This window comes from Delphinus delphis, chromosome 7 (assembly GCF_949987515.2).
Source record: "Delphinus delphis chromosome 7, mDelDel1.2, whole genome shotgun sequence".
NCBI lineage: Eukaryota > Metazoa > Chordata > Mammalia > Artiodactyla > Delphinidae > Delphinus > Delphinus delphis.
The window spans coordinates 18,866,167-19,406,828 of record NC_082689.1 but is presented as its reverse complement, the minus strand read 5'-3'; the positions used below and the strand labels follow the sequence as shown (position 1 = coordinate 19,406,828).

The 540,662-nt window shown below is 46.7% G+C and overlaps 20 protein-coding genes, 1 long non-coding RNA gene and 2 pseudogenes across 37 annotated transcripts in view; 17 read left to right on the top strand and 6 right to left on the bottom strand.

Moving 5' to 3' along the window:
• PNKD (PNKD metallo-beta-lactamase domain containing) overlaps nt 1–7,444 on the top strand; it is a 19,749-nt gene extending 12,305 nt beyond the window's left edge. The window contains exons 2-9 of the mRNA XM_060016123.1: nt 1,066–1,181; nt 1,315–1,427; nt 2,077–2,135; nt 2,844–2,936; nt 3,309–3,472; nt 4,193–4,279; nt 5,197–5,312; nt 5,531–7,444. Of these exons, the coding sequence (XP_059872106.1) occupies nt 1,066–1,181; nt 1,315–1,427; nt 2,077–2,135; nt 2,844–2,936; nt 3,309–3,472; nt 4,193–4,279; nt 5,197–5,312; nt 5,531–5,704 (922 nt within the window). The 3' untranslated portion in view covers nt 5,705–7,444. The remainder of the gene's footprint in view (nt 1–1,065; nt 1,182–1,314; nt 1,428–2,076; nt 2,136–2,843; nt 2,937–3,308; nt 3,473–4,192; nt 4,280–5,196; nt 5,313–5,530) is intronic.
• Nucleotides 7,445–14,020: 6,576 nt separating this feature from the next.
• CATIP (ciliogenesis associated TTC17 interacting protein) lies at nt 14,021–19,942 on the top strand. The gene is made up of 9 exons (XM_060015544.1): nt 14,021–14,056; nt 14,233–14,325; nt 15,236–15,291; nt 15,461–15,547; nt 15,738–15,905; nt 17,813–17,937; nt 18,916–18,992; nt 19,328–19,416; nt 19,628–19,942. The coding sequence occupies exons 1-9, from the start codon at nt 14,032–14,034 to the stop codon at nt 19,865–19,867; spliced, it is 960 nt and encodes a 319-aa protein (XP_059871527.1). The 5' UTR covers nt 14,021–14,031; the 3' UTR covers nt 19,868–19,942.
• Nucleotides 19,943–30,772: 10,830 nt separating this feature from the next.
• Nucleotides 30,773–39,699, top strand: SLC11A1 (solute carrier family 11 member 1). The gene is made up of 15 exons (XM_060015543.1): nt 30,773–30,797; nt 31,310–31,443; nt 32,229–32,351; nt 32,647–32,766; nt 33,685–33,791; nt 34,235–34,305; nt 34,646–34,713; nt 34,894–35,049; nt 35,648–35,806; nt 37,205–37,294; nt 37,422–37,541; nt 37,981–38,130; nt 38,591–38,664; nt 39,078–39,231; nt 39,372–39,699. Exons 1-15 carry the CDS (start codon nt 30,791–30,793, stop codon nt 39,474–39,476), a joined length of 1,638 nt encoding a protein of 545 aa, XP_059871526.1. The 5' UTR covers nt 30,773–30,790; the 3' UTR covers nt 39,477–39,699.
• A 4,459-nt stretch (nt 39,700–44,158) lies between these two features.
• On the top strand, nt 44,159–50,301 carry CTDSP1 (CTD small phosphatase 1). 2 transcript variants are annotated; one of them, XM_060016119.1, is made up of 7 exons: nt 44,159–44,487; nt 45,888–46,036; nt 46,496–46,600; nt 46,717–46,773; nt 47,402–47,494; nt 47,622–47,807; nt 48,344–50,301. In XM_060016119.1, the coding sequence occupies exons 1-7, from the start codon at nt 44,421–44,423 to the stop codon at nt 48,470–48,472; spliced, it is 786 nt and encodes a 261-aa protein (XP_059872102.1). In that variant the 5' UTR covers nt 44,159–44,420; the 3' UTR covers nt 48,473–50,301. The 2 variants fall into 2 exon arrangements, with proteins under 2 accessions (XP_059872102.1, XP_059872103.1); XM_060016120.1 differs by having other exon boundaries at nt 44,160–44,487; nt 46,499–46,600.
• Nucleotides 50,302–56,607: 6,306 nt separating this feature from the next.
• VIL1 (villin 1) lies at nt 56,608–83,201 on the top strand. The gene is made up of 20 exons (XM_060016118.1): nt 56,608–56,699; nt 61,567–61,652; nt 61,985–62,059; nt 62,997–63,193; nt 64,593–64,701; nt 64,875–64,985; nt 66,785–66,987; nt 67,102–67,180; nt 67,403–67,501; nt 68,248–68,401; nt 68,969–69,069; nt 69,161–69,298; nt 69,899–70,057; nt 71,063–71,242; nt 71,828–71,973; nt 72,630–72,774; nt 73,206–73,394; nt 74,952–75,020; nt 76,466–76,606; nt 82,122–83,201. The coding sequence occupies exons 2-20, from the start codon at nt 61,578–61,580 to the stop codon at nt 82,233–82,235; spliced, it is 2,484 nt and encodes an 827-aa protein (XP_059872101.1). The 5' UTR covers nt 56,608–56,699; nt 61,567–61,577; the 3' UTR covers nt 82,236–83,201.
• On the bottom strand, nt 83,157–173,461 carry USP37 (ubiquitin specific peptidase 37). 6 transcript variants are annotated; one of them, XM_060016114.1, is made up of 27 exons: nt 173,307–173,461; nt 169,197–169,292; nt 168,671–168,746; nt 166,610–166,683; nt 164,740–164,963; nt 159,725–159,896; nt 155,045–155,145; nt 152,210–152,388; nt 151,790–151,867; nt 143,306–143,403; nt 141,700–141,784; nt 135,968–136,129; nt 131,233–131,364; nt 130,950–131,073; nt 125,125–125,315; nt 116,321–116,438; nt 114,958–115,037; nt 113,378–113,542; nt 111,668–111,733; nt 108,750–108,891; nt 107,654–107,909; nt 99,692–99,858; nt 97,040–97,100; nt 90,797–90,912; nt 89,102–89,171; nt 88,230–88,368; nt 83,157–87,714 (listed from the first exon to the last, which is right to left on the bottom strand). In XM_060016114.1, exons 5-27 carry the CDS (start codon nt 164,893–164,895, stop codon nt 87,627–87,629), a joined length of 2,946 nt encoding a protein of 981 aa, XP_059872097.1. In that variant the 5' UTR covers nt 164,896–164,963; nt 166,610–166,683; nt 168,671–168,746; nt 169,197–169,292; nt 173,307–173,461; the 3' UTR covers nt 83,157–87,626. The 6 variants fall into 6 exon arrangements, with proteins under 6 accessions (XP_059872097.1, XP_059872098.1, XP_059872100.1 ...); XM_060016115.1 differs by lacking the exons at nt 166,610–166,683; nt 168,671–168,746; XM_060016117.1 differs by lacking the exon at nt 173,307–173,461 and having other exon boundaries at nt 90,797–90,885; nt 168,671–169,408.
• Nucleotides 94,946–96,726, top strand: LOC132428008 (ornithine aminotransferase, mitochondrial pseudogene; annotated as a pseudogene).
• Nucleotides 173,462–173,948: 487 nt separating the features above from the next.
• On the top strand, nt 173,949–201,897 carry CNOT9 (CCR4-NOT transcription complex subunit 9). The gene is made up of 8 exons (XM_060016110.2): nt 173,949–174,092; nt 183,959–184,138; nt 185,966–186,081; nt 187,993–188,102; nt 192,783–192,892; nt 197,747–197,845; nt 198,061–198,152; nt 199,578–201,897. Exons 1-8 carry the CDS (start codon nt 174,069–174,071, stop codon nt 199,744–199,746), a joined length of 900 nt encoding a protein of 299 aa, XP_059872093.1. The 5' UTR covers nt 173,949–174,068; the 3' UTR covers nt 199,747–201,897.
• Nucleotides 201,898–212,433: 10,536 nt separating this feature from the next.
• PLCD4 (phospholipase C delta 4) lies at nt 212,434–227,877 on the top strand. Its single transcript, XM_060016106.1, has 15 exons — nt 212,434–212,455; nt 212,593–212,751; nt 213,960–214,188; nt 215,318–215,453; nt 216,035–216,266; nt 219,803–220,004; nt 220,955–221,099; nt 221,732–221,884; nt 223,588–223,761; nt 225,233–225,389; nt 225,725–225,841; nt 226,072–226,244; nt 226,796–226,931; nt 227,265–227,414; nt 227,495–227,877. Exons 1-15 carry the CDS (start codon nt 212,434–212,436, stop codon nt 227,599–227,601), a joined length of 2,292 nt encoding a protein of 763 aa, XP_059872089.1. The 3' UTR covers nt 227,602–227,877.
• Nucleotides 227,878–227,891: 14 nt separating this feature from the next.
• ZNF142 (zinc finger protein 142) lies at nt 227,892–247,045 on the bottom strand. 6 transcript variants are annotated; one of them, XM_060016100.1, is made up of 11 exons: nt 246,841–247,042; nt 246,419–246,574; nt 246,190–246,307; nt 244,558–244,871; nt 241,186–241,785; nt 239,938–240,102; nt 238,195–239,019; nt 235,857–236,034; nt 232,201–235,114; nt 231,463–231,568; nt 228,688–229,767 (listed from the first exon to the last, which is right to left on the bottom strand). In XM_060016100.1, the coding sequence occupies exons 4-11, from the start codon at nt 244,835–244,837 to the stop codon at nt 229,298–229,300; spliced, it is 5,538 nt and encodes a 1,845-aa protein (XP_059872083.1). In that variant the 5' UTR covers nt 244,838–244,871; nt 246,190–246,307; nt 246,419–246,574; nt 246,841–247,042; the 3' UTR covers nt 228,688–229,297. The 6 variants fall into 6 exon arrangements, with proteins under 6 accessions (XP_059872088.1, XP_059872083.1, XP_059872084.1 ...); XM_060016101.1 differs by having other exon boundaries at nt 246,419–246,605; nt 246,871–247,042; XM_060016103.1 differs by having other exon boundaries at nt 246,871–247,042.
• A 91-nt stretch (nt 247,046–247,136) lies between these two features.
• BCS1L (BCS1 homolog, ubiquinol-cytochrome c reductase complex chaperone) lies at nt 247,137–251,712 on the top strand. 3 transcript variants are annotated; one of them, XM_060016107.1, is made up of 8 exons: nt 247,137–247,213; nt 248,670–249,038; nt 249,140–249,279; nt 249,732–249,926; nt 250,229–250,292; nt 250,531–250,700; nt 250,918–251,035; nt 251,401–251,712. In XM_060016107.1, exons 2-8 carry the CDS (start codon nt 248,719–248,721, stop codon nt 251,651–251,653), a joined length of 1,260 nt encoding a protein of 419 aa, XP_059872090.1. In that variant the 5' UTR covers nt 247,137–247,213; nt 248,670–248,718; the 3' UTR covers nt 251,654–251,712. The 3 variants fall into 3 exon arrangements, with proteins under 3 accessions (XP_059872090.1, XP_059872092.1, XP_059872091.1); XM_060016108.1 differs by lacking the exon at nt 247,137–247,213 and adding an exon at nt 247,431–247,671; XM_060016109.1 differs by lacking the exon at nt 250,229–250,292 and having other exon boundaries at nt 250,536–250,700.
• A 715-nt stretch (nt 251,713–252,427) lies between these two features.
• RNF25 (ring finger protein 25) lies at nt 252,428–259,044 on the bottom strand. 2 transcript variants are annotated; one of them, XM_060015541.1, is made up of 10 exons: nt 258,989–259,044; nt 256,205–256,279; nt 255,861–255,963; nt 255,701–255,768; nt 255,538–255,607; nt 254,288–254,359; nt 254,056–254,199; nt 253,627–253,719; nt 253,219–253,353; nt 252,428–253,015 (listed from the first exon to the last, which is right to left on the bottom strand). In XM_060015541.1, the coding sequence occupies exons 1-10, from the start codon at nt 259,027–259,029 to the stop codon at nt 252,437–252,439; spliced, it is 1,380 nt and encodes a 459-aa protein (XP_059871524.1). In that variant the 5' UTR covers nt 259,030–259,044; the 3' UTR covers nt 252,428–252,436. The 2 variants fall into 2 exon arrangements, with proteins under 2 accessions (XP_059871524.1, XP_059871525.1); XM_060015542.1 differs by having other exon boundaries at nt 253,627–253,716.
• Nucleotides 259,045–259,397: 353 nt separating this feature from the next.
• Nucleotides 259,398–286,603, top strand: STK36 (serine/threonine kinase 36). Its single transcript, XM_060016099.1, has 27 exons — nt 259,398–259,442; nt 259,879–260,049; nt 260,742–260,882; nt 260,990–261,067; nt 266,180–266,310; nt 266,755–267,004; nt 268,433–268,526; nt 268,820–268,989; nt 269,149–269,336; nt 269,862–269,964; nt 271,351–271,497; nt 274,860–275,042; nt 276,218–276,315; nt 276,760–276,865; nt 278,568–278,718; nt 278,905–279,032; nt 279,563–279,667; nt 280,024–280,122; nt 280,209–280,297; nt 280,465–280,528; nt 280,720–280,830; nt 282,167–282,241; nt 282,667–282,841; nt 283,100–283,247; nt 283,479–283,626; nt 284,189–284,935; nt 286,169–286,603. Exons 2-27 carry the CDS (start codon nt 259,888–259,890, stop codon nt 286,310–286,312), a joined length of 4,035 nt encoding a protein of 1,344 aa, XP_059872082.1. The 5' UTR covers nt 259,398–259,442; nt 259,879–259,887; the 3' UTR covers nt 286,313–286,603.
• Nucleotides 286,604–293,268: 6,665 nt separating this feature from the next.
• Nucleotides 293,269–332,776, top strand: TTLL4 (tubulin tyrosine ligase like 4). Of its 3 annotated transcripts, none has more exons than XM_060016097.1 (19): nt 293,269–293,389; nt 314,034–315,612; nt 316,502–316,611; nt 316,965–317,028; nt 321,870–321,991; nt 322,435–322,545; nt 322,907–322,983; nt 323,694–323,885; nt 323,986–324,068; nt 324,301–324,429; nt 325,779–325,901; nt 326,204–326,302; nt 326,637–326,771; nt 327,186–327,323; nt 328,615–328,717; nt 329,343–329,553; nt 329,694–329,764; nt 330,169–330,254; nt 330,687–332,776. In XM_060016097.1, the coding sequence occupies exons 2-19, from the start codon at nt 314,132–314,134 to the stop codon at nt 330,847–330,849; spliced, it is 3,498 nt and encodes a 1,165-aa protein (XP_059872080.1). In that variant the 5' UTR covers nt 293,269–293,389; nt 314,034–314,131; the 3' UTR covers nt 330,850–332,776. The 3 variants fall into 3 exon arrangements, with proteins under 3 accessions (XP_059872080.1, XP_059872078.1, XP_059872079.1); XM_060016095.1 differs by having other exon boundaries at nt 293,271–293,389; nt 330,591–332,776; XM_060016096.1 differs by lacking the exon at nt 293,269–293,389 and adding an exon at nt 305,561–305,724 and having other exon boundaries at nt 330,591–332,776.
• Nucleotides 295,014–295,519, top strand: LOC132428772 (UDP-N-acetylglucosamine transferase subunit ALG14 pseudogene; annotated as a pseudogene).
• An 11,796-nt stretch (nt 332,777–344,572) lies between the features above and the next one.
• Nucleotides 344,573–387,394, top strand: CYP27A1 (cytochrome P450 family 27 subfamily A member 1). Its single transcript, XM_060016094.1, has 9 exons — nt 344,573–345,064; nt 381,114–381,304; nt 384,713–384,912; nt 385,037–385,234; nt 385,387–385,559; nt 386,163–386,329; nt 386,535–386,616; nt 386,697–386,909; nt 387,047–387,394. The coding sequence occupies exons 1-9, from the start codon at nt 344,795–344,797 to the stop codon at nt 387,164–387,166; spliced, it is 1,614 nt and encodes a 537-aa protein (XP_059872077.1). The 5' UTR covers nt 344,573–344,794; the 3' UTR covers nt 387,167–387,394.
• Nucleotides 387,395–394,797: 7,403 nt separating this feature from the next.
• PRKAG3 (protein kinase AMP-activated non-catalytic subunit gamma 3) lies at nt 394,798–402,884 on the bottom strand. Its single transcript, XM_060015540.1, has 14 exons — nt 402,858–402,884; nt 402,530–402,569; nt 401,899–402,054; nt 401,148–401,551; nt 400,073–400,154; nt 399,540–399,598; nt 399,393–399,438; nt 399,151–399,205; nt 398,825–398,951; nt 398,524–398,689; nt 397,050–397,087; nt 396,725–396,871; nt 396,141–396,374; nt 394,798–395,568 (listed from the first exon to the last, which is right to left on the bottom strand). Exons 1-13 carry the CDS (start codon nt 402,867–402,869, stop codon nt 396,258–396,260), a joined length of 1,449 nt encoding a protein of 482 aa, XP_059871523.1. The 5' UTR covers nt 402,870–402,884; the 3' UTR covers nt 394,798–395,568; nt 396,141–396,257.
• A 22,861-nt stretch (nt 402,885–425,745) lies between these two features.
• On the top strand, nt 425,746–437,899 carry WNT6 (Wnt family member 6). Its single transcript, XM_060015539.1, has 4 exons — nt 425,746–425,867; nt 434,818–435,038; nt 435,266–435,600; nt 437,271–437,899. The coding sequence occupies exons 1-4, from the start codon at nt 425,788–425,790 to the stop codon at nt 437,730–437,732; spliced, it is 1,098 nt and encodes a 365-aa protein (XP_059871522.1). The 5' UTR covers nt 425,746–425,787; the 3' UTR covers nt 437,733–437,899.
• An 8,164-nt stretch (nt 437,900–446,063) lies between these two features.
• Nucleotides 446,064–457,753, top strand: WNT10A (Wnt family member 10A). The gene is made up of 4 exons (XM_060015537.1): nt 446,064–446,402; nt 447,476–447,738; nt 453,774–454,153; nt 456,589–457,753. Exons 1-4 carry the CDS (start codon nt 446,290–446,292, stop codon nt 457,084–457,086), a joined length of 1,254 nt encoding a protein of 417 aa, XP_059871520.1. The 5' UTR covers nt 446,064–446,289; the 3' UTR covers nt 457,087–457,753.
• A 12,785-nt stretch (nt 457,754–470,538) lies between these two features.
• On the top strand, nt 470,539–494,238 carry LOC132428003 (uncharacterized). Its single transcript, XR_009520051.1, has 3 exons — nt 470,539–471,286; nt 481,449–481,505; nt 494,130–494,238. It is a non-coding gene; the product is annotated as an uncharacterized lncRNA (long non-coding RNA).
• Nucleotides 494,239–506,261: 12,023 nt separating this feature from the next.
• CDK5R2 (cyclin dependent kinase 5 regulatory subunit 2) lies at nt 506,262–508,701 on the top strand. The gene has a single exon (XM_060015536.1). The coding sequence runs from the start codon at nt 506,398–506,400 to the stop codon at nt 507,505–507,507; it is 1,110 nt and encodes a 369-aa protein (XP_059871519.1). The 5' UTR covers nt 506,262–506,397; the 3' UTR covers nt 507,508–508,701.
• A 16,834-nt stretch (nt 508,702–525,535) lies between these two features.
• Nucleotides 525,536–528,977, bottom strand: FEV (FEV transcription factor, ETS family member). Its single transcript, XM_060017074.2, has 3 exons — nt 528,926–528,977; nt 528,109–528,183; nt 525,536–526,125 (listed from the first exon to the last, which is right to left on the bottom strand). The coding sequence occupies exons 1-3, from the start codon at nt 528,975–528,977 to the stop codon at nt 525,536–525,538; spliced, it is 717 nt and encodes a 238-aa protein (XP_059873057.2).
• Nucleotides 528,978–533,719: 4,742 nt separating this feature from the next.
• CRYBA2 (crystallin beta A2) lies at nt 533,720–536,713 on the bottom strand. Its single transcript, XM_060015535.1, has 4 exons — nt 536,553–536,713; nt 535,651–535,792; nt 534,370–534,512; nt 533,720–533,874 (listed from the first exon to the last, which is right to left on the bottom strand). Exons 1-4 carry the CDS (start codon nt 536,711–536,713, stop codon nt 533,727–533,729), a joined length of 594 nt encoding a protein of 197 aa, XP_059871518.1. The 3' UTR covers nt 533,720–533,726.
• Between the last annotated feature and the right edge of the window lie 3,949 nt (nt 536,714–540,662).

Sequence of the window (540,662 nt, the reverse complement as noted above, 5' to 3'; positions counted from 1 at the left end):
TCTTTACTCAGTCACAGATGTACACTCACCTGTATTCACTTTGGGCCTTGAATTTCCACACATAGGGGGTCCACCAGAATTCTGTGCTCATGGCCATCGCAAACACGGTGTGTGAGGGGCAGCAGGGACGGAGCAGACACATGTCGTGATGTTGTGTGTATCACCTCTGCTCGCATGCATGTTCCATTGTCCCATCAGACTTCACTTACAAGACACAAGTTCAAAGAGAAGATCGTTAAGAATTTCAAGATGGCAACAGCAGAGCATCATACCAAGTGCGGGGCCTTATGTGACTGCCGGGTCCCACACCTGTGAAGCCAGCCCTGCGTGCTGGCATCCTGTATTTGGGGGACTCTGTCACTCGCAAGTCCCCTCTGTTCCTCATGCCCCCTTTTCACTGTGTAGCCTGGGATGGCCTGGAATGGAGGCAGGTGGAGGGAGGGAGTGTGGTCAGCTCATCCAGCCTCACCACTGCCTGCTTCCTCCACCGAACAGCCAAACAGAACCTTCTACACTTTCCCTAAGTAAACCCTGCTGTCTGCTGCCTCTGGGCCTTGGCCTGTTGTTTCCTCTACCCCAGTTGTTCTCAGAGTTGTGGTCCCTGGGTCAGCAGCATCAGCACCAGCTGGAGCTTGTTAGAAATGCAGATTCCCGGGCGCCACCACAGACTGGCTGAGTCTCAAATACTGGGATGGGGCTGAAGAATCTGGTCTTCAGCAAGCCCTGGGCATGACTGCGACACACCGCTGCTCTTCCTGAAATACTGTTCCCACCTCATTGCAGCTTCCTAACTCCTATACCCCTTTCACTGAATAAACCCCTCACCCTCGGTTCTCTTCCATGAATTCCTCAGCTCACGTCTCGCCTGGTGAGCTTGGGGGTGTTTCTGTCTCATTCTCCATCTTGTCCTGAGTACTGAGCAGGGCAAACAGTCAGCACACGATAAGCGATGGTGGAGTTGCATTGACTCAGGGGGTGACTGAGGGAGTGGAGACGTGGGACCTGGGCTTCACGGAGGGTCTGGGCTCGAGGGGCAGGGCTGAGCACAGACGTCCCGTCCTGCAGGTACAGCCTGTACACCCGCACCTGGCTCGGGTACCTCTTCTACCGCCAGCAGCTGCGCAGGGCTCGGAATCGCTACCCCAAAGGCCACTCCAGAACCCAGCCCCGCCTCTTCAATGGTGAGCTCTGGCCACGCCGGGCCAGCATCGCCCCAAGCCGTGGCCACCCTCCCAGCCTACTCCCCATCTCATACCCCCGACTGCTGGGCTGCCCGCCCCATCACCCTGCCCACAGCCCATCTTTGTTCCCCAGGAGTGAAGGTGCTTCCTATCCCCGTCCTCTCAGACAACTACAGCTACCTCATCATCGACACCCAGGCCCGGCTGGCTGTGGCTGTGGACCCTTCAGACCCTCAGGCCGTACAGGTGAGGGGAGGATGGGGTCGGGGGTACCTGGGGTCACCTTGAGGACTGGCAGCTTCTCCTTGCTAGAGAGAGGCTGACCCTGCCCTCTGCCAATGCGATGTGCCCCCCTCCATGTGCACTCACACACAGACCCTGACACACATGTGCACAAAGAGACCACCACAAACACACCATGGGGAGGGGCTCAGTGTCAGGGCATGGCGGGGGGAAAGGGGAGGGGCAGCAGTGGGGGAATCAGAGCCAGAGGGCAAGTGGTGCTGACCCAGGACTGCGGGTCTAGGGAGTTTTCTTCCGCCTCTCACTCTGTGGCCCCCTTTCTGACCCTCGCTCTTCTCTCCTCGCCTCTGTCTGTCGTGTCTGGGCGTCTTTATCATTCCCTCTTGTTACTTATTTATCTGTGTGTGCGTGTGTCTGTGTGTCTACCCGCTCCACGAATCTCCCTCTCGCTTGTGCCCAGGCTGGGGCTCAGCTGCCCCCCTTTACCCGGCCCTCTCTTCCCCACCCGCTTCTCGTTCTCTGGCTTCATCGCCTCCTTCTCCCTCATCTCTCCCTGCTCGCCTCTCCTCTCCGCTCCTCTCCACCCAGCACCCATGCCCCTGTTTCCCTCTGCATCCTGTTCCTCAGTCTCACTGCCCCCTCTCTCCTCTAGGCTTCCATTGAAAAGGAGGGCGTTAACTTGGTTGCCATTCTCTGCACCCACAAGCACTGGTAAGGGGCTGAGGTGGGAGGTCTGGGTGCAGATCCTCTTCCCTGGCTGGCCCCTGCCCTGGCTGGGCTTGCCAGGACTGGGTCCCACGAGAACAGGCTGGGCTGAGAGTCAAGAAGTCAGTATGGGTGGACACCATCCTCATGAAGTCACTGGGGCACCAGCAGAGAGGGAGGGGGAGGGGCGGGTCTCCCACTCCTCTACTTACCAGGCTTCTGAAGCGCCAGAGGAGGATGGGGCAGGCATTTACCTTCCATTCCGTGTGGGCGTGTGTGCCGGGCATGGGCAAACCTTGTGATCTCTAACATCAAGGAGCTTATAGTCCAATAGGGGAGACAGCCCTGTATGGAAGTGTACAGCGATGACAAACAGTAACAACTGTGACAGTTGGCACAGGGTACGGGGGCGGGGGCACCAGGAAGGGTGTGATCAGATCCACTTGGAGGAATTAGAGGCTGATGACCCTGGAGCTGAGAGGCCAGAAGATCAGTTGGCATTAGTTGGTGATGAGGGGAGGGGTGGCAAGTTGTTGGGACAACATTCTGGGCAGGGGGACAGCTTGAACTAAGGCCAGAAGAGGTGTGGACAGCTTGGTTCAGTCCAGAAGCCAGGAGTCCCATGGCTCAGAGACCTGGAGACGCTTGGGGAAGAAGGAGGCAGGAGGCCCAGTACAGTTGCCCCTTAAAGACCCTGCCTGTGCCATCCTACAGGGATCACAGTGGAGGGAACCGTGACCTCAGCCGGCGGCACCAGGACTGTCGGGTGTATGGGAGCCCTCAGGACGGCATCCCCTACCTCACCCAGTAAGTCCTTGACCCAGGGATGGGATGGCCCTTGTGGGCCCTTCCCCTCACCCCCCATCCTTTAGTCACATGTTTCAGGGGTGTCAGCAGGTGGGTCTTTGCTGATGCCCTTCCTGGCCCTTAGAGAGTAGATCACAGCCCATCTGAAGACTGCCACTGCCCATCCCCCAAGTGATCCAGCCATAGTCCCCAAAAGAGAAAGCAGGAGGGCTTGGGTCTGAAGTCCTGGGCACTGGGGGTGCCTCTCTCTCTGGTGGGGAAGCCCCCCTCCTGTACATCACCCATTCCCTTGGGCCTGGGCAGGGCGGGGGAGGGAGGATCAGCATGGCACAAGCTCTAGAGCCTTCTCTCCACTATTGCCTCGCTTCTCAGTCCCCTGTGTGATCAAGATGTGGTTAGTGTGGGACGGCTTCAGATCCAGGCTCTGGCCACCCCTGGCCACACACAAGGCCATCTGGTCTACCTGCTGGATGGGGAGCCCTATAAGGGTCCCTCCTGCCTCTTCTCAGGGGACCTGCTCTTCCTCTCTGGCTGTGGTGAGTCCCCCAAAAGGGAAGAGGGAGGAGGGGGGACAAGAAGGAGAGAGAGAGGCCAGAGCAGGGGCCCAAGGACAGCCACAGCTCCACGCAATGCATGAAAACATTGGTTTCAGTACACATGTTGCCTCGGCAGTTACTCCCACCTTTGTTACCTCGATTTTTCTTTTATATCCTCACGACTTCCCGCGGGGGATGGACAGAATGAGACGATGCCTGTAACTGAGTAGAGACCTCGAAGGGCGTTTGTTTCCACTGGGTGGAGCCTGGTTCTCTGATACAGTGACTGGCAAGACTAGTTACAAAAACTTGAGAACCCCTGAGTGAGAGGGTGATCCTGTCGGTGGGAGGATCACAGGTCCCAAGGTGCATGGAGTCCCAAAGACAGCACAGGCAAAGAAAGAAGTGCTCTACGGAAAAGAGCAACCCTATATCAAGAGGGCTCGGAGCCACAGAACTCAGCCTGAAGGTCCTGCAGCCCCTCTATCCACACGTCAATATGTGCAATGGAGGCCTTCAAATGGGCTTGGTTGCGGTTGAATATTTGGGCCCAGCTCCCAGAGGGAGGGAAGGAGTAGATGCCAGGGAAGTGGGCACGGCAGGGGCACGGCTGAGGGCTGGTGGCCAGCCCCAGCTGTACAAGCTGGTCCCCACCCTTTTCATGTACCTTACCGTGCTGTGTGGTTCTTGGACCTTACACGTACCTTCTGACCCTACCAGGACGGACCTTTGAGGGCACCGCAGAGACCATGCTGAGCTCACTGGACACCGTGTTGGGGCTGGGGGACGACACTCTGCTGTGGCCTGGTGAGGTGCCCCTCCCTCTCCCCCTAGCCCCTCACACCCCCAGAGTCCCAGCCGACTCAGCTCCTGGCCCAGAGGGGATACAGCGCCACCTCTGGTGGCTCCTGGGAGTCAACTCTAGCAGTGGGGGCAGAGCTCCCTTCTGTTTGCAGACCTGGCTCTGTAAGGCCTCTGCTTCCCTGGCAACCAGCCCACAGCCTCTTGGGAGCCCTGTAGGTCCCAGAGCATCCCTGGGAGATGGCTGATTTTTCATAGCCAAAGCCTAGAACAGAAAATTGCCTTTGCTTAACGAGCAAAGAGGGGCCTTGAATCCATTCTGCATGGACCATTGCCTGCATCCATCATCCACACACTGCACGTCCATCATGCATATGCACGTCCATGGAATATCCATCCATCCACACGTATGTGCATGTGTACATTGCGTATCCATAGTTTCTAAAACACATCTACTCATATCTCAGTTAATCCTCAGAACATACATGCATCCATTCATTCATTCGACAAATACTTTATTGAGCACCTAACGTGTACCAGGCCCTGTTCCAGGCACCAGGAACACATAGTTTTAGAGTGGCGTTATTATTTTCCCCACTTGCCAAAGGAGAACATTGTGGCTCAGAGAAGCGCCGTGATTTGACTGATGTCGCATAGCTGGGCAGAGCCAGACGGGCTAGAATGCAGGTCTTCTGGCTCCAGGTCTGGTGGTTTTCCCCCCTGAACTGCTTCTGCCTCTTCACTCGTGGCTGACTTGTGCCCACATTTAGGGAAACAGCTCCATGTGGTCGGGGCTTCTCTGGAAGCATTGCCCCTCCTCCCCAGCCGTCAGGTACCCATAGGCCTGCGGGTGGGGAGGACTTTTTCTGACCGTACCACCCATCTCACTCTGCCCTGTGTCTTGGCCCCCATGCCATCCCTAGGCCACGAGTACGCGGAGGAGAACCTGGGCTTTGCAGGCGTGGTGGAGCCCGAGAACCTGGCCCGGGAGAGGAAGATGCAGTGGGTGCAGAGGCAGCGGATGGAACGCAGGAGCACGGTGCGGGGCTTGGGGTCCAGGAGGGGCCGAGGGCACTCCTGAGAGAGGGCTCATCCCTGCGGGCCCTGCAGGGCCCCCTCCAGAGCTGACATATTTGGCACAAGGGCCTTCCAGTGAGAACTTCTGGACCCTGGGATGGGGCGGTGCGGGCGTTCTTCCCTTGTTGGGTCTATTTTCCAGATTCTCCCCACCAAACCCGGGTGCCTCTCCCCCCACAGTGCCCGTCCACCCTGGGAGAGGAGCGCTCCTATAACCCATTTCTGAGGACGCACTGCCTGGTGCTGCAGGAGGCTCTGGGGCCAGACCCAGGCCCCACGGGAGACAATGGCTACTCCCGGGCCCAGCTCCTGGAGAAGCTCCGCCAGCTGAAGGACCTACACAAGAGCAAGTGACCCCACCGCAGCCCAGCCCAGCCCCCCCCGTCCCCCCCACCATGGTGGGGAAGCCACCCACCACGGCCCACACCACACCTTCCCTCTCACTGCTTCCACCACCACCTCCGTCAGCCCGTCAAGCCGGCACCACGCCCTGACCCGGGTCGGGAGACAGGAGGGACAAGGCAACGAGAGCCTGAGAGCGAGAGGAAGGGGGCTGACGGGAGGCTTGGAGACTCCGTGGGGTGAGGCTGAGCCATGGAGGGCAGAGCGAATCGGGAACCTCCCCTCCTCCCTTCCTCTGTTCCCGTGATGGCAGTGAGGATGAAGAGGCCTCACTCTCACTGTAGCCTCTGAACTCAGGGCAGCAGGAGCCATGAACAGGTTGAGTCCATCTTCCCCCTCCTCCCATCCAGGGTAGGGAAAGAAACTCACTCCCTCAAAGTGGCCTGAGGCGTGGTGCCTTGGAAAAGTGGTCACTCAGAGGGGCACCTGGGCTCTGGTTTACTGAGAGTCTGCCCCTCCTCCCCCAGCCTCCCTGCTCCACCTCCACCCGGCCCCCATGAAGGCATTTTTCAAACAGAGCCATTTCTGAGAAAGAGGAAAGGGCTGGAAGCCTGGCTGTGGACAATCTCTGCCTCGGTGACTCCCGGAGGATCCTGGTTGCCAAGGAAACTTAACCTCAGGCAGAGGAGACACCAGGAGGCTGGGATTGCAGCCCCACAGTCTTGTAGGTCACACATGCTCCCTGCACAGCTGGCCTCTGCCCCTGCCCTGGGCCAACAGGGCCCCTCCTCCCCAGGGGACCAGAGAGCCATCGTCCACCAGGGCAACTCTGGTTTTCTCATTATGGCCCGTATTCTGAGGAACTCCTGCTTTATCCTCAACCCTTTCCTCTTTTAGTTAGTAAAGCCATTCATCTCGCCCTTTACAGTTGGCCAAAGACATTCCCAGGTCATTTCTCATTTGGCCCCTGGCCCCATCATGGTGGGAGCAGGGGATCTGCGCAGCAGAGAGCAGAAATCAGAAGTCCAGGAGCGGAGAGCTCTCAAATGAGTGGCAGCTTCCAGGACCCCAAGCCTGGGCCCTTCCCCTCTGTTCAGCCCTCCCTCAGTTCAGCTCCTCCTCTGGCCTTGGGTCCAGTCCCTTTGGGGCTGCAGTGAGGACTCCGATTGTCCTCAAGCGGGCATAACTTGGGTCAGCCAGGAACCTTCTCTTCCTGGGTGGAAGCCTTCCTTCCCTCAGGCTCTGTTCTCCTCTGGGGTGCCTCTGAGATGTCTCCTGCTCTCAGTTTCTCCTCATCATCCTGCCTCTGCCTTCCTCTCCAGCCACAGCCTCTGGAGCCAACTTCAGCAATACCACCAGAATAGAGCTCCCCGCCCCTCAAAACATGCAGTTCATGCCTCTGTGCCTTCGCTCATGCTGTTTCATCAGAATGGAATGCTATTACCTTGCTCCTCCTGCCTTGTCTGCCTGGCAAACACCTATTCGTCTCTCACAATCCCCCTCAAAGGCCCCCTCCTCCAGGAAGACCACCCCTGTGTCCCTCCCCCTCCAGGCTACCTCTCCTCTTTGTAAATGCTTCTGTTGTGGCACTTATCATACTGTATTTTAGTTGTTTACATGTTTGTCTCCCCTTCTAGACTGTGAACCTTTCAGGGCATGGACTGTATCTTATGCATCTCTGTATTTCTGCGCCTAGCACGGTGCCTGGCACACAGTAGGCGCTCAATAAATGTTGAATGAATGAATGATTTAACCGAGGCTTGATACCTCAGTGGGCTTGTCTTTATTGCTTGTTCCGTTTTCCTGTCTGGGTTACTTGCTTACTTGGAGTGACTGCTCTTCCAGAGCTTTGGGCAGAAACGGCGCTCTAAATATACCCTTCCACGGCTCGTGAGCATTTATCCAGGGTTTACAATTTGCCTACCTCGGTGTTTTCCAAAGCTTGAGATGAACAGGAGTGCCGCTGGCCACAGGAGAGATAGCTTTACCTGGTCGCCGCACAGCAGTGAATGTGCTTCGACGGCAAGGCCTTGGTACTGGCCTCCCTTTAACGCCTTTCTAACTGACAGCCAGACTCCAGGTCGGCCATCTAGAGCAACTATCTTGAGTCAAAGTTTAACAGCATCATTTTGTGTTCATTGTGTTTATCTTTGGGGTCAATATTTTTGACAAGCGACACCAGTTTTCAATTCATGAAAGGATTAAAGGTACAGGCGTACCTCATTTGTGCTTCACTTTATTGTGTTTTGCAGATATTATGTTTTTTACAAATTGAAGGTTTGTGGCAACCCTGCATTGTCAGATGATGATTATCTTTTTTTTAGCAATAAAATACTTTTAATTAAGGTATGTACATTGTCTTCTTTAGACATAATGCTGCTGCACACTTAATAGACTATAGTGTAGCAAAGCTCTTATATGCACTGGGAAAAATTTTTCTTGCGTGACTCCCTTCATTGCAGTATTTGCTTTACTACAATGGTCTGGAACTGAACCTGAACTATCTCCAAAGTGTGCTTGCATTTACTGAAATAGGAAAATACGAAGTAAAGGTGACACTTGGCTATGGCAGAATTCTTTTTTTATGTTTATTTGGCTGCGTTGGGTCTTAGTTGCCGCAGGCAGGCTCTCTGGTTGTGGCACTCAGGCTCCAGAGTGCGTGGGCTCTCTTGTTGAGGTGCCCAAGCTCAACAGTTGTGGTGCGTGGGCTTAGTTGCCCTGTGGCATGTGGGGTCTTAATTCCCTGACCAGGGATCGAACCCACGTACCCTGCATTGGAAGGCAGATTCTTAAACACTGGACCACCAGGGAGGTCCCTATGGCAGAACCCTTAAAGGTGGCCTTGGTGTGGCTGAAGACTGGGAAGCACCGGCTTAGCTCCACATTTCCTGGGCCCCCCCGGCCACAGCTCAGCCTCCCCTCTTGGCACCCCTCACCCCAAGCCAAGGACCTTGGCACTGGTCCTCACTATCCTGGCTCAGGGCTGCATCTGGGGTGGGGGTGAGGGAAGGAGCCGTGGGCCTCACCTTCCTGAAAAAGGGCAGTCTCTGTGCTCTGTAATTGTCTCGTGACTGGGCAAGCCCCAGGGCCAGGTCACTCTGGGTATGCCCAGCTTCAAGGGACAATTGCTAATGGTTCTCTAGGGCTTTTGGTGAAGCATTTTCCCAAGGCCTTGGCGGATCGTCTCACTGGAGCATCTGTCCTGAAAAATGGCACATGTCTCTCCTGGAGCCAGCACTGACCAGCAATAACCGGGACACTTATTCTTTGCTTGCAGAACAGCAGGAGTGACAACTGGCCTTAGAGACCTGGGTTCTAGTCCCAGCTCTGTTACTCAACATCCAAGGACCTTGGGCAAGTAACTTTCCGGACCTCAGTTTCTTCACCTTCCAGTGGAGATGACAACGTTGAATGAGACATAACCCTTTCAAGTGCAAGTGACAAACACGCAGCCGAAAGGGGCTTAAACCAAAAGGGAAATTTATCAGGTCATGAAATTGAGAAGTGTAGGATTATGTCATGGTGATTCAGGCATGACTGGATCCAGGGATCCAGAGGCATCTTCATCATTCAGCTCTGCTTTCTTTTATATTGATATCGTTCTCTGTCAGTCTTTCTCCCTGTAATGGAAAGATAGTCTCTAGAAGTTCCACGTTTATGGGCTATAGTTCATCAAACATAGCAGAACCTCTAATAGCCCCAGGGATTGAGTTTCATTGGTTCAGCTTGGATTATGTGCCCAATGCTGAGCCAATCATAGGAGTTAGGGGAACGGTCTTCTTTGACTGGCCAGGTTAGGTCACGTGACCACACCTGGAAAGGCAGTGTCAGACCCAACTGAAACACAGTGCACCGAGAGTGGGGAAAAGGTCCCCCAGAGGAATAGGGGGCCTGATACCAGAAATGATGCAAGGCAGCAAACTCATAAACTTTCACCAACAAGGCCACTTATTTGGAGGCTATTAGAAGAGTTAGACGAGAAAGGCATATGAAGTCACTTTGGAAAACGCTACATGTGATTTCTGGTGCCCTAATTCATTATAGAGAAGAAATGGAGGTAGACACATGGCCTCAAAGGTGTTTGAATAATACGTAGTTTAAAAAATAACCTGGGGGTTGGGCTTCCCTGGTGGCGCAGTGGTTGAGGGTCCGCCTGCCGATGCAGGGGACACGGGTTCGTGCCCCGGTCCGGGAAGATCTCACATGCCGCAGAGCAACTAAGCCTGTACGTCACAACTACTGAGCCGGCGTGCTGCAACTACTGAAGCCCGTGTGCCTAGATGTAGCCCGTGCTCCGCAACAAGAGAAGGCACCGCAATGAGAAGCCCGTGCACCACAACAAAGAATAGCCCCTGCTCGCCTCAACTAGAGAAATCCCATGTACAGCAAGGAAGACCCAAGGCAGCCAAAAATAAACTAATTAATTAATTTAGAAAAATAATAATAACCTGGGGCTTCCCTGGTGACGCAGTGGTTAAGAATCTGCCTGCCAATGCGGGGGACACGGGTTCGAGCCCTGGTCCGGGAACATCCCACATGCCACGGAGCAACTAAGCCTGTGCGCCACAACTACTGAGCCTGCGCTCTAGAGTCCGCGTGCCACAACTACTGAAGCCTGTGCGCCTAGAGCCCATGCTCCACAACAGGAGAGGCCACCGCGGTGAGAAGCCTGTGCACGGCAACAAAGAGTAGCCCCCGCTCACGGCAACTAGAGAAAGCCCACGTGCAGCAATGAAGACCCCACGCAGCCAAAAATAAATAAATAAAATAAATAAATTTATTTTTTAAAAAAATCCTGTAAGCAGTTCGTTTTTCCCTGAATCACAGGCTGTCTCTCTCTTTCTTCTAAATCACAGAAAAGGAAAAAGGGAGGGGCAGCCTTAGAAGTTCCCAGGAAGGACAGAGAACAGGATAAGTTGTAGAAGAGCCCTGTGTGTCCACATATGTGTGTTGGTGAGGGGTTGTCCTAGTCCTCCCAGGCCCTGGCCACAAATGGAGCCTTTGAAAGCAGGTGGGAAGCTAACCCTAATGGTCAGTAAACCCTAAGCTTGGGCCGAAGGCAGGACAAGGTGGAAGAAAGAGAGAGGACTTGCACTGGTCTGGATTTGAATACAAACTCTGACACTCCGTGGGTAACTCCAGACATGGGACTCATGTCACCGATCCTCCTTCTGGAGTGGCTGGGAGACCCAAATGAGATGCACAACGGTGTTCAGTGAACAGCAGCCTCTTTTTCCTCTCACTGTTATTAATAAACTTAGTGCTAGTCTATCAGGGACAGTAGGGCAAAGTGATTAAGAACATGGACTCAAGCCAGCCCATCTGGGTTGGAGTCCACACCTTCCACTTATTAACTGGGTGACCTCGGACAAGTTACTGAACTTTTCTGTGCCTCCACTTCTCACCTGTCCAATGAGGATGATGCTAACACCACCTTAGAAGCTGACTGTGAGGATTAAGTGACTTACTACCTGCAGACCTTAGCATAGAGGGTACCTTCTCTACGGTAATGGTTGTTGTTCAATAGATGCCAACCCCAGCTGCTGGAGGGAACATGCTGTCCATGTCACAGGCTCAGAAAGGCGTACCTGCCCAACACAGCCACACGGCTAGTACGTCAACCGCTCCAGAGCATCCTTCCCCTGGCGTATCAGGCCCTAAGGGGGGATGGTAACAAGGGTCCTTAACAGATCTCTTCCAGATGGTTAAAAAAATAGACAACCAACTGGATGTTGATCCTTCTGTGATCCACTTTTCCAAAATGCTTTCTCCTCTAAGCAGCTAGCAGGAAACAGCCAGCATCAGGCAGGAAGGAATCTGGGGGGAGTGAAAGAGTTGAGAACATGGGCTCCCAGGAGGTGGGAGCCTGTGTGGATAGGCAGGTGGGGGTCCTATGCAGCTAGAGGAGCCTGACCAAGGGGAGGTGAGGGGGACCAGGGGTGACAGGAAAACTCTAAAGGGTAGAGGGCTCAGGGAGCAAATTTTCCCTCAGGCCAGGAGTCCGGAATAGCTGGGATGGGGGGGGCACAGTAAGGAGGGGGACTATGTGGGCACCCCTTATAGAGCATCTAAAAAAGAGCAGTTTGCTTCTTGGTTTTTTTTGGCCATAAGCCATGTGGAACCTTAGTTCCCAGACCTGTGATCTAAACCGCGCCCCCTGCAGTAGAAGCGCGGAGTCTTTTTTTAAACTTTGTCCAAATCAAAAAGATTTTGTTAAACTTTATGTAATTCACATATGAAAGCAAAATGGTTTGCTTTCTTCTCTTAGATTTTATTTAAAGCATCTATTTTTTATTAACTTTATTGAGATATAATTTACCTACCACAAAATTCACCCTTTTAAAGTATACAATTCAATGGGTTTTAGTATATGCACAGTCTAAGTTTAGAACATTTTCAGCATGCCCAAAAGAAACCCTGTCCCCAGTGGATGCCACTCCCTGCCTCCATGCCTCCACCCTTCCCCCACATCAAGCAACCACTGATCTACTTTCTGTCTCTATAGATTTGCCTGTGCTGGACATTTACACATATAAATGGAATCATACAATATGTGGTCTTTTGTGACTGGCTCCTTTCACTCAACATATTTTCAAGGTTCAACCATATTCTAGCATATGTCAGTACTTCACTCCTTTTTATGCTTGAATAATAATATTCCATTATATATATATACACCACGTTTTGTTTATCCATTCATCAGTTGATGAACAGATGGGTGTTCCACTTTTTGACTATTCTGAATAATGATGCTATGAACATCTGTGTATAAGTTTTTTATGTGGACAGATGCTTTCAATTCTCTTGGGTATATACCCCAGAGTGGAATTGCTAAGTCATATAGTAACTCCACATTTAGCATTTTGAGGAACTAACAGACTACTTCCCAAAGCAGTTGTGAGTTTTCTTCTTTTTTTTTTTTGTGGTACGCGGACCTCTCACTGCTGTGGCCTCTTCCGCCGCAGAGCACAGGCTCCGGACGTGCAGGCTCAGCTGCCATGGCTCATGGGCCCAGCCGCTCCGCGGCACGTGGGATCTTCCCGGACCAGGGCACGAACCCGTGTCCCCTGCATTGGCAGGCAGACTCTCAACCACTGCGCCACCAGAGAAGCCCTAGTTGTGAGTTTTCTTAATGCCACTGGCGGTGGTTCACGTGCAGAATTCATTTTGGCTTTTAAAAATTAGAAGTCAGGGCTTCCTTGGTGGCGCAGTGGTTAAGAATCTGCCTGCCAATGCAGGGGTACACGGTTTAGAGCCCTGGTCCAGGAAGATCCCACATGCCGCGGAGCAACGAAGCCCGTGTGCCACAACTACTGAGCTTGTACTCTAGAGCCCGCAAGCCACAACTACTGAGCCCAAGTGCCACAACCACTGAAGCCTGCGTGCCTAGAGCCTGTGCTCCACAAGAGAAGACACCGCAATGAGAAGCCTGCACACCACACGAAGAGTAACCCCTGCTCGCCAAAACTAGAGAAAGCCTGAACACAGCAACGAAGACCCGACACAGCCAAAAATAAAAATAAATAAAATAAATAAATTTAAAAAAAATTAGAACTCAATTTCTTAAAATGCAAATTTTAAAACATAAGCATTTAAAAAACTTTTAAGTTCAACTTAGTCATATCATTCTAATCATAAATCTATCTAATGTTATTACTAACTTTTAAGGGGGCTTTAATTAATAATTGGTTCTCTTTACAAAATTAAAACTGCCATAAATATGTTTATGCCATATTTATTCATTCTATATATTCTACTTCCTTTTTAAAAGCAATTGATTGGGTTTTTTTGGCCTCGCCATGCAGCATGCGGAATCTTAGTTCCTCGACCAGGGATCAAGCCCTTGCCTCCTGCGGTGGAAGCGCAGAGTCTTAACCACTGGACTGCCCAGTGGCAATTGCAATTGTCAAAAGCGATTGACTGGGGAAAATAAGTAAAAATAATTCTCTAAAAGAATTTTTTAATAAATTGACAAACCAGCTTCCCAAGTACTTTTAATGCAATCTAAGAAACGTAAACATATAAATATAGTAAAATTTAAGGTTTTTAAAAAAATATTTTGGTCCTACTTACAATCCCAGTAAGAATTGAACTTCAAAGTACACTTGTAAGGTCATTCTAATGATCCATGTCATCCCCCCTGCCTCCTAAGAATGTCAAACGCTCCCTCTGCTGGACAATACCTCAGGCTTGGGCTGAGTCGCAGAAGCCACAGTTCCTACCAATTCTTCCAAGGTCTGGGTGTTTAGTGAAATGGGTTGATGGCCCTTTAAGAGGCGGTAGCTAGCTCCCAGTTGCCATGGAGACAGCTGGTTACAAACTGGGTAGCAGGAGGCAGCATGTCTTCCAAAGTTCAATCCAAAGGTGAGAAGAGAGCTGAGGAATTTGGAGTGGGGACCTGGAAAGGGGTGGAGCATCTTCTCCCTCATCATCCACCCTGGGGTGGCCTTGGAGGATCCTGCTCTTGGGACCCCTGCCCCACCCCTGTCCTTCTTCCCAGGGTCCGCCATCTGCCGTCTCAACCTCTCCTCCCTCCCTAGGCTTCAAAGCCAAGGATCACCAGCCCTCAGCCCAAGAGAGTCTGCCACCCCCAGAGGCCAATGCTGAAGCCGTCAACTTCCTCAACTCCCTCCGTGAGCCTGGGCAGTGGCGGGGCGGGGTGGGGGGGGAGGGGCAAAAGTACGGACGGGAGGGAGGAGAGAAAGCCCAGACCTGGCCACCCCCTCTCTCAGCCTTGATTCTCCTGGGACTCACAAAGGGTGTGAGGCGCGTTAGTTGATATTCTTCAAGGGAAGACCCCAGGGACACAGTGTGGGTAGGGACTGGTGGGGATTGGGGTGGGGGAGCCTTCACCTGCTGACTGCTGTAGAGGCCAATGGAGGGGACGCAGGGGCCACCTGGGGGACGTGGGATGAGGAGGCAGTGGGTGGAGACTGTGGGCGCACTGGTGGCCGGGGGGGGGGGGTGGCGGTCCGAAAGTTGAGACCTAGGAGCTGGAGCTGGGGCTTTAACTGTCCCCACGGGACCCTCACGCACCCAGGGCAAGAGGAGCTGCTGACGCTATTCTTCTCGGAGACTCTGGTCATGGTCTCCGACACAGGGGAGCCTCAGGGAGAGCTGACCATTGAGGTGCAGAGAGGGAAATACAAAGACCAGTTTGGTATCACGGAGTACTTCCCATTTGTGCATGCCTTTAGCCGCAGCTCCATGGACAAAATACCCTGCGGAAACTCCATTCTGGGTAGAGTTCCTGCTGCCTGACACCCTCTACCCCCACCCTTCCTCCACTGCCCTCCCCCTCCCACCCCCCAACTCCCAGGACCTTCACTCAGGACCAACGCTTTGACTTCACCTGGGTACTAGAACGAGGCAAAGAGAGTGCGTGGGACACGGGGGTGGGGGGGTGACAGGGAAGTTAATCACAGCCTTAGTTTTTCCCTCGGACCACCCTACATCTGAGTCCTCCAGCCCGGGCCACCGCCTCCCTTCCTGCAAACTCCAGCCTTGTCTCCGGTGACAGCAGTGTTCACCTCCTCCCCACAGGCTATCTCTCGTGGAAACTGGAGGTTGTGGAACAACATAATAAGGAGTTCATCAAGGTACCTCCTGGGGCCCCAGCCTTGACCACATATGGAAAGTTTTCTATCCAAATTTCCCCTCAGTTTTCTCATTTATGAAGGAGAAACGACAAGGCGACCTCTGGGGGATCTCGCTCGTATATACGATCCCGTGAGTCCCTGGTTCTCCCCTCCATGCTCTGGCCCTTAGTTCCACGCCCTCCCCATGGAACGGAAGATGAGTTTGCTGAAGCAGGATGATCAGCTGGCCATGACCAGAATCATCAAGGAGGGTGAGGTAAGGATGAGAGCCAGGTGGGAGCCATACTCTACATCCTCTTTGGAACCAGGAACAGGGGACAGATGGTGTCAGGCCAGGAGCCTGGACTAGGGACCATATGGACTGGACCATATGCTCAACACCTGTCTTGCACAACCTCCCTCCATTTCCTGGCTCAAGGGCCCTGACCCAGATTTGTCCTGAACAGGAAGTGAAGACCGAAGTGACTTTCTTCCCCTGGCACTCCATTGCGGGCTTCGTCTCCCAGGCTGCCAACCTGGTGTTGCTGAGGGTGATGGCCTGGAGGCAGACAGTGCCCAGCAACGCCCGTTTCCTGGCCTTGGACACCGAGGGCAAACTCTGCTATTCCACTTACGTGAGGGGTTTCCCTGGGTGGGGAATTGGTCTGGGGTGAACTAGAAGGGGCAAGGAGAATGCTGAGTTGGGAGAAAAGACACCTCTGTGGAGTGGAAGAGGGGGTGGAGTGGGGATAAACCTAGGGCGTGGGGGTGAGACTTCCAAGAGCAGGAGAAAGCAAGACCGAATTTGTTAGAGGGAGGACCAAGTGTGAGGCAAGTGGCGTGAGTGAGAAGGACCAAAAGCTGGGAGCAGTGGAAGAAAGCAACGCTTTTTGCACAAAAGTCAGTCCAGGAAAAATAAACATCGTAGGGGCCACTTTTTTTTTTTTTTTTTTTTTTTTTTGCGGTACACGGGCCTCTCACTGCTGTGGCCTCTCCCGTTGTGGAGCACAGGCTCCGGACGCGCAGGCTCAGTGGCCATGGCTCACGGGCCTAGCCGCCCCACGGCATGTGGGATCTTCCCGAACCAGGGCACGAACCCACGTCCCCTGCATCGGCAGGCAGACTCTCAACCACTGAGCCGCCAGGGAAGCCCCACAGGGCCCACTTTTAAAGACATATATATATTTTTTCTTTCTTTCTTTTTTTTTTTTTTTTTTGCGGTACGCGGGCCGCTCACTGTTGTGGCCTCTCTCCCCTTGCGGAGCACAGGCTCCAGACGCGCAGGCTCAGTAGCCATGGCTCACGGGCCCAGCTGCTCTGCGGCATGTGGGATCTTCCCGGACCGGGGCACGAACCCGTGTCCCCTGCATTGGCAGGCGGACTCTCAACCAATGCGCCACCAGGGAAGCCCAAGACATATTTTTTTTAAGATCAGGAAATGCAACATCTCCAACTGCACTTAAAAATTATTTTATTATGTCTCAACCCTTAAGGGTGTTTCTTATTTTTCTCTTATTTTGGCTAAACTTTCATCATCAACCTACCTAGGACTTCCTGTAATATGTGATTTTGAAGCATGCCTCTGAACACACACTTTGGGGGCTGATTTGACCAACTTCGTAAATGACACTCTTGTCTTTTCTATCACAAACATGACAAACAGCAACATGTTTGATACAAAGAGGCACATACCATTTCCCCCCAATTTTCTTTGAAATGTTTTTCTTATGTTAGCAGTTTTCTCCCTGTTGCTGTAGCTGTAACAGGGATTTATTTTTTTTCTAATTATTTATTTATTTTGGCTGCACTGGGTCTTCGTTGCTGCACTCAGGCTTGCTCTAGTTGCGGCAAGCTGGGGCTACTCTGCTGTGGTGCGCGGGCTTCTCTTGTTGCGGAGCACAGGCTCTAGGTGTGTGAGCTTCAGTAGTTGTGGCACGCGGGCTCAGTAGTTGTGGCTCGCAGGCTCTAGAGCAGAGGCTCAGTAGTCGTGGCAGATGGGCTTAGTTGCTCCGCGGCATGTGGGATCTTCCGGGACCAGGGCTCGAACCCCTGTCCCCTGCATTGGCAGGCAGATTCTTAACCACTGCACCACCAGGGAAGTCCCCAGGAATTTAAATTTCAATTACAATGGGCAGCTTGCACGGGCCTGAGGCAGCCATAAATCTCAGTCTAGTCCCTCCTCAGCGTCCCACTACCTCCTCCCCACAAATAGCCCAGCCTCCGCCCTAGCCCACACTCACACCTACTTGGTCATCCCTATTACAGAATCTGCCAACTAGAAGCACTTGGTCATGAAGCTGGCATGGGGACGGGTTGGGGCAGGAGCAGGGTGGAGCTGACTCTCTAAGAGAAAACCCCAACTTAACCTGGGGGTGCATCTCAAATCTTGGGGCGCCTAAGGGTCTGGACAGCCAAGGGCTGCTTATCACTGGTGAACAAGCAGTGAAGCTATAACCTGGAGAGAAGGGCCAGGGTGAGATGTGTGGGGAGGCCCCGGTGGGAATCCACCTCACCTCCCTCCCTGCATTTTGGTTGCTGCCAGCAAGGCCTGGGCTCCCAGACGATCCAGGTGGGCCATCAGCAGGTGGAAGCGTTCATTGTGGAGCAGACTGTACACTCGGAAGAGGGCATCCCCGTGTCCTGCCAGTTTTACCTGCTCTCTGATGGGTGAGCTACTGACGGTGGGGCAAAAGGGGCAGTACTGAGGACAAGCATGGGAGCTCAACCTCCTGGGCTGGGTCGGGGCAAAGGGAGAGTCCTGTTTCTGGGGACACCACCAGGAAGACTTGCTGTGGAGGTCTGAGTGCCCCTGCTTTCTCCACTCATTCACCCTTTTGCATATATGCATTCATTCTCCCGGTCTTCACAATGCCTCCCAAACCTCACCGAAGAGCCCTGAATGGCTGAGGAAGTCAAGGTCAACTCCACAGGGCCTAAGGCGTCGCTAAAGCAGCTGCCACGGGTGTGGGTGTAAAATTGAAAAACACCCAAGTCTGAACAGCTCAGCACTTGATAAAATCAGCAGGCTGGGAGAAGCACCCCAGCACACTGCCAAGCTGTCGCCAGAAAAGTGCGGGCACCAAATCCTGAGAAAATTCGGGAGGGGGAGAAGCATTTGTTTCTTGAAATTTCCAAAGAGGTATTGACAGAATCACTATAGTAGAAAAAAAAAAAAGTAATCAGAACGTTGTGGGCTTTCCTTATTTCATAATTTAACTTGTTTCTATTTTGAGTATCACATAGCAGGAGGCTCGTGATTCTTTTTATTTTTTTAAATTTTTTTGGCTACGCCCCATGGCTTGTAGGATTTTAGTTCCCTGACCAGGATTGAAGCCGGGTTCTTGGCAGTGAAAGCTCGGAGTCCTAACCACTGGACTGCCAGGGAATTCCCTTGTGATTCCTTTAGCGCTCACACCTCTAAATTTAGTCTTGCACACGTGCACACATCTCCAGGGTAGGAAGAGTCCCCAGTTTGAAAAGCAGGGGACATTATCTGGGGATCTAGAAATGAACAGGACCCTGGAACTCAAAGACAAGTGGAGGAGGGGAGGAGGGGGACAGCAGTAAAGGGAGGCCCCCAGAACACCCTTCAAAGGAGTGGGCTGGTCTAGGAAGACTCACACCTTCTTCTTTGTTGCACTCCAGGCACCTGGCCAAGAGGATCCAGGTGGGCTCCCCGGGGTGCTGCATGATCACCAAGGTGCCCACCTTGAGGGAGGTGGGTGAGTGAAGCCCCTGGCTGGTGGGAGAGTGAAGGCGAGGTGAGGAAACCTGGAGCCTTCCAGGGTGCATGGGTGGATTGAGTGTGCCATGGCCCCGGATCGGAGCCCGGGATGAGATGGAGAAGTTTTGCTCTCCAGCCCCTGTCTCCAAGGCAATTCAGGGACGATCATTTTGCTGGGAACCCCCTCCAGCAACTTCGCCCATATGGCCAGAACCCTGGGGTTTTACCTGAGCCTGCCCAGAACTGGTGTTCTTGGGCATCCCTCTGTATCTGAGGAAGGTTCTGGGGTCGGAATAGGCACGCAGCCTTCCTCCCACCCGCACCCACCCCCAGATGATATTGAGCCTCACCCAGTGTTTGAGAAGAAACCCCTGGTGTGGGAGGAGGACATGGAGCTCTACTCGAAGTTCGTGGACCGGAAGGTGAGGAGGGGCTGCAGCCAGCCTGAGGTCCCCATCCCCCTGCCCAGGGCGTACGCTCCACCCTTACTGATCACTTTTTCTGCCCGGTTGAAATGCATCATCCCTAGGGGCTAGGGGACTCCAGCGTCCCTAAGCCCTCCACGGGGCGAAGGGGAGGGGAGCTCCTGGGGCGCGGGAGTCCCGGGTCCTGCTCAGGCTCGGACCCCTCCAGGAGGAGCTCCGTCTCAGCCACAACAGCTATCTGCGGCAGCACCCCGAGGCCCAGGCGCTCATCTCCGACTTCCTGCTCTTCCTGCTGCTACACCAGCCGGCCGATGTGGTCACCTTCGCCGCCGAGTACTTCGGCCCCTTTGCGATGCGACGCCCGCCCACTCCGTCCTTGCGCTCCTCCAACCGGCCCTGCCCCTTCCACGAGCTGGAGCCGGAGGGCCTCGAGGGCGAGGAGGGCTAGGCGGGCAGCAAGGCGTTCCCCCGGGGCCCAGCTGGCCGGGGCGAGGCAGGAAGACAAGGCATCCGGACTGGGCTGGGGCGGCACGCGGGCGGGAGGCACCCGGGAGGCGCGCTTTCCTGCCTGCGCTTTTAATGGGAATAAACGGGGCGCTCCCGAGGCTTGGCTGTGAGCCGGATCCTTCTCTGACCAGCGTCTCGTGTCTCGGGCTTAGCATAGGAACCGTGAACAGGGTTTATCGAGCGATTTTCAGCCTTTCTTCCTAGCTGTTATTATGATCAATATCACTATTTTACAGATAAAAAAATAGAGGTACGAAAAGATTGAGTAACAGAGTAAACACGTGGGAAGTAGGATTCAAACCTGGACGTTGGATTCCAAGAACCCCCACTTTTAGTCACGAGGTTAGCCGCGATGGAGGGGCGGGGCTTTTGGCGCACAGAATCATTATAGATTCCACCTAGCATAATTGCCCGCTCCCGCCAAAGAAAGAAAAACAGTCGATGTGTTCACCACTGACCTTGCTCATCACCCCCGAAGCTTTCCAAACCCTCTCTCCCTACCCCAACGCCAGCTCTCACACTCCACCTCCTTCCTCCCGGTTCCCACTATACGCAGGAACCCCCAAACTGCGTGGAGGGTCCCCAGTTAGCAATAGGATGGAAGGCAATCATCACCTCGTTTAGGTTCCTTGCTTAATGACAGTTCTGGCCAGTGGCTTGTTCCTGCCCAATACTGGCCGCAGCTCAGTAACAAAGAGGAGGCACCCTCCCCTGAGGCAAGTGGTAATGGGCCTGCAGGCTCCATCCTTCCATCTATTCATTCCTCCCACCAGCTAAGAGGTGAGGGCCTCCAGAGAAGCTTTGCACTCTAGCGGACAATAGGGGCCAGTATCTACAAGACTGTAATGATGGAAATGTGCTCTATCTGCAATGTCCAATATGGTAGCCACTAGTCACATGTGGCCCCTGAGCTCTAGGAATGTGATTAATGTGACTGAGGAACTGAAGCTCTACTTTAATTTTTTTGGCTGCGCTGCATGGCATGTGGGATCTTAGTTCCCTGACCAGGGATTGAACCCGCACCCCCTGCAGTGGAAGGCAGGGTCTTAACCACTGGACCACTGGGGAAGTCCCTACTTTAATTTTAATTAATTTCAATTTAAATAGCCACATGTGGCTAGTGGCTACCAGACTGGACAGCAACAGCTCTAGAGGATAAGGTCTTTTCATTCAATCAGGCAATCAGCTCAACAAATACTGGGCTCCTTGCATGTGCCAGGATGGTTCTGAGCCCTGGGAGATCAGCAGGGACGAGACCAAGTTCCTAGCCTCATGGCACTTGTAGATAGCATGGAGAGACAGATGATAAACACAAAAGATAATTTCTTATGTGAAATTTCAGACATTTATGAAAACAAGGCCAAGTCATGGATAGAAAGGGACTCAAGGTTGGAGAGTTGAGGGTGGAGACTTCAGGGAGGGCCTCTCTGACATCTCAGTTGAGTTGGGTTGTGAATGATAAGGAGTCAGATCTGTGAAGAGCTGTGGGAAAAGCATTTAAGGCAGAAGGAACAGCTAGTGCAAAGGCTCTGAGCATGGCACGTTGGGGACAGAAGGCCAGTGAGGCTGATGCACAGTGGCACGGGGTGGGGTGGGGGAGTGATGAAGGAGAAGCTGGCGATGAAAGTGCTCAGTCACCTTGAGGTAGGGGGGCGGGGTCTTGAAGGGCCTCCTAGGCCCTGGCAAGTTCTCCTCATCCATGGAGAACTGAAACCAAGTTTGACTCAGCCCAATGCTCCCAGAATGTTCCTGTAGAGATCCTGAGAGTTCCCTCCAGTTCCTGATACTCTGCCGCAGTGGGGAAGAGGGGACGGCAGTTAACATCCAACCCACGGACATCCTTCCTCTGCTGAGTGCTCTTTTTTTTTTTTTTTAATATATTTATTTATTTATTTATTTTTGGCTGCCTTGGGTCTTCGTTGCTGCGCGCGGGCTTTCTCTAGTTGCAGCGAGTGGGGGCTACTCTTCCTTGTGGTGCGCAGGCTTCTCATTGCGGTGGCTTCTCTTGTTGCAGAGCACGAACTCTAGGCACATGGACTTCAGTAGTTGTGGCGCATTGGCTCAGTAGTTGTGGCGCACGGGCTTGGTTGCTCCGCGGCATGTGGGATCTTCCTGGACCAGGGCTCAAACCCATGTCCCCTGCATTAGCAGGCGGATTCTTAACCACTGAGCCACCAGGGAAGCCCCTGCTGAGCGCTCTTGCATCAGGTGACTTGAGAAGGAGTCTGCCACTTCCCTGCCTGCTCTGTGACATCCATTTCAAGACCAGTTTGTTTTTAGATCGTATCATTTGTCCCCAGAACTCCTATGACCCCCCTCTCCTTGCTCCATAGTCCTAAGCTATATATGTCTCTGAACAAAGAAAAAACAAAGATTGAGCACTCGTGACATGCCAGGCACTGGACTAGGGTGTGGGGATGCTGTGGGGGTATCAAGACCAAGCCCCACCTGCATGACACAGAGTCCATTCAGAAGGAAAGAGACATCAGCCAAGGCTCCTGTGGATGAATGTGTGAGTGTAGACCATGCAAAGTGCTACCTGCAATATTAGAGTGTTTAATGCGACTTGATCTAGTGTTGAGAACCCAGGGAGGCAAAGGGAAGGGAATAGTAATAATAAGAGCAAGTCCTATGCAGCACTTACTATTCTAATCCCTCTACACATAAGTCATGTGATTCTCACAATACCCCTATGAGGTGGGTTCTATTATTACACCCATTTTACAGATGAAGGAAAGGCTAAGGTCAAGGCCATGCAACTGGTTAGTGGCAGAACCAGGATTTAGACCCAGGGAGCCTGGCTCAAGGCTATATGTGAATCCACTCTGATAAATAGATCAGAGGTGGCTCTCTGGAGACAGATCCCAGAACAGAGAAGAGGCATCGTCCTGCTTTAGATCCGTCCAGAGTAGTGTTGACTGTACACTGTCTTTCCCCTTCCCCAGGTACCCAGACACTGCCCCATTCCCTACTGCATTGTCACTGACAGCTGCTTCAGTGCTTTGAATTGCCGGGGTAGACAGGGAAGGCATTGTGCTATGGGAGCATACAGTCTAGCCCTGGAGAAATCAAGGAAGGCTTCCTGGAAGAGGTCACACCATAACTGAATCCTGAATGACAAGAGGCTGTTTGCCAGGCAGAGTTGTTTGAGGAGGAAGCAACATATGCCAAGGCATGGAGATGAGAGGGAGGGAGCATGGAATGTCTGAGCTACTGCAAGGGGTTCAGGACAAGATGGTCTTGTCCTGACAAGAACGCAACTAAAGTGTTGCCCTCTGTCTGGGAGCCTAAGAGGCCCTGGAAGTGGGTTAGGCAAATACTTGAATGCCTGCCTGTTTCTGCGCTTTTTCTTCCCACCAGAAGCCATAATACAAGCAAATAAACTATACTATAGCAATGCTATAGATCAATGGAGCCCTAAAAAGAGAGTCTTACATTTTGACATTTGACAACAAAATTAAAAAACAGGGCTGATAATGCCCTTGGAAGGTGCAGATTTGACCTTCTGAATCTCTGTCGTGCTCCTCCCTTCTTTTGGTTAAATCTGCTGTTTCCCCAACACCAGCATTCCCGCTAAAACTCATTCTTGGGGGCTTCCCTGGTGGCGCAGTGGTTAAGAATCCTCCTGCCAATGCAGGGGACACGGATTTGAGCCCTGATCAAGGAAGATACCACATGCCACGGAGCAACTAAGTCTGTGCGCCACAGCTACTGAGTTTGTGTTCTAGAGCCTGTGAGCCACAACTACTGAGCCCGCGTACCACAACTACTGAAGCCCGCACACCTAGAGCCTGTGCTCCACAACAAGAGAAACCACCGCAATGAGAAGTCTGCACGCCACAACCAAGAGTAGCCCCCGCTCGACACAACTGGAGAAAGCCTGTGCACAGCAACGAAGACCTAACGCCGCCATAAATAAATAAAATAAATAATTTTTTTAAAAAAGCCATTCTTGTTTAGTTTGATCATTTCCCCATTTTGTTTTAAGATATATTGCATCAGAATTGTCCTTTGTTATTTTTTTAAATAAATTTATTTATTTTACTTATTTATTTTTGGCTGCATTGAGTCTTCGTTGCTGCATGCGAGCTTTCTCTAGTTGCAGTGAGCCGGGGCTACTCTTCATTGCAGTGGCTTCTCTTGTTGCAAAGCACGGGCTCTAAGCGCATGGGCTTCAGTAGTCGTGGCTCGCGGGCTCTAGAGCACAGGCTCAGTAGTTGTGGTACACAGGCTTTGTTGCTCCATGGCATGTGGGATCTTCCTGGACCAGGGCTTGAACCCGTGTCACCTGCATTGGCAGGCGGATTCTTAACCACTGTGCCACCAGGGAAGCCCTATCCTTTGTTATCTAGTCATCACAAATGCCCCATGTTTGAGCTACACTGCATCCAAAGCCTCTGGTGGATGAGACTGAGAATTAAACCACCATGTGCATCAATGTTTTTAACAGAAAATGTATTTGGAGTTCTGAAGAACTGACAGTGACCAATGACATTTTGGAATCCAATTTACAAAAGCAACTAACTGCGCCGTGCTAGGCGCATTTCTTGGGCCTCACACAAATGTTTCGGGGTATTTTCATCGCCCCTACTTCACAGGTGAGGACACTGAGGGCCTAAGAAACTTGCCCAAGTCATCGAGCTAGTAAGAAAGATTCACACCCAGGCCATTTGATTCCAGAGACTCTGACTCTGGTGGATTTTTTTTTTCTTTTGGCCACGCCACATGGTTTGTGGGATCTTAGTTCCCCGACCAGGGATTGAACCTAGGCCCTCAGCAGTGAAAGCCCTGAGTCCTAACAACTGGACCACCAGGGAATTTCCCTGGTAGATTTTTTTTAAATCAATTTTATTAAAGTATAATATTCATTCAATAAGACTTTTCCTTCACTTTAAAAATTGAGATAATTGCAGATTCACACGTAGTTGTAGGAAATAATTCAGAGAGATCTCATGTACATTTTACCCACTTTGTCCCATTGGTAACATCTTGCAAAATGTTAATATAATATAATATTACAGGGACTTCCCTGGTGGCACAGTGGATAAGAATCTGCCTGCAAATGCAGGGGACATGGGTTCAATCCCTGGTCCAGGAAGATCCCACATGCCACGGAGCAACTAAGCCCGGGCGCCACAACTACTGAGCTTGTGCTCTAGAGCCTACGAGCCACTACTCCTGAGCCCGTGTGCCACATCTACTGAAGCCCATGTGCCTAGAGTCCATGCTCTGCAGCAAGAGAAGCCACTACAATGAAGACCCAATGCAGCCAAAAATAAATAGAATTAAATATTTTTTAAAAATTCAATATTAAAACCAGGATTTTTTCCACTTTTTTCAGTGGTAAAATATGCATAAAATGTACCCTTTTAACCACAATTCTGCAACATTAAGTACATTCACATTATTGTACAACCAACAACCATCACCACCATCTGTTTCTGGAACATTTTTATCATCCCAGACAAAAACTCTGTACCCATTAAATAATAACTCCCCTTTCCCCCCCTCATCCCCTGGTCCCTGGTAATTATCATTCTACTTTCTGTCTCTATAAATTTGCCTCATATAAGTGGAATCACACAAAATTTGTCCTTTTGTGACTGCTTATTTCAGTTAGCATAATGTTTTCAAGGTTCATCCGTATGATAGCAATATATCAGAATTTCATTTCTTTTTAAGGCTGAATAATATTCCATTGTATGGATATACCACATTCATTTATTCATCTGTTGATGGACATTTGAGTGGTTTCCTCCTTTTGGCTATTGTGAAACGTGTTGGTCTGAACACAGGTGTACAAGTATCTGTTTGAGTCTCCACTTTCAACACAACCAGGATAGAACTTCCCTGGTGGCTCAGTGGTTAAGAATCCACCTGCCAATGCAGGGGACACGGATTCGATCCCCAGACCGGGAAGATCCCACATGCCACAGAGCAACTAAGCCCATGCGCCACAACTACTGAGCCTGTGCTCTAGAACCCATGAGCCACAACTACTGAGCCCACATCCTGTGACTACTGAAGCCCGCACGCCTAGAGCCCGTATTCTGCAACAAGAGAAGCCACCGCAATGAGAAGCCTATGCACCACAACGAAGAGTAGCCCCTGCTCGCCGCAACTAGAGAAAGCCCACACGCAGCAACGAAGACCCAATGCAGCCAAAAATTTAAAAAATTAAAAAAATAAAAAAGAATACAACCAACATATTGACCTTAACAAAATGCACTGCTCTTTTTCAGATATCCCCAGTTTTACTTGTACTCATGTGTGTGTATTAAGTTCTGTACAGTTTGTCATATGCGTAGGTTTGTGTATCCTCCACCAAGGTCAAGGTACAGAACAGTTCCAATACCACAAGGATCCTTCAAGTTATCTTTTCAGAATCACACCTACATCCCTCTCCACCCCCGACCTCACCCATCTCTACTGGCTGCGACTTAGTAGCAAAAGGATAAAAGTAGTAAATCTGACCTTCATTTCCAAAATTTTGTCATTGCAAAAATGTTATATAATGTAATAGTAAAACGTAAACTTTTCAGATTGACTTTTTTCACGTAGCATGATTTCCTGGAGATTCATCCAAGTTACTGTGGTATCAGTAGTTCGTTCCTTTCACTGCTAAGTAGTAATCCGTGGTTTGTACCGCAGTTAGTTTTACCATTGTCCTGTTGAATGACATCTAGACTAATTCTAGTTTTTGGCTATTAGACATAAAGCTGCTATAAACATTCATATACAAGTTTTTGTATGAACACAAGTTTTAATTTCAATGGGATAAATGTATACCATAGTATATGGTATGAGTACCATAGTATATTCTATGGTATGGATGTCCCGTAGTTTGGTTAACCATTCACCCGTTGAAGGATGGTATGGGGTTGTTTCCAGTTTGAGCTATTATGAATAAAACTGCTCTAAATATTTGTGTACAGATTTTTGTGTGAACATGAGTCATCATTTCTCTGGGGGAAAAAAAAAGCCCAGGCGTGCAGTTGCTGAATCCTATGGTAGTTGCAGGTTTAATTTTATTTTTTTAAGAATTTTTTGATGTAGACCATTTTTAAAGTCTTTATTGAATTTGTACAATATTGCTTCTGCTTTATGGGGTTTTTTATGTTTGTTTGTTGTTTTGGCCGTGAGGCATGTGAGATCCCAGCTCCCCGACCAGGGATCGAACCCACACCCCCTGCATTGGAAGGCGAAGTCTTAACCACTGGACCGCCAGGGAAGATCCTGCATCTTTAATTTTTAAAGAAATTTCCAAACTATCTCCAGAGTGGCTGTACCATTTTACATTCCCACCAGCAACATATCAGTGATCGACCTAGTTTCTCCACATCCTCACCAACATTTGGTATTGGGACTATTTTTTATCTTAGCTATTCTGCTAGTCGTGTAGTGATATCTCATTATGATTTAATTTGCATTTTCCTAATGGCTAATGACGCTGAACATCTTTTCATATATTTGTTTGCTATCTGTACATCCTGTTTGGTGAAATGTGTGTTCATGACTTTTGCCCATTTCTTTTTTGTTTGGTGTTTTGTTTTGGATTGGTTTTTTTGACCACGCCGCGAGGCTTGTGGGATCTCAGTTCCCCTACCAAGGATTGAACCCAGGCCACAGCAGTGAAAGCACTGAATCCTAACCACTACACCACCAGGGAACTCCCTGCCCATTTCTAATTGGATTGTTTGTGTTTTCACTCTTGAGTTTTAAGAGATTTCCCTATTTCTGGATACTGGCTTAGTTGCTCCATGGCAACTTGAACCCGTGTCACCTGCATTGGCAGGCGGATTCTTAACCACTGTGCCACCAGGGAAGCCCTATCCTTTGTTATCTAATCATCATCGTCAGATATGTGGTTTGCAAATATCTTCTCTGAACCTTTAGCTTGTCTCTTCATTCTCTTAACAGGGTCCTTCACAGAGCAAAAGTTTTTAATTTTGATGAGGACCAATTCATCATTTTTCCCTTTATAAATCATGCTTTTGTAAGTGTCAAGTCTAATGAATCTTTGTCTGGTTCTAGATCCTGAAGATTTTCTCCAATTTTTTTTTTTTTTTTTTTTGGCCTCGCCAAGTGGCTTGCGGACCTTCGTTCCCCAACCAGGAATGGAACCCAAGCCACGGCAGTGAAAGCGCTGAGTCCTAGCCACTGGACCACCAGGGAATTCCCTCTCCTACTTTTTGTCTAAAAGCTTTAGTGTTAAATTTACATTTGAGTCTGTGATCCATTTTGAGCAGATTGGCCTTCATGCAATTTCACTGCACGCATGCAGGGTTTAATATTCAGCAACAATTCCAGATCCGAGGGGACGACTATGCAGATTTCTGGAGCTCTGGCTCATGTAGACACTCTGCCCAGAGACCTCTGCTCTTAACCATTACACACACTGCCTCCTCTGTAAGGTAGAGGTTGTGGAGGGTATCGATCAGTCATTAATCAGTTATACTCACCGAGTTCCTAACTATAGGGAAGGCCCCACAAAAGATGCAAAGAGGAAGACAGGATGCTGTCTTAGTCAGGTTTCTCCAGAGAAACAGAACCAATGAAAATATAGATGATAGATATAGATAGTTAGATAGATGATAGATAGATAGATAATAAGGAATGGGGTCATGTGAGGATAGAGGCCAAGAATCTCTAGATTTGCAAGCTGGAGAGCCAATGGCATATATAATCCCGGTCCGAGTCTGAAGGCCTGAGAAACAGGTGGGCCGGTGGTGTAAGTTCTAGTCCAACCCAAGTCTGAAGACAGGAGAAGACCAGTGTCCCAGTTCAAAAGCAGTCCTCAGGGAGAGAGAATTCTCCCTTACTCAGCCTTTTGTTCTCTTCGGGTCTTCAACTGGTTGGATGATACACCATTAGGGAGGGAAATCAGACTTACTTAGTCTACTAATTAAAATATATATATGTATATTTTTTTTGCGGTACACGGGCCTCTCACTGTTGTGGCCTCTCCCGCTGCGGAGCACAGGCTCCGGACGCGCAGGCCCAGCGGCCATGGCTCACGGGCCCAGCCGCTCCGCGGCATGTGCGATCTTCCCGGACCGGGGCACAAACCCGTGTCCCCTGCATCGGCAGGCGGACTCTCAACCACTGCGCCACCAGGGAAGCCTTGATTAAAATATTAATCTCCTCCAAAAACACCCTCACAGACATACCCAGAATGTTTGACCAAATTACTGGGCACCCCATGGCCCAGTCAAACTGAAACAAAAAATGAAACCATCACAGCATCCTACCCCAGCCCCACCCCACAGCCACCACCACGTGAGTCCAAGATAGCGACTGCAAACCTGTGTAAACCCTAGAGGTCAAGGATGGTGACCATACCTCGAGCAACAGGACTGTACAGCGAGCGACAAACCCCAGTGCAGTTCCCTCCTCTCTGACACGCCATTCACCCCCCTACCCGCACCCACATCTCTCCTGTCCCTCCAGCCTCTTCAATCAACGAGGAGCCAGGAGATTGGCTGCCTCCCCCCATCCTGGTTTCCTAAGCTTTGGCTCAAGTTTTTGACTCAACGTGGGGATACATCATATCCCAGATCAGGTCTGGATGTGAGAACCTGCCCCAATTTTCTCTGAGTCCTGAAGTTGCAGACTTTGGAGTTGGAAACCCCATGACAATTCAAGGTCTGAATCTTCTTGGCAGAAAAGAAAGGCTGCAGGGCATGGCAGGGAGAAGACTCTGAAGGAGGTAAGTGGGGGGATAAAGGAGCTGGCAGCTGGCAAGGAGAAGAGACGGGGAGCTGGAACGGTCTAGAGGTAATGGATTGGTCGCCCTCAGGTGGAATCCAGCCCATAGAAATGTACGTTTAGATTACACAATATTTTCAAAAAATTGTAGCCTAGTATTCAAAAAGCATATGTTGCATACATTTTCCAGCATCCTTGACAAGTCAGAGGACATGATGACAGTGAACCCACATTTCCACATGACAGTTGTCTGGAACTCTGTAAGCACTGCCCTCTTCAGACAGAGTTTATGACCTTTGTTTTGCTACAGTCCACCACTCCCTATTACCGTACCCCCCCCCCCCCCCACAGCGGAGGCTTGGCATCTTTTGTCATTCAGTCCTGAGCTGGCACTATTTTTCTCATTCCCAACCTGTCTCATAGTTCATCTTACCTGCCTGGCCTCCTTGGACACCTAAACTTTTAACCACTTAGCTAGTCTGAGCCCTTCCTTTAACAGAAGAAACAAGATCAGAGACAGGACATGATCTGGTGACAATGTCAAGTGGATCGGTGGCAGAACAAGGACCAGAATTCCAGTGCCCCTTTCTTCTGAGGATCTCTTTGGCCTGAATCTTCAATGCATGTCCCTGTGGCAGTGCCTGGAAGGTCTTTCCCTCTGAGGCACTCAGTGGGAAACTGAGGTCGAGGTAGGCATCAGAACTCCCTTCCTCCCATTAGGCCAACCACTGGCCATGGGACTCAAGAATGAAAAGGAGAAGGGTCTGATTGTGCAGGGTGAGAGAAGGTGGAGGCAGGGGGCAGTCACGTGATCTAGACATGAATGCCCAAGTGGCAGGAAGTGTCTGAAATCAGAGCTAACTTGGGAGGCACAGAACTCGGGGTGCCTGGAAGGGAGCCAGAGGAGTTGTGGGACTCAGGCCAGGAGGGGAGCAAATGGCCGTACCGTGGTCACCCAGACCCTTGCACCAGAGCTGGCCACTTCTGCCCTTGGAAAGTGTTTCACAAGGCTCCGTGCGTGTGAGAACAGCCCAGCTCAGCTGAGGATGGGTAAGAGGGTGTGGACTCACACACTCAGCAGCACCCAGAGAGGAAGCGTAGCCAGAAGGGCTGCCCAGCACATCACTTGTGCAGAGTGCCTGAGTCTGCGGTCCTCATGACAGGTGAGCGGCCCCCTCCGGGGACAGAGTCTGAATGGGGGTGGGGGGGGAGTCAGGGGGGCAAGGACACCGGCCTGAGGCTGGGTTCTTCACATCCCCAAGGGCAGAGTGCCCCCTTGCCTCATCTCTGTGGGTCTGGAACCCCTGGGGCCTCCTTGGCTGCTGGAGGTGGCAGGGATGAGGCCAAGGGGCACACACGGTGGGGCCAGCTTTCCCTCCTCAGAGCCCACGTCCCTCTCCACATCCTCCGTGACGAGAGAGATCTGGGTCTGGGAATCTCTGCACTCACACGGAAGGAGGGTAATCATGAAGGCCCCGCTTCTCACACATCTTCTGTAATGTTTGGTCCGGGGTGGAGGCGGTGGACCCAAGATGGGAGTCAAGGCCTCCTGTTCAGTTGGGCCTTCATTTCTCCACTTTGCCAAGAGGAGGTGTGGGAAGAGGACAGATGGCTTTAATCCTGGGCCACCAGAAAGAGGCGTGTCACTCACCAAGGCTCATGGGGCCCCTTGCAGGTGACACAGGCCCCCCAAAGCTCAGCAGGACCAGATATGGTTCCATCTCTAGCCCACCCAACCCGGGGTTACAGCAAGAACCTCCCGGAGGGACCTACCTGAGCAAGAAGATCCCCATCCCAGATGCAGAACCGGTGAGGATGCTGGAAACTTCCTGGGGTCTTTCGGGATGGACAAGACCACATGGGATCTCACAGGGGGAGAGGGGTCCCTTCCAGCTCTGAGCAGCCTTGATGGACAATGGCAACCGCTGCCTCCCTGCTTCTGTCCCCAGTGCTTAGCTGGGGCACTTAATATTTGTCTAAAAATTATCAAGTGGCTTTCTAGATGAATCTCAGCTTTCCTAGGAAGGGAAAGGGACCTGGGGTGAATTCCGGTTGGAGCCTCAAGGATTTGTTGTAACATTTAAGGAAAGGACACAGACAAGGGCATCGGGAGACGTGGAGCCTGCCGGCTGGCTTCTAAGAGACCATCACCCTGCATTCCCAGAATCTTTAGCAGATGCCCAGGCTGCTAGGCTAACCCCCGGAATGGGGGTGGGGAGACCCTAGGCTCAGTGGACTCCAGAGAGGAGGCCCTGTGGTCCGAGAAGGGACTGGGCAGGGAGGTCTGACCCAGGAAAGCTCCCCTCTGGGCTCTGAGGATCTGCTGACTCAGGGCCTGCCCGAGGCAGGCTAGTCAAGTGTAGACCACAGAACCTGACCGATCCAGAAAGCTGATCTGCCGTGACTCAGCAAATCCTGAGTTCCTCCCACCCCCTGTGCTCCACTACCCCCCACCCCAGGGTGGCAGCTCCATGGCCCAGGGCAGGGCTGGCCAGCCTGGGCCCATGAGCCCAGAGGGGCTCACCTGGGGGCTGGCCATGGCCAGCGGCCCCCAAGCCTGTGTCCAAGACCCCTCACTCCACTTCCCTCCACAGGGCACGTTCAGCCTGCGGAAGTTGTGGGCCTTCACGGGGCCCGGTTTCCTTATGAGCATTGCTTTCCTGGACCCAGGAAACATCGAGTCGGATCTTCAGGCCGGGGCTGTGGCTGGATTCAAAGTGATTGAGTTGGGGCACGGTGGGGAGGGGGTGACCAGGCTAAGTTGGTGGAGACCCCCAGCTTGCCACGTTTCCCCAGAGTGGCCTTCATGGCCAGTGTTCCTGGGAACAGGTGTTAAGTTCAAATGGACCACAAAAGGGTCCCCAAAGCAGCTCTGCGGGAGTGGGGGGGTGTCTTCTAGCTCCATCTCCCCAACTCATTCCCCAGAGGGTGTCCTTGGTTAGAGGGTCCCAGCAGCTCAGGGCTTATCAGACTGGTCCCTCTGGCTGACGGCCTCTCCCTGGCTTCTCACAGCTGCTCTGGGTACTGCTGTGGGCCACCGTGTTGGGCTTGCTCTGCCAGCGACTTGCTGCCCGGCTGGGCGTGGTGACAGGCAAGGACTTGGGCGAAGTCTGTCATCTCTACTACCCTAAGGTGAGCTTGGTGCCCCTGGACAGGAAGCACCTGAAGAGGTGACTTGCCCAAGGTGAAAAACAGGAGGGCATTGGCTGGGGTGGGCACCGGGGACTTGGCCGTCAGTGTCCACGCAGGCCAACAGAAATCACGCCACTAGATATTTCAAAGGTATCTAATGCAGGGATGCAGTCACGAAGGTGTTGAAAGAGCTGGAGGAGCAAGGGAAGGAGGTGTTACCCAGAGATCAGAAAGCTGCTGGACAGGAGCCCAGGGGCCATCATTCGCACCCAAGCTTCTAGAGGCATTGCCGCCACTGCTGACTGGAGCCCATGTTGCCTGGTGCCCTTGCTGGTGCGAGCTCCAGAAGGGGGGGGGGTAAAAATGATGTCTCCCTGCCTTTCCATTTCCTTTAACTATTTCCTACTGTTGACCTAAAACAAATAGATTGCTAGATACTTCTCCAGCAAAGATGGGTTGAGAATCATAACTGGGGAGAGAATCGTAACTGGGGAGTCTGAAGCCATGGGGAGCCACGTGCAAGTCTCCGCACAGCAAAGGAAGGAGAACACTTTTATGGAGGGGAAAGGGAATTTGGGAGGCCGATAGTCAACAAAGAGTCCATGGCTTTTCAGTGGCTGAGTCCTTGCCGGGAATGAAGAGGAGTCTTTCTTCTTCCTGTTGGGCTCTGCTATCTTCGCAGGGCGTGGGAGCTTCCCCTTCTCATCTCCCGACTCTATTTAATTGAGGCTTCTGTTGATTAATTTTACACCATGAAAACCTAACTGGAAGCCCGCTGGCAAGGCAGACTTGCAAATGTAGTTTGCAGGCTTCCAGCCCAGGAGTATAGAGCCGGGTACAGAAAGGTCAGTCAGTGTAGGTCTGAGACAACAGACAAATAATTGGTCCAGCCTTAATGACGGGATTACCTCCCCCTAGGTGCCCCGCACCCTTCTCTGGCTGACCATCGAGCTAGCCATCGTGGGCTCAGACATGCAGGAAGTCATTGGCACAGCTATCGCATTCAATCTGCTCTCAGCTGGACGGTACTCTGGAGGGGCCCCAGCTCTTCAGTCCAGGGCTGGGAACAGCGGCTTCTTCCTCCCCAGGCCTTCTATTTCCCTGTGTCCATTTCATCCTCCAGTCACCTCTGACTCAGAGCTATTGCCCAATTTGCCGGATGGGGAAGTGGAGACCCAGATATGTAAAGTGACTTTTCTCAAATCACACAGATGTCGGTCACCATGCAGCCTTCAGGACTGCAGCCCCAAGCTCCCTACCACGCTGGTCCTCCACACAGCTTGGCCCTTCCTAGCGTGTATGTGGCATTTTCCCGTCTCTAGCACACTCCCACTCCCCTCTCCCTTAGCTGTCTGGGGCCATTTGAGTGCCTGCTCCCAGGAAGCCACATTCTACAGTCTCCAGCCCTGAGGAGGGAGTTCCAGACTCCTGGACCGGGCGGGGCTGACGCAGGCCACTCTGGTTTCAGAATCCCACTCTGGGGTGGTGTCCTCATCACCATCGTGGACACATTCTTCTTCCTCTTCCTCGATAACTACGGTGGGTGTGCCTCTCATCCCATAGGGGACTTGGCGAGGGGGGGGACTGGCAATGAATGTAGGAGCTGATGCTCTGCTGAATTGGGAGAAGTGCTCCTAGCAGCCCCACTCTGACTGTACGGCCTTGAGCAAGTTACTTAGACTTCTGTTTCTTCATCTATAACACGTGGATAGTAGCACAGAGGCCACAGGGCTGTGGTGGGGCTGCACTGAGCGCTATATGTTAAGCACTTGGCACAGTGCCTGGAACAAAGTGCTCAAGATACCAGCCATTAATAATTGTTTATGTTATAATTTTGGTTGTTTGGTTTTTCGGTTCTGCCCCTTTGTTCTCCCCCTAGGGTTGCGGAAGCTGGAAGCCTTTTTTGGATTTCTTATTACCATTATGGCCTTGACCTTCGGCTATGAGGTGGGAAGCCGTACCAGTACCACGTCCCCACACCAAGGCCACCCCACTCCGCCCCATGCAGAGCCTGAGAGGAGCGGGGAGCGGACCTTAGCCACGCTCCCTAGTGGCCAGGGTTGGGGTAGAGGGTGAGAATGGCTGCTCAGGGGTGGGGTGGAGCCTGACCGAGGCTCCTCTCCACAGTATGTGGTGGCACGTCCTGCTCAGGGAGCACTTCTTCGGGACCTGTTCCTGCCCTCGTGCCCTGGCTGCGGCCAGCCCGAGCTGCTGCAGGCCGTGGGCATCATTGGCGCCATCATCATGCCCCACAACATCTACCTGCACTCAGCCCTGGTCAAGGTGAGCAGACTGGAGGGGAGGGAGACATGCTTTCTCCCTAAGGGCCACACCGGCTCCACCCCCAAGGCTGGGGCCCCGCCCTTTTGGCTCCCAACTCTGTGAATTTAGGAGGGAAGTGAATCACTCTTTATTCAATATGTAATAATAGAGGGTCTACTGTGTGCTGGGAGCTGGGGGTCAGTGATGAAGAGACAGATAAGTCCTCTGCCTTCTTAGAGCATGCATTCTAGCAGGAGAGACAGACCATGGGCAAGTAAACAATAAAGGAAAGAAATGGATTGTGAAAGGTGCTCTGAAGGAAACAACACAGAGAAGTATGATGGAGAATGACTGGGGAGGGGGCTCCTTTAGAAAAGGAGTCAGCCAAGGCCTTTGAAACATGAAGGATGGGAAGGAAGACCAGGGGAGAAGAGATTCTAAGCAGAGGGACTGGCAAGTGCAAAGGCCCTGAGGCAGAAACAAAGGCCTATCCCAGACGGCCATGTAGGGGGCTTTAGAAAGAACTGGGGTTTGGGGGGAACATAGGTAGAGGTGTGAGGGTAGAGAATGTTGGGATGACTCAGGGACTTCGGTGCTTCCCTCCCTTTGACTTTCATAGTCTCGAGAGATAGACCGGACCCGCAGGGCAGACATCCGAGAAGCCAACATGTACTTCCTGATTGAAGCCGCCATCGCACTGTCTGTCTCCTTCTTCATCAACCTCTTTGTTGTGGCTGTCTTTGGGCAAGCCTTCTACCAGCAAACCAACCAGGCTGCGGTGAGGCACACCCCATGCCCACATGCCCTTCAGGCTTTGCTGGGGACTCCAAAGAGTGCAGCTAAGCCCTTCGAGTCTCTGTCCTGTACTCCAGGCACTGGTAGGGGAGGGAGTCTGCGACCCTGGCCTCTGGCTGGGAGCCCCTTCCCCACCCCACTGGGGAGACACGTGGTCTCCTACATAGGCTTGCACGTGGTCAGCCCCACGCCAGGGGCTACAAGGCACAGACGTCCAGGGGAGGTGACTGGGGGGAGGAGCTGAGTCTTGGAGGATCCAGCATTCCAGCTGCACCTTGAAGGATGGGCAGGATTTGCCCAGCAAACTGTAGGGAGGGCATTCTGGGAGGGGGCTGCCTGCCTGAGCACGAGCGTGGGGTCAGGAATATGCAGGCAGGCAATTTCTTTCCTTGAGTTTCTAGTGATAATCTTCATTATTAGTAGATAAACTGTCATTCATTCAGCAAAGATTTATTGAGCATTTGTGATGTATCAGCCAGTGTCTTAGGCCCTAGGGATACAGCAGCCAATGATAGAGACCTTGCCCTCTTGCAGATGAAATTCGGAGGCAGTGAGCAAACAGGAAACAAATCAACCGATCAGTTGATCGGTTTCAAAGGAAAATATGAACGATGTTGTGAAGGAAATAAAGGGGGTGATGAAACATAATTGGGGGTGTGGTGAGGGAGGGACTACTACATTAGGCCAGGTGGTCAGGAGAGACCTCTTGGAGGAGGTGACATTTGAGCGGGCTCTGAAGGCGAAGGAACCGGCCAGCTCCTCCCTGGTTCTCTGGGATCTGGGCCTCTGCCTGTCTCAGTTTTTGAGTGAGTCTCTGTCCCAAGGCTCTAACAACTGCTAGCCAGTGTTGGGCGCTTACTGAACGCTGACGGGGTGGGGTGGGGATGGGACAGACTGGCCAAGCCTCCGGGGACATGGGCACTGCCACTGCCTTGCTGTGTGACCTTGTGAGGTCATAGCCCTCCCTGGGTCTCTGCTCCTTAGCATAAGGAGAGAGGTCTAAATAGGATGGCAAACCATAGTCACACATTGCCTTCGAGACCAGCCGAGTCACAGAGCTGCGGGAAGGGGGTCCCAGGTAAGGGAGAAGGGCCTGTGGGGCAGCCTGAGTCCCTGCCGACCAATTGTCTCTCTGTGGTAATGCCAGCTCTTACAATCCAAGAGCAGCTGGAAATCAGGGTCTCATGTTAAATCTTCTCAATTGTAAATGTCAACCAATTCACACTTAAGAAAAAAAAAATTTGTTAGTCACACAAAATATGTCTGGCTGGATTCAGCCCGCGGGCCACTAGTTTTCAATCCTTGGTCAAGGCTTGGAGGTCTGATTTTCCAACATTGAGTGTGCGCTTCACATCTCCTTCCTACTGCCCGGTGCCCGCAGTTCAACGTCTGTGCTAACAGCAGCCTCCACGACTACGCCAAGATCTTCCCCAGGAACAACCTTACAGTGGCGGTGGACATTTACCAAGGAGTAAGCGCGAGGCAGGGCGGGTATGGAAGGGCTCGATCCCGCGGGGCTCCTCGCCACGCCCACCTCAGAGGTAGCGTCTGCGCAAGAAGGGGCGGACCCATGGCTCTGACCACACCCCTCCCTCCAGGGCGTGATCCTAGGCTGCCTCTTTGGCCCCGCAGCCCTCTACATCTGGGCGGTGGGTCTGCTGGCCGCCGGGCAGAGCTCCACGATGACCGGCACCTACGCGGGACAGTTTGTGATGGAGGTGGGGCTGGGGCGGGCCGGGGCGGGCAGGGGACTGAGGGCAAGGCACACTACTCGGGGCTCGGACATCCGCTTCCTTGATCCTTAAGGCAGCCCAACGGGTGCCCTTATAAGCCCCATTTTACAGATGAGAAAACTGAGATTCAGCGAGATGAGGCCCGAAACTGCAAACCCAGAACTAATAGAAGCCTTTTCTCCAACACGGTTTAGTCTTCAGCAATCAGCTGTGGGAGGGGAACACCCCCTAAAGGAGGGGAACCCCCCCTAATTTCCCCCCATCTATCCCCTCACCACCAACTATGGACAGAGCTGCCCCCATTTCAAAGATGGAGAAACAGAGTGTTCCTCCAGGCATGAGATGGGCTGAGGGAGGATAGAGGGTCCCTCCCTTGGAACACAGTCCTGCACCCCGCCACCAAGGTGCCCACCCCACCCCCCAGGGCTTCCTGAAGCTGCGGTGGTCACGCTTCGCCCGAGTCCTGCTCACTCGCTCCTGTGCCATCCTGCCCACCGTGCTCGTGGCAGTCTTCAGGGACCTGCGGGACCTGTCAGGCCTCAACGACCTGCTCAACGTGCTGCAGAGCCTGCTGGTGAGCCTGCGGGCCCTATCACCTCCTTCCCGCTGTGGAACCAAACAGGAACCACAGCAATCCCCCTACAGAGCCTCCCCTGCGTCCCAGGCGCTATTCTAAACACACCTTATCTACAAGCCTCATGTACTCTCCACAGCCACCCCAGGGGGTAGGAACCACCACTATCCCCATTTTGCAGATGGGAAAACTGATGCGTGCAGTTAAGTGACCAGTGGCACAGCTGGGATACAAGCTCAGGCAGCCTGGGGCCAGAGCCCCCAAACACTTTCTCCTGCTTTCGAGCCCCTACAACCTTGGAAGGCAGAGAGGTGGAGAAACTGAGGCTCAGAGTGGTTAGGAGGCTTTCCCAAGGCTGCACAGTGAGGCAGAGGGTGACTGGAGCCCCGGCCTGCTCCTCCCCTCCTTACTGTATTCTAAGGGCAGGGTCCCTCAGCCCCCTCCTCCCGCTTCTCCCCAGCTTCCCTTCGCTGTGCTGCCCATCCTCACGTTCACCAGCATGCCCGCCCTGATGCAGGAGTTTACCAATGGCCTGTGAGTACTCCCCAACCCCAGCACTGGACTTACATTACCACACTTGATCCTCACAACCACCAAGAGGTAGGAAGTCCCATTATTCCCACTAGCCAGATAAGGTCAGAGAGGTTAAGAAACTTGCCGAAGGTCACACAGCTAGCTAGCAAGTGGAGGAGCCAGGACTGGAATCCTGGGCCAGGGGCTGTTTCTAGAGCTTGAGCTCCTCCCCCTCACCTCAGACTCTGCTTTTGCCAAATCCTGCCAGTGTGGTGCCTGGAGGGCCCAGGAGGCAGAAGTTGGCCAGGGGTCTGCTCCAGGGCCCACAGCCCTGGGAAGCTGGCTTTGTGTATCCACCCCCCACCTTAGCTCCAGGCTGGCTGTGGGCACTGGAGGAGATGCAGCCAATCCTGAGCCTCCCTCTCGTCCCCAAGGGTGAGCAAGGCCTTCACTTCTTCCATCATGGTGCTCATCTGTGCCATTAACCTCTACTTTGTGGTCAGCTACTTGCCCAGCCTACCCCACCCTGCCTACTTCAGCCTTGTGGCACTGCTGGCTGCAGTCTACCTGGGCCTCACCATCTACCTGGTACTGTTGGGTCCGCGGGCGCCTTGGGGATGGGGGAGGCAAGGAGAAGAGACAACAGATGGAGGGCTTAGTTGGGGGATGCACTGGGGCTTCCCCAAAGGTCTTGTCCTCTCCCCTACTCATGGTCACCCCTCCTCCAGACCTGGACCTGTCTCATCACCCATGGAGCCACCCTTCTGGCCCACAGTTCCCACCAACACTTTCTGTATGGGCTTCCTGAAGAGGATCAGAAGGCCTCTGGATGAGCTCCCACCCAGGGCATGGCCGAGGGTGTAACGAGTGGGGCAGACTGGCCTGCTGGACCAGTGGGGGTCGGGGGCGGTGTGTGGAGGCAGCAAGATGGAGTTCTGGAAGCAGGCCAACCCTGGTTCCCCTGGTTCCGTAGGGACCTGCTGTCTCCTAGTTTGGACAAGTGATTAACCTCCGGATCTCAGTGTTCTCAACTATAAAATGGGGACACCAACCTCGCAGCGGAGGTAAATAAAGCACTTTAACACAGAGCCTGGCACTTGAGACTTAAAAAAAAAAAATCATTCCTAAAGTATTTATTGAGCACCTATAGGAGTAACCTGACAGACCAACCCAATTGGGGGTGGGACACAGGCTCCAAACTGGTACTTTAAAAATAGAGTCTGAAAACGATAAATAAATGCTAATTCACTTCTTATCCAAAAGAGCAGGGAAATGGAAACAGGAAAGCACAAAATCCCTGAACCATCAAGAATAGTCCCCCTCCCCGAAGGTCTGCCTCGCTCCCACTCTCGCTGGAGTGGCCTCAGCCTTTCTGTTCCACCTGAAACCCCTTTTCCAGGCAGGAAAACAGAAGCGCGGTTCTCCCCTTAGGGCGCCAAGTCCTAAGGAACCCAAGAATCGGTGCCTCTCAGGCCCAATTCCTTTGCCATCTCCCCAGGGGACCAGGCGGCCGGGACTCCCACGCCGCGCAGTTAACGCTCCCTGGGCGTTGACTCCCAGCTCCCCCTAGGGACAGGGACGATCCCGAGCGCCGGTACTCCCCGCCTCCAAAGAGGAGGAGGCTGTCACTCGGGCTTCGCGCCCGGGGGCCTCGGAATCCGCTCAGGCGGGAAGGTGGGGTGAGCTCTGTGGGCGGGGAATCCCCTCGGCCGCAGGAGGCGGCCCGGCGCCCTTTCGCCCCTTGAAGGGGCTGCACTTTACAGACGCTCCCTGGGCTGTTTCTAGGCTCCCCCAAGTCCCTCCTGCCTCTTCCCGTCCCTTGGACCCCAGCCCCTGAGCTGTGGCGAGCGTCGGCGGTGAGGGGCCGCCAGCCCTTTCCCCTAGATTGAGCTTGGAGTGGGCGCTGTGCCTGGAAGCACCCCCGATTTCCCGGGGATGCGGCGGGGCAGGCAGCTGGGCTCCGCGCTCTGGTTGAGGCGCTTGTTTATGAGAAGAATTTCCTCTTTCTTAAAAGGGCAACGAAACAAGTGGGGCCCTCTAAGAGGGACGGGATGGGACAGGTCTGGCTCACCCGAGCAACGGTGGAGAGGTACCTGGGCTAGAACGCCGCCCAACCTCCTTCTCCCGGCTTGTCCCTGGAGAAGATGGGGCCCCTGCGAACTGAAAGAGAGGATGAATGGGGGCCAGGTAGCGGAGAAACGGGAGACCCCTTTTTTGCTTCCCTGAGGTGCCCCCAGCTGTACCCCCTGCCCACCCCTCTGGTCAATTTTGTAGGTATTAGTTGGGCGCCAGCCCTGTGCTAGACCTGGGGAAGGGAGGCACAGTCTCGAATTAAAGATGTCAGCTCTCTAGGAGCTCACACTGGGTTGGGGGGAACCTAAGTAAATGACAACAAAACACTGACGATCCGAAGTGTGCGTCAGGCACACCTGCAACCGATGAGGCAAGGCCCACAGAAGATAAACTCCTGGACAATATTTTGAAAGCTGAATAGACATAGGGAGAGCAATCAAGGGAGAGATGAGCATGCCGGGAGTTGGGGTGGGGGGGTCAGTGTATGCAAAAGCTAGAGATTTGCAACCTTGTTTGGAGTTCCCCAGAAGAACGGGCAGGCTGGTCATACCAATAGGCAAGTCTGAAGCTTAGAACTTGGGGTAAAGGAAGGTGAGGAGGGGAGGGGACCAAAGGGCCAGCTAAGGGTTGCTCTGGGCCTGGGTAAGGCGTTAGCGATGAAGTCAGGCCAAGGTCAGTCATACCCAGACAGGGACGCCTCCAAAAGGGCTGCTCCCTCCCCAGTAGCTCTGGTCCTCCCAGCCCCCAGATTCAGATCTAACTAGATGCTTCATCAGCCCCTCAGGCTGGGAGTGGCCTGACACCTTTACTCTCCCCAGAAGCTTCCACCCACAACTCCATCCCCACAGACACCCCAGACCCAGCACTGCACAGGCGTCCTGACTCACTCCGCATCCACCCCGCTCTGTCGGAACGTGCACCACGGTGTGTCTCGGAGCCTGGGAGGAGGGCATCCGGCCTTTCTGCTCGGCATTCCCCCTACCCACTTGCCTGGGTTGGGCCCTTACCAACCCTATTTGGCAGAGAAGGAAGCTGAGGTGCTGGATGAACAAGACACTTGTCCATAATTGCCAGACCGACCCCGGCTGAGTCCTAGTGTTTCTCGACTCACAGTCCCCATGACTTTATCCGTCCTGGGGCGCAAACCTATGAAACAAATAAAAATAAACTATGCGGGTACGGCGACCCCCCCACCTGCTGTAGTAGAGAGGGTAGAGGGAGAGCAGCTGGGTGTGGACTCCCCTCCTTCCTGAGGAAACCCAAAGAACCCGCCCCACCTTACAGAACGCTTCCACCAGCAACTCTGTCCCCACAGACCCCAGACCCCCGCACTGCACGGGCGTCTGGGCTCACTCCGCATCCACTCCGCCCCGGCGGAAAGTGCACCACTGAGCGTGAGAAGAGGGCAGGTCTCGCTGGGAGGAGACCCCCACCAGCGAAGGCTCGGAGGAGACGATGGAGGGTGGGGGGGGGGGGTAGGAGGTGAAGGGAATAGCGACGGGAGGGGGGCAGCAGTGCTGCCCAGTGCCCTATGCCCAGTGCCCTATCCCCGCGTTAGCTCCCCTGACCCTCAGTGGCACAGTCGGCCAGGTTCCAGCCTTCACAGAGGGAAAGACGAAGGGAGTGGAAAGCGAGCCGCCCTGCTCAGGCCAGGGGCGAGGCCCGGGGTTCACTCAGCCCTCCGCCGCACATTTCCTTTTGGGGTCGGCGCCGGCTGAGCATCCGGAGAGAATGCCGAGGCCCCGCCCCGGGGCCGTACCGAAGGGGAGGGGGCTCGGCGCGGCGACAGGAATCCAACCTCTGCCCCCGCCGGAGGGCGGGTCGAGTCGCTAGCTCGTCGGGACTCAGTTTCTTTATCTGTAAAATGGGTTAAAAAACGGGTTGTTCTGAGAAGTAAATGAGATGAGAGGCGCAGCCAAAGCGGGACCCAGACTAAGCGCTCGCCGCAAGTTGGCGATTATCGTGATTAAATGCAATGATGGCAGCCGGCCGGCGGCGTAGTAAGATGTTCCGGAAAAACCCGAACAAACTTTTTGGCTAACTCAATAGCAGAAAGGGGGGTCGTGGAGTCCACAGGATTCACAGCCTCTGACCACCTCCTCCTCGCCCTGCTGCCCAGCCCCGAAGCTGGCGCGCCTTTGGGCGAGCGCCGCTCCCCTCGCGGGGCCTCTCGCTCCCCGGCTCTCCCCTCCGCCCGGCCTGGAGGACGTGCGCCGCGTAAGCACCCTGCGGCCGGACGGGACTGGACGCGCCAGCCCCGCCCCGCCCCGCCCGGCGGGGGAAGGAAATGCTGAGGCGTGTTTGTCAAGGCTTGGCGTTATGAATATTTTTAAAACGTGAACACAAAATAGTAACGGCAAATGGAAGGAACTTCATAAACAGGAAAAAAAAAAAAACCACCCGCAAACCTCACCGCGCATCACACGGGAGTTTCCCTCGTGAAGAATCTGCGTGGAAACGCGGGCCCCGCGCCCGCCGGTGTGTCTGTACAGACCCAGGTGGAGCGGGTCTTCAAGGTCCTCCAGTTGACGGTGTGGTCCCCACGGTTGGGCATTGAGCCCAAAGGGATGGGGGCCCCACTGTGTGTAGCCGCCGCTTGATTTTCCCCCCTGCCCAACAGTCACATCGTGGCCGGCGTAGGGAGTAGGGGAGGGGCCTAGAAAAGCCTCTTGGAGGGGGTGTCATTTCTTCGAGGTCGGTGGGATTTGGCTGTGAGAAGTCGAAGGAGGCGCCTTCCAGGCCGGGAGAACAGCAGGTACAAAGGCCCTGAGGCGTGGAGGCGCTAGGCTTCTGGCGAGAAAGCCAGGTGGCTGGAGTGGACGTGGCCGGGCGCCAGGTGAGGCGGTTGGGAGAGGTCGGCAGGGGGCATCCCGGGGCAGACAGTTGGAATTTCCACGCCCTACAACTCCGGGTTTAGGGGAAGGGGCCCGGGACTGCGGTAGGTGGTGACAGTCTTGGTCCGGTTAAGAGCCTAATTGTGTGGATCTGCACAGACGTTTGAAGGTAGCAAAGAGTCTTTGCACGCTCACGACTTCCCTGCGAGATGGCCCCTAGACCGCCGGAGAGACCCATTTTACAGACTAGACGGTGTTACCCTATTTCCCAGATGAGGAAACCGAGAAGCTGCCAGCCCCCGACCCTCGGAATGTGCAGAGGTGGAGCCGCGCCGCCCTCGGGGCACTCCCGGGCGTGGGCGCTCCGGGCGGGCCCTGTCCCCTGGCCGCCCAGCGCCGGAGAATGGTGGGCCGGGTGCCGGCCCTGCCACGCAGCCGCAGAGGCTCGGCCCCGCAGGCGGGCGGGCGGGCGGCAGGAAGGGAGGCGACGCCCCCTGGAGTGCGGCAGGAACCCGGCCGGGCCCGCCTCCTACCCGCCAAGCCGCGCCGGCCCCAGAAGTGATGAAAGCCCCGGCCAAGTCCAGGTCACGCCGAAACCGTTGCCCTTTTAAGGGGGAGCCTTGAAACGGCGCCCGGGTTCCATGTTTGCATCCGCCTCGCGGGGAGGAAACTCCATGTTGTAACAAAGTTTCCTCCGCGCCCCCTCCCTCCCCCTCCCCCTTAGAACCTGGCTCCCCTCCCCTCCGAAGCTCGCGGGGATCCCTCCCTCCCACCCCTCCCCTCCCCCCCGCGCCCCGATTCCGGCCCGAGCCGGGGGGGAGGCCGGGCGCCCGGGCCAGAGTCCGGCCGGAGCGGAGCGCGCCCGGCCCCATGGACAGCTCGGCCGTCATTACTCAGATCAGCAAGGAGGAAGCGCGGAGCCCGCTACGGAGCAAAGGTATTGGGGCGCGCGGAGGGACCCGCAATCCGGGCGCTGCGGGGAGGAGGAGGGGGCCGCGACCCTCCCCAGGGCAGCCGCCGCTGCCGCCCCAGGCTCCCGACTCGGCGGGGCCCGAAGCTTCCAACCGGAGGGGGAGCTGGTTGAGAGTTTGAACTCGCAGAGGCTCAGAGACGCGGGGCGGGGCCTGCCCCCTTTTGGGCGCTCCTGTCTGCTCGAGGTGGGGAAACTGAGGCAGGGGTAGAGAAGGGGCGCCCTCCGGGTTTCCCGGACTGGCTGTGCGCGATGCCCGAGAGTCGCCCCCTCCCCCCCATTGGCGCCAGTGGGGCTGGGAGATGGGGGGGTTGAAGAGGGCGCCTTCAGGCCACCAGCTGAGACTCCGCCCCCTCTGGGCCGCGGTCTGGTCGGGTCGAGGGAGGGGGCGCAGAGGTGACAGCGGGCTGGGGAGGGTTGGAAGGATCTCCCGCTACCACACAGCCCCGTTCTTCACAAACTTTCGCGTCACTTGTGGAGGCGCCGAGCCTCTCGGAGACGCAGAGAGGGACAACCACTTTTAAGGATCGCCAGCGCGCCCGCGGGGAGACCCGCGTCGGACCGGGAACTCGGAGCCCCGGCTGCAGGCCGGTGGGCGCCGGGTCTGTGCGCACACGCACCGACTCGAGATGCCGCCGGCCTCGGCCGGGCACCCCGGGGCTTGACGGGTCTGGGCAGGGGGTCTGCCTTTCCTTGTCCCGGTGTTGACTTAAGAGGCTAGGAAGTCGCTCCAGGTCTTCGCACCTGTGGCCTGGGCCTAGCTCTGCCCGGGCCGGGTGGAGGGGATGTTGGAGGGCGGGCCGTCTATCAGCGGGACCTAAGTTGGAGGTCCGGGCGGGGGCGGAGGAGGAGGGGCCAGCAGATGGCGGCAGGACACTGGCCCCAGGCACCCACCCCCTGTCTCTGGGCCCAGCCTCAGGGAGGACTTTGCACCTCTGGAGGCGGAGAGGATGGAAGGAGGGGAAGGAGAGCAGGAGTGGGCCCCAGGGCCCCAGGCCTCAACCCTCTCTGGCAGGGGCCCTACTGAATAGGGGCTGCTCAGGTACAGGGTGTGTCAGGAGGTGCCCCCAGTGGGCTGATCCCCCAGCAGCGATGGAGGCTGTTAGGAAGAGAAAACACCTTCAGTCCCCGCCTCCAGCCAGCCCACTCCCTAATGTGGGTAACTTTGTACCCACACTAGAAGGACTTGTGGGGAGCGGAGGGGTGGCCTGGAGCCAAGACTGTCTGGATGCCACTTTCGTGTGTCTCCCTCAATGAAGGCAGCACGGCCAGAGCCTCTCGACCCAGGGGCTCGTGCCTGGGCACACGTGCCCACCTCTGCAGGCCAGTCAGCGTGCCTTCCCCCACCTTGGGCCTCCCTGCTTCAGGTGACCAGAAGTCTGCGGCTTCTCAGAAGCCCCGGAGTCGGGGCCTCCTCCACTCACTGTTCTGCTGTGTCTGCCGGGATGATGGGGAGGCCCTGCCTGCCCACAGTGGGGCGCCCCTGCTCGTGGAGGAGAACGGTGCTGTCCCCAAGGTGTGTGATGGCCAGGAGGGCGCTGCAGGGGCACCTGGGCTCAGCCCTCAGGGGGTTTAGGGGGAGGGGGCTCTTCATGACCTGCTCATAGGCCCTGGAAGGAGGGTGGAGACCCCCTGTCCCCCCACCAAGCCCTCCACCCTCCCAGGCCTTCCCAGCCCTGAATGCCCCAAGACTGCCTCCCAGGGGAGGGCCCCCCAACCACGGGAATTCTGAATTTCCCCTTCAGAAGTGGAAGCTTTCCTCTGCCTTGGTCTCCCAGGTCAGGAAGTGAAGCCCAGAGAGCCAGGCGGCCTACCCCAGGCTCCAGAGTTGGCAGGGGCAAAGCTGGGAAGGGGTTGGTCTCTCCCACTGTCCTTGTGGCTCGCCAGGTAGAGGGCTGGGGGAGGGAAGACATGTGGAGGAGAAATGACTGGGGCTTGAGAGAGGTGCCGCAGCCAGCCCCGCCCGTCCCCACAGCAGACCCCAGTCCAGTACCTGCTCCCCGAGGCCAAGGCCCAGGACTCGGACAAGATCTGCGTAGTCATCGACCTGGACGAGACCCTGGTGCACAGCTCCTTCAAGGTGGGCCCTGCCCAGCAGCCCTCAGCCCCGGGTCTCTAAGGGAGTCTGCCCTGGCCTGGGAGGCGGTCTCGGCGGGCCTCGCCCCAGCTCCAGCAGCTCTTTTCCCCCCCTCACAGCCAGTGAACAATGCCGACTTCATCATCCCTGTGGAGATTGATGGGGTGGTCCACCAGGTGAGGGGCCGGGTGTGGGGGGAGGTGGTAGGCTTGGCATCTGTCTTCCAGACCCCAGGCTCTTCCCACCAATCCTGAGAGTCCCAGATGGGACTCTGATAGATGTGGAATGTCAGAGGCCAGAGAGGGTGTGAGACTTGCCTAAGGTCACACGGACCCTCAGGGACTTGGCCCGACTCCAAGGCCTGCAGGGAGTCGGGGTCCTCTTCGGTGCCCCCTCGCCCCACCCTGCCCGGGACCCAGTTCAAGTAATTCAGGATAGGTTGTGTGCTGTCCAGCCTGTTCTCCATTACTTGGCTCGGGGGCCGGTGCTCTGCAGCTCTGGGGTGAGGGGGTTGCCCCCAGGCCCCTACATCTGGCTGAGGCCATGGTGGAGGAAGGGGCTAGGAATTAGTGATTCCCTTTGAGGCAGGGCCCGAAACCAGGAGTTGGAGGTTCATTTTGATACTCTTCTGGATGGGTGGGTGTCTTCCCCAGCGGTGGTTGCACCGGCTGGCTGAGTGGAGCCCGCAGGCCATGGGACCAGCCTCCCTCCTGTGCCTCCTCCACCCACTCCCTCCCAGCCCCCGGCCGCCCCGCCCCACCCAGGCCTCTGGGCCAGCAGTCCCCTCACTGGCCCACCCCCCAGGTCTATGTGCTGAAGCGGCCCCACGTCGACGAGTTCCTGCAGCGGATGGGTGAGCTCTTCGAATGTGTGCTGTTCACCGCCAGCCTTGCCAAGGTGAGCCCTCCACGCTCCGAAGGCCTCCTGGGGCATCTCTGCTTCCTATCTGCCTCCAGCGCACGACCTCTGGGCAGTGACCTCTGGGTCGCTCTTGGCCCTGGATGACCCACCTCCTGCCCCCCAGTACGCAGACCCAGTAGCTGACCTGCTGGACAAGTGGGGGGCCTTCCGGGCGCGGCTGTTTCGTGAGTCATGCGTCTTCCACCGGGGGAACTATGTGAAGGACCTGAGCCGGCTGGGCCGAGACCTTCGGCGGGTGCTCATCCTGGACAACTCACCCGCCTCCTATGTCTTCCATCCAGATAACGCCGTAAGTGCCAGGCAGGGTGGGGATGGGGGCCCCTGCTGGGGTCTGGTGCCCTCCCATTCCTCCCTCTTTCCTCAGTGACCCATGCCTGCTGCCCACCCGCCTGGTCCACCCACTGCTGCTCCCTGTTCTGTGTTAGTCACTCAGTCCATTCTGCCTGCAGATACAGGGCACCTGCCATGGGCTCGGGTCCCTGCTGGACACTGGAGCAGTTTCCATTTTTCATACCGCCAGTCGTGAGCTGTTAGTGGAACACGGAAATAATTTAGTGGGTCTTAGTTGGGATTTTTTAAAAAAATGAAATAGAACCGAAAATATCAGAGTGCTTAGCACACGGTAAGGTTAAGTATGGTCCCGTGGAACCTCTGCTCTGACCTGTGTGTAAATGTGACTCACTGGGGCTGCCGTCAGAATGTCTGAGGACTGGGTAAGGGGCTTCCAGGAGGTGGCCCGTCGAGCAGTGGGTGCTCAGGATTGATCTGCACATTCTGTGCTCAGGGCCACCTGCCCCCCTCACCGCCCTACACCCATCTGCTCAGGTACCGGTGGCCTCGTGGTTTGACAACATGAGTGACACAGAGCTCCACGATCTCCTGCCCTTCTTCGAGCAGCTCAGCCGTGTGGATGACGTGTACTCAGTGCTCAGGCAGCCTCGGCCCGGCAGCTAGTGAGGCGCCACGGGGCCAGGACCTGCCCCCGACCGCACCCTCACCCCTCACACGCGGACTCTTCCTAAAGAAAACTCAGCGCCACGGGGAAGTGGGCGTCTCCCCCGCCAGCCCGGCCAGGCTGTGCAGGGGGCGGCAGGCTGCACCGAGGGCGCCGAGTCCCCGGGTCCCTGTGTCAGTGCCTTAGAACCTCCTCCTTCTTGGGGGGACCTGGGGGGCCCTGCGTGCCGCCTCCCTCCTTTCTCTCTCTCTCTCTCTCTCTCTCTCTCTATCTCTCTCTGCATGGCCATGTTTCTCTGCTGCCAAATTGGGTCCCTCGGGCCCTTCCAGTTCTGCCTGGGGGAGGGGCAGAGTTTTGCTGCCCCACGCCTTGGGCCCCCAGCCTGGGAACAGTGGACACCAAGTGCCTTGCATAGAGCCCTCTTCTCGGCCCAATTTTCCCAGGGCCACGATCCGGGTCAGCTCTGCCTGGAACAGCCATCAGGTTGCAGCAATCTAGGCTGGTGGGGGAGGACCCAGTCTCCCCACCTCCTACCTTGGGACTGCTATAGCCTCCACCAATCTCTGCCTAGGAGGGCGGGGAGGGTAGAAGATCTGTTACCACTTGTAAAGGGAGCAGGGGTCTGTCCTTCAAGACCCTAGAATCCAGCTTCTCTGGGCTCATCAGCACCTGAGGGCTGCTTCCCACACGGCCCAAGCTCCAACCTCTCACCTTTGCCTTGACCACCCCGAGGCCCTGGGGTTTGGTGCCCCAGCTCCGAGTGTGGAGGCATAGGCAGGATCCCTTTGCGGTGCCGTATAAATATGTATATGTGTATATAGATTTTTAGGGGAAGGGGAGAGGGAAGGGTTGGGGTGGAGACACCCCTCCCTCACCCCTTTCCTGGACCCATAAACTGGGGGGAGGAGGGAAAGGATTTCTACATTTTTTAAACTGCTATTTTCTGAATGAAACAGGCTGGGCCAAAGGGCCAGGCCCTGTCCTTTGTCCGTCACACCCTTTTCAGCTCCGTTGATTCATACATTCAAAACACATTTGTTGAGCACCTTCTCTGTGCCCAGCGCTATGCTAGGCCCACCACGGCGTGTGCGTGTGTGGGTCTCTACACCGCCTAAGGGGTGCCTCCCCTACCCACCCCATACTTCACCGGTGCCTTTAGGGGATCTGTAGGAGGTGGGACCCTTCTTGCGGAGTTTGGGGGGCTCCAGGAAGCCTGGCCAAGCTGTCCCCCTCCCCTGTGCCAACCCACCCCTGCAGCCCTCTGCCTCGCGCCCTGCTGGCTGGGGGCAGCTCCCAGGACATGCTGCCTTCCAGCTCTGAGTCCTTTGTCTGGAACCCCTCCCCCAAATGCTGGGTCTGGAGGTCAAGGCCTTGGGCTCTCCCCAGGGCCTGTCGGTTAAGGGGACCCACATACCAGTGCCAAGGGGGATGTCAGGTGGAGATGTCATTACCCTTACCCCCCCCCCCCAGAGCTGGGGGTGGGAGGGAGGACAAGGTTGGTCTGAATCAGGTGAGCTTCCCATCTAAGTGCCTTCTCTGTAACGGAGAGCCCCAAAGTGATGAGAACTAAAGAGAAAGCCAGACCCCCCTATCCTGACTCTGTGGTTATTGCGGGGGTGGGGGCGTTGATGTTCGGGGAGTCCCATGAAGCCACACCTCGCCTCAGCAAACCCTTAGGAGCGACGGCAGTAGTAGTGGAGGGAAGGGCTGCCCTAAGCCCCCTGGGGCTTCAATGAAAGTGCGAACTTTGAATGGATCTGCGTGCATCCGGCTGTGCTATTTAATTCTACCTCTTGGCCTCAGTTAGCTAATCTGCAGAATGGAGACACGCCCTCTACAGAATTGATTAAACGCCTGCACAGGGAGGACTCAATATTATTAGCTCTAAAGCAAGCTGAAATGCGTCCCTAGGAGAGGCCCCTGGAAGGTATTCGGAGACGGGAGGGGTGTGGTCTCCGCTCTGGAGCGGAGGGGAGGGGCTCATGAGGCCCCAGAGTGGGGAGGTGGGGTGCGGGACGAGTTAGAGGGAAGCCAAGTTCAGCTCCAAACGGAAGAACTTGGAACGCGGTTGATCCAGGCCGCGTGCGGGCGGCCGAGGCGTCGCGGGCTGAGCCGCGCCGCCAGACGTGCTGGCAGGCTGAGGCGTCTGGGGCTCTGGGGAGGATGGGTGGGATCGCGGGCTCGGTCTCGTTCACCTCCGCACCCACTCCGGCCGCGGCCTCTCACTACCCGCCGACCGCACCCTCGCACGAGCCTCTGGCCCACTTCCTGCCTCCGCTCCTCCGGCCCTGGCAGCACTTCCTTTGCAAAACTGGGCAGCCCCAGGCCCTGGCAGGAAGTGCCTTCCCGGCCCGCCCTCTCCTGCTTCCCACGGTGGCCGCTAGAGGCCTCTCTCCGCGCGGACGCCCGGGGTCCCCAGCCCCGGGCCTCCGCTGCCCGCCCTCTGGGCGCACACACCCAGCCCTCTCCCCCACCCCGCCCGTGGCTGGAAAGATGAGGGCAGGCTTCATTCCCCCCTCTACCGGGAGTGGGTAGCTTCTGGCTCCATCCCGCCCGCCCGAACAAACCCAGTGCGGGGAAGGAAGGTCTGCCCCTCCCAAAGGTGATCCCTGTTCCCGCAGCTCCACCTCCCCTACCCCTCACACCCCCTCACACCCTTACCTTGTGGATCCAGCCTCAAGGCTGCCTGCTGGTGCCCCAGATGCTGATCTGCCCCCCAAGTCTCTGAGGGGATCTGCAGTGTGATACTGCCCCCTCCCCGCTGCTTTTCCCTGGCAGGAAAGTGTCACGAAGCATCCACCTGGGAAGAGAAGCCGCAGTACCCTCGCTCAGTGCCATCAGCTCCAGTTCCAGTCTGAGTGGAAGCCCCGGAGCCTTTGGCAGGGTGAATACAGAGTCCTCCCTGCCTCTGCCCTGACCCTGCTTGGGGTCCTGCACTATTTCCTGCTCTCCATGCAAACACTAGTCCCTCCAGATTTGCATCCCACCAGAGAGTCGCCACAGCTTCCAACTTTGAACGAGACCACAGTCAGCCTTCCCCCGTCCCGCACCCCACACACTTCACCCACAGAGTTCAACACAGCCGCGTGTATCAGAGCTTACTTTGTACCAGGCAGAGTGCCAGGACCGGGGGACATGCCATCACTAGGCTGTGCCGCCGCTCTCAAGGAACTCACACCTTAGTGTGGAGAAAGACACCTGAACGGCCTGTCCAACCCTGAAAGGCTGCAAATGCAGTGCAAGAGATAACACGGAGGGCAGGGGGCACAGGGGATACCTAGCCCCTCTGCGGCGGCCATGGGGGGGGGACTGGAAATCCTTCCCGCGGGAGTGAGGCTCAGAGGATTTGGGAAGGAGACGAGGTTCGGGTGAAGGTGGTCTGTGAGTGGAGGTACACCAGGAAAGGAAGCCAGAGCTTCAGGTGGGCCACAGTAGGGAGAGTGGGAAGTGACAATTTTGGAATTGCACACAGTGGGGGGAAGGATGGGAAATGACGCCACAGAAAGCGGGAGCGAGGTATCGCAGATCTGTAGGCAGACCGAGGGAGTGGCCTTTGCATTGCGGGCCTTGGGTGCCATTGAGGGACACTGGGGGACACTGAACAAGAGAGGGGCCGACTCAAACCTGGCAGCTGCGCGTTGAAAGCTAAATCAGGGGTATGGGGACATAAGACTCTCCCTGAGGGGAGACCACAGCCGTGGTTCTGAAGACAGACGATGAAGACCTGAACTGAAGCTGAGGCAGAATGAAGAGAGAAGGACGAAGCGATGGATGTGACACAGGAGATGAACTTGGCAGGAAGCTGTGGCTGGTTGGCCCTGGGAGCATGGGTGAAGGGGAGGGAGGAAGGCAGCCTGACTTCTGGCTTTGGAAACTTCAGCTGTGAGAATGTCTCTCACTGAGCCTGATGTGGGGCTCAGTTATTCACTATTTGCTTGTTACGCACACAGAGAACAGAAGGAACAGGCAGCATTTTTTGCACTTTTAGGAATTTATGTGGTAGATAAAATGTATATGCATATAAGTTTGTATGCATATGTGTATTAATTTCATCCTTGTTGGTAATAGCAAAGCACTTGAAATAACTTCAGTGTCCAAGAATAAGGGACTAGTTAAATAAATGCCACTGTATCTATACCAGAGAATACTATATAGTGATGAAAAACAATGAGGTGGAACTATCCAAGCAGATACAGAATGATCGCCAAGGTAAACCAGTCAATGAAACAAAGCAAGATTCATAGCAATGGTGATGGTGTTTTCCCACTAAAGAGAAATATAAAAGTAGACACAAATATACGTATATAATTTTGTATACTTCCATAGGGTACACAAGAAATGGGAATTGTGGCTAATTGTGGGGAGCAGAGCTGGGGGACTGGGTGGGAGTCATTTAAGATGGGAGGGACACGTTTTATTATATAGCTTTATATTTTGAATTATTTTACCAGGTACATTTATTAGTTTTTAAAAATAAAAATCGATTTAAATTAAAAACAGCTTTCTAAATATATTATCAAAGATAGAAATCACAAATTCCATTTCTTTCCTTCAAACAGTCATTGCATGCCTGCTCTGTACCAGGCACTAGGGTACAGCAGTGAGCAAAACAGACACTGTGGGGAAAACATACATTAACAAAGTAATTACAAAATAATATTACAAAAGGAGAGGTAGAAAGTGGTAAATAATCTGAAACTTTTGTTCTGCCAGTGCCTGGAGATGACTTCTAATTGCCCCAAGATTACCCTAATATGACCTCTAATTGTAAGGAGGAAATGTGCCTTTAAGGTGGCAATATCTGGCAATCACCACCGTAATCAAGGGATCAGACTTCGCCATCACTCATGCTGAGACAACTTGACATTATATACCTCCTGATGCCAGACAGTGTGAAGTACACAGCAACACTTTTGACCACGCTGCTCAAAGTGTGGTCCACCGAATGGAACATCAGCACCATCTGGGAGCTTGATAGTAATGCAGAGTCTCAGGCCCCACTCCAGACCTATAGAATCAGAATCTGCACTTCAAATAGATTCCCCAGTGATTCTTAAGATATTACAGTTGGAGAAACACTGTCCTTTTTCACATATTCTTGAAAAACTTGTTTAACCAGGACCTACCAAGCCTTTAGAGGTACTTGCAGTTTGTGGGAAATACAGGAGGAAGAGAAACAAATTTAAAAATACACAAAGAGGGGCTTCCCTGATGGCGCAGCGGTTGAGAAGCCGCCTGCCAATGCAGGGGACATGGGTTCGAGCCCTGGTCTGGGAAGATCCCACATGCCACGGAGCAACTAAGCCCGTGTGCCACAACTACTGAGCCCACATGCCACAACTACTGAAGTCTGCACACCTAGAGCCCATGCTCCGCAACAAGAGAAGCCCGCGCACCGCAATGAAGACCCAACACGGCCAAAAATAAATTAATTAATTAAATAAATTTAAAAAAAAATACACAAAGAAAGACAAATTCCAGTGTGAACACTACAAGACACTGCCCTTGACTCAGGTAAGCCCATGTCATAGAAAAAAGTAGCAGGACTCTTCTAGATTAAAAGATACTGAAGAGACATAACAATCAAAGGAAATGCATGATCTTGGTTTGATCAAGAATCAATGAAACCAGGTATTACAGTCCTCCTGTGGACAACTGGAGAAATCTGATTATGTATTTCATGAAAGATGATATTAGAAATAATTGTTAATGTTCTCAGTTGCAAAAATCGTATTACAGTTATGAAGGAGATTGTTCTACTTCTTAAGAGATGTATGACAAATATTTTGAGCTGAAGTATAATAATATCTGCAACTTCCAAATATATATATATAGCAAATGTTAATTCTTGAGTCCATGGGTGTTTATTATTATACTACCATACTATTATTTCTACTTTTCTATATGTTTGACATTTATCAAAATTAAGAAATTGGAAATAATTTTAAAAAACATATGTTCTCCTGACTTCCCTTGTGGTCCAGTGGTTGAGATTCCATGCCTGCACTGCAGGGAGTGGAGTTCAATCCCTGGTTCAATCCTTGGTCGGGGAACTAAGATCCCGCATGCCAAAAAAAAAAAGTTCTACCCCAAAATTCTAAGGCTAAGTTAAAAGGCAAGCAATAAATTAGAGAAAACTATACCATAAATTGCAAGCAGGTTACCAACCTTAATACATTAAATATATAAACAACTCCAACAAATCAGTTAAAAATTCACAGAAGACATAGCCTGTATTTACATATTTAAGCTGTATCACTCGGCCTGCGGGATCTTAGTTCCCTGACCAGGGATTGAACCCGGCCCCAGCAGTGAAATCACCAAGTCCCAACCACTGGACCGCCGGGGAGTTCCCCAATAAATATATTTTTTAATGGTCTATCTCACTGGTAATCAAAGAAATATAAATCGACACAAAGACAATTTTCTTTTGGACATTCAAACTGACAGAAATTTTCTTAAAAGCTGGAGTCCAGTACTGGGCAAACAGGCAAATGCCTGTAGTGCTGGTGCGACTATAAATTAATGCGATTTTTCTGGAAGGCAACTGGCCTATTCACATCTTCGACCCAGCAATCCCACTTTTAGGAGTTTATCCTAAGTAAATAATAATGGATACAATCTATTGGCAAAGATTTAGCAATAAGAATACTTATCACAGCATTCTTAGTAGTATCAAGTAATTGGATATAATTCGAAAGTCCAATAATGAGCTATTGCTTACATAAGCTATGCTATCTATCTAATGGGTTATCATGAGACAATTAAAATGACACTGCCAATTAGCATGTAACATGTCACAGTAAAAAGGATATATATGAAGACCGATAGATGATAGATAGATATTATATACATATAGTACACACACAGCATATGTACTGGGCAATAACTTGAAAGAAATACTCCAAAATAAATTACCCAGATTTATCTCTGTAGTGGAATTATAAATGAGTTTTTCCTTTCTTTTTTGCCTGTCTGTATAATTGAGTGAACATATACTTTTTATTCACACAAAAATGTGTTTTGTTTTGGCTTTTTGCGGTACACGGGCCTCTCACTGTTGTGGCCTCTCCCGTTCCGGAGCACAGCGGTCATGGCTCACGGGCCCAGCCGCTTCGCGGCATGTGGGATCTTCCCGGACCGGGGCACGAACCCGTGTCCCCTGCATCGGCAGGCGGACTCTAAACCACTGCGTCACCAGGGAAGCCCTGTTTTTTTAGAAACAAAATAGCACCTGCGGTGTGTTTATTCCTCTTATGAAACTGTGCGTGAGCTCACACACACACCTGCATGCACACGCGCATGTGTGCACACAAATGTACATTTGGTCTCTAGAACTCTTGGGAAGGTGTGGTCAGAGGAAGCAGCTGCCCTCACCCAGCCCACTTCCGCGCACGCTCCTAAGGACCACAGTTCAGAGGTGACTGAACTTCTGCAGCAGTGGAGGTCGGAGGCAGCCGCCCAGGGTGCTGCGTCTGTGGCAACGCCGACCTCTGAGTGAGACCTGCTTCCTGAGGGGGCTGCGCTCCTTTCCCCTTCTGAGTGAGAAGCCCCCCAGGATCAGGTTCATAAATGGAAGCTGTGGCTCCTGGGAGAGAGCAGCAGAGCAGAGTCCAAAGGCAACGGTTTATGGCAGCTCATAAAAACTCCGGGTGGAGCCAGCGCGTCTGAAGAGGGAGGCAAGAAGAGCGCGGTGCCCCTCTGAGCGCGCGACCTCTAGGGGAGCCAGTGTCCCATATGTCCTGGAAGGGCCCTAAGTCTGAACACCTGGCCCTGAATCCCTGGGTCCAGGGGTCCCCCACCCCAGGGCCGCTCCCCCAGGGAAGGAGGGAGGACGGCAGTGCCGGCTCCTCTGGGTGGAAGGGAGGAAGTGTCCAGGTGCCCCTATCTTTCCTGGCAGATGCTGTCCACCTGCATCCCATCCTGCCTGGGCCCTGGGCAGAAACACATCCCATCCCTGGGCACCTGCTCGGGAGCCAAGGGTGGGGCACCTTGGCTCTGGGCGTCAGGCGGTCGCTGGGCTCCTGGCTCCCAGGGACCTGGCGGGCACCTGCCTCCCCACCCCCTCACCCATCCTCTCTCTCTCTCTCTCTCTCTCTGTCTTCCCTTATATGGCGAAGGCAGTTCCTGGGGTGTGGGGGGGGAAGGGACAAAGGTCGCTCTCCTCCAGCCAGCCTGCCACAGCTCCCTGAGATCTCCCAGGTGGCAGCTGCGTCCTCCAGACAGGTAAGGCCACCCTGTGGGGACACACGGGACCACAGGTGGTGGGAGAGGACAGAACGGGGTCCCCTGCTCCTGGCGGGTAGCCTGGGGCTTCCTGCAGCTCCTTGGCGCGGGTGTGAGGGAGAGGCTTCGTTCTCTGCAGAGTCTGGAAAGGGCAGGGAGCCCAGTGTGGCTTCCTGGGCCTCCAAGGGAAAGATTGTGCAGCTTCACCCCAGACAACTGCTCTTTCCGACCCCCACTTGCCTCCAGTCCCCACCCCACCTCAGGTGTCACCCATCCCTGCCCGACTGCCGTGGACTGAGGAGTATCTGGGGACTTCTAGATGTAAAACCCTCCAGTCCTGGGCAAAGCGGGACTAGCTGGTCACCCTGACCTCACTCTCCCCCTAACCCCCATGCCCACTGTCTCTTTGCTCATTTCTTCCTCATCTGAAATGGTTTCTTTCTCTGTGTCCCCATTCCCTTGACACTCCTGGGACCTCAGGGCTCTCGTCTCCTGGATACTAGGGTGTGAACAGCCCTCAGGGATTGAATGGGCAAAGGCAGAGAGGCGGCAGGGGACTGGGGGCAACAGGCCCCTGGGCCCTGGTCCAGGCTCGGCCACCCTCGCATGCACCTCTGCCCCATCTCTCCTCCACCAGGACCCGTCCCCTCAGCCTCACCAGGCACTGTGGCTCCATTCAGCTAAAATGGGGTGGGGGGAGGTGGGAGCCAAGTCCAGGTGAGGATCTTGGGATGTACTGACCACCCGCTTCCCAGGAAGCCTGTTCAGGCTCAGGGCGAGGCAGAGTGAGCAGGCTGGGGGCTGGGATATGTCCACTTCCTCTGCTCTCACGGGCCTAACAAAGCAGGAGGGTGTCCTTTGTTTGGGAACTGCCACATCCCTGTCCCGCTGAGAACTGCATGACTAAGAATGAAGAGCAGTGACAGCACTCTGGGGCTCTCTGGAGCCCCAACTCTGAGGACAACAAGGCAGCAGTTACTAAAGGAAAGATGGGACCTGGGGGCAGCAGGAGCCCTAACTCCCTCCACGGTCCCAAGATGGGCCATCCCTTCTATTCTGCGGTTCAGTCTTTCAGCTTCAAGAGTATTTATTGAGCACCTACTATGTGCTAGGATCTGGGGGCTACAGACAAATGTGTCTAGGTCCTTGACCTTGGGGACCTCAGACTTATAAACGGATCCTCTCATCATCATGTGGTCAGGGGTCCAAGAGAGGCATCCGGCCAAGATGCCTTGGAGTCCCTGAGGAGGGGTCTAGTCTAGCTTGAGGATTCCGGGAAGGTATCTTGGAAGAAATGAGACCTAAATTGAGTCAAGAAGAGCATGTGAGTGTTGGCCAAGTGAAGACAGGTGGCGAGGGCACTGGAAAAGAAAACTAAAGGAGAAAGGAGGGACATGAGGGGAGGGTGAGAAGCAGCATGGGTGGGTGGGGGGTGGCCAGGGCCAGTGAACAGTGTGGTGTTACTAGAAGCAGAGAGAGGTGGGGGGGGTGTTGGGCGCAGACTGGAGAGGCGTTCAGGTGGACAGAAGGGCCAGAGAGGGAGGGGTCCTGGCTGCTGCACCAATGGATGGCTTTGGGGTCTGGGAGTGTTGGTGCCCTTCCTCGAGGTGGGGACAGAGGAGAGAGGGGACCAGGAGTGAGGGGGGAGCCAGTGAATTCAAGCTTAGAGAGAAGACATCACATATCCAAACGCAGGGCTGTGCTGTCGGCATTGGGGCAGGATGGGACCCATATTCCTCCCAGCAGTTCAGGAGAGACTGGAGGCTGGGGAGGACCAGGGGGGCGGGCCAGAGGCATCTGCCCTGACCAGCGTTGACAGGGCAGGAGCAGTTGGCAGGTGCCCTTGAAGCATGAGTCCCCCTCTCGGGGCTGCCCTCCCCAGAATGCCCTTCCTCACCCCTCCCTACCCCTTCCCTGTTCAAGCTGCTGGAGGTCCCCAGTCCTGATTTTTCTCTAGGGAGGGAGAGCCCCAGCTTTTTCAAGCCCCTGCTTGCCAGAGTCTCCACTGCTTTGATGGACAAGAAGAGCCTCATCTTGTCTACCCTCTATTCCTCTTGCTGTTTCCTCCTAGACTCAGAGCATGTCTCTGTGGGACTTTAAATATTTATTTATTTAGTTAGTTAGTTGCACTGGGTCTTGGTTGCAGCAGGCGGGCTCCTTAGTTGTGGCTCCCGGGCTCCTTAGTTGTGGCACGCGAACTCTTAGTTGCGGCATGCATGTGGAATCTAGCTCCCTGACTAGGGATCTAACCCAGGCCCCCAGCATTGGAAGCACGGAGTCTTATCCATTGCACCACCAGGGAAGTCTCCCTGGTGGGACTTTAGAGATCACCTAGTTGTCGACCGCCCACCTCATAGATGAAGAAACACAGCCATGTCTGTACAGCTAGTGAGGGTCAGTCTGTTTTGGTGAAAATAGGGATGTTGACGAAGGTGGTGATTGAAATAAAACAGAAAACATTTTCCTCCTTTGTACCCAAATTGGTTCAACTGAACCAGGAGTCCTGGGAGCCCTGGGGTCTCTGTGGGTTGAGAAATACCTCATGGAAGAGGCTCTGGCCGACAGGAACATCAGACAGGACCCAGGCACAAGGGGCTCCTACATATGCAGTGCTGGCTGTTGGCAGGTGGCCCTGATCTGCTGGAGGGGGCGCTAATCAAAGGCTGGGCAGGGAGACCTTGCCCCCAGATTCCACAATGCCAGGGAGAGGGGGTCACCCTTCAGGACTCGGAAGAGGGAGTCTACCAGCAGTAAAAGACCAGGTCATTGTTCCAAGGGGTGACTCAGACTCCAGGTGCAAGGAGAGATTAGATAGATTCCAGCTGTCAGTGCACGGAGGTGGGGGCCACATGACCTTTCATTCATATTCACTGATTCAAGAAGCATTCATGGAGGGCAACTCCATGCAGGACTGGGTGGTAGGTTCCGTGGGGAATGGGGTGGCCTCCAGCCTGGGAGGGAGGGGCAGGAAACCAGGGACAAAAATAACCGGGGACAAGTGACTCTCCTCCTTAGCTCATCAGAATCACTGGGGAGTTTTAAAAGCACCTATGCCCCGCCTCCCAAAAGGCAGAAAATAAAGTACCCAAGACTGGGCCCCACCCAGGCCTAATTAAATTAGAATCCCTGGGGATATGGATACATCCTAAGCATGGGAGCATCAGTGTTGTTTAAAATCTCCCTAGGGAGAACGGAGCGAGAAGCGTGCTTCTCAGGGACGAGACTGGCTTACCAGCGCACGGATTCTTCTGAACTAACTAAGATTCGCAATGCAGGGGGCGAACGTCCCGGTGTTTTTTGTTGTTGTTGTTTAGGTTCTAATTCGTCCCCTCTCCGGTCCTGATTACTGTACTCAGTAGATTTAGATGGCATGGACTTGAAATAAAGCACCTTTGTGTTTAAAAAAAAAAAAGCTCCCTAGGTGATTCTGATGAGCAGCTGGAGTGGAGAACACAGCTACAGGTCAAAGGAATAGAGCCACAACAGATACCATCAAAGAAGATTGGGGAGAGATTTCTTGCTGCTCAGTGGGTGGTGGGTGGTTCCCATTGGAAGGATTCACTCATTCATTCATCCATCCATCCACTCAATCACTTTAACCCACACACCCAACCAACCACCCGACTACCCGCCCATTCATCCATCTGCCCACGCACCCACTCGGCAAAGTGTCAGCGGTGCTACATGCTGGTGATACAGTACCGAACAAACAGACACGGTCCCACCCCATTTTGTGTGGGCTACCCGAACAGTAACTGCGGGGTGTCTGGAGCTAGCAAGAAACAGGAAACTGCTGCATACACTTTTCTTTTCTTGTGGTAAAATACACAGAACATAAGATTTACCATTTTAACCACTTTAAAACATACAATTCAGTGACAGTCACGATGCTGCACAACCACTACCACTCTCTAGTTCCGGAATGTTCTCATCATCCCAGATGGAAAGTCCACGCCCACTAGGAGTCGCTCCCCCTTCCTCCCTTCCTCCCAGCCCCTGACAACTACTAATCGCTCGCTGTCTCTATGGACTTCCTGTTCTGGACATTTCATATAAATTCAATCATACGAACCGGGCCTTTGTGTCTGACTTTTTTCACTGGGCCTAAAGTATTCAAGGTTCATCCACGTCGTAGTGTGTATCCTTTTTTTTCAGCTGAATATCATTCCATTGTGTGGCTAGACCACCTTTTGTTGATCTGTTCATATGGACATTTGGATTGTTTCCGCCTTTTGGCTATTGTGAATAGAGCAGCTATGAATTTCATGTACAGGTTTTTGTCTGAACACCTGTTTTGTTCCGTTCTTTTGGGTGCGTACTGTTTGGGGATAGATCGAGAAAGAAGGCCTTGATTGCCAGGCTAAGGAGTAGGGGGAGACTTTTTGCAGCAGGCGATGCGGGCAGGTATTTAAACAAGAATGACAAGATCAGAGCTGGGTGAGAAGGCTGGAGGATGGGCCCCTGGCCAGTCAGGGCCCAGAGTGGGGAACCTCCCCCAGGTCCCTGAGCCCTGGCCTCGGGGCACTGTCAGGCTGGGCTGGAAGAGCGGCACTGAAACCAACGCGCCCAGGCCTTCTTTTTTTTTTTTTTTTTTAAATATTTATTTATTTATTTTTGGCTGCGTTGGATCTTCGTTGCGGTGCGTGGGCTTCTCCTTGCGGTGGCTTCTCTTGTTGCAGAGCATGGGCTCTAAGCACATGGGCTTCAGTAGTTGTGGCTCATGGGCTTAGTTGCTCTGCAGTATGTGGGATCTTCCCAGACCAGAGCTTGAACCCGTGTGCCCAGCATTGGCAGGCGGATTCTTAACCGCTGCGCCACCAGGGAAGCCCCCATGTGCTCTTCTTACTCTGACACCACTTCTCCCCAGGCTCATCCGCCATGACCAAGCTGAGCACCCAGGTCAAAGGCTCCCTCAACGTCACCACGCCCGGGGTACAGATATGGAGGATAGAGGTGAGGACCTGCCTGGGCACAAAGGGCACAAAGGACTGGGATGGACCAAGGGAAGGGAGAGCCCTGGGATTACTGACTGTCCTCCACCCTGCCCTGCTGACATGCGAGCCCCTGGTGCCTGTCCCCAAGTGCCATCCCCACCCCCTCCTCAGGCATCGGGCACATCCTCTTGCTCCTTTTCCTCCCCACCCTCCTCACATCCATTCACCTTGTCAGTTTCCTCATGCCCTCTTCCTCCTGGCCTTCCTTTCCTAACTCTCCATTTGGTTAAGGGAGGCAGGGAAGCTGGGGGTCCTCGGTGGTTGACCCTCTGACCTCCCTTCCCTCCCTAGGCCATGCAGATGGTGCCTGTTCCTTCCAGCACCTTCGGCAGCTTCTTCGAGGGTGACTGCTACATAGTCCTGGCTGTGAGTGGGGGATGGGCAGGGGAGGGGGCTGAGCAGAGAGCAAAGCTCACAGTAGCAACACAGAGGAAATTTGAGGCTGGGGGCAATGGGAACTGCCGCCTAACTTCACCCCAGGACAGCATTCACTAGGTGTTTCCAGCCTAGAGGTAGCTCTGCAGGGTCAGAGATGTAAGAGGCTCTCCCTGCCCTTGGGCTGTGAGCTCCCAGCTGGGGTGACCATCTGTGGATTTACAGTCTTGGGGGATCTTTTGAACTGGTGGGATGTCACCCTACCTTGAGCCCATGTTCCCAAAATCCATAGTCAATTTCATTTCCCCTTCTCGGTTTCTTCCACATCCTGTATTGTTAACGCATTTGTACTTTTCTTTATATTGATTCACTTTTAAAATTTAAATCCATTTATTTAAAAACTTAATATCATTATCATGAATGGAACACAGTGTCCCATGTCACAAACAGAAAGTAGCTATAAAATATTTCCATAATCAGGGACTTCCCTGTCGGTCCAGTGGTTAAGACTCCGTGCTTTCACTGCAGGGGGCCTGGGTTCGATCCCTGATCTGGGAACTAAGATCCTGCATGCCCGGTGGTGTGGCCAAAAAAAAAAATTCCATAATCATTTCATTGTATACCACGCAATCACCTCTCAGACCTCTGATGGTCTGTGCACATCACTTTGGTAAATGCTGTAGTCCAACCAAGTTATTTCCAAGGTGAGATGAGGAAGGCCCGGGTCGGGGAAGCCACTTGCCCCATGTCTCAGAGAGCCTGACAGAACTGGGGCCACGATGCAGGACTGCTGACCACCAGTCCCATGAACTTCCCCCATGCCAAGCTCCGCTGTGGCCCAGGCCCCAAGAGCTTGTGAAGCAGGGAGGCAGGGAGAGGGCTGTGGGAGCCCAGGGCCTCAGGTACACTGGACATGCCCTCTCCCTAGATCCACAAGACAGGCAGCAACCTGTCCTATGACATTCATTACTGGATCGGCCGGGACTCGTCCCAGGATGAGCAAGGGGCAGCTGCCATCTACACCACACAGATGGATGACTTTCTGAAGGGCCGGGCTGTCCAGCACCGCGAGGTCCAGGGCAACGAGAGCGAGACCTTCCGAGGCTACTTCAAGCAGGGCATTGTGTACGGAGGGGCGCGATACAGGCTTGGGAATGGAATCAGGGCTGGGGAGGGACACCAAGGCTGGGGGGCAGACCTGGGGCTGGAAAGGGAGACTGAGGCTGTGGGGAGAGCCCATGAAAGAAATTTTTGTTCACCTTCCTAATCTTCCACCCCCATTTCTGCTGCTTCCCTGTCCTTGGTCTTCATCTCTCTGAGTGTGTCGTTGGCTGCCCCAGTGGCCATTCTGAAATTCTGTAACTCTGCATACCATGAATTTTTGTAAATCAGCCCCTATTTGAATGTCCTGGAGAGCTCAGCACCAAAGGAGGCCCTCCAGGGCATCATATCAAGTCTCCCCACTGGCCAATGAGCATATGACTGCTCCTTCTTTCTCTAAAGAAACCTTTCACACTAAAACCCAGATTTCCAGCTTTTCTTGAAAAATCTGAAGTTCTGACCTCCCGGCTTTTCCCATGGAAACACACGGTCAGGAGCCAAGTTGCTACTGACCTGTAGGATAGGCCAGGATTTCTCCAGTTAGCCAGTCCCCACCCTTCCCTTTTGTCTTGCTCTCCTTCTTTCTATACTCACAGCAGCAGTCCACTCCTTTGAGCACTTGAGGTGGTACCTCTCCTGGCTTAAGTCTGCTTGGGCTGCCATAGCAAGATACAAAAAATACAAAAACCAAAAACTAGACTGGGTGGCTTAAACAAAAGAAATTAGTTTTCTCACAGTTCTAGAAGTTGGAAAGTCCAAGATGAAGGTGTCAGCTGATTTGATTGCTGGTGAGGGCTCTCTCCCTGGTTTGCAGATGGCCACCCTCTCACTGTGTCCTCACATGATGGAGTGTGAGCAAGCTCTCTAGTGTCACTTCTTATAAGGGCACTAATCCGATCATGAAGTTCCCACCCTTATGACCTCACCTAGACCTCATCTGATCTATTACATCCCAAAGGCTCTGTCTCCAAATACCGTCACATCGAGGGCTAGGGCTTCAACATATGAGTTGGGAGGGGACACAATTCAGTCCATAGCATCTCCCCTCTTTCCTTCACTTCAGTCCCCTGTCCTTAGAGTCCTATCTGGTCCTTCCACATTACCACATTACCATGCACCCATCTTCGCAGGGCTCTCAACAGGGCAAAGACTAGGGTGAGGTGAGCGAGGCATCTAAGGTACAAACTCCAAAGAGGCACTCACTGCCAGGGTCATGCAAACTGAGGCAATAGACCGACCTTGCATGACACTGAGAGTGAGTGCCTCCTTGGAGTTTGTGCCCGAGGTGCCTCATGCACCTCCCTAGTCCCAGCCCCAGCCCTCAAATGGCCCCTGTGGCAACCAGGTACCCAAGATCTGGGAGGACGGGGACCTACCACACCTCCCAGCCCACTCCCTTGGGTCAGTTCACCTCTCTTCACAGGATCCGGAAAGGGGGTGTGGCTTCTGGCATGAAACAAGTGGAGACCAACTCCTATGACATCCAGCGGCTGCTACATGTCAAGGGCAAGAGGAATGTGGTGGCCAGAGAGGTGGGCATCAACCAGGGCCCTGGGCGTGGCCTCCTCTCCCCGCTCCCAGCCTGGGTGGAAAGCAGAGACTGAGGAGGGGTGAGGGGCAGAGAAGGGGTGGAGAAGAGATGATGGGTGATGAGGGTGATGGATGGGGTCTGAGTGGGGTCTGCGCCTGCCCCATGGCTCTCCAGGTGGAGATGTCCTGGAAGAGTTTCAACCGTGGGGATGTTTTCCTCCTGGACCTCGGGAAGCTTATCATCCAGTGGAACGGGCCAGAGAGTAACCGCATGGAGAGACTCAGGGTAACCCTGCTGGTGCACCACCCCTCCCCACAAATCCCACCCTGCCCCGACCTGCTCCTGCACCCAGCACCCAGCCTCCCTCCCAGTCAAACTCGCCAGACCGCTGCCACACCCCAAGCAGCCCCCATTTCCCCAGGCGTCTCTCCCCTGACTGTCCAGGTTACTGTGTTTGAAGGTGGATCTGAGTCTTCACGTGTATGGGGAGAGCTATGCATGTTGGAGTTCGCGTGTTTGTCCCCTGGCTGACCCACTCAGGCCTAATGAGTCCCTGCTGTGTGGCAGACCCTGTGCCAAGCATTGGGCATCTGGTGGTGAATGAAATGGGCAGCACCCTGCCCTGGCTCTGGCCTCCAGCTGGCTGTCCAGTGGGGAAGACAGACATGGAGGGCAATATTGGAGAAGTGAGGGGTGGGGAGTGTGGCGCTGGGGGTTCTGAGAGTTCTAAGAAGGCTTCTGGAGGGAGGCAGGAGAGAAGCGGCTGGCAGGGAACCTCCTAGCTCAGCCAGAGCACAAAATGAGGGCTTTGGGGGGCTTGGAGCAGAGGGTGGGTGGGTCTCATAGGACATGTTATGTGGTCAGAAGTCTGTGTCAGAGGGTTGAGTTTTGTTCTGAGTGTCCGGGAGGCCGTTGAAGGTCACCCTGACTTTATTTTTTTGCGGTACGTGGGCCTGTCACTGTTGTGGCCTCTCCCGTTGCGGAGCACAGACTCCGGACGCACAGGCTCAGCGGCCATGGCTCACGGGCCCAGCCGCTCCGCGGCATGTGGGATCTTCCCGGACCGAGGTACGAACCCGTGTCCCCTGCATCGGCAGGCGGACTCTCAACCACTGCGCCACCAGGGCAGCCCCACCCTGACTTTTGAGAAGCGAGAGCGGGTGGAGGGTTTGAGGGCACACAGGGAGCCCCTCTGGCTGTCTGGGTGAGGAGCATGGCTGGGAAGGTGGAATCACGGGACTTGCGTGTCAGATTGGGGGTGACGAGAGAGGGGCGAGGCAGACGTCAAAGGATGTGCTTTCTGTGGGGATGGATGGAGTCCCACTTCCTGAGATGGGAAAATCAAGAAGCAACAGAGCTGGGGAGAAAATCAAGAGTTCTGTTTGGGACATCTTAAAATGGGGTTATCATGGGAGTTGGAGAAATAGGATGAAAACAGAGGGCTGGGCAGGAGACAGATATGGACCTGAGTGCAGAAGCCTTGGGACTGGGAGAGAGGGCCTGGGGGGGAGTGGAGAGAGAAGGGGACCTGGGTGGAAAGGCCAGTAACTGAGTAGTAGATGTTGGGCAGAGGAGGGTAAGCGAGCCCTGTGTGTGAGTGTGTGTTTGGATATGTGTGTGAGCACGTGAGAGGCTGCTGTGTGTGTGTGTGAGTGTGGATGTTTGGGCGTATGTGTGAGCGCATACATGAGCCTCTGTGTGTGTGTGTGTGTGTGTGTGTGTGTGTGTGTGTGTGTGCATGGCTTTGGGGCAAAGAGACTGGGACTGTGATCTTCAGGGCTCGCCTCTCATGCAAAACTGTGAACATCACAAATTTCAAACAATGTCAAAAACGAAGGCCCAGCAAGTCCCCTCCGGACCCTCTCCTGCCCAAGAGGAAACCTGCTCTTCCTGGGGTTTTTGCCTGGTTTCCTCACATGCACCTAAAAAGCCTGGTCCCCCATCAAAAGGGAAGGGCCAGGCAGGTGCCTCCCCCTTGGGGCTGCTGTAGGGGGCTGGGCTCTCCAGGTGTGGTTTGGGGTGGCAGACACTGCCCTGTCCCCTGCCCCCCGCCAGCCTTCACGGGTCCCGGGGCCTCCCTGCAGGGCATGACCCTGGCCAAGGAGATCCGAGACCAGGAGCGGGGTGGACGCACCTACGTGGGCATAGTGGACGGGGAGGACGAGAAGGCCTCGCCGCAGTTGATGGAGATCATGAACCACGTGCTGGGCCAGCGGAAGGAGCTGAAGGCCGCCATGCCTGACACGGTGGTGGAGCCGGCACTCAAGGCCGCCCTCAAGTTGTACCAGTGAGTGCCCGGCTGCCTCTGGGCTCCTCTTGACCCTGGGGGACTTCCTGGGGGAAGATTCCCCAGGCGAGGGCCCGGGACCCCCCTTGTCTATGCTGCACTTTTGTCCTGCAGTGTGTCTGACTCAGGGGGAAACGTGGTGGTCAGAGAAGTCGCCACATGGCCGCTCACACAGGACCTGCTCAGTCACGAGGTGAGAGGGTCTGGAGGCCACCCCCAGACCCAACTCCCATCACCCCCCTGCCTGCCGCCTGCTCACTCTCCCCCAAGTAGGAGCGGCGCCAGGGGCCTGGGGCGGCTGTGAAGGAGAGGGTGGCGTGTGAGGGAAGGTGACCTCGTGTGCCTGCCGCTCCCCCAGCCCAGCACCGAGGGCGCCCTCAGGCTCTCACCCTGCGTCCTTCTCTCCCGCCTCCAGGACTGTTACATCTTGGACCAGGGGGGTCTGAAGGTCTACGTGTGGAAGGGGAAGAATGCCAATGCCCAGCAGAAGAGGGAAGCCATGAGCCAGGCACTGGTGGGCCTGGGCGTCAGGGAGGAGAACTTGGAGGAGAAGGCAGAGAAGCCGACTCCAGCAGGGAGAGGGCAGCGGGGTCAGGGCCAGGCACAGCCCCAGGCAGAGGCCAGGGAAGGCTCCGAGCCTGATTTAGCTCCAGGGGGTGTGAGTATCTGCTCTGCAGCCATCTTGGCGGGTCTCTGTACGCTGCATAGCCGACCACCCGGCAACCTGGGGGTCTCTGCAGAATGCGGGCTCCCACCTCCAGCTTGGCTGGGACAAGGGAGGGAGAAATGGAGGCTGGCCTTCCTACAGATGGGGGTTGGGTCAGCATGGGGCTGAGGCCAAGTCAGAGTTTGGGGTCCCTGTAGGAGTTAGAGTCAGTAATTCTAACTGGCTTGGGGTCAGTGTTGGATTGGGGGTGGGGTTCAAGGTTGGAGATGGAGGCTGGGATCAGGTTTGGGTCAGATTTGACCTTGGGGTTGGGGTCAGAAGTGGGTTTTGAGGTTAGTAGTGGATTCAGGGTTGAGGTCAGAGCTAGGTTGGAGGTGGTGTCGAGTTTGGAGTCTGGTCTGGCCTTGGGGTGGGGGTCAGAGCAGGGTTAGGTTTGGGGTCAGCTTGGGACTGTGGTAAGATTCTGGTTTGGGCTTGGGACCGGGGTAGATTAGTGGTTGGGTCTGGGTGGGGTTAGAGCCAGGCTTTGGCTTTCACTAGGGGGTGGGGACTGGGGGAGGGACACAGGCCCAGCCACCCCCTTCTCTTCCCAGAACTTTATCAAGGCGAAGCAGTACCCACCAAGCACGCAGGTGGTGGTGCAGAATGATGGGGCCGAGTCAGCCGTCTTTCAGCAGCTCTTCCAGAAGTGGACAGTGCCCAACCGGGCCTCAGGCCTGGGCAAAACCCATGCCGTGGGCTCCGTGGGTGAGGGTTGGCCCGAGGCAGGGTGGGACCAGAAGCCGGGAGCGGGACCCAGAGAGCACAGACCTGTCTCCTGCCCTCCTTCCTGAACACGCCTCTTGCATGTGCACTTTCACCCTGGCTCTGGACTCCCCAGGTGGGGTGGGGACACAAAGGGACTTGGAGAAACTCAAGAGTTGTCACAAAAAGGGAGCTGAGAACAGCCTGACTTTCATTTGGAGTGGGGTTGGGTCTCCCTGGAACCCAGAAAACTTTAGTCTCCCGGACAATATTTGCTGAGGGCAAGCTCCATGCCAGGCACCTGGGGGAGGAGAAAAGGGTTGTCCTTTCTCTGGCTGCTCTGGGAGGCCCCAGTGAAGCATGAGCCTTACTGGAGGGAGATATGGTTCTGTGTTATAACTCTGCCACTCTCTAGCTGCATGACCTTGGGTCAGCTACTGAATCTCTCTAACCTCAGTTTCCTCATCTGTAAAATGGGTCTAAGAATTGTAGCTTCCGCTCAGGGCTGTTGTGAGAACCTGGGGGAACTCAGCTGGTGACACTGGGTATCGTGATTCCCCCTCACTCCAGCTAGGGTGGAACAGGTGAAGTTTGATGCCACGTCCATGCACGTCCAGCCTCAGGTGGCTGCCCAGCAGAAGATGGTCGACGATGGGAGTGGGGAGGTGCAGGTATGGTGAGGGAGGAGGGTGGCCCGGGATGGGTGGGGAGGGGTTGGCAGAGCCTGTCCTGGACCTCACACTAGCCTGGTACCCGCCCCAGGTATGGCGCATTGAGGACCTAGAGCTGGTGCCTGTGGATTCCAAGTGGCTCGGCCACTTCTATGGGGGCGACTGCTACCTGCTGCTCTACACCTACCTCATTGGCGAGAAGAAGCACTACCTGCTCTACATCTGGCAGGTCAAGCCCCACCCCACCCTGTCCAGAGCAGAGCCAGCTCAGCTCCCCCTCCACTATACCCAGGCCAAGTGGCCATTGCGCCTGAATTGAATACCTCTGGTGATGGGGATTTTCACCCCTTTTCTATCTTGGAACTGCTTTGGCTGTGAGATCCCACTGACACTGAGTATCCCCATTCACAACCCTTTCCCCTTTTGATTCTCTGAGTCTCTCTTCCAACTCCCATTCCCTTCATCTGCTCTGACTGTGGGTTTCTCTGTCCAGATGTGAGGGAGCAGGGAGATGCTTGGGTGCTGGGGTTGAGTAGTGTGCTAGCCGTGGTGTTTCCCTGAGAAAGGCGCAGTAAGCGGGAGAGGAGGTTTGGGGTCAAGGTGGGTCAAGGGTGGACTGGGGCTGGAAAGAGATTAAGTGTGGGGCTGGGATCAGAACTGAGGTCTGAGTCAGGTGGGGATTTGGGATGTGTCCGGGGTGGGGTTTGGTGGGGAAGACAGTTGGTTTGGGGCTGGGCAGAATTGGGGATGGAGTTGTGGCTAAGGCTGGGGACGGAGTCAGAATCGGAGGCTGTCCTCATCCTACCCTTTCCATCCTGCTCATCCCCAGGGCAGCCAGGCCAGCCAGGATGAAATCACAGCCTCGGCCTATCAAGCGGTCATCCTGGACCAGCAGTACAACAATGAACCAGTCCAGATCCTGGTCCCGATGGGCAAGGAGTCACCTCACCTCATGTCCATCTTCAAAGGACGCATGGTGGTCTACCAGGTGTGGCTGCTGGACCGGGGTGCCTGGCAGTACCGGCAGCTGAGGCGGGGTGGGCCTCCAGGAGATGGGGAAGGGGACGTGGGGTGGGAGCGGGGCTAGGGTGAAGCCCATTCTCCCTAGGAGAGGACTGTTTGAGGCTCCATCATCTATGTCGAATGGTAATAGAAACAGTAATTCAGTATTTTTAAAAATCCGTTTGATAAACACTTAGCACATAACATACAAGTACTGTTTCTCTCTATACCCCTACTCCTTGGGCCCTCTCCATGAAAAAAGAAGTTATTGTGGCTGGATCTGCCTAACGATGGATCCGTCTAAAATGCACTGGCGCCTTCTGACATAATGAAATAGCCGTCTCTTGCATTCCTTTAAGCAATAATTTGGTTATTGAGCACTTACTAAGCATACAGCCCTCTGCAAAGCGCCAAGGGGGAGAAAAATGCCATGCTAATGCTGTTTACCATCTTGCTGGGCAACCAGTGAACCAACAGGCCAAGGCACTGTGTGCTTAAATGCCAGAAATATGTTGCATTCAAAGGGGAGCATGCATACAGTAATCAGGGAATAAGCATAGAGTCCATGATGGAAAGGGCGTTTGGAGGAGGTCTTGACATTGGGCTCAGAGTTGAAGAGCTCAGCAGAGGTAAGACGAGGGCATGCGATGCAGGGGCACAGCCAGGACAAAGGCCCAGAGGGAGGGCGCCGTGGGGAACAGTGAGAAACTGGCTATGCTACATGGAGGGTTTGGAGAGAGCTGAGAGTGACTCTGGAAAGGAAGTCTCCACCTTCAACATCAAGGACCGCGCTGAAAGCTGGGCTCTAGTCTGTAAGCCAGATGAAGGTTTCAGGCAGGCAAGCACCCGTGACCAAAGCAATGTTTTGGAAAGACTATAGTCTGGTGATTGTGTAGAGGACCAGGAGGGGCAGCAGACCCACCCAACCTCTGTCACCCCTCTAATCCTCCATCACCTTTACTAAGTTACTCCTGCCCCTCTCTCCCTGCAGGGAGGCACCTCTCGGGCTAGCAGCGTGGAGCCTGTGCCCTCCACACAGCTGTTCCAGGTCCGGGGGGCCAGCACCAACAACACCAAGGCCTTTGAGGTGCCAGCCCGGGCCGCCTCCCTCAACTCCAATGACGTCTTCATCCTCAAGACCCAGTCTTGCTGCTACCTGTGGTGTGGGAAGGTGTGTGCAGGGTCCAGCGGCCTCCCCCTCCCCGCGTACGTCTTGGCGGTCCCCCAGCCTCAGAGCAGCCTCCCCGTGTGGGTCAGGGCAGGGGCCTCTGGCCGGGTAGGTCCCGCTCTCAGGTCTCCCTGATGCCTCTAGCCCTGCCTCGCTCCTTCGCAGCGCTGGGTCTGGCCATCCTGATTCTCTGCCTCTGTGTCCGAGTAGGTCTCTCTCATTCCGTTTGTCTCTGGACACCCATGTCTGTCCCCATGTTGCTCTGTCTTAATGCCTTGGGCTCTCTCACTCTCCCCGCGCCTGTAGCTGCCTCCGCATTTATCTCTGTCAGGAGGACTCAGTCTCTTGGAGACTTCCTCCTGCCCAGTAGGAGTGCAGACTCTCTTGTCTCCTCTGCCATCCTTTGGAGCATCAAGAACAGAGGAGAGGTTGGGAGAACTGCCCCTGCCTGGGCCGTGTGTGTAGGTCCCTGATCCAGGAGAACCTCCCAGACCTGGGAGCTCTGGGCCAGTGAATGTGGTGGAAGGAGGGGGAGGCATGGCACTGGAGATGGGCTCCCCCAGCACAGCCGACCCCCCCTTTTCCCAGGGCTGTAGTGGGGACGAGCGGGAAATGGCCAAGATGGTTGCTGACACCATCTCCCGGACCGAGAAACAAGTGGTGGTGGAAGGGCAGGAGCCGGCCAACTTCTGGATGGCCCTGGGCGGGAAGGCCCCCTATGCCAGCACCAAGAGGTAACTCCCAGGTCCCTTGACCGCCAGCTCACTTTGCAAGGCTGGAGAGCCTCCCGGCATCTCCACCCGCATGGCCCAGAGCCTGCAGCAGGTATGGATTGAGAACTCTGTGTGCCAGGCTCTCAGGGCTGCCAGGTGAGTAAGGGGCAGCCCAGGCCCTTGGAGCCTCTCAGGCACTGGGGCTGTGTCTGTGCTGCTTACCATGGAATGTCGGGGGCCTGGTGGGGGTATTTCCACAGCCATAGGAGGCAGCTCAAAGAGAGGCGCAGGGCTATAGGTGTGCCCTTTGGGAAGAAGATGCCAGGGTCCCAGCAGCTCCTGTCCTTCCATGCTGCCACAGGACCCAGATGCTGAGGAACACAAGCTGTAAACCCTCTTTTTCTAAAGAAGGTCCATGATCCACTATTCCCAGTTCAAAAGCAAAAGGGCATGTACTACAGTAGCAGCAGGAGGAATAGAGGGAAGATATCAGGAAGAACTTCCTAACAGGACTATAGAAGAGCCACTGAAATGTATGTCCTGGAAGATTGGTGGGAATTTCTCCCTTGGAGAGCTCCTGGACTCTTGGGAGGACACGGGAACTTTTGTGAGATCAGAAGAAAGAGCCTTTTCCTAGGAGACAGGCTTTCCAACGTGATCTCCTCTCCACCTTGCAGGCTGCAGGAGGAAACCCTGGTGATCACTCCTCGGCTCTTTGAATGTTCCAACCAGACCGGGCGCTTCCTGGCCACAGAGATCCCTGACTTCAATCAGGATGACTTGGAAGAGGATGATGTGTTCCTGCTAGATGTCTGGGACCAGGTAGGTTTGAGGTCTGGGGACCTCCCTTCCCACCACCTCAGTCCCCAGAGCCAAGAAATAGTGGCTTTAGGGATGGGTAAGGTTTGACGTTTCCTTGACCCCCAGATACGTTCTTCCTGGGAGTGGTGTTATGAGCCCAAGAAAGAAGAAGGCAAGTAGAGAGGAACATGCCTGGAGGGACTGCAGGGCAGGATGTATTCTTCTCCCAAAGTCCAGTTCATTTCATGAGGCAGAGGAGTGTTTTTGAGGGTCTTAGGCTCTGGAGAGGCTGGGAGTCACACATCTGCAGAATATCTAAGTAGAGGGCATCTGTCCAACCTCCATTTTCGAGGCCTGATGGGGCCTGCCCAAGGCCAGGGGCCACTTCTGGACATCTGAGCCTGGGGGAGCCGAGGGAGGACAGGAAGGACTGACTCTGGGATGCTCCACAGGTCTTTTTCTGGATTGGAAAGAATGCCAATGAGGCCGAGAAGAAAGCCGCAGCCACCACGGTGCAGGAATACCTCAAGACCCACCCCAGCGGCCGGGACCCGGAGACCCCCATCATTGTGGTGAAGCAAGGACACGAGCCCCCCACATTCACGGGCTGGTTCCTGGCTTGGGATCCCTTCAAGTGGAGTGTGAGTGTCCCCAGCCCACCTGCTCCTTCCAGCCCAGTGCATCCTTCATGGCACACCGAGGGCAGGGTGGACTCCTGGCTTTTCTGTTCATTGTGATGGACGACCTGTGATATATCTGTCAAGGGGTTTGAGGAGACTTAGAATAAACAGTAAGGCTGCAGCAAGACCATTAAGGCCCCTGGTGAGGGAGAAGAAAGGAAATCTATCAAAAACCTAGGCTAATGACAGTGTCTTGCTTGTGCACTAGATTTAGCTCAAAGCTCTTGGACATTATTGGTAAGAGCTGTACTGATTATTTAAATGTAAATTAATTAAAATTTGCATTTAAATTGATTAAAGAATTGATTTCTTTAAAATTAAAGAATTGATTTCTCACTAAATTAATGAATTAAAGAAGTAAAATTAAGGAACTGATTTCTCAATAGTCACATGTGGCGGGTGGGTACCATATTGGACAGCACAGAAAAAGAACATTTCCATCATCATTGCAGAAACGTCCAGGGCACAGCATTGGTGGGTCCTCTGAACATGTCAGTTCTAAAGGAAAGTGTCTAAAGACGGATGTCTCCTGGCACTAAATTCTAAGCAAAATGGGTCCTATACGTGGTCCTTACCTGAGGGACAGTGAATCAGATTTCCACAGGATTTTCTAAACTGGTCTCAGATAGAAGCAGAGGGCAGCTCCTCAAAACGGAACCCTAGTGAATGTTCTCTAAAGGACGGAGGAAGGCTAAGGTAGAATGAATGTTGGCCTGGTGGCTTTGGGTACTTGAAATTGACGCAACAGATGAGATTAGGGAAACAAAGCTTAGATTAATTTCCTCAAATGTGTTTAAACAAATTCAGTGTTTGATGAGCTAAGTTTAGTCTTGATGATGGATTCAAACAAATCCCAAGGCGGCACACCTAGATGCCAGAACTTCTCAAATCCAGGTCAGTGTCCCAAGTCAACAACGCTGGCAGGTCTTCCCCCACCTCAAGTCTGTGTGGCGTCTCTCTCAGACTCATTCATTCACTCACTCAGTCATTTATTCATTCACTCATTCATTCAGTCAGCAGAACTGGAGCTCATAATGCAGCACGCTTGCTGCCAGGCCCTGGGGATGTGGAGATGGGGTTCCCCATGGAGCCAAGGTCCTCTCTACTCCCTTCACTCCTCCACGGTAGGGTCCCCTCCAAGCTCTGAGAGGAGCCCCTCCAGGGTTCTCCAGGACCCCTCAGTCCCCCAGAGCCTACAGTGTGGGCAGGGGTCTCAAGACTGTGTGCGGCTCCTTAGACCCTGAGAGTGGGGAAAAATCGTACTTTCCATCTGCATGTTGGGCCAAGCAGGGCAAATAGCCCCCTGCCCCAGCCTGTTACCTGTCAGCCCTTCGTGCTCATCCTTACCATCCAACCTCCTTTTTCAGGGACGTCCTCCAGCCTCCCCCTGAGCTCCCTCATCTCCTTCTTACCCCCAGGCCCTAGGCCAGTCTTCATTCAAAGCCTGAAGGAAAATGTTCTTCCATCTCCTCTGCTGAGACCGAGGTCTAATTTGTTACTTACTTTACATGCATGCAGAACGCCAAATCCTATGAGGCCCTGAAGGCGGAGCTTGGAAACTCTGGGAACTGGGGCCAGATCACTGCTGTGAGTACGGGGCAGTTGGCGGTAGCCATTGACAATGGTCAGACCAGTGAGAGCTGAGAAAACTCCCCGGAAGATGCCAGGGTCCTCTGCTTCCTTTCCATTGTTCCCTCCCACTTCTCCTAGAGGTTCTTCTTGCTGTTTAACTTCAATGCCTCTAGCTGTTTTGTCTCCTCCATTCCCTAGTGAAATGGTTCCCAAATTTTATCATGCTTAAGAGTCTGGGTGATGGGGAACTAGGGGATGGGGGAAGCTTATTAAAATGCAGATTCCAAGGTCCCACTTCCCGAAATTCTGGTTTGTAGAGTTGGGCTGAGACCCAGTAATATGTGTATTTTTCACAAAGGGCCCAGGTAATTCGAGGCAGTTAGTCCGCAGATTACACTTGGGGAAATAGTGATTTCTCTACTATATCACCCTGGGGATCCCTTCTCTGGGTAGAATAACCTTTTCCTTCGATGTTTCAGTTAGTTCATGGAAATGTGTTCCGCCTACAGGCCTAGGATGTGGAAATATGAAATCAAAGAAGTTCACAGGCCTGTAGGGGAAACAAGACCAAGCAGACTCTGCAGAAGTGTGTCCAGAGCATGAGAGCAATTTCCCAAGCACGCTGGGTTATCAGCAGATAACACGTGTGGCCCCTCAGCCTCACCCGCAGGCTGGGAACCCTGTGGCACTCAATAAACCCTTCTTGGTTGACGAATGGTGCAGGCAGGAAAGCATAGATAGATAGGTCAAGGCTAAGTGAATTTACGGATGACGGTTTCACAACAGATAAGAGAAAGAGGGTCATAAATGTCCAAGGTAGACCTCGAACATTAGGGTAGCCATGGAGGAGTTCATAAGTCATAGAACAAAACAGTCATCTTACATCAACTGGCTTTGGCTGAATACAATCCGCCAAGCTTTAGCTCATGGGTCCTGTCCAAAGTGCCATGTTTTTATGAGTGTGTGTGTATGTGCGTGTGGACAGTGGGAGGCACGGGTCATGGAAGCCTTCTTCTTCTTCTTTTTTTTTTTTTTGGCCACACCGCAAGGCTTATGGGATCTTAGTTCCCTGACCAGGGATTGAACCCGGGCTCTTGGCAGTGAAAGCGCCGAGTGCTAACCATTGGACCGCCAGGGAATTCCCATGGAGGGCTTCTTTTTTTTTTTTTTTTTGCAGTACGCGGGCCTCTCGCTGTTGTGGCCTCTCCCGTTGCGGAGCACAGGCTCCGGACACGCAGGCTCAGCGGCCATGGCTCACGGGCCCAGCCGGTCCGCGGCATGTGGGATCTTCCCGGACTGGGGCACGAACCCGCGTCCCCTGCATTGGCCACCAGGGAAGCCCCCATGGAGGGCTTTTTGAAGGAGGTCCCCTAGGGTCAGTGTTGACTTCAGAGAAAAAGGCAGCCTGGGAGGCAGCCACAAACCAGCTGAACTAACAGTGTTCTCCTTTTCTTCCCTAGGAGATCACAAACCCTAAACTAGACGTGTTCAACGCTAACATCAATATCAGTTCTGGGCCTCTACCCATCTTTCCCCTGGAGCAGCTGGCAAACAAGCCTGTGGAGGAGCTTCCCGAGGGCGTGGATCCCAGCAGGAGGGAGGTGGGTCAGACTCTGAGAAGGAGGACGAATCTGATTTAGTGAGAGATTTCCTCCTGAAAGGTGAACAGCAGTTATTCAGGCAGAGTGGCTTACTCTTGGAGAAGGGAACAGTATACACGAAGCCCAGAAGTAGGAAGTAAACACAGCTCGGGCGAAAGGACGAGGCGGCCAGAGCGGTGGGGTGGGTGGAGCTGGGGAGGGGTGGCTGATAGGGGGGCAGGGGACTGGGCAGTGCCTTCTACTCCAGGCTAGGGGTGGGCGGTGTCCATTCTAAAAGTCAAGGGGAACCATTATGGTGAAGCAGGGGAGTGGCAGTCAGGTTTACGCTTTTCGAAGACCACTCTAGTTGCTCAGTGAAGAATGGACTGGAAGGTGGCCAAAGCAGCGGCCACAAGTCAGGCTGAGAGGTAGACGGGGGCCTGGAATAGACGGTGGCAGGTGGAGATGGGGGTGAGTGGAGGGAAGGAGAAGGTTTAGGGAAATATTTCGGCGCTTAAGTCAACGACACTTGGTGACGACCGGATAAAGGTTGTGAGAGGGGAAAGATGTGTCATTTTCTGAGATAAAAATCCTGGGTCGGACGCAGCTTAGAAGGGGACAGTCATGAGTTTAGTGGCAGCCATGTCGTTTGCAGCACCCAGGAGACATCCTGGTTGAAATACATGTTTGGTATTTGGGCTGGCAATTCAGAGGAGCACCGGGGAGGAGACTCATTGGCACAGGGTCCATCAGGTAGCTGCAGCTGCTGTCTGTGTGGACCACTTGTGGGAGAGAGTTTGGCAAGAAGGGCTTGTTTAAAAAACACATTTCTGGACTTCCCTGGTGGTCCAGTGGTTAAGACTTTGTGCTTCCACTGCACGGGGCACAAGTTTGATCCCTGGTGAGGGAAGTTCCGCATGCCATGCGGTGAGGCCAAAAAGAAGAAGAAAACAAAACCCACATTTCTAGTGTTCATTCCCACTTCATGAAGGTCTAAAATAGACTGCAAATCTAGCCTGAGAGGGTACTGAGAGAAGAGAAAATTTACTCTGTGTGTAATAAACCATAAAGAAGTCTTAGAGATAAATTAATGAATCTACAGAAGTAAGATGACTATTTTCTCCAGGAACATCTGTTACGGGTTTGGGCCTGATATATGCATAAGTGTATTGTTTCCAGAACATTGCATCCTGCCCATCACCTTTAGAACCCTTTTATGCATTCTCTCCCACATCCACCCATGTGTCCTCACTGTAAAATTGGGATGATCCCAATATCATATAATATTATTATTCATAATAATGTTACAAATATTATTATTTGCCCAGCCCCTGGTACATAGGAAGTGCTCTATACTTGTAGGCTGTTATTATCATTGTTCTGCACCTGAGAAAACTCAGACCCAGAGCGGGGAAGTGACTTGCCTAATGTGATGTAACTAGTCAGTAGCAAAGTCAGAGCAAGAATCAGGTCTTCTGAGTCCCGCTGTTACTGTCATATCATGTAGCACAGAAAAAGTATTTCTAAAGGGAAGGGCAGCCAACATTATTGAACCAGGTGATTAAAAGGGGGCTAAATATTGACAATATATTTTGTTGGTAAGGCTGTGGAGAAACATATATTATTCTGTTGGTGTGAGGGCAGAATGTTACAACCCCTGTAGAGGGGAATTGTGCAATATCTAACAAAGTTAAATATGCATTTTCCTATTTTAAAACATGGAAGCTAAGTAGATCACTAATTTTGAATATAACAAACAGAATCAAGACAACCCTGCCATGGTAGAAGCAGTCTAAAAAGTCTTAGATTCTGGGCTTCCCTGGTGGCGCAGTAGTTGAGAGTCCGCCTGCCGATGCAGGGGACACGGGTTTGTGCCCTGGTCCGGGAAGATCCCACATGCTGCGGAGCGGCTGGGCCCGTGAGCCATGGCCACTGAGCCTGCGCGTCCGGAGCCTGTGCTCCGCAATGGGAGAGGCCACAACAGTGAGAGGCCCGCGTACCGCAAAAAAAAAAAAAAAAAAAAAAAGTCTTAGAATCTTTTTAAAAAATCAGTTGCTGCTGATTTCTTTTTTAAATTGTGGGAGTAGTGTGGATTCTTGCAGCAGAGCTGTGGGCTCCATGCCAAGTGGGGAGAGTGGACAAGCTCTCTGGCTGCTCCAGACGTAGAGGCAGTAGCCATGGGGTAATCTGTTTGAGTACCAATGAGTAAACCACAGAGAGGCGGATGTGGGCATGGGTGAGGCCAGTAATCAGCTGGTAGGACCGCAGGGTTCAAGAACAGGACCAGTGGAAAGATACGAGTCCACTGGGATGGGCAGTCCCTGCCCTCTAGCCTGGGGGTCAGAGTCCAAAAGTCTCAACCAAGCTGCGGAGCCAGCTTGGGTGGGACAGAGAGAGGGCACCTAAAGCACTTGCAGACCATCAAGGCCACAGCTGTGAGGGACCTTCTTCCAAAACAAGGTGCTCCACTGCCCTGCCTGGGGGAGTGGGGAGGCCTCCCAGGAGCCTTGAGCCAAAAATGCCCAGAGGTGGGATGACAGGTTAGAAAACTGGGGCTTCAGATACACCTGAGCTTGAAATCCATCTACATGTGTTTACCAAGAAGCTGTTCAGTTCAGGGCTCTCTGAGGGAGTCACAAAAGCATTCTCCAGGGCAATCCTACATAGCAGAACAGTCCGGATTGAAAAGAAACCCGTTGCTCTCACCCCGACTCTGTCCCCTTCTGGTGCCTGGGGAGCAGAGATGGAGGTGGGAGATGCTCTTTTCTAACAATTTGAATTTGGGGTTCTTACTTGAGTATGCCTTGAGGATACTGGCCAGCTCCCAGAAGTTTCACTACTGTATCATGTTTGAACTGGGAGCAGAGGTCATTTCAGTCTTATGGCTGAAGAGAACCAAGGTCTAGAAAGGTGACTCCCAGTCATGATTTTCAAACCAAGAGTGAAAAGGTAGAATTTCGCTAATCATCTAGATTATCCACAGGATGAGAGAAGCTGGTACATGTCATTTACCCAAATATTTTGTTTTCCACTCAATAGCTAGGCAAAATTTGACTCTAAATTTGTTTCGTGGCTTTCCTAGCTTCTTTTCTTAGCATCTTTCCCCTCACCTCAGTTGTACCCCTGCTGCTACCTGCCACCATCTCTAAGCAAAACCTGTTCCCACAAAATAATGGCTGATGCATTCACAGTGGAATATAGAAGCCTGGTGAGGTTTAACCAGGAACATGTTGCCTTTTAACTAGGAACAAACCTAGAAGCCAAGAGAGATGAAGATAACTATAATGGTAAAATTCAGTCACCCGTGAGCTCAGTAGTATTACTTTGCCGGTCTGGGAGGGAAAGATGACCTTTACAGGATCCCTGAAATCACTCAGGAAAGGGGGTGAGTGTGGTGCTGTGGAGCATGTATTGGGATCAGATGACCTTAACTTTCTTTTTTCCCCCTTTTTTTAAAATTATGGTGAAATATACATAATATAGAGTTTACCATCTTAGCCATTTTTAAGTGTACAGCTCAGTGGCATTAATAAGCACATTCACGTCACTGTGCAACCATCAACCCTGCCCATCTCCAGAACTTTTTCATCTTCCCAAACTGAAACTCGGCACCCATTAAACAACTCCCCCATCACCACTCCTCCCCCAGCCCCTGGCACCCACCATTCTGCTTTCTGTCTCTGTGGGTTTGGCTCCTCTAGGAGCTGCATGGGAGTGGGCTCATACAGCATGTGTCTTTATGTGACGGGCTTATTTCACTCAGCACAGTATCCTCAAGGTTCATCCATGTTGTAGCAGGTGTCAGAATTTCCTTCTTTTTTAAGGTTGAATAATGTTCTGTTGTATTTACATACCACTTTTTGCTTATCTATTCATCTGTCAATGAACATTTGGGTTACCTCCACATTTTAGCCATTGGGAATAATGCTGCTATGAACATGGGTGTACAAATCTCTCTTCAAGATCCTGCTTTCAATTCCTTTGGGTATATACAGAGAAGCAGATTGCTGGGTCATATGGTAATTCTTGAGGCATACCATACCGTTTTCCATAGTGGTTCCCAGCAATGCTCAAGGGTTCCAGTTTCTCTACATTCCTGCCAACACTACCGTTTTGTTTTTGTTTTTGTTTCGTAATAGCCATCCTAGTGACCATGAAGTAGTACCGCATTGCAGTTTTGGTTTTTGTTTCCCTAATGATTAGTGATGTTGAGTGTCTTTGCATGTGCTTATTGGCCATCTGTATGTTGTCTTTGGAGAAATGTCTAATTAAGTCCTTGCCCATTTAAAAAAAAATTAATTAATTTATTTTTGGCTGCATCATCAGAAAATAGTTGCAAGTCATCAGATATATGACTTGCAACTATTTTCTTCCATCTGTGTGTAGTCTTTTTTTTCCCCCAGGCATGTTTGTTTATTTATTTATTTATTTGCTGCACTGCACGCCATGTGGGATCCTGGTTCCCCAACCAGGGATCGAACCCGTGCCCCATGTGTTGGGAGCGCAGAGTCTTAACCACTGGACCAGCAGGGAAGTCCCTGTGTGTCGTCTTTTGATGCATAAAATTTAATTTTCATGAAGTCCACTTTTTTTTTCTTTTGTTGTCTGTGCCTTTGGAGTCACATCTAAGAAATCACTTCCAAATTCAATGTCATGAAGCTTTTTTTAAAAAAATAAATTTAGTTACTGGGCTTCCCTGGTGGCACAGTGGTTGAGAGTCCGCCTGTCGATGCAGGGGACACGGGTTTGTGCCCCGGTCCGGGAAGATCCCACATGCCGCGGAGCAGCTGGGCCCGTGAGCCATGGCCGCTGAGCCTGCGCATCCGGAGCCTGTGCTCCGCAACGGGAGAGGCCACAACAGTGAGAGGCCCGCGTATCGCAAAAACAAAAAAAATTTAGTTATTTATTTTTGGCTGCGTTGGGTCTTCGTTGCTGCATGCAGGCTTTCTCTAGTTGCGGCCAGCGGGGGCTGTTCTTCGTTGCGGTGCGCGAGCTTCTCATTGTGGTGGCCTCTCCTGTTGTGGAGCACAGGCTCTAGGCGCGCGGGCTTCAGTAGTTGTGGCTCTCGGGCTCAGTAGTTGTGGCACATGGGCTTAGTTGTTCCACGGCATGTGGTATCTTCCTGGACCAGGGCTCGAACCCGTGTCCCCTGCACTGGCAGGCAGATTCTCAACCACCAGAGAAGCCCTCTCCCATTTTTATAGAGAGGAAAACTAAGACCTAGAAAGAGAAGCAACATTTTAACCAAGCTAAGTCAAATGTGGTAATTCTTATTTCAGGGTTAGTGTGAACTTGACCCTGGTCAAAAGAAAAGGAGCTCTATCTGCCTCATGTTGTTACCGTCCTTTTCCATTATGTTCCAAATTCAGGGATCAAATCTCTTGGACCTCAAAATGCCACCTCCCCGCTTCCCATCCCTTTCCTGGCTCTCACATTGACTGTTTTTGCTCATTTGTCTGTACACACCTATATGACTCAACAAGTCAAACTCTGGCAAGAATGTGACCTTTGCCCTCTGGTTCCTCTCCTCTTCTAGGAGCACCTGTCTGTTGAGGATTTCACCAAGGCCTTGGGGATGACTCCTGCTGCCTTCTCTGCTCTGCCTCGATGGAAACAACAAAACCTCAAGAAAGAAAAAGGACTATTTTGAGAAGCAAGGGTAGCTGTGGTTTAAAGCAGTACCCTACCCCGTTTGCAGAGCTTCATTTTATTATTACTGGTATTAGTCCTATATTAATGGAAGTGAAAATTTACAGTTGTACCTGTGAGCAGCAGTCTGTGGCAATGCCACTTCTGTTTAGTAATCTACCTATTCCTCCAGAAAGATGATTCCTCCATAAGGAGCCTGTGGTGCCAATTTCAGCTCTGAAGAAGGTGGTTGCATTTTTTTTTTTATCCTGGGTGTTGCATTACTTTTAAACCATCCTGTTCTAGAGCTTTCCCTTCTTAGAAGAGCAGCCCAACACTTCATGGAAGAGCCTTCCCTAGGCTTTTATCGTGACTCATTTTTAATTATGGCAGGTGGGCTTAAGCATTTTGCAGTTTTGTATCTTTCCGAGAGCAATGGCTTTTCCTTTTCACATATACTTTTCTTACTGCCTTCCTCAGGTGATGTTAAAGGGACCCATTCTTTGAAAGAGCTGAATGGCCCAGGTGATGGCCCTATTTAGGAGGTTTCAAAATACTCACTAACCAGTACCCAGCGAGAGCAACATACCCACTAGGCCTAGGCTTGAGGCCTAACAGCAAGTATGAAATGCAAATGCTATCTCACCCCCCTCTCTGGTACTCTTAATAATAAGGCAAAGGAAGAGCACAGTTAAGGCCCATGCTGGGTTTAGAACTGTTATCCAGAACCTCTGCAAAGCTTCACAGGCTCCTCAGATGAAATCCACCGGACGCTGGTGCTGACTCAGCCATACCTGGTTTCCCATCTCATTCCCTTTAAGGTGTAACAGTGCGCTTGAAAGTCCAAGTCAGAAGGCCAACAGAAGGTGATTTCCACAACTTCAACAACTGGTTAAGTGTCTGCAAGAATATGTCCTTTTCAGAAATAACAGTTGAACCAACACAAGGTTAATAAAGGCTTTAATTTCACACACAAAAAACTCTATGCATAATTTAAAAAGGAAACAAAAACCGTACAGGGTACAGAGGAACAGTTCTGCTAAAACACAGATAAAGTGCCGCTCCATACAAAACAACATAAAGAATCAGAATCAAAAGTCACTCTGAACACAAAGAAAGAAAATCACCTCACAAATAATGTGGCCAAAGCTGCCAGCAAACCTAGTAGTGGCTCAACTAGGCAAAGTGTAGGAAGCTTACTTCTGTTCTCCTCTCCGTAGCATAAATAAACAACACTGACAATAGGCCAGAGAAGATGGGGATGGAAGGAAAAGAGAGGGAGGGAAACCTAAAGACGAGAGGTGTGTACAACCACTGTGTCTCACTCTTCCACCCATTCTGTTCTTGAAACAGCCCACTTCAGATGACTGCTCTTCTGTTTTGGCATTGGACCTAACGAACTCCAGTCCTGATGCAGACCTTCATCCACTCTATTCTGACACCAGTGGACACGTCTCTACTGCAAACCTCTGCACTTTAAGTCCAAATTACTGAAATCAACTGCTTGTATTCATACTGGCACATTTTTTATTAAAAACTTCAAAACCTCAGACACATAGTACACATGGAAAGGAAAACACTAATTGTGTGTAAATATGCTACAACAAAAGAGACTGCCTGAAGTTTAGTAATCAAAGCATGCCATAAAGAAGTCAGTGGTCGTGGTGAGACACCACAAAAGAAACCTGTCACGAAACTCTCAAGGCCTAACAAACTATAGTTTTCCAATAAAATAAATATATATCTTTTTTCAGATGTTAATAAGACATTGATAGAGACAAAATTAGAATTTTGAAGTAATGCACTAGAAAGATGTTAGAGGGCAGAAATCTGTTTAGTTTTTGTACACACTTAAAGAGCATTACTCGGTGTAAAGCAAGATGGGGAGGAGGAAAAAGATGTTTCTGTTTTGGGGGGGGACACTTTTATGTGACTTGCATCTAGTACTGGGTGTTGATTTTTCTAAAAATCTCCAGGTATACACAAGATCCACATGTACTTGGAGATCCAGCTCTGTTTGCCTGATTTAAAACAAAAGGGCAAAAATGGCTGGATGACTAAGAGCATCCACTGTAGTCGATTTAGACAGAGAAGAAAGAGGAAAAAGGGTAATATTTTTATTTGTTTTAATATTATCTGTTCAGTAGATCACAAATGAGTTTACAAACTACCTTTTTCTCCTGTATGTTTTCAACACCCATGCTCTCTCTACACTCAGAATGCTCCACTACATATGAGATACTGCCAAGAATCTCTTTAATTTAGGTGTTTCCGAATAATTTTCATTATACAACTAGCTATACATGTGTAGAGCTATATTTATAGAGTTACATAATGGTAACTGCAATATGGAAGAATAGGTAAATTCATGAATTCACTTGCTGAGGTTTTAATTCTTAAAGTTTCTCTTTTAGAAGGATTTTACACTTGATCAAGGAGAGAAATAAAGAAATGTCTAGTCTAGTATTTGCCTCCCAGAGTTAATAAACTGATCTTTAAGCATCACTGCATGCTTCTTAAGATGTAAACACATGTACATTTGTTATTGAGCCATTAAGTTAGGCCTGAAATTAACAGACCATGGCAAGTAAACAAGTAGCTCTTGGAATCAAAATATAAATAGAAGAATAATTCATGGACTTGCTTCTTATTCTATCTTGCTGAAACAGAACTTCTGAGTCTGTACACATAAATATATTCCCTACAAAACAGAATCTATCTCCTTATAGGCCTAAATTATAGTCAGGGCTTCTAAAGTGATAGCAGCACCTGGCACATGCAACTTTCCAATCCTCTGTAATAATATTAGGTGATAATAATCAACAAGTTTTAGTTTAGCTTTCCCTTCCAAAAAATTCCAATTAAGATCAGTTGTGTGTAGAACTAAGAACTGTCAAGTTCCAATTCAAAGTCATTTAAAGTAACATATTTGGTATTTTCAATAGGAATATTAGTTATTGTGCAAGCTGCCTGGAACTGAAGCTCTCTGTCCCTATCTAACTTGTCCCTTTCAGGCACCAACATGCCAAATGCCCCATTCCCCAATTCTGAGCAAACTGCACAAAAAATATTATCTACTTGTAATTTTTAAATATATACAGTCAGCTGAAAAAAACAACAAACTCCATCAACATGGTCCAGCTGAACTCTCCACGTATAGTCATTAATCCTTCACTGAACCAAAATGAGAAAGTAACTCTGTAGTGAAAGGGGTAATAGTTGAAGGAGTGAAGGGAGAGAGGAAGGCTGACCAGGCCAAAACAATGGACAGACGTCAAGGAAATTTCAAGTCCCAAACTTGCAAGTATATGAGCAGTGACATAATTCATCTACTTTTTTCAACTAATAATTCCTGCCTAAGACATGAAGAGCAAATCAAATTAGGTTCAAGCCAAGTGTACTTCTAAACCATACACACACACAAGCTATGAAAAGCAAGTCAAACGAGGGTACTTCATGGGCAACCTAGGTTTATGGCATTACATCTATTTGTTTAAATGCCCTAAATGCACCCACTCATGTCAAATCATCCCAATCATTTTTAACAGCATCTCTCAAAAGCTCTCAAATACAGACACAGAGAAGTAATAAACAGCTAAAGAATTTGATTATCACTTCACTCACATATGAGAAAACCAGTTATTTCCAAGAAAAAAATAAAATGGCTCCCCAGTGGAAATAAACAAAAATTTTAAAGCTAGTTTTTTAAACAAGTATTTTCCTCTGCTCTATACTACTCCTGCATATCCTACCACCGTACCACTTTGGAAGGTTCACTACCTTAACAGGTAGGTAAATGGTAGGAGACAAAGCTTTTATCAGTAGTTAAGCAAAAGTGCTGGGGCCATTTACAATTCAAAGATTCAATATTTTAGAATAGGTTACTATGTCAGAACACATCCAAGTTTCAAGAGTAGGGCTGGAGCTCTCTTAAGGCAATCTTCCAGAAAAAATGTTACATCTTCTGTGATGCTGGACTTAAAAATGAAAGAAAATGTTGAAGGTTTCATTTTGCTATACTTAACTCTGTGTGATCCTAATGATTCCAGGGCTCACAAAATTATTTTAGGAACAAAATTCTACTCTCAAACTCATTCTTTATATGGTTTCACAAGCTGCTTAACCAAGCTGGTTATGTCAGCTGAGTGACTAACATAGCACTTAATGTTGAGCCCATTTAACCTCAACTCAAAGCACCTAAAAAGTAAGATAATTATGCACCTTTGTTATTTGTTAGTTCTTGGAATTACTTAAACCAATGATATTTTAATTCTCATCCTGTTTTAAGGGCAAAGCCAGACAGCAAATGGTTATATGTTTAAGCTTTATCCTATAGCTCATGTGCTTAATTTCACCCTTGAAGCAGGGCTTTCAGCTTAGTGGTCCAGAGTTTCAGCTTTAACACAAGAATACTCCTCCTGACCTCACTATGTATGGGAGACAGAGATGCTAGCATTCTTCATATTCTCTAGGTAATCTTGTAGGGGAGTCCCAATTGGGACAACATCACTTTCCTACCTCTTAAAGTTTTGGCTGCAGTCTGTTAGGGTAATGCTTGCTCCATGGAAGAATGACACAGAAGAAAAATAAAAGATTCTATCTTCACCATGGTAATAATATAGATGATATACAATGAAAATACTGTGTGAAGGAATCTCTTTAAAGAAAATACAAAGTGTACAATGAATACCAAATGTGGGAACATAACACATTCCAAAGCACCAACAATCCATTTCTTGGGACTGCATGTAAACAGCAAAAGCATTACGAATCCATGAAATAATTTTTTTAAAAAAGCTCCTCAAGTCAGGTGGCAGAAATGTCCCTCCTTTGTCAGGAGGACAAACTGTCATTAGTGTAACATGGAGAGCTGGCTTTCCAGTGAACTTTACTAATAGGAAACACACATGAAAGATTACAAACGTGAGTGAAACTACTCAAGGAACATAAAAGCTAAATGCCAAATGATATGTATATCTTCACACATTTTTCAGGTGAATGGACTCTTTGACAACTTCATTTAGTTTCCAAACTGCTGTGCTATTAATTCTGAGCAGGCATACTCTGGTGGGCTATCCTAACTCTTTAAGGCTCCATTCATTCCACATATATGTGTGTGTGTGTATGTACATATATATATATTTACAACATGTATTCCTAAGACAAAAGGAAGTGCCACTCTTGTAGGAGAAAAAAAGGATAATCAGCTACAGATGTGAGACCAAAGTTTCCATAAAACAATTAATATGGAGCGTTCTGCAGAATTGCAATTTTCGTCTTTTGGTTTGGCCCTGAGCTGTTTGTTGCTCCCGCATCAAGTAGAGTTCTAAATTCTCCTCGGGCAGAGGAAAGAGAAGTGGGTGGCAGTAAGAGAGAATATGCAGTGCACACTGCCAACCCAGGAGTTTGTTCCTCATGAAGCCTGACGAGTGGTCTTTCCCACTTCCATGCTAAGTGCCTGAGAGGTCTTTTCTGTTTCCAGCAGCTCATCAAAGATCTCCCTTAAAATAAAACAAATAAAAAGTTAAATAGGAAATTCAGTGAACAGAGACAGAGGATAGACAGAAAATAAACATTGATAAAGGCTGCATAATCCCATGATGCCTAAATTTTATTAAATAAGCAGCTCATTCATTTTATTACCATCTTAACCCCATGTGCCGATTCTTAAAAATACTTAGGGGGGAATGGCAATAGCTAGCTTTGATAGAAATGCTATGTAGTTCCTATCCATATAACTCAGATCTGCTAGCTGATACAATGAAATATCAAAAAGTTTTATGACAGGACAGCTTCCATCATAAAAAGATCTTAAGTTCTATACCTAGATTCTACTGTGTGAGTTAAGAGAAAAAATATTTTGGAAATACCAAGACATGAACCCTAAGCAAAGACAATAAAAATCATAAATCTCAACCAATTAACTGATGGGAACATTTTATCCTTAAAGAAAAAAAAAAAAAAAGAATTCAAGTGATTTTTAGCCCACGGCTTCAGATCAGGCAAAGTTTCTTACTTGTGCATATAAAAGAAGATGTAACCACTTCGATCTCGATCACTCTGCACAGAAGCCTCTTGGATTTTAGATACCTCTAGGTCATTATAAGTAAACCAAGCCTGCTTCTTAATGTCGTACACATCACTAATGTAATGACCTGAAATAAATAAAATCTTAAAATTAAGGTTATTTATTTTTTTTAAACGTATTGAAGGGGCTTCCCTGGTGGTGCAGTAGTTAAGAATCCTCCTGCCAGTGCAGGGGACACGGGTTCGAGCCCTGGTCCGGGAAGATGCCACATGCTGCAGAGCAACTAAGCCCGTGCACCACAACTACTGAGCCTGTGCTCTACCCGCAAGCCACAACTACTGAGCCCGTGTGCCACAACTACTGAAGCCTGCGCACCTAGAGCCCACACTCCACAACAAGAGAAGCCACTGCAATGAGAAGCCCGCGCACCGCACCGAAGAGTAGCCCCCGCTCGCTGCATTAGAGAAAGCCCGTGCACAGCAACGGAGACCCAACACAACCAAAACTAAATAAATAAAATAATAAATTAAAAAATATATATATTGAATTTTTCGCAGGGACAGGAAGCTTCAGAAAGAGAAACAGCCAACCCCATTTCACCTTACTATACCAGGACAACTTTCTTGATAAATATATTTTGTTTAGGGACATTTGGGTCACAGGTGAATAGAGAAATCAAAACAGTTAAACAGTTGTACCTATTAACACAATTCACACTTAGTGTGATCAAAGAAAAGATTTCAAAGTTTTTCTTGATGCGTTTAACTCACACCTTACAAAGCTAGGCTCAGAGCAACCCAATAAGGAGTAAATGCTGGCTAGTCCATTTATAAAATGCTGAAATCTTAATGTCCATTTACCTGAAGAAGAAGTGCTACCAATGTGACTGACAACACTGATGAGCCGATAGGAATGAGGAAGATTTCCTGTCTGGAAAATAGAAGTGGGTATGACTTTCAACTCTTCAACTGAATACAAGCAAAACACTAATTTTAAATTTATTATCAAAGCTGACATGGCAAAGTTTCAATGTGTGGGGGGTTAGACTCAATTAAAAAACCCAGTGGTCGGTATTGTTCATATCCTTTAACCCAAGAATTCTACTCCCCAAGAATTTATCTTAATAATGCAAAAGAAGGAAACAGTATATATGTATATAATTATTCACTGCAGCATTATCCATAATAATGAAAATTTGGAACTAACAATACGCTCAGTAATAGTTAAATGGTTACTGGTACATCAACTCAGTACAGTATCATTCAGTTATTGAAAGAAAAAATATGTGGGTCAGCAACATGTTAACTTGTTTTTCAAACTTACATGAAAACACATAACTATAGCTCTATAAAATAGATATGTTAATGGCTAAGTACTGAAAAACAGAATGGAAAAAATGAAAAGAGTTGCTGTGTTGCTGTAGGGATTATGGATGAACTTTTACATTTTAAATATTTTTTGAAATGCTATTAAAATATTATTAGCAGAAAAGTAAAACAAAACTGAAAAGTGATATTCATGGACTTCAGGCAGCACTATAAGATATAATTTTGGGAAGAAATATAGCTATAGGTAAGCCAGACCATTAAAATGTACAAAAACTTTGATGCTGTAATTTATTTCTGGGAATTTCCTTAAAGAAGAAAATCCTAATATAGAAAACATTACAATCATACACAGTTCAGGCAGCACTATAAGATATAACTTGGGGAAGAAATATAGTTTATAGGTAAGCCAGAAACCATTAAAATGTTCAAAAACTTTGATGCTGTAATTTATTTCTGGGAATTTCCTTAAAGAAGAAAATCCTAATATAGAAAACACTACAATCATATACAGTTCCTCTATATTTATTATAATGAAAAAAAAACAACTTAAATGCTCAATGTTAACTAAAAATTAAATAAAATAAATAGCATGTTCATTGATGGAATACAGTATAGCCATTAAAAATAAAACGCTTATAGTCTTTAACAAGTAGGATAAAAACTGTACTTATTCTATGACTTTAAAAGCATACTTGGGGTACTTTGGGGTAGGGATGATAAAAGAATATATCAAATGCTAACAGTAGTTGTGTTAGAATAGTGGGATCCTGGGTAATTAAAATTATAAAAAATTTGGAAAATGGGAAAAAAGCAATTATTTAGGGTAAAAATAGATTTCAAGTGCTCTAGTTAATGTCATCAACAGTTTTTATTGAGTAACAATCAACTATTTTTAGTATTTAACCTTAAAGATAAAATAGTTTTGGTAGAACTGAAGGTGATTTAATATACATATGACTTTGAGAACTATTACTAAGTTATTACCTAACACGCACATAAGGTGATCAGAATGTGTGGGTTTTTTTGTTTTTTTCATTTTGTTTTGAATCTTCTGTGTAAGAAATGAGGAGTAAAGGCCAAGAGAAAGTGAAGACCATTTGATGGCTGCCAAAGGGGCAGAAGGGGACCTGCAATGGACACTGATAGTGGGGCTTTTGAAGATAAGGAACAACAGGAGTAGTACTGACAACTTGACCTACAAAGGGAATATAATATAACATCACCCACCTCAGCATTTCTTTTCAGTTCCTCAGCTTCAGCTTCTGTATACTCCATATCTAAAACATCCTCATTTCCAGAGTCCTCATCAGAGCCCACTGAATCCAGAAAAGAGTTGTTAAACTCTGAAGAACACAAAGACAAAGTCTTGTAAAAGTTCTTGGAATAGACACAAAGAGATACGATTGGGAAGGTACAAAACAGCTTGAAGTACACATTTTATCATTCTAAGAAACATAAAACATATTATTATTAGGGTTCCAATTCACCCAGCTTACTCTAGGGAATAAAAATTCAGGCACCAGTTATCTGTAAAAGAAATGTTCCCTTTTGTTTTAAATATATTTATATGAAAGGGGATAATACTCTTTTAAGAAAGGAATAAAAGTGACAAAAAAATTACAGATAATCCAATTTCACTGAATTCTCTATTATATAAACTATATGTTAGATTTGACACACTTGGTGTATATTATAGGTGCCACCAGCAAATATAAATTATCTGACAGAAGAGAGACCATAAGAAGATCAACATCCTTTCATTTTTTCAACATTAAATCATACTCTGAAATTTAACAAAAATAATGGAAATCCAACCTTAAACTCCTAAGTTTTACCTAGAATACTAAACAAACAAATTCAAGGTCCAATTTTTCTTCTTAATAATGTGTTTCCACTGGAAGAATCCATCTTTACTAATGGCTTCAAATAAAGAATCCCAGGAGCATCTGTGCATAAATGACTCTTTGTTTTATAGAGTTGTTTAAAAGACATGAACACTTAAGAATGGGAAGAACAGGAAGAGACTACAGTATCAAAATTCTGAACTCTGGAATATAGAGGGGTGACTGACTTAGCAGACCTAAGAAAGTCAAACCTAAGCCAGTAATGGAAAAGTTGAGAACCAATCCAATTTATATTACAGAGTCCTCAAAAGACATACAACTTGGAAATAGCAGGTACCTCTAAAACTGGAGGCTAAGAAGAGGATAAAAATAAGGATTAGGTGGGGCTTCCCTGGTGGCGCGGTGGTTAAGAATCCACCTGCCAATGCAGGGGATATGGGTTCAATCCCTGGTCTGGGAAGATCCCACATGCTGCGGAGCAACTAAGCCTGTGCGCCACAACTACTGAGCCTGCGCTCTAGAGCCCGCGAGCCACAGCTACTGAGTCCACGTGCTTAGAGTCCGTGCTCCACAAACAAGAGAAGCCACTACTATGAGAAGCCCGTGCACTGCAACGAAGAGTAGCCCCTGCTCTCTGCGGCTAGAGAAAGCCCTCGCAGAGCAATGAAGACCCAACACAGCCAAAAATAAAAATAAATTAATTAATTAATTAAAAAAAATAAGAATTAGGTGAAAGCTGTTTGAGTTAGACTCCTAGATCCACTTCCCCTTACTTCATGCTCCTGGGCAATGACAGAAGTCAGCAGCTTTGCTCTCTGGAGAGTTGGTAAAACAGTCTCTGGATTGGAGGATTCCAGGCACAGGGGAGTACCATACTGAAAACAGGGGAGTAGGTGACAGTGTGCATATTGAAAGATGAATATAACTCCCATCCCCACCCCCAGCCCTATGCCTATACTTGGCTTCTAGAACTCTGGCAGCCACATCTTTTACCTGTAGTCAAGGGCAAGAGACTAGAAAACTTTCTTTAGGAATCTTACCAGCCCAAGGGAAGGCCTAAAATATTAACATCATCCCCCAAACAGTAAATCCCTGTAAAACTCAAAGTTGACAAGTCCTAGCTATTCATATACTCAGAGCTTCCAATCATCTTTTTAGTCCCCTACTCTTCTTTTTTTTTTAACATCTTTATTGGAGTATAATTGCTTTACAACGGTGTGTTAGTTTCTGCTAGTCCCCTACTCTTAATCATGAGCCGACAGCCAAGGATTACTAGATAACTGAAAAAAGACTCTAACAAGGAATATAAAGACCATAATAAACACACAGGACAGAGCAATCTGGAGAAAAGAGAATCTATTCAGGGAGATGGAAATGTCAAATAAACAAAAAAATGAACCATATTTAATATCCTCAGAGAGTTGAGATGGTATTACTTCTCTGAAAACCCCCACCCCAAAATGTTATAAAAAAGTAACAATCACAAAAACCACTTCTTGAAAATTAGAAATATGATAGAAATAAAATACTAAAAAAAAGTTTGGAGTTGGTGATAACGTCAGAGAAACTTCCCAGGCAGTACAGCAAAATAACAAAAAAATGGAAAACAGAAGAGATGAGAAAATTAAGAGGATCAGACTAGGACGTCTGAATAATAGGAGTTTCAAAAAGTGAAAAGAGAGGAAGTAGAATGAAGGAAATCAGTGAAAATTTCTTAGAACTGAAGGACAAAAGTTTCTAGATTAAAATAATCCTCTAGGTGCCCAGCAGAAATGGATGAAACAGACACACATCAAGGCACATCACTGTGAAACTTAATCACAATGGAAACAAAGAGAAGATCCTATAAGCTTTCAGAAAAAAAAGATGTCACATCAGAATAAAGAACAGCTTTAGACTTCTCATACAGCAACCCAGCAAACAAGACTTTTGTCATTGCCCAGCAGCATGAAGGTGGGGGGAAACAATGCTTTTACAATGATTGTAAACCCGGAATTCTATATTCAGACCAACTATCAGTCAAATACTGGGGCAGAATGAAACTTTCAAGTCCTCCAAAAAATCTAAGTCACATCCCCTCTTCTTCAAGAAAACTACTGGGGATGTTCTCCATCAAAGCATAAGTACACAAAGGATGAGAAAAGAGTCATACAGGAAATGGGAGATTCAAACAAAAGAGCGAATCAGAGGGAATCCCCCGGAGAATGGTTAGGGAGATCTCAAGATATCTGCGCATGGATGTAGAGGGCAACCAGTCCAGACTGGAACAATATGACTTGAGACAGCCATTCATCACCACCATTGTACCATCTTTTAAATGTGAGGACAGAATGCCTATGTGAGCCTAGCTTGAATTCTTCTTTGTAACTGTCTCAACCATCTGCCAGTGAAACTCTTGCTCTCTCCACCATGCCCTGCTGTCTAGATCAGCCTAGAACACTCATTTTATACCAGCAAAGTGTTTTGCTTTAATCTATTTCTCACAGCCAGAGAAAGACCAGAGTGATCTTAGAAAATACAGTTAGCTCACTTCCCGTGACTACCTGCTCTGGTAGACTTCCAGCACATGGTCCATAAATTAGTTCTGCCAAATGCCCTGACTATGGTGAACCTTATGCTTTTGAATACTCATTCACGACTTTGCTCACTGGCTTCCCCAGAGTGAGCTCTTGTAAATTCACGGGGAAACTGAAGTCACATTATCTTCTCCTAGCAGTCTTAACAGTGGCAGTATTGCTCTGTCATACAGGTGGATTACAGATAGACTGTCCTTGCTATTTCACTTTTCAAAATTAAAAAAATATATTGTTTAGGGCAGCTGTTCAGTTGATGCCACGTGTCCTGAGCTAGTCTTGGAGGTGCTGCCAGGAGTTACTGGACCCTGTGAAGACCACTCCTGGATCTTGGGTTAAAAATCTGTATTCTAATCTGAACTGTGGGAAGAAGGATGGTTGGTGATATTCCTACTTGAAGGACATCATGTTTTCCAGACTAGCACATGTGCAGACTGTTGCTGTCCTTCACCGTGGAATTCATTCTTCAGTGGCTTCTGCTATTGGGTTGGCCAAAAAGTTTGCAAGATGGTACGGAAAAACTCGAATGAACTTTTTGACCAACCCAATACATCTGCTGCAACTAAAAACACAGTCCAAGGCCCTCCATCCTCTTATTACATTTTTGAATGGGAATCTAAATATGGTGCCCACAACTACCACCCTTTACCTGTAGCCCTGGAGAGAGGAAAAGGTATTTACATATGGGATTTAGAAGGCAGAAAATATTTTGACTTTCTGAGTGCTTACAGTGCTATCAACCAAGGGCACTGTCATCCAAAGACTGAATGCTTCGAAAAGTCAGGTGGATAAAGTGACCTTAGAGCTTTCTACAACAACATGCCTGGTGAATACAAAGAGTATGTTACTAGGGCTTCCCTGGTGGCACAGTGGTTGAGAATCCATCTGCCAATGCAGGGGGACATGGGTTTGAGCCCTGTTCCAGAAAGATCCCACATGCCGTGGAGCAACTAAGCTCATGTGCCACAACTACTGAGCCTGCGCTCTAGAGCCCGCGAGCCACAACTACTGAAGTCTACGTGCCACAACTCTGAGGCCCGTACACCTAGAGCCTGTGCTCCACAACAAGAGAAGCCACCGCAATGAGAAGCCCACACTCCGCAAGAGAGTAGCCCCCGCTCGTTGCAACTAAAGAAAGCCCGAGTCCAGCAACAAAGACCCAACGCAGACAAAAAAAAAAGAGTATGTTACTAAACTTTTGAACTACTACGAAGTTCTTCCTATGATTACAGGAGTGGAGGCTGGAGAGAGTGCTTGCAAACTTACTCGGAGATGGGGATATACTACTGAGAAGGGTATCCCAAAGATTGTTTTTTGCAGCCGGAAACTTTTGGGGTAGAACATTGTCAGCAATCTCCAGTTCCACACACCCAACCAGTTACAATGGTTTTGGACCATTTATGTCAGGTTTTGAAATCACTCCATATAATGATCTGCCTGTTCTTGAGCGTGCACTTCAGGATCCAAATGTTGTGGCGTTCATGGTGGAACCAACTCAGGGTGAAGCAGGCGTTGTTGTTCTGGATCCAGGCTACCTTGTGGGTGTGCAAGAGCTCTAAACCCAGCACCAGGCTCTGTTTATTGCTGATGAAATACAGACAGGATTGGCCAGAACTGGTAGATGGCTGGCTATTGATCACGAAAATGTCAGACCTGATACAGTTCTTCTAGGAAAGGCACTTTCTGGTGGTTTATACCCTGTATCCACAGTGTTGTATAATGATGAAATAATGTTGACCATTAAACCAGGGGAACATGGTTCTATGTACGGTGGCAATCCACTAGGCTGCCGAGTGTCCATCACAGCCCTTGAGGTTTTGGAAGAAGAAAACCTTGCTGAAAAATGCAGACAAATGGGTATCATCTTGAGAAATGAACGCATGAAGCTACCTTCTGATATTGTAACTGCTGTAAGAGGAAAAGGATTATTAAATGCTATTGTTATTAGAGAAACCAAAGACTGTGATGCTTGGAAGGTATGTCTGTGACTTCGAGATAATGGACTTCTGGACAAGCCAACCCATGGTGATATCATCAGGTTTGCACCTCCGCTTGTGATCAAGGAGGAGGAGATTCTGGAGGCCATGGACATCATTAACAAGAACATCTTGCCTTTCTGAGGGTGGTGACAGTTTTCAGTGGCGCCTGGTAGCCAGCTGGAGACAGGCAGTCAGTTGACATCCTGTAAAAAGCTCTGCGTTTCTGTGCTTAATGCAGGTATATTCCACTCCCTTGTGGCAACAAGGGCTTTTAAAAAATATATGTTTTCAGTTCATACATAATAGAATGACACTTATAAATGTGCAGTGTGCTGTGTAACATGACTAAAAGAATGTCCTGGCATCTTATATTCAATTAAGTGGTTTTGTGTGTGTGTGTGCTTTCTAAGGTGAGATGCCTCTCTCTATATAGAAAGCCTTTTAATCAAGCCCCTCAGCATAGTTTATATATGTTTTAATAATTTCCTTGCTGGTATAAATGTTTGTATTTGAAAAAGTTATATGAGGGTATTACACAGAAGACTTGCTTAACCTTATAAAGTTGAATCATAATCACCGAATTTTAGGAAGGATTAATGGTTAAGCTTACATAAAATCTACTAGATTTAAGTAAACTCCATATTGGCCAGCACCAGGATGTACTCTATGAATGTCATTATTTTGAATTAAGAATTAATGTTTAACATTTCCAGATTATGTTTTAAGTGTTTGATATAATTTGTAAAAAGTGTTTATTTTCAGTGTTTCTTTAACTTTAAAATAAAGCTCATATTTAAAATGTCAAAGAAGTATTGTTTAGGAATATGAATATGCATGGTAACATTATTATTATTTTTTAAATGTAAGCTAATGATGAATACAAATTTTAGAACGGTGGTTTCCTTTGGGAGGGAGGGAAGGGAAGGCGTATACAGGTAACTTCTAAGGTTCTATATCTTTACCTGGGAGGTGTTCAAATTTGTTACTGTTATTAAAAATAACAAAAACATTTTATATGCTCTTCTGTGTGTGATACATTTCAGCATATTAAAAGAATGTAATTAATCTCCATACCTTGAAGACTTAACTCCGTAGCTCTTTTGAGGTCATCATCTTCTTTCTGTTCCCAAGCCTCCTAAACGGATAAGAACAAAACTAGGGTATTTAAAGAAGTATTGATTAAACTTATTTAATGAGGATAAAATCCACTGCTCTGAAAGTATTTGCTAATGTTTTCTATAATCTTATGGATGTTTGGAACATGACCTCTTGAGGGATGTGGAGAAGTTCTTTACTTTTTCCAACACTGTCTTCCTAAAACAAAATCCTGGGGGTTAAAAAGGCTTAAATGCTATCTTTTCTAGTTAGTGATGCTTGGCTTGCCAACCAAAAGCCATTCAATGTGACATTATGATGTAATTCCCTTTTCTTCTAACATGTATGAGATACCTGGAACATAGCAGATACTTAGTGAATAGCTCTCTTTTCTTCCCCTGATTTACAGGATTTGCCATGTTCCTTGGTATAAATACTCCTACGATGGCCAATTTTAAGCTACCAATGTGACTATGAATGCAGATTTGGGAAGTATGTATAGTGGGCTCTCCTAAGCTGACAGGGAGCTGGCTCTAGCACAGACCCTATGCCTATGACATCAAGATAAACAATATTGGGCTTCCCTGGTGGCACAGTGGTTGGGAGTCCACCTGCCAATGCAGGGGACACGGATTCGTGCCCCAGTCTGGGAAGATCCCGCAAGCCCCGGAGCAGCTGGGCCCGTGAGCCATGGCCGTTGAGCCTGCGCGTCCAGAGCCTGTGCTCCGCAACGGGAGAGGCCACAACAGTGAGAGGCCCGCGTACCGCAAAAAAAAAAAAAAAAAAAAAAAAAAAAAAAGATAAACAATATTTCCGCAACATATTATTCACAGATTTCTATTTTTATTCTTGTTAAAGAAACCATAAACATGTAAAAGAAGCTTGGTAAATACTAAATGAATGCTGCTGACTGTTGCTTTTCTAATACATACGAGGTTTTCTTAGAAAAAAATTGTACCTCTGAAAATGTCTCAAAGATGACTCATTATAAAAGGAATAGGAAAATGTTTATTACAAAAAAAAAAATTTCCCTCTCATTTTCAGAGAAAAGATAACTTACAAAGGATGTATGAGTAAAAAAAAAAAATTGTTTTATACTTTTCTCAATTCTAGACTTGTTGTTAAAGTTACTTAAATGTATAAGAAGCTTAGAATGAGCTATTCTGCATTATAGTCCTGGGAGCAATAATACTGTGTTCAAGAAAGTTACAGAGGTGATCTCTAAGAGGAAATATGATTACTTAAATTTATCCAAGTATATAAAGTCTATGCTGAAACAAGGTAAAGGACTCTCTTTTAGTAATTAATAGAATGATGCAGGTATACCAAACTAAAGAAACTTCATCTCATGATCCTATCCTCATATCTGAGAAAAATAAGATAGTTTTAAATGGGTCAGCTGACAAGAAAAATATATGTCTTTTGTCTAAGAAAAGGAGGGTTGCTGAATTTTTTCTTTTTCTGCACTATAAGGAACTATTGTTAAGAAACCAAACCATGGCCTTTTACACTAAGTTTTCTATAACAAATGATTACTATATGTTATTTGTAAGATAGTTTGACATATACACATCTTGATGACAAGGCAACCAGGGAGGTACTTCTTATAAATATCAATAAAAGGATACAGAGCAGGTGGCTCTGAAATAGTTTTAAAGCAGGAGTTCTCAACCTTGGCTGCACATTAGAATCACTGGGGGAAGTTTTTCTTTTTCTTTTTTTTCTTTAAAAAAAAACCCTTATTAAAAAAAAAAAAGAAATCTAGATGCCAGACCACACTCCAGATCAATTACATCAGAATTTCTGAGGGGCAGAACAACCCAGGCATCAGTATTTTTTTAGAGCTCCCTAGATAATATTAATGTGCAGTTTAAATTAAGGCCCAATATTCTAGTGACATTAGATCTCTTAATCTGATATTTGCAAACACTAAAATTGTGCATTCATTCTAGGGAGTCTTGGCAAATTTTTATTACTAACATGTATTGTATAGGATTAGATAACCATCAAAACATCACCTTTTAGTCAGATACCTCAGCTGACTGCAACAGTGCAAATTAACCAGCTTTGGCAAATATAAGCATAAAGAACTAAAAATTGAAGAATAGACAACTACATAAAGAAAAGAGCAGATAAATGTTAGTCTATGACTAAAATCTAAAAATTCAGATATTCCTGAGAATTTTATGTTCAAATAATTCATAGGAAAGGATTCATATTGTGAGAAAATGACCAAAACAAACATTTTGCCTTAAAATATTAATGATAAAATCATCATGGTATACCGGCTGTTTCAACTGCTTGCAAAATAAAGTTGGACTAGGGATGATCTCTAACAACTCGTCTTGCTTTAGTGTGCAATAAATTATAGTAATAGGAGGTAACCAACAAGACATTTTTTTGCATTTAGGTTTTTTAAAAAAGAAAAAGGACCAATGTTTCTGTTCCAAACCCAAGGCAAAAGCCCCAAACAAGTTTACTTTGTTTTGGTGGCTCAGTGGTTCACCGTATGTAAATCACCTGGAATAATGCCTGACACATAGTGCTTAACAAATGTTTTTTACTATTATTATTGTTCTATTTCTTGGAAAAGATAGGTATGGAGAAAGTAGCAATATAAATATCTCTTACTTGCTCTTGAAGGCTCTGAGCCAATGCCTGCTGAAGCTCTTGTTCCTCCCTTTCACGCTCCATATCATACTGCTGGAGCCAATCAACCTCTCCTTGAGTTCCTTCTGGAGTTTTGTTTTCTTTATTCTCATCACAGTCTTTAGTTATCTCGGTAAAACTGGCAGGATCTGAGGAAGCAGAACATAACATAACTGGGATATCCTCTTATAAACTGAACTCTGCACTAGAGTGTCATGCACTGTTCAAAGAGTAATGTATCCTAACCTCAGACATACCTGCTTGGGACACACAATCTCACCTTACTACATATCTAGATCAGGGTTTCTCAATCTCAGCACTACTGACATTTTGGGTGGGATAATTTTTTGTTTGGTGTGGGGAGAAGGGCTGCCCTGTACACTGTATAGTGTTTAGCAATATTCCTGACCCCTACCTACTACATGCCAGTAGCAACCCCACACTCCCCAGTTGTGACAACCAAAAGTGACATTGTCAGATGTCTCCTGGGGGACAAAACTGCCCTTGGTTGAGAAACACTGACCTACAGCAATGGTTCTGAAACTTAAGCAATCATCAGAAACACTATGGTTAAGGATGGAGAAGAATAAATAGCCATATTCAAAGGTCATGTCACATGACCAAGTACTAGGAATAAAGTATTGTTTAGGGTAGATGAAGTAAGAATTAGGATAGAATACTTAAGCTAAGTACTGAGATTTTCCCATTTATTACACTGTATGTTATATGAGCGTTTTTACATTAATTATCAAATGAGCCTTGAACATATTCTAAATCAAAAGAGCTACATAAAATATGTAATAAACATCTCATGTAGCATATAAGTATATGACAACATATATATTTAAAACATTCATCCAAGGAGGTAAGAAAAAATATTAACCTTTTACTTCTTTCTGTTCATTCTCAATTTCTAGATTATGGCTAGCTGGAATAATAATATTATTATTATAAATATTATTATTATTATAAATAATATAGGCATAATTTTGTTCTAGTTATCTGAATTTCATTATTTTTAATATAGGTTAAGAGTGGGGAGAAGAGGAAGGAACTTCCTTCCCTCCCTCCCTTCTCAAACACTTTACAAAGCAAAAATTTTCATCTTAGTAAGTTAAGGAAGTTCTCATAAAAAGAATTCAACTGGTTAACAAGAACTACCTTTACAGATTTATTTCACATGGATTGTTTTAAAATTACTAAGTGCTCTTTACCTGCCCCAATACTGCATTGTAACCATTTAGATGGTAGATAATTTTCTATAGCACAGACAACTCTGAAGCTTACAGCATCTTGGTTTTAGACTCTAAGTCAGCAACTAGTCATCATTTTTTAATTGAACTGACTTGCTGACTGAGTATTTATCATTGAAACTAATTCTGAATGTTCATTAAAAGAGGAAAAGAAACTCAGGATATTATTAAGTGCAAAAAGCAGTATGATTCCAATTAAAAAAAAATTATACTCCTCCATTCTTGGAGAATGTAATTTTCCATAGCCTCCAAGGGGCAGCTCTGTGGCGTATAAGATCCCACCTGTCCCTCTGGCCTTAGCTTACTGGACCAGGAATGAATATCTGAAAGAATCAACCAATCAGACCACTTCTGGAAATTTGGAACCATGATATTCAAAGTTAGTTGATGTTGAGCGTTTCAAGTGGAAGAAAGATTGGGGAGTTGAGGCTGGTATTTTAGGGCATAAGATGAGGATTATTACTTTTATTATCAAAACATACTCATAAAAAGAAGGTGACAGAGGCACAATTTTTCTTAACCAATAATTTTCAGCACTCAATGTACCAATGTACCTCACACAATCCTAGTATTACACTAGCAATTAATCCATGTGATAGAAAACAGATGTAAGAAAGTTTACTTTAAGATGCTAAAAATCAATATACATCTGTCTTCAGGACAAGATTATCAGATGGATACAAAAAAACATTTCAGATCTAGGAACAAATATGACCATGAAATAAAAAACACAGAGGGGAACCATGTGTTAAAACTCAAACATTCTTATACTAAATATATCATCTGCCGCTTCTCCCACCCCAAATGAAAGGTGCTCCTTTCCTACATTCTATATTTCAGTCACTGGGATCACTGTCCACCCAGTTTAGTTGTTTTTTTTTTTTTTTTTTGAAGATAGAAACCTGGGAGTCATTTTGACTTCTCATTTATCCCTTCATATTACATAAATCGTTATTTCCTAATTATCTTTCGAATCCATCAACTGTTTTTCTTTCTTTCTTTTTTTAAAAATATTTATTTGGCTGTGCTGGGTCTTAGTTGTGGCACGTGGGATCTTTTTTTTAGTGTGGCATGCGGGCTCCTTTTAATTTATTTTTTAGTTGCGGCATGCAGGATCTAGTTTCCTGACCAGGTATTGAACCTGGGGCCCCTGCACTGGGAATGCAGAGTCTTAACCACTGGACCACCAGGGAAGTCCCAACTGTTTTTCTTTTCAATGCCAAAACCTTGGCTTAGGGCACCATTAACTTTTGGTCTGGACTACTGCAATAACTGCCTAACAGGTCTCACAAGATACTTAGGTTCTTCTCTAATTTATGTGCTACACTGCAGCCAGAAATGATCTTTTTCAAATATAAATCTTTATCAAATACTTTTTCGCTTAAAATTATTCAGTAACTTCCTAATGCTTTTGAAATAAAAGTCCAAACTCCTAAACATGGTTTTAGGCCATGTAAAAACTGGAGACTGCATAACTCTCTAGTCTCAACTTTTTGCTTTTCCCCCTCAACACTATGTTCCAGCCATGCAGATCATTCTGAACTTCTGTAGGTCCACTAACTTACCATGGCCTTTCTCATGTCTGGGCCTTTGCATACACTCTTCCCCTCCCTTTGACTAACAGTAAAACCCTACTTAACCAGTATTCCTTCCCTTCCTCAGCTGATTCATGAGACAACCAATCTGATGAGCCCCAAATATTTATTGAGACTCTACTATATGCCAGGCACTGCTAAAGAAGCTGGGGATATAGTGATAATTAAGGCAAGATGGCCCTTGCCCTGAAGGCGCTTAAGTGCAAAGCTTCTGAGATGAAAATGAGCTTAGCATGAGGGACACAGAGAGAATGCTAGTATGGCTAAAACAGAAGAGTGAAAGAGGGGGAAAGTAGAGATAGACCATGGTGAGAAGCTTGGATTAAGTGTAATGGGAAATCACAAGTTTTAAGCAGAAGGGTGACCGTGATTTAAGCTTCAGAAAGATTATGTTGGCTGCTTTGTTCATGAAGGAAGGTCTGTAGTGGGGCAAGAGTGACGGAAGAGACATTAGGAATCAACTGTAGTGGACCAGATGAGAGATGGAAGGCTAGAGTTACAGCTATGAAGATGCTGATAAATGATTAAATTCAGGATATATTTTGGAGGTACAGCAGACTAGACTTATTGATGGACTGAATGTAAGGTGTGAAGTAAAAAAATCAAGGGAGACATATTTTTTGGCCTGAGTCAAAAAATGGTGGATGGTAGTACCATTTGCTGATATGGGGCAGGGTTATGGGGGGGGCGGGGGGCAGTTAAAAATTAGACAGCCAAATGGACATTTCAAGTAGGAATTTACATGTGTAAGTTTAAAGCTCAGGGGAGAGATCCGGGCTAGGGATATGAATTTGATATTTCATCAGTATGTGAGGTTATGGTAATGTCTGAGATCACTCAGGGAGAGAACTTTAGGAAAAAAGACAGCTAAGGACAGTGTCCTGGGAATACTCCAACAGTTAGAGGTCTGATGAGGGAAGCAAAAAACAAAACCATAAACCCTGGAATGAACAGTTGGTTTAGTAGGAATAAAAAACCATGGCAAGAATAGTTTATAGAAAAAAGTTTATAAAGCTTTAAATGTTAAGGAGGGAGTGATGGATTGTATGAAAATTGCTAATGCAAACTTTATAAAGACCATTTCAGTGGAGTGGTGGGGATGAAAGCCCACTTGGAGAGGGTTGACAAGAGAATGGGAGATGGTAAGAAAGTAGAGGGAATGAGTAAAACAACTCTTTCAAAGGATTTTTCCGGGAAGGGAGCAAAGAAAGGGAGCAGTGGCTAGAGGGAAACACAAGGCCATGAGAGTTTTAAAAAGATGGGTGATGTTAAGGCATACCAGGAATAATTTAGAAGAGGGAAGACCTGATGCAGAAGAGAAAGAGTATCATTTCAGGAGGGAAAGTCTTTAGAAGGCACAAGTAGATGAGATCTTGGATATGAATGGAGGGATTGGCCTTAAATAAGAAGAGGGACATTTCCTCCATAACAAAGGTGAAGGCAGAGTTTTCATCTGACTGCATCTATTTTCTTTGAAAGGTATACAGCTAAGTTATGTGCCTAGAGCATGTGTGGAAGGAGAACTACAGATTTGAGAAAGACATGGAGACCAAGAAAAGAAATTTACTAAGGAACTATAACAGAACTGACTAGTAGCATGTAGTGCCCATGTAAGAGCATGGTCATGATTTTGAGGAAAGTATAGTCAGCACAGTTTGGGGACTTTTCTCCAGCAATCTTCAGCTGCTTGGGTGTAGGCATGGAATAAGAAGCTGGTTGAACTGGGAGATGGGACTTTGTTAGGTGATTGAGAGAAGAAAACAGAGGAAAGAGATAAAAGTACCAAAATATGGCATATAGGCTGGGGAGGGAAGTGGTGACAAGAGGGAGGTGATGAATAGCAAAAAGTAGAAGACAATGGATTGGAAGTCTTAATGAGATCAAGTAATTGTTGAAATAAGAATATATTAGGTGAGCTAGGGGGAGAGAAGGGTTAGAGAAGCATATTTGAAATTAAGATTTCAAAGGTGGTACATTTATTGATGATGACAAAGTCTAGAGAAGTGGTTCTCAAACCTCAGCATGCATCAGAATCAACTGGAATCAAAACACAGAATGCTGAGTCCCACATCCAGAGTTTCTCACTCAGCAGGTGTGCAGTGGGGTCAAGAATGGCATTTCCAGCAAGTTCCTACATGATACTGATGGCCAGGAGACACACTTTGAGAGCTACTGGTTTAGGGTATGAGTTTTGGCAGTTATCAAGATGGGGTAGAAGAAAAGTTCTTTGGAAATAAGATTAGGAATTGAGAAACCAGGCTGTTGAAATGGTCACTTATGAGGATGCTGAAAGCCCTAAGAATGCTGATGGGCATGGAGTGACTGGACGGTAAAAGAGAGCTACAGACAGAGATAATAGGTGGCAAAGTCTGAAGTCACGTACCAAAGGAGCTGGGGTTTTTGTAGGATGAAAGAAGACAAGCAGTTGGAAATGGCAATGAGCAACAAGGAAAAAACCATCTCCAGGCTCTGAAGTTTTAGGGTATGGGGAAAAAAACCCAGCTTATACTTAAAAGAATAGTAGGACAATCCATAATGGGAGTCTTTCAAAGAAAAATTGGCCTGACTAGGGACTAAAGGGACCTAACAACCAAATGCAGGGGGTAAGCTTTGGGTTCTAGATTTTTTAAAAAGTGTAAAAAATATTTTGGAGATAATTGGGTAAATGTGTATGTGGGCTATATATTAGAACTACATATAGAATTACTGTTAATATTCTTAGGTATGACAATTGTTATATAGGAAAACTTCCGTGTACTTAGGAGAGTCAGGCTTAAGTATTTTAGGGTGAAGTATTATGATACCTGCAACTTCAAATGGTTCCATTAAGAAAAGAGTGTGTGTGTGTGTGTGTGTGTGTGTGTGTACGCACGCACGCACACGCAATCTCTAAAGATGGCCTCCAATGAACCATGCCTACAGGTATTCTAACTCTGTGTGGTCCACCTCACAGTGAATCTGGGCAGGTCCTGTGAGTGCTTTAATGAAATGTGGTGGAATTGATTCTGTCCCAATTTTGAGCCTATACATTAAGGAGGCCTGGCAGCAGCCTCTTTTGTGCTTTTGGGAGCCCTGAGCTATCATGTAAGAAGTTTGGCTACCATGCTGAAGAGGCCATACAGGAAGGGAGAGGCCCTGAGATTACATGAAGAGATGAAAAGCTGAGGAGAAGAGGGGAAGGGAGATGGCCAGGGAGAGGGGACCAGAAGAACAGAGAGGATATCTAGCCAGCTCAGCTGACCCTTCTAACCAACACAACCCATGTGCCAAGGTGAGCCATCTTGGATGTTGTAGCGCAGTTAAACCCCAGCCAACATCACACAGAGCAGAAAAAACTAGCAGCTAAGACCAGTCAATCCACAGTAATGAGATATTAAAATTACTGTTGTTGTAAAGCACTAATTTTGGGGTAACTGCTGCACAACTACACATACACACAGGGGCAGTGTGGAAGGGAGAGAAAAAAATGTGACAAAATGTTAATGAATCTATGTGAAGGGTATAAAAGTGTATATTGTTTTATTCTTCAATTTCTCTCTGGATTTGAAACTTTCAAAATAAAACCTTATGGAGGGTTTGATCACATTTGATCGTTCCTTAGAATTATTATTGATTTTTAAAGTATGATAATGATATGGAGGATAGGTTTTTGTAAAAAGAGTTCTTATCTTTTAGTGATACTGAAATTCTTACTGATGAAATGATCTAGTATCTAGGATTCACTTCCAAGGGCAGTGATTGTAAGTTTAGTAAGAGAAGGGGACTTCATAAGGGTACTTGCATCAAGAGGTAAAAAAAGGTGTAAAGAAAAAAGAAAAAAAAGGAAACATCTATATACAAAAATCATCAGCTTTTTGTTTCCAGTTAAATTGAGGAAATACTCTTATTTTACTTGCACATAAAATAATTCAAAACTGAGGAGGCCCTAACAACCCCAAGAATACAGAAAATAATTTTGTGATATACTACTATTCTCTTCATCTCCAAAATCCTAGGCTTGATATACGGAAACACGTTAGCTAGCTACCTAGATACAGATGCTAAAGATATAGATACTAAAGATATCAGGAGAAAATATTAGACTTGGCCCCAGGAAAAGGAAGTGAAAATTTTCTACTTAAAAAATCTTAAAACACCCATAGTGCAAGGCAAGGAGGCTCAGCTCTGTTGTTTGAAGTGATAGCTTGAGAAATAACAAAATATGAGTAAAAATTACCACAAAAATAATTTTTATCTGTATAGCGCTTTACATAATATGTATATACTATCTAACATTCTACCCACAACTATCTGAAGTAGGTCTGGTAGATTCCCCATACAGAGGTAAGAAAACTGAGTATCGAAGAGGTTAAATTACCTATTTGGAAATTTATAACTAGTAGGTGGTATAGCTAAGACTAGACACCCAAGACCCTCTTAGTTCAGTGGTCTTGCCACCATTATGAAGGGATGAACCCAAAGAAGAATGGAGAACTTAAATTATTTATACATTAAAACTTGGTATAAGTTCAGATATACAAAAATGAAGAATTACACAAATTTCTGAGAGCAGTGGTGTGAAAAAAGTGACCAAAAACTGACACAAACATTTTTTTTTTTTTTTGAGGTACGTGGGCCTCTCACTGTTGTGGCCTCTCCCGTTGCGGAGCACAGGCTTCAGACGCGCAGGCTCAGCGGCCATGGCTCACGGGCCCAGCAGCGGCCGTGGCTCACGGGCCCAGCCGCTCCGCAGCATGTGGGATCTTCCTGGACCGGGGCACGAACCCGTGTCCCCTGCATCGGCAGGCGGACTCTCAACCACTGCGCCACCAGGGAAGCCCTGACACAAACATTTTTTAAATGCACAAGAATACTAACTTTTCTTTTGATGTACACCTAAAGGGACATGGCATACTTTACCACTAGCCTCTGGATACTAACTCACAATATTTGCTTCTCATTTTTTTAAACTGTTAGAAAAAAAAAAGCACAAAAATATTATTAGCTCTGTTATTCAGATCCATCTCACCTCCCATTATGTAGAAGTCATTTGTTACTATAAAGCTTTGGAACACAGCTGTGCCTGTTTAACAGATGTTTATTTTCATTAAACCTACCGGGCTCTGTGACTGTTTTTGGCTTCTCAGTTTCCACAGGGTCTGGATTTTCAGACATTTCTTGAATATCATCTTCTGCAAATCCAGTATCAGGGCTGCTGGTTGGTTTATCATCATCTTCATGACTGAGAGGTGGTGAAGCTTCTCTTTTACTTATCTCTAAAACAGCTGCTAGAAGCTCTTCTTCACTCATTCCGTCAAATCCTGAGTTTTCCAATTCAGACTTACCAGGTTCTAGTCTGCAAGATTTTGAATCCTGAAGAATAGAGCTGCTTTTAGAAGAAACCAGAATGCCTACAAATATAGCAATCTTGTAGTTTAAAGTGATAGAGACTCCCCTGGTGGCACAGTGGTTAAGAATCCACCTGCCAACGCAGGGGACACGGGTTCGAGCCCTGGTCTGGGGAGATCCCACATGCTGCAGATCAACTAAGCCTGTGCAACACAAGTACTGAGCCTGCGCTCTAGAGCCCATGCGCCACAACTACTGAAGCCCGCGCGCCTAGAGCCCCGTGCTCCGCAACAAGAGAAGCCACCGCAATGAGAAGCCTGCGCACCGCAACAGAGTAGCCCCTCCTGGCTGAAACTAGAGAAAGCCCACGCACAGCAACAAGGAAGGAACGGATGGAGGGAGGGAGGGAGGGAGGGAAGGAAGAAAGGAAGGAAGAAAGAAATCTTGCCATTTGTGACATCACTGAAGGACCCTGAGGGAAATAAGTTACACAAAGACAAATAATGTATGATCTCACTTACATGTGGAATCTAAAAAACAAACAAACAAAAAAACTAAGCTCACAGATACAGAGAACACATTGGTTGTTACCAGAGGTGGGGGCTAGGGAGTGAGTGAAATGGGTGAAGGGGCAAAAAGGTATAAACTTCCAGTTATAAAATAAATAAGTCACAGGGATGTAATGTACAGTATGGTGACTACAGTTAATAATATCATACTGCATACTGAAAGGTGCTAAGAGTACATCTGAAAAATCCTCATTCACAAGAAATGATCCATCCTGTGTATTTATTAAGTTTGCTGATGCTGGTTATGAAAGGCATTTGTTTGGACAGTCAGATATTTTGGCGAGAAATTACTTACCTTTTCCAGGTCTTCCTGCTGCTGTTCACTGCCTGACATTTCACAAAGTCTCTGGCTAAGGGCCACAGAGCGTTTAAGCTCATCTTCACTGTCTGAATCAAGGCATAAAGCCAAGGAGTTCTTGGATTTGAAGGTGAAATTCCTGTAATTTAAGAAAAACGAACAAACAAAAAAACCCTATGTAAGTCTGACAAATAAACATTTGTCCTTGTTATTTTTTTGAAGTATAAATATCAATTAAAACAAAAAGCTTTTCCATTATGGAGAATGATTTAACAGAGAAAAAAAGATATATGAAAAGAGGTATATTTAAGAATTACCTTTGCCCTACTCCAAAAGAGCCATGCTTTGAAAATCAGACAATTCTTACGCTATTATATATTATCAGTAAACCAATCACTTTGTGCCTTTTTTCTTTTAATGATCAACTCCAAAGAAGTTTGTTACTGGCTTTATAAAGCAAGTACTTTACTGAATGCATGCAGACATAGCAATGAATACATTTTTGACAAGAGAGTGCATGAGGACTAATTTTTGCTCTTTTAAATTATGATCCATGTACTTTGAAATTAACAGTAACATTCCACTTATCCATTTATATGTAGGTCCAACTTCTGGCAACCTCTGCCTTCTAGAACACAGGAACTTAAAAGTAAACAAAACAAAACAAAACAAAACAAAAAAAACTCCTCTGAGGAAGGCAGCAGTTTCAAAGCCCATGAACTTTACTCTTCAGGCAGGGACCCTATTTCCCCAGGAAATAGTGTATAAAATAATGTAGCAAGTTCATCAAGAAATGAGAGCTAAGAAATGAGAGAGAATAACCATAAAAAGGGCAATAAAGAACTATAAAGTAATTTAATGTAAAGGTAAACTGTCTTATAAGAATTAAGAGCCTCTGAGGGCATTATCATATTAAAACACAGTGTGATAACTGATATTTACAATGCCAATTTTAAGTAATTACAATATATTTAAATTATCTGCAGTGTATTTTATTTTATTTAATATAAGGAATTCTGTAAGCTTACAGAGATATAACCATCTAAAATGGTTAAAACATTTTAAAGATTAAAATTAAAAAGGCAATGTTTATAAGGACAAGCTTCAGTTTAATAAAAATTCATTTATTTGGAATATCAAATATTATTCTTCAATGATACCAGATAAGTAAGGTGTTACTGTGTTGTCTTCTAAGTGAGCTGAAAATAAACTAAAGGAAAAAGTGGTAAAGGTCAAAAAGCACAAATTTTCTTTGATGAAGGTTAACATAAATTCATATGCTGTACTAAAAAAAAAAATGTAAAATGGAAATTGGAAAATGCAATAATCTAAATGTGAAAACTGTAAATAAACATGTAGAATGATGGCACCAAGAAATAAGAGGCCACAATGGAAATCAGGAGGATTGCGTAGCAACGTAGATCAAAGAAAAGAGGCAAGTGGTCAGTGATAAACCCAACCATAGTCTTTGGCTGAGAGCAGCCAGGATATCACTGCACTTCAGTCTGAACACTTGAATAGCCTCCCAATATGTGTTCAAAAAGGGTTAATATAACTTAGAAATAGCCAATTAGCCATCTTAATTCTTCATTTCTGATTTCATGCTCACCAAGCAAAACTGAACATATTGATTTATTTATCCATGTAAATACTTTGCTGAAGGAGGGTGACACCTGGCTACTAATATACCAGGGTCAAATGTGACAAAGGACATTATAGAAGAACCAATCATATTCTGGTTCATAGCTCAGCCTCTTTTAAGTTTGATCGGCATGACAGGTCTTCTAGGGCCTAATCATCCTTTATTGACCAACTCTCAAATTCTCATAGCAGTAAGACCCTGGAGAACAGATTGACCATGCCAAGTAAAATGATGCCCAATGAAACCATCTCTTTCTTGAAGCTATAGTGATTTGGTACATAAAGAGTGCATTCCATTAATAGTTACTATATTCACAGAAGGCAGCTTGCCTGTAGTAAGGAAAAATATTCATCCTGTAAATGCATCACTTGCTCACTTTCTAAGCAGCCAAGTGGTATTGCTCATTTGTATCTTGAGAACGGGCAAGAGTATTCATATCGGTACCATTTCAGATTTCTAGTCAGTTAGTCATCTGGTTTTAATTGCACTGAAAAATAATTAACAGGAGGAAAAGAAAATAGCAATTCCCAAATGTCATTTTATGGTTATATAAGCCCCCCAAAAGCCCTTAAACAACAAAAGTGTCTCTTTTCTAAAAGTACTTTGGGACATCAAATTTTTAGAAAAACTAATTTTAAAGACAAATGACAACGAAGTCATTTAGTTCCTGTCTAATCAGGAACTGTGGTTCTAGTCAAATCACAGAGGAGGTATATTAAAAAAAAAAGTATTTGTTTCCTTCTTGGAGAAACTTTTGGTCTTAAGCAAAAAACATTTGTAGAATAGCTACATTCTAATGTGTATTTGTTTTCCTGTCCCCTTTCAGAATAGCTCCAGCTCAGTGTCTAAGACAAGAAGTCCCACACTGGCTAGCAACAGGTGAAAAGATATTTTGGGATCTCCATGTGTATATTTGAAGAATGGTGCTTTTTATACCAGTAGGGGTTATTTTAACCCTTCAATCCTTAAAATCCCTCATCATTAGTCAATTTCTAGAGTTGTAGGATGAAAATATTACATACAACAGATGATTTAAGAAGTTTTAAAACAAAATTTTGAGAGGACCATCTGAACTTGATTCAGTGTTAAAAACTTGATACTCACTAAATTACAGTTTAAAGCATATTCAGGAAAATTCCAAAGTACAGTAATGCAGAGCAATTATCATGCAAAAAGAGAAACAATAAGAAAAGGGGAGGGGATAATCTTGGAAATCAGGGTAAGCCAAATCCTTAAAAATACAAATTTTGGGTACACAAGAAATATAACTCACTTTGAAGGTGTAGAAGGGCTGGTGATGCAGGAATTCACCATTTGAGAGGCTTTCAATGGTCTAGAACTATCAGAAAATTAGAAAATATATATGTATACAATTACTATTACTAAAAATATATTTAACTTATTAAATGATTATTCTGTATTATAGTCCCTTATATATCCTCTTGAAAAACAAACAATTATAATACTTTTAAACTAACAATAGAGGCCAAAAGAGAAAACAAAATACTTTCTCTAGGCTCTTCCTTATCTAATGATCTAAATAAACAACATTGAAAACGAAGTCAAATACAATATAAAGAGAACAACTTGGGAAATTCTCTTTGTCTCAGTTCTTTTAAGCAATAAAATAACAATAGCTCTCATTTATTGAGGACTTACTAGATGTCAGGCACTGTAGTAAGAACTCTTGTGTATTACCTCATTTAATGTTCACAACTACCCTGTTATTTTCCCTACAGACAGGTCAAGGAATTTGTTCAAAATCTTAAAGCTATCATATCACCGAGTCAGAGAGCCTGGTTTCAGGCCTGTGATCATTAAACAGCCTTGGCTAATGGTTTGAAAGTACTGCCAGAAAGAATACTAGCTCCACCAGTAGAGGGCAGTTTCCATCAAGCAAAAACATCTATTCTAATGAAAGGCCATAAGAGAAAAATCCAGAAACACTGATTCTCTGGGAACATGTTGTTATTGACTTATTGAGGCCTTTGGTGTAAACGTACATGATGTAGAATATATTTCAATTATTAATCCAAGGGGAATAATTTTTACAAAACTTCATTAATTCATGTTAGCAAATGTTCATTTGCTTTCTGTAATGTCTATTATTCCATGTCAATGAAGAGACCTGGCTCTTCCAGTTACTAACTGTATGAGCTTAAGAAAATCACTTAATTTCCTTGGATCTCCTCTGTAAAATTAAGAAAGACAAAAATCTCTAAAATCCCTTTCACCTCTAAAGCTCTAGAACTTTATGATTATACCAAACTAGTGTTCAAGTATAAAAAAGAACTACAATATATGGCTCCAAAGTAATGCAAGTACGCAGAAGAAAGAGCAACATTTAGAGAAGTCTTAAGGTTTTCCTGGCATTCATGATGACGCAAAATAGAATGTAAAAGTTACTTCTTTTCTCAAGGAAAAATTTCGAGGAGCCATTGAAGTTCTTTGCTCAAACTGGTAATAATACATTTATGAAGACACAATCTATTTTGGGGGTCCCAGCATAATATTTAATGTACTGTTTCTCAAGTTTGCATACTCCAGAGTCAGCAGAGGCATTTGTTAAAAATATTGATTCCCCAGCCCTATATCAGATTTGCTGAAACAGAACTCCTAAGGAACAAACACAGGAATCAGTATTTTCAGTGTTCAAGTGACTCTTACGATCATGCAAATTTGGTTTATATTCCCCAAATGTATCAAACTATCTTCTAGTGATCTAAAAGAGTAAGGAGCACTCCCGGAAAAGGTAATTTATTATGAAAGGCAATTAATATATGTTGAAAGTTTTTGTTTAAGCATTTTATTCAATTACTTAAATCAGGTAAAACTTAGCACGAAGTCCCAAAATAAAGCAAAATAAAAATCTCCTTCTTGGTCTGATTTTACCTGGAGTCATGTTATGTAGTTCAGTCATTCTTTTGATCAGATACTAAAAGCCTTTCTACTTCAAAAGGGAAAGAAATTCTCAAGGACTTACATTGCCATTTGTGCACTCCAACCAAGGTTGAAGGGTGGTTTTGTATTTTCAGTGCAATGAGATGAGAGGGTCAGGTATCTTGGAATGATGACTTGCTGCCCAATCTTGTTGTTAAGTGAGAGAGCAACATTGAAGCTATATCGTTTCAAATGAAGAATGAGGATCCTGAAAAACAGGAGATGATAACATTATTAGTTTATACATAATAGAGGTAGCTCTCTTACAGGTAAGAAGAGATCACTGTAACTAACCATGTTAGACAGCTTTTGATTTAAAGACTACATTAGGCTGAACTAAAGATCTGTCAAAGAACATTTACTGAATACTTGCCATGTGCTAGGCATTGTGCTAGGTACTAAGAATAAAAATAAAAATAAAACACAGGCATTGGGTAGATATTAATTATTAATTGGGAGGTCTCAGTAAAATAATGTTCCTAGAAAAAAAATCAAAACACATCAGACAAGAAAACTAATTTTAGAATACTGGTATTGATAATGGATCAAATCCCTAAATTATTTATTTCAATGTTATATAGTTTACCAAAAAATGGATGTTATATAACAACAAATGGTAATTTAAAGTGTTAAACAGGACTTCCCTGGTGGCGTAGTGGTTAAGAATCCGCCTGCTAATGCAGGGGACATGGGTTCGAGCCCTGGTCTGGGAATATCCCACATGCCGTGGAGCAACTAAGCCCATGTGCCACAACTAATAAGCCTGTGCTCTAGAGTCCACGAGCCACAACTACTGAAGCCTGCACATCTAGAGCCCGTGCTCCGCAACAAGAGAAGCCACCGCAATGAGAAACCTGCTCACTGCAACTAGAGAAAGCCTGCACACAGCAACGAAGACCCAACACAGTCAAAAATAAATAAATTTATTAAAATAAATGAAGTGTTAAACAGCCCTTATGTTTGATGGTGAAAATTAATTTTTTTAAGATGACTTTTGACAAGAACTATTCTTATTTCAGTAGCACATTCTCTAGAGAAAGGTAAGAGAGAAATAAAAAGTTTTCTCCACTTATAAAAAAGTTCTATATGGGCTTCCCTGGTGGCACAGTGGTTGAGAGTCCGCCTGCCGATACAGGGGACACGGGTTCGTGCCCCGGTCTGGGAGGATCCCACATGCTGCGGAGCAGCTGTGCCCGTGAGCCATGGCCGCTGAGCCTGCGCGTCCGGAGCCTGTGCTCCGCAACGGGAGAGGCCACAACAGTGAGAGGCCCACGTACCCAAAAAAAAAAAGTTCTATAAAATGTACATGCACAACAAATTATAATTGAGTGTTACACATTACTGAATTAAAAATTTTCTAGTAAGTCCCCATCATTATTCCAAAGTCTCATCAGCCTCGTTCTCTTGTTGCCATCTTTTTGGGACTCTCAGGTTCCTTCTCTTCTTCAACTTTCCAAATCTTCTTCCTTTCTTATACAAGAGAATTGTAGCTTTCCATTCTCTACCCTCTTCATATCTCAGCTTTGCTGACCTTCTTTACCAATCCATCTGATAAGCCTCACTTATTCAGTAATATTTGTAAGTACTTTAAAGAAGAAAAATTGAAGAGCCAATTAATTTTACCTGGGTAGCCTGTTAAATTTGTGCCTGACAAGAGCACATTTCCCACCACACTTCTCACAGGAATACTCAAGTTCTTCTGCCTGTAAAAAGACAAGAGGGAAAAATAAAGTATAAAGTTGAATTAGCACTGCCCCATTAAATGCTAATTTCTCTAGTCATACTAGTTCAGTGGAATGACAACTCCGACCAGTTTAAATTTTGTGTCTAGAATCATAAGCCTTACTAAATTAAGACCTAATCCTCAAAATATAGTTATAATATCATGCCCTGTTTCAGAATTCCTAATTTCCTTTTTTTACCAAGGAAACATCTCAATTTATGACAGTAACTAAACTATAGTAGCAGATTCTCAACCTTTTCCCCATGGATACACAAGAACCACTGCCAAGAGTATATCCAGATTTTAACATTTGGCCATAGCAGAGATAAGATCACCTTCAGGTTAGGCGGAGTTCCTGGTCTGTTAGGTGTAACTCTACCCCTTTCTTATAATGGAACTCAATCTTCTGGTGACAGCCCACTAAGAACAACTGCTCTAAAAGGACCAAAGTTTGGGGTGGATATCATTACCTAGAGAAAACTGAAACAAGAAATCCTTAAAAAATGGGGGTAAAGATACACAGGAAAAGCTTCAAATTCTACGATAATAACAGGAATTATAAGGAATGACTAAAACAAAAAGAAAAGCAGAATATTTATCCTTGGGTGGAGCTGAATATTCATCATTTCAAGAACAGAGGTCTTTTTTTTTTTTTTAAATCTTAGGATGACAACCCTGCCCATTTGCTACAACAAAACAAGAACCACTATTATACAGATGGCAAACTGCCATCAATTATAAGGACTGCTACACAACATGTCCAATTATGCCCCAGAAACTTTCTGAGTATCTGTAACAGTATAACACAAATGCAAACATTTATCTATAGCTCTGAATAAACATGACTTGTCCTTTCTGTTTCTAACATGGTACATATAACCTAAGGAGAAGCAAAAAGTATTTTTTTTCATTCCTCAGAGCTTAGTATACTAACTTAGAATAGTGTCTCCAATTTTGACTCACATTACCCAATTTTAGCATATGTCACTTCATATTATTTGTTTACAAACAAATGCTTCTAAGGTTGTCTAAAACACTTGCTGTTGAGTTAGATGTATAATCTACTTGAGCAATTAATTTTCATCTACAATCAGTTAACAACCATATTTACCAAGCTCCTAAAAAATACTATTTATAAATATTTCTCATGTTTCCCCTGCAACTATTTTGTCAAAACTCTGCCTTAAAGAAACCAACTTCAAATACAATTATCTATGATATATAAAATTTAGTTATGTGGAAATACCAAAAGATATTATTTACCCTAAAGAAAAGATCAAGGGAATCTTGAATTGAACGAGGAGGGAGTGGCTTTTTCCTTCGAGGAAGGTCAATGGAGAGGTCATTAAACTGTTCTCTTTTGGGAATAATCTCTCCACATCTGTAAAAATAAAAGAAGACAAATATAAGAATTTAGAAGCCTAACTGTGTAATACAAAATAAATACAAATATACTTCAGAAACACTGCTCCCCCACTGAACTTATCAGGTACTGAGAGACCATGACTAGGCATGAGAAATAAACATTTAAAATTTTTCTCATGCTTACTTTAACCCTTATTAAATCCATACAGGTAAAACATCAATTGAAAGTGTTTAAGTACTTTCTTAAAATGCTAAATTTAAAATTTTTATACTTTCCAAAAAACCCCCAAACTTTAAAACACTAAAGTATAATATATATATAGAAAAGTGAACCAGTCAAAGTTGTATAGCTTGATGGATTATCAGTTAACACACACATGTAATCACCACTCAACTCAAGAAATAGAACACTATGAACTCCCTATAAGCCCCCTCACATGCCTCTTCCCAATCACTATCCCTTTCTTACTTCCAAAAGTTAACTATTATCCTGACTTCCAACACAACAGTTGAGTTTTGGTTTTTTATCCAATCTGCCACTCTATGTATTTTGATTGGAGCATGTAGTCCATTGACATTTAAGGTAATTGTTGATAGATATGTATATATTGCCATTTTAAGCCTTATTTTCCAGTTAATTCTGTTTCTTCTTTGTTCCTTTCTTTTTCTTTTTGTGGCTTGATAATTTCCTTTTATTTTATGCTTGTGTTTTCTTCTTTTTGATTTTTGTGAATCTATTGTGTTTTTGATTTGTGGTCACCCTGTTTTTTGAGTATGTTAACCCCTTCCTATATCTACTTGCTTTATTTATTTAATTTATTTATTTTAAAAAATTTTATTTATTTTGGCTGTGCCCAGTCTTAGTTGCAGCACACAGGATCTTCATTGCGGCATGTCAACTCTTAGTTGCAGCATGCATGTGGGATCTAGTTCCCCAACCAGGGATCGAACCTGGGCCCCCTGCACTGGGAGTGCAGAGTCTTACCCACTGGACGACCAGGGAAGTCCCTCTACTTGCTTTAGACTGATAGTCATACAGGCTCAAACACATTCTAAAAAATGGAATTGTCAGCCATAAAAAAAGAACGAAATAATGCTATTTGCAGCAACACGGATGCAACTAAAGATTATCATACTAAGTGAAGTAAGTCAGAAAGAGAAAGACAAATACCATATGATATCACTTACATGTGGAATCTAAAATATGACACAAATGAACCTATCTATGAAACAGAAACAGAATCACGGACATAGATAACAGACTGGTGGTTGCCAAGGGGGAGGGGGTTGGGGGGAAGGATAGTGTGGGAGGTTGGGGTTAGCAGATGTAAGCTACTATATATAGAATGGATAAACAAGGTCCCACTGTATACAGCACAGGGGACTACAGTCAATATCCTATGATAAACCATAATGAAAAAGAATATAAAAAAATGTATATATGTATAACTGAATCACTTTGCTGTACAGCAGAAATTAACACAACACTGTAAAATAACTATACTTCAGTAAAAAAAATACACAAACAGCTCATACAGCTCAATATCAAAAAAACAAACAAACAATCAAAAAATGGGCAGAAGACCTAAACAGACATTTCTCCAAAGAAGACACAAAGATGGCCAAAAGGCACATGAAAAGATGCTCAACATCGCTAATTATCAGAGAAATGCAAATCAAAACTACAATGAGGTATCAGCTCACACTGGTCAGAATGGCCATCATCAAAAAGTCTATGAATAATAAATGCTGCAGGGGGTGTGGAGAAACAGGAACCCTCCTACACTATTTGTGGGAATGTAAACTGCTGCAGCCAGTATGCAGAACAGTATGCAGGTTCCTTAAAAAACTAAAAATAGGGCTATCATGTGATCTTGTGATCCCACTCCTGGCCATATATCCAGAGAAAACCATAATTCGAAAAGATACATGTACCCCAATGTTCACCGCAGCACTATTTACAATACCCAAGACATGGAAGCAACCTAAGTGTCCCCTGGCAGCTGAATAAATAAAGATGTTAGATACCTATACAATGGAATACTACTCAGCCATTAAAAAAAGAAATAACGCCATTTGCAGCAATGTGGATGGACCTAGGTTTAATCATACCAAGTGAAGTAAGCCAGACAAAAACAAATATCATATGATATCACTTATATGTGGAATCTAGAAGAACAAAAAAGATACAAATGAATTTATTTCCAAAACAGAAAGACTCACAGACACAAAAAACAAACTTATGGTTACCAAAGGGGAAAGGGGTGTGGGGGGAGGGATAAATTAGGAGGCTAGGATTAACATATACACACTACTATGTATAAAATAGATAACCAACAAGGACCTACTATATAGCACAGGGAACTATACCCAATATTATGTAATAATTTATAAGGAAAAAGAATCTGTAAAAGAATATACACATATAACTGAATCACTATGCTATATACCTGAAAGTTACATGATACTGTAAATAACTATACTTCAATAAAAAATTTTTAAAAAAATAGTTGAGTTTTACCTTTTCTGAACCTTACATAAATGGAACCATACAGAATGTTTTCTTTTAACTAGCTTCTTTTGTTCAACATGATTATAAGATTCAACCATGCTTGTTGCAAATGGCTATAGCCCATTTTTCATTGTTGCCTAGTATTAAGCTGTATGAGCATGCCACAATTTTTCCATATTGATGGACATCTGGACTATTTCCAGTTTTTGACTAAATGAACAATGTGTCAAATTGAAAATACTATGTGTTCTCAGTAAACTGTGTAGGCAGCTCTGTTCGGTAGCAGAATTGTTTGGTCATTGGATACATTTTATAGAATTTCAGAAAATGGGCTCAGAGATCAAAACATCATATTCAATTTACCTGGAAGCCAACTTATTTCTTTTACTTAGTTTTAGTTGACTGTTTTTCATTTTGTCTGCATTATCAGCATTTTTAGTAATATTCATTTTCCTGTCCCAGTTCTCTATTGCAACAGTTGAAGACTAGGGACTGTAAGAATACATCTGTTCTTCATTAAATAAACATTTATTGAGTGCCTCTCTCCTAGGCAGAATTCTAAGATGACCCTTGCCCTTCCTTGTATAATTCTATCCCCTTTGAGTGTGGGAGGACTGTGATTATGACGAGCTATCACTCCCATGATGATGTTACTTTACATGGCAAAAGGGATTTTGCAGATATAATTAATGTTATTAATCTTAACTGTAGAGTTCATCAAAAAGGAGATTATCTGAATGGTTGAGGCCTTATTACATGAACTCTTTAAATCTGGGTCTAGAGGTCTCAAACACAGGAAGTCACAGATTAGAAGTCAGAGACATGTACTGCTGGCCTGAAGAAAGCAAATAGCACTGTTGTGAACTTCCTATAGAGGCCACATGGCAAGAAACAATAGGCAACCTTTAGGAAATGAGTTGCCCCAGTCAACAGCTAACAAAAAAATGGGGACCTTAGTACTACAACTGAAAGGAACTAAATTCTGCTCACAACCTTAATGAGCTTAGAAGGGGACTCCAGCCAACACCTTGATTTCAGCTTTCTGATACCTGAGCAAAGAACTCAGCCATACCCTGCCTAGACTTCTGACCTACAGAACTGAGTTAAGTGGATGTTGTTTTAAGCTGCTAAGTTTGGGACAATTTGTTATGCATCACTGAATATGTCTCCTATATGCTGAAACTGTTCTTGGCACTGGGGTTGTAGCAGAGAACAAACCAAGACAAAAATATGTCCCCTCATGAAGCTTTCATTATACTCGAGAAGAGATACAATAAAAATACATACATAAGTAAAATATATAGTATGCTAGGTAAGTGTTAAAGAAGAAAAAGAAAGTATAGAAGAGGGAAGCAAAAGATGAGAGTAGATGGCTGGAATTTTAGATATGGTAGCAAGAAAATGCCTCACTGAGCAAGTGATTTTTACATAAAGATATGGAGAAGGGAGGGCACTAGCTATGTGATAATATGGGGAAAGAGAAACAGTAAGTGAAAAGGCTGTGAGGTACCAGGATCCTGGCATTTTTAAATTTTATTTATTTATTTGTTGTACGCGGGCCTCTCACTGTTGTGGCCTCTCCCATTGCGGAGCACAGGCTCCGGACGTGCAGGCTCAGCAGCCATGGCTCACGGGCCCAGCCGATCCACGGCATGTGGGATCTTCCTGGACCGGGGCACGAACCTGCATCCCCTGCATCGGCAGGCAGACTCTTAACCACTGCGCCACCAGGGAAGCGCTGACATTTTTTTAAAAAGCAAGAAGGACTTCCCTGGTGGCACAGCTGTTAAGAATCTGTCTGCCAGCACTATTTACAATAGCCAGGACATGGAAGGAACCTAAATGTCCATCGACGGAAGCACAGATAAAGAAGATGTGGCACATATATACAATGGAATATTACTCAGCCATAAAAAAGAAAGAAATAATGCCATTTGCAGCAACATGGATGCACCTAGAGACTGTCATATTGAGTGAAATAAGTCAGACAGAAAAAGACAAATATCATATGATATTGCTTATATGTGGAATCTGAAAAATATGGTACAAATGAAGCTATTTACAAAACAGAAATAGAGTCACATATGCAGAAAACAAACTTATGGTAACCAAGGGGGAAAAGTGGGGGGGATAAGTTGGAAGACTGGGATTTACATATACACACTACTATATAAAACAGATAACTAGTAAGAACCTACTATATAGCACAGGGAACTCTACTCAATACTCTGTAATGACCTATATGGGAATAGAATCAAAAGAGAGTGGATGTATGTATATGTATAACTGATACGCTTTGCTGTATGACAGAAACTAACAAAACACTGTATATCAACTATACTCTAATAAAAGTTAATTTAAAAAAGAAAAAAAGGAATCTGTCTGCCAATGCAGAGGACACGGGTTCGACCCCTGGTCTGGGAAGATCCCACATGCCATGAAGCAACTAAGCCCGTGTGCCACAACTACTGAGGCTGCGCTCTAGAGCCCACGAGCCACAACTACTGAAGCCCGTGTGCCTAGAGCCTGTACTCAACAAGAATCCACCACAATGAGAAGCCCCACACACCACAATGAAGAGTAGCCCCCACTCACCGCAACTAGAGAAAGCCCATGCGCAGCCACGAAGACCCAATGCAGCCATAAATAAATAAATAAACAAATAAATAAATAAAAACAAACAAATAAAGCAAGAAAGCTAGTTTGGTTCGAACAGAATGAGCAAGGGGAAAGAGTGATAAGAGATGAAGTAAGAGAGTTAACTGGGAGAGAGGGGTTGCTGAAAGGCAAATCTTATGGAGTTTTGTAGATCATGGCAAGAATTTCAGCTTTTATTTTAAGGGTTATGAGCAGAGGACCGACATGAACTAATGTCCATTTTAAATGGATCACTTTGGCTAATGTGTTTAAAATAGACTACAGAGAGACAAGGGCAGAAACACAGTGATCAGTCAGAAGGTATTGCAACAATCCAGTCAAGAGATGATGGTGGTTTGGACCACAGCGGTGTCAGTGGAGGTAGTAAAAAGAGGTCAGATTCTGGTTGTATTTTTAAGGAAAAGCTCAAAGGATTTGCTGACATATGGGATGTAGGGGTGCAAGAGAAAGAAAAGAAAAGTTAAGAAATACCACACTGCTGTACTGATAAACTCTAAGTACTGAACTGTCATTACTGAGATAGGGAAGACTGCAGAAGGAGGTTTTATGGGGGATTATTAAGTACTTAGTTTTAGATGTTTTAAGTTCTTTAAATGGAGAATTCATACAAATTCTTCATATTCAAGAATATATTACTAATATATTGAAATGGCTTATAATCATCGAAAACCAGTCAATCTAAACTATAACAGTTTAAAAAAATTAAGTACATTTGGCAAACAGGTCAAACTAACTTACAGCCAGATGGGACAGAGGCTAAACATGGAAAATTACAATTCAGGGATAAGGCGTACAGAATCTTCCTTCAGCCAGAAACTATTTTATCTTTAAGGAGTTGTCTTAAAGAAAATGACTAATAAAGCAACTAAGGCAAGGCCTTCGAGGAGGTAGTTGTACTGCTGCTGCAGCCCCGGAGAACCTTGTTACCTCCTGGACTTGCCAACTATTGGGTCACTGTTCAGTCTGGATGCCTGGCATTCAGCTTCATGCTTACACACTGTGAGCCAGGTCACTTCATGCACTGGTACACACACCTCAACTGCACACCCAATATTTGGGTGCTGCATAACTGGAATGGCTGACTGATGCTGTTGGCTCAGTGAAGCAGGCATCACTTTGACATAGTTTTCTTTCTTCCTGTGATGCCTGTGGCCATTTCTACCACAGGCAACAGAAATTTTCCTATCAAAAGAAACTTAGTTGACACCCCACAGTTAAATGAAATATTAACAGTGACAAACTGCTTCTCTCTCTGACTTGAACAAATTTTGTTTGGAAAGTGCATTAGAAGAAACGGAGGGATGGCTATCATACTGTGGGCTCTCTAGCTTTTGCAAGACAATGAACTGTATTTCTAAGACCCAGACCTTTTCTTTAAAAAATAATTTATCGGGCTTCCCTGGTGGCGCAGTGGTTGAGAGTCCACCTGCCGATGCAGGGGATGCGGGTTCGTGCTGCGGTCCGGGAAGATCCCACATGCCATGGAGCGGCTGGGCCTGTGAGCCATGGCCGCTGAGCCTGCACGTCTGGAGCCTGTGCTCCGCAACGGGAGAGACCACAACAGTGAGAGGCCCGCGTACCGCAAAAAAAAAAAAAAAAAATTTATCTACTAGGGGGAAAAAAAACACTGAAGAAACCATGAAGATAAAAAATGTCACAGACTAATGATGCAAAACTACTGTCCTGTAGTGTCCATGTGAATGTTCAAAATTCTAGTAAAAAATACTAGAGTGTTATAGCTGGAAGAGACCTCAGTGAACACTATCATTTTGAGCAGCCTAAGAAAAATAAATAAAGGGGACTTCCCTGGTGGTGCAGTGGTTAAGAATCTGCCTGCCATGCAGGTGACATGGGTTCGATCCCTGGTCCGGGAAGATCCTACATGCCAGGGGCAACTAAGTCCGTGTGCCACAACTACTCAGCCTGTGCTCTAGAGCCCACGAGCCACAACTACTGAGCCCATGTGCCACAACTACTGAAGCCAGCGCACCTAGAGCCCAAGCTCTGCAACAAGAGAAGCCACTGCAATGAGAAGCCCGCACAGTGCAAGAAGAGTAGCTCCTGCTCACTGCAACTAGAGAAAGCCCGCGCACAGCAATGAAGACCCAATGCAGCCAAAAAATAAATAAAAATTAAAGAAAAAAGAAAAATAAATAAATATGAAAGACAGAGAATGAAGAGCCATCATATGGCTGTTGAGTATTCCTAAAGAAAATTCCAGAACAAATGGAAGAGAAGCAGTGTGTAGAGAATAGTTTTTCTGAGCTGAAAAAATCCCAAATCTTCAGATGAAAAAGCCCCATCATGTTAAATGCAAAATGCATGAAAAAGGGTCAATACCTAGATGTAAATTAGTGAAACTCTGAATTTCAAAAATTAAGAATATCACAGATTTTCAGGAAGGAAAAGATTATCAACAAAATCAGACTTCTTCTAAGTGTCAGAGTAACAGGATATGATGGGACAGTATATGTAGTATGTTGAGGGGGAAGGCTGTGTCTCACTTAATAATTCTGTATTAAGTCATGTGTGAAAGCCACAGAATTAATTCTCATTTATATGTGGACTCTGAAGAATTCCACTCTCTGAAAAAAAATGTATTCAGAGATGTACTACTGATAACTGGAAGATTAATCAAAATAGAACCTTTTAATGTCAAGTACCTGGTAGAGAGTTCTGATAATGAGTATGGAAATTAATTAAATGTAGAAGGTATGTCTCAATAGTTAATGTAAACATGGTTAAAAAGCATTGCAAAAATTAAAAATAATTCACATTTTAATGTATCTTGTAAAAAAAAAAAACAACCCATTTTTTATAAAAACAATTTGGTTCAACAAAATAAGCGACTAATAGGAGGGAGTTTTTTCAGGGAAAAAAAGATGAGGGCTTCCCTGGTGGTGGAGTAGTTAAGAATTTGCCTGCCAATGCTGGGGACATGGGTTCGAGCCCTGACCCGGGAAGATCCCACACACTGCAGAGCAACTAAGCCCATGCGCCACAACTACTGAGCCTGAGCTCTAGAGCCTGCGAGCCACAACTACTGAATTCCGCACGCCTAGAGCCCATGCTCCGCAACAAGAGAAGCCACCGCAGTGAGAAACCTGTGCACCACGATGAAGAGCAGTCTCTGCTCGCCGCAACTAGAGAAAGCCTGCGAGCAGCAACAAAGATCCAACTCAACCAAAAATTAATAAATTAATTAATAATAATAAAAAAAAGATGAACAAGTATTCTCGAAGAGCTTGATTTTCCACACAGTGATTAAAAGGAAAAAAACCACACACATAGTAACACACACTCAAAAGGCAGAGCAAAATTAACCATTTAGTCAGCACTAAAGCATTTGACAAACTAAGTTCACTTTAGTTCTCACCCCACCAAGCATTCTTATAGATGATAAAGACACTGAACAAAGATATTTATACTCATGACACAGGAATGAAGATAAGAATTAAAACCTTCTAGAAGAGTTTTAGTCACTTGCTGTAAAGAATTAAAAGGGAAAAGAGTTCTCTGAGAGACTACTTACGCTTTACAGATGATGGAGTGCTGAACTTCAAACTCCAAATTACTAATAACAGGGCAAGTGTATACTCTAGTAGCTGAAATATCTGGTGAATTTTCTTCTCCAGGAACAGGTTCAGTCTTCCAGGTTTTATTTAATTTTTCCATATCCTCTTTCAGCTGGTCTAAGCACTGACTTAAAAATTCATGAGCGTCCTAAGAAGGCATAATATCCTTAATAAATTCAAAACATTTCTTGTCAAAACAATAGCTTATTAACACTGTGATCTATACGAGTAAAGCACTTGCAAGTCAAAAACACGTGTGGAAAAAGGCCAGATTTACTCTAATGATTTTGCGGTACATATTTTGTGGAAACAAAACAAAACGACAAACGACATATTTTATATTCCTAAGTTAGATTAGCATAACTAATAAATGAATCACTCCTTCATTTGTTTTTTAAAAATAGAGTGATTTTTCTAAAATAGCCTTTGTAGCTAAAATAGTCCAAGGTCCTACAGTGGCAAACCACATCTATATTACTAATATATGATAAAATACACAGAAGGGTCATACTGAACCTTACCAGAAGTCCTCAGGTTTTCCAACCTGTGATGAACACACATACACAAATCTCATTTTAAAATAAAACTGGGTAACACGCTAAAATCATTTCAATTTTCCCTATCTCTAAGGTGTTTAAAATCAATTAGACCAGCCTCTTAGATAGCTTCATCCACCAGAGAACAGACAGCAGAAGCAAGAAGAACTACAATCCTGCAGCCTGTGGAACAAAAACCACATTCACAGAAACATAGACAAGATGAAAAGGCAGAGGGCTATGTACCAGATGAAAGAACAAGATAAAACACCAGAAAAACAACTAAATGAAGTGGAGATAGGCAACCTTCCAGAAAAAGAATTCAGAATAATGACAGTGAAGATGATCCAGGACCTCAGAAAAAGAATGGAGGCAAAGATTGAGAAGATGCAAGAAATGTTTAACAAAGATCTAGAAGAATTAAAGAACAAACAAACAGATGAACAATACAATAAGTGAAATGAAAAATACCCTAGAAGGGATCAATAGCAGAATAACTGAGGCAGAAGAATGGATAAGTGACCTGGAAGACAGAATGGTAGAATTCACTGCTGCAGAACAGAATCAAGAAAACAGAATGATAAGAAATGAAGACAGCCTAAGAGACCTCTGGGACAACATTAAACGCAACAACATTCACATTATAGGGGTCCAAGAAGGAGAAGAGATAGAGAAAGGATATGAGAAAATATTTGAAGAGATTATAGTCAAAAACTTCCCTAACATGGGAAAGGAAATAGCCACCCAAGTCCAGGAAGTGTAGACAGTCCCATACAGGATAAACCCAAGGAGAAACACACCGAGACACATAGTACTCAAGTTGGCAAAAATTTAAGACAAAAATTACTGAGAGCAGCAAGGGAAAAATGACAAATAACATACAAGGGAACTCCCATAAGGTTAACAGTTGATTTCTCAGCAGAAACTCTACAAGCCAGAAGGCAGTGGCATGATATACTTAAAGTGTTGAAAGGGAAGAACAACAACCAAGATTACTCTACCCAGCAAGGATCTCATTCAGATTTGATGGAGAAATCAAAAGCTTTACAGACAAGCAAATGCTAAGAGAATTCAGCACCACCAAACGAGCTCTACAACAAATGCTAAAGGAACTTCTCTAAGTGGGAAATACAAGAGAGGAAAAGGACCTACAAAAACAAACCCAAAACAATTAAGAAAATGGTAATAGGAACACACATATCGATAATTACCTTAAACGTGAATGGATTAAATGCTCCAACCAAAAGACACAGGCTTACTGAATGGATACAAAAACAAGACGCACATATATGCTGTCTACACGAGACCCACTTCAGACCTAGGGACACATACAGACTGAAAGTGAGGGGGTGGAAAAAGATATTCCATGCAAATGGAAATCAAAAGAAAGCTGGAGTAGCAATACTCATATCAGATAAAATAGACTTTAAAATAAATGTTACAAGAGACAAGGAAGGACACTACGTAATGATCAAGGGATCAATCCAAGAAGAAGATATAACAATTAAAAATATATATGCACCCAACATAGGAGCACCTCAATACATAAGGCAACTGCTAACAGCTATAAAAGAGGAAATCAACAGTAACACAATAATAGTGGGGGAGTTTTAACACCTCACTTACACCAATGGACAGATCATCCAAACAGAAAATTAATAAGGGCCACAAGCTTTAAATGACACAATAGACCAGATAGATTTAATTCATATTTATAGGACATTCCATCAAAAACAGCAGATTACACTTTCTTCTCAAGTGTGCATGGAACATTCCCCAGGATAGATCACATCTTGGGTCACAAATCAAGCCTCAGTAAATTTAAGAAAACTGAAATCATATCAAGCATCTTTTCTGACCACAACGCTATGAGATTAGAAATCAATTACAGGGAAAAAAACGTAAAAAACACAAACACATGGAGATTAAACAATACATTACTAAATAACCAAGAGATCACTGAAAAAATCAAAGAGGAAATCAAAAAATACCTAGAGACAAATGACAATGAAAACACGACGATCCAAAACCTATGGGATGTGGCAAAAGCAGTTCTAAGAGGGAAGTTTATAGCTATACAAGCCTACCTCAAGAAACAAGAAAAATCTCAAATAAACAATCTAACCTTACACCTAAAGGAACTAGAGAAAGAAGAGCAAACAAAACCCAAAGTTAGCAGAAGGAAAGAAATCATAAAGATCAGAGCAGAAATAAATGAAATAGAAACAAAGAAAACAATAGCAAAGATCAATAAAACTAAAAGCTGGTTCTTTGAGAAGATAAACAAAATTGATAAACCATTAGCCAGACACATCAAGAAAAAGAGGGAGAGGACTCAAATCAATAAAATTAGAAATGAAAAAGGAGAAGTTACAACAGACACCGCAGAAATACAAAGCATCCTAAGAGACTACTACAAGCAACTCTATGCCAATAAAATGGACAACCTGGAAGAAATGGACGAATTCTTAGAAAGGTATAACCTTCCAAGACTGAACCAGGAAGAAATAGAAAATATGAACAGACCAATCACAAGTAATGAAATTGAAACTGTGATTAAAAATCTTCCAACAAATAAAAGTCCAGGACCAGATGGCTTCACAGGTGAATTCTATCAAACATTTAGAGAAGAGCTAACACCCATCCTTCTCAAACTCTTCCAAAATATTGCAGAGGAAGTAACACTCCCAAACTCATTCTATGAGCCCACCATCACCCTGATACCAAAACCAGACAAAGATACTCCAAAAAAGAAAATTGCAGACCAGTATCACTGATGAACATAGATGCAAAAATTCTCAACAAAATACTAGCAAACAGAAGCCAACAGCACATTAAAAGGATTATATACCATGATCAAATGGGATTTATCCCAGGGATGCAAGGATTCTTCAATATACGCAAATCAATCAATGTGATACACCATATTAACAAACTGAAGAAGAAAAACCATATGATCATCTCAATAGATGCAGAAAAGCTTTTGACAAAATTTAACACCCATTTATGATAAAAACTCTCCAGAAAGTGGGCATAGAGGGAAACTACCTCAACATAATAAAGGCCATATATGACAAACCCATACCAAACATCATTCTCAATGGTGAAAAACTGAAAGCGTTTCCTCTAAGATCAGGAACAACAGAAGGATGTCCACTCTCACCACTATTATTCAACATAGTTTTGGAAGTCCTAGCCATGGCAATCAGAGAAGAAAAAGAAATAAAAGGAATACAAATTGGAAAAGGAGAAGTAAAACTGTCACTCTTTGCAGATGACATGATACTAGACATAGGGAATCCTAAAGATGCCACCAGAAAACTACTAGAGCTAATCAGTGAATTTGGGAAAGCTGCAGGATACAAAATTAATGCACAGAAATCTCTTTCATTCCTATACACTAATGATGAAAAATCTGAAAGAGAAATTAAGGAAACACTCTCATTTACCATTGCAACAAAAAGAATAAAATACCTAGGAATAAACCTACCTAGGGAGACAAAAGACCTGTATGTAGAAAACTATAAGACACTGATGAAAGAAATTAAAGTTGATACCAACAGATGGAGAGACATACCATGTTCTTAGGTCAGAAGAATCAATATTGTGAAAATGACTATACTACCCAAAGCCATCTACAGATTCAATGCAATCCCTATCAAATTACCAATGGCATTTTTTACGGAGCTAGAACAAAAAATTTAAAATGTGTATGGAGACAGAAAAGACCCCAAATAGCCAAAGCAGTCTTGAGGGAAAAAAACGGAGCTGGAGGAATCAGACTCCCTGACTTCAGACTATACTACAAAGCTACAGTAATCAAGACAATATAGTACTGGCACAAAAATAGAAATATAGATCAGTGGAACAAGATAGAAAGCCCAGAGATAAACCCACACACCTATGGTCAACTAATCTATGACAAAGGAGGCAAGGATATACAATGGAGAAAAGACAGTCTCTTCAATAAATGGTGCTGGGAAAACTGGACAGCTACATGTAAAAGAATGAAATTAGAACACTCCCTAACACCATACACAAAAGTAAACTCAAAATGGATTAGAGACCTAAATGTTAAGACCAGACACTATAAAACTCTTAGAGGAAAACATAGGAAGAACACTCTTTGCCATAAATCACAGCAACATCTTTTTTGATCCACCTCCTAGAGTAATGGAAATAAAAACAAAAATAAACAAATGGGACCTAATGAAACGTCAAAGCTTTTGCACAGCAAAGGAAACTGTAAACAAGACGAAAAGACAACCCTCAGAATGGGAGAAAATATTTGCCAACGAATCAACGGACAAAGGATTAACCTCCAAAATATATAAACAGCTCATGCAGCTCAATATTAAAAAAACAAACAACCCAATCCAAAAATGGGCAGAAGACCTAAATAGACATTTCTCCAAAGAAGACATAAAGATGGCCAGGAAGCATATGAAAAGCTGCTCAACATCCCTAATTATTAGAGAAATGCAAATCAAAACTACAATGAGGTACCACCTCACACCAGTTAGAATGGGCAGCATCAGAAAATCTACAAACAACAAATGCTGGAGAGGGTGTGGAGAAAAGGTAACCCTCTTGCACTGTTGGTGGGAATGTAAATTGATACAGCCACTATGGAGAACAGTATGGACGTTCCTCAAAAAACTAAAATTAGAATTACCATATGACCCAGCAATCCCACCACTGGGCATATACCCAGAGAAAACCATAATTGAAAAAGACACAAGCACCCCAATGTTCATCACAGCACTATTTACAATAGCCAGGTAATGGAAGCAACCTAAATGCCCTTCGACAGACAAATGGATAAAGAAGATGTGGTACATATATACAATGGAATATTACTCAGCCATAAAAAGGAATGAAATTGGGTCATTTGTAGAGATGTGGATGGACCTACAGACTGTCACACAGAGTGAAGTCAGAAAGAGAAAAACAAATATCGTATGTTAACGCATATATGTGGAACCTAGAAAAATGGTACAAATGAACCAGTTTACAGGGCAGAAATTGAGACACAGATGTAGAGAACAAACGTATGGACACCAAGGAGGGAAAGTGGCAGGGGGTGGTGGTGTGCTGAAATGGGAGATTGGGATTGATATGTATACACTGATGTATACAAAATGGATGACTAATAAGAACCTGCTGTATAAAAAAATAAATAAAATCCAAAAATAAAAAAAAAAAGAAATGGAAAAAATTTAAAAATAAAAACAATTAGTACTCACATTCTGCATATAACCAGAGAATCTCTCTGCTGTAGCTGAAATGGCATTTTTAACCTTCTTGAGTAAATCTTTTTTCGTCTCTGAATTACAGATATCTTTTTTAACAAGCAAGTGTGCAAAGCGCCTGGTAAAAGAGACAAGTTTAGCAGGTTTTACAAAACACTGGATGGTATTATATTTTAAGGACTGCTAACAATGGCACATAAAATTTTAAGTGTCTAATACTCCATTATTCTATAATAAATAAGGTAAAAATGTTACTCAGTAAGTACATAACAGTTACCTGATGAGTGCGTTGAGTGGAATTTTCTTCCATGGGATACCTTGCTTGAGCAAGTCATTTGCAAATGATTGGAGTGAAAACAGAGACTGTAAAATAGCATTCATATAGCAGGTATTTCCCAAATTGGAGAAGCTGAAAATGAAAGAAATAGTACTTTTGAAGACAACAGTAGTTCCTGAAGTATGTTCATCTGAGCAGGGGTTCTCCACTGTAGCATGCATCAGAATCACCTGGAGGGTTTGTTAAAATACATATTGCTGGGCCCCAACTCCAGAGTTTCTGATTCTGTAGGTCTGGACAGGGAAGGTGCAAAAAATGTGCACTTCTAACAGGATCCCAGTTGATACTGATGCAGTATAACATTAATATAACTTAGTTTCATCTCAAGGAAAATTACACATTTTCAAATGAATGCTAAAAAGGACTGGGGACTTACCCAGAATATATATATGCTTAATGGGTACCGCCAAACATTATTCCAAAGTACATATTTAAAAAAAACTTTTGCTTGGAAATATTCTCAAACTTTCAGAAAAGTTGCACAGAATAATATTCTTTACCTAGATTCACCAATTGTTAACCCTTTTGTACTCTGTGCTTTATCATTTAACACCTCTCTCTATATATTTTTTCCTGAACCATCTGAGAACAGGCTGCATAGATCATACCCATTTAGTTCTAAATACTTCAGGGTTTATTTCAAAAGAACGAGAACATTCTCTTATATAACCAGAGTACAGTTACAAGCATTATAAAATTTAGTGCTAACATAATACTCTTATCTAATATACCTTCTTTAATCCAATTTTGTCAATTGACCCCATGTTTCTTCACAGCATTTTTTTCTCCCTAAGCACAAGATTCAGTCCAGGATAACATAATGCATTTAGTTTTCATGTCTCTTTAGTTTTCTTCAATCTGGAATAATTCTTACATTTGGACTCAACTCTGTCATGTTGTTATAATTTTACTTATCTATTTGGTGTGTTTTAGAAATATTTCTTTTGGTTTTAAGAAAGGCTTTTTTAAAAGTGGTTATATCTGTATTTGTACTTTTTTATAGTGCTCAGAACCCTTGTTTTTTAAGTTTTTTTTTTTACTATCTAGTCTGTCCATTTTAAATAGTACTCTTCCCTGTAACCAGTGCTGCAAACAACCAAGATCCAGACCTATATTCAATATTTAGAAACTTAGTATTTGAATTTCTCTTTCTGAGAGTGATTTTTTTCTGTGCTTCATCTAAGTCTTTTACTCCTATATATTCTTTTTTCATGAAATCTCTTAAGCCTCTTGTCCCTGGCTCTCAGCACCCACAGGCTTAAAGCAGTGGGAAACAGGAACACTGCTAGAATCTGCTTTGCTTCTCTACCTAGAAAGTAGTTTAAAGGTGATGGTATTCTTTGTTTCCTAGAATGCTAAAGGTTATATGTGTTTTTCTTTGAACTCCTCATACTTTTTATGTTTTGTGGGGGATTTGTGAGGAATACTGGAATTACGTAGCCTCCATTATCCTCTAGACTTGGCAGTTTTCTACTCGGTATTTTTGTTTATTTATTTGTTTTTTAAGGAGTCCTTAGTCCTGGGTATTTAGCTTACTTGAAATACTGCACTCAAATTCCTGCAAGAAGTCTGAAAAAAGGAAAGTTGGGTACAGGTAGTATACAGAAATTAAAGAAACACTGGAGGTAGAGAGGGAGCCTGGAGCACCAAGGGTAACTCAAGGATATCAAAGGACTCAGAAGGATATGAATGACAGAGACCAAAAGTACGCTATAAAATACATAGGAGGAGGCACTAAGAAGATGGGCCAAGTAAGATCAAAGTAGATAGAAATAAGATATGGATGAAAAATGTTCACAAAATAGGACAGACTAATATAAAAACGTTGTCTGGTAAGGAAGCAGCAAGATAATAATTTGAGGCAGAACAATTAGAATGAAGAAGAAAGGAAATTAAGAATTAAACTGGATGGTAAACATTTTAGAAGACAAAGCAAAAAAGAAGAGGCTCAGAGAAGAACAGTAAGTACAGAAGAAAGTGAAATGTTTTCACTACAAGTTTTATGTTTTTTTCTGCTAAAATATGAGGCAAATAAACTACTATGGATAAACCAAACTGGCAGACACCAGTCACTCAAGTAAAAAGGTAATCCGAAAGCTGGGGAAAAACAGTAATCTGAGTGAGATTAAAAACAAAAAAGCTGGTAGGTTTTGGGAAAGCAATGTGGTAAGAGTAATCAAAAATTTCAAAGTGCCTCTCGTAGTCTTAACAATTCTATTTCCAAGAATTTTTCCTATAGAAAAGTTCTAACAAATATTAAAAACACATGTGTATATAAATGTTTGTTTTAGCCTGGATTATAATTGGAAAAAAGGGGAATCTAAATGCACACTAACATGGTTAAAGGTTATGTACTAGCATAAGAGGATGCCCATAATTAATGTGGGGTAGAAAGAAATCAGGGAACAGAGAAGTAATATAGCATAGTGATTAAGAATGCAAGTGAACATGGTGATCATTTTGAAATGTACAGAAATATTGAATCACTATGTTGTGCATCAGTACTAACATAGTGTTGTAGGTCACTTATACTTCAAAAATAAATAAATAAACAAACAAACTCACAGAAAAGATCAGATCAGTGGTTACTGGATGTGGGGAGTAGGGGAAGGGGGACCTGGATGAATATGGTGAAAAGGTACAAACTTCCAGTTATCAGATAAATAATTACTAGGAATATAATGTACAACATGATTAATATAATTAACATTGCTATATGTTATATAGGAGAGTTGTTAAGAGAGTAAATCCTAAGCGTTCTCAAGGATTCTTGAGAAAGGAAAAAACATTTTTTCTAGGGAACTCTCCTACACTGTTGGTGGGAATGTAAATTGGTGCAGCCACTGTGAAAAACAGTATGGAGGTTCCTCAGAAAAGTAAAAATAGAATTACCATATGATCCAGCAATCCCAATCCTGGGCATATATCCAGACAAAACTATAATTCAAAAAGATACATAAACCCCTATGTTCATAGCAGCACTATTCACAACAGGCAAGACATGGAAACAACCTAAAATGTCCATCGACAGATAAATGGATAAAGAAGATGTGGTATATATACACAATGGAATATTACTCGGCCATAAAAAAGAATGAAATAATGCCATATGCAGCAACATGGATGCAACTAGGTATTACCATACTAACTGAAGTAAGTCAGAAAGAGAAAGACAAATACCATATGATATCACTTATATGAGGAATCTAAAATATGACACAAATGAACCTATCTATGAAACAGAAACAGAACCACAGACATAGATAAGACTGCTGGTTGCCAAGAGAAAGGGGGCTGGGGGGAGGGAAAGAGTGGGAGATTGGGGTTAGCAGATGTAAGCTATTATATATAGAATGGATAAACAACAAGGTCCTACTGTATAGCACAGATAACTATATTCAAGAGCCTATGATAGTATGATAGGGCTTCCCTGGTGGCACAGTGATTAAGAATCCACCTGCCAATGCAGGGGACATGGGTTCGAGCCCTGGTCTGGGAAGATCCCACATGCCATGGAGCAACTAAGCCCGTGCGCCACAACTACTGAGCCTGCGCTCTAGAGCCCGCAAGTCACAACTACTGAACCCGTGTGCCACAACTACTGAAGCCCGCACGCCTAGAGCCCATGCTCCACATCAAGAAAAGCCACTGCAATGAGAAGCCTGCGCACCTCAACGAAGAGTAGCCCCCCACTCACCACAACTAGAGAAAGCCCACGTGCTGCAACGAAGACCCAACACAGCCAAAAATAAATAAATTAAATAAATTTAAAAAAATAGCCTATGATAAACCATCATGGAAAAGATATTAAAAAAAACAATGTGTATATATGTGTATAACTGAATCACTTTGCTGTATAGCAGAAATTAACACAACATTGTAAATCAACTACACTTCAATTAAAAAAATAATTTTTCTTTTGTTTTATATCTATATAAGATGATGGATATTCACTAAACTTATTGTGGTAATCATTTCATGATGTATGTAAGTCAAATCATTATGCTGTACAATTTAAACTTACACAGTGCTGTACATCAATTATATCTCAATAAAATTGTAAGGAAAAAAATACAAGTGCAGTCCAACTGCCTAGATTTACTACTGCTGTACTACAACACCTCAAGTAAGTTAATTAACTTCTCTAAGGCTCAGTTACGTCATCTATAAAAACAGATTTTTTAATATGTCTAGCTCAGAGAGCTACTGCAAAGATTTAAAGAAGAAAATTCATTTAAATGCTTAGCACAGTCTCTGGCACATAACAAACACTTTAGATAAAGCTGCTATTATTATTATAGTTATTATACCATGGTCTCATTTTTGGGTGTTTAATAAGAATATAAGCATGAAGGGGCTGGGAAGGATATAAATAAAATTAATGTTGAAGTATCTCAGGAGATGACGTGTATGGGACTTAAGAATATGCACTTTCTGCTTTATGACAAATATTTATATATATATATATATATATGCATATATATTTTTTCAAAGTTTGAAAATCAGAGGCCAGATAATGGACTGGATTTTATGGATGTGATAAATCTTTAATAAGTGAGCAAATATTTGAGAACTAAATTAATATGACTGCTTTAATCATTTTTTTATACCAAGTAAAACATACTTCAGTTGAATCACTTTATAAAAAGAAAGCAAAATAAAAGAATTTACCTACCCCTGTAGTTGCTGCTGTTGGTGAGAGGAAAGGGGCACTCTTGGTTTGTTCCAGCCGGTGTAATCCTGGTTACACCTCAGTTTTTTAACAGAAAGAGGAGCTGGCTGAGGAAGAAATCCCAAACTTCTTTTGGCAGAGGGAGTTTGGCTTGTAATATTAGTCCTATAAAAAAGAAAAAATGAAGAAGCATAACAATTTTGAATGTTACTTTTTTCCCCTAGTAGATTCAGAGAAGTCAAGGTCTAGGGGAAAAAAATCCTAAATTTGAGGAAATATCAGTAATAATGATCACCTGGGAGAAAATTTCACAAATGTAAATCAGCAAATCTGCTGATAGGGAGCTGAAGGCATAATACTGTACCTACATAACCTATAATCAAAATAATGCAAGTTAATGGCTTGAGAAAAGCCATAAATAGTTTTACTTCTTTATTCACTTTTATCCACTTAATGACTATCATACATTAGTTTACCTAGTCTTGAAAACATTTAGGCAGTGAACTTTTTCCACTGTTAGACAACAAATATTCTTACCCAATCTCCTTGAGAACTTACTCTGATTTATATGCTTAGCAGTGAAAATGGTAGGAGTATTTTCATTTAAAGTTTTCCTAGATAGTGACTGTTTTCCAAAAAGGCTGTACTAATTTATATTTCCATCAGTAGTGAATTTCCCTTTCTTTACATGGTCTCCATTACATTATTATCACTCTAAAGAGTGAAACATGATCTCATTGTTATTTTGTTTTATATTTTCCTGATTACTACCAAAGTTGAACATATCAATCTTTTCTTTATGGTTTCAATTTCTGTGTCTTGTTTTAAGACTCACTCTGTAGGGACGTCCCTGGTGGCGCAGTGGATAAGAATCTGCCTTCCAATGCAGGGGACATGAGTTCGAGCCCTGGTCTGTGAAGATCCCACATGCCGCGGAGCAACTAAGCCCGTGCACCACAACTAGTGAGCCTGCGAGCCACAACTACTGAGCCCACTTGCCACAACTACTGAAGCCCGCATGCCTAAAGCCCATGCTCCGCAACAAGAGAAGCCATCGCAATGAGAAGCCTGCACACCGCAACTAAGAGTAGCCCCCACTCGCCGCAACTAGAGAAAGCCAGCACACAGCAACGAAGACCCATTGCAGCCAAAAATAAATGAATAATTTTTTTTAAAAAAAGAATCATTCTGTAATGTAAGGTCAGAGAAATGTCTTCCTATATTTTCTTTTAAAAGTTTAAAATCTTGTTTTCCCTCCTACTCAGTTCTTCAAGCTGTTTGGACATTTACTTTTTGCATCTTGTAAAGCAGGAATTAGGATTTACTTTTTTATAAGGAAAAACCAATTGTCCCCAAACAACTTATTGTCTGCCTAGGCCATCTGTTAGCCAGCGTCTGTTTTTTTTACTCAAGAAAAAAAAATTGTGAAATAGAATACAGAAAAATATATAAAAATCAAATGTGTAACACTGTGGTACAGGATGTTGATACTGAGGGAAGTTTTGTGTGTGAGGGAGGATGGGGGTATTAGGTACACTTTGCACTTTCTTTTCAATTTTGCTGTGAACCTAAAACTGCTCTAGAAAGAAAAGTTTATTAACTAAAAATCAAATGTGGAGCTTAACAATATTTTTATAAAGCAAACACATATGTAAACAACCATTAATGTCAAAAACCTCCAAGTACCCCTTCCCAGTCACAACCCCGTTCCTCTACCCTAAAAGTTACCATTAGCTTTCTATCAGTTTTATTTCTTACTATGTACTCCTACATATTGTAGTGTGGACAATGAAAGGTATATCTGTTTTCATTCTTTTGCTTTCAACCTTTCTCCATCTTTATACTGTAGTTGTCTTTTAAACAGCACATGGATTATTATTCTTCCTTTAAAATCCAGTCTTTCTCTTTTTAACTGAAATATTTAGTGTATTTATATTTAATGTCATTACTGATTTAAGTTAATAACTCAAAATCTTTGTCTACTAATTCTATCATATGTGTCATTTCTGAGTATTTATTAATTTTTCTCTTCTTATGAGTTATATTTTCCCTGTTTGTAAGCTTAGTAATATTTTCTTGGATGTCAGACATTGTGAATTTTATCTTGTGGGGTGCTGTGTATTTTTTATTTCTATAAACATTCTCAAATTTTGTTCTGGGATGTGCTGAGGTTACCAGGAAACAGTTTGATCTTTTTCGATCTTGCTTTTAAGGTTTGTCATGTGGGAAAAGAGCAGCAATTTGTCTAGGGATAGTTTTTCCTCACTATGAGGCGAGACCTTTCTTAGGCATTCAAATTGCTGCTATTAGGAACAGGAACTATGCCTGGCTTTATGTATACTCCAAGTATTATTCCCTCACATCCTTTTGGGTGGTTCTTTCCCTGGCCTTGACTAGTTTCCTCACCTGCATATGCTGCTCAGCACTCAAAATGAATACTCAAGGGGACCCTCTGCAATTCCTTCTCTGTGCAGCTTTCCCCTCTGGTACTCTGCTCGGTGAATTCTAGCTGCCCTTGGCCTCCCCGGACTCCTAGCTCCAGTTCTTCAACTCAGGAAGAGCACAGGGCTGGCTCTGCATGGTTCCCCCTCCTTGTGTAGCAACCTGGAAACTTTTGACTAGGAAGCAAGCTGAGGCAGTCATAAGCTTAATTTGTTTCCCATCTCTCAGGGATCCCTGTCCTTCACTGACTCATGTCCAATGTCTCAAGATCCATTGTTTCATACAGTTTGCCCAGGTTCTTAGTTGTTTCATGAAGGAGGGTAATCTGGTCCCTGTTATTCCATCTTGGCCAGAAGTGGAAGTCACCTTTAACTTTTTAATATGTCTATGTTAACTGTGGCCTCCTCTCAAACAAAAAATGAACTTAAAATGTTTTAATTTCCCTGTACTTTTCTCCACTCCTTTATTTCTTCTTATTGTATAATATTTTATTAATTTTTCGTTTTTAATTCTATCATTATCATTTTATAAAAACTATCAAAATGTATTTAGATGCATAGAATAAGCCCGGAAGGATATTAGTAACGATAGTTGCCTCTTGAAAGAAAATGAACAAGTAAGAGTTAGGAGAGATTTATTTTTCACTGTATGCACCCTGAAACTTTTGAAGTTTCTACCATATGCTCTTATTACTTATACAAAAGAATAAATTTTAAAGGTACTTAATTTTTAAATATGCTTAACATTTTTTTTGCTCGCTGATTTTTCTTACTTCTACTCCTTTTGTTCAGTTTTCTTCTTGCTAAATAAATCCTGTCTTTGTATATCTAAAACCAGCAATTTTTTAGAAGTTGTTTTCATCTTTTTTTTTTTTTGGCGGTACACGGGCCTCTCACTGTTGTGGCCTTTCCCGTTGCGGAGCACAGGCTCTGGACGCGCAGGCTCAGCGGCCATGGCTTACAGGCCCAGCCGCTCCGCGGCATGTGGGATCCTCCCGGACCAGGGCACGAATCCGTGTCCCCTGCATCGGCAGGTGGACTCTTAACCACTGCGCCACCAGGGAAGCCCTGTTTTCATCTTTTGAACTTAATAAACATGTCGTTCTTTTTTCTTTTTTTTTTGGCTGCACGGTGCAGCATGCGGAACTTCCCCGACCAGTGATCGAAACTGTGCCCCCTGCATTGGAAGCACGGAGTCTTTTTTTTTTTAATTAATTAATTTACTTATTTTATTTTTGGCTGCCTTGAGTCTTCGTTGCTGCGTGCAGGCTTTTTCTAGTTGTGGCGAGCGGGGGCTACTCTTCGTTGTGGTGCACTGGCTTCTCATTGCGGTGGCTTCTCTTGTTGTGGAGCATGGGCTCTAGGCACGTGGGCTTCAGTTGTTGGAAGCAAGGAGTCTTAACCACTGGACCACCAGGGAAGTTCTGTCTGCATTCTTGAATTAAAATTTAGCTGGATATGGAATTCTTTGATATTATTACTCCAGTGTCTTCTGTTCCTATTGTTGCTAATGTCAGTTTTCCTTTTATAGACAATATTTTTCTTTCTCTTAGCTTTTAAAATTTCTTTACCCATCATCTTCTACAATGTGGATTTTTAAAAAATATATTGGCTGTTTGGCATTTGTTGAGGCATTTCAATGTGGACTTCCATCATTTTCACCCATTCTTTCTTTGACAAATTCCTTGCCTTTTTTCTCCACAGTCTTTTTCTTTTTTTTTCCAAAATGCTATTAAGACATGGAGGGTAGACCAAGGAGCCCAACATAATTCTCCTAATTTCATTTACATTTACCATCTCCTCTCTGTGCTACATCCCATGATCATGCATTTTTGATGTGTTTAGTAGCTGTATCAGTCTGGACCTCTAACCTGCATAGGACTTTATATCAGGGGTTCGGAACTCTTGACCCTATGCAGGTAACACTACAGCAGATGCCAATCATTGCAATTCCCATTTTTGGGTTTGCTCTGTTTAGGGAGCATCAGGCAAGCAGCATATTTATGGTTCCAAACTCAGGTAGTTACACAGAAGTGTTGCGCCTTGGTTTACTAGCACAGAGAACAGTTCTAGATACCCAGCTTCACGTAGCTTCATATAAGAAACCAAATTCTAGTCTGGGGTCATGTTCAGTTCCCAATCTCATGCTGGTTTTGAAGACCCAGCCCTAAATACCTGACTCCAGTCTGTGTTTTGTAAGTGCTTTATGGCTTCAGCCTTTACTCAGTATTAGTTTGCTCACCAATCTGGAAATTTTCACCTTATCCTTGAGTGCAGCTTTGCATTAAAAGAAATTTTTATTTCCTCAATCATTCCTAGGTGCAATGAATATTCTCATTCTATTATTTTGAGAAGAAATTTGTATTGTATTTAATAAATCACTTGAAAACCAAATTTAGTTCTTTTTTTTTCAACTTAGATTCCTTTAAGATTCTTCTAATAAGCAGAAATGTCAAGCTTCCTCTGCCTTAAATTCAAAAAACTTAGTTACCACTGCAGTCATAAGGTGCTTGACAGATACCACCCAAGGTTAAATATACCTAAATATACAATATCAAATTCTTTATTTTGCCTTAATCATTTAATACAAATAATCCAGATGTCTTTCCACTTTGAATTAAATTCTAGTAAAAAACAAAATATGACTTAATAGGTCATTACACATCGTATCTATTATACACCATTACCCTCACTTTTTATCATTATCATTGCCCCTCTGTGCAGCATTCCATGATCACACCTCCTTGACAAGTGCTTAGCAGCTGCCTTACACATTCATACCCAATAAACCTCGAAAAATTTAATCTATATCTCTAGAATCAGCAATTAAATTTCTGACTAGCCTTTTCCAGTTAAAGATACCCACTAATGTGAAACTTTTGCTTTTTAAAGAAAATGCCTTAACTTTTGGTAGGTAGCTTAACAAATACACAGGCAACAAAGGCAATTTTAAAATGCCCCAAAGGACAGATCATACGTTCATCACTTGGAACAATGGAAAATACACTGGTCTAGTATCTGATCACACTGCCAGTCATAACCTGTGGCCTCAGTACAAATCTTCCTACACATCAGTTTATTCTTGTGTTGAAAAACATAAAAAATAAGAGTTTTAACTAAAATATTTCTAGAGTAGTTTCTAACTAAAATGTCATGAATCTGTAATTCTCATCAATTTTGTTATTTTAAATTAGGGTATTCATTTACAGCACAATGCACAGCCCATCCCATCATTTAATATTCTGAAGAAGAAAGCTCTTCAAGTTCTTCACAAGGCATATAACCAATGCATACCTGTCTAGGTTAGTGCTGCCAGGAGAGTAGTCCTTGGATGCAGCTCTGCTACCATAAAAAGATGATGACTGCAAAGGTAAAAGCCCTAAAAAATGAACAGACACAGGAAACGTTTAATTCCTAAATCAACCATTCAAGTTCATTTAATAATAAAATTATGCATTGGGCCTGTTTATATTTAAACTCTTTTTTTCCCCTTCTTTTCATCAAAATAATACATATATACACATGTTAAAAGATCAAACACTGTGGAAAACATTATAACAGGTCATAAAAGAATACTCTCCAGCCCTAAAGCTCCACAAATTTTGCTTCCAGTTTCTAACCATTTTTTGAAACTTAGTTTTTCTGATTTCCTCCATAACATTAAATAATGTTTCTATAATTTCTTCATTTATTCATTTTTAAACAATATCAGCTGACTCCCTTTTTGAAAAATTAGAAATAATTTCTTATTTACATCACCCCTACTCTTGTTCTCCTCTCTCCAACCAATTACCAGTTGTGTTATTTATTTATTTTTTGGCCATGCCACGTGGCTTGCAGGATCTTAGTTCCATGACCAGGGATTGAACCTGGGCCCACAGCAGTAAAAGCGCCGAGTCCTAACCACTGGACTGCCAGGGAACTCCCCATCAGTTGTGTTATTTTAGTTCTACTGATTAACTTTGCAACTTTAACACACTTAAACTTTCTACATTTTATTCCATGAACCTTTTTATCACTTGACCGTTTACTTCCTCCTCTCTCTCCTCTTCTACATCAACTTTTGTAAGACGTACCTTGACTTCAACAGTATTAAGGATCATTACATCTTTAAGTATTGTTTTCTAACTATAGGTTGATTGCAAAAACTTAAAACCAATAAGTGGAGTTTACATAATGTATTATTATTTCAGAGGTAAGAATTATATTAGAGATACTTCTTTCTGTAGGAGTCCAATGTTACAACTCTGAACCACTAAAAGGAGACCGTTCCTAGAGTCCTGATCAAATGAATTCTCGTAAACTCCTAAATTATCAAAATCATGCCGTATTTTAGCTTGCTTCAATTTAATTTCAAGTTGAACAGTATTCAAATCAATACCAGATACTTGAGTCTTTAAGGAGTTTAGAGGATCAGAGAGATATGTTAAGTATAGGAAACACTAATAAAAATTCAGGGACAGTCTAACTTTTAGTTTTTGTAAAAACAAGGAACAAGTGAACTTAAACAACTGCTTCAGGCAATAATTTCAAGATCTTCTGGAACTTCTAATAAGTAGCAACACTGATGAACTTTAATTTCAACCACTTTAACTCCCTGGATTCATTCCATGGTTCAGGTACTTTGACAATGAAATAATTTAATTCTAGGTAGTTAAACAGGGGAAAAGGCAAAGCTTAAATTCCTTGCAAGCAAAATTAAAATTCCCTTATAGTTCTAATATTTTAAAAAATATTTTAGCCAAGTACTAGATACAAATTGGTACCTGATAACTAGTACTGAATTACACAGTATTCCTGAATAATGTAGAGAAATATGCCCCAGTTTAGGTTTCTATTTCTAGTCTAATACAATCCATCATACAATTAATGAGTATCTTATAAAAAACCAAATACTTACCTGATGTCCTATTCTCTTCTGACTGTTTCAAACTCAGCTGCTTCTCTCTACTGCTGGTTAAATACTTTCTTGAGGGATCTGTCATAGCCTTGTTGTTCCTACAGTTAATAATTTAATTCAAATATATATATGTATAAGGATACAATTCTTAATTTTAAATAGTTGTCATTAAAAATCTACATTTCAATTGCCAAATTCATTGATTTGCTTGGAAGTTAGGTTATAAGGTGTCAAAGCCTTAAGCAAATGAGGATCATAAAAATAAGCTTTCATTACCTAGTCAAAAGCCAATTTAATCCATAACCCTGGTAATTAGGCAAAAATGAAGGAGTATTTTCTTTATACAAAAGTCAAACCAGAGACAGCAATATTATATAGGTTTTCTTAGCCGAAAGCAAGGCCAGATGAAATGATTCAGCTACTAAGACCAAAAGAATCAAGAACTAAGCTAAAAAAATTAAAATTAAAAAAAATTTTAAATAAATAAAATTTTAAAAAAAGTAAACTATTCAAGCTTGATACTGAATAGGTTTAAAAAGTAAAACAGGACTTCCCTGGTGGCACAGTGGTTAGGAATCCGCCTGCCAACACAAGGGACATGGGTTCGATCCCTGGTCCAGGAAGATCCCACATGCCACAGAGCAACTAAGCCCGTGTGCCACAACTACTGAAGCCCATGTGCCAAGAGCCCGTGCACGCAAGAAAGAGTAGCCCCCACTCAACGCAACTAATAGAAAGCCTGCGCACAGCAACGAAGACCCAACGCAGCCAAAACTAAATAAATAAATACATTTATATATATATATATATGAAAAGTAAAACAAAATCCAAAATGTTCTTATAGTTTATGTAATTTGAAATACTATTTACTAAATGTCAACATTTCAATTCATAGTGATTAAACAATTTTAAGTTCGTGAACACAAAATTAAAATTTCTTAAGCCCCCTTTCCCCCCTCTATTATTCCCCAATACCTGGACCTATATTAAGTAGAGTGGGTCCATTCAGAAACATGCTCATGCTTTGATTAAAAGTGCTAATTTTAGGAGAACCATCATGAATAAAGCCTGTAAGCAGACAATGTAGACGCTCCACCCAGATTCCCTCTGGCCCCATTTTTGTGTCCTCTCGTCCACGCCAATTTAGGTATTTTTTGTTTGTTTTCAATTTTTTTTTATATTGGAGTATAGTTGATTAACAATGGTGCCTTACTTTCAGGTGTACTGCAAAGTGATTCAGTTATACATATACGCATATCTATTCTTTTTCAAGTTCTTCAATTTAGGGTTTTTTTTTTTTAATTTTTTGATAGCCTATACCTAGGGTTCTTCTTCAAAGGATTGCCCTCAAGCTACTACAGAGACTTTGCCTGCACTCTCAGAGAGTCACAAGTAAGGTCAGGTGCTAAAGTATAGAAGCCCAGCTCCCCTGCCTTGGATTAGAACAGTTTTTTTTTTTTTTTTTTTTTTTTTAGAACAGTTTTAAGGTGAAATTTATATAACAGATTTTTCTCTCTGGGATTAGGATGAATCCTAACCTCTGCATTTTTCTGCTCAGAGATCAGATTTCTGTCTGAGATCACACGCATTCTTTGTTTCTTGCACTTCAATATCTTGCTTCCCCCACTCCCTTCCTGGGTATCCCCTGGGAATAATTCCTAAATAAATCACTTGCACACTACCCTCTATTTCAGGGTTTGTTTCTGGGGAACTTGATCTACAACCATTAGTGCTAGAAGTGGGTCTAGGAAGCATACTCTCTAAGGACAGGATTCTGGAATTGGATCGATTGGCAATGGCAACAGAAATTCCATTCCTGGTGGTAAAATTTTTGGTATCCTATAGTGTTACACCACCAAGATTTTTCATATGTAGTGAACAACCTGGATAAAGTAGAAGAGAATATGGCTCATGCAATCTCTCCAGCATTTGAAAAATGTGGTAGAATGCACAATGGATCGTTAGGGTTATAGAAATGTTCTAAAACTGGATTATGCTGATAGTTGCACAACTCAATAAATTTACCAAAAATACAGAATTATACATTTAAGACAGGTGAATTTTATGGTGTGTAAACTGTACCTCAATAAAGCTGTTTAAAAAATGTCCCAAATTATTCCCTTCCTTGTACCCAAGTCCCCTATTAAGAAATGCAATCTATTTCCCCAACCCTTAATGAGGCTGGCCTTGTGATTTCCTTTTCCCAAACGAATGTGACAGACATAACAGCACATAAGTCCTGATGCTAAGGCTAAAGGCACCCTGCAAATTTCCACTCATTCTCTTGGAACCCTACCACTGCTTTGTGAATAATTCCAGGGTAACCTGCCAGGTGACAAAAGAAAACATGGCCAATCTCCCTCATCACCCCAAGCACTAGACAGCCAATGGCCAGTCACACAAGTAATGCCACCTTGGACCAGCCAACCCTTAGCCAACCTACCAACTGACCATGGATGCATGAGAAAATGAGAGAATCCAGCCACAAGTGGCCAAGCCAGACCCAGATAAACAGAACCACTCAAGTGACCACTGACCCGTAAGCGATAATAGTTACTATTTTAAGTATCTTGTTATACAACACTAGATACCTGATACAGTGATATGGGGTAAATAATAATCATAAAGACATGGGTCATCAAGGGACTATGCAACCAGAGCAAGCCATCATGAGCTGGGTGCTATCATACCCACAAAGCTGTAAGATCAGGAAGTTACAGCAGTAATCCATCATAAAATGTGAGTGGTATATCCAAGCAAATAGGAATAGATAATGAGAACAGACCTATGAGCATTCTGGTGACCAGCTGGAAGAAGAGGAAAAAACCTGTGCCTGGTTCATGGATGGATCATCTTGGTACATTGGTACAAGCTGAAAATGAACTGCTGCTGCACTGTAGCCCCACTAAGGGACTGCCCCGGAACACAGGAGTAACACAAAATCCTACACTGTGCAGAGTTTGAGAAATGCACCTCATTAACCACTTTGTGTGGAGAGAAAAGTGGGTCAATGGACCCCTGGATGGTGGCAAATGGTTTGGATGGATAGTCAGGGGCCTGGAAGGAATAAGACTGGAAGATCAGGGAGAAATGATTTATGGAAGAGGTTTATGGATAGTCATATAGAAGTATGTACAGGGCTTCCCTCGTGGCACAGTGGTTGAGAGTCCGCCTGCCGATGCAGGGGACACGGGTTCGTGCCCTGGTCTGGAAAGACCCCACATGCCACGGAGCGGCTGGGCCCGTGAGCCATGGCCGCTGGGCCTGCGCGTCCGGAGCCTCTGCTCCGCAGCGGGAGAGGCCACAGCAATGAGAGGCCCGCGTACCGCAAAAAAAAAAAAAGGAGTATGTACAAAGGGTGAAGATCTGTTTCACATGTCAATGCTCACCAGAGAACTCCACTAAAGACACATTAAGTCTCTTAATGTCTCCACTTAAGAAACAATCATGCAAGGTAACTTGTCCAGTAAATGCCATTCAATCTCTGTACTCAGCCATCCAAGTATTTCCACAAAAGGGCCCATGAATAACAGCCATGGTGGCAGAGATAAAAGCTCTGAATGCACCCTACAATAGGGGCTCCCCTTCAATAAGGCTGGTTTAGCTTCTGATGCTGCTGAATGCCCAACTGGTCAGCAGCAGAGGCTGATCCCCAGCCCGTGATTGAGTACTATCCTTTAAGGAAATCAACCAGTCATCTGGTGATATTACATTAGACACCTTCCATCCCAGAAAGAGTAGCAATTAATTCTGGTTGGGATTGGCATATATTTTAGGTTTGCTTTTGCCTTTCCTGCCCACAGTGCCTTGGCTGCACTGCTATCTGGGGGCTCATAAGAGTATATGATTTATTAACATGAAATCTCACATAACACCATCCTGGAACGAGAAACCCACTTTATACAAAAGAAAAGGAGGTACAATAAGGGTATATGACCAAAGGCTCCATTGGTCCTACCACATACCACATTACCTCAAATCTGATGGCCAACAGCCTTTAAAGGTGCAGCTTACAGATGATCTCATTAGGAACTGGGTGCCCTTCAAGACAATATATAGCACAAACCAACAAGCCATTACATTTATAGAGAATACATGGGTCTGGAAACCAAGAAGTAGAAGTAGGAATGCCCCCACTAAATATCACTCTTGATAACGCTCTTGTGCTTCTTGTCCCCTCAATTTAGATTCTGTGGGTCTAGAGGTCCTGTTTTCCAGAGTGGAGACTTTTTCAACGGGGGGACAGGAAGAGTCCCATTTAATCTAAAGCTATGGCTGCTACCTACTCATTTGGGGCTTCTCATGCTGGCAGATCAACAGGCAAAGAAAGGAGTTACCATACCGTAACTGACTTTGATTATTATAAGGGGCAGGGTTGCTGCTATATAATGAGGGCAGGAAGAATATGTTTGGAATAAAGGATATTCACCAGGGAATCCTTAGTGCTCTCATGCTCAGTTTTAACTCTGAATGGGCAATTATAGCAATCACAGCCTGAGAAGTACACAGTGACCAGGGTCTCAGCCCCCTCAGAGAAGATCTCAGTCATACCACCAGGCAAACCATTAAGACCAGCAGAAGTGTTAGTGGAAAATGCAGTGAATCTAGAATGGATGGTAGAAGTAGATGATAATATCAGTTATAGCCTCAAGGCTATTTGTAGCAATAAGGACAAAAAGAACTGCAGCTCATCCCACTAACCCTCCTTTTTTTAATATTCTCACCCAGAAATTGAAAAGCATCAATGTGAAGAATCTATAATAAGATGGAATGAACTTAATAGTGATGCTCTATCAGAGCCCCCTCAGATCGCTGTTTATACTTCTCACACATCTAGACTATTATGTCTTCGACTGCCAGCACGTGCAGTTCTTCAGAAGACTGCCTTTGGGCTATTTCAAATATTTTACGCATCTAGGCAGAGCCAAAAGCCCCAAGGCAGCTGTTAACCAAAAACAGTGCAGTATGGAAATATGAAAGCCCATCTTCCTTACTTCTAGTTGAAAGAAGCCCAGACCTCCTGCTGGATCAAGATGAGGCCCACTCTCTGTGGGACTTTTATCTAAGGTGACATCCTTAGTTGGCTTCTTCTCCTTCCCAGTCCTGCTTTCCTTACTCTGTTACTGGTCTCGCCTATGAGTACTTCCTTAATAAGGCGCTTGCAGAAGTATGTTCATCTAGAGCCTGCTTCTAGGAAGTCCAAACTTTAAAAAATTTAATTGTGATGGTATAAAAAATATTATTAGCCCAGAACAAGGATTAGAAATTTAGGGTTCATCAGACAACTCAAAGTGGAACTGAGACTTCCCCAAAGTGTGGTGGATATGGTGGACTGGCGTGCAAAGTCCATTACTACCACCTTTCAGTGTACCTCCCTGTTCTACAGAAGCCAGAAAGCTAAAAAACTACATTTCCAAGTTAGTGTTCAAGATTTAAGGTAAATTACATATACTTGTGCAAGATATGGGAAATGGAAATAGGGAGAGGTCATGTGTTCTGCTACTTCTGGTGGTTAACAACAACGTGGGGGTATCTAGTTTTCCTGTAGAGGATTTCCGCATTTGGCAGTGGCAGCACAGTTCTAGAGATAACAGTTTTCATGCCAGCTTCCAATTCAGCTGTTCACTTCATGACAGCCAGGAGCATCTTTGGTGACCTGATCTGGGGCATGGCTCTCAAAATCATTCCTGAAAGCTTAACCTAGAGTCTACATTTTCAGCTTTCCTAATGATTCTGTAAGCCATTTAATGTTCTCTGTATGGAAATACCTTTGTGTGTAAACTAGCTAGAGTGAATTTTGTTCCCTACAACTGGACTCCAAATACACAAATTTTGTTACTAGAAGTGGGATGCTACCATAACAAACCTATAATATGCAGAACTAGCTCAGCAGGAAGGTAGAGAGTAAGAACACAGATATTACAGACTGGAAAGCTGGTGACTATTGTTATATTTCAGCAAAATATTTACAGAACTGTTGTCTGTAATGTCTTGGGAGGCAGACCTCAAAGGAAAAGGTTGAGACAATTAAGAACACTGGTCTTTCTTACTGCTTTCAGTGAGGTTCTATTCAAGACAGATAAATCTGGGCAAGAACTAGCCAGCTTGCAATCAAGGATGAAAAGGAATACATTTCTCTGTGCCAATGGCCTAGAATTAAAATTGTGTGGTAACTTGAGACCATATGGGACTAAAAAAATCCAACTGCTTCTAATTCTCAAATTGAGGCAATGATAAGAGGTAACTGGAGTAGTTGTTTTGTAAAAAACTGATACTAATATTAGGGAAAACTGCGCGAGGGGTATACGGGTACATTTTATACTATCTTTGCAACTTTCCTGTAAATCTAGAATTATTCCAAAATTTAAAAATTTATTAAAAGAACCAAAATAACAACAAAAATATTGGCCCTAATTCTTTCTCAAGCCTATAAAAGCCTGCTTGTTCTACCTTTAAAGAAACCTCTAGACTTCTAAAGCTTACAGATTTCTAACTTCCAGAACTACACCAGCTTGACTTAGGCTACAAAAGCTGAATGGCTCCAAAGAACATAGTCTTCAAAACCCCCTTCAGCTATGGCCTTGAAAGATAACAGACAAAGGAAATCAATCAAAGGGCAAAGCCAGGAGTCGTATGGAGTAAAATGAGCAAGTGTTTCTCCCAGAGGATAGGACAGAGACTGCTACATGGGCTAATGAAGAACTTATTCCACTGCTTTCACTGTCTTCACAATTTCTGCCTAACAAGATTTTATCTCTGCTATAGACCAATGACTCCTCAGTTTCCTATTCTTATCTTTTCTAAATGGTAACTTTTATTGTGGTTATCCTGTGCCTACTCCAGCAATGTATAATGAATGATATGCGTATGGAGATGGAAGTGAGGAATGCAGATTAACCTGCCTCTTAGTTTTTACGTGTCAGACCATGAGGGGCATGGTCCAAGGCACACCTGGACTTATGGAGAGAACTGCACATAACCCAGAGATCCTGGACTCTGAGCTGGATACAATGACTAAATGAGACATGGAGGTTGTCTCCAGCAGGGTGAAGGTAGGAGTACTCTATATACGGGAAGAATGATAAACAGAGGTAATTCTGTGGCTAGAAGAGTAAATATGGCAGACTGTTAGTTGTCCCCAAATAACCATTGTAGTCTTCTGCCATAATAGTAGAATTTGGGCTAGGCATTTCCCAGACCTTCTCATAACTTGATATAACCACATGACTAAGTTCCAGCCAATGTGATATGTACAACAGTGGTGTGTACAATTTTCAGCCTACACGAGAGCAGTATGCCCTCCCTTTGCTCCTTTCCTCCTTCCCAATAGGAATACAGACATGAGAGTGGAGGCTGAAGCTATCCTGGTTCATAAAATGGAAGCTACTTATTAAGAATGGCAGTTCAAGAAGATAGAAGGAACTTGAGTCCATGGTCATTGTAGTTTAAGATACCACACCAGTCTTATCACCTACCTAGATTTTTGTATCTGTTACAGCAACAGAACCAAGAACCCAATTACTATATAAAGTTTCTTTATCTTTTTCCCAACTCCCTTCTGGTGACCCTTTGATCTTGAACACCAGTTAACTGAAAAGCAACTGATTTCTGTTAAGGTATTACCTGGCAACTGTGTAATAAGTTTTCTCTCCCAAAAGACAGACAGATAAACAAACAAACAAAACCCACAACCCACCCATTATGAGGAAGAGAACTGTGAGCTGGTGACTATCCTATTACAGGTATGCCCTTTTGTTCAACACAAAAAATAGCTCCAAAAGATTGATGCTCCTTGCCTAGAACCTATGCAAGGTTTTATTTTTTTATTTTATTGGAGTATAATTGCTTTACAATGATGTGTTAGTTTCTGTTGTACAATGAAGTGAATAAGCTATATGTATACCTATATCCCCTCCCTCTTGGACTTCCCTCCCAGCCCCCCATCCCACCCATCTAGGTCATCACAGAGCACCAAGCTGAGCTCCCTGTGCTGTACAGCAGGTTCCCATCAGCTATCTATTTTACACATGGTAGTGTATTTATGTCAAACCCAATCTCCCAATTCCTTTCACCCTCCCCTTCCCCCACTGTGTCCACATGTCTACCTAAGCTAACTTTTCACATGAATAAGGTAAAAAAATTTTTTTACAGGTAAAGGGAAGAGGGAAGGAAGGGGGTCCATGCTAAAAGAGCAGCCAACAAGAAACACTTATCTAGAGGTCTTCAGCTCTATCCTTCTTCTAAGTGCTGCAAATAAAAAAAGCTAGGATGGGAGAAGTGCACGGAAATGACCAAAGCAGTACTAATGGCCAGATCCTCTCCCTATTGAGCCCACAACCTACTGTCACCAAAATACTCTAAATCCTGTTCTTCTATCTTTGGGATTCCCATAAACTGAACACCATCCCAATCTTCTCTAGTGGTTGCAATTACCAATATAAGAAACACTGATCTAGTGCCATAAAAGTTCCTAAAGCAACTTACGACGATGAATCATTTTCTTTAGGGTAATCTTCATTCAGCTCTGAGCCAGATGATAGCATTCTTTTCCTCTTTTCAGTCCTATAGAGAACAGAGAAAAAACGTTATTTTTAAAAAGTTGTAATTCATACTATTAAAAAGTATAAACCAACATACTCAAGAACAAGAACTGTGACTACTGCTATCTAATTCTCTACACCACATTTAAATTAATATACTGTGTATCTGCAAGCTCTATACGTGTCACTAACATAAATCACAAGACAAATACTAATTATCTCCAAAAAACACACTTCACACTTTCTTCTTCTAACTGGAAAAATCTCCTTCTTTTTCTCAAATTACTGGTCTTTCTAAAAGGCCTGAAAAACATTTATAAACAGGTAGAGCTAATGACTAAGAAAGAAAAAAAGTCTTTCATACCTATTTTCTAATAACCCTGATCTAAGAGGTGTGGATGTAGATGTCAAAGAGGGAACTGTCCGGGTAGCAGTTACTCCACTTCCTGCTGCGGCCTTAATCGATCCTCTACCTGGATTACCAAGAACTTTTCGAAATGGAATATCATCTTTAGTTTCCAAACTTCCTCTTTTTGAAGAGACCTATAAGAATAAAGTTTAACACAGCCAGTTCTTCAAATTAATTGGCATACTTTTAGACCGGTGATCCTCATATAGGGAACTTTTAAAAAATACCCACAACTGGAGACCCAACTACAGAGATTCTAGCCTATCTGGTATGGGGGTGAGGCCCATTCATCAGCACTTTTTTTAAAGCACTCTAGGTGATTCTAATTTACGGTCAGTGTCAGAAATTAAGCTTGACGCATATTTTCCTATAGTATTCTTGTAAACTTACAAATTCCACAGCATTCCTGGAAGCAGAAAGGAATTTGCTTCGAATTACTGATTAAAAAGAAAAGGACTCACATACACAAGACAAGGTTCTAGTGACCAGCATGAAAACACATCTTTAGGGAAAAAAATCCAATTTTGATAATTTAAAGTGACATAAATGTGAGAAAAAGGAGCAATAACGACATTTGGTTGCCACAATTTAAATGCCAAGTCATATGTACAGCATATGACTTTTGAGGGGGTTCTAGTTTGGAGAAATGAAACAAATATATATAACAATGGGGAGACTGAAAGTGAAATAGAGCCTACTGGCAGAAGATGAATCAAAGAATCTACCCCCAAAACACATGAAAAACATTCAGAGTTAATGCACACTTTACACATATTAGTTGGGAAACAGTGCTTTTGACCAGCATTCTGCCAGTTAAGTTTTATAACTCTACATTAAGAGCTATGTGATTATCTCTATGGAAAATATTGCCAATTACTTTCTACAGAATTACAATCTTAGAAGAAGAAAGAAAAAATCTCTGAGGTCATCTGGATGAACGATTTAAAAGTTAAATTTATTTTCAAAGGGGTAAATCATTCTCAAGATTCAAAAAAAATAAAAATACTATTATAAAAGCCATATACTGAGAAGTCTCATTATCACCCCAATGCCATTCACCCAGTTCTTCCACTTCCCATCCTCCTACACCTTATAAGTATTCTATTGTTTTTTTATGCAAATGAAAATCAATTTTATTCTTGTTATACAAACAGTAGCATACTATATGCATACTGTTTTGCATATTTTGCAACCTTTTTTGACCATGACCCCATAGCGAGAAATATTTTACATCACAACATATTACACATACACATAAATAAAACCAGAAGTTTCAGAAACCAATACTTTTCCTTACTATGTATAATACCTTCTCTATTGTTTTCTCCTCTATTCCTTTTTTATTTAATGCTAGTCACAATCCACAAAATTGATTTTATAATCTCACTAATGGGAATCATTATTTGTGAAAGTATATTTGCTTCTGCTAGATATGTTAACACTTATAGTTTAAATATTCTAACATGTTAAATTTCTACCTGTAAATGGATCAATCTCCAAGTAATTATAATGAGTGAAAAACCCAGACAAAAAAAGTTATACACTGATCCCCTTTATATAAAACTCTAGAAAATGCAAAGTAATCTAGAGTGACACAGAGCAATTCACTTGTGGCTTAGGGATAGGGGCCAGACAGGGAGCTGGAGAGAAGGATTACAAAGGGGGATGAAGAAGCTTTTAAGGGTTATAGCTATGTTCACTAGGTTATGGTGATGATTTTGCGGGTATGTACATAAGTCAAAAATGTATCAAATTGCACACTTTAAATATGTGCAATTTACTGCATATCAATCGTATCTCAATTAAAATGTAAAAAAAACCAAAAAAACCCCAACTTGTAAAAGGAAATTAACAAAAACGAAATCTTATTCGTTGATTGCTTAGTCCAGTAAATGGTTTAAGTAATCAATCTATCTGCACAGCCAAACAGAATTCATGCTTTTACTTACAGGGGAGCTTCAAAGTTTCTTTTCACACCTGGTTTACCTTTGTTAAGACAAATTAAAAGAGACACAGGACTGCTAAGCTGCAATAGTGCACAGTAAGTCTCATGGCTGGCTGAATATTTATGAAAGAAAAACTGTTTAAAAACCAAACAGGGGCTTCCCTGGTGGTGCAGTGGTTGAAAGTCCACCTGCCGATGCAGGGGACACAGGTTCGTGCCCCGGTCTGGGAAGATCCCACATGCCGCGGAGCGGCTAGGCCCGTGAGCCATGGCAGCTGAGCCTGCGCGTCCGGAGCCTGTGCTCCGCAACGGGAGAAGCCACAACAGTGAGAGGCCCATGTACCGCAAAAAAAAAAAAAAAAGCAAACAGAAGACCCAACAAAACAGTTTGGTATCATATAGTATAGAGGCAAAGTTCATAATGTAGAACAGACCCAAAAAGCATCAAAGAAATAATAGCAGCAAACATTTATGGGGTTGTTAGTATATGGTATCACGGGCTAAGCACTTTTACAACATGCATTATCTCATAACAACCCTTAAAATATTATTGCTGTCTTAATTTTACAGATGGGTACTAAGGCTCAGGGTACTTAAGGAACTTCTCCAATGACCTACAGCTAGTAAGTGGCAGCACCAAGTCTCAAACCCACATCTAACTTCAAAGCTATGTTCTTAAAAATTACACTGTGGTAAATTTCAGATATGTGGAAAGTACCCTTGAGATAATGCAAGAATTACTAGACATTACAGTCTAAATTCTACTTCCTGCAACTACTTTATAGAATGTCTATCTAAGATTATCTTTTTTTTAAAAAAAGCTAAAACGATTCAAATAAACATACCTGATTGTCTGAGTAAGAGAGCTGCCTGTTGGTTTCCTTCTGTGAGGTCCTGCTGCCCAGAATAGCTCCAAAACTACCAGAACCCTGAGAAGGTTTCATGGCTGGTGGGGGAAAAAAAAAAATCTCAAATCACTTACTTTAATAAAGAGATTTGTCATTATTATTATTTAATCTTGAGGAAACAGAAACAGGAAAAATAAAAAAAATCAAAGTGCTTATCTGACAGAAAGTAATTCTGATATATACAGTAAAATTTAGAACTAGGATCAAGCAAAAAATTAAATAACAATGCAAAAATCTGGAAACATGTATTGATAATAGAAGGGTAAGTTTTTAAATGCAAAAAGTAAATGCTAGAAATTCTCCTATATAAATATTTGGTAATTAACACTATAGAAAAGTTAGTCACTGTGTATCTATGGCATGAACATGGACACTGGATGCTAAGGACATGTGTCAGAACCAGTGACTGATATACTTCCAGTAATGTATACGCCAAAACATTCTCTGTAAGTTCAGCAGACTAAATGGCTTCTATTCTAAAGAAATCAATGCTAGCTTAAAGAACATGCAAAGTAATGTATAAATATGAATTTTTATATACTTTAAAAAGTATGTTGGGCTTCCCTGGTGGCGCAGTGGTTGAGAGTCCGCCTGCTGATGCAGGGGACACGGGTTCGTGCCCTGGTCTGGGAAGATCCCACATGCCGCAGTGCGGCTGGGCCCGTGAGCCATGGCCGCTGAGCCTGCACGTCCGGAGCCTGTGCTCCGCAACGGGAGAGGCCACAACAGTGAGAGGCCCGCGTACCGCAAAAAAAAAAAAAAAAAAAAAAAAGTATTTTAAGGGAATTCCCTGGCAGTCCAGTGGTTAGGACTCTGTGCTTCCACTGCTGGGGGCTGGGGTTCAATCTCTGGTCGGGGAACTAAGATCCCACAAGCTGTGGCGTGGCCCTTCCCCCCCCCAAAAAAGTATTTTATATTTTAATTTCATTAATTTCTCACTGATGATCATTTGAAATGTTTTAATTTAAAAACATTGCAAATAATGCCGAACATCCTTTTACATATCTTCTTGCATATCTTCTTTACATATCTTGCATATCTTCTTTACATATCTTCTTGGAACAACTTTCATAGGATAAAACTCTTTAGAAAAAGAATGTTGGTGTAAAGGATGTACAATTTTAAACTAAATTGATACTATCACTATTCCTCAAAAAAGAAAAATCTCGGGACTTCCCTGGTGGCACTGTGGTTGGGAATCCACCTGCCAATGCGGGGGGAAATGGGCTCGAGCCTGGTCTGGGAAGATCCCACATACTGCAGAGTAGCTGAGCCCATGTGCCACAACTACTGAGTCTGCGCTCTAGAGCCTACGAGCCACAACTGTTGAGCCCGAGTGCCAGAACTGCTGAAGCCTGTGCACCTGGAGCCCATGCTCCGCAAAGGGAGAGGCCACCGCAATGAGAAGCCTGCGCGCAGCAACTGAGAGTGGCCCCTGCTCACCGTTACTAGGGGGAGCCTGCGCACAGCAACAAAGACCCAAGGCAGCCAAAAATAAATAAATAAATGTATTAAAAAAAACAATCTCTAAGCTCCTACCAAGTATATGAGAGTATCTTGCCTCCCCTCACACTACTGCCAATGTGACAGTAAGAATCTGAATTTAATTACTGGTGAAGTTGAGAATTTTTTCGTGTTTATGGGCCACCTGTTTTTCTTCCTGAATTTCCTATATGTCCACTTCTCTACTGAATTGTCTTTTTTCTTACTGATTTGGAAAGTCAGTATTTATATATTAGCAATATTAACTCTGTCACTGTGGCTAAAGTTTTCACTTTTTCTTTTTTCCTTGTCACAGAGATCACTTAAATTTTTTACATAGTCCAAGTTATTAATCTTTTCCTGTATTTATTTATTTTAAAATTTTATTTATTTATTTTTATTTTTGGCTGCGTTGGGTCTTCATTGTTGTGTGCGGGCTTCCCTCTAGTGGCAAGCGGGGGCTACTCTTGGTTGCGGTGCACAGGCTTCTCATTGCAGTGGCTTCTCTTGTTGCGGAGCAAGGGTTCTAGGTGCGCGGGCTTGAGTAGTTGTGGCATGTGGGCTCTAGAGCGCAGGCTCAGTAGTTGTGGCGCACGGGCTTAGTTGCTCCGCGGCATATGGGATCTTCCTGGACCAGGGCTCGAACCCCTGTCCCCTGCATTGGCAGGCGGATTCTCAACCACTGCGCCACCAGGGAAGCCCTCTTTTCCTTTATTGATTCTGGTTTTATGTCATACTCAGGAAGGTTTTTTCCATCCATATATTATGTTAAAATCCATTCTACCCTTCTAATAATACTTGTATCACCTTTTTTTTTACATTCAAATCTTTGATCAATGTAAAATCTATTTAGATGAAGGAGTAAGATAAGGATCCAGTTTTATTATCTTCTTAAATGGTTAGCTGGTTGTCCTATTTATAGACAACAATGTTCATCTAATACTAGTCTTTTTCCCATTCATTTCAAACACCGTATATTATACTTCAAATGTTTCATACTTTTCAAAGTATTTTTATATTCATTAGCTTACTCTAGTCTGTAAAGTACATATTATCACTTTTGGGCACCTAAGGCAACTTAAACCTAAAGATTAAAACAACTTGCCTAAGAGTACAGTCCACAGCTAGCCACTCTAAAAGCAGTAATGACTTACTGAGTGCCTATCATGTGCCAGTCATGCTTTACATTAATGAGCTCTAATTTTTTATTAAGCACTGAAATTAAGGTGATAAAATATTCATTTTAGAGATGAGGAAACTGAAACTCAGTTATTAAGGGAGCTGCCCAAAACCACACAGGAAATAACAAGTAGAGCTAGGATTCAAACCCAAACCTGTTTAGGTCCAAAGCTCATGTTTTTCCATTATGCCATGTTGTTCAGACTCAAACTTGGGCCCCAGTCTACTGTGCTTTCCACTCTAATGCGTTTATTTATTTATTTATTTTTAAAATTAATTAATTTTTAAATTTTTGGCTACATTGGGTCTTCGTTGCTGTGCCCGGGCTTTCTCTAGTTGTGGCGAGCAGGGACTACTCTTCACTGTGGTGTGCGGGCTTCTCATCGCAGTGGCTTCTCTCGTTGTGGAGCATGGGCTCTAGGTGCGTGGGCTTCAGTAGTTGTGGCGCGCGGGCTCTAGAGCTCAGGCTCAGTACTTGTGTCGCAAAGGCTTAGTTGCTCCGCGGCATGTAGGATCTTCCCGGACCAGGGATAGATCCTGTGTACCCTGCACTGGCAGGCGGATTCGTAACCGCTGCGCCACCAGGGAAGTCCCCTCTAATGCATTTAGAGACATGCTTTCCTTACACACATCAATTCTTAAAACAGTGATTCAATTAATATGATGGAATAAAACAAATATAGAAATACAGACATAATCCCTGATATATTCTAAACTTTCAAACGGTACTCAATTCCCTGATTCTAAAATTCAATATTTAGAAGACTGACATAGTTCAGATTTGGTAACATGAACACATAATGAATAGAAACCAAATGGCAAACAACCATAAAAAATTTTTTAAACAAGAAAATAGTGTATGAAATAGAGGTATTAATTAAATCCAAGCAAGGCAGCATTGCTACATCTTCATTTTTAAAATGTTTTTAATGTGTTATATTTAACTTAAAAAACTCAAAAGTTTGTCAACTATAAAATATCAGTAATAACACACTACTGATGATGATAGAGCTGGAGACTAACAATAATAGTGGAAAACTCATTTTAAGCAACAGATTATTCCTCATTTTAAGCAACAGATTATTCCTAAAAATTATTCCAGATTATTCCTAAAAATTATTCCAGATGCCTATAAATATATATTTTTTAAAAATCAAAACATTTTAAATGAAAGGGGTTGGAGGAGGTAGGGGAATCTTATCATACTGTGTGATTTTTCTATAGTACCTTCTGTTTTCATAGCAAGAATAAAACCTCAGAATAAGTTTCATATAAAAAAGTAAGTATATAAGATTTATGTAACAAGGTAAGTTTTCCCAATTGTAATTTAAATCCTACTGCTTTTCTAGACACACGCTTTCGTGGAATCTTTAGGGTGTTCTACATATAAGATCATGTCATCTGAGAACAAAGATAAATTTACTTCTTCCTTTCCAATTTTATTTCTTTTTCTTGCCTAAGTGCCCTGGCTAGGACTTCCAGTACTATGTTGAATAGAATGGGTAAGAGAGGGTATCCTTTCCTGTTCCTGATCTCAGCAGAAAACCTTTCAGTTTTCCATCATCAAGCTATCTGCTGTTCATATAAGGCATTTATTATGTTGAGGTAAGGTAGTTTCCTTTAATTCCTACTTTGTTGTGTGTTTCTATCATGAAAGAATGTTAAATTTTATCAAACACTTTTTCTGCATCAAGATGATCGTGTGGTTTTTGTCCTCCATTCTGCTAATTTGAATAATCACATTGATAGATTTTTTTCATATCTTGAACTATTCTTGTATTTCAGAAATAAATCCCGCTTGGTCATGGTGTATAATTCTTTTAATGTGCTGTTGAATTAGGTCTACTAGTATTCTGTTGAAAATTTTTGCATCAATATTCATGAGGAATACTGGTCTACTACCTAGTAATATTTTTATAACTGCTAATGTCAGACCCTGGGAGGATTAGTGCTCACCTGCATTAAGTCTGTTTTGATGAACTGCATCTAGAAACAACCTCATTTCCTCTGCATCCTTACTTGGTACTTTATCAATAGACAAGAAGCTGTTATCTTGTAGAGTTAACATTAGGCGGCTTTGTTTTGCTCCACTGGGTCGAAGCACCACATTTTTAATGTTATGACTTAGCTGATCAACACAAAAGGAAAAGTATCATTAAAAACGAATTATAATGAAGCAGAAAAAGTTGTATAATGAATACTAAACTTTATACTTTCTAAGTTACACATTTCTTACTTTTTCCCATATTAATTTAGTTGTGTTTTTTTTCCCCCCAACCAAAAAGAGTTTCCATTTTTGACACATTTAAATCAAAGATTTCACTTCTAGGAGAGGCAAACACATACTATTAAAATTTTACACAGTAATCCTAACACTCTTGATTTTTTTGGTAGGAAACTGCATATTTTCAAGTATAGTTATAAAGTTATAAAAACTAATAAGTTAATTTACAGAGCCTTGATGGTTATACCATCACCAGTTTAGTAAGCCATATTGGATTAGAGGCTTTTTCTTTCTTTCTTTTTTTTTTTAAACAAAAGCTTATAAAATATCTAGCAAGTGGTTTAAGCAGCTGCAATATAAAAGGATATACTAATCCAAACTGTAATCCTCAAAAGAATTCCACTTCTCAAAACATCAACATAAACCTTTACCAGCATTAGAACATTCTTTTTTTCTTTTTTAACTGTCTAAGCAAGGTTCATTTAACTTTCAATCACAAAGATCATAAGTACCCTGGAACTCCCTTAGCTTACTTCTACCACTCCCCAGAACTGGTTCAATAACTTGTCTTATACTCTTCCAGACTCTGGATATGTGCTATTAAGTGATAACTTTTGTTTTCTCTTGGTTGAAATTTTTCCAAGACTAAACTAATAAATCTTGCACTTTTTTAATATAAATAATTCCTGCCAACCAGGCATCCTTATTCTCTAACACTCCCCCTCAGCAGGCATATTACAGAGGTTTCTAAAGCTGCCTTTTGCTGAAGAGATAGCCTCTGAACAGCATAAAGAAAGAAGTAATAGCTTTTCACAATTTTTTTTAATTAGGGAGAACTGACCTTTGACAATTTTTAGATAAGAATGAAAAATGAGTATTACCAGCCTTAATTTATTTATTTCAAACTTAAATGACATTTTTTAAGCTTCAAAGTTGGTCTTAAATTCATGTCCTTGAGTAGAAATTCTATCATAAAACACAATAGCTAGTTTCAGATGCTTTAACTCCAAAATATTTAAATCAGCAGTTTACCGTGCAAAAAGGAAAAGAGACTGCATAAAACCATTATTTCAGTCAATATGAGAATAATCTTGAACTTTATCATTTCAACAACTGAAAAATCCTAGCTAGTCATACAATTTTAGTTACTACCCATATGGTGAGGCCTCTCAGCCTTTTCTCTAAGTCCAGATCTCTGCCGGAGCTCCAGTTTTCTTTACCAAATGCCTAGTAGATACCACTATCTGAATGCCTGACACCTCAGAAAACTCATCTCTCCCAATCCTCATGCCCCAATTCTTCCCCTCTGTCCCCTATCAAAGAGAAGATGAAAGGGACTGCCATCCACTCAAACCTAGGAATCTCCCCAGACTCTTTTCTCTCTCACCCCCCAAATCTAATAAATTAAATCTTGAAATCTCTTCAAATCTACCCTTTCCTCCACTTGCTTCTCCCACTGTCTTTTCCTTCGCTCAGGACTTTCATTTCTCATCTAAACTCTCACAATAACCTCTTACACGTCCTTATTCTCCCACTAGCTCTTGAAACAAAGTCATCCGCCTAGCTGTCAAATAAATTTAAACTTAAGATTCTTGGCTCCTTAGTATCTAAGTTCCTGTTAGTATGACAAACAAGATGCTTCAATATCTGGTTCCTATCTAGCTCTTCAGCCTCTACTTCTGCCATTCACTCCCTACTGTGCATTTATTTTAAAATAATTTTCTGGTTCCCTGAGTGTTGATTCACACTAGCATGTTTGTCCATTATAGAAATCACCTCCACCTTACCTCCACTGTGTCTGGCAAATTCCTATCTATCCTCTAAATCCTCAGAGCACAAAACACTTCCTTCTTTGTGTTACCTCAGTATCTCTGAGATAATTTTACAGCTGAGAATGTACCTGGTTACTCTTAAGCTTGAGAAGAAAAGTGTCTCATTCAGCTCTGTATTCTTAGCCCTTAGCACAGTACCCACCACGGTAATCTGTAGGTGGTTGACAAATGAATGCTGAATGCAAATTCATCTGGAACTGAGATGAAGGTGTAATCACAGGTAGATTCCTCATGCTTCTAAAGATCTATGTTTGTTTAAGTATTTAAATATTTACTCAGTGCTAATTTGGGATGAGGACTGAAAGACTGAACCTCTATTTGAAAAAAATCTTTCTTTAATTGAGATGGGCAATTAGTAGATATATACACTATCGTTTCTATTACCCATGTCACCACCTCCAATCTATTTAAGAATATCTTTGATACATAAAATCATAATCAATGTATTTCCATAGTTTAAAAGCAAAGATAAATAGAAATTTTACTTCAGCTCTGGTTCTCAAGCATAAAGTTTTATAAATTGTTCTTCAAAAGAGTACTTTAGAATGAATATTATACTTTTATATAATCTAATTAACAAATATAGCATTTTTAAGTGCAGAAAAATGTAAGTAAGACATTAAATTCAACTCTTATCAACACAAGTAGTTCTTGGCTGCACAAGACAGAAGTGAAAACAACATAACTATCTTTTGCAGTGAAAAAATAATGAGATCCTTCAAAAGTTAACAGTTAGAAGAAAACAGCTGTAAGGATGACCTTGAATAATCATCCTTGAACGGTCTATACCATAACCTTTGGCAGGATTATTTATGAAGCAGTAATTAAGAAGACACTAATGAGTCTTATTAAAAGCTAACACTAAAAAAAAAACGAAACTGAGTTATTTGTAGTGAGGTGGATTGACCTAGAGTCTGTCATACAGAGTGAAAGTAAGTCAGAAAGAGAAAAACAAATACCGTATGCTAACACATATATATGGAATCTTAAAAAAAAAAAATGGTACTGATGAACCTAGCTGCAGGGCAGGAATAAAGACGTAGACATAGTAAATGGACTTGAGGACACAGGGTGGGAGGGCGAAGCTGGGGTGAAGTGAGAGTAAGCATCAACATGTATACACTACCGAATGTAAAATAGTTAGCTGGTGGGAAGCAGCAGCATAGCACAGGGAGATCGGCTCGGTGCTTTGCGATGACCTAGAAGGGTGGGATAGGGAGGATGGGAGGGAGGCTCAAGAGGGAGGGCATATGGGGACATGTGTATGCATATGGCTGATTCGCTTTGTTGTGCAACAGAAACTAACACAGTATTGTGAAGCAATTATACTCCAATAGAGATCTATTTAAAAAAATAAAAATAAACTCAATATTGCAAGGATACAACAGTCAGGGAAATTTTTTATTGACCCAGCTGGTCCAGAACATAATCATCAGTGAGGCTTTTTGCAGTCAAATACTGTGGTTGTAAATGTGGATTTTTTCCTCACATAAGAATATTATCTAATCCTTTATAAGATGTTATCAAGTGTATTGTCTCACTATTATTTTGTGTTAGTCAGTTACCTGGGTTAATTACATACGACACAAAATTCACTTCTTTATAGCTGCCTTCCATTTTACTACTTAATGGTATACACCATCTCATCTTACAGCAGTATTAGGAATTCATTTGCTAGCTCTTTCTCTCTAATCCAACTTCTGCACAGTGGAATGGTGCTTAGGACCCTCACCAGAAGATGTGCAGCAGCAAAGTTGAGTTTTGTTTTTGTTGGTATAGTCAGTTAGCTAGTTTATCAATGTTTATTGAGGGCCCACTATACACCCACCACTGTGCTACGTTCTAGAACTAACCAGAAAGATAAAACCTAGACCTTCAAGGTATTCATCTTCTAGGCCAGACATGGAACAGAAGTCATACTGAGCCAGGGCTCTCTTAGGTGGCCGACACTTAACTGACTAATCTGTGGTCTCCATTCCCTCTGCAAATGTAAAGACAAGGTCCACAACATGCTACGTGATCACAGCCAGTAGTGGCTACTCTAGCAGGCCTGCACCCTGCCACTCTCACCAGTGGAGTTGTCTGCTCACCAAAAGCCAATCTGTTTGTTCCCAAAGCTGTTTATGCTAGTTCTTCCTATCATTGTAATTACACAATTTAATTAAAGTTACTTAAAGTAAAGAAATATGAGTGCAAAAGAGATAAGTTGTTTCTATAAGATCCAAGTTGAAAGTCTGGGAAAGGTACGTTAGAGGTGAGTTACTAAAAATGTACTGTCAACTTAGGTGTGGGAGACCGAACTGTAAAACATCATTAAATCTGGAAAAATCTGATTGCCTCACAAAATGTCTTTAAGATCTCACTCCACTTTAAAGAAACTGAGACAAAATGACCGTGAAACCCTTGGACGTGTGGTGTGGCTTATATGAGAAGTAGGATGCAAAGCACTAATGGAAGGCCCTAAACTCAAAAGACAGGACTTGGCCCTACATCAAAAACTTGAGGGATGTTTTAAGTTAAAGGCTTAAGGAATGATTCAAAAAAAAAAAAAAAAAAGCTAACACTAAATGGTGATGAATTTATCATATACGTTGAGGGGGGAAAAATAACTGAAGTTATCCTAATGTAGTTTTAAACATAGCTTAGATAGATAGTATCCAAACTCAGTTCCTTTCAGCTTCCTCCCACTAGTTTTCTTTTCAATAATGGTGACTACTTCCTACTCTTTATTATACACCATCAACCATTTTGCTGAATAATTTATAATATATACACCTAATAGTATTAGTGTCCTGGAAATAAGAAGCAAGAAATAGTAATCTAGGAGGGCTACCATGATACTTAGTATGGCACAGAACAGCTATTCACTAAAGGATGTGATTGAAGATCTATTCCAAATCAAAATTTGGTAATACCTGAAATATCCTTGGAATTCCTCCAGTATTGTAGTGAACTACTAGGCTGACTTTATTCTCTTTTTCCACAACTTCAAAGGATCCTTCTTTCCATTTTGTAATCCCAGTCTGCATACTTCGAATTCTGATAGGACCATGTATCTTCAGAGGAGACATACTTTCTTTAAAAATAAATTGCTTCTAGCCAAATTAAAAAATATATATATACCTTCACCTGACAGATTCTAAGGAAGAAAAATACAATAAAATAATAAGTTACAATTTACTAGTGATTAAAACAAGAGTTTGAAAGAGAACATTTAATGAACCATCTTATGTCCTTTTCTCCATTTCAATAAACTACCTCTTACTAAGTATCCTCAAAGGCTTTGGTTAGCTGGATGGCACAGGTAAGAAAAACAAATGAAGCAGTCACTGACATTCAGTGACTGAATTTACCCACCTTTTATTTTTTCTGCACATGTTCTCTCCTTTGCTGTGTACCTGTGTCCATTAGTGCCTAAATTTTGCATTTTGTACCATTAACAGCCATACTACTGCCACTAAAGGCAAGACAATCAGGAATACTAAAGATTCCATTCTCAGTGTGAGTGCCCATGGCAATATGAGCAACTTTTACCTTCCTTCATGATGCTAAAGGATCTTGAATTTCAAATATAAGTAAAAAAATATTTTCAGTCAGCTAACTCCATTTGTCAGAATTGAGTTCCTAGCAAAACATCAAATCATATCACCAAATAATTCTTTTTACCAGTTGGTAGTCTATGCATATCCATATGTGAATAAATAATAAATAACTGTGAGAATAATGAGTAATTAATTGTGAGAATAATCAAATTAGTTTAAATGAATAAATAATTGTGAGAATAATCAAATTAGTTCAACCTAAAGAATTATATTACTTCAGAAAATCATTTATTCTCCAGGGAAAACAGCCTAACAAAAAAAAACCCCTGTTCCTAAGATCCACCTACCATTTATGCTTAATATTACCATCCTTGGAAAGAATATTTACCAATTTTATCTTTGACAAATATTCAAATTTCCCAAGTGAACTTCTGATACTTACAGAAATGATAGAATGTCTAAGACTCTTCAAACCAGCTTACCAGATGTCAGCAAGTAAATACAATTACAGTAACAGCAAAAAATGTTATCAAATAGTGCGTGTGTTACACACATACACACATATATGCAATCATCTAAAATTAAAACAAAACTTATACTGTAGCCTTCAAATCTCTAAAAACATTGCCTTTAATACAGATTCTTGCTTATAATTTAATAAATTAAAAGTCATTAAACTTTGCCTCTGCCTAAACATCTCAACTAGAAAAGCTAAAAGTAGTAGTATAACTACAAAGGAAAAGCATACTAGATCTAGATATCAAGAGCCAGCTCTGTCACTTACTAATTTGTAACTTACCTTTCCTAACAACTAGTTTTCTCAACTGTAAAACAGGAATATGAAAATGCTATAGTGTTGCAATATTAAATGAAATAACACACATTAAGCACTCAACAGGCAGCAGCTTCAATATGAATGGAATTACTGTCCACTTTCTGAATTTATTCCTTGTCTGCAACACCTCTTTATCCAAAGATCCCAGACAAATAACTTGTTAACAAGGGTCACCAACTCACTGCCTATAGAGGCCAGGTAGGTGACACAAATGATTTAGGCAGGCAGAATATGAAAACTGCTACTCAAATCTAGCCGGTTTTGCCATGTAGAAAGTGAGCCTAGCATTGCCAGATCATCTAATTCTTCAAGAAAATGACATCCATATTTTCTGTCAACTGCCCATTTTAAATTGTGGGCAATGAATTCAAACTTATTTTTTAAAGCCACAAATCAAACAAAACCCACCTGTAGGTAGAATACAGCCTGGGGAATCCTAGTTCAAGGCCTCTAGGTGCCGTACATCAAACAGCTAAGAATAACTTTAAAGAGAGATATGAAACTACTTTGAATAGTTAAAGGTATTATGCATTGTAAGTCCTCTACTATTACTCACTCATCTCATCAAATTTTTTGAGTGCCTAATTGTGGCCAGATTCAGATAGCATAATTGGCTGGATGTATGAATCCATCAAAGTAATAGAGGCCACTGCTGTTTACAGACCTGTTAATGTGACATTTTGCTCAAACTAGTAACTACAAAATCTGGGCCAGCAATGTGTTTGTAATGCTTTTTTTTACAATTAATAATTTGGTGCTTCATCTTTAGATACAGCCTTGAGATTTTTTCCACTCTGTCTCTCAGCACTGCCAAGAATATGTGGTCCCTCTCCTACTCCAGTTGCCCATGCCAGAAACATGAGTTATCTTTGACTTCTCTCTTGATGATTATTGGTATTGGACTGGAAATGGAAGGTAAGGTTGTCATTTCTACTTCCATATACCTTCCAGACATCTTTATAGTGAACTTCAGGTCAAATCACATCACTCTCTTCAATATCATTCAACAGCTCCCCAATGCCCTCACAATTAAATCTAGATTCATTAACATGGCATAAACACGCTTCATGATCCAGGCCCTGCTTACCTCTCTATCCCCAACAAACCCTCCAAATCCAGCCATCTGAACTACCTACAATTTCCCTAAAAAAGGCATATGTTCTCAAGCCACCGTACCTTTGCACACACTGTGGTCTACCTCTGCAGGATTTTTACCTACTCTCCCCATCCCCCACCACCCCCTTTTTTTTCTTCTCCTGGCTATAAAATCAAAACTCAATTTAGATATTATTTTCTCTAAGAAGGCTTTCCTAGCTATCTTTCACTTTTTCTCTCACCCCATATCCACACTGACAGCACTGAATGCTCTTCTCTTCTGTTGTACCCTGTGCTTACCTCTAGTAGAGCATTTACCATATTGTATTATAAACTGTCTATTTACCTCTTTGTCTCTCTCTAGCTAGACTTTGCTGTTTGAAAACAGGGAGTATGTTCTTTAATCTTTGCATCCCCACTGGGACAGTGTCTGGCACACAATAAACAAACTCATTATTCAAGAATAATGAACAAATCAACACTATCAACTTTATTCGATTTACTGTTAAAATATACAGCAGCAGATACCAGAACCATAAATCCCTTTTATATGGCCGATATAGGATTATGTTTACTAAGCTCTCTGCAAGAGTATCACTCTGCACTGTATACCTCATCTTCTGAATACTACATATAGGCTTTTTCTATGTGCATCTGAATTTCTCCTAAATGCAAAGCTGTCCACATATCTTGTTAAGATTCAATGAGAGAAAAATCATTTATGAAAAACAAGAATATGCAGTTACAGAATGCATTATTAAAACAAAAAACATTAGTAAACTTGCCTAAACTGGAATTCATATAATTTATTGTTCAATGAAGAAACTCCACTTAAAGAAAGAGGTTTATCAAATTACCTCATCTTTCCTTATGTCAGAGTGCCAAATTAAAAGCGAATAACATAAAACCCAATTATCTTAAATTACCTTAAAGACCAAAACACAAGTAAAGGACATTGACCTTGAATTCCTCCAACAAAAACATATTTTTAAAAATTGGATTATTTAACAAGATTTGGAGATGAAGATTTGAAAGTTCAATAAAAAAACTTTATTGGTTACTTCTGTTTCCCTCTATATAATTCTCTCTATATGTAATACATGATTTCTCTAGATATAATTCTCACACATTTTGATGCAGAGTTCTGGTTTGTATAAAATTTTACATCAGATATTGAACATTTTCTTAACCATTTCTACTAGCAATCTCTCTTTCTTCTATGAGAAAAAATCTAAAAGGTACAGAACATAAAATTGGCAGAATCAATAAGATTTTTTCTTAATGCCTCAAGCTAGTCCATTATCTGCTCTTGCACTAAATGAATTAACTATATTTACTTTTGTACACTGATCATATTATCAGGGTTTGCCCTACCTGGTTAAGAGAAAGAACACTAAGTTTCCTTTTTGGTATCTAGCATGATCCAGTAACAGTTAAACTTTCTATGAACCTAGGACAAAGACAAGGTTTCACTGAACTCTGTAATGTTAATTCACTATCAAAGCAATATTAGGAAGACAAAGTACAAGGAAAACCAATTATTCTTTAAGTACATCCAAAGAGATTCCCCATTCCCTAAATTTCTTCACTATTGTTAAAATTACTGTTCAATTTTGAGCAGTCTATGAAAGCTCAATCAACCACACTGGCAAAAATGTTTCTATACCCTCTACAGTTATTTAAATGCTCATATTTTAGGTACTTCTTTGAAAACATTCTTATCCAGAGGGTATTCTGTGGTTTAAGAAAGCGAGCTAAAGCACAAAACTATTACTACAAAATAGAAGAAAACTGTCAATTCTTGCCAGTTTGCATACTCTTGGAAACATATAACCAAAATAAAAACATTACTTACTTTTCAGTGACTTTTACTGAAAAACCCTATGTAATAACAATTCACCTTTATTCTGATCCTTGTGCCAAAGGCAATGCGCTCTTCTTGGGGAACTACTCATATTCTGCAGCTATGCCAGTTCTCCGGGAGCCATCAACTCAGCTAAAGAAAATGTAAGTGTGTCTTTTTTTTAAAAAATTCATTTACAGAATTAAAATTTTTATACAATTTTATACAACAAAATTTTGTTACAAAATTTTATACAACAAAAATTAACCTTTGACTACTTAAAAACCACAAATTACTTTATAGAAAACATTTAATGCTCAAGATACACATATACACACATACACATAATCAACAGAACTCTAGGGATATATCTGCTGTGGAAAATGAGGGACTCCAGGAGCACGCACCTTCATCAATTTGTGTCTTTTTTAATTTACTCCTGCTACATTTTGAAACTAAGAAGGCAATGAAAAAAGAATATATCCTTTGTTGACTTTATAAACATTGTTACATAACTGGATGTCTTAAATCTTAAAATACCACTTCCATGATGTGTTGATACAAATTTCAAAAGGTGGGTAAACTTGGCTTTTACTTTTCTTTCAAAACTATCTTCATGGGCTTGTTTCCCAAATTTAGGCCTCTCAAAGCCTCAACTTTCCCTGAAGCTCTACCCAAACATTTCTCACTGCCTTCTTGAATACTATAACGTCAACTTTAAACTCCTTTGTTCACTTGGTAAAAAATCATTTATTGAGCTACTCCAATCTGTTGGCACTGTGTTAGGGATACACATGTGAACATGACACAGTCCACGCCCTCTTTAAGAGACTCCCCAGACTTCCCTACATTTGTCCTTCCACTGTCATTCAGACAAAAAGATCTTAGCATCAGCTTTAACCTCATTCTCATTTATCTAAAACAGTCTTTCCATCACTACTACCCTAATTCAGAAATGCATCACTTTGCCATTCTTCCCACCTAATATTTATTATGCAACATTTACTAAGCACAGTACTAAGCACCATACATGCAACATCTCATAATCGTCACAACAATCCTAAAGGATGGGGATTATTAATATCTCTATTTTACAAATGAGGAAACTGAGGCTTAGAGAGATCAGGTAATTTATGCATGGTTACAGAGTCAGTAAGAGACAAAACTAACTCTAGCACCAGAAGCCATGTTTTTAACCACTACCTTATCGCATCCCCAATGATTTGTAGCAACCACTTTCCAGTCTCCATTCTCTCAAGATTTTTCTATCCAATAAATCCTTTACCCTATAATACCCTTTCTAAAGGACTATTCTTTTTTATCTCTTACCAACTAAAGTGTGTCTCCTTAACTTTCTCTCTAAAGGGGGCAGGGGGAGGCTGGAGGGGCCCTGTCTTATTTTCTTTTGTACTCCCAACAAAATAACAGGCACTTAGTAAATGCGAAAATATGTGCTACTGATGCTAATACCCCTCCCAAACATTAAAAAAATTTTTTTTTATTTTACTGTGGTAAGAATACTTAACATGAGATCTACCCTCTTAACAAACGTTTAAGTGTACAATACAGTATTGTTAACTATAGGTACAATGTTGTACAGCTTATCTCTAGAATTTATTCATCTTGCTTAACTGAAACTTTCTCCCAAACATTTTTAACAGCTCATCACTATCTACAAAATAAATCCAAATGCTTCTGTGTTTGGCACTCCTACTTTTAATTTTCAATTTCTCAACATAAATCCCGTTCTACACACACAAATTATTAAATTTTAGTATTTTCTTCCATAACTACCACCAACCACTTACTTAAACATGGAATTTTCCTTTATATAAATTTTTGGAAACCTCATCTTCACTGGTCTCATAGTTTAACCTGTTGTTAAAATATGTAAACACTGCTCTGATTTCTAAGGGCTTTCTTTCCTAAAAAGATCCATAAAACAAATGCACAAAGAGATAAAATTAGTGTGGTCGCTGAAAGTAAAGAGAGAAGTTGACCTAGATAAAGTTTATCTCCAATTCAAAGAGGCTAAAATCTGAATGATTCTATGACATAAGAATGGGTAAAATCATCCAAAGCTGGAAAACCCTTTGGTCTTTTGTGTCCTTTAATTTGTCTGCAGAGTGAAAAGATGTTTGTCATCAGATGACAAGAATATCAATAAGCTGGTGTTTCCCAAAGACATGATGCTTCTTATAGCAAGCTCCAATTTATTTATTCATTTAACAAATTCTTGAGAAATAGAAATGAAATAGTTCCTAACCCATATTCTAGTAGAAGACACATTTTAAATAATCACACAAGTAAATATAAAATTAAAAGTTCTGAAAAATGGATAAAGTTCGGGCATGATGAAAGATTATAATAGGGTACCTGATTTAAGGACCGGGGTGGGTTTTTAAGCAGAGAAATGATGTGTTACTGCTGAATGGAAAAGTGATGTGGTTTGTTTGGGTCTGGGGAAGAGAGTGAAAGGAGCAAGAATGAAAGAAATTAGGACAACCAGACAGGAGAGTATTGAAGTGATTCGGCTTATAACGACAATTACAATAACAATGAATGCTCACTGGCTATTTACTCTACATCAGGTGCTTACCATGGTTATTTAATTTAATCCTCATAGCAATCCAATAAGGTGATTATTATTCCCACTTTACAGATGAGACTATAGGAAACATTAAGTCCAGGTGAGAGAGGACTGTGGCTTGAACTAGAAAAGTGCTAATGAAAATGTACAGAAATATATTCAAGACATACAATGAAAGTAAGAATTAACAGAACCTGAAGAGGGTATAGATACATGGGATGACGGCTTTCAAGTTTCTACACTATGTAAATGGATAAATGGATATACCACTTAATGAAACAGGATACCAGAAGAGAAAGCATTTGCGTATGGAGAGAATTAAGACTGGTTTCAGACATGTTATATTTGAAATTCCTAAGAAAAAAAATCAAGTTGAGATGTCAAGCAGACAGTTAGCTATTTAGATCTTGAGCTGAAAACAAAGGGAACACGCTGGAAATAAAACTTCTCATCAATATACAGGTAGAATTTAAAGCACAGGGTGGAAGGGAAGAGTAAAAGGAGAACAACCTAGGACTGAACACAGATAACCATTTTACTCCATCAAACATCTCTCCCTATGATCATCGATTACTTTGATGTCAACAGGCCTTTCAGTCCTCATTCAACTTTACCTTTCAGCAGAATTCAACATTACTGATAACTTCCTTTACCTTTTCTACAAGACTTGTACTCCTCTATCCGATTACTAAACACCAAGAATCCCTCAGGTGCTCCATCCTAGGTCCCCTTCTTTTCTAGCACTGTACTCTCTTTAGGTAATTTCATCCACATCCATAGCTTCAATTACTATCAACATGACAGATGACATCTATATATTATATACGTTTACCTATATATCCAGCTCAGAGCTCTCCTATGAGCTCCAACCCAGTATATCCCAACTGCCTACTTGACATCCTCTGATAGCTTTTCCTGTTAGAGACTTGTCAGACACTGCCACCCCAAAAAAGGTATTTACACAGAGCCTAAATTTTGAAAGGATTACAAAACCACTACAGGTCAACTCTTCAGACAGAATTTTGTCGTCAATTATCATTTCCTTTCACGGATCATGACCTAAAACAGGTAAACCTGACAACCTGATCTGATGGCTAGAGATGGGGACCAACCAAAGGCACTAAAAAATACAAATCATGCCTTTTAGTGAGAAATGGTTAGGAAAGAGAAGGTGAAGAACAGCCAAGAGAGTGAAACAGTATCATATCCCAAGGCCTGATGGACGTGCGGCAACGGAAGTCACCTGAAGAGATAGCAGGCCTAAGGGACGAGTGGCGGACGACAACAGCCCCTAGCAAAGAGGGGTCAGGTTCGGGTCGCGGAGGGAGCGAGTGACGGTAAAGACCAGGTCAAAGGAGAGGAAAAGCCTGGGAAAAGACCTAAGTGGAGTACCTGTGAGGCCAGAGGGGGCGTCGCGAGGATGGGGGCGGGCTGAGCAGCAGCGGGGCGAACTCCAGAAGAGTGAACGCCAAGTGGGCGGACCGCACGGGGTGGGTGGGCCGGGGGAGCTAGGGGAGCCAGGGTTGGGGCGCCAGGATAAAAAGGCTCAGTTGAGACGCTCGCCGGGCCCACCTTACCTGTGCCTGCGAGTCCGGAGCCTCGGACAGGCCTGCCGGAAGCACGGAGTCCTCACGGAGGGGGAGGAGCCGGGGGTTAGGAAGGAAGGGACACCGGGCACGAAAGAGAGGGGCCGCTCGCTCCCCCAGTCAGGGAGAGCGGCTGATGGCGGGAACTGTGACCACACGCAAACACGCACGCACGCACGCACACCCGACGCGACCAGATGAGGCGCGTGCGCGCCAGCCTGAAAACTCCGCCCCTTCTACGCCCTCGCCCCGCCCCAGTGCCGAGCGAAGTCTCGCCCCAGCCCTGACCGTAGTACGCATGCGCACTTCTTACTTCATACACTTTCGCCCTCCCACCGTTTCCCTCCTACTCAGCCCAGTTGGGCATGCGCACTACTTGTCCTCCCGGGACTGCCCGGCTTTTCCCGCCCTTCACTGGCCTCCGGAGAAGGGTCAGAGTTCACGCCCTTCTCTGGAGATACCTGCTCCAAGCCGGGGATGCGGGGACTAGTAGGTGGCGGATGTCCTTCCTGTCCTGAAACTTAACGGACAAAGGACAAACTCTACAACTGTTAGCTCCAAGAGCTGGGAGGCGGGAAGAGGTTGTGTGGGCGGGGTCAAGGGTGAAAGGTCAGAGGGGCTGCGAAGGGGCGGAGCCAGCCGGAGGCGGATGGCGGCTGTGGCGGCTTATCTGCTTCAGCGGCTGAGGCGCTGAAGCTGGGACGCGGGTCGGGCGTGTCCGGCGGTGGGAGGAGAGCGGCGGCCGCTCCCAACATGCACAGTCTGGCAACGGCTGCGGTAAGTGGCTGGGCCGCCCAGCCTGGGCCCAGAACGCCTCCTCAGCCCGGCGTTTCGGCCTTCTTTCCTAGCTCCCTGTGTCGGGCTGCTCCTCCTGCCCTCAACCCGCGAAGCCCCGGCCCCCTTCCTCGCCGCGCTTGGCTGTGGCGGAGCCGGCCCCCACTTTCCTCGCCGGCCAGCTCCCGCGGCCTCTGACGCCGCGTAGCGCGTTCTTTTCTGGCCCCAGGGCCTGGTCCCGCGGCTGGAGCGCCTCCCTCGCGGCCCGGACGGGCCATTCATTGATTCATTTCGCTGACCAACAGTTTCAGGGCGCCAGTTCCGTGCTTGGCGTTGGCGGGGGCGAGGGGACTTCCGCAGTCCGCCTGACACTGCCCGTGCTCTTGGAGCTCCCTGCTTAGGCACATCGCGGCGGGGAGGAAATGGCTTCTAGCTCAAACCACTTGCTTTACAGATGCAAAATCCGAGACCTGGAGAAGCGAATAGTTACTATGTCCGACTGACGGTTCTCTGCGCTTAAAACCTTTTTTCACACATCTCATTTTACCAGCGTGATCTTTTACCAAGAAAAATAGATAGAGTAAATTAACCTATGTGAAGTAATCCTGTGGTCTCCCATTGCATTGAGAGAAAATCCAGACTCTTTGCCTTGGCCTACAAGGCCCTCTGAACGTTATGTTCCTTACCCAGGTTTTCAGTCTCTTCTGTCACTTGCTCCGCAGGCTCCAGCTACACTGGCCGCCGTTACATCTCTTCTACTTAACGCTTTTCCACTCCAGGTTGCATCTCTTACACACACACACACACACACACACCCATGTGGGTGTCCGGCTCCTTTTCCCTCAGGTCTCTGTCTAAATCTCCCTAGAGTTGCCGTCCCTGACCGCCCTATTTAAAGTAGTTCTGTAACCCCCCCAACTTTTCTCTGTTAGAGTACCCTTCAAAGAATTGATCCCAATTTGTAATTCTTGTATTAATTTACTTGTTTGTTATTTGTCCCCCTTTTGAGGTCAGGGACAGGGATCATGTGGGTTCTGTTTATATGGTTACTCCAGTGCCAAGTCAGTTCCTGGCACCAAGTAAGGGCTGAAATATTTTGCTGAATGACGCCGTATAGATGAGGGAGGTGACTACTGAGAGCAAATAGCCGTAATGGGCAGACAGGATCTTGTGATTCGAGCATATTCTTCTGAATGCCCATCCAACTTTTTCAGTTTAACCAAGGTGAAGTGACTTAAGGAGAGAGTAATATACTGAAGTTGCATTACCAGGCAAAATAACATAAATCCTAAATAGAGGACAAAAGTTGCCTCAACTTTAAAGTCAGAAAGTGAGCTGAGTGTGACTAGGCTATAGACAGCATTGTCATTTCCAGGGCAAGTGGCATCTCTGCCTCCTGGCACCAAGTTTCTAAAGTGTTTGTAACTTTTCACAGAGAGAGGTACCTTTTATATATCTCTTAACTAGATGACTGCAGTTTCCCCAGCTCTTTTGTTTCTTCCAGATTTTACATGTAATATGGGAAGAAGCTAGTCAGAAAATGAGGTTGTTGCTGGTAGGAGGGGGGCAGGTTAAACAAAGGATTCTGCTAAGGTTGGCTCATCCATCTCTCAAAATCTGATTGTCTTCTCTAGGCTTTGATACCAAGCTGCTCTTTCCCCTGTGCCTCCCCAGACTCTACCTATTCAGTTCCTTTCCAGTTGCTCCCTAATACATCTTTTGAACAGATATTAGAGCTGTGGTTCATTACTTAAAAACTCAGTACGTGTTTCTTCAAGTAAATTTATAGTGCCTTACCTTTATTTAGAAATTGAGCTTTTGATACTTTTTAACCTGTTATGCTGTTTGGACTACACAAAAGCTCTGACAAGTTCATTTGTACCACTCATTCACTGGAATATTTGGTTAGTGAATCTGAAGCAAAAAAAAGTTGAGCCACCTCTTTCCCAACCCTTAATGCCTTCCATTAGGCTAAACTGCCTGTGTTATTCTGATCTGGGTAAAGGGACACTAATGGTATATATCCCTCACTAGAAATTGAGGAGTTAATAATACATGCAGCAGTGCCTGCAGTAATCTAAACAGCTTGAGAAGATGCTTACTTTTTGTCTAATGATGAAAATTTGTGTTATCTTTATTTCTTTTTTTTAAAATAACAAGTAAATCACTTCAGCTAGGGAGATAGTACTATCAAAGGAGAATGTGATCACATACGAATGCAGGATGTTATTCACTAGATGGAGGAATTGAGATCATTTGGGATGTGTCTTAAATTTTGACTCTTTCCTTTAGTATTTTATTATGCCAGCAATTTGTAGTATAGTGGACTCTTCTCATTCTTTGCAGAATACATCTTAACATCTTCATTATTGCCATTGCAGAATGTAATTTCTTTCTCACATCTACTAAATAGAAACAGAAATACCCCACAGGATTGTTTTAAATAAGAATAAGAGAGTGCTCAGTGGTTGGCTATGTTCATTCATTGGTTAAAAGACTTGCTCCCAGACTTCAGCCTTGGGACTCTAATTCCTGCCTCAGCAAAGTAACAAATCACCTGTTATGGACCTTGAAGACTGCTTCAGCTTAATAGTACCACAGATCTTCACATACAATGGGTCTTTTGTAATGAATGTTATACTAGTGATCTAAAACAGCCAAATGTAAACCTTTAGGAGATGCATTGGGTATGCTTCGTTTTTTGTTTTTTTTCCCCACTAATTTCCAGTGGCAATTCTGACATCCTTAAACCCTTGCTTTTTCCTCACTTTCCATGTAACCAGCAGCTGCATTAGTCATTTTATATCTCTTCGCTGAAGCAGTGCTAGACCCCTCCTCTTTGGCAAGTAGAAAGAACATTAAGCACTCTGAAGGATCTAATTCAGACAGCTGTCTCCTATTGAAGATTTAAGCAAATTAACCAACTTTTCTTTGCTTATTCACTTCCATTTTTAAAAAGTTATTTTGAAGAACATTCTGGCCCATATTTTATAAAGATATGAGGATAGTTAAGCTAATTTAGTGTTTCCCTTTGGCACTATTAAGAAAGGTGTTTTCTTGTTATATCATCATTATGTAGACACCCAAAGCCACGTGTTGAGTCGTCTCCAGACCAGAAATAATCTCTATTTCAATCTAATTCCATTTTTTATTCACTATCATGTATTCATCGATAAGAAAACCAACAGCTGTTTTGGTCCTCGAACATGAAATTTTATTGATAGATTTGGCCATTTTCTGTTTAAGAGAGCCATCAACAACAATTTTTTAGTTTACTCAAGAGGGGGGATCATATTTCTTTCCCATTTATGGGTAAATGTGGATCTTTTCTAAGTTCTAAATATCTTCTTTTCACATTCTGTTAAGATTTTTCAGAAGTGGAAGACCAACTATCAGTACCCTGTGTTAGTGACACTTGGAGTTAACCATTGGTGACTCACTTTGATAAATGTCTTAAGCTTCACTGAAAGAAAAATGTTACTTGAAATACATTTTCCACATACAAACCAATAAACAGGAAGGAGGAGAATGAGTCCCTCCTAGTTGATAGTACAGACATTTTTTAACACATCTGTTGAAAGGAAAGAACCACTGACTCTAAGTAGGTTATAGCTAAAAGTATATAGTTACATGTAATTGGTCTTGTTTTTGATGTTGGAAGTGTTGAGGCTGATAACTAATAGTTCAAATCAGACTTCTCATAAATGACTTTGCCTCTGGGTATGTTAATTGAACCCACTATTTACTCAAATCCAACTGTAACAGAATATCAAACTTAAACTTCTGTATTGGGTTCTTAAATAATTTCTTAAACTTGGAGGAATATTTGTGATTTCAGTCCTATAGACAAAGTAGGACTCACTGATTCTAGAGAGTAGACTAGAGTTTCAATGTAATTCTGCCATATACTTGCTTGTGTAAACTTCAGTATATTAAACCTCCCTGAACCTGTTTCCTCTTAGAATTTTGAGAATAATTTGAGGTAATCCACAGTGACTGGCACATAGTATTTCAGTAAACATTGCCTCCTATTAAAAGTTCTTAGAAAAAATCAAACCTAGTCTATAGTAGAGGGCTGGGTGTGGGGTTTTCTGAAAGGAGTATAGAGAATTTGGGGGGGATAATGGAATGTCCAGTAATGTATCTTGATTGTGGTGGTGGTTACTTGGGTATATAGGTTTCTCAAAATTCATTGAAATGTACACTTAAATGGGTGCACTTAAAAGTTGTGTTGTATGCAAATTGTACCTCAGTAAAATTGATTTTTTTTTTTTTTTTGCGGTACGCGGGCCTCTCACTGTTGTGGCCTCTCCCGTTGCGGAGCACAGGCTCCGGACGCGCAGGCTCAGCGGCCATGGCTCACGGGCCCAGCCGCTCCGCGGCATGTGAGATCTTCCCGGACCGGGGGCACGAACCCGCGTCCCCTGCATCGGCAGGCAGACTCTCAACCACTGCGCCACCAGGGAAGCCCAAACTGATTTTTTTTGTAGCCAGTTAGTTTAGTCTCTCACTTGTAACTAAAGAAAGAAATTTTTGAGATTTTAGAGCTGAGACTTTGATAATTAATTTAGTTCCCTCATATAACCAATGATAAAATGGAGGCTTAGAAAAGTAAATGATTTATTCTAGGTCACACAATGGTAAAAATGGCAAAACTGTTTTGAAGCCACTTCTAGCTCCCAATCCAGTGTGCATTCCAGTTATGTACTTGTGTAGTTACTTGCAAATCAAGGTCTTTTTTTTTTTTTTTTTTTTTTTTTGGTGGTACGCGGGCCTCTCACCGCTGTGGCCTCTCCCCTTGCGGAGCACAGGCTCCGGACGCGCAGGCTCAACTCAACCACTGCACCACCAGGGAAGCCCTTTCTTATTATTTTTAATTCTTTTTTGGCTGCACCACACACGGCCTGCAGGATTTTAGTTCCCCGATCCCTGGATCAAACCCGGGCCCCCTGCAGTGGAAGGTCAGAGTCCTAAACACTGGATCACCAGGGAATTCCCAAGGTCTTTCTTATTCTTAAACTTGACAACATGTTCTTAATTCTAGGTCTGTAAAAGGGGTACAGGCAGGATCTGTGAGTTCCCTGAAATTATGTATAAATTTTAGGTAAAAATAAATTATGTGCAAAACAGTTTGAAATTGTGTATTTTTCTGAGGAAAAGATCCAGAGATTTCAATTCAAGAAATGCTACCCTCTGCTTTTGTGGTAGTATCCTGCCGTTATTGTTAATGTGTTTAAGTTAGGTAGTTTCCAAAAGGGAAATCAGATAAATTTGCTTCTCTACCACTGGACGGTGTGTGCTGGTAGATTGTATCAGCCACAGCCTCAGAAATGTATTAGTAAATTATAAATTTAAAGAATTATAGCAGGGGCTTCCCTGGTGGCGCAGTGGTTGGGGGTCCGCCTGCCGATGCGGGGGACACGGGTTCGTGCCCCGGTCCGGGAGGATCCCACGTGCCGCGGGGCGGCTGGGCCCGTGGGCCATGGCCGCTGGGCCTGTGCGTCCGGAGCCTGTGCTCCACAATGGGAGAGGCCACAACAGTGAGAGGCCCACGTACAGCAAAAAAAAAAAAAAAAAAAAAAAAAAAAAAAGAATTATAGCAATTGAACTAGGAATCTTTAGAGGTAATCTTTAAATAGAGAATTGGAGGAGGAGGAAGTCTGCCCACCGTTTACTCATAGTTCCATCAGTTGTAAAATGAGGATTATAACCACGGTGCTGTGATCATTCAATGAAACCATGCTTTTTAAAAGTACAATACAGGGACTTCCCTGGTGGCACAGTGGTTAAGAATCCGCCTGCCAATGCAGAGAACACAGGTTTGATCCCTGGTCTGGGAAGATCCCACATGCCGCGGAGCAACTAAGCCCCTGTGCCACAAGTACTGACCCTGCGCTCTGGAGCCAAGCCCGCGTGCCACAACTGCTGAAGCCCTCGCACCTAGAGCCCGTGCTCCGCAACAAGAGAAGCCACCACAATGAGAAGCCTGCGCACCACAACAAAGAGTAGCCCCGGCTCGCCGCAACTAGAGAAAGCCTGTGTGCAGCAACAAGCACCAAACACAGCCAATAAATAAATTAATTAATTTTAAAAAATAAATAAATAGGGCTTCCCTGGTGGCGCAGTGGTTGAGAGTCCACCTGCTGATGCAGGGGACACGGGTTTGTGCCCCGGTCAGGGAAGATCCCACATGCAGCGGAGCGGCTGGGCCCGTGAGCCATGGCCGCTGAGCCTGCGCGTCCGGAGCCTGTGCTCCGCAACGGGAGAGGCCACAACAGTGAGAGGCCCGCGTACCGCAAAAAAAAAATAATAATAATAATAAATAAATAAATAAAAGTACAGTACAGTTCCCTCTTTTTCCTCATCTACCCACCCCCTCTTTTACTTCCCACTCCCTTTTAGGAAGGCATCAATTTTCAGATTCTAACATTTTTGTGACAGGTGTGCCTAAACGATCTTTGGGATTCAGAAGGAGAGTCAGATGCATTTGGGGTTTTTATTACCATCAAGATCTAGTAAGATGCTGGAGTTGTGCTTTGGGGCTTTATTCAGGGATGAAGTCCAAAGTATTTTATCAGTCGTCTGGTAATATAAGTTAATATAGAAATCAGTGCGTAATTCAAAATGTAAATATATGGGAATTCCCGGGCGGTCCAGTGGTTAGGACTCGGCGCTTTCACTGCCGGGGCCCGGGTTCCAAGATCCTTCAAGGCAAGCAGCACGGCCAAAAAAAAAAAAAGAGCAAAAATACTTCCTTTTTATTCTCCAAAATAACTAACTTTCCTTGTGTGTTATAAAATTACTTGTTAATGTTGGTAGGGAAGGGGTGTGTGTGTGTGTTTGTGTGTGTTGGTGGTTATCACTAGCTGAATTATGCCCATCTGAGCCATGATTTGACATAGGGAACTATGTCAAACTATTTCACTGACTTTTCCCATTAAAATGATGGTTATTAAGTACCTCATAATCTCAATAAGTAGAGAATTTCTCTTAGTATCAATGATATTGTTCATGGGTGTTGATTGTTTTTCAGATTCTGCTGAACTAACAGCAGTAACATTTTAATTTTTGTCTGAGATTTTTATATATTTCCTATTTCTTTTGTCTAGGTCACAGGAAATAGTTTTTTGGAAAGTTGTGTTTAGATCAGACCTAATCTTTCAGGCAAGTGAGAAGCAGCATTAGCAAGGCAGTTAAGAGTATGGACTCTGCTGCCAGACTACCTGAATTCAAATCCTAGGCTTTGCCACTTAACTTTTAAATAACGTCTCAGTTTTCTCATCTATGAAATGAGGGTGGTAATGACAAGTATTTATTTAAGACAGTGCCTGACAGAGTAAGCACTATGTATGTGAGCTCTCACTTTTAAGAAATAATTGTATTCATCCGATAACAAATAGGTATTCAGTGGGTTTAAACTAACTCCTCCTATTAAATTTGGGGCAAAATTCATCAGGGGTGATGAAAAGGAGGGTCCCTACCTCAGATATTTCCTGGTACCAAACTGCCCTAACTGCCTTCTGGTTGTTAGAGTGGCTGCAGAACTCATCTCTAAGCTTATACCTGAGGGCCACATTACCACCTACCTGACGTCCATAGCTCTCTTAGAACTAAAGTCCAATGGAGGCTGCAGAAGTTGGAGTATTACTGGCAGCAGGTTGTCATGGCCTTAGGGACCCAAGTAGGCACCAGATATTGACCCTCCAGAGTGCCAGCACCACTCCAGGGGCACGATCTCCTCTGCTGTAGTCAAGCCAGCTCTGGAAACGTCATATGTGGAGATAGGACCTGGTGTTCAGAAGCCACAATATGCTGACTGGTGTCTACCAGTGCAGCCTGGCGTTGTTCACCTAGGGTTCCCCAGGACAGGATAGGGTACAGGGTGCTGGGTACAAGTCACAAATTGGCTTTAGAGAGGGTGATGGAGTCTACTGATGGTGGTGTCTGGATGACAGGCCTCTAGGAATGAGTAATGACTAATCAGGATAGACACTATATTGCTGGAGCATTGTCTGTGGGGCCCTCTTTAGGATTGTGGGTCATCCAAGAGACTGTGGGCAGGAAACCCAAAGCTAAAATTTTAGCCCTTGTTTCTACTGAGCTTTTAAGGTGATGTAATACTCTAAATGTAAACATATCCTATCTTCTGGTGGGAATTACATTTCCAAAAATAATTTTTAAAGTCAAGGGCCTATCTGTGGTAACATAGAAAAGTCAAGTGCTTGGACCATACTGTTTTTGCTGTTGGGAGCGGAGGGCAGGAAAACTATTCCTTCTGCATCATTTAGGAGCCTATGTTTTCTTGAGGTGCATCACTGATGGGAATTACAAAGCAACTTCTAGCAGATTACTCTGAGGCACTTAAAGAGGACTTAAATTACATGGTATTTTAGTCTGTTTAGCAGAGCACCTTGTGGTTCATTCTAGCAAGCAAGAGAAATGATAAACGTTAAACTAAAAGCTTCTAATCAAGCTTCCATTTATAGAAGGCAATTGTTCAGCTTGAGTAAATGTGACTACTACTCAAAGTCCATCTTAGACTTCATTCTGTTCTTCAGCAAACACAGTTTTCCTTTTTGTTCCTTATTTTTATATCTGTGCGATGGGTAGGTCATCATTCTATCACACTAAGGTGTAGTGGGAACATGTGCATAGTGTGAGAAGCTGGTGTAATATGGTTCAAGAAAGATTGGAATATGCAACTTTTGTACTTGGGTGAATTGAGCAAGTTAATTCCTCTGAGCATTAGTAGTTTCATCTGCAAGTGTAGATCCCTTTTTTCTGTCTACCTACCCTATAATTCCTCATGGTTTGGGGGGAAATTAAGTGAGAAAATATTGGGCTAGGGATGGAAATCACCATGAATTTGTTAGGACTTTAGAGCCAGAAATAGCAATGGTTATCATTTTTCTAGTTTCCCATCTTATCTTCCAGATAAGAATAGTTAAGGGACTTAACCAAGGTAACAAGCCTGTTTGACAAATGTGAAGAATTATAGAAGTGCTCAAATTTTTTGGAATATTGAGATTCTTTAGCACAATAAAGAAAGCATGTTCTGTTTATATAGTCCCTACACGAGTAAGGAATGAATGAATCTCTGAGGGGTGGAGGTACAATATGTATAAGAATCATTAGAGGGGGGAGTTTTTCCAAATTACATAGATTTTCTGCTTCATGGAGGGGGATGCTGGAATTACTGGGGAAGGAAGAGCAATGTGGGGGAGGGCTTTTTCTTTCAAAAACCATCATAGGCACATGGTTAAAAAAAAGAGTTTAAACTATATGCAGAAGATTTTATTGTATACAATGACAAGTAGGTCTCTCATATAGATTCCAACCTTAGAGGTAACTACTGTTAACAATTTCTTATGTGTACTTCTAGAAATGTTGTATATAAATATATAAGAATATATGTGTGTGTTAATGGAAGCGTATATGCTGTTCTGCACCCTTTTTGGGTTTTTTTTTTTTCTTATTTAGTATCAGCACAGTATAGAGCTAACTCTTTTTTAAGGGGCTATGTAGTATTCCATATAAAAATGTACTCCTGTATATTTAACCAGTTCCTTATTGATAGATGTTGATAGACTTCAAGTTTTCTGCTTTTAAAATAGTGCAGCAGTAAATATTCTGGTATATCTTCAGTACAGCCCAAGTAGACCTGTAGGATAAATTTCTAAACATGGAATTATTAAAGAGTGTGTGCCTTTCAGATTTTGATAGATTTAATTCATTTACATCAAGTATATGTATTTAGAAAAGCTCCCCTAGTATTTACAAAAAATATGTTCCCTCCAAAGGCTACTGCAGAGTAAGACTTGATTTGACTCTAATGAAACTCACGTTTACTTTCTTGTTTTCACTTGAAGCCTGTGCCTACTGCACTGGCTCAGGTGGATAGAGAAAAGATCTATCAGTGGATCAATGAGCTGTCCAGTCCTGAGACAAGGGAAAATGCTTTGCTGGAGTTAAGTAAAAAGAGAGAATCTGTTCCTGACCTTGCACCCATGCTGTGGCATTCATTTGGTACTATTGCAGCACTTTTACAGGTGGGTATATATCCATGAGTTGCATGTCATTCCTGTTTATCACACTTGTATCTCTCTGCCTTTGCCCAAATGATTATGAAAACTTTGGTAGGATGGTTTTTTTCTTTTTATTATTTTTTAAAACTTTATTTTTTTAATATAAATTTATTTATTCATTTATTTTTGGCTGCGTTGGGTCTTCATTGCTGCGCGGGGGCTTTCTCTAGTTGCGGTGAGCGGGAGCTACTCTTCATTGAAGTGCACAGGCTTCTTATTGCGGTGGCTTCTCGTTGCAGAGCACGGGCTCTAGGCGTGCAGGCTTCAGTAGTTGTGGCATGCAGGCTCAGTAGTTGTGGTGCACGGGCTTAGTTGCTCCGTGGCATGTGGGATCTTACTGGACCAGGGATCGAACCCATGTCCGCTGCACTGGGCAGGCGGATTCTTAACCACTGCGCCATCAGGGAAGTCCTAAATTTTATTTTTTTAATTAGTTTATTTATTTATTTTGACCGCACTGGGTCTTCATTGCAGCACGTGGGCTTTTTGTTGTGGCATGCGGGCTTTTCTACTCGCGGTGCATGGGCTCTAGAGCATGCAGGCTCAGTAGCTGCAGTGCGCGGGCTTAGTTGCAGTATGTGGGATCTTAGTTCCCCGACCAGGGATCGTACCCGGGCCCCCTGCATTGGGAGCACGGAGCCTTAACCAGTAGACCACCAGGGAAGTCCCAGAATGTATATATATTTTTTAATGTTAGCATTTGTAAGAATCTGTTTTAGAAAAGTCTAAGGTACTTGTTAAAGTGCAGGTTCTTGGATCCTACCCAAGAGATTTGATATATTTAGTCTAAGATGAAAAATCTATTTTTAACAGGCAGCTCCCCCACACCCAGGTGATTCCAATGTACATGGTGTAAGAGCTACACTTTGAGAAACACAACTTTAAGAGTGCTACAAAATAATATTTACTACATGGTGGGGGGGATGGAAAGGAAGGTATAAGAACTGAAAGGTATATTCTGGGGAAAGAAAATGTTAAGATAAAGGTATAACAGCTGTAGGATTAAAGGTGGGTATTCTTGTACATTGAAGAATAAATAACTGAAATTTGGTTCTGACCAGAACGGTCATTTGTGGGGAATAAATTGATACAGTATAGTCCTAAGAACCAAGATAGAATGATCATCCTTTAAAGTATTGTCCATAATTCCCAATAATTAGATCAATTTTTTAAATCTATTAAGTAAATTCATATTCTGTCTCTACAACACGTACCCAAGAAACTAATCTTTCTTATAGGAACATTTTCTGTGTAAAAGTTTTACAATTAAGATAAATGGAATTGTGTTCAGCAAATCATTGCCTTTCGGCGGAGAATACATATATTCCCTGCTGTTTGTACATATCCCCACACATATACCCATGTTCTTATCTCCCCCTTTTGCGGTTGCTACCTGACCAAGGAGAAACTTTTTTGTGAGTCACTGTGGTTGATTTACTAACACTTTCTGGCTAGCTATCTCATCACTGCAACTAAAAGTAGGGTGTTGACAAAAGGGGGGATTATAAATATGAGTCCCTCAAGTGAAAGCCTCAACAGATGATGCAGGATATAGGAGGAAGTATGGTTGACCACAGTTGCCTCCATAGAGGTCTTCCTAGAGATATATGTAGAAATGTCTCAGATAGTCTCAGTCAGGTACATTTATGATGAAAAGATAGTATTGTTTATTTCTTCCCCCTCTTTTAATGGTTCGCTTCTTATAGGATACGTGGAATTAAAGTTATTTGCTTTCATACCATGGGAATTAAAGTTTTTCCTTGTTCATCTGGTGCTGATTTCCATTTTTAGGAAATTGTAAATATTTATCCATCTATCAACCCACCCACCTTGACAGCACACCAGTCTAACAGAGTTTGCAACGCTCTGGCATTATTGCAATGTGTAGCATCACACCCAGAAACCAGGTAAATACTTTGAATGAGTGTGTGGGTAGAGGTTTGTGTTGAATGTGGTCCTAACTTCTGAATGATGAGAGGAGGGTCATGCAGTAGGGTGCACGTGTGTGGGTGTGGATCCTTGGGACTCTTCTTTTACTTTTTTTTTCCTCAAGAATTTCTGGTCTCTAATTCACCAGATTTTAGTGTAGTAACAATATGGTATTGTTTAACATGTTCTTATATAATTAATTTTTTGCCTTTTCAAATTATGGTAAAATATAAATAATGTAAAATTTATCATTTGAACCATTTTAAAGTATACAGTTCAGTAGTATTAAATACATTCATAATGTGCCATCATCACCACCATCCATTTCCATAATTCTGTTTATCCTATAAAACTTAAACTCTATACGCATTAAACAATAACTCCCCATTCCCCTGCCCCCCAGGCCCTGGCAACTACCATTCTACTTTCCGTCTATGATTTTGACTATTCTGAGTACCTCGTTATAAATGGAATCTTATAGTATTTGTCTTTTTGTGATTGGCTTATTTTACTCACCATAATATCCTCAAGGTTCATCCATATTATAGCATATGTCAGAATTTCCTTCCTTTTTAAGTCTGAATGGTATTCCATTGTCTTATTTACTTTTTACCCATTGGTAGCAAGGAACTTTAAAGGATTGGTGGTCACCTCTCAGGAAAGGTCAGGCATACAGCTACTTCCCCCTCCTGAATCCATGGTAGGCATCACTGTGCCACGCATGAGGCACAGTGCATGGCATTTAGTAGGAGTTCAGTTAGTATTTGGACTCAGCACTTTTTTCTCACGTAGTAAGCCAGATTTGGCTTCAGAATCTTTTTTAACACAGGATTTTAGGCAACCTCTGTAATAAATGAGAATTGACTTTCAAATTGAGACACTTTTGCCTTCCTGCTATATCTGACGAATTAAGAAAGGGGAGATTCTGTTCAGGAATCTGCTTTGTGACTTTTATGGCCTTAAAGCACTTAATAGTCATTTTATTAAAGCCTTTCCTCTCTTTGTCAGGTTTTCCTTATAAAATCTGAGTGCTAGGCTGGCACTGACCTTTCGGAACTTCAGAAACATTGCTAAGAAAATTACTTTTAAGTACTTAAAAATGCAAGAGTACTTTCTTAAAATTTTTGGGTGTTGGCTCTCCTGTAAGTTATAATTATAAATTATATAAAGTAATAGACTGATTCCATATTAGTTGCTGAACATATTAGCTGCAGATTGAAATGTTTTTAGGATACTTAGTGTATCTGAAAGCTCTAACCAAAAAAGAGTATTTAAGCATAACAGATAAACCTTAATAATGGCTGCTTTATTTTTTTGTCTTGGTTTATAAGTTTTTCTCAGCTCCTACCTGTGAATATTACTGTTGACCCATAAACTAGATGAGGGAGGGCATCTAGGAGAATCTCTTGGGCCCTTAAGTGCATTTTATGACCTATTTTTTAAAACTTGCAGTTGGATATTTTATCAGTTTTTAAAGTACTTGGTACTGAATACAGGGAAAATTGTGCGTTCTCTTAACCATTGGTCTAGGCTAGGGTTTGAAGCCTTGACACTATTGACATTTTGGGCTGGATTAAGTTTGCGGTGGGAGGAGGGGGATAAGAGGGGACTGTCCTGTGCATTGTAGGATTAGCAGCATCCTGGCCTCTGCCCAGTGGATGTCAATCCCTTCAGTATGACAACCAAAAATATATCCAGACATTGCCCCTGAGGGGGCAAAATCACCCCAACTGAGAACCACTAGTCTAGACTAATGACCAGTAACAGTCTTTCCTAGAGATTCCTTGGTCAAGCAGTGTTATAGACCTTATAGAATTAACCACCTGGGAATGTTCAGAATCCTTAGAAATTAACTCTGGGCTCTGAATGTGATTATTTTTTTCTTTTAGGTCAGCATTTCTTGCAGCACACATCCCACTTTTTTTGTACCCCTTTTTGCACACTGTCAGCAAAACACGTCCCTTTGAGTATCTTCGGCTAACCAGTCTTGGAGTTATTGGTAAGTTATTAGGATCGTTTCGCAAGCCTGGGATCATCATCATTCATAATAGTGGTCTTAGGTGTTTTGTCTGTTCTTTTGTAGCTTTTGTTCACCAGTTATTCATTTTTGTCTTCGGGGTTGAGTCTAATAAATTAGTTTTTACTAATAAATGAATATCAGAACATTATTGCTCTTACCAAGTACCATTCTGAGTATTGTTAATAAGGCTGTAAGACCCAACATTTGGGATTAAATTCAGTGTGTATGTAGAAATGTTTAATAATTGTAGGGAAAGTAAAGAACAAGAGTGTTAACCAAAAGATTATTATTACAGGAGTAAGAATTTGAGTTTGTTTCTTGGTTTGATTTTTCATCTTTGTCACTTCTGAGCTGTTCTCCCATAATTCCAGGGATTTACTTTCTGTTTTAGCTCGTTGAATTTTTGCATGCTCAAATTAATGTTTCCATGTACATTTATTATGGGAGATGTGTCTAAAACGCTATATCAGCTATTTCAGATCTTAGACTCCTAGGTAGTAAAATCTTTAGATTTGTGAAATGTAAATACATTCAAGAAGATTTCTTTCCTAAATTGCCCTTCCTTTTTTCAGTGTCTTTTTCTCATAGTTTTTGCTCGACATACTAACCAAATAATAAGAACATTAGTTATACAAACTTTGTTTTGTTTGGTTATTATTTTTATGTTCAACCTGTGTTCACATCCTTATGTTTATAAACCATGAATCAGGAAGTATAATTTAAAAGTTTGGTATTTCTCAGGAACATTTTATTCTACTTTTAAGAAGTAACTGTTATCTCATACTCCAAATGAATGTTATTGTTTTTTACATCTTCTCCCAAGTGGTACTGTAATTAGAAACTTTTTTCCCAATATATTCTTTCCAGCTTGTAAGATATAAAAACGTCTCGTGTAGGATTTAAAACATCAACATGATTCCAGCCAAAAGAAAACACTTGTATTCATTATTCTAATTCAAATCATCCTACTTCTGCTGTTTTTTTTACTACTGTGGTTGGATGATGCACTTATGTGTTGTTAGGGTAAATGTTGACTGTGGTGGTGGGTGGAAACAGTACTTGGATGGTATTAAGCCAGTTGTCTACCCTTGCATGTATTTTTAGAAACTCAGTTTCTCCCAAGTCATTGAGAGTACAAGCAGAAGATGAATGTTTGGGCCTAGACTTTTTCCTGCAGTTCAAGGGTTATCAGACAAGTTTGAATATAAATGAAGTGATACGTAACATAGATTAGAAAATACTTGAAGCTGAGTAAAAGTAAAAATACAACGTATCAAAATTTATAGGATGCAGCTTAAAGTAGGGCTTAGAGGGAAATTAGTAGCATTAAATGCTTATACTAGAAAGAAAGAGAGGTCTTCAATCAGTGAGCTAAGCTTTTCTTTAAGAAACTAGAAAAAGGAGCAAATTAAACCAGAGCAAACAGAAGGAAGGAAATAATAAAGACTAGATATCAATGAAAATATGAAAAGAAAATCAATACATAAAATCAGTGAAACCAAAAGCAGTGTTTTTTTGTTTTGTTTTTTGAGATATAATTGACATATAACATTGTATTCGTTTTTGGTATACAACATGATTTGGTATATGTATATATTGCAAAATGATCAGTACAGTAAGTTTAGTTAACATCCATCATCACACCTAGGCAACATTGTTTTTCCTTGTGATGAGAACTTTTTACGATCTCTCTTTTTAGGATTTCTCTTAGAAGCTTTCAAACATACAATACTGTATTGTTACTGTGGTCATCATGCTGTACATTATACCCCTGGGACTTATTTATCTTATAACTGGACGTTTATACCTTTTAACCACCTTCACCCATTTCATCCACCCCAATTTTTTATTGAAAAAATTCAATAAAATTAATAAACCTCTATCCAGACAGACTGATAAAAAAAAAAGAGAAGGCACAAGTTACAAATACCATAAATGAAAGGGGGTGCATTATAAAAGACTCTACAGACAATTAAAAAGATAATAAGATAATACTGCTAATAACTCTTTGTCCATAAATTTGACAACCTAGGTGAAATGCACAAATTCTTTGAAAATACGGTCTGGCAGAGTGCACTCAAAAAAAAAAAAAGAGATAAGCTGAATAGTTTTTGTAGTTAAAAACCTTCCAACATAGAAAACTCTAGGCCCAGATGGTTTCAACTGGTTAATTCTACCAAAAACTTAAAGAAGAAATAACACAAATTCTGTTAAAAACTTTTCCATAACATGGAGAGGAGGCTTCTCAACTCTTGGTGAGGGCAGCATTACTCTGATAATAAAAACAGAAAAAGAAGTAAAAAGACTATAGACCAGTATCCCTCATGAACACAGATGCAGAAATTCTCAACAAAATGGTAACAAATCAAATCCAACAACATGTAACAAGGATCATAATGACCATGTGGGTTTTATCCCAGGAAATCATTCTGGTTCAACTTTCAAAAATCAGCCATTATGATTGACCGTATCCACAGACTAGAGATGAAAAATCATGTGATCTTCTCTGTAGTTTATAAAAACAGCCTTTGACAGAATTCAGTATCCATTCGTGATAAAAACTCCAGCAAAGCAGGAAAAGAGGGGAACTTTCTCAACCTGATAAAGTACAAAAACAAAAACAAAACCCTTCAGTTAAGATCATAGTTAATGTGAAGAACTGAATGTTGTCCCCCTAAGATTGAAAACAAGGCAAGGATGTTCATTCTCACCAGTCTTATTCATTCTCATCCTGGTTATCCTTACCGGTGCAGTAAGGCAAGAGAAAAAAAATAAAGGACATACAAATTAGAAAGGAAAAAATAAAATATTGGCTACATTTTATAGCTATAAATGGAGTATAATCTTTAAAAATTGTGAATCACTATATTGTATACCTGTAACTTGCACAGTATTGTACAGAAACTATACTTCAATAAAAAATTTTTTTAAAAAAAGGAAAAAGAAAACTGTGTTCACATACAACATGATTAACTGCATTGAAAAGTCTTGAAGAATCTACAGAAAAAAGCTACTAGAACTAGTGAGTTTAACAAGGTTGTAAGTTATAGAGTTATTATACAAAAATCAATTACATTTTTGTGTGCTTGCACTAAACAGTTAGAGATTGAAATTTCACCAAAACGTGAAAAACTTGGGTGTAAGTCTTACAAAATATGTGCATAGTCTATAGCTAAAAACTATACAACAAGGACAAAAGAAATCAAAACCTAAATAAATGCAGAGATACACCATATTCATCAATTGGTTTATCGTTAAGATGTCGTTAAGATGTCGTTCTCCCCCAGATGATATATAGATTTAGAGCAATTTTAACAAAATCCCAGTAGGATTTTTTTTATAGAAATTGACAAGGTGATCCTAAAATTTTATCTGGAAAGACAAATGAACTAGAATATGCATTTTTTAAAAAGAAGGATAAAGTTGGAAGACATATACTACCTGATTTCCAGACCTACTGGAAAACTACAGAGTCAAGACAGTGTGGTATTGGAGAAAAGATAGACTTGTAGAGCAGAATGGAGAGTACAGAGATAGACGCACACAATTATGGTCAATTGGATTTTTGACAAAGCTGCAAAGAGAATTTAGTGAAGAAAGGATAGTCTTTTTCAGTAAATCGTGCTGGAACAATTGGATATCCATATGTAAAGCAATGAACCATGATCTATACCTTGTACTCTATACAAAATTAACAAAATGGACTTTAGACCTACATGTAAAAAATCTAAGTGAGATAATAATCTGCCATCTGCAGCAGGCCATGTTAGTAAATTATGGTATGTGCTGTTTAGAGATGTAGCATTTGTAGATTGTCAGTTCTGGTTAAAGTAAATGATATTACTCTCTCCTGAAGTGATTGACTTTAGTTATTACAGGTCCAGTTAACTAAGGCCTTTCATATAAAAGCTAGTGATGCGTTGGGCAGCTCAAGGAACAGTCATTTGTTTAATGGGACTCTGCCTCCCTATATGCAGAATGGAGAGGATATCAGTGAACTGTGTCTGACACCCGGTCAGTGGTGTAAGTTTAGAAACCAACAGAGTAATAGAATTGGGATGAATTTTAGAAGTCATTGGTCCAACTCTTATTTTATAAAGAAACAGAGGCTTGCAAAGGGAAGGTAACTTTGTCAAACTTAGGTAAACTAGTTGTGGAACCAGAATTGGAATCCAGGTGTGTGTGTTTCTTGTTTAGGTATGCCCTACAGTGTTTGTGCTCTTTGGGAAAAGAGGGCAATTGAATAACCAGGAAGTAATGTTTGTTTATGCCTATTGTGACTTAAGTAGGATTCAGATTCAGTAGGATTCATCCCTTCTTTGCTACCTGGGAATGTGCTTTAATACTGATGTAGAATTCTTTTCTCTTACCTAAGGTATATGGAGAAGAGATGGTGATATTATTGTATGAATGCCTACCAAGAGTGATAGAAAAATTATTTAGATAGCTAAACAGATGCTAACTATATGGTAGACCAAACTTGGTACCTGATCTTTTAGTGTTGACTGATAACAGTCAACCTGTGCTTTTCTTCCTCTTTTTTTTTTTTTAATAAACCACAGTTTGTGTTGTATGTTAAGTTCTACAACTAGCTGGATGAACAATTTTAGTTGGAAACCCTGACTCTGAAATAATTTTGTTTGTCCATATTTTCTTTAGGGGCCCTGGTGAAAACAGATGAGCAGGAAGTAATCAACTTTTTACTGACAACAGAAATTATCCCTTTGTGTTTGCGCATTATGGAATCTGGAAGTGAACTTTCTAAAACGGTGTGTGTTTTTATCTTAATTAGATTCTATATTGTTGACTCTTGGGCTACTTCTTCATGATTATCATTTTCTGCCTCTCTTCAGGTTTTTTGAAACTTTCATGAATGTTTTTTCTCTTTTAAATAAAAATTGTTATATAATGATAATTTTAAAACCCAGACCCGTCAGAAGAATATCATGTTAAAACACTAAATTTCTCCCTTTCATCTGAACCCACTTCTCACTACACAGGTGTATTATTCCAGACATTTTTTTTTTTTTTTTTTTTTTTTTTTTTTTTGCGGTACGCGGGCCTCTCACTGTCGTGGCCTCTCCCGTCGCGGAGCACAGGCTCCGGACGCGCAGGCTCAGCGGCCATGGCTCACGCACCCAGCCGCTCCGCGGCATGTGGGATCTTCCCAGACCAGAAATTGAACCTATGTCCCCTGCCTTGGCAGGCGGATTCTTAACCACTGGACCACCAGGGAAGTCCATCATTTGATAATCTTATATCAGATTTTTTTTCTGGAAGAGCCTACTCTTTGTGTCTCTTTTTTGGTTAATTTTATAGTTTTCCCTTTGATTTGTTTTGGCCTCTTGCTTCAGCAACATCAGTTATGCTGTATTGTCTATTTTTCAAATATATATTTTTTCCCTCTCTACTTTCTATCTTTAATTTCATGTCGTGATTTTTCTCAAGGCTACTTTTCCATGTTGCTGACTATTTTTAGCAATATCTTACTTCTGCTTCCAAAGTGTATCTAGTCACATTGACTAGACTAGTCACTCTAATTTTTAATTTGGTAAATACTTATTGCTGAGTTGGACATAAGTAGATGTAATGATTTAAATTTTTTTTGTTTCGAATTCACAATACAAATAAAGTAAAAATTCAAATGCTACTACAAATGGGTATACAAACAAATGGAAGTCTCCTACCATAGCCTCTCAGTTCTTCTCTCCAGTGGTAACCAGTATTACTACTTTCTTGTAGAATCCTTCCAGAAGTATTCCGTGTATACATGTAGCAGTTTAATTTTGTATTAATTTTTTTCCTCTAGTCTCTGCCTCTCACTTCTCATGTCCTTTCAGCTCTTCTTTGAATTTTTTATGTTCTTTGAATTTTTTAAAATGTTCTTTAAAGTCCACATTCTCTTCAATTTCCTTGAAAATGCAGATAAGTATTACTTGTTACCCCTGTGTAGGGTATGTCTCAATAGAAGTTTCCCTGTGGGCGTCTTTTTATCCAAGATTGCCATTTGTTTAAAAATAATGGATGGAAAGAGAGATGTTATGAGCTGAAGTTGGCAGCTTTTAAGTCAAGTATTTTACCTCTGAATACTTTTCCACCCAGCCTGCCATCTAAGGTTTGTGTGTTAGGGAGGATTTAAACCTCTGTCTTCAATTTTCTACTAACACACAAAGAATAAGTGACATGTGATCTATGTTCATGCTTTTCTTTTTTCTTTGTTTTTTAAATAAATAAATTTATTTATTTATTTATTTATCTATTTATTTATTTATGGCTGCATTGAGTCTTCATTGCTGTGCACAGGCTTTCTCTAGTTGCGGTGAGCAGGGGCTACCCTTCGTTGCAGTGCACGGGCTTCACATTGCAGTGGCTTCTCTTGCTGTGGAGCACGGGATCTAGGTGCGCAGGCTTCAGTAGTTGTGGCTTATGGGCTCTAGAGCACAGGCTCAGTAGTTGTGTCTCCCGGACTTAGTTGCTCCGCAGCATGTGGGATCTTCCCGGACCAGGGCTCGAACCCATGTCCCCTGCATTGGCAGGCGGATTCTTAACCACTGCGTCACCAGGGAAGTCCCTATTCATGCTTTTCTTCTCTCATTTGTCCCTTAATTTTATTCCTTTTGTTAATTTCAGTGGCTTTCCGGGACCGGATTGGAATGGTTACAACTGTATTCTGTCATTTTTTATTCATAGTTGCCTATGAATAGGGTTTTTTCAAGTTGGCTTCTTATGGCTGGGACAGAAAAAGATTCATTGCTTCTTTAGTGACATTTCTTCCAGGAACCCCCATCCTAATGATCCCTCCCCTATTTACATTCCTTGCCCATTACTAGAATTAATTCATCCTTGATGTGTAGATGTTCCCATTGACCTTTACTACGCTTCAAGTAGAATACTTTTCCTATCCTACGTTTTATGGTTTATAGTCACTTCCTGGCAAGTCTTTCTTCTTTTGCTCCATGCAAGCAGACACCTCGTTGCGTTCACTTTTTATGTACGATGCTTAGTCAAACGTCTTGCCATAGTAGACACCCAGTAGAGCAGAGGTTCTCAGTCAGAGCTGTGTGGCATGATCACCTGTGAAGTGTTTTTGTTTCTTTGGGGTTTTTTTTGGCTGTGTTGGGTCTTAGTTGCGGCACACAGGCTCTTTTGTTGCAGCGAGCGGGCTTCTCTCTAGTTGTGGCACGTGGGCTCAGTAGTGGCAGCACCTGGGGTTAGTTGCCCCGCGGCATGTGGGATCTTAGTTCCCCGACCAGGGATCGAACCCGTATCCCCTGCATTGGAAGGTTGATTCTTAACCACTGGACCACCAGAGAAGTCCCTGTGAAGTGTTTTTAAAACATCAATGTCCAGGTCCCATATCTGACCTACTGAACCGTTCTGCAGGGTGATAAAGTATGGACATTTGTGTTTTTTTTTAAATCCCCCTGGGTGAGTGTATAGTATAAGTTATTTTGGAAAGCTGTTATTTTGGAAAGCTGTTTGGCAGTATCCACTATAAACATAAACCTACCCTATCACCCAAAAATGTATACCCAAGAAAAATGAGCTCTCGGGAATTCCCTGGCGGGCCAGTGGTTACGACTCCACGCTTTCACTGCCAAGGGCCCAGGTTTGATCTCTGGGCAGAGAACTAAGATCCCACAAGCCACACAGCATGGCAAAAAAAAAAAAAGCTCTCATGGGCATCAAAACATATATAGGAGTATTTATAGCATTTTTACTATGCAGGGTAAATTGTAGTATAGTTACAAAATAAACTACACAATAGTTAAGAAGCATGAACTGCTGATACATGCAATGTGGCTGATATTATGTCAAGTGAAAGAAGCCAGATATATATGAGTTCATACCATATGACTCATATATGTATGTGAAATTCAAGAACAGGCAAGAACAGTCAGTGAGGATAAATCAGAATAGTGATTACCTCTCAGGGAAGGATATTGACTGGGAAAAGGCACAAGGGAATCTTCTGGGGTGCTGGAAATGTTCTGTATTTTATTTTATTTAAAATTTTTATTTTATTTCATTTTTATTGAAATATAGTTGATTTACAATGTTGTGTTAGTTTCGGGTGTACCGCAAAGTGATTCTTATATTTTTTTTTCTTTTTTTACATTCTCTTCCATTATAGGTTATTACAAGATATTGAGTATAGTTCCCTGTGCTATACAGTTGGTCCTTGTTGGTTATCTATTTTATATTTAATATTGTGTATGTGTTAATCCCAACCTCCTAATGTTCTGTATTTTAATCTGGTTGTGGTTCACAGATGTGTAGGATGTAAAAATTAAGATACACTTAAGATTAGTGCACTTTACATATTTTACTGTGTATATGTTTGTATTAGTTTCTTATTGCTGCTATAACAGATTGCCACAAGCTTGGTGGCTTAAAACACCACAAATTTATTCTCTTACAGTTCTGGAAGCCAGCAACCGTATACATCAGTTTAACCAAGCTAAAACTAAAGTCAGGGTGCCAGTAAGGGCAACATTCGCTCTGGAAGCTCTAGGAGACAGTCCCTTTCCTTGACTTTTCCAGCTTTTAGAATTGCATTTCTTGGCTCACTGCCCCCTCTTCCATCTTCAAAGCCAGCAGTGTAGCATGTTCAAATCTCTCTCTGCTTCTGTCACATCACCTTCTCCTCTATTGTCAAATCTCCCTCCACTTTCCTCTTTAAGGACACTTGTGATGATTATATTTAGGGCCCACCTGGATAATCCAAGATGATTAATCTTCCCCTAAGATTCTTAACTTAATCACATCTGTAAAGTCCCTTTTGCCATATAAAGTAGCATCCCCAGGGTTTGGTGATTAGGACCTAGATATCTTTGGGGGCCATTATTTAGCCAACCACAATGTTATACCCCAGTAAAATAGTAAAATAAAACAATTCCCACAGTTGTTTCTGCAGAGCAGCTGAGGAAGAGAATCATTATAATAATCATTTGACTTGAATTAAACTAGTATTTTTTTAATCCCATCTATGTAAGAGTTAATGAGCTTAAAGTGAGTATATTCTTTATTACTGTTGGAACAATTTTCGAAGGGAGGCTTAAAAGTCTTATTTTCTTTAAGATCTTTTAAGAATAAGAAAAGATTTACCTAACTCATTCGGAAGAGATGAGGCATAGCTGAATTGCTAAAATCATCTTGGCCCATGGAAAAGGGAAGAGGCTCTGTGTTTAACTGGGTTTGATCTCAACTCTGAGTTAGTAGCTTTGTCACTTGGGACCTTAACCTGGCAAGTTATTGATCAACAGTTACACCTGGCACATAGTAGGTGTTCAGTAACAGACAGTCTCTCTGTTTTTAAGACTCTGATAATTACCTACCTTTTATGTAAAATGAGAATAACAATGGTACCTACCTCATAGGTTTGTTGTGAAAATAAGATAAGGCATGTTATGGCTTAAGGAGAAATTCCAGCACATAGTAAATGTCCAATATGGTAATATTTATTAATTTTTTTGTACTATGCGTGTCTCGTCAAGTAAGTTATATAGAATGCAAGGGTATTTGCTTAGTTTTCTGCTTATGGTTATTCCTGGGAGAAAAACAGACAGTTGGAAGACAAGTCTGAGCAACGTTTTGGACTCCTTAATTTTGTTTTACTCCAGGTTGCCACATTTATCCTCCAGAAGATCCTCTTAGATGACACTGGTTTGGCTTATATATGTCAGACGTATGAGCGTTTCTCCCATGTTGCCATGATCTTGGTGAGTTCTTTCATTTGCCTTCTTTGAAACTGCTTCTGATCACACAGCTTAGTCGCTTTGCAGTCGATACTGAGCTGCTTCAGTCTCCCAACTAGAAATAACAACTGTGGAATCTTGTATAACTGTTCTTGCAATATCTGCTCTCTGATATCAACTAGGATTATTTTGTGTTTTGTGTGTTTTTTTCCTATCCCACCTTGTTTTGGGGGAAACAGGGTAAGATGGTCCTGCAGCTATCCAAAGAGCCTTCCGCCCGTTTGCTGAAGCATGTAGTAAGATGTTACCTTCGACTCTCAGATAATCCCAGGTAAACATTTATAGGATTTATAGGACTTAAATACTCTGGTGAGTATTTCAGGGGAAATACTCTAGTGAGCAGTTGCCCCATCTCATGGGGTAGCTCCTATGTCTTTAGGACAGGGAAGGGATAAAACTATATTTAGCTTGTCTGAGACAGACCTTGATTAATTCCTTTTAAAATCTGAAGTACTGAATTTAAAAATCCATCAGAGTTTTATCTCCCCACTGGAACTCCGTACCCTACTCTAAAATTCCAGAGAGTTCAGACAGTGAATCTTATGATACATTACTCCTGTGGTTTGAGCTTTCTGTTGCTACTCCAGGTGGTCAGAAAGAAAAGTATACTTTCAAAGGTCTCTTAAGAAAGGAACAGGCCCAGAGGGCTCTTGAATTATATTTCCAGTTCTCTTCCTGTAAAGTCCTTGAGCTAATTGTTTTATCTCCCTATGTTCGTAATCTTTCTGCCAGAAATCATACATTGTAGATACAATGCGTTTTAGAAATATTTGACCTTTTGCTTTGTAAATCCATAATTCATGCTGAAAGCCACTTGCTCAGATTCTGCTAAACCACATAATGGGTTGATTTCTGTGTTCTTAGGAATGAGGATAACTTGATTTAATGTGAACTCAGCCTCCTGCCACTGAGGTTATTTAAGCCCTAACTATTTCTTTGACCATTTTGTCTTGTTCTTTAGTGGTTCCTGTTTTCACCAAAGTTTGAAAATATGTTTATTTAAAACTCTCCTTGTACAAAGAAACTAGGCTGAGTACAAAAGCTATAACTTTTCTTAAAAAACAGCCTTATAAATAGTTAACATTTACCTTTTTGAGTTTTCAGATTCGACTTTTACTGGTCATATTTTAAAGTAAATGAAACATTTAAAAGTTCATCTGATAATAATGTTACCATAGATTTGTTTTTACTGCTCATCTCTTATTAAGGGTTTTAACTATAAAGCTGAAGCTGTTTTTGGAAAGACACAAATTTATATCAGTTTAAAGTTCATTAATTTATCATACTATGAGTGAGGTCATATCCCCTGTTAATGTACTGATTTTGGAATATTTCATTTACTATATAATCCATATATTTCCAACATGAGTATTATGACAATGTTTACTGTAATAAATCAGAAAGCAGTTTGAATTGAAGTAAATTATTGCACCATTTTATTCCATTTGCTTTGTCACAAAATCCTACATTGGGGCATCATTCTGAAAATGTTTGCAGACAACAGATCCTGGAGCAATCTGAGCCTATGCCTAACATAAGCTTTAAAGAATTTTAATGGCTTCTTAAAGTACCTTGACAGAACCATAGATTCCCAGGATTCTATGTATTTATATCTAAGAAAAGGGCTCTTCCCTGTCCCCCAGATATGGGTTTATTTGTTTGGTCTCCCTGGTCGGTTTGTTTATTTCTGATGTAGGGCACGTGAAGCACTGAGGCAGTGCCTCCCTGACCAGCTGAAGGACACGACCTTCGCCCAGGTGCTAAAAGATGACACCACCACTAAACGCTGGCTTGCACAACTCGTGAAGAACCTGCAAGAGGGCCAGGTCACCGATCCCCGGGGTATCCCCCTGCCCCCTCAGTGATCCTCCCCCGTCCCCTCCCACTACTCCCCCAAGTTGGGGAAGGGAGGGGGAACCTGCGAGGAATACAGCTCAGGTTTTATCGCCGACTGGGAATAGACGACCTCAATGCTGAACTGCACTGGAGAAAAGGGGCACGGTACCCCTGCTGAGGTGTATGAGCTGCCATCAGGCTGCCTTGAGGACCTGGGCTCCTTCTGCTACTCCCAGGAAACGGGCTCCTGACACAGTGTTCTGCCACCACAGCCAAGGAGGGTGTCAACACCAGCAAATGCTGTATTTGCAGCATGCCCAAGATGATCGTTCTCCCTCACCTCTACCCAGCCACTGGCAGGGAGGGGAGACAGTGGTGACAGCAGCAGCACTCTAGGCATGGTGAACACCTGGGACCAAGCCATGTGGCGTTTTCTTATTTTGCCTTCCTGGAAGACTCAAGATATGTCTCTTCATCCTCTCTCTCAGTATTTGTTTACTTTGGTTTTTTGTTTTTAATCTCAGAGAGAGGTGTATTTAGTGGACACAAGCTGTAATATTCAGCAAAACTTTGTCAGTTGGTACTGTTTACAAGTCTGTTAGATGCGTAAGCTCAATAAAAAGTTGGTCTGGGCATTACATCCCCTCTAGCAGGCCAGTAGCTGCATGAGCTGTTGGGAGGAATGGGAGGCAGGGGAAGGATATAAAGCCAAAGGACAGCAGGAACCCACCACCTGTTTCCCTTCCCTTTCGCATTCTTTTACCCCTAGTTCTGGATGCCATAAGGACCTTAACCTTGCTTTTGGCTTTAGCTGCTAGCATTTCCAAATCTCCGTGCTTTTCCCTTCTTCACTTCCCTCCTATTAAACTTAAAACAGACGTCTTAATTCATCAGGCTGTCCTGGAAGGGTATTGTATTGGGGGAGGAGAGGAGATGGTGGACGTCACCTTCAGTTCAAGTCCTCAAAGATATTTTCTAGATGACTTTTAAAAGGGAGGTGTCTGTGCTTAAGATGATAGGCTACTTGATCCTATTCTTTGCCCTAGTGTGAATCTACAGTTCCATCTGTCTTCGTGATTGTACTTGAAGCAGTATTAGCTGAATGAGTTAATTTTATTCAGATTTAAGATAGAGGGCTGGACTCTGCTTCCTCACTTATTCCGTCTTTTTTTTTTTTTTTTTTTTTTGACACATTCCCCTTTGGTCTATGGGAATTACAGGGTTGCCACTAAAATATTTTACACATTTTCATATTGTGTCAGAGAATCCCCCTTCCTGCTCTGGAGCTTTAGGTGACTCTATTCACAATCCAGAGGCTTGAATCTGCAGTGTAAACTGCCTTGCTTTCCCCCAGTCCTCCCCCCTGCCATCACCTGCTTTCTCTGTCTCTAATCCCCATCTCCAGTCAAAGATGGGATTATTAACCCAACTAGAGAGAGACCAAGTATTTTTGGCCCACATCTCACATGATTGAAGGTGTCCCTGAATACATTTGGGGAGGGTTTATAAGGGGCAGGCTCAGAGAAACCTTTGCAGAGGCAGTTTGCCAACCCAAGGGCTCTTTCAAGCCGACTTTCACAAAGGGAGCCGGCTTGTTAGTTGGCTTCTGTCTCTTTAGAGCCAAGAAAGTAGTAATTAAGTAGCCTAGATGTAGAAAGGGTCGGATAAGCACTTATTCCCCTGCTTTCCAAAATGAAGAGGAGAACCAGGCCAGCTCTCACTAATCTCAAGCCTGAAGAGAAGAGGTCTTGGAGAAATCAGAGAACAGCATGGACTGGATAAATGTCTTGACTCCCTTCAGCCCATAGTTTTGACCTGGAAAGTCCAGCTAGGGTAATCCTGATTTTTGCCAACCGCCTTCCTTCTGAGCCAAAGTTTTCTCATTCCCCCTCCTCTGGGGAAGCAGCTGAGGGCCAGGCCTTGCTCCCTGAAAAATTCTCTTCTGCATCTTTCGGTGCATTGGCCATTGTACTGTGCCAATAGTATCTTAATTCTTGTACCATCTATTCTCAGCTGGCCTTGGACCCCATGTAGGAGTTGCGGGGAGGGGTGGAAATGGGTATTGTTCCTTGTAGTTGATCCTGATGTCCTGTGTGTATAAAGAGGACCCCTCCCCCGCCCCGCATTTTCTGTGTTCCATCCTCACTCCGTCAACAGGATTGAAATAAAACATGCTTCTGTTTTTGTAACAATAATTTTTCTTTTAAACTGGAGATTTTATTTTGTCAATATCGAGGTATCTAGGCACTGTGCTCAGATGATCCTCATCAACCTTGCCTCTACCTCTGTTGAACAACACACACACACTGCCAAGAGGGCAGTGATGGTTCCTTTCTAGATAGGTTCTTTGGGAGAAGATTACTGATGTATAAAAGCTGTTTGCAAGGCTGAGATGGTGCCCTTTTTCTGACAAAGTATCTCTTGCTGGGACAGAACCTCATTCCTGGCTGTAGTAGCCAGAACAGTACTAGTGTGGGAAAGACTTCTATAAATGAAGAGGTAAAGCTTGAAATATTTTATCAAAGACTTTAATATTCATTTCCTTCCAGGGTTCAAGACTTAGAGCACATCTCCAGAGTTGTTTCCATCCCTGTTCCTGGCTCTTAATGGGCGAGAGCCAACCTCTGCTTCCAGCTTCTTTTTTCCAAGGGTTGAGGGTCTTCATTTCAATGATGGAACAGGGCAAGGAGAGGCATTGGTAGCCTTCAGAGCTTCCTTACTAGGTATATGTATGATTCCCTTGCTCACTATTCCTGCTGCTCAAAGGCTGGGAAAGTATGAGGGGGAGAGGGGGAATACACAAAGTTAATTGCTATCAAAAGTCCAAGGAAAACATTTAAAATAGGAAACCACATTTTCATATTGTGTCAGAGAATAGAATGAAATGAGATTGTTCTTTCCAGAATGTTGTGGAATTTAAATTTTTTTAATAATACATTTATTTTAAAACCAGATATAATAGGTAAGTTGAACAACACAATCCTAGCTTAACTGACATATATAGAACATTGTCACTGAACCAACAGTATACATATTTTTAATAGCACCAAAAGCTTTTTCCAAAATTGATCATAGCTGGACCATCAAGTAAGCCTCAGGAAATTTCCAGAATAATTGAAAATAATACAGTGTTCTCTGAACACAGTGGGATTAAGCTAGGGAAAAACAACAACAACAACAACAACTGGAAAGTCCCTAACTGTTTATAAAACAGGCAGTAGAGTTCTAAATAACCCACTGGTCACAGAAAAAAAAGCACAAAGGAAATAAAAAAAATTAACTGGTAATAAAGATATGCCATATCAAAACCTGTGGTATACAGGTAAAGCACTAAAATATATAACTTTAAACTCACACATTACAAAAGAAAGGCTGAAGTCAGTGATCTAAGTTTTCACGTCAAGAAACTGGGAAAGAATAGCAAATTCAAAAGGTAGAAGGAAGAATGCAGAAAAAAAAAAAGCAATGAAATAGAAAACAGATGTACAATAAGGAAAATCAGTGAAGCCAAAAGTCATTCCCTCAAAAACAGTAAAACTGATAAACCCATAGACTGATCAGGAAAAAAACCTCAACATTAGAAATGAAAAAAGAGGGACTTCCCTGGTGGTCCAGTGGTTAAGAATCTGCCTTCCAATGCAGGGACGCAGGTTCGATCCCTGGTTGGGGAACTAAGATCCCTCATGCTATGGGGCAACTAAGCCCACATGCCACAACTAGAGAGCCCTAGAGTCTTAACCACTGGACCACCAGGGAAGTCCCTCAATTCACTTTTGAAGCAGTATAACCCAGCCACCAAAACTATCAAAGATATCACCAGAAAGGAAAACCAGGTGCTAATCTCTCCCGGGAATGTTAATGTAAAACTGCCAGACAAAATAAGCAAGTCAAATCTAGTGCTATATAAAAATGATAATAGGTCATATCTAATTTGGGTTTACTGCAAAAATACAAGATTGATTCAACACTTGAAAACTAATGGATTCAATTCACACAACATATAAGGAGAAAAATCAATCTAGACAGATGCAGGAAAGAACACTATTCAACAGCTATTCATGATTTTAAAAAACTTTGAAAACGAGAAATAGAAGGGTATATCCTTAATCTCATAAAAATCTTACATATGTATGTAGATAGGTTAAATATAGGTAGGTAGGTTAATTGATTACACAAATATATATGTGTGTGTGTGTGTAATCACTTTGACCCAAAATAAAATTTAATTATAATTTAAAGAAGTTAAAAGTTTCATATTCATGAAAACAAAAAAAATTTTTTAATAAAATAAAAATCTTAATAAAAACCGTACAGTAAACCTCTCAATGATAAAATATTGAAATCATTCTCCATGAGATGAGGAATAAGATAAGGATGTCCACTATCACAACTCCGTATACCATTATACTGGTCCCAGCCAGTGTGATTAGTCAAGAAAACAAAAGAAGGGACTTCCCTGGTGGTCCAGTGGTTAAGACTGTGCTCCCAATGCAGGGGGCCTGGGTTCAACCCCTGGTCAGGGCTCTAGCCCGCATGCTGCAACTAAAGATCCCGCGTGCCATAACTAAAGATCCCTCATGCTGCAACTAAAGATCCCACATTGCTGCAACTAAAGACCCCGCATGCTGCAACTAAAGATCCCGCATGCCGTAACTAAAGATCCCTCATGCTGCAACTAAAGATCCCACATTGCTGCAACTAAAGATCCCGCATGCTGCAACTAAAGATCCCGCATGCTGCAACTAAGACCCAGCAAGCCAAATAAATATTTCTTTTAAATTAAAAAAAAATTTTAATTAATAAAAGATTTTTAAAAAAGAAAAGATTATAAAGGAACAAAAAAGTGGTGACAACATAATTGTGTATGTAAATAATCCAAAAGGATCTACAGACTCTTAGGATTAAGTGAATTTAGCAAGGTCACAGAATACAAAGTCAATATACTGCCCCCCAAAAATCAATTATGTGTTTCTAAATTTAAAATTTTTTTAATTAATAAAGATTTTTAAAAAATAAGATTATAGATACAATAAATAGAAAATGAAATTTCAAAAATATGTTGTTTATAATAGGATAACAAATAGCTAGAAATATCAATAGATTTATCAAAAGATATGCAGAATCTTTACACTGAAAACAATGAAACATTCTTGAAAGAAAGACTGACAGGTGTGTGGTCAAATCATGTATAGTCAATTCACCAAATATTTTTCTTCCTTGTTATAGGTTAGCTTCTGTCTGTTGCAAGCAAAGGGGAAACTTGCCTATGTTCTCAGCTATTTGAAAATCTCACTGTGAAAGTTTCACAATAACTTAGTTTTATTTCTTGAAATTGTATATACGATAACATTAGATTTGAGAAGCATTTTTAACCCTGATGAAATTTCAGGGATGACTTTATGATCTGACAATAACATAAATGAATACATTTTGAAAATTAAAAAAATTGAAATGCCTTAAATGTAAAAAAAAAAAAAAAAAGACAAAGATGAAGACATATATCGTCTCCATGGATTGGAAAATAATATTGTAAGGATGACAGTTCTCTCAAATTGATCTGCTGGTGAAACTCAATTCTAAGTAAAATCCCAACAGGTTTATTTTTGTGAAAATTGACAAGCTGATTCTAAAATTTGCATGGAAATGCAAAGTGCCAAAACAGCCAAGGCAATCTTGAATAAAAATGAAATTGGAGTCCTTCCACACCCAGATATGCTCCTCTAACTTTCAACATTTTAGTACCACCTTTCTGAGATATGGCTTAAAAATAGCATACACTTGTATTTTGTGAATTTTCTGAAAGTTTTACCTCTTACACCCTTTGCATTTTTAGTTCTCACTTCTATCATCTTGTTCTCTGGTTTATTTTATACCTCCTTGTTCCCACTCCCCTTGGTGGTTTTGGTGTTTTTTTGTTTTTGTTTTGGGGTTGTGGTTTTGTTTTTTTTTCTGGAATGGAAGAGTGGCTACATATTCTGTGGTCTTTCGAAGTTATATATCTTGGCTTTTAATTCAGCAGGGGTCTCATATTGATGATTTTTTAGATGGAATTTAATATTTTGAGTTGCCTTTTTGACCAACAAGAAGGGGGCTTTATTTCAGAAGTTTGAGTAGTTTGGTTGGATGGTCTGGGAAAGAGGTCTCTGAAACCCCAACCTGACTCCTGAGAAGCAGAGAAGTTTAGGGCATCTCCCCTGGGTGTCAGGAGGAGAGTTTAGGCTTGCCTACGTAGCAGTAAGAGAGTATACTGTTTAGATCTCCCTCTTTGCCAGCTGCCCCTTCATTTCAATTTAGGGCTTCTAGGCCTTTCCTGGGCATGGTTCCCAGAAAGTCCCTCTGCTGCTGCTACCCTGATCAGGTTTCTGGATCTGTTAATAATAGACAACAGTGGGGGAAGGGCCAGGATCATTATGGAAATAGGAGCAACTAAACCAGATGGACAGTTCTATGCACAGGGCCCTGTCTGTCTGCTCCTGTCCTGTGTCTGAGGAGCATTCTGCAGTGAACATGTCTTCTAAGCCATTCTTTGGAGCCACATTAACCTTGTGAAGGTCTCCAAGTGCCTTTCCCCAAAATCAGAACACATGATCTGGGGTGCTTATGAGAACACTGAAACAGAATGTTTGAGATTCGAACTCTACCAGAAAACCCTGGAGGGGTGATAATACCCCTCACAGAACACCCAGAAGGGAAGGAGGTTGGGCCGCAATTAGGTGAGGCAAATAGTGACTCAGAGAGGCAAACTCTATGTAACCCTGGAATCCTGAAGGGGAGTGGGGAAGGTGAAGGGAAAGTATGGAAAAATAAGGACATGATGATGTTGGAGAAGTGGAAATGGGAGAGTAAGACGAGCATGTGACACAGGACCACTATTAAGTAAAATATGAAATCAACACAGTTTAAATCTTGATGCCTCCTAATCTTCCTGTTCTCCATGAATGGACTTTCGTCTTCTGCCTGTGCTCCCTGCATACTCCTTTTCCTTTACCAAAACCTGCTCGTAGTACAGTAAACTCAACTTAGGTCACGACTCCTCCCTCCTCCCAAAAGTAACCACTATCCTGACATTTATGGTAATCACTCAGGATTTTATTTTAATGGGACTAACGATTTAGCTATAAATAATCACTGATGGTAGACTATTAGGCAGTTGAGGGATGTTTGGAGGAGCCACAAGAGGCAGCTGGATCTCAGCACACTCAAAAATCACACCACTTCGTACAGTTAGTTCCCTCTGTGCCTATGATTAAGACACACCTCACCAGAAGACGATCCCACAGAACTCCAAGTACAGTGCTGTGCCCTATGCCCTCAGCTCCATACTGTCATCCACTGATCCAGAAAGAACCATACCCCACAGTCTTCCCAAGGCAGAGCAAAAGTAGGTCCCAGCTCACAGTACTTGGGTGAGTGTAAGGGACTGACAGTCTCTGCTGCTGACATGTGAGTCTAGGACATTGCCTAAACTTCCCTGGGCCTTAGTTTCTCACTGTGAAGTATGGGGCCATGATAAAGCCCTTTACAATCCCCTATTCCTCACCTAACTTGGTGCCCTTTCCTCAATCTTGGTTTCTGTTTCCGCTGCCTATTTATACACGCTGTAAGAAGCTCATTACCTTCCTTTCCCAGTTGGGTGTCTTTCCAGCCTTGTGCTCCTCTTTTTGCCCTTGATCCTCAGACACCATGATTCTGCTTCATTTCTACATGTACCATTATAAAAACACATATACGTCCTTGCATATTAGAGGTGCTGAACAAGTGGTTGTAGAATGAATGAATATATGAAACAAATTGTTTTCTACATTCACGTATGCATTCCTTCAATATTTATCAAGTACCTAATATATACGTAGATACCAACCTATCCCTCTACACAAATCATTCCTCTCCTCCTTTTCTCATCTTCCCCCTTTCCCATTCTATCTTTTTTCCTTTCCCTGAGCCATAGAGTTAGACTGAGTGCCCGGCAAGGCAGGATGCAGAGACACTTCTGCCAGTGGAAACAGACACCATGGAAAGGAGCCAGATGAAATAAGGGCAAAGACAGCTGTACAACACACAGAGAGAAACCAACCAGAATGAAAAGCAGTGATTCATGGAGCACTGCAACTCGGATACTCCTTGGGTTTCACTCTGAGAGCTACTGCAGGACTGAGGTCAGTGAGGGCTGGCATCAAGATGAAGGACAGACAGGCTCCTCCTCCCTGGAGATGTGATGCCCGTCAATCCCTCCCTTTAATCCTCTTCTGCGCACCCCACCCCCACTACTCCCTCACACTGACCAGTGTCCTGGGCCTTTAAGAGTTGGATGGGCTGGACTGAGGAGAGCGCTCACACCTCTCCGCACCCTACTCTTTCTATCTGACTGTAAGTCTGCCAGTGACAGCAGCAAACTGCAGCAGAAGAGGGGAGGAAGCCAGTGAGTGCAAGAGAAGCAAAGGAGAAAAGGAGCCCTCCTGGGTTTCCTCGGCCCACAGCAGAGAGCGTCGCAGATCTCAGACACAGGACTTCTCTCCTGCCCACGGTAAGGGCCTGGAGGCTCAGACCAGCCTCTGCTCCAAGCTCTGGCCTGTCTGAGTCCCTAACTCTGCCCTCCACATGCTTACCCACCCTGACTAAATCATACCCTGGACTCTTTTGCCTGAACAGGCCTACAGGGCTCTGACCTCCTGGTTTTCTCTAGCTTAACCTCTTTGACTTACAGTTTTCCTGCTGGTTGTATCAGTCACCTCTTTATATGAGGACCTCTTAGCTACCCAGGCTACCACTCAGAGGTGAGCCCCACCCTAGTAAGGGAAGAGAGAGAATTGGAGCAGCCACGCTTTAGCACAAATTCAATTACAGATTGTTGAGGATTACCAAATGAGGGCTGGCCAAGACCCATGGGGAGTACAGAAACCCCTGGTAATAGGGAGAGTTGTGAGACTTCCTTGGAAAGAGCCAGGGTTTGAGTTCTATGCCTGGTTCTTAGCCTGCTCAATGACCCAGGGCAGTTTGTTGGTGTGCCAGAGTGCTGTGCTGGGAAGAGCACTTGCTTCTAGTCCTGACTCTGACGTTAACTAGCTCTGTGACTTTGGACCACAACTTCCTGATCTATGATCAGAGGAAGTGGAGGCTTCCCCAGATTTGCTTGTGTATCAGGAGTGCTTATTAAAGATAAGTATTCCTGGACCCCATCCTTGGAAATCTGGATCTGGTAGATTTGAGGTGGAGCTAAGGAATCTCTATTTTAAGACACTTTCCAGGAGATATTGATATAGCCAGGAACTGCTGGATTGATGTGTTATAAAAGAGGAGTCTTCAAGCTCTAACATTCTGAGGGCTATGACCCATTCTGTCCTCTTTATGTGAACCAGGTCTGTCATAATCCTGCTCCAAAGCAAGAGAGTAGACAGAATGATTCTCTTCCTTCCTACCCTCAGAGAGACCATAGACACCTTGAATTCCACTATTAGCCATTGGCGCCATTGGCAACTCTGCCAAAGTCCATCTCTAGGTGACATGAAGCCACCTGGCAGTTGAGGACCAAATCTTGCTCGGCAGTCCTTGGCTACTTCCCACTTTATTTTGTGTCTCTATTTTCTCATCTGTGTTATAGAGGTAATTATCCATATCCTCGAGGATCTCCACATATGTGCCTAGGCGTAAACAGTTAAGACCCAATCTCTCTTACTCTCAGTCATTATCCTCTGCTCCTTGCCTTTTGCTCTTGCTCCCACTTCCAAATCCTTTTTCCCTCTTCTCCTAACTGCACCTACATCAGTTGTGACCATCCTTCCCATCCTACCTTCAGGCACAAAAGGAAACACCAAGACCTAGAACACCTGGGTTCTAAGTCTCATTCTCTGGGCGGTTTGTTTAGTCAGTCTCCTAGGATACAGGGGAAAATGAGGCCGAGCAGAGGGATGTGATACTCAGTATCCGAACCCAAGTGTCCCCTTTCCAGGCTCTCAAACTCCTCACAGCGGAAGAGAACCAGAGCTATTGAGAATTAGAAGAGAAACAAAAGAGGAAGGAGTAATGAAGAGAAGGTATAAGGAGAAGGATGAGAAGAGGAGAGCAAAGAGAGGCTGACTTAAGTGAGCAAACAGGGAGGCAGAGAGAGGATGAGAAGAGAAGAGTGAGCTGGGGAGAAAGGAAAAGGAAGGGGTCAAGCAGAGAATGGGAAAAGGAAAGAAAGAAAAGAAGGGCTATTAAGTGGAATACGGTGGGAACAGAAAATGATGGGGAGGAGAGACAAAACACTGATGTCCCTCATTCAGTCTTATCTCTGCTTTAATCTGCTTCCTAGAGAAAGCCCTTTCTAAGGGCAGAGTCTCAGTGAGACCTCTGAGGTGGTCATACAGAGACCTCAGTTCTAGTCCCAGCTCTGCCACTTAATTCATTAGGCGACTGGCAGTTCAGCTAGTCCTCTGTCCCCTTCTCTATAAAATGCAGTCCAGCTCTGACATTCTGTGGCTCCCTGAGTTGAAATTGGCCCTCTAATGGCCACATGTCACCTAGATACAGGTTTAAAATAGTGATTCAGGAGTGGGAGCAGGATTGGAAGAGCATGCCGAGCTCTGGGATTGGAAGAGTTTGACAAGAGAGGTTAAAATAATTTTCTAAGGCTGGTTTGAGAGGAGGTAGGGGTGTCCCAGCAAAATAGGGGTGTCCCAGCACTTGGGCTCTGTTCTCAGGCTTCCCATGTTTCAGGACATCATGGTGAGGCTCCCAGACACAGGCATAAGGGAAGGTAATTCTGTCTTCTTCCAGGGCCAAGGCCCACCCATTCCAGAAGTTCAGAGGAGAGATGAGGCAGGATGTTGGCAAGGGGGATTAGGCTTCAGCCCGGGTTACCTCAACCTCCCTTAGAGTCTGAGAACCTAAGACATTTAAGAAAGACCTGTTACTTTTCAGTCTTCATACAGCTTTTGTAAACCTCAGATTCCAAACTGTGCATCCCCACCCAGCAAAGCAGAGATGCTTTTCTGTCTTCTTTTCTTCCTTCTTCAATCAGAGGTTTCTTCTGGTCTCACCCAAGCTTACACATTTGGCATCAGCCAGCAAAACCTTTCCCTGACAGTTGGAACTGTCTCAGGGTTCTTGCTCTCCTGAGAGCTGCCTTGAGATATTTCTTCTGCTTAGGCTCAAACTGATTCCCTGCACATTTCTACTCCTTTGGAAAGCCTTCTCTAGGTCCTGCAGTCAGGAAAGCTGTATTCTCAGTGATCTCCACATTATTCCTGAAGACTTAGTCACCCTGGGTGACTTTATAGTCTCTTCCTACTTAAGGGAGATAGGGCACTAATATGCTGTGTGACCTCAGATAAGTCACATCATATTTCTGGACTTCTGCTTTTTCATTTGTAAAACGTAGGGAGTTGAACTGCATGATGTTTCAATGGAGTACTAACTGAATGATTGGTTTAAGGATTCTTTCAGTTTTTTAGATGTTCACCACTGTCAAAATGTTAAACTTATTAATTAAAAACCACAACATTTTTATTCAAGTGTAGATCCTTTGCTTATACAAGAGCATAGAGCTTTATGTTTCATGGGCTTGGCCAGTTTCAGCATGATTTGGTTAAGAGTCGAGTATATTTCTTCTTGAGGCAGAGCTAGAATCAAAGTGGCCACAAATCAAATCTTCTAGTTCTTTTCAAGGCAAGTTTGTTGTTAGCTATTAGGACAACCTAACCAGTCCTAAATTAGACAGCACATATTTAAAGGTAGGAACTCTTTTTTAGTAGGTAGAGAAAACTTGAAAATGCAGTTCTGAGACTATGTAACTTATCTGGTCCATTAAAACTGTGAGAATTACTTTTATGAAAAGGAGTATAAAATATACTTTATCATGTGAAGGTAGAAGTGGCTTATTTAAGTAGGTGCAGCACCAAGCGTTGTAGAAGAGACAAAAGAAATACTCTGGGGCTTCCCTGGTGGCGCAGTGGTTGAGAGTCCGCCTGCCGATGCAGGGGACATGGGTTCGTGCCCCGGTCTGGGAAGATCCCACATGCCGCGGAGCGGCTGGGCCCATGAGCCATGGCTGCTGAGCCTGCGCGTCCGGAACCTGTGCTCCACAACGCGAGAGGCCACAACAGTGAGAGGCCCGCGTACCGCAAAAAAAAAAAAAGAGAAAAAAAAAAAAAAAAAAAAAAATACTCTGGCTTAGCCCTTCTGGAGCTGGATGACCTACGTGGGAGCATGGGGAGGGCTTCCAGAGGAGGGAGCTGGGACGATTCCACTTGGAGAAGGGAAGGCTAGGATGCAGAGAGAGTCTAGTTTCTGAAAGGGGACAGGCAGCAAGTTGGTGATTCCTAATAATGGGGAACTGAGACGTGTGGTCAGCATTACCTCGTGGATAGCAGGATATTGGGAAGGAAGGGGTATTTGGCAGAAAGCCCTGGTGTGGCCTTGTCGGAGATGGCTGCGGGAAACAGCATAGGCTCTGGAATCAGATATATTTGGGTTTAAATTCCGAGTCCCTGTGTGACTGAGGCAAGTTTCTTAGCCTCTCTAAGCCTCAGAATCACCAAACTCAAATCAGAAGTAAAAAGAGCTACAAACTATGTAGATGAAGCAGCTGACATACAGTGTGCAGTCAAGAAACACTAGCTCCCTTCTCTTCCTCCGCTGATCTGTTATTCTAAGACCCCGAGATTAACCTAAAGCCTCTTGCTGCTGCTCCTTGCTCCTTTAGGTGACTCTGGCATCAGCTGGTGAAGCAGTGGGTGATGGCATCCCTGCTGCAAGGCCGTGAGTACCCCTGCAGGAGAAGAGGGCTTGGGGAGACAGCCCAGGGACAGGGAGGAGGCTGGACCCCTGTTCAAGAGCTCCTCCTGGGCCCTCCACCCTCCCCGCCAGCTACCCAGTCCCTGCTTCTCCTGGCTCAGGGCTGCCTGTTAATCAAGACCTGCTGCTGATGCAGAAAGGCACGCTGATGCGCAAGGTGAGGTCCAAAAGCTGGAAGAAGCTAAGATACTTCAGACTTCAGGACGATGGCATGACAGTCTGGCATGCCCGGCAGGCCGGAGGCAGGGCCAAGCCCAGCTGTGAGTGATGTGGATAGCTAGGGGCGGGCACATGGGTGGATAGAACCCTGAGGACCCAGCAGCCTGAGAGCAGGGGGAGGGACCAGTGTCCTATGACGTGCCCTTGTGCTGTCCCTTTTGTGTCTGTGTCTGAGCCTGTAAAATGGAAATTATAACAGTACTTGCCTCTTAAGTGTGTTATGAGGATCAAATTGGTTATCGCATGCAAAGACCTTCGAAGAGTCCTGGCACATAATAAAGCTCAGTAAATCATAGATTATATATTATTATACTACTATTATTATTATTATTATTAGAGCTTGATCTCAGGCATCAGAATGTTTGGATTAAAGCCCTGGCTCTCCCAATTTCTAGCTGACTGGCTTTGGACAAGTTACTTAACTTAAACTAATATCAGTTTCCTCATCTATAAAATGGGGATTAAACAGTACCTGTCCAGTATGTTACAGAGGCTTAAGAAGTTAATGTATAAATCACCTAGCATGAGGTCTGAAAGCAGGATGCATTTAATAAATGTTAGTCATTATAATGAATACTTCTAAATATCATAAATGTGTCATAATAATGTGCATCCTATTGGCCAAACACTTTATGATCCCTCTAAAAATTTGATCACAGGACACATCTAAGAGTATCTACTTTAGAGACATAACCAAAGCTCATGATCCACACCAGCTCCAGCTGAAGAAGTGGGGGGAAGGATTTCTCTGGCTCCCTCCCAGACATCTGGAAAGAGGAAGCCCTCAAACCTGGAATGGGAGAATTGAATTTGGGCACATCATGCTTTGGTGTAACTGCTTCTACCCTGCAAGTGTGTTTCCACTTGTCAGCCCCGCCAGTCCTCCTGTGATCACCATGTAAACTGGCCATGGAAGGGACCATCCCTTATTTAAGATGAGGGCACTGAGGGGTTATGTCATTTTGGCCCATGTCACGCCGCCAGCTGGTGGCTGGAAGCCAGGTCTTGCCACTCCCAGAACAGGCCCCTTGCCGTGCTGCCTATGAAAACAGCAATGACTCGTGGCATCCTGAATTCCAAGGGTCTGCATCTCCCTGTACTAAGGCTTTGGGGGTTCCAACCTGTGGAGGCTGGGGTCCCTCCTCCTGTGGCTTCAGAGAAAAGAGGGGAGTACTGGTCCTTGACCCTCAGCTGCTGCAATTTGGCGGACCCTCTTCCTCAGTGCCCGCACTTGCCTCTTCTCCGGCAGTCTCAATATCCGACGTGGACACAGTGCGTGAGGGCCACGAGTCTGAGTTGCTGCGAAACCTGGCAGAGGAGTTCCCCCTGGAGCAGGGCTTCACCATCGTCTTCCATGGCCGCCGCTCCAACTTGGACCTGGTGGCCAACAGTGTCGAGGAGGCCCAGATCTGGATGCAGGGGCTCCAGCTGTTGGTGGACTTTGTCACCAGCATGGACCAACAGGAGCGGCTGGACCAGTATCAGTAGGATGGAGTCAGAGTGGGCTCCACGGGTCACTGAAGGAGCCAGATGCTGCAGGGCTAGGGACCGGTGGGAGGGGGCACAGATCTAGGTAAGCCCGAGGGTCCAGATGGGGTGGGCAAGGACTGCTCAGCCGAAGTGAGGCTGAGATACTGAGGGAGGAATGGAGGCTTGCGATGGCACAGGCATAGCCAGGCAGAGTTTGGGCAGGAATCAGGGCCCCCAGGATTGGGGGAAGGGACAGTGAGAGGCAAAGGACCAAACTAGGTGCTGATCCTGAGAGCTGAACAGAAGATCCCAGTGACATTAACTACAATAGGGATGGGAAGCAACTCCTTAGAGGGCTTAGTGGGGTCAACTCACTTCAACTTTCCTAGATTGTATTCACCTTCTATGCCAGTTCATTCATTCATTCACCATCTATTAAGCAGAATGTATGAGGCACTATGCCAGGCTTTAGGAATACAAAGATTAATGAGAATCAGATACTGTTTTTGTCGGTAGAGAAAATAGAATTATATAAATAATTTAAGTACCTTAGCAGTGTTATGGTACTCTAGATGATATGTGGGTGTCCAAAGGAAGGAGAAATATTTATTTCTAGCTGAGATGGTTCTGAGAAAGCTTCAGGGAGGAAGTAGCATTTGAGCTGAGCCTTGAAAATGAGTAGAATTTGAACATGAAGAGAGGAGGAGGGAAAGGTACTCCTGCCTGAGGGAACAGCATGAGTAAAGGCCCAGAGGTGGGAAACTGAAGAGCAAGAGAGAGAGTGGGACATCAGCGAGCAGGGGAGTTGCTGAGTCTGGCTGAGGTACGGGGAGGTCAGTGATGTGTTGAGAAGATGAGGTTGGGGCCAGATCATGGGGGTGAAGGAGATCTTAACTTCTATGTTAAGGAATTTGGGCTTCTTTCTGCAGGCAACAGGGAGGTCCCCGCAGGCACCTGAGCCATGCGGGGACAAGGTAGATCGGTGCTCTGGGGAGATTATTCCAGAAACTAATGTGGAAAATGAATTGGCATTGGGGAGAGACTGGCGACAAAGGCAGGGGCGCAGATGTCAATGGATGAACGTGCACACACATCTGCACACACAAACACACACTCAGTGCTTTTGCCTTGACTCAGACCTGGATGGCTGAGTGATTGGTTCCAGCACGGAGACAAAAACCAGGATGGTCGGATGAGTTTCGGAGAAGTCCAGCGGTTACTGCACCTGATGAATGTGGAAATGGACCAAGACCATGCCTTCCAGCTTTTCCAGGTGAGTCTTCTGGGGAAGGAATAGCAGAAGCTAGCCAAGGCCACATTCTCACTTGGCCGGAAGGCCTCTGACCCTCTCAAGGAACACTCATCTGGTTGAATCTCTCCTATGCACCCTAGCACTATGCCAGGCTCAATGGGAAGTGTGGGCAGGACATGGTTCTTAACCTTCAGTCTTGTTGGAAAGATGACTCATAAACTTATGAAAGGTAAATAACAACATGTTATTACATCAGACCTCAGGGATCTCTCTGCCCTTGGCCAGAATTTCACAAGTGCCTAGTACAGTGGAAAACTCCAACTGGTAGGTGAGTAAATAGGAGGAGGGATCTTCTGATCTTTTAGGGACATGTTGGGGTATTTAACTCTTTCTGGTTGAAAATTATCTCCAGTAGCAAATGGTATGGCTGAAATTTTGCTTTTTACTTACTGAAGTGGCTTCTTCTATGAACACTGAATGTCAGGAATTCTGTGGAAGCACGTTTGGCTCCACCAGTAATATTGCCCTTACAGGGCAAGTCAAAGCCAAAAAATCTGCTGTTAATAGGGTCTGTCCACTCTCCTCTAAACCCTCTTTTGCAGAGAGCAGATGCATCCCAGTCTGGGACTCTGGAGGGAGAAGAATTTGTAGAGTTTTATAAGTCATTGACTCAGCGTCCTGAGGTGCAGGAACTGTTTGAAAAGTTTTCATCTGATGGGCAGAAGCTGACACTGCTGGAATTTGTGGATTTTCTCCAAGAGGAGCAGAAAGAAGGAGAACGGGCTTCTGACCTTGCTCTAGAACTCATCGACTGCTATGAGCCTTCAGATAGCGGTAAGAGGACAAGGGTGGAGAGGCGCCAGACGCGGGGGCCGGATGGGGGACTGTGGTTAGAAAGGTGCAGAGACAAGCAGCCTTCTGCTTAACTAAGGGAAGGCTGAGTCCATCCCTATCCAGGCCCCCTGCCCAATCAGCTTCATCTCATTCAACCACTCTTTCGGAAGGAGAGAGCCATTTCCTGCCCACATAAGACAGGAGTCTCCTCTGTAGTGCTGGATTTCTCAGGAGGAAGAACATTCCATAAGTCCCCTTTCCTCCACCACGCTCATGTTTCTCAACCTTCACTTTCAGGAAGTTCTTCCTGATATCAACATTTGTCCTCAGTGGAAACGGAAAATCCTTGGTCCTCTTGCTATTTTTAAAAAAAATAATTTATTTATTTATTGGCTGCGTTGGGTCTTCGTTGCTGTGCACGGACTTTCTCTAGTTGTGGTGAGTAGGGGCTACTCTTTGTTGTGGTGCGCAGGCTTCTCATTGCGGTGGCTTCTCTTGCTGCGGAGCACAGGCTCTAGGCGCGCGGGCTTCAGTAGTTGTAGCACGCGGGCTCAGTCGTTGTGGCTCGTCGGCTGTAGAGCGCGGGCTCAGTAGTTGTGGCACGCGCACAGGCTTAGTTGCTCCGCGGCATGTGGGATCTCCCTGGACCAGGGCTCGAACCCATGTCCCCTGCATTGGCAGGCGGATTCTTAACCACTGCACCATCAGGGTGGCCCGGTCCTCTTGCTTTTGGCCTCTTCTCTAGTGCATGTGATTCCTTTTCCTCCAGCTCCCTTCACGGTTCCTGTTGGCTGTCTCTTTAAATGCTGGCTCTCTATCCTTTCCTGGGCTTTCTCCAAATTCTCCAAGTGGTTCTTGAGTCCTAAGCCCCTGAGCAGGGAAACTAGTCAGTCCCTGGCTGAGGGGGATGATGAGGTGGCCAATCATTTAGCTCTTTACAAGCACAGCTAAAATATGCCCTGTCTGCCCTCAGACCTTTCTCTTTGCCCCTTTACTAGACACCGTCCTACCCTCCATTCCCTGCAGAAAGTGAAGAATTTACATTACTAATATTAAGTGACTTACAAGGCATTTTACATCTCTTACTTCTTCTAGTCCTCACTATATCCTTGTAAATCAAACCCAATAACCTTTATTGGGCCTTTGCTAAGTATCCCATAATGTGCTAATATCTCTACATGTTTTTCCCTTCAAATCCTTCCAACAACCTGAGGAAGTGGGATCTATTATTGTCAGTTGTACAAAAGAGGAAAACTGAGGTTAAGAAAAGTTAAATGACTTGCTCAGAGTCAACAGCTAATGAAAGGAGGAACTGGGATTCAAACCCAGGTCATCTGACTCTTACCTGGTGCCTCTCTTGAGAACAAGGATTAGAGATGGGAGGAATGTGAGCTGGACAGGTGACCCAGGTTTCCTAGGTCTCAACTCCCACTCCCTTTCATTCATTCATTCACTCACTACTTCAGCAAATGCTCACTGAGTACTTGTAACGTGCCAGGACCTATGGTAGGCACCAGAGATACAGTAGTAGGTCAGACAAGTACAGTGCCCTCATGAAATGCAGAGTCAAACAGAAAGCGTTGGAATCGCTGATTCCAGATTCATGTGGGTGCTCAGAGAAGGAAGGGGCTGTAAAGCAATCATTTCAGGAAACTAAATAGAAGAGGAAGTTGGTGGGCTAAGAAATAGGATCCTCTATTTTCGGTTCAGGATCCGGTGTACATCATTACATTTATTCTACCTCCCACCACTTTTGGTGTTCCTTCCCCTTGCACTTGACTATCAGATACTACACTCTGGCTGCAGAGTGTGGTATCAGTCAGGAGACGGGAGCTCAAGTCCCCACTATGCTTCTTAGTAACTGAGTAACTCTGGGCAAGAGTCACTTAACCTATTGGAGACTCAGTTTTCTCATTTGTAAAATAATTGGTGATCAAATGAAATAATGTACATGGGGACTTCCCTGGTGGTGTAGTGGCTGGGAATCCACCTGCCAATGCGGGGGACGAGGGTTCGACCCCTGGTCTGGGAGGATCCCACATGCCGCAGAGCAGCTAGGCCAGTGCGGCACAACTACTGAGCCTGTGCTCTAGAGCCCGTGCTCTGTAGCAAGAGAGGCTACCGCAATGAGAGGCCTGCACACCGCAGCGAGGAGCAGCCCCAGCTCGCCGCAACTGGAGAAAGCCCATGCGCAGCAACAAAGACCCAACGCAGCCAAAAATAAATAAATTTATAAAAAAAAATAATGTACATGAAAACTACCTAGTAACTATGGACTTACCCTAGCGATTTGAGTTATTACAGCCAAGAATGAAACTTTGTGCCCAACTTCTTGCCGTTTTCCACCATCCTCAGGCCTTGTCAAACCTGGAGTGAGGAAGCTGGGCATGAGAGTCAAGCTGTTCTGTCTCCCCTGCAACAATGTTACCCTCAGTGAGACTGTACAATCCAGTGGTATAGAGCGTGGCTCTGACATCTGGCTGCCTGGGTTCAAATCCCAGCTCCTTCACTTATTAGTTATTAGTTATGTGACCCTGGGATAAGTTACCTAACCTCTCAGGGCAGATCATGTTACATCCACCTGCTCGTGTTGGTGAGAGCATTAAGAGAGATGCTGCATGTAACGTCCTTGGCACAGAGCAAGTGCTCAAGAACTGTTAGCCATCATTGTTGTTATTATATGAAGCCTGTGCTGAGGGGGTGAGGGCTCTGGAAGGAGCAACAGGGCCCTGCCCTCAGAGTGTAGTCCAAGGGGATGTTGGACAAACACTCCTCAAAGCACCGTATGGGAACTGACGATAGGAAGAAACCCTCAGGCCATAGCTGGCAGCAGCTACACAGCCCAGGGAATAAAACACAGGTACCTTGGTCTTGTCACTAACAAGTCTTTGACTTTGATCCTCTCTGAGCCTCAGTTTCCCAATTTATGAAATTAGCCCTTTGGACTGAATACTTCGCTGTCCATTATGGTAACCATGAGCTCCATGTGACTATTTAATTTGCAGTTGGCCCTCTGTATCCACAGATTCCACATTTGTGGATACGGAGGGTCGACTGCACCATGCCATTTTATGTAAGGTGCTTGAGCATCCACGGATTTTGGTATCTGCTGTGGAGAAGGGGGAGGTCTTGCAGCCAATCCCCTGTGCATACTGAGGGATGACTGTAACTAAAATCAAAATTTTAACTCAGTTCCTCAGTCGCACAGCTACATTTCAAATACTCGGTAGCTTTATGTATTTAGAGGCTATCGTATCGGGCCGTGCAGAATAGAACATTTCCGTCATCGTAGAAAGTTCTATTGGACAGCACTGGACTAGAATGATCTTAATGATTCCCCTTGTAGATTTAATGTTCTCTGAGGGTGGGGGTGATTGAAATGACAGACACTGGATGGGGCAAGTTTGGGATCTGGAGGCTGGGAGTGGACACCATTGGAAAGGCCAGGCCCTGGAGAGGGCTGGGGAGGAGAACCGCCTGTAGGTGTGCTGGGTGCTGTCACCAGAACTTCTCACTCTAGCTACTCCACACCCTAGGCAAACTGCGGCATGTGCTGAGCATGGATGGCTTCCTCAGCTACCTCTACTCAAAGGACGGAGACATCTTCAATCCGACCTGCCTCCCCATCTACCAGGATATGACTCAGCCCCTGAACCAGTACTACATCAGCAGTTCCCACAACACCTACCTAGTGGGAGACCAGCTTTGTGGCCAGAGCAGCGTGGAGGGATACATACGGTGCAGTGGGGCCAAGGGGTGAAAGGGTCCAGCTCATGAGAAAGGAACATCTGTGGGAAGTTGGGGGTTGCTGTCAGGCGATAACAGGGATTGAAAAGTTGTGGGGGGCTTTGGGGCTGAGGATCCCTGGATACCTGAGAGACATGGAGGAGCTACTGAAGACTGGCAGGAGAGTGGTATGGAAACCCTGTGGGTAAATGGAGCTTCTCTCTCTCTCACAGGCTATGAAACTCTCTTGGAACTCAGAGGTCCTGACAGATTTATTGTGAACAAATAAATAAACTAAATGTTAAATGGGAGGCAGTAGAGAAGAGGAGTTAAAAACATAGGTTCTGGAGTCAGACGATTTGAGATCAAATACTAGCTCCCTCACTTGGGACTATAGGGCTAAATATTTAACCTCTCTATGCCTCAGTTTCCCTATCTGAGAAACAGAGATGATTACAATGCCTATTCTGTCTGGGTTGTTGTGAAGATGAAATGAGGTAATCCATGTGTCAATAGCTAATAAATGGTATCTGCTTTTAATCGTGGATTAGAGCAAATAGTCAAGATATCCTTGTAGTGCCAGCAACTGAACTAGTAGCTTCAAGGGATACATGATGAGTGGGACTTCCCCAGGAAGTCTAGTAGAGGAAATAACTGTAAATTTACTGAGAGTTTGAATAACTCGGTGTTGTATAACGATTTACAAGCAGAACACCCAAGGCAGGATGTGATGGCTCGCTAAGGGAGGATTGTGAGTTGGTCTGGGTGGGAGTGGGTGGAGATCAGTGTGAGCTGCAGCCCTGTCCCAGTAGACAGAGAAGGGTCCGTGGAGATGTAGCTTGGTGGAGTCTTGATGGGTAAGTGCCAGTAAGCACTGTTTTCTTCAGGGTGGGGAGAGAGGGTCCCTAGGTGGAAGATCAGACCTTGACCCCTCCTGTCCCTGGGGGGTGGGGTTCTTGCAGGGCCCTGAAGCGAGGATGCCGCTGCGTGGAGGTGGATATATGGGATGGACCTAGCGGGGAACCTATTGTTTACCACGGACACACACTGACCTCTCGCATCCCGTTCAAAGATGTTGTGGCCGCCATTGGACAGTATGCCTTCCAGGTAGGAGCCTCAGGATGGAAATACTGATGAGGCAAGAGGATCTGAAGGAAGAGGCTCTGGGTCTGGGGAGGGTGGAGGGATGCAGGGGAGGTTACGTCAAATGGCATATGTGTAAAAGAGATTTTAACTGTGAAGCATCAGGCAAATATTAAGGGATTATTATGAATAAGTGTTAGATGTGTTACTAGTAGTCATAGAGCTAATTGCTAGAGATTAGTAATTATTACCTCTAACAACTTCTGTCACCCATCTGGGAGAGGGTGGATGAGGAAACAGAGAAAGTGGTGGGTAGAGCTGGGAGACAATAGCAATCTGGAGATGAAAGCCTGAGAGTGTAACATGAACAAATAACTGGGGGAATGTCCTGGCTTTCCCACTCTGAGCCTGAAAACGCAAAGGTCCCAGAGGGACCTGGGTCAGACCTGGCACAGATCTGAGATTTGGGGTCCCAAGAGTGACTTTTAGATGTGGGGTGCCCAGACCCAGGAAGATCTCCTTGAGACCTGGCATGGGGTTGGAGGACCTTGGCAATCAGGGTACTCAGTTGAGTTAGTAACTAGGGGGGCCTGGAGAAGCAAGGAGGTTATAGGCCTCAGAACTCTGGCTCCAGTGTGCCCTCCCCTCCCCATCAGACATCAGACTATCCAGTCATCTTGTCCCTGGAGAACCACTGCAGCTGGGAACAGCAGGAGATCATAGCACGCCATCTGACAGAGATCCTGGGAAATCAGCTACTGAGCACCACCTTGGATGGGCAGCTTCCCACTCAGCTGCCCTCCCCTGAGGTAGGACCATGCTCCCCCAGCCCAGGCTCTGCCATGGCTTCCCTATTGCCCCACCTTGGCTCCTTCTTCCATGCCCATCTTGTTCCCTTCTTCTCACCCTCAGATGGACCATCTTACTCTTTAATATCCTTGGAGAGAACTTCAATTTTTTAAAAATCTGGTTCAGGGAATTCCCTGGTGGCCTAGTGGTTAGGATTCCGGGCTTTCACTGCCGTGGCCCGGGTTTAGTCCCTGGATGGGGAACTGAGATCCTACAAGCCGTGTGGCGCAACCAAAAAAAAAAAAAATCTAATTTAACATAGAATTCTAGGTAAAGTTCTCTAAATTTAAAGACATTTATTTACTTTATTTTTTTAATGGAAAATCTTTTTTTCTTGATAGTTCATAATTATAGCCTAGCCCCCCCACCATAATCTCAGCCTCTCCCATAATGGCTGCCAAAAGATTTTCTAAATGCTTATATAGACATGTATGTGTATATATGGTCACATTTAAAAAACGTGAATGGGATCATCCTTTCCTCCCCTTTTATAGCTCACATATAATATCAATATCTATCATGAATGTCTTTTCATATATATGTTTTTTTTTTTTTTTTTTTTTTTTTTTTTTTTTTTTTGCCGTACGCGGGCCTCTCACTGTTGTGGCCTCTCCCGTTGCGGAGCACAGGCTCTGGACGTGCAGGCTCAGCAGCCATGGTTCACGGGCCTAGCCGCTCCGCGGCATGTGGGATCTTCCTGGACCGGGGCACGAACCCGTGTCCCCTGCATCGGCAGGCGGACTCTCAACCACTGTGCCACCAGGGAAGCCCAGGGTTTATAATTTTTATTGATATATAACAAATTTTTAAATGTTAAAGATAATGTTTTGGAAATTTTTTTTTTTTTGCAGTCTATTTTCCTTTTCTTTTTTGGCCGCGCTGCACGGCTTGCAGGATCTTAGTTCCCAGACCAGGGAATGAACCCCGGCCACGGCAGTGAAAGTGCGGAGTCCTAACCAATGGACCGCCAGGGAACTGCCCTTGCAGTCTACTTTTTCTTTTTGTCATTATAACATCTTCAGAGATTTTTAATCTTTATGTAGTCAAATCTGCCAATTATTTTTATGTCTTGTGAGTTTTCATCGCATGTTTTTATTTATTTATTTATTTATTTATTTACGGGGGGTACGCGGGCCTCTCACTGTTGTGGCCTCTCCCGTTGCGGAGCACAGGCTCCGGACACGCAGGCTCAGCAGCCACGGCTCACGGGCCCAGCCACTCCGCGGCATGTGGGATCTTCCCGGACCGGGGCACGAACCCTTGTCCCCTGCATCGGCAGGCGGACTCTCAACCACTGCGCCACCAAGGAAGCCCCATCTCATGTTTTTAAAGGCTTTACCACCTTAAGGTTATTCAGAAAGATTCTGTATTTTCTTCTAATACTCTTATGTTCTTTATATTTACATGTAAATCTTTAATCTGTGAGGAATCTTCATGTGTCAAATGTGAGGTAGGGGTCTGCATGTATTTTTTTCCTTATGGATAGAGATGTTACAGGTTCGCTTAATAGGAAATCCCTGTTGTATGTATCAAGAAGCCTTCCTGTGGGAACTTCTGACCACTCACTCACTTCCTGTGCCTTTGAGAGCAGTGGGACCTGCATGATCCCCAGGAGGGTTCCAGACGAGATAGGTAGACAGGCCCCCTCATTTTTGTCCCCTAGGAGCTTCGGAGGAAGATCCTTGTGAAGGGAAAGAAGTTAAAAACGCTTGAGGAGGATCTTGAGGAAGAGGAGGAGGAGCCAGAGTCTGAACTGGAGGAGGCTGAGCTGCAGCTGGAGGCCCAGATGGAGTCAGAGCCCCAGGAGTTGAGCCCTCGCAGTAAGGACAAAAAGAAGGTAGGCCAGGAGAGTGATCTTTCTGCTCTGGCATTTGATCAGGGGGTACCACTAGCTGAGAGCCCGCATGTGAAGAGACTGGAGCCAGGCAGGGTGGAGGGCCAAGGAGCAAAATGCTCCTTGCCTCCAATGAAAGAGGCATAAGAATGCGTACATAGCATCACTATATAGATTGCCATATATAGGTACATTGCAGTGGCTTTCCAACTTCTTTGGGCCGTGAAATCTTTTTTTTTTAATGAAATCTTATATGGAAGCTCAGTATACAAAATAGATAAATGCAGAGCCCTCCTGGTTGAAGCACCCCTTTGGCTCTCTCCTGGGTCTCCCAGGTGACTTCTGAGACATCTTTGTGCTACTTCCCAGTCTCCTTGAAGGCTAGTTCGAAAACCACTGATGGGTACATGCGTGCATGCGTGCGTGTGTGTGTTATATTGGGTAAGTAGGGCTTACTAGAGTGACTGCTGTGACCTCAACTAAAGTCGGCTTAGTTAGAGAAAGCTTCTTGGAAAAGGTGAGTCTGAAGAGGGATCAGAAATAGCCAGAGGAGGAGCAGGAAGAGGTGGGGAAGGGGCACCACTGGTGGGACCACCGAGATCCTGCTCTGAAGTCCGCATTTCTCTCTTCTGTGCATTTGCTTGGCTCAGATGACTTCTAGCTTATCCTGTTCTCTCTGGAGCTGTGTTGTCTAACCTGCTGCATGCCCAGGGATGGAAATGGGAATTCAGGAGAAAAATCTATAGATATTACTCTGGGACTCTCACATCCTTCCAGGTGTGATTTCCATGACCATTTGCATACCTTGACGTATCTGTCTGGGCTCATGTGCATTTTTTTTTTTTTTTTTTGTGCTACGCGGGCCTCTCACTGTTGTGACCTCTCCCGTTGCGGAGCACAGGCTACGGACGCGCAGGCTCAGCGGCCATGGCTCACGGGCCCAGCCGCTCCGCGGCATGTGGGATCTTCCCAGACTGGGCCACAAACCCGCGTCCCCTGCATCGGCAGGCGGACTCTCAACCACTACGCCACCAGGGAAGCCCTCGTGTGCATTTTGATAAAAAATTATTTATTTGTTTTAAAAGATGAGAGGTAGGGAGTATGACATCTGTTTAATAATAATAATAATAAATTAAAAACCTGTTACTTACAAAGTAATCCTTCAAGCCCAGAGGCTGAAACTGATCCCATCAGTATACATAGACTGCCTTTATTGCCATTCCCATCCTCAGGTTGTGATGTGCCCACTGTTGTGTCCGCCTATGTGTTGTAAGATTATGTCCCAGGCTCCTATTTCCAAGCCTGGGTTGCTTCTCATTCCAAAGCAGGTGAGGCAGGAGGGAGAATACAGTGGGGAGGCAGTGGGCAGAGCCTTATGTTGGGTGGAGAAGTTCAGATCTTGGCCATTGGCTTCTTCCCTCTCAGATTGCTAATGGTTCAATTCCATCTTCCTCTCTACTTTCTCCTTTTCCAGAAACCCAAGCCCATCTTATGTCCATCCCTCTCTGCCCTGGTTGTCTACTTGAAGGCTGTCACATTCTACAGCTTCACTCATTCGAGGGAGCACTACCGCTTCTATGAAACATCATCTTTCTCTGAAGCCAAGGCCAAGAGCCTCATCAAGGAGGCTGGTCAGGACCAAAAGGGAGGGACACGGAAGGAACTGGGATGGGTTAGAGTCAGGTCTGATGGGCAGGCAGATGAGTCCCAAGAGGATGAGGGAGCTAAGGAGGGATGGTGGAGCCAAGGAACTCCTCAGACCAGGTACGGGGATGGGAGTATTAACAGTGGGCTCAAGGCTCTAGGAGTAAGACAGGTGTGGGAGATGGTCTGCATGGAAGAGAGATAGGCATAGCCTTAGGAGATGCTGCAAAGAATGAATTGGGTGGGCAGGGTCCTTGAGACCAGGGAAGTGGGAGGATCCACCCCACCCACTACCATCTCCCTACCCACACCCTCTTTGCAGGCAATGAGTTTGTGCTGCACAATACCTGGCAGTTAAGCCGTGTATATCCCAGTGGCCTGAGGACAGATTCATCCAACTACAACCCCCAGGAGTTCTGGAATGCAGGCTGCCAGATGGGTGAGGGGGCAGTAGGGACAGGGAAGAGCGAGTGGAAGAGCTACGGGTGGGAAGTAAGTCCCTGGGTGGCAACGGGGCCAGGGAGTGCTCCGAGAGGAGGGCTAGGCTGAGAAAGATGCTCTCCATCGTGTTCCCTGCAGCCCTTTTACACCCAATGTCTGTCTAGCTCCATGAAAGATGGGCTGGATGGCCCCCACGGTGAATCTTTCCTTTTCTCCCCGGGCCCTCAGTGGCTCTGAATATGCAGACTGCGGGGCTTGAGATGGACCTGTGTGATGGGCTCTTCCGTCAGAATGCTGGCTCCGGCTACGTGCTGAAGCCAGACTTCCTGCGTGACGCCCAGAGTTCCTTCCACCCTGAGAGGCCCATCAGTCCGTTCAAAGCCCAGACCCTCCTAATCCAGGTATAATGGAAAGAGAAACCATTGGGAAGAAACTGGGATCACTGGGATAGAAGCCAGGGAGGGTGGTGGGTGGAAGGGGTGAGGGGTGGGTGGCTAGGACTGACAGGAGTGTAATGGGGGAAAAGTTCCTCATGAGGCAGCATGGACTTTGGAGCCAGTTGCCTAGGTTCAAACCCATTTACTAGTTGTGTAACGTTAGGCAAACTCCTTAACCTTAGTCTACTCACCTGCAAAATTGGGGTAACAATACTGCCTACCTCTCAGGGCTGTTGTGATTAGTTAATCTGAAGTGCTTACAACAGTGCCTAGGGCATAGTAAGCACTATAGAAGGGCTGCTGTCATAAAATACCTACTTTCAAACCTTGCTAAATTTCTACTGGGATGCATTTTAAATAGCAGGTGAGGTACTAGAATATATTACCCATGAGAATTAGCTTTGCAAACCCCAAAGCTATAGTGCAAGGTCCTGTGTCTCCCCCGCAAGGGTGTGAGAGCTGGACGGGGGCTGGGCTGAGCAGGAACTAGTGAGGTTCCAGAGCTCTGGTTGCAGGTAATCAGTGGGCAGCAACTCCCCAAAGTGGACAAGACCAAAGAGGAGTCCATTGTGGATCCACTGGTAAGAGTGGAGATCTTTGGCGTCCGCCAAGACACAACCCGGCAAGAGACCAGCTACGTGGAGAACAATGGTGAGACTGGGCAGTGCTGGGGGAAAGTGGGCGGAGCATGGCTGTTGTTTTCCTACCATCCAGCCCTCCATTAAGCACAGTCCATCACCCCTCCCGCCACCTTCATGGGAGGCAGTGTGGAACCGGACAAAGAATAAGGACTTGGACATCTTGGGTCTGAAGCCAGGCCTCTCACTTACAAGCTCCAGTGACTAAGCAAACTGCTTACCCACTCAATCTCCTCACTTGTAAAATGCTATGAAAATTAAGCGAGAGAACATGGGGAAAGCAACCCAACATGGTCAACAATGTCTGTTCCTTCATTTCTTCCCTCACTTACCCTCCCCCACTCAGGTTTTAATCCATACTGGGGGCAGACACTGTGCTTCCGGGTCCTGGTACCTGAACTGGCCCTGCTGCGTTTTGTGGTAAAAGACTATGACTGGAAATCCCGAAACGATTTCATTGGTCAGTACACCCTGCCTTGGAACTGCATGCAACAAGGTGAGCCAGTCCTCCCACCCCTGGCCCGCACCCCAGCTCTGGGCTGCCTTCCTAATACCGTCCCCCGCCCCCCTTTCCAGGTTACCGCCATATACACTTGCTCTCCAAGGATGGCATCAGCCTCCACCCAGCCTCCATCTTCGTGCACATCTGCACCCAGGAAGGGCTAGAGGGGGTTGAATCTTAAGGTGGGCACTTCACGGGAAGAGTGGGTACATCGGCTTTAGACGGTAAGAAAAGCCTGGAAGGATGCTCCAGAAAGCAAACAGAGGTGGTGAAAACCAAGCTTTGGACTGTGCATTCCTAGGCACAAAATTACTTCATCCTTCCTGACAAGCAAATCTAGGACCTGATTTTTCACTTTCTTTCTTTTCCCTTTCTTCGTTTTCACCAGCCTTTGGTATCATTCCTGTCCTTACCCTCTGCACACTCTACACTGGAATTCCTTCCTTCCTTCCTCTTGCTATAGGTTCAATACCATACCCAGATCTAGGACTACACTTTCACACCAACTCTGGCTCAAAGGCAGATTGCAACTAGAAATCCAGAGAAGGGCTTGGGGCAGACAAACCCTCAGAGGCACTATCTCCTCCACCTCTAACTTCCTCAAAGTCCAGAGCCAAGGGAAGGACAAATCAAGCCCCAAGGCTCCCCAGGCAAAGGCTGGGGAAGGAGATCTGACCCCAAGACTGTATTACGACTGTCAAGAGAACACTACACAGCCCTCAGAGTCTCCACTGGACTGCTGCTCCCTAGCCCCTCTGGTATAAATAGAGCTTCTCTCTCAATTTGGCTTGAGTACAGTCTCTCATTGTTGGGCAAGAAGGGGAGATATGAGGGTTGGGGGACATTTGGGATAGGGAAAAGGTGGAAAAATAGGGTTTCCAGGGCCCCCCCTGCACTTACTGCAAGTATGGCTTCTAAGGGACACGGCAAAACGAGGAGACAAAGAGTTATGTGATCCCAGCCCTCCTAAAGAGTATGCCTGGAATAGTCCGGGTTTATGTCTGGTGTCTCAGCATAATTATTAATAGTACCCTCTTCAATTTTCCCAGTGTGTCCCAGTTTAGATGATTAATTATACAGTCACTGTGAGGCACTGACAGAATCCTGGGTTAGAGATTTACCTTCCCAGTTGTCTGTCTTTCACCCTATCCTTGTGCTTTAACTCTAGTGCAGCAGCTGAGCCAGTCAGGATGGTGCCGAATTAAAGCTGCTTCCACGAGGAGGCTTAGTGGGTGGCAATCCTCCCTCTACAGGTAGACAAAGGGACTCAGAAATAGGGAGCAGGGCAAGGGCTGATTCAGGCTTGAGAACAGAGAGAAGGCAGGCCTGGGCGTTTCAGAATCAATCACTCAGTGAAGATGGAAGGAGACAAAGGAGAGACAGAGGCCTGAGAGGGGACAGGGCAGACTGAGATGACAGCCTGGCAGTGTTAGGTCAGGGACTTGGACGAGTCTATATAAGCTACTAATCATTTAACCATGCTTTATAGAGCAGTGGGCACAACAGCACATGCAGTTAGATACAACTGTTCTGAGGATGCTGAAAGAAAATAGGACTTGACGTAGTAAGAAGGAAAGAGAAGATGAAATGGGTAAACCACGATCTTATAGCCAGGGACTCTGGTGGAGTGATGGTGAAGAGATTAGGAACTCACGGGTTAAAAACACAATGTGCCTCAACAGAAGTCAATCTGTGGTCCAGGTCTTTCTTTTATATCAACTTCCAAGTACTACAGCCAGAGTCCCAGGAGGGTTCCAGCCTCTCTGACACCCTGAAGCCAAGCCTTTCCTCTGGCCCTGAGCTCCTCAGGCTAGCTCTGGGTCCAGTCTGCACACCTGGGCCCACACCCTCTTCTTGTCGGGAGGTGGGGGAGGCCCTCAGCCCTCAGGGCCAGTGGGGGGAGCAGCAGGAGCAGGGGGGCCGGGATCCTCCAACTGCACGTCATGTAGGTGCACCGTGGGCGTGGTGGGGTCCTTGCCCACGCCTTGGTTTGGGTCAGCCTGGTCAGGGTGGTGCCTGCGCACATGCTTGACCACCTGAAATTTCTGCTTGGCCTTGTAGCTGCAGAGACGGCAGAAGAAAGGGTGGCGGTCAGTGTGGGTGAGGGCGTGATGGCGCAGGCCAGCGGCCCAGCGGAAAGCACGGTGGCACACGTTGCACACGTAGGGCTTGGCCTCGCTGTGCTTGCGGAGGTGGGTGCGCAGCAGGAAGCGTGTCTTGAAGGCCTTGCCGCACTGCTCACACATGAAGGCCCGTGCTTCCCGGTGCCGCGTCTCCTGGTGCACGCGCAGTGCGTCGGCCCTGTTCGTGCAGTACTCACACTCGGGACACTGGTATGGCTTCAGTCCTGTAGGACAGGGCAAGGACAGGGAACACATCACCACTGAAGGAGGTGGAACAAGGATCAGTGGACCAGAGGAGTCACTGTGATCCTGGGACATAAGGAACACAAGCAGCAACCTAAGGACCATGTCTTTGGAATGTTCCAATCCTGTCTGACATTGCTGTGTCCTATTCCCAACATAGCCCCTTGTATACAGTGGGTGCTCGATGGATGCCGGTAACTAACTGGACCCCTAAGTAGCCAACTGACAGCAATAAATACTCAAATATGACAGGGTTTCTACATGGGGAACTCCAACCCCTTTTTGGTCATGGAGTACTCATGGAATTGGGAATCCATTGAAATGGATCCCTTGTTCAACACAAGAAGTAAAAGAAAATGCTTAAGAGGAAAGCGGGAGAGGCAAAAGAAGGGGTAGAGGCAGAGGGCCTTGAAATGCATCTGGTTAATTCCTTTACTTGGGGGGGGGCATATGCAACAATCACAGGCACACCATCATTAACCCTTCTCTGAGAACCTGTGGTTCATGGACTTTACCCAGGAGAAAAAAAAAGGACAAGTTAAAACAGGTGAGGGGGGCTTCCCTGGTGGCGCAGTGGTTGAGAATCTCCCTGCTAATGCAGGGGACAGGGGTTCGAGCCCTGGTCTGGGTGGATCCCACATGCCGCAGAGCAACTAGGCCCGTGAGCCACAACTACTGAGCCTGCACATCTGGAACCTGTGCTCCCCAACAAGAGAGGCCGCGATAGTAAGAGGCCCGCGCACCGCAATGAAGAGTGGCCCCCGCTTGCCACAACTAGAGAAAGCCCTTGCACAGAAATGAAGACCCAACACAGCAAAAATAAATTAATTAATTAATAAACTCCTACCCCCAACATCTTCTTAAAAAAAAAAAAAGCCCACAGTCATCTTGATAATACTGTATGGGGCCTCTGATTCTTTCATTCTTTAAACAAAACAAAACAAAACAAAACAAAACAAAAACAGGTGAGAGACTTCCCTGGTGGCGCAGTGGTTAAAAATCCCCCTGCCAATGCAGGGGACACAGGTTCAAGCCCTGGTCCGGGAAGATCCCACATGCCGTGGAGCAACTAAGCCCATGTGCCACAACTACTGAGCCTGCGCTCTGGAGCCCATAAGCCACAACTTCTGAGCCCACGCCTAGAGCCCATGCTCCGCAAGACGAGAAGCCACCACAATGAGAAGCCCTCGCACCGCAACGAAGAGTAGCCGCTGCTCGCTGCAACTAGAGAAAGCCTGTGAGCAGCAATAAAGACCCAACTCAGCCAAAATAAATAAATAAATAAATAAATAAACAAATAACAGCTGAACCCTCTACTTTCTCCTCCTCACTCATGATAGTTCCATCCTGTCTCTGTAGGGACCAGGCAGACCCGCTCAGTCACTCATGTTTGAGTTGGAGGTCCTCAACCGGAGGTGGGTGACCTTGTGCCATAATACCCTGGGAAGCTTTCGCAAAGTACACATGTCCAGACTCTCAGGTTCACCTCTCTCCTGATTCTGATAGGCTTTCAGTGGGTTGGGAAGCTATTCTGGCTTTTCAGTCTACCTACTACCCTTGATGTGAAAACAGCTGTGCACCCCAAATCTGAGTAAGGACATACACCACCTCAGGGAGGCTGGGTGTGCTAGGGCACAGGGGAACCCCTCAGGCCTGTCAAAACCATGCAGACTCACCTGTGTGCTTGGTCATGTGGTACTTGAGCTGGTTGACCCACTTGCACTTGTAGCCACAGTCAGGGCACAGATACTTCCGCTCCTCCTTGTGAATCCGCATATGGTACTGGAGGAGGGAAGAGCAAAAAGCACACCCAGAAAATGTGTACCCTTTGGTACTCACTGGATGTGGAAATAGAGCAAGCAGGCAGAGAAACTGTTGGCAGATAATCCTGTTCCCTGCACCAATCCTACCCATTCTCCACCACTGCCAATCAGGTCTCCAAGGCCAGTCACTCTGACGCAACCCGAACCCATTCGGCCGACCCCAGGTTTGCCCTATCTCACCTCTGCCACTTATCAGCTGTGTCTTTGGGCAACCTTACCCCTAATTCTCAGTTTATTAATCTGGAAAATGGGAAACAGTAAAAGTATATCTCATATTTCTGAAAGGATTAAAATTAGTGTCCCACACAGTGTAAGTACTCAGTAAATGTCAGCTGTTATCTAGGTTATCTACAACCTATTACACGCCTTTATCACATGCCAAGCATGTATTATGGAATTTTATCTCTGTAGCAACCCTATGAAGTATTATCCCCTCTTCACAGATGAGGAATCTGAGGTTTGGAGAAGTTAAGGGACTTGACCGAAGTCACAGAGCTAATTTTCAGAAGAGTCAGGATTAAAGAACCCAGGTAGTTTAACTCCGCAACCTGCATTCCTTCCATTCCCAGACCCCCTAGCCCCTGACCTTACCTTGAGGCGAGAGGGGTCAGCACAGGCATAGGGACAGAGGTGACAGTGGTAGGGCTTTTCCCCAGTGTGGACGCGGCTGTGCCAGGTGATCTTTTGCCGGTTCTTGGTGCTGTAAGCACAGTCAGTGCACTTGTAGAGCCGGGTGCCCCCGTGCCCTTTCACGTGGTGATCTAGCACCAGCTGATGGCGGCACACAAAGTCACAAAAAGGGCAGCGCAGAGGGGGCTGGCCAGCATCCCCAGCTGAGGATGCCGCTGCTGAAGTCTCCTCGTGCTGTTCCAAGTAGTGCTTCACCAGGCCCACCCGTTCCCGGGCAGCAAAGTCACAGAGCTGGCAGCGGTGGCTGAAATGCTGCTGCCTTCGGTGCTCGTCCAATGCCGGCCGGCTGGGGAAGGCCTCCTGACAGGCCCCACATTCGAGCCGTGGGTGCTGTTTCCGGGTATGCCCTCGCAGGCTGGCAGGGCTGGGGCACAGTAGCCCACAGCGGGAGCAGTGCAGGGGGCCCTCAGTGGCCTCTGTGGGAGAGCCAGGGACAGGGGGCGTAGGCTCGGGATGCCGGCGCAGAGCATGCTGTTTGAGTGCTGTCTCGGAGCTGAACTGGGCCTCACACTGGGGGCAGGCAAAGGCTGGGGTGCCCTGGTGGCAACTGTTAACGTGGCGAGTGATGTCATGGCGAAGGTAGCCACTATAGTCACAGAGTGGACAGAAGTGGGTGGGTGTTTTGTCGTGTACCCTCAACCGGTGCAAGCGCAGTTTTGAGTTGGTACCAAATGTCTGGGGACAGGAGCTGCAGGGGATGCGGCCAACACCTGTGTGTCGGGACTGGTGAGCCTCTAACCGGTACCGTCTGGTGGTGGAAAAGTCACAGAAAGGGCACTGATGTGGCTTCACCCCCTCATGCTTCAGCCGCCGGTGCTGCTGTAGGCACCGGCTCTGTTTACAGGTGAAGCCGCAGTCCCCACATTGAAGAGGGGGCCGGGGGCCATGGGCTGCGGCAGGGTGCCTCCGCTTCTGGTGGAGCCTCAGGGCAGCAGCAGCAGGAGCGGTGAATGGGCAGAGGCCACAGCGCAGCTCTCCAGACTGCTCAAGGGGGCAGCCCCGGGCCTGGTGAGTCCTCAGGGCCCGCTCCTGCTGGCAGCTGAAGGGACACGTGGGGCAGGAGAAGCGAGCCCCCTTCTGCTTTGGAACCAGAGCTGCATTCCCATCACCAGGGCTGCGCTCTGCACTCCCACTGCTCAGGGGAGCAGAGTCCCTGCTGCTCAGCAGGGACACAACAGGCTGGGTCTGGGAGGCGCCTCGCTTTCCTCCCCCGCCACGTCCGCCCCGGCAGCCTTCAGCCACGTGAGAGGTAATGGAGGAAAGCCGAGAGCAAAGGAACATGCATGAGTTGCAGTGAAACTTGCCCTGCTCAAAGTGGAACTTCTCAGGGGCCTCTGTGGGCGAGGAGTCTTCTGCAGGAGGGACTGTGGAGCCGGAGAGTGTGGCAACAGGCTCCTCTATGTTTTCTGGCTCCCCAGGAAGCTTGGAAGGAGCATCTTTTGGGAGCATGATCTCTACTTCTAATGGTGCAGGTGGGGGCTTCCCACCTGCTGCATCCTCTGAGGCCGGTGTGCCCGGGGGCCGAGGATGCAGAGGGATGGGTGGATCTGGTCTGGGCAAGCCCTTGTTCTTTCTGAGGAGGACAGGGCACTTCTTCAGCAGATGGGTGCTGAGGCCACGCTGTTGCTTGAAGCTGGTTCCACACTCAGGGCAGAGGAGGGGCTCTCGGTGGCCCTGGCACCCAGTCCTGGAGTGCAGACTCAGGGCCTTCTCCCGGCGGGTGATGAAAGGGCAGTGTGGGCAGCGGAAAGCCCGCCCCTCTCCCTGTATCACTACCATCTGAACCCGCCCCTCCAGCACCAGCGCCTCTGCCTGTTCTTTGTCCTGCCTCCTTAGGGCCTTGAGTAATGACTCTGATTCAGGGAACTGGGGCAGGGGTGCTGTCTCAGTGGGTGGATTTGCCTTGAAGGTTCCCACCCAGCTGTTAGGGGGCTCCTCTGAGGAAGGGGGATTTATAGGGGGCTCAGAGACCGGCTTTTCCAGAATGGACTCTTCAGCACCCAAGCCGGAAGCTCCAGCACCTTCAAAGGTAGACAGCTCTGTCAAAGTTCCATCTGGCCCTTCCAGTCTCAGAGGCCCTGAGGGATCCAGGGCCCTGAACTCCACAGGAGCTGTTTCGGTGATATCCTCAAGGGGCGGGTTGGCCACAGGCTCCAGCTCCACTCCCAGGGCCTCTAGGTGTAGCGTGCAGCCTCCCTCATCTACCTCCGCCGGACTGGGGCTGCCAACTAGGTCATGCCCCTGGGGAACCTCACCGCCGTCCTGTTTCCCAGCACTGTCCTCCTCACTGGTCTCTGGCGGGGCCTGATCCAAGCCGGGGTCTACCACCGTCCCTGGGTCATGGTCCGGCCCCTCAGGCTGGGCAGACAGCTGACTTGAGGGCTCTGAGTCTGGTGGGGGTGTTGGGCACTGCCCGGCTCCCTCTGGCTCCTGGCTGGCATGGCGAAGCTGCCAGACCTGGTCCCCGGGCACGTAGCCGTGGGCTTTGCGCTTGTGGAAGAAGAGGGCGGTGTTGCTGAAGGTGCGATAGTCGCAGAGGGCACAGTGGAACTCTCGGAGGCGGGTGTGCTTGCAGTTCTCATGGCTCAGCAGGGCCTGCTTGTGGCGGCTCTGGTAGCTGCAATAGCGGCAGGGGTAGAGTGGGGCGGCCGTGCCGGGGTGGTGCTGGGAAGCCATGTGCTTCTGCAGCTCGTACTTCCGCTTGCAAGCGAAGGCGCACACCTCGCACATCAGGGACTTGCCCTGGTGCCGCAGCTTGTGGCTGCTCAGCTGATCAGCCCGGTGGCAGCGATAGGAGCACTGGTTGCACTGGTATCTGGTGAGGAGGGAAAAATCACAATCATAAATTAATCACAGCAACTACCAGAAACTGTATAAATACCTACTATGGGCCAAGCTCTACACTCAGTGTTGTACATGCATCATCTAATTTAATCGTCTTAGTGACGAGACTAAGGTACAGAAGTTAGTAACTTGCCTCGAGTTACAAAGGAAGTGAAGGGCAGACGGTCTAGCTTCAGGGCCTGTGTTCTACCCGCTACTCTACATTGCTTCCTAAAGGGAGGGTATCATGAATCAGTCAACCTCTGTGGACTTCTGAGGAGCTGACATGGCTACAGCCCCACGGGGCAGGTTTCTGTGCCTAGATCCCACTCCCCCACGGAGACGTGAAAGCCACGGAGAAACCCCCTAGCCAGCTGTGCCCACAGGTCAGAGGGGAACTTGCCTGGATTTGGACGTGGCCAGGATTGGAGCCACAGGCGTAGCCCATCTACTTCACCAGGACTGGACTCAGAACTCAAATGACACCTTAGTCTCTGGGCCTCTACTCTGGGTCTACACCCCCTTCCCTGAGCCCAGAGAGCTCACACAGTGCACACTAGGCCACAGGCAGAGGTCAGCTAGAGGCAGCAGAGCCGAGATGACAGGAGCAGAGGGCCGTGCGGAGGAGTCTCTCTGGGGCCAGAAGAGAGATGGGGCCAGAAGCTGACTTTCAGAGGCGGCTAGCTTAGCTCCAGGTCATTGGGTTAGGGAGGGAGGCACGCGTGTGCTCATACCTGAGGTCGCCCGCGTGTTTCCGCATGTGCACGCTGAGGTAGTGCTTCCACTTGGTGACGTAGCCGCATTCGGTGCACATGTAATCCTTGGTGTTAGAGTGGGTCAGCATGTGCTTGGACAGGTAGCTCACGTCTCGACACGTGAAGTCACACAGCTCACACTTGTGCGGCTTCTCGCCTGTGGGGATGGGGGTGAGCGGGGAGAGAACACAAGTCAGACACGGACCGAGGGAGCGACAGACCGTCCTCCCCAGCAGGCTCGCCCTGATGCCCAGCAGGAGTGGAAGCTGAGGTGCTATTCGCAAAAGTCAATGCTGCCTCACAGCCCTCTGGGATGACCACTCTTCCACCCTGACGCCAAGGAAGGTAGGGGGAAAGTGAAGACCTAGCTTTTTAAAAGTAGCTTCAAAGTCCATTCTGGATTTGTTATACAGCTTATTGGCACTAGCGGCCAACTGCTCCACTTAGCCCAATTCGTTCCAGTTTTGTGGAAGAGGAGGAGAAAAAATTAGGCAATACAACACAGTGGTTAACAACTCTGACTCCGGAGTCCAACACAGTAATAAATATATTAATAGCCGACATTTACACTGTGCTCACTACGTGCCAGGCACCTTTCTGAGCACTTTATAAAAATGCCTTCTCTTACTGAATCCTCACAACAGCCCTTTATTATCCCATTTTACAGACGAAGAAGCTGAGGCACAGAGAAACCATAGAGCTATTAGGCAGTGGTTCAAATCCCAGTTTACTACTGTGTGTCCTCGGGCAGGTCACTTAACCCCTCTAAGTCTAAGTTTCCTGGTCTCCAAAAAGGGGGCAACAAAAATACTGACCTCACATGGCTGATATGAAGATTAAAGGGCTCAATGACGACCTGTCCCTGTACGTTGGTCGAGACCTAGCGCTAACAGGTGAGGCTGGGGCCATGTTCTTTCAGGACCATTCCCTGTTACCCCTGCCCACCCACTCAGCCCCTCTCCTTATGGTGAAAGGCAAGCAACGTGGTGTTCTGGCTCTGCTTCTGATACCAGCTGTGTGATCCTGAAACAGGCCATTTAAATGTTCAGCGTTTCTCATCTTTACCTGCCTTTCTTACAAGATCGTTATTATGGATTAAATGAGATAATATATATGAAAAAACTATAAAGCACTACACAAGCATACCTCAGAGAGATGGTGAGTTCAGTTCCAGACCACCACAATAAAGCAAATATCACAAGAAAGCGAGTCCCACAAATTTTTTGGTTTCCCAGTACACGTAAAAGTTATGTTCACACATTGCACGGTAGTCTATTAAGTGTGCAATAACATTCTAACAAAACAGTGTACATAGCTTAATTTAAAAAATACTTTATTGCTAAAAAATGCTATCACCTGACAATGCAGGGTTGCCACAAACCTTCGATTTAGAAAAAAACACAGTATCTGCTAAGAACGATAAAGTGAAATAAAAAAAAGTATGCCTGTATAGATGTGAGATTTTAAGAAGCCTCAGAAAAATGAGATTTTGTGACTAAAGCCTGTATAGAAATGAACTGTTTAATGGAAACAACAATGGCTTTGCCACAAGCTGCCTAAAAACTGTCCTCCCAAACTAAAGAATCTTTGATGAGATTTTTTAATGTCTTGTCAATCCACCAATGCTTACATAGTGATCACAAATGGGAAGATGCTATAGCAGGAAGCCTGGTTTGGTTTTTACTCAAAGCATCAGTAATGCTGGTAACCAATTAAGAGCCTGAGTTGAAAACCCCGCAACTTTCAGGTCACCAGACGAGATCATGTTTCAGTGTCCTGGCTTTCAAGGCTATAATATATATGGATGGCTCAGTTCCCTCACCTACTATCTCTCACAGCACATCACAAAACTTGAACTGCAAAGGAAGGTATCTGTCCTGGTCTGGGTTTCTTTGCTTTAACAGGCTGGGTGTTGACCCACCCATGCCCGATTAGGGGTGGGCAGAACCCGACAGGGCTTTAAAGGTGAGGCACGGGACTTCCCTGGTGGTCCAGTAAAGACTCTGCACTCCCTGCAGGGGGCCTGGATTCGATCCCTGGTCGGGAACTAGATCCCGCATCCAGCAACTAAAAGATCTCATATGCCTCAACTAAAAAGATCCCACCTGCCGCAAATCCTAGCCCGACCACTTTACTTGCTGAGTGACACTCAAGGCTTATTTGTAAACTGCAAATACTAGATTTATCTCTAGGAACACTAGGTCAGATGAGTCCTGTGCAATGTACGCAAAGCCCTCCGGGTGTCTGGCACACAGCAAACGCTCCCGTTTGCCATCGTCACCACTATTACACGGTGGGAAGGGTGGAGCCATCTCACCGGTATGCAGCAGCATGTGGCGGATAAGCACCCTCTTGTGGGCAGTAGCAAAGCTGCACTCAGGGCACTGATGGATCTTCTCGTGAGCATGCATCTTGCCCACGTGGTCCTGGTAGGCCACCGGGTTGAAGGTGGCAAAGGGGCAGAAGGTGCAGCGCAGCTCTTCACTGCCAGGGTGGCCCTGCTTCTTATGTTTACGGAACAGGTGCTTGTTGGAGCAGGCGAAGTCACAGTGGGGGCAGTGGAAGGCATAGTGGCTTTTGTGGTGGGCCTCCATGGCTTCTGCTGTGGCGAAGAGCATGGGACACGAGTGATGGCGGCACTCCACGGCCCGCACACCGTGGGTCTCCTTCAAATGCTTTACGAAGGCCTTGCGGTCGGGTGCCGTGTAGCTACAGCCCTCCTGAAAGCAGCGAAGGGGCAGCGGCTCGGCCGCAGCTGCTGCGGTGTGGCTCTTGAGGTGCTCCTTAAGGGCCTGGCTGAGGCGGAACTCCTCCCGGCAGACAGGACAGGCATAGGTATCTGAGTAGAAGTTGGAAATATCCTCATGCATGCTAGCCATGTGGCGGTTGAGGGCATTCCTCTCCACTGCACTGTAGTGGCACAGTGGGCAGCGGTGGGCCTTTTGGCCCAGCTCCCGCAGCAGGTGGGTCTTGAGCTTGCTCTTACTGGTGAAGAACTTTTGGCAGTTGGGGCACTGGAGACTGGGGTCTGGGAAGTGGAGGTGTAGGTGCTCCACCAGATGGGTCCGCTTCTTGAAGCAGCGCTTGCATTCTGGACACATGTGGGTCTTGAAGAGGGACTCGGTGCCAGAAGCCACAGCTCCTGGGAGAGGGAAAGGCAGGGAGGGTTAAGAGTGAGATTCTTCGATAGGTCAGGGGCTGGCCAGTTAATGGGAGAACCACAATTTGCCCAGACAAATTATGCATGCATGCATGGCCTTGTTCCTTTCTTTCTAAGAAACCAAACAATAGCATCTCAAACTTTGTAGCCTCGAAGAAGAGAGAAGTCATTCAAGTATTTAGAGAAACAAAATCACAAGGACTTCTCTGCCCTTGCTGTGACCTTTAAGAAGTGCTTCACCCCGCCACCCACTATTCTTGAGCTTTTATCTAGAAAGGCTCAAAAGAAGACTCTTGACGGAGCATTCTTGTTCTTCCTGTCCTTGACCCGGAGGGCAGGCGGAAGAACCAGTAGGGTTGGTTGGAAGGAAAAGAACCCCACAGGGAGTGAGCAGAGGGAAGAGAAGGTAAAGTACTCCTACTTCTGAACCCTGGGGGCATAGAGAGCTGATAATAAATATAATCAGATCCTTCCTGGTCACCTGATGGGTAAGTATGCCCCCTGTGGGATGGGTTTCAAATGCTGCTCTCCTCAGACGGTAAACTGGGAAGCAAGGATTCAGAAAAACAACCTTAGGGGGCTCAATGTCAGACAAGACAGGCTGCCAGTCAAAAACCCCTGGCATCTTCATAATATGAGTATCACCCTCCCCCTCCTCACAAAAGAGCTTTCTGCCTGGGGAAAACCAGCCCCGAGAGCAAACTCTATTTACTCTTACCCTGTGTCACCAGGGTCTGTGCCCATTTATCACTTTCCCACTAGACATGTCAAAGTGGAATGTTAGGAACGGAAGGATCTGAACTCAAACTCAGGAAACCAAATCCCAGAGCCTCAATACCACGCTCCCCACTGTCCGTTCCTCCCCACCACCAGGAGGTTCAAGCCCCATCACATCATTACCCTCCAACCGCTGAGCCCCCTGGCCTTTCTCCAGGGCTTTCTGGGAGTTCTGGCTGCCACTGTCCTCTTCTTCCTCTATGTCCTCCTCTTCAGCTGACTCCTGCCCAGGCAAGGGTGCTCCTACTTCCTCGGAAGGCTCTCCCTCTCCTGGGGACACTCTGAGAGCTGAAGATGCAAAGAGCTTGATGACTAGAGGAGCCAATGCAGGGCTGAGTGCCTGTACTTCTCACCTCCCACCATTTAGCATAAGGGAATCCGGGGTTCTAAGTATATTAATTTACTCCCACACAAGACAGGGATAGGAAGACCAGGAGCTAAGCTGTCAGTGATGCTCCAGTCTGAAGTAAATCAAACCTCAGATAACACCAACCTCGGACCCCTTGAAGGCAAGATCTTTGAGGTCACTTCAGTGGGGGGAGGGGGCAGAGAGGTAGAGAATGGGCGGACTAGACTGTACTTCCCTGGCTCAGGTCCCCAGGGTTAACGGCTGGTGGCTCAGTGTGGGCGAACATCCCTGACCTCTAAACTTCTACTGAGAAACCCAACTCAGCAATGCAGGATCACATCCTGTGCTCTCAAATCCATTCCTTCTCTCCCTCAGTTAGAGGCAGCTGCCTCAGTAAGGCAAAGATGTATGACTTTTTCCCAGGAAAGAGGAATCTTCTCTTTGTACCAGAGCACAAATCAGTCTTAGCGAGCCAAATTCTCTCATCAGAACCCTGGCCTCTCCTGGCCTGGCTTCTCTATTTCTTCCTGCTCCTCTGCTCACCCCACACTCTTTTTGAGACCAAGAGGAATAAGAATCATTGAAGCACCACCTCCCTTGAGGGTTTCTTTTTAAAATAACCCCAGCTTCTTCTGCCCAATACCACTTGCTCTAAAAAGGAGTCTACAGGCATTCTACCAATGGCTACAGCCACTGATGGGCAGTTTAGCTTCTGCCCTCAGAAAGTTCTGAAATGGATCAGAAGAGACATTGGTTAAGTAACTTCAAGGCCACAGTGTAGCTTAAGTCAAACTTCATTCATTGTCATGGACAAAGACTTCCTCTTTGTCCCATATTTTCTGCCTGGTCCGGGGTGTCTAGATGCCTTCCCACATCAGCTGATAATCCCGTCCTCCTGAGCCACTACCCCGGATTCTCTTCAATTCAGGCTTACATTCATGGCATTAGTAACAACTGCCTCTGCTACACACCAATTGCAGCTGCAATCCAGGCAGGATACTGCTGGGTCCTTGGCCTCATACCTGGCAGCAGCTCCTGCGATGGAAGACCCTGAACAGCAGACAGTTCTCCCTGTGTCCCGGCCCCGTGACTCCGCTGATGCTGCCGGAAGAGTTTGATGTTGGAGCCCACGAAGCTGCAGTGGTTGCAGTGGAAAGGGTAATGGCCCTGCCGGTGCAGCTCCATGCCCTGCTGGCTCCCGAAGAGCAGGGGGCAGCCCCGGAAAGAACAGGGCACGGGAAGCGCTCTGTGGGTCTGCCTCAGGTGGTGCTGTAGACCCTTGCGATCTTGAGCAGAGAACACACAGCCAGACTCTGGGCAGGAGAAGGCATCTGGAGTGCCCCGGTGAATCTTGAAGTGGCTCTTCAGGGCCTGGGGCTGGGCAAACTCCTGTCTACACACAGGGCATGGCAGGGGGCTATCTGGTGGGCTCTGGCCCTGCAGAGGGCCAGGGAGAGTGAGGTTGCTGGGGGGCAGCTCTACAGAGCAGGGGGGGCTAGCAAGGCCCTGCACAGGCTGTATAACGGTCTCAGTGCACTGGTGCAGGGACAGCAGAGTGGGCTCTGCGAAGCTCTGCTCACAGCGCTCACAGAAGTACACCTCCACCACCTTTACCAGGACACCTGCAGGCAGAGGACCGACAGAGAAAGGCACAGAATCAGACAGAACAAGACTCAGAGGAGTTAGTTACCAGTAGAAAATGTAGGTGAATTTTTTAACATTCATGGAATGGAGATGGACTTAAGTCTGATTCTACACCTTAAGTCTGATTTTCAAAGCCCCCTAAGGTCAAAGATGGTCTATCTTGCACGTGTGTTTGGATTCCCAGTATCTTGCACAATACTTGGCACAAAGTAGGTACTTCATAAATATTTGTGAAGTGAATGTAACATGTATTAACCAAATCCAGAAAGCATTAAGAAAAGGCGATATGTTTTGCCCAAATAAAAAATTAGAAACTTCCAAAAGAAGAAAATGACAATCTGAGGAAAATATCTGCAGTATACATGACAAAGCGTTATTTTATATCCTGTGAAGAGATTTTCAAAGGCACAGTAATTCATAAAATGGAGGACATCCTTTCTGAGATGAGCCAGATCACATTCATAATAATTGCTGCCATTTCTTTTTTTTTTTTTGATAATTTTTATTTTTTAAATCAATTTATTTATTTATTTTTGCCTGCATTGGGTCTTCGTTGCTGCGCTCGGGCTTTCTCTAGTTGCAGCAAGCGGGGTCCACTCTTTGTTGCGGTATGTGGGCTTCTCACTGTGGTGGCTTCTCTTGTTGCGGAACACAGGCTCCAGGCGCGTGGGCCTCAGTAGTTGTGGCTTGCGGGCTCTACAGCACAGGCTCAGGAATTGTGGCGCATGGGTCTAGTTGCTCCACTTGCTGCCATTTCTTAAGCAACTGGCAGGACCTTGACAAAGAAAGGCTTAGGAAACACTTTTGCTTGGTCCTCCAACTGCCCTATGAGAAGAGGGACCTGGGATGCTGCAAGGTTAAGGCCACCATGCCTGTTAATGGTGGAGCCCAGGTTTGTCCTACATTTATTCTGGTGGTTCTTTTTCTCTTTATTATTTTTTTGTTTAAATAAAAATTCAGTGCAACAACAGAACTATATAAAGAATGACCACCTCCCACCCTCACACACATAATTTGGTCTATATCCTTTCAGACCTTTTGGGGTCATTTTTTGGCAATTTGCTTTCTTTTAAAGTTTATTTACTTATTTATTTTTGGCTTTGGGTCTTCGTTGCTGTGCGTGGGCTTTCTCTAGTTGCGGCGAGCAGGCTTCTTATTGCAGTGGCTTCTCTTGTTGCAGAGCATGGGTTCTAGGTGCACTGGCTTCAGTAGTTGTGGCTCTCGGACTCTAGAGCGCAGGCTCAGTAGTTGTGGCACACGGGCTTAGTTGCTCCGCAGCACATGGGATCTTCCCAGACCAGGGCTCGAACCTGTGTCCCCTGCAATGGCAGGCGGATTCTTAACCACTGTGCTACCAGGGAAGCCCCGGATATTTGCATTTTAAAAAATTATTTTCACTTGCTATATATCAAGGATATTTTTATCTATGAGTAGGACATTTAGATCTACCTAATTTTTTTGGTCCAGTTCATGGTACTTCAGAGCACGGGTAAATCAAAATGAAATTTTGCTCTTACTGATAGATATCTGGGTTGTTTCCAACCATTACAAATAAAGCTGCCCTACACATCCTTATTCCTGCATCCTTGTGCATGTGTGTGACTCTTTCTATAGGACAGATCCCTAGAAGTGGAACTACTAGGTCAGAGTACATGTCTTTTAAAATTTGTTTCATGGATAAATTGACTTTCAAAAACTTATGCTAATTTATACTCTATAAACTATAAGATAGTGTCTGTTTCCCCCATAGCCTCACCAACACTACTTTTATAAAAATTGCTTAATTTCTGCCAAAATTGAGAAACAATAATGGCATCTTATAGTTAAACTGGAATTTGTGTGTTAGTGAGATTGAACATACTTATGGTTATTAACTATTTTCATTTCTTCTTTAGTAAATTGCACATAGATTTCTTTTCTCCCTTTCTAAAAAAATACTGTTTCTTTTTCTTATTGTGGAGCTCTTTGAATTTTAAAGATATTAACTCTTTCTTATATATTGCAAATGTTTTATATATTGCAAATGTTTTTCCAGGTTCCTTTTTAATTTATTTATTATTTCTTTCACCACATCAAAGTTTAGAAATATTATACAATCAAACTAGCTAATCTTTCCCAGTATTCTTTGTACACTACCAAGGAAAAATGGTACAACTGTAGCTGGAAGACGACAGTTACAAAACAGGGAAGTTACCTAAAAATAAGAAGTTGAGATGTGGGAAGATTAAAGGGAGGACTCTTTCTTCTAACGTAAATATAAATTATTCAACTCCCACTCTTAACGGCATGCCTTGGGTGATGTAAGTATGTTATCCGCAAGAAACTAGAGCAGGGAAGTACTGCTAGGAAGCCCTGCCAAGCCCTGGGTGGTGGAGAGAGGCTGGGCCTTTTGCCTAATCCCTGGCTGCAGTTCCTGGGTGGGAGGGTCAACATGGAGAAGAGAATCCTTGAGGACTATAGGAGTAAGGACTGGGCAGAGGTGTCAGAAAGGTCTTCCCTTCTGGATTACCGCCTAGCAGACGTGAAGCCCTCGCAGGGATAGACTGCCAAGAGCTTGGTACAAGTTGTGCACCACCTCGCCAGACTTCAATCAACATTCACCAACTGCAAATCAAATTACAACATCTCTAAGTATAAAAATAGGATGCTACCTTGTGTCTTCATCATATTTATATACAACGATCAAACACAGCACAGACAAAAACTCAGGGTTGCTTGTCTCACTGGCCTGCTAGCAACTGTGTTGGTACCTGGGGTCTCTCCAGGAGCACCTGGGGACAGGTTTCCAGCTACTGCTTCCACAATGATCTCCATGTTCTCTGTGTCCTCTTCAGTTGCTGTGGTTTCTACCAGCAGGCAGCCTGGGTCAGCAGGCAAAGGTGGAGGGCTCCCAGAAGGACAGGGGCTCTGGACAGGCTCTAGGAGTCCACGGTTAGAGAGAGGTCGGGGGATCAGCAATAGCTCAGGGCACAGTCCATCCATCTCCCCTGTGCTGTTGGCTGGCTGTGAGTCCAACACAGGGTCTGTCATCACCACCAACTTGTGTGCTATGTCCTCTTACGTGCTGATAATCCAACCAGAAGAAAAACCAAACAACATATAATTAGATCTCTCACTTTCTTCCCACTTGGTGTGGGTGCACAGCCCAGTGCCTGCCCAATTAGGCATTTCCTTGCATGGCAGCATGCCATACGTAGTTAACCTAGAAATTTTCTTTTTATGACAATGTTTAGAACAAAAAGCATAAACATGTTAATAGGGATCAATATAGGAAAGAGACAAGAAGTTGTAGCCAATATATTAAAGACTGTTTCTTGGAGCTAAGTGATGTTGGTCAAATTACTAAGCAATCTGGGTCTCAGTTCTCTTACCTGCAATAAAATTGGGTGGGACCAAGGGATCTCAGAGGTCCCCTCCCCTCTTAACATTTTATGATCTCACTATTCCTTAGCTCAAAGCCCTTCCTTCATGATCTGGCCCCTGCTGACCTCTCCAGATTCATCTTCCACCTCTCTCCGCAAAAGATCTCTGAACTGATGATTCAACTTGTCATTGATTTCCCATTCCCCAGACTCACCACATTCTCTTCTGCTTCCATAACCTTACACATCCCTCTCTCGGCTTGATGGGCCTTCTCCCCTTTGCCATCTCTCTTGTCTGGCTAACCAACTCCTAACTATCCTTTAAAAATCTGCACAAATATCACTTCCACTAGGATGGCTTCCGGACACCTTTCATCTAAGTTTCTCTCTCTGAGGTCCTAATGGCACATTGTACATAGCTCTGTCAGAAACTGTGTCACACTGCACTGTCATTTACCTATCAGTCTCCCTCCCTAGACTTGGAGCTTTCTGAGTGGAGTTTATTGATGTTATCACTTCACTGAACCACAACAGTCTATGCAAGTCAGACAAATAAGGGAATTCTAGTGAAGAACTCCAGACACAGAAATGCATCAAAGCAAATTTAGGCTTCTACTAAGATATCAAATCAGTGATGCCTTACAAGTTAACACACCTGGAGAAATTTCTAACAAATTGACTATGGCCTCACATTGAACACTGGAACACAACTGAGAGATGAATATCAAGTAAATTGCATATCTTGTTATACACGGCTAAAATTAGTCTAAGCTAAATAACTAGGAATTAATAAGAATGACAGTAATCATTTCATGAAATTGAGTCATGGAGGTCGAGTAATGGCCTAGGGTTAGGAAATCAGGTTGCAGCTGAGAATTCGGCAACTCAAAGCCTCAGATCACGGAAATTCGGAAGGTGGCAGGGCAGGGCACTTCCGCCCTCAGAGGATTCTCTGGAAACCGCAGCCTCCACTTATCATCGCTGCTCTCGGGAGTCTTCCAGCTCGGGCAGTATACTTGCCTTAGGGGGGAGCCAAGGAGGACGCGGTGTCGTCTAGATTGAGCCGCTGGAAGGCGGAGTGAGGTGGGACATAAGTGGGCACAAGAGAAGAAATGAACTTATCCTCGGGGCACGGGTACTGAGAAAGAGAAAGGACAAATTAAGGCAGAGAGAAGGCCTGGGAAAAGGATGAGATCCAGCCTGGGGACCAAGGCACCCGGTTTCCACTTTCCTGTGGGCTCTGACTCACCGCGTGGCCTTGGACAGATACAGTCCCCTCGCTTCTCGGGGCCTCAGCTTTTCTATCTGTAAAGTGGAGGCGATGACAGACAGCGTCCACATCGTTGGGCGGGAGCGGGAATCACAAGTGCCAGCAAATGAGAAAGCCGTTTTGTAACCTGCAAGGCTTAGGATGGAGCATCGTCATGCTTATGGTCCTAAGGAGAGGCAGCGGGTAACCGGGCGCGGTCTAGGGCAGTGACGCGACCGAGGCACCGGGGCGGCTGATGTGATGCGCCGGGGCCTCGCTCGTCGCCGTGCTCCCTCCAGCACTTATCCCGAGCGCTCCCACCGCCCAGGCCCACCCCTCACCCTGGTGCTCGAGAAACTTTTGCCTCCGGCCTGCTCCACCCGCACTCCCTACTAATTCCCGCCCCGCTGCCGCTCGCTTACCTCCCGGCCCTGCGCGGGCGGGAGCCTCACCTCTATGGTCGACCAGCGGCTGGAGTCGCCTCCCGTGACTCCTTTTGTGCGACCGCCTCCGGCCCAGCCGCCTCTAGCACCCGGGCATTTGGAGGCCGCTCTCTCTTCCTCTGTGAGGCTGGCGGAGTACTCTATGGTTCTGTCGATCGTTCCTCACCCCCACACCCCCTCCTGGCCTTGAGGCCCAAAGAGTACCATCGAGAGTTGTGGAGCAGAGTGGCATAGCCTTCTTGGTGGGTGTGGCGGGAAGTAGATGAAACAACTCGGGGGCCGGGCGAAGCGGCGCTTCACTGAAGAGCGAAGGGGTGAAACCATCGAGAGGGAGGGCCAGAGAGTCATGGCGGTAAGGGGCGGGGGAGTGACCGATTATTCCAAACCCCGCTGCTGGAGGCGCGCGCTGGGGTGTAGAGGGCGTTCGGGAGGGGGCTTCTGGGCGACCGACAAGGACCGGGAGGGGGAAGGGCTCTGTCTGTAACCTTCCACGCATACGAATTTTGGAATTCTGGATCCTCTTCTGAGCTTCAGCGGAGGTCACTGCTGTCAGTTCACCAAACTGCGTGCGAGGCGTAGAGCAAAGTGGCAGGGGGGCGGGTGAGGTGTGCTAGAAAAGATTTGACCTCCTACCTTTCGGGATCTTACAGTCTAGAATCAGGCCCTGTCACATTTTATTGGGGGTGGAATTCGAGGAAATCTCCTTGGAGAAAGTAGCAGATGGGCGGGACTTCAACTGGAGAGAATGGAGGAAATAAATTAAAATGGGCATTCCGAGTCAAGAGAACTGCTTGAGCAAGGAAGAAGGAGGTTTGTATATTTGTTCAACAGAGAGTATTAGGAGCTAAGCCATTAAAGGTAGGTGGGCCCCGTATTGTGGAGGCAGAGCAGTTTTTACCTAATTCAGGGACCTGTTGAGAGCCAGTCATTGGAGGTGTTGGAGTAGGGAAAGTAGTAGGATTCAAGCAGATCCTTATGAAGAAAGATCTGGACCCCTGTGTAGCAGTTTGGTGAAGCAGGACGTGGAGACCCATTAAGATGCCACTTCAAGAACTAAAATTATTATTATTTTTTCTTTGCGGACCACTATTGTGGCCTCTCTCGCCGCGGAGCACAGGCTCCGGACGCGCAGGCTCAGCGGCCATGGCTCATGGGCCCAGCCGCTCCGCGGCATGGGGGATCCTCCCGGACCGGGGCACGAACCCGTGTCCCCTGCATCGGCAGGCGGGCTCTCAACCGCTGCTCCACCAGGGAAGCCCCTAAAATTAATTTTGAAGAGGCAATTTAGGTGGGAGGTAATAAAAAGCTAAACAGGACATTAGCATGTAAAGGAGAGGAGAGGATATTTGGAGTACATGACTCATAATAGCAAGGCATGAGGTTACTGACAGGTTGACAGAAGACAGTAGCTTCTTCATCCCCTCCTAACTCTGGCCAGTGGGCCCCTTTCTAACTCAGCTGGTCCCAGGGACCACAAAAATTCTGTCCATCCATTATCCTGATGTGAAGCCGGTTATATGGTTCTCTCAGGTTTAAGGAATCTCCAGACATAGTCGTCTGGCAAGAAACAGGTATGAACAGGATAATGAAAGGCAAAATGGAGCAACTGGCCCAGAGTCCCATCCCTTGCATTCCAACACCAACCCTACCCCACAAAGGGAGGATATTGAAGCACACAGTAATGCTGACCTGTCCTTCCTGCTCCCAGCTTCTGCAGGGGGGGAGGGGTGTGTTGAGGAGGAATTTCAGAGTCCATTTTCTAAACTAATCTTGTGCTTTGTCCCATCTCCACTGCTCCCCACCCCCAGGTCTTGAAAACGCCTTGGGGCCTGTAAGATTCAGTGTTTTCCTTTCAAGATGCCCCTCTCAGACTTTGTTCTGGCCCTGAAGGACAATCCCTACTTTGGGGCTGGATTTGGGCTGGTGGGTGTGGGCACAGCCCTGGCCCTGGCCCGGAAGGGTGCCCAACTGGGTCTGGTGGCATTCCGGCGACATTACATGATCACACTGGAAGTCCCTGCTCGAGACAGGAGCTATGCCTGGCTGCTTAGCTGGCTCACTCGCCACAGTACCCGAACTCAGCACCTCAGTGTCGAGACTTCGTACCTTCAGCATGAGAGTGGCCGCATCTCCACTAAATTTGAATTTGTCCCCAGCCCTGGAAACCACTTTATCTGGTAAGGTTGGGAACCAGAGAGGGCTCTGAGAGTGGAAAAGGAGAATGAGGGGAGGTGGGTTTGACCCATTCGTTCACCTCATTTTGACCATTCTTATTCAGGTATCAAGGGAAATGGATCCGGGTGCAACGGAGCCGAGAGATGCAGATGATAGACCTGCAGACGGGGACCCCCTGGGAATCTGTCACCTTCACGGCTCTGGGCACTGACCGAAAGGTCTTCTTCAACATCCTGGAGGAAGGTGTGGGATGGCACAGACAGGCTTTATGGGGGCGGGGGTGGTGGTTGCAGGGATGGGGTCTTCGACATCAAAGGAAGAGAAGTTTGGAGAGGAGGAACAGGAGGCTCTGAGACCATGGGAGCACTGGTGGCTAGGGAAACTGTTTTGGTTTTTTTTTTTTTTTTTTTTTTTTTTTTTTGCGGTACACGGGCCTCTCACTGTTGTGGCCTCTCCCGTTGCGGAGCACAGGCTCTGGATGCGCAGGCCCAGCGGCCATGGCTCACGGGCCCAGCCGCTCCACGGCATGTGGGATCTTCCCGGACCGGGGCACGAACCCGTGTCCCCTGCATCAGCAGGCGGACTCTCAACCACTGCGCCACCAGGGAAGCCCGAGGGAAACTGTTTTGGCACAGCTCTGCCTAGTAGTATGGCAAAGAGAAATTATTGGCTTTGTCTCATCTCTCCTCTCTCAGCTCGAGAGCTAGCCTTGCAGCAGGAGGAAGGGAAGACAGTGATGTACACAGCCGTGGGCTCTGAATGGCGCCCCTTTGGCTATCCACGCCGCCGCCGGCCACTGACTTCTGTGGTTCTAGAACAGGGTCTGGCTGACCGAATTGTCAGAGACATCCGGGAATTCATCGATAACCCCAAGTGGTACACTGACAGAGGTGAGAAGCAGCTGGGGTCTTCGCTAGGTTGTTTTTGATGTGGTATTAGAACAGGAGGGAACAGGCTGGTCTTTGTGGCCAGATATAAAGCTGTGGGCTAGCGCTTTATACTTGTGGGCAAATATAAAGCTCTAGGCTAATTCCCATAGACGAAGCGGGGAGAAAGGTTCTCTACGGCAATGATTTCTTCCAATGCCAGTCATCAGGCCTCCAAGGAGCAGAGTTGGGCATGAATGTGGACATGTGGGGCAGAGTACATGATTCATTTTAGGTCTTGACAATCATCCCGGCTGTATTCTTAGGCATTCCCTACAGACGTGGCTACCTGCTTTATGGGCCCCCTGGTTGTGGAAAGAGCAGTTTTATGTGAGTAGAGTCAAACTTCCCTTAACCCTCAAACTGGAGAGAAACTGGACTGGTGGGGTTGGAAAGGGAAATGAATGTGGGGAACAGGAACCGGGATAAACATGAGACATGTGGAACACTAGCAGGGTATGGTGAAAGGTTTAGGCCTCCGAGACAAAACTAGTACAGTGAGGAACAAGCAGCTGGGCCCAAGGACCAGTTCCCAGGTTGCCCATTACCTGTTATCCCTCCTCCATAGCACAGCCCTGGCTGGGGAACTGCAGCACAGCATCTGCCTGCTGAGTCTCACAGACTCCAGCCTCTCTGATGACCGGCTCAACCACCTGCTGAGCGTGGCACCACAGCAGAGCCTGGTGCTCCTGGAGGATGTGGATGCTGCCTTTCTCAGTCGAGACCTGGCTGCGGAGAGTAAGTGAGGGAAGTTGACGGAAGGGGGAGTGTTTCTAAATGAGGAACAGTGGAAGAAAGGAGAAATCCAGAGAGCTGATGGAGGACACCTGGGTTAGCAATGAGAGGCCACAAGACGCATTGATAAGTAGGGGGACATGGTAAGTAAGGAGTAGAAGGGGATGCTAATTTTAAGTAGGGCTATGATCACTCACGCTTTATCTCTGCCTTCTTCCAGACCCAGTGAAGTACCAAGGTCTAGGTCGTCTCACTTTCAGCGGCCTGCTCAACGCCTTGGATGGCGTGGCTTCCACTGAGGCACGCATCGTGTTCATGACCACCAACCATGTTGACAGGTGAGGAGTGAGGTACTCAAGACTATGAGGCAAGATTCCACCCCCTCACTATCTTAGGAGGATCAGGAGGTTCAGCGGGACCTTTTTTTTTTTTTTTTTTGCGGTACGCGGGCCTCTCACTGCTGTGGCCCCTTCCGCTGCGCAGCACAGGCTCCGGACACGCAGGCTCAGCGGCCATGGCTCAAGGGCTCAGCTGCTCCGCAGCATGTGGGATCTTCCCGGACCGGGGCACGAACCCGCGTCCCCTGCATCAGCAGGCGGACTCCCAACCACTGCGCCACCAGGGAAGCCCTAGCGGGACCATTTTTGGGGGTGCTGGTGGCACTGCTGCTAATGACTCTGCTTTTGCTGCCTTCTTCTCTTAGGCTCGACCCTGCCCTGATACGCCCTGGGCGAGTAGACCTGAAGGAGTACGTGGGCCACTGCTCACGCTGGCAGCTGACCCAGATGTTCCAGAGGTTCTATCCAGGGCAAGCAGCTTCCCTGGCCGAGACCTTTGCAGATCATGTCCTTCAAGCTACAACTCAGATCAGCCCTGCCCAGGTGCAGGGCTACTTCATGCTTTATAAAAGTGACCCTGCAGGGGCAATTCACAATGCGGAGTCTCTGAGGAGGTGACAACTGGGCTGTGCCCAGCCCTCTCCTCCTCTAGGAGATCAATAAACACCTGTCATGCTACTGCGTTCTCTGACCTCCCTCCTACCTTCTGATGTTGGCACTTGAGGAAAAAGCAGGGGCTATAAACACAGATGCCTTCAGGGGCCATCAGGTGTCCACATATGCAAATGCTGGGGGCACAGCCTGCCTTAGACAAAGGGGGCAGAAGAGAGACTGTAGTAAACAGGAAAGTACCATCCTCCACCTCAAGATATTCAAGTATAGACAGATAGATAAGATGTGGTTGTATGCACACTGGGTTGTGGGTCCTGCATATTCTTTTTTTTTTTTGTGGTACGTGGGCCTCTCACTGTTGTGGCCTCTCCCGTTGCGGAGCACAGGTTCCAGACCCGCAGGCCCAGCGGCCATGGCTCACGGGCCCAGCCGCTCTGCGGCATGTGGGATCCTCCCAGCCCGGGGCATGAACCTGTGTCCCCTGCATCGGCAGGGGGACTCTCAGCCACTGTGCCACCAGGGAAGCCCATGCATATTCTTCTTAAATGTTGGCCTCCACTAGTTTTCCTTGGAATCCACTATACTAGCTGAGATGTCAGACTCCTCTTTATCCAGACCCCGATTTCTTGGGAGAACAGACTTCAGAGCAATATTGTGGCTACTCTGCCATGCTCGTCTTGCTGGGAATTCAGAAAGAGATCTATACTTCACAGGCTAGGCACTACTGAGTAAGGAAAGCCAAACAAGGCCAATCTCTTTATTGTCCCCCCCCCACCCCCCACAGTACTGCTAGGAACCATCCTCCGGTTCGAGGCTCACGGGCTCCCTTCGAGGACCAGGCCGGTAGGCTCCCCGACCCCGAGGCAGGTGGCGGTAGGAAGAAGCCGGTGTCCGACCCTTGGAGTGCTCCCAGCGGGCACAGTCGCGAGTCCTGCGGGGCGGGGGACCCTGCCAGTTGCCATGCCCCTTTTCTTGGGGAGGACCTTCAACCCCTTGGTTACGGGACTCTGGCTTTAGGTCCATAGGCTCCTTGAGGGGCCCCTCAGGAGGTGGCAGTTCCTGGGTGTGACTGGTACCTTTGAGGGCATTGCACTCCCCTCCTTTTAGATGCCTCCGTTCGGCTTGTCTCCAGGGACCTCGACTGGCCCGGGGAGGATCTAGCATAGCTTTCTGGGTCTCGCCCAGCTTTTGCTGATTTGGCCCAGCCCCTGGAATCTTCTCACATGTGTACTGGGAGGCCACAGGCAGAGGAGCTGACAGGGTGGTCTGAGCAGTTGATGAGGTGGACTGTTCTGTGGCAAGGGTACTGGGTGGGTGGGATCCTCCAGAGGCATCTACAGCTGACTCGGGTTCCAACGGGGCAGGAGGCTAGAAGGAAGTGAGCAGATGCAGTGAAGGGGATGCAGTTCCTCAAAGCGGGGAACCGCAGGCCCCTCACCTAGAATCTGAGCCAACCGCCATCAGCCTATAACCTCCCAGGGTAGAACAAAGCTCACCCGAGGGCCACGGCAGAGGGGTGTTGGTAGGAAGGTTGGTGTCATCAGGGGAGGAGTGGGAAACCCTTCCCTCACCTGCTGGAGGCTGATGAAGTACCGGTTACGCTCAGCCTCAAGGTCAATGATGCCCCCCCTCTCCTGCTGTCTCTGGTAGAGCCTCTTGCGCTCTTCTTGCTGGCGCAAGCTCTCTGCATCGGGCTGGTACAGCTCCTGGAGGGAAAGGAGCAGAGTGGCACGGAGAGAAGAATCAACAGGAGAAGGCAGACTCGAAACCCCGGCTCTTCTAGGACTGCCTCAGGAGATCTGCTCAAGGTTCTTGGTTTTATCCCTCAGATTGGGCTCCCGAACAGAGTTTTGGACTTCTGCTGGGGTCCATGGCTTTACAGAGAGGGCCCAGGCAGCTTGAGGCCAATTCCAGAGACCCCATTCAAAGCAGACAAGATGCCATTATTCTTGGCTCAGATTAGCAGCGAATTGTCTTACCACGGGCTGCTGGGGTTCAGGGGCTGCTTTCAGCGAGGCGAGATCGTACACGAGTGGCTCTCTGCACACCGGGCACTGCACACCAACGGCCTTCTGAAAAGAGAAGTGAAATCGCACCCCTGCTTCCCAGCCTAGGGTGCTTGCCAGCTGCCCAGCCTCATCTGTAGAGGGCTGGGACGGAGGGCACAGGAATACCTGTTCAGCAGTGAGGGGGAGCAAAGCAGGGGCTGCCTAGCTAGAGGTCTGGGAACCCTCTGAAACTGTGTGCAATATGCTTACGTGTATGTATAAGGATGCCCCTTTTTCCTGGACAAAGGTGAGCTTTCGTTAATCTCAGAGGTACCTATGACCCTGAAAAGGCTAAGGCAGCCCTGGAGCGGAGGGGTAGAAGAGGGCATGAGGTCAAGCGAGCAGGGCCAGCAGGTCAACCTGTTTGGTTGCGGCGTGCTGCCATTCCCGTTCCTGCTCCCGCCCCTGGGCCTGCAGCTCCTGCTCCATGTGCTGGATGTACCGAGCCAGGCAGTGGCAGTGGAAGTAGTGGTAACAGGTGGTTTTGGTAAAGGCCTCCTTCTCCTGGAGGGTAAGGCACTGTGTCAGAGCTCGCCCCGAGCCCTCCACTGTCTGTCACAGCCGACCCCCAGGTCCCAAGAGAGTAACCCACCTGGAAACCATAGAGGCAGATGACGCACTGGCCATGGGGGATGTTGTTATCTGTGAGAATTTCCTTCCCTTTCTGAGAAGAGAGAAGACACTGTTCAAATAGGGAGGCAGGAGCCAGAACTGTGAGTGAAGCTTGTTGACTACTCCCAGGAGTGACCGGCGGGCCGCCTCCCACCGAGCCAGTTTGCCTTCTGTTCATGCATTTCTGTCTTGGTGATGCTCCCTCTGCTTGGAATCAATCCTCCTCCATGCTCACACCCCTCCCCTCCAATCTACCCAGCTTCAAAATCCAATTTAATTGTTTTCCCACTCATTAAGTCACTTTTAACACATCTTGGGGATGAAAATAAAACACCTTCGAGAGAAAAAAATGTTCAATTAAAACTCACATCTTCTGGGAGGCCTTTCCTGGTTATCCCCCTTTGAATATCTCTCCCTCAATGAGCCTGTTCTGGAGTCAGCTTTCAGAAAGAAAGTGAAGGCATGGACACCCCAAACGGACAGAGAATTCAAAAGGCATCAGGTTGAGCTATGAAATACGCATCTGCACTGTTGTTTAATAGCTAATACTCTGGAATTCCACAAAGTTCAAAGCTGCATTGTGGAGGCCTGACTTAGAAATGCTACAGTGGTCTATGCCCACTCTGACTCCAGGCCACCCACCTTCATTCTTTTCTGAACATTTTTCTTAAAAACTCAAAGTAGAGGAAAACAAGACTGTATTTGTGTTTTTGATCTCAAACAACAAAAGTTAGCTGTGTATATTAACTTGTAGCTCTAGGCATAGTTTCATGTGGGTCGTTTCCTTTACTAGGGTAGAAACTCTTTGAGGAAAAGAACCATGACTTTTTCTAGTCAGCTCCAATGACAGACTAGCTTTCAAATGTTCATTTATGGCTAGACCCTCCAGGCAAGATCTCTTGCCATTTTCAGTTGCCAATGCCAAGAGAACTTGGCATTGGCAACTGAAATGCACTGATAATGAAGCACGAAAAATTCAAGTTAAAGAGGAAAAAAATTTTCTGTCACGATGCTGGAATAGGCAACTTGGAGAAGCTATGGAACTGTCTTTGGGGAGATTTTTTGAAACAGAAGAGAGTCTCACCTTTCTGGAGCAGTTTAGGCTTACCTAAACAAGAACTAAATGAATGTCTCCAGACATATTTAAGATTCTAGGCCCATGGCCTCCCTTGAAAGAAACTGCTCTACCTGGAAGGTAAGGACATTTCCCCAGGCTAGCACACCTCTCACCTCGATGAGTTCATAGAGCATGGCAGTACCCAGCCCAGCCTCAGCCATGTGGCTCAGCGCCTGTGAGATCCTGTGGGGAGAGGGCAGAGCAAACATTAGGCCTGCCTCCTTCCCTCACCAGACTGAGCTGTATCCCAAATTTTCCCTGCCCAGCCCGACTTACTTGTGGATCTGTTCATCTGAGAGTCCTCGGGGGTTACGGATAGAGATCTGTGGCACCGCGTGGGGATACTAGAGAGAGAAAATACCACGCTACTGCTAATGCACTCCACCCCAAGGCCTCTCCCCTTCCTCCCTTTGCTGCCATAAAGTAGAGGCCTCACCTGTGCTGGGACCCGAAGCACCAGAGTGAAGCAGACATACTGTGAATCCTGGTCTTCTGCAGTGGCGGGGTGCAGGGTGATGCAGATCTCCCATGATGATGATCTGCAGGTGGATGAAGTGGAGACCTGGGATGTGACTGGGCAGGGACTTGAGAGCTGGGGAGGGTGGGGGTGAGAGAGTAAAGCGGGCAGAGGAAGTGAGCATCAGGCTCTTTCTTTGGGGTGATTAAAGGAATAGACTGTCTACATGACAGAAATATTATCTCAAATCAAGCCCCACAGATACTGCATGGAATCCTCTTACTACCAAGGGGACTCCTGCCCACCTCTAGTTGAATACATACCTGCCATTTCCTTTGACCACCTGTAGTTCATCCAGATAGATAGACTCTAACACTTCAACTTCAGAGGGAAGGACCCTAGAGAGACAGGGGAGATTGACTTACCATTACAACTCTCCCTATTAAAGCCTACTAAGGCCAATGAAGGCTGGCTTTGTAGAAAAATGGCAATCTGCATGAGTGCTGGCAATCTGCATGAGTGCATTCTCTTGCTAACCTCCATAAAAATGGGGGAAACATGTTTCCTTAATTTGTCAAGTGGCCAGGTAGAAAGCACAGGAATCAGTTTTACACATCATTTCTGCCAATAGATGAGGAAACAGATTCCCAAGAAGGTGAAAAGACTAGCCCAAATCTCAAGGCTTGAGGCAGGACTGAGATGCAAGCTAGGTTTCCTGACTCCCTGTTTAAGTTTCATTGTACTGTTGGTTGTTCCTTAGTGGCCATCTCTCTGACCCAGAAATATGACATCTATTGATTAGCACTAAGGTTACCAATACCACTCCTGGCTTTCCCTACACCGTTCATGGATCCCAGTGTCTACACACACTGCTAATACCAGTCACTGTAAACCTCCTCAAAGGAGATACCAACCTGAACAGAACAGATCTACATGCTGTAAAGGCTGTGCTGTAGTGGAAGAGCCATCAGCCTTGGAATGAGTAACAGGTACCAATCACTTACCAGCTATGTGATCTGAGTAGTTACTTGTATCTGTAAGCCTGAATTACCCTGTCCATCACATATAGATATTACCACCCACTCTCCACAGTTATCGTGAGGATGAAAGGTGATTTGTTTATGTCAAGTGCCTAATAGTATCTTGGCCATAGTAGCTAGTCTGTGTTCTTTTTTTTTTCCTATTTGTATTAACCTTCTCCCTTAAAAGGAAAGAGAGGTTGTAGTTAATATTCAATGTATTTATGATCCCTGCTGTCTGACTGATCTAGATCAACTTGTGCAGGTCAGGATCCAGTGGCCCCTCCACCCACCCGCTCCCCAGTCCAGAACTCTCTTAGGAAGAGATGTCAGTGTCTCTGCCATCCCTCAGAGGACACACATGTTTAATCACAGAAAGAGCAGTTGTAATGCCACTGAAGATGAGTTATTGGCTTGAGGCCACACCTTTACCCAGATAATACATGGAAAGATACATGCTTGGTTTGCTTTCTTATATTGCCCCTTCTTCACCAAGAGCAGGGCTGCCCTAGTGTGACATACGTGTGTGTGTGTTTGTGTGTGTATACATGTGTATGTGTATATATAGAGAGTGATTCTCAAAAATTTTTAAAGTCTTTTTAAGTCTTAGGCAGACACGTGAAAATATAAAATAGATAACGTAGGTAACAGTTGAGTACTTCTGATTGACATGAGCATTGGAGTCTTAGAGCACTGCAGGCTGGCTGTACAATCATTACGGCCCTCACCAAGGCACAACGTGTCCCCTCAGAATCTTAAATTCCCCTGAATAGGTTGAAAACAGCAAGTCTGCATGGTCTCAAAACAGGCCAGCACTGGCTGGGCTCCCTGAACCAATGAAGCACTGAGGTGTAGCCTCCATCAAGAAGCCCTTCAATACTTCACCCACCCGACCTGTGACTTGGGCCCTGGGTGTGAAATATGGAATGGGATGGTGGTAAGATGGTGACAATAAAAACGGGAGGGCTTCCCTGATGGCGCAGTGGTTGAGAGTCCGCCTGCCGATGCAGGGGACACGGGTTCGTGCCCTGGTCTGGGAAGATCCCACATGCCGCGGAGCGGCTGGGCCCGTGAGCCGTGGCCACTGAGCCTGCGCGTCCGGAGCCTGTGCTCCACAACGGGAGAGGCCACAACGGTGAGAGAGGCCCGAGAACCGCAAAAAAAAAAAAGGGGGGAGGGGGAACTGTACAATGTCCTAGAACTAAGAACCTGAGGTTTGGAGTCTGACAACCTGGATTCCTAGTCATAACTATGTACCTTTTGGCAGCTCATTTTACCTCTTCAGGCCTCATTTAGTCTCCTCAGGTGCCTACACCTCAGAGTTATTAATGAAAAGAAGGCTTAGGTATGTTACAAATCCATCCTGATCCTCTCAGATCCTTCTCTGAGGTGGATGTCACACCCACTTTTTTTTTTTTTTTTTTTTTTTTTTTACAGCTAAGGACACTGACTCATAGAAGCTAGGGGGCCTGGTCAGCATCACACAGCTAATAAAATATGATGTGAACCCACATTTATCTATTTCCAAATCCCACAGTCCTTCCATGTTCTGGTCCCTTGTGACGAATGCTTGAGAGAAGGACTAGGAGCGCTTTCCGTGAGGTGTAAAGCTTTATTCAGACAACAGCCTCATTAGTGCTGTCGGGAAGGGAGAAGGTTGAGGAAAGCCTCAAAGGAAATAGTCTGATCCGAGGGGAAAGGGGGACGGGAATTGGAGGACATTGGTTCTGGGAAGTAAGAGGGACGGGGAGGGGGGCGGAGATCTGATAAACAGGCATCCCCCGGGACCCTGAGCAAATCCACTTCAGAAGGCGAGAATGGGACGGGGTGAAGCCGGAGGATCGAACCGGATAAGGCACGGCCCGAACTAGCCAGGTCGGCGCTGATGCGGTCTCCTCCGGGTCAGACCAGTGCCCCTCCACCCACCCGCTCCCCAGTCCAGAACTCTTAGGAAGAGATGTAAGCGTCTCTGCCATCCCTCATCCCTCGCCCCGCCCCACGCGCCCGCCGTACGGACCGTCCGCGGCTGCCGCTAGTCCCCCGGACCGGATCCAGGCGGTCCTCCAAAGCCCATGACCCCAAAGTTACCAGTCCTCCTCCCCTGCAGCTGCCGACGCAGACGCCGCCATGTCTTCTGCGGCCCGCAACCGGAACCGGAAACAGCCTCCTGGCAGTCGGAGGCGGAAAGTAAAGCAGGGGCGGGAGAGTAGCTCTCGGCCGTTTCTAGGCAACCTCAGACTCCCGGTCCTTAGATGGTCCTGAGGGCCAAGGGATGGTTGGGAAATGCCCTAGGAAGTGCCTATGGGCGGCCCACCGTCTCTCCCACACCCCTGAACGCCTATTCCTCCGAACCTCTGACCAGTTCTAGCGAGTAAAATTGGTAACAATGTGAGTCTAAGGAGACCGGCAGTGGGGGTGGGACGATAAGTCCCACGATAAGAACGATAAGTCAGGCAAAATACGAAGGCACCTAGAAGGGGCGGGGCTGAAGGCCAGGGCCGGCGTCCCTCGGCCTGAAGAGCTTGAAGCTCGTAGGCTTGGGGTAAGAGAGGCGCTCCTGTCCGCTAAGCCGGCGGGCCGAGGGTGTGGGCGGGGGTGCTGAGGAGGTTGTCAGTGGCAGGAACTTTGGGGTGGCTGGAAGGGGCGGGGTCGGTGGGCGAGGCTGGATGGAGGGGGGCGGGGTCGGGTGGGTGAGGCTGGGTGGAGAGGGTGGGGTGAGGGGGAGAGGCTGGGTGAAGGGGGCAGTGGTCGGGTGGGCAAGGCTGGGTGGAGGGGGAAGGGGGACACGGGGTCAGGTGGGAACAAGGTTGGGTTGGGAGACAGGAAGAGAAAAGGAGGGAGGATTGCGGAAGGCACTCTGCTCCAAGATCTCATCTTTCCATTCTCTACCCTACCTTATTTATGAGGCCTGGATTGTTACGAAAAAAAAGGAAAAGGCAAGGCGGCTAACGTTAACCTTTCTTCCATGCCCGAACCAGGCCTCCCAGATGTGTGGAACTGTCCCTGGAGCTGTAGCCCTTCACCACCATCTCTATCTCCTTCTGAGGGATCCTGAAATCTCTGTCATGGAAAAGTACCACGTGTTGGAGATGATTGGAGAAGGCTCTTTCGGGAGGGTGTACAAGGGTCGAAGAAAATACAGCGCTCAGGTGGTGAACAAAGAGGGATATCTCTTGGGTGGTATCCCACACCCTCAACTCCAGTGGAGAATGGGGCCAGAATACTGACCTGTATTCGTAGGACACTGATTCCTTCATACTTATGAAATATGAGCTCTGAAATTGGATTACTTGGGTTCAAATCGCAGCTCCACCACTTTCTAGCCTTAGAACTATAGACAAGTTACTCAACCTCTCTATGTCTCAGTTTCCTCATCTATAGAATGAAAATAGAACAGCGTCTTATTGGGGTATGAGGATTAAGTGTGATGTCACACTGAATAACTTAGAGCAGTGCTTGGCACCTAGTAAACAGCAATTATAATTATTATTAATATTATTATCTATCATACCATGAAGAAAGGGATAAACCACCTGAACTCTATTCTTCCCTCTTCATTTTTTCTTCCTTCCCTTTCCCCTAAATCCCTTAAATATTGAGTTCTTTATCCAGTTCTTTTCCCAGAATACACCAAAGGGATCTATCTGGCAGAGGCTCTTTCCTCCTAGGGTGAGAGCAGGGGAAACCTGGGTAAGACCAGGGTACCATGGGGAAAGTCGAGTGGGAGACTAGCAAGTATAGTGAGAATTGCTCAAACAATCTGAAGTCTGAGTTCTGGAGCTTTGAGGCTAATGTTTAAATAGTGTGGTTAGGCCTTGACTCTTGACCTTACCACTGACAGGTGGTGGCCCTGAAGTTCATTCCAAAATTGGGACGCTCAGAGAAAGAGCTGAGGAATCTGCAACGAGAGATTGAAATCATGCGGGGTCTGCGGCATCCCAATATTGTGCATATGCTTGACAGCTTTGAGACTGACAAAGAGGTGCGCTTTGGTTTTGGGTCACCTCTCGCCGAGAAGGGTCCCAGGAATTTCCCATCCTCAAAATGCATAAATGTGGAGCCATTAGTAGCATTGCCTTCTCCCTGCAGGTGGTGGTGGTGACAGACTATGCTGAGGGAGAGCTTTTTCAAATCCTAGAAGATGATGGAAAACTTCCCGAAGAGCAGGTATTCCTGGCTCAAACTTTTTCTACCCATGACCTCTTCTCAGTTTAAGGACTGAGAACTGAGGGCACTGAGAGGCTCCAGTTTGAAAACTCCCAAGTAAAATATAAGAGTCTAGGTATATGTAGAGGCAGTGTGGTGTGACAGTAAAGTATGTGAATGCTGGAACCCAAATCTCTGAATACAAAGGTTGGGTCTGCCACTTTGTAGCCTGATCTTCTTGGGCAAGTTACTTTAACTTCTCTTTGTTCGCTTTCCTCATTTTTTTTGGTTTTTGTTTTTATTTCCATTACTCTAGGAGGTGGATCAAAAAAGATCTTGTGGGCTTCCCTGGTGGCGCAGTGGTTGAGAGTCCGCCTGCCGATGCAGGGGACATGGGTTCGTGCCCTGGTCCGGGAAGATCCCACATGCCGTGGAGAGGCTGGGCCCGTGAGCCATGGCCGCTGAGCCTGCGCATCCGGAGCCTGTGCTCCGCAACGGGAGAGGCCACAAGAGTGAGAGGCCCGTGTACCGCAAAAAAAAAAAAAAAAAAAAGAGTGTGCTTCCTATGTTTTCCTCTAAGAGTTTTATAGTGTCCAGTCTTACATTTAGTTCTTTTTTTGTGTGCTACATGGGCCTCTTACTCTTGTGACCTCTCCCGTTGTGGAGCAACGGGGTCTTTTGTGTCTCCATACAAATTTTAAGATTTTTTGTTCTAGTTCTGTAAAAAAATGCCATTGGTAACTTGATAGGGATTGCATTGAATCTGTAGATTGCTTTGGGTAGTATAGTCATTTTCACAATATTGATTCTTCCAATCCAAGAACATGGTATATCTCTCCATCTGTTGGTATCATCTTTAATTTCTTTCAACAGTGTCTTATAGTTTTCTGCATACAGGTCTTTGGTCTCCCTAGGTAGGTTTATTCCTAGGTATTTTATTCTTTTTGTTGCAGTGGTAAATGGGAGTGTTTCCTTAATTTCTCCTTCAGATTTTTCATCATTAGTGTATAGGAATGAAAGAGATTTCTGTGCATTAATTTTGTATCCTGCAACTTTACCAAATTCATTGATTAGCTCTAGTAGTTTTCTGGTGGCATCTTTAGGATTCTCTATGTATAGTATCATGTCATCTGCAAAGAGTGACAGTTTTACTTCTTTTCCAATTTGTATTCCTTTTATTTCTTTTTCTTCTCTGATTGCCATGGCTAGGACTTCCAAAACTATGTTGAATAATAGTGGTGAGAGTGGACATCCTTGTCTTGTTCCTGATCTTAGAGGAAATGCTTTCAGTTTTTCACCATTGAGAATGATGTTTGCTGTGGGTTTGTCATATTTGGCTTTTATTATGTTGAGGTAGATTCCCTCTATGCCCACTTTCTGGAGCGTTTTTATCATAAATGGGTGTTAAATTTTGTCATAAGCTTTTCTGCATCTATTGAGCTGATCATATGGTTTTTCTTTTTCAGTTTGTTGATATGGTGTATCACATTGATTTGCATATATTGAAGAATCCTTGCATCCCTGGGATAAATCCCATTTGATCATGGTATATGATCCTTTTAATGTGCTGTTGGATTCTGTTTGCTAGTATTTTGTTGAGGATTTTTGCATCTGTATTCATCAGTGATATTGGTCTGCAATTTTCTTTTTGGAGTATCTTTGTCTGGTTTTGGTATCAGGGTGATGGTGGGCTCATAGAATGAGTTTGGGAGTGTTCCTTCCTCTGCAATTTTTTGGAAGAGTTTGAGAAGGATGGGTGTTAGCTCTTCTCTAAATGTTTGATCGAATTCACGTGTGAAGCCATCTGGTTCTGGACTTTTATTTGTTGGAAGATTTTTAATCACAGTTTCAATTTCATTACTTGTGATTGGTCTGTTCATATTTTTTTATTTCTTCCTGGTTCAGTCTTGGAAGGTTATACCTTTCTAAGAATGTGTCCATTTCTTCCAGGTTGTCCATTTTATTGGCATAGAGTTGCTTGTTGTAGTCTCTTAGGATGCTTTGTATTTCTGTGGTGTCTGTTGTAACTTCTTTTTCATTTCTAATTTTATTGATTTGAGTCTTCTCCCTCTTTTTCTTGATGAGTCTGGCTAATGGTTTATCAATATTGCTTATCTTCTCAATAACCAGCTTTTAGTTTTCTTGATCTGTGCTGTTGTTTTCTTTGTTTCTATTTCATTTACTTCTGCTCTGATCTTTATGATTTCTTTCCTTCTGCTAACTTTGGGTTTTGTTTGCTCTTCTTTCTCTAGTTCCTTTAGGTGTAAGGTTAGATTGTTTATTTCAGATTTTTCTTGTTTTTGGAGGTAGGCTTGTATTGCTATAAACATCCCGCTTAGAACTGCTTTTGCTGCATCCCATAGGTTTTGGATCGTCCTGTTTTCATTATCATTTGTCTCTAGGTATTTTTTGATTTCCTCTTTGATTTTTTCAGTGATCTCTTGGTTATTTAGTAGCATACTGTTTAGCCTCCATGCGTTTGTGTTTTTTATGGGTTTTTTCCCTGTAATTGATTTCTAATCTCATAGCGTTGTGGTCTTGATATGATTTCAGTTTTCTTAAATTTACTGAGGCTTGATTTGTGACCCAAGATGTGATTTATCCTGGAGAATGTTCCGTGCACACTTGAGAAGAAAGTGTAATCTGCTATTTTTGGATGGAATGTCCTATAAATATCAATTAAATTTATCTGATCTATTGTGTTACTTAAAACTTGTGTTTCCTTATTAATTTTCTGTTTGAATGATCTGTCCATTGGTGTAAGTGAGGTGTTAAAGTCCCCCACTATTATTGTGTTACTGTCGATTTCCTCTTGTATAGCTGTTAGCAGTTGCCTTATGTATTGAGGTGCTCCTATGTTGGGTGCATATATATTTATAATTGTTATATCTTCTTCTTGGATTGATCCCTCGATCATTACATAGTGTCCATCCTTGTCTCTTGTAACATTCTTTATTTTAAAGTCTATTTTATCTGGTATGAGTATTGCTACTCCTGCTTTCTTTTGATTTCCATTTGCATGGAATATCCTTTTCCATCCCCTCACTTTCAGTCTGTATGTGTCCCTAGGTCTGAAGTGGGTCTCACGTAGACAGCATATATATGCGTCTTGTTTTTGTATCCATTCAGCAAGCCTGTGTCTTTTGGTTGGAGCGTTTATTCCTTTCACGTTTAAAGTAATTATCGATATGTATGTTCCTGTGACCATTTTCTTAATTGTTTTGGGTTTGTTTTTGTAGGTCCTTTTCTTCTCTGTGTTTCCCACTTAGAGAAGTTCCTTTAGCATTTGTTGTAGAGCTGGTTTGGTGGTGCTGAATTCTCTTAGTCTTTGCTTGTCTGTAAAGCTTTTGATTTCTCCATCAAATCTGAATGAGATCCTTGCCAGGTAGAGTAATCTTGGTTGTTGTTCTTCCCTTTCAACACTTTAAGTATATCATGCCACTGCCTTCTGGCTTGTAGAGTTTCTGCTGAGAAATCAACTGTTAACCTTATGGGAGTTCCCTTGTATGTTATTTGTCGTTTTTCCCTTGCTGCCTTCAATAATTTTTCTTTGTCTTTAATGTTTGCCTATTTGATTACTATGTGTCTCGGCGTGTTTCTCCTTGGGTTTATCGTGTATGGGACTCTCTGCACTTCCTGGACTTGGGTGGCTATTTCCTTTTCTTTCCCACGTTAGGGAAGTTTTCAACTATTATCTCTTCAAATATTTTCTCGGGTCCTTTCTCTCTCTCTTCTCCTTCTTGGACCCCTATAATGTGAATGTTGTTGCATTTAATGTTGTCCCAGAGGTTTCTTAGGCTGTCTTCATTTCTTTTCATTCTTTTTTCTTGATTCTGTTCCGCAGCAGTGAATTCCAGCATTCTATCTTTCAGGTCACTTATCCGTTCTTCTGCCTCAGTTATTCTGCTATTGATTCCTTCTAGTGTATTTTTCATTTCATTTATTGTGTTGTTCATCTCTTTTGTTTGTTCTTTAATTCTTCTAGATCTTTGTTAAACATTCCTTGCATCTTCTTGATCTTTGCCTCCATTACTTTTCCGAGTTCCTGGATCATCTTCACTATCATTATTCTGAAATCTTTTTCTGAAAAGTTTCCTATCTCCACTTCATTTAGTTGTTCTTCTGGCGTTTTATCTTGTTCCTTCATCTGGTGCATAGCCCTCTGCCTTTTCATCTTGTCTATCTTTCTGTGAATGTGGTTTTTGTTCCACAGGCTACAGGATTGTAGTTCTTCTTGCTTCTGCTGTCTGCCCTCACTTTCCTCATTTTAAAATGGAAATAATAATAATGTCTACCTCATAAGGCTATTGTGAAGATTGATGAGTTAATTCCTGTAAAGTGTTTGAAAGAGTGCCTGACACAAGTGTTCAATATATCTAGCTATTTTTAATGCTGTTGTTATTGTTAGGCACCTCTAGGTAAGAAGGCCCAGTGTGGTGGTACCAGAGAGGCAGGAAGGGATAAGCGTTGTGGTTAAGGCAGGATTCACCACCAAGGCACAGTGGTTAGCCGTAGGATTTGGTTGAAGACATTCTCCAGCCATATTCATTCTAGGGATTTCTCTGTACTCTAGCAAGTAGGCCCCCTTCAGGACTTCCTGTCACAGCATTCTGTTTCCTTCCAAGCATTCATCATTATTTGTAAGCCATCATCTTATTTGTTTTGTCAGCCTTGTTTGTTTGTCTGGCTACTTCTCTTGAGAGAAGGGACTTTGTCTTATTTAATAACAGCTAATATATATTGAATGCTAAGTGCCAGGCACCATTCTGAGCAATACGTTACTTTACATGCTTTAACTCATTTAAATCCTCACAATGATCCTATGAAATAAGTAGTATCATTATTGTCGCCTTATGGGTAGATGATGAATCTGAGAGCCATAAGATAATTTGCATGTGGTCATGCAGTTAGTGAGACTCAATAAATTTTCCTTGAACGAATGAATGAACAAATGAAAGAATGAATGGATAGGGGAGCAAGAACTAAGGAAGGTATCTTGTGAAGCTCTGGAAGAAAGGGAAGGAAGAGAAGATCACATCAGTAGTAGTATTAGGGTGGAGTCTTTGGGCTCATCAGCAGACTCCTTCCGCTGACTTCTCCTTTCTTCCTCTCACCTGACTGTTTGACCCCTAGGTTCAGGCCATTGCTGCCCAGTTGGTGTCAGCCCTGTACTATCTGCATTCCCACCGCATCCTCCACCGAGACATGAAGCCTCAGAACATCCTCCTTGCCAAGGGTGGTGGCATAAAGCTCTGTGACTTTGGGTGAGGTGCCTGACCTTCTGTCTCTGCTTCCAGTTCTGCAGGGAGCCTTAGATCATATGCTTGAGTTCCTTGGGCCTCATTTTAGAACCTGAGCTGGAGACTGGGATTCCTGCTGGGTCTTGGAAGATGGTCTGTTTGTTCAGGTTGGGGATATCTCGCACAGTGATAGGTAGCAGTGACCAGCTCTAGAGTTTATTATTTCTCTATTTCTCTATCTGTCTATCTCACACAGTGACCAGCTCTAGTGTTTATTATTTATTCATTTATCTATCTAATTTTTGGCCCTACCCACTGCATGCTGGATCTGAGTTCCCTGACCAGGGATCGAACCTGCGCCCCCCTGCAGTGTAAGCACAGCATCTTAACCACTGGACCGCCAGGGAAGTCTCTCTTGTTTTTATTGAATATCTTCTTTTTCCATTTTGATTCCATCATCTACTGCAGATTTGCCCGGGCTATGAGCACCAACACGATGGTGCTGACATCCATTAAAGGCACACCACTCTACATGTCTCCAGAGCTGGTGGAGGAACGACCATACGACCACACCGCGGACCTCTGGTCTGTGGGCTGCATACTGTATGAGCTGGCAGTGGGCACTCCTCCCTTCTATACCACGAGCATCTTTCAGCTGGTCAGCCTCATTCTCAAGGACCCTGTGCGCTGGCCCCCCACCATTAGTCCTTGCTTCAAGGTGATGGATACTGAAAGACTGCTTTTGCATCAGAAACCTGTCTCCCTCTGCCCTGTTCCCTTTTCCACAATTTTTTTCCAGAGCTGGGGCTGCACTTTGCAGTTACTTAATTGATGCAGGAGCTGGGGCAAGCTGCCTTGCTTTTGTACTGCAGAGCCTTATTCTGGGAGGGTGATCTAAGGTGTGCCCAATTTGGTAGTAGCAGCCCCTCCTTGGGTCAGGCTGTCCTTTATCAAAATGGAGAGGTAATTTCAAGACACCAGAAACAGATATTGGTCCCTTTACACACTCTCTATTCTACTAATTTCCTATCAGATGCAATGGCCGAATGATTTCCAGATTTGCCAACACAGCTGTCCTCTTCCTGAAAGAATCTTTAGATATCCAAATGGCCATAGCTGATGGGGCTAGCTCACTGATTAGGGGCAGAGGATAGAGATGGTGCCTGTCTTTTGCAGTTAAATCTCAGCAGGCCGGGGTGGGGGTGGGGGGAGGGAGGAAAAGGAATTGACCTTTTTTATTTTTCATCTAGGGCAAGATTTGAGCCTTCAATAAAATTTAAATGCAGCCTTCTCCCAGGGTAAAACCTCATGATAACTTTCCTTTGTTTTATCTAAGATGAAAAGAGACAAGTTTCTCCCCAACCTATTTAGCTGGGGGTGGCCCAAATAATTATCAAAAAGAACCTAAACAAAGGAAGCATAATTGGGTGATATCCATAAGATATACATTCTCCCTTAGGGCAGACATGCAGGTATCTCCAGCAAGAGCCAAGGTGTAATGATCACCTTGTTTTAGAACAAGGGTTGTAATCTACTAGTACCTTCTATTCCTATTTCAGGCCCAATTGAGGATTTCCCCAAGGACACCTTATAACAGATGTACCCTTTTCAGACAGTCTCCCCGCCCCTCCACCATCTGAAGACTTGCTGAAAGATTTGTTTTTGAGTGCTCCCAAACACATCTTTACACAATGACTTATGCGTGTGAGTGTGCTTTTAACTGTAAGTGCATTTGTTCCTACCCAGCACAAACAAACCACAGTCAAAGGGAGGGCAAAGTGAGCAGTTTGGGACCCCCTTGAATGTTTGCTTTCTGAAGATGATTGTGAAGATGACATCCCTCTCTTTCTCTTCGTTTTTTTTCACTTCTTCACAAAGCTGTTGACATTGAGATTTCTGGTTTTACTTTTGGGGTTCTAAAATGTCCATGGACAGGAACTGGGGCTCCCCAGAAGGTGAGGCAGTGAGGTCTGTTCATGATTTCAGCCAGGGAAATGAGGCCTAAGGATAGGATTAGAGAGGGCGTGATTAAGACCAGCCAGTCTGTTGTAAGAATGCACTCAGGAGTCTTGGTTGGCCGATTCTGATGAGTTTGAGAGAGCCTGTGGAGAAGTGAAGGCTGATGGGGTATCCTTTCTCTCCACAGAACTTCCTTCAGGGACTGCTCACCAAGGACCCCCGGCAGCGTCTGTCCTGGCCAGACCTGTTACATCATCCCTTTATTGCTGGTCGTGTCACCAGTGAGTCCTTAGGGTTCCCAGGGCTCTTGCACTTCCCTAATACTCTACCCAATGCAACCCCTGACCCCAACGTCTGGATCCAACATATATTCTTTTCCCCACCAGCTTGAATTTTCTCCCTAGCCCTTTGCATGACCCTTGCCACTTCCCTTGTAACCCCAGTCCCTCTTTGTCACTTTGTCAAAAGGGTCTCCTTCCACAGAAGCCTGGAGATGCTGAAGTTGTCTCTGGCCAAATGGAAACAGTGGCGCAGCTCCAGTGTGATCACCTGTCCCCCTCTTCTCTCCTTGCAGTATTAACCGAGTCAGCAGGCCCAGATTTGGGTACCCCATTCACCAGTCGCTTACCCCCAGAACTTCAGGTCCTAAAGGACCAACAGGCGCATCGTCTGGCCCCCAAGGGCAATCGATCTCGCATCTTGCGGCAAGCCTATAGGCACATGGCTGAGGAGGCCAAGCAGAAGGTGTGTGGGGCAGAAGGGCATGTATGACATAGCCAGGCTAGTGACTGGGGGAGTTGGAGAAGGAGGGTGACTTTCTAGGGTTGGGAAGGGGCCACGAATAGGATTCATAGTGCCTTATGACAACCAAGTAGTTCTGACTCAGTGTCTCATTTCCCGCAGAAACACCAGAACCCAGGACCTGCCCTCGAGCAAGAGGACAGGACCAGCAAGGTGGCTTCTGGCACAGCCTCTCTGACCAGACTAAAGGCCACTCCTCAGGAACCAAGTCTCTTGACTGGGGTCTTAGGCTCAGAAATGAAGAGCAGCTGGGCTGAGTGGAGGGCTGGAGAAGCTCCCCCTGCGCCTTGGTGAGGAGGGTAGAACCAGGGATTTATAGGATGAGGTCGCTTGCAGATCTTTGGCTCCAGTCAAAGCAAATACAGCATGGTCCCTGTCACTCACTACTGCCTAAATGTAGACAGGGCCCTGGGAGTCTTGAGTCCTGGGTGCCTGAACCCTAATTCCAGGTATTGATACTTTCCTGATTCATCAGGAAACGTGGAAACTTTCCTTTCTCTATGTCTCGGTTGTATTGATTCATTAACTGAAAAGGAAAGAATCATCTCCACGCAAAATGGAAGATTATTTGAGTTGAGAGCTACGGGTGAAAACCGCCAAGGTAGCTTTGAGAAGAAGATCCAAAGTGGGAGGGCAGTCAAGGATATGCGTGTAGTGGACCTGTCCTGTCCTGGCCAGATCCTAGAAGGAGGTCTCCTCTAGCCAATCCTATATGGCTTATTTTTCATTCCTATCCTGGATGTAGAGGGAGGGACAAGTTCATGAACTCTAAGCCTCACAGGTCTGGAACTCATCTTACTCCCTGCTTCCTCTAGCAGGGAAAACTGGATCACCCAGGATTGTGAGCAAGCATTCCCAGAGCTGAGGCCAGAGGTGGTGGGCCAGCAGAGCCTTGATGCAGTGGACCTAGAAAATGAGGTGAGACCTAGGGGCTCCTCCTGGCCTTGTCCCTGCCATGGGATGTTGGGTCTTGGTAGATGTTTTCTAGAACAGTGATTCCCAACCCTCCAAGGAATAGCTCCCTTTGTGTTAAAAATTGCTTTCTTATTATTTATAGATTTTAATTGCATAGTATCTGAACATTTAATTATCAAAAATTGGAGTACATAAGTAAAAAGGAAAGTCCCTCTTGAGCCTTATTTCAGTCCCAGAGGTGTCTGTCTCCTTCCTAACTTTTTGTGCTTTTTCATATATTTATATATATGTCCACATAGAATATATAGTTTGGCTGTTTTTACATTACTGAGTTCATACCATATGTATCGTTTTGCCTCATGCATCTCTTACATGATCTGTTCTAGAGATCTTTCTACATCTACTTCAATCTTTTGTTTTTTTAAGGTTTTAACTTTTTATTTTGAAAACATTTCAAACTTAAATAATAATTGTGAAAATAGAACCAAGAATTCTTATATACCCTTTCACCCAGATTCACCAATTGTTAAAATTCTGCCACATTTGCTTTGTGGTTCTCTTTCTCTATATATGGACACATCATCTTTCTGAACCATTTTAGGGTAAGTGCAGACATGCCCCTTTACTGCCAAATGTACTTTAGTGCGTATTTGCTAGGATCAAGGTGATGCACTTGCACCACCTCAGTGCAATTATAGAAGTCAGGAATTTGACACTGATATGATCCTGTTACTTAATCTACAGTCCATATTTAGATTTTGCCAATTGCTCTGGTAATGTTCTTTATAGCAAAAACATGTTTTTCCCCCAGTCCACAATCCAGTCCAGTGTTAAGCATTGCATTTAGTTGTTATGCTTCATTAGTCTCCTTTAATCTGAAACTGTTCCTACTCTTTCTTTGTCTTTCATGCTTGATAGTTTTTAGGTGCACAGGTCAGTTATTTTGTAGAATGTTCCTCAAATTGATACTTTTGCATAATTAGATTCGAGTCATGCATTTTTGGTGGGCACACTACATAAGTGATGCATTGTCAGTACTACAGTCTTTTTAACAACTTCTTAGTATGTCCTAATATGTATGTGCCATGGTTGATTATTCCCTTACTGACTGGCTCTATGATGTTTCCAATTTTTTTTTATTATAAACCACGCAGTGGGTATCTTTCTAGGTGTCTTTTTATGCACACCTGCCAGTGTTCTCCAAGAGACTTTTCAAGACCCCTCATTTACTGCCAACTCTACCTTTTTAAACGGGTGGCTGAAAAAAATACATCTGTGCCAAAGGAGTCACTGGCCTTTTGCAGTTACTTCATGATTCCCCAGGTTGGGAGCTACTACCCTTGAACCTGACACACTCCTCCTGACCTCCTTCACTCCCTGATGCCTCAGGAGCCAGGCAACGATGATGCTGAGTGGCGGCACCTGCTAGAGACCACTGAGCCTGTGCCCGTCCAACTGAAGGCCCCTCTCGCCCTGCTGTGCAATCCCGACTTCTGCCAGCGCATCCAGAGTCAGCTGCATGAGGCTGGAGGGCAGGTAACCAGCAGAAGCATACCATGGATGAAACTGGAGACTGTTTTCACAGATGAGGCATTAAAAAACGTTGATTGACATAAGGAGAAAGGAAGTTTGTCCCTTTCCTATTCTCTTTCACTCCGTCTGTTCAATTCAAGGAGATTTGCCAACCTCCTTTAGTAATACAGAAAGAGCAGACCTTGGGTTTTTCTTTCTGAAGGGAAAAGTATTCCTCTAGAGCAGGGATCAGCAAACTTTCTGGTGGAACTTTTTTAGGCACTGTTGTCCAAGAGGAAAAAATGGAGGATATCATGTAACGACTTCTATAATGAGAGAAGACACATTTCCACAAAATTTTTGACAAAATTAAAAACATGTAACAATTTAAGTGTGTAATATTTTCTAATGCAGGTATACTAATGAGAAGAATGAGATTCTTTTTTAGGGGATAACATCTTGCTTAATTGGTGTTCATAATTAGTATTCTCTCCTACAAAGCCTTTCCTTGTGTCTCTGAAATGGTGATCTTCTTTCCTGGGAACTCACCGAAGTATGTTGTGTGCATCTCTCTCTCTTTTCTTTAAAGTTTTTTTTTTAAATTTTATTTATTTATTTAGGTTGCGTCAGGTCTTAGTTGTGTCATGTGGGATCTTTCGTTGCGGCCAGCGGGCTTCTCTCTAGTTGTGGCGTGTGGGCTCCAGGGCGCGTGAGCTCTGTAGTTTGCAGCACGTGGGCTCTCTCGTTGAGGCGCACAGACTCAGAAGTTGTGGCGCGTGGGCTTAGTTGCCCCGCGGCATGTGGGATCTTTGTTCTCCGACCACGGATCGCACCCGCATCCCCTGCATTGGAAGGCAGATTCTTTACCACTGGAAAGAAGTCCCTTTTCTTTAAAGTTTTAAAAAATAATTTTTAGTAAATTTACCAAGTTGTGAAATCATCACCATAATTCAGTTTTAGAATATTTTCATCACCCCAATAAGATGATTCTTAACTATTTACAGTTAATTATCATTCCCACTCCTAGTAACAGGAGACTACTTTCTGTCTATTATATTTGTGTTTTCTGAACATTTCATATAAATATGATCATACAATGTATAGTCTTTGTGTCTGACTCCTTTCTCTTAGCATAATTTTTTTTTTTTTTTTTTTTTTTTGCGGTACGCGGGCTTCTCACTGTTGTGGCCTCTCCCATTGCGGGACGCGCAGGCTCAGCGGCCATGGCCACGCGCCCAGTCGCTCCACGGCATGTGGGATCTTCCCAGACTGGGGCATGAGCCCGTGTCCCCTGCATCGGCAGGCAGACTCTCAACCACTGCGCCACCAGGGAAACCCTTAGCATAATGTTTTTGAGGTTCATTCATGTTGTAGCGTGTATCAATACTTAATTCCTTTTCATTGCTGATTAATATTCTGCTGTACGGATATATCACATTTTGTTTATCCATTCCACTAATTGATTGAAATTTGGATTGTTTCCAGTTTTTGGCTTTTATGAATAATGCTGCTTTGAACATCCATGAGGAAGCCTTTGTGTGGACATATGTTTTCATTTCTCTTGGGTGTATGCATAGGAGTGGAATTGCTGGGGCATATAGTAAATTTATGTTTAAGATTTTAAGAAACTGCTGGACTATTTATTTTCCAAAGTGGCTGCACCATTTTACATTCTCACCAGCAATGTATGAGGGTCCTCATTTCTCCACCTCCTTGCCAACATGTATTACTGTCTGTCTGTCTGAGTGTAGTCATTTTAGAGAGAGTGAAATAGTATCTCATTGCCATTTTAATTCACATTTTGCTAATGACTAATGTGAGCATCTTCTCATGTGCTTATCAGACATTTGTATTAATATTTCTTCTTTGGTGAAATATCTAATCATTTCTTTGGCTCATTTTTAAGTTGGGTTGTTTTCTACTTGAGTTGTAAGAATTCTCTGTATCTTCTGGATATAAGACCTTTATCAGATGTATGATTTGCAAATATTTTCTCCCAGTCTCTAATATGTCTTTTTATTCTCATAAGAATGTCTTTTGAAGCACAAAGGTTTTAAATTTTGAAGTCCAGTTACCATTTTTTTCCTTTGTGGATTATACTTCTGGTGTTGTATCTGAGAAATCTTTTTTAAACCCAAAGTCTTGAAGATTTTCTCCTATGCTTTTTCTAAAAGCTTTCTAGGGCTTCCCTGGTGGCGCAGTGGTTGAGAGTCTGCCTGCCGATGCAGGGGACACGGGTTTGTGCCCCGGTCTGGGAAGATCCCACATGCCGCGGAGCGGCTGGGCCCGTGAGCCATGGCCGCTGAGCCTGCGCATCCGGAGCCTGTGCTCCGCAACGGGAGAGGCCACAACAGTGAGAGGCCCGCGTAAAAAAAAGCTTTCTAGACTTTTAGCTCTGACATTTAGGTCTCTGACCCATTATGAGTTGATTTTTGTATATATTGTGAGGTAGGGATGTAAGTTCATCTTTTCGCATGTGGTTATGTAATCATCCCAGCACCATTTGTTGAAAAGACTCTCCTTTCGCTCTTGAATTACCTTGGCACCCTGCACCTCTCTTTTGGCCCTTATCTGTCCTCCTTGTGTTGGATAATTTTTCAGTGGGGAAAGAGGTTAACAACTCTGCCTCCAGGGTAAAACTTTCTGAGTTAGAATTCCAGCCAAACTACTGTGTGTGATTATTGACTACTTACTTAACCTATCTAGAAGCTTCAGTCTCCTCGTCTATAAAATGGGTAATTGTATTTACTTTACAATCACTAGGGTTATTGTAAAGATTAAGTGAGTAAATAAGTGAACAGATTCAGAACAGTGAGTAGCATATTGTAAAGCGGTTGATGTAAACGTTAGTCTTCTTTTGAAGAATAACCTTTTAAAAAATAACCATTTAAAAATATAATACTGTCCTGTATAAAAATAAGTGGTAGGTAGGATCTGGCCTGCAGGTCATATTTTGTCAACCCCTGATCTAGAGTTGAATAATATTGTTTTGTCTATCTGGAGTTGAGCAACATTGTTTTGTGCCCATTGTTTTTAATTTTCAGAAATGTGTGTGTGTGGTTTCATTTTGTTTTAAGGTGAAGGGCTGGAGAAGGGAGGGAGCAGATAGGAATGTCACTGGGTCTGTCACTGACTGAGGGGAGGTGTTCCCCCCTCCCCCCGGTTTGGTCACCTCTAAGTCAGGTGACCTGGCCATCTATATTCCCCTTTCCTGGTACACTTTCCCTGTTTCTTTGTTCTCCTTTTCTGGGTTTTAGATTCCCAAAGAAAGGAATGAAAACATTTGGTCTGCTTTGTCAACATCTTGGGGACACTTGGTATCTGTGACTCTCCTTCCTTTACCTCTCATAATATCGATTACTGTCTCTTTCCCTTGTGTCACCCAGATCCTGAAAGGCGTGCTGGAGGGCGCTTCCCATATCCTTCCTGTGCTCCGGGTCCTGAGCAGTCTTCTGTCCAGCTGCGGTGGTGACTCTGTTTCCTTGTACTCCTTCTGCCGAGGGGCAGGGCTCCCCTGGCTGCTGCTCAGCCTCCTCCGACACAGCCAGGAGAGCAGCAGTATCCAGCAGGTAAGCGCTGTGCCAGGAGCCTCTCAAGACTTAGCAGAATTTCTTCTCTTTGGATTTCTTTTCTTTGAATTGCCATCTCTATTTGGCCCAACTGCCTTTTCTTTTCTTCTCCTCCTCTCTAGTTAGTAGATCATGAATTGCAAATTCTCATGCCTTCCGAGGCCAGGCAGATAATGTCATCAGTGAAGTAGACTGTGTGTGACTGTATGAATCAGTGGGAATGTGAGAAACTGAGATCTCGTGCTCAGTCGGAACGGGGCATCCTCTCCTCAGCGCCAGCTCACTGTTGTTAGGGGGGAATATGGGCTCAGTGGTGCCAGATCCTGCAGTTTTCCAAGAAAAGCTAGGAATCCAGATTTTTATGTGCAATTTCCCAATATTTAAAGCACTGTGTTTTTTTTTGTTTGTTTGTTTGTTTGTTTTTGCGGTATGCGGGCCTCTCACTGTTGTGACCTCTCCCGTTGCGGAGCACAGGCTCCGGACACGCAGGCTCAGCGGCCATGGCTCACGGGCCCAGCCGCTCCGTGGCATGTGGGATCTTCCTGGACCGGGGCACGAACCCGCGTCCCCTGCATCGGCAGGCAGACTCTCAACCACTGCGCCACCAGGGAAGCCCAGAGCACTGTGTTTTGAAAGGTAAAATCCTAGGCTTTACAGGCCTGATTTTATAGAGCAGGGTACTGAAATTCAGAGATTAACTAACTCACACACGGGCACTGCCTTCTCAGTGGTCATGGAGATGATAAGTGGGAGAGCTAGGAGTGAGTCTCAGTGTCCACGTCCCTGTGCTGTGTCCCGACGCAGCTGAGCTGAAAGGCCGGAATGCAGAAATGTTTAACGTGGCCAAGGCTTGGCGGCTGGAATCTGCACTCTGCCGATGAGTGTTAGTCTTGAGAGTTTTTAAGGAATTTAGAAAAGAATTTGAGCTATTTTGAAAAATAGAACCTCCTAAACTCCAAAATGCTGTTCAGGCCCAAACAAGACACATTTTCTGGCTGTTTACAGCCCGTCGGCCGCCACTTTGTTACCTCTGGATCTCCTCTCTCTGTCCAAACACTCTCTTCCCTCTGTCCCTTTCTGTTTGCTCAGCCTGACTGGATATCTGACACACTTTTCCCTTAGTCTTTGTTTCCATCCCCTACATTGCCCTAACTCTCTGTCCTCTTCCCTGGCAGCAGCATTGGTATGGGACCTTCTTACGGGACCTGATGGCTGTGATTCAGGCCTACTTTGCCTGCACCTTCAATCTGGAGAGGAGCCAGACAGGTGACAGGTGGGATGAGAGACATTTTGCTCTGTTGGCCAGTTTGGCTTCAGTTTCTACCCCCATTTCTTCCCATCCCCATTAGGAAGAGGCCAAGTAAGGAGAAGCCATGATTTGTGCCAGGTTTAGGGGTCAGCTGAGTGACCTCTTAGAGTCCACCTAGTCCTCTTAAGGACCCCGAGACACCTCCAAGTTTGCGCACGGAACTTCAGGTTCTAAGCGTTAGCAGTCACACTAAATGGAAGGCTCAGGGTGTGAATAAGCTAGAGAAAATGACAAAGAGGCCTGGAGGTATGTATGTGCAACTGTGTGTGTGTGTGAGGGGAGAGGAGAGAGAGCACTCTGATGTGTTCCTTTGCAGAGATTCTCCTACCTGCCCTGAACGGACCCATTCACAACATGTGGGCTTTTAGTAGAGAGATGAGAAGAAACCACGGACTCATTTTTTCCTAGCCTACAGGTATTTCAGGAAGCTGCCAACCTCTTTCTGGAGCTCTTGGGGAAACTACTGGCCCAACCAGATGACTCCGAGCAGACTTTGCGGAGGGACAGCCTTATGGTAATCTGCTCCCCCTTCCAGATTTCTGTCTGTGGTTTTCCCTGTGTTTCTCCCATCCTCTTTCTTATGGCTCTGTAGAGTTAGATCGAGGTAATACAACAAATGTTTGTTGAATGCCAGCTATGTGTCATATGCCATCTGAGTAAGAGAAAGTCCCCATCTTCAAGGGATCAGGGCTAGTCTAATAGGAGAGATGTGATCAAGGACAACAGTGTGAAAAGTACATTAGAACTTCATGTAAAATGTAGAAGCACCGCTGAAGAAGACTAACACTACTTGGAGGGTCATAGAAGAAATCTTTTTTTTTTTTTTGGACCCGCCACGCAGTATGTGGGATCTTAGTTCCCTGACCAGGGATTGAACCCGTGCCCCTTGCAGTGGAAGCACGGAGTCTTAACCACTGGACCGCCAGGGAAATCCCTAAGAGTCATAGAAGAAATCTTGAAGGAGGAAATCATCTCTGCTAGGATTTGAAGAATGAACAGAAGTTTGCCAGGTGGATGAGGCAGGAAAGTAGGGAGGACATTCCGGGTAGAAAGAGCAACCTATATTAAAGCCCAGAGGCATTAAGCAGTGTGGCCTATTTTAGGGAACTACAAATAGCAGTATTTCTTCTTGAATAGACTTGCAGATCAGCTAGTATTCCCAACCTTGTTTGTCCTACAGACTAGTAACCTATGTGGGTTCTCTCTCCTGGACTCTGGAGGTGAGGGATGGGAAGGGAGGCTTGAAAGAGAAAATAGTTGAGTTCTGACTGATCTCAGAGGAGACAGAGAGCAACATGCTCAAGGAGGGAAACAATTGCCTGGTCGTTGTTCAGACTGGAAACTGGGAGCACAGATTTGGGCTACATTCCTACTTCCAGCTAGCAGCTAGCAGTCCATTCAGTCTCTCTCTTTTTTTTTTTTTTTTTAAATTTATTTATTTATTTATTTATTTTTGGCTGCATTGGGTCTTCATTGCTGCGCACGGGCTTTCTCTAGTTGCGGCGAGCGGGGGCTACTCTTCGTTGTGGTGCACGGGCTTCTCATTGCAGTGGCTTCTCTTGTTGTGGAGCACGGGCCCTAGAGCACAGGCTCAGTAGTTGTGGTGCTTGGGCTTAGTTGCTCCCCAGCACGTGGGATCTTCCCGGACCAGGGCTCGAACCCTTGTCCCCTGCATTGGCAGGCAGCTTCTTAACCACTGCGCCACCAGGGAAGCCCAGTCTCTTCTCTTCTGAGAGCCCATTTTAACATCCCCCACCCTTTCCGGTAAGGAAGCTTTTAACATCTAACGTATGTTTTGGCCAGTAGTGACTCACATTATTGGTCAGCACTTCTCATATGTCACTGTGCACTGAGTAGCATGGGGAGTTTGGAATAAATTCCCCACCTCTCGAAATTCTGAATCAATAAGACTGGGTTGGGAAGGACCCATGAATCCCCAGGAATTCTTATACTCAGGGTCCACAGATAATACTTTGAGAAACTCATCTAGGGAGCAGCTGATCAGAATAAAAGGATTGACACCTAAAATTCCTGTCCTTGAAATGTGAAGGCAGATATATGGCACTTTCTGTGTGAGGAATCCTTAAGAGTCCATCAGCTGGTCCCCCTGGGTTTCTCTCCTCCTTTCTCAGGTTCTCCGGGCACTCCTGCTCCTTATGCTAAGTCCAGTCAGTTTTCTGATGTGCCTGCTGTTAACCCTGCCTTGTCTCCCTTAGTGCTTTACTGTTCTGTGTGAAGCCATGGATGGGAACAGCTGGACCATCTCCAGAGCTTTCTACTCCAGCCTGATGACCACACAGCGGGCTGTGTTGGACGGGCTCCTTCATGGCTTGACAGTTCCACAGCTCCCTTTCCACAGCCCCCCAGGTAACTGGAATGGGAAGGTAAGGTTCTCTTGACCTACTTGTTGAGTAGGTCCAGCTCTGCTCTTTCTCCTGCCATTACCTAGAATAAGCCTGGCATTTAGTGAGTGTTAAATAACTATGAACTGAGAGAAAGAATGGGGAATCTTAAACAACCAACGCCTTCCTGCGTTCTTTGCCTTTCTCGCAGGAGCCCCCGAGGTGAGCCAGCTGCTTCGGGAGCAGAGTGAGGATCTGCCTGGAGCCCTCTCCTCGGCACTGGCAGCCTTATGCACTGCTCCTGTGGGGCTACCTGGCTGCTGGGAAGCCAAGGCGCAGGTCTGAGCTACAATTTTTTTGTTCCTGTCCTCCCTGTTGCCAAAGTAGGGGAGGCTGGCCCAGCTTTTCAGAAAGGCAGAAAAACAAGCTTTTATGCCTCCCTTTACTCAGTACTTCCAGAAACAGATGCTCCCACTAGGTTTGAGCCACTTGTAGAACATGATGTAGCCAAAATCCCAGAGCCCTTGTTCAGCTGATTAGAGAGCTCAGTGACAAACTGCCCGTGTGGTGGGGTAGCTGATCTGAAGCCACCAGTGATGCTTCCTCAAGGGTTCAAGATTCAGATTTGCTGCTCCCTTTTGGCTAGCAACACTTTCCTCTGTACCTGCTGGCAGTGGGACTTAACTAGGCCTTGCCTTTTGGTTCTCCACTGTCCATGAAGACTGGGAATGGAATGGGGGCTGAGGTTCCTGGTGAATCTGGGGAAGAGTGGCTAGCAGGGGGTTGAGAGTCCTGATTAGTTGGAGATATGAGAGGAATGGGATTGGAATAATGGGAATGGGATTGAGTCTTCAGGTATGTCTCTACAGATCTCCCGGCATTTGGCAAACCAGCTCACTGAAGACAGCAACCAACTGAGGTCATCCCTCATCTCTGGCCTGCAGCATCCCATCCTGTGCCTACACCTTCTCAAGGTACTGCCTGCCCATTAACTCTTGGCCTTTCAGACTTCTTTTTCACCCCAAGGACTAAGAGAGAGAGAAAGAGACACTGAGAGAAATGAGAGATTCCCCCCTTGGAGGACCCCTTTCTGCTTTTAAAATTGTTCAGCTGAGATGGCCCTACTGTCAGCCAGTCCTCAGCAGAACCGAGAAGTGTCCACATCTCACAGTCTTTCAGCAAGAGGCACAAGTGGCCTGAATTTCTCTAATATCCCTAGTTGTGGATACTAGATCTGTCGAGAGGCTAGCCTGCTTTCAGCTGAGCCTTTCAATCTAGGAGCCCAGGGGCTGCTCTGCCTCCCTGACAGACTCCTTCCCACTCCCTTTAGGTTCTCTACTCCTGCTGCCACGTCAGTGAGCCCCTGTGCTGTCTTCTAGGGCGAGAGCCCCTGGCCTTGGAGTCACTGTGGAAGTTGGTCCAGGGCAAGGTAGGCCGGCAGCACGAGTGGGCATCTCTTGGGGGCCCCACCATCTCAATCAGAGGAGCCTCTGGTATCTCGGGTTTCCTTTGTAGGTAAAGGTAGTGGATTGGGAAGAGTCTGCTGAAGTGTCACTGTACCTCCTCTCCCTTCTTGTCCTTCACCTCCAAGATCTGCCTTCTGGGTGAGTCATAAAGCAGCGTCTCTCCACTGAAATCTTCCACCCACATAGCTCACCCAGACATGGATTGTGGGGAGTGACACCCTACAGCCTATCCTTAGGAGGGATTGGGACAGAGGGTGTGAGGGTTTCTGTGAGGGCAGCAGCCTTGATGTATCTCTTTATTCCAGAATGGAGAAGCTAGGCAGTGAGGTTGCTACTGTCTTTACCCATTCACACGTCGTCTCTCTTGTGGTGAGTTTTCAACCTTCATCTTCCTCCACTTTTCACCCTATCATCCCACCCTTCTGCAAGCAGGAGAGTCATTTCCTAATTTGCAGCTGTTTGTGAGGCATTCTTCTGGACCAGGACAAAGAAATAAATCCTGCCTGTCCCAAGTACCATTCAGATGCGGACATTCCTCCACCTTGTCTAACTCTCCACAGAGCGCAGCAGCCTGTCTGTTGGGACAGCTTGGTCAGCAAGGGGTGACTTTTGACCTCCAGCCTGTGGAGTGGATTGCAGCTGCCACACATGCCCTGTCCGCCCCTGCGGAGGTGAGCTCTACCAGGGAATGCAGACACGCATTTTCTCTGAGTCAAATAAGATCTGCGTTCAGGGAGAAAGACTGAAATGCCAGCAAGCCTAGAGTAAACTAAGGAGTGTGAGAGAATCAAGGCGTCTTTCCTGTCCTATCCTTCTGCCCTCGGATAATAGATCCCTCTGAGTCCAGACTGTCAGGGCTTTAGGTTTGTTGTTAACTTGCAGGACCTCTGATGGGGGAGGGGGAGGGGGAGGGGGAGGCAGCGTGTGTGTGTGTGTGTGTGTGTGTGTGTGTGTGTGTGTGTGTGTGTGTGTGTGTGTGTGTCTCTCTCTCTCTCTCTCTCTCTCTCTCTCTCTCTCTCTCTCTCTCTCTCTCTCTCTCTCTCTCTCTCTCTCCCCCCCCCCACCTCTGGCACTTGCCTCCTGAAGGATCTCCCCTCCAGCCTCTCTCCTCTTCAGTCCATTTTCTTCACTGCCACCAAAGTGAGCTTTCGTAAAGGAAAACCTGCCCATTTGTTCAACCAGTAATTATTTCACACATAAATATAATAGTGAGTACCAGGCACTATTCTCGGCTTTGAGAATACAGTAGTGAAAGGAGAGACACAAAAATCTCACCCATGTGGAGCTTGTGTAAGTCCTCAGTGGCTTCCCACGGTTTCTGGGTTAATGCCTAAATTGGTTAGCAGGCTACTCAAAGCTCATCTGTTCCCTCTGGGCTCTCTAATCCTGCTCCACCAAAGAATTAACATTTCCAAAGTTCACTGTGGTCTCTCACGACCTGCCTTTATGGAAGCTTTGACCTCTCCCTTCCTCATCTCCCTTTTATTTTATTTTTTTAAAATTTTATTTATTTATTTAACATCTTTATTGGAGTATAATTGCTTTACAATGGTGTGTTAGTTTCTGCTTTATAACAAAGTGAATCAGTTGTACACATATACATATGTCCCCATATTTCTTCCCTCTTGCATCTCGCTCACTCCCTCTCGTCTCCCTTTTAAACTTTTAATTCCATCAGTTTCCTACCTCCAGGAGGCAGAGTTAGCACTCTCAGCTGTGTCCCGTTCCCTCTCCACAGCCCTCACTCACAGCCTCTCCTGTAGCAAAAGCATCTTCCTAAACTCTAATGGTTTGTCTGCCTGCTCACCCTACTGACTGTGTGTCTTTAGGACAGAGTTAGTCATTGAACGAATAGGCAGGAGCCAAGACTCCTAAGTCCAAAAGAACTCTCCCCACTACACCAGGCTGAAGAAGAACTCCTCCTGCCTGACTTGGAGTTGGGAGCACAGGCCTGTGTGGTCACCTCACCCCTCTCAGATCTGCTCTCTTCCCACCTCTCTCCGACAGGTCCGGCTGACTCCACCGGGTGGCTGTGGATTCTATGATGGCCTCCTCATGCTTCTGCTGCAGCTGCTCACCCAGGTACAGCTGCATCCTAGGACGGATGGGAAGTAAGGAGAGCTGCTTTGGGGAGCCACTGGCCAATAGGAAGGAAGAAGCAACACAGTCACCTCTCCTCTCACACCGCCTGTGATGGCCTTAAATGGGACCCATCTGCTGTCAGTACGGACCCTTTGAGGGGAACCATTCAGCTACATCCCTTGGGATTCAGTGGGAAGAAAGTTGTAATTCCCTGGTTTCCAGTAGACATACACATGGGTTGAGAGGTTAGGGGTTAAGATGTGATAAGCGAGGGAACTGGGACAACAGGGAAATCCTAGGTGGGAAAACAGAAGGAATTATTTCTGGGACTCCTCTTCCTCATAGGTCAGGGACAAGAGTGAAAAAAGGCGTTTTGACTCCTGTCTTGGACCTCCTCGTTTACCCTCATTCAATTTTGTCTCTAGCAGGGGAAGGGTAATCCAGTAAGGGTCGTGGCTAGCTCAGAAATGTGGACCGTTCTGTGGCACCGCTTCTCCATGGTGCTGAGGCTCCCTGAGGAGGCATCTGTACAGGAAGAGGAGCTGTCACTGTCCAGTCCACAAAGCCCAGAGCCAGACTGGACGCTGATCTCACCCCAAGGTATCTTTCCAACAGCACAGCCCCTCTTGTCGGGCCAGTGTGTTGATTCCTCTTCAAGGGGAAACAGCCTAGAACTGGGTTAGCCCATGGAGGTGGCTACTGCTGCTGCCACCTGGGGAGAGGGTGGCAGAGTCTGTGCTGGAGCTGCTCAAGGACAGGGAAGGGACTGAACAGGGGGTAGCCCTGAGAGCCTTGGGGATGCAGTGGCATCCTGACCTCTTGCCTGCTCCACTGGGTCCCCATTCTTGGTGTTTCCAGGTATGGCAGCCCTGCTGAGCCTGGCCATGGCCACCTTTACCCAGGAACCCCAGTTATGCCTGAGCCACCTGTCTCAGCGTGGAAGTATCCTCATGTCCACCCTGAAGCATCTGCTTTTGCCCAGCTTCCTGCATCACCTGACCCAGGCGTGAGTTGGAGCTAGAGGAGGGAGACCAGAAAATTCAATGTTGGCTGTTGGGGGGAGGAGGAGGGGAAGGCAGGAGAGAAAGAGCTGACAGCTTGAGCTATGAGGCAAGAAATGGGATTACTGAGGTTGGGGAAGGAGAGCTGGACTAGGGAATTTGAGAAGAGTCGGGGGAAGAAAACTAAAGGGTGGGTGCACCAGACTGAGTATATCCTTCCACTCTCCCCTCCTTAGGCCTCAGGGGCCTGAGTTTCTCCCCGTTGTGGTGCTCTCTGTCTGCCAGCTCCTCTGCTTCCCCTTCGCCCTGGATGTGGACGCTGACCTCCTTGAAGGTGTCTTGGCTGACCTCACAGACTCAGAAGTCACAGCCCACCTGCTGCAGGTACTGGGGAAGCTACCCAGGCAGGAACGTGGGAGAGGAAGTTGGCCCAACCCTGTGTACTCAAATTCACTTCCCGACAGCTCCGGGGCTCTCGCAGGCCCCTGTAGGAGTGCAGCACCTGGCTTGGTCTAAGAGTTGAGTGGAGAAAGCATTCGGGCCTGAACAGCGGCATGTGGTTGGAGCTGGGCTGGTGCCTCTTCTCTCCATCAGTCCGATATCTGGATTCACTTGGAACCCAGTGGGGCAGATATCTTAGTCTAGGCCCTGGAGACTCAGCTCCTCAGCTGGGAATCACTTCCTTGGAAATTGTTGGCATTAAGCAGTGAGTGGGTCTCTGGAGCAGAGAGACTAAGTCCTTGCAGAGCAAGGCATGGACTTGGGAAGGACCTGTTCTCCTGGGCGCCACGTTGTGTCTCACGTGCGGTGCTGTGGCTCAGGTCTTCCGGCTTTCTGTGGTATTCTCACCAGAGTTTGGCTTTTCTCTCTCCCAGATTGTGGGCTCCGTCTCAGTATCTTGCTGCAGTGTATTCTCCCTCTCCCTGCACCCCTCCCCCTTCTCCAGGTCTGCCGCCACCATCTTCCACTGACACAAGCCGAGCTGCCCATCAGTCTGCTCACACGCCTGGCCCTCTCTGAGCCCCCCTGTCTCAACCAGTTTGTGAGCACAGTAGCCGCCTGCCCTACAACCACCATCTCATTCCTCTCAGCTGCCCTCCTGGGTGACCAGCCGCTGCTGACCTCTGACCTTCTCTCCCTCTTGGCCCACACCGCTCGGGTACTGTCTCCCAGCCATTTGTCCTTTATCCAAGAACTCCTGGCTGGCCCCGATGAATCCTATCGGCCCCTGCGCAGCCTCCTGGGCCACCCAGAGAATTCTGTGCGGGCCCGTACTTACGGGCTTCTGGGACACTTGCTCCAGCACAGCGGAGCCCTGCGTGGGGCCCTGCAGAGCCAGCTAGGACTGCTCAACCTTTTGCTGCTGGGGCTTGGAGACAAAGACCCTGCTGTGCGGCGTGGTGCCAGCTTTGCTGTGGGCAATGCAGCCTACCAAGCTGGTCCCCTGGGGCCTGCCCTGGCAGCTGCGGTGCCCGGTATGACCCAGCTCCTTGGAGATCCTCAGGCTGGTATCCGGCGCAATGCCGCATCAGCTCTGGGCAACTTGGGGCCTGAGGGTTTGGGGGACGAGCTGGTACGGTGCCAAGTACCCCAGCGGCTCCTAGAGGTGGCGTGTGGAGACCCCCAGCCAAATGTGAAGGAGGCCGCCCTCGTTGCCCTCCGGAGCCTCCAACAGGAGCCCTGCATCCATCAGGTACACCTGAGGGGACTTTGGAATCACCATGATGGGGCTGGTTTTCACAACATTTTTCTGAGATAGTCTTTAAGGAATTGGGACATCTAGAAACCCAAGCTGTATCCTTCTCTGGGATCAGGAAACCCAGGGGCCGTGACTTGGTCATGAGTTTTTCATCTAACATTTCACACCTGGAGAAGGGAGGGGACCTGGAAGAAGGCTCCATTGGGCTAGGAGATGCCTGGGATCTCAAGGACCAGCGTTTCTTTCTTCTGGAGGCTGTGCAGGAGGGAGGTGAGGGAAGACTAGACGTTGAGGTATAGAGTGGTTTCATTCTGAGGGCCATGAAGGTGCTAACTATCTTTTTTAGCACTTACCATGTGAAAAGTACCATGCTAAGCATTTTACCTTTATTATCTGGTTTAAGCTTTGCTTCTCATTTTGCAGGCAATGAAACTGAGGCACAAAGAATTTAATAACTTGTCCAAGTTACAAAGCTAATATGTAGGATTGGACTTTTGAACTCAAGAGTCTAAGTCCAGAGCCCATGCTCTTTTTTTTTTTCCTTTGGCTGTGCCACAGGGCATGTGGGATCTTAGTTTCCTGACCAGGGATTGAACCTGTGGCCTCTGCAGTGAAAGCATGGAGTCTTAACCATTGGACCACCAGGGAAGTTCCTAGAGCCCATGTTCTTAACCTGCTTTACTCTGTTTTTTTCTTTTTTCTGCTCAATTTTCAGTATATAAACAGCCCAATGGAAAAATCATACGTCTACCTATGATAAAGCTAAACCTCCAAATTATAATAGTTCAATGTGGCAGCATCGGGTGGTCCATGCAGAAGGGAGGTTCTGACAGGATGGTTATGATATATATTAGAGTTTTTTGGCAGTCCGTGTGGGGAAATAATAAAAGGGATTCTTGGTGGTAAGGAGGTCCAGACCCACTGGTCTAGATCCACAGCTGGGAGTCTCACCTTTTGGCTTAGTTTTACTGCTGCATTTATTACCTCTTCCTGGGGACAAGTGCATAGGTCCTTTGGTGCCTTGGTTTCATGGTCTATAACCAAAGAGAATGGAAATAGACCTCTGGTCCTGGTGATTCCTGTCCCCAAGGTCTGTCTTCTCCCACACAACCTATTTTGAGTCCCCAAGAGCTCATTTTCCTTTTCTTCCTTTTCTAGAGTGGGAATTGCTGGGCCAAATCACAGTCCTCTGCATGTCATGTTCTGTCATCTCTCTCTATCCCACAGGTGCTGGTGTCCCTGGGTGCCAGTGAGAAGTTAGCCTTGCTCTCTCTGGGGAATCAGTTACTGCCACGTAGCAGTCCCAGGCCGGCCTCTACCAAACACTGCAGGAAGCTCATTCACCTCTTGAGGCCAACCCACAATACATGACCCCAGATTCCTGGGGTCCAGCCTCCAACGTTCATTGCCCTACTGTTGCCAGCCCTTCCTTTTTCTGCTCTACAAGCCGCCAACTCAACCAAGAGCTAAAGAGACTGAAAGAGATAAGCTGCCAATCAACTGATTTGAGAACGAGAACCTAGAAGAGATTTATGTATAAAGCTCCTTCTTTCCCCCAGATTCAGGATGATTTCAGCCAGTAAACTTCATTATTGTTGGTGCCAGAGGAGATTCCTTTCTTCTCTACATCAGGGGGTCTTTTCTCCAATAATGTGCCTTTAAACCCAAGGGACATGCCTCCTGGACCTTAGGGAGACACCTTCTACCTGAGAGGTCTCTTCCTTTCTGGAGCTCCTGAAATCTTCCCAGCAGGTTCTTGTTTTAGATGCAGTGGTCCCAGACAGTGATGAAGACAGAGCCTGCCTCTAGGGGATAGCCTGCTGTGGGGATAAATGCCATCAGTCCCTGTTATGGAGGGCTCCCCAGCCTGTAGCCCCCATTCCCATCCATTGGTGGGGGTGTACCTTTTCTTTCTTCCTTCCTTCCTCCCTCCCTCTTTCCTTCCTTCCTCCCTTCCTTCCCTTCCCTTCCCTCCCTTCCTTCCTTCCCTCCCTCCCTCTCTCCTTCCTTTTTTCTTTTTTTTTTTTTTAACCCTACTTGGAGCTGCCAGGGTAAAGAGTTGAGAGATTCAGCTCTTTTAGCTGATGTGTGATGCTGGAAGCACTGGTTTTCTGTTCACAGAAGATCCTGGTTTGGAAGCTTATTTATATCTTTTCCTGCCTTCCAGCTTCCTCCATCCCAGATGAGCTGCATGTGATCACCTACTTCCAAGCCAGGGCCAGTGGAGCTGAAATAGGAAAGGATAGGATTAAACAGAGGGGTAAATTGGATTGCTTTCTGATCTCAGGCTCAGTGACTAGTTTTAATATTTGGTGGAGTTTCAATGTATAGGGAAGCCCAGCTGCTTTAGAAGGATGGCTGTTTATGGAGATTGTGCAGTTTACCAGAAAGGGATGTTTGGCAGGCCGGTTGGTTAGAATCATAATCCATACTGGAAAGCTTAAACCTTCACTCACTGGATAGCTTGCAGCCAGCTTCCCAGAGCCCTAATTTCTCCATCTGTAACATAGGGAGACTACTTTTCGTCCTTCCTTAAATTCCACTTGTTTTAGAAATGAAAGATGAGTAAGGTGCCTTTATTTATTTATTTATTTTTTTTGCGGTGTGCGGGCCTCTCACTGTTGTGGCCTCTCCCGTTGCGGAGCACAGGCTCCGGATGCGCAGGCTCAGCGGCCATGGCTCACGGGCCCAGCCTCTCCACGGCATGTGGGATCTTCCCGGACCAGGGCACGAACCCATGTCCCCTGCATCGGCAGGCGGACTCTCAACCACTGCGCCACCAGGGAAGCTCAGGTGCCTTTATTTTTATAAAGAATTCATTTAGACCTCATCTTCATTGCCCACTGTCTGTGTTTATATTTTGGCAAAAATAACATTTTTTTCTAGAGACCACCATAATTTCTTCCTATCCAGATTATTTTAGTTCAGTTCAATATATATTTATTTATTTGTTTTTTTAAAGTTGTTTATTGAAGTATAGTTGAATTACAATGTGTTAATTACTGCTGTACAGCAGTGACTCAGTTATACATACATATATACATTCTTTTTCATATTCTTTTCTATCATGGTTTGTCACAGGATATTGAATATAGTTTCCTGTGCTATTCAGTAGGACCTTGTTGTTTATCCATTCTATATATATCAGTTTGCATCTGCTAATCCCAAATTCCCAATCCAGCCCTCTCCCAGGCCCCTCCCCCTTGGCAGCCACCAGTCTGTTTTCTATAACGTATATTTATTGAGTCCTTTCTATACGCCAGATACTATTCTAGGCACTGGCGGTAAAGCAATGCCTGTTTGTCATAGAGTTTCCATTCTGGTTGGGGAGACAGTGGGCTTATTAAAATGAGTGAATTGCAGACTCCCCTGGTGGCGCAGCGGTTAAGAATCCACCTGCCAATGCAGGGGACATGGATTCGAGCCCTGGTCGGGGAAGATTCCACATGCCTTGGAGCAACTAAGCCCGTGCGCCACAACTACTGAAGCCCGCACGCCTAGATCCCGTGCTCCACAACAAGAGAAGCCACCGCACTGAGAAGCCCGTGCACCGCAATGAAGAGTAGCCCCTGCTCGCCGCAACTAGAGAAAGCCTGCACGCAGCAGCGAAGACCCAACCCAACCAAAAATAAATAAATAAAATATTAAATTACTTAAAACTTAAAAAAATAAATTTTTTAGTATGTAGGAATGTGATAAAAGCTCCAGAGAAATACAAAGCAGGAAGGGGGGGATGAGGAGTGCTGAGTTGGATAGCCAGGGTAGACCTCACTTAGAAGGTGACATTTGAACAAAGCAGTGCAGCTCTCTGAGGGAAAAGACTATGCAGGGAGAATGGTCTTCAAAGGCCATTGGAGTATGGCCATATGGAAGTATGCCTGGAGTGCTTGAGGAGCTATGAGGAGGCCAGTTTGGATGGAAAAAGTGAAGAAGGGGGAGAACAGTAGGAAACGAGGACAGGAAGGTAATAGGGACCAGATGTAGGCCTTAAAGACCTTACATTTTACATAGAGTAGGGATCTATTGGAGAGTTGGATCAGAGGAGTTCTGAGATCTACCTTATGTTCTAAGAGATTGCTCTTCATTCTTGTATTGTGATGGACAGTGAGGAATGGGGGAGGATGGGAAGTAGTGTGGGCAATTAGGAGGCTATTGTAATAATCCACATGAGAGATAATGGTGTCCTGGACTGGAGTGGTACCAATGGAGTGGTGAAAAGTAGTCATATTTTGAATGTATTTTGAAGATGGAACAAATAAGTTTTCTTGACTGATTGGATGTGAGAGTGTAACAAAGGAAAGCAGTCAAGGATGACTCCATGGTTTTTGGCCCGAGCAATTGGAAGGATGGAGTTGCCATTAACTGAAATGGGGAAGGCTGTTAGTGGAGTGGTAGTGGGTGGGAAAACTCTAGTTCAGTTTTGAACGTTAAGTCTATTAGCTGGAAATTTTCAAACATACATAAAAGTAGAGAGATTAGTTCAGTGAACCCCATCACCACTTCGATAGCTACCATATATATTCTTTTTTTTTTTTTTTTGCGGTACGCGGGCCTCTCACTGTTGTGGCCTCTCCTGTTGCGGAGCACAGGCTGCAGACGCACAGGCTCAGTGGCCGTGGCTCACGCGCCCAGCCGCTCCGCGGCATGTGGGATCTTCCCGGACCGGGGCACGAACCCATGTCCCCTGCATCGGCAGGTGGACTCTCAACCACTGCGCCACCAGGGAAGCCCTAAAACCTGTATTTTATTCAGATTGACTTAATTCTTACCTAATTTCCTTTTTCTGTTCCAAGATCTCATTACACATCATTTAGCTGTCCTTGGGCTCCTCTGGCTCTAACAGTTTCTTAGAAGTTTCTTGTTTTTGATGACCATGACAATTTTTTTTTAACATCTTTATTGGAGTATAATTGCTTTACAGTGTTGTGTTAGTCTCTGCTGTATAACAAAGTGAATCAGCTATATGCATACATATATCCCCTCCCTCTTGCATCTCCCTCCCACCCTCCCTATCCCACCACTCTAGGTAGTCACAAAGTGCCGAGCTGATCTCCCTGTGCTATGCGGCTGCTTCCCACTAGCTATCTATTTTACGTTTGGTAGTGTATATATGTCCATGCCACTCTCTCACTTTGTCCCAGCTTACTCTTCCTCCTCCCCGTGTCCTCAAGTCCATTCTCTACGTCTGCGTCTTTATTCCTATCCTGCCCCTAGGTTCATCAGAACCTTTTTTTTTTTTTTAGATTCCATATATATGTGTTAGCATACGGTATTTGTTTTTCTCTTTCTGACTTCACTCTGTATGACAGACTCTAGGTCCATCCACCTCACTACAGATAACTCAATTTCGTTTCTTTTATGGCTGAGTAATATTCCATTGTATATATGTGCCACATCTTCTTTATCCATTCATCTGTCAATGGACACTTAGGTTGGTTGCTTCCATGTCCTGGCTATTGTAAATAGTGCTGCAATGAACATTGTGACCTTGACAATTTTGAGAGGTACTGGTCAGGTATTTTGTAGGATGCTCCTCTACTGGAATTTGCCTGGTGTTTCTCATGCCTAGACTGGAATTATGGGTTTTGGGGAGGAAGATCACAAAAGTAAAATGCCATTTTCATCATATATCAAGGGCATATACTATCTACATGACTTAGGACTTGGTGTTGACCTTGATCACCTGGCAGAAGTGATGTTTGTCAGATTTTTCTACTGTTACTACTTTTGCCCTACTCTGCCTCCTTTTCCATACTGTACTCTTTGGAAAGAAGTCACTCTGCACAGCCCAAACTTAAGGAATGGGGGTTATACTCTCCCTCCTTTAGGGCTGAGTATCTACATAATCTGGGGGGAATTTTTCTGCATAGGAGATTTGTCTTTTTATCACATTTGTGAATGTATTGAACCATTTATATCAGGGACTCATGGGTATTTTATACTTTGGGTCATAAACCACTATTTATTTGATTTTATTGCTCAAATTGTTCGAGCTTTGGTCATTGGGAGTTCTTTCAGTTAGCTCCTGTGACATACACCCACCGATCTGTTTTTTGTTTGTTTGTTTGTTTTAGGAACACTTTCTTTCTGGCACTACCAGATGCTTCGGGCTCATTTTGTATATTTCCTGTTCCGGTCTGAGAATCAGCCTTTTCTCTAGGGAGCCCTGGTTCCTTGTAATGTAGTGGTATTAGAAACTAAGACCTGGATGCTACCTGTGCTCGTTGCTACTAGGGTGTTTGCTGTAGTATTTTAAAGCAAAACCAACCCCCTAGCACCATGTTGTTTAATACCTCATAGTGTCTGTAAAAAAATAAGGATATCTTCTTAAAAGATGTCAAAATGTCAAAATGTCCTGTGGCTGCCAGAAAAAATTACCACAAATTTAGTGACTTAAAACAACAGAAATTCTCTCACAGTTCTGGAAGCCAGAATTCTGCAATCAGGCTGTCTGAAGAACTCCATTCCCTCAGAATGTTCTAAGGAAGAATCCATTCTTGCCTCTTCTACCTTCTGGTAGCCCCAGGCATTCCTCTTCACTCTGATCTGTACCTCCTTGGTCACACTGCCTCTTCCTTTTTTCTGTGTATTCTCTGTGTCTGTCCCAGCTCCCTCTGCCTCACTAGGGATACTTGTTATTGGGTTTAGGGCCCACCCAGATAATCCAGGAAAATTCCTTAATCCTTTCAAGATCATCCTCTCAAAATCCTCAATCACATATTTTGTCATATAAAGTAATATTTACAGGTTCCTGGAATTAACACAAGGATATATTGGAGGGGGGTCACCATTCAGTAAACTACAATAAAAATATTAATAATGATTTCTTAACGTTATCTATGTTCTTAATATTCCCCCATCCATGTTCAGATTTCTCTATTGTCTCAAAAGTATCTTTTTTGTTTTGTTTTGTTTTTTGCAGTAGGCGGGCCTCTCAGTATTATGGCCTTTCCCGTTGCGGAGCACAGGCTCCGGACGCGCAGGCTCAGCGGCCATGGCTCACGGGCCCAGCCGCTCCGCGGCATGTGGGATCTTCCCGGACCGGGGAGCACAAACCCGCGTTCCCTGCATCGGCAGGCGGACTCTCAACCACTGCGCCACCAGGGAAGCCCAAAAGTATCTTTTTTGCAGTTGGCTTATTTGCATCAGGATCTAAACAAGGTCCACTCATTGATGTAATTATGTCTCTTAAGTCTCTTATGATATAGAACACCTCACTCTTTTTTTATACTCTGAAATTGTCGGAGAAATTAGGTCATTCCCCGATACATTGGCCTACATTCTGGATTGGTCAAATGGCTTTTTTGTGACGACGTTTCTCTTTATTTCCTGAAAACTGGAAGTTGGAGCCAAGAGTTTGATTAAGATTCAGATTCAACTGATTTTTAGACAAAAATACACTACTTCCTAAGTATTACTGTGTAGTTCAAATTGCATCATATCATGAGACATAATTTATAGCTGCCCCACATTTCATGATCTAAGAGTGATTAAAATATACAAGTGATAGCAAATGTCCTTTCAGTGTAAAAATCCCCCATCAACCCTCTAATGATTTTAGCATTTATCAATGACTGTTGCCTAAATCAAATATTTATTAAGCATCTTTGTTCTGGTCCCGATTATTTCCCTTAGGTTAGTTTCATCTTTTATTGTCCCCTTTATTTCTGTAGCAGACTATTTAGAAAAGTTCTTTTCACCCTCCATCTCTCTTGAGATCTCCAAATCCATTAGGTCTAGGGACATCTGAGACTGAGGGGGTACAATCTGTCTTGCCTGGCGAGATAATTAACTCAGTGTTTCCTAAAGTTCACACTTGGAGCCCAGGAAGCAGGTGGTTGTAATTGGAGCCTGTTGGGTGGGTGGGGTTAGGGGAAGGTGGGTAGAGGGAAGCATGGCGGATCTGGCGATCTATCCTTTCCTGGGGTCAAACTCAAAGGCTTACTGGAAGGAACTACAAGAAAATCCTTTAATAAAGCCTGAGCTCTTTGATTTTAGAGGAGCGAATTAAGGCACGGCCGAAGAAAGAGTCCATAGGGGTTAGGTAGAATCAAGGTATAGCGGGGTCCTGCAGCGCCAGAGCTTAGCCTTTAACAGATTTAACCTTGAGACTACATCTCCCAGAATTCCACTCGACGAGTCCCACCCCCGTTGAAGCGATTGCGTGTGCGCGAGCCCTGTGACCGCCTGCCCTCCCAAACTCCACAATCCCCGAGATTCCGCGCGCCTGCCTTCCTCCCGCTGGGATCGCCCCTTCAGGCCCTCCGTCCGTCCGCTGGGGGCGCGCGCAGTGCGTGGCTGGTGGCAGCGGCGCCGGCGGCTGATAGCGCGGGCCGTGTGGCCGTGCGTGGTTGCTAGGGGCGCCTGAGGCCGCCCGCTCGCCCGGAAGGCCAAGGGAGGAAGCAGCCCGGAGCCGGCGCCCAGCCGGGGCGAAGCTGAGTCCGCTGGGTGAGTGTGGCCGTGGAGCCAGGAAAATGACCCTCCGCCGCCCCGACTCTCCCGCCCCTCCCTCTGCCCGAGTCCTTTCACGCGGCCCCCAGCCCTCTGGCCGCTCCTGTCCCAGCCCTGCTTCCTGCCCGCCACCTCTCCATCCCCTGGGAGGAGAGGGGGCCGCGTCCTCCCACCCTGCCAGGACTTCGCGCCTCTTCGGAACCCTTCTCCCCCCTCCCTCCTCCGCCCCCTTCCCCGCCACGCCCAGTGAACTTAGTCGCCCCGCCTTTGGGTGCCCCGAACCCTGCAGCATCCTCTCACCCTGGGCCTCCGTGCCTCGTCTTTCCCGCTCCGCTGCAGTTTAAATTCTCCCTGCTTGGGTGTAAGCCCAAGCTCCTCTCAGGCCTCACGGCTGAATTTTACATGGATACCCACTTTTTAACTTCCCCATCTTCACTATCTGTAGAGAAATACTTTCTTAAACTAGAGATTCAAACAGCATCCGAGATGCTGTGGAATTAAATTCTTCATGTATCCATACATCCATTACTTCATTTAATCATTCAACAATTTTTAATAAACATCGACAAATATTTAGTGAGCCAGGGCACTGTGGAAGCCCCGGCGGGGGGGCGGATACAGTGGTGAGCAAGGCAGGTGTGTTTTCACAGAGCTTATAGTCTAGGGGAGATTTTAATCAGGTAAACAGCATTTGCCGTATGTGTGGTGTGCGTTCTGATAGAACATTAGAAGGATATTTAACCCAAATTTACTTGGAAAACTATATTATCCCCATTCCCTGGTCTTCACATTCCCAATCTGGATCTAGGAAATGTTTTAATCCTTCCTTCCTTAGGGAGTTATCCCTGCTCTCTCAGTTACTCCAGATCCCATCTTCCTTAACGTCATTACCTGTTGATTTAGCCAGTCAACGAGTAGCCGGGAGACCCTTTGGGACAGTGTTCTATCCCATCCTTAATTTCTTGCAATAAATACTGAGGCATTGTTTGCATAAAAACCACTCACTTGGTGCCCGTAAAGTTACCAGCTGCTTATTAATTGGGCTGAATGGAGCATTGAAAAATGTATCAAGTGTTTTCTGGGAATAAAGAGGTGAGAGGACATTCCAGATACAAAGTAGCTTTAGTAAAGATACTAAAGTAGCTTTAGTAAAGGCCTGAAAAGAGAACTGGAAACAGTCGGATAGACCTGAGCTGTGTTTGGAGGGAACCAGCCCGGGACAAATAGGAATAGGGAAATTAATAGGGGTTAGATCACAAAGGGCTTTGGATGTTTTGCTGAGGAGTTAGAACTACATCCTCCAGAGCAGTGGTTTTCAAGCAGGATATTCAGGGGCCTGAGACTTCCAAGGGATAGATATGCACATATAGTTTTAGAAGAATCAGTTCCCAGATCCTCAGCTTCCAAATGAACGCTTCTAAAACTGACCTTACAAAAAAGGGGTGGAGAGTGTCATATCTCTCACGCTCTCAAATTTTACTATAGCATATTTTTCTGAGTATAAAAACCTCAGGTTGGCAAACGGAATATTTTGGAAATATTAATTTCAGGGGGGCCTTCTTTGGTGTTTGATTAAGTTACCTCAAAAACCTAGAAGGGCTTCAGCGGCCGGCGCCGGGGGATAGCACGCATGCGTCTTCTCTTTGAATGGGTGGCACCCTTATCCTCGCGGCGGCGGCAGGAGCCGTGGCCGTGCTGCTGGCAGTGCGGCTATGGGTAGTGCTGCGTCCCCGCGCCGCTGTGCTCCGGCGGTCTCTCAGCCTCTTGGTGGTGGCTGGGTCCGGTGGGCATACCACTGAGATCCTGAGGCTGCTCGAGAACTTGTACGATGCCTACTCTCCTAGACGTTATATCATTGCTGACACTGATGAAATGAGTGCCCGTAAAATAAATTCTTTTGAAGTAAATCGAGCTGATAGAAACTCCAGTGCTACGTTTCCCGAATACTATATTCACCGCATTCCCAGAAGCCGGGAGGTCCAGCAGTCCTGGCTGTCTACGGTACTCACCACCTTGTACTCTGTGTGGCTCTCCCTTCCCCCTGACTCACCGAGTGAAGCCAGATTTGGTAAGAAAACTGAGCCATATGGGAAAAAATTGACTTGCCCAAAGTCTGAGGGCCACTAAGTGGATCCAAACCCGGAAAGCCTGAGACTGCAGCATCTATACTCTAATCATTGTACTATTCTACCCTTCTGTTTGGGACATAACTATTGAATTCATGAATAAATTTCCTAATAGGGTCATAGAGATGAGATCACCTAGAAAAAACAAACAAACAAACAAACCCTAGAAGTCTTCCTGTCTTCCCCTGTGTAATGCACACTGCTGTTAGAGTGAAGCTTGTTCCTTGTTGGGATATTCTGAATTCAGAAGAACACAACAGTTGGAGACTTCCCTGGTGGTCCAGTGGTTAAGACTCCACCCTCCCAATGCAGGGGGCCCAAGTTCGATCCCTGGTCAGGGAACTAGATCCTGCATGCTGCAACTAAAAGATCCTGCATGCAGCGATGAAGATCCTGCATGCTGCATCCAAGACCCGGTGCAGTGAAATGAATAAATAAATATTAAAAAAAAAAAAAAGAACACAACAGTTAAATGTGTCTAAAATGTTTTTTGGGACCACAGATTTTTCAACCTGTATTGGATAGAAGTTGCATAAATTTTTTTAAGAGAGATTTCTTTTAGTTTAGATGTGTTAATCAGATAGTTAAAACTCATTTTATTAAATCGTCATGAAATGTTTATTTCAGTTACAGTTAATCCTTACCTTAGTTCTTTCTATAAAATATTTAGTATTTTCTACCTCCTCTTAACAAAAGGATAAACTTGTTTAAACTTGTGATGAAAAATTTTAGAGTTCAACTTTAAGATGTGCAAGGAATACATGGGTTTAATTTTTTTTTTTTTTTTTTTGGCTCTACCGCATGGCTTGCAGGATCTCAGTTCCCCAACCAGGGATTGAACCTGGGCCATGGCAGTGAAAGTCTGGAATCCTAACCACTAGGCCACCAGGAACTCCCCACGGAATACATGGTTTTAAAAATTCCTAGGGGAATACATGAGTAAAATCATCGGAAGAGTATATTGCAGGAAGACCACGGAAAGGTAATTAGCAGGAAGGTAACATCAGATTTGTGCTTGAGATTACTACTGTAGTGTCAGTGTGCAGTTTGAATAAGTAAGATTTTAGACTGAAGGCAGGGGGCCAATGAGAAAACTAGAGACCAGACTAGAGAGGATGAGGGCTTTATAGTGGTTGCAGTGAGGGAGAGGGTTTAGAGAGAGATTAACAGTGGTAGAGTGGACAAAACCTGGTGGCAAAGTAGATGTAGGGAGTGGGACAAAGAGCAGTCTGGAATGATCCTTGTTTTCTGACTTCAGTGATTAAGTGGGTGGTGATGCAGGAGGAACTATTAGGAGGAGGGCTTTGAGGAGAAAGATAAAGGAGTTTGGGCATGCTGAATTGAGGTTCCTGCAGCACATCAAGGAAGAAAGCCCTGGGAGGTTGTTCTGACATGTCTGAGTGATGAAAGAAAGTTGAGAATGTAGGAGATGGTTGAGGCCATGGGATAAAAGAGGTTGCTTTGCTTTGGGAAAGTTTGTGTTAATAGTTGCAACTGCCATTTATTGAGCGCTTACTATGTGCCAGGCCAAGTGAGAAGACTGAGCACAGAGGAGCACCAACTTTGAGAGAGTAGGTAGGGGAAAAGGGACGGAAGAAGGGAGACAGAATATTTATAACCAAATCCAAAAATGAATATGTAAATGAAAAATCCCTTGCTGAAAAACTATTTTTTTCTCTGTTTTCTACTATTTTTATTTATTTTAAAATTTTATTCTATTTATTTATTTTTTATACTGCAGGTTCTCAGTAGTTATCCGTTTTGTACATATTAGTATATATATGTCAATCCCAATCTCCCAGTTCATCCCACCACCACCGCTCCACTCCCATACCCTGCTTTTCCCCCCTTGGTGTCCACTTTTGTTCTCTACATCTGTGTTTCTGTTTCTCCCTTGGAGACTGGTTCATCTGTACCATTTTTCCAGATTGCACATATATGCGTTAATATACGATATTTGTTTTTCTCTTTCTGACTTACTTCACTCTGTATGACAGCCTCTAGGTCCATCCACGTTTCTACAAATGACCCAATTTCATTCCTTTTCATGGCTGAGTAATATTCCATCGCATATATGTACCACATCTTCTTTATCCATTCATCTGTCGATGGGCATTTAGGTTGCTTCCATGACCTGGATATTGTAAATAATGCTGCAGTGAACATTGGGGTGCATGTGTCTTTTTGAATTATTGTTTTCTCTGGGTATATGCCCAGTGGTGGGATTGCTGGGTCGTATGGTAATTCTATTTTTAGTTTTTTAAGGAACGTCCATACTGTTCTCCATAGTGGCTGTATCAATTTACATTCCCACCAACAGTGCAAGAGGGTTCCCTTTTCTCCACACCCTCTCCAGCATTTATTGTTTGTAGATTTTCTGATGGTGCCTATTCTAACTGGTGTGAGGTGATACCTCACTGTAGTTTTGATTTGCATTTCTCTAATAATTAGTGATGTTGAGCATCTTTTCATGTGTTTGTTGGCCATCTGTATGTCTTCTTTGGAGAAATGTCTATTTAGATCTTCTGCCCATTTTTGGATTGGGTTGTTTGTTTTCTTGAGATTGAGCTGCATGAGCTGCTTGTAAATTTTGGAGATTAATCCTTTGTCAGTTGCTTCATTTGCAAATATTTTCTCCCATTCTGAGGGTTGTCTTTTCATCTTGTTTACAGTTTCCTTTGCTGTGCAAAATCTTTTGAGTTTCATTAGTTCCCATTTGTTTATTTTTGTTTTTATTTCCATTACTCTAGGAGGTGGATCAAAAAAGATCTTGCTGTGATTTATGTCAAAGAGTGTTCTTCTGATGTTTTCCTCTAAGAGTTTTATAATGTCTAGTCTTACATTTAGTTCTTTAATCCATTTTGAGTTTATTTTTGTGTGTGGTGTTACGGAGTGTTCTAATTTCTTTCTTTTACATGTAGTTGTCCAGTTTTCCCAGCACCATTTATTGAAGAGACTGTTTTTTCTCCATTGTATATCCTTGCCTCCTTTGTCATAGATTAGTTGACCATAGGCACGTGGGTTTACCTCTGGGCTTTCTATCCTGTTCTGTTGACCTATATTTCTTTTTTTTGTGCCAGTACCATATTGTCTTGATTACTGTAGCTTTGCAGTATAGTCTGAAGTCAAGGAGTTTGATTCCTCTAGCTCCATTTTTTAAAAATTAATTAATTAATTAATTTTTGGCTGTGTTGGGTCTTCGTTTCTGTGTGAGGGCTTTCTTTAGTTGTGGCAAGTGGGGGCCACTCTTCATCGCGGTGCGTGGGCCTCTCACTATCGCAGCCTCTCTTGTTGCGGAGTACAGGCTCCAGACGCGCAGGCTCAGTAGTTGTGGCTCACAGGCCTAGTTGCTCCGCGGCATGTGGGATCCTCCCAGCCCAGGGCTCGAACCTGTGTCCCGTGCACTAGCAGGCAGATTCTCAACCACTGCGCTACCAGGGAAACCCCCTAGCTTCGTTTTTTTCCCTCAAGATTGCTTTGGCTATTTGGGGTCATTTGTGTCTCCATACAAATTTAAGATTTTTTGTTATAGTTCTGCAAAAAATGCTGTTGGTAATTTGATAGGGATTGCATTGAATCTGTAGATTGCTTTGGGAAGTACAGTCATTTTCACAATATTGACTCTTCTAATCCAAGAACATAGTATTCTCTCCATCTGTTTGTGTCATCTTTGATTTCTTTCATCAGTGTCCTATAGTTCTCTGCGTACACGTCTTTTATGTCCTTAGGTAGGTTTATTCCTAGGTTTTTATTCTTTTTGTTGCAATGGTGAATGGGATTGTTTCTTTAATTTCTCTTTCTGATCTTTTGTTGTTAGTATATAGGAATGCAAGAGATTTCTGTGCGTTAATTTTGTATCCTGCAACTTTACCAAATTCATTGATTAGCTCTAGTAGTTTTCTAGTGGCATCTTTAGGATTATCTATGTATAGTATGTCATCTGCAAACAGTGGCAGTTTTACTTCTTTTCCAATTTGTATTTCTTTTATTTCTTTTTCCTCTCTGATTGCCAAGGCTAGGACTTGCAAAACTATGTTGAATAATAGTGGTGAGAGTGGACATCCTTGTCTTATTCCTGATCTTAGAGGAAATGCTTTCAGTTTTTCACCATTGAGAATGATGTTTGCTGTGGGTTTGTCATATATGGCCTTTATTATGTTGAGGTAGGTTCCCTCTGTGCCCACTTTCTGGAGTGTTTTTATCATAAATGGGTGTTGAATTTTGTCAAAACCTTTTTCTGCATCTATTGAGATGATCATATGGTTTTTCTTCTTCAATTTGTTTATATGCTGTATCCCATTGATTGATTTGCGTATATTGAAGAATCCTTGCATCCCTGGGATAAATCCCATTTGATCATGGTGTATGATCCTTTTAATGTGTTGTTGGATTCTGTTTGCTAGTATTTTGTTGAGGATTTTTGTATCTATGTTCATCAGTGATATTGGTCTGTAGTTTTCTCTTTTTGTGACATCTTTGTCTGGTTTTGGTATCAGGGTGATGGTGGCCTCGTAGAATGAGTTTGGGAGTTTTCCTCCCTCTGCTATATTTTGGAAGAGTTTGAGGACAGGTGTTAGCTCTTCTCTAAGTGTTTGATAGCATTCACCTGTGAAGCCATCTGGTCCTGGGCTTTTGTTGGTTGGAAATTTTTTTTTGTTTTGGTGGTACGCGGGCCTCTCACTGTTGTGGCCTCTCCCGTTGTGGAGCACAGGCTCTGGATGCACAGGCTCAGTGGTTATGGCTCACGGGCTCAGCCGCTCCACGGCATGCGGGATCTTCCCGGACCGGGGCACGAACCCGTGTCCCCTGCATCAGCAGGTGGACTCCCAACCACTGCGCCACCGGGGAAGGCCCTGTTGGAAAATTTTTAATCACAGTTTCAATTTCAGTGCTTGTGATTGGTCTGTTTATATTTTCTATTTCTTCCTGGTTCAGTCTTGGAAGATTGTGCTTTTCTAAGAATTTGTCCGTTTCTTCCACGTTGTCCATTTTATTTGCATAGAGTTGTTTGTAGTAATCTCTCATGATTCTTTGTGTTTCTGCACTCAGTTGTTACTTCTCCTTTTTCATTTCTAATTCTGTTGATTTGAGTCTTCTCCCTTTTTTTCCTCAATGACTCCGGCTAATGGTTTATCAATTTTGTTTATCTTCTCAAAGAACCAGCTTTTAGTTTTATTGATTTTGGCTATTGTTTCCTTCATTTCTTTTTCATTTATTTCTGATCTGATCTTTATGATTTCTTTCCTTCTGCTAACTTTGAGGTTTTTTTTTTCTTTCTCTAATTGCTTTAGGTGTACGGTTAGGTTGTTTATTTGAGATGTTTCTTGTTTCTTTAGGTAGGATTGTATTGCTATAAAATTCCCTTTTAGAATTGCTTTTGCTGCATCCCATAGGTTTTGGGTCGTCATGTTTTCATTGTCATTTGTTCCTAGGTTTTTTTTGATTTCCTCTTTGATATTTTCAGTGATCTCTTGGTTATTTAGTAGTGTATTGCTTAACTTCCACGTATTTGTATTTTTTACAGATATTTCCCTGTAATTGTTAACTAGTCTCATAGTGTTGTGGTTGGAAAAGATACTTGATACGATTTCAGTTTTCTTAAATTTACCAAGGCTTGATTTGTGACCCAAGATATGATCTATCTTGGAGAATGTTCCATGAGCACTTGAGAAGAAAGTGTGTTCTGTTGGTTTTGGATGCAATGTCATATAAATATCAATTAAGTCCATTTTGTTTATTGTGTCATTTAAAGCTTGTGTTTCCTTATTTATTTTCATTTTGGATGATCTGTCCATTGGTGAAAGTGGGGTGTTAAAGTCCCCACTTGTGTTACTGTCAATTTCCCCTTTTATGGCTGTTAGCATTTGCCTTATGTTTTGAGGTGCTCCATAAATATTTACAATAGTTATGTCTTCTTCTTTGATTGATCCTTTGATCATTATGTAGTGTCCTTCTTTGTCTCTTGTAGTAGTCTTTATTTTAAAGTCTATTTTGTCTGATATGAGAATTGCTACTCCAGCTTTCTTTTGATTTCCATTTGCATGGAGTATCTTTTTCCATCCCCTGACTTTCAGTCTGTATGTGTCCCTAGGCCTGAAGTGGGTCTCTTGTAGACAGCATATATACGGGTCTTGTTTTTGTATCCATTCAGCCAGTCTGTGTCTTTTGGTTGGAGCATTTAATCCATTTACATTTAAGGTATTTATCAATATGTATGCTCCTAATACCATTTTCTTAATTGTTTTGTGTTTGTTATCATAGGTCTTTTCCTTCTCTTGTGTTTCCCGCCTGGAGAAGTTCCTTTAGCATTTGTTGTAAAGGTGGTTTGGTGGTGCTGGATTCTCTTAACTTTTGTTTGTCTGTAAAGGTTTTAATTTCTCCATGGAATCTTAGTGAGATCCTTGCTGGGTAGAGTAATCTTGTTTGTAGTTTTTTCCCCTTCATCACTTTAAATATGTCCTGCTACTCCCTTCTAGCTTGCAGTTTCTGCTGAAAGATCAGCTGTTAACCTTATGGGTATTCCCTTGTATGTTATTTGTTGCTTTTCCCTTGCTGCTTTTAATATCTTTTCTTTGTTTTAATTTTTGATAGTTTGATTAATATGTGTCTTGGCGTGTTTCTCCTTGGATTTATCCTGTATGGGACTCTCTGCACTTCCTGGACTTGATTGAATATTTCCTTTCCCATGTTAGGGAAGTTTTCAACTATAATCTCTTCAGATATTTTCTCAGAGCCTTTTTTTTTCTCTTCTTCTTCTGGTACCCCCATAATTTGAATGTTGGTGCATTTAATGTTGGCCCAGAGGTCTCTGAGGCTGTCCTCAATTCTTTTCATTCTTTTTTCTTTATTCTGCTCTGTGGTAGTTATTTCCACTTTTTATCTCCAGGTCACTTATCTGTTCTTCTGTCACTAATCTGCCTCACTTATTCTGCTATTGATTGCTTCTAGAGAATTTTTAATTTCATTTATTGTGTTGTTCATCAGTTTGTTTGCTCTGTAGTTCTGCTAGGCTCTTGTTAAATGTTTCTTGTATTTTCTCCATTTTGTTTTCAAGATTTTGGATCATTTTTACTATCATTACTCTGAATTCTTTTTCAGGTAGACTGCCTATTTCCTCTTCATTTGTTTGGTCTGGTGGGTTTTTTTTGTTTGTTTGTTTTGTTTTGTTTCTTTTTGCGGTACACTGGCCTCTCACTGTTGTGGCCTCTCCCGTTGCGGAGCACAGGCTCCGGACGCGCAGGCTCAGCGTCCATGGCTCATGGGCCTAGCCACTCCGCGGCATGTGGGATCTTCCCAGACCGGGGCACGAACCTGTGTCCCCTGCAGCGGCAGGCAGACTCTCAACCACTGCACCATCAGTGAAGGCCGGTCTAGTGGGTTTTTACCTTGCTCCTTCATCAGCTGCATATTTCTCTGTCTTCTCATTTTGCTGAATACACTGTGTTTGGGGTCTCCTTTTTGCAGGCTGCAGGTTTGTAGTTCCCATTGTTTTTGGTATCTGCCCCCAGTGGGTAAGGTTGTTTAGCTGCTTGTGTAGGCTTCCTGGTGGAGGGGACTGGTGCCTGTGTTCTGGTGGGTGGGGCTGGATCTTGTCTTTCTGGTGGGTGGGGCTGCATCCAGTGCTGTGTTTTGGTGTGTCTGTGAACTTAGTATGATTTTAGGCAGCCTCTGCTAATGGGTGGGGTTGTGTTCCTGTCTTGCTAGTTGTTTGGCCTGGAGCATCCAGCACTGGAGCTTGCTGGCCATTGGGTGGAGCTGGGTCTTAGTGTTGAGACAGAGGTCTCTGGGAGAGCTCTCGCTGATTGATATTACCTGCGGCTGGGAGGTCTCTGGTGGTCCAATGTCCTGAACTCGGCTCTCCCACCTCAGAGGCTCAGGCCTGACATCAGGCCAGAGCACCAAGACCCTGTCAGCCACACGGCTCGGGAGGAAAAAAAAGAAAGAAAGAAAAATAAATATAAATAAAAATAAAATAAAAATATTTTAAAAATTATTACAATAGGGCTTCCCTGGTGGCACAGTGGTTGAGAGTCTGCCTGCTGATGCAGGGGACATGGGTTCGTGCCCCGGTCTGGGAAGATCCCACATGCCGCGGAGTGGCTGGGCCCGTGAGCCATGGCCGCTGAGCCTGTGCATCCGGAGCCTGTGCTCCACAACGGGAGAGGCCACAACGAGAGGCCCGCGTACTGCAAAAAGAAAAAAAAGAATTATTACAATAAAAACGTAATTTAAAAAAAAAGAGAGAGCAACCAAACCAATAAACAAATCCACTAGTGATACAAATGCTAAAAACTATACTAAGGTAGACATAAAAATCAGAAACAAGTTGGTGGCAGACGGCAAACCGCAAGTCTCCAGTTGCTCCCAAAGTCCACTGCCTCAATTTTGGGTTGATTCGTTGTCTATTCAGGTATTCCACAGATGCAGGGCACCTCAAGTTGATTGTGAGGATTTAATCCACTGCTCCTGAGGCCGCTGGGAGAAATTTCCCTTTCTCATCTTTGCACAGCTCCTGGGGTTCAGCTTTGGATTTGGCCCCACCTCTGTATGTAGGTCGCCCTCAGGCTTCTGCTCCCACCCAGACAGCACAGAGTTAAAGCAGCGACTGATTAGGGGGCTCTGGCTCACTCATGCTGGGGGGAGGGAGGGGTACGGTAGTTATAATTGGAATGCCGGGTGAGCCTGTAGCGGCAGAGGCCAGCATGATATTGCAGGGGCCTGGCGTGCCGTGTGTTCTCCTGGGAAGTTGTCCCTGGATCACAGGACCCTGGCAGTGGCGGGCTGCACAGGCTCCTGGGGGGTTGGGGGTGTGTGTGGATAGTGACGTGTGCTTGCACACAGGATTCTTGGTGACTGCAGCAGCAGCATTAGCGTTTCATGCCCATCTCTGGTGTCCGAGCTGATGGTCGTGGCTTGTACCCTTCTCTTGAGCTTGTTTAGGCGGTGCTCTGCCTTCTGTGGGCAGACAGGGAAGGAATCCCCTCTCCTTGTGCACCCTGAAACAATGGTCTCTTGCCTCTTAGGCAGGTCCAGACTTTTTCCCGGACTCCCTCCCGGCTAGCCATGGCGCACTAACCCCCTGCAGGCTGTGTTCACGCAGCCAACCCCAGTCCTCTCCCTGGGGTCTGACCTCCGAAGCCCGAGCCTCAGCTCTCAGGCCTTACCCGCCCCGGCGGGTGAGCAGACAAGCATCTTGGGCTGGTGAGTGCTGGTCGGCACCAGTCCTCTGTGTGGGAATCTCTCCGCTTTGCCCTGTGCACCCCTGTTGCTGCGCTCTCCCCCGTGGCTCCGAAGCTTCCCCCTCCGCCACCCGCAGTCTCCGCCCGCAAAGGGGCTTCCTAGTGTGTGGAAACCTTTCCTCCTTCACAGCTCCTCCCAGAGGTGCAGGTCCCACCCCTATTCTTTTGTCTCTGTTTTTTCTTTTGCCCTACCCAGCTACATGGGGATTTTCTTGCCTTTTGGGAAGTCTGAGGTCTTCTGCCAGCATTCAGTAGGTGTTCTGTAGGAGTTGTTCCTCATGTAGGTGCATTTTTCATGTATTTGTAGGGATGAAGGTGATCTCCACATCTCACTCCTCCGCCATCTTGAAGGTCCCTCCTAGGTGTTTGTTCTTTAATTCTTCTAGGTCTTTGTTAAACATTTCTTGCATCTTCTCTATCTTAGCCTCCATTCTTTTTCCGAGGTCCTGGATCATCTTCACTATCATTATTCTGAATTCTTTTTCTGGAAGGTTGCCAATCTCAGCTTCATTTAGTTGTTTTTCTGGAGTTTTATCTTGTTCCTTCATCTGGTACATAGTCCTCTGCCTTTTCATTTTGTGTGTCTTTCTGTGAATGTGGTTTTTGTTCCACAGGCTGCAGGATTGTTGTTCTTCCTGCTTCTGCTGTCTGCCCTCTGGTGGATGAAGCTATCTAAGAGGAGGGACGGGTGGTGGGTAGAGCTGACTGTTGCTCTGGTGGGCAGAGCTCAGTAAAACTTTAATCCGCTTCTGTGCTGATGGGTGGGGCTGAGTTCCCTCCCTGTTGGTTGTTTGGCCTGAGGCGACCCAGCACTGGAGCCTACAGGCTCTTTGGTGGGGCTAATGGTGGACTCCAGGAGGGCTCACGCCAAGGAGTCCTTCCCAGAACTTCTGCTGCCAGTGTCCTTGTCCCCATGGTGAGCCACAGCCACCCCTGGCCTCTGCAGAAGACCCTCCAGCACTAGCAGGTAGGTCTGGTTCAGTCTCCTATGGGGTCACTGCTCCTTTCCCCTGGGTCCTGATGCACACACTACTTTGTGTGTGCCCTCCAAGAGTGGAGTCTCTGTTTCCCCAAGTCCTGTCAAAGTCCTGCAATCAAATCCCGCTAGCCTTCAAAGTCTGATTCTCTGGGAATTCCGCCTCCCGTTGCCGGACCTCCAGGTTGGGAAGACTGACGTGGGGCTCAGAACCTTCACTCCAGTGGGTAGACTTCTGTGGTATAAGTGTTCTCCAGTTTGGGAGTCACCCACCCAGCAGTTATGGGATTTGATTTTATTGTGATTGCGCCCCTCCTACCGTCTCACTGCAGCTTCTCCTTTGTCTTTGGATGTGGGTTATCTTTTTTGGTGAGTTCCAGGGTGTTTCTGTCGATGATTGTTCAGCAGTTAGTTGTGATTCTGGTGCTCTCGCAAGAGGGAGTGAGTGCACGTCCTTCTGCTCCACCATCTTGAACCAATCCTGTTTTCTACTGTTTTTAATTCTTCACCCAGCTCTCACCTGCAAAACTTAGATGAACCTTTAACTTCAGGATCTGGTACTCATGATGTGGAGTTGAGTGTAGCTTTCCTGCTAGATTCCTTCTATGACCTTGGAATTGTCTGGTCATAGGCTTCCTGTATTTTAGCATGCAATCAGATGCTTTGATCTGTTGGTGAAATGCAGAGAAAACCTTTCTTTAATGCCCAGAACTTCTCATCCTCTCTTCTGGCAGAACTGGGAAGCCAGACCTGGTATTTTTGGAACAAATACTGAGAGTGCTAATTTCTGTTAGGCCCTGAAATACAAAGGACCTTGCCTTGGGAGCCTCTTGGACGTCCTGGACAGGCAGTGCTATTCTAGACCAGAGGTTCTCATTATTTGCAGTTTTTTTTTAAATTAATTAATTTATTTTTGGCTGCTTCAGGTCTTACTTGCGGCCCGCGGGATCTTCACTGAGGCACGCGGGATCTTTCATTGTGGTGCGTGGCGTGTGGGTTTTCTCTTCTCTAGTTGTGGCACGTGGGCTCCAGGGTGTGTGGGCTCTGTAGTTTGCGGCATGTGGGCTCTCTTGTTGAGGTGCAGGAGCTCAGTAGTTGCAGTGTGCGGGTTTAGTTGCCCCATGGCATGTGGGATCTTAGTTCCCCGACCAGGGATCGAACCCACGTCCCCTGCATTGGAAGGAGGATTCTTTACCACTGGACCACCAGGAAAGTCCCTCTTATCTGCACTTTTAAAGCTCTTTGGGGTCTTCAGTGTATTTTTTAATGTGGGATAAATATCTACTCCATACTAGAAATTGAAGTATTTATTTATTAATTCATTTAGAAATTATAATAAACCCCTTACAAGTAAACATAAGTAGCATTTTTAAAAATGCAAAATGCGGTTGTTTCAGAAATATTAGTGAGAAGAGTGGCATTGTTTTTGAGAATCTCGTCTGGCTTAATAGAAGACAGCTGGATTCTCATATTTGTTTCTGCATTCAGTTGGTTCGATATGTTGTTGTGATTGAATGATGACGAAAATCCAGCCTCACATAGATAATTAGTTGGAAAAGGGAGGAATATTTCTGTGGCCTTTTCAGACAATAGTGGATATTCTTCTTTGGTACTACACAGAAGTTAACAAGGGGTGGTTTTATGCAGTTTAGCTGCAATGGAATCTGAAATGTTATCAGTGAGCTTTTCATACTTTGTTTCATTAGAATCCATTGGTCTGTCTCTGACTTTGACCGGACCTTTTACCCGCGCCTGATTCTTTGACATTGTGTGATAGATATTTAGAAAATACTGGTTCATTGAGTTATGTAGATCTTATAAATGTTGCCACATTTTATTTTACAGTATCAAAAAACAATATATTATCACCACACTCATCAGAAAGATGGTTAAGTATTGGGAAGCTGTCAAGCTCAGGGTGGCAGATACAATTTTGCCAAAATTAGAATTTTCTCTTGGAAGCTCAGATTTTATCATTGGCAACAAACACTGTCAGCTGTTTTCCCTGAAGCGACAGGCTTACTCTGTTTCATTTTCTAGAGAATGCCTGCCAAGTATCAACGTCTGAATAACCATCACTTTTGTGTCCTTCATTCTTTCAAGTAAACATGATGTTCCACAGAGAAATTTTGCAATTCAAACAAGTGCTTTATTTAGAGACAACCATCGTCTTCTATTTTATATGTACTTCTCATTTTGTAACAGAATATTAAAAAGATGTACTTGAGGATTGAGATTTCATTTTTATTGCATCATCAAGGACATTCTTAAGTAAAGCTAGCATTTCTTCTTTCACTGTGCAGTGAAGGAGTGTGTGGTGGTGAAGAATCTCGCTTGGTGCCATTGTCTCGACTCCTACTCAGGAACCAGCAGTTTGACCCACCATTGCTCTTGCACCATCAGTGGAAAGGCTGGCACAGTAAAAAAAGGCAAATCACATCTTAGTTTTGTTATGAAAATAGTTTCAGCTAGTGGAACCCCTGAAAGAGTCTTAGGGTTCCCTCAGGGTCTGGGACCACACTTGGAGGACCACTGCTTTAGAGAGCTCACCTGAGGCTTCTTTCAGAAGCTGCTGAAGGTCAAGGCTTCAGGAGAGCTAGTCACTTAATTATGTTAAGCCTTCAGCTGTTTTCACTTTTTAGTAATTTGCAGATGGCTCTCCCTCAGCTCTAGCTGCTGTAAGCTGTATTTTTTCCTGAGGTTTGCTAACTACTCTGACATAACTGTGTTCTACAAGAGCTGCCCTTCTCAACTTGTGGTAGTGACCCTTCCTTCTCATTAGGGTTGGGGTATTGGCCTTCCTTTCTTAACAGGACCTTAAAGAAATTCCATGCTCCTCCAGCTTTCTTTAGGGAGACATAGTTTAGGATTTATCTCATAAGAGAAAATGGGTCTGATTCCTATACTCATTCTGTTCGATTTCAGACAAGTCAGTTCTACCTTCTTACATAACTGTTGAGCAACTAAAGTAATTTCATCAGAGATCTTATGACTGTAGACTCTGAACCGTTTCCGATGTCCTGAGTTCCCCTGTGACTGAGGGAAACACTTAGATGGAGGAGGAAGAGGAAACTTCAGATCCCAAGAGCCACATACACTCCTGTAATGTAGGAGAGTGATACAGTCAGTGTGTAATGAATAATTGCTTTCTGCAGAAATAGATACTTTGTCCAAGTTGTTCTGGGCCTGGCCCCTGGTGACTTGATGGTTTGAGACAACAGTCATAGATTTTCTAGCATAGACTGCTCGTCATTCACTCTCACTTAAGGAGGAAACTTGAGGCAAAATGACCCCACAGAGAGTGGAAGGCAGAATGAGATAGACAGCTTCTGAATGCTGTCTAAAGATGGCCAAGCAGGATATTTAGATTCCTGAGACTGGATGCTTTAGAAGGAGAGAGGCTGGATCCAGGGACGTCAGGCAGGATGCTACTGCAACAGCCCTGCACTTGGTGAGGGGAGTGAGGGACTAGGAATTGGACTGAGCCGGTCATGCAAATAGAAAGAAAAGGATGTTTGAGGCCATTTTGTTTATCTTCAGAATGCTCAGCAGTTCTTTACCTTCCTTTCTTATCCCTTTAAGGGAAAAAAAAATTGTTTCTTTTTTAACAGCTTTGTGGAGGTATAACTGACATTGAAAATATTCATCACCCTCAAGTCAATTAATTTTTAAACTTTGTTCTAGGGAGCCTTAATATCTCATGACGTTTTGCGGGGAGGCTTGGGTGGCATTGCTGAGGAGGAGGCCAGACTAGGGCAGTGATCTTCCTCCTTCTACTCGCATAGCTGTGCATTTATCTGTTACAGAAACACAAGATTTTCCTGTAAAAACCATCATGGAGCTTATGAGGCATATTCATACGAGAAGAGAACACCGGTAAAAGATAGCCTTTACAAAGTATCCAATTAGAGGAATAAATTACACAACAGATATTCATGGGTAGGATGGAGCTTGAGCTGGGCCTGGAAAAGGTAAATATAATATGATAAGGATTCGGAAGGAAGAGGCTGAGTGGAGTAAGGGCCTGCAGACCGGTTTGAAAGGATTAGTACAAGACCAGAACAGGTCATATAACAGAGTTAAAGGTGGAAGGAAATGGAAATACACCTTAAAAAAAGACTGAAGCCAGACTCAGGCTAAGAAGTCTGGAATTTATTTATTGACTTACATGAGAATCATGTAGAAGCCTTGTTTAAAATACAGATCCCTGGCCCTACCTCAGACCCACTGAATCCTCTCTGAAAGTGGGGCTCAGGAATCTGTACCCCAGGTTATTCTGATGCAGGTCGTTGGTGGGCTACTGTGATATTAAAGAAGGACTCATGGAAAATTTTTGGAAAGGTAACTGATCAAGTAACATTTAAGCAAAGTTAACCTGGAGGTTGCCTGCAGAATGGAATTAGGAAGGGCAGACCCTGGAGACACAAACTTCAGTGTGGAAGCTGTTGCAGCAGTCCGGATCTGGGATGGCGGTTGAAATGAAAGGAGGGGGCGTGCTATGAAGAAAGAATCTCTTAGGTTTTGTGACTGGTTTGGCTTTGGAGATTAAGAGAAAGGAAGAAATCAGAAGTGACTTAAGTTTTCCTCTTAGGTGACTGAGGGAAAGAAATTTCCACTGAAAGAAATTGGAACGTCAAGAGTGCAGAGCTAGGGAATTCCCTGGAGGTTCAGTGGTTAGGACTTGGCACTTTCACTGCCGGGGTCCGGGTTCAGTTCCTGGTTGGGGAACTGAGATGCTGTAAGCCGTAAGGCGCGGCCAAAAAAAAGAGTGCAGAGCTGTTCTGACAAGCTGGGCTGAAGTGGTTGGACTTGCCTGTGGAAAAGGTGGAGAAGACAGTTGGCGATGAGGACACAGAGCTTGAGAGAAGTCGGGTCTGAAAAGTGACTCGTCTCCTGCAGGTAATAGTTGAAGTGGTGAAGTGGTGAGAGCAGATTGGTTTGATGTGGGAGAGAGGATAAAAGAGAGGAGCTGTGGAGGATTTTGGAGCGGACCTCTGGAGGAAAAGGCACTGTTGAAGCAATTGGGTGTGGCTGTGGCAGAGTTCCTACACTGAGTAAAGTAGCAGCAACAAGGAGATGCAGCACTATTTACGATAGCCAAGTTATGGAAGCAACCCAAGTGTCCAGTGATAGATGAATGGACACAGAAGATGTGGCACATATATACAGTGGAATATTACTTGGCCATAAAAAGAGAAATCTTGCCATTTGCAAAAACATGGGTGGGGGACTTCCCTGGTGGTCCAGTGGGTAAGACTCCGTGCTCCCAATGCAGGCGGCCCGGGTTCAATCCCTGGTTGGGGAAGTAGATCCCACATGCATGCCACAACTAAGAAGCCCACGTGCTGCAACGAAGATCCCGCGTGCCGCAACTAACACCCAGGGCAGCCTAAATAAATAAATAAATATTTTTTTAAAAAAAGCAAAAAAAACATGGATGGATCTAGAGGGTATTATGCTAAGTAAGATAAGTCAGACAAGGAAAAACAAATGCCCTGTGGGAAATGGCCATTGCAGACACATACAAGATCTAGAATCCTGTTAGTCACAGAGAAGAGAATCCACTTTACTCTGGCACTAGCCCAGCAGGCCACCCGCAGCTTCTGAAGAGGGTGGGAGTATATCCTTCGCCTTCGTCTTCCTCATTTGGATTAAAAGTGAAGCCAGCTAGATGCCGGGCCACTTGCGTCCAGTGTTCCTGGCACCGAGGATTCGTGTGGAGGGCTGCAGAGAGGCAGACATTGAGCAGTGTGTGCAGAGAGGAGGGTTCTCTTCACCCAGCCCCGAGGTGTGCAGTGGGTACCCATGTCTATGAGGGAAAGTGGGCTTGCCCGCGGTGCAGATGAGGATGCAGTGGTGTGCTCTTGGGCACTTCACCTGCAAAGGGGGCTCAGTATAAACAGTGGAGGAGTGTTTCCAACCTGCCTTTTGTCTTGTACCTGAAGGTTAGGGATAAGTGAGGGAACAGGGCCTAGGTGTGTGTTTCATTTCTATTTAAGAGGCAGCATGGAGTCAAACTCAGGTTTTAATCTAGCCACTCCTTGTTGGTTGTTTAATTATAGAAAAGTTACTTAGCTTTACTGAGTCTTGGATTCATCATCAGCAAATTGAACATAGGGTGTTTGTGAGGATTTGATGAGCGTAGTACCTGGTATTTATTAGGTGCCCAAACTAGCATTCATCAGTTCTAGTGTATTTCCCCTTTATTTACTGTGTTTTTTTCAGTTTATTTATTCAACAGAATATTGAGCACTTATTGTGGGTGAGACCCTATATTGGGGACATCAGGGGAAGGACAACATGCTCCTTGCTCCTAGTCAGATGAGTAGTCCATTATTAAAGCTCAGTGTAATACAGACAGTGATGGTGGCGAGCACAGAGATGAGGCATCCTATTTGAACTGGGGAGTCCAGAAAGGCTGCCTGGTGAAAGTGATATTTGAGCTGTTTATTTTTTGTCTGGTGGAAGAGAAGGAAAGGCTTCTAGGGAGCGATACTTGTAGAGACATGAAGGTCTGAGATAGGAGGATGCACGTGACGAGCCACAAGTTGGGTGATATTCAGGGAGCACCAGCCTGAAATCTTGTTTCCTTAGCCCTTTTTGCCGTCACTTTGGTGAATCTGTTGTGCTGCATCGGTGGGGAAAGATGTAGATTCCTGAAAGACGACTACGTGAATTGGGACGTGAGTCTGTTGAGTGTACATGACACACACTCAGGTGTGTGGTCTTAAAAAATCACTGGCAGGATTTGACCCTTCCCTTTGTGTGTGCTTCTCTACCATAAGTGCAGAGTATAACTGTCCCCCGCACAGTATTTCCATAGTTTGGACTTGGTGGAGGTCCATTTTCTGTTACCTTAATTTGCGGTTACTGGCATCATATCTGGTTTTAGCCCTTATGCTGTCTTTTGCCCACTATCATTTTGAATATTGGCAGTGATTTTTTGGTACTCTCCTTGAGAAAGAATCCACATAGGTCAGCCTTTTCAGGAAAAGAGGGTGACATCATGTGGCTTCTGCAGGCTTTTTGTTGGTAGACAACACCAACAGTTCCTGTAGCTGTAGACAGGAATTCTCCTATCAAAATACAAAATCCTCTTCCCATTGACTGTGTCTCAAATGAAACTTGAGCAAAAAAATTCTGCTAATTCCTTCCCTCTAGCCACTCTGAAAACACTTGATGAAGATGCCAGGATTTCATTTAGAATTATCCCAGATGAATGACTTCTTATAAAAGGGTCTTGTATTATTTTTCCCCTGGATGCTGTCATGAAAGCAGACCCACCTTTCCCTGCAGGTGTGAAAACTGCAGAATATTTTGTGAATTTGGCTTAGAAAGCAAGAGACCATACTAAACTGACTGTTGGGAACCCAGAACTACAGGCTGGTTCAGAGGTTTTGCTTTAGAGGAAAGATTCAATGAGGAAATGTAAGAGACACGTTCTCCTTCCCCCAAATCAGCTCAAACTGAAGGCTGGGATTTGGAATAAAGAAAGTTTCTCTCCTCTTCTCGCCTCTGTATTCTACTCCCTGACCTTTCCTGTCCCATTGTGGCTGCTGGAAATAAAGTCACCTTAAATATAAAGAATGTTGGTGTCTAGTTCCATCTTGTTTCTTCTCTTTCCCACCAACACGTTGGTTGGAATTTAAGCCTATATAGTTGGCAAGACACTTGAAGAGACGAAATTACTGTCTCAGCTCCAGGATGCACTCCAGAGGTCAGCAGGAGAAATCTCTGCTCTTACCTGAACTTGTCACATTTAACTGTGAAAAGCAGACCACATCCGGGGCAGCTGAGAATTGGTGAGGGAGCAGTAGATGTAAAATATGCTTCTCAAATGATCTTTGACCATTCAGAATTGGTTGATGAGGAGGAAGGTATTAGCTGGTTTCTCTGCCACACCCAGACTTGCCTCATTCCTAGGCACACTCGTGTCAGGTGAGGGAAGGAAGCCACTTGTGTAAAGTTGTAGATGATGAGACAGAAAGGTGATTTTTTCTTTGGAGAGAGAGGAAAGAGCTCTCTGAGTGAGAGGGTGGGAACATGTGAACAGACTTACACTGGTGGCACCTTAGTGTCCCAGTCCTTGATGGAGCCAGCTTTGGTTGCATGAGGGCAGCAGGAAGTCCACTGAAAACACCCTAAGGATCTGGTGTTCTTCTCCCAGGGCCCCAATTGATGACCAAGACTGGTTGCCCAAGAAGTGCTGAGGTGGGGCTCTTCCTTGCCTGGGCACCACTGTAGCATCGTGTCTGTCCTTCTAGGACTGTAACATTCCCAGTTGTCTCTCTGCCCTCCAGGCTGACAGACCTCAAGGATGCGGCTGCTACTGCTGGAAGTACGAGGTTCCTTACCTGAGCTGGGCCATGAGGCCACGTGGCCGTGATGTGGGCTCCTCATGGCCTCAGCAAGAACAGAGCACTACACTATTGGCCGGGGAAACAGCTTTAAGCCGAGTGGGCCCTCAGGCACAGTGCCTACCCCGCCACCTGAGAAACCCTCTGAGGGCAAAGTCTGGGCTCAGGGTCATCAGCAGGTGAAGCCAATCTGGAAGGTGGAGAAGAAGCACGTGGGAACACGTTCAGCAGAGTTGGGCCCAGGCCTCTTGGGTGTCCCACCGCAGCCCACATACTTCTTTTGCCCCAGCACTTTATGTAGCTCCGGGAGCACGGCTGTCATTGCAGGCCACAGCAACTCCTGTTACCTGCACTCCCTCCCGGACCTGTTCAGCAGCACCCTGCTCTACCGCCACTCCAACTACGGCCACAGACCATACCAGCAGCTGGAGTCTTTCTGCTTGCATTCAAGCCTGTCAGAAAAAAGACCTCTTTCTCTCCCTCAGAAGAGACTCCCTATCAGACTCACTGCCAATAAGGCCACTTCTTCCAAGGTCTCCCCCATGGCATCCTCATCCACAGAACCATACCTCTCACTGGGAGCGGCTGGGGAAAATCCTTCAGGGAAGAGCCTGGCCTCTGCCATCTCAGGGAAGACCCCGTCTCCTCTCTCCTCTTCTTCCTCTTCCTACAAGCCCATGCTAAATAACAACTCCTTCATGCGGCCAAATAGCACTAAAGTGCCTTTATTGCAGGCCACAGAAGGCCTGAAGCCAGTATCCTCACCGAAGGTCCAGCTTGTCTCCTGGCATCAATCAGGGGGCACTGGAGACTGTGCACTCCAGCCTGTTGAGCACAAGGTGCCCAAGAGCAGTGGCACTGTCCTAGATGATGACCCTTCCCACAGCACCCTGTCTACCCCCAGTTCCTTAGACGCTTCCACCACCAGTGCTGCCTCTCCCCACTACAACTGGAGTAACTTAGCCACAGGGGCAGAGCCACATCCCTGTGGCCTGGATGGGGACTCTGTTTCCCAGAATCTGACTAAGGAGGTTCGGTTCACTGAGGCTGTGAGGAAGTTGACTGCAAGAGGCTTTGAGAAGAAGCCAAGGCAAGGCTACCATTTTGAACAGTCTTATTTCATGAACCCCAGCTTGCAGTGGGATGTCCTCAACAGGAACAGGTGGTGGAAACCAGCTGTGGTAGGCCAGCAGCTCCCTCAGGAGAATGCTGGAGCAGACAGTAGCGTCCTCCCTGGAGCCTCGGACACCATGGAGCTGGACAGTACAGTCTTCTGTACCAAACACATCAGTATTCACCTCCTTGCCTCACACGCCAGTGGGCTCAGCTGCAGCCCTGCCTGTGGATCTGCAATCAACTCCCCACCTCTTGGAGAAGACAAAACTCCATCTCTGCCTTCTCCCCCTCAGCCCCTTGGCGTGGCCGAGGTGGCCACCCACCTCTCTTCCATCCATCTGGGCAAGCTTGGGAGGGAGGAGCCTAAGGAAGCCAGGAAGCTGGACTCACCTGCTAGGGATATTGGGTAAGTCGGAGAAAGTTTTTGGTTCATTTAAAGCAGTAGAATGTATACATGTTTGGTGACACTGACCGTCTGTCTCTGGAGGTTGGTTTTGTTTCTTAACTGCTGTAGAAGTTTGGTTTTCACTTTAGAGCAGAGGTCAGCAAGCTACCCTTTGCAGGCCAAATCCCACCCTCTGCCTGCTTTTATAAGTAAGGTTTTATTGAAATGCAGCCTTACTCCTTCATTTACTACTGTCTGTGGCTGCTTTTTTGTTATAACCGTAGGGTTGAGTAGTTGCGACAGACTGAATGGCCCACAAAACAAAATATTTACTGTCTTGTCCTTTAGAGGAAGAGTTTGCTAAGCCTTGCTTTAGGTTATAACCAGGGAAAAATAAGAATTCCAAACATCATGTGTTGCAAACTGTGATTTCTCTACTTAATTCCAAACCAAATCAGATTCTCAGTCAGTCCTGGTATGACAGCCGTTTCAGAGTTAGGGCATACACATACTTGGCTTCTTCTCTTGTGCCTTGTTACTTCTCTGGAACCGTGGTCCACCAAGGCCTTGTTCTGAGTTCCCAGAGAGAAGTCTAGGGACCTTTGATGTCTATTACCACACATTGATTGATGGTGTTTTGTATTCAGAATTTTGTTTTTATATGCCATGAGGGACGTCAAAGAAGATGGAAGACATAGTGCCTCTCTGCAGAATAGGGGATGTAGGGTTGAGGAACTATGGCTAGACCTAAGCTCTGAGGACAAGAGGAGTAGTTGTAAGGCCCAGGCAAGGGCCAGCAGATTGGTGACTGGGGAAGAGACAAACATTGGGAGATGATTAGGGAATGAGAATCCAACTGTGACCGCTCTTATGGAGTTGGCTGGGCCGGGGGCATGATTCTTTCTTATAGTTCAGCTACTGACCTCCAGCTAGACCAGGTTGAAGCTGAAGATCTGGAAGAAGAGCTAATAGGTGGTTTGGAAGACTGCTGCAACCATGATGAGAATGAAGAGGAGGAGGGTGAGTAGGGGACCCTCTCACCTCCAACTGGGCATGGGTCACCACCGCTAGGGAAGGGGACTAACAATTGTGTACCAGATCCTTAACTCACTTTGTCACCTACATTCATCATTCGCCTTGGGGGTCTAAGGGTAGTAGTGGCTTTTGGGGGACTTGCTCTCTAGTCCCCCATCCCCCGAGTCTTGCCTTCTCCCTGCTGCTGTCGAGCTTCGGGGGCGCCATGCAAGGCAGCAGCGGGTGCTTGTGGCTCTGTAAGAAGGCTGAGCCAAGATGTCTGAGGAAGAGCTGCCTGGGCTTGGTGACTTCGTGTGGCAGCCTCTCCTAGCTGGGACTTCTCTGCTTTTCACCCGCAGGAGACTCAGAGTGCTCCTCATGCAGTGCTGTTTCCCCCAGCGAGTCAGTAGCAGTGATCTCTCGGTGAGTGCTGGCTGTGCAGATCGTTGGTAGAGGCCCATTTTCCGTCTCTTTAAGATTATAAAGAGATTAATCACCTAAGTCATTAATTAATGGCCCTGTTAACCCTAACTCATTTTTACCAAATTTTTACATTAGGACTTTCGTTTTTAAACAGGAAACAGTGGAAGGGAACAGAAGCATATTTTATCAGTGGGGCTTAAAAACAGTACCAAGTTTCTTAGGCTGCAGTTTGGTCTTTAGGCTTCAAGAAATTGTTCAGGTAAAAAGCAAATAATTTCAAGAAGTATTTAGAAAATTAATAACTAATTAACGAAGACCCATATTGTTTGAGGTAGATTCTTAGTTAGGCTACCCACTTGAGGGTAATTGCCACCTTGCATTATGAGTATGTCCCACAGGCAGAAACAGTTCTGAGATAGATATACTGCTAACTGGAGCTTTTTGCAATGCTCTTCTGTTCCCTTCAGAGGTTAGTTTTATAAGACTGATGTTGACCTTAGTAATAAGAAATTGAATTTAAAATTCGCTAGCCTTAATCTAGATTATTTTGTTGGCTGCCCTTTGTGGAATCTGAGTGATACCCATCTCTAACTAGGGAACCAACAAGTCAGTCTCTTAATGTAGACCCTTCTTTTGTAAAACAGATAGTTGTAGAATGCTGTATAACTGAGATGGGGAGTCCAGGGAGAGGAAGGAATGCAGGACTAAGAGGAAATTACTGTAAATGAGGACATGTCATTGTGCTAAAGAGTTTTAGAACTTGCTTAAGGATCATATAGATCAACTTTCTGGGTAGAAAGTTAACATTCTTCAATATAATCTTCCTTGTTTCCCTCATCATTTCCAACCTTGTCTCAATATGAAGCTCTGTCTTCATTAATTATTATTAGATATTAAAAAGAACCTTCATGGGCTTCCCTGGTGGCACAGTGGTTAAGAGTCCGCCTGCCAGTGCAGGGGACGTGGGTTCGAGCCCTGGTCCAGGAAGATCCCACATGCCACAGAGCAAGTAGGCCACAACTACCGAGCCCACGTGCTGCAACTACTGAAGCCCGTGCACCCTAGAGCCCGTGCTCTGCAACAAGAGAAGCCACCACAATGAGAAGGCCATGCACCTCAATGAAGAGTAGCCCCCGCTCTCCGCAACTAGAGAAAGCCCACACGCAGCAACAAAGACCCAATGCAGCCAAAAATAAATAAATAAAATAAATTTTTAAAAAAAGAAAAGAAAAAGAACCCTCACAAAGTACTAAACATTAAAGTTTTTTTCTTTTAAAAAATAATTTCTACTGAAAATGTAAAAAAAGCAAAATTTCTATTCTAATTTTAATTAAAATCTGGCCATATGTGTTGAGGCTTGCCTAGCATGTGGAGCACCCAGATTCTGCTTTCCTTTGTGTCAGTTGTGCCTTAGATGAAGCTAAGAGGAAAAGTTAGCCTCACCTAAGATTAGTATGGACAAGGCAGGCTGCATCTCTGAATGTGATGGTGCACATTCACATGGTGCAGCGGCCGTACTAGTTTTAGAGTCCCAAACTAACGAGGTGGAGAGAGTTGTTTGGAAAGTGGAGAGACAAAATTGGGACTTTCTGTGAAGATTAGTAGAAATCCTATCATAGGTATCCTGAATCTGGTGCATAAATTCTGTTACTTTAAGCCTAACCCATTGTTCTTTCAGAAAAGCAAAACTACTCCTGGTCATATATATTGGATGTTGACTAAGCACCTCCACGATCCAGAAGAGAAATATATTTAACATTTAATTGACTTGGAACCCCTTTTCCACACTTAAGGGCGATCTAGGTTTGTGTTCAGGCCTACTTCAAGGCAGCTGAACAGCCCTTTATTTAACCTTTCTGATTTATAAGATAAAATTCACAAAAGTGTTTGTTAATTATTTGCTCATTAATTAATTTAACTTCTACAAAATATACAGTCTATATGAAGCTTAAAACATGAGTTCAAGCAAATGGAGGTTGATGAATTCTAAACTACTTTGCATTTTGACTAAAATCAGAAATATTTTTGGATTGCAAAATCTTATTTTTTCCCAATTATGAAAGATTTATATATTTATTATAGAAAGTTTTGCAGTCACAGAAAGATCATTGAAATCACTACCTCTGCTTCTCTATTCAGCAATAGTTTATTACATTTCCTGTTCCATATTTTTTTTTCTAAGAATTGTGTAAATTTAGAGATGGTAGTCATCAAGTCCAGCCTCTTTTTTTCAGACATGAAAATTGAGGAGAGAAGTTAAGTAGCTATTTGCAAGGTCAAGGTTTCTAGCACTGCTAAACCAGAAGCCAGACCCATTGAGGTTAAGTTCAGTACTCTTGAGAGGCAGCTAACAAAGATATTTATTTTTTTAATAAAACTTTTGAGACATTTGTAGATTTCCACGCAGTTTTAAGAAATAATACAGAGATTTCCTGAATTCTTTACTCAGTTTCCCCCTGTGGTAACATCCTTTTTTTTATTTTGGCTGCATTGGGTCTTCATTGCTGCCCACGGGCTTTCTCTAGTTGCGGCGAGCCAGGCTACTCTTTGTTGAGGTGCGTGGGCTTCTCATTGCAGTGGCTTCCCTCGTTGCAGAGCCCGGGCTGTAGGTGCATGGGCTTCAGTAGTTGTGGTGCACGAGCTCAGTAGTTGTGGCTTGCGGGCTCTAGAGCACAGGCTCAGTAGTTGTGGCGCAGGGGCTTGGTTGCTCCGCGGCATGTGGGATCTTCCCAGACCAGGGCTCGAACCCATGTCCCCTGCATTGGCAGGCGGATTCTTAACCACTGTGCCACCAGGGAAGTCCCTCCTGTGTAACATCTTGCAAACTGTAGTACAATTTAGTACAATCAAGACATTAACATTAGTGAAAATGTAAACATTTCCGTCACTGCAAGAATCCCTCCTGTTGTCCTGAGAGCACACTTCCTTCCTTCCTACTCCCATCCCCTTCTTAACCCCTAGCAACTGATAGTTTTGTTATTTCAAGAATGTTATACAAATGGAATGATAGCCATATATAGCCTTTTGAGATTAGCTTTTTTTACTCAGCATATTCTTTGCAAATTCATCCAGGTTGTTGCGTGTATCCATAGTTCATTCCTTTATATTGCTGAGTAGTGTTCCACGGTATCAATGGACCACAGTTTGATTAACCAGCCACCTGCTGAAGGATATTTTGTTTGTTTCCAATTTTTGACTATTACGAGTAAAGCTGCTCTAAACAACTGTGTACATATTTTTGAGTGAACATAAGTCTTCACCTCTCTGAGATAAATGCCCAGGAGTGTAATTGCTGGGTTCTATGGTAATTGCATGTTTAGTTTCTTTAGTTTGATTTTTTTTCTTTTTTGGCTGTGCCACACAGCATGTGGGATCTTAGTTCCCCGACCAGGGATTGAACCTGAGCCCCCTGCAGTGGGAGCACAGAGGCTTAACCACTGGACTGCCAGGGAAATCCTGCATGTTTAGTTTTTTAAGAAACTGCCAGAACTGTTTTCCAGAGTGGCTGCACCATTTTGCATTCCTATCTTGTCTTTGTTTTTAAACATTAACTCATTCTCCTTGATTTTCAACAATCTTAAATTCTGATACTCAGTAAATGGAAAGCCTTTAAAGTAAAATACTTTGGAAATGAGGAATAGAGTTGAATTAATTGGATTTATTTAATTAGGAATTAATATTTAACTTGACCCAATAAAATGCACTAAAAATCTCTAAGGTTTGAAACACTGAAGTGTTTTACATACAGTGCCTATTTCTGTCGTGCTGCAAAATAACAAGTAGAGGGCTTCCCTGGCGGCGCAGAGGTTGAGAGTCCGCCTGCTGATGCAGGGGACACGGGTTCGTGCCCCGGTCCGGGAAGATCCCACATGCCATGGAGCGGCTGGGCCCGTGAGCCATGGCCGCTGAGCCTGCGCGTCCGGAGCCTGTGCTCTGCAATGGGAGAGGCCACAACAGTGAGAGGCCCGCGTAAAAAAAAAGAAAACAACAAGTAGAGTGGCTCTTTATAAGCTAAAAATTAATCCTAAAAAATATTTGTGGATCATATAGCTCAGTATAGAGAGTAATAACTACTCTCTCCACTTTCAATTCTGTTTGAAGAAATGGTCTGGGTCTGTCAATAGATAGTTGAGGTTTTCACTATTTTGAGACTCCTTGAGCTAGCCTTGGCCAAGACATTGTTGGAATAACAGTAGGGACCCCATGGCCCACTGCCGCAGATTCCCAGACATGTGTTACCACATTGTTATGTAAAAATAAGATGTTAACGAATCATTTTTAAAACAGAGAAGAGCATTAATCAACCATATATTTTCAGATAAATGTAAAATGAGTTAGGAGTAGCACTACTTCTTTTCTTCTGTTGCCTTTTTCCCCCTTTTCTTTTTAAAAATCTCTATATCTCTTCTTAGTTCTTTTCTACCTTTTCTGCTTTTCCTCCTTTTTAGTTACCCATATCATTCTTTTTCTCTCCTTGTTATTTCTCTTAGTCTTAGTGTAGTATATTCCTCTACTAGTATCCACTCAAAGTCATTACCTGCTCTCTGAGAACCAGTCTTTTCAGGAACCTCCTCAGCCTGTGGCTTGTCATAGGAAATTTTGGAGTTGTCTCATAGAATGAAGTATTGGAAAACTTTGTCTTTAGGTGATTTTTAATGGTGTGACTGTGTATAGGTTAGCCGTAGCACCTTATGGATTAATATTTGCAAAATGATTATTGAGCACTTGTTTTTGTAGAATCAAAGTGTAAAAGATAGTGCCCTGGAAGAAATATGTAATAGTAACAGCACTCAGGGCTGTGGCTTTCCCTTTCTCTACCACATTTCTGTTTTTCATCTTAGGAACTGTATGGAGATTCTGACCAAACCCCTTTCCAAAGAGAAAGTTGTCCGACCAGCCCTCATCTACAGTCTCTTTCCCAACGTGCCCCCTACCATCTATTTTGGCACTCCGGATGAGAGAGGTAAACCTGGCCAAGTGTCAGCTCAGAAGAACCCCCAGGAGAAGGATGCTAGCGAAGTTGGGAGGGGGTGGCAATAGGGTGGAAGGGGCTTTCCAGAATGCCTGTATTGGTGCTTGGTTCCCTGCCTGGCTCACCAGTCTGGTGGGGGATCTTTATCTTGTCCATCCTTTGGCTGACCCTCTCAGCCCCATAATTTCATGATCATTCTTGCCCTCTAACCTGTGTCTTTCCCCTTTCAACCGCCTCTCCTCTCTGTTTTCCTCATTCCTGTGCAGCCTCCTTTCTTCCCCAAAGTGTGCTCCTTTCAAACTCTGATATGGGACAATACTTAGTGACTTGCCTACCCAGGGAAGGCTGAGCAACAGTGCCGTCTTTTACCTCTTCTCACCATGACTTTCCTGCTCTTCTCCACACTCTCCCCCCACCTCCCTGCTTTCCCCCAGTGGAGAAACTTCCCTGGGAGCAGAGGAAGCTGCTCCGGTGGAAGATGAGCACAGTGACCCCCAACATTGTCAAGCAGACCATTGGACGGTCCCACTTCAAAATCAGCAAGAGTGAGTCGCTTGCCTTACTTCGAGCCTGTCCTCTGCCCCAACAGATGGGCTTTGGGCGGGAACGGAGCCCTAGATACCTCCTGTTATGTGGGCACCCTGTCCTGAAGTTTCCAACTTCATAGGAGGACATAGGTCTGAAATCCCTCTGGGCTGGAGTCTGTTCCTCAAAATTGGAAGACAGAGGCCCATTGTTCTAGTCCTGACCCCAGGGCCTCATGTAGGACAGCTCCATGGCAACTCTTAGAAAACCGGGGCTGGGAGCTATGCCCAGGCCCAGTGGTACTTCTGGGGCCTCTGAGCCTCTGTCTGTCCCAGGGACTGAGCTGCAAGCAGGACTGACTTCCTGATGTGCCTTCTGTAGGGAATGATGACTGGCTGGGCTGCTGGGGTCACCACATGAAGTCTCCTAGTTTCCGATCCATTCAGGAGCATCAGAAGGTAGGGGCCCTTTCTGAGCCATTCTTCCCCTGGACTCTGGATTGGGCAGGAGGAGGCTGGTATTGGAAGTGGGGGAAGAGGAGGATGACCATGGAGAAGTCAGGAGGGTTCATAGGGGAGTGTAGGAAGTGTAGGAGGCAGGTGCAGGGTGAGCCCCCAGCAGATCACGCATGTCTAGTAGTAGTTCAGCTGCGGTGTCTTAGATAGTTGCAGCCTCTAAAAGACACTTTTCCTCTAGTGTCTTGAGATGCAGTGTCAGTTTTCAGTTTATTATGTTTCTCCTGTAACCGCTGCGCATTGCCTCCATTCCTCCAAGCTGAATATGTGTAAAGAGGACTTTGGTCTCATGCTGGAATGAATAGTCCCTTTTCCCCAGGAAAGCCAGGTAGTTTCCTGTCTTTGTCCTACAGGCATGGAAAAAGACTTAACAGCTTTTTCTTTGCTCTTAAGGTGAATATTATGTCTGTCTTAGTTACTATTTTATGTCGTGAACTGTTGACTCCTAAAGGGCACTCTGTTTTGTTGTGTTTGTGTTTTAATCATTTTTTGGTGAACGCTCAGCAGCTGAATACTTAAGGACCTTTAGACGGTGATAATCAGATGGAACAGGACCTTTGAATGTTGAAATGGTGTAGTGAACCTTGCTGTCTTCCTTGTGGCCTCACCTGGACTCTCTCTGTCCCTACTCTCACCCTTTGTCCCTTCTGTAGCTAAACCACTTCCCAGGTTCATTCCAGATTGGGCGAAAGGACCGACTGTGGCGGAACCTGTCCCGCATGCAGAGCCGGTTTGGCAAGAAGGAGTTCAGTTTCTTCCCCCAGTCCTTCATCCTGCCCCAGGATGCCAAGCTTCTGCGCAAAGCCTGGGAGAGCAGCAGCCGCCAAAAGTGGATTGTTAAACCAGTGAGTGGATCATGGCAGGTGGCAGGCCAGGGCCTGAGAGTGGGAACAGCGGAGTGTCTGGCCAGGTAAACAGCTCCTCTCCTCTCCCCTTGACCTCTAGCCGGCATCTGCTCGAGGCATTGGCATCCAGGTCATTCACAAGTGGAGTCAGCTCCCCAAGCGAAGACCCCTTCTGGTACAGAGGTGAGCCGGTCTCCAGCTCAGATCCCGCTCCCCGTTTCCCATCTTCTCAGCCTGGAGGTTCCCTTTTCATGATGTTATTTTGTCCTTTGTCCTCCCAGCCAAAAAACTTCCTCAGCCAGCTGTTTAAAGGTCTTTGTCCTGGAGACCGTTAGCTGGCTTTTGCCATGGCTCAGTTACCTACCAAGCCCTACCTCATCTGTCCTGTCCCTGAAGCTGGCCTTTCCCTGTGTAGGTATCTCCACAAACCCTACCTCATCAGCGGCAGCAAGTTCGATCTGAGAATCTATGTTTACGTCACCTCCTATGATCCTCTACGGATTTACCTCTTTTCAGATGGACTCGTCCGCTTTGCCAGTTGCAAGTATGTGGTAGTGGTGAGGCCTCATGCTGACAGCTTTGGGGATTTGCTTTCGCTCCAGGGAGGGAAGCCAGAGGACACCAAACAGGAAAATAACCAATATTTTGGTAGTTTTTGTTAGCAAAGGAGAAGGTAGGGTGCCTTTGGGAAAACCTAGTCTTCCTTTTCTCCTGTGTGTCTCCTTTACTACACTTCACTTCTGACACTTCTGGTCACCAAATGTGTGGGGTTTTTTCCCCCACACGAAGCAGTTCTACACAGCACCAGGTGAGTGTCCTACAATTGAACTCAATTCTGACACTGTCTACCTGGAGATAGCATCAGATCCCACAGGTTAAGGACTCAGTCTCATCAGGCTGCCCCTCTCTACACCACCTCAGATGCCAGTTGCAAGTGCAGGGTGCCGCATGTGTTTCTGACCAATTGGTATAAATCAGAGGTTCCCATGACCCCCTCCTTGGGGCCGGGGCTGAGGGGTATCAATTTGATTAATTTGCTAGAGCAGCTCACTCAACTCAGGAAAAGAGTTTACTTATGTTTACTGATTTATGAAAGATGGATGTGATAAAGGGTACAGAAGAACAGCCAGATGGAAGAGATGCACAGGGCAAGGTATGTAGGAAGAGGCACAGAGCTTCTATGCCCTCTCTGGGCTGGCTGCTCTCGCAGCACCTCCAGAGCTTTACCCACCCGGAAGCTCTCTGAACCTCATATTTTGGGGATTTTTATGGAGGCTTCATCACTTAGGCATGATCGATCATTAACTCCATTTTCAGCCCTTCTCCCTTTTTAAGAGAATGGGAGTTGAGTGGGGGGAGTTGAAACTTGCAACTGTCTAATCATGGCTTGGTCTTTCCACTGACTGTCCCTCATCCAGAAGCCATCCAGGAGCTTACCCAGTGTCGCCTCATTAGAACAGAAGACGCTCCTGTCACCCGGGAAATTATGAGTTTCAGGAGCTCTGTGTCGGGAACTGGGGTCAAAGACCAAATCTGAGAACAAAGATGCTCCTTGTACTCTTACCACTTAGGAATTTACAAAGGTTTTAGGAGCTCTGTGTCAGGGGCTGGGGGCAGAGACCAATATGTATATTTGTTATTATAAATCACAGTTATATGTGGAAGGGGAAATAAGGAGGTCCTCTGCTTCACTGAATAGGGAGGGTCTTCCTGCAGGACTGAGGTGGGATAAATTGGGAGATGAGTTTATCTGTGGTGTTTTGGAAATCTTACCAGTAGGTGTACTTCTCAGACGCTTGTGCATCTGAAAAGATCTGTCCACTTGTCCTTTGCCTCCTCAGGATGTGGGGAAATGTTTGGACCGTTATCCTCTGCCTTTCCTCTCACTTCCAGGTATTCCCCTTCCATGAAGAGCCTTGGCAACAAGTTCATGCACCTGACCAACTACAGTGTCAATAAAAAGAATGCCGAGTACCAGGCCAATGAAGACGAAACGGCCTGCCAGGGCCACAAATGGTACCCAGACAGTGTCCCCATCAAGTGGAGGTCTAGAGGAGCACAGGGTTCTGGGGTTTGGGGAGGTTTCGGGGGGGTGGTGAGTGGAGGATTAATATAAGACCCAGAGATTATATAAACACTTGGCAATTCAGAATTGGTCTGTTTGCATCCAACTCATTTCTGTCTTAATTCAAAACATCAAAAGAAGATATATGAAGAAGATACCTTTGGGCCTCTCATTCCTTTTCCTTTCTCTTTTCTTCATTGCTCATTCATAGACTACAACCCTAAATTCTCCCTCCTCCTCTCCTGCCTTACAGGGCACTGAAGGCTTTATGGAGCTACCTGAGCCAGAAGGGAGTCAACAGTGATGCCATCTGGGAGAAGATAAAGGACGTTGTTGTCAAAACGATCATCTCGTGAGTCACACTGCCACCCTGGGTGTGGGGCCTGCCACTGAAACCCCCCTTTTCTTATGGGCCTCCACCCTGCTGTGCTCCAGACTTTTGACCATGCTGTCAAAAGTTCCGTTTCTGAGGACAGGGTTTAGGAAGGAATGGATAAGACTTAAATTCTGCTCTTCTACTGAACTTCATCCCCAGAAGCTGGCTCCAGATCACAGACATCTCTTGAGAGCTTCTTTTCCTGGGTTGCTTCTGTCCTCCTGTCTCTGAGCCACTCCATTGGCAGGGCAGCTCTAGGTAGAGCCTTTGGGAGGAGCTGAGCTGAATACTTTCTCCTCCCTGTGACTAGGTCAGAACCCTATGTGACCAGCCTGCTGAAGATGTACGTGCGGCGGCCCTACAGCTGCCACGAGCTCTTCGGTTTCGACATCATGCTCGATGAGAACCTCAAGCCCTGGGTCCTGGAAGTCAACATCTCCCCAAGGTAGGTATTCTCAGGACACTCGCAGTAGAAGCCTTTCTGTGTCTTCAAGATCCTGTTTCTGCTCCAGTCTTGCTGACTTTGGGAAAACCTTTCCTTCACTAGAATATGTGTTTTCCCTTCATGGTCTGTTTACGCATTCCCTTATTCTTTGCCGTTATCTCAGGGTTCTCTGACATTGGAGACAGATTGTTAAAAGTTACTCTTTTAAACTTGATGCCTACTGCTTGCTTTTCCCTAGCAGGGTCATGGGCAGGAACCACCCTGTGTGAGGTTATTCACTATCCGTGGGGCAAGAAGACCCCCGTGATGGCGCTCATGAGTTTGGATGTAAATGGGGCTGGCATTGACTGGGACTTGGGACTGGAAACAGTTTTGGCATCTGCTTTTACCACTCTTTGCATCCTTTCCCTGAAGCCTCCACTCCAGCTCTCCACTGGACATCAGCATCAAAGGCCAGATGATCCGTGACCTTCTGAACCTGGCGGGCTTTGTTCTGCCCAGCGCAGAGGATATCGCTTCCAGCTCCAGCAGCTCCAGCAGCTCCACCGCCAGGTCGGCCTCCGTGCTTGTCTGCAGCTCGGCTGGCAGCATGAGCAGCCCCATAGGGACTCTGGGAAGGGGTGGTGTCTGGGTGTTCACTCCTGCTTGATCTCTCTTACTGCTCGGTCTGCCCCTGCAATCTACTCACACACCACTGCCATGTCAGTGCCCCTAAAAGCCTGTTTGCTTAATTGCTCCCCTGCCCAGGAATCCCTACAGGTCCTGGGGAATCAGCTTTAAATTCCTCAAGCAGGGGATTCCCTGGCAGTCTAGTGGTTAAGACTCCACGCTTTCACTGCTGAGGGCCTGGGTTCAGTCCCTGGTCGGGGAACTACGATCCCACCAGCTATGCGGCACAGCCAAAAAAAAAAAAAAATTCCTCAAGCAGACATTCAAGGCCCCAGCCTCTTTTTCCCAGGCACCCCTCCCTTAATTCCTCTTCCCAGCTCCTGTGCTCTGACAAACTGGATCGCTCATAGAACCTCAAGGCTGGAAGAATCCTTAAGGATCAGTTAGTCTAGTCTCCTCTCTGAAATGTTCACTGCTTCTCATTTTTCCCCTGTGGTGTCCCCTCCTCTGCTCATGGGGTTTCTTCCTCCTTCCACTCAGCAAGACCTCCCTGTTTCAACCTCACCCATCCATCAAAGCCTAGCTGAAGGCAGCATCTTCATGAAACCAGCTCAATGTGGGCTCTCTCCTCCACACCCCACAAAGCACTCAGAACCACTCTTGAGGAAAGGGAGCTCAAGTTTTTGGTAACAAAACTTGCTTTCCCCACTGTACCTTGTAGACTTATATTTGGCTCTGTGCTATAGTTATTTGTCATTTGACACATGCCATCCTGTGAGCTTCTTGGAGGCCATCTTTGTGTCTCTCTCAGCAGTAATTGTTGTAATGTGGGTGATGAAACTGAGGTGCAGGGAGGTCAGGGAATTTGTCCAGGATTACATAGCCAGTAGGGCCAAGCTGGATATTTATTATAGTAAGTGTTCACTAAATTAAGCTAAACTGAGATATATACAATGATGGTTCCATGGTCCTCCTTTTTTTTTATCATTTAAATACAACTTAAAGAGGGTGCTTTGTACTCTTTTAGTTCTTACATGGTACTTCATCTTTGAGTCTCAGGCTACCGGAATGCAGTGCATTGCAGTCTGATTTACTCACGTAACGAACTTCTGTCCATCCTTCTTTGTATTCTCTTGAGAAGGGTGTCTTCCTGGGCTGAACCCTCTCTCTACATGTCCTCAGGATGTGAAGCTGCTGACCTTACCCTTTGCCCCCTTTCCACCCTCTGCCTTAGCCTGCCCAGCTCCCCCAGGGACAGATGTCGAATGGCCCCAGAGTACTTCACTGCACAGAAGATGAAGAAAGCCTATTACCTGACCCAGAAAATTCCTGATCAGGTAGGAAATTGCCTTCACCCCAGTGCTAGTAGAAAGCTTCCCTGGTCAAACCTGTGGAGCCCCAAGGCAAGCAGTTTTTCTTCCCTCTAGGGCAGGGCTTCCTACATCCCCTGATGTGCAGGGATTTGTTGGAATGTATGTCATTCCGGAGGGAGTTGATGGCCCTTATCACATGTTCAACAACCACTCCTCTTAGCAAAGTGCTGTACCAGCCCACCCTTCTTGTAGAGCTGTAGACCCTTGGGTTTCTTTCCCTGAGGGGCACTGAGCTCCTGGAAGGCTTGACTTTCTCCGAGCAGATGAGGGAGTCAGATGGAAGTGTGGCGGACACGAGGCTGTGGCCAAATCTGGATTCTGATCTTGACTGCATCCAACAAATCGCTTAACCTCTGTGCCGCCTGTCTCCCCTCACCCCAGCCAAGAGTCTCTTCATCCCCCGAATAAGCTCAGCAGACTTGGGGATAGATGAGGCCCAGAGTGGGCCCACCAGACTGCCTTGGTGGTCCTTTGGTCCTGGAGCCTTAGGACCCCGGAGCTGTACTCCCCATCCCCCAGCTTTTTGATTCTCTGCCTCTGGCTTACACTCTTTGTCATACCCTTCTCCCCCCTGTTCCTTGGGCCACAGGACTTCTATTCATCTGTGCTGGATGTCCTGACGCCAGATGATGTTCGGGTTCTGGTTGAGATGGAGGATGAGTTTTCTCGCCGTGGTCAATTTGAACGAATTTTTCCTTCTCGAATCTCTTCTCGCTATCTCCGCTTTTTTGAGCAGCCACGATATTTCAACATTCTCACCACCCAGTGGGAACAGAAGTACCATGGCAACAAGCTCAAAGGTGATGTGTCCTCCCTGCCCACATGCCATGTTTAATGAGAGATTAAATCCCAATAGACCAAGAAGTGGGCCTCTGTGGCAAGAAGAATAGGCCAGTTGGTTCCACCCTCTTAAGTCCCACCCTTGTTAATCTTGTCCTAGGAGTAGATCTGCTTCGGAGTTGGTGCTACAAAGGGTTCCACACAGGATCCATCTCTGATTCTGCTCCAGTGGTGAGTAGTGCCATTGGGGTGAAGGGGGACAGTCCTACCTCAGGCCCCTCCCTCTTCCACCTTAAGAGTGCAGCATGGGTTGGGTGTAGGTCCAGACCCTCTCACTTCTTCCCAAGGTTCTGCAGGTCTCTGTGTCTCAGGACCCTTCCCTTTCAAGGGAATAATTGCCTCTAGGATTCCCTGGATGCCTTTCTTTCAAGGATCAGATGCTTTGTAGCCTCAGCTTCTTATCTGAATCAAGAGAGGACCAAGACTTCTCCCCATATGGGCCCATTCCTGCAGGGTAGGGAAGGGAAGAGCCCTTTGATCACTCAGAGGTAGAGCTGGGAAAGAGTCCTAAGACCCAGACACTCTCCCCTGACCTCTACCTCGCCCTTTGGCCTCATTGCTTCCTTTGCTTTTAGTGGACTCTCCCGACATCAATTCTGACTGTCCCAAAGGGTGATGTGACGCTCAGTGATTTCTCCAAATCAGAGACTGGCAAGCTGGGGTGAGTGCTGCCTGGGCAAGGGAAGGGTGTTGAGTGTGAATTCGGGGAGTTTTCCTCCTCCCTCTCTTCCCAGAGTATGATGAGCTCAGCGTTCTCCAGTTGGGGGTTGGTGGGAGTATCAGAATATGCAGCCACAGTATCTTCTTCCTGGTGGCTCTTGGTATGCCCAGTAAAGCTGAGCTGGAGCACAGACTCATCCGCAAAAGCAGCCACTTTCAGCCATACTGAAATGAATACGGTGAATGCCTGCTCTAGACTCTGAAGGTAGCAGGTCGTGGGTTAAAGTCTCAGCTACACAATGTCTCAGCCATTTCTTCCTCCCTCTGTTCCCTTCAGAAAACATGGCTCCTCCAAGGGAAGCATACCACTCTCTGGAGATGGGACCATGCCCAAGCCCACGAAGACCCAAGCTGGCCTTTCCCCTCTCCCCAGGAAACCCAGTTCCTCAAAGGACAGTGAGGACACCAGCAAAGAGCCCAGCCTCTCCACCCAGACGTTACCCTTGATCAAGTACTCTGGGCAGACTTCGAGGCTTTCTGCCTCCTCCACCTCCCAGTCAGCTGGTGACTCCCTCCTGGCTGCTGTGAGCCTGTGACGGGCCTGCCTCCACCAGCCCCTGCCCAGGCGCACCAGCGTTAGCTACCTCATGGGAACCGGCTGGCCGGCCAGCCTGAGCTCCCACCCCTCCACCTTGCCCCTCCTCAGAGTATTTTTTGAAGTGGTTGAGTTGTAGAGGGGGGTGTCTGGCGGACTGGAGGGGTGGTGGGGAGGGGAACAAGGTGAGGAAGGTTCACTGGCTGGCACCTCATATCTCAGTGGAGAAGCCAATGATGGCCACTCAGCCTTATAAAGCAGGGTTTGGTTTCTACTTTGAGAGAGCCATGTGTGGTTTGTTTTAGGCCTTGGTGCAGTGACTGAGTTATGGCTCAAGAGGAGAAAACATACTGAACATATTCGGGCCTGAAGTCCCTTGCTCTCTATATAATTGAGGAGGTTCCTCTGAGGGTCCTTATTTCCTCAGGTCTCACCCTCCTGCCTCCCCAATCCCCTGTCCTGAGGAGTCACTTTCAGAAGCCTTCAGACCTCCTCAGTAGATAAGCAGGCAGAGGCCATGACATGCTGAACCATTTCCTATCGTCCTAGTCTTGGGGGCATCCCCACCTCCAGACCATTTCTCCTTTCACATACCCACCCAGCCAGTAGCCCTAGGTCTTCCTATTCTGACCTCACATCACTACTTGTTCAACCTTCTAGACTTCTCTCTCATGGATGTTACCCCTTCAGCTCTTGTCTCCCTGTGAGGTGAGAGGTTTTATGAACTTTGTGAATTTCCCATAGCTGCAGTAAAGGAGCCCAGATAATCCCACTTGCTGTTGCCTGTCTGGGTCCATATATCAAAGGACGCAATCCAAGGGGAGGGTGGAAGGAGCTGTGGTTCCCCCTTCACACTCTCTGGTGTTCGGGGTCTGGCTCACAGGTTGCTAGGGCATGCAGACTCTGGTGGCCTGGAGGGCGGGTTCCAGGAGCAGCCACCACTGTAGGATGGGCTTCCAGTCAGGCTCCTGACTAAACCTTGTACTCTGAACTGGATCTGCCTCCCCAAGACTCAGTAAACAGTGAGGGTTCAATAAATGTTGACCACGTGAACTGTGCGTACGGAGGTCTCACAGGACACAAACACCTAAGCCAGAAGCTCTGCCTCTCTCTCTCTCCTGGGCCCAGGGGGAAGCCAAGGTGGGAGGGTTTGGATCAGAAAGGTTGTTTTCACTTGAACGATGCTCCTCCTTAACCTGGCACTTCCTGGTTGCTGCTCGCCCCCTCCCCAGCCCTACAATCCCTTTACTTCATTTCATTTTTCTGTCAGCAGGGCCCAACAAGAAGCCAACTGGCTCCTTGACTCAGTTACCCAGGTTTTCCCTTTGACGCATCAGGCAGGATGCTCTGCTCACGGTCTGACCCCAGGCTTTCTCTGCCTTCATTCTTGAGCTTGGGAGAGATATCCTGCTTTGTGGCTCCAGGAGTTCTGTGGTGAGTTGGGAGGGAGCCCTGGAAAAATCACTGAGAGGCCTGACTGCGTTCAAGGCCACACAGTTGATGTGTGAAGGCCATGTTGACAGTTGTGAAGAAAGCTTGATGGCAAAGTCCTGGGTCACTTCTGTGCAGTGGTAAGGACTTCAAAGTCAGGTCCGTAGGAGAGGTCCTTGACAGTCCTGTTAAATCTCTTCTGCTAGACTTGAAGCCAACTCCCTCTTGTTCTGCAAGAGTGGGTGCAATATTCTAGTGCAAATGTCAAACCTTGTGACGAGGGCAGGAAGCAGCATTCCTAGGAAAATAAGCCACCTGCTTAAGCAGTTTTGTTGTGGCTCATCCTCTGGTGCAAAGGCTTAGGTGTGGAGGCCTGATAGAGCTGTGCCACTCCCTGGGAACCAGCTTCAATCCTTTGCCTTCTGAGAATCCCCAGATGGACAGCACAACCATTCCCATCCCCGTAACTGGAGAAGGGACCGCAGCATGACGGGAAGGAGGGGAGTGGGCTGTGGGGAAAGTAAATGAGTGATGGAAGTAGAGTGTTCTTAGTAGCTTAAAACATGTTTATACTTTTAAAGTTTTCATCACCTTTGAGTATCTGGTATGTGTGTGTGTGTGTGTGTGTGTGTGTGTGTGTGTGTGTGTGTGTGTGTGTGTGTGTGTGTGTGTGTGTGTGTGTTGCTGGGTTGGAGAAAGGAATGAGGCTACTGTGTCATACTTCCCTTTCAGCCTTGAAAGAAAATGAAATCTTGCTTATTAAGAATTCAGCATACATACTTAACAATGCATACCTACAGTATGAGGTATTCAGCTAAATAAGGAATTTGGGGGAAGTAATGAGATTTTTGGGAAAGTTTAAATTTGAGGGTATAGTAGAGTAGATGTTTGTCAGAACATGTCAGTTTTTCCCTAACTTGATAACGTACCCAGTCCCTGTTTGGAGAAAGGGGAGCAAGTGCTCCTGAGTCAGGGAATGCAGTGTGCAGGGTATTTCTGAAGCACTGGAGTAAGGATTTGGGGGTGGGGGCCGGGGGTGGGGCGGAAGGAGGGTGGTTACCATTTCTGTTTACTTCAAATTCACTCAAGCTTGATCAGACACTAAGGAACTTAGAATGAATACTTAATGGAGAGGTGGCATGGGGATAAGAAAAGAGCGTGAACCTTGGAGTCTGACCTAGGGCTCAAATCTCAGTTCGTTTGTGTAGCCTTGGGCATGTCATCTAACTTTTTAAAGTTTTTAAATAATGCGAATTTAATACCTACATTGTAAGGTTGTGAAAATTAAGTAAAACATAGTAAAAGCACTTAGGACATAGGACTTAATGCATGGTTACTCCTTTCTCCATTTGCTATCCAAGCCCTGTTCCTTGATTAGGGAAAGGCAGGGAAGAAATGTAAAACCCTTTCCACTAAGGAATGAAGCAGCTATGGAGACATTTTAGAAGTGAAGAAGGCCAGAACAGGGTTTGGCCTGGGTGATACCTCATCACCCCTACCTTCACTGTATCACCATTATTCATTCTACTGTTTCACACTTTGTTGGGGATTTATTTCTTTAGTTACATATTTCACAGACAGAATGCAAATTAAAAGTATGTGAATTGGGCTTACTCAGTCCTATTCAGAGAGAAGCTTTGATAAGAAAGGGAGCGTAAGGGAGCAGTGGATGCCTGGGGGCTGGAGAGGGGAGGAGCAGGGCACAGAAAATAGAGACCTTGAACTGGAGCCAAAGAACATGCACGAATGTAACAGCTGTGCCGAGGGGACGCTTGTCGTTACAGGTACATTCTTATGATTTGAGGCTATTTAGTTGAGGGTGATTGTGCCTCCTGTAACCCTATGGAAAGGACACACCTTATTGCCCTCTGGGACCATCCAACAGTGGGCCAGTGCAGGAGGTTGATAATCCAGGTGCACAGTCTGCTCCGCTTCCCTCCACAGCTGAATTCGTTACCCAAATAAGGTAGTCACCAAAGGCAGCCGGGGGACCTCCTCTCCTGGCTTCCTCTAGATTTGTCCTAAGACTAAGCTCTGTTTACAGTATGGATTCCCCAACTGCTTTGAAACAGTGATGGTTTTCAGAGGTGTGGAGTTGAGGGAGCTCCGTTTCATGCCACTTGAGAGTCTAATCCAGCCTCTCGAACAACACTCGGTCATTTAGATCTCCCTGTAGCAGTTTGCACCCTTGTTAATGTCAGGCTCATTTGACTTGACCGTTCCTCAGCTTTGGAGCATTGAGAGCTGCAAGCAGCCTTTATGCTGCTCTTGGCAGATTTCTCATAGGTGAAAGAATATGAGAAGGATCAATAGCAAGGTGGGTGTTTTCTAAAACCCATTTGTGCCTTATTATAATGGACCGAGACACATGGAATGCTACGGACTGTCATGGGGAAATCCAACACAATCTCTAAATCTCAACTAGTAAAATGAGGAGACCAGAGCTTACCTTGTAGGGTAGTTATGAGGGTTAAGGGGGCGGGGGGGCAGAATATACATAAAGCACCTAGTCAAGTGCCTGATACATATATAATGCAGACTAAAAAAAAAATAAAAAACAGTTAACACCGCCAAAACCATTTTCATAAAGTAACAGTAACACCGTGTAACACAGCATGTTACTATTATAATGGTACTATGATACTATTATAGTAGCATGTTGCTCTTACAAAACTGTGATAAACATGGAATGACAAACTGGTGATTTAATCAAGATAATTCATTTAGAAAAATTGAAGCCCTTAACATTAGTTGTCAGAGAAGTGCGGTTAAAACTATAATGAGGGCTTCCCTGGTGGCGCAGTGGTTCAGAGTCCGCCTGCCGATGCAGGGGACACGGGTTTGTGCCCCGGTCTGGAAAGATCCCATATGCCGCGGAGCAGCTGGGCCCGTGAGCCATGGCCGCTGAGCCTGCACGTCCGGAGCCTGTGCTCCCCAAAGGGAGAGGCCACAACAATGAGAGGCCCGCGTACCGGAAAAAAAAAAAAAAAAACAAAACCATAGTGATACAGGCTGAGGAGCCAACGGGGAAAAGCTACCAACTGTGGGATTATGACTGAACCTCTAAATAAGAATCCCAGCAAGGCAGAACCACAGGGCAGTCATGGCTAAGCCTCCTTGGCTGGTCCCGCAGTCCCTACTGCAGGCAGGCGGCCAAGTGCTTCCCTCTCTCCCCCGTGAGGCCCATAGCACACGCAGGGCGGGGGCCTGAGCCGAGAGCCTCTAGTTCAGAGAAAGGGGGGCTGCCTCCTTGCATGTCACGCAAGGCACATTCCTGGGGCATCTGGTGTTAAACCATTCGTAGACAACCTGCTTCTGGGTCAGGGTTGTGTGCAGCTGAACAGCTCCCTCACTGCAATCTGTTGAAAGTCAGCCCTCAACATAAGCGTTTGGAGAAAAAGAAAAAGAAAAGAAAAACTACAAGGAGACACCACTTACACAGCAGAATGGCTCAAATGAAAAAGGCTGAAACTACCAAGTGTCTGCAAACATGGAGCAGCTGGAACACATACATTGCTGGTGGGAATGCAAAATGGTACATTGGAAAATAGCTCAGTAGGTTCTTATGAAGTGACATACACTCAACATATGACCCAGCAATTCACTCCTGCTTGCAAATGTTCACAGCAGTTTTATTCATAATAGCAAAACCCTGGAAACAACCCAAATATCCAACAACTAGTGAATGAATAAACAAATTGTGATATATCTGTTCAATACTACTTAGAGGAGGCCAAAAAGAGGAGTAAACTGACGCGTGCAACAACATGGATGAATCTCAAGAGCGTTATGCTGAGTGAAAGAAGCCAGAAACAAAAGACTACGTACTTTATGATTCCATTTATATAACATTCTAGAAAAGGCAAACTAGGGACAGAAAGCTTATCAGTGGTTGCTAAGGATTATAGATGACAGAGGGGAGGGACAGTTGAGCAGGTTGGAAATATCCTGTACCTTGATTGTGATGGTGGCTATATGACTATGTTTGTTGAAACTCATCGAATTATACACTTAAGATGGATGAATTTTCTTATAAGTAAATAAAGCTGACTTTAAAAAGGCCAAGGAGAGGGCTTCCCTGGTGGCGCAGTGGTTGAGAGTCCGCCGACTGATGCAGGGGACACGGGTTCGTGCCCCGGTCCAGGAGGATCCCACATGCCGCGGAGCGGCTGGGCCCGTGAGCCATGGCTGCTGAGCCTGCGCGTCCGGAGCCTGTGCTCCGCAACGGGAGAGGCCACAATAGTGAGAGGCCCGCGTACCGCAAAAAAAAAAAAAGGCCAAGGAGATAACCATTTCATGATGCATATGTATATTAAATAAAAGTACGATGAGATGACACTAGAATAGTTAAAATTTATGTATTTTTAAAAAATATTTATTTGGCTGCGTGAGGTCTTAATTGCAGCAGGCGTGCTCCTTAGTTGCAGCTTGCAGGCTCCTTAGTTGCAGCACGTGGGCTTCTTACTTGTGGCTCCAGGGCTCCTTAGTTTTGGCATGCAAACTTAGTTGTGGCAGGCATGTGGGATCTAGTTCCCTGACCAGGAATAGAACCCTAGCCCTCTGCATTGGGAGCACAGAGTCTTATTCACTGCACCACCAGGGAAGTCCCTAGAATAGTTAAAATTTAAAAGGCAGTCAAGATTTAAGAATCCGCCTGCCGATGCAGGGGACATGGGTTCGATCCCTGGTCCAGGAAGATCCCACATGCCACGGAGCAACTAAGCCCGTGCGCCACAACTACTGAGCCCGTGAGCCACAACTACTGAAGCCCGTGTGTGTAGAGCCCATGCTCCTCAACAAGAAAAGCCACCGCAGTGAGAAGCCCGCGCACTGCAGCAAAACAGTAGCCCCTGCTCACCGCAACTAGAGAAACCGCGGGCGCAGCAACAAAGACCCAACACAGCCAAAAAAAAAAAAGAAAAGGAAATTGTTGCAGCTACCTTTGGAAAAAACAGTGTCCCACATTAGCCATCAGGAAAATGCAAATTCTAAATATACCATGTATATCCTAATTATTGCAGAGAGCTGCATACTAAGACTGATAATTTCATTATCACAGTATTATCAGTAGCTCATCTGACCTGGGAACTCCACTCCTAGGAATATGCTAGTGATGGGGTGAATTGTGTGCCCCCAAATACGTAGGCTGAAGTACTGATCATATTGTGACCTTATTAGGCAATAGGGTCATTGCAGATATAACTACTTAAGATGAGGTCATACTGGAGTAGAGTGGGCCCCTATTCCAATATGACTGATATCCTGATGAAAAGGGGAAATTTGGACACAGATATGCACACAGGGAATATGCCATGTGAACATGAGGGCAGAGATTAGGGTGATGCAACGAAGAGTAGCCCCCACTAGCGGCAACTAGAGAAAGCCCGTGTGCAGCAACGAAGACCCAATGCAGCCAAAAATAAATAAATACAATAAATTTATATTAAAAATTAAATTATTATTAAATTTGGTGTGTATATTTCCAATTGTGTGTGTGTGAGAAAGAGAACCAACTGTTGAAAGGGTTTTGTAATTCTTAATGAAATATTATGAGCATTTTAATAAAACTCATGCTCTTCACTGAATCATTCTGCCTCTTGTTTCCATAAATTCTTTTGTTTCAGGATAGAGAGCCTCATTCAAGTGTCAGATTATAGCAACAACCCCAGCTGCTCCCTTGTAATCGAGTGGCCCTCCCACATTAAGGAAGCAGCGGTTGGAGCGTTTCATCTCATTCCCTTTAGGGAAAGACTGACACAGCAGAGAACGAAATAGTTATTTGCTTTGCAAAAGTTGAACTTCAGACAAATGCTGAAATATTTGATTACTGAGAGCCAGGATTTTCTGCTCTGAGAGCAGAAGAGTTACCTTAGCTGGTAGAAGGGAAGGCAGCGATGCTGAGGTCTATGGAAAAGAAGGCAGTACAGATCATTCATAATCACTGGGACCCCAGTTCCTGAATTCTGGCTCTGACTTTACTAGCTGTATGACTTGGGAAAATTATTTTAAATCTCTGCCCCACTGTTTTGTAAAATATTAGGATAATAGCATTATTAACTCCTAGAGTTGATGCAGGAATCAAATGAATTAATATTAGAAAAGTGGTCAGAACAGTGCCTGATACATAGTGAGTCCTCAAATGTTAATTCTTCTTCCTTCTCCATTCCCCTTCTTCTTCTCTTCCTTCTCCTCCTTCTAGGCTGATGTGTGTCCCTGATATAGGGGCCTGTGTCCTGCACTTCTCCTATGCCAATGACTGAGAATCTAAGAACAAAAAAGACCTGTACCTGCTTCCTGGAAGGGAAGTCCCAGACGTTTCCTCATGCCAAGTATGAGGACATCTGAGACATGTAGGCAGATAGGCCTGAGATGACCTCAAAGTTCTCCTTCAGAAAGAGTCACGTGCTCCCAGGGGCCCATAAAGGCTGTGGAAGTGGGAAAGTAGGAGAGAGAGAGAGAGAGAGATTTGAGAGACTTTTGGTCAGGAATAGGGGTAGAGAGTGAAGCCAGGTAGAAATGAAGATGTTTCAGTTAATGGCAGCATAGGCTAATAGTAGCTGAGGACCAGTTTGGGGCCCTCACATGTGTTAGGCACAATGTAATCCCTCAAAATTAGAACCAACCACAAGGAAAGGAAAGGGCAAGTGCAATACTGCAATTCTGACACTAAACCTGGAGTTAGTGCAGACTACAGTTTAAAGGCATAGTCCCCAACTAGACTGCCCTCACTTCAGATGCCAGCCACAAGTCTGGAGGTCCCCAGGCTACCTGTAGTTTTCACCAACTGGCCACAAATTCACATGTTCCTGCAACCCCCTGAGGTTTGATAATTCACTAGAATGATTCACAGAACTCAGGAAAGCTCTATACTTAGAATTACAGTTTTATTATTATGCTTATGAATCAGGACCAGCCAAACAAAGAGACCTATACCCTAAATAATAGCCAGGATATAAAGAACAGACAACCAGGAGAAAATACTTGTAATATATGTAACAGAGGTTAATCTGTTAATCTAAGTAGAAAAAGAACTCCAACAAACTAATAAGAAAAGACAGAAAATCCAATAAAAAAAGATCAAAGGATATGACTAAGTACTTCATAGAAGAAATAGAAAGGGTCAATAGGCATATTTTTAAAAAAACAGCCCTAAGCCTTTATAATATTTAAGGGAATTCACATTAAAATTTCAACATGCTTTTTTCAACTACAGGTGAAAAAAAGTTTATATAAATATAGAACAAGGTCTGGAAGATTATGCACTAAATTATGAACAGTACTTCACTTGGAAGGAATATAATTGGGGAAGCAAAGCAGAGGTCTTTTAATTTGTTCCCTTATATAAGTGGTGGGATTATGGGTGATTTTTACTTTGGGGTTGTTTTGCTGTATAATTTAATTCCTTGGAAAGCAATGTAAACATAACTTCTCTGTGTTCAGGAGGCTTAGAAAGTTTTTATTTGTTTATTTTAATTTTCAAAATCACAAAAATGTATGAGTTAATTAAACGAAAGAATCAGACCAGTTTTTTAACCAAATCTCAAACCAATTTTTTTATACACACTGTTTGTCCTTGTACTTAATTCATGGGTATCTTCAAATATACATTTTCCCCAACATACTTCTTTCTAGATACCTCCCTCCCCTGAAATAGAAAAGAAAGGAGAAAAAAGAAAAGAAACAAAAAATAAGGTACTATATGTATGTACAGGTTTAATTGTTTTAATACATTATTATTGCTTTTACTAAATTTTTTGGCCCTGGTAAGGTCCCAAGTGACCAAGTTACCTGATAGCCAGATATCACTTTGAGACACAAGTTTCCAGAAATGTCAAAACAAGATGTTTTGCTACGTGACTTTTGAATAAGCCACTTAAAAAAACCCTGACATATTGCAAGTACATACTACACAATTCTAAGAGCCAAGAGAGCATGCTGTGAAGTTGTGTCCCTGTCACCTTTGTCCCTGAGGCCACTACAATTACAAGGTTCTTGTGTATCCTTCCAGAGATATTCTATGCATGTGCAAACACTGGCATAATTTTGTCGTAGCCTACCATACTACTGCTTTGCATCTTGCCTTTTTAATTTTATATCTTGGAAATTGTTGTATATCAGTACACATAGAGCTGTATCATTGTCTTTTTAAAGCTGCAAATGATTCCAATGCATGAATTTACTATAATTTATCTCATTAATCCCCTACTGATGGGTTCAGGTTGTTTCCAATATTTTCTTTATCTGTACAAACAATGCTGTAATAAATATCTTTGTATATTTGTGATTTTACGAATGTGCAAGTATATTCACAGAAAAGAAAATCCCTACAAGTAGAACTGCTGGCTCAAAAGTAAGTGCACTTTAAATTTTGAAAACTCTGCAGCAATTTGTACTTCCTTAAACCATGACTGAGAGTTTGTTTCCCTATACCCTCAAATACATAGTGGTATCAAACTTTTAATCTTTTTCAATCTTATAGGTGAAAAATGGTTTCTGATGTAGTTCTGATTTGTCTTTCATTGCAAGTAAAGTTGAACATTTTTGCATGGGCTAAAGAGCCATTTATAGTTCCTCTTCCATGAATTATCATTCATTATGGTTTTTTAAAAAAATTTATTTATTTTTGGCTGCTCTGGGTCTTCGCTTCTGCGCACGGGCCCCCTCTAGCTGCAGCGAGTGGGGGCCACTCCTTGACGCGGTGTGCGGGCTTCTCACTGCAGCGGCCTCTCCTGTGCAGCACTGGCCCTAGGACTTCAGCAGTTGTGGCTCGTGGGCTCTATAGTGCAGGCTCAGCAGTTGTGGTGCACAGGCCTAGCTGCTCCGCTGCATGTGAGATCTTTCCAGACCAGGGATCGAACCCGTGTCCCCTGCATTGGCAGGTGGATTCCCAACCACTGTGCCACCAGGGAAGTCCCACCATTCATTATGTTTAAATTTTTTATTTCATTTCATTTATTTTAAAACTTTCATTCAAGTTATAAAAATAATTTTTGCTATTTAAAGATTCTCTTGTAAGGTAAGAAAAAAAATCCAGCTACACGGTATTTATGAGAGATACTTCTAAATCAAAATAATCTAGAATGACTGAAAAATAAGAGGGATGAATAAAAGATATATCAAACAAATTCATAGGAATAACAATTGTAGGAATAACAATATTAAAGTCAAACAAACTAAATCCAAAGCAATTTAATATTTTAATATTTCAAATTTATAAAAGGTGCTATATAAGAATATATAATAGTCAAGAATATATAGTATATAATAGTCATGAACCTTTATGAACCTAACAGCAGATCTTCAAAATATAAAACCAAAGCTGTTGAAAAGACACAAAATAATTGACAAATCCACAAATCCATAATATTTGGGGAATACTTGAACATGCGTCTCTCAGATATTAACAAATCAAGTAGACAAAAATAAGTAAGGCTACAGAGGGTTTAAATAACAAAATTAATAAGTTAATAAAATACATATTTTTCAAAAATACACATGGAATAGTCACAAAAATAAACAAGTACTAGACCATCAAAAATGTTTTAGTAATTCTAAAAAGCAGATCATTAATACTCTGACCACAATGTAATAGCATTATAAATTAATAACAAAAGAATGGTCCCTTTCAAAACAAAAAACAAAACTACAACTATTTGAAAGTAAATAAAAACACTTTCCTGCATGACTTAGATTAAAAAGAAAATCAAAATGGAAATTACAAACTATTGGGAAATGAGTGACAGTGAAAGAAATTGCGTATTTAATCTTATTGGTTATGGCCAATATATTTAATCTTATTGGATATGGCCAAAATAGTATGACGTGAAAATGTGCAGCATTAAGTCCATTCATTAGGAAATAAAATTTCACTAAGCAGTCATTAAAAAAAAAAAGTTAAAAATATAATATATCAAGAAAATGAACCCAGAGGGGGGGAAAAAGAACTAATAAAGGTAAAAGCATAAATTAGATTTCCACTTCTCTTAATACCTGACTCAGTCCTCTCTCAAAGGATAATTTGAAAAGCTGAAGAAAATATGACCAGCATTTACTTGAAGGAATCAGCATCAGAGAACAAACAAGGTAATAAAGATCTATCAGACAAGAACCGAGAGAAGACAGAACTCCAGAGGTAAGTTAGGCATTAGGTACCACTTTCCTATTAGTAGCATTTCCCATTTTCAGAAGAGGAAGCTGAGAAGTTGAGTGGTTTAGCCTCACAGGGCTGTGTGAAGAATAGCTGGAGTCCGTAATCTCTTATACCCAAACTTTGGGTTGGGACCCAAAAAGATTAAGGACTGGAAATAGACTAGCCTTCTAAAGAACTGCAGTTCAGCTTCAAAGCATCTCATTCCCTGAAACTGAATTATGGTGATTTTGGATTGTGGGTGCCTTTAGGCAACTGTCAGAAATAAAAGTAAATCTTCCACGGGGAAAATAAACTCATTCTAAACTTCAAATTAGTTCCACTAGAAACTTAGTGAATACATTTTCTGGTACACAATCAAAAGAAACAAGGCCCAGGAAGAAACATGGCAATATGTACAAAACCACCAGAAATAATGGACAATAGAAATCGTCCCACATAGATTCCATGTATTGGAGTTATTGGTCATAATCCTTAAAACAACTATGCTTACAAAAGTAAAGGGTATAATAAAAAATAACATTGGGCTTCCCTGGTGGAGCAGTGGTTAAGAATCCGGCTGCCAATGCAGGGGACACAGGTTCAAGCCCTGGTCCGGGAAGATCCCACATGCCAGTGGAGCAACTAAGCCCGTGTGCCACAACTACTGAGCCTGAAGCTCTAGAGCCCGTGAACCACAACTACTGAGCCCATGTGCTGCAACTACTGAAGCCCATGTGCCTAGAGCCCATGCTCCACAACAAGAGGAGCCACTGCGATGAGAAGCCCGTGTACCGCAACGAAGAGTAGCCTCCACTCGCCGCAACTAGAGAAAGCCTGTGCACAGCAACGAAGACCCAACGCAGACAAAAAATAAATAAATTTATTTAAAAAAAAATAACATTAAGAATTTTGGCATAAAACTAGAAATATTTTAAAAAGGACAGATTTGAAAAAAACTAAAGTTGAAAAACTGAGAAATACAATAATAGAAATTTAAAATTCAATGGATAGATTTAACATCAGACACAGCTGAATAGAGAATGAGTTAGAAGAGACAAAATGATAGAACAATACAGAAGAGAGGGTAAGAGACAGGGAGGATACAGTCAGAAAGTCTAACATATATATATATAATTTGAAGTCCTAGGAGAGAAGAAAAATAAATGGGGTAAAAGGAATGTTTGAATATCTGAAAACTTCCAAAACTGATGAAAGATATTCAGTCACAGAGTCAAGAAACTCTCTGACCCCTAAGGGGATAAATGAAAAGAAATCCACACCTAGCTACATCAGCTGTCAGTCTAATTGTTGCCCCTTGAACTTAATATGCCTTTTCTGCCTCTGGCTGCCTGTAAATAACCAATTCTTCAAATGGTCTTAGAAAAAGCTTTATCATTCTGCTGGTTCTACCTCTAATGGGTTGAATAAGCTTTGAGCTCGTGTATGAGTTATGTTTTTAACTTTTTGAAACTTGTACTTTGAATATACATATATGAAACAAAGAATTCATGAAATAATACTTTTCCTTCTTGCAATATTTTCTGTACTATTTTGTTCTATTCCATCTTATTAAAAGATAATTTTGGTCACATTCACTAAATCTGGTCGCAACCTGCAGTTTGAGAAATCCTGCCTCAGCAGACCAGGGAGTATGTGGGTGGTGGGGAGGGAGAGGGGTAGAACTGCATTTTTTGAAAACCCTAATATTTAAATTTGTTTGGCTTCCTCCCTCCAGGAATCAGATGACCCTGGAGACAGGGTCGGGTTTTTTGCTCTTTGCTTTTCTGCACAGGGGGATTTTTTGCTCTTTCCTCGCTCAGCCCTCAGACTCCGGGATCAACACTGGAGGCTATCAGGAAAAGCCAGCGGCCGGTTTAATCTCAGCAGTCGGTTCCTGGTCCCTCCGGGAAGTGAGATCAGCTGAGACGCTGGCGCTCTGGGATGGCGAACCGGCCTCCCCATCTTGGAAGGCTCCCGGGCTGCCGAGAACTTTGCCGCACTCCTGCCGGGAATTGGGACCAAGCGAGCTTCAAGTTCTCCTCGAGAGTTCGCGGAAGTGCGAGGTGGGGGAGTCGCGGAAGAGGCGGCCATCGTCAGCGCTCTGTGGGTCTCCCGTAAGTCCCCCGTGCATCTTCTGCCTTGGCGTTGTCCGGCCCCTCCCCGAGCCAGGAGGCTTACAGTTGGAAAGGGTGACTTCTGCGAGTCCCTTAGGTCCTATTTGGAGGGACTGAAGACCGCAAGGAAAAGTGAGCAGTAAGAGGCCTGGTCAACCTTCGTCCGGCCCGCCCTGCCCTACCGGTACCCTTGAACCCGCCCCTGCTGTTTTGTCTCTGGACAAGTTGCTGGCGCTCTGTATTCGCTATCCAAAGGCGTGGCGGCGCGAGCCATGAATCGTATGGGTACGCTGGGCTGCGCAAGGTTGCGGTGGGCGCTGCTGGGGACGCGGGTGGCTCTCCCTGGCCTCGGCTCCCACGGGGCCAGAGCCAAGGCCGCGATCCCCAGCGCCCTGCCTGCGGCCCAGGCAGCCGAGGCTCCCGGAACCGGGCCTGGCGATCGGAGGCTGCGGAGCCTAGAGGAGCTTTCAGGGCCAGGGCGGCTGCGTCTCTTATTCCAGCTGTTGGTGCAAGGCTACGTTCTGCACTTGCACCAGCTCCAGGTAACCGAGCTTGGGCCTCGCGACCAGGGGATGTGGTGCGCACCCGGACAGAGAAGTTGGGGATGGGGAGACGTTGGACAAAAAGTGAAGGACACGTTTAGCTCGGGACCGAGTGGGGCTGTGGTCATACCTTGGGAATCTGTAGGGGCTATGAACTGAAATGAACAGGTCAAGGGGTGGTATGAAGCAGGAGGGCACTGGACTAGAGGTGATTTGGGAGGCGAGGTTTAAAGTGGACAGAGGTTGAGATTCAGTCTCATCTCCTTGACTTCTCTTTTCACACTGGGTACTCCACCCATTCTAGACTTCTTCCAATTCCTTAAGTCTAGAAAGTCCTTCCCCCGCCTTAGGGTCTAGGAGGTTCCCTCTGCCTGAACTGTTGTCTTCACCCTTCTACTTAAACACTTGTTTTTGTCTCTGTGATTTCCCTGGGCTGGGTTAGACACCTGTTAAAGTGCTCCGGTAAAGCACCATCTTCTTTCTCTGTCACTTCCTCTGTGTTATATGTTTTTTTAAATTTATTAATTTTTAATTTATTTATTTTTGGCTGCTCTGGGTCTTCGTTGTTGTACGCAGGCTTTCTCTGGTTGCGGCGAGTGGGGGCTACTCTTCTTTGCGGTGCGCGGGCTTCTCATTGCGGTGGCTTCTCTTGTTGCGGAGCACGGGCTCTAGGCGCGCAGGCTTCAGTAGTTGTGGCTCGTGGGCTTTAGAGCGCAGGCTCAGCAGTTGTGACGCACGGGCTTAGTTGCTCCGTGGCACGTGGGACTCTTCCCGAACCAGGGCTCGAACCCCTGTCCCCTGCATTGGCAGGCAGATTCTCAACCACTGTGCCACCAGGGAAGCTCCTGTGTTATATGTTTATAAGTAATATAAACATTTCTTTAATATTGCCCTCTTGCAAGAATGTAAGCCCTGTGAGAGCAGGGGTCCTCCTGTTTGGCCTGTATCTCCAAGCCTGGCACTTGTAGATGCTCAAATATTTGTTGAATCAAAGAAAAGTCCACATATATATATATATATATATTTTTTTTTCCGGTACGCGGGCCTCTCACTGTTGGGGCCCCTCCCGTTGCAGAGCACAGGTTCCAGACGTGCAGGCTCAGCAGCCATGGCTCACAGGCCCAGCCGCTCCGTGGCATGTGGGATCTTCCTGGACCAGGGCACGAACCCGTGTCCCCTGCATCAGCAGGCGGACTCTCAACCACTGCGCCACCAGGGAAGCCCGAAAAGTCCATATTTTAATTGTATCCTCAGGCCACATCATTTAAAAATGAAGTGATTGATTATATGATCTAATACAACTATCAAATGCTTTCTTAATAAAATTAATATTTCAAACATTAAAAAAAATAAAGTGGACAGAGGTTGGGAGAGTAGGGAGCTGTCTTGGTAATAGAATAGCACATGCAAGTGTATAAGCTGCCAGATGTTATAGAACCACTATTTATCTCTGGTGATATTTATGGTGATATCGGCTACCACAGACTTCTTCCAGAGGAAATGGCTTCTGGAGGATTACAGAGGTTTGGCGATTTGCAGGGTAAATTTCCCCTTAATGGAGAAAAAGATGTCATTGCTCAGAGAGTGAAAGCAAAATCATAGACATTAAGGAAAAGGTACATTTTTGTTATTAAGAAATCAAAGTCCAGTAAGAAGGTTTTATCCAGTGGAACACTGATATGAGGCAGGGATGGATGGATCGCCCACTGTCAATGGACAGAGACTGGAAAATCCAATGTTGGTTAAGCTGGAGAGGTTTTAGGAAGTGAACCGAAGAGATTCATGTGGAATTTGTCTTTCTGATGACTATTAACAAATATTAACGCACCCACTCTGCCCTAGGCATTTTTCCAAGAGCTGAGCTTCAGTGAGATGTGGCCAATACCCACGTGGGGGTTAAATGCTTCTTTGGGGAAGAGGGGTAACAAGAGAGTAAACAAATCAGCAAACAGCTAATTTCAGAAAGAAAGCTGAGTGCCCTGGGAGGAGAAGCCAGTCCAGGGCTGGGGAAGGAGTGGGACCTTTGATTCGAGCATGCCATCCAGGCACATGTGTGGTTGTCAGTGATTGACTGGAGTAGACAGGCCTTGGGCTGGGCTGATGAACAGACTGGTCACCAGGTGGCTGTGCCGGGCAGTAGTAAAAAATGAGGAGGAGCTGTGGGGACTTGGGATACAACAGGCCTTCGAGGAGGATACTGAAGGCCAGACTAAGGGCCCTGGTTCTTCTGAGGAGCCATGGTGAGCTATTGAGCAGGCATGGGGTGAAGATGGCCTCCAGGGGACACTGTCCAGGCTATGGTGTGTACAGTAGGATGGATTGGACAGGAGAGGCAGAGAGGGCCTCGGGTGACAAAGGATATGGCATTATCTGAGCCACCCCCCAGGGAAAGTTGGACTGGGAGTTAATGATGAGGGAGAAAATGACTGTGAGGGTTTGAAGGTCCAGACTGAACACAGTTTCTCTGCACCTGCCTGGGCTGCTGCCATCTCCCCTAGGGTCTTCTCCGTTGGGTTCATGTTTCTGAGGCATGGTAGGCAGGTCACAAGGCACTCGGAGATGGTTAAAAATAAATTATTCCCTGTGTGCTCAGCTCCAAGAAACCAAGTAAGCCAAGAAACCAGTGTCCTGAAAGCTTCCCCTGCTTGATTTAACCTCTAGAAACGTGAGCAGCCCTGTGAATGCCCCAAGGGTGGGGACTAAGGATTTCTCACCATTTTTCAGGGAAAGTTTATTGGGAAGTTTTGCTCAGGACTATCTCTGTAGTGGTAACTACCAAGAAATTCTCAACTGCCCTAGGAAGTGGAGGAGGAAGCAGGAGAAAGCCAGGAGTGTGTGGCCATTTATTTATTTTTCATTTTTAAAAAAATATTTATTTATTTGGCTGTGCTGGGTCTTAGCTGCAGCACACAGGATCACGGGATCTTCGTGGGGATCTTCATTGCGGCGTCCAGGATCTTTTTAGTTGCGGCATGTGGGCTCTTTTAGTTGTGGCGTGTGAGATCTAGTTCCCTGACTAGGGATGGAACCCGGGCCCCCTGCATTGGGAGCACGGAGTCCTAACCATTGGACTACGAGGGAAGTCCCTGTCTGACCTTTTATTTTATTTTTTAAAATTAATTTATTTTTGGCTGCATTGGGTCTTCGTTGCTGCGCTCTGACTTTCTCTAGTTGTGGCGAACGGGGGCTACTCTTCGTTGCGGTGTGCGGGCTTCTCATTGTGGTGTCTTCTCTTGTTGTGGAGCACGGGCTCTAGGCCTGTGGGCTTCAGTAGTTGTAGCATGTGGGCTCAGTAGTTGTGGCACATGGGCTTAGTTGCTGTGCGGCATGTGGGATCTTCCCGAACCAGGGCTCGAACCCGTGTCTCCTGCCCTGGCAGGCGGATTTTTAACCACTTCGCCTCCAGGGAAGTCCCCCTGTGTGGACTTTTAAAGGAGAGGCCAGACTAGAATTTTGCAGAGCCTCCTGGCTCCAGCCTTTGTATCCCAAAGATCTGGAATCACATGAACCTGGGCTGCTCCATGGGAAATATATTAGCCCTTCCCACTACATGTGGGTGGTGTGAGTTAGTAAACAGCGGAGTGCTGCACATCTATAAAAGCCAGTTAATACCCCTATTGAGAAAGAGGATGCTTCCAGTGACCCACTTTGTATCAGTTCAAATCCATTTGGTTGCCACTCTCACCAGCTCAAACTATAAAGCAGCTTTATTGGTTCCTATAATGGAAAAGTCTAATAGTTGTGTGCCCTTCAGGTATAGTTTGCTCTAGTGATTCACGAGACCATCAAAGCCACAGTTCTGTTCTGCAGTTCTCTTGGCTCTGCTGTCTCACAGAATTTAGTTGACTGGCTTGGGTTAATTGCCCATTCCTGAATCCATCATAGTGGCCATAGGTGTACTCTAGCTTAGACTCATGCAGGCTTACTCCTAAAGCTGGGGTTGGGGGCCCTGCCACCTAAACAGGTGCCTGCTGCACAAGGAAGAGGACAGGAAATGACATAAGGGCAGCTGACCATAATGTCTCCTGCACCCTCAGTTGTCCAAAATGGCGTATCACACATAAAATTAATAAAATCAGCTTAGGGAAGCATTGTAGGACTTTAAGGGGTTGGAGTGGGAATTGGGACATGTGAAAGCCTTGCTAGTCCATAAATGCCAGTTCCTTTCTCTTTTCTAACTAAAATAATGACAAGAGTGCTGAAAAAGTGAAATGTGAACATATGTTAAATTTATATGTAAATTTATGTAACAAATTGATATCTTTCAAAGATGTTGACCCTGAGAATGATGAGATCAGCTGTCTATTCTGTAGCTCTCATTGTGGACTACCTGGGTTGGTGACCCCTCCTGTGTCTCCCTAATGCTTCCTGTACATATTTGTCATTTCATATATCATGTTTCTTTTTTTTATATATAGTTACAATTTTTTTTTCTTGTGATGAGAACTTTTAAGATTTACTCTTTTAGTAACTTCCAAATATACAATACAGTGTTGTTATAGTCACCATGCTGTGCATCACATCTCAGGATGTAATCTTGTAACGCCCACTTATTTATTTTATAACTGGAAGTTTGTACTTTTTGACCACCTTCATGCATTTTGCCCTCCTTCCAAGCCCACCTCTGGCAACCACCAATTGGTTCTCCATATGTATGAGTTTTGTTTTGGTTTGTTTAATTTTTAGATTCCACATACACATGAGATCATTCAGTATTTGTTTTTCTCTGTCTGACTTATTTCACTTAGCATAATTCCCTCAGGGTCCATCCATGTTGTTGTAAATGGCAGGATTTCCTTCTTTTTTGTAGCTGAATAATATTTCTGGGTGTGTGCGCGCGCGCGTCGCATTTTCTTTATACATTCATCCATTGATGGACGCTTAGGTTGCTTCCATGCTTCCATGTCTTGGCTATTGTAAATTCTGCTGCAGTGAGCATGGGGGTCCATTTATCTTTTTGAGTTTAGTGTTTTCATTTTCTTTGGATAAATACTCAGAAGTGGGACTGTAGTGCTATTTTTAATTGTTTAAGAAACCGCCATACTGTTTTCCATAGTAGCTGCACCAATTTACACTCCCACCAACATTGCACGAGGGTTCCCTTTTCTCTACATCCTTGCCAACTCTTATTTTTTTGTCTTTTAGCCATTCTAACGGTGCAAGGTGATATCTCATTGCAGTTTTGATTTGCATTTCCCTGGTGACTAGTGATGTTGAATACCTTTTCATTTACCTGTTGGCCATCTGTATGTTGTCTCTGGAAAAATGTCACATCAGATCCTCTGCCTGTATTTTAATTGGATTTTGTTTGTTTTGCTACTGAGTTATATGAGTTCTTCATATATTTTGGATATTAACCCTTATCAGATATATGACTTACAAATATTTACTCCCATTTGGTAGGTTGTCTTTTCATTTTGTTGATGGCCTCCTTTGCTGTGCAGAAGCTATTTAGTTTAATGTAGTCCTGCTTGTTTATTTTTGCTTTTGTTACCTTTGCTTTTGGTGTCAAATTCAAAAAATCATCATCAAGACTGCTGTCAAGGAGCTTACCACCTATGTTTTCTTCTTGGGTTTTTATGGTTTCAGGTCTTAAGTTCAAGTCTAATCCATTTTGAGTTAATTTTTGTGTATGGTGTAAGATAGTAATCCAATTTCATTCTTTTGCATGTGGCTATCCAGTTTTCCCAACACCATTTATTGAAGAGGCTGTCCTTTCTCCATTATATATTCTTTGCTCCCTTGTCATAAATTAATTTACCATGTATGTGTGGGTTTATTTCTGAGCTTTCTATTCTGTTCCACTGATCTATATGTGTGTGTTTATGCCAATAACATACTGTTTAGATTACTATAGCTTTGTAATATAGATTGAAATCAGGAAACATGATGCCTCCAGCTTTGTTCTCCTTTCTCAAGATTGCTTTGGCTATTCAGAGTCATTTGCAGTTCCATACAAATTTTAAGATTGTTTATTTATTTCTGTGAAAAATGCCATTGGAATTTTAGTAGGAATTGCATTGAATCTGTAGATTGCTTTGGGTAGTATGGACATTTTAACAATAGTAATTCTTCCCATCCATGAGCATGGAGTATCTTCCCATTTATTTGTGTCTTTAATTTCTTTCTTCAATGTCATGGTTTTCAGTGTACAGATCTTTTACCTCTTTGGTTAAATTTATTCCTGGGCATTTTATTCTTTTTGATACAGTCATAAATGGGAGTGTTTTCTTAATTTCTCTTTCTGATAGTTTGTTATTAGTGAATAGAAATAAACTGATTTTTTGATTTTGTATCCTGCAAGTTTACTGAATTCATTTATTAGTTCTAACAGTTGTTTTGGTGGAGTCTTTAGGGTTTTTGATATATAGTCTCATGTCATCTGCAGGTAGTGATAGTTTTACCTCTTCTTTTCTGATTTGGATGCTTTTTTTTTTTCCTGGCCTAATTGCTCTGTCTGGGACTTCCGATACTATGTTGAATAAAAGTGGCAAGAGTGGCCATCCTTGTCTTTTTCCTGATCTTACAGGAAAAGCCTTCAGCTTTTCAGCATTGACTATGATGTTAACTATGGGCTTGTCATATATGACCTTTATTATGTTAAGGTTCATTCTCTCTATAACCAGTTTTTTTAAATTAATTTAATTTATGGCTGCATTGGGTCTTTGTTGCTGCACGCAGGCTTTCTCTAGTTGCAGTGAGCAGGGGCTACTCTTTGTTGCAGTGTGCAGGCTTCTCATTGTGGCGGCTTCTCTTGTTGCGGAGCATGGGCTCTAGGTTCGTGGGCTTCAGTAGTTGTGGCTCGTGGGCTCTAGAGCGCAGGCTCAGTAGTTGTGGCACATGGGCTTAGTTGCTCTGCGGCATGTGGGACCTTCCTGGACCAGGGCTCGAACCCATGACCCCTGCATTAGCAGGTGAATTCTTAACCACTGCACCACTAGGGAAGCCCCTATACCCAGTTTTATGAGAGTTTTTATCATAAATCGATGTGGAATTTTGTCAAATGCTTCTTCTGCATCTATTGAGATGATCTTATGATTTTTATCCTTCATTTTGTTATATGTTGTATTACATTGATTGATTTGCAGTTGTTGAACCATCCTTTCATCCCTGGAATGAATCCCTCTTGATCATGATGAATGTTTTTTTTTGTTTGTTTGTTGTTTTTTATGTATTGTTGAATTTGGTTTGCTAATATTTTATTGAAGAGTTTTTTCATTTATGTTCATCAGGGATATTGGCCTGTATTTTCTTTTCTTGTACTTGTCCTTGTCTGGTTTTAGTATTAGGGAAATTCCAGCCTCATAAAATGGGTTTGGAATTGTCCCCTCCCCTTCTTTTTTTTTTTTTTTTTTTTTTTTGGAAGAGTTTGAGAAAGTTTAGTATTAATTCTTCTTTAAAATATTTGGTAGAATTCACCAGTGAAGCCGTCTGGTCTTTGACTTTTGTTTGTTAGGAGGTTTTGGTGACTGATTCAGTCTTTATACTAATAATTGATCTGCTCAGATTTTCTGTTTCTTCATGCTTCAGTCTTGGTACAATGTATGTTTCTAGGAATTTATCCATTTCTTCTAGGTTGTTCAATTTGTTGGCATATAATTGTTCACAATAGTCTCTTGTGATCCTTTGTGTGTCTGTGGTATCAGTTGTAACGTCTCTTCTTTCATTTCCGATTTTATTTATCTGAGTCCTCTTTTTTTCTTGGTGAGTCTAGCTAAAGGTTTGTTTATTTTGTTTAGCTTTTTAAAAAGCCATCTCTTAGTTTCAGTGATCTTTTCTATTGTCTTTTTAGTCTCTGATTTATTTCTGCTCAGATCTTTGTTATTTCCTTCCTTCTACTAACTTTTTTAAATTAATTTTTATTGGAGTATAGTTGTTTTACAATGCTGTGTTAGTTTCTGCTGTACAGCAAAGTGAATCAGCTATACATATACATATATCCCCTCTTTTTTGGATTTCCTTCCCATTTAGGTCACCACAGAGCACTGAGTAGAGTTCCTTGTGCTAAACAGTATGTTCTCACTAGTTATCTATTTTATACATAGTATCACTAGTGTATATTTGTCAATCCCAATCTCCCAATTCATCCCCCAGCCCTTTCCCCCTTGGTATCCATACTTTTGTTCTCTACCTCTGTGTCTGTCTTTCTGCTTTGCAAATAAAATTATCTATACTATTTTTCTAGAGTTCACATATATGCATTAATATACGATATTTGTTTTTCTCTTTCTGACTTACTTCACTCTGTATGACAGACTCTAGGTCCATCCACGTCTCTGCAAATGACCCAATTTCATTCCTTTTTGTGGCTGAGTAATATTCCATTGTATATATGTACCATATCTTCTTTATCCATTCCTCTGTTGATGGGCATTTAGGTTGCTTCCATGTCCTGGCTATTGTAAATAGTGCTGCAATGAACATTGGGGTGCGTGTGTCAATTTGAATTATGGTTTTCTCTGGATATATGCCCAGTAGTAGGATTGCTGGATCATATGGTAGTTCTATTTTTAGTTTTTTAAGGAAGCTCCATACTGTTCTCCATAGTGGCTGTATGAATTTACATTACCACCAACAGTGTAAGAGGGTTCCCTTTTCTTCATACCCTCTCCAGCATTTGTTGTTTGTAGATTTTTTGATGATGGCCATTCTGACCAGTGTGAGGCGATACCTCATTGTAGTTTTGATTTGCATTTCTCTAATAATTAGTGATGTTGAGCATCTTTTCATGCTTTTGTTGCCCACCTGTATGTCTTCTTTGGAGAAACATCTGTTTAGGTCTTCCAGACATTTTTTTTTTTTTTTTTTTTTTTTTTTTGCAGTACGCGGGCCTCTCACTGTTGTGGCCTCTCCCGTTGCGGAGCACAGACTCCGGACACGCAGGCTCAGCGGCCATGGCTCACGGGCCCAGCTGCTCCGCGGCATGTGGGATCTTCCCGGACCGGGGCACGAACCCACGTCCCCTGCATCGACAGGCGGACTCCCAACCACTGCGCCACCAGGGAAGCCCCCAGCCATTTTTTGATTGGGGTGTTTGTTTTTTTGATATTGAGCTGCATGAGCTGCTTGTTTATTTTGGAGATGAATCCTTTGTCAGTTGCTTCATTTGCAAATATTTTCTCCCATTCTGAGGGTTGTCTTTTTGTCTTGTTTATGGTTCCTTCTACTAACTTTGAGGTTAATTTGTCCTTTTTCTAGTTCCTTGAGGTATAAAGTTAGGTTATTTGAGATCTTTCTCTCTCTCTCTTTCTTTCTTATTTTTTTTAATCTTTCTTATTTCTTAATGTAGGCATTTATTGCTGTGAACTTCCTTCTTGGAACTACTTTTGCTGCTTCCCATAAGTTTTGGCTTTTGCCATTCTTTGCATCCTTTCCCTGAAGCCTCCATTCCCACCCTCCACTGGACATCAGCATCAAAGGCCAGATGATCCGTGACCTTCTGAACCTGGCGGGCTTTGTTCTGCCCAGCACAGAGGATATCGCTTCCAGCTCCAGCAGCTCCAGCAGCTCCACCGCCAGGTCGGCCTCCTTGCTTGTCTGCAGCTCGGCTGGCAGCATGAGCAGCCCCATAGGGACTCTGGGAAGGGGTGGTGTCTGGGTGTTCACTCCTGCTTGATCTCTCTTACTGCTCGGTCTGCCCCTGCAATCTACTCACACACCACTGCCATGTCAGTGCCCCTAAAAGCCTGTTTGCTTAATTGCTCCCCTGCCCAGGAATCCCTACAGGTCCTGGGGAATCAGCTTTAAATTCCTCCAGCAGATGTTCGAGGCCCCAGCCTCCTTTCCCAGGCACCCCTCACTTTAAGTTTTGCTATGTTGTGTTTTACATTTTCATTCATCTTTAGTATTTTTTTAAATTTCTCTTTTGACCTAGTGGTTGTTCATTTCCAAGATGGCTTCTTCAATTGCATGTTGGATGCCTGGGCTGGTTTGGCCAGAATGGCTATTTCTTTCACCACATGGCTAACCTGGGCTTCCTCACAGCATGAGGGATCTTATACCTCATCACATGTTGTTTAATCTCCACATATCTGTGAATTTTCCAGATTTCTTCTTGCAGTTTATTTCTCTTTTTTAAAATTAATTAATGAATTAATTAAATTATTTCTGGCTGCATTGGGTCTCTGTTGCTGTGCATGGGCTTTCTCTGGTTGCAGCAAGCAGGGGCTACTGTTCATTGCAGTGCGCGGGCTTCTCATTACGGTGGCTTCTCTTGTTGTAGAACATGGGCTCTAGGCGCACGGGCTTCAGTAGTTGTGGCATGCGGGCTCAGTAGTTGTGACTCGTGGGCTCTAGAGCGCAGGCTCAGTAGCTGTGGTGCACGGGCTTAGTTGCTCCACGGCATGTGGGATCTTCCCGGACCAGGGCTCAAACCTGTGTCCCCTGCATTGGCAGGTGGATTCTTAACCACTGCGCCACCAGGGAAGTCCTTGCAGTTGATTTCTAGTTTCCTACAATTGTGTGGGAAAAGATGCCTGATTGGATTTCAGTCTTCTTAAATTTATTAAGTTTTATTTTGTGGCCTAACATTTGATGTATCCTGGAGAATGTTCCATGTGTGCTTGAAAAGAATGTATTCTGTTGCTTTTGGGTACAATATTCTGTATATGTCTGTTAAGTTCATCTGGTTTAATGTGTCATTTAAGGCCAATGTTTCTGTATTGATTTTCTGTGTGGATGATGAAGTGGGGTATTAAAGTCTCCTACTATTATTATATTGTTATCTATTTCTCCCTTTAAGTCTGTCACATATTTAAGGGCACATGTTTCTTACCATTACCTGTTAATATAACTTAGAGATTGGGCTGTGAACCTCTGAGGGCCTATGCCTTTTCCAGCTCTATGTCCCCCAGCACCAGGCACAGTTTTGGGTACAGGGGAGATTCTTGATAATGTTTGATGAATGAATACATTTCATGTACCAGTCAAAGGGCTATGAGTGGTACTGAGCAGTAGCTGCATCTAGTGGTAAACTTCTTTGTGAGATTCTTCTCAGCTCCCTGATCTGAGTTGTTTGACATAAGATAGAGTGAAAAAGAGACAGTGAGGGAGGTGGGCAAATTGATCAAGCTGGCCCATCAGGTCTTAGCTTTCTAGGTTCAGAAACTAAATTCTGTCAGTTCATTCAGCATGGGTAGACTATTGGGGACTGACCCATATTGGCCAAACACACGGAAACAAATTGTGGATTGGAGTATTTATTTACAAAATTAGCCCTCCCAGGGATCTTATACCCCATCACATAGAAGCCCCCTATTCTAGTTATTCCTACCTAACAAACTATCCCAAAACATAATGGCTTAAAACAACATTTTGTTATACTCATGATTTTGTGAGTCAGGAATTTGTGCAGTGCACATCAAAAATGGCTTATCTCTGCTTCACAGTGGAGTGGGGCTGTAGTTTGAATGGCTGAAGATGGCTGAGATGGCTCAAGTGGGGCCATATGTTTAGGCCTCAGGTCTGGTTTTTGGCTGGCTTCCTTAGCTTTTCTCCATGTCACACCTGCTGGGGTTGGAATTTCCAAGATGGCTTCTTCAATTGCATGTTGGATGCCTGGGCTGGTTTGGCCAGAATGGCTATTTCTTTCACCACATGGCTAACCTGGGCTTCCTCACAGCATGGGAGTCTCTGCATAGTCAGACTTCTTACAGGGTCCTGGTTTCCCCCAGAGTGAATATTCCAAGAGACAGAAAGTGGAAGTTGCCAGTTTCTTAAAGCCTGGTTCTGGAAACTGGCATAGCATCATTCCTGCTGTATTCTACACATCAAAACAGTTACAGAGCCCACCCAGATTCTAGAGAAGAAGATGTAGACCTGACCTATTAATGGGAGAGATGTCAAAAAATATGTGGCCTTCTTTAATACACCTAACTTCTTCCTAGAATCCACATACCTAGGGAGAGAAATTAGTAACTACATTAGTGGACCGCTTGGTGTGCAGGGACCCCAGAACTAAAGCAGTAGAATTGTATGGAAAAAAATTTCATCTAGGCCTTGGAGAAAGAAACCTGGTTGAATGTGCTTCTCTGGTGCCTGTCCATTACATTAAGTATCTCTCTCTCTTCAGAGATAAATGCTGCCTATTTTTGCTCTTTGGCTCCTTCTTCTGGGTTTTGTAATGGCCACTCCCATCCTGTTAACACATTCTTTCTTCAGTTTGGCTAATACCATTGATCAGATGGATTTTCTTTCCCAGTACTCATGTTACCGTCAAGCCTTCCAGAGATTATCCTCCAGTTACCTTGACTTGCTTGAGTGTTTTTCAGTCTCATCTGGCAGATGTTTACAGACTGTCCTTGAGACTCTGGTGGAATCTAATGTAGCGCTTTAAAGCCTCAGGGATGGGAAATCTGAAACTAGGTATTAAGGTATAAAGTGTAAGTCATACCAACTTAGCAAATGCACTGCCAGAATTTTTATCTTACAGATAAAATTTGTGGTCCAAGAAATATTACACACTTTTCAAGATAGCAATATTTCTGATTGGGAAACGTTAGAATGACTTACATATCCCAGTAGGGAACTAATTAAATAAATTACAGTACATTCATACAATGGAATTTTATACAACCATTAAAAATAAAAGAGGCAGGGCTTCCCTGGTGGCACAGTGGTTGGGAGTCCGCCTGCCGATGCAGGGGACACGGGTTCGTGCCCCGGTCCGGGAGGATCCCACATGCTGTGGAGCAGCTGGGCCCGTGGGCCATGGCTGCTGAACCTGTGCTTCCGGAGCCTGTGCTCCACAGCGGGAGAGGCCACAGCAGTGAGAGGCCTGCATACCACAAAAAAAAAAATAATAATAATAAATAAATAAAAGGGGCAGACCTATGTGTATTAATATGAATTGCTTGGTAAGAGATGGGAGGAAAGTAAGGTGCAAAACTATATAATATGCCATCATTTGTGGATAAAAAGTATGAGGGGTATATTCATATATATATATTTGTATGTGCATAAAATATCCCTGGGAGGACACACAAGAAATTGGTAATGATGATTGCCTCTCTGTAGGGATCTTGGAGTCTGGAGATGAGAGTTAGGAGGAAGACTTACTTTTTTTTTTTTTTTAATACATTTATTTATTTATTTATTTATGGCTGCTTTGGGTCTTCATTGCAGCATGCAGGCTTTCTGTAGTTGAGGTGAGCGGGGTCTACTCTTCGTTGCGGTGCACAGGCTTCTCATTGCGGTGGCTTCTCTTGTTGCAGAGCACGGGCTCTAGCCACGTGGGCTTCGGCAGTTGTGGCTCGCAGGCTCTAGAGCGCAGGCTCAGTGGCTGTGGCACATGGGCTTAGTTGCTCTGCGGCATGTGGGATCTTCCTGGACCAGAGCTCAAACCCGTGTCCCCTTCATTGGCAGGTGGATTCTTAACCACTGCGCCACCAGGGAAGTCCCAAGACTTACTTTATATTGCAAGACTGCTATGGACCTCCACCAGAGTTTCCTCTGGCTTCATCCTGCCCAGGCATAGTTCACCATCTTTTGGGTCTTTCTGTACCCTTTGCATTTTAACAGTGTACATATATATTGCATTTTACAATTTTAAAAACAACAACAAAAGAATGGAGAGCAAGAGATAAGGCATGGCTGACCTAGTGCTTCCTGGTCCAGCATAATATTTTGAGATCTTCTGATGGCCTTTCCTCTTGTACCCCTGTTTGGCTCTGGATCCTTACTTTTGATGTCCACTTCTGCATCTGCATCCTCTTTTTAGCTCTGCATCCATTGCTGGTCATCTCCTCCTTGTTCTTGAATACTCTCATTGTTCCAGTCCAGACCATCCCAGCTTGCAGGCAAAGGTGCACAGCTTACTGAGGTTTGCCTCTGGGTGTGTGAGGGGTGCAGGTTGGGGGTGCCGCTTCTGTTTTCCTAACAGCCTCTCTGAGGGCGTCCCAGGCAAGGCCTTTTCTTGGATTACCCTTAGATCTGCCTCTACCCTCAGCCCATTGTTTCTCTCTGGTAAAAAATCAGAGGAAAATTCCTACTGTCCACCTATCTGGTACATATCTTTGTAACTTTATGACAGTGCTTCTGTCTTGCATAAAAGCAGACATTTTTATAAATGTTGAAGTAATGGCTGCACACATGCACAAAACAATTTTTTTGCAGCTTTGTTTATAAAACCAAAAATTCAGAAACATGTTAAATGCCCATCAGCAGGATAAATAGATTGTGACATATTCATACAATGGAACACTATGCAGTAGTCATAATGAACGCACAAACTTTTTATATCTCAGTATAGAACTTGGGAGGGGGAGGGATAAATTAGAAGTTTGGGATTAACAGATGTACACTACTATATATAAAATGGGTAAACAGCAAGGACCTTCTGTGTAGCACAGGGAACTATATTCAGTATCTTGTGATAACCTATATGAGAAAAGAATCTGGGTTATTATATATAACTGAATCACTTTGCTGTACACCAGAAACTAACAGAACAGTGTAAATCAACTATACTTCAATAAAAAAATTAGAACTCAGAACCAAAGTTGAGTATAGAATTATATGTACTGTAGAGTACTATTTCCATAAATTAACAACCACATGAAAATAATATGGGCTATCACTGTGATGCAGTAAAATTATATAAATATTGACAGAAAGAGCACATTTCAAATTCAAGATAGTGGTTGCTCTGGGGAGGGAGGGCAAAGGGAAAGATAAGAAGAGGACTTTGAAATGTTTTCTTTTCTTTCTTTTTTTTTTTTGTTGACGTATTTTTTTTTAACATCTTTATTGGAGTATAATTGATTTACAATGATGTAGTTTCTGCATTATAACAAAGTGAATCAGCTATACATATACATATATCCCCATATCCCCTCCCTCTTGCGTCTCCCTCCCACCCTCCTTATCCCACCCCTCTAGGTGGTCACAAAGCACTGAGCTGATCCCCCTGTGCTATGCGGCTGCTTCCCACTAGCTATCTATTTTATGAAATGTTTTCATTTTTTAAAAAGATTTGAAGCAAATATGACAAATATTAACAGTTCTTAATTCTGGAGGGAGGGTACATAAGTGTACACATTCTGGAGGGAGGGTACGCATAAGTGTACATGAGTGTTTATAATGTTATTTTCTTAAATTATCCACATTAAAATCTTCATAATAAAAATACAAGTAATTCTGCTCATCATGAGTTCAAATGGTGCCTCTGGCTTGGTCTGATCTTAGAGAAAAGCATTCAAGACAAGGTTCAGAGCAAGCAGAACTTGGGAATGCTGTTAGTTATTTAGCACCCTCTGTCACTTGGAAATATGAATTCCACTTGTTGAGGGGGTTGGGGCTAAACTCCTCTTGACACTTGGACAGCACTGAGTCATGGCTGTGCCAGCTGGATTCCTCGTCACCTTTGACCCTGAATGATGCCTTCTTTCTGGCATTCGTCAGTGTAGGCAAAAGAGAGGCCTGTGCTTGAAGTTATATCTCTCCTTCTGTTTATCTACCTGATGGCTGCCAGCTTTTTGTGCCAGGTTTGTTGACACTGGCAAAACAGTACTTGGTATTTGTGAGTTCACTTTTGTCCTCAGGACTATTTACTTGCTGTTTTAGTGTTGTTTTTCTGTGCTGAGAGCCTTCTTAAGGAACCCATTATCAGTAAACCAAACAGCCCTCTAAGTAGGAGAATAAAACATCGCAATGCAGTATCAATTTTTTTGAGGGGAGATTTTAGATGATTATATGTGTTTTTTTCTTGTAACAACTTTATTGAGATATAATCACATACCATACAACTCACCGATTGAACAATTAAGTGGCTTTTAGTATATTCACAGAGTTGTGCAACCATCACCACATCAATTTTAGAATATTTTAATCACCCCAGAAAGAAACCTCATACTCTTTGGCAGGAACTCCCCGCTCCCCATTCCCTCATCAATCCCTGGCAACCACTAATCTACTTTCTGTCCCTATGGATTTGCCTGTTATGGACATTTCATATAAATGGACTCATTCAATATGTAATCTATTGTGAAAGGCTTCTTTTATTAGCATGATGCTTTCAAGGTTCATCCATGTTGTACATATGTCAGTACTTTATTCCTTTTTAATGGATGAATAATATTGCATCATAAGGATATACCCCACTTTGTTCATCCATCCATCTGCTGATGATATTTGCATTGTTTCCACTTTTTGGCTCAGTGTTATATTTTGAGTTCTTAAGGTCCACACAACTGTCAAAGATAAGCACAGTTGGGCATTAGTTAAAGTGGTGAAAACAGATTCAGGAACTACTGACAGTAGGGGAAAGAGATTATTGCCTTTCCAATTTGTGCAGAGGTGACTGGCGTTTTAAAGGGAGAGTGAGGGAGTGGGGTGTGGGATGGCAGGGGCCTGAAAAGAGTCAGGGAAGTGAAAAATGACAAAAAGCAGGAATTGGGGTGGGGGTTGGTCCATGTGAAACTCACTTGGGTTTGCTAACTGGTGCTTATCTTATTGATAAGCATCCTTCCATGGAGACTGGGAGACAGGGGCTCTATCTTCAGACGATGGCTGGAACAAACAGGACATTCCTTGGCAGCCTTGAGTTTTCTCAAGTAGGCACTTTAAGGAGGGTTTCATCCTAGGGATGAAGGTCACTCTAGTGTTGTGACTTTGAGCTGTTAGAAACTATGTTAGTGTGTTCAAGTCTTTAAAGGCCAATGTTGGTGCAACAAAAAGAATAAAATACCTAGGAATAAACCTACCTAAGGAGACAAAAGACCTGTATGCAGAAAACTGTAAGACACTGATGAAAGAAATTAAAGATGATACAAACAGATGGAGAGATATACCATGTTCTTGGATTGGAAGAATCAACATTGTGAAAATGACTCTACTACCCAAAGCAATCTACAGATTCAATGCAATCCCTATCAAACTATCAATGGCATTTTTCACAGAACTAGAACAAAAAATCTCACAATTTGTATGGAAACACAAAAGACCCCAAATAGCCAAAGCAATCTTGAGAAGGAAAAACGGAGCTGGAGGAATCAGGCTCCTGGACTTCAGACTATACTACAAAGCTATACTACAAAGCTAATCTAGACAGTATGGTACTGGCACAAAAACAGAAATACAGATCAATGGAACAAGATAGAAAGCCCAGAGATAAACCCATGCACATATGGTCACCTTATTTTTGATAAAGGAGGCAAGGATATACAATGGAGAAAAGACAGTCTCTTCAATAAATGGTGCTGGGAAAACTGGACAGCTACATGTAAAAGAATGAAATTAGATTACTCCCTAACACCATACACAAAAATAAACTCAAAATGGATTAGAGACCTAAATGTAAGGCCAGACACTATAAAACTCTTAGAGGAAAACGTAGGCAGAACACTCTATGACATAAATCACAGCAAGATCCTTTTTGACCCACCTCCTAGAGAAATGGAAATAAAAATAAAAATAAACAAATGGGACCTAATGAAACTTAAAAACTTTTGCACGGCAAAGGAAGCCATAAACAAGACGAAAAGACAACCCTCAGAATGGGAGAAAATATTTGCAAATGAAGCAACTGACAAAGTATTAATCCCCCAAATTTACAAGCTCAATATCCAAACAACAAACAACCCAATCCAAAAATGGGCAGAAAACCTAAATAGACATCTCTCCAAAGAAGATATACAGATTGCCAACAAATACATGAAAGGATGCTCAACATCACTAATCATTAGAGAAATGCAAATCAAAACTACAATGAGGTATCACTTCGCACCAGTCAGAGTGACCATCATCAAAAAATCTACAAACCATAAATGCTGGAGAGGGTGTGGAGAAAAGGGAACCCTCTTGCACTGTTGGTGGGAATGTAAATTGATACAGCCACTATGGAGAACAGTATGGAGCTTCCTTAAAAAACTAAAAATAGAACTACCATATGATCCAGCAATCCCACTACTGGGCATATACCCTGAGAAAACCATAATTCAAGAAGAGTCATGTACCACAATGTTCATTGCAGCTCTATTTACAATAACCAGGACATGGAAGCAACCTAAGTGTCCATCGACAGATGAATGGATAAAGAAGATGTGGCACACATATACAATGGAATATTACTCAGCCATAAAAAGAAACAAAATTGAGTTATTTGTAGTGAGGTGGATGGGCCTAGAGTCTGTCATACAGAGTGAAGTGAGTCAGAAAGAGAAAAACAAATACCATATGCTAACACATATATATGGAATCTAAAAAAAAAAAAAACATGGTTCTGAAGAACCTCGAGGCAGGACAGGAATAAAGACGCAGACGTAGAGAATGGACTTGAAGACACTGGGAGGGGGAAGGGTAAGCTGGGACGAAGTGATAGAGTGGCATGGACATATATACACTACCAAATGTAAAATAGATAGCTAGTGGGAAACAACCGCATAGCACGGGGAGATCAGCTCGGTGCTTTGTGACCACCTAGAGGGATGGGATAGGGAGGGTGGGAGGGAGATGCAAGAGGGAGGAGATATGGGGATATATGTATATGTATAGCTGATTCACTTTGTTATAAAGCAGAAACTAACACACCATTGTAAAGCAACTATACTCCAATAAAGATGTTAAAAAAAAAAACATGTTCTGAAACTAAGTACAAACTATAAAAAAACAAACAACAACAAAAAAACGGCCAATGTTGGGGCTTCGTTGAGAAGAGGGCTGAGGAGCCTGACTAGAATTTGGTAAAGGAGAAAAAGCTTTATCATAACCTACAGCTGTGTTTCCTAAATTTGTTTAGGTCCCCCACCCTTTGAAAACCTGAAAGCCATGGCGCTTCTCTGCAGCAGAAATTTGTGTATATGCACAGCATATTGCATAGGATTTCAGCTCTCCATCCCCTCCACCCCCCCGCCTGTCTGCACACCCAGGTTACCACCTCTTGCCCTGGAAGTGGATTAGTGTGTTCTAGGCGCTATACCTAGAATTTGGGTAATGGTTGCCAGGAGCTGCTTTGTGTTATCTACCTTAACATATAGGCTAGCCACAGAGCACTTCTGGAATCAATTAGTAGTATAATTCCCTTGTTTAACTGATGAGAAGATGTCGAGCTCACACATACAAGACAAGGCAAGGCTAAGGCCTGACTGATTCAATCAGTAAAGCCATAACAGCCACTTTTAGATTTAGACATTTTATTGCTCACATAGTGAAAGGATGAGAGAGGCAAAGGCGCCAGCTCCCTGTGATGCTGTGCCACACCCTCGAAGGACAGCCCCGAAACTCTTTCAATCAGTTGACTGTGCTGCGAGTTGCAGGGTACCCTGTTGCTGAGGAGACCCTTCTAGACTAGCTAAGGAGTTTTATATTCTGCAGCTCTTTTCTGTGTGGGCTTTCTGCCCACCCCTCTGCAAAACCCGGGCAGTGATAAGAAACTGTCTCCTGACAGCCTCCCAGATGAGCTAGGGAGGTGAGTGGGAGGTGGCCTCAGAGCAGCCCCTTCTAGGTTGCAGTGAGGAGGTTTTATATTCTGCAGCTCTTTTATAAGGAGGGCGGACAGAACGGCCACATGGGTCAGAACCCAGAGGCGAGGGGAAACTGTCTCAGGACACAGGGACTTATGCCTATCAGGGGACATAGGAAACATAGGGAGGGAGGGAGCCCCGTGGCAGCTCTGTGTAGACCTCCATTCCTGTGCCGAGAGGATCGAAGGGCATTCAGCCCTGAAGACTCAGGGAAGGCTGGTGTGGACGAAAAATGTCTCCTGCCGTATCAGTTGACACAGGATGTTGTGGTCATCAAGCCATCGGCCAATGGGGCTGCCCCCAACGGCCCACTGTGAGGGAATTCAGGATGGAAAAGAACAGGATACTGGCCCTAGATAGCTAAGGTGCATATCAGAGGAATGATTTCACTGAGCCCAGACTCTTGCATACATAGGAAAGCACTAAATTCATTAACTTGAGATGTCCAGTTCTCTTTAATAACAGTAAGCTTTTGATGTTTCGACTACCTGGTTTTTGTTGCAGACTGCTACGTATCCTGGCTCCTCCCTCACCTCTTTGGAGCTGTCCCTCAGAGGTAGCTGAGAGGCTGCCTTCTGGGCTTAAGTCCTCAGAAAGTTTGCCGAATAAAGCATAATTCTCAGCTTTTAGGTTGTGCATTTTTTTTCAGTTGATGTTGGGTTCAAGCCTTTGTGTCTGTGGATACATGTAAGGTCGGGAGCATGGCACCACCAAGCTATTACCCAACAAAGCGACAGAGCCTGTTGTGCTGGGTCTGGAACTGGGACAAAATCTCCTGCCAGGCAGTCCCTGAGCTCTCAACTGAAACCGCCAGATGTGGATTACTGACTTGAGATAAAAACCCATGACAACGAGACAGGCACTTTTTTTCCTATAAAAATGACTCTTGTTCTAAAAAAAAAAAATCACATAAATACAAGTTGCGTGCTAATTATTTGTGATCACATAACACATTTACGAGAACGTCATTTCAACTTAGTTGAAATAATTTGCAGAAGTAATACATGTTTACTGGAAAGAAATCAGAAAGACACAAAAAGAAGAAAATCCAAATCTTCCACAATCCCAACACTCTGTACATGTTACAGTGCCTCGCACACATAGCTGTTAATAAACATTTGTGAAATGAATACATAAATACACACATGCTCTTGGGGGTAAGTAAGCATTATCCCCGCTTGCTTGTCCTTGGTGAATAGGCTACTTTACTTCCCCCATGTGTCATCCACATATATATTTTTTAAATGAAAGCATATCATATACTCTCTTTTACAACCTGCCTTTTACTAAAAGGTAAATATGAACATCTTTCTACATCAATAGTCACTTCGTTAACAATTTTTAATGTCTGAATAGTGTTCCACTGTATGGCTACGCTAGAATATACTGAAGCTTATTGTTATATATTTAGATTTTTGTATGTATAAAGATTTGATAAATACATCTATCACTAAATATCATGCGCATCCTGAATTAGTTCCTTAAAATAAATCTCTTAAAATGGAATTGTTGCGGTAAATGATTTCGCTCCGGCCTTTGATATGTATCGGCTGCCAAACTGTCCTCCAGAAAAGTTACAAGGGCAACAGTTTTGTGCAATGGAGGGCGTTCCCATTTCTAAAGAGAGAGACTCCGCCAGTGTGTTTTTCCCAGAGCAAATGAACAAATGAGTAAACACCCCTTAAAGCTTGATCTCTAATCCTGGATTAGGAGCTGACAAGGCAAAGGAAAGGTTGGTCTGGTCCTCTTCTTGATCTACGAGAGAGGAAGCATGGAACCACAGAAGAACCAGCTCAGGGGAACCTCCCTCACTCCCCTTCTCTTCTCTCTTTTCTGAGGGGGCCCATCTTTTGTCCACAGCAGGCTTCTTGTTGAGGCTCTGGAGGCTTTAAATATCACAAACTTCTTCTAGGCCTTTTTTTAGGGGAAATTCAGAAACTATAATACAATGAACCATTTTATTTAATTAATTTATTTATTTGGCCACACTTCGTGGCATGCGGGATCTTAGTTCCCTGACCAGGGATTGAACCTGTGCCCCCTACAGTGGAAGCACGGAGGCCTAACCACTGGACCACCAGGGAATTTCCTCAGTGAAGCATTTTAAAGTGCACAATTCAGCAGCATTTAGTGTATTCTTAATGTTATAAAACTACTACTTCTCTCTAGTTTCAAAACTTTTTCAATACCCCAGAAAAACACCCTGTCATTAGTTACTCCTCATTCCCCTCTCCTGTCACCCCTTGGTAATCATTAATCTGCTTTCCATCTTTATGGATCTGCCTATTCAATATATCATATAAATGGAATCATACAATATATGACCTTTTGTGTCTGGCTTCTTTCACTTACTGTATGTTTTCAAGGTTCATCCAAGTTTTAGTGTGTATCATACTTTGTTCTTTTTATGGCTGAATACTATTCCATTGTATGCATATACCACAATTTGCTTATCCATTCATCAGTTGATGCCATTTGGGTTCTTCCTGCCTTTTGACAACTGTGAGTAATGCTGCTCTAAACATTCCTGTACAAGTCTCCGTGTGGCATATGTTTTCATTTCTTTTGGGTATATACCTAGGAGTGGAATTGCTGGATCATATGGTAATTCTGTGTTTAACTTTTTGGGAACTTGACAAATGGTTTTCCACAGCAGCTGCAACATTTCTGCTTTCCCATCAGCAATGCACAAGGGTTTCAATTTCTTCACACAGGTTGTTTCTCGCCAACAAGTTGTTATTTTCAGTTTTTTTGATTTAAGTCATCCTAGTGGGTGTGAAATGCTATCTTATTGTACTTTTGATTTTCATTCCTTAGTGACCAATGATGCTGAGCATCTTTTCACGCCCATACTGGCTATTTATATATCTTCTTTGGAGAAATGTCAAGTCATTTAATCATTTGAAAATTGGATTGTCTTCTTGTTGTTGAGTTTTTAAAGAGTTCTTTATATACTCTGGATATTAAACCCTCATCAGATGTATGATTTGCTAATATTTTCTCTCATTCTGTAGATTGTCTATTCACATTCTTTTTTTTTAAACATCTTTATTGGAGTATAATTGCTTTACAATGGTGTGTTAGTTTCTGCTTTATAACAAAGTGAATCAGTTATACATATACCTATATTCCCATATCTCCTCCCTCTTGCGTCTCCCTCCCTCCCACCCTCCCTATCCCACCCCTCTAGGTGGTCACAAAGCACTGAGCTGATCTCCCTGTGCTATGCGGCTGCTTCCCACTAGCTATCTATTTTACGTTTGGTAGTGTATATATGTCCATGCCACTCTCTCACTTTGTCACAGCTTACCCTTCCCCCTCCCCATAACCTCAAGTCCATGCTCTAGTAGGTCTGTGTCTTTACTCCCGTCTTACCCCTAGGTACTTCATGACCTTTTTTTTTTTCTTAGATTCCATATATATGTGTTAGCATACAGTAGTTGTTTTTCTCTTTCTGACTTACTTCACTCTGTATGACAGACTCTAGGTCCATTCACCTCACTACAAATAACTCAATTTTGTTTCTTTTTATGGCTGAGTAATATTCCATTGTATATATGTACCACGTCTTCTTTATCCATTCATCTGTCGATGGACACTTAGGTTGCTTCCATGTCCTGGCTATTGTAAATAGAGCTGCAATGAACATTTTGGTACATGACTTTTTTTGAATTATGGTTTTCTCAGGGTATATGCCCAGTAGTGGGATTGCTGGGTCGTATGGTAGTTCTATTTGTAGTTTTTTAAGGAAGCTCCATACTGTTCTCCATAGTGGCTGTATCAGTTTACATTCCCACCAACAGTGCAAGAGGGTTCCCTTTTCTCCACACCCTCTCCAGCATTTATTGTTTCTAGATTTTTTGATGATGGCCATTCTGACCTGTGTGAGATGATATCTCGTTGTAGTTTTGATTTGCATTTCTCTAATGATTAATGATGTTGAGCATTCTTTCATGTGTTTGTTGGCAATCTGTATATCTTCTTTGGAGAAATGTCTATTTAGGTCTTTATTCACATTCTTGATAATGTCCTTTGATGTGCAAAAGTTTTAAATTTTTATGAAGTCCAATTTTTCTTTTTTTCTTTTATTGCTCACACATTACTGTTCAAATCTAAGAATCCCATTGCCAAATCCAAGGTCATGAAGATTTACCCCTATGTATTTTTTTAAATTTTTAAAATAAATTTATATATTTTATTTATTTATTTTTAGCTGCGTTGGGTCTTTGTTGCTGCGTGCAGGCTTTCTCTCGTTGCCACAAGTGGGGGTTACTCTTTGTTGCAGTGCATGGGCTTCTCATTGCAGTGGCTTCTCTTGTTGCAGAGCACGGGCTCTAGGCACATGGGCTTCAGTAGTTGTGATATGTGAGCTCAGTAGTTGTGGCTCGCAGGCTCTAGAGCACAGGCTCGGTAGTTGTAGCACACGGGCCTAGCCGCTCCGCGGCATGTGGGATCTTCCCGGACCGGGGCACGAACCTGTGTCCCCTGCATCGGCAGGCGGACTCTCAACCACTGAGCCACCAGGGAAGCCCAGTATTTTATTCTTTTGGATGCTATGTATTAGTCTACTCTGGCTGCCATAACAAAATACCATAAACTGGGTGTCTTAAACAGTAAAAATTTACTTTCTTGCGGTTCTGGAGGCTGGAAGTTCAAGATAAGGGTGTCAGCATGGTTGGTTTCTGGTGAGAGCCCTTTTGTAATAGGGGTAGAGTGAGCACATGCTCATTAGTGTGAGACCCTTAGCATGGGGGTTAGAAGTCCAGCTCCACCAACAGGAAGCCTTGCAGTGGTCCTCGTAGCAATGATTGCAGTGAGAGGCAGATTGTGGCCTTCTCCCCAGGGCCCTCCAGGCCCTCTAGCCTCAGGGCTGGTGGGTGAGCTGAGGGGCCTGAAGACAGGCTGAGGCCTATGTCCTGCAAAGCCCCAGAGCCAACAGCCACCCACTGGCTGGGCCCAGGCCTTGAAGCAGCAGTGAACCTCTCCGCCATCCCCACCTCTGCGACCTAATGGCAGTGGCAGTCTCCATGGGTCGCAGTCCGTGGAGGCCTCGCAACTGGAGTATATGGACACTGCCATTAAGGTAACAGCTTCAACCAGCTTCAGTTTCTCCGTTCAAGTTTCAAAAATTGGTAGAGCTTAGATCAGTTGTCTACCCCTAGGAGGTGGCCAGATGTCAGGGTTAAGTTGCAATGACACGGCACATCATTATTTCCAGTCCACCTCTGTGGTTGGGGCTATTCTCAAAGAAGGGCAACTGTTGTGAGCTGGGAACTAACCTAACTGATATTTGTTGCAACATGTATTCTTATTGATCCTATACAAATGAATCTCTCCAGTTTAAATGAAAAGCCTGAGGGCCGGCTGGGTCCTGGGCACCTGGCTCCCTCAGTGATGATGGCTGGGCAGGGTCTGGGGACCTGGCTCTGAGGGTGCCACCAGTTGAGATCTGCCTCTTTATTTGGGCCTGGGCACTAGCGGGAGGACCCAGACTGGGTTCTGGACAAACATTCCCAGGTAGGGTAACTGGCCTGCGCAGGGGCCCCCTCCCCTTAGCCAGGGCCTGGACCTCGGAGGGTGAAAGTTGAGCCTTGGGACCTTGCACTTTCTTGTCAGAACAGAGAATAATATTTGTTTCAGTGGAGGTTTACAGGAACATTGTGACTTGACCTCAAGAACAGAGGATCTGACACCAAGAAGTCTGCAACAACTAACTATGCCCCTTCCTCACCTTTCCTATAAAAGGGTTTCACTGAAAGCTTTCAGGGAGTTTGGGATTTTTAGGGCATGAGCCACCCGTCTCCTTGCATGGCCCTGCAATAAACATTCCTCTGCTCCAAACTCCAATGTTTTGGTATTGTTTGGCCTCACTGTGCATTGGGGACACAAACTTGGGTTTGGTAACAATTTTCCTGGCTTGCAGACAGCCACCTTAAATGGTCTTTCCTTGTGTGTGTATGCATGTGTGTGCACACACATGCACACACACACAGAGAACTCTCTAATATCTCTTCTTATGAGGATACTAATCCTATTGGATCAGGGCCCCACTCTTTTTTTTTTTTGAATTTTATTTTATTTATTTTTTTATACAGCAGGTTCTTATTAGTTATCCATTTTATACATATTAGTGTATATATGTCAATTCCAATCTCCCAATTCATCACACCACCGGCCCCCCCCACTTTCCACCATTGGTGTCCATACATTTGTTCTCTACATCTGTTTCACTATTTCTGCCCTGCAAACTGGTTCATCTGTACCACTTTTCTAGGTTCCACATATATGCGTTAATATACGATATTTGTTTTTCTCTTTCTGTCTTACTTCACTCTGTATGACAGTCTCTAGATCAATCCACGTCTCTACAAATAACCCAAATGTGTTCCTTTTTATGGCTGAGTAATATTCCATTGTATATATGTACCACATCTTCTTTATCCATTCGCCTGTGGATGGGCATTTAGGTTGCTTCCATGGCCTGGCTATTGTAAATAGTGCTGCAATGTGTCTTTTTGAATTATGGTTTTCTCTGGATATATGACCAGTAGTGGGATTGCTGGGTCATATGGTAATTCTATTTGTAGTTTTTTAAGGAACCTCCATACTGTTCTCCATAGTGGCTGTATCAATTTACATTCCCATCAACAGTGTAAGATGGTTCCCTTTTCTCCATACCCTCTCTAGCATTTGTTGTTTGTAGAGTTTCTGATGATGCCATTCTAACTGGTGTGAGGTGATACCTCATTGTAGTTTTGATTTGCATTTCTCTAACAATTAGTGATGTTGAGCAGCTTTTCATGTGCTTCTTGGCCATCTGTATATCTTCTTTGGAGAAATATCTATTGAGGTCTTCTTCCCATTTTTGATTGGGTTCTTTGTTTTTTTAATATTGAGCTGCATGAGCTGTTTATATATTTTGGAGATTAATCCTTTGTCCGTTGATTCATTTGCAAATATTTTCTCCAATTCTGAGGGTTGTCTTTTCGTCTTGTTTGTAGTTTCCTTTGCTTTGCAAAAGCTTTAAAGTTTCATTAGGTCCCATTTGATTATTTTTGTTTTTATTTCCATTACTCTAGGAGGTGGATCAAAAAAGATCTTGCTGTGATTTACGTCAAAGAGTGTTCTTCCTATGTTTTCCTCTAAGAGTTTTATAGTGTTCAGTCTTAAATTTAGGTCTCTAATCCATTTTTTTCTTTTTAATAAATTTATTTATTTATTTATTTTTGGCTGTGTTCGGTCTTCGTTGCTGTGCACGAGCTTTCTTTAGCTGTGATGAGCAGGGGCTACTCTTCGTTGTGGTGCACGGGTTTCTCATTGTCGTGGCTTCTCTTGTTGCGGAGCACGAGCTCTAGGCACGCGGGCTTCAGTAGTTGTGGCACATGGGCTCAGTAGTTGTGGCTTGCGGGCTCTAGAGCTCAGGCTCAGTAATTGTGGCGCACGGGCTTAGTTGCTCTGCAGCATGTGGGATCTTCCTGGACCAGGGCTCGAACCCGTGTCCCCTGCATTGGCAGGTGGATTCTTAACCACTGCACCACCAGGGAAGCTCTCTAATCCATTTTGAGTTTTTTTTTGTGTATGGTGTTAGGGAGCGTTCTAATTTCATTCTTTTACATGTAGCTGTCCAGTTTTCCCAGCACCACTTATTGAAGAGACTGTCTTTTCTCCATTGTATATCCTTGCCTCCTTTGTCATAGATTAGTTGCCCATAGGTACGTGGGTTTATCTCTGGACTTTCTATCCTGTTCCATTGATCTATATTTCTGTTTTTGTGCCAGTACCATATTGTCTTGATTACCATACCTTTGTAGTATAGTCTGAAGTCAGGGAGTCTGATTCCTCCAGCTCCGTTTTTTTCCCTCAAGACTGTTTTGGCTATTTGGGGTCTTTTGTGTCTCCATATAAATTTTAAGATTTTTGTTCTAGTTCTGTAAAAAATGCTATTGGTAATTTGATAGGGATTGTATTGAATCTGTAGATTGCTTTGGGTAGTATAGTCATTTTCACAATATTGATTCTTCCAATACAAGAACATGTTATATCTCTCCATCTGTTGGTATCATCTTTAATTGCTTTCAACAGTGTCTTATAGTTTTCTGCATACAGATCTTTGGTCTCCCTAGGTAGGTTTATTCTTAGGTATTTTATTCTTTTTGTTGCAGTGGTAAATGGGAGTGTTTCCTTAATTTCTCCTTCAGATTTTTCATCATTAGTGTATAGGAATGAAAGAGATTTCTGTGCATTAATTTTGTATCCTGCAACTTTCCCAAATTCATTGATTAGCTCCAGTAGTTTTCTGGTGGCATCTTTAGGATTCTCTATGCATAGTATCATGTCATCTGAAAAGAGTGACAGTTTTACTTCTTCTTTTCCAATTTGTATTCCTTTTATTTCTTTTTCTTCTCTGATTGCCATGGCTAGGAGTTCCAAAACTATGTTGAATAATAGTGGCGAGAGTGGACATTCTTGTCTTGTTCCTGATCTTAGAGGAAATGCTTTCAGTTTTTCACCATTGAGAATGATGTTTGCTGTGGGTTTGTCATATATGGCCTTTATTATGTTGAGGTAGTTTCCCTCTATGCCCACTTTCTGGAGAGTTTGTATCATAAATGGGTGTTGAATTTGTCAAAAACTTTTTCTGCATCTATTGAGCTGATCATATGGTTTTTCTTCTTCAATTTGTTAATATGGTGTATCACATTGATTGATTTGCATATATTGAGGAATCCTTGCATCCCTGGGATAAATCCCACTTGCTCATGATGTATGATCCTTTTAATGTGTTGTTGAATTTTGTTTGCTAGTATTTTGTTGAGGATTTTTGCATCAATATTCATCAGTGATATTGACTGTAATTTTCTCTTTTTGTAGAATCTTTGTCTGGTTTTGGTATCAGAGTGATGGTGGCCTCATAGAATGTGTTTGGGAGTGTTCCTTCCTCTGCAATTTTTTGGAAGAGTTTGAGAAGGATGGGTGTTAGCTCTTCTCTAAATGTTTGATAGAATTCACCTGTGAAGGCATCTGGACCTGGACTTTTGTTTGTTGCAAGATTTTTAATCACAGTTTCAATTTCAGTACTTGTGATTGATCTGTTCATATTTTCTATTTCTTCCTGGTTCAGTCTCGGAAGGTTATGCTTTTCTAAGAATTTGTCCATTTCTTCCAGGTTGTCCATTTTATTGGCATAGAGTTGCTTGTAGTAATCTCTCATGGTTCTTTGTGTTTCTGCACTGTGAGTTGTTACTTCTCCTTTTTCATTTCTAATTCTGTTGATTTGAGTCTTCTCCCTTTTTTACTTAATGAGTCTGGCTAGTGCTTTATCAATTTTGTTTATCTTCTCAAAGAACCATCTTTTAGTTTTATTGATCTTTGCTGTTGTTTCCTTCATTTCTTTTTCATTTATTTCTGCTCTGATATTTATAATTTCTTTCCTTCTACTAACTTTGGGTTTTGTTTGTTCTTCTTTCTCTAGTTCCCTTAGATGTAAGGTTAGATTGTTTATTTGAGATTTTTCTCGTTTTTGAGGTAGACTTGTATTGCTATAAACTTCCTTATTAGAGCTGCTTTTGCTGCATACCATAGGTTTTGGATCATCGTGTTTTCGTTGTCATTTGTCTCTAGGTATTTTTTGATTTCCTCTTTGATTTCTTCAGTGATCTCTTGGTTTTTTAGTAACGTATTGTTTAGCCTCCATGTGTTTGTGTTGTTTATGGTTTTTTTCCCTGTAATTGATTTCTAATGTCATAGTGCTGTGGTCAGAAAAGATGCTTGATATGATTTCAATTTTCTTAAATTTGCTGTGGCTTGATTTGTGATCCAAGATGTGATCTATCCTGCAGAATATTCTGTTTGCACCTGAGAAGAAAGTGTAATCTGCTGTTTTTGGATGGAATGTCCTATAAATATCAATTAAATCTATCTGGTCTATTGTGTCATTTAAAGCTTGTGTTTCCTTATTAATTTTCTGTATGGATGATGTGTCCATTGGTGAATGTGAGGTGTTAAAGTCCCCCACTATTATTGTGTTACTGTTGATTCCCTCTTGTATAGCTGTTAGCAGTTGCCTTATGTATTGAGGTGCTCCTGTGTCGGGTGCATATGCATTTATAATTGTTATATCTTCTTGGGTTGATCCCTTGATCATTATGTAGTGTCCTTCCTTGTCTCTTGTACCATTCTTTATTTTAAAGTCTATTTTATCTGATATGAGTGTTCCTACTCCAACTTTCTTTTGATTTCCATTTGCATGGAATATCTTTTTCCATCCCCTCACTTTCAGTCTGTATGTGTCCCTAGGTCTGAAGTGGGTGTCTTGTAGACAGCATATATATGGGTATTGTTTCTGTAACCATTCAGTGAGCCTGTGTCTTTTGGTTGGAGCATTTAATCCATTCAAGTTTAAGGTAATTATTGATATGTATGTTCCTATTACCATTTTCTTAATTGTTATGGGTTTGTTTTTGTAGGTCCTTTTCTTCTCTTGTGTTTCCCACTTAGAGAAGTTCCTTTAGCATTTGTTGTAGAGCTGGTTTGGTGATGCTGAATTCTCTTAGCTTTTGCTTGTCTGTAAAGCTTTTGATTTCTCCGTTGAATCTGAATGAGATCCCTGCCGGGTACAGTAATCTTGGTTTTAGGTTCTTCCCTTTCATCACTTGAAATATATCATGCCAGTCCCTTCTGGCTTGTAGCGTTTCTGCTGAGAAATCAGCTGTTAACCTTATGGGAGTTCCCTTGTATGTTATTTGTAGTTTTTCCCTTGTTGCTTTCAATAATTTTTCTTTGTCTTTAATTTTTGTCAATTTGATTACTATGTGTCTCGGCATGTTTCTCCTCGGGTTTATCCTGCCAGGGACTGTCTGCACTTCCTGGTCTTGGGTGGCTATTTCCTTTCCCATGTTAGGGAAGTTTTCGACTATAATCTCTTCAAATATTTTCTTGGGTCCTTTCTCTCTCTCTTCTCCTCCTGGGACCCCTATAATGCAAATGTTGTTGCATTTAATGTTGTCCCAGGGGTCTCTTAGGCTGTCTTTATTTCTTTTCATTCTTTTTTCTTTATTCTGTTCCACAGCAGTGAATTCCACCATTCTGTCTTCCAGGTCACTCATCCGTTCTTCTGCCTCAGTTATTCTGCTATTGATTCCTTCTAGTGTAGTTTTCATTTCAGTTATTGTATTGTTCATCTCTGTTTGTTTGTTCTTTAATTCTTGTAGGTCTTTGTTAAACATTTCTTGCATCTTCTTGATCTTTGCCTCCATTCTTTTTCCGAGGTCCTGTATCATCTTCACTATTATTATTCTGAATTCTTTTTCTGGAAGGTTGCCTATCTCCACTTCATTTAGCTGTTTTTCTGGGGTTTTATTTTGTTCCTTCATCTGGTACATAGCCCTCTGCCTTTTCATCTTGTCTGTCTCTCTGTGAATGTGCTTTTTGTTCCACAGGCTGCAGGATTGTAGTTCTTCTTGCTTCTGCTGTCTGCCCTCTGGTGGATGAGGCTATCTAAGAGGCTTGTGGAAGTTTCCTGATGGGAGGGGCTGGTGGTGGGTAGAGCTGACTGTTGCTCTGGTGGGCAGAGCTCAGTAAAACTTTAATCTGCTTGTGTGCTGATGGGTGGGACTGTGTTCCTTCCCTGTTGGTTGTTTGGCCTGAGGCGACCCAGCACTGGAGCCTACATGCTCTTTGGTGGGTCGAATGGTGGACTCCGGGAGGGCCCACTCCAAGGAGTCCTTTCCAGAACTTCTGCTGCCAGTGTCCTTGTCCTCAGGGTGAGCCACAGCCACCCACCCCCACCCCCCACCTCTGCAGGAGACCCTCCAACCCTAGCAGGTAGGTATGATTCAGTTTCCTATGGGGTCACTGCTCCTTCCCATGGGTCTTGATGCACACACTACTTTGTGTGTGCCCTCCAAGAGTGGAGTCTCTGTTTCCCCCAGTCCTGTTGAAGTCCTGCAATCAAAGTCCGCTAGCCTTCAAAGTCTGATTCTCTAGGAATTCCTCCTCCCATTGCCGGACCCCCAGGTTGAGAAGCCTGATGTGGGGCTCAGAACCTTCACTCCAGTGGGTGGACTTCTGTGGTATAAGTCACCCACCCAGCAGTTATGGGATTTGATTTTATTGTGATTGCACCCTTCCTACCATCTCATTGTGGCTTCTCCTTTGTCTTTGGATGTGGGGTATCTTTTTTGGTGAGTTCCAGTGTCTTCCTGTCGATGATTGTTCAGCAGTTAGTTGTGATACTGGTGCTCTCTCAAGAGGGAGTGAACACTCATCCTTCTACTCCACCATCTTGAACCAATCTCCCCAGGGCCCCACTCTTATTTAACCTTAATTACTTTCTTAGATGCTTCCTCTCTAAATACAGCCACACTGAAGGTTAGGGCTTCAACACATGAATTTGGGGGAGATGCAACATTCAGGCCATCAAAGATGCTATTGTAATTGTATATTAGAACTATTCTCTTAATTTCCTTTTGAGATTTTCCTTCAGCCTTTTAAAATTAATGCCTACCCCAGTGGAGCCAGTGTTACCAGTTTCCTATGTATCCTCTTCCCTGCTTCTTTTCTGTCTCTGTCTCATAATCTTTGTGTTATCTGCAACTTGTTTTTCTTCCACTTGATTCACTGGCAATTGCTAAATATTTATTGAGTGTCTCTAATGTGTTTAGCAGTGTGTTAAGCAGTATGGGAAGTATAAAGAAGTACGACAAGGTTCCTGCCCTTAAAGATTTTCAATCTAGTTGAAGAGACAAGATATGTACAAAATAATTAGGGAATAGTTTATAAGCATATGTAATCAAGTTCTCAGCTGTGTGGCTTATGCCCTAGGATGTAAATAAACTGTCTAAGAGTAGGTCACAGCAGTATCCCCAGCCCCGAGATCAGTATAGGAGGAATAGCATATGAGCTCAATAAATGCATGTTGGATGAATTTAACGCTGTCTGTCTTTGGAATCTCACCTGGCAGAGGCTAGCCCTCCCATTCATCTTGGAAGATGATCCCTAGGGAACTCTGTTCTGCAAAGGGGCACTTAGCACCTATCTGAAAACCTTGGGGCTCTCTAACTGGTTCAGATTACAGCCTAGTGGTAGGCTCACAGACATAGAACACATTTCTCAGCAAGTGCTCTGGTGTCTTTCTAAAATAAGTTCTTACATAAATAGATCCTTGTTAAGTTCCACCAAGTAAACTGAGGAGTATGAAGGAAGAGGGAAGAAAGCATGGCCTAGGCATGGGGGGAAATGTCCCAGAAACTTCCAAACTGACAGCCAGGAAGTGGTGCCAGAGGCTTTGGGTTCCAGGCAAGAAGCTGGTGCCCAAGGAAAGGTTATTGATCTAGTCCTTTAAAACATGGTTTTTTTGCCCCGATTCCAAGATCAAGGTAGAAAACTTGAAAAACAAATCACAGTGTAAAGAAGAAAGTAAACTATCTATAAACCATGACTCAGAGATAACCATTGTTTGCATCATTATAAAAACATTGCATGTAATTTTACATGAGCTTAACAGAAGGAAAAGAAACCAAACTTCAGATAAATATTTCTTCAAAGTGAGATATTATTTCTTAAAAGGAGTCTTCTAAGATTAAAGAATTAAGAGACATTTTAAGAGGTTGGGGTTATTACAGAAGTTCTCAAGCTGGGGTGATTTTGCCCCCACCCCCCAGGACATTTTGGCAATGTCTAGAGACGTTTTTGGTTGTCACAGCATGCTGTGGGGTTGCTGCTGGGGTACAGTCTAGGGGTGCTGCTAAACATTCTACAATACACAGGACAGTCTGCCACAGCAAAGAATCATCTAGCCCCAGATGTCAGCAGTGCCATGAGAAACCCTGGGTTACAGCAGAGTTGTGCTGGGTTTAAGCAGCACATTTTTAAAAAATATTTATTTGTTTATTATTTATTTATTTTGGCTGCATCGGGTCTTAATTGCGGCATGCGGACTTCTTAGTTGTGGCATGCAGACTTCTTAGTTGTGGCATGAGAACTCTTAGTTGCAGCATGAATGCGGGATCTAGTTCCCTGACTTAGGGATCAAACCCGGGCCCCCTGCATTGGGAGCGCAAATGCACTGGACCGCCAGGGAAGTCCCTTAAGCAGTACATATTTTTAAAGAGCCTAAGTTTGTTTTCAGTTAGTAAGGCATAGTCAGCTTTCTCGGGGATCAGTGGAGTAAGCAGTTGTGAGCATGGCCTCCAGCCAGGTGGTCTGAGTTTGAACTCTGACTCTGCCACTTACTGGCAAAGTGACCTCGGGCAACCAACCTCTTTGGGCCTCAGTTTCCTCATCTGCAAAACTGTGGTAATGTTACACCTACCTCATGCAGCTGTAGTGAGGGCTGAATGAGCTAGTATAAGCGAAGTGCTTGGAACAGTGTCTAGTTTATGCTAAGCTCCGCAGAAATATTATTATTATTATATTAATATCTTAAACCAAACTAGAAACACAACTTAAGCTTACTTTTAGGTTAATTCTCCTAAGGAATTTAGTAGAGAAAAATAGACATGTAAGTATTCTTTTCTAATGGAACCCTTAAGAAAAATAAACAAAATGAGTGCAGCGAGGGGCCACTTACAAATCTAAGGAGTATATACATACATGAATTCAGAGGTTCAGCAAGTCTTTCCTGCTTTCTGGAATTACTTGATCAATGGCAGGTGACTTATTGCTTCAGAAAACATTTCTTTCCCCCTTTAGATTAAAAAGTTTGAATACATTCTCATAGTTCAAAATTCAAAACAATATACCAATAAAACGTCACACAGTCTCACTCTCACTGCTGTCCTCCCCACTCTCCCATAGGTAACCACTTTAATTCATTTCTGATGTATCAGTCCAGTGTTTCTCTACGAAAGCAAATGCAAATGCTATATATTCTTATTTAGCTCCCCACGTTTTTCCATTCAACAGTCTATCTTGGCTATCTAGCTATCTTTCCATATTACAATCTATCTTTCCATTTTAGCACACAAGGAGCTGCTTCATCCTCTTTTAAGGTGGTGATATAGTATTCCATTATGAAGATGACCCACACTTTGCTTATAAATGTTTTGTAATTATTAATAACTATTAACAAATTGTCCTCCATGTAGGGTTGTGTCATGTTAGACTCCCACTGGCAATGTCTGAATATGCTTATTTTCCTCCAGGTATCACAGTCGTTTTCAGACAATTAACCATTCAAAATTGTACCACACTGGCAGGTATTACTGGGAGGTAGAAGTGGGAAACAAGGCTAAATGGACGTTGGGGGTTTGTCAAGGCTGTCTTCCTGGGAACAGGCAGAATCAGCCATTAGTTCAGGGTGGATTCTGGGCGATTGGGTAATATGTGAAGGGCAATCAGGTTGCACTGGTCCTGGGAGAACCCTGTATTTAATGCTGACAGTAAGACCCAGTAAAATTGTTGTTTTTATGGACTATGAGTTCTATAATTTGAATAACAGATCTCTTCTCCATAATTTTAATGTTTCTTTTATAGAAGCCTTTTGGCCTAATTTCGATACTGAAACAGATCTAATCCTCTTAACACTTATTCAGTAAAAAGATTAAGTACTTAGGCTTCCCTGGTGGTGCAGTGGTTGAGAGTCCGCCTGCCGATGCAGGGGACACGGGGTCGTGCCCCGGTCCGAGAGGATCCCACATGCCGCGGAACGGCTGGGCCCGTGAGCCATGGCCGCTGAGCCTGCGCGTCCGGAGCCTGTGCTTGGCAACGGGAGAGGCCACAACAGTGAGAGGCCCGCGTACCGCAAAAAAAAAAAAAAGATGAAGTACTTGGGAGACCACTATGCTTCATTTTCTTTCAGTTTGTAAGTATAACTTAGCCAGTAAATTTAATCTTAGTATTTCTGGATTCTTTTTAAGTTTTACCCCCACCAAAACCCAAAATACATTATTTTCTCCCTTATTTTCAACAACTATAAAAACATCATTGCAATGTCAATTTCATAGATGCTATGGGTCTCAACTGTCATGTGCTATAGAAATTCTAAGATAAAATATTTGAGAATTGCATTCCTTAACATAGCTAATAAAATTTTTTATTAAAAAAATTCATACCACATAGTTTACTTCATATTTACATCTTGACTTTCTCATTCAGCTTCTGTTTCTCCTGGAGTTTCTAATTGTGTTTCTTTTTTCTTGTTGGTTACACGAGATATTTATCTTCGTCTCCTTGACAGCAAGCTGCAGGAGATTTAAATGCTTCTATGAAGGAGTCGTAGACATTCTACTATACCTCATTAAAGGGCTCAGTTTCCCTAAAACCCTGGACCCCAAATATCTATACCTCAACATACCCCAGTTTCCCAGGTATCCCATTTTTCCAAAATTTCGTTCCTCCAAGACCTCAGTTCTGCCAGTTCCACCAGATACTCATTACTCTCAATATTCTAACTTCTGTGTAACCTTTTTTTTTTTTCCAGTGTTCTCCTTTCGAGACTACAGGCCATCCCAGCACCTACCTCCTACACAATGTGCTTTTGCCCAGCTCACTTGCTCTGGTGTGGCCATAAGACACTCCCTTATCCTGCTTCCTCTCCAGGAAGTGCCTGCCTAGCTAGGCCATGGTTATTCAGCTTTGGTTGAACTCCACAGGTGCTGAACAAGGCCAAGTATGGTCCAATATGGATAAACCGCTTAGGGCCTCAGATCCACGTGAACCTGGCCAGTGCCCCACTCCTGGAGCAAGTGATGCGCCAAGAGGGCAAGTACCCAGTACGGAACGACATGGAACTATGGAAGGAGCACCGGGACCAGCAGGGCCTGACCTATGGGCCCTTCACCATGTGAGCTGGGGCCTGAGGGACCGGAACAGGCCCCCAGGGGGCCAAGCCCAAGGACAGTGGCACTGGGCAGCCAGTGGATAATGGGCAGGGTAGGATCTCCCTGTGTCCTCTGAGCCTGAAACTCGTCTAGAAAGTGGTGGTTGGGTTGGGCTGAAGCCCATGGACCATTCATTGGCTTTTCCACTAATGTATCGTATGACTATGAACAAATGAATAATTTCCCCTTCCTTGGGCTTATGTTTCTCGTGTGTAAAATGGGAAGCTTGGATTAGAGTATCTCCAAGATACCTCTAAGAACTTTCAAGCTCCATTATCCTATATTATGGTTGAAAACATACCAACTCAAATCATAATGGGACATATTTACTTGTAGTTGAAAAAACATCATCACCATACTAGTTGGGAGGGCTCAATTTAATTAAAAATATTTTCCAAGTTATGTATTATATGCTTGTTGTTGGTTATAACTTTCATGGATGCTCTCCACTCACAGAGATAGATGTAGGTTTTAGCCTTAAAGTTATACCTAGAAAAGTTAAGATTATTTTGGCAGTGACAAATTGAAAGATGGGCTGAGTGTTATTATATATGCATATATCAATTAAGGTAAATAATTGAGAATCATTGGTGATTCTCAGTGCCACGGCTTGTAATTGGATAGATTACAGGCTTCTTTTTACTATAGTATGTTAAAAGAGCTCCAAGAACAATGAGTGGCTTTTGATTTTCCCTAGTTGCTTGATATCCATGTTTTTTAAAGTCATTTTTTAAGGGATTAAAGTTGATCCTGGTGGTGGAAGTAGTAGCAGCAACACTGATGATAACTAAGTATGTGTTTATAACATGCCAGGCATCAGGCTAGTCTCTTTACATTTATTATTTCATCTTATCTTCACAACAAACTCATGAAGTAGATAGTATTATTATCCCCATTTTATAGATCAAGAAACTGAGGTCTAGAAGGGTTTTTGCACCACTTGCCAGAAGTGACACAACTAGTGAGTAGTGGAATAGATCTCTCTGATTCTGGAATGCAAGGACCTACTGCCATGACATGTTTGGAAAGGAAATGGACTGGTTGGAAGGTTCATTTTATCTGTCTTTGATGCTTATACATTCATTCTGTCATTGCATGTCTTTCTTTCTTTATTCCTGGTTCCTTCACAGGTGGGTGGTTTCAGAGCTTAATTTCTGGGCCCTTTTTTCAAGGTTCTGGGAAGAGAATAGAGAATGTTCTTCAAGAGCTCTTTAACCTGATGTCTGACCCTGAGGGCAAGATTTGTGTCTCAGGTATGCTCTACAATATTTGAGACCCAAATCTTGCCAGGGGAGTAAATCCTGGAAGTTAATTTTTTATGGTGACGGATGGTAACTAGGCTTATTGTGGTGATCATCTCGCAATGTATACAGATATCAAATCATTATATTGTACACCTGAAACCAATATAATGTTATATGTCAATTATACCTCAATAATAATAATAATAAACATTTGGGTCTCACAGGTTTTCACAGGTCAGGCCATCATTGGACTTGATTGCTCAGGTTTAGAACTGGAGCTAAACATGATATATACCCCTTTGTGATCTATTTATAACTGTTTACTCTAAAGCCAGTTTCCTAAATATGTTATACCATATATGTCTTTAAAAGCTATTTTGCTAACCTGTGATAACCTTTTTTGTTTTAACATATATGTTTTTTAAATCTCATTTTTTGAGTGACCGTCGTTTCCCCAAGAAATATTTTAACAACCACAGAAAGTTTCAGATTTAAGTCCTGCAGATCCTACTGTTGGAAGAGTTTTACTCTTGGAGAAGCACCTAAAACCTGAAGTTCCAATAAATAGGTCTATTCTGGTTTTTATTTCCTTTCCAACAACACTTTTAGTTTATCTTTTTTTTATATAAATTTATTTTATTTTATTTATTTTTGGCTGCGTTGGGTCTTTGTTGCCGCGCACGGGCTTTCTCTAGTTGCAGCGAGCGGGGGCTACTCTTTGTTGCAGTGCGCAGGCTTCTCATTGTGGTGGCTTCTCTTGTGGAGCACGGGCTCTAGGCTCGCAGGCTCAGTAGTTGTGGCACTCGGGCTTAGTTGCTCCACGGCATGTGGGATCTTCCCAGACCAGGGATCTAACCTGTGTCCCCTGCATTGGCAGGTGGATTCTTAACCAGTGCGCCACCAGGGAAGTCCCTAGTTTATCTTTTTGCAGGTTTTCCCCAACATAATAAAGAAAATTCCTGGGGTTTGAGGTTCATTTATTTATTTATTTAGCTTGTTTTTTGAGGTTCATTTAAATAAAAATATATTTTAAAAATTTATTGAAGTGCAGTTGACTTATACTTCAAAATAAAAAACCTGAATTTTGCTTTCAGACTTTTTAAATGTTTTCCTTTTTAAAATACCTTATTGGTTTTTAAAATTCAAAAGTAATACTTATTGGAAAAATTCCATCCCATCCTCCTAAGTAATTCTCATCAGTAATTTGGTGTGTATTCTTCTTCCCTCCTTTGTGTTGAAACATGCAAATATGCATGTGTACATGTAGGATTTCCTCTCTTCCTCTTAAAATTGTACCATATTATACTTATTACTCTGCAACTGGCTTTTAAAAAATTGACCCATACCCAGCTTGCTTAGGAAAGGTAACAGGTTTGGGGGACAGCTGAAGGTGGCAGCAGCCCCTGAATATTAAGCTCCTGTATGGGAAGCATGTTTCCACCCACATGAACATCCCTGCCTAACTGGGGTGAGGCCCAACCACCTACTGGATGGCTATGGAAGAGAGCCTGGAGATCAGCCTGGTAGCTCACTCTGTCCCCTTGGCCTACGGAGCTAAGCAGAGCACAAAGGTCCAGAATCTGAGCACCCCAAGAACCCTCATTTGCTCCTCCTTTATTCCTCATCCTCCACACAGAGGGACTGGAACCACCGTAGCGCCATAGCTCATTTCACATACAGAAGATTCTGGAGTTGTATCATCCGAAGATAATCACAGTAAACATTCATTAAGCATTCACCATTTGCCAGGCACTGATCTAAGCATGTTAATTATCCTGCTAAGATAGGCACTCTTATTATTGCCATTTTACAGAAGGGAAAACCGAGGCACAGAGGATTTAAGTCACCTGCCTAAGGTCACTCAGCCAGTCATCATCTGACCTGTGATTTGACCCTAGAGAGACTCATTCCAGATGCCCACCTTAACTACTTCCTTTATGCTGTTAGTGAGATTCTGAAGTTTTGTGATTCAAAGATTCTGTTATTTGAAAGTTTGTGATTCTTTAATTCTAGGTCTAGGAGTCTGAGATTTTCCTCAAGTCCATAGGGGTCTCAGGGTGGGAAGATACCATCTAATCCAATCCCCACCAGATACTTACATTGGTGTCTCTCCTCCATTCTCTACAGGCAAGGACATCAGTGGTACCGGCTCCGCCAGGCTCTGAACCAGCGGTTGCTGAAGCCAGCTGAGGCTGCGCTCTACACAGATGCTCTGAATGAGGTGATTGAGGACTTCATGACTCGACTGAACCAGCAGCGGGCAGAGAGCGCCTCGGGGGACCATGTGCCCGACATCGCTCACAATTTCTACTTCTTTGCCTTGGAAGGTACCCCTGTGGGGAGAGGGGCTGGGTGGGTGTGAGTCGGGTAGGTTGTGCTGTCCTCCTCGAAGCCCCCTGGACTCTGTGTGCCATGGCCCTGCCTCCTGTGACGGCCCCTGTGCACCGCCAGCTGTTTGCTACATCCTGTTTGAGAAACGTATTGGCTGCCTGGAGCGCTCCATCCCCCAGGACACCGAGACCTTCGTCAGATCTGTCGGGCTCATGTTCCAGAACTCGCTGTACGCCACCTTCCTCCCCAAGTGGACTCGTTCCCTGCTGCCCTTCTGGAGGCGGTATCTGGATGGCTGGAACACCATCTTCTCTTTTGGTGAGGAGTCCAGGGAAAGAAGTTGGGGCGTGGGTCCCAGGGCCTGTGAGGTAACAGCCCCCTCAGGACCCTCTCCCGGGATCTTCTCTCTTGGTCCTTGGGAGAGCATGACTTTTGACCTCATCCTCCCCTGTTCTCCGTTGTCCCCACAGGGAAGAAGCTGATTGATCAGAAATTAGAGGAGATAGAGGCCCAACTTCAGACAGGGGGCCCAGAGAAGGCCCACATATCTGGTTACCTGCACTTCCTGCTGACCAGTGGACAGCTCAGTCCTCGAGACGCTGAGGGCAGCCTGCCCGAGCTGCTCATGGCTGGAGTAGACACGGTGCGTGAGAGGGGCAGGCGAGGAGACCAGGGCCTCCCAGCTCCCATCCTGAGCCAATTCCCTACTCTACCCCACCTGAGCTTGACCTTCATCAGATACCCGCTTCTCTCTCTGTAACGTGGATGTAGAGCTGGAAGGAAAACAGGGTGGTCATTCAGCCTGGTGGAGGCGGGCAGGGAGTGGTCCTTGTGTAAGAGGGATTCCCTCACGCCCTGGAGCCTCTGTCAGACAGGTGGGAAGTTTCACGTCACATCTAACCCACTCCCTCGTGCTGTCAGCTAAGCACAGAGTTGAAGAGCTTGCCCACAGCACCTTCTTAGTGGGACCTCTTTCCTGTCCTTTCGTCACATTGGATTTCTCTGTCACAGCCTTCTCTGCTGTTACAGTGCAGTTCTCCATCATATTGGTCCTTAGCCCACTGTGAAGTCACGTGGAGCGTGGAGGGAGAGCCCCATGAATCCCTGAGTCTAATCCTGCCACACTCGTGGCAAATTAATTTTTCTCCCACATTTTGCACGCATGCACTCACACACCCTCCCACCACCTTAACTGGCCTCTTTCTTAGAGATCTTTCCTCACTTCATCTCTTACTCTACCTCCCAGACGTCCAACACACTGACGTGGGCCCTGTACCATCTTTCAAAGAACCCAGAGATCCAGGCAGCCCTGCATGAAGAAGTGGTGGGCATGGTGCCCGCCGGGCAGGTGCCCCAGTACAAGGACTTTGCCCACATGCCCCTGCTCAAAGCTGTGCTTAAGGAGACGCTGCGGTAGGATGCTGTCCCCGGGAGCAAGGGTCTGTGTGTGGACGAGGACTCAGAGACAGGACTGGGAGTGGGGGCTGGTAGGCTGCGGCCAGGGCCAGGGATGAGATGGGAAGAGGGTCCCGGGGGACCAGAGGGGTGTGGCCGAGGGGGTGGGCACTCTGCCCCTCCTTGGATCCAGAGGCAGATCTGCACGTTCTTTTACCTGCAGTCTCTATCCTGTGGTCCCCGTGAACTCCCGGGTCATCGTGGACAAGGAAATTGAAGTTGGTGGCTTCCTCTTCCCCAAGAACGTGAGTAGGGCTGGAGAGCCAGGGTTCCCAGGGGGCCCCTGCAGCCCTCTGCTGATGTGCCACCCATTCTTTGTCTGCAGACCCAGTTTGTGTTCTGCCACTACGTGGTGTCCCGGGACCCTCGCATCTTCCCTGAGCCGGACAGCTTCCAGCCCCAACGTTGGCTGAGGAGGAACCAGCCTGATGCCCTCAGGGCCCAGCACCCATTTGGCTCTGTGCCCTTTGGTTACGGAGTTCGGGCTTGCCTGGGCCGCAGGGTTGCAGAGCTGGAGATGCAGCTGCTGCTGACAAGGGTGAACGGGGAGAGACAGGAGGGCCGTGCGGGCCACGGGTGCTGAAGGAGGCGGGAGGCACGGGGTGGGAGCGTGCGGAGGAGGGCGGTGGATGGAGGCCACAGACTCTAATCGCCCGTGCGCCTTTTACTTCCCAGCTGATCCAGCAGTACGAGGTGGCCCTGGCCCCTGAGACGGGGGAGGTGACAAGTGTGGCTCGAATCGTGCTCGTTCCCAATAAGAAGGTGGGCCTGCGTTTCCTGCAGAGACAGAGCTGAGCCTCCTTCCCACCCTCCCTGGCACATGAAGAAGGAGAGGAAGGGGCTGCCAGGTGCCAGAGGTTGGAGAAACTCAGTGTAGTTCCTGTAGAACCCTGAGCTTTTGCCACTTTCATCATTTTGAGCGTCTCCCTCTCAGATAAAAAGCCGCCTCCGTGGCATGTCGCTAACCTTGGGGAAAATATAGAATAAAGGGGCTTTTATTCATAATTGGAGACCTTTGTGATTCTTTTTGACAACCCAGCATCTGAACCTCTTTCTGTGTTTGGGGAACACCCTCTCCCCACTTAGCAAACCTGGTGGGAGGCAGAACCGCCTCCCTTCGTGGAAGCTGAGAACGCCGTATGCTTTCCCAGACCTCACAGAGAAGCCTTAGCTTCGCCTGGCATTGGCTGAGGCCCTGCCCAAGTAGAAGCTGCAGAGCCATTCCCCAGGCACCGAGAGGACACCCTCTTTTGAATAGAAAGTGCTTAGATACAGGCAGTGACATGCTATAAAAATGGTCGGAAGAATTCTAGGCCAGGCCTACAGGAATGACTCTAGGGACACCACTGGGGGGCTGATCAGTCTGGAAAGCCCCGTGTTGGTCACACTCAGGAGAATGAGAGTCGGGAAGCTGTCACTACAACTGTTGGCCCCAGAGCTACTCCATGTCTCCCAGGTCTATGCTGACTAAAGAAAAAAAGAAAAGATGCCCCCTCCTCCCAACTACCCCTGACAACAGGAAGAAGAGGAGCAGCAGAGGGTGGTCTCTGTCTCACGACCACCTTCCAAATCTCTCACATACAACTGAGAGGTGGAGCCTAAATCCCACCTGGAACTTCAAGAGGGTCTGGGGATTGTAGTTTCTAACTTTCCAGCCTCTTCAGTACAGGAAGCCAACAAGAAAGAAAGTGGGTTGGCATCGAGATCCCGTGTACCACAACACAAGCCTGAAAAGTCAACAAATCCCAGCCTCAAGGAGGCCCAGCCCTAGTGGGAAATTTCTGCTGAGTCATAGAAAACTAAAGCAGAATTTCTTCTGTCTGTGGGGATTTGAGTTTGAGCCTATTAAAAAACTCACGTCATTGCCCTGATTAAAATCCTTCCATGGCTCCCCTCAGTCCTGAGGCAAAGTCCTAAGTGGCTTAGAAGACTCGGTGTTCTGGCACCCTGGCCTCCACACTCCCCTAGCCCCCCTCCACCCTTCCACAGCTGAGCCCAAATTCCTTGTATTTCCCTGAGCACATTATGCTCTTTCCGGCCTCAATACTTTGTACTTAATGTCTGCTGTCCTTGGAACACCCTCTTCACCAACTGGCCTGTCGTCTCACAGAACTTGCTCTTCCTCTAGACTCAGCTCAAATGTCGCCGCCTCTGCAAAGCCTTCCCTGACCTCTCAGGGTGAGCCTGAGCACTTCCTCTTGTGCTCTCCCCCGTCCACCCCCTAGAACCGAGCGCTCAGCCCGGTCACCGTGTCGTAGGCCCGACTGTCTCCCCAGCCAGCTGGGAGCCCCATGGAGGGCATAATCCCAATGTCGAACTCTGTGTCTAGCACAGAGTTAATAAAGGTAATGCATACATGTTTGTTGAATGCGACTGGAATAGGAGGAAGGGAAGGGAAGGAGAGGGGGGAAGATACAGAGCTTTCCATATTGAGAAGAGAAACCTGGAGAGAATTGGGCAGGATGCCTGATTATAAGGCCACGGCTCTCGAACCCACCTGTGCAGGGGTTCACTGTAAGAACTCTTTATAAATATAGAGGACGGGAGCTGGTCGCCAAGGGTGCTAGGATCTCTGTCACAAAGTCAACCAGGGCAGACTGCTGCCTTTCCCAGTGTGCTGCTCCTCAGACCACCAGGGGTCAGCTGCCCAAGCCATGTGAACGCCTCAGTGCTGGCACGCTGGGTGGCGGGAAGTCTGTGTGATGTGGCTTGGGATTGAGGTTTTGTAGAGCTGTCCAAGAGTGTCAGTGTCCATGTCTGCAGCTCAGTTTATGAATTTATAGGCTAATCTCACATCAAAATCTGTGAAGATCTCGTATATCCATAGGCTAGAATATTACTGAGCCATAAGAAACGAATGAAGTACTAAGTCATGCTACATCATTGATGAACCTTGAAAACATTATATGAATGAAGGAAACCAGACACAAAAGACCACATCTTGTATGATTCCACTGACATGAAATGTCTGGAATAAGCAAATCCATAGAGACAGAAAGTAAGTTAGTGGTTGCCGGGAGAATGGGGAGTGATTTTCAATGGATACGGAGTTTCTTTGGGATGACAAGTGTGTTCTGGAATTAGTGGTGATGGTTGCACAACTTTGTGAATATACTAAATACCACTGAATTATACACACTGGAAGAGTGAACTTTATGGTATGTGAGTTAGATCTCAATTTAAAAAATCTATGAAGATCAGTGTGGTAAGATTATTGTAGAGATAGCTGCCAATGGAAGCCATACCTCCAGAGGCGCCACAGGAAATTGTGAAGCAGCAGTGCCCTGCTGTGCATCTGCAGGGCCTAAAATCCAGTCTCTAATCAGAAACCAGCAATGCAGAACCGAAACAAGAGCTCAGAGGACTGGTGAAGTAATGATGTCCTTGTGAGGATTAATCAAAGAGCAGACTATATCCCCTTACATTTTGATGAGGTGTAGCCACAACCTCAGAGGCTCCCCACCAAAAGTGACAAACGACAAGTTGTGTTCTAAAAGATATAAAAGCTGAAGAGCTATTAATGCAGCTGAAACCTTGCCCAGAGGTTGCTACTGGAAAGCCCACAGACACAGCACTGGGAAGAAAAGAGTCAAAGACTCCTACTCAAAACAGAGAAAAGGGACTTCCCTGGTGGCGCATTGGATGAGAATCCACCTGCCAATGCAGGGGACACAGGTTTGAGCCCTGGCTCGGGAGGATCCCACATGCCGCGGAGCAACTAAGCCCGTGCGCTGCAACCATTGAGCCTGTGCTCTAGAGCCCGCGAGCCACAACTACTGAAGCCCGCGCGCCTAGAGCCTGTGTGCCTAGAGCCCGTGCTCCTCAACGGAAGCCACCGCAATGAGAAGCCCGCGCACCGCAACGAAGAGTAGCTCCCGCTCGCAGCAACTAGAGAAAGCCCGCGCGTAGCAACGAAGAGTCAACACAGCCAAAAATAAAATAAATTAATTTTTTTAAAAAAACAGACAAAAACAAAATACAGCATGGTCAAAGAGGTTTTCTCTTTATACCTGAGGTTCTTTAAAAAAATCTTTAAGATATTTATTGAAATATACCTACAGAAAAACGAATATGCCATAAGTGTACATGAAGTTCCTCTGCTTATATTGGGAGTTGAAAATGGCCTCTGTCTGTTTATTTTCCATCACATTGCCTGGATAAGACATTTAATGTAAATGGAAAAAATTACTTTCTTTGGCAATGATTCATTCAAATACATATAATAGCTATAGGATACAATATTGTAAATGAACTATGCTTTAAATTTTTTAAAAAAATCCAAGGTTTAGAAAACACACACACAGATAGCTGCAGGATGGATGTGATGTAATACGTGGGCTCTTTCCCTTGCAACCTTCTCTCTGGAGAGTGAAAGCATCAGCCCTGGTGTGAGGGTTGGCCCAAAGGCCATCAGTGCCCAGTGATGGGGTGCATTTCCGGGGTCTGGGGGCTCAGGAACTCTGGACTGCCCCCGAAAGTCACAGTGCAGGGATGTCACAGTGAGGCTCCCTAATAACCCACCTGACTGTATAAGGAAAGAAGAATAGGATTTAGGAAAATCACTGAAGAGTAGACATTAATTCAGCACAGCAGCTACATCTTTGCCTGAAAAGAATGTGCACATCTTGTTACTCCTCATTCCAGCTAATTTGAATTTGTTGGCCAAATTAGGATCCATGTTTCTGGGTACGACTTTGAGAAAACAGCTTGCCTTCTTAAACACTATGCAGCGCTCCTGGGAATAAAAAGAGAGAATCCAGTGTTTTCTGGCTATCCACATACTCGTGTTTTATAGAAGTTTTAGCCCTGAATGTATTTTGGCTTGGTAATATCGGTTTATTTTCAGGTCATTATTTATGACTCCACTTTTTTTCCCCAAAGTTAATCACTAGTTTTATTTATGTTTTTCATTGTTTGGTTTTTCTTTTTTTGTTTTTTTTTACACCTTTATTGGAGTATAATTGCTTTACAATGGTGTGTTAGTTTCTGCTGTATAACAAAGTGAATCCCCTATACGTATACATATAACCTCATATCCTCTCCCTCTTGCGTGTCCCTCCCACCCTCCCTATCCCACCCCTCTAGGTGGTCACAAAGCACCGAGCTGATCTCCCTATGCTATGCGACTGCTTCCCACCAGCTATCTATTTTACATTTGGTAGGGTATATATGTCAGTGCAACTCTCTCACTTCATCCCGTCTTACCCTTTCCCCTCCCCGTGTCCTCAAGTCCATTCTCTACATCTGCGTCTTTATTCCTGTCCTGCCCCTAGGTTCATCAGAACCTTTTTTTTTTTTTTTAAGATTCCATATATATGTGTTAGCATACGGTATTTGTTTTTCTCTTTCTGACTTACTTCACTCTGTATGACAGACTCTACATCCAACCACCTCACTACAAATAACTCAATTTCAATTCTTTTTTTTTTTTTTTTTTTTTTTGCGGTACGCGGGCCTCTCACTGTTGTGGCCTCTCCTGTTGCGGAGCACAGGCTCCGGACGCGCAGGCTCAGTGGCCATGGCTCACGGGCCTAGCCGCTCCGCGGCATGTGGGATCTTCCCGGACCGGGGCAAGAACCCGTGTCCCCTGCATCGGCAGGCGGACTCTCAACCACTGCGCCACCGGGGAAGCCCCAATTTCATTTCTTTTTATGGCTAATGTTCCATTGTATATACGTGCCACATCTTCTCTATCCATTCATCTGTCGATAGACACTTAGGTTGCTTCCATGTCCTGGCTATTGTAAATAGAGCTGCAATGAACATTGTGGTACATGACTCTTTTTGAATTATGGTTTTCTCAGGGTATATGCCCCCTAGTGGGATTGCTGGGTCATATGGTAGTTCTATTTTTAGTTTTTTGAGGAACCTCCATACTGTTCTCCATAGTGGCTGTATCAATTTACATTCCCACCAACAGTGCAAGAGGGTTCCCTTTTCTCCACACCCTCTCCAGCATTTGTTGTTTGTAGATTTTTTGATGATGGCCATTCTGACTGGTGTGAGGTGATACCTCATTGTGGTTTTGATTTGCATTTCTCTAATGATTAGTGATGTTGAGCATCATTTCATGTGTTTGTTGACAATCTGTATATCTTCTTTTGGAGAAATGTCTATTTAGGTCTTCTGCCCATTTTTGGATTGGGTTGTTTGATTTTTGGTATTAAGCTGCATGAGCTGCTTGTATATTTTGGAGATCAATCCTTTGTCCGTTGCTTCGTTTGCAAATATTTTGTCCCATTCTGATGGTTGTATGACTCCACTTTTAATATGCATGTCCAATAAAAACTTGCTCAACTGTCTTCATGGAATGGACTGTACATGACATTGTACTGAATTCTTCCGCATTTAAGGATGTTTGAAAGAAGAGTAGTGAGAATACTAACAAATCATATATCTTTCATGTTGTGCCATTACTCTTAGCCAGTGCTTCTTGTAGATCTTAGTCATAACAAATTATAGATAGACCCAATAATGTGACAAATGATTTTACTAATCCTGAGAAGGAGGCATCCTTATTTCTCAGCATGCTGTCATGCTCCAGGTGTTAGTCATCGTAAATCTCTAGTTTCTACAGAAAATAAATACAGTTGCCCAGGTTCCATGCCCAAGTCAGGAAACTAGTATTTCCAGGAATGGAGGCCCTGGAATTTGCATTTTATAAAGCTTCCCAGGTGATCCTGTTGCACATCCAGGGTTGAGAACTACTGAGAGGGTAGGGAGAGGAGAGACGGGTGATGCTAAGGAGGCTACGGGAATCTAGCCCGAAGGCCACAGAACCTCCGGGGGGCCTCGGAGGCCAGGGGAGGAGTTGGACAAACGATGCCGGGAGAACTTGATCAGAACAGGTTCTAGCGCATGAGCAGACAGGACAGCAGGGCAGGGTTTCACTCTTTCATTCTGCGCTTGGGTGGGAGTGGTTGCAGTTCCCAAGGCAACTCTTGGCCTCTCTTCCAGCAGCCATGGCGGGAGGGCTGGGCAAGAGCTGAGGGCTGGGCTGTGGTCAGAGCAGGGCTTCTGAGGCAGAAGGGTAGTACAGTCCCTCACAGAAGGGCCTGAGGGGGCAAACTGCTGGGTCCTCTGGATGGGGGGGTGTCCAGGAGGGTGGAAACTTACCTGTTTTCAACGGGAGCAGAAGGGGAAAGAGTGCTTTCCTCAGGCTGCCCTTTCCACCCACAGCCTGTGCTGTGACAGCTGAACTACTGTTCACACAAGAGCCACCTGGGACAGCGCCTCGAAGACACCCTGCTACACTTTGCTTAGAGCCAGTGGAGACGGCCCGCCCCAGGCTCCCCAAGGACACTATCACTTGAGACAGCCCTGAGGGCACCCCCATCCCATCCTCCCACTTGAACCCAGGACCTTCCCAGGTAGGGCCAGAGCAGAGCCAGCACTGACCTATTGGTTACGGCACAACTGGAAACAGAAGTTGAGTGTCTATGAGAAAATGCCTTCACTTACTGCCTGACTCATCAAGCACAGATGGCCCCACTCTGTTGGTCTGTGAGGTAAACGGGGTAGATCATATTTTAGAAATATTAACCTACCCTCTCTCCCTTGGACAGCAGATCTGCAGTGTCATTATCACGGGGGAGGGGGTGACACAGCAGAAGCCCAGTCTTGGCTTTGGAATTTCAAAAGCCTGACTCAACAGGGTAGGTAGCAAGAACTCAAGACACGTACAATGGATTTGGAAGACTATATGATGGGCTAGAGAAAAAGGCCCCCTCTTTCCCTACTGCGTAAAAATTCCACAGGCTGCTGGGTATTGGGGAAGCAAAGAGACTGTAGACATTTGGGGGGGCCCTGAGAAAAGGGCCCTGACAAGGGAGCTGTGTCTGAAGTGAGAGGGGAGTATGACAAATACCCTAGAAAGGTTTGGCGATGATAAGGGTAGAAGAGCCCTGGGCCCCATGTTTCCTGTGTAGAGGCTGGGAAAACAGTAAAACACAGGGTAGACCAGACCACTTGCTGTCTGTCTCAGCAGATGGGCTTGGGATAGCCCCACAGAGCTTCCTAAAGTCCAGAGGGGTACAAGGCCAGGAGCTAGAATGTCCCTATGCCCCAGGAGCAGGCAGGCCCAAAGAGGCTTCGTGGTAGGGAGTGAGGGAGCACCTAGCAGGGGCCATGCCCACCGGTGACCAACCAAGTGACGACTACGTGGGAATGGGGATGTTTCAGCAGGTGCTGGCACGGGTGGATGATGATGGCTGAGGAAAAAAGTCTTGCACCACTTAAAGCCTCCCCCCATCACTGAACTTAACCCCAAGAATAGGTGGGAGAGGAACCCCAAATTGGCTGAGACTAATTTCTACAACCTGGTAAAATGGAGTTCGTAATAGAAATTACCTTTAGTGTTAGAAAAATTAAGTTACGTTTCTTACATATTAGAGTTTGTGGACTGAGTTGTACCCACTATGTAAGTAACTAACATTTTCTTTAGAGTTTTGCTGTAAATAAAAGATGAAAAAGAAATTTCGGTGGAATAACACTCCACAAGCAAAGGAAACGCCACTTGCAGTGTTTGTCAATTACAGATTTTCCTTCGGGTGTCATTGAATTCAGAAAGGACAGGGATCTTGCCGCAGGTTCAGATCAAATGACCATAGCATTTTCTGAGTGAAAGTTATAAAATCTAAGTTCACGGGCTGTTCTTTTTGTTTTCTCGATGGTTCATCCTCAGTGATCCAAACACAGGCCCTCCCTGGGGACTGAGAACACTGCTTGCTGGTGAGAGCTAAGGATGAGAAAGGAGGGGGGACCTCTCCAACAGGCAGCTCTACAAAACTGCTGCTCTGTGGGGACCCATAGGCAGCCCTGAAAGGCAATGCTGGGGGAGCAGGAGGGCAGTGGCAAAGTTGTGAGGAACCGCTAGGGCAGTTTCCATGGGGGAAGCACACCTGGGACCCCCAGGAGCTGGGGGCACGGGTGTCAGGTAGTCCAGAAGCCGAGGAATCCAGAACCCCTTCCTGAACCCATGGACTGAGGGCTCCCCACCCCACCGGGGCCAGGTAGGGGGAGAGCAGTGTGGGTGGTACAAATCAGTCAGCCCTGGGGTAATCCTAGTGCCTCTGGTTCAGAGAGCTCCAGGCTTGACTCAGCTGTTCTTAATTTCATCATTCCATGGTGGACCAGGCATTCCTGAGGTCTTCTGGGAGCACAGGCAGGGCAGGGCAATTGGGGAGGGCTGCAGAAGCCTGTGAGGGAAAGAGAAAGGAAGATTAAATGGGGAGGGGAGGTTGCCTTTCCAATAGGGGAGCCTCAGTCTTGCCATCCTTGCTAAGCAGGTGGAATCTGCACCTCCACCCTCTGCAAACCCCTAGCAAATGTGCTACCAGGAAAGAGCCTGAGACCATGTCAAACTGACTGCGATGAGTACTTAGAGAGAAGCTCTCTCCTTTCAGCCTTAGTTCTTACCGAGTGTGGAAATTCCACTCAGCCCAGGTTTGGTAACTGGCTTCCTTCCAGTGGAAGTCCAAGCAGGCGGGAATTGACTTGTGAAAGGGCAGGTCGATCTCCTGGGAGCCCCTGAAGTCACATCACTGCCTCCAGCCCCTGTCCACCCCTCTTATGAGGGCCTCCGTCACCTCAGCTGAGAATGGGACAAAGCAGTGGCCCTGCAGTGAGTCCTGACACTTGTAGTTTTCACGAGGCTGCTCAGCTCTGAACTGGGCCACTCCCATCCTCAGGGGGGCCCCAATCTGAGATCTGGGTGCCCGGGGAGACTGAGGGGCTGGAGCTGAGGTCAATGGCCCAGGGCAGAGCCTACCTGAACGAGAGCCGAACCAGCAAATGGGGGGTGGGGGGAGGTGAAGGCCGAGTCCCCGGCTCCCTGCGCTGGCTTCCGGGTGTGGAAGGTGGCCTAAGAGTGAAGACTCTGATGCTCTCATGCCCCGAGGGCGTCGATGCCAGCAGGGCTCAGCACGAGAGCCTGAAGGATGTCGGAGAGGGACACCACACCCAGGAGGTGCTGGGTCTCATCCACGAGCACCAGCCGGTGCACCTGTGGGTCCACAGAGGCTCACTGAGGGGCAGCGCCATGTGGCTGCAGCAGCCAACGAGGTTGACACTGAGAATTAGGGCAAACAATTTAACATAACTGTGGGGGCAAGAGAGTGCCTCCTGGAAACCAGTTAGCAGTGGCTCTGCCTGCCCTAGGGTGGTCAGCTGGCTGCGGCCCTTGGCCCGAGGGCCCCAACGACAGGACCAGTCGCCGGCCAGTGTGCACACCAAGAGCTTGGCCGTGAGATGGGAGGACGGGGCAGGTGCCCAATGGATAGGGCTAAGCTGAAACTGCTCACGAGAAGGACTGGGCCCCATGTGTCGGGAGCACGTATGAAGGGGTGTGGGTACCTGCTCCTGGACAATCCGGTCGATGACTTCCCCCAAGGTCTCGTGGGGCTGGCAGGAAACGACTTTCTCCAGACACAGTGTCCTCTGCCTCAGTGCTTCTCCCACACTCACATCCAGGTGGTTGTATGTTTGTTGGGCTGCCAGGTGCTGGGCAGGAGGGAGAACCGCTCTTAATCAGCCCTCAGCCAGGCTCCAGCCCCACAGATATCTCCCTCTATACACTTGTAAAGGCCCCCCTGGTCCACAGATACTCCCCCACATCGATCCCCCCACCTCAGCCTCCCTGTGGCACCCCCAGCTCCCCTCTATTCCCCCAGACACTTACAATCACATCAAAGCGGGAGTAGAGGCCCACGACCTGTCCTGCAGGGGTTGGGGGGCCGGGGAGGAAGGGGAGAGAAAGGGGAGAGGTTCAGGTCAGAACCAGGATGCTGTGTAGGGGCCCAGGGCGGGCTTGCGGAGTGAACTCCTCAACATCCTCCCCACCCCCAGGCTACTGGCTTTATAATGAGGCATCAGGCTGCCACCACCCTGAACCCACAGATCAAACAGTATCTCAGAGACACCTGACATCATGCCTCCTGATGTGACAAAATATGAGTACATGGCATCACCTCTGAAATATTCTAGCCTCAGTGTATAGCCTGGGGACTTCCCGGGTGGTGCAGTGGTTAAGAATCCGCCTGCCAATGCAGGGGACACAGGTTCAAGCCCTTGTCCGGGAAGATCCCACATGCCGCGGAGCAACTAAGCCCGTGCCCCACAACTACTGAGCCGTGTGCCACAACTACTGAAGCCCACGTGCCTAGAGCCCATGCTCTGCAACAAGAGAAGCCACCACAATCAGAAGCCCGCACACCGCAACGAAGAGTAGCCCCCACTCGCTGCAACTAGAGAAAGCCCGTGCGCAGCAACGAAGACCCAACACGGCCAAAAGTAAATTAAAAAAAAAAAAGTATAGCCTGAACCTGATCGAGACTTTAGAACTAATTTCCAGTTTACAGGAAACACAGGAAGAGAGGAACAATGTACAGGCCAACTGCAGAAAACAGAAAAATCTCTGGAAGTGGGACGTTCTATAGGACAATAGACCCAGGCTTCTCATCATCAACATCACGAAAATTAAGTGGGGAGGGAACTGTTCTAGATTAAAAGAGACTTAAGGGACAAAAGAAGCAAATTCAAAGCATAGACCTTAATTGGATCTTGATTTGAACAAATCAACTATAAGAAAAAGATATTCTTGGGGAAAATGGGGAAATGGAATTAGGATTGAATATAAGATAGCATTAATAAATTATTCATAATTTTGTTAGGTGATGTAGAAAACATACTTGTTTTAAGAGATTCAGATGAAGTGTTAAGGGGTGAAATGACATGATTCTATAATATAATTTACTTTAAATTACTTCAGTGAAAAAAAAAAGAACTGGTTAATGGCAATGTGTTATCAGTAGTTAATCCGGGTGGATAGGTGGGGTTTGTTATAGAGTTTTTTCTACCATTTTCACACATTTGAAATTTTTCATAATCAAAAAATAGATTAAAACACTTCTTGATATTCAGCTTCATTATGGTGATTTTTAACTTTGAAGCAGTTTACAGCCATGGCTCCTTTAACCCTTTTTCAGAGCAAGAAATTGAGGTCTGGCTCAGAGAGGCTAAGTAACTGATCCAAGGCTCAAAGCAGGCAGAGACTTGTAGCCCTGACTCCATCCTGGGCCGCGAGCTGATGTCACATAGACCCCTGCTACCCCCAGTCCCACCCCAGCCAGAGCCCCCATCTTGGGCGTAGGTACCAGCTTCGTTGACCACAGGCAGTGCAGACACGCGCCGGTCCACAAAGATGTCCAGTGCGGTCAGGATGGGTGCCGTTTCTAGCACCATGGCCAAGTCTCGGAACGTGCCGATGCCCACATCTTGGATGGTGCAGGAGAGGAAGGAGGGCCTGGGCAGCAGGGTGCCCTGCTTGGGTTGGGGCCAGGTAGGGATAAGGGTAGAGTAGTCCCCAGAGGGCTCCCAGCTGCTCCCTCCCCAATCCCTAGGGCTGAAGACTTCTCTGCCCCTCGGGTCTCCCCCTGAGGCTGTGCCCAGGCTCACAAAGATGTGCAGGAACTTGAGCAGCCGCTTGTGTGTGAGGATGTGGAGCACAGCGCCTGAGACTGGGTCCAGGACCGGCAGGCGGTGGATCCGGTTCTTGATGAGGGTATAGACGGCTTCGAACAGGCTGCAGAAGTGGGAGCAGTGAGGCTGGGGCAGCCTGGGGAGAGATGCCCTTCATCCCAGCCCCCGGAAAGGAGGACAGGGTGCCAAGGCTGCCTTGTCCGCAGTTTGCCGACGGTGAGCCCGTGAGTTCAGAACTGAGGAGCTGGGGAAGGGGTCTGTGCAGGGCAAGGAGGCCCAAGTGGGTGGCTGGGGACGCTTACCTGTCACTGGGAGAGATGGAGACCAGAGGCTTGAAGGAGCCTTGAAGGTAGATCTCTGCAGGAAAAACTGGAGTCAGGCCAAGGGAACTGGCCACCCTGCCTCACCCAGCAGCCCCCAGCCCCTCGGGTCCCCTGGGCTCCCTATTGCCTGCTCCCCCCAGGAGATCCCCACTGCCCATCCTCTGCCTGAAGTCCTTAGCCCTACCCTCATCCTCACACCCTCGGCCCCTGTGCCCACTCACCCCTCCAGGTCTCAATCGTATGTTCTTCAATCTCATAGATCTGGACCTAGAACATCAACAGAACCCCTGAAGTCACACTTGGGCCGCCTGAACTCCCTCCACCCCAGCACAGATGGGTGTCGCCGGAACCCCCAGCCCACTCCTCACCAGGGGGGACCTGTAATAGCGGTGCAGCACCAAGATGAAGTCTGTGATGGTCAGCATCCCTGTGGGGGGGGGGGGAACGGGGGTCAGCCTGGGACTTGGGGTGGAAGGCAGGCTGAGGGCTCAGCACCCCTGCCCCACCTGGCCAGTGTCCTCGGACTGAGACAAAAGTGGGGTTTCGGAAAGAGGAGGGTAGGGCAGCTCCTCCCGTCCCTGAGAAATGGGGTTCTCCCTTTTATGCTTCCCCTGTAATTTCTCTCCTTTCCTCCCCACTTTTTCTTTTCTCCACATTTCTTCCTCTTCCTTTTCTCTTTTCCTACTTAGCACCTATGACATGGGACCATGGGGTAGTAGAGCTGGAGGGGTCAGCTGGTCACAGCTATCCCACAGATGGGGTCTCCCAGCTGGCACATTTCCCCCACGCCAGGCCCCTGCTCAGCTCAAGCCTGTGGTGTGTCAGAGCTCAGCCCCAGAAGCGCCCCACAAGTTCCCCCTTTCCCTTCCCCGCCACCTCTGCCTCCCCAGCCCCTTCTCACCCACAAAGCTCTGCTTCTTGCTGTCCCACAGAGGTGCCGCCCGGACGCCATTGGCCACCAGGGCGAAGAAGGCCTTCTTGATCTGAGCACCGGGGAGAACAGTCGAGGGTGAGTTGCTCACTGCCCCTCAGAGTCCCCTGTCCCAATCGGGGTCCTTCCACAGGGCCTTCTCCCGGGCCCTCCACTACACGAGCCTGCCTGCCACTCGACATGACCCTTGACGGCACATTTGCTACAGAGATAGGCTGCTGGTGGCCAGAGGCACTGAGGTGACCCCTTACCAGGCACACCAGGGTGTAGGAAACTAACTCAGTGTTTCTACACCAAAGTCATATGTGTACATATACACACAGGATAGTTTTGGCTAATCTAAGTACTAGAGGTGTAATTATTTATATGTTATGTACGAGATATTTTTTTCTAAATAAATTTCACATTGACTCATTTCGGCTTCATCTTAAACAATATTATCTATACAGGCTGGTTGTCTTTTTCTAATACATATCAAAATAAATACAAAACTACTAAGTTAAATATATTTGCCTATATACTGCTAGAGTCAAATAGTGAACTGTGGGTCATACATACACCCTGCTTCTTCTCTACACTACACACTGCTCTCCTCTACGCGGTGAGAAGAAAGGGATCCGGTGTTTCGTAGCCTAGCCTACTGCAAGAGTGGGGACCAGAGCTCATCCTATTTTTCGCTTTTCAAGAGTTCCCCGCTCTTTGTCCTAAGCCACCCTGCAATGTTTTCCATACAATTCGGGGTGTGCAAAATGCTCCCTCTCATCCTGGGTTGGCCCAGGAGTCCTCTGAAACTTGTAGGGTAAAGCAGGCCTTCCTATCCCCATTTTAGAGATGAGCGAAGCACAAAGACCTACTCCAAACCCTATAGATGCTGAGCTGCAGAGCTGGGATGACAATTAGGGGGTGTACACAGAGAGAAAAAGCCCTCCTCTGCTGGTCTCCATGGTGCTAAGAAGGAATTCTGGAAGGGGCTTGTAGCGGGGCAGGGCTGGCAGGGCATCCTGGGGGCCGTGAGGATGGAGGTGGGGCAGAGCTGTGGCCTCACCTGCAGCATGGTGTCGAAGATGACTATCTTGGAGCTGGTTGCCATGGCATCGTAGCAGGTGTGCTCCTGCATGAAGTGCATGTAGACCTGGGCCCCTGGCTTCTGCAGCTCATCGTCCCAGCTCAGCCTGGGTAACAGTGCCTGCGGGGACGGGCATGGGGCCGGCCTCTCTTCCACCAGGCCGAGCTCATCGCCCCAGGCTGCTGTGGCTGAGAACTCTATGCCCACATCCAGATCGTCTGTGCTGGAGCTGGAGGCTGAGGCTGCACAGTCAGGGGGGAGGATGTCCCACTCTGCTGTGGGGGAGCCCACCCCAGCCAAGGGAGCAGCTTGGGTCCAGGGTGTGGCCTTGGGGAATGTGGCCTCCAGCCCGGTGGACTCAGCAGCTGGCCTGGACTGGAGACCTGTTCGGGGGGGAGAGGACAGTAACTCCATCTTCCAAAGCACTTTCTCATCTGCTGTCTCCGTTCATCTTCACAGCAGCCTTGGGAAGCCTGGATGTTGAGGCCCCCATTTTGCAGGTGAGAGAGCTGAGTCTCAGAGAGTCACAAAGGATGGTGGCTCTGTTCTGAGTTGGCCATGCTGGGCCCCTGGGTCAGCTATGCAGTTGTCCTCTCCCATGTGGGGAGACTGAGGCCACACGATGTCATGTGTCTGTGTTATGGGGAGATCCAGGGCAGAGCCTGGCCCCAGGATCGGGGACTTCCCACTGCCCCCAGTCCCTTCTTGCCAGAACTGGCCTTGGCCTCACCTTCCCCCAGGCCTGGTGGCTCCCCTTCCTCTACATCCTCCTGCCTTGTCCATCTTGAAGCCTTGGTCCCCTGTTCCCCATGGCTTCTTTCTGAGCTGGTGGTCATGGCTGGTGACGGCCATGAAGTGCTATCTCCTTGCTCTAGGAAGCTCATCTCTGGAAGGGGGAATGGGGCCTGTTTGGTTACTGGGGAGTAACACAATAAAATCAATTAAAATGTTATGAGCGATAATATTTGATATTTGCAAGCTTCCAAAGGGCTTTTCCACCAACATGTTTCTCATTCAAACCTCATAGCAATCTTATAAGGGAGGCATTATCATCCCTATTTCACTAACAAGGGAACTGAGATCAGAGAGGTTAGCAATTTGCCACATATCACACAGCTAGTAAGTGATAAAGTCAGGAGGGTCCAAATCTTCAGACTCGAGATCCCCCCTTTCTGCTTCTGAAAGAGGAAGGAGGAGGTGAGGTAAAAGGCGGAAGAAGAAACAAAGAGGAACAAAGAAGGAAAAGGAGAGGAAGACAAAAGCCAGACTAGTAGAGTGGGGGAGATTGGGGGCCTAGAGACACGGGAGAAAAGGAAGTGGGAGAAGAGGCTGGGCCCAGGAGGAGGGCCAGCCGCACCTACCTTGGTGCTCAGGTCCCAGGAGGCTGCTCCAGGAGGGGGTCTGCAGGGAGAAGAATGTCTGAAGGGGTGGGGAAAATGCCCTACACTCTGAACCAAAGGGAGCTCCCCTTCCCACCACACACACACGCCACAAACACACACACACAAACACCCGCCTCACAAAGACACATAAACACACACAACCTACCCAAACACTTATACGCACTCAGAAAGCCACATATTCAACACTTCCCAGACACACACAGGACCACATAGACTCACACAAAGAATATACACATGCAGACACCCTCATGCTCACATACAGAGAAAATCCTGTACACGCACGCACACGCGCACACATCCACGCGGTGGTGCGCTCCCGGCCCTCCGGCCTCAGCGGCTCCAGCTCCCGCCACCCCACCCCAGCCCGGGACCCCGGTACCCCGCGCAGCGCGTGCTCCGGCTCCGGCGGGCTGCAGGAGCGAGTGCGCAACACTGTATCTGGGCAGCACTATTCTGGGCCCGGCCCCTGGCACCCTGCCCTCCCGTATCGGGTTCTCTCTGATTGGGTGTCGGGCAGTGGGAAGGAAGGGGTCCAGCCGCTCAGCTGCTCCAGCTCGGCAACCTGCGGGCCGGCGGGGAGGGGTGGGGCGCGTGTGGAATCTCGATGCCTGCTCATGGGCTGCCTCCTGGGTTTCCGAGGACAGGGAAGAAGGACCCCGCTGTGAGGGCACTGGGGTGGGACGAGGTGGACTGTCAGAGTCCTGGGTTTCTTCTCTGAGGGCCTCTGTCATCTTTGTCAGGCGCCAAAGGAGGGAAAACAGAGGCGCGTGAGCTGAACTCTCTTCCTTTTACAGCTTCGGTCGTGGGTGGTGCTAAAGTTAGAAAGGGCAAGTTGCAGCTGGGAGGCTGGGGATAAGAGGTTTGTGGGTGGTCCCGGGAGAGTGGCCAATGTGTGTCCAGATGTCTCCATTTGAGTCCCAGGGGCCCGTCCCTCTCTTTGGTGGAGGAGTTGGAACTGGATGGTTAGGGCAGGTGGGGAGTTGTGAGAATCGACTTGAAGGAGTGAGGTGGGCTTGCGCTTGTCTACAGTGTGAGAGGCACCTATTTCTTTTCTTTTCTTTTCTTTTCTTTTCTTTTTTTTTTTTTTTTTTTTGCTTTTTTATCCAACCACTTATTCTTCAAACAATTAAGTACCCACAGAAGCTAGGCTCTGCCTTTTGGGAAGCTCCCAGTCCTAAAGTTCAGAGGAATTTAATACAGGAGGAGACCCTAGGGATCATCAGGTCCAGTGTCCTCAATGCAAGAATCCCTTCAGAGACAGCTATTTCTACCTGTGGAGGTACATCCAGGTGTGCAGAAGCCCCAGTCCCCCCATCCTGCTGTGTGTGCTGCCCCTACATCTCCTGATGCCAACAGGATCCCAGCCAGCTCTGGTGGCTGCCCACCCCCCTTCCTTGGCATTCCTGGGGCCTGAGTCAATATCCAAGTCGGGAATGCTGACCCAGCTGCTCCAGCTCCCCTCTCTGCCCCTCCCTTCCTCTCCTCCTTCCAGCCTCTTCCATCCCAGTCTCGCCGTGGAGTGGACAGACAGTAATGGGTTATTGGATTTCTCGCTGATTCAGTGAACGTATTTCCCATCATCCCTCAAAGCCCCTGTACTGCTTATGGGGACGGACGAGGAGAGCAGAGCAGGGAAGGGGCTTGCCTTCCATGTGTCTTGGGTAGTACTGGGGGCAGGTGCAGCTCTCCTTCTGCAGGGTCCCTGTGGCCTGTTACTGTCTGGTCCCAGATGATGGAATGTCAAAGGCACAGCCAATGGGACACTTCAAATGGGGGAAAGATCGCATGGACCATCCCTGGAGATATGCGGTGCCTCAGACCCGAAAAGCCCCACCCCCTTGTGCTCTGGACCACCTTCACAGCCAAGCCAGATACAGAACAGGTCCAGCTCACATCACTGCCTCCTCTTGCAATACCCCATTCTCCCCTCCACCTCAGATATGTTCCACCTACAGGACCAATAACAGGGGGTCCTCTTTAAATGATTGCATCGCCCTCATTGCACGGATCTCCTTATAGCCACGTTCTGTGTGCATATCTCACTGTACACTGGACTGACACTCACATTTACATTCACATGTAAATGCCTCTATCTCTTCGTGAACAGTGGGCACCTTGATGACCAGACTATGTTGGCTGGATGTGATGGAAAATCTGTTTTGGGGTCAGATGAACCTGATTAAAATTCATGCTCTGCCATTTGACCTTGGAGAGCATTGCTTGTTTTTTCTGCGCCTGTTTCCACGAATCTAAAATGAGGATAAAAACAGTCTGTGTCAGAGACCACCAGTTGCCTCCCAATATCTATTTCTCTCTTCTTCCTTTAGTAATAGAATCACTTGAATTTTAGCTGGAATAGCTGCCTAAGTTCCCAACCCTTGCAGTTAAATATAGCCTTGTGACTTAATTTGGCCAATGTGAGTGGTAGCGATGTAAGCAACTTCCAGGTCATGCCTTAAAAGAGAGAGGCATGAGTTCCCCTCTTCCTTTTCCCCTTCTGATGGCTGGAATGCTAATGTGATGGCAGGAGCTAGAGGAGGTATGTCATAGCCAAGATGGAGAATGCTTGTTAAAGTTTTCAGAGTCACCCTACCAGGTTTAGATTGTCTATAGACTGTTCCATGAGAGAAATAAACTTACTTGTTTAAGTCATTCTTAAATTGAGTCTCTGTTACAGCAATCAAACATGTATCCTAACTAATGCACAAGTGGGCATCTGGAAGTGGCACTGCTTTAAAAGCCTAAAACAAGTGGCATTGGTTTGGAAATTGGACTGCAGGTAGCAAAGAAAAGTAATCTGGTGACCATTGCTATGATGTGGCAAAACGTATGGCATATCTGTCATCTATGATGCCTTGAAATGTCATCATATGCTAACAGAGCCTGTAACTCACGGAAACGAGCGTGTATTGGCTTCTGCTTGCCGCTACTAGTAAAGTCCCACAAGAGAAATGCACTCAGGCAGTGAGTTGTAAACGGTGGTTTGAAAGAGGCAACCTTAGCAAGGGCTGTACCTGCGGTCTCAAACGTTTCTCAAGCACACACTGTTCTGTGGACAGTGGAAGCCAGCCCAGTGGGCAGAAGAGGGAAGTTCTCTTCACAGCCAAACATATTTTTTCGGACGACCTCAAGGTAGCCACCAGCAGTTTGAGAGAAAACAGGAAGAACACCAAGTCCAGAGTATTCAAGCATAAAGATGGTGAGACAGTTGGCTGTGGTTACACAAATATGAAAATAAATCAGAAGCCTTGGGAGATTTTGAGGGTGTTACATTGGCAAAGAAACTACAGACCTGGTCAGCAAAGACTGGTTTGACCCCCCAGTTGTCCCTAGCCCCCCAAATCTGCACCAGCAGAAGGAGGACTGTGAAAGTTGTAACATCTGCAAGGACGGCGTGGTCTCAAGTGCAGCCACAGGGGATGTCGGGTGAGAAATAACTTCCCAGGAGGCAATGCCGGAGGCCACGAAGGAAAGTAGACAGTTTCCCAGAGCTGGGGATGAGCTGCCACAGAACTTACTCCACTGCGGGGAAGCAGCATTGCAATTCCTGTCCGACTAGATTCAGTGACTGTTAAAGATCAGGTAACTGCCATGTGTTTGCCTTTCTTTCCTGTTCTGAAGTTTATCCTGTTCCTCCTGCACTGTTATCTCAGGGAGGGAGAGGGCCAGATTACCTGCCTTTTGGTTCACAGGGCTCTAGACTCTGAGGACCCATCCACACCCAGGCCCTCAGAGATCCTGGGCTCTCAGCTGGAGCTGTGTCCAGATGGAACTCTGCCTTGCCTCTCTTTGAAGGGTGCTAAATGTGTTCTTTGTGAGGGGTGGCGAAGCGGTGGGCTCTGGCCAAGCAACATCTATTCTCCCCTTCTTCTTCCTCTGCTAGTAATTCCTCACAATTTTAATGAAGTGCAGGATTATATTCCCCAGTTTCCTCTGCAGATAGCATGGCCACATGACTAAGCGTGGCCAATGGGATCTGCCCAGCAATGTTATATGCAACCTTTTAGGGTGCCCTTAGGAGGAAAGGGCAGATTTTCCTCCTCCTCCTGACTGGAATTATGATATGGTGGTGGGAGCTGGGTCAGCCATTTGAACCCAATGGTGGAAGAGGCAGGTTGAAAATAATAGCATCTCCTCCATTCCCCATCTCTGGACTGTTATGTGATAAAGAGAAATAAACTTCTATCTTATTTAAGCCACTGACCCATCGACTAATGCATCTGCTGATGCCATCTTACCAATGCATTTTCATCCTGGGATTGGGGTAGCATTAGAAATTGCAAGTGTATATCACGCTGCTTCACATTGATGCAGCGCTGAGCAGCTACTAGACACTGCAAAGCACACTGTGTGCAGGATCCGATGTAATCCCTCACAGCCCTATGTGGTAAGTTCTTTTATGATGATGATGCTACAGGTCAGAAGATCAAGGCACAAAGGGAGAAAGTAACTTGATCAAAATCTCAAAGCTAGTGAGAGGAAGTCCAGGGTCAAACCCAGTGTTTCTGGGTTTGACCAGAAACTCTCAGCCACTAAGCTTAATGTCAGTGAAGCGCAGGCCTGGCACGTACTATATGCTCAGTAAGTGTTGACTATAATTATTACCTCGCCACCTGGTCCCAGTCTCCCTAGCCCTCCAGCTACAAGGTTCTGAAAGCAGGCAGGCTGGAGGGTGGGGTGGGAGCTCGGAGTCTCCAGTAGTCATCTCACGGTGGCATCAAGCTTGGGATGGAGGAGGGCTCAGCTGGGGCAGACACCATGCTGCACAACACTAAAATCGTCGTGATTTTCCAGTTGTAAAAAAGGAGCTCCTACACCTGCTCCTGTGGCCAGCCCAGCCCCACCCATCCTCTTCAGCAGGGTGAATCAGCAGAAGGTACTGGCTTTTATCGGGAAATAAATACTCTTCGGGTGTTAGAGTTTTGTCTCTGGTCATGGTATAATATTTCTTGAAACCCTACATCTCAGCTTGCTCTCAAAACGGTATAATAAGGACACTGCCCTCTGACCCTAGGGTGAATTTAGCTGCCATCTCTGGCTGATTCGTCTAGGACATGGGGCTGGGATCCTGTTTAAGTGTTATTTTTATATCAGTAGGAGTTAAGCAGCTTGAGGAAGCCAAGAGAGTAGCCTGGATGAGGACATTACTGATAAATCGCAAATTGGGTCCCCTGTGCCAGAGTGGTTGGCAGGCTGTGAGGGCAGCCTTCATGCCAGTCACCCAGTCTCCAGCTCCTGTCCTGTCTGTGTGGCTAAAACCTAGCAGCATCTATGCCAGTGTCCTAAGGACCTGGACAGAACCATCACCTTGTTTGGTCTGCCCCACAGGCCCCATTACTGAGCCTTTTTCTGTCATCTGTTGGAGATTGACGTGGACAGATGATGCTTTTGTCTACCCAGGATCCATTTCACCCCTCTTTTGGCAACCCCCCCAAGTTTTCTTTCAGGGAACCACATTTCCTCCAGTCTCAGAGCACCTGATTTTCAGAGGAGCTTAACCATGGATTCCAGGAAGTATACATCTGACTCAGACTTAGCCAATGAGCACATCAAATTCCCCTGGTCACAATGAGGAATGTATTGACCGAATTAGCCCAATAGGGGTGAACCCTGGGACTTTGGCTGCCGATAATGGGAACTCTTTTCCACTGGATTTGGAGCTGTGAGGATGTAAGTGTGGAGCCTGCTACCATGCAGAGTGGAGCTGCTTGAGAATGAAGATAAAACAGAGGGCAAAAGAACCACAGTATGGTGAGAAAGACCAGGTCCTCCTGACATTCATTGAACCCCTGGATCAAACTGTACCTGAAGACCTTACACTAGGTTTTCTCTGTTACATTAACCAATAGAATCCTTTTTTGTGTAATGCTGTTTTTTTATAGTTCCTTTTTAAAATTTTTATTTATTTATTTGTTTATTTAGGCTGCACTGGATCTTCACTGTGGCGCACGGGCTTCTCTAGTTGCGGCGCACGGGCTTTAGAGCACAAGGGCTCAGTAGTTGCAGCGCACGGGCTTAGTTGCGGTATGTGGGATCTTAGTTCCCTGACCAAGGGTCGAGGCCCTGCATTGGGAGCGTGGAGTCTTAACCACTGGACCACCAGGGAAGTCCCTGTTTAATGCAGTTTGAATTGAACTCTTCTCAATTTTCTCCTACAGCTGAAAGAGCTCCCATACCAGAGTTAACAAAGAAACAAGACCAAGACACTTGCAGAAGCTTCTGGGCATGATGTTCATTCATTGCATCTTCCCAAGAAAAAGTGCACATTTGAAAATGCAATCAGGGTAATCAACAGGGTGTTGGGGGACAGGAGATAAAAAGATACTTTGATACAATACAGTAAAAGAAGAATTGGAATGGGACAAAGTTAGGGAAGGAAGGCCTCCTAAAGAAGGTGAGTTTGGATATGGAAATAATAATCATGACAACAGCAACTATTTGCTGAACCCTAACTACGTACTAGGCACCAGGTTAAGCAGTTTACATATGTGGTCATATAATATTTTGAAATAATCCAAATTGAGGGGTACTTCTTTCTACCCTCTAGCCCTTTTCTCATTCAAGTTAGAGTTTCCTTGTTTATGGTCTCAAGGAAGAAGTGATACAAAGAAGAGCTCTTCTGGCTTTTGAGTTTCAAAAGTGAGGTCTTCGGGGAGGGAAGGTAATACCTTTGGCTTAAAGAAAAGATTTGAGAGCTTTGGCGGGCTAGGTTATTCAGAAAACATATTCCACTAAAAACAATTTAAAATGGTGAATAAGATATAAAGAAAATCTTCTTAAAAGCACTGAAAAGACAAGACAGTAAAGACTAGGCCCAGGTGAAAGGAAAATAGGCACACAGTGAAGTTAGTGAGAAAAGAAGCGGCTTTGCTCTAGGGCATCTGCTGATTCTAGCAAGAGCCATATGAGGTTATGCAGGCCAAGGACCCATACAAGTTGGCAGCAGGATAGGAGATCCCGTCTATAAAAAACTGGTATCTCAAAGGACCACATCCTTGGAGTAAACATAATCCAGGAGCACACTAGCTCTTACATAGTCAATGCTTTCCTCATCTGAATGGTTCAGAGAGTGTCAAAGTTTGAACTTGGTTTAAGGTGGTAAGGTCAGTAATCACCCCAGGGCCTGGCAGAAGCAAACAACAAATGTTCCCTGGAAAAATTTTATCTCTTCCAAAGCCACAAATTATTCCAACAACATCCAGCACATAGTTGAAAATAATTAGATACACAAGGAAACTAGGAACTGTGAACAAGAGCCAGCAGAAAATACACGTAGCAGGAATAAATCCATAAGAATTTCAGAAACTGGAATTATCAGACACTTTATTTTAACAAATGCTTCTTATGTTTAATAAAATAGGAGATGAGTTTGAAAAGGCATGGAGCAAATGGGAAACTATAAAAAGCAGCAGAACACATTTTTTAAAAAAGCAAATAGAACTTCTAGAAATGAATGAAAAATACAGAGTGAAAGGAAAAACTTAATAAATGAATTTAACAACAGATGAAACACAGCTGAAGAGAAAACTGAATGTTAGGTTAGAAGTTACCCAGAGTGTAATACAGAAAGTTTAAAAATATGCAAAAATAAGTATGAAAGAGAATGAGCGATGTGGAGGTTAAGTAGAAAGCCTAAAACAGGGCTTCTCTGGTGGCGCAGTGGTTGAGTCCGCCTGCCGATGCAGGGGACACGGGTTCGTGCCCCGGTCCGGGAAGATCCCACGTGCCGCGGAGCGGCTGGGCCCGTGAGCCATGGCCGCTGAGCCTGCGCGTCCGGAGCCTGTGCTCCGCAACGGGAGAGGCCACAACAGTGAGAGGCCCGCGTACCGCAAAAAATAAATAAATAAAAATAAAAAAGAAAAGCCTAAAACATATTTAAATAGAGTCTCAGAAGGAGAGTAGAGAGAGAATGGGGTAGAAGTGCCATCTGAAGAGATTATTTGATATTTTCTGGACCTGATAAACAGTAACAATCCCTAGATACGAAAAGCCTGTGAATTCCCAGGAGGGTAAATGAAAGAAACCCACACACAGAAGCATCATAGTGAACTGCAGAAAACCGAAGAGAAAAAAATTGAAAGTAACAGAAAAAGAGATCACTTTCAAAGAAATGACAGTCTAATAGCTGACTTCTCAGTAGATAATGGAAACCCAGAACTTAGTAGAGCATCTTCAGAGTGCTGAAAGAAAGTAACTTCCAACTTATAATTTTACACACAGAGAAAATTTATAAGGAAGATAAAAAGTTTTATTTTATGACAAACAAAACAGAGAGTTCACCTGAGTAAAGGAAATTTTCTAAAGCATATGCTTCAGAAAGAAAGTCATTCTACAAGTTAGATCTGAGAACTAAAAGGAATAAACAGCAAGGAAAGTGGTAAAAATGTAGATGAATCTAAATGAATCGTAACTGCAAAAAAAAAACACCTTAAGAATTATAATGTCCTGTGAGGTTAGAATTAAAATGCTGCCAACCACAACATACAAACCAGGGGTGGTGAAAATGGAGTATTTAAAGTATTTGAAAATCCTTGTGTTATCTGGGAAGAGGAAACATTTTGATTAACTTTAGATTTTGATATTTTAATCATGCATGCTGCAATGTCTAGAAAAAAAAGTCCTAAAAGAATAGAAACACAGTTAGTAAATAAAAGAAGGAAGAAATGAGAGAGAAAGAAACAACAGAACAGATGGGACAAATAGCACAAGAGATTTCAGAGAATAAATATGAAATAGCGTGAGACTTCTTTAGCCCCAAGAGGATATGAAGATCTCTTGGTTTGGCAGGAAGAGAAGAGTTAGATGGGAAGCAAGAGTGAGCAGATGTGAGTCCCTGAGGAGGGGGAGCCTGCCCCTGCCTCCTCCCCCTGGCTGGTTTGTTTGGTATCTGAGAGCAGAGGTGGCCTCTGCCTCAATACTTGGGCAAAATCCAAAGTAAAAAGTGTTATGTGGGGTGTGTGTGGAGATAGGCCCTTAGATCACTTTACAGAGTTTCCCCAAACCCAGCATGGTAAGGGAGCAGCATCCCTTGGATCCTAGCATCCAAGAGAATGCAGGAGGAGACCAAGCCTTGGAAAGTCCCATGACGTTTTGTGCGCCCAAGAGTGGAACAGAAGTGGAGCGAGAAAGAGAGGATGAGAATCAGGAACAGCACAATAGCAACCTGTATGGCCCATCAACTGAGGACCAGATGGTGTGATGAATGCCTCAGTGGATGCCAGGTTGGACAGATGATGACTGAGAACCAAATACCTACTCTCACGCCCCAACCTCAGCCTTGCACAAACACTCAGGAACTCAGACACGACCCCAGGGGAGCTGAGGAGACGCTGAATTCACTGAGGTTAGATTCCTCAGAAGGCAGGCTGTAACAGTATCAGGCACAAGGAACAGAAAACTCAATTTGAATTGGTTTAAACAGGTTAGAGATTTATTGGTTCACCTAACAGGGCGTCCAGGGGCAGTCTGGTCTTCCAGAGCCACTTTGATCCAGTGGCTCTGATATACTTTCCCTTGATTGTCTGAGCTCTGCTTTCCCCTCCAGTGCCAGCTTCAAGTTCTGAGGTGGCAGCAGCAGTTCTGGACTCCTTATCGATGCCCAGCAACATACAGAGGAAGAGACAATCTTTTCCTGTACTTTCTTTTAATAGAAGGAAACACCTTCCCAAAGCCCTCGGCAAACTTCTCTTTGTATCTCATTAGCCCCAAATCAACCATGTCCTCATTCCAGGACCAATCCCTGTCACCAGGAAAGCACGCTTAAGACGAATCAGGGTTCATCCTTGACTGAGGTCAATTCTCCCAGTGGCATGGCTGCTACAAAATAAAGAGGAATGGAATGGGTATCGCAGAACGACCACAACTACAGCCCTCCCCTTTAGTTGCCCAATATTCACACACACCCTCTGTGCTACGTTACACACAAATTCAGAAATGTCCATACCTAACAAAATGCACTCATGCCCTTCTAAGAAAGATACCACCCAAACTTCATGCCAGTATGTACCCAGGTGCAAACCCAGCATCTCTGGGGGATGTGCAGGTCTCTCCGTCAAGTCAGTTCTGTGCACCTGGATTTAAAGGAAACCGGGTGGGAGGATGAGGTGATAGCGTCTTGTTATGTGCGTTTGGAAAACTCTGAACTTCCGCGTCCTTGGGTATTCAATGAGAATAATAATGGCTGCTATGCAGGCTGTGATACCGATTTAAACTAAATAATGACAAAAATAAACCAATATGAGTTGTGTCTATTCGTTTCTCCCCTGCTGATCATAATAAGTGTGCTGCCTTTGCAGGTGATATGCCAAAATCCCGGAGCGCAAAGTGACGCACTCTAATTAGCAAAAGACCTGGTATTTTCCCCTGGGATTAACCCCTACCCCACCCCACCTGCAACTCCTTCTTGGAGTCTGTTCCATACACAGTCAGCTCTTTCGTGCTGGACTACAGTCCCACTGCCCTGCTGTCCTTTGCAGTTGCCACCCTCTCCATTGGCTGAGGGCCCCCCGCCACTGTCCACCCCACTGCCTGTGCCATTTCCTTACTCCTCTGACCACAGATCTCTGTGGCTTCTGTCTCTCTCTTTGGCCAACAGAAATTTCCCATCTACTTCAGATCAGCTATTTCAAAATGGGTTCCTATAGTCGAAATTCTGGCCCCTAGTAATACCCTTCATTCCCTTGTATCAGAGCCATCTCCTTCCCAGAGTTTCAGTGTATGGAATGTGGACTGAATTCTGGTCAGGTACAGCCTCACTTCCCACCTGGGTTCACAGCATCCTCCAGCATCCCAGCCCTGCTGCCCAGTACAGCCTCCTCTACCAGATTTCTTTCACACACAGTGACTGCCTCCAGGCTCATTAGCTCACTTACTCTCCCCTAGACCTCCTTCCCAGTCTACCTTCTTCTGGAAGTCCCAGTCCACCAGCTGCACATTTATTTTTTAAAATTAAAAAAATAATTTATTATTTATTTGGCTGCGGTGGCTCTTAGTTGCAGCACACAGGATCTTCATTGTGGCATGTGGGATCTTTCGTTGTGGCACATGGGCTCAGTAGCTGCGGTGCGCAGGCTTCTCTCTATTTGTGGTGTGCGGTCTCCAGAGCGTGCGGGCTCAGTAGTTGTGGCGCACGGGCTTAGTTGCCCCGCGGCATGTGGGATCTTAGTCCCCTGCATTGGAAGGAGAATTCTTAACCACTGGACCACCAGGGAAAAGGTCAAGTTTTCTCCTGCAGAGCCCCTTGGTAACATGCAAAATCCAGTGGACATCTGTCCTAAGAAGTCCTAGTTTACCTAGAGGCACAGAGGACATTTAAGGAGAGTCTGGGCCTCAACAGAATTTCTGCTCTGCCCAGCCAACAGTGTCACACTTCCTGTGTAATTTTCAGCAAATCACTTACATTCTTTGAGCCTTGATTTCTACCTCCCTAAGGTGGCTAGAGCAGTGCTGAGAGGGAAATTTATAACGCTAAATACTTAAAAAGTGGGGAGGGGGAAGAGAGGAAAGATATTTTTAACGATACAGAAAGATATTCCGGACACCTTGTTAAATGGAAAAAGCAAGATGCAGATGGTGTACATCGTATGCTAACTGCCTTTTATATAAGAAAGGGGACTGGAATATACATTTTTATTTCTTGATTCTGCACAAAGAAACACTGGTAGGATACATGAAAAAATAAAAGTGGTTGTCCGTGGGATTTGACAGGAGATGGGCTGGGGAATGGGGAGGTAAGAAAGTGGGGTACATGGGAACTAGGTGGAAGGAAGATTTCCATGCGTAATTCGTAGTATTGCCCTGATTTTCTGAACCTTATAATGCGCTACCCATTCAAAAGAACAGAACAGTTTTTTTTAAGTGTAAAGCATAAAGATAAAAACAAACAAAATCATAATCTCCCCACCAGATAATCCCTGTTGACATTTAAAAAATAATAATATACAGACATGGTTAGAAAATTCCAAAGCAGTGTACAGAGGTATAAAATTGAAAAGTAAATCTCCATTTCCCATTGCCCCAAAGGTGGTGCCTGTTAAGAGTTTCTTGTGTTTCCTTCCAGAAATTTACCCATTTATAGGATTTATCCTGTGTTCTTTCTTTTTCTTTCTTTTTCTTTTTTGGCTGCTCACATGGCTTACTGGGATCTTAGTTGCCCCACCAAGGACTGGGCCCACCCGCCCCTCCCTGCCACACCCCGCAGCCCTGTCAGTGGAAGCATGGAGTCCTAACCACTGGACCGCCAAGGAATTCCCAGTTCTTATTTTCTTCAGGAGCAGTATGTCTTGACCGCAACAGTACATGCAGAGATCTTATATTTTATGGTAGTATTTGCTGTAATATAAGTAATTATTTCCCCATTAAAATTTAGATTGTTAAAAAAAATTTAGATTGTTTATAGCTTTTTTAAAAAACCCATTACCCGTGATATACTAGTGAGCTGTCTTATTTAAACATCTTAAAATTTTAATTTTTATAATTTGAACTTAGATGAGGTAAAAATGATGCATTTGAGTCTTCTGTAGAACATGATAGCTTTCCATGATGCTACATTTCTTTTCCTCAAGTATTTAAAAATATTTGGATGGGGGACCGGTGGAGAGAGAGAGAGAGACAGAGAGAGACTAATTGTCAACACCCACCCATTAATGAAGGCTCCTAAGGGAAAGCAGTGCTGGAATGCAATGCTGCTTTCGAATACAGACCAACCGGTTGGTCTCTAATTGCTATTAGCCCAGAGAGATAAAGTGCCCAGCCCAGAGCCAGGCTGGGACACCGCTCGCCCTGCACCCACAGTGATCTTTCTCCTGAGCAGCCTGTCCCTCCAGTCAGTCCCTTGGTCACCCCATCTCTGTTGGCAGCTGTCACTCTTCCTGTCCCACTGTGACTCTCTCCGTCCTTTACTGGGTGGTCTGGAGGTTGCCTCGAATCTGCTCCTTAGGGTCTGGGGCCCTCTGCTGGCATTGAGGATTCACCATAATCGTTAAAGCACCGCCCGACCTGTACTGAATTTAGAGCTCGTTCATTTCCACACCCAAAGTCATATGGGGAAACTGAGGCAGCAAGTGGGGAAGTGACTTGATCAAGAACACAAGGCAAATAAGCTCCTCGGACCGGAACTTGGGGCTTCTGACCCTTCTTCCAGCACTATTTCCAGCACACCATCGTTGGAAGGAATGAAGGAGATGCAGGAGATGGCAGACTGGACCCCCAGGCTGGGAAAGTCCAGCTTCCACACATATCCTCAGGAGCTCCCTGTCAGGCAGGGGAGCTCTGGATTGGAAGGACTGAATGCTGAGCTGGACTTTTCCGCTGCGGTACTCTAAGGCAGTGACCCTACTGCCCTTTCTGGGATGCCTCATTTCTCCCATCAGAGCGTGGATGGGTTTAATAATGCCCTAGGCATGGGCTGTGCTTCCCCAAACACCATCATTTGCGGCTTTCCTTCACAGATCTTGCCATATCCATGCACCACTCAGACTATAATTTGCTTAATACTTTTCTTTAAATTGTCTCATTTTAAACTTAAAAGTCTGAGCGAATGCATCCCCTTCCCCCAGGGAATGACCCATAGATGCACCTGGTGCCCTAGGAATTGTCTTTTAGTCCTTGTTGTGTTCATTTAGGGCAGGAAGACTTGCTCCTCACCCTGAATTCTTCACTTAAAAAAACAACCATTCCTAGGGAATGAGAATCTGGTATCCGTCAGATACTGACCTTGCTCTGAATCTTCACTATGTTATTTAATCCTCATTACAGCTCTGTGGGAGTACCTGTTATCCTCATGAGAGATCAAGGCATAGACAGGCTAGTTATTTGCCCAGGGTCTCACAGCTGGGAAATAGTTGAGCTGAATTTGATTACACTCTACTTCCAAAACCAATTGATGTACACTTGCTTGTCTTTTGAAATTAAAAGTAAAATGATGCAAAGTTAAGAGCTAATGACCAGGGCAGCGTCTGTGCTATGGAGGGACTCACTGTGCAGGCGGAAGGCATATGACAGACAGCAGACATATGAGTACAGTAGGGTAGGCCATGTGTAATAGAGGCATGGGCAAAGTGCAACATCCCGGCATGTAGGAGGATAGGAAGATCAGACAAGGTGCGGGCTATAAGTCCCGGGGGTGGCGGCAGAGCGGGGAGATGGAACGGGTAAGAGAAGCATTCCAGGCCCTGCTTTTCTGATGCCATGGCGAATGTCATGGACACTACTGGGTACCCTGTGGCCCCTTCTGATCACTTACGGTTCGTCCAGTAACATTTATCCATGGGAGACCTTCTTGATGGGGCGGCTCTGCCTGGGGCCTTCTCCTGGTGTGGTGCTGGGTCACTATGTGATAGGCAATCAGGGTGGGAGTAAGGGTTCATTCAGAAGCACAAGCTGGACTCATAGTTCTGCCGCTTGGTGACTATGACCTTGGCCTCAGTTTCCTCATCTGCCAAATGTCCCACGGTTAACACAGAGAGGTACCGTGTTTCCTCTTCCTGGAACACTTGCTGCCCATCTATGGGGAATGGGCAGCCTCCCATCTATGGGCATCTATGGGCAGCCTCCAGCTGCCAGCTCCTCGAGGGTCAGCTGCAGAGAAACCAATTTCCCCTTCTAGGGGCTGCCCACCCGTCTGATGACTGAGTGAAGTAGGGGTGGAGTGGCCCAGCCATTTTAACCCAATGAGGGACGCTCTGGTGGGCAAAACTCCCTCCAGAGCCCAAGGCTCCAGTGTCGATCGAGGCTTTGTGGAGACGGCATCGCAGTTCCACTTCTGCCTTTGCCCAGTGCTGCCTGCATCCCCTCTCTTTCACAGGGGCTGATCCCAGATAAACCCTTTGCACCCCAGACTCCATCTCAGCATCTGTTTCTGGAGAATCCAATCTGTGCCATAACCATTTTACACACCCAGGACAGAGGAGGCATGCCGGCAGTTTTGATGAAACGAGGCTGGCTGTGAATCCAAATGTGAGACTTGTCCAGCTCATCAGGATCTACCTTCCGGCCAGTCCAAGAGTCATTTTTGGAGAAGACACTGAAGGCAGCAGGAAGGTCAGGCAGCAGGGTTCGGTTTTAGCCTCGCTGCGTGATCTGGCCCACATAGAACCAGGGCAAATCATCTGAAGACACAGGGCTGAGGGGCAATTGAAGGAGGCCTCTTTTTTTTTTTTTTTTTTTTTTTTTTTTTGCGATAGCGGGCCTCTCACTGTTGTGGCCTCTCCCGTTGCGGAGCACAGGCTCCGGACGCGCAGGCTCAGCGGCCATGGCTCACGGGCCCAGCCGCTCCGCGGCACGTGGGATCTTCCCGGACCGGGGCACGAACCCGCGTCCCCTGCATCGGCAGGCGGACTCTCAACCACTGCGCCACCAGGGAAGCCCCTGAAGGAGGCTTCTTGAGAGAGAATGGTGCTGAGGAAGATGGCCGGTGTTTCTGGCACTGCGTCGCCTTAGTTAGTAGCTCCACAGACATATATTGAACACATATCACATGTGAGAGCTTGTGCTAGGAAGTGAAAAGTTTTGGACAAAAGCCTTGGGGAATTTCTATGACTCTGACCGTCCCCAAGAGCTATTCCCCAGTCCCATGAGCTCTGGACATTTTCCTAATCAGTTCTCTCCGAGTAAATAACTAAGCAAAAAACTCAAAATGCTTCTTCACCATTGAATATCATCAACTACTTATAAGATTTAAAATCCTCTTCTGATCCTTTCTGCTGCACCCACTGTTTCTACTGCATAGTCTGTATTATGAAAATAACATTTGGGGTGCTCTTTTTGTCACCTGACATTATTTTATAGAGACTGTTCTTTGTTTCAATACAATGAACGTATCTGTCATTTTAACGTCTGCACAATATCTATTGTATGATCAGATCATACTTGGTTTAACTACACCCTATTGCTAGCTAAGTACTGCATAAGCTTCTAGATCTTCACTGACATAGAAAAATGTATAATTACATTTGCATGCATAGAGTATGTTCTTCTTTTCCTCTTAGGTAACTTACACTGGGTATCACCCCAGAGGTAAAATCATGCAAGGTATATGATCGTTTTGTCAGCGTGCCCTCTGGAAAGCATGGTCAAATTTATAGTGCCGCCGGCAATACACAAGGGTTTTCTCTACACCTCTGCCAGTTTTGAGTTTTACACCTTCTAAAATTTTGTTGTTAATTTAACAGGTTGATGTTCTTCTTGGTTCTAATTTTTATTTTTTTCATAATTCTTTTTTTTGTATTGGAGTATAATTGCTTTACAATGTTGTGTTAGTTTCTTCTGTACAACAAAGTGAATCAGCTGTATATATACATATGTCACCTCCCTCTTGGACCTCCCTTCCCCCGATCCCACCCATCTAGGTAATCACAGAGCACCGAGCTGAGCTCCCTGTGCTATACAGCAGGTTCCCACTAGCTATCTATTTTACACGTGGTAGTGTACGTATGTCAATCCTAATTTTTAATTTGCATCTCTGTTATGGAGACCTTTCAGAAAGTATTTTTTTCTTAAGGAACAGTGTCCCATCTTGCCAGGAGATGGCGCTGTGACTCTGTGCTTAGGCTTCTTGAGACAGCCCGTGCTGTTAGTGATGGGCTGTGTGGACGCACCAGGAGAGGGGACGTTAAGAAATCCTCTGGTCCCCCCTGGACCCCCAGTTTCCCACCTGAGTTCAGAAGACCTGGTTTTGTTGAGGAGATGACACCCCACCTGCTGAGTCTGCCTTGCCCCACCCCACAGAGTATCTATCACCCTCTTGAAGTTCAACAGAATCCAAGGTTATGAAGTGTCCACTGCAGGTCAGACATGGATCACACCCTCCCCCAAACTCACAAGCAAGTGGAGGACAAAATCAACTCTAAATGCTGTACTTCCTATAAAATAGCTGCAAAGTGCTCTGAGTGATTGGGAATTGGAAAGATTGCCTCCAGCTACAGGTATTTGGGGCCTTGGAGGACATGGGCACTGAGCTGGGCCAGCTGGGGCAGGAGGCAGCTGAGCAGAGTGTGGAGGGGTGGGAGTGGGGGCCGGGGATTGGGGGTCTGATCAAGAGCCACTGTGAGCCTGGAGCTCTGGTGGAGACCACCAGGAAGATGAGGCTGCGGAGACCCCCAAAGAGCCGGACTGTGGCGGGGCCTGAATGCCACGTCAAGAAGCATGGACTTGGTTTTGTAAGAGGCGTGCTCGTGGAAGTGTCACAGCAAGGAAAAGGCGGGGTCGTCCTCGCGCTTTGGCAAAAGTAGCCTGAGGTCTAGACGATTCGGTGGTTTTCCTCATGTGTTCTGCGGACACATCCTCCTCTCATCTGACTGATTCTCAGAAGTGGTTGATATGATCGCCCACTGCCCATGCTCTCTTTCCTTGGCTTCTGTGAAAGCACAGCGCTCCTTTCCCCCTCCTGCCTCTGTGGCTCCTCCTCAGTCTCCTTTGCAGCTTCTTCCCCTTCATCCAGCCATGAAACATGACTTCACGAAGGCTGCTCTCACTCTGCACTCTCCCCTGGGCGATCTCGGCCTGCTCTCGGCTTAATTACACCCTATCCCAGAATGACTCAGCCCCGGCCTCCCCTCTGAGCTCCAGACCCATACATCCAACTGCATCCTCGACAGTTCCTTATGTTTCGAAAGCATCTTTAATTCACGTCCCAAATTTCCCCACTGAACCTTGCCTAATGCTGGTCCTCTCCCGGCATTCCTTGAGTGGACGCACCACCATTCATCCTGTTGGGCCAGTTAAAATCCCAGAGGCTTCTTTGCCACCTCCCTCTTCCTCACCCCATTTCCAACCTCTCCACAAGTCCATTGACCCTACTTCCTCCACAGTGGTCAGTGCTGTCTGCTTCTTTCCTCGCCTCTGCCATTGACGCAGGTGGAAGCTACAGAGGCTTTTCCGGGCCACTTAGAGCCACTGCAGAGTCTCCTAACTGATCTTCCTCCTTCCACTCTGGCCCCTCTCCTACCTCCTCTTCACACTGTGGCCAGAGTCACCTTTGCGAAATGTAGAAGCGACCATGTCACTCACTGTCCCAGTGAAATCTCCACTGCTTCCTATTGCTTTTTTAAAAAACATTTTATTAAGACAACACAGAAAAGAACATAGAACAAATGTACAATTGAACACCCTTGAAAGCAACTGCCGTGAAAGGAGGCAGCACCTTGCCAGCCATCCCACTCCATGTGCCCTCACAAGAGAACAGCCCCCTTCCCCCACCCTCCTGCCTTCTCCAGATCCCTGCAGGGCTTTCACAAGGCTGTTCCCTCTGCTAGAAATGCTCTTCCTTCCCTGTATCTCCCAGTTAACCCCAACTTATTTTTGTATCTCACTTGGAGGGTTCCCTCCTCAGAGGGGCCTTCTCCACCTTCCCGGATTTGATCGACCCTCCTCCTTGAGCCTCTCACTGTGCGCTCCCTTCTCCTCTGCAGCACAGGTCAAGGTTGTGATTTTTCCACTTGTCTGTGACGTGATGTGATTAACGACCATCAGCCCGAGGAGGGTGAGGGTTGTGTTTGCTTTCGCTCACCGTTGTCTCTCCGCTGTCTAGCCGGGTGCCTGGTACATAGTATGTGTTTGATTAAAAACTTGCTGACTGCTGTCCGGGGAGAGATAGGCAGCAGACACCACAACTAGGAAAGGGTCTGGGTCTGGAGACCTGGATGGAGGAGGTCTGATTCCCTGAGAGGTGAGGGCTGAAACAGTGGGGATAGGTGGTGTGATCTGGAGAAGAATGACGCAGTGAGAAGAGGACGGGAACTTGTCTCCAGAACCCCCGAGGCCATGCCAGGGTTCTTCCAAGGCAGGAGCCAGGCCTGGATGGGGATGGTTGGAGAGGCTCCTGGGCCCAAGCACTCCCGCTCGGGGCCACTGGGGCTGAGCTAAGTGGAAACAAATGTTCCCTGGCTTCCCCCCAGCCCAGTTCTGGTGGGCGAGCAGCAGCCCCTCCTTCTCAGCCCCTGCTCCCCCCTCCCCCTCTTTCCAGCTCCCCTGGGTTCTTTTTCCCTTTGACTGATGGGGTGATGGGAAGGCTGGGTGCGTGGATAGGGTTGAGAGATGTGGAAGATGTGAGGCCGGTGGGCTCTGTGCGGAACCAGGTCCTGGGGTGGGGGGTTCCCTTGGATAAAGACCCAGAGGGAGTCTCAGGGAAACCTGACCTGCAAGACAGGGAAAGACTGGTTAGAGCTGGGAACCAGGCATTTGAGTTCCCACTCTGGGCTGGAAAGGCACATTCTCATGATTTCAGGTGGGCTGCGAAAGCTGGAGTAGAGCATCTGGGATTCAGAAGGGTGAGGAAAGTGATTCTCTCTTTTTTCTATCTTTTTTCTTCCCTCTGTCTCTCTAGAGGGCTGGCCTTTCCTCTCTCTGTTCTCCTGGGACCCAGAGACCTAGTGCCCTGAGGAATTCTCTAGTCCAGTCACCACCCTGAAGGAATGAGAGCTAGGTCCCATTGCTGGGGAAGGAGGGAGGGAGGGATGATGGTAGGGAGGAACAGAGAGAGGGAGGTGATTGGGAGGGGAAGGGTCACAGGCCCAAATTCCTGGGCTCCTGCAGCTTCAGTCATTCTGAGAAACAAAGAAACAGAGAAAGTGATTTAGAGACAGACACAAATAGAGACCGAATTATGGAGATGGGAGAGACGTGAAAAGACACAGAAAGACAGTGAGAGAGAGAATCCGACAGACAGAGGGCTCTGCTTTCCCCTGCAGCGATTCTGATGTTATCTGTCTCCAGCTGCCTCTCTCCCTCTCCACAGTCCCCACCTCTGCCCCTCCTTCCTCTCCAACCCCACAGCCAGACACCCCTGTCTCTCCTTCCCCACCTCTCTTTTGCGACGAGGCCTAGACCTAAGGCAGAGAGATGGGGGAAGAGGTGGAGGGGGCCCAGAGGACAGAGGGAGAGGGATCAGAGTGGCACCATCCCATTCATGCTGCAGAGGTGATGTGTGTGTGCGTTTGTGTGGGCATGTGATCTCCAGGGAAGCAGGCATGTGTCTCAGCCTGAGCCAGCCCACCTGTGTGTCCATCCAAACCTGTGGGTGAAAGTTACCCAGCATTGTCTAGGAGAGGTGAGGGAGTCCTGTGGTTTCTGTGGGGTATCTGGAAGTCTGTGCCCAGCTGTGGGTGTGTACGAGTGTGCATGCGTGTGCATGCATCTTGATCTGTCTTTGTATGCCTCTGGCTCCATCTCCTAGTTTCCCAGCCCTGCTCCGTGGAGGGTCTTCTAAAGTGACAGTGATGGACTGAAGCCTCAGGAACATCTGAACTCATCTCTCTGAAGGTTTGAGGGCTTAAGGGCAGAAGTCATTGCTCTAGCTCTGACCAGAGGCCAGCCAACCCCTCGATGGGGTGCAGAGAAGGCAGAAGGCAGTGGGCAGAGGCAAGGTTGCCCTTGGGACAGGGGCCCTGGGAACTGGGGCTTCGGGAGGCCTGCCCGTCACAGACTGCAGCCCACCCCTCCCCTGCCTCAGTGCTCCTGCAGGCACTACTGGGCCGGCTGACTCTGAAATGGGATTCAGGGGTGCATTGGTGGGGGGAGCACGAGGGCTTGGGGAGTCCAGATATGGCCAAATATTCTACAAGGTCTGGCCAGAGAGAGTACTGCCGGAGGGGTGGGGCCTTCTGCGTGTGTTTGTAGGAAAGGTGGGGGGTGGGGGCAGAAAGACTGCCTGCGGGGGAGAAGGCTTCTTGGCAAACGCCCCAGTTTCCTGAGCTGATCCCTGCTCCCTGCCACTGCTCCCAATTCTGTTGTTTCAATAACATCATTTTTATCCACCCCACAGAGAGACCATGTCTTAGGAGGGGGAGGGGAGGGGCAGGGCTAGGGCATGAGGGGGTGGTAATGGAGAGAGGCTGGGGTCTGGAGGCAGCAGGGACTAGATTTGGGGCGATCCCTCCTCAGGCAGAGGCAGGGCGGTCCCAGAGCCCTGGTCCCCTGATGACAAAGACAAATACATTAAAATTCTTGCCTCGGAGAAGAATGCAGGATAGGGAGAGCATTTCATAATCTGCAATAACAGTAGCAGGGTGGGGGCGGGGGACCGGGGGGGGCAGGGGGTTCAGAACCCAGGCAGTGGTCCCCAGGGGGTTGGTCGTTGGCCACCTGCAGCCTCCAGAGACCCCCAGAGCCCTCCAGCCGCCTGTTCAGCACCATCTGGCCTGAGTGTGTGCCCAACCTGGTCATGTCATTGAGTGTGCAGGGTCTGGAGTTGGCACTGCCCTGCAGCAACAGCAACTGTGTATAAAATTAAGAGGTGCAGGGGCTGTGTATGGCATCTGGATGCTCTTAAGGGCTCAAATGGGAGGGGCTGCACTTGGGCCATGCCCCCCTGGCTATCTCCCTCAGCCACTAGCCCCCTTCTCTAGAACGCTCCAGCACCCTGACCAGACCTCTCAGTACCCAGTACAAGGAATTAGACTGACTCAACCTGGACACCGGGGCCCTGGGGTGGGGCTCCCAGCAAACCCAGGGGCTTCCCTATGTGCCTAGCCCAATGTTTCTCCATTTCCTTTCTCTTCTCCACTTGCTCATCCTTCCTTTCCCAGATCTGCCTCCTCCCCTGGGATAGGCATCTGTGGTCTTTTATTGCAACCCCAGCCCACCTTGACCCACTTGTGCCCACACTCGGAACCTTGCCTTCTCTCTGCTCACCAGGGTGTTCCTCTTACTTCTTTGGGCAGTGGCCTCATTCCCCAAGTTCAGGTGCTCCCCGCCCCTCCCATTCCAGAAGACCGGGAGCTTTCCTCCAGGTGCCTGAAGTTTCTGCCACACGGGCTTGAGGTCGTCTGTCTGTCCTCTCCACCCAGGAGCACCCTTACAGCTTGATGGCTGCTCTGGACAGCGGTGGCAGGGAGACTGGCCTTTGCTGTGGAATGTCCTGCACCACCTGTCCCTCGGCACCCCTGGGGCACACGGGGCCAGAGGGAGGAGCAGGGACTACAGCTCCCTGCCAGCCCGCTTGGTGTGATGAATGGAGCTGTCCTTCCTCCCCACGGGGCCTTTGATCTCCCCCCGTGGGGAGGGGGCCAGGGGCATCAAAGACATTTTTGTGGCATTAGAGAATCAGATAAACGCCATCTCACCTGCAGCTGGCCCTCCCACCCCCTCCGGCCCCGGCCAAGTTGGGGGGAGCGGCCTGAGGCAGGGACCCACGGACCCACGAGGCCCGGCTGCAGCGAGTTCTGACCCTTCACTCTCTTGGAAGTCTGCAAGCTCCACTCTGTCGCTCGCTTACACGTGCGAGCGCTGGATCGCAGGCCATAAAGAGGTTCTTCTTGCTGTGTCCTCTCCCCTCCGCACCTCCTCCCCTGAAGTCGGGCCTGATGAGGCGGGGGCTGGGGAGGAGAGTGGAGGCCTAGCGCTTCCTCCCGTGCTCAGGGAAAGGCTGAAAGAGGGGCGTGCGGCGCGGAGGCCGGGTCCGGTAAGAGGTGACCCCTCCGGAGTGTGCCCATCGGGCCGTCGAGTTCGACACCCCTAGCCGGAGCACCCAGCGCCCGGGGCCAACTTCCTCTCCTGGCCCCCGCTCCAGCATCCCACTCCGCACCGCCCCCCAACCCAAACTCCCTCATTCCTGGGAAGTTTTCTCTCTTTACAGTCAACAAACCTGTCAAACGTCTCTCTTCCAGCCCGTCCCCCATTCCTCAGCTCCTTTTCCTTCCCCCGCTAACCCTTCTCCACCCTACTTCCCCGCCCCTCCTTGCCCCCGACTCCGGGCGGCGGCCGGGGGCTCCCAGGCGGTGAGAGGCGAGGTGAGGGGGCGAGGCGGGCGGGTCCCCCAGCCACGAGCGCGCTCGGGCCCCGCCCCGGGACCTCGCTCCCGCCCTCCGCTGAGCTCCGCGCCCGCCGCCCCGGGGCGCTCGGCTCCCTCCCGAGAGTCCCGCCGCCTGACTGTCGCAACTGCCACCCCCACGGCCCCCCTGCCCCCCGCCCCCGCCCCGGCCCCGCTCCCCTCCCACCCCCACCCTCGGCTCTGATTTCTTCTCCCGAGCGAGCTCGGCAGGAGACACAGGCGCTGGCTGCCCCGTCCGCTCTCCGCCTCCGCCGCGCCCTCCTCGCCCGGGATGGGCCCCCCCGCCGCCGCCGCCGCCGCCGCCGCCGCCGCCGCCGCCGCCGCCGGAGCCATCGCCTCCCGGCCGCCGCCGCCGTCGCCGCGCTCGCCCTGAAGCCCGGGCCCCCGCGCGCACCGGCTGGCCCCGCAGCCTCGTCCCCTGGCCGCCCCGGCCCGCGGTAGAGCTGTCACGATGCAGCCGCCCGCGCCCTCCCGCCTGAGGCTGCTGTTCCTGCTGCTCCTGTGTCCGGCGCACGTCGGCGGACTGTGGTGGTGAGTACTGCGTCTGACTGTCCCCGCGGGGCTCCTGGAGCTCGAAGGCGGGGGCCTCGGGACCGATAGTGGGGCTCTGAATTGCGCTCCTGCCGCCTCCGGGCTCTACCTGTGCGCAGAGCCCAGCCGCCGGGCAGCTGGAGACGAGAGGGGGAGGTGCGTGCCGCTCCTGCCAGCCTCCTCCAGGGGCACTTCTGAAATGCCACTTAGATATGCCCACACACCCCCGCTCCCCCCTTACATTCTACTGTGTTTCCTTCTCCTGTGTCCCACCCCAGATTATGCGCCCAATCCAGGTCACCAAGGAATTGGCAGATGGGTAGGAAAGACATTGGGGAGACGGGCAAGATCTGTAGTCTGAGATCCGAATAAAAGAGTTTGCGAGGAGGGCTTTGGATTTAGGGGAGGAGGGCTGGATTTGGGGAAAAGAGGGGAGCAAGGTGGGAAGCCACAGGCGGGAAGACTCAAACAGCTGCCTCTTCCCCGCCCTGCTTTGCCCACAAACCCACCAGCTTCTGTCTGGGCTCCTCCAGAGTGGGCGGTAGGGGCGGGAAAAGGAGTGTAAAGGGGAAACCGAGTCAGAACCTTAGCTTTCTCTACTTCCTCCTCCCCGACCAAAGAGGAGGAAAGGCAGGAAGGGACCCAAGCCTATGCCCTTCCATATGTAGGGGTCATGGGTGAAAAAATGTGCAGCTCGGGACGTACTGGGAACCGCGGAGGGTCCTGGAGGAAGGGAGGGAGGCCTGGCCAGCCAAGGGTTGGGGACGTCTTCCCAGACCTAGCCTCTCGACTTGGCCCTAGCTAGAGCAGACGCCTAGGCAGCTAAGGTTGAGGGAACTTTGAGTCTCGGGAGGTGGACAGAGGCTGGGGAGGTGGGTGCCCGGCCGGGACCGCTCAGAGATCCGGATCCCGTAGACTTTTTTTTCCTTCTCAGTCTCAGGAGCAGCAAAGACTCGCCCGGAATAGTTGTGTTTAGAGAGGAGGGACTTGGACAATACCGCTGGTGCATCAGCCAATCGTAAGAAGGCAAGGTCTTGTCTATTTGCATATCACAATGTCACTGGCTGGATTCTCTACCCTCCACTCCTCTCCCACCCCGGGATTTGGAAGAAGGGGTGGGGCAGGCAGATCCTTCTCTTCTAGGAAGATAGCTGGATGCCCACACAGGGAGCTGCTGGCCACCATCCCACTTCCATGATGTGGGAGAGAAGTCCCTCAGGGTGTCGCTGAGGGGACAAACTGAGGACGACCGAGGTCCTGGCTAGGGAACATGCGTCCTTTGATCCTGACTTAGAATAATGCAGTAGCAGCTTTGAAATAGACAGACCTGAGATCTAATCTCCCCCATTTGTTAAGCCTGTGACTTTGGGCAAGCCACTTCTCCCTGCTCCCAGATGTCTCAACTGTAGAACAGGGAGTCAGTCCCCCTAGCTGGCAGGCTCCATAGGAGGATTATGTGGGATGACCTACAACATAATTGGACATTAGGAGGTGCTCCTAAATGTAAGTCTCCTCCTCGACACCCCAGGTTCCGGCCAGAGTCCCCATGGGTGAAAAGGGGGATTAATTTAAATGTAAAATCCAGGGTCCCCAGCAAAATTTTGTAAAGGCATCTCTATCTCTTGTTCCCCATGCACACCTTTCCTAACTTTGCCCTTCCTCAAGGTATGGGGACAGGGGTCTCTCCCTGATGGCTGTTGCCTTCCCTTCCCCCTGCCCCATTTGTCCCAATTTTCTCATCCTTCCAGTTAAAAATACCACTTCCTCCATGAAGCTGTCTCTCTGTCTTCCCTCCCTTGCCTTCTCTGTGCTCCCACTGCACTCCATGCATTGGGCAACTATGCCAGTTATGCATTTTACTGACAACCATCTCCTCTTGGGCCTCTTTTCCCTGCTCCTGGAAGGCCAAGCGTTTGTCTTTAGGGCCCGGAAGACTGAAGGTGCTGGGGACAGTTTTATGGAGTGTTGCTGAGTTCATCTTTCTGGGGTTTGTATCCATGGGGGTTCCTTTGTTTAGGAAGGGCTGTTGGGTGGGAGCCACACCAGAGGGAGAGAGACTTGGTCCCTTGGAGACTGACCCTGAAGCTGGAAAGCAGGGAGTGGGGGAGGAGGTGAGGAAGGCAGGTGTGGGAGAACACAGAGGCCTTCATGGCCACAGCTGCAGGGCGAGCCGGGTGAAGAGTGAGGGGTTGGGATGATAAGGTGTCTGGCGAATGCCTCACTCAGATGCTTCTGAGAGGCTCCTGTCATTCCTTGCCCCCCACCCCGGAGGCTTCACCATAAGTAAGAGCTTCTTCAGGCCAGGAGATTCTAGGCTGCTCCCTGATGCCTAGGACTGGTTTGCTGGACCTCTTCTCTCTGCTTCTCAGAGAAGCCAGGCCAGAGCTCTAGAGGTGGACAGGAAAGCAGCTGGCCTCGCAGCAGCCCACTGAAGTCCAGGCTGACATTCTAGCAGCAGCCAGGCTGGGAGGAGACAGGACCCCAGGAACTCTGAGCGACTGGACTGTCCCGGTCAGGAAAGGAGGGTCCTGGAGGAGAGCGGCCCAGGCCCTGGAATAGGCTCAGGGACCTGGCTCCAGGTCCCGGAGAAGTTTCGCTTCCACTTTCTTTCCCCCTCCCCCATCTTCTCCGATGCAATGCATGCTTTCTAAACTCTGCCTCTGGCCTCTGTCTGTCTCTCTCCCATCTGTAACCATATCTTTGTGAATTGCAGAATCCCAGATTCCAGGACACTGGCCAGGCTCTCTGGAGGTCATCTTGTCCAGCTTACTGCCTCCAGGCCATCCAGCCTATGCTCTGGCCCTGACAGATCCCGTTCTGGTCATCAGCTCCCACCTCTCCTATCCTGCTCCCTGCCCCCCTTCCCTCCTCCCCCGGGAAGTTCTTCTCAATGTCTAACCCATCTTTATTTATACCTCCAATTAGTGGATGTAGAAAATAGCTCACTCTCACAGAATACCAACATCAATCTCCCTTCTTCTCCCTTCCTCTTTCCTATTTCTGTTTTATAGTTTCTATGAAAGAAACTAACCCTCCCCTTGTTCCACTAGGAAAAGCACCACTCAGTCTCACTCCCTTCCCCCATCTCATCTTGCCTCCCTTCCCTATGGAAACAGGAACAGACGCCTAGGACAGCCTCACCTCTAGTCCCTCGGGGAAGCAGGGAAAGGACCCAGGCTTCTTCCCGACACCCCGGTTTTCCAGTTGTGACTGCCCCCACCCTTTCCCATCCCCTCTTCCTCTGGGGCCCCTGACCCTTCATGGGCACTCCTGTGGCTGGCCCCCACAGACTCAGGATGGGGCGGGGGTGGGGTGGCCGTCCAGCACCCCCTCCAGGCCTCCCGCTTTGGCAGCTTCCCCTGGAGGGAGACAATGGGGCTGTGAGCAGAAAAGGGCAGGGGCAAAAGGAGGCTGGCTCGGTCCAGGCCAGAGCATGCCCTGAGCCCACCAGAGTCCTGGCACTGTGACATTTCCTGTGGGGCGCAGCCCCCTCCTGCCCCATTCTCATCACAAGCCAGGAGTTGGTGGGGGAGGTCAGTGGGAGGCTTGATCACCAGGGCCCAGTGAGGGGGATTCCAGAGTGTGTACTTTGATGGAGAAATCCAGCTGTGGAGGGGATGAGGCGAGGGTGGGGCGGGCAGCCAGGCCTCGGTCAGGCTGGCAGTAAGGCACCCAGCCAGCCAGAGCAGGAGGCGCTGGGGAACGCAGAAGCCAGCCCCTGGGGGCTGGAGAGGGTGCCCTCTAGCCTGCGCCTTCCTTCCTGCGGGGGGTGGGCGGGGTGGGGGGGTGAGATCTTGGGTGCTTCCCCTGGACTGCCTGAGGAGGAGCTCGGGGAGGGAAAGGTCGCTGGGAGGGTTCTTCACCCACTTTCCACCTGGCCTCTTGGGCTGGTTTCTCCAGCTCGGAGCCCTCTGTTTAATCCAGAAACGAGATCTAGAAATGACTTAGAGATCATCTGGTCCAATCTTCTCACTTACAGTGAGAACTCTAGCCAAAGCTCAGGGACAGGAGGTGACTTGCCCAAGGCCCCCCAGAATGCAAGTTGCTGAGGGCTGGGACCGGGAGCCCACCTCCTGCTGAGTACCGCACCCTTGTGTGCTGTGGGGCTCAGGAAAGGGGTACAGGGCCTTCCACGGGCCCCTCTGCTCCCCCATCCCCACCCTCACACAGTGCTCCCCACCTCAGCATGGGAGAGCAGAAGGCACATGACGGATGCTCACCGGCATATCCAACGGATGGTCACCGTGTCCATGCCTTTGCCTCCCACAGCCCTGACCAATGGGAAGCCCTCTTCTGCAGTGAAGTCATTCAGGGCAGGAAAAGCCCCTGCCTCTTCCAAGAGCAATGAGGAGGAGAGAAGTGTGAGGAGGTGGGAAGGGCAGCACCCAGCACAGGGCAGAGAGAACCAGATTGGGCTGGGGTGGTGGGGGGCCGTGGAGAGGCAGGGGTTAATGGAGCTGGGGCATCACTGGCTTTGATGTGGTGGTCGGGGAGGGGGGAGGGACAGGGGGAGGGGAGCAGTAATTACCGAGTTAGACAGAGCAGGACAGGACAGGCGGGCCGGGCACAGGCCCGGGCCCAGCTGCCTCAGCAGCCGTCAGGCAACATTTTTCTGCCCCTTCTCCACCACCCACCTCCCCCACCCCTGTGCAGCCCCCGCCCACGGCCCCAGGGCTCAGGGCTCCCTCTGCTGGCTCTTGGGAGTGAGGGTCAGACTAAGGAGCGTGGGGAACTAGCGGGGGGCTGGCTGTGAGACCCTTCAGAGGAGCAGGCATCAGAAGGATCTGTGGTCCTCTCGGCCTCAAGAATCCACCGACCGAGGAGCGCTCGATGGGGAAGGGAGGGGTCCTGGAGGGCGCTCCTGGTCCACGGGCTGGGCTGACAGGGGAGGAGGAGACACTGGGATCCAGGCTAAGTAAGGGCAGAGAGTTGGAGAAAAGCATGTTCTCAGGAATTCACAAACGCTGCCTGATTGCCGTGCGCTGTACAGGCCCAGGAGATGATTAAGGGTGTGAATAGGAAGACAAAACACTTGTGGAAGTCCACTCTCTGGACAGGCTCTTTTCACAGGTAACCTGGGAAGTAGGCAGGTATTATTTATTTCCATTTTACAGTTGAAGACACTGAGGCTCAGAAGGTTAAGTTTCATCATCCGTTCAACCAATGATAAGTACCAGCTTCCCTTGCTAGGGACTTGCTGACATCATAGAACCAGCAAATGGCAGAGCCCAGACACAAACCCAAGTCCGATGGGTCTTCAGACCCCTGAGTGTGTTCTGCTAATGACGTTTACTTCTTCCTGAGGGCCTTGTCTCGAGTGAGTTCATATCTAATTGGAGAGGGAGGACAAGAAAACATGACAAAATAATTATGCCCCTCGCAGCATAACAAACACCCCCCAAATGAGTGCCACTTGGAGTGATGCAAGTCGGGGAGGTCAGTGAGGGCTGGGGCCCAGGGGAGGCTCCTTAGAGCAGGTGGGATCTGAGGCGAGTTTGGAGAGATGCTGGGTGAGGTTTTGATGACTTAGGGGTGGCGAGGGGTGGCTCTGAGTTAGCCAACCCTGCTCAGAGTAAGGGCTATGTGGAGGATGGCACGCGAGGCCACACGAGGTATCCGAAGACCGCAGGTGGCCGTTTCCTCCGGTCCCTTTGGTTTTTAAAATATTCACCTAAATTTCTCTCAGCGGGGATCCCTCCACTGAGTGGCCAGGGTCAGTCACCTCTCTTCTCACCGTGCTCACCTGTACAATAAGGGTGAAGTGGGTGGAGCTGGACTAGAGTATCTCTGACATTCTCTTCCGCCCTCTGAATCCAGGAATGGAAAGGTAAGTTAGGCCAGAAACCCGGACCTCCAAGGCTTAGATCTACAGATGTTGTCAGTAGGAACTGGCTGCCCCCTGACCAAGGTCCCTGGGAGGGAGATCTTGGCACAGGCCGTGCCAGCTAGAATGGCCAAACCCAGGCTTGTCCCATCTTGTCCACATACTGATGTCTTTTAGGGCTAGTCTTGTTTTTTCTATGCTGGAGTGACTGTTTAGGATCTCAGATCCTACATGTTATATATTATATATTTCCTACCACCACTGTGCTCCCGTCACCGCCCCCGCTCCAAACACGCAGATGCTCCCAAACGGGCACATCCTCTCTGGGCTGATCTCAGACGGATGCTAACTCAGAGGCCCCGACAGCAGAGTTCATTCCCTAAGGAAGCAGAAGGGAAGGAAGGAGGGTAAAGGAAGAAGGAAGATGGGGGAGTTCTTTGTTGATGCTCTTAAAGATGGTGTTAAAGTTAGACGGGATATTCAAGCCTCTCTCGCCAACTCCTCACTTTTCTGAAGCCCAGAGAGGGAACTGATTTGCCCAGAGTGGCTCAGCTCACCCAGAGCTGACAGAGACCAGGGTACAAAAGCGAGGCCTGTTGTTTTGCCCAATGCTCCTCTGCCAGTCCCCTTCGGAGTTTCCTTTCCTGTGACTTGAAGATGGGAGTGAGGACAGGAGGGCAGGGAACAAGCTAGTCCCTTGGGATTCTAGCTGCTACTATTGCCCATCCCTCCTCCTGACCGGCTTGTAAACAAGCCTAGTTCCCAGGCAGCCAGCCAGCCTGGGGAGCTAGACCCGGACCAGAAACCGACTCCAGGGCAGCCCCTCAACGCTGTGAAGGGCCAGCCAGCCCCACCTCCTGGAGGGCCCTGCCTCTCATGCTCCTCTCGATTCCTCTCCTATCTCAGGCTCCTGGGAAAAAGACAAGGTCAAGAGGTGTTTCCCCCTCTTGCCTGCGTACCCACACCGTCTCCTGCTTTCCTAGTGCAGGAGGAGGGAGAGGAGACGGATGGGGCAGAGTAACCTTGGGAAGATAAGGCCAGTCAGCCTTGGGAAAGCAGGGAGTTAGCAGAGGGCAGGATTGGGGAGGGGAGAGTGGGGAACTTAGCGGCATGGGGGTGGGGCGGGGAAGATGGGTTTGCAGGGCCCCAGACTCCCAGGTGGAGTTCTGGACATGCAGGTGGCAGAAGAGGAGCTGGACAGCTGCGGGCAGGCCCGCTTCCCTGCCTCTGAATGCAGCGGGGGAAAAAGAAAATGTTTGAGGAAGCTAATTAGGAGTCATGAAACCACATGTGGACAGGGGCCTGGGCTCAAGTGAGGACCTTCTCCTTAGATGGCTCATTCATTCATTCAGAAACATGTATTAAATGGTATTCATTGTAGTATTATAGTAATTGTTCATAATATGCAAATTTTCATTAAAAATGGGAGGGGGGATACAAATTAAGTAGCTAAAAATCTGCCATGGGAGACAAAAGAAAATGACAGTCCTAACTGTCAACGTGCTTGCTCCATAGTCTTATCTGCCGACCTTGTACAGCCATGCTGGAAGCTGCCCCCCAATCCTTTTTGTAATGAAGTGGGATAAGTAGGTGGAAGGCGGAAGGAGAGAGGAGAGAGAGAGAGAGAGAGAGAGAGAGAGAGACACCTAAGGGCAGGGCTGGGGCTGGACCTTCCCAGGCTACAGTTGGAACGCAGTGATGGGCAGGTCCTAAGCATGGAGGAAGAAAGGTCTGGACTATAAGTCTGTTCACTGAGGAGAGAACCTTGGCTCCTGGACTACTTGGGTAGGGGTGATGACAATAACCTGATAGGGTGGTGGTGTGTGTGTGTCACAGGGTGTGGTAGGAGATCTTAAAGGACTGAGCTTACACATCTTCCTGCAACCACATCTTCAAACATCTCACTCCTCAGTGTTGAGAAGTTCTAGCTTAAGACCTAAATTCCTCCTGCTGCTACGTAAGCCCATTACATCTCCTTGCTCTGGGGCCAGAACGTGCCTAGTCAGCACGTACCTACAGAGCAAATGGGGACAGGGGGGCGGATGCACACGAAGGCTAAACTGAAAAGTAGGCCATCTTGACCTTTGGCACCTATCCACCAGCATTTTCCTCATCATTTTCCATCTCTCGGTGCCGCTTCTCCCCACCCAAAATTTTATTCTGCCTTCCGCTAAAGGATTTTTGAGTGGTTTCAAATTACCCTCAGCCCCCAAGTACTCAAATAAGAGCAATCCAATTGAAGTGGTTCCACCCGGGTGTCGGTACCCAGCCAGTATAACCTTCAGGGGTATGGTGCATGGCAACCAAAAGCTTGCCTTGCTGCCATCCTGCTCTGAAAAGGTCACAGACCCTGGAGCAGGAGAAGGGTCAGTGTCACTTACTTTACAACAATGCTTCAGAGACTCAGTCCCCAGTTCCTTCCTCCTGCTCTCCTGTTCAGGGAAACAGGGGATATCAGGGTGGGAGGGCCCACTTTAGAGATCAAAGCTTCACCTTCCTATTTGACAGAAAGAGAAATCTGGGCTAGAGAGACGGTATGACTTTCCTCAGAGGCACCATTCCCTAGCCACTCTAACCTCCTGTGGCTTTCTCTATCTCTGGGATTGCCACTACTTTTCTAGCATCAGGGCTGATCAGCTGACACATTTCCAGCTTGTGGTTCACTAAGACCAGATCCTTCTCTGTCACTGTCTACTTTTCTTTGGTATCTCTTTATGATATATACTTTCTTTTCTTTGACAGCCTTCTTGATCTTTCTTCGGTTAATTTCCTCCTTGTCTCCCTTTTGGGCTAGGCCTGTTGAATTTTAACTGTGGCCTACCTGGTGCCAGGTGCCTTCACTTTGAGTCAAATTCCTATAAGGATTTATTAATGAAGATGTACACAGAAGGTTAATACTGAATCCTTGCTCTATAGCAATTTCAGTCTAGAACCTAATTAAGAGGGGACACACAAATGGAATAGTAAGAGAACCAGACAGGATAATCTGAATTTCAGTTGTGGGGAGCTGGTGGGTGAAGAGGCATGTCACAGCTCCTGGCTGTGGGCTGGGCAGGGCTGGTCTCCCTCCCCCTCACCCACTGCTCTTTGAGTCACACCCCTGATCTGCTGTTCTTTGCTTCCCAGGGCCGTGGGCAGCCCCTTGGTCATGGACCCTACCAGCATCTGCAGGAAGGCACGGCGGCTAGCAGGGCGGCAGGCTGAGCTGTGCCAGGCCGAGCCAGAAGTTGTGGCCGAGCTAGCGCGGGGCGCCCGGCTAGGGGTTCGAGAATGCCAGTTCCAGTTCCGCTTCCGCCGCTGGAACTGCTCCAGCCACAGCAAGGCCTTTGGGCGCATCCTGCAGCAGGGTCAGTGTGGGGAGGAGACCAGGAGGGGGCTGCTTTCTCTTCGCCGGGGGATCAGAGGAGAGGGTGGAGGTTTGGGTAGGCTGCCTGAGCCCCACTTCTCCCACGGGTCAAAGGGCACCCTGCCCTGATCCTGTCTCCCAACCCCCCATCACACTGCCTGGCCCACCGCATTCCCCCAGTACCGAGCTTTGGTCCTGCTGTCTGACTGCCCCTCCCCGCCCCCGCAGACATCCGGGAGACGGCCTTCGTGTTTGCCATAACGGCCGCGGGCGCCAGCCACGCCGTCACGCAGGCCTGCTCCATGGGCGAGCTGCTGCAGTGTGGCTGCCAGGCGCCCCGCGGCCGGGCCCCGCCCCGTCCCCCCGGCCTGCCAGGTACCCCTGGGCCCCCGGGCCCCGCGGGCTCCCCCGACGGCAGCGCCGCCTGGGAGTGGGGAGGCTGCGGCGACGACGTGGACTTCGGGGATGAGAAGTCGAGGCTCTTTATGGACGCGCAGCACAAGCGGGGACGCGGAGACATCCGTGCGTTGGTGCAACTTCACAACAACGAGGCGGGCCGGCTGGTGAGTCTGGGCAGGGATGTGTAAGGGTGTGTGTGTGTGGAAATGCGTGTGCGGAAATGTGTGAGTGTGGGCAGCTTTGAAAGGATGTGGGAGAGTGTGGTATGTGCGGAGGACTGAGTTTGTGGAAGGGTGTGGGGAAGTGAGGGTGTGAGTGAGGGTATGCAGTGTAGGAGTTCATTAACGTGTGCAGGGGAGCCAGTGTGGCCATGGGGACCACTTGGGAAGATTGGCTGGGGGCCTGGATGGGCATGTGGGAGGGGAAGTGGCCAGCCTAGAAGAGGGAGTTACTTGGGGGGCCTGGGAGGGCCTGGGGCTGATGGCCCAGTGAGCAGGGTAGGGAGGGGACACCCAGGGAAGAGGACCCAGGGCCTTTAGGGACCTCAGGTAGGGAGGACACACCTCTGAGACAGGACATGTGGGGCAAAGCTTGGGGTAGGTAGGGAGCTGGCTGCCAGGGCAGGGGCAGAGGAGGGAGACAAAGGCTGGGGACGAAAGAAAGGCTAGAGGCGAGGTAAAGGTATGGGGTCTGGAGGTAGGGGAGCCGGGAGAAGTCGGGGAGGCCTGGAAATGGACTAAACAGGTCCAAGGGAAAATGGGCTTGGAAAGGAGAGAAGAACGAGAAGTAGATCCTGATGGCAGAAGGGGGTCAGGCAGCGGCCGGAAAGCTGTGATCGGATCTGGGCACTTAACTGGCTGCCCAGCAATCCCAGATCAGTCCCTGTCCAGAGCCCTGGCAGCCTCTCCCCTTCCCTCTGTGATGATGAGGGTCCCATGAGCTCCTGTTTAGGGACTAGAAGCAGTCTGAGTCAGATGTTTACAGGAGGTGATGGGGGGAAAGAGAAGGGGCCTGGGAGCGGGAGGGAGATGTACAGGTCTGTAGATCAGGTTGGCCCCTGGACTCTGAGCTTCCGGAAATGATCTTCCTGGGGCGTCTGACCCCTTAAATCCCTAGTGGGGTTGTGAGTCTTCGACCCCAGCTTCAGACATAAATAGTAAATAAAAGGCAGGACTCCTGGGTTCCAGTTCTCAGTAGTGCGTCCACAGTGGGCCCTCCTGCACCGTATGCCTCAGTTCTAGGTTGTGCTAGGGACCCCCCCCCACACACACACATCCTATGTCTTCTAGGGTTCCGGCCTGAGGCATTGGGCAGGGGGGTGAGAGGGGGACCAGAGAGGAATGTCCAGACAGGCCCACATACCTGTCGGAGAGGGTTGGGGAGGGGTGGCGGAGACAGAGCCCAGGCGGCCTGCTCTGCCTGGGGCCCTGAGGAGCAGGAATGAGGGGGTTGGCCTGGCAGGAGGAATAGGGTGCGAAGCTGCCACCTTCCCCACCCGCCTCCCTCCAGGGAGAATCTCTCCCCTGCTGTCCATTATGCTTTCTCCCCCATTCCCTGGCTTTGGATCCTGGAACCTCTACGCTGCATAGTGACCCCCACTCCCCACTTCTCCTACTTCTCCATCATTCTTCCTCCTCCTCTCCGGGCTGTGGGGCCCTTGATTTCCTCCTCCCCACTTTGCGCTCTCCTGTTTTGTTTGTTTGTTTTTGGTCTCTGCTCTTTTCTTTCTTTCATCCACCACCCTCCCCATCTTATTTTCTGTCGGTCTTCTGGGCCTCGCCGCGTCCCGCCTTCCGGATCTGTCTCCATCCGCCCGCACCTCTGCTCCCCGCAGGCCGTGCGGAGCCACACGCGGACCGAATGCAAGTGCCATGGCCTGTCGGGCTCATGCGCGCTGCGCACCTGCTGGCAGAAGTTGCCCCCGTTCCGCGAGGTGGGCGCGCGGCTGCTCGAGCGCTTCCACGGCGCCTCGCGTGTCATGGGCACCAACGATGGCAAGGCTCTGCTGCCCGCTGTCCGCACGCTCAAGCCGCCTGGCCGCGCTGACCTACTATACGCCGCCGACTCGCCCGACTTCTGCGCCCCCAACCGGCGCACCGGTTCGCCGGGCACGCGCGGCCGCGCCTGCAACAGCAGTGCCCCGGACCTCAGTGGCTGCGACCTGCTGTGCTGCGGCCGCGGCCACCGCCAGGAGAGCGTGCAGCTCGAGGAGAACTGTCTGTGCCGCTTCCACTGGTGCTGCGTAGTGCAGTGCCACCGCTGCCGCGTGCGCAAGGAACTCAGCCTCTGCCTCTGACCCATCGCCCGGCTCCCCAGACTGCGCGCAGAGCCGCCTCTCGGCACCTGCGGGACCTCTGGGCGCCAGCAGGGGGCGTTGCCAGGTTTCCCCTGGGAAAGTCCATCTCCCAGGCCTCTCTAGAAACTGTGAGGCGGTGGGGCTTGAGATATACGCCCGCACATCAAGGCCCAGGGCACCGGAGGAGCCTCCAAGGGGCGCTTCCCGGGGGCTTCTGGGGGAGACCTCTCTCCTCGGCCCCCAGATAGAAACCAAAGAGCCAGTTTCTAGGCCTCGGGATGCGGGGCTCCTCAGAACTGCTGGCCATGGGGTGGGTGGGTGCATTTAGTATCAATAAAAATATTTAAATCAATAGGACTGGGCCCATAGTTTGGAGGAGGGCTGCCATGGGGACAGGCTCTGAAAGGAGTGAGTAAAGGGAGATGGTTTTGATAGAACTAGCCTCTCAGGGGTCATCACCCTGGTTCCCTATCTTCCCCCTACCGGACTGGGCTCTTCTGGCAACGAAGAGTACCAAATCTCTCCCTTGGCATTCTCCTTGTTCTGTCTAGTACACATCTAGGGCTTGAATCTGCAGGCTGGGGGAGAACTAGGATGCCTCTTTAAAGGAGCAGACTGAGAGGGTCTAGAGAAAGAAGGCCAGAACCTCCGGTGGTGTACTCAGTTCTCACTACAGCCCTTGTCCTAATTCTGGGGCGGGGGTGTGGGGACACCTTTATCTGTCTTTCTGTTTCTGTGGCCCCTGGGGAATTCGAGGGTAGACTTTTAGGGCCACCCAAACTCATAGGATCAAAGCACTTTATAAACTGCAGAATGTGATGAAAATGTTATTAGTAACATCAGCTTTTGTTACCATCAAAACTAACTTCACCTCCATTAACATTGAAAAGACTGCCCAGAATGGCATTTCCAATCACGCTTAGAGGGAGATGAAGCGAAGTTGTCCCAAAGTTTCTCTTGGCATCCAATCACATTTCCTTCTTTCTGATTCCTCTCAGAAAGCTGATGGTGAGGGTAAAGGGACAGAAGAAGGATTTGGGGTTCTGGGTTCGCCAGAACTGGGCCTCAGGCCTCCATCTCACTCCAGAGAGAATGAGAGAGGGTGTAGCCCAATGGCTGGGATTCAGAGCCCCCAATTTCCCCACAGTCCAAATACTGCAGTGGGGAGTGACTCTCCCATCAAGGTATGCAGGGCGAAGCACGAGCATTAGATTCAGACCCTCTGGGTTGGAAACTAGCGCTGCTGCTCACAAGTTTACAGTATAGGCCATGTTAGCCTCGGTTTCTTTACCTATGCAATGGGAATATCATTCTGTTTCAGTTATCCCTTGCTGCATAACAAACAACCCCAAAGTAACTACTTCTCATGATCCTTTAGGTCAGGAATTTGTCAGGACTCAGCTGCATGTTTCTGCTCCTTATGAGAGAACTATTGGCTCTGGTCATTCACTTGGCTAATTCTGCTGGTGGTTCGGCTGGGCTGGACAGTCCAAGATGCTTCACTCATATACCTCTAGTGCCCCAGAGCTTCTCCAGTGGCCTCCTCTCCATGTAACTAGCTTGGGCTTCCTTATGACATGGTGGCCTCAGTGTAGTCAGACATCTTACATAAGGCTGGCTTTCAAAATAGACTGTACCAAACTTGAAGGCAGAAACTGAAAGTCTCTTCTTAAAGTCCAGGCTTAGAAGTTACCCAGCATCACTGTCACTCCTTTTTGGTTGACACAAGTCACAGAACCAGCCGAAAGTCAAGGGAAGGGGAAACACACTCCACCTCTCAAAGGGACAGTGGCAAAGAATTGACAACCATCATAATCTATCCACATCCTCATAGAATTGTGGGAAGGATTTTTTGAGATATGCAAAGCACTTAGCATCTGACAATAATTTATGACAAATTTGTGTTTAATAAATGGTAGTTACTGTGAGAAAGGGGATAGAGAGCTGATGCTTTTGCAGGCGTTGGGCAGGCCCTGATTGCAAATGAAGATACCCAACTCAAACTAGCTTAGGCCAAAGGGAATTAATGAATGGATCTTACACCTGGGAAGTCCAGGGGTAAGTCTGAATTTAGGCACCGCTGAACCCAGGGGCCCAAATGATTGATGTCATTGAACACTCTCTTTCTCTCTCTCCCCCCCCTTTCCCTCTCTCTCTCTCCCCCATCTTCTTCCCTAAACCCCCACCCCCATGTCTATTGTTTCCGTTTGTCTCTGTCTCTCTTTTCACACTGCCCTTATGCTCTCCTGCTGCAGAGAGACTTCCTTTGTATGGTAGCCGTATGTCTACATTCTTAGTGCTGCTAATCCAAAAAGTAATGGCTTTCCCAACAGAAGCCCTAAGGAAGCTGGGATCAGGTCAGCTGGGGTCGCTTGCCTATCCCTGAACTAACAACAATGTCGAGGAAAATGTACCACCATGACTGGGATTGGCAGCCCCCCTAGGACCACAGGGAATGGGGGCACAGGGAGGGCACATTACTTCAAATGAAACAGAGGGAAGGGGAACTCGTCCTGGATGTGACAGACCCTAACCATGGCTTCCAGTGCATCTTCCCTGCCCTGGCAATGGCCCCGGATCCACCTGTATGACCTAGCCTGGTTCAGCCCTCAAAGATCACACTGGGGCTCCAGAGTGAAGCCTGTATGGAGAAGGGGTATAAGGCTTCAGTGAGAAGGAATGGGCATCTGGGTTTTCTTCCTTCCTTCCTCCTTCCCTTCCTCCCTTCCTCCCCCTTCCTCCCTTCCTCCCTTCCTCCCCCTTCCTCCCTTCCTTCCTTCCTCCCTTCCTTCCTTCCTCCCCCTCCTCCCTTCCTCCCCTTCCTCCCCTTCCTCCCTTCCTCTCTTCCTTCCCCTTCCTCCCTTCCTCCCCCTCCTCCCTTCCCTCCCTTCCTCCCTTCCTTCCTTCCTCCCTTCCTCCCCTTCCTTCCTTCCTCCCTTCCTTCCCCTTCCTCCCTTCCTTCCTTCCTCCCCTCCTTCCCCTTCCTCCCCTCCTTCCTTCCTCCCTTCCTCCCCCTTCCTCCCTTCCTTCCCCTTCCTCCCTTCCTCCCCCTCCTCCCTTCCTCCCTTCCCTCCCTTCCTCCCTTCCTTCCTTCCTCCCTTCCTCCCCTTCCTTCCTTCCTCCCTTCCTTCCTATCTTCCTTCCCCTTCCTCCCTTCCTTCCCTTTCCTCCCTTCCTCTCCCTCCTCCCTTCCCCCTTCCTCCCTTCCTCCCTCGCTTCCTTCCTACCTTCCTTCCCCTTCCTCCCTTCCTCCTCCCTCCCTTCCTCCCCCTCCTCCCTTCCCCCCTTCCTCCCTTCCTCCCTTCCTTCCCTTTCCTCCCTTCCTCCCCTCCTCCCTTCCTCCCTTCCTTCCCCTTCTTCCCTTCCTTCCCTTCCTTCCTCCCTTCCTTCCCCTTCTTCCCTTCCTTCCCCTTCCTCCCTTCCTTCCTTCCTCCCTTCCTTCCCCTTCCTCCCTTCCTCCCTTCCTTCCCCTTCCTCCCTTCCTCCCCCTCCTCCCTTCCTCCCCCTCCTCCCTTCCTTCCTTCCTTCCTTCCTTCCTCCTTTCCTTCCCCTTCCTCCTCTTCCTCCCCCTCCTCCCTTCCTCCCCCTCCTCCCTCCCTTCCTTCCTTCCTTCCTTCCTCCCTTCCTTCCTTCCTTCCTTCCTTCCTCCCTCCCTTCCTTCCTTCTTCCCTTCCTTCCTTCCTCCTTTCCTTCCCCTTCCTCCCTTCCTCCCCCTCCTCCCTTCCTCCCCCTCCTCCCTCCCTTCCTTCCTTCCTTCCTTCCTCCCCTTCCTCCTCTTCCTCCCCCTCCTCCCCTCCTCCCCGTCCTTCCTTCCTTCCTTCCTTCCTTCTTCCTCCTTTCCTTCCCCTTCCTCCTCTTCCTCCCCCTTCCTCCCTTCCTCCCCCTCCTCCCTTCCTCCCCCTCCTCCCTTCCTCCCCCTCACCCTTCCTTCCTTCCTTCCTCCCTTCCTTCCTTCCTCCTTTCCTTCCCCTTCCTCCCTTCCTCCCCCTCCTCCCTTCCTTCCTTCCTCCCCTTCCTCCTCTTCCTCCCCCTCCTCCCTTCCTCCCCGTCCTTCCTTCCTTCCTTCCTTCTTCCTCCTGGCTCCCTCTAGTCAAATACCTGGGCTTCAGGGAAGTGTCATGGAGAATTTGGACTCAGAGTCTCTTGAACCTTGGCTAACTTACCAAGGGAGGGAGTGGAACCAGTATTGTGGGCCACATGGTGGAAAAATGAAGCACTGTAAGGATAGGGTTTTTATTCAAAGCTCTGCCTTCGCCAGCGCTCCCTGGCTGTGTACAATACTTACTGTTTTTTAAAAGTCTGCTGCACTTTTCTCAGGGGCCACCAGAGGGCGCACAGAGCCCAGCTTCCCTAATAACAGGGTTCACAGATAGGACCTGCAGGACATCTGGGGGAACTCAGAGAGCTGTGGGCAGGAGAGGGTAGGATGGAAAGGAAGTAAGGAGGCCCACGGAGAGCTCGGGTCAAGCTGCTAGGGTTCCAGACTGTCTGAGACCTCTGGGCTGACCCAGATTTAGGGCTGGGATGCCTGCCTCTGTCTCTACTGCCAGGTTCCGTGGCGGGGGGTGGGGGGGGGTAGTGGTGGTGGTGATATGGGGTGTGTGATGCTGGATATCTTCCTCCATGATGCTAGAGAGGGAAACAGAGGCAGTGGCAGAGACTGACACCACCCCAAGCAGGTTAAAAGGAATTCAGTGGAAGTAGCATGATACAGTGCAAAAAGCCTAGTTTGCTAGCTTGACCTGGGTCAAGTCAGTTAACCTCTCTGGGCCTCAGTTTCCCCAGAATGAAATGAGGTTCCTGATAGCACATTGTGAGAGTGCTTGCAGTCGTTAAACTGGCACTCACATGTTAGCATCCATCTTCTGTGACCAGTAGAGACTGGGAACTCCAGCAAGAGTCTGGGAACTGCCTTCTATGAAAGGTGAGAGTGATGGCCCAGGAGGCACCATTTTAACAATTATCCTGGTCCTCTTTAAGCTCAGAGATGGCTCTGCCCTTTTGCACTGCTGCCCGGGAGGGGGGCTGGAAGCAGAGCTCAGAAATGCCCCATCACCTCAACCCCCCCTTGCTCACCCAGCTGCTCAGCCCCAGGCACAGTCTGAGCCATCGAGGTCCCCCGCTGGCTGAGTGGTGGGGGAATGTGGAACTGGGGAGATGGGGGAAGAGCACAGAGGCACTCCAGATGTGTGCATGACCACATCAGGAACAGTTGGAACACAGGCAGATGGGTGGGGAGGCCGGCAGGAAGGCTCAGGATCAGCCTGAGGCCGAGGGCTCAGGAAGCATTTCCGCTTCCTTTCAATGACCTAACATACAGGAGTTTGGGAGACTGGAGCCGCCCTTACCTTGCTGAGGGGCCATGGTCCCTGAGGCCTGGACAATAGGACAAAGAGCTCCCTTATCAGTCTGGGGCTCCTTCAGTCTCTTCCTCACGAAGATAACCTTCTCTGGCAGGGCATCAGGACTGAGGCCGGGCTGGGCTCGGCTGGGGCAGTGAGGGTCCCACCTGTTCTCACCCTGGCACCTCCCTAGCCCTCCCTTCCCTGCAACCTCCTACAGAGCCACCACAGCTGGAACCATTCTCCGCGCTGCCTTTCATCCCTGGTGCTCCCCCCAACCAGTGGCCCCTGTAATTGTGGTCTCAGGCGGTGGCTGCAGGGGCTGGGGCCAGAGCCCAGGGTGGGGCCAGGGCAGGGCCTGGGGCTGCTGATAGGGGCTTGCCCATGGCATGTGTCCTCTGGCGCTGGGGATCCTGCTGTAGACACTCTGGGCTTCATCTTCACACATGCCAAGGCCGTGTGCCTACCTGTGCCCTCACCTCCCTGGGCTGAGGTAAAGCACTCCAGACGGGCACTCCCGGACCCTCAAGACATCAGGCCTGTACCATGCCTGAGTGCAAGCAAGGCTTGGGTATTGTTTACTTCCTGGAGTTTTCAAAGAAAGGGTCTTCTCCCTCTCCCTTACACTTCTGTATTTCATGAACAGCGGAGGGTAGGGGAGCAAAAAACCATCCTCAGCCCATGAAGGCCAGAGGAAAAAGAAATCAGCCACCCAGCCAGGTCAGTAGCATTTCCCAGGTGTGGGCCTCAAGAAAATCACTTGGGGCCTTGGTTAGAAATGCAGACCCCTGGGTCTTGCCCCTGGAAAGGCTGAGTCAGCTGCACGGGCCCAGAATCAGAATTTGCCTCAATGGCCTACCCTAGGGGATATTTACATCCGATGCATCACGTGTGGGAAGTGCGGAGCAGTAGATGCAGATTAAGGAGGTCTGCAACCTGAATTATGAACTCATTCCCTTATCACATGGGGCCTGTTCCTAATCCTTTCTGGGCCTCAGTTTCCCCAACAGCCAATGGGAATTTGACTCCCAAGCCTGGCTTGTCCCTGCTGGTGCCCTCTGCCACTCTGGGCTCATGCCTCCTTCCCGGGTTGAAAGTGGACCTGCCCTGCCCCTCCCCATACCCTTCCCAAACTCTAGATCCAAGCCGTCCCTGTCCCTGCAGCATGGTGGGGGAGAGTGGGGAGGGGAGGGGGTGGCTGGGGTCAAACAAGGCTCTGGCTGACGCAGACTGCTTCCTGCCCCCCCGGCTGTTTTCCTGCTGTCCAGCCAGACTGCTCCCCCCACTGCCCCACCCTCACCCCCAGCAGCCTCAAGCCCTTAATTCCCGACAGCTGCAGTGGCTGCCAGCAGAGATGGGGGAAAGGAGGGGGAGTATGCCGTCAGCCTGCTGTTGCTCAGGCCGCCCCCATCACCTGACAGTCTGGGGACAAGGAAGGCCCCACCCTTCTCCTTCAACTGCCCAGGGATGGGCAATCCCGGAATGGGCCCCTTTTGTCTCAGAGCCCAGAGGCTCTGGTAGTTTATCCTTAAACCAGGAGGGGCTCTCTTCAGAGAGAGGGGGCAGTGAGGTTGGGAGGGAGGTGTATGTGTAGAGTGGGAGGTTTGTGCCCATTTTACAGAGGAGGATGTCAAGGCCACAGTGGGAGTAGGTTTCACTATCAGGGCCCAGGTTAGAACCAGAAACAGAAGCTGGAGCCTCTGTCCCCAACCCTCTGGCTCTCAGACCCTTACCTGAGTCTAGTACACTCATCCCATATTGAGGTGAGCCCAGTGTTCAGCTGGGGTGTGAAGGCAGAAAGGGATCCCAGAGAGGAGTGGGCCTGAGCCAGGAGGCTGGTGTTGGGGAGCTCTCAGAGGACCAAGCTGGCAGGGCCAAGGTAAGACCTGGAGCATCTGTAGGCAGGGCCCAGGCGAGCAGTTCGTAATGCTGGGGCCGCTGCTGCTGTGCTCTCACTGGGTTTGGTTCCAGCTCTTCCATTAACTTGCTGTGAGAACTTGAGTAAGTCATGACCCTCTCTGAGCTTCAGTATTTTCTTGTGAAATAAAAGGGGACATAATAAGATGACCTTGAAACACACTTTTAGGATTAAAAGGCTCTCTAATCCCTCCTCCTAGGGTGTGCCACCCCGGGGTGCTCTGCTCCCAGACAAGCATTCACTGGTGTCCCAGTAACTTTACCTTCATTGGCTCACTGACTAGATGAGGTTGGGCCTCAGTAACCGCATTTCACAGAGGCAGCGGGTGGCTCAGTGTCCAGGAGGCACCTGTTGTAGGTCACACAGCGAACAAGAGCAAGATCTAGAGGCTGCCAAACCCCTTTGTAGGATCCCACACCTGCCTCGGCAGCCAAGCCTGGGAAGTCCCTCCTGAGGTGCGGGAGGCGAGCAGAGGGCCAGCCCCTCCCTCCAGCCCCTGCAGGTGTGTATACTGGGGGGTAATGGCTCCCCAGCAGCTGCGGCTCAGCCAGGCGCACACACCTCGCAGTAACACGCACCTTCCCACACAAACCAGCGAGCCGGCTCACTGGCACCGCCCTGTGCCTGATCGCACAGACCCCAACACCTCTCCTCGCCCCCACCCTCCCCACCGCTGCTCCCGCCCCGAACCCTGAGCGGACACAGTGGCCTCGGGACGAGTACACGCCTCTACCCGCCCCCCCTCGCCCCGTCGTCATGACGTCACGTGGGGTAGAGCCCTGAGACACACTGCGGGGGGGCGGGGAGGGAGGCGGCGGAGCTCCCCGAGCCGGGACAGTCACTCACTCACTGAGCGGTGGGGCCGGGCACAGACAGCGCCGCCCCCCCACCCCCGCCCGCCTCGCACGCCCTCGGAAGCGCAGGCTCACCGCGCTGTGCTGGGGGGGCTTCCCGGCACCCCAGCCTCTCGTCCCTCGCCCGCAGCACCTCCGGGCCCCCCCTTACCCTCGAGAGGCACCGGGAGTTGTTTCAGGGGGCCCTCGGGAAATTCCCCGAACCCCTGTGCCAGGAGGTGCCCGGTGAGCCCGCCCGCCCCCACCCCCCCGAGGGCGGTGCCCGGGGGCGCTGCCCCATGGAGCGGGGAGGCGGGCACCGTCTGCTCCCGGAGCCGTGACCCGAGTTGGAGCTGTGTGTCGCAGCCGCCCCGACCCCCGCGGATCATGCGCCGTCGCCCCTGGCTCGCCGGTCCCACCGGGCTGTGAGCCCCCCATTCCTGGCCCATCACGGCCCGCGCGCGATGGGCAGCACCCACCCTTGCCCCTGGCTGCGGCTCCGACCTCGGCCCCAGCCGCGGCCCGCGCTCTGCGCGCTCCTCTTCTTCCTACTGCTGCTGGCTGCCGCCTTGCCCAGGTGAGCCCTCACCTTATGCCCCGCCCTCCTGGAGAGCTGGGACCCTCAGCCACAGGGGCGTCTGAGCTCCTGCTGGGGCAGGGGACCCTGGAAGGAGGGAGGGACGGTGTCGCGGGAAAGTGCTGGTGACCAATGAAAGAGTACTCTCACAGGAGAGGGTTGAACTGGTGACAGAATAAGGGCAGTCCAGGGAGACAGGGCAGTGCCCAGGAGAGTGAGGGCTGCTAGAAGGGGAGGTGTGTGTTTAGGGGGAAGCAAGTGCCAACCTGGAGTCCCTGCTGTGCTGGGGGAATGCACCCCCAACCCCAGGAGTAAAACTCAAACTGCCCTGCTCCACCTTGCAGATCGCCCCCAGGTGGGGACAGGGGTTGGGGGCCAAATGAGGGTAGCCCAGGTGGGGTCAGTGAGAGATTGCAGCTAGAAGGGTTCTCAGTATGTGTGTGTGTGTGTGTGTGTGTGTGTGTACGTGTGTGTGTCTGTTCGTCTGTCTGTGGTCGAGTGAGCCCAGCAAGCTGTGTTGTAAACAGCAGTCTGTGTGTGCACACGTGTGTGAATGCGAGGGCTCATGGATCAATGTATGTTAAGATGAACATGTGTGTGTACTTGTGAGTGTCTGTGTCTATGTGTATAACTATGTCTGATGAAGTGTACGTGTGGGTAAGTGTTCCTGCGTCTGTGTGTCTACCTCATTGTGTGCGGAAGTGTGCCTGCATGAATGTGACTGTCTGAAACATGCCGTTTGGGAGTGGTCTCCCGGAGAACACTGCATGTGAGAGCATCTATGCCTGGGGATGTACTTATGAAATACTGTGTGTGCAGGCATACCGGACGTGTGTGCATTTGCACGTAATCTGTGTGGGTGTGCAGCTAGGTGGGTCGTGTTGGAGGGGATGTTGGTGAGAAGGTCGAGGAAAGGAGAATGTTTAGGGGTATACTGATGGGCTCAGCCTTCAAAAGCAGGGGTGGGAACAGAGGAATTATGGCCTTTGGGACAGAGTGTGTATAGTTAGGTGGGGCCCTCCCAGCCCCCGAAAACACTCACCCACCCCCACCCCCACCCCACATGCCTGCAGGTCTTCACCCAATGATATTCTGGGCCTCCGCCTCCCCCAGGAGCCCGTGCTCAACGCCAACACAGTGTGCCTGACATTGCCAGGCCTAAGCAAGCGGCAGATGGAGGTGTGTGTGCGCCACCCTGACGTGGCCGCCTCGGCCATCCAGGGCATCCAGATCGCCATCCATGAGTGCCAGCACCAGTTCCGGGACCAGCGCTGGAACTGCTCTAGTCTTGAGACTCGAAACAAGATCCCCTATGAGAGTCCCATCTTCAGCAGAGGTAGCTGCCCTTCACCCTTGACCTTCTGCCCACCCCACTCAGCACTTCCACTCTGGAACCTATCTGCCAGCCGTCCCCTAACCCACTCCCTCAAGCCGGCAACCTCCCCAGGTGCTCATCTGCCAGCCGTGCCGCTCTCCTGCCTCTTTCTGCTCTGGGAAAGTCCATGAGGGTCAGACTAATGGGGTAGATGTGGCTCCAGGCTGGGCTGTGTGGGGTGAGGGCAGCAGGCTTCACGCCTGAGAATTGAACTCCTGGGTTATCTGCCCTGAGACTGACGCTGCATATCTCAGGCCCAGGAAATATCCGTATCTGTTGCCTGCCTCAATTTACCCTCTACCTAGTAAACACCATGTAGAATGGAAGCCTGGGATAAAGTACCCAGAATCAACATGAAGAGGGGTCAGGGACTTTTGCTAAATGGTGTAGTTGAGGGAAGCCTGGGCAGGTAAAACTGTACTTCTGCAGAAGCTCTTCCCAGTGGGGTTACACCACCAGCCTCTGTGTCATCCTTGCCACCCCTGAAAATCCTCTCTAAATCAGAGGCAATGGGTGTGTGCCTGCCTCCTGCCCAGCAGGCCTGACGGCCCTGGCAATTCCTCTTCCCCTCACAGCTCAGAGAAGCTGCAGCCCACTATCTGTCCCCCTCCCTGGACTTCTGGGTGACCCAGGGTCTACCCTCACAATCCCTTGAGTGGCTTGGGCTGGAGGTGACAGAAGGTTTTGTCACTCATTTCCACTCACACCCACCTCCTGCCCTGGTATCTTAGACTTTGACTCAGGTCTTTTGGGAAAGGTGGGGGTCCTGTCTCCTGGATGGGCCTAGCTGGGTATCTCTCTCTCCCCTCAGCTGCTTGAGTGGGACAGTGTGGGGACCTGGCTCCTTGCGACTTGTACAATTCTCAGGTGACAGTAGAGGAGGAGGGGTACCCCTGTACCCTGTGGCCTTGGGGCCCAGAGGCTTCTGGGAGAGTCAGACTCTAATGTACCCGAACTTCAGAAAGAACTCAGAGTCAGGGGCCTTTCCCTTTCCACCAGGACCCCTCCTTGCATCCCCGGAGCCCCCAAGTCAGGGGCCACGCCAGCCTCCCCCAGCCCAGCCCAGCCCCGCCCCCGGCCGCCCGCCCCGCCCCCGCGCGCTTTCCCTCCTCCCGCCCCCGCGCGCCCAGGGCGCTGTTTCTCCCCGGCCGAGCCCAGCCCGACGCGTGTGGCGGCATGCAGCCGCGAACTAATCCCCGCGGGCATCGGCAGACGGCTCCCGGCCCCAGCCGCGTGCCTCTCAAAAAGGGCGCCCCCCTCCCCAGGCTGGCGCTCCCGCCCCTGAGCCCCTGAGTCCCTGAGTCCCTGAGCCCCTCCAGCCGTCTGCCCAGAGAGGCTCCCCGCGACCCCCGCCGGTCGGCCGGCCCAACTCAGGTCCGGCGCCCCGCCCCGGCCGCCCCCGCTGCCCTCTCCCTCGCGGACACGAAGTGACAGGCTACGGCATCTCTCTTGACCCGGCCGGGCCGGGCCAGCGCTCGCCGCCGCCGCCGCGCGCCCGAGCCCACTCGCTCCCCGAAGTCCGGTTCTCTTTCCAGCGCTCGGGCTCCGAGCTTGTTCCAGGTTCTGCTCACTGGGGTCTCGGGCAGGCATTGAGGTTCTCACCCCTGCCACTTCGGGTGAGGCGAGGCTAGCTCTTCATCCCTCTTCCCGGCCTCGGTGTCCCCTCTTTCCACTCTGGTCCTCCTGTCCCCTCTAGACTCTCAGGAGTCCCTATTGCTTCGCCCGGGTGAGGCCTGTTCGGGCTGGTGGAGGACACGGGGGGCTTTGAAGCTTCAGGGCGAGTTCCGAGAGGTGGAACCCTGCGGGGCTGGCGCGGTGCCAGATGCCCCCGGGTTCACCTGCAGTTTAATAAGCGGGAGGTGAGCTGGGGGGACGGGTGTGGGGAGAGGTGAGGTGTGGATGCGGGAGACTTGCCACGGCTAGCCGGCGCGGGGCGGCGCCCAGCGCCGGGAGGGGATGGAACAGTGGGTCCTAGGCTCCCGCAGGGAGGCTGGCCTCCTTCCTTTGGCCTCGGAACACCGTCCTACCTCTGTGGTTTCTGCCCCCCGCCCCCCACATTGCAACACCTCATTTCTACCTCTCATTCCTCGGAGGGGACTCTGTGCTTCTGGAAAGAAATTTCCGCTCCCTCCACCTCCCACCTCCAGGGGCCACCATTGCCGTGTCTCCCTCACTCAACACTTGTGGGATCATTTTTTTGGTCCATCTTGGCCCATCACCTCAAGGACTAGCTAAATTTGAATCCCATGGGGCCCATCTTGGTGGTAACCAGCCCCTGGACTGGATCCTTCCCCCAGTCTCCCTTATTTTCAAGCCACAGATTGTCCATCATGGGGTCAGGTGACCCCAGTTTCCCCCACGTGGACTATCAGGATGCCCACCCCCCTTCTGACCCAAGCTGCCAGTGGGGTTCTCTTAAAGGTGCACTCTGCCATGTTTAAAATTCAGAGACTGCTAGAAGGAGGTGGTCCCCCAGGTCTTCCATCTGAATGCTGTTACTGTCATCTAATTGTCCTGACACCTTCCCTGAGATGGGCTGGGCTGAAGGGATGGAGTTCTGACGTAAGAGGGAGACGGAAGTATTCTTGAGCACCTAGAGTGGGTGCCTGGGAAGCAGGACATACAATAGGGCTTTACCCAACCAAGGAGAGGGATGTGAGGGTGCTGGGCCCTGGGAGTTGGGGCACAGAGAGAGGGGCCTCTAGCGGGGCTAGAAACAGTCCTAAATAAGCGGTGAGAGGACCCCCCAGCCCAGGCACAGCTATGACCTAAGTGCCGAGGGCAGTGGTATCCCCAGCTTTCTGTTCTGAGGATCCACAGGGTTGGTGCCTCGATGGGTGAGATACTGGACAAACAACGGCTACAGGGGAGCTCTTCATTGTGAGGACTAGAGAACCCCTCCATCTCTTACTCAGGATGCGGGGATCAGAGGGACATTTGGGGAAGGGGCTACTTTGGGCTGGGCTTGGGCACTGGAGTGAGAGGGGATGAGAGGACAGGGAGAGGCTTGGTGGAGGGGAGTGAGTAGGTTCACACAGCGGGCACTGGAGCACTCATGAAGTTTGGGTACTGCCCTCTCTAAGGCCCAGGCCCATTGAGAATGGATGGAAAGAGGGGGTTGCGGCTCTGCAGTAAGCCAGGCTCCCAGCCCAGGGGAACCCAACAATTTGAGTCCATCCTCTGCTCTCCAATGCCCTGGCTCTTTCATCTCCCACCTCCCTTTTACATTTATCCTCAGGGAGTCTTTGTTTTATGCCTAGGTCTCCAGGCTTGGGGTATGTGGTGGTACTCAGATGGGGAGACTGAGGCACAGGCAATTCTATCCCAGGATTACTTAAGGTCCTATTATTCTCGTGGCACCCAATAAATTAGCCAAAACATATTAAGTACTTGCTGTGTGCTTGGCACTGTTCTAAAGCACTTTATCTGTACTTTAGTATCCTCAAACAATCCCCGTGCAGTAGGTCCTATCATTATCTTCATTTCCAAATGAAGCTAAGAGAGGTTGGTTAACTTGCCATTAGTCACACAGCTTGTATGTGAGCTGTAGAGCCAGGACTCAAATGCAGGCCAGCTGTCTTTAGAGAATGCCCTCAACCCCCTGCATACTGCCTCCCAAGCTACAAGGCCACCATGATTTCCTCCCGTGTGCCCAGAGGTGAACTGGTGCAATGGAGGAGTAATCCAAGAAATGGAACTGATATGCACGCGCGCACACAACACACACACAAACACCTACCCGTGTTTGTGCAAACATGTGGCTACATTCAGTGTCACCCCTAAGTGTTCCCACGTGCACACAACCCTCTCTCTCTCCCCAGCCCAGGCACATGAGCACGCACAGATTATTTGTGCACAGATTATTTGCACGGACGGAATGGAGACCAGACCTCTCCCCTGTCCTCCCTCTTTGACTTGAATGGGCAGGGCTCAAGCTTCTCTATCCCCTCCTAGCTCCCACTGGCTCGGGAATCCTCTCTCTTCCACACTTCCCTGCCCTCCAAACCTCCTCCCCCAGCCCCTTCCTGGCCGTTGGCTTCTTCCTGTAGCAGCAGCTGACTCCACTTAGATGCTGGCAGTCCCTGTCCCAGATCAAAGGCAGGGCGGCTAATTGTGCGTCTTAAGGAGCCCCCCACCCCCAGTGCTCCGGGCAGCCCAGCTGGCCAAGGCCCCTCCCCTCTCCCTCTCCAGCTGGCCAGATGGCACAGTGCCTGCATCTGCCCCAGACAGTCGGGGCCAGGACTGAAACTGGGGCCCTGAATAGGAGCGGGGGGCAGACCCAATGGGCTGGACTTCTCTGAGGCCTGAACGCTTGGATCAGAGGATGACCACACAAGCCCTGCCCAGTCACTCCTTCAGTGGCTGTGACAGCTGCCAGAGGCCATTAGGATGGTGTCTTTAGCTGCCTGGGGTAGGTAGGGGTGTTCTCTGTAGGCTGTGGGCTTTCTCCAGATTCCTCTAGGCCTGCCCTTGAATGTAACAGAGCCTGGAAAATGGTGTTTGGGTTGGCCCAGCACATTCCCCTGGACCAGCATCTTGCTCTTTCCTGGTGCCATGCATAGACAGGGCCATAGGACTGGGAAGTGGGCTACCTGGGTTTCTTACTCAGCAGCTTGTCTTCCCCAGAGCCAATGTCCTTCAGCAGAAGGTGGCCAGGCCTGCTGGGAGAGCTGGGGCTGTGTCCAGCTCCATAACTCCTGCAGCCTCGGGCATCTCTCCTGGTTGGCTCTCTGGGATCAGTGAGGCCTCCAAGTCCTCCCAGTCTTTGGAACTGATGTAGAAGGACGCAATTTTGTTTTGTTTTGTTTTTCTGAATCTCTGGCCTCTACCAAGCCATCAGCCTCCAGATGGGTTCTGGGCTCCCCCACAGGTGTCTATGGCACAGGTGGATTCTTCTCCTAGTGTGGGAGCTGTTATGACCCTTAGTTTCTCCCACTGCTTGAACTCTCTCAGGTTCAGAGGCTGGTCAGTAACCAGTACCAGAACCTGCCCCTCGCCGGTCCTTTCTCAGGTGCAGAATAAGGAAGAAGCAGCTTGCAGGTCCCAGAGCCCTACCCTTCCCCGCAAGTAGGCCTCCCCCTGCCACAGGCCCAGAGGATGGCTCAGGCTTGGGAACACCAAGGAGGAAAGCAGTGTAGACAAGTCCTGGACTCCTGAGAGTGGCTCATCAGGGAGTCTTTGCACCCCTAAGCATCTCAGGAAGGCATCTACCTTAGCTAACCGTTCCTTCTCAGTGTTCAAAACCGCTATGTGATTAACCCTGAGCAGGCGGTGGGCTCACCTCCAGCATCCTTCAAACAACCTCTTCAGCTGACCTCGACCGACCACAAGCTGGTCGGTGGCTGGTGGCTGGGCGATGCCCTTTTCTGAGGAGAACTTCTAGGATGTCCAGACAGGCAAAGGGGAAGTTCTGCTGGCTCTTTTGTTTGCCTCTCGCACGTGGCCATCAGACAGTGTTCTTTGATGGGCCTAAGGGGGTGGCTGCAGGCAGGAGATCTTGGGGCCGGGAACTTTAGGACACCTTCTCCTCTTACTTACCCTTCTGCCCATTAACATCTCCTGGGGCCCTGAATTCCATCACTGGTAATATTTTTTAGGTTAAAATTTGCCTTCTTTCTGCAGGCTTATCTTAAAATTGCAGATATCACATGAGAGGTAGTAGCTTAAGTCCCTGATGGTTAAAAAAAAAAATTAATGTTTACTAGATACTTTCTGTCCAGCAGGAGAGATGTAGTCTCAATTCTGAACTTGCTAAGGGTGAAGCAAGGGAAAGGAGTTCAAAACGGAGGGCTGTGGGAGAGACCTCTCCCATTCCATTGTGTGCAGAACTTCCGGTGTGATTTCTGCCCCTCTTTGAATCTATGCCCTTGTACCAGATTCTCCCCCAACACTGGGCCTCTACTTCCTCTCAGTATGGTGAGAAGGTTGGGCAGGGAGGGCAGAGGGACGGGATGTGGAGGCTCCTCAAAGGCTGTTTCCTGTGTCTCTCTGCGCAGGTTTCCGAGAGAGTGCCTTCGCCTACGCCATCTCGGCAGCCGGCGTGGTGCACGCGGTATCCAACGCCTGCGCCCTGGGCAAGCTGAGGGCCTGTGGCTGCGACGCCTCTCGGCGCGGGGACGAGGAGGCCTTCCGTCGGAAGTTGCACCGCCTGCAGCTGGAGGCGCTGCAGCGCGGTAAGGGCCTGAGCCACGGAGTTCCCGAGCACCCTGTCCTGCCTTCTGCCAGCCCAGGCCTGCAGGACTCCTGGGAGTGGGGCGGCTGCAGCCCCGACGTGGGTTTCGGAGAGCGCTTCTCTAAAGACTTTCTGGACTCCCGGGAGCCTCACAGAGACATCCATGCGCGCATGAGGCTCCACAACAACCGAGTGGGGCGGCAGGTGAGAACCCCATCCCTCTGGGCCTGCTCCAGACCCCTCTGCCTAGGCCCCTCCCCTCCCCCAGGCTTATGTCTCCTCTGGGGACCACACCACTCTCCCTAATTCAGCAGCTTTCTCATTGCCCCCTCCTAATTCAGTCATCAGATGTGTTTTGGATAACTACTGTGTGCCAGGCGCTGGACTAGGCCTGGGAATATGGGGATAAAACAACCCCTGCCCTGGGATAGCTCCCCTTCCACTGAGCAGCCTGCTTCTCCCATCTCCTGCTGTGAGTAGTGGGGAGAGCTCTGGGCTGCAGTCAGGACCTCAGAGTCTAGGCCCAGCTTTGCAAGTCTGTCGCTCCCCCTGTAAAATGAGAAGGTTGAACTGCATCATCCATAAGGCTCCCCAGCACAAATGTTCCATGATTCGGTGCTTTCCTATGCTGGGACCCCCCTCCTCTCCCAGGCTTTCTGGGCAGAAAGAGGGATTCCTGCAAAGGGAGATCCCTAGGGGCCACTGTGGTACTGTGTTATGTTGTCGTCCTCCTTTCTCCCCCCACCCCCCAATGTTCATACTACCTCAAAGGTCATTTATTTGAGAGAGAGAGAAGAAGAAGAAGGAGAGGGAGAGGGAGAGGAAGAAGAAGCGGAGGAGGAGAGGAAGGAAGGAAGGAAGGGAGGGAGGGAGGAAAGAAAGAAAGGGGAAGTAATAATATCCTGCATTTAATTTATTGAGTGCTTACTCTGTGTTAGGCACTGCCTGGAGCATTTTACTACATCCTATTTCACCCTTACACCTACCCATGAGGGTTCTATTATTAGCCTCATGTTCAGATATGGAAAGTAAGGCACAGATAGACTAAGAAGCTTGACGAAGGTGATGCAACAAGTGAGAAAGTGGCAGAGGCAGGATCCATCCCCAGGCAGTTGAGCCCTGAGCCCTTTTGTTCTATAGTGTAGTCTACACTAAGTTGCCTCTCTGGCCCTCAGCACCTTCTTTTCCTGGCTCTTCCACCCCGTCCCTTCTCTTGGCCCTGCCCAGCCTGCTCAGGCCTTGTTTCTGGCTTCCCCTCACTCTAGCTGGCACTTTCTCCATCTCACTCCCCTTTCTCCTGGCTTCTCAGCCCAGGCCAGTTCACCTTCTTCTTCCACAAAGACTGGAGCTGATTCAGCTCTTCCATCATGACCGAGAGGTGACGTAAACTGAGGCATAGCCACCCTCAGGTCACGTCCAGCTCCCACCCAGTCCTGTCCGGTCCGTGCAGCTCTTTTCCCAAGCTTTGATACCATCCTAGCCCATAGCAGCAGTGCCTCCTCCTCCTTGTTAAACTGGTTAATTAATGGCTGCTGCCTGTGGGAAGCAGATGTTCTGGAGCTGTTGGCCAGGGGAGGCACGGGGCTGCTTTCCACGTGGTGCTGACACCACAGGCTGCACATACAAGGTGCAGAGCCCTTTAAGACTTGGAGGAACGGGGTCCCTCTCTTATGGCCCTACTGCCCAGGTTTGGGGGACCCAGGTCATTTTTTGGATGGGGGGCAGCGGGGGGAGGAGGATGTGGCCAGTTTCCTCTGGGGTCTCTGGTGAGGATGATGTGAAGGCGCTCTTTGGGAGGAGGCTCCGGAGAGCAGCCTGAGAGCTGGGCAGGGGCTGGGTACGTTGTATTCCTGTAACTAGCTCCCTTGGAGGCCTGGGAAACTCTCTCCGCTTTCATTGCCCTGGGGGTCTGGCTCTTTGGGTTCCCTTTGGTTCTGTACTCAGGTAGGGCCGTTGGTCCCTGTTGGTGCTCACTGTTTCCCAGGAGGAATGGTGGCTCTCAGCACTGGGCAGAATAAGCACCAGACAGTAGAATGGGAGAATGGGAGGGGGCGGGGGGGAGGGGGAGGAGGGGGTGTCTTCCCAGCCCCTGGCCCCTCTCCTTAGGCTCCCTGAAAAGTGCTGCAGGGCCCAGAGGAGTTAAGGTGCTTTTTCAGCCTCCCCACAGCCTCCGCTCACTGCCTGGAGTGAGGCCAGAGGCTTTGGGGCTGGGATGTAGTGGGGCCAGCACACCCCAGCTCCTGGTCCTGCGGGTTGGAAGGAGAGGGAATTTCCCTGAGGATCTGGGGTCCCCCCTCAGGAAGCAAGAGCCTAGAGCCCCAAGGGCCCCCCTGCAGCTGCTGGGAAAGGCGGGGGGTGGGGGGAGAGGAGGGGAAGCAGGAAGGAGGGAATTCCCCCAGGGTCTGGCCGGGTGGGAGGTGGATGCGAGAGCAGCAGAAAGGTAGGCAGAACTCTTCTCCTGGCCGCCTGGTTTAGGAGCTGTGCCACCCACCCACCCACCTGGGGCCTCAGCTTTTGCCTCCGTTCAATGGGGGTTGGTTTCCAGAGCCTCTGAGAGTCTCGAGGGCCGGTGTCTGCGACGGGAGGAGGCCAGTGGGGCTGGCCGCGGGCGTCACCCCTCCCCGTGCCTCCCTCTGCAGGCGGTGATGGAGAATATGCGGCGGAAGTGCAAGTGCCACGGCACGTCAGGCAGCTGCCAGCTCAAGACGTGCTGGCAGGTGACGCCGGAGTTCCGCGCTGTAGGGGCACTGCTACGTAGCCGCTTCCACCGCGCCACGCTCATCCGGCCGCACAACCGCAACGGCGGCCAGCTGGAGCCGGGCCCCGCGGGGCCACCCTCGCCAGCCCCGGACATTCCGGGGCCTCGGCGCCGCGCCGGCACCGCCGACCTGGTCTACTTCGAGAAGTCGCCCGACTTCTGCGAGCGCGAGCCGCGCCTGGACTCGGCGGGCACCGTGGGCCGCCTGTGCAACAAGAGCAGCGTGGGCCCGGACGGCTGCGGCAGCATGTGCTGCGGCCGCGGCCACAACATCCTACGCCAGACGCGCAGCGAGCGCTGTCACTGCCGCTTCCACTGGTGCTGCTTCGTGGTCTGCGAGGAGTGCCGCATCACCGAGTGGGTCAGCGTGTGCAAGTGAGCGGACGGCTCGCCTCCCTGTGCCTGGTCCTCTGCAGCTTGCGATGTTGTCCGGGCAGCGTCGCCTTGGTTCCTGGGAGTGGAGGATGGACCACAAAATCTTACAGGAACCTCCCAGCTCTGAGGTCGTCAAGACGGCAATCACGGGACAGTTCAGGCCCGCTCAGACCCCCTGCTCACTTCTGTGGCCTCCAGGACTGGTTTGCCTCCCGGGTCTCTGACCCAAGCTCAGACAGTTCCGTTGGGCTGGCGGTTGCCCCACACTCTAGGGCAGTGTCAGCCAGGCATCCTCTGGGCCTGCCTCCTTTTATCTCTTCACCCCTACCCCTGGAGGGGGAGGGAATGAATGGAAGCTGATGGGGAGGGGGAGGAGGATTAAAAAGAAGAAATGGACATCACTGAGCTGAAGTGATTCTGCGGAGGCCTCAGACACCCTCCCCCACTGGCCTCTGTCCCTCATCATTTAACAAATATTTATTTTTGCACTCTTTGTGGCCTGGCACTCTGTGGGGGACGAGAGGTGCTGGGGATACAGATGTGAATGCGAGATACAAGACCTGCCCTCTTGGAGTTTACATTCGGGCTGGGGAAGATGAACAGTAAACAAGAAAACACACAAACAAGGTCATTTCAGACAATGCTATGTGCTGTGAAGAAAATAAAGCAAAGTGCTGGATGTAGAGTGATTTGTGGGGAGTGGGGCCCCTCTAGATAAAGCTACTGGTTGGGGAAGACCTCATGCTGAGACTGCATGAGGAGGAGAGCCATGCACAAATTGAGGGTAAGGGCTTTTCAGGCAGAGGCCATGTGAATGCAAAAGCTCTGAGGACAGAAAGATCTCAGGAGGAGCAGCAAAGAGGCCAGTGTGGTTGGAGTGAAGAAATCAAGGGACAGATTAACAGCAGAGGAGCTGCTGGAGGGGGGTGGGGGATGGGGAATGGTCACATTATGCATCCTTCCAGGCCAAGGTAAGGGATTTTATGTAAGAGGAATGGGAACCTTCAGAGGGTCTTAGGCAGGCAAATGTCATGGTCTGATTCCCACACTGCTTGCTGTCTGGGGAACTGAAAGGCAGGGGACAAGTTGACAGCAGGCGGCCAGTTAGGAGACTACAGCCATCTTCCAAACCAGAGATGAGGCCTGGGCTAGATGGAGGCAGTGGGGAAGTTGGCAAGGAGCTGGATCAGGAGCCCTGGATGCCAGAGCTCCAGCTGTCCACCTTGTGCCTGAGCCCTCTGCCACAAGCCAGGACGAGTGTCGGCCAGTAGCACCCGTCAGCAGAGACAGGAGGTACTCTGAGAGGAGTAATCCTGGGCAAGACCCAGCTCAACCCAGCCAGCCCAGCGCCCCAGGGAGCAGGTGGGGCTAGGAGGTGCGGCCTGGAGAAGGGTGGCAGGGGAGGGCCAGGAGACTCGCTGTCTGGATTCTGGTCTCTCCGAGTCCAGGCAGGGGAGGCGGGGTATGTAAGTAAGGCTGGGGGTGGGGGGATATCCTTCCTGGGTCTCTTGTGCCCCCAGATCCCCAGCTCAGGATGTCCCTTGGCAGGTCAGCCAGCCCCCCCTCCATACCCCCATAAGAACGCTGCTAAGCTGGCGGCCTGGGTCCAGCATTGCACTCTCCTTGGCTCTCAGATCTGATGTTTTTCCGGAACAGACCCTCAAGGAGGAGGCAGTGGAGAGGGAGGTGGGGTCAGGTTCTCGGGGAAAGAACCCTTCACCAACTTCATCCGGGCCTCCTGCTGCTCACAGTGGAGAGTCCTGTGCCTCAGTCCTGTGCCTCAGTTCACCCCAGAGTGGCACCCTTCTCGATGAACCAACCAAGGATGAAGTCTTGTTCCTTTTCCCAGTTGCCAGCCTACCTGCATCTCCATACTTCCCTGGCCCTGACCCATGTCTCCCTACCCCTGGGTAGGGCTGAGAAGGAAAGGAGGCTCTCATGGTGATGCACGCCTGCAGGCCCACCACCTGGGACACTTGCCCTCATGCGCTTGCCCTCAGCTCCCTTCCCTCCAACTCCTGCATCCCAGCAGCTCTCAGACATGACTAAGGCAGCAGGACATTTCACATGCTCAGTTCTGCTGCCTCTGGAGAGGACAGGGTTTCTCTCCCCATCCCCCTAAAGACAGTACCACAGGCAGGCGGGTGAGAGTCCCCCAGGAGGAGGGGTGGGCAGGAGCAGCCAGACACACCTGCTTCATTCCTTTCCTCTTGTTCACCCAGGAGAAAGCTTTGGGGGCTGGGCTCGCTGCCTCCTCCCTCCCTCCCATTCAGGGTAGGAGGGAAGGGAGGGGCAATGAAGGCCTGGGGGGGTACTCCCACCCCCTGCCCAGCCCCCAGCAGTGTCCACTACAGCGTTAGCTGTGGCTTCAGCCTCCTCTGCCTTCCAGGCTTTAAGAGGACAGAGTTGGGGGAGGAGAGACTGAAGATGAGAGACGCAGGATGAGGGTTGGGATAATGAGGTAGGAGCTGTAACACTGCAGGGCGTGCTGCCTCTAGAGGGAGGGGTGGGTTATGGGGTGGAACAGGGGACTGGACACCAGGCTGTGGGGGACATATCCCAGTCAAGTCAAATCATGGTGATCTGATACATGCTAGCTTTACCTGTAAAGGGAGAGAGGAAAAGTTGGAGAAGGAACAAATAGGGTGTTGCCCACCCCCATCCTTTCTCTGGGCCTGAAGCTGACTAGAGTCTGGACCAAAGCTGAACCCCACATTTGAAAAGGGGTGTATGGGATTTGGTTGACCCTAAAGGGAGATATGGAGGTGATAAGTGGTGGGAAAATGGGGCCCAAGAGGCCCTGGGTTTATGCACTCTGGCTACGAGTGAGGCAGAAATCAATGTGCTGGTTGGAAATAGGGGAAATGGGCTGAAATAAAGTGGGACGGTGGAAGTAAATAGGAGGAAGAACTTGCCAAGAGCTAGGAGAGGACCAAGGTTCAGATTTGGAAATAAGAAGAGAGGGTGGACCAGACTTCACTCAGAGGGGGAGGAAGCCATCCCCACCCCCAACACCTTTCACCTTGAGGGACATTGGGCCAACTCCTTGCAGGAGGAAAAAATAGCATGGAGCCTGGATGGTCCCAAAGGGAAGAAGGGAGGGAAGTAAGAGAGAATGAGGTGGTGGATAGATCAGCAGGCAGTGGTGGGTTAAAGGTCAGGGAGAGGCAGCCAGACTGGGGTGGGGATCACAACCCAGGCATCCTGCTTTTTTGTCGCCCAAGGTCCCAGGGTCAGAAAAAAGAGGGAGAGGCAAAGGTAGAGGCCTCGGCAGCTGTAGGAGGGCCAGGTGGGTGAGAAATGAGGTCAGGGGCATCCCGGCCCTCCCTCGCCTTCCTCCGAATTAATGCGCCCCCAGCTAGCCCCCGGCAGGGGGCCTTCCACGTTGGAGCTTGGCCAGGCCCTAGTCGCGGCCTCCCTCCACCCCTCCCACCCCCCCTTCTCATGTGGTTGCCGGCAGCTGCCTGCGGTCGCTCCAACTCCTGCGCTCAAGGCACGGGGACTTTCCAACAGGGGAAAAAATGACTTAATGAGAGTGGGAGCCGGGGCGGGAGGGACAGGTCCCTGTAATCACCGCTCTGCTGTGGGGCCTACGCGCCTCCGGGCCCTTCCCTGGCTTCCTGCTGCCAGCGCCCCCCTCGGGCTCTGCGGGGGGAGGGGGACGGGCTGGCGCAGGGGATCCCTTTTCAAGTTCCAGGCTCTTTGGGGGCTCCGGCTGCCTTTGTTCCCTAGGCTTGCCCTGCGTGGAAACTGAGACGCCCCGTGGTCCCTCTCTGGACTTTGTCCTTGAAGTTGGGGGGTGGCAGTCCTTCCCATGAGCCACGGTCCTCTGCTGGTGGATTAGAGGGGTGCGGGATCGTGGAGAGCCCTTTGCCACTTCGCGGCTGCGCACTTCCAAACGCCTCCGGTTGCTGTGGCAACCAGGGCAGTTGAGGTGTGTCCGCAGGGCTGGGAGGCGCCCACCCCACCCCCCTTTTCTCGCAGCCCTCCGGGCCAGGCCGGGCCGCTGCGGTGCGCGGGGGTGGGGGTGTGCCGTTACCATGGCAAGGGTGCGCTAGGAGGGCACATTCTTCCCCAGGGTGGGAGCGCCCCGGGGATACGAGAAGGGGGGTGATGGGGGCAGCAGAAAGGGGAGGCTAGAGGGTCAGAACGAGGGAGGAGTCTCGGACAAGACGCTCCAGGGCTTCTGGGGTTGGGATGGGGAGTTTGGAATCTGCCCTCGCCACCCCCAGATCTCCGGAGATGTCCCGGTCCTCCCCCCTCACTCTCGCTGGGGTTCAAGCCCCTAAACCCCGTTTCTGAGGAAGGGATCCGAACTGCCGACCCCGAAGGTCTTTTGGCTTCCTCCGAGGTCTGGTTCGCCGAGCTAAGTGTCCATCCCCTCCCCCCGCAAGCGGAGCTGCATCCCAGACTGCGACCCGAAGCCCTGCAATTAAGCCCCTCGCCCTCCCCTGCGCCGCCCGCGGGTCCTCTGCCCGGCAGGGCCTGCACCGCCAATTACAGCATGCGCGCAGCAGCTGATTACTCCGGAGTCCAGGAAGCGGCCGGGGTGGGGACCTCAGCAGGTCCAGGCGGCGGGGTCCTTGGGGTAGTCCCCGGCCAGGGGTCCTTCACTGGAGCTTCGGGCTGCGGCCCTCTAGCCCAAAGTCTCCGCTCCAGACAAGACGGGGAGGAGGGTCTACTCGGTGCTCAGTCCTGCGCTGCCTCAGTTCCTCCCTCCTCGAATGCACACTGCACCCAGGGCAGAAAGAGCGCAGGGAGGATGTGTGTGTGTGTGTGTGTGTGTGTGTGTGTGTGTGTGTGTGTGTGAACGCAAGAGTTCAAAGCCCTCAAGGCCAGGTCTCTTTCCTGCCGCAGACGATCGCGTGAGTCTCTCCTGGCCCAATGTCCCGCCCGGTGGACCCGGCTCTGTTGTGCTGAGCTAGCCCCAGGGCGGCTGACAACCGGTATCGCACTTTTCTGGGAATCGGAAAACGGCGCCCCCGCTGGGCAAGAGGCTCCCGCATTTCTACCCCACAATGCAAGGCAGTCCGGGAGCCTGCGGGGCAGCGACGTCGGGTATTCTGCCACCACCTTTGCCCCCTGCCATCCCTTCTTCCCTCTCCCCTCGCCCACCGGTCTGCAGTGGCTAGGGTAGAGCTCAAGTCTCCCGTGGTCCAGCTGCCCACATCTGGCCGGCAGCTGGGACCCGCCCCCTTCGCACTGCTGTGGACCCAGCGCCCTCTGTTGGTGCGGAGCCGCAGCGCACCAGTTTTCCGGCCTGGATCTCCAGCTGCCGCCGCCGGTCTGGGGTATCGCTCCAGTTCCAAGGATTTGGGGTTCCACCCATTTGGCGCCCCTTGCCGTTGGGTACACCCCACCCTCTGCCTCACGTCGCTCCCAAATCCGACTTTTTGGGCCCTTTGCTCTTTGCCGGCCGCGGCCTCTCTGACTCTCTTTCATCGGTCTTTGCGTGCTCAAAACCTTGTCCGGCGACCTAACTGTCCCCCAACCTCCCATCCTCTCTAGTCGTCCAGGCTTCGAGGGCAAGTACTGAGGTGCGATCTCTTGGAGCCCAATGTGAAAGTCCGCAAATAGGAACACGATTACATAAATCGCCGCCCATCTGTTCAATAGGATTCCTCGCAGTGCCCTTAAAAATGCGGTGGTTTGAAGTATATTTAGGGACTGAGACTGAGCGTTTGCTCTTTATGGGGGGGGGGGGGGGGCGTGTGTGTGCAAGGTACAAAATAGCACAGGGAAGGATCCCTCCTTTATCGCAACAAAAATTATAGATGTCAGTTGCATTTTTAATGTCTAAAGTAGGCAGTAAAACGCTAACAGAAATCATTTTCTGGATGATGGAATTATAGGTGGTTTAAAATTTGTCTCTATTTTATCTACATTTTTCGTTTATCTATAATGAACATGTAATACTTCGGCACAATAAAAATTCCATATCCAGAATATTTTTGCCCAAAATGTGAGAATCGAATTACATCATTAGAATACATTAAATTTTAAAAAGAACCCTTTTAAAAGTAGGAATTAGGGAGACCTCCTGACAAGAGCTAATATGATTATGTCATTGGGATTTTCTTTTTAAAATCATAAAACTTTGTAGGGAAAGCAGGCTTCCAACCTCTGAACTTCAGAGCCTAGGGAACTGAGAAGTTGTTAGAGGGTCCTCAAATCCACATGCATCTCCAGTACTGTTGCGAATTGAACCGCTGATTTATTGTACTGCGTGTGTATAAAGATGCTGTCATGATTAACAATATAGAAAATAATTTTAATACCTTTTTCTCAGTCTTGATCCTCTTTGGTCTCTTTGCAGCACTACACTTCATTAAATGTCCTCCCCTTAGACATATTCAATTCTTTAGTCCACGTGTTTGATGTTGCGCTGCCTAGTTCTCTCATTCTCCACTGCCTCAGGGATTCCATTCACTCTTTCCTTCTCTTTTTTCTTTTTATTTGGTGTAACAGAAAATTTACAATAGTACAAAGAACTTTCCCCTTCCCTGAACTTGAGAATAAATGACCTACACAATGCCTCATCACCCCTAATACTTTAATGTATATACTTTAGTGTATATTCTCCTACATAACCTAATACAATGCTCACAATCAGGAAATTAACATTGATACATTAATACTGTCTAACTCCCAGACCTTACTGAACTTTCATCAATTGGCCTAATGATGAAAAGATCCAGTTCAGAATTATTCATTGCATTTAGTTGTCATGTCTTTCCAGTCTCCTTCAGTCTGAGACAGTTCCCAAGATTTCCTTTACTTTTATGACCAGGATGATTTAGAAGGTTACAGACCTATTACATTGTAGAATGTCCCTCAACTTGGGTTTGTCTGTTGTTTCCTCATGATTAGATTCAGGCTATACAACTTTATGCAGCAATATTACAGATGTGAGTGTTTCACTCATTGCTTCATTATTTATTCTGATGCTTAGAATTTCCCAGACTCGGCCAGCTGCCAGGCTGGCTTCTGTCACCACAATTCTTTGAGTACTTCCTTACTTTCTGGCACAACGAGATGTTCAGGGCTCATCTTGTACTTTCTCTGCTCAAGTCCTGTAATCAGCCATTTCTCCAAGGGACTTAGTTTCTTTTAGTAGAGAATGGTATTTAGAAATCAAGATCTGGGTGCCAGGTGTGCTCATTGTTCTTGGGATATCACTGCTTCCGGGCCTTTTATCGAGAGTGCTAGGAAATTTGTGTATGATTAAACACACATTATCTATCTATCTATCATTTATCAAAGTATGTAGAAAACCATGTGTTCACACAATGCCTTCAATTCCCATCCAACACTATAGGATTTATTCTAATTTTCTCCCTTTTTATTTGTGTAACTTCCTTCTCCCTTCTTGTTGGAGTAATCCCTTTGTAAGTAACATGTTCCTGACTGCTGCTGCCGCCCCCTCCACTTACCTTGCAGACATCCTCTTCTCGCATCTTGGCCTTGATAACCTATGACAGCCTAATGTCCACTCTGCCCCCACATGGATGCTTCCCTTTGTTAGCCCCACATCATGGCTTTTCAGCCAGAAAAACTAGTTCAGAAAGGCGGGCAGGCAGGAAGGCTGGAAACAATTTTTACTCTCTTGAGGCTTAGAAATACTTCTCAATCTTTCCTATTCAGTAAATGTCAGAGGATCTTCCTGTTGAAAACTCTGGAGGCACTGGACTCCTTTATTTCTCTGACGCCTCACATCTAACCCATCAGCAGATCTTGCTGGTTCTCCTTCAGTTTATATCTAGAGTTTGGTCACATGTCATCTCCTCCGTCATTGCCATCACGGTGCAAGAGACCATAGTCTCTTGCCTTGAATGACTGCAATTATCTCTTAGTTGATCTCCCTGCTTCTGCCCTTACAAACTACCAGTATACTCTATACACAGCAACCAGAGTGATCCTTCTGAAGTATTAATCATGGAGTGCACTTCTTCTGCTCAAAATTGTCCAAACTCTTCCTATTTCACTCAGAACAAGAGCCAAAGTACTTATAACGACAGGGCCTTACAAGATCTGCTCCCTACCACCTGCACCTCTACTTCTGCCCTCCTTCTACTCTGCCCTCATCAATTTTGCTTTAGCCACACTGACCTCCTAGAAGTTCTTTGAACAAAACAAATTGTCCAACCTCAGTGTCTTTGCACTCATTATTCTCTCTGCCTGAAATATGTTTCCCCTAGAAAACTACATGGATGTTGCCCCCCTGCATTCAGGACTTGACTCAAACATCTCTTTCCAAGAGGGGCCTTGGGCTTCCCTGGTGGCGCAGTGGTTGAGAGTCCGCCTGCCGATGCAGGGGACACTGGTTCGTGCCCCGGTCCAGGAAGATCCCACATGCCGCGGAGCGGCTGGGCCCATGAGCCATGGCCGCTGAGCCTATGCGTCCGGAGCCTGTGCTCCGCAACGGGAGAGGCCACAACAGTGAGAGGCCCGCATACCGCAAAAAAACAAAAACAAAAACCAAGAGGGGCCTTTACAGATCATCCTATCTAAAAGAGCAGAACTTCTCTTACCTTTACCTTCCTTTATTTTTCTTCAGAGTATACATCACATATTTGACGTATTTGTGTATTTGTTTACTGTCTGCCTCTATGCTCTATAATGGAAATTCTGTGAGAGCTGAGACTCTCTCTCTCTCCCCCCTCCACTCGCTTCCTACGGCAAGAATGGTACTGAGTACATAGTAGGTACTCAATAGATGTAAGTGAATGAACGAATGAAATGTCTTTGAGAATGACTACCAATCTGTCTTTAGGCCCAGTCTTCCTTTGTAGGATCTTTTCTGAAGTTCCGGCTAAACATGTTTTGCCATGTGTCTGTGGCACCACAAACTAAAGCTTAATCAAGGCAGTTTCATGATCTCATGTACGTATTTGTTAATATAAGGAATGAAATTTTGTTTTGTTCACTGATGTCTTCTTAACGCCTAGAACAGTGCCTGACATAGAGGAGGCACTCAGTGTTTGTTAAATGAATGAATGAATGATTTCCCCCTCAAACTAGTTCTCCCTGGCTTGCTTCTTCTCTTTGTAACATCATCATTTTCCTAGTTACTAAGGCTCAAAACTCCTGTCAGCTTGGACTTTTCCCTCTCCTTTCTTTTCCATATTCCATGAGTGGCCAAAACCTGCCCATTCACTCACTTCATCGGCGCTGTCAATATCATAGCTCATCACACACTCAAATGTCACAACGGCCTCCCAACTGGCCTCCTCAATCCACCTCTGTCAGAGTTTTCAATTTTTCTCTCCCCTAAAGTGCTCTGATCATGTCATGTCCTCTGGCTGAAGCTTTCAATGGGTCTTTGTACCAAATAGGGCTCTTAATTGCAAACAGTAGAAATGGACTCTGGTTCACTTAGGTAGAAGAGGAATGTACTGGAATGATATCAGGCAGCTCACAGAATTGACAGGAAGCCTCCAGAATCAGGCTCAGGAAATAGGCAGGAATCAAGAGAAGCTAGGCCGCCAGAACCTTATTCAGGTCTTGCTCAGGAGCAGCCTGACTAGGGGGCTGCTTCCTCTGGGCTCTGGGCTCTCACAAGGCCACCACCACCCTGAGACCTGACTGGTGCTGCCTCGAATCATAAACAGTCATCTGCTTCCTGGGGTCACTTGCCGAAGATTCAGAGTCCTGAGTGGGGTCATCAATTTGGCACACTGTTGAGGTCATATTCCTGTGACCTTCCTGCCAGGGGTCAAGGGATGTCTCATTAAGACATCCACTAAGGACGCTACTCCAACACAGGAAGGAGGCTCAGATGCTGGGCAGCCTAAGAACCCAGTGTGTACCCATATACGGGTTCCTGAGCGTGTCACTGAAGCTCTCCACCATCTGCCACAAAGCACCACCTCTAGTTTTTTCTCCCTTGCACAACATGTTCCACTGAAGCAGGATTACGTGCAGTCCCCCGAGCTGATCCTTCCTGCCTCAGCCCCTTGTAGCAACTGATCTCCAAAGATCGTTCCTATTGAACCACTCTTCCTGATATTCACACCTAAGTATTGTCTCCTGCCCTTGAATCTGGGATGGCCTGTGATTCATCTTCATGGATAGCATGCTGTGGAAGTGACACGGCATGACTCCCAAAGACAGGGCATAAGAAGTCTTGCAGAGGTTTCCCTGGTGGTGCAGTGGTTAGGAATCCTCCTGCCAGTGCAAGGAACACGGGTTCGAGCCCTGGTCCGGGAAGACCCCACATGTCACGGAGCAACTAAGCCCGTGCACCACAACTACTGAGCCTGTGCTCTACAGCCCGCGAGCCACAACTACTGAGACCGCGTGCTGCGACTCCTGAAGCCCATGCGCTCTAGAGCCCATGCTCTGCAACAAGAGAAGCCACCGCAATGAGAAGCCCGTGCACTGCAACGAAGAATAGCCCCTGCTCGCCACAACTAGAGAAAGTCTGCGTGCAGCAACGAAGACCCAACACAGCCAAAAAAAAAAAAAAAAAAGAAGTCTTGCAGCTTCTGCCTCAGCCTCTTGGAATATTTACTCTAGGGGAAGCCAGTCACCATGTATGAGGTCCATTTACTCTGAGACAACCATGCTATGAGGAAATCTAAGCAAACACATGCAAACACATGTGTGGCGAGAGAAATTCCTGGTTAGTCCCCATCTGTTTCAGCTAATTCAGATGAGATACCAGACACGTGATTTTAAAAAGCCCCTTTGGATATCCAGCAGAGTTGAGCCTTCAGATGACTCCAGCCCCAACCTCCACCTGACTGCAGTTGCATAAGAGACCCCAAGCGAGAACTGCCCAGCTGAGTGTCCCATAGGACTGTGAAGCTAATAATAAATTGTTATTTTAAGCCACTAAAATTGGGGGTGGTTTGTTCCACAATAATAGAGAATCAAAAGAGCCCCTTTGTGGAACATGCTTTGCTCTCTCTGGAATGTTCCCCTACTCTCCTATCCCATGTACCACTCATATCTGCATTTGTCAAAAACCTTCTGCTTAGTGTGGTTCAGGGCAGAGGAAAGAGCCATGCTTTGCGGGGCAAACTATGGGTTGAGAGGGGTTGAATCTTAATTTAGTCTCACTATCCCTGTGACCTTGGACAAAATAATTTCTCTGGATCTCAATTTCTGCATCTGCCATATGGAAATAAAAACACATGTCTCCTGGAGTTCTTCTGAGTACTAGGTAGAAAATATGTAAAATATCTATGCAACTTGTCCATTTCAGTCTCATTGAATAGAGGTCTTCAGGAGATACCCAGCTTTCTAGACCTACATCAAATGGCACTCCCAAAGTCTAATTCTCGTCACTTGCAAACTATACGGTTTTGGACAAATCCTTTAAACTTCTTTAAGCCTTACCCTCTGCATTTGTAACACGGGTTTCATGATAATATCTGTGTAATGGGGTTTCTTGCCTGGGCTAGGGACTGGGCTGTCTCATGGTATTAGGCAACACTGCCCCCTTGAGACAGAACACCCAGAACCCTTAAGCCAGGTCCCTTAACCTATATGACATTTGGAAGAGAACGAAACCATGCCCACAATTTGGGTTTGGGGATGAACAGACATGTCTAGTGGGCCAGGGACTGTGGTGGACCCCATACCACAGGGAAGAACAGCAGAATCTCTGAGAGTGCATCACCCTGAGTGAGAAAGGGGTTTCAGTGGAGGGGGGGGGGGAAAGGGTGCATCGAACAGAGAAGAGGGAAGACAGTTATTTGGAATGGTGTGAGGCTGGATATGACCAGCTTGTGGCTCAGTACATCCCCATTTCCCACTTTCCCAGGGCCTTCCTTGTGAAGGAAAGATCTGGGGTATAATGGCAAAGACAGGGACTACCAGGGCACACATATCTCTACCATCGGAACCCTTTTGAGAAGAAGCAGCAGCAGAATATCATTTTCTACCTCAGAGAGGGAGAGGCATGCCAGGAGGTCATGGGCACAGGGGTCCACTATATGATTTCAGTTGCATCCTGTGCAAAAACAGGGAAAACTAATTTCTGCTGGAAGGCAGAATAGTGGTTACCCCTGCAGGGGAAGTAGTGACTAGAAGGAAACATGAGGGGGATTCTGAGAGCTGGTAATGTTTTGCTTCTTCGTCAAGGGGCTGGTTACACCAGCATGCTCATTTTATAAAAACTTGAGTGCGGGCTTCCCTGGTGGTGCAGTGGTTGAGAGTCCCCCTGCCGGTGCAGGGGACCCGGGTTCGTGCCCCGCTCCGGGAAGATCCCATATGCTGCAGAGCGGCTGGGCCCGTGAGCCATGGTCACTGAGCCTGCGCGTCTGGAGCCTGTGCTCCGCAATGGGAGAGGCCACAACAGTGAGAGGCCCGTGTACTGCAAAAAACAAAAAAACAAAAAAGAAAACTTGAGTGCACTTAAGATTTGTGTGCTTTTCTGTATCTTACTTCAATAACAAGTTAAAACACACACGCACACCTGTGTGGAAGATAAGCAGTCATTTCCCACTTCAAGCCCTTTGAAGTGCAGCCACATCAGCTAAGGGAGTAAGAGATTAGTGAGCTGGAGGCAAGGACCACCTGGTACCTGGCCAGACTTATTTCATTTCTCCCTCCATTCATTCACTCTTTCACTTATGGTTTATTTATTATCTCCTAAACATTGAACACTGTACAACATGTAAGGGGATAAAAAGAATTATTAATAGCAGTAGCTTCCACCTATTGAGTGCTTACTTTGGAGTAGGCCCTGAACATACAGACCACTCACAATAATCCCATGAAGTATCATTACCCGCATCTATCAGTGAAAGAGCCTCAGAAAGGTTAACCAAGTTGCTCAAGGTCACGTAGCAAGGAAGTGTCTAGATTTTCGTATGAACCTGAGTCTGTGTGAACCCAAAGCTGGGACACTTTTCACTGAGCTACGCTCTCCTCTAGGAATCTAGGGGGAGGAGTGATCTGTTCACAAATTGTTCTGCCACGAGCCTTCAGAGCTGGAGTCAGACTGGGTTCGAATTTTGGTTGCATCCTTTTCTGTGACCCTCGGCCGGTTCCTTCACTTTTAAGCCTCAGTTTCCCCATCTGTATAATGCGGGTAAAAATCACATTCTAGTGAACGCCTAGAACAGGCAGTCATTAATATTTTTGCAAAACTCGACCAGGGCCACAGTCAGGCATGGGCACGGGGTGGAAGGCGAATCCCTGACGCCCGTTATCTGAACCATTAGGGCCCGTTGGACTTAAGTGAGCCGGTGGGCCTTTATAGACCCGTTCGTGCTGGTAGAAAACGGGCCGGGCGAAGAGCCAGCACCCCAAAGGACATCCAAAAAGGGTCACCGCCCTCAGACCTACGAGGTCGGCTATCCCGGTCGGCTCGGCCGGCGAGAAGAAGCAATATCGCGAGACCTGGCGGGACTAACAGGTTTCCAGGCCGGAAGTGAGGAGGCGGGCCCGAGGGGGTGCGCTCCTTTTGAAACCTGCGGGAGGGGAGAGTGGGTTGGAGGTCGGTGTCCCTTCTGGGACGGTCGAGCGCCGCAGGAGCGGGACGTTAGGTCAGCGGAGACCTCGGCGTGGGATTAGGCCGGGAGTGGCCACAGCTTCGTTCATTGGGCAGCTACCCGGGGCCGGCCACGCTCCGTGAGCCACTGTGACGAAGCCCCTTCTTGTCTCCCCAGAGCTCAGCCCGGGCCGCTGCACCTCCCTCCAAATGTGGATAAAGTTCCCACCCTTTGGCTCAGCCTTTTAAGGAGCCTTTGTGACAGCAGAGGTGGTTTGCTCTGACACTAACCAAACTTCACTTTCTGGACGCCCACTTACCCAGGCCCAGTCTATGGCCATGGAAGGGATCTTAGCAACGTGTTTACAAGATAATGTTTTTATAAAATTAGCAAAACTAAGATATTTTAACCCACATCTGTTAAGACAGGTGCCTCTTTCCACTGGGACTTTCCTATCTGGGAGCACTGAAGTAGCTAGGGCAGCTTGGGGCATTTTTAAGTAGGGTCTTCCCGTGAGTAGGGCTTGAGTGTGTCTACTTGGCCTGCCTTTGGGTTCTGGGTTGTGCAGAGTTCAGAGGAGTTATCTTTACTGAGAGGCCCAGTAAAGATAAAAGGGAAAAAGTTGTGTTTCTGAAGTGTCTCCAAATCTCCAATGGTGGCAGCCCTCATCCACCCCTGCCAGCGATGAAAGAAGGCCAGGATCTGGTGAGAGAGAACCATCAGAAGAACTGCAGCCATGGGTCCTCCCTCTGTGTCAGGGTAAGTTTGGAATTCTTGAACAGAAACAGAATCAGCTGGTGAACCGGCTGTGAGTGAATATGCATGCAAACATGTCTTTTGTTGTTTCTCAAGCCAAGTATATTTTTGGTCTGTTTCCCTGGAGACTGGAATAGGGAGAGGCTTTACCAAGTGTAGTATAATTTTGCCGACTCCACTTCCCTTCCAATTCCCCAAATTAGTCATCCTGTCTCTTCACCTGGATTGATTTTGTCCAAGGTCACTAACTTCTTTGTTGCTAAATCTAACTTTTCAGTCTTAATCTTAATTGACTCTCCTTTGCTACCAATGCTCTTTTCAAATGTAAGTCCTATCCGCCTCTACTTAAAATCTTTCAGTGGCTCCCCTTTGCTTTTAGGATAAGACCCAAATCTCCAACCTGCATGGTCAGACCCAGTCCTCTCCAGTGTCGTCCCAGTCACACACACTGATCTTTCATGTCTCCAATGAGCCATGCTCTTTTCCCGATACAAAACTTTTGCACGTGTTCCTTCACCCATTTTATATGTGCCTCAGTTTATCTGTTAACACCTCAAAAACTGTGGGACAGTAAATTTCTGTTACTTAAACCACTCAATTTATGGTACTTTGTTATGGCAGCTTTAGGAAACTAATACACTCACCAACACTTGTTATTTTCCATTTTAAAAATTACTATCATAACCATCCTTTTGGGTGTGACGTGGTATCTCATTATGGTTTTGGTTTGCATTTCCTTAATGCAAGTGATTTTGAACTTACTTTCACATGCTTATTAGCCATTTGTATATCTTCTTTGGATAAGTGTCTATTCATATCTTCTCTTCATTTTTCAGTTGGATTATTCGTCTTTTTGTTATTGAGTTTTAGGAGTTCTTCTATATCTAGAAAGAAGTCCTTTATCCTTTATACGTTTTGCCAGCATTTTCTCCTCTGCTCAGGTGGTCTTTTCACTTTCTTGTTGGTGTTCTTTGAAGCACAAAAGTTTTTAATTTTGATGAAGTCCAATTTATCTATTTTTTCTTTTGTTGCTGTGCTTTTGGTATTTTATCTTCCATCTTGACCTAGCTCAAATGTTTCTTCCACAGGGAAGATAGCATTCCTCTGATGTATGCTCTCAAAAAACCATCTTTGTAATTACAAATTTATTGGAGAGATTTATTTGATTGTCTTTTCCTCTAGACTGTAAACTCCAGGAGAGTAGGGTCTGCGTCTGCTTCCTCTCTTCCCATTTTGACCCCAGCAGAGTGCCTGCTATGTAGCAGGCGCTCAGAGTTGTTGAATGAATAAAATGTAGACTTGACTCTATGGACTATTCCCTGAAATGGAATGAAGAGTGAAATACTCTTCATGTGGTCTTGATGACATCCACCCTCCTGTTCTCCTACTTCTTGGCTGCTCCTAGGGCTATTCTGCTGGTTCCTCTTCCTTTACCCATTCTGTGGTCACAGGCCCTGCTCTCTTCTCACCCTCCACACTCTCTTTGCCTCTGCTCCCAAGACTTTAATTACAAGTTGAAAGCTAATGACTCTCAAGTCTGTTTCCTACCTAGATGGTTCTTCTCAGCTGCAAACCTGCGTGTCCCACTGAAAAAAATGTGTATGCTTTTTGTTGAGTGGAGTGTTCTATAAATGTCAATTAGGTCTAGTTTGTTGATAGTGCTCTTCATATCTTCTATATCCTTATGAATTTCTATTAACTTGTTCTGTAAATTATTGGCAAAAGGATATTGAAATCTGAGTATAATTGTGGATTACTCCTTACAGTTCTATCAGTTTTTGCATTGTGAATCTCGGAGCTCTGTTTTTAGGTGCATAAACACTTAGGATTGTTATGTTCTTTTGATGACTTGACCCTTTTATCATTATAAATTACCTTCTTTATTCTTGGTTATGTTTTTTCTCTGAAATCTACTTTGATATTATTATAGCCACTCTGGCTTTCTTTTAGTACCAGCATGGTATGTCTTTTTCTATACTTTTACCTATTCACGTCTTTATATTTAAAGTGTATTTATTTTAGGAGGCACATAGTAGGGTCTTTTTCTTTTGTAATCCAAACTGACAGTCTCTCTCATTTAATTAATTCAATTACATTTAATGTGATTTTTAATATGGTTAGGTTGGTTATCACGTTGCTTGCTGTTGTTTTCTATTTGTCCTCTCCATTCTTTGTTCCCTTTTCCTCCTTTTCAGCCATCTTTTGGACTGAGTACTTTTTTTATTCTACTTTATTTGCTTCATTGGTTTTTTAGCTATAATTCTTTGTTTTTTTAGTGGCTGTGTAGGGTTTATAGTATACATCTTAAACTTACCACAGTCTGTGTCTTCAAGTTCACTAATCTTTTCTTCTGCAGTCTAATCTGTCACTAATTCCTTTCAGTGTATTATTCATCTCACACATTGTACTTTCATCTCTAGATGATTGATTTAGTTCTTTTAAAAACTATCTTCCATGTGTCTACTCTATTTCTGAACATATGGAGTTATAGGTATAATACCTGTTTTGATGTCCTTGTCTGCTAATCCTAACATCTGTCTCAGTTGTAGGTTGGTTCAATTGATTGATTTTTCTCCTCCTTACAGGTGGTATTTTTCTGCTTCTTTGTAAGTCAGCTAATCTTTGATGGGGTGCCAAACATTGTGAATTTTACTTTGTTGGGTACTGTCTTATTTTCTATTCATTTGTGTTAGAACTTTGTTCTGGGTTACAGTTAAGTTACTTGGAAACAATTTGATTCTTTTAATTCTTGTTTTAAGTTGGGCCATAAAGGAAATCTCAGCATATTTTACAGGATTGAAATCTCTGCACATTAGGCTAGAAGTCCATAATAAAAAATAACGACTTCCAGTTTCTGGGCTTAGAAGTCACTACTCTGTCCTAACAACAAATAAAAAGCTGAAAAAACTGAAAAGTCAACAACTCTTCTTAGATCTATAAGAGAAGTGAGGTCACAGGGCAAACCACTGTCGCCCAAATTGGAAGGACCAATGCAGAGAATCACAGCTTACTGTAGCAGAAGACCACAAGCTGAAACTTCTGCAGGAACCAGTGCTGGGGTAGGAAACCTGAACTGTAGTTGATGAATTGCTGGAGGCTCAGTATAGACAATTCTGAGAGTTAAAAACTCCGAGGGGACTCATTCATTGAGAGGCCTCCACCTTTTTTAGGAGTATTACCTACTGTAGTTCTACCAGGTTCTCAAGTGAGTCATGAGAAACATCCCCCTGTGCTTCTGGCAGGGGAGGGGGAAAAGGAACCACTTTGAAATATACCAGAACATTCTGTTCTTTTTAACAAGGTCTGTCCTCAGGAGAAACTATTTAACCAGAGCTCGGAGCGTAAGCTGCTGGGGTTTTATCAGAGCCTAACTGACCTGAGGGAAGGCTGGCTCTAGCCTTCCAATTGTGAGAAAGGAAATACTGAACTCCAGCCCCCATCTAGCCATTCTGTCCCACCTAAGAGGGTAAAGGAGAATGAGAAGCATGTGTGAAGATCACAGTCCAGAATCACAGACTCACTAAAAGACTGAGACCTAATCATAGGACTGTAAAATGCTTTCCCTCCCCCTGTACCTTACACCATATTACTAAAGGCTATTTACAACAGTTTCTCTTACCCAGTACATCATGCCTGACAACCAAGAAAAAAATCAAAAGTCATATTAAAAGACAAAAAACACAGTTTGAAGACACAGAGCAAGCATCAGAACTAGACTCAGATATGGCAGGGATGTTGGAATTATCAGGCTGGGAATTAAAAACAACTATGATTAGTATGCTAGGAGCACAGAGAGAGAAGGAAAATGACATAACAGCAACCTGGATATACATAAAGAAAGGAAGAGCACTGGAGAAGGAATAAGGATAGGTAAAATAAAAACTTTTATTTTTTAAATTTTCAATTGATCTATCAGATAACAATTTGTTTAAAATAATAATAGCAACAATTACTTGACTATATATATATTCTTACGCATGCTTATAAAAAAGTGAAATGAATGTCAGCAATGATAAAGGGATCAGAGGGAGGAATTAGGATGATTTTGTTACTATACAGTATTCACACTACCTGTGAAGTGATATAATGTTATTTGATAGTGGTCTTGGATTAGCTGTAAATGTATATTACAAACTCTAGGGCAACCACTGAAAAAAAAGTTTTATGAAAAGCATAGTTGATATACTAAGAAAAGAGAGAAAATGGAATCATAAAATGCTCAAAACCACAAAAGGCAGAAAAATAGTGGAAGACAAAAAGTAGGGACAAAGAATAAGGCTGACAAATAGAAAACAGTAACATATATCATAAATATTAACCCAACTATATCAATAGTAATAATTTTGGACATCAAAGCTCTAAATGCACCAATTAAAAAACAGATTGTCAGGGTAGATAAAAAAACAAGAGCCAGCTATATGTTGTCTACAAGATACACACTTTAAATACAAAGACACATATAAATTAAAAGTAAATGGATGGAGAAAGATGTACCATGCTAACAATAACTGAAAGAAAGTAGGGGGACTTTCCTGGTGGCACAGTGGTTAAGAATCAGCTTGCCATTGCAGGGGACATGGGTTCGAGCCCTGGTCTGGGAAGATCCCACATGCCAGAGAGCAGCTAAGCCTGTTGTGCGCCACAACTACTGAGCCTGCGTTCTAGAACCCGTGAGCCACAACAACTGAAGCCCCCGTGCCTAGAGCCCATGCTCCACAGCAAGAGAAGCCACCGCAATGAGAAGCCTGTGTACTGCAAGGAAGAGTAGCCCCCGCTCGCCACAACTAGAGAAAGCCCGTGTGCAGCAACAAAGACGCAACACAGCCAAAAATAAATAAATAAAAAATAAATAAATTCATAAAAAAGCAAGCCAAAATGAAACAACTTGAGCACTAGTTGCTTAAAAAAAAAAACCTAAAAAAAAAAAAGAAAGAAAGTAGGAATAGCTACATTAATTTCAGATAGAGCAGACTTCAGAGCAGAGAAGGTTATCAGGGATAAAGAGGGGTATTACATAATGATAAAGGAGTCAGTTCTCTAAGAAGACATAATAATCCTTAATGCATATGCACCTAACAACAGAGTGTCAAAATACATGAGGCAAAAACTGATAGAACTGCAAGGAAAAGAAGATGAATCCACTATTATGTTTAGAGACTTCTACCCCTCTATTGAAAATGGATTGATCAAGCAGGCAGAAAAGTCAGTAAGGATACAGTTGAACTCAACACCATCAAATAACTGGATATAATGGACATCTCATGGACTTCTTCATCCAACAACAGCACAAGGCACATTCTTCTCAAGCTTACATGGAACATTCACTAAGATAGACCACATTCTGGGCCATAAAATACATCTTAACGAATTTAAAAGAATAGAAATCATACAATGGAATTAAACTAGAAATGAATAACAGAAAGATAGTTGGAAAATCCCCAAATACTTGAAGATTAAACAACACACTTTTAAATAACACGCGGGTCAAAAAAGAAATCTCAGAATAGCCAATACAATCTTGAAGGAGAGTGTGAAGTTGGAGGACTGACACTACCCAGCTTCAAGACCTACTATAAAGCTACAGCAATCAAGACAATGTGGTAGCAGTGATAGGACAGACAAATAGATCAATGGAACAGAATGGACAGAGCTGATATAGACCCACGTCAATGCAGTCAACTGATCTTTGACAAAAGAGCAAGAGCAATACGATGGAGAAAAGACAGTCTTTCAGCAAAGGGTGCTGGAACAACTGGACAGTCCATGTGCTAAAAAAATGAGTCTAGACGAAGACCTTCCACCTTCACAAAAGTTAACTCAAAATGGGTCACAGACTGTTTTTTGTTTCTTTTTATCTTTTTCTTGCCTTCTTTTGTATTGATCAGTATTTTTTTTTTTTTTGAGGTACACGGGCCTCTCACTGTTGTGGCCTCTCCCGTTGCGGAGCACAGGCTTCGGACGCGCAGCCTCAGCGGCCATGGCTCACGGGCCCAGCCGCTCTGCGGCATGTGGGATCTTCCCGGACTGGGGCACGAACCCGTGTCCCCTGCATCGGCAGGCGAACTCTCAACCACTGTGCCACCAGGGAAGCCCCTGATCAGTACTTTTTTATTATTCTGTTTCCTTCCTCTATAACTTGTTAGTTACACATTTACTGTTACTATTATTATTTTGTTACCCTAGATATTACAGCATACATCCTTAACTTAACAAAGTGTCCTTTAAATTAGTACTTTTACCTTTCTCTAGACAATTCAAGGACCTTACAACACTTTAATTCTGTTTAGCACCCTCCTGGCTTTCATACTATTGTTTATTCTAATATATTGTAAACCTCACAATAGATGACATTTATTGTTCTGAACAGTCATTATTCAATGAAATTTACCTACAAATTTACCCTTTTTTCTGCTTTTCATTCTTTCTACATTTCCCTTCTCTCTGGTAACTTGGTTCTCGAGGTCCTGGTTGCCTTGGTTGTTCTTTGATGTCATCAAACAGCTATGGTTTGTGTTTTATCTAGCTTTAATATTTGTTTTCAGTGAGAGAGTTATTCTGGTACTAGCTACTTCATCATAGCCTGAAACAGAGTTTCTTTCCTGGGTTCTTAATCTTTCCCTCAATTCTAGCTCTTTCTGCTTAATGTAAAAAATCATGTATTCGGGCTTCCCTGGTGGCGCAGTGGTTGAGAGTCCGCCTGCCGATGCAGGGGATACGGGTTCGTGCCCCGGTCCAGGAAGATCCCACATGCCGCGGAGCGGCTGGGCCCGTGAGCCATGGCCGCTGAGCCTGCGCGTCCGGAGCCTGTGCTCCGCAACGGGAGAGGCCACAACAGTGAGAGGCCCGCGTAACGCAAGAAAAAAAAAAAAAAAAGGAAAGAAAGAAAATAAAAATCATGTATTCACAATTCCCTAAACACAACCAGCCATTTCAGATCTCTGTGCCTTTGTTTATGCTGTTCCTTCTGCCTCTCCTCAACATCCTCCTTGTTTTTATGGCTAAAAGTCCCTTTAAGTCTCAGCTCATATTGACAAATTTTCTGGGACGCTATCTCCACCCTTGCATCTTGGGTGAACCTCTGTTGTGTCAGTTATCACACTGTGCTATAACTGTTATCTATCCTCTACACCAGACTTACAGAGGATACTGTAGGGATTCCCGCACATAGTACAGTGCTTAGTACAGTACAAGACATTTTTTGAATGAATGAATGACAAGCATATCCTTCAGATGATCCTTCTCAAATCTTGTGCTAGTTAGTCTCCTCTGATTGCAAGGGATGGAGACACCCTCCCCACTATAGATTTATTCTGATGATATCACTTTATTCTAATATCATCATCTACATCATCTACATGTGGCAAGAAGTTCAATAAATATTTTATAAGAAACCAAGAACAGTTAATCCTTATGTAGCCTGGGGCATAATTTGAGAACTAGAAGGTGATTTAGAACCTTAAGTAAACTTGTGACTGGGTCACAGGGTTATCATGCCCACAACATCATAAGTGCTTCAGTTCCCTGCCATCAGGGGGACTCAGCTTGTTTCTTTCTTTGATTCTCCTACTCTTCCTGCTGGCGGCCAACCCCTCAACCCCTTCTCTGAATATCATTTGCTTGTTCATTGATTTTGCTTACTCATAGCTTCTGCTTCTTTGTGGCCTCAAAACCTCTGCACTTGCCCCCTCTTTTTGTGTTCACTCAGTTTCTCAACCTGTCATCATCTTCCGACTTCTGCATCTCAGTTTCAGCTCCACAAGAGAGTGATCTGATTGGTTCGTTTAGACAGCGTCAATTCTCTTGGCAAAGCTCTTATGCCAGGTCACATCATGGCCACCATTCTTTCATTTATTTGCCTATTTAACAAATATGCACAGGCCACTGGCTCACTTCTAGATAAGCTATGATAAGGTAGGTGCCCAATCCTGGGCCAGTAGCTGTGGTTGGGGTAGAGTGGAGGACAAGGTCATAAAGTGGTAACAGTGTGGAGATCTGTATTTAAGAAACTGTCTTAGGACGGGGCTGTGGCCACACCATGCATTCTAAGCCTTGGCCAGTTCAGGAAACAAATGCCAGCAAGGCTTTTGAAAATAATTCAAAATTGAGAACGCTGGTGCTGAGCGAACGGTATCTTATGTTCTGGAGAGTAAGAGTGTCTTTTGTTTGAGATATGAGTACTGCAGGTGACAGAGTTAGTTTGGGGGATGGGAAACAGTTCATTTTAAGATGAAAACTAAAGAGTTGATTTGTATTGTGGCCTGGTGAGTGGTTGTCCCACCTTTGCTGCAGGAACACCTATAAAGTCAAGATTCCCTAAGAAATTCTGTCCCCTAAAACCATGAGATACGTCTTGGTCTGGAAGATGTTCTGAGGAAAGAAGCTTAGAATGTTTGATTTTGGATTAAATGCACAGTTCAGAAATTTTAAAAAACTGATCCACAGATTCATTGTTGAAATGATCCTCCTGGATGCTGAATAATATCAGCCCAAACTGGGGCTTTGATATTGACACGTTCTTTCCTATGAACAGGTCCAGCTTACTTCCTCCCACCTTTCTTCCCTCCCTCCCTCCCTCCCTCCTTTCCTTCCTTCCTTCCCTCCTTCCTTCCTCTTTCAAATATTTTCCTTTTTTCAAAAAATCAAGAAATACATCACATACACTTAAGTATATTTATTACATGAATATATGTCGTTTAAAGATTAATCATCCAATGAACATTCATGTACCCACTATTTAGGTTAAGAAACAGAACATTCTGAGGGTTCCATACGCTCCCTGTGGACCCTTCCACAGTTACATCCCCCTTCCTCCTCCACAGAGACAACCTCTGCCTGTCTTCTGTGTTAGTTCTATCTTCTAGTCTCTATAATTATCCTTATAATTTCTAATACCTTGGTATTCCTCTACCATATATTGTTTTGTTTCATAAAACAGTAACATGCACAAAGCTGGGTTAGTAAGGACAGTGTATCGTTGCCTCTTTAGATGAAGGTCCTCAGGAGAAGGTGAAACGATGACCTCTGGGTCAGAGGTGACCTCATGTTCACTGAAAGTTTACAGGGCAAAGTCACAAGTGAGTCTGTGGGAAATAGGACTCATCAAAATTGGCCTGCATGGCAGGGTGAAGTGTCAGACAGATACTGGACATCAGGCAGGATATGGTCAGGAAGAGTGGGTGGCTCTGTACTCTGTGATTTGAAGTTCCTATGGCCTACTTGCAGCTCTCAGGAATGGGTCAGAGCAAAACATTTTTGTGAGAGTGAAATAAATATCTTCAAACAATGCAGGCAGGAGGGCATCAAGGGAAGAGCAGGGACTTCATCCACACATGGTCAAGACAAGCCTCCTGGTGATGCTGCAAACGCCAGAAGCAGCTAAAGGTTTATAGTCAACCAGAAGGGCTGTGGGAATGAGCCCCTCAAAAAGAAGAGATGGAAAGCCTTCAGCATCTGTGATGCTGCTGCTGCTGGTGATGGTGACGATGGTAGCTGAATGCTCACTCTGAGCCCTGCATGGTGCTAAGCAGTGTCCATTTTTGTCTCATTTAATCTTCGTAACAATCCACAGAGATAGATATTAATATAATGCTTGTTGTCCAAATGAAGAGATTGAGCATCTGAGAGTTTCTTAATTAAGAAACTGGCCCAGTGTCACATAGCTGGTAAATTGCTTCAGGTGTTTTCCAGGGATCAAGGCCACATTATCTGCTGGGAGAGAGATGAAGAGACTAGCACAGGTGGTGAACTGATGGGAGCATGCTTAAGTTAGTGGCGGTAATCACAAAAATAGGGGCATTCCCTGGTGGTCCAGTGGTTAGAACTCAGTGCTTTCACTGCCAAGGGCCCGGGTTCAATCCCTGGTTGGGGAACTAAAATCCTACAAGCTCTGTGGCCAAAAAAAACCCAACAAAACATTTACTGGATGTGCACTAAGTACCTGACATAGTGCTAAGCACTTTTACATGCATTAATTTGAGATGAAGTAATACCCAGATACACAGAACTGGCACATGAGGCACAAAGCTTGAGGCTTTTGGAAAACTTAGAAATACCCTCTGGCTACATCAAACAGGTAAAAAAATCCTAGCTGTACTGTAGATGTTTCTTCTGATCAGAGGTATCCATTTATTCAAAATTTATTTACGAAATGCCTCTTGTCTCCCAGGTACTGTTTTAGGCACTGAGGACATAGCAGAGAACGGAACAGGCTCAAGGAGAAGAGGTAAGTTCAGAAACATAAAAGGAAATAAAGAAATATTCAGAAGCATCTGAATTTTTGACCCTCTGATCAACACCACCAGAAAAGGAAAAAGAGAAGTACTATTACATTTGCTACTGGTACTACAAAACTGTGCCCTTACCTAACTTCATTTCAGCAAGCCTTTACTGTGAACTATTAATGTGCCAGGCACCATGTGCAGAGGCGCTGGCCCAAAGATGAAGAAGATGAGGTTTCTGTCCTTGGGAAGCGCAGTGTGGGAGACAGATGGGTAGGCGGATAATTATATTACAGATGATTCGTGCTATGATTGAGGTGTGAACAAAATTCTGTAGGAGCAGAGAAGAGTGAATAATTCTGCCTGGGGGTGTAAGATAACGTTTAATGGAGGAGAAGACATCTTACCTGGGTCTACGGGAGGCTAGGAGATGGCCAGGTGGAGATGGAGAGAAAAGACATCTAGGGAGGAGTCATTTGTGGATAGAATGATGAAGTTACAGTGCTAAGTTCTGAAATATGGACTGCACACGGACAGCCTGGATCCCTCAGACAATGGTGGGGTGGGGTAGTCCACAGGGTTAATGATTTATTGAAAAGGAGGATTGAGGCTTGTGTTGCTACCAGTTAAAATAACTGAGTTGATAAGCAACCCACTGACTGTTTCTCTGTGCAGAAACCGTTCAGGCGTCCACCATAGTTTTCCCACTCTATGTTTAAGCTAAAGTATCAAAAAGACTTAAAGCACTGCTGTACATATTTGGGGAGGGCAGTGTAAGTTGGTACATGAAAAGCAGATTGTCAATATCTATAAAATTACAAATGCTGCATATATCTTGTGACCAAGCAGTTTCACTTCTAGGAATTTATCTTCAGATGCACTCACTGGCACATGAAATAACTTATGCACGAGTATCCATCGCATCTTGTTTGTTATAGCAAAAGACTGAATACAAATTAAATGTTCATCAAGAGGGGACTGGTTAAATAAGTTATGGTATCTCTTTAAAATGGGATACTATTCAGTTTAAGAAGAAAACAAAGAATAAAGTAGCTCTTTATAATCCTGTTTGGAATGATACATTGTCAAATAAAAAAAAGCAAGGGGCAGACCATTTATATAAAATGGGAATGGAGAGAATTCAGGTCTTCCATGGAGTGTTCCAGCGGTTGAATTAAAGAACCCTGGGCTGCCCTGCCTCCAGGCTCCTTGTGATAGGTGACAAGAAAGATCAGCTGAGAAGGAGCCTTCTGTGACTTGTAGCCAAAAGCATACAGACACAAACCTGAGGTCTGCAGAGGTCTTTGTGTTTGGACCAGGAATAATGCAGAAGAGGGGGTTAAATCTTTGACTTGCAGAAATTCTCCAGTTGACTCCATTTTAACTCCAGTGGGCATCCCCAAGTGCTTCTTCCCTCTGGGTATCCTGAACTCTGTATCTCAGGGCAGCCAGTCATTCACGTGATGCAGCTGTGGGGATTTCTTTGCAGAGATGCAATCTGGCAGAATTCAACTTGCCTTCTTTTAAAATACAACCTCATCAAAGCAAGAGCGCTAAAAGCCTGATAGAATCTATTTGTAGTCAGGGGCACGAGGGCAATACACTGGATGCTAGAATCAAACCTGGCCATTCTCCGCCCACAGGAGGACCCAGATAATCCTGACCTGCCATAGTGACTATAGAGCTGAGAAGTCTCTGGATCAAGCTTCATGTGGTCTGAGAACTTGTCCACACGGCTGAAACTGTCCTGTCAGTATCTTCCAGACAATTTTGAGGACTCACTGTCACTCACTTATCTTTTCTTTCAAGAAAGTTATTTGTCCCTGGCACTCTGCTAGGTACTGGAGATACAACAGTGAGCAAAACTGAAGTGGCCTTGCCTGTATTGACTTACAGTCTAGAGGAGGAGATGGGAATTAGTTGAATAATTATCAAATAGGTGTACAATTACAACTGGGCTAAGTATTGTAAAGGAAGCGTTCATGGTGGATAAGAGTGGTTAAGAAAGATACCTATATTAGAATGGGATCAGAGAAGGCCTACCTGAGGAAATGACACTTGAGCTGACATCTGAAGAATGAGTGAGAGTTAATTAGGTGATGTCGGAGAAAAGCATTCCAGCAGAAGGAATAGTTCCTGCAAAGGCTCTGGGGTTGGGGGTAGCATAGAACACTCGAGGAATTGGAAGAAGGCCAGTGTGGTTGGAGGGCAGAGAGTGAGGGGGTGTGCTGGGAGGTGAGGCTGAAGCCTGGAAAGGCAAAACCAAGAGACATGTAAAGTATTTTTGTAAGAGCGATGGAAAGCCATTTGTAGTACAGAGTATTGGTTGTTCCCGAATATCCGTTTTCCCCTCTGTTCCTTTAGTATTCAAGTCCCAGAGTTTTGGTTACCCAGTTAAAGACTGTTTTCCAGACTCATTTGCATATAGATTTGCCCATGTGACCAAGTTCTGACCAGTGGGTTGTGAGCAGAAGGACAGGCTTCCATTTGCTCCTATTTTCTTCTCACTGGCTGGTGTACAGACATGATGGTCCGGGCTGGAGGAGTCATCCTAGACCATGAGGTAGAAGCCATATGCCGAGGATGGCAAAGCAACAAGATAGAGGGAAACTGGCTCCCCATCACCATGGAGTAGCCCTAGCAGCCCCAGACTGTTAAACTCAGACTATATATGACAAGGTAATAAATTTCTAACCTGTGTAAACTACATTTTTTGGTCTTTATCATAGAAGTTACGCCTATATTCTTAGTGACTGTTACAGACTGAATGTTTGTGCCCCCTCAAAGTTCATATGGTGAAATCCTAAGCCCCAGTGGTATTAGGAGGTGGGACCTTTGGGAGGTGATTAGGTCATGAGGGTGGAGCTCTCATGAATGGGATTAGTGTCTTTATAAAAGAGGCTCCAGAGACTCTCTTGCCCCTTCTACCATGTGAGGACACAGTGAGAAGACGGTCATCTGTGATCTAGGAAGGGGCCTTGCAGTAGACATCGAATCTGCCAGCACCTTGATTTTGGACTTCCCAGCCTCCAGAACTGTGAGAAATAAATGTTATTTAAGCCACCAGTCTATGGTAGTTTTGTTATGGCAGCCTGAAAGGACTAAGACACTGGTACACCACTGAAGTGTTCTAGGTGACAGAATCAGATTTTCCCCTTGAAATGGTCACTCTGGCTGCTGTGTGGAAGGTAAAAGCAGTGAGAACAGTCAGAAGCTATCGCAGCCCCCATCAAGGAGGCTGATATCTTGGACCTGCAAAGTAGCTACGAAGATTGGACCGGACTCCATTAGAACACCTTTCGCCTGGTGTAGTGGAAAGAGCATGGACTCTGGCCTCAGGGAGAACTAAGTTCTGCTCCTGGATCCACTACTCTGTAGCTGTGACCTTGGGCAAGTTACTTAGCATCTTTGAGTCTCATCTATAAATTCAAATTGAGGTTCTTTTTAGGGGCTGTATGGTTAAGTTTAAGATGGCCTTCAGAACTGAACTGCAACATTAGCTCTTCCCTGGGTCTTCAGCTTGCCAACCTATCCCCAGAGACTTTGGACTTGCCAGTCTCCATAATCACTCTCTCCTTAAGATAAATGAGCCAATTCCTTAAGATAAATCCCCCCTCCCAACTATCTATCTATCTACACATCCTATTAGTTTTGTTTCTCTGGAGAACCCTAATACAGGAATAAACTCTCTATTGGTTTATAATATACATACAGCAGAGTGCACAAATATGAAGGGCACAGCTCAATGAATTTGTACAAAGTTAACACAATCAACCAGTATCCACAAGAAGATATAAAACATTGGGAAAAAAAAAACAAAGACAAAAAAACCAAAAAAAACCATTGGAATTCCAAGATATAAAACATTGGAATTCTGTGAAACATTGTGGCATATTGTTTTAGATAGCAAAACTAAAAACCCATGGATAATGTTTACAACCAAATTAGGTGGTAAGGTATCCCCACGAAGCCCAAAATACAAGTGGGTGAGGACAAGGCAGCAAGACGGAATTGGCAACTGTGCAGAAGAAAGCAGAGGGAAGTAGTGGGCTTCTTATGAAACAGAACAGGAGGGACATAAAAATAACCGGTAGGTGTTCATGCGTTAATTTTGAGAAAGCAGAAACTGGGCGGGGTTTTACCTAATTCAATCATGGGTGAGTGCAAGCAGCCTACAGGAAGGTCTGAAATAAATGGAGCTCTCTAGCCCTTGTGAACTCCCAAGACGGCCATCAGTCAGGGCTCTCTGCCAGGACAGGAGCCCATGCTGAGAAGAAAGTACTTGGAGAAGAATCGAGATTGGGCAGGATAGGTACAACAAAGATAAAGACAAGACAAGGCCCAGACAAGAATGGGGAAGGGAGTAGAGCCAGGAAATCTGAGACAGCATGCTGCCACCTATTTTATTACTGCATGAAAATAGCAGAAAAAGGAACTCTGTGAGGTTAGAAGACTCACTCTGACCCATGTTTCCCTCTAAAGATTCAGGATAATCAATTTCATGTAAAAATAAACAACAGAAAAGTACTGAGTCCAAATCAATTACAAAGTTATAAGAAAATAAGCAGAACCTACCGGCAAAGAAAGCATGTCAGAAAGACATGCCCACAGGGCAGATAAAAATTGTGACATGCCCTGTAGTTTTAATTTACATTTTTCCTAGTGTCTGATGAGGTTTAGTACCTTTTCAAAAGCTTAGTGGCCATTTAGACTTTCCATTTATAAAACACCTGTTCAAGTCTTCTACCCATTTAAAAAATTGAGTTATCGGGCTTCCCTGGTGGTGCAGTGGTTGAGAGTCCGCCTGCCGAGGCAGGGGACACGGGTTCATACCCCGGTCCGGGAAGATCCCACATGCCGCGGATAGGCTGAGCCCATGAGCCATGGCTGCTAAGCCTGCGCGTCCGGAGCCTGTGCTCCGCAACGGGAGAGGCCACAACAGTGAGAGGCCCGCGTACTGCAAAAAAAAATAAAATTAAATTTAAAAAAATTGAGTTGTCTGTCTTTTCCTGATTGATTTATTCTTTTTATAGTTCTGAGATTCATTTTATATTCTGTAACCAGTCCTTTGGCAGATGTATAATATTTCTTCTCCCACTCTCTGGGTTTCCTTTTCACTCTCTCAATGACTTTTTTTTCCTTTTTTTAAAAAAATAAATTTATTTATTTTTGGCTGCGTTGGGTCCTCGTTGCTGCACGCAGGCGGTGTGTGGTCTTCTCATTGCGGTGGCTTCTCATTGCAGAGCACAGGCTCTAGGCGCGGGGGCTTCAGTAGTTGTGGCACACAGGCTCAGTAGTTGTGGCACACGGGCTTAGTTGCTCCACGGCATGTGGGATCTTCCCGGACCAGGGCTGGAACCTGTGTCCCCTGCATTGGCAGGCAGATTCTTAACCACTGCACCACCAGGGAAGTCCCTCAATGATGACTTTCGATAAACAGAAGTTCTTTTTTTTAAAATTAATTAATTAATTAATTAATTTTTGTCTGCATTGGGTCTTCGTTGCTGTGTGCGAGCTTTCTTTAGTTGCGGCGAGCGGTGGCTACTGTTTGTTGCGGTGTGCAGGCTTCTCATTGCAGTGGCTTCTTTTGTTGCAGAGCACGGGTTCTAGGCACACGGGCTTCAGTAGTTATGGCTTGCAGGCTCTAGAGCGCAGGTCAGTAGTTGTGGCGCACGGGCTTAGTTGGTCCATGGCATGTGGGATCTTCCTGGACCAGGGCTCGAACCCATGTCCCGTGGCTCGAACCCATGTCCCCTGCATTGGCAGGTGGATTCTTAACCACTGTGCCACCAGGGAAGCCCCTAAACAGAAGCTCTTAATTTTAGTGTAGTCCAGTTTATCAATCACTTTTCATATGGTTAGTTATTTTAAATTTTATGTTCTATTTACAAAATATTTGCCTACTCTAAGTCATGAAAACATTTTCTTAAGTTATCATCAAGAAGCTCTATTCAGTCTATGATCCATTTAGAATTGATTTTTGTGTATGGTGTGAGGTAAAGATTAAGATTTACAGTTGCTCCAGCACCATTTATTGAAAATAAAATCATTTCCCCAGGGTATTAGAACTTTATCATAAATCAGGTGACCGTACATTTAGGGATCTGTTCATGGAGTTTGCTCCATTTGTCTATCCTTGCCCCAATACCATGCTGTTTTAGTTATTATAGATTTATAATAAGTTTTGATATCTGTTACCTGGTAGATAAGCTTTCCAACTTCTTTTTCTTCAATATTGTCTTTGCTGTTTTGGCTGTTTGATTTCCATATAAATTTTAGAGTCAGCCTGTCAATTTCCATTGAAACATCTACTGGGATTTTGATTGGGATTGCATTCAATCTCTTGATAAATTTGGGGGAAATGAATACACTATTGAGTCTTACAAGCCATTAGTATGCTTTTTCTCTGTTTATTTAGGTTTTCTTTAATTTTTCTCACTAATGTTTCCTAGTTTTGCGTGTAGAATCTTGAATGTTTTTCATTAGATTTACTCCTAGGTGTTTGATGCTTTTTGATGCTGTGTTAAATGACATCATTTAAAAAATTTCAATTCTAATTGTTATTGCTTATATGTAGAAATACACTTGATTTTTAAATATTGACCCTTATATCTAGTGACCTTGATAAATTCTTTTGTTAGTTTTGTACATTCTTCTTTTTACTTTCTTCACACACAGTCTTGTAGTCTCTAAATAAGAAAGTTTTCTATCCATCTTTATACATTTTATTTTTTTTCAGCTCAGATCTCCGGTATAATGTTGAATAGAAGTAATGACATTCTTGTCTTGGTCTTAATATCAGGAGGAAATCTTACAATATTTCACTAGTAATTATAATACCTGATGTGGTGGTGGCCGTGCACAGTGTCGGATCTGATCCTGTGAGAAGGGCATCTGCATAGGAGAGTGACCTGGCCTGGGGCCTAGGAGCCTGAATGGGGTGACAAGGACATCCCAGCAGAAGGGTGGTACAGTACAGGGTGTCAGAGCCTAGGAAGACTAAGGAGGGCATGTTAGGCAGCCTGGTGTGGTGTGTTGGTGCCGCAACAGAGGGAGGAAGACGTCCATGCATGGTAAAAGGTATTAGACCCCAGGAGGGGTAAGGAGAGCTTTTACATAAGGGATGGCCTGGCACGGGGTATCAGAACCCAAGTGGAGTTAGAAGGACATTTATGGAAGATTTGCAGAGAAGGGAAAGTGGAGGTGACAGGAGATTGGTAACATACAAAGGGATGGATACAGTTGGGAAATATATTGAGGAAAATGGGAACCAGGTTTCTTACTGTTAGAGAAAGAGGTTATAAATATGAAAAGATGTACATATGAAAAGAGGTACAACTACAATGAATGCTAGAAGGTAAGATTAGAATTGGAGGTATTAGTGTGAATTTAAAGTTTTCAACGTACAGATTGATATAGGGGTGTGTGTGTGTGTGTGTGTGTGTACACATGCATATATTTCTTAGCTCTGTCCATTAAGAAGATCTAGGAGTAGCCCCACCCTAATAGCAATGAGCATATCTAGCATCCAGATCTTGGTTTCTAAATGCCTTTCTTTGCTAAAAGGAACCAGAGCTCCTTGGAAAAATGGTTGATTCCAGTCCTGAGGCAGGAAAAGTACAAGATAAGCCTAGAATTTCTTGTTGTGCCAGAAAATAAAGAAGTGCTCAAATGATAATATCCATTCTGTCAAGGAACATAGAAACTAGCTTGAAGGGGCTCCCACTGGCCAAATCTGGGACAATTTGGACATGGAAATAAATGACAGTTGTAACACACTGAATGAAATAGGAATCCATGAATCCATTTGATATAAATAAATTAATTCAGAATTTCAGGACGAATGGGATATTTATGTAGTCTCAAAGTACGTTGCCAAGGGAAGAAGAGTAACTTCTGCCAGCAGAGATGCTGGTGGATATACTATCTTAATCAAAGGATCAAGATTAAAATAACAGTAAAGAGACATAACAATTAAAAGCAATGTGGGGGGCTTCCCTGGTGGCGCAGTGGTTGGGGGTCCGCCTGCCGATGCAGGGGACACGGGTTCGTGCCCCGGTCCGGGAAGATCCCACATGCCGCGGAGCGGCTGGGCCCGTGAGCCATGGCCGCTGAGCCTGCGCATCCGGAGCCATTGCTCCGCAATGGGAGAGGCCACAGCAGTGAGAGGCCCACGTACCGCAAAAAAAAAACAAACAATGTGGGATCCTGGGTTAGTTTCTGAAACTGAGAAAGGACCTTAGTGGGACAGTTGGTTGAGATTTGAGTAAAATGTGTAGATTAGATTATTTGGTAGTAATCCATCCATCCTTGTTAATACTGATTTTGATGGTTGCATTGTGGCTAGGAAATGTACACGAAAATATTCGTGGGTGATGAGGCATTGTATTACTCTCAAACAGGAGAAGAAAAAACATTCTTTGCCCTGTATAAAGAAAAAAGGTAACTACAGTTATTCTGGACTTGGGAGAGTGTTTATCTGGAGTCCTGATACATGAAGTAGGGAGGGCAACACCACTTCCAGGAGGAGTCAAATCTTACCCAGAATGAGTGCTTTTATTGTAATTTGTGCAGGTTCCAACTGTGAATTCCTTGAGGGTGGGGCCTATATCTTACTTAAAGGGGTGAGGGTAGATATTGTGGGGCCTGAAGGTTGCATAATCTCAGAGCCCTTCTTAAGAAAAAGATTATAAAATTATAACATTAGGCAGAAAAGTGAATATTTATTTAGAATGAGAATTAAATCATAACAAATTATAAATTCTAAAAACTGACAAATACCACTGATATCACAAAATCCAGAAAAATATACTTTTTTTTGTTAGTTAACTGCTTGATAGATCCCTCTATAATACTTTTGTGCCACATTTCTTGGCTGCATACGCTGTGATCACATCTTTATATGACAACAGTTTTATAATATCAGTGTCTAAGAGAGAATGGAAAGATAATTTAGTCTTTCCTCTAGCATGGGTGATCATATAATTAAAAAAAATTATTCATAGGGCTTCCCTGGTGGCGCAGTGGTTGAGAGTCCACCTGCTGATGCAGGGGACACGGGTTCGTGCCCTAGTCCAGGAAGATCCCACATGCCGCGGAGCGGCTGGGCCCGTGAGCCATGGCCGTTGAGCCTGCGCTTCCGGAGCCTGTGCTCCGCAACGGGAGAGGCCACAACAGTGAGAGGCCCGCGTACTGCAAAAAAAAAAAAATTTTTTTTTCATAGCTTTAAAAAGTTCATTTTGGCTTCAAAACTCATTGATAATGTCATGTCAGTTTTTGGGGTTTTTTTTAAATTTTATATTTATTTATTTATTTGGTTGCGCTGGGTCTTCGTTCCTGCACACAGGCTTTCTCTAGTTGCATTGAGCGGGGGCTACTGTTTGTTGCTGTGCGCAGGCTTCTCATTGCAGTGGTTTCTCTTGTTGTGAAGCTCAGGCTTTAGGCACACCGGTTTCAGTAGTTGTGGCACATGGGCTCAGTAGTTGTGGCTCGCGGGCCCTAGAGCGCAGGCTCAGTAGCTGTGGCACATGGGCTTAGTTGCTCTGCGGCATGTGGGATCTTCCCGGACCAGGGATCGAACCCATGTCCCCTGCATTGACAGGCAGATTCTTAGCCACTGTGCCGCCAAGGAAGTCCCTGCATGTCAGTTTATAAGATTGTTATCAAATTTGGAAAAACTGCTACTAAGCTTCTTTCATATATGAGTTGTACGATTTCAGGGCATAACCAAATATATTCCTAACAAGAGAGAACTTCCATTTTTGTCTCTGTGAGGACTGAATTCTCCATGTACAATTTTCCACACCTGATAATTGGAAGAATCTTCCACAGATAAGCCTCTGGCTCCCCACATTTCAAACCTTATCTTCCTTACTCATTCACTTCTGGTGCTAGGCGCTGTAGGACATGTCCATTCCGCAATATAACCTCTGACCTCACATTGCATCATGATGCCAGGTCCACTGGCATAGTGAGTGGGCACTAGTCATAGTTCTGGAAGACACTCTTACACCAGGATGTGAGAGAGTTAATAGTTAGCTATACAGAGAAACGCCTGCAGATACACAACTACAGCCCACTATATGGGTTGAATGGCTCTCCCTTCCCCTGCCCTGCCACCCAAAGATAGATCCATACCCTAACCTGTAGAACGTGCAAATGTGACCTTATTTGGTAATAGGGCCTTGTGAATATAGTTAAGTCAAGGATCTCAAGATGAAGTCATCTTGGATTTTGAGTGGGCCCTAAATCCAATGGCAGGTGTCCTTCTAAGAGAAAGGCAGAGGGAGACTTAAGAGACACAGAGGAGAAGGTGATGTGAAGATAGAGGCGGAGATTGGAGTGATGTTTCTACAAGCCAAGGAACGCCAAAGATTGACACAGTCATCAGAAGCTAGGAGAGAGGCATGGAATGGATTCTCCCTCAGAGCCTTTGGAAGGAACCCAACCTGCCAACACCTGGATTCTGGACTATGAGAGAGAAGTTTCTATTGTTTTAAGCCACCAAGTTTGTGGTGTTTTGTTACAGCAGCCCCAGGAAGCTAACACAGCCACTAAATCCAAATTAAGTATTGTCCCAATTTTAGCTTGATCCCAGAAACTTCATAGCAGTTCAACACCCTCTGCATAAGGGAGCAGGTAACAGAGGGGAAGTTGGAGTGGTAACAGCAGTCTTAACAAATTTTGGTTAAAATATCAGTTTTTCAGATTTTACAAAGATCGTATAACTCTCTGAATACATTAATAGGGCCCCTCCCAGGACGTTGGAAGGGGTCTGGCCAACTGAGAGTCCCTGAAGCTTAGAAATAATAAATTTCACAGAATGGCTACCTCTGTGTAGGAGGCGGTGTAGTGTTATAAAGACAGGCACTGGAGCCAGATGGCCTGGGTTCAAATCCCCTTTTCACAACTATCTGGCTGTTGACTTCAGACACGTTACTTAAACTTTCTGTGCCCCAATTTCTTCCTCTGTAAAATATGAATGATAAAAGCAATATCTACTTCATAGGGTTATTGACTGGCCACTGGAGCCAGATGGCCTGGGTTCAAATCCCCTTTTCACAACTATCTGGCTGTTGACTTCAGACACGTTACTTAAACTTTCTGTGCCCCAATTTCTTCCTCTGTAAAATATGAATGATAAAAGCAATATCTACTTCATAGGGTTATTGACCGGGTCAAGTGATATAATGCATATAAAGTGCATGGTACATGTAACACACATAGAACAGTACATACTCCTTGGTAAGTACTCAATACACATTAGCCATTTTATGATTTACTAGGCAAGCCATTGTACTAGGCATTGGGGTGTAAAGACAAATAAGAAATCGTCCTTGGTTTCAAGAAGCTCACCATCTATAGGGGAAATAGGTTATAAAATGGTTATAATACAATGCTTTAAGTGCAATGAAGTGGATGCTATGTCCCAGATGTATGGGAGCACAGAGGGGGATCCTCTGTTCGCAGATCGGGGTCATTCCAGGAAGGTTTCCTGGAGAGGGTGACATCTGAGTTGAATCTGTCCATATGTTTGTATGACAAGATGATTTATTGAGCTATTAATTTTTATATTGTTTTTCCTGAATTCATTCATTGATTCAAATACTTATTGAACATCTACTATTTGCCAGGCACTTTTATAGGCACTGGAAATACTCTAATGAAAAAACATATCAAAAAGCCCTGAACTGGGACTTCCCTGGCAGTCCAGCGGTTAAGACTCCGTGCTTCCACTGCAGGGGGCGTAGGTGTGATCACTGTTCGGGGAACTAAGATCCCACATGCCACGCAGTGCAGACAAAAATTTAAAAAAAAAAAAAAAAGCCCTGAACTTACTTATTTTGAAATATATTAAAAAATAAGTTGGGGCTTCCCTAGTGGCACAGTGGTTGAGAGTCCGCCTGCCGGTGCAGGGAACACGGGTTCGTGCCCCGGTCTGGGAGGATCCCACATGCCGCGGAGCGGCTGGGCCCGTGAGCCATGGCCGCTGAGCTTGCGCGTCCGGAGCCTGTGCTCCGCAACGAGAGAGGCCACAACAGTGAGAGGCCCGCGTACCGCAAAAAAAAAAAAAGTTGGATAGAGGAATAATATGTGATACAGCAAATATAGTAATAGGTTAATTATAGACTCTGTGGCAAATATATGGGTCTTCACTGTACATTTCTTTCAACTTTTCTGTATATTAGAAAAGTTTCATAATGAAATGTTGGTTAAAAAAATGAATATCTGTACAATCAAACACTATATACATCCATTAAAAATGTTTTGGTAAAATATTTATTCCAACAGAAAGATAAATATTATTTATTTTAAACTGAAAAAGAGTAGGGTTCAAAACCATAATTGTGCTTCCATCCAGCTTTCTTTATGTCTCTATGAGGAATGTACACTAGGAACAGCACATACAAAGGTCCTAGGCAGAAGCTTTACTGGAGCGTTTGAGGAACTGCAAAGAAGCAGCTAGGATTAGAGAGGAGGAAGGGAGCAAGGTAGTAGATAAGCTGATAGAGATAATGGGAGGGGCAAGGTTCGTTAAGCTGTTCTGGGAATTTATTTCTGCATAAGAGATTATCTCAAATTTAGTGACTTGAAGCAACAACCATCTTTTCATTGCTCACAACTTGTAGGTCAAGAATTTGGACAGGGAGGCTTCCCTGATGGCACAGTGGTTGAGAATCCACCTGCCAATGCAGGGGACACGGGTTCAAGCCCTGGTCCGGGAGGAGCCCACATGCTGCGGAGCAACTAAGCCTGTGTGCCGCAGCTACTGAGCCTGCGCTCTAGAGCCCGTGATCCACAACTACTGAACCCATGTGCCACAACTACTGAAGCCCGCGCACCTGGAGCCTGTGCTCTGCAATGGGAGAGGCCACCGCAGTGAGAAGCCCATGCACCGCAGGGAACAGTAGCCCCCGCTCGCCGCTACTAGAGAAAACCCACATGCAGCAATGAAGACCCAATGCAGCCAAAAATAAAAAAATAAAAATAAAAAGAAGAATTTGGGGGCTTCCCTGGTGGCGCAGTGGTTGAGAGTCCGCCTGCCGATGCAGGGGACATGGGTTCGTGCCCTGGTCCGGGAAGATCCCAGATGCCACGGAGCGGCTGGGCCCATGAGCCATGCCCTCTGAGCCTGCGCGTCCGGAGCCTGTGCTCCGCAACGGGAGAGGCCACAACAGTGAGAGGCCCGCGTACCCCCCCCCCTCAAAAAAAAAGAATTTGGACAGGACACAACTGGCCGATCTTTCCACGCCATGTGGCATTAACTGAGGTCACTCGGTGGTGTTTGGCTGGCAGAGGGGTTGGTCTGTAGGGTCCAGATTGGTTTCATTCTCATGTCCAGTGCCTTGGTGGGGATGACTAGACTCATCAAGGCTGGGCTCAGCTGGGACCCTTTTTCTCTCCATACAGTCTCAGGGCTTTTCCATGTAGTCTCTCCAGCAGGGTAGTTGGATTTCTTACATAGTGGCTCAAAGCTCCAAGATCAAATGTTTCAAGAGACAGAACAAAGAAGTTGCCTGTCTTTTTACGCCTGCCTCCGGAAATGGGCACAGTGGCACTTCTGCCATATTCTATTGGTCAAAGCAGTCATGAGACCCACCCAGATTCAAGGGGTCAGGGAGAAGACACCAGTATACCTCTCAATGAGAGGAGTGTTAAAGAATTTGTGGCCATCTTTAATCTACCGCATAGGCCCTTGTAGGTCAGAATAAGGATTTCGGCTTTTACTGTGAATGAGAATGGAGCCGTTGGAGTGTTTTAAACAGAGGAGTGACATGATCTGGCCCCTATTTTAACAAGACCACTCTAGCTGCCATTTAGGGGGAGGGAAGAAGTAGGAAGACCAGTTAGAGTTTATTTTTATTGCTATTGCAATAAACCAAGCAAGGGATGATGGTGGCTTGGGCTAATGTGGTGGTGAAAAGTGGTTGAATTCTGGACATACTTTGAAGGCAGAGTGATCAAGATTTGCTGGTGGATTAGATGTATGTGTGAAATAAAAAGAGGAGTCAAAGATAACTCCAAAGCTTTTGTCCTGAGCAAGTGGTAGACTAGAATTGCTGTTAACAAAGATGGGGATGATAGCAAGAGTTGGTTTTTAACATGTTGAGATGCCTATACATCCAAGTGGAGATCTCAAGCAGGTCTGGTGCTTAAGGGAACAATTTAGACTGGAGATAAATATGTGAATGTCATTAGCGTATGGGTGAATTTCACCTAGAGACTGAATGGAGAGAGAGAAGAGGTCCAAAGACTGAGCCTGGGGCCTCAGACTCCCTCTTTTCCTTCCTTCAATCCCCCTTGGCATCCTTGGCCTCCAAAAAGTTGATGTTTCAGATGCTGCCTCCAGGCCACCTCTCTTCCAGTCTTTTGTGAAAGCCTAAACTCATTGAGAAGATTGTGCTGGGGAAGTGAAAACTGCAGTGGTTTTGAGGAGAGAGAGGCAGGAGCTGGGTGAGGAGAGAGGATGATGTCTTCTTCTGGGGTCCTTATATGGCAGAGAGAGTAGGGAAAGAGAAAAGCTTTCTGTTGTCTCTCCTTATAAGGACACTAACCCCAACATGAAGGCCCCACTCTCATGACCTTATCTACACCTAGTTGTCTCGCAAAGGCCCCATCTCCAAGTACCATCACATTGGGGGCTAGGGCTTAACATATGAATTTGGCATGGGAGGGACACAATTCAGTCCATAGCAGGCTAGTTAGGGTAGACCTCATTAAGACAATGGTTTTTGACCAAATACCAAATAAGATGAGGAAGTCAGCCCAGCCTATAACTAGGAGAATGTTCCAAGAAGAGAAAAACAACCAGTGCAGAGCCGAAGGTGGGAGGCCAGTGTGGTGGGGGCACAGTAAAGGGTGAGGTTGAAGAGATAAAGGCAAAGGGAAAATTACATTGGGTCTCAGAAGCCACTTTCATACCTTTTCCACTGGATGAAAATTCTATAGGATAAGGACATTGTCAATTTTGTTCACTGCCTGACACGTAGTGCCACTTGATAAATGTGGCACTTGATAACTGTTAAATACATAAAATTCATATGTTATTACAATGGGTTATTTCCCATAATCTGACAAGATCACAAGTTGGTGAGAATGTGAAGCAATAGGAACTTGCATACATTGCTCATGGTGGGTGTAAATTGATACAGGCTCTTAGGAGAGCAGCTCAGCAATATCTAGCAAAGTTGAAAATGTGAATGCTCAGTAATCCAGCAATTCCACTGCTGAGCATATTCCTAGGGAAACGACTGCACATGTGCAGCAGAGAAAATATTTATAACAACGTTGTTTGTAATCACAAACAATTGAAAACAAGGTACATATCAGTCAACAAAAATCAACATCAACAAGGATAAATCTTACTTTTTAATGTAAAGAAAAAATTTTCAGATTAATATAGTATGGTTTCACTTATATAAAGCTAAAGTATCTGAATAGATAGATAGATAGAAAAATAGGCATAGTGATAGGATTCTAAGATGGCCTCCACGTTCCCCCTTCCCCAAGTTACTCCCATGATTGTTACATTATATGACAAAGGGGATTTTTACAGATGTACTTGAAGTTACTACTCAGTTGACCTTAAAACAGGGAGAGGGCTTCCCTGGTGGCTCAGTGGTTAAGAATCCGCCTGCCAATGCAGGGGACACGGGTTTGATCCCTCGTCCGGGAAGATCCCACATGCCACGGAGCAACTAAGCCCATGCGCCACAACTACTGAGCCTGCGCTCTAGAGCCCGCAAGCCACAACTACTGAAGCCCGTGTGCCACAACTACGGAAGCCCGCACACCTAGAGCCTGTGCTCTGCAACAAGAGAAGCCACCACAATGAGAAGCCTGTGCCCCGCCACAAAGAGTAGCCCCCGCTTACCGCAACTAGAGAAAATTTGCATGCAGCAGCAAAGAACCAATGCAGCCACAAATTAAATAAATGAATAAATTAAAAAAACAAAAAAACAGGGAGATTATCTGGGTAAGCCTAACTAACCTAATCATACAAAACCTTTAAAAGCAAGAAGTTTTCTCCAACTGGTCACAGAAATGGGAATAAGAGACATTCCAAGTGTGAGGATTCCATGCATAATTACTGACTTGTGGGTGGCCTCCAAGAGCCAAGAGCAGGGCACAGCTGACAGCCCACAAGGTAACAAGGACCTCAGTTCTACAACCACAAGGAACTTCTGGCAACCTAAATGAGACTGGAAGCAGACTCTTGCCCAGGGCCCCCAGATAGGATCCCTGCCTTTGATTTCAGCCTTGTGAAATTCTAAGCAGAGAACTGAGCCAAGCCCGCCTGACCTACAGAAGCGAGCTAATAATTGGATGTTGTTTCAAGCCTCCAAATGTGTAAGTTTGTGGTGGTTGTTATGTAGCAATAACACACACACACATACGCATTTGCTTAATCAGGATCCGTATATGTTGTAAGAGAATAAAGAAATATTTGGAAAGATAAACACCAAATTTGGAATACTGGTTATTCTGTTGGGCAGTTGGTGATAGGGAAGAGAGGGCTGTTAGGGAGAAGATAAAAAAATTAAACTGTAGACAATATTTTATTATTTAAAGCAGGTATAGTGTTTTACTTTGTATACCTTTTTATGTTTTTCATACATTGCATAACAATTTTAAAGATTCCTGACCCTCATTCACAGCCTGGAAACAGTAGAGATGCTAGACTCTGAGGGGCCCTTAGGGCTTGGACAATGAGTGCCCCCACAGGTATGTGCTAGAGACCTTCTTCTGGTTTCTGAAAATGTCCTGTAACCTTTGGGAGGAGGATGGAGTCTTCATAACAACTGAGATTGAATTTCCCTCCACCCTAGAAGAATCAGGCTAGGAGTCAGATTTAATTTAACACCCCACCCCCACCCCCCGCAAAAAGAAGAAAGAAAAAGAAAAAAAGAAAGAAAATGTCTTGTTCACCAAATTTGTGTTGAGTGAACAAATGAATGAATGGAAAGATGAATTATGAATGGATGCCCAAGGACTCATGAAATCACTATCAAATTTGTGTATTTGGACCATAGAGTAGGATAGGAAAATATTGTCCTATTGCAGAATAACCCATAACTACTTGAAAGAAAACGGCCTCAGAGTTAAGAGAGAGAGAGAGAGAGAGAGACATGTGAGCCATGTTGTAACCGAAAACTGGTTTGGTTGGAGCTCCAGTCACTCTCCTGAGAGAACTCCCAAGGGCAGGCCAGACAGAAGTCCTGCAGCAGAACCCTGGGGCAGCTTAAAGCTCAAACCCACCCCCACCCCAGAGACGCTGTGCTAATGACCCTGATAACAAATGGTTCTGTGTGGCCACAGCTGCCTCGTACACTGGTTGGGGGCAAACTTGATTCAGAAGCATGATGGAGGGTGAAGCATTAAATTTCTTATTTAGCAGAAAGCGGATACCCAAGGAATGCAACCTGGCAGCTGCCCAGAAAGACTTGACAATTATGCAGCCTGTAGGAAAATGGCTTTCTTGTCACAAGGCTTTTACTTTGAGAAAGGGTTACTGGGACTTGATGAAGAACACGTCACCAGCTATAGTTTGGACAGGGAGGTTTGAGGAATCCAGCAGGAAATAAGTCTTGGGGTCAGAACCCAGGTTGTGGTCAACAGTGTCTCATCCAGATTCAGTCCTTCACTGACAACCAGATGCGAGAGACCACCCTCCTCAGTCATCAAGACCAAACATGTACTTCTCTGAAGTTACCAACAAATTTCCAGAAGGTAAATGTCCAGGCGGGAAGTTCTAGTCATTGGAATTTTTTTCCTTGCAAATGTTAGATTTGCTACTCAAATTACCTTAAGATGAGGAAAAAAGTGGGAAAGAGGGGTGTTTATTGGGTCATAGACCTGCATCAGGTCCAGCTGGATCCAGGGGCTAAAATTACATCAGGAGTCTGTCCCTCCATCTGTTGACTGTTTCCCTGTGTATTAGTTCAGATTTCAGATGACCTCCATCCATGTGGGGGCAAGAGAGTCACTGACATCTCAATGCTTTCATCCCACTAGCTTAGCAACCTCAGAGGAGGGAAAGCATCTCATTCTCAATAGTTCTAGTAAAACTCTGAGAACTGAATCTCATTAAGATTGGCTTGGTTACCAGCCCATCCCTGATCCATTATGACCGGGAAGGTAGACGGTCAGGTACCTAACTATTAAAGAGGCTGTTGGAAGTATCAGGTGAAATCGTGTCTATGGATGTGCTTTGTAAGCTGTAAAGCACAGTACACAGTACAGGTGGTCCTGAGTCTGGCCCTTAGGTGCATGGAAAAGACATGCCCATTGCCCCATGTAAACCACATGAATTGAGAGTGTGGGAGAAGTGGTTTCCCTAAAGCAAATTAGGGTATTCTTACTACAGGGAGGCTGGTTGCTCCTCCGGCAGCAATAGCAGTGGAGCTCAACAGAAGAAACAAGTAGGACCCAGCCATCTCCCCGAGTTTTCCTCTTTCTCTTAATTTTTTCATACAGTGATGCCACCTTAAGACTACCCCAAGAAATTTTGGTTCCATAGGTCTGAAGTAGGTCCCAGAAATTGTATTTTTACAAAGTTCCTTCAGGTGTTCTGTGAGGCAGAGTGGTCTAGAAGCTACCAATTAATCTAGCAGACAACCTTCTTACACTTCTCTGCTCCCTCCCCAAAAGTGAGTATATATGGGCCTCCAGGTGATAAAATCAGGACTGCTTTTTTACTTAAAGGAGATAAAAATAAAGGATTCACCTTATATTTTGAGATCATGGAAAGGAAAGCATAAATTAATGAATCCGTTACAAACCCCAGCCCCTAATCCTGGACAAATAGGTAAACAGAAGTGGCTCCTATACGACAAAATGCTGGGCCGTAAGCAGGCCCACCAGAGCTCTTCCCACAAGCAGTTACCCATTAACCCTCATGCTCAGAGGGCAGAATCGGTCACTGTGAGCAGGCGGTGGCTGAGGCCTGGCTCTGCCTTGGGAAAGGCGCTTAGCATCATCACAGCTTGGGGTCGGACAGGAAAGGCCATGGACTGGAAGGGACACAATACCAGACGGAGGAACTGGACCTCAGTTAAAAATTGATTTTAACCCCCTACCAGTGGTTGCTTAGCTGTGAGAATTTAGGATAAGCTGGAGTTAGATTAGTTGCAAAGGTAGAAGGTGGAGGGGAGGGGGTAGGATCACTCAAGTTGTCCAATTCCATTCTCTGTAACTGATCACAGGACACTGATCAACTTACTACTGTTTATTATTTTTTTTCGTATGTCTCTAATTTCTGTTGTATGTTCTTTGAAGCCTGGAGACCCACCTCATCCTGTTTCCTATTCCCAGCACCTCGCCCAGTACCTTATAGTGACGGCTTCTCAAATAGTATTTGCTAATATGGATTTTATAATTTTGCAGAATAGTTTCTCAAACCTTTTGAAAAGAAAAACTGACCCTACATGGAGCCTCTGGAGCTGTGGAGAGACAGCAGTGTGTGGGATGAGTAGCCAGAGAGCGCCCTCTGAAAGGTGCAGTCAGAATATGGGGCCAGCATGGTACCTGGCACACGGCAGGTACACGGAGATTCACCAAATGAATGAGGCCCAGAAGGAAGGACAGCTGTAAATTCAGGTCTCAAAAGCCAAACAAAAAGAAATGATAGTACAACCCTGTCCCTTTAATGAAGAATGTTCTAATGAGAAAAGCAAAAACAAAAACATGCTAATGGTACAGGTCAAATAAACTGTTCCTGCTCTGTAAAAATAATGATGACAGTATAATTCTGTAATAACTCACATTTTTTGAACACCAAGTACCATGCACATGTAATATACAAGCATTGTGGAGCATTGTGAGATTAAATAAAATCTTACAGCAACGCTATGATGGTCCACCTTTATAGACCTCAGGAGAGTCCCTCAGCGCGTAAGTGGAGGGGCTAGACTTGAACCCAGACCTGCAAGACTCTAGAACCCACGTAGGAACGCCCACACTGTGTTTTTTTAAGGTGACAGATACTTTCTGTGCTATCTGTGAATGAGTCAGATCTCTTCCTGGCCCCTCCCTCTGCTAACAAAGGAATCTGGGCCAGCGAGCCCCTTGTTCACTCCCAAAGGAGGACTGTACACCAGGTCTCAGCCTCTATCAGGCGGCAGCTCCCGAAGAACCCCAGGGCCCCTGAGTGATTCCTGTAAGTCAAGATGAGAAAGGCTCTCATGGTCACGGCTAGAGTTTAGGGACCGAGTACCCTGAGGGAGTTGTTGGGGCAGATGAAAGCGGGGCAGAGACAAAGGTTGTGGGGATCCAGGGAATATCCGAGCTAGAGTTCTCGAAGGCTCTTCTCTTTCCCCAAGAATCTCCAAGACAGGGCTTTCAAACCTCACTGGGGCCAGCCAGGGCGGAGGGCACCCCTCCCCCATCCCAGGGCACAGAGATGGGAAGGCAGGACTCACAGAGTGGAATTGAGATAGAGGAGGACAGAGACAGGGAAAGAGACGAGTAGATGAAGACCCAGTCGCAGTGGCAGCTTTCCTGCAGCCACCTGCCTGGTTGAGATGGAAACGCTGATTCCAGCTCCAGCCCCCAGACAGGCTAAGAATATCCTAGAAAAGCAACAGCCACCACCCCCGCCCTCCTTGATCTGCTCCCACATCTGGAGTGCTATGCTGGGCTCCAGCAGGGGCAGGGAAGAGACAGAGATGCTTGCGGCTTGGGGTTGGGGGTGAAAGGGAGGAGGCAAAAAAGGGGCATGATGGGAGCAGGAGAAGAAGAACTGAGAAATAAAGCTATTGGAGAGTATATATATAGAGAGAGAAATAAAGCTGGAAGGATTGGGCAGAGAGAACTCTTCACAGGGGGCAACAAAGCGGGGTGAAAGCAGGAGCCAGAGATATGGGGAGAAAACATCCAGGTATGAGGATGTGGGAGGGCTGGCATCAGTAACCCAGAAGGGAGACCAAGGCTTTATTAAGGAATCAGAGCCTAGGGCAAGAAAAAGGAGCCCCAGGTTCACCCTTGTCCTCCCCTGACCCTTAATCCCGGGCCCCCCAGCCTCTCAGCATTGCTCCCTTCTCTCCCTGTCCCAGAGCACCACCCCCAACTGTGCTTATCAACCCTATTTTCTGTTCTAAAAAATCTATATTTGGGCTCCTCAATTAAGTCCTCCTAGCAAGGGGCCTGCTGGAAAGGGAAAGGTGTGAGAACATGGGGGTCTCCCTCCTGGCAGCTAGCAGCACCTCCTTTGTCAAGTTCATCTCTTCTCTCTGCTCAGCGCCTTTCTCCACTCCCCACTGTTACCTGGGGAGGGATTCTACTCCCTCCACTGCCTCCCCACCCCAGCTCCCCTGGGGTAAGGTCCTCCAGAGAGGGAGGGAGGGCTGGTGCATATCCTCTCCCTTTGTGGGAGTACTGAATCAGGGAAGGGGGACAGCAGGATCCAGGCATTCAGATGCCCAGGCTGAGTCTCTACTCTGGCTGTTTTAAGAATCTACATTATCATCACCCCCTTTGTAGGGGCCCCTTGGAGACATGGGATGCAATGACCTTGAGTTCTAGGACCTCCGGCCTTGATGTTTACTGGGGGGACCCTGGAACTTAGCCAGCTTGGCATCTTGTCCTTTGTCTCACCACCTTTCAGAGGCCCCCTAAAGCTTGAAGGGACCTAGGAAGGCTTATGTTGCTGAGAGCCTGAGCACCCCTCCCCTTCCTCTCCTGGGTAGAACTGCAGAAGGGCAGTCCTCGCATGGCTGCTGTGCACACAAGACTGAGCCCATCAGGCAGAAACAGATTAGGGAGAACCAGACAGGGCTGGAGCTACAAAGCAAAACAGAATTCTTAGGGCAGATTTTATTTAGAATCAGAATCAGAGAACTGGAAGAGTCTTTAGGAATCATTTTTAAGTTCAATCCCAAGATATTATCTTATTTCTTCAATATTCTTTTTTTTTTGGTCTGATAATAAAAATATGTAGAATTCCTGCATTTTAGTATGAAGAATGGGAGGCCCAGAGAGCTGAAATGACTTCCCCAAGTCATACAATTTATAAGCTGTGGACTAAAACTCCTGACTCCTAGACTGTGACCTCTCAGAAAAAAAGGTAAAAACAGCCAATGGGCAGAAGAGTCTGCGCAGCATTGCCTGGGGATGTTCCCTTAAAGATGGGCCTCAACTGGGGAATTCCCTGGCCGTCCACTGTCCTTCCGTAAAGCCTGCCTTCTCATGACGCCTTTCTGGTTTCACTGTGCTTACCCCTCTTGGCCTCCACCCTGGAGAGATATAACCTCCCTCTCTCCTCCCTCAATTCTGTCAGCATTTTTTGTAAAAGAAACGCCGTCACTCTTTATGGATTTGTTTTTATTATTTTGTCTGCTTGTCCTTTAAAATTCCATCCATATTCATCTTCCACATCTTTGACTAGGAACTCAGAGCTCAGCTCTTAACTAAGTTGTTATGTAGCAGTTGCTGCTGGCGGGGGAAGAGGTTAGAAAGATTGATGTTAGAAGGAGCATCAGTTCCCTCCCAATCAATCCAAAAAAGCTTCTTGGAAGAGATGGAATTTCAAGAGCTTGACGAAGGCAGGTTGGTGGTCTGAGGGAGGGGCCTGGCACAGTGATAGGAGCTCAGAGTTTCAAGAGATAACCAGAGTAGGAGGGTGGTGAGCATGTCAGCCAAAGAGAGAGGGTCTGAGGTAGGGCAAGATGAAGAGTGAGAAGAGGCAGTAAGGTCTTTTAAGGTACCTGGTTTGGGGACCCCAAAGCAGAGGAGGGAACTCTCAATTCTAAAAGGACAACAGGAGGTCGCTGCTGGGCCTGGAGTGGGGATACCATCGTGGTGACATCTGTGGGTGCTGCATAGACTCTTGTCCTAAATGACACGAGCAATAGGCCTTATGTCAGTGAGGGACTCCTAGGAGGACCCACGTGCCATTCAGATCCACGTGCCCGGTATCTCTGCCAGTGCACCTCAGTCTCTATGGGGCCTGTCCTTAACTACTGGTGAGCCAACTGTTCCTTGGGTGCCAGATAAAGGCTGACTCAGAAAGCCTTGTAGGAGGAAGTAGGGCCAATTACAGAAGCTGAAAAGAGGGAACATTCTTCTGTAACTATAGGGAGAATGAGAGGTTGGGCAGGTCAGCTTGAGCTGTGAGAGAATAAAGATCAGATCTAAGGGAGCAGGAGAGACCCCACTGAGAAAGTACAGATGGGCGCTGAGTCAGGGAGGTGTACAAGCTGGCCTGTGTATGGTGGTGTACGGTGGTAGAGAGGTGGGGAATCAATACAGCTAGACCACAGGCCCCCACAGGGGCAGGCCTGTGGGACAGCTGAGAAGAGCTGGTGCCTCTGATTCTGGAATCCTCTCTGGAATGAACTAGGTACACACATGCATATGTACCAACCCTGACAGCAGTGGATCCTTGGAGGTGTCTTGGTGGTCTCTGAGGAACATGGAGGTGACTCCAGGGCCAATTCTGAGAATTCTGCTGAATCCATAGGCCAAGGCTTCTCTCCCCCATGAAACCCATACCTACCTCCAAGGCCCACTTAAGAAACCAGAAGACCTCCTGTGTTGGGGAGCCAGAGAGCAGGCCAGACTGCCTTCTACAGTTCTACAAGGCAGATAGAACAGCCCAGAACCAGCTGGGCTCAGGAGGTGCAGGTAAGGCCCAGCGAGTACCAAATCCAGGGCAAAGGCCTTGTGGGTGCCAAGGAGGGAACAGACCCAGAGAGAAATGGGCAGGATCCAGCCTAACAGCGTGCAGCTGGGAACGGGGACAGCTAGGACCTGAATGGCAGGGAGCATGTAACAACGAAAATCCATCTCAGCCTGGACCCAGGCTGGGCTGGAGGTGGGACCAACGCTCCTGGGCCTCCCTTCTCACAGGAGGCCCATCTGCTATCTGAGCCTGGGCAGACCAATTTCCAGACTTTTCCCAGGGACCAACCACCCATCATCCACCCAAGTGTGGAATCAGGGGATCTGGGTTGGGGGAGGGGGCAAAGAGCACAAGAGCAGTGGCCCAGGGACCAGAGCTCATGGCCTCTCATCACAGACTCAGCAGCAGAGAATCAGGTCGGCAAACGGTGGCCTCAGGGACAAATCTGAGCGTCTTGCCACCCCCCAGAGTGAGGACCCTTAAGGAGTCGGTTTGTGACCTTCAGGAAGGCCAGGGCCCAGCCAGCACCCCATCACAGGCAGAACAAGAATGTGCCTTCTGCAGCCCTCCCAGGCGGCCTTGTAGGGGGAATGGAGGGGAGGAGAGCTAAGAGGGAATCAACCGACTGCTAGATTGGACGAGCCGGTGCAGTGCGACCCAGCTGGGGCCAGGGCCCCTTGATGAAGGCATTCACTCCTCACGCTGCCCCCCAACACATAATCAAAAGGGGGGAGAGGCTGTTCCCATGGCATCTCTGCTATCGCGATCCAGTGCATCAAAACAAGTTGACTCGGGGCCCTAGGACCTGGAGGGCTAGGTGGGAGCAGCCCCCCCGTCCACCCCGCCCACCCCACCCACCGGCTCTGACCCTGAGGAGGCCCTCGAACCAGCCACCTCCTCCTCCTTACCCCTTTCCCGTGAAGGGAAAGGACCAGAGACAGAGTTGGGGGATAGGCGGGACTTGAGATTGGCATGCGAGATTCTATTGGGCAGCGGAGCTGCCGGTTAGGAGGGCAGCTCAGGCGAGGATTGGCTGCGTGAGGCGGGGCGCGGCGCGGCGAAGACGGGGCCCAAGGGGTGGGGCTGACGCTGCAGCTGGCGCAGCTGAGACTCTCAGCAGCCGGCGCCGAGCAGCCGAGCAGCCACCTTCTACTGCCCGTTCCCGCGCCCGGGCCGGGGCTGGGCCCCCACCTCCGGGTCCCCGGGGGCTGCAGCAGCGGGCAGCGGCGCCGCCCGCGGTTCCCGCCGGGGCCCGGGCGCCGGCCCCGCTCTGCAGGATGGGCACGGTGCTGTCTCTTTCCCCCGCCTCCTCGGCCAAGGGCCGGAGGCCCGGCGGGCTGCCCGAGGAGAAGAAGAAGGCGCCGCCCTCGGGAGACGAGGCGCTGGGGGGATACGGGGCGCCGCCAGTAGGCAAGGGCGGTAAAGGCGAGAGCCGGCTCAAGCGGCCGTCCGTGCTCATCTCGGCGCTCACCTGGAAGCGGCTGGTGGCCGCGTCTGCCAAGAAGAAGAAAGGCAGCAAGAAGGTGACGCCCAAGCCGGCGTCCACCGGCGCGGACTCCCTCGTCCAGCAACGCAACCGCGAGAACCTTCTCCGCAAGGGTCGGGACCCCCCCGACGGCGGCGGCGCCGCCAAGCCCCTGGCGGTGCCCGTGCCCACCGTGCCCGCGGCCGCCGCCACCTGCGAGCCGCCGTCGGGGGGCAGCGCCGTCGCCCCACCTCCAGGCTCCGGTGGAGGGAAACCGCCGCCGCCGCCGCCCCCAGCCCCGCAGGCGGCGCCGCCGGTACCTGGCGGCTCGCCGCGGCGGGTCATCGTGCAGGCGTCTACGGGAGAGCTGCTGCGCTGCCTGGGCGACTTCGTGTGCCGACGCTGCTACCGTCTCAAGGAGCTAAGCCCAGGCGAGCTGGTGGGCTGGTTCCGCGGAGTGGACCGCTCGCTGCTGCTGCAGGGCTGGCAAGACCAGGCCTTCATTACGCCCGCCAACCTGGTGTTCGTGTACCTGCTGTGCCGCGAGTCGCTGCGCGGGGATGAGCTGGCGTCGGCCGCCGAGCTGCAGGCTGCCTTCCTCACCTGCCTCTACCTCGCCTACTCCTACATGGGCAACGAGATCTCCTACCCGCTCAAGCCCTTCCTCGTGGAGCCCGACAAGGAGCGCTTCTGGCAACGCTGCCTGCGCCTCATCCAGCGGCTCAGTCCGCAGATGCTGCGGCTCAACGCCGACCCCCACTTCTTCACGCAGGTCTTCCAAGACCTCAAGAACGAGGGCGAGGCCGCTGCCGGCGCCGGGGGTCCTCCCAGCGGGGGAGCGCCCGCGGCCTCCTCCTCCTCGGCCGCCAGGGACAGCTGCGCGACTGGAGCCAAGCACTGGACTATGAACCTGGACCGCTAGGGATACCCAAGGGCCGCGCCCACCCCCCGCCCCAACCCCTGACACACACTCGGAGCCCCCGGGACCATCAAGACGCCGCCGCTGTTACCGCCGCTCCGCGCCGTGGCCAGAGGAGGAGCCGCCCCTGTCCCGCAGGGGAAGGTGGAGGCCAGGATGCCAGAGGCCGCGGCGTCTGGATTTGCTGGGCGCAGGGTGGGGGTGGGGGATGAGCGCGGGAGGGGAACCCCCAACCTCACCCTTTCTGTCTGCGCCCCCATCTCTCCAATTCTACCCGGGTCTCCCCCTTCCCTTCTCTGTGTCTGTAAGTTCATCTCCCTCGGATTTGTCCATTTCTTCATCTCCTTCCTGTATTTTCACCTCCCCTCCTTCCTTCATCTTCTGCCTTCCAACTTCCTCCTTGCCTTTCCATTTTCCATTCTTTGGGTGTGTATTTCCGTCTCCATCTTACCCCCTACCTATCTCTCATTGCCCCGTTTATCTTTCTGCACCTGTGTCCCCATCTCCCCTTCTTTTCTTTTTCCTCGCTCCTGGCATGTGTCACCATCTTCCCTCCTGTCTGCCTTCCCCCCTCCGCCTGTGTTAGCTTGCATTTCTTCCCCCAACTGAGCCCCTGTACTCTCTTCCCCAGGCCAAAGGGAATATTAGTTCTTAATTTGGATCGGCTGAGGTACTGCGAGACACTGCAGCCCCAGGAGCCCAGACAACCACCAGGATGGTCCTTCGCCCCACCCCCAACCACCTCTCCCTACCTTTTCCAACGTGTTGCATGCCGGGAGATAGTGGGAGGGGGATGCCAGCTTCAGGAGACTGAGGTTTGGGGAAAAAATGAACCTAGGAGGTCACCCTGGCGGCGGCGGCGGCGGCGCCTCAGCCGAAGGGTGGGAGGAGATAGAAAACTCTTCTTACTCTGAGGGAGGGGCACCCCTCTTCCTTATCCTTAGGTGTTTTTGTTTCCCCCTCCACCCCCACTCCTTTTAATTTATTTGATTGTTTCTGGAGGGAGGGGGGAGGGGCGGGTTGGGCCGGGAGCTGTCTGAGGTGCTGATCTGAGGCCGGACCAGAATTCTCCCGGGAGGGTACCAGGGACTGGGTTGGGCCTGGTGCCGTGTCCAAGGTGCCAATGATGCGGGCCGACGGTGCGGGCCGCATTGTCTGTCTGTCCTTCTGTTCGGGAGAGAACTATAAAGCGCTGGAAGCGCCTGCAGATGTTTTTGCGCCAGCCTTTTTTTGGGCCCTGGGAGGGAGGGAGCGGGAGTGGAACTGTCACAGGCAGGGCAGGAGGGCCCCCATGGGTCTAGTGCGGAAGGTCGAGTCCCTGAGAACTGCTACTGTCTTCCTTCCCCCTCCCCCCCCAATGGCTTCCATTTTACAGAGAGTAAAGTGAGGGAGCCACAGAATGGGGCCTGGTGGTGAAGCCGAATTCCTGCTCCCCTGCCCCCCCCACCCCCGCCTTCATCTTTTCCGACCTACCTACTCATTAATACCCAGGCCATTTAGGGAATAAGTGATGAGGACGTCAGAAGTTGTTCCCCTTTTACAGAGTGGCTCATTGAGGCAGCACCAGCTACTTGTTGCTGCTTTTCTCTTCCTTCTCCATCTCTCCCTGCCATTCATCCTGTCAAGAGTCCAGTCAGGCCTAAGTCTGTCTTCACCACTCTCAGGTGGGGCCTGAATGTCACACTTAGCCCCATACGCTTCCGCCCACCCATAGGGCTGCTTCAAAGCTGTTTCAGTCACACGCCCACCCAGGGCAGCTTTGGGAGGTCCAACCCTGTTTGAGATTCAGCCCTGGCCCTTTATCCCCAGGGAGGCTAGTACACAGGCAGCCTGGAAGACAGGAGCCATTCTTTGGGGTTGAAAGAAGAAAAATAAGCTATTTGGCCTGAAATTCCTCTTTGGTCCCCATTGCCTTCTTAACCACATAGCTAAGCGCCCCATTCACTATTTCATTGGCCCAAGGAGGCCTGGCTCCATTGGAGCGCTGGCGTCTCTGACCCTGGTCTCCACGGAGACCTCAAGGATTCGGAGAGAGAAGCGGGCGCGACCCGCCAAGAAATGGTCCTGGTTCGCTGTCCGTGGTACTGACGGGCGTGCTCGGGCTGGGTGAGGGCTTGCAGGGGCAGGAGGATTTGCAGACTCGGCCTCAGTTAGGTTTTCCGGATAATTTGGGAGTAGGGTGTGATCCATTTCTGGTGGCAGGTTACGGGACTCTGGGCCAAGAACCCAGGAATGCCGGCTTCTACTTGCCCTCCTAGGAGGACAGACCTCGACTTTCCCCCGGCCTCGGCCCAGCGCCCTTTCCCCGCCCCCCCCCCCCCACCCGGCCCCGGCCTGGAGCCGGAAATCCCCAGTCCAGATTTGTGAATCGAGTTCCCGGGGGGAGGTGGGGAGAGCTGGAGGAAGGGAAGGCGGGAGCAGCCGCCCATTGGCTGGAATTTGGCGCAGTCAGCGCGGTGCCGTCATCTTTCTAGGTTTGGGAGGAGAGAGGGCGGAGCACTCGGGTCACCCCGAGGCTGTCGCCATAGTAACCAGACTGAGCGGGCGGGGCCCCCTTTCCACTCTCTCACCTCTGGCGGGGCGGTTGGGGAGGAGAGCAATCCTGGTCCGCCTTATTTGGAACTAGTTAGCGAGGCTATTTGATTGGGATTTCTGTGTTAGAAGAGCCTAATGGGGATGGGAAAGAGATCCGAGAACCTACAGAGACCCCCAAACATCCTGCCCTTGGAGGGAGGGGCCTCTAGATTCTGCCCCTGAATGCATATACTCAACACTCTCCTGCTACTGCTCTCGCGCACGCACACACACACACACACACACACACACGCGCGCGCCTCCAAGAACCTGTGCTCTGGCACTTGGAGAGCTAGAATGAGAAAAAAGCCTCAGTGCGTGATGTCAAATTAAATCGCACTTTCCTTGCCATGGCCCAAGGCATGAAACACTGCCGTAATCCGATTAGGGGGTGAGGGACTGGAGGAGGATCAGCATGAATACATGGAAGAATTAGCCTCCTGGGTCAAACTTGGTCAGACTCCTGTTTTATCAGGGAGAAGGCAGTCATAAGGAGGAGGACTCAGAACAGTCTTCTGAGAAGGCAAAGTGCGAAGGGAGTAAATGCAAAAACAGAGTGCAGTGCCTTCTCTTTATTGTCCAGAAGTGAACCTCTGGGAAAGTGAGTCCAGGCCTAGGAGGGAGGTGGTGAAGAGGGCCCAGAGCTTTAGAGAGGGTCCAGCAGGGATGAGGGAGGGATGCACTGAGGAAAGAATGGAGATGGAGGATAGGAGACAGAAACCCAGCTGGAGCCATATGACTCAGCATTTCCCCTCAGCAAAGGGCAGAGGTGACTCTCCCAACACAGGGACAGCAGAGAGGGGAGGGAAGCAGGGAAGCAAATGGGCAGATAAATGGTGATCTGACCATTTGCATGGTACATACATTGATATACAACACATTTTAACACATAAGCACGTACATATGCATTTATACTGATGAAGTTTCATTCAGTCATAACATATACACATCTCCACTTTCCTTCCCTCCCCCACTTCCTGGAGCAGAGGACATTCTGTCCTGAGAGCTATGTTTGCCTGTCTCTGGAACCCTGGAATACGTTGGCACTTAATGGGAAAGGAGATATACCAAAAATCGCAGACGTGTGTGTGTGGGGGGGAGTGGTTGTCATGGTAACTGCTTTGCCTGCCAGGCACGGTGCCCAGCAACCAGAGAATCTGGCAGTATCCAAGGGGACATCCTGTGGCCTCTACCCACTGGGACTCTGCCTCAGGCACTCAGATGGGCATCTCCAGAAGATTTCTACTACAGGGGCTGCCAAAGCAGTCCCTCCGACCATGCCACCGTGACCAGGGACATCTGGCAGCCAGGTTTGGGGGCCTGACCTTCTTAATGTGCCCCACTTTAGGTGCTACTCCTGACCCCTTCATACATCGTAAACAACACTTACCATGAGTGGCCTCAAGACAGCAGGAGTTAACACTTTAAAGACCTTTATTAAGACCATTCCCTTTCCTCTCAGCACCTTGCCAGACATCCAACAAGAAGGTCATCTATAGCCACACACGTTAGGTGTGTAATTGAGGGATAGAAAAATAGTTTTAGTTCAGTGAGATGAAAGATTGGGTATAAGACAGATAAACTGCAGAGCACAGTCTCAGGATTCAAGTTCCTTTGACCTGAGTTTAATACACTGATGAGGTTTTCAGAAGCAGTCTCTCTTTTTCACTCACAGGCTGGCTGGCCCGACGTTTTACTCCAGCACTCAACCTTCCTTTTCTTTCTGGGCATTCAGATTTAACCTCTTAGTTTCTGGCTTAAAATTCTCCCTATCCAGTTTGGGCCTTCAGGGGGTTTCTTTTCCCCTGGGTTCTATTTATTTAGCAATTAGCTGCTCCCAAGTTCTCTTTCTACTTGGCGATACTGCGCACCGTAGTTACTCCCCTTTTACGACTTTCCCCCCCCACCCCCATTACTTTATACCCCTTGATCATCGTGTCCTGTGACTGACATTTAGCTTCAAGCCCATAAAATATAAAATTAGTTTCTCTGTGTGCATTTTTATATATGACAACCTAAAAGGATGGAGGGGTGTTGAACAATGTAAACAGGGAAAGACGTATTTCTTTATAACCTTTCTACATTTTACTCCTTTTAAAAAATAATTTACATATTATCCCAGAAAAACACAGAATATGAAGAAAAACATAAGAAGAGTAATGATGGAAGGCTTGCCCTATAGAGCTAAGGTAGCTAAAACATAAGGCACTGATACAGGAATAGACATACCAGTAGAACAGAATAGATAATCCAAAACTAAACTCAAGCATACGTGGGAATTTAATATATGATAAAGGCACCATTTCAAATCCACTGGGAAAAGATGGATTAGTCAGGAAATGGTTTTGGAACAATTGGATAGTCATTTATATGAAGAAAAAATGTCAATACTTCCTGATTCTTTACCCCCAAATAAGTTCCAAATTGATTAAAAAGACTTAAAGAAAAAAAACTATAAAAGTGTTAGAAGAGAGAACAATTTGGAAGTGTCTATTAGAAATCTAAGTGCACATACTTTTCTACTCTGGAATTCCAGTTTCTAATATTGACCCTAGAGAAATACTTAAACATATAAAGAGGCATGATAAAGATTTTTTATTGTATTATTGTTTAGAGAAAGATAAATTGAAGTCAACCTAAATATCCACCAATAGGTTAGAAATTTTAAAAACTTTGATACATTCAAATTACTAAATACTACAGTATTCAGTTTAAAAGAGTGGATTGGACTGTATTATGTATTATACTGACATGAAAGATCTCCAAAACATGTAGTATCATTAGAAGTTGCATAACAACACACACAGTACAATATCATTTATGCAAAAGCAAAACAAATCAAACTATAATTTGTGTGTGTGTGTGTGTGTGTGTGTGTATGAAAAATAGAAGCTCAAGAAAGACACACATTACTCTTAAGTGACTTCTGGGAAGGAACTGGGATTGATGTTGTCTAGGGAACTTTTGCCTTATCTGTGGTGTTTAACTTTTTTACAATAAAAATGTATTAGTAAGTTATCTGCATAACTAGAAAATAGTAATTAGTATGTGACAGTAGTCAAATATTAAATAAAAATACTCGAAGAGTACCTGTATTATTATTAGTAGTAGTAGTAATATTGCGTCTTGGGTTGAGTGGAGAACATCTTTTTAGAGATAGAGCTTAAAGAAAAAGATTGATTCATCTGACTCCATTTAAGCTTTTGAATGTTAGAGAGATAGAGAAAAAGAACAACCATAAACAAGATTGAAAAACAAATGACAAGATGAGAGAACATATTTGCAACACAATATATTTTCCATAGAAAATTAGTTAAAACTATGAAGAGTACTTCACACAAAGATGTAAATAATCAATAAACACATAAAAACATACTTGACTTCACTCTTGACCAAAGAAATTCAAGTCAAAACTGTAGTGGGATATTGCATCTCTTATACCAGCAAAGATTATAAAAATGGAAAATACCAACCATGATAAAAACATGGGGAAATGTGCACTTTCTCACACCGTTGTAGACATATATGTTAGTGGAGTCTTTTTGCAGAGCTACTTGGCTGTGGCTCAAACTGTGGAAGGCAGTGAGCTCTTAGTCCCAACCACCACATTTCCAGAAATTTGCCCTGAGGAGGTAATTGGGAAAAGACCTGACGCAAGGATACTTATCATGACATTGTTTATAATAATAAAACTTCGCATGCATTAGTAGGAGATTAAGTAAATTGAGACAAAGCAATATTCTTTGGGCTATTATGGACCACTAAAAATGATACATAGGGCTTCCCTGGTGGCGCAGTGGTTGAGAGTCTGCCTGCCGATGCAGGGGACGCAGGTTCGTGCCCCGGTCCGGGAGGATCCCACATGCCGCGGAGCGGCTGGGCCCGTGAGCCATGGCCGCTGAGCCTGCGCGTCCGGAGCCTGTGCTCCGCAACGGGAGAGGCCACAACAGTGAGAGGCCCGCGTACCGCAAAAAAAAAAAATAATAAAAATTAAAAAATGATACACTAATCTATATTAAAAATGACCATGACAAAGTGAAAATAGCGGGTTGAAAACAATATAATGTGGTCCCATTTTTGTAAGGAGAGAGAGGCCTTTAAATAACTGTCCTCTTCCTGTCATTCAGATCTCAGTTTAACAGCCACCTCTTCCTGATGAATTCATCTCAGCCTCCCCACAGTCACCCTTCATCACATACCCCTGATGGATTTCTCCACGACATTTGTCCCCACCTGATAATTTTTTGTTATTTATTTTGTATCCTGTCAATAAAAGGCCTATCTTGTTCACTGCTAGATTCCCTGCACCTGGCAGTAAACAGTCACTATAGATATATACTGAATCTGTGTGTATGTTTGTGTGTGTGTGTGTATGCAGAAACACAAACTTTTAGGATGTTTAGTAAAATGTTAATGGTTGTTCTCACTAAGTGGTGGGATTTTATTTTATTTTATTTTTTAATGTTTTTATTGGAGTATAATTGCTTTACAATGGTTAGTTTCTGCTTTATAACAAAGTGAATCAGTTATACTTATACCTATATCCCCATATCTCTTCCCTCTTGCGTCTCCCTCCCTCCCACTTTCCCTATCCCACCCTTCTAGCTGGTCACAAAGCACCGAGCTGATCTCCCTGTGCTATGCGGCTGCTTCCCACTAGCTATCAATTTTACATTTGGTAGTGTATATATGTCTATATATACACTACCACTCTCTCACTTTGTCCCAGCTTACCCTTCCCCCTCCCTGTGTCCTCAAGTCCATTCTCTAGTAGGTCTGCCTCTTTATTCCCATCTTGCCCTTAGGTTCTTCATGACCTTTTTTTTTTTTTTTTTAAGATTCCATATATATGTGTTAGCATACGGTATTTGTTTTTCTCTTTCTGACTTACTTCACTCTGTATGACAGACTCGAGGTCCATCCACCTCAGTGGTGGGATTTTAAATGATCAGCTTTAATGATCTCTTCTTAATTCTTTTCTGAGCTTTTTAGTTAAGTACAATAAATTAAACTATTGTCAGCACCTAAAAAAAAAAAGAAGGAAAATTGTAAAGAAAGAAAAAGAGATAAAAAGAAAGAAGAGAAAAAAAAAAATGAAAGGAAGGGGGAATTCCCTGGTGGTCCAGTGGTTAGGACTCGGCTCTTTCATTGCCATGGGCTGGGGTTTGATTCCTGGTTGGGGAACTAAGATTCCGTAATCTTGCAAGCTGCGCGGCACAGCCGAAAAGGAAAAAAGTGAGGCTAGGCAGTGAGTGTCTGGAAAAGCTGGAAAGGGAGAAACACACATCTACAGCCCTGCCCTCCTTTCACATGTCTCCAAAGTCTCTTTATTCCCTTCCCTCTCCTCAAGCTATTTCCAAATCCCTAGGATTTAAGAATGTCCCTTGATGGACAAGGGAAGTGAGACACCTATCTATCCCAGCAGGCGTGTGTGTGTGTGTGTGTGTGTGTGTACACGCACAGCACACGTATAGTACATGCACATGGGCACACACATGTATACACTCTTACGAGGACCAAGACCATTTAAAGAATACTTCTCTATCTTTTGCATAGCTGTCGAAGAAGACCCATTGTCCCTTATCCAAACAATAAAGCTAGGGGAAATTTTCCTCGTCACACTAACTTATTCATATCTTTTCTTTAAACAATGAGAATTAACACAGTGCCTGACACTTAGTAGATCTCAATAAATGGGAAATGGATAAATGAACTAAAATAGTGACAGTTTCCATGTTTGCCTTTGGTTGTCAATAAGTATACAATTAAATATATATCTTTAGGACACAGCCATGGTAACCAACTCCTCCCAGATGTTTGCTATTTCTCCTTTCTTTCTGAATGTTCTTGTTTTATGCTGGGTTTGGAGATTAGGATTTGTTTCATTTTTTAATTTTATTCTGGTACTTTTATAGAGTCTTTATTTCATTCTTTAATTTATTTTGGAATTTATTTTTGTATGTGGTGAGAAGTAGAGATATAAGTATTTTCCCAAAATGAGTAACAGGTTGCACCAACTTTTGAACTGTCTTGCTTTTCTTCCAGAGAATGCCATCTCTATCTTTTATGAAATTTCCACATATACATGGGTCTGTTTCAAGGTTCTACTGGATTCCATTGGTCTACTTGACTATAGCTGTGACAAACCACATCTTTAATAACTGTAGCTCTGCAGTATGCTCATTGTTCTTTTGCTAAAACTGCCTTGGTTATTTTTAAATACATAGTCCAGAAGAACTTTAAAGCCAAGTCTGTCAGTTTCCATAAAATTCCTTTGGGACTTGGATTGGGACTGTATCACTTTATAGATCAGTTTGGACAGACCTGACATTTTGCAATATTGAGTCATTCCACCCAGGAACATGCTAAGTGTTCCATTTTGTCTGGTCTTCTTTTATGTTCCTTAGTGAAGATTTATAGTTTTTTTTTCATTTAGATAGTTCCCATGTTTTTCATTAGGATTACCTGGGAGTATATTTTTATTGCTCTTGTGAATCTGTCATTTCCAATTCTTTTCCTTATTTCTACACAGTTATGGAAAAAACATATTTTTTTTGTAGTAACCTTGTGTGTTAACCTTTTGTGTGTTAACATTAGAATCATTAGTTCTAATTGATTTCCTGTTGAATCTCTTGGATTTTCTAGGTAGGCAGTCATATTGTCTGCAAACTAAGACATTGTGACTTTTTCCTTTTCAATATTAGTGTAAAACAGATAACTTTTCTTGTCTTATTGTGTCGACTAGGACCTCCAGTAGAATGTTCAGTGGTAGCAATGATGACAAGGTTAGAAAGGATAAAGAAGACATCCTTGCTTTGTCCCTGACTTATGGGAATGCTTCTCATATTTCACCAGTTGCTTTTTCATCTTTTAAAACTGAATATCCTGTTTTGTGTATACCGCTATATAGTAAGTCATCTCAAATCATTTTTTGGAAGTTGATAAAACTTTAATCAAAATAATTATTCAAATTGTCTGTTCTACGTGAAACACCAGCTGAGCCATGTGGCCTACAAGGTCCTGGGCATGTGCAATTTGGGGATAGAGGATAGGGTGGCTGAATGTCCCTCTGGGACTCCTTTGTCCCCCTGACATTTAAAGGCAGTGTGACATGATGTACAGAACAAAAGACTAGGAGTCAGAGGTTTGAGTCCCTACTCTACATTTACTAGCTGTTGCTGTAAGACAGTTATTCAACCTCTCTGAATTTCAGTTTTCTCATCTTTCAGATGGAAACAAGAATCTCAGATTTGTGGTGTCTTATCAAATGGCTATAATAAGAATGACAATATTATTTTTGTTGGGGTAGCTACCATTGCTATGGTAGTCAGACTATTAATAAATTTTGACAGAGGAATTAAGGGACCAAGACAAAGTCCAGAATGGAGCCCTGAGCTGCTCTGACCAGCTCTGCTGGCCCTTGAGGCAGTAGGGAGTCCTAGAGGTCTGGGACTCCCATGAGCAATCTGTGACCTGGGTGACATGTGTTTACTCCTTGCTGCCAGGCCTCGGCCCTAGTGGGACCCACATGCCTCTTTCTGGGATGCCAGCCAGGGGACTTGCTTCAGCTGCTGGTGGTAGATACTTGTGCCAGCCTGGCCCAGCACAGCAGCATTCCTGAGTCTAGGCATTTGGGCCAGGAGACTAGGCTTCTCTTGGGACTCCCCACTCCAGGGATCCCCCTGCCCCAGCAGGGAAGAACAGCTGAACCTGCCTCCTCATCTCACCTGCTTTGTGATGAAGGGTGGAGAAAGGTGCATCTTGAGGGCATCTTAGGACACTAGGCATGAAGAATGTTCAAACTGTGAGGACATGGAATAGCAAGCACGACATTATGCCAAAGCCTGTACTGACATCCATGCTACGATATGTAGTGGAAATATGCTGAGACTTGCAGCAAATCTGGGCCCTGCTCTTTCCTCACGGTGGGACCTTCAGACTCTTTTCCCTCGTCTGTCATACAGGAATTAAAGAGGCTGTTGTATATGGTGAAATCACATATATGGATGTGCTTTGTAAACTGTAAAGCACAGTATACATATAAGGTGGTCCTGAATCTGGCCCTTAGGCACATGGTTACGGACATGGCCGATGGACAGATGTGTGTACGGGATGGACCCTAGAACTTGTCTCTCTGCCTCTGTGTGTCAAAGGTAGAAAACCAAGGGGAGAGAGTTGGAGAATTGGGAAGGTGATCACAGGAAAGGAGAATGAAGCCCAGAGGTTACCATCAGAGCCTGGGACTCTTCCCTACTTTCCCCACTCATCTCCCCGTCTAGTGTATCCCCAGATCTCTCCATGTTGCAGGATGATAAAGGATAGCCCTGCATGGAGCCTCCCTGACAACTTCTGCTGTGTTGCTAAGCAACTTGGTCTCCTCTTCCAGAAAAAGGAACCCAGGGTCTGGCCTTCCAGCCTTCCTCTGCTACTTCCTCCTCCCACAACCTCACAGAATCTCAAGGAAGGAGCTTCTCCGACTCATGGAAGGAGAAGTGGGATGCAGTGTTGGGGGATTAGACTGGGGGAGGTGGTTTGAGCTCCCAGGGCAGGTGTCTGTTCTGGGCTGGTCAGTGCTGGGGGGATGACATTTTTGGATCAGTCCTCCAAGCTGGAATCTTCAGGCACATACTCTGCCCTTGCAGCAAACCAACAAGGTGGGTATAATCAGCGTTTCCATGTTATAGATGAGGCCACTGAGGCTCAGAGAAAGTAGCCTTCTCATTCCTACAGGGAGTAGTCAGAGGTTGGGTTTGAATCCATGTCCATCTGGGCTCCCTCTACTCCATCATGCATTCTGAGATAAATGCAAGGGTCACATTGGCTACAAGACTTCTAAAATGTATTTCTCACTCTGTTATTTGTCTGGAACCCAGGTGAGCACTGGAATTGGGAACCTAGCCTGGGGTTGGGCTGAGATTTGGGGAAATAGTCCTGCCACTTCCTGGGCTTCTCAGAATCTCAAAATCTGCTCATTCCTCCATGAGAGATGATCAAGGGAATAAGGGATGGGGAAGGGAGTGAAAACTGGGCTTCTGGGGTTGAATCACCTTGCTACCATTTAGCAGCACTGTGATTCCAACCAACTTATTTAATATTTTGTGCCTCAGTTTTCCTCATCTATAGAATGGGAATAATACTAGACCCAACTCCAAAAGGTTGTGAGGATTAAATGAATGTAAAGCTCTTTCAATAGTGCCTGACACACAAGTGTTCAATAAGTATTAGCCTTTGTTATTACTTCTAGGACACTTTAATGTATAAAGCTCTTTCACATCCTTAGTGGTTAAAAGAACTCACTGCCTCTGAAGTCAGACTGGGTTCAGACTCTGCTCTGCCCTTTCTCACCATGTGACTCTAGACTTAACCTCTCGGTGCCTCAGTTTTCTCATCATAAAATCAGGGAAATCATCATGTCTATATCGGAGGATTGTTGTAAGGATTAAATGTGATTTGAGTATTAGTTATGGTAATGTTTGTTGCTGTTAAAAGGAAACCTCCAAATTAAATGTAATAGTCCAATGCATGTGGATGAGTGATTTCTCTCTCTATGATGGATCCTTTCATAATGGAGCTCTGCCATCTCTAAGGAACTAGTCGTCCTCTAAATCCAGGTGGCAGAAAGGGAATAAGAGAGTATGGAGAAGGCACATCCATTTCCAAATGTTTTGGCCTAGGAGCAACACATACTATCATTTTCATTCATATTCTATTGGCAAAAACAAGGCACATGGCTCCCACCAAGATGCAAGGAGGGCTGGAAAATTAGTCCCTGGCTGGGCAATCACTTCCCAATGACAACTCCACTACAGGAAGTGAGGAGCATGCAGCTTGGGGTGGGGAGGGGGGTTGAGCTAGCTGTGTCTGTCGTTTTGAGAAAAATTTTAGGATATTATTAAATGTGTCATAGAGTGTGAGAAGTGTGTTAAGCGCTATTGCTAATACTATTTTTATTTAATCCACATACTAACCATAGGAAGTAAGCATTACAATTATCCATATTTTAAAGGAGAAAATGAATTCTCTGAGTGGTGGGGCCATATTCCCAAAGTCACACGGCTGGTAACTAGCTGAGATCCTATCATTTTCAATTCAGTACGTTCTCCAGTTACCCCGTAAAGACATGGAGGATGCACGGAGTATAGGAGGCTGGCCCATGTGATGGTTGTGGCCACATAACCAGTCAAGAGGCTGGTTCTTGGTGAAGCTCACCAGGTGGGTGACTGGCTTAGAAAAGTGGATGTAGCCACTCAAGATCCTTCCCAGGACACGTGGAGGGCGTCTGATTGGGACTGGAGGGGAAGAGGCAGGTGCTTGCTTTGTTTGGGGTTGTCTTATTTGTTTGTCTAATAATAGAAAACACTGATATGTGTACAAAGGTACTTATATAATCATGTATTCTTTCAACCCTATGAGGTAGGTTCTGTTATTATCATTTCCATTTTACGGATGGAGTAATTGAGGCACAAAGAAGTAAGTAAATTGCTCGAGGTCACGCAGCTAGTAAGTAACAGAGCCAGCACTTGAACCTAGGATGTCCAGCCCCAAAGCCCTTGCACTTAACCATCATGACTTTTGTTTACAAAGAAAGGAAAGGAGGAAATAGCAAAGAAGATCCAGTAGGAGAGAATTCTCAGAAATAGAAAAAGTTACAGTCAATGGGACATTGGGCCACTTGCCTCAAGACCCACCATCCCAGGAAAGAGGAGGGTCAGGGGAAAATCTTGCTGACCAAACTGATGTAAGAATTGCCACCAAAGTCAAGTTGTAGTCAGACCCTCAGCCACACCCTAGCGTACAGTGATCTACTCAAAGGTTGTAGGAGCACAGTTAGGAAAGTGAAGGCTTGCAAAAGACAGTGGGGCAACAGAACAGTCTGATTTTTTTTTTTAAATCAGACAGAGGCACTAACTAACTAAAGACATGCGTAAGACAGGTCATCAATGTGTCCATTATAACCTGTCATTTTCTGCTACGACTAGACAATTAGATGGAGTATGTCTGCGATGGGTAGGCTGCAGGTCACATCCACATGAAGAAGCTTTCCAGGAAGGCCCAGTGAGAGGGGATCTGGTGTGATGGGTGAGGACTTGAGCTCTGGGGTCACAGGCTGAACCAGTCACTTAACTTCTCCAAGCCTCAGTTTCCTCATCTGAAAGTGGAGGTAACCATCCCCACCTGGCAAGGTGTGGCCAAGTCAAAGGAGAGACCACAGGTAAAGCATTAGCATAGGGCAGAGCCTGGCGCAGAGTCAGGTTCAATGAATGGTAGGGCACATTTTTATTATCAGCAGGTCTACTTGATGTGAACTATAAAAAGAGGTTGAGGACCAAGTTAAGTGCATTTCAAAGACACATTGAAGGGAAAATGAAGGCCGAAAAAGCAGAAGGCTCTGAGAAAAGCACATCACAGTGAGATCTAATGCATTTTGATGTCTGTCTATGGTCACATGGGCTTATGTATGAGAAAATGCCTTGTAAGCCTCGGTGCCCTAGGTGATGTCATTTCTCTGTGGCTGTGCAGGTCTAGGGCAGTGTGTGGGCATGGATGTCCTCACACAGCATACTAGCTGGACTTCTGATTCCATCTGCAAATGACGGCAAGTGGAGCTTGGTCACAAGGAGCACACGTTACTGGAGGACACACGGGTCTGTGTAATCCCAGGAGGGCGGGGGAGTGGTCCTACAAACACAGTGACCAAGGCCACTTGGGAACATGGAGAAACCACTCCGAGCACTGGGAAAAGGACTGGTGAGGAATCAGAGGCACAGGTCCTAGAACAAGCCCTGAGACTTTGGCCAAGTTTTTTAACATCTTGGGCTTTGGTTTACTCATCCTCCAAGTGGATAAAGCAATCCCTGCCCTATCTTCCTCCATGACCCTGGAGGGGATCAATAAAACAATGGATGTGAAAGTGTTCTGTAAACTCTGTCGTGCAAGCACGTGGCAAGGGGTGGGGAAGTGAGCCATATTTTCACCAATGACATGAGTGAAGAGATAGAGAAAAGTCTCAGACCTTCAGGGAATGAGAGAGGGGCTGGACCCTGGATTGGGAGAGAGAAGCAATGGTGGGATCAATATCTTGGGGAGCCAAGGACCAAGAGGTTAAGGGTCAATGAGGACAGGCCTGGATCACAGGAAGCTGAGTGTGGTAAGAGTGTGGCTTCATCAGGGTTTGGGTGGAGTAGAGTCAACCCAAGACCACAGTGAATGGAATCCCAGAATTATCTGAAGGTTAACTAGCAAGTCAGTTGACAATCTGGGACCAGAACTCGGGTTTTCCAATGCCCAGCTTCCCAAATTGGCTCTTCGTGCAGGGAAGAACAGAGGGGCAAGGTGAGCTTTAAGGATGTGATATCACAGGTAAGAAGACCCCCTAATCTAACAAGACCTCCCCCAGCTTCCCAACGAAGGGAAGCTAAATCCCTCCTTTACCAACTCACTCACTGGACTTCAAGAGTCTCAAGGTTGAAGTCACCTAGTACACCTCCCCTCTCAACCTCCAAGGAAGGGTCTGCTGAACACTCCAGTGACAAAGCACTCCTCATCATGGTCCATAGCAGAAGGTTCTCCATTAGATCAGGCTGACATATATGTCTCACTGTAGTTTTCTACCGTGTGTCCCAGGACACGCATCCAGGTGCTCTGCCACAGGACATCTCTTTGAATAACTGAGGACAGCTCCCATGCCTCTTTCCCCACTATGATTTTCCAGACCACATCTCCCGTGGCTGGTTTTCCAGCATCGTTCCTCCTCACTTCCTGGGTCCACTATTCTGTCTGTTTGGTCTCCTCCTGAAAGTGTTATCTAGCACTGTGTACAATATGCTGGGGGTACAATCATTATAGCAAGTGGATCATTTCCTGCATCCTAGAGTGCCATAGCTGCATCAATGTGTCCTCAGATCACAATGGTTTTTTCTGCATTTACCATACAGGCTCCCGTGTAACATTGTGTTAACTAAGACACCACTAATTTACACATAGGCTCTACAGAGCACCACCCTTGCATGTCTCACACTCTAGCCTTTAGAGATCTAAGTACAGGACCTCACACTTCTTGCCAGGAAATTTCACCTTTTTACATTCAACCCACAATTCTTAGCAGCCCAGATCTTTCTGGAACCTGGTTCTGTCTCCCCAGTGCATTCTTTCTCCCTCCCAACTTCTGCCCCCTGCAAAGAGGCCCTTTGCCTCTCCCTCTAAGTCCCTGAGGCCCTCACCAGGCTGGATTCCTCCCCTGGCCATCTGCTCCTTGGAATACATGATCCCACACCTTCTTACCCCATGAAGTCTAGAGAGCATAACAACGGCATGGACCATGCTGATACCAGAATGTTAAGGGACTAAAGCAGGGTACCATTCAATTCCAAAGGGCACAGAGAAAAAAGGAGATTAAGACAAAGCGTTATAAATAGTGGCCTTTGTGTAATGAGACTGTAGGTGACTTTTCCCCATGTTTCATTACATGCTTAATTCAACTAATATTTCATGGAGCCTTTATTGTGTATTTTCCAAATTTTCTATGCTGAGTGTGTTATTTGGAAAACCAGAAAAAAATAAAGTGAAGATGAAATGAAAAGAAGTAAAGACTCTTTCCCTAGGTGGACCTCGATGATTTCATTCCCTTTGGGAAGGGGCATTCAGACTCTCCCTGCACTTAGTTCTCCTGCCTTCTCCCTGCATTTTCCCTTCTGGCCCATGGGGCACAGGGAAATCTCAACTGCCTTGTGGGAACCCAGGCACTCTCCCACCAACTAGCGAGGAACCTTTGGTCCAGGAAGAGATATGGCTCCTGGGAAAGAAACACTAGGACCATGGAGAAGGGGGAGCAATGAGCTTACCTTGGTGTGCAGCTCAGAGTTCTGGCTATCACTTCAAGTACCTCCCCCGTGTTGTTTCCGCCTAAAGGAACGCGTTCAAGGCAGTTTTCCTGCCAACAGGTTTTGTAAAAGGCACGGAGAAAGCATAAGAGCCGTGGCCCCCGGTGGGCACAGTATTCAAAGGGTCTCAGGTGGTGAGGAAAATGGCCCTGCCAGGAGGATGACCCACTTCCCAGACTTCTCGAGGTCGGACCTGGGGTGCAGGGCTAGGGTTCCCCCTTTTCGCCCTCCTCTCTGAAAGCCAAGTTTGGCCTGAAGTGTCGGGTTCTCAGTTTAGCTGCAAAACCTGGCTCTGGCTTACCCTCCTGAGACCAGCAGAGGGCGCGCGCCGCCCGCGAGAAGGAGGTTGCAGCCGCAAGCCCGGAGGGGAGCGGCAGGCGCAGAAGGGGAGAGTCCCTCCTCCTGAAAACGAGGAGGCAGATCCAGAGAAAAGATAGTGCTGGAGATAGGGGGACCGGGGAGGGGAGCGTTTGTGAGTGGGAGTGAGAGAGAAAGTCTGAGTGAAGGTAGGATGGGGAGGAGAGGAGAGGTGGGGAAGGGGATGAAATGGAGGGACTGAGGAAAGATTGAGATGGTGTGAAGATGAGACAAGGTGGGGTGGAGGTTGGGAGGAGGTGAGGAACTTGCGTAAGGATGGGTGAGATGGGGGAAGGTGGCATGCCGCTGCGCGTTGGGAGGGAAGTTGGGATGGGGTAGGGGGAAGGGCCAAGTGGAAGGCCGGATGAGGCAGGCTGGGCTCGACTGCCAGGTAGGAGGGGCGCTGCAGCAGGAGCCCATGCATTAGAGGCTCCGCGCTCCCCTCCAGTAGCACCGAAGCCTGCCTGCCCTCATTCTCTCGAGCTTTTCCTTGGCAGGCCTTTCTGCTCAGGCCTGAGCTGGGAGTCTCACGACCTTTTCCACAACCACACCCACCCCCAACCCCAGTCAAGGTTTTGGTGCAGCTAAGAACAGAGAGAAGAGGCAGTGGGGAGCTTGGGAGCTTTAATAGGTCTGGAAGGTAATAGAAACACAAGGTAGTCCTGTGGGAAGTTGGGGGCGGGAGGAAGGGGGCCCGGAAGCTACCTAGAAGTGTCAAGGGAGACGCGGCCCTTACCAAGCCCGCTGAGGTGCCAGGGGAGGAGAAGGTGGACTCTGCTGGGCCTCGGTCATACTGGAATCGGGGCAGCTCCGTGGGGGACAAAAAAAAAGAGAGAGAGAGAGAGAAAATTTGGAATAAGAGAGGGATCATAATGGAGGGGCTTCCAGAAGCCAGAGGGAAGTACAGATGGAGGGGAGGAAAAATCAGGGGAGGCCCGAGAACCCCTTTCAGGGATCTGAGGTCTAGAAGAAGGTTAGAGGAAATGCAGGCACAGTCACCCTCCCTCGGGGGTTGCGGGATGAGGCGGGGGGCAAATCCGGTGTTAAAGGAAGATTGAGGCGACTACAGGCCCCTTCCCCCGGGGGGGGTGCAGCGGGCGGAGTAAAATCTGAGGTTGAAGGAACGGCGGCGGAGGCGCCGGCCCCTCTCCGGGATGTGGATGGGATTGAGCGAGGCTCTGGGCGTCTGGGAGAGGCCACGGGGCATCTGGCCGCCCCGTCTAGTGGTAATGGCCCCCCAGGTGCGAGGCGGCGGCCACCGCGCCGAAGGGCCCGGACGGGGGCTGCAACCCGGGGCTGGGGTAGAGCGCGGCGGTGGCGGCGGCGGCGGCGGCGGGGCCCGGACCCGGCCAGTAGGAGAAGCCGGCGGGCGCGACGCCGGCCGAGGCGGCCATGAGGTTGAGTTTGGAGAGGCCGGGGAAGGGCAGTGGGGCCAGGCTGGGCTGCAGCTTGTAGAGTGCGCCTTCCTGGGCGGCGGCGGCCGCGGCGGCGGCGGCGGCGGCGGCGGCGTGAGCGTGCGCGGGGGGCGGCTGGCAGGCCTGCGCCAGGCCCTGGAAGTCGAAGCGGTAGGCGTAGCGCTTGCCGTGCACCTTGCTCATGATGTTCTTGTCATAGTAGTAGCGCAGCGCGCGGCTCAGCTTGTCGTAGTTCATGTTGGGCTTGCTCTTGCGCTCGCCCCAGCGCCGCGCCACCTCGTCTGGGTCCGTGAGCTTGAACTCGCCGTGGCCACCCTCCCACGCGATGCAGCCGGCGTTCGCGCGGTCAGCCAGCAGCTCCAGCAGAAACTGCCACAGCTGGATCTGGCCGCTGCCTGTGGGGAAGCGGGGCAGTCAGCCACCGGCGGGATGAGGGAGGCTAGCGGCGGGGGAAGAGGTGAGGTGGGAGACGACCTCCCTCCCCGCCGAGTCGGAGGTGGGGACCGATATCAGGGAGGAAAAGGGCACGTCCAGCTGTGTAACTGGGCACAGCTGGGGCGGCTGGCCAGGGAGGCGCTGATCAGCAAAGCCGTCCCTAGCCAGTACCGCGCTTTTGCACAATGGAAACGAGTCTCCCACTAAGGAGGACGCAACCCCGCGGGCGCACAGCTTTATGAGAACTGGGGTGAGAAAGGGAAGCGTCACCTCCTCTGTATAGAGGTAGAGGCGCTCCAACGCACAGGGCTCTCGGAGGTGAGCAAAGGCGGGATATCAGCCCTTCGGCTTAGTGCTCTTACTCGGTGCAGAGCCTGCACAACCGCACAGGGTAGCCTACATAGGTGGTTAGACTGCCACATCCCAGCCGGACCACGTCCAGAGATCCAGAGGGAAGAAGCAGGCCTGCAGCAGGATCACCCCAGCCACCGGACAAGGCATACAGTTGGACCCCCTGCCCGAGGTGGAGACGAGGTGGTGGCTGGCTTCCTCGAGGTACCACATCAGACAAGAATGGGCACAGTGGCTCCCTAAGCGTGAGAGGAACGGCAGCCTCTGAAGTCTCCCCACCCTTGCCAGCGTCTGGTGCTGGGGCTACTCCGGTTCGGCCTCTTTTTTCGAAACAGGCGGGATTCCCAGGGTACCAAGGTGTCGTAGTTCCCTGGGGGCGTGATGCGCCGCTCTGAGAAGAGGAGAGGAGACCGGGAAGCCTCTCTGCTTGGCTCCCTGCCTCCTCCCATCTTTGGCTAATCTCCAGACTCTTCTGCCCCGTCTGGATTTGGGGGGGTGCTAAAAACGGCCAGGAGGCTTTCCCGGGTAAGTGGGTAGTGAGAGAGAACTCCTGCTTCTCTGTCTTGGAGCCTCAATCAGACAGTTGGAGAAAAATCTTGATAGCATTACCCGCCCTCCCCCCCACACACACTCTTTCAGAATAAAGGATTTTCCTCGAAACTGTCTGTTTTAAATTGAGCCTGCTGAAACTCTTCTTTTTTCAACAACTCGCTCAGGACCCAGATGCTGCCCTCCAACATCATTTTGATCCAAGTCCCTCCACACCAGCCCGGTGAGGAGCTGCCTGGCTCCAGGTCAGGACTGTTGAATTTTAGGGTCAGAAGCAAGGGAAGATTTGGGTTAAAATGTGCATCTGGTACTGAGGGGCGTAGAGGCTTGGAAGCTCATTCCTGTTGGGTGTTGTGTTCCCTTTTGGATAAAGCAGTTGCCAACCTTGTTTTTCTGGTTACGGTAACTTGGTGAGATCTAGGGTACCGACTGGGTGGGGACCTGTGGGGAGGCTTGGCCTGGAAGGCCGGCCAGGTTCGGCTGCCAACATGGCAAAACCGAGGATAATTTAGCCACCGGCAGAGACTGGGTGGCCAACCTGGGAATCAACTGCAACGGCCCAGAGGGCTTGGCTCACAGAGCCTGGCATGGGCCAGTGGGGCAGGTGGATGCTGGCCCTGGTGCTAATGGTGAGTCGGCCTGGAGTGGCCAGGGAATAATTCTCCGGGTCACCTTGCTGGGCGGTGCCGATGCCTTGGGCTCCCGCTGCCAGTAGGGAAATGACACCAAGCACCTCAGCCCCAGCCCCACAGCAGGAAAAACATTCCCAGCTGAAAGGGGGTGGGGCAGAATCTTCATCTGCCCTGGCCATCGAGTTCAACCCTGGGTCTCAGAAGGTGCAGGAGCCAAAGGCCAAATGAATGTTCCCCCCACCCCGAGCCTCCCCACAACCATGCCCCGACCCTCTGCTTCCCAAAGCCCAGCATCGCGTATCTCTCCCACCCTCTGTTCAGGCGGCAGTGGCGCCTGTCCGTATGCGGTGGGTACCCCGGACCCGATCCACTGTCTTCGCCTCCGCCCGTCCACCCCGTTGGCCAGCTCACCTTTTTGTACCGCGGGGCTCAGCGGCCCCCACCCCGGGCTCTTTCCTTCCTTGAAGAGACCGTCTCCGACGGGATCTGTGGCAGCAGGAGAAAACAATCAGGCGGATCGAGGCGGAGGTTGCCGACTTGCCCGAAAGGGCCCCAGGCCAAGGCTCAAGGGGGAACAGGGGGGTGCCTTGGCTCCCCGGCGCGAGGCTGGGGGCCCGATCCGTCCGGCTCCTCCTCCCGGAGCCTGGCCCGGGCGCGCGCCGCGCGGAGCCCCTCCATAACGCCCAAGTCAGGAAACGCGTCCAGGAAAAAGGAAATCCGCTTTCTGAACGGGCCGGCGGGAGCCTTATAAAGCCGAGCGGGGTTTGCGCCAGCGAGCCGGAGCGCGCAGAGCCCACCGGAGAGGAGAGGGCGCCTGGAAAGCTGGGCTGGTGGGAACGCTCGGAGCACGGAGGTGAGGGGCCACGAGGGTGCACAGGAGACTCCCGGCTGACCACAACCTCCCAGCACTGCATGCGCACTGAGTCCCCTGCCACACTGTAGACCTCTGCTCCCCCTGCCAGGCTCTTTCAGCCGCTGAGCTGGCGCTCTTGGCTTCCCAGGCTCCCAGTCGGCTCACTTCAGGTCCTCTAAATCTCACACTAAAACCCCAAAGCGCTCCATCTGCCTTTAAGGTCTCCCAGCGCCCTAGACTGCTCAGTTCTCCCAGAGATCCGATTCTCTGGACCGCGCCCCCTTCCCTTGGACCGCAGTATCCTCTTTCCAAGCCCCAGCCCAGACTTCCCGCCCCGGGTCCTGGTGCCTCCAGCCCCCGGCTGGTCCCTGGTACCTGGCAGGTACATGTTGATCAGCAGGGGTTGGGAGGCGCCGCTCTGTCTCATCGCCGCCAGGGCCTGGGCGGTGGGAGGTGGGGGTGGGGGTGGGAGAGGGGGATCGCGTCAGGCTTTGCGCTCCGGGGCACCGATCCCCGCCCGAGGCGACAGCGGGTGACAGGGAGAAGGCGCTGGGTCCAGCAAGGCCTGGCGGGAGGGGGCTGCCCGGGTGTGGCGGGGGATGGAGGGGTCCTGGAGCGATGCTCCCAGCTACCAGGCTGCTCGGAACCCTCCGGGCCCCCGCGCGGGCAGGGGCCGCAATTTCCGTTTTAATTAAAGAGCTGCAGCCTCGGCCCCCCGGACCCCGCCCCCGCCCCTCTTATCGCCCCATCGCAATAAAGTCTCCGACTTGCCGCGCGGCAGCCAAGCGCACCCGGCAGCCCCCCGCACCTCGCAACCCGGGAGACGCGCGGGGGATGGGCCTGGGCCTCGCGCTCTGGCAGGGGTCAGGAGCCCATTTCTTTTCCGCCTCCCTGACTCTGAGCAAACAGGATTGGGGCGGGGTACCCCAATCCTTGGTACCTCCGGGGCCACAAGGGGGTAGGGGGCTCCCTCCTTCTCACCCATCCCCCCCCACCTCACCGCTCCACTCGCCTCCCCTCTCCCCACCCCACCCCCACCCGGGTTCCCGTCTCCAGGCTGCGTTATCTGCATCTTCACTTTTAAATTTCCGCTTCCCTCCCTCTCTCCTGTCGCTGCGCTCCGGGTCGGCAGCCGTTGCTCCCTTTATCTACCCCGCTTCCTCCATCCCCGCTACTCCTCCCTCCTCTCCTCTCCCCCTCTCTGCTCTTCCCTGGAGACCCGATCTCCTTCCCTGTCTCCCTCTTGTTTTCCCCGGTTTCCTGCCTTTCCGGGGCTCCCAGGCCTCCGGGCCAGCGCTGGGGCGTCTCCCGCACAACTTTTAGTGGCTTGTCCTTCCTCCCCCTTTCTAGGTCTCTCCTTCTTCTTCCATGTAGTCCCTCCTCCCATCTCCCTTCTGTCTCCTCTCTACCTCTCCATCCCATCTCTCTCTTTCCCTTCCTTTTCTCATTCGTTTGTTCTCACTAATTTGTGGCAAATGGGTGACTCGTGATCCCCCTTCCATCCCCCCCAACCATTTCTCTTCTATCTTTCCCCATCCCTTGTCATCCCAGCTTACCATCTACCCTCACAACTATTCCCATCCTGATTATCCCAGAACTAGGCTGCAGTTGGCACCTTGCTCTAGCAGGAGTAGAGGAGTTAAAACAGGTGCACCGTACAAGGTCCCCCAACCCAGGGGGAGTGGAAGTAAATACACTCCGAGAAAGGGGCGAAGGGGGGTATTAGCAAAGCTGATGTGGTTCCCAGGTGGCCTGGAGTCTCTGGGTACCTGTGGGGCTTCCTGGCTCTGGAGGGGCACACTAAGGAGGGATGCTGCCTGAAGATGGGTCTCTGAGACAGGAGCCCACCTGCAGCCATGCAGCACCCGGTGACTCCGGTCAGAATCGATAATCTCAAGGCCTTTCTCTCCCACTGCTTGACTTCAGGAGGTGAGGAGGCCTGGGACTTCAGGGCACTTGGATGGAAGTGGGCAGGTTTTCTGCAGGATCCCTGGTCCTGGGTTGCCTGACTGAGGATGGCTGGGAAGTCCAGCTGGGGGAGGGGTTTCTGTGGGGCCTCTTGCATTCTTCACTTGCTGTTAACTCCTGGGGTGTTCCTCCTTGCTGGTGGAGGGTACAAAAATCAGAAGGAACCAAGGAGGAGCGTGGGAGGTGAGTTTAGGGGAAAATGGGGGGGGGGTAATCCCAGGACCCTAGAGGATCCTAAAGGGACAGGGGTGGAGGCTTCAGGATGTGCAGGTGGAACCTGGTGGGGAAAAGATGAGAGGTTGGGATGCTCCCTAGGAACAAAACTCAGGGCTTTGAGGGAGCAGAGGGTCTTGAGGGTCCGGCCGAGGTCTCACTCTCTCTCCTTCATGCTTTCTTGTCACTTCCCCAGATAGAAAATGAGGAACAGGAGGCCAGAGTTGCAAGAATGGGGAGGCAGCAAGTTTCACCCACTAATGCTCTGAGTGGAAGGCAGAGGCAGAAGGGAGAGGCGCTTAGAGTGGGCATCTATCCGGACATCCCAGCTCCGAGCTGATGAAGGATCAACAGCTCAGGCTCGGCCCCCACCCCCACCTCACTGAGGACTCAGGGACTGAGGGGTAGGTGGGCTCTGCGAAGAGTTTGTGAGGGAGTGAGGGGCATACCGTACTGCACCGGGGTCTCGGCTGCACCAATGGAAAGGATATGACCTCCTCCGTCCCCTTTGGCCTTTGGCTGAGTGCAGCCAATGAGCAAATCCAGGCAGCTTCCCTGCCATCATCCTCGCACCTGGCTGGGTGTGAGCCCCACCGTGTTCTGCAGACCATCAGCCTGCCCAGCATAGAGGGACGGTAGGAAGGTGAGAACACTCGGGCCCAGCCTGGCCTCTGCGCACCCCCTCCTTATTTGCTAATGTGGGGAGCAGAGTTGGACCCGTGGGTCTAAGAAAACCTAGAAGGCCATGCTGGCAAAGGCTGCAACAAATATTAGCTCCCCCAACTCCTTCACTGTACAGGTGGGGACACCTGTAGAGACAGGGCGTACCCTGGCAGGGTCACACTGCCACTTCCTGAAAGCATCTTGCTGGGTGGTCCTAGTAACCATGGACCTTCCTGGAGGGAAGGCAGCTCAGCTTATGGTAGATACCAGATCTCCCTTTGCCCACTGCCTGCCCCCAATACAGGCAGTGCAGAGATGGGCTGCTGGGCTCTGAGACCAGTTTGGGTCTGGGCTCAACTCCAGATCCCCCATTTCCTAGTTGCGTGGCTTTTGGGGAAGTTACATAACCTCTGTACCTTAGTCTATTCATCTGTAAAATGGGGATTATAGTACCAACCATACAGAATTATTAGGCTTATATAACACATGCTGAGTGCTCAGGCAAAGCTGCATATATTTAGCTGTTGTTACTATTACCATGCCCACAAGGGGACAGTTAGGAGCCTGTGACTACAGAGGAACCCCAGGCTCCTCTGGAGCCCACAAAGGTTTGGGGCTCTGCTGAGGCCTGAGGCTTTTGGCCACAGCTCAGGTCAGCCTCCGGTTAACAGCCTGGATTTGGGGTCTGGAGCCCTGTGTTCAGGTCCTGGCTTTGTCACCAATTAAGTGGATGACCTCATCAAGGCTTCTCCCTCTCAGAGGAGCTGCAGTTTCTTCATTGGTGAAATGGATGAAGAATGGAAGCTATTAGGAGGATCAAATGTGACAGGGGCGATGGACTTCAGAACCCATCTAGGTATGAAGCAGAATTCATACCCCACCTAGAACTCTGTCCTTGGTCCCCTGACCCAACCCTGAGATCCATGGGGAGAGGCAGGGAAGGGATGTCCTATAGTAAGTGCCCTAGTTCTTTTCTGAACCACAAGCATTTTCAGGCAGTTCTCCTTGAATCCTCACAACAACCCTGTGAGAGAGACAAGGCAGGACTCAATAGCCCCAGTTTATAGGTGAGGGAATTGAGGCTGGGGGATGCTATGTGACTGGGTCCCGGGTGTTCTGACCTCTGGTCCAGGACTCTTCCCAAGGGAGCAGATGCCTGACTGCACAGCTGGGCCCCTGGGAAATGCCCAGGTCCAAATCTGACTTTTCTCCAACATCGCTTTGACTCCCCTGGGCTGGGGCCATGATCTGGGCCACCCCTCCCCATGGATTGGTCCACCAGGGTCTTGAAAACTCAAGCATCCCTGAGAGACAGGATGAAGGGCCTCCCAAGGACCTTGAAGGCCCTGCCTATGTGGGTGAGATTATCATAAACTGAGCCAAAGAGGGAGCTGGAAAGAAGCCACATTGGTGCCATGGACTCTGATGGCTGCTGCCACATTCAACCCCACCATGGCTGTGGGCTTCTACCACCTGCCCCAGAACCCAGGCTCGCTGTGGTCAGTGGCTCAGGGGTGGCCTCTGCAGCTCACTAGTCCTCTGAAGAGTGGGGAGGAAGAGGAAGAATGAAGAGGGAGTTTTTGAGACAGCTGAGAGGCAAGGTATGCAAATGCTTTGTACAATAAATGCTGGAGCTCAATACCACAAGGGATTGTTATGCAAAGGGCCTAGGGCTTTGCTCAGAGAGAGCACATCTCCTCTAGGAGGCGGTGGGACCTCCCAGCAATTACCCCTCTCACACCCTTGCTCCTCTATAAGGCGGAGATTCTACAAAGCTGGGAAATGGGTGCAAGCTTCCCTTAGGCTGGGTAGGGAGCCAGGGTGAAGATAGAGGCTCGAAAAGGTAGTGGTGGGGGTCAGAGAGGAGCCCAGCAGGGCTGCTGCACAGAGCTAAGGAGGTCCTGCCCCGAATGCTGGAGCCTGGCCCAGGGGGTGTGTGAAGGTTGAAATTCAGCTATGAGCCCTGCCGTGGAGCTATGTGCGCCCAAACCAGAGGATGGCAAAGGAACGATCTGGGCTAGCGGTACACCTGGTCCAAGCTGATAGGCCTTTGCCAAGGAGAGGTGTGGGGCTGGTTGCATTTAACAGGATCCCCTGGATTCTTACCAGCATTTTCATCTCAGACCCATCAGCCACATACATCCTAAGCCAGTGTATGCACCATAGTCAAGGGTCCTGGAGCCAGAGCGGAGGGGAGGGTCGGCAGAGAAGGACCCTCAGAAGCATAAGGATGGAGATTACAAAGCAAGACACCAAAAAGGAGGCAAGAGGGGCAGGCAGGTTCAGGAGCCTTTATTGAGGGTCCTCATGGGAGGCGCCGGGGCTGTGGAGCCTAGTGCTGGACTCTCCGAATGGACTGCAGCTGTCCAGTGTGGGCCTGCGTGCCGAATTCACTGTAGTTACGGAACTCCCCGCTGTGGCGGTCCTGCTCCAATACATACTGGTAGCCCCGGTAGCCTGGGTACTGGTAGGCCACCCACCTAGGCCAGTGAAGGCACAGGGGTGGTAAGTAAGCTCTGCCCGCCCCCCCCATGTCCTCCACGTCTGGTCCTCCTTTCTCTGCTCCGATCCCCAGCTCCAAAACTATGGCTTCTGTTTTCCCTACATGAATCTCTCCCTGCCCTGTCCACTGCTCCAGGTCTTCCTAACACCTTCTTCATCTTGTCTCCTATTCCCACCCTCCATTGCCCCCTCACCCATGTTTTCAATCCCTTCCTCTACCCCACGTTGCCCCCCTGACTCATTCTCCTATTACCTGCCCCATCCCTCCCAGTCTGTCTCCATCATCTCACTTCCCCTTGCCTCTCAGTCTCCCATGACCTCACTCCCCCGTCCCCTAGCCCTCAATGTCTCTCTTTACTGTGTCTCTTAGCACCCCCGTCACTTTTCCCCACCCTCCTTCCTGGTCCCCACCCTCCTCCCTGGTCCCCACCCTCCTCCCTGCTCTTCCTCCCTGTTCCAATCCCAGGACTCACGCTCCAGAGCTGACTTTGAGGGAACCCACATCCTTGCTGGCCCAGCCCATGGAAGGCAGGGATGGGTAGTCATCATTGAGTTCAAACTTGCAGCCCTGGAAGTTTTCCCCCTCAAAAAGTGTCACACGGCTGTCACTGTGGTTCTGAGGCACAAGAAAGTAGGGGTGGACAGGTCAGGCCCTCCAAAGAGGATACATTCTCAGCCCGACTCCCCCAACACTCTGCCCAGCATAAGCTGTAAAGACACAGGGTCCATAAACACACCCAGAGTTCACTCCATCAGCTCCATATCAGTCTGGGAAGCTGGGATGCTCAGAGGTCCCCAGCCTGGTCCCTTCTATGGCTTTGGATTGAAGTGGTGAGACTGAGGGGGGCTGTTCCCAGAGACACTTCCACATCAGGGGTAGAGAGCATCTTTTGACATGGACATGTTTTGCAGGAGGAAAATCAGAGGTCCTGAGGGAAATCTGGTCCACTAAGCAAGACAGTTTCCCTAAGGAAGCATTGACTACCAATCCCCTGCCCAGCACCCTGGGCATAGCCTCTCATAGGTTAGGACCCAGAGAAGGGTGGAGAGAAAAGTCGGAATGTACAGGCCGGGGCATCAGTGTTTGTTGAGTCTGGGCTCCCATTGTCCCAGGGCCTTCCCCCTGCAGGGCTCCTTGGCCTCCTGGGATGGAGAAACTGGGCTGAGTCAGCACCTGCTTTCTGTCCTCCACCACACAGCCCCGGGCCTCACCAGTAGGGTAGATAAATCGGCAGGAATGGGAAGTGAGATCCTCCCCTCCAGTGTATTTGATTCATTACCAACCCCTTCCCCCCAAACACACACACACAGACTAACCCCTTCTCAGCCTTGATCCCTGATTGAGTTCTATTCTCATGTTAACCTTTGTGACCAGGGTCAAATCACTTTGCCCTCTGAGCCCCATTTCCACACCTATGTATGAGGTTAAGAGCAGTCACCCCACCTCACAGTGCTGTGTGACAACAGAAGCACTCGCTGACATGTGCGGACCTGTGGACGACTGGGTGTGAGGACGGGGCTCAAGACTGCACGGTCTCGGGGCTGTCCGTGGTGCTGATTTCCGATGTTTGGCTTAGGCCCACGTTCCAAAATTTCTGAGACCTCTCTGGTTCTGGGAAGTAATGCCACTCCTACCCATCTAGGAGTTGTGTTTACACCCCCCGTACAGTGAGTGGACAGTCTTTCCAGGTACTGTGGTGGGGCCTGGAGCTAGGAGCTAGGACGCAGAGGAGGAGGGGGAGGGCTGTGCTCACCGCGCAGAGCACGGGCCGGAAGGACAGCAGCTGGTCGCTGTGGTGGCCGCCACTGCCGCTCCAGGCACTCCAGCGAGGATAGTCACCTTTCTCCAGAATGAACTGCTGTCCCTGGAAGTCGGGGTACTCGAAGGCCACCCAACTGGGGAAAGATAATGGAAGCTGCGAGGCATCTGCCCCAGCCTCATTCATTCCTCCCCCTCCCCCTTGCTTTTACAGAACCGATCTTTGTCTCCACCCAAGGCCTTTCCCTTAACACACCCATCACAAGGCAACCCAGCCCCTCTAGAGGCTAAAGACCCTAAGCCGGCTCCTATCTGGGGTTTGAGGGGTCCAGGCTTCCAGCTCAGGGCCCCCAGGCTGGAAGGAATTTTCCAGTCTACGAAGATCACCCGACCAAGCACTCCTACCGCAAGGATTTTGGCCCCTGCAAAGGTAGGTGTAGGAACCCCCCTAACCTGCAGTAGCAAACTGCAATAGCTCAGGGGCCTCAGCTTTCTTGAGGGCCCCAGTCTCTAGGAGACCGGGGTGGGGCGGGCGGAAGGGATTTGGCTTCTTTTGCTAAACGAAGCTTAGAGCCATCTAACTTTGGAAGGGACGGAATTACACTGGGAACCTCTTCAGAGTTCAGCCTGGCCCCACGGAGTCCCGCAAAGGGTCGCTTCGCGCCTTTATCCCTTTAGCTCACACGAGGATACAATCTTTCTCATGATTTGTTTTGGGGCAGGTGGGGAGTTTTGAGGAAGCCTAGATATGTTCCACGTGGCTGGGTCTCTCCCAGCCAGGGCTTACATACAGTCTGGGGAATGGAGGACTGCGAGCCGAGGACCCCGTCTCGCCGCTTGCGCCAGGGGAGCCTGGCGCCCCCCAACCCAGCCCAACCGCGCCGGGGCATCACTCACGCGCCATTTTCCACCTTGACCGAGCGCACCCGGCGCAGGCCTACGCGCTCGCCGATGTTGGTGCAGTCGCTCAGCAGCCGGCTGCGGCGGCCCTGGAAGTCCTCCTCATCCCAAAGCGTGAGGCTGGCGGGCGCTGGGCCCTGCGCGGGGGCGCTGCTCATGCCGCTGCAGACAGGGACGGGACCAAGCGCTCAGCGTCTCGAGAGCCCACTCCCCGCCCAGGCCCGCCCAACCCCGCCCAACCCCTCCCCGCCCCGATGGGAGGTGAAGGACCGCGGGCTGGACCCTGGCCGCTAGCGGCTTTTCCCCATCTCGCCCTCCCCGGCCCGAAGAGACCGCGCCCCAGCACCGAGTATTCACCGGGTGGGTGAGCGCGGTACTGACGGAAGCGGAGAGGCTGCGCGCGAGCTGGGCGGGCGTGCGGGGCTTTATACCAGGCCTCGCCCGCTCTCCGCACCCTCTCCCGCTGCGGTGGGGGGGAGCTGAGTCAGCGGGCAAGCTGCGGTCAGCTCTGGTGTCCCCGGGGCAGCCGCGGCCTCTCCCGCAACCGCTGACCTGGCCGCAGCCCTCGGGGATTACAATAGAAAGTGCTGAGACACATGTCCGGCGCTCGCCACAGCCGAGGCTGACTCCGCTTTTTCTTTTTGGGGGGCCTGAGTCAGGCCGAGACCTTCAGGGATAGAGGTACCAGGCCACCCGGTGGCCACCCCGCTAAAACCGCGCTTTCCTGGCTCGAGATGTGGAAGTTCTTCCCAGCGTCTAAACTCCTTTTCTTTAGAGGTCGAGGCCTCTCTTTGGGGCGACGCTAGGGAGGAAGTAGACAAGGCTCCCCATAAGAGACTTTCCTCACGACCCTCAGCCCTCTTTTCCCTGGAGGGTGGGCCATCGCGGCCCGTTTCTTCGCAAGATCGAGTCCCCGGACCCGGTGCTGAGCTCCCGAAGTTTTCTTGCGCGGAGGTGCTGAGAAGAGGCGATGACCAGGACTCGCCGCAAGGCGGCGCTGAGTGCAGGAAACGTAAAACGCCCAAGGGAAGGCACGGATTTGCAAAGCGTTCAGGGAGTGGCTGGCTACCGAACCGCTCAACCTCAGCGCGGCCGGGACCGTGGCGCTCCCAGCCACCCGACAGAGCTCCCAGTTTTGGGGCCTCCGGCCACGACGTCAGCCTGAGATCTAGCAGCTGATTATTGGGCGCCTAGTTCGGGCCAGACCCTCTACTCAGAGCTATTACGTGCGTGATCTCAGCTAATTGTAGCACCGACCAGTTGAGGCAGGCGGTGTTATTGCCTTGCATTTCACAGATGATCCTGCGGCCCAGAAGGGTACCGGAAGGCAGTCGGGGAGGTGTCACAGCTGAGAAGCGGCCCAGTTGAGGTGTGATGGGTTTCTGTTTTGACTATAAGGCTTACTTAGGCTCTTACCCGCAATCCCACTGCCTTGTACGGTGGGGAGGGGGGAAGGTTGGGTGTAGGGAGGGAGAAATTTAGGCGGAAAGGCTTGGGGCCCCAGGGAAGTTCTAAGGAGGAAATTTCCTCACAACTTGCAACAGAATTTCCTAACCCTCATGGCTGTCAAGGAGACACAAAGGCTCCTGGCAGAATTGTGAGTGTTCCTTAATGGAGGGGGTATTCCAGCAGAAGCGGAGGGGTGAGTAAGAAGGAAACTAATATTTTGTTGTTCCCATGCACCAAGTGCTTCTCTTTTAGACTCAACAGTCCAAAGTGGTAAGTTTCGGTGAACAGATGTGGAAATTGAGGCTTGGGAGGTACAGGGCCTTTTCCAAGTCCACATGGCTAGCTAGTGTCAGAGCAAGATTGAAATTTAGACCTTTTGACTCCAAAGCCAGTGCTCTTGCCACCCAACCTCCTGTGACTAAAAGGGCTCACAGGCCAGATGCAGCTGCCCCGAATCCGGAGGTCTAGCTACGCTGGCTTCTATGCTTTCTCCCAACTGCCAAGCTCACTCCAGCCTCAGAGCCTTTGCATTTGTTGCTCCTGTTACCTGGAGCGTCTTAGTCTCAAGATCTTGGCATGCTGGCTCCTTTTTCTACCACCTGGATGATGCTGTTCCTGGTATTTACTGTCCATCACATCACCCTATTTTCTTTATAGCATTTATTACTCTGTAAAGGTGTCTTTTTCATCTTTTGTGTATGGCTGTACTGAGTGTTTCCTTTTGTACTAGACTGTAAGCTCCATTTAAAGGGGCAGGGGCTGTGTCAGTCTCGTTTTCAGTTGTTATCCTCCAACCTAGCACAGTGCTGGACACATAGTAGGTGCTCAATAAAACTTCTCGAATGAGTGAGTGAACAGGGTGGTCAGGTTGGGCCAAATGTCCATGGGGGAAGGCGTGTAGAGGAAATTCTCCAGTGAGAGCGGGGGGTGACGCTTTGCCCATCCCACCGACCTCCCCACCCCTGAACAGGCACTGGGGGAAATTAGAGTCTCCCTTGAGTCTCACTTTTCACTGGTGAGTAATTTCTGTCAAGGATCACAACGTGTGTGAAGGTGAATGCCAAAAGCACAAGGCCCTATAAAATAGAGAGTAAAGCCCAGTTTGGAGGTTTTAAGTCAGAGCAGGGACAGCCACAACCAGGTTTGACTGCAGATGTGGTCAGAGCCATGCGCAGTCCCCTGACTCCCTGTGCTAGAGGGGGTCTGGACAAATAGGGTATAATTTTCCCCAAACCCCAAAAGGGGAAATACAAGCTATAGAGGGAGGCAAGAAACAGTCCTGGGCTGTTCGTGACCCGGCAGTTTGTCTCGGTTTCACAAGTTAGGGCTATCGCAGCGGTGAGAAGTGAGGGACCGAATCTCTTCCCTTCCTTCTCTCTTCCTCCCCCATCTCTATCCAGCAATTCTGGATTCGGCCACCAGAGGGGGCGCGGGGGCCGCTCTGGGTAGAACGCCGGAGCGGTGGGGACGGGGGGCGGGGAAAGGAAGGGGGAGTTGATCTGAGGCTGAGGTCGGGAGGGGCGCCCGTGGCGAGTGTGTCAGGCTGTGCGTCTGCGCTGGTCAGTGACGCGGTCACCCAGTCTAGTCCCGAGGGTGCGGGGGTGGCTGTCAGAGGGTGGACGCTGTGTTTTCGGGAGCTAGTGCTGGGAGGGCAGTTTCCGTGTTGGTGGGACCACCGTATTCCACAGGAGGAGTGTGTGTGTGTGTGTGTGTGTGTGTGTGAATTAGAACAGCCATCGCTCCTCTCCTAGTCCTATATTCTGATCTTGGCTCTGCACTAAGTAGCTGTGTGGCACTAGCTAGCTCCTCCCCTCCTCTGACTCAGTTCCCTCATCGGGAAAATGGTGTGTAGGTCCCACTGCCAATACAGGATAGTCCATGGCTTTCAGTTCTACCTGTCTTCACCAGCTCTCTCAGAAATGGGCACACCCACCGACACTGCCAATAGCCAGTTACCCAGATCTCTAGACTCTCTCAGGCTCCCCACATCCCTCCAGACCCCTCCCTGGTCCTGGGCCTCATAATCATCAAGAAAGGGAAGAATGAGCCACTGGGGGGAAGGGGCTGTCAGGCAGCCCTTACAGGTGTGCTAGAATGGGGCTCCGGGATCCCTGTCCCTTTTCTCTACTATGGACCCCCTTCTGGCCTCCTTTCTCTACCAGGCTGGTCCACCTCCAGCCCCCCTTCCGTCCCCCAGCAGCTGGTCCTGTTTGTTTTCCCAGATCAGTTGTGCTCAGAGCTTCCTGAAGGATGGATGCACAGGTGGCTTTGTTTGCCGGCTCAGCACCCTCACCCCTTCCTTCTCCACATCCACAGCCTCAGCCTCCGGGCATGGGGAAGGGGGAGGAGTTAAACAAAAAAACAAGTGTCCCCAGGTCTACACATCCAAGAGACCTCACTCAAGATCTCGTAGGGAATCTCATTACCCGAAGAGAACTCCCCACCCCCACCCCGTCCAGTGCTTCATCAAATAGAGGGACCTTTGGTCGCACTTAAGAATCCTCAGGACCCACCCCCCCATGATTCTGCCGAAGCACCCATCCCGTAAGGCGCACTGAGATCCCACAGAGAAGCCCTCAGACTCGGTCCTGTGTTCTCAGTGAGGCCCTGTATCCCACTAAGATCTCCATCCCATATGGGGAAATGTAGATCTGACAA

Excerpts from the sequence above, each read along its gene's own strand:
- ZNF142 (XM_060016104.1), bottom strand. The coding sequence starts at position 244,837 with ATGACAGACCCTGTGTTGGACTCACAGCCAGCCAACAGCACAGGGGAG. Across the intron at positions 236,035-238,194 it reads CCACATGCTGCTGCATACCG|GCGAGAAGCCGCACAAGTGT; the intron begins GTGAGATGGCTC and ends CCATCCCCACAG. Across the intron at positions 235,115-235,856 it reads AAACACGCGGGCGACCTCAG|ATACCAGTGCAACCAGTGCT; the intron begins GTATGAGCACAC and ends CCTCCTCACCAG.
- WNT6 (XM_060015539.1), top strand. The coding sequence starts at position 425,788 with ATGCAGCCGCCCGCGCCCTCCCGCCTGAGGCTGCTGTTCCTGCTGCTC. Across the intron at positions 435,039-435,265 it reads TGGGCGCATCCTGCAGCAGG|ACATCCGGGAGACGGCCTTC; the intron begins GTCAGTGTGGGG and ends CCGCCCCCGCAG. Across the intron at positions 435,601-437,270 it reads ACAACGAGGCGGGCCGGCTG|GCCGTGCGGAGCCACACGCG; the intron begins GTGAGTCTGGGC and ends TGCTCCCCGCAG.
- CRYBA2 (XM_060015535.1), bottom strand. The coding sequence starts at position 536,713 with ATGAGCAGCGCCCCCGCGCAGGGCCCAGCGCCCGCCAGCCTCACGCTT. Across the intron at positions 534,513-535,650 it reads TCCGGCCCGTGCTCTGCGCG|AACCACAGTGACAGCCGTGT; the intron begins GTGAGCACAGCC and ends CTTGTGCCTCAG. Across the intron at positions 533,875-534,369 it reads CTCAAAGTCAGCTCTGGAGC|GTGGGTGGCCTACCAGTACC; the intron begins GTGAGTCCTGGG and ends TCACTGGCCTAG.
- TTLL4 (XM_060016095.1), top strand. The coding sequence starts at position 314,132 with ATGGCCTCAGCAAGAACAGAGCACTACACTATTGGCCGGGGAAACAGC. Across the intron at positions 321,992-322,434 it reads TGGCACTCCGGATGAGAGAG|TGGAGAAACTTCCCTGGGAG; the intron begins GTAAACCTGGCC and ends GCTTTCCCCCAG. Across the intron at positions 323,886-323,985 it reads AAAAGTGGATTGTTAAACCA|CCGGCATCTGCTCGAGGCAT; the intron begins GTGAGTGGATCA and ends CTTGACCTCTAG.
- CNOT9 (XM_060016110.2), top strand. The coding sequence starts at position 174,069 with ATGCACAGTCTGGCAACGGCTGCG. Across the intron at positions 174,093-183,958 it reads ACAGTCTGGCAACGGCTGCG|CCTGTGCCTACTGCACTGGC; the intron begins GTAAGTGGCTGG and ends TTTCACTTGAAG. Across the intron at positions 186,082-187,992 it reads GCATCACACCCAGAAACCAG|GTCAGCATTTCTTGCAGCAC; the intron begins GTAAATACTTTG and ends TTTTTCTTTTAG.
- STK36 (XM_060016099.1), top strand. The coding sequence starts at position 259,888 with ATGTGTGGAACTGTCCCTGGAGCTGTAGCCCTTCACCACCATCTCTAT. Across the intron at positions 266,311-266,754 it reads ATAAAGCTCTGTGACTTTGG|ATTTGCCCGGGCTATGAGCA; the intron begins GTGAGGTGCCTG and ends CATCTACTGCAG. Across the intron at positions 280,831-282,166 it reads CCCTGTCCGCCCCTGCGGAG|GTCCGGCTGACTCCACCGGG; the intron begins GTGAGCTCTACC and ends TCTCTCCGACAG.
- RNF25 (XM_060015541.1), bottom strand. The coding sequence starts at position 259,029 with ATGGCGGCGTCTGCGTCGGCAGCTGCAGGGGAGGAGGACTG. Across the intron at positions 255,964-256,204 it reads GTGGTCAAAGGAAATGGCAG|ATCATCATCATGGGAGATCT; the intron begins GTATGTATTCAA and ends ATCCACCTGCAG. Across the intron at positions 253,016-253,218 it reads ACTTCATCAGCCTCCAGCAG|CCTCCTGCCCCGTTGGAACC; the intron begins GTGAGGGAAGGG and ends ACTTCCTTCTAG.
- CATIP (XM_060015544.1), top strand. The coding sequence starts at position 14,032 with ATGTCTTCCAAAGTTCAATCCAAAG. Across the intron at positions 15,292-15,460 it reads ATAATAAGGAGTTCATCAAG|TTCCACGCCCTCCCCATGGA; the intron begins GTACCTCCTGGG and ends TCTGGCCCTTAG. Across the intron at positions 15,906-17,812 it reads AACTCTGCTATTCCACTTAC|CAAGGCCTGGGCTCCCAGAC; the intron begins GTGAGGGGTTTC and ends GGTTGCTGCCAG.
- FEV (XM_060017074.2), bottom strand. The coding sequence starts at position 528,977 with ATGAGACAGAGCGGCGCCTCCCAACCCCTGCTGATCAACATGTACCTG. Across the intron at positions 528,184-528,925 it reads GATCAACATGTACCTGCCAG|ATCCCGTCGGAGACGGTCTC; the intron begins GTACCAGGGACC and ends CTGCTGCCACAG. Across the intron at positions 526,126-528,108 it reads GAGCCCCGCGGTACAAAAAG|GCAGCGGCCAGATCCAGCTG; the intron begins GTGAGCTGGCCA and ends GCTTCCCCACAG.
- BCS1L (XM_060016107.1), top strand. The coding sequence starts at position 248,719 with ATGCCCCTCTCAGACTTTGTTCTGGCCCTGAAGGACAATCCCTACTTT. Across the intron at positions 249,039-249,139 it reads CCTGGAAACCACTTTATCTG|GTATCAAGGGAAATGGATCC; the intron begins GTAAGGTTGGGA and ends ATTCTTATTCAG. Across the intron at positions 250,701-250,917 it reads TCGAGACCTGGCTGCGGAGA|ACCCAGTGAAGTACCAAGGT; the intron begins GTAAGTGAGGGA and ends GCCTTCTTCCAG.
- VIL1 (XM_060016118.1), top strand. The coding sequence starts at position 61,578 with ATGACCAAGCTGAGCACCCAGGTCAAAGGCTCCCTCAACGTCACCACG. Across the intron at positions 64,986-66,784 it reads ACCGCATGGAGAGACTCAGG|GGCATGACCCTGGCCAAGGA; the intron begins GTAACCCTGCTG and ends GCCTCCCTGCAG. Across the intron at positions 69,299-69,898 it reads ACCTGCTCTACATCTGGCAG|GGCAGCCAGGCCAGCCAGGA; the intron begins GTCAAGCCCCAC and ends GCTCATCCCCAG.
- CDK5R2 (XM_060015536.1), top strand. The coding sequence starts at position 506,398 with ATGGGCACGGTGCTGTCTCTTTCCCCCGCCTCCTCGGCCAAGGGCCGG.
- USP37 (XM_060016114.1), bottom strand. The coding sequence starts at position 164,895 with ATGTCTCCTCTGAAGATACATGGTCCTATCAGAATTCGAAGTATGCAG. Across the intron at positions 151,868-152,209 it reads TCAGGGTTATTAGAAAATAG|GACTGAAAAGAGGAAAAGAA; the intron begins GTATGAAAGACT and ends TGTTCTCTATAG. Across the intron at positions 111,734-113,377 it reads TGGAGTGCACAAATGGCAAT|TTCTAGACCATTGAAAGCCT; the intron begins GTAAGTCCTTGA and ends ATTTTCTGATAG.
- PRKAG3 (XM_060015540.1), bottom strand. Across the intron at positions 402,055-402,529 it reads CCTGGGACCTGAGCACCAAG|AGATGAGCTTCCTAGAGCAA; the intron begins GTAGGTGCGGCT and ends TCCCCCTTCCAG. Across the intron at positions 396,872-397,049 it reads ACTCCCGCTTTGATGTGATT|CACCTGGCAGCCCAACAAAC; the intron begins GTAAGTGTCTGG and ends CCTCCTGCCCAG.
- PLCD4 (XM_060016106.1), top strand. The coding sequence starts at position 212,434 with ATGGCATCCCTGCTGCAAGGCC. Across the intron at positions 225,842-226,071 it reads GAATGCAGGCTGCCAGATGG|TGGCTCTGAATATGCAGACT; the intron begins GTGAGGGGGCAG and ends CCGGGCCCTCAG. Across the intron at positions 227,415-227,494 it reads TTGGAACTGCATGCAACAAG|GTTACCGCCATATACACTTG; the intron begins GTGAGCCAGTCC and ends CCCCCTTTCCAG.
- CYP27A1 (XM_060016094.1), top strand. The coding sequence starts at position 344,795 with ATGAATCGTATGGGTACGCTGGGCTGCGCAAGGTTGCGGTGGGCGCTG. Across the intron at positions 385,235-385,386 it reads GAACACCATCTTCTCTTTTG|GGAAGAAGCTGATTGATCAG; the intron begins GTGAGGAGTCCA and ends TTGTCCCCACAG. Across the intron at positions 386,330-386,534 it reads GTGCTTAAGGAGACGCTGCG|TCTCTATCCTGTGGTCCCCG; the intron begins GTAGGATGCTGT and ends TTTTACCTGCAG.
- CTDSP1 (XM_060016119.1), top strand. The coding sequence starts at position 44,421 with ATGGACAGCTCGGCCGTCATTACTCAGATCAGCAAGGAGGAAGCGCGG. Across the intron at positions 46,037-46,495 it reads AGAACGGTGCTGTCCCCAAG|CAGACCCCAGTCCAGTACCT; the intron begins GTGTGTGATGGC and ends CCGTCCCCACAG. Across the intron at positions 47,495-47,621 it reads TCACCGCCAGCCTTGCCAAG|TACGCAGACCCAGTAGCTGA; the intron begins GTGAGCCCTCCA and ends CCTGCCCCCCAG.
- SLC11A1 (XM_060015543.1), top strand. Across the intron at positions 33,792-34,234 it reads AATCTGCTCTCAGCTGGACG|AATCCCACTCTGGGGTGGTG; the intron begins GTACTCTGGAGG and ends CTCTGGTTTCAG. Across the intron at positions 37,295-37,421 it reads CGGTGGACATTTACCAAGGA|GGCGTGATCCTAGGCTGCCT; the intron begins GTAAGCGCGAGG and ends CCCTCCCTCCAG.
- WNT10A (XM_060015537.1), top strand. The coding sequence starts at position 446,290 with ATGGGCAGCACCCACCCTTGCCCCTGGCTGCGGCTCCGACCTCGGCCC. Across the intron at positions 446,403-447,475 it reads CTGGCTGCCGCCTTGCCCAG|GTCTTCACCCAATGATATTC; the intron begins GTGAGCCCTCAC and ends ACATGCCTGCAG. Across the intron at positions 447,739-453,773 it reads GAGTCCCATCTTCAGCAGAG|GTTTCCGAGAGAGTGCCTTC; the intron begins GTAGCTGCCCTT and ends CTCTCTGCGCAG.